Source organism: Molossus molossus, unplaced genomic scaffold, assembly GCF_014108415.1.
Source record: "Molossus molossus isolate mMolMol1 unplaced genomic scaffold, mMolMol1.p scaffold_m16_p_6, whole genome shotgun sequence".
In the NCBI taxonomy this organism is placed as follows: Eukaryota; Metazoa; Chordata; class Mammalia; order Chiroptera; family Molossidae; genus Molossus; species Molossus molossus.
In genome coordinates, this window is record NW_023425399.1 from 39,596,725 (window position 1) to 40,173,440 (window position 576,716).

The 576,716-nt window shown below is 40.3% G+C and overlaps 3 protein-coding genes across 4 annotated transcripts; 1 reads left to right on the forward strand and 2 right to left on the reverse strand.

Moving 5' to 3' along the window:
- Positions 1–124,040: 124,040 nt before the first annotated feature.
- On the reverse strand, positions 124,041–466,783 carry KIF16B (kinesin family member 16B). Its single transcript, XM_036244893.1, has 26 exons — positions 466,651–466,783; positions 427,469–427,538; positions 424,963–425,076; positions 418,481–418,597; positions 416,528–416,625; positions 415,684–415,793; positions 412,940–413,082; positions 411,343–411,511; positions 411,047–411,178; positions 408,290–408,465; positions 401,939–402,004; positions 398,228–398,287; positions 308,613–308,732; positions 307,294–307,345; positions 305,120–305,257; positions 281,077–281,159; positions 279,404–279,492; positions 246,382–246,435; positions 243,585–244,937; positions 233,344–233,496; positions 230,616–230,712; positions 229,775–229,825; positions 214,811–214,933; positions 196,339–196,428; positions 174,357–174,440; positions 124,041–125,168 (listed from the first exon to the last, which is right to left on the reverse strand). Exons 1-26 carry the CDS (start codon positions 466,695–466,697, stop codon positions 125,010–125,012), a joined length of 3,948 nt encoding a protein of 1,315 aa, XP_036100786.1. The 5' UTR covers positions 466,698–466,783; the 3' UTR covers positions 124,041–125,009.
- On the forward strand, positions 346,355–346,858 carry LOC118618572 (mitochondrial import inner membrane translocase subunit Tim9-like). 2 transcript variants are annotated; one of them, XM_036244895.1, is made up of 3 exons: positions 346,355–346,475; positions 346,695–346,721; positions 346,806–346,858. In XM_036244895.1, exons 1-3 carry the CDS (start codon positions 346,355–346,357, stop codon positions 346,856–346,858), a joined length of 201 nt encoding a protein of 66 aa, XP_036100788.1. The 2 variants fall into 2 exon arrangements, with proteins under 2 accessions (XP_036100788.1, XP_036100787.1); XM_036244894.1 differs by lacking the exon at positions 346,695–346,721 and having other exon boundaries at positions 346,355–346,473; positions 346,774–346,858.
- A 33,914-nt stretch (positions 466,784–500,697) lies between the features above and the next one.
- Positions 500,698–501,081, reverse strand: LOC118619089 (40S ribosomal protein S12-like). The gene has a single exon (XM_036245783.1). It carries the CDS (start codon positions 501,079–501,081, stop codon positions 500,698–500,700), a length of 384 nt encoding a protein of 127 aa, XP_036101676.1.
- Between the last annotated feature and the right edge of the window lie 75,635 nt (positions 501,082–576,716).

The following is a 576,716-nucleotide window of genomic DNA, read 5'->3' on the forward strand; positions in this document are numbered from 1 at the left end:
GTCTCATTTATCAAGGACTTCTCATCAGACAACACCTAAATGCTTTGTATGTAACAAATCCTCCCACAAGTCCATTTTACAGATTAGAGAAGTAAAATATGACTCATTTTACTTCCTCAGTTTTCACAACTAATCACTGGCTTAAGTAAAATACAAACTCTTCTTTAATGGGAGCTCTTCATCATTTCTAGATGCTTTGACCTAAAGGTCCAGAATAAAGTTTTTCAGGTTACTGGGTAATAAAGATATAGATGTTCAGACTCTACATTCCATGGATGAGCTTGGAAATATACTCAAGGGCAATCTTTCCACCTCTGCCTTTCTATCTAGGGACATCACTATACAAAGTTCACTGTCAAATGGGTAGTAAAGTCTCTGCCTCCAATGTTCCTAACCTGCCTTAAGAGACAGAGGCTGGGACATAAAACAAAAGAATCCTCAAAACAAAACAAAAAAACCAACAGTCTATAAGCTCACAGGAGATCCACAAATCCACTTCCCAAGATGAAGCTGATATCTACGCAGGGGATTTCCTTGGAAACTAAAAAGATGATGATTTTCCTTGGACCCTTGTTCTTTAGACTTGAGGGACTCACCTTCCAGAGTACTTGTTCTTAATCTTGATTGAACATTAGAATTACCTGGGAATACAAGTGACTCACTTTTATTAATTTTTCAATTACAGTTTATATTCAATATAAGTTTGTATGTATCAAGTGTACATATAGTGGTTAGATAATCATATACTTTACAAAGCAGTCCCCCAATATTTCAAGATTGACCTGGCATTGTAGTTATTACAATATTATTGACTCTATTTCCTTTGCTGCACTTTATTTCCCCATGACTATTCTGTAACTACCAATTTGTACTTCTTATTCCCTTCACCTTTTTCACCCAGCTCCCCAATCCCCTCCCCTCTGGCAACCATCAGTCTGTTCCCTGTATCTATGGTCAACTGACCCATTTTTTTTTCAACAACTCTTTTTATTCCTCACCCAAGGGTATTTTTATTGATTTTTTTTAGAGAGAGAGGAAAGGAGAGAGAAAGAAGCATCAGTGTGAGAGAGAAACATCCATCAATTGCCTCTTGTACGTGCCCTGACCAGGGATTAAACCCACAACATAGGTACGTACCCTGACTGGGAATCAAACCCAAAACTTCTTTTTCCTTGGTGTACAGGATGATGCTCCAACCAACTGTACCACCCAGGCAGGGCTCCAACAATTCTTACTTAACCTGTTCAATTTTCAACTCCTGGTAATGCCCTATGTCATTGTCACTCTATGGAGTGGTTTTCCATTGGTAGAGAAGCTACCTCCAGTATAAATTTTGCCCTTGGAGGTGAGGGAAAAATGTGGCAGAAAACATGGCTATACTTGTAGACATTCTGCCTCCTGAGAGAGATGCACATTTCCTTAGAAACAATTGTGGACATATCAGGCAATGTCCTATACCAGACTGCACAAGAGCCATCTGTCTACATCTTGGCCTGCAGGTATATGCAATGTGTGCCTCATTTGAGGAACAAATTCCATATTCTGTTAAGGAAGCTGGAATTCACAACTCCCACTAAGAATTAATGGTCATTCTGTAAACTATATCCAGAAAATTCTCTCTGTATTTAGCTCTAATTAGATCTTCTGGTATAGGTCCTCTACCTCTAGGAATATTTTGCTCCAGATCAAAATACAAGTTATGCATTTAGCCATCCTTCAGGCCCAACAATAAAACCTCAAAATTTTACAAACATCAATACATAATTGAGCAAGACTTCATATACTCCATATATCTTGATTCATCATGGTAGACACCTAAGCTCTAGTTAAGGAACACTCAAGTTACAGTCGAGACCCATTGCCCTACAATCACTGTCTGTATGCCAGACTCTCCATCTGGTGCCCTGACATATCTCATACCTGAATTTTAGGGTGGTGCACGGCATTGTATGGCCACTTGTGAAATCATAACTGGAGTGTTTCTTCATCTGTCATCCTATCACATAGGGTCTAAAACAGAGTAGACATTTCATTAATATTTATCAAATTGAATATTATTGAATGACCACACCACTAACCCTTTCACAATTCAAAATAATGATGCAATCACCAAGGTCTCAAACACAGGTTCTGCCATAGCCCCAGATACTTTACAACCTAGAGTCCAGCCAGGCTCAGTCCCCAGATTCTAAAATAAAATTATTTTAGACCGTGAGCCTCTAATTCAGGCTACAATATCACTAAAACTTCTTTTACCAACATCACCTTGCTCTCTTCACAGAGAAACAAGAGAATAAATCACACCTGAAAATGTCCCTTTATACACCACTCATCACAGAATAGTCATGCCATTCTCCAGGAAACATCCACTTGCCAGCTTGCTTGGTTTGCCCAGTACAGATCAATTGTCTTGTAGAGATGTTTGTGGTCTATGAGGCTCCATTTTCTCCATTTAAGAAAGTATTCAGAGATGCTCAGTACATTTCCCAAGACCATCCTGCTGATCTGCAGAGGTATCAGATCTAGAAACAAGATCTTTTGACTCCTGGTCCAAAGATCCTTTTGCCCACATCATAATTTGGCAAATTGTCATATGGACAGCAATTAAAATTTAAAATATGTAAGGGAGGAAAGAGCCACATATAAAGTGTTTTTAGTTGTCGTTTTCCCCTTTATCCTAGAAGAACATTATTCTAAACTGTTAACTTTCCAAATATGGCTAGAAAGTGAGTCATCTCATAATTGTTCCTCTTGTTTAAAGGAGAAAGGGATAGGAGCTCAAGTATCCAACTTGTACAGGAGAATAAACAACTACAGGAGAATAAACAAGTCCAATATAGAAATGACCCATTTGATTAAAGAGTTTCACCACAGAGATTCTTTTCTTCCCTTCTTATTTCACTGGCAAATAAAAAGAGCTAAACGGTGCCAGCCTTATTATAAATATTGTAGACACATGTATTCATTTTACCCTCAAAATAACCAACAGCATATTTGTTATCATCATTTCAATCTCATATATGAGGAAACTGAGTTATGGTATAGATTGTTTAACTAATTAATAAAAGTCACTCTGCAAATCAGTGGTAAAATTTGGATTCAAACTCAGGTTGTCTGGGTCCAAGTGGTGCCTTATGCGGATACTGCTTCATCATGCCATAGGTAATATTAAGGTCAAGACAGATGAATTGTTAGAGACAAGATATATTGTTTCCCCTGGAAGCATTTTGTTCTGGCAACACAGTTCAATATTTGATTTCCAAAGTCTCTTAGTCCTAAGACATGAATCATGGTGGCTTCCATCTGACAGAACAGATTGCACTGTCTTCCAGAAATATAGTCTGTAACAGGTGTTCTGAAGAACAGGATAAAAACCACATATGCCCCCATCCTCTTCCTGCTGCCCACTTGGGATAAATTCAGCAGGTGCCATCTTGTCCCATGAGCTTTTCCAGCTTAGACTAGAACTGGGTGCCCACTCATAAAATCAGTCCCAGACACTAGCACACACAGGCCTTCCATTTCCTATCACTTTTAAGCTTCACAGCTGAAGACAGGGTTAATTCTTTCATTGGTTATTAAATATATTGGTGACAACTAAGGAGAAAAACGGCTTCTTTATGAAGGGCAATCCTATAATAAGTTGAAGATTATCCTGAGAAATCATAGCTAAAGCATGGTATAGTAGATTGAGAAAATGACCACGATTTAGCAATTTCTCCAATCTCCGTTGTCCATGTGACATGTTTTAAAACAATGAAACATTAACAACTGTGACACAAATGAAAGAGTGAAGAGTGTAAGTTAGGTCTTAACTTCTCTGGCTGTGCTTGAGACCTTGAGACCACCATGTAAATGAGCCCTAGCTGGCATGATAAAAATGAAGAATCACATGGAAGAACACCTACCCATCCCAACCATTAGCCATCAAACCATCAGACATATGAGTGATGCCATTTTACTTTAATTTTTAATATGTTTTTATTGATTTTTTTAGAGGGGGAGATAGAAACATCATTGTGAGCAAGAAACATTAATCTCTGCCTCCTGCATTTCTTCCACTGGGGATAGATCTCAAAACCCAGGCATGTGCCCTGACCAGGAATTGAACCGGGACCTCTCAGTCAATCCACTGAGCCACACCGGCCAGGCGAGTGATGCCATTTTAGATCAACCAGCTGTCAGAGGAAACACCAACTTACCACAGATGCATGATGAAGCCCAAACCAGCTGGTCCAGTCCAGAAAAACCTCCCATCCAACCCACAAAATTATTGACTAAATAAAAGAGTTGATCTTTTAATCCACTAAATTTTGGGGTAGGTTATTACACAGCAAAAAGTGATACATATGGCAAACAAAGGTAAGCTAGTTTGCAAAACAAACTAGCACAGTTCAAATCACATCAATTTAAAAGATAAACAAAAATAAGAATGTAGCAAATTTTGTTTCTCTAAGCCGGGATCTATTTCAAGTTCAGATCATATATTTTCCAAAGCAGAATTAGGGACCACACTTTAAGTAGTATGGTTGTAGAACATGTTAAAAGTTTTATTTTGATCCCAATAGGCACTAGACATTTTTAAGGGATTTTAAGCAACACATGTGTATTCTGGAAAGAAGATAATAGTTGGTATGTGAAGAACAGATTAAAGGGCAGAGGAATGTACTGACTACATTGGACAGGAGAGGAAGTAAACACATTTAGAGATATTTGGAAGGTACAATCTGCAAGACTTTTTGAATTGGATAAGAGAGGAAGAAAGACACATGACCTCCAAAAACAAAGTTGAAAAAAGTAAATGAGTACATAAATGAATGAATGAATTGGCTCACTGTCATTGTCTCAACTAAGGTTTTAGAATAGCAGGACTTAGGGTTGTTTTAATATCATGCGATTTCATAGAATCAAAAGGCATTTTTCTGTCCCCTTGTAGATAGTTGGAAGCGATTTTTGCACAAATTACCTTTAACCTTTTTCTTTTCCCTGGACAGCTAAAATAATAAAAGTGAAGGCAGTTCTAATTGTAAACATAACCATCTTCACTCATCTGCATTTCTTCTGCATTTAGTAGTCACCTGAACAGTTTCTTCCTTTAATTAAGTGGTTCTAACTGGCACATCTCTTCTCTAAGGGATTTCTCCAGTGCCCAAGTGATTAAACACACAACTCCTACCCTTCTTTAAGCCACAATTTGATGCCCGAGAGCCCAAGCATCCCATAGGAAGACGTTCTTTCCCTGGGGACTACCCTCTCAACAGAGGCTTGCTTGCATTCAGGCTGGGCTCTTGGGAATGCTTCTTGACTTCAGAGAAAACTCCACTGTCTTTGGGACGTAAGCACAGGATACAAGGCCCTGCTGGGTTAATCACTCAGCTTTGCCAGCTGCAGCAGTACACGGTCCCAGGAGAGCTGGTGCCTGGGGAGAGCTCCGGTTAGCTCCAGCAGCACGAGGCATGCTGCGATATGTGTCTACAATGTTTGCTGCTCTGCTATTTCCACTTCCATCTTCCCCTTCTCCTCTGTTCTGCTGTGACTCACAAAAGGCATAAGAGGCAATACTTGGAGGAGCTTCTGGATTAAATTCAGGGAAGGTGTTTTAGCTTTTCATAAATACCCAAGAAAAATTTAAATTCAATGCACAGCCTTCCCAGCCTCATGTATCACTTCCATTCTCTGACTCTAATGGTCCCAAGGATGGCTGGCTTGATTTGCATACATTTCAAGAGCATCTTTATCTTTTTACATCTTTATTTATTGTCCTCTCCCTGTCCTACTTGCTGCTTTAGAACTCTATATCAAATATTTATGTGTGTTTACTGCCTGGCTTTAACGCACTTCATCATTCCCTTCCATGGAGCTCTTCGCTTCATGAAAACTGCCAACTTCCACAAGCCATGCACACACCCTGCTTCTCTCTTCACAGTCACTGTGTCAAGCTGCCAGACTTGCGTTTTGTTCATGGGAGTCCTTGTTTCTCCCTCACTCCATAGTATCCTCAGACGAAGGTATTTGGGGGATTGGCCCATACTCAGCATTTCCTTGGCCTGGTCATGATCATTAATAGATAGGTCCAGATGCCTGCTGCTCATGGCTCCTAATACAGTGTGGAGACTGTGGGATGAGCCATCAAGAATGACATGGGTCTGGCAGTTCAGTAAGGAGTGTGGGGCTGGCAGCAAGCTGGGAGAGGACAGCGTCTCCCAGGTCCAGCCAACGATATCGTGTGGAAAGTTACTCTCACACCTTCCAGTCTTAGACCAGAAATCGGAAATCCAATTTTAATGTAAAATTTTCAGATTTTTGTCTTCTGATTCAGTTAAATAAAAGAATAAAACAGCACATCTGTGGGCCAGCAGTTATGTTCTCCAAGTTAGAGTTCTTCGGGCCTGAGGCATTCCTTAAACACATTCCCACTTCTAGGTATTTGGAAATACATTGTATTAGCTCACCTGGCACTTCTTTCTTCTTAGTTTTCCTGGACATGAAAAAGAAACTGAATTTTTAAAGCTCAAAACATTAGCTTTCATCTCCCAACACGTCTTCTATCAGATTGTAATATAAATACAGCAGGGCAACCTTGAGGTCTCTCTTTGCCTGTTAAGGCATCTAACAACAATACCTTGAAGAATAACATCTGTCTTTATTCTATATTTCCTTAAAGGGGAAGTGCAAGAGCATTACAAACAGCATAGGATTTCTCCTAATACTAGTCTTTAGATATCTCCTTTTCTGTCCAGAGTGTTCCACTCAGCAGCTGCCAAGCATCTCTCCATCTCTCTTGCTGCCTCTAGGTAATCCCCAAACATTCCTTTTTCCCCTTTGAGTTTCCCTTTGCTCAGCACATGACTCTCCCATTTTGGAGAGAATATATTGCTTTTTTTCCCCCTCAAACAAATCAACCCTTCCTGCCCCGGAATTGTGGCAAGAAAAATCACCCACCTAGTGTATGAGTTTTCTTCTTTATTCAGATTTTCTGCTATTCCTCCACATAACTATACAGTCTCTAAAGAGTTTGTCAGGGCCTTACAATGCTCCACCATTACTCGCAATCCCCAGAGCATTAGCCATGATCAATCACAGTTCCCAGGAAGTCTTTCTGAACTTGAATTAATTCTCCTTAAAGCTAGTTTGCTTAATGATCAAGTTATCTAGTATTTAATCTCTTTTTAAATCTTTTCCAGTATCTATTCTTTTCTGAAATCTATTTGGCTTTTTAAATAATTTTTAAACAAATTTGCCAGTGGGCACTTCTGAATTATTCCTGTATTTTAAGTACCAAGCATGCACCATTCTGTAATTGTCCCCTTTGGGTGACTTTGCTATTTTTTGTGTAATTCAACATTTTAAGGTTATTTTAGCCAACTGTCTAAAAATAATTTTATATATAATTGACACTTTATATTTAAGATAAGAAATTGTATTCTAGATGATCTCAGGTAAAGTGAAATTCTGGGGAACTGTCTGCACTGCCAGGGAGCAGGGCGGCTGCACTGCTCGGAGTGCCCTCCTCCCGGCGACCCTGCGTCACAGGCACCCCCAAGCTTCTCTCCACTGCAGAACATTTCTTGTCTCTTTGGGTGAAACTAGCATCACCCAAAACCCTTCCTGGGAAACTACACCTATTGTGGGGAGCCTAACACTAACTACAAAAGGTAGCAGGTTCCCCATCCCCAGAATATAAAACATCTCATACAGCATGGATGTGACACCCCCTCAATAACACAGTAGCGCGTGGCTTTGAGGAAGTAACTAACCTCTAAGAACCTGTAGTCTAGAGGTTTCTTCATCATCAAATGAGAACGATCATAACTATTCTCATAAGGTCTGTGTGAGAATTTTATAAAAACTCTACGCAGCATGCAGAATACACATGGGAGGCCACTACAGAAAGCAGTTCCTTTATCTAAGAATTAGGGGAAATGCCCATTTCCCCTGGACCTATGACCTTATTAAAAAAAAAAAAATCATTCTTTGACATCTCTGAAAATAGCCCAAGAAAAACTATAAAAGTCATCTGTAACATGTTACTTATAGGCGAGTTACAACTGTTGAACAAAATCAACCTTTAGCCCTGTTTGTTACAGCAGTGAGCTCTGCTCCACGGCCCGCGCCCTGGCAGTATGTGCCGTGGGCCCCTCCAGGGCAGCCCTGAACGGCCGAGGCCAGGTAAGAGTGCTCGTTCCTCCCTGGCTCTCCCAGTCAACACGCACAGCTACGGTCTTTCCATCTGTGCCTGCCTCGGGCAACCCGTCTTCATTAAAAACTACATGTGATAAAAGAAGATTTGAAAGGCCAGAAGCATCTACATGAGATTTCTGTCCTAATAAGATGGGACTTTAAAGTATAAATGGAGAATATTGATGGCAACATATTTAAATCTCGTACTCTGTTTTCAGGGATCTCATCATGTTAAAGGAAAATATGTTAGAGACGAAGAAGATATGTTTTTCTGAGTTGCCTTTAGATGTACCAACTCCATCTGGCCCCTTAGAAAGCTTTAGAAACAGAATATTCGAAGCGTGGGGCTCCTTCTTCCCCTGAGCCAGCCCTAAAGCTGGATCTTTCTCATTTCCCATGAACTGAGGAATCTCACTGTCATTAAGCTCATTCCCATTCCTCACTCTCAAATTCAGCTTCTTACCAAATAAAATTGTTGCCTGTCATTGGATATGGCCAATGACTGCTAAGTTTATCGAAACATCCAGTCCAATTTCCATGAAAATCACACTCTGCTTTTCCGAGCCAGAAGCTTCCAGGAGTATTGAGAGATACAGTGCCACAGGCAAGACACCCACGGGGCATAGAAATGTGTCGGTCCTTTATGTAAGGCACAGGCCCCGCTGTGCGCTGTGCGTCAGCTCACAGCCCAGGCAGCAGGTGGAGAAAAGCCATCCTGAACAGGGACTAGAAGGCTGTGCTCTTGCTGAGTCCTTCCACTAATGAGCCATTTGGCCTTGCATTAGTCATTCCCTACCCCGTTTCTTCCTCCCCAAAGTCAGGGCCTGTGCATTGAGGATCCGAGGGTACATTCCAGCTCCACAGTGCTCCTCAGTTTGCATGACCATCAGAGCCAGCTCGGCCCCAGAAGTTCAGCTCCTCACTACACACATAATAGCTTGACACCCCCCCCCCCGTCCCCATTTTTTTCTTGGTTCTTTGAAATAAATGTAAAGGGTTTGGTGTTTTTTTTAATATTTCCAAAGTCCTCCTTTTTCTTATCTAATTAATTTTTTCTTATTACAAAAACAGCAAATGCTTATTGTAGAGATATTCACACATACAGATAAGCAGAAGGAAAGAGAAATCACTCATAAAGCCTGATTTTTTCAATCTATGATATCTATGTAGATGTTCTACATACTATTGGTAGCATTTTTCAAGTTAATAATACATTAACACATTTCTTCTTATCTTTTCATATTATTTGAAATGTTAATTTTAATGACTCCAATTATTATATCCTAAGATTGTGCCATGACTTTATCTTAACCTACAGGGGAAACAGAAGAATGCAACTTTGGGAGTAGCAGCCCTTAGAAAATTCTGTTTGTCTCCTAAATAAATTCATCAGCAGTATCATGTTTTGTTTGAAACAGTTAATCATGGATGCTTAAATTACAAGAAAAGTTCTTGGAAAAGAGAAGCATACAGAAAAATAAATCACAATGCGTTAAACAAAAATATGTTTAGCATCTCTATTTGGGAGGGGGACTGTGGCTTAGTCTGAAAGGAGCCATACTAAAACATTGTTTAGATCAAAAGTTTGGAATGAGATTCATCTGAGTTCAAATGATAACCCTAGTATCTCTTTATTAATCCCCTCAACTTTAAAACAGGAAGACCTCACTCACAAGGTTGCTTGTCAGGCTTTAGAGACATAATGGATGTCATGCACTTGGCACGGTGCCTGGAGAGTAGGGCTTGTCCACTGTCGCTGCTCTTGGTGTTCCTGTTATCGCCACTATTATTGTTAAAGTCATTCCAGCCTAACATTTGCTGTAGATCTGACCCAAAGGACGGTTTAATGCTTCTGCTCACCAGGGTAAGGGGGAGAGTTTATGGAGTAAAGGGAAAGAAACTATGGACGGTTGCATGAAAGGGGGAGAGGAGTACTAGGGCAGAGTCTTAAGGATTTACCTTTACGCCAGGAGGCCAGAGAACTTGAGTGTATCCCCTTTTCTCACTGCACTAGTGAGGTATAACATTCACTTGCTCAACCGCCCATTCAGTTAGCAGATACCTAAGTATCATTATATGTTGGGATCCCTGGTAGGCAATTACCAAGTGCCCTGGAAGGGTAAAAAAGTAAGAAAAACAACCTGTAAACATTCAAATAGTATCTAACAATTTAGACAGCCCTTTATACATTCACCATCTCAATGAGTCTTCTAAACAACCTTAAAATATATTTTATTATAATATTTATTTTACAGATGAGAAAACTAAGACAAAGAGGCTAAGAAAAGTATCCACAGACCCAGGATAGTAAGTGGCAGAGCTGGACCTTAGACTCCATGTCTTCCATCTGTGCTGGGTGGGCATGTGTCTCATATACTAGAACTCCATCAGTTGCATGGCTTTGTTGCACTGAGGCAAAGACACTAAGCCCCCACCAAAGGCTACCTGCTTTGGAGCCTCCCTTGCGGTAAGTTTGGGCATGACCAGAAGTTTGAGCTAAAGTAACATGAGTAGTTCTGGACTGAAGTAGCTAAGAGGCAGTGTGCTTCCACCATTGCTCTCTTCTTCTTGAAACGGTGCCATGGGGACCATGTGCTGAATAACAGAGCCTCTAGTGGAAGAAGCCTGGGTATCTGAGTGTCTGCTTGGAGGAGAGTCTCTGCCAGTTTATCCCAGATCTTGCAAAAGAGAGATCTTGCATTCCTTGTTGTGCAAAGCCTCTGGGATTTCACAGCTTATTTGTTACCCAGAAGAACCTCTCCTACCTAAAAAATAGAAAACCCAATAATTCTGTACCCAGGATCATAATGGATAACTGGAATTGTAAGACACTGAAGAGCTAACAAAGTGACTAGCTATTATTCAAAGTAAAAGATTTTCTGAACAGATGGCCAGGCTGAGCCAGCAATGCAAGATCTGTAAATACCTTTGACAAGCCCTGTCATCACCTTTGAGAAGAGGCTATTACATAGGCACTGTTAGGTGGTGGCTGCCATTTGTAAGATGTTGCTGCAGGATGAATTTAAAGGCCAGCACTGAATCTGGGCTCTTAAGATAATCTGTGTCCCCTCCTGGAGCCTGCACATTTATCTTTTCTGGTTCATGGTGTTGCTTCATTTCAGGTCTGTAACTGTAGCATCTCTCTTGGCACCTCTGTCCAGACACCTAGTCAGTGATCTTGGCTTCATTTCCCTCCTTCATACTTGCCTCTTGTCTTGGAGCTGATGTTTGCCCATGATGGCTGGTTTCAATCATTCTGTACCTCCTCTGTTGGAAGCTAAGGATTGCCACCATCCTCAACAGCTTGGCTGGTCACCTCAGTCAGTAAACAGGGTCTGTCTCACCTCAGTCAATGCCTGTGTTTAAACTTGAGCAAGCCACCTACTTGCTTCGGAACTCATACTGCTTATCTATAAATAAAGGGGTTTGACAGTATGGGCACCAAGGAGCCTTCTGGTTGAACAAAACAATCCTCGAAATCCCCAAAGTCAGTGCAGGCAAAGAGAGTAGACCCAAATTTGGAGCCTTTGTCCTTTTTCATTTGACACATGATATGGCTCAATAATTACATTTCATCTGACACATGAGAATTTTTCAGGATGGCCACTCAGAACCTGGAATAATGCTTGTTACTTCTATAAATAGTGTTTTGAAATCTGATTAGTGATTGAGAAAGCATATACCCATAGCCTGACCATTTATCAGTTCTGTTTCTTGTGGTTTTTCTCTCTACTCTGAGAATTTGCTCTTTTGTTCTTTCACCTAATAAACATGTATTGAGTGCCAACACTGTTCCAATGCCAGAGCTGGAGATACAAAATAAAAAATAAAAAATGTGATCCCTGTTTCCCTGTTTGGGAAACTGAGGTTTTTTTTCAGAAGACAGGCCCACATTTAGGGGCATTATGAGAGTTGCCAGATTGGCTCCTCAGCTCAGAGTAGACTGTCAGGTCTTCTCAGGAGAAAAACAAACAGCATATTCCTTTCACTCCTCAGCTGCCCGGTTTCCTCACCTGATGTTCGAGATATTTGTCTTACCATGGACTCAAAAGTATGTATTTAGATCTCAAAAGCCAAGAATTCAACCTTTGGTTTACTCTGAGTAGTTTTGTATCCTCCTTTCTCTGGGACAATTAAACTCAGCTTCCCCAGTTCTAAAAGTGCAAGCCCTGTAGAGAAAATAATTTCCAAAAACAATAACAGCAAAGGGAGGTATTACAAAATATTATCCCTGTTAGAGTTTGACCCAAGTATCCATGAGTTAGCAATGTGCTCTGTACTGGGCCAGGAAATCCAGTCCTACATGTTATGGAACTGGGAGGGACAAGTCCAAACATGTGACCCTCACTTGCTGTGAAGGTGCCATGCAGGGAAAGGCAGTGAGAAAGGTAGCCAGGTCTCCACAATGTCCCTAATGGGCTTTGTGCTTCTCTCATCCTCCTAAGCAATAATCCTAAGAATCTGAAGGAGACATTTTCATCTCTGTGATTTAGTAATTTCTCAGGGAATGTGGCAGGGGAGCTGCCCTCACCTCCCTGACCCTCTCATACCAGCACGAAGTGCTCCTCTGGAATACTATGCCATTGTGATTCTTTGATTCTTAATTTTTCAAAGGGAACTTTCCCTTTTTACTCACTATTGAGTCCTCATGTTTAAATGAACAGTGACTAGAACACAGTAAGGACTCAAAAATTGTTTTTGAGTGAATGAAATTTTCAGATAGAAGGACCTGTAAAATCTTCTAGAAAAGTCTACGCTTGCCCCCTCATCAGCCTGCCCCTGGATCCTGCCCCTGAGGAAATAGCTGAAAGCTCCAGCACAAACGCAGATGTGTTTACTGGGAGGGTTAAGAGGGGAAGCTATTGTCTGTCAGATCCGAGTCATTATAGCAGAGACCTAAGAGAGTCTAGATCCACAATGAACCCCAGAGAGTCACTCTTCACAAGAAGAGCCAGGGGGACGAACTAGTCATACCCAAGGTATCAGAGCCGTGGTTCTGGGGATGGGAACAGGAGTTTCCATCCAAGACAATGGAGGTGAGGGAAGGGGTGCAAAGAAGAGAAGTCAGTCAGAAACAAACCCTGAAAAGCCCACCTGGATAATGAGGAATGTTGTTAAATCCCAGGGTAGGTGTCCACTATTATGCATCCAAGTCTGACCATGAATCCAAGAATCAGAATCTGGAAGATGAGATCAATCAAAACAAAGTAAGAATTGTATGGGAGTGGGTAGGACTGGGAGGGGAAGGTTTAGCTATTGAGACAGCATTGCCACCATGAAACCATTACACCAGGACCACAGGGGCTGCTGCTGTAGGCCCCACGCTTTACAGCAGCACTGTCCAACAGAACCACAAATGCAAGTCACATAGGTAATTAAAAGTTTTTTGTAACCACATTTTTTTTTAAGGCAAAAGAAACAACTGCAATTCATTTAATGAGATGTTTTACTTTTTTTTTTCTTTGCACAGCGTCTTTACATACATTTTATAATTAACTTCTTTAGTCCATTTCAATTTGGACTAGCCACATTGCAAGTATTCAAAATCGACATGTGGTTAGTGGCTACCATTTTGGATAGCATAGCCTTATGGAGCTTCCCTCTGGTCCTCTTCTGGCTACACCCCTCAGCATGTGTGAGGAAGCTTGTGAGGCCAAGGGGACCTGCCCAGCCAGACCCCCACACTTCCAGCCAGCTTATTTATCATAGAGCTGAGACTTTCAACTTCCTGCCCAAATGGTCCACATCCCATTTCCAGGGTGTGCATGAACCCTGCCCCTGGATCCATCACAGGGAAAGCTCTTGCCTTCTGCTGTTGCTCTGTTAACTCCTTGACTTGAGGAGATCCAACGGAATGGCTGCTATGGAGAGGTGTGGACGAAGAATGGACATGTGGGTTGGGATTGCTGTTTAGAACAGAGTTGAGGTGAAAAGGAGAAAAGAGATTGACATTCACTGGCAGGGAGCCTGGCCAACTCTCTCTACACTGCCACATGCCAGTATAGATCTCCAAGGGGTCTGAGAAGTCTATATTTGAAGCCAAATTTGACAAAGTAAAATACAACATATTTTATTTAAGAATTTGTTAGCCTAATTTATAACTTTAAAATATTTTACCATAGTGCTCTGGCCAGTGTTGCTCAGTAGTTAGAGCCTCAGCCCACACACCAAAGTGTCACAGGTTCTGTTCCTGGTCTAGGGCACATACCTGGGTTACAGGTTCAATCCCTGCCCCTGATCAGGGCACATTTGGGAGACAACAAATCCCTCTCTCTGTCTCTCTCTCTCTCTCTCTCTCTCTCTCTCTGTTTCTCACTTCTCCTATAGTCTTGGAGCCTCCCAGGCATCTCATTACATGAACTTTCCAGAAGGATATTCAAACTTCTTCATGATGGTCCAAGGTTTCAAAAGGGAGACTCTGCTTGTGCCATGTTTACTAACATCCCATTGGCCAAAACAAGTCATATGACCAAGCCTAGAGTCAGTGTAGGAGGGAACTATACAAGGGTATGAATATCAGGGTATGTGATTTATTAGGGGTCACCAAGTAAGCAGTCTCCAACACAGTCTTCCTGAAAAAAAAAAAAAGGACTAATATTAAAAGAGCAAATAACCCCTTGAAGATACTCCATAATAGAGATAGAGTGTCTACTTAATTCCTCCCATTGTTTAGGCCTCAGATTAGAATCTTTCTCAGGGCATCTGACTGTATCATACCTTCCTGTTAGTCATTATCAACGAACTAAGTGCCTTTCTTTCTAGGTACGTATTGTAGCTTGCAATGATGTGTGAATATCTGATTTCTTATCACCCAAACTAAATTTTGTTCTCTTTGAGGACAGGGACCATACTGTTTTGCTTACCATTACATACTAGCTCCTGGCCCAGGGCCAGGCACATGGTAGGCTTCCACAAATAACTGAGGAAGGAAGGAAGGAGAGAGGGAGAGAAGAAGTAAGGGAGGGAGGGAAAGAAGGAAAGGAAAAGGAAATAATAAGAAAGGAAGAGAAAATTTCATATGATACAGAATTTTAAGTAAGTTACAGAAATTTAAGATGCAATTTGATTAATAGTAACATTCATTGGATAGTACTATGTTCCAGATATGTTGCTAATGTAAATATATCACTTAACCTCCAATACCCCTGAGAGTTAATATTGTTCCCTTTATTTTGTAAATGGGGAGATGGAGGTTTAAGTATTTCTGTGGTTGACCCAAGGCTGAAGAGTGGCAAGTGGCATAACTTGCTTTTGACCTCAGAGCCCACTCTCTCAACCATTCTAACCAATATACCACCTCTAAGGATGAATTAACATTTAGAAGCAAAAGGATAATACCTAAGAATGCAAATGAACTTGAGTGTCCTTTCAAGGACTTTTTCAAAATAAAATTTTTAAAAAAAGTGCTTGTGTTTTTGAGAAAAATAAAGGTTTTAAGAAAATGGTGGAGATCAAGCAGAAATATGGAGTGAAGAATGAAAGCATCAAAGAGATAATGAGGCAGAAGAATTGACAGGAATGGACCCTGGTAGGTGGACTCACATTTCACTAGAAAGGAGGTGATGCCACACCTCTCAGGAGGTGAAAAGAAGGATTAGCTAGTTAAAGTATTACAATTGGCTTTGCAAAAGGCAAGTACCAAAATGAGTCATAATGTCAAAGATTATGGACAAAAGGTATATAAAATAAAAAATTTTATAGCAAGTGCAAATTTTTATTAATCACAAAACCTTCATCTGAGACATCTGGCTTTCTGCTGCAAACAGATGAAACATATAACTCTTTCTCTATAGAAAATTCAAAAGGCATAGCCCACACCCACCAGAATAGCTAAAATGAGAAAATGTGGGTAAAACCAAGCATTAGTGAGGATGCAGAACAGTGATATTCTCATACCCTCTTGGTGGGAGTGTAATCCAGTACTGCCACTGCAGAACACTGTTAGTTTCTACCGACGCTGAACATATGTGTGTATTCTCTGAACCAACAATGTCACTCCTCAGCATATACCCAACAGAAATGCCTCTGTGTATTTATCGAATAAGTACTAGAATGCTCAGAGGAGCACTATTCATAAGGGGTTCCAACTAGGAGCCACTAAACTGACCATCAACGGTGGACACAATAATGAGCATGGACAATGCACAACTGCATACAAATGAAGGATGAACCTCACAATGAACATTTAAAGTAAAAACAAGACAATAGGGAAAGTGTGCTGTGAGAAGTCACAATAGTGATTACCCCTGGGGAGTGGGAGGAGTGCCTGGATACGTGTACTTCTCTGTATAAATAAACATTTTTCAAAGAGGTTATAGCCTCCTTCGAAAACAAGATAAATATCTTCAAGAACTCGTAACTGAATAGAAACACAAAGAAACAAAAGGAGAAAAAGCAGGAGGCAGGAAAAAAGTCAACAGGAAGTAAGGTAGCAATCTCCTACTCACCAGTGGCTTAGGAATCGTGATGGGGGTGAGGATCCCTCTGGAGGCTTCTGAGAGAACTCTAAGGCTGGAGATCTTGGGAAAGTTCGCATTTCTGTCTTGTGATGTCCTTGTTTTAAGTCAATTCTAAGAAACGGGAAGATACAGTCCTCTCTATTCTTCCTCATGCCTTACATATGATGAGTTCAGAATAATGTATGGTGAATTAGTGATGAATAAACAAAATTAAGTTCCTCTGGTATCAGACTCTAGGAATGTATGAGTTTATTTGGGTGATGCCCCAGGAAGTAGCTGTAGCAGAGTAGTGAAATGAGACAGGGAAGGGACAAAGCCAATTTTGGATGAGTGCATTGGATTTCTACTATGAATAAATGGGGCTCAATCCCACTGCAGAGCTCATTGTATGAACCATACACCAGAGTGGTCCCACATCAAGGTGTGAAGAAGATGGCATATTGATCCTCCAGCTCGCATGTGTCCTTGGCTAAGGGCTGTTTCCAGAGGGCTAAATCCTTGGCTTGTATTGAGGGAATCCAATAGGATATCTTGTGCTTCCAACAGGATATCTTGGAATGTGTGGTGTTGAGGGAAAAAGGGATGGTCACCAAAGGCATCTGTTACAGGTGGCCATAAAAATCTTCGACGGAAACATCATTTTATTCTCCTACAGTGATGAACATAGGCCATCACTAAAACCTGGAGAGATAGAATTGAGGTTTAAGAGCTAAAAGTGAACATCTCAGTAGGAAATAACTTTAAGACCCTCTTCCCTGGCCACACTTTGCTGTTTAAATCCTTCCTCACATTGTTCACGCAATAAATACCCCTAAAATGACCTGTCTGGGAAACCTTAAGAAAAGCAGCAACTGAACTCCACATACTTGTGCTTCTTTACATCTCTGAAGCCCCCTACTGTTAAGTAGTCCACTCTGAGAAGGGACATGGCCTGTTTGGTCCATGTTCTTATATGACTTAGAACATGAGCTGCTATAAATTTCAGCAATGAGACATTATACAAATTGGCTGTAGCTTCATTCTAGAATCAATTAGAGGCTGGAAAGAATGCAAGATTCATTTTGAATTTTTTAGAAAAATCATTCAGATGACTTTTAAGGTTTTAAGATCAATGTTGAGAAGACCTAAGCTTCAGCTACCTTGGAAGTGAAGAGACTCCCACCCGCGTGGTCTCACTAGCATTCTCCCAACCATGGATTAGTACAAATTCCATAGTGACGATGAAGTATGATGTACATTAACAGTTTCTTAGTTAATCAACAAAATTAGCCTATCTAGGTAAAGTAAGAACCTTCTACTGTTTCAGTCCCATGTAATTTCAGATAATAAGTGAGACGATAAAAGAGAATTTTTAATATATCATAACCCACAGAGGACACTGGGACTGCTTGCATGAAGTTTTGAAATGCCAGAGAAGCCCCCCTCCCCCACTCATGCCCCCCTTAAAAAAAGAAATAGCAAAAACCTAGCTTCCAGCAAAGCCCATTTGGATACAGTTTCCAGAGGGGAAGTCATCAAGTGCGCAAAGTTCTGGCAAGGGAAGATTATTTATGATGCTCTTTCATAACTGCTCCTGGGAGAAAAGCAAAGTCCTTGAACTACTTTTTGTTTTGAGATATGGTAAAAACTTACAGCCACCAAAGCTAAGACAAAAATTTCTATTTGAAAATATTATGATTGATTGTGAATCTTTTTAAAATGTACTATACAAGGAATAATTGCATATTGAGAGTTATCAGCCTCTTAAGAGACTGACCATAATAGTAACAATAAGGGTCATTGTTTATTAATCTGCAGTGGTGCCCAGCCAGTAGGGGCACATAGAAGGTTCTCAATAAACTATTCTAAGGTGTTTTCCAAGGAGCTACATTTAAAAAAAAAAATTTTTTTTAATCTGGAAATAATTTTCAAACTTATAAAATTTGCAAAATGAGCTACATCTTTTTTTAAAAAATGAAACAGTCTGGTGTAACTGGGAAATGAGTGACAGCTGTAAAACCCAGAAACACGTTTGTAATGCCACCGCTAAGAGCACGTTCTTGTCCTGGAGCAGAGCACCTTGTGATGGGAAAGAGATGGTTCAGAAGACAGGGCTTGCCTTGACAACCTCCTTCTAGTCCTTTGGCGCCATGCCCCATCTTGTGGGAGACTGCAAATGAGAGCATTTAAACTATGAGCAATATCCCCTTTCTTTTATTTTTCTTTTGTATTTAGCTTTCACACTAGCTGAACAAAACTTCCCTAGTGTCTCTAAACCCAGGGTTTCTGAAAGTTTATAGACATTCCATCTGTTTCACACAAAAGATCTGAAAACTATATGAGATAATGACAAGTGCAAGTGGTTAGACCCCATGGCCCCCTCTCTGTCCCTTCCTCCTCAAGGGCGCTGGATTCAGGGCTATTTTTATTCATAGTTTCTTGTGTGTGTGTGTGTGTGTGTGTGTGTGTGTGTGTGCGCGCGCACGCGCGCTCGGCTGGTTGGTTTTTTACTTCAGTGCTCTCCCTGACTTGAGAATTTCCTTATCTATTAAACAGAGGAGAGCTAGTCAGTGAACAGCTAAAACCACATTGGTCTTAGACAATTTTTAACACTTTTGCCCCTGGATATAATGTTGGTTTTTGTGCTTTATTTTGTTTTATAGCTGACTTATAGCTGGACATTGATAACACTGTTTTAGTTCCACTAATAAACAAATAAACAAACAAACAAAAATGGGTCTAAGATTAAGTCAGAGGTTTTGTCTTTGGCCATATGTGACAGATTGCATTTCTAAAGAGGGCCATAATGATAATCTCCCACCCATTGTCCTTCTTATAATGTGTCTGTGACACTCCTCCCACTAAAATGTGGGGTCCACACCCTCTCCCCTTGAGCGGGGACTCATGACTTCTGAGGGTAAGTTATAAAAGGCCAGGCCGTTCCAGTGGGACCCTGGTTTGGAGCCCTAGCTGCCATGTAAGCAGTTGACTGTCCTGAGGTAGCCATGCTGTGGGGAAGCCCGCAATAGCCATAAAGAGACCACATGAGAGGCTCCGAGACCACACAAAGGGAGAGAGACCTGACAGCCACCAGCTGTGTCAGGCCCTTTTCCTGCTATAGCCACCTCCTACCTACGACCACTGGACACCTGAACCAGAACCACCCAGCCATGCCCTTTCTGAATTCCTGACCCTCAGAAACCATGAAAAACAATGAAATGATTGTGGTTGTTTTAAGTGACTAAGTTTTAGAGTGAATTATTACCCAGAAATGGATATCCAGAATACCGTCCATATCTGAAAAAGCTGGACGATCACAAATTAAAGAGAAAATAGTAATCGGATAAGACTCTGCTTATGTTATATTATGTTCTTGATGATAAATACTGTAATATATTTTGAAAAGCTGAATATGGTTGATCAACCATGAGATTTTAGTTCTTCTCAATTAATTAATTTAATTCCAAAGCCTTGGGTTACAAGACCATTTTAGAGATATAAACCTAATATAGCTAAACATGGTAGACCCAACAAACTGAGTTGTGATTTTGGTGTGTATGGAAGAAATCACCTTTATTCAGTCTGCCAGATATTCATGAACATGATAACATAGTATGTAATTGATTTGCAATAAGAATTATCCCCAGTTTTGACATTCTGATCTTACAAAAGACTAACTCAGTAGGGACTTGGTTAGGTGTCTCAGATGAACTTGACCCACCTGGATCTGTATTGTGCAAGGAAAAAGAGCAGAGTTGACATGTGGACTGAACATCGGTTTCACATTGAAAGGGGCGTTGGTGATGTCACTGATAAAAATGTAGGATTTCAATAAAGAGAAGCTAACTTCTTGAAAGCCAAGTTCTTCAACACATGGATTTCCACATTATTCAGAGACCTCTTGGCATAAAATGCACCCCACCCAGGTAAGCCGTCACATGCTTTGAAAAGAAGGGAGTAGAGTGTATCAGTTAGCTTTGGCTGTTTAACAAACTACCCCAAAACTTAGTGGCTTAAAACAATAACAATTTTATTTAGTTCGTGATTCTGAAGGTCAGTAAGAGTCTGGTCTGGGTTGGCCCAGCTATGTCTGCTGGACTCTCATGTCCTGGCAGTCGGCAGTTGGCTGGTATCTGGGCGATCTAGGGTGGCCTCACTCCCTGCTCCACAGCTGGCAGGCTGCAGGTCAACGAGGTTACTTTTGCTCTTCTCCTTACGGTCTCTCATCCTGTGGCAGGCTAGCTCAGGCCAGGTAACACAGGGCCTCAAGGCTTCACGTGCAGCAAGAGAGAGCGAAGCATTCAAGCTTCTGTTAATGTTCCGTTAGACAAGGCAAATCACATATCTAAGCCCAGATTCAAGGTGTGAAATACATAATCCGCCTCTGATGAGAAGAGTGGCAAATTCATATTGCAAGGAGGTGTTCATTCAGAGAAGGGAGGAATTTGGGGGCATTCATATCAGAACCACAGCTTTTATTCATTCACCAGGAGCTGCTATGAGGACACAAGAAGCAAACAAACAATCCCTTCACACTTTCTCAATCTCTAACAGCCTGTCATCTCCAAAAAAGGACCAGAATAATTAGTTCTAGACAGTTAGCTCTAAGTTACAGAGCATAATATTTTTTTTAAACACATAATGATACTGATTCGTTGTAACAGCTATGAAAGATTATAAAATGAGAATTTAGGCAAAGGGCGCTTGGAAATAAGATTAGAGATGGCGTTTAAGCTCTGTAGCTTCACTGGCCCCTGGGAAAAGAAACACAGAAGAAAAGGTTAGTTAACTTTCTCCCTCCTAATGAACATTATGAGGACAAATATTCTGTTCACATGTACCCTTTCGGCAGCATGGTTAATTTGTTAAGCCCAACTGGACACATAAAGAGAGCCCCTTTATCTTCATTAGATCCAATGAGAATGAATGCCAAGCTGCAGCATCATTAATCTGGCCTGATGGATTTTGTCAAAGGGTCTGGAAAGCCCAGATGCCTTTAGGGTTGGCTGGGTTAGGGTTTGTTCATCGTTTGTAACAAACATTGGCTGCTCTTACTTCTATCCATAGACTCAGACAAGTCATGATTAGTTTCCCAGTGCATGCAGCAGAGAAAAACATGGGTATATATACACAAGCACACAAGAGCATGCACACACACACATATACACAAAGATTGATCGACCAGCATGATAACTGGCATGGAGGTATAAGAGAGACACGGAAGATGCAGGTAATGGTGTTCTCTCTCTGGCTACATTGACTGGCTATGAGCCCATAAGGAGCCATCAGATACAGTAGTTAAAAGCATGGACATTTGAGCTAGCTGCCTAATTTGAATCTCAGTTCTACCACTTTCTGATTGGGTGATCCTGGGCAGGTTTCTTAACCTCACTGTAACTCACTGCCTTCATCTTTTAAAACAACAGCAAAATTCATGAAGTTTTTATGAAGGGTAAGTTAATATTATCAAAGTGCTTTGATTGGTGCCTTTCCCAGAGTTAGCACTATGTAAGAGCTATTGAAAGGCAAGCATGAAACTGCTGAGTAGCTTTTATACCACCCTGAGCTGCTTGGAAGATCTCCTGACCAAGTGTGACTGAAAACTGGGGATGTGGTCCTCTTCCCTCCCCAACACTGAGTCTTCACCAATGTTGGAAGGTACAGGGAGCTTTGGAATCATTCTTCTTTAACAAAGACCTAGAAATGAGAGTGGGAGTAAGGGCAAAGGCAACATCACAAATAGAAGAAAGACAGTGAGGGTGATGGTTCATGTTACAACAGCTGAGACAAGAGAGCCTGCTTTGTGAGCACACATGAAGGACCCCTACCTCCCAGAAATAATATACTTGCTGTAACTTGATGGTTAGGTTATGGGTTCATTAGGAGGTATCTTCATTCACATGTCTGGCAACTGATGCTGCCTTTCTTCTGGAATCAGCAGGAGCATCCATCTATGGCCTCTCCATTGGCCTGAGATTTCTCACAGCATGGCACTTGAGGGTATTCAAACTTTCTCCATGGAAGTACAGTGCTCCAAAAGCAGGTGTCCCAGGTATCAAGGTGGAGTTGCACTGCTTTCATGACCTAGCCCCAGAAGCCACTCAGCATTTCTTCTGCTACTTTCAACTCATTCCTATGATACACAAGCTTGCCCAGTTCCAAAGGAAGGGAACCTCTTGATGGATGAAGTCTCAGGGTCACAATGTAGATGGATGGAGTGTCAAGGTCACATTGTAGATGGATGAAGTCTCAGGATAACATTGTATAAAACCACATGAGATGGAGAATATTGTTGTAGCTAAAATGCTAATCAGAAACAGGGGACATCAAGCCAGAATATATTTGCATTACATAATATTTTATTTAAATTTATTTTAACTTTATCCAGATAAGTAAATAATCTACTTAGCCCACACAATCTTTATTTTTTTCTTTGGAAATATTACAAAGAATAATACTAATATTATGTTGTCATTATGTGCTTTGTTAGGGAATTGAATTAAGAACCTAGAAGTCAATTGTGTCCTTTGAAGCATAGCAATTCTATATGGTGAAAGGTTGACAAAACTTGTTATACTAATAATATTGGGTTGGCAAGCACAAAAGGAAATGTATTGGCTTTCATGGCCAGAAAAGGTGCTTGAATAGCTCACAGAACTGAAAGACCCATATGACTCAGAATCTCCAGAATAATAACTGGGATCTTATTCCTACTAGCAACTCTCTCTCTTTTTGCCATCTGTCATTTCTGTTTGTCTCTTTCCTTTGTCCATGTTGTTCCCAACTAAAAACATGGGACCTTCTCCATGAGACCAGGAAATGACCAACAAGTTACTACATAAGCCAAAACTCCTTTATTCCAATGCCAATGTGTCTGTTCTAAGAAAAGACTCTCAGTGGCTTTGTTTGGGTCACATGACCTTGCTTGGCATTACTCTTGCTGGGGAGTGATGGCAGTTGAGATCTTTGGTTGATACTGGGTGGAACAGAGATGAGCCATCACACTTACCCCACCAGCCCTGCCCAAATCCCTGACCCATCCAACACTGAGCAATAAAATAGTTGTTGTTTAAAGCCACTGAGTTGTGCAGTGGATACCCTTCAGCAGAAAACTCACCCACCCTCTTGCTCCATGTGGAGGAGCTGGGAAGACCCACCAAAAGTTGGACTACTGAAGGGGTCAGAATATGCTTGGTGTCATTACCATTGAGTACAGAACATTTCTCGCAGAGTCTGAAAGCCAGAACTAAATGACATGTAGGGCTGGGCCATGCATTCAAATCCAACCATCTTATTTGGTCCTAAAAACGTTTTCAGCAGCTCCTTTGGGGTCAGAGAACAACCCAGTTTGCTGAGAGCCGCTGCTTGCTATTTTAGCAATCCTAAATCTCTTTGACCCTTATTAATCTTACTGAGCTTGACAAATGACTGTTGACAGAAAAATTTTAAAATATGAGATTTATCTCCCACTGGGTATAACTCTGCAACAAAGTTTCTACTGGATATCAATGGGAGTGTTCAGGCTGCTTGACTAATTGTTGCTCATGTTAACATCTACATCCTGAAAGTGATCAATTCTGCCCATTGGTCTCCATGGCCTGAGGAGAAATTTCCAGCAGCTTAGGCATGTTTCCTCATTATCTTGTGGTCAATACATCATTTGCCTAGGTGAATTTTATGGTTGCCCAATACGCCAGCATAATAAAAGTTTGAATTAGGTAATGCTCCTTTTTATTATCAGAAATGAATTACCTCATGGGGCCAGCAGGTACACACATGCACTGCATCCTTCCACTAAGTGGAAGGTTTTTTTTATCAGCTTCCCATAAATGCGGAAGATAAAAACAAAATTACCACATTCCAAGATTGCTCAGTATCAATATAAATTTATTTTACTGGATTTGTTGCTGCTCTTCATTTAATAATAAATAATATAATTTCCATAGCAACCATAGCATACCATTCAGGCAATATGAAATATAAACTCCAAACTTTCAATGTATTTCCTGAGCCCAGAATGGTAGGCTTTCTGCAGGGCTTGGTAAAATGTTCACACTGGGAAATTGTTCCATTTTTCATTCCCACTAGACCCTTGAACGCTGGTAAAACAACACATTATGCTAATAAATATATGTAATAATCCCAGCATCTATGCTCACCAGAAAAGGGACTATAATACTTTGATATCTGAGTGGTGGCATATTTAGTGACTTTGAAAGCTAATGTTTCATTTTTAACTTTTTTTTTTTTTATCCTCACCAGAGGACATTTTTCCATTTTTTTGCTCAGGTAGAGTGGAACAGAGGGAGAGAGAGGAACAGAGAGAGAGAGAGAAACATCGATGTGAAAGGAACACATCGAGTAGCTGCCACCCGCACAACCGACCAGGGCCGGGGACAAACTGCAACCGATGTACGCGCCCTTAGCGGGAACTGAACCCGGGTCTCTCAGGACCGCAGGCCGACGCTCTAACCGCTGAGCCAAACCGGCCAGGGCTCATTTTTAACTTTTAAAGAAAGTCCATCACATAATGTGTAAATACTTACTGCATACTGAGGGTGACCTCCTGCTCCTCTCACTCCTTGCGGTCCTTGGACTAGGACCCGCGCTCAGGACACCAGGCTGTGTGCTCCTCACGGCAAGGCCTGAGTCGCTCTCTGCGCTCGCTGACACCTGGCGTACACTGGGCACTCGGTGAATGCTTGCAGATGAACACACACTTCTTCCTGACACTGAGGTACAGATAGGGTGGGAAGCTTTCCGGGAATGAGAGACCCACAAATTGAGTATGCCAGCATGGTAGAGTTTAGTCCAGTAAAGGAGAATAGGAGAAGGGCATCGGACAGAGGGAGGAGGTGTGGGCCAGAGGAGCAGGAGGCCATGACTCCGATGGTCAGAGCACTCTGTCTGCGGTCAGCTGAGGGCTGAAAGCAGCCAGCCCATGGATCACCACAGAGCATAGGAATCAGGGGAGTTTTGAGGGATAAGAAGCAGGGAAGGTTCTTGGTTGGTTTTTGATTTAGAAAGATTGTTCAGGCTTCAGGATGGAGATGGATACCCCAGAAGCACAGCTAGCGAGAAGGAGCCACCTCGGGAGGCCAGAGGAGTCTGGGCCATCCTGACCCTCCTTCAGTGCTTAGCACAGGCTGACTTTGCACTGCTGCCATCTCAGTGTCGTCCAGACAAACAGCATCACCCAGGACCCCTGCTCTTGAGGCATCTCGAGCCTTGGACGCTATGTTTTCAGAGAGCATTTCATTCCCGAACAGAGTGACAGCCTCTTCATCCCTTCGCTCCACCCACACCCCTTCTGGTCCCCACATTAGTGGGCACAGCCAGCAGGATGGGCAGGGTGGAAAGCAGATGGAGTGTCGCAATCTCTTTCCCAGTCTCAACATTTCGGAGGACAATGCTCCCTCAGGGGACAGAAAGTCTTGAGCCAGCATCAGGAGGACAAACCTTGAATGGCTGCATTTGCCAACAAAAAGCTTTCCCCCAACCTGGCGGAGGAAGTCACTTATTCCCTAACGACTGCCATCAGGGACAGATTCCATGTCGCAGGCATTCGGGTCCACAGACCTCCCCTGACTGAAGCTCACTGTGCACTGAGTGCCAGACATTGATTTCAAGGTGCTTTCAAGAACACAGTGGGTTTTGAAAGAGAAAAGCCCAAACCCTGTACTGTTTTGTATACATCAGAAACTGCCTAGCTAATGTGAGCCCTTTCCAGACTAGTCTGTGAAAACAGTAAAACATTCTGAAGAAATATTTGACAAATCAAAATTACTCAGAGCAGATGGAAGAAATGTCAGCAAGGACTCACTGAATCCTTTGAATTCAGGTTGCTGTTCTGATGGCAAAGGGAGCCTAGATGGTTGGCCAGCTCCTGAAGAAGGAAACAGCTTGCTTTGCAGCAGAGGGACTGAATTTTCACAGAGAGAAAAACCTACTGATAGGAAAGGTGGTTAGGAACTGCAGTGGATGACAAAGAAAAACCCTTGGAAGCCATTCTTTCTGTAAACACACACTGAGCACCCACTATGAGCTAAGCATTGCTCTGTGCTAAGGGAATTAATTCATGGGTAAAATAAAAATCCCTGCCTAAGTGCTGCTTACATTCCAGCAGGGCTCTAAGGGAGGCCAAACCAAGGAGGCTCCGCGTGACTGAGAGCAGCCAAGCACCTGAGCCCAGTGTAGAGACAGTGTAGTATAGACACAGTCCAGTGTAGATAATCAGTGTGGGGACAGTCCAGTGTGGGGACAGACAGACATGGTGATGAGGAGGACATGCTTACCTCCAGGAGAAACCAGGATGTGAATAAAGCATTTGCAGAGGTTGAAGGTGAGCCTGGAAATGAGGGTTCGAGTCTGCAGCAGGAGGGGTGACTTAGAGAAATGCTTTGACTGAGTCATTCATGTGTGAGCTGCATGACCCCACATCTGATGGCTGAACATACACGAGGACCCTGAATATGGGTAAATGAGAAGACACAGACTCAGACGATAACGACCAAACTTTGTTTAGAGGGACTGTGGATGAATCGGTGAAATCCAAAATTGTTTGCTGCTTGCTGAACAGCTGAGGAGAGCTCAGTGCTGGGGTACAGCCTCATTTACTAATCAGAGCACTTTAGAAATGCATTACTCAAAACTCTGACTCTGGCTTTCCCTTAATTTCTAACAATGGATTCAGCCTAAGTCCCCAGAGAACTTCAAGGGGGCCCTATCTGAGTAGGAGCAGCTAATCCACCTACAAGTGATTGGATAAAACTCTCTTGATGTCCAAGCTCTCCAAAGAGATGCCTGGTTGGAGCACAGTGGATAAAAGAGAAGCACAGTATGTCTTATAAGTTCTTCTGCTCCTGGCCCTCAATCCTGAAGGTGATTCGTATCCATGGCTCCCTGCGGAGCAGTCCTCTTGGAGCAGAAGTAGGGGCTGCACTAGAGTGAGTTTGTCTCCTACAGGCCCTGAGAGCCTGACCACTGCTGGACTTCACAGTTGCTTGTACTGCAAGAGGACACAGAGCTGGGTAGGTCTCTACTGGTGTCTCCGCAGATGGTCAAGAAGCAACCGTATTCACCCAACCCTAGCTTAGCTCCATGACACTGTGGTTTTGATTCCTTGTTTCTTGATGTTGGAGGTGCAGAGACAATCCAAGACAGGTCAACAATTTATCATCTATAATCACAAAAATTTTCTATTCTTCACAGTTCCTAGTAGGGACCTGAAGGGTATCATTGCTATACTTTAATACACATCCACCAAACCCGAGGCAACCCAAGGCATAATCCCCAGGAAATGCTTAATGAACTTTTCACAGTAACTAGGACATACTCCCATTTGAAAAACCATATAATTTCAAACAATAGCAGGCTCCAAAAATATATAAAGAATGCAACAACAAGGCACACCAGAGACCTTTCTCCCTGTACAAAGGGGTGACCAGAGTCATCGGTATTGTCAAATGCCTTCTACAAGGGGGCACATGGTAATTTAGTGGACCAGAAGGTCTCTGTCAAAACTGTTCTATTCTTCCATTGTTGGAGCATTGATGACACAGAAACAACTGGATGTGCTGTGTTTCTCTAAAACTTTATTGACAAAAAGAGATAGTGGCTCATGTGGCCTGCAAACAGTGAAATAGAGTAGGAGGAAAGCAAGGCCAAGCTTTCAGCAACAGCGAATTTAAACAATGGTGTAGAAGGGGTGGAAGCCAGATTACAGTAGGCTAGAGACATACTTACAGATGTATATATGTATACTGTATATGCACACACATGTATTTGTGTGTGTGTGTCTGTGTGTCCTAGAGGATTCTCATTTCCGGCACTTTAGAAGACTGGATATACTAAATGCACTCCCCACTGAAAAGGCAATCTGAATAAAATAATGCATCCCTGACCTGGATTGGGAGTCAGGCATCCTCAGAAGAACCCAGCAACAGAGTGAAAGGAGGAACCCTGTGTGTCTGCAGCAAACCATGAAACACTTTGAGATGTCCCTTTGTCAGCTTCCTGGGGCTCTGGGAAAGGCCCAGAAGCTTCACCCAGCAAGGTGGGGAACTGAATAGGAGCCCTCCCACCGTGTTTATTAGACACCTGTCACCTTGCTGTTCCATTGCTAAAAGGACACACAAGCCTTAGTTTATACTCACAGAACTGCTGACAAAGAATTCAGGGCAGCAGCAGAAGGATGTGCCTTGAAAGGGGTCCCAGGTCCTAGCTTCTATGTCCTCCCTCAGTTGGTTTCACTGGGGAGCCTTGTCTTCAAGTCTCTAACAGGCACTGGTATGAACACAGATGTGTGTGTGTGTGCCTGTGTGCATGTGCACATGTGTGCATTCATGTGGATGCATGTGGGGGGGGGCAGAGGGGGTGAAGTACCTTGGTACCAGGAAACCTGTTCACAGTGGGGTCTCTTACAGACACATTCTAGCCACCTGACTAGTCTTAACCATTGAAATCCAACTCCCCTCGTCAGCCTCCCCCCAAAACAGGAACAAGTTAAAAATCAAAATATTGTTACTAAACAACATTGACAGATTGCCTCTTTCTGCTCTGAAGTGACTCAGTGATCCATGATTACAGAACACCCTTTATCGTTGGTGAACATATGCCAAAGCCTTGGCCAAGTAGCTCTGGAGGTGAGCATGTGCAGTGCAGCCCCATGGAGGTGACCTGTGCTATCCACCACACCAGTTGCGACTCCTCATTGTCAGGAACACCCACGTAGGCTAGGAAATCTCAAAAGACAATATGATTTATGTGGTCCTAAGTTGATGGTGTCATTCAAGAAGCAGGAACAGAGATGATTCCTTTATGGAGAAACTCAACTTCAACCAAGGCCTCAAAGAACCCAGGTCATGTTTAAGGGAAGCTGAGCCATTCATAGACAAGCTCCCAAGAGCAGGAACAATACAGGGCAGGAACAGAACTGCAAAGTCTTCAGATACTGAGGTCATCTGACTCACAGAGTAAAATGACTGTTTTCCATGTGTTTAGAAAAGTAAAAGAGAAATTTGAACAGAGAAAAAAAGAAGCACTTACTCCAAGAAATGGTCAAAACAGATTGGAAAAAAAAAAAAAAATCAAAACTTCTCAAACTGAAAACTATAATAACTGAAAAATTTTTAAATTAATTAAAAGGTTCAACACATGTGAAAAGAGAATAATGAAGATAGAATGGGACTGTCCATCAGTTAGTCCAAGGGGACAAAGGGACGGGACAAGTGAAGGCAAGAGGTGTGGTGACCCCCTTCAGGGAAACCAGACACCCGGGCCGCTGCCAGCTTGGCCCAGTTCTAGATCTCTTGTTTCATTTTGTGTGGGGTTTTAAAGAAAAAACAAAAATATGACTTTTCTGTGAAATCTCCTGATCTTTAAATGTTGGATACAGAGTCGATTAAACAAAACAGGTCTGTAGGCATTGTAGCCGATTTGTGACAAATGTATGACTTCAGGGTACTGACAACAGCAAGGAAGTCAGACTGGAGGTGGGGAGCCAGGTAAGCAGTGGTGGGAGGTGGTTACAGGTCAGGAGGAGACGGTCTCCAGGATGCAATCTGACTGAGCCGTGGGCCTCAGGTGCGCTGCTTTTCCTCCGAGACAGGAGAGACAGAGCTGCACGCAGATGTCAGCTCAGCTGGACTTTAACCTCGGACTCTGACATTCTGTGAACGAACGGCCCTGGTCTGTAGGCAAGAACCTCAAGTCGGGGAGTAAAACCAGCTGAACCTTCCTGTCACCGGGAGAGTAAACACAGCAAGTAAACCAAACACTGCAGTGCTGGACCTTAACGTGGTTTTGATAACATGAGAATTGTCAACAAGAACCTTAGAGATGGAGCCTCTCTCTTTGCCAGGCAAGTTGACAGACCTTTGCTACCCATAAATTATCTTTAAATATTTACCAAAGGCTTCATGGAAATCCTGGAACAAAGTAGTAAGGAAATGGATTTTCTGACACTGCTTTCTCAAGGAAGACTATCTCTAGTTTAAGAAGCCAAAGAACAGGAAAGCAAGGCAAGAAGAAAGAGGGGGAAGAAGTGAGGAGGATGGATAAAATTCCATTCTGATGTTTTGAAGGTCACTAAAAAGTGACAAGGTGTATTCTCAAGTAAAAAGTGACAGTGTTCTCTGAGGTTGTCCTGACTTCCAGCAACAAGGTGTGCTTGGACAGCACTTCCGTCCCAGCGGCGGTCAGCCTGCGCCCTCTGCCTGCGGAGGCCCCGGAACGGGGGACAGCAAGGTCTTCTCAGCCTAGACCTCCTCATACCCGGGTGTTTATTTCTGTGTGTGCCCATTCTCGGCAGCTGCTGACCTCTCTGGTCTGCTATTTCAAAGAACCAATGCTGTGGGAAAAGGCTGTGTGCCGGGCAGAAGTCTTAAACGTAGGATGGGAATGCATATTTGATCAAGATCTATGTAAATTCCACCCAACGACGGAGTAGATATTTTCCTTTGCTTTGAAAGTACAGTTAACTTCTGCTTGTATTTGTGTTTCTACAAGAGGCAAAGCCTTCATTTAATGTTTTTCATTACCCTTTTATATTCAGCCCTCCCCACTTTAAATTCTTTCTTGAAAAAGTAATGCTTCCCCCAACAGATACAGGCCTTCATTATACACACACACAAATCACAAAAGAACATTTTGTGCCTTGTGTCCTCTATGTGAGATGCTTTCAAGAGCATCATTGAGCCAAACAAAGCCCAATTCTTGCCATTTATCTTGAATATTGTCTTGGGTAGAGTTTTTTTTTTAAGATTATCTTTATTGTTGAAGTATTACAGATATCCTTCCTTTTTTCTGCCATTGACACCCTCCTCCCTGCTCCCTCCCAACCCCCCTCACCTTCAAGGCACTGTTGTCTGTGTCCATTGGTTATTCATTTTTGCATATAAAGTCTTAGGTTTATCTCTTCCTGCCCCTTACCCCCCTTCCCTCTGAGGTTTGTCAGTCTGTTCCCTACTTCCCTATCTCTGGATCTATTTGGGCACAGTTTTAAATAACATTTTTCATGTGAAATTGCAAATTTTTAAAAGTACGTAAGTAGTGTTTTAGTACATTAAAACTGTATAATAATATGGGAGTCATTTTCACTTTAATCTGTCACATTAAAACAAAAGTGACAACTTGCTTTTTCGTCCTCTGTGCAGCCTTGTTACTAGATTGTGCAGAGGGAATATAGGAACCATGTGGGGATCCAGTGAAAATGAAGATTCTGATTCAGGTCTGAGATAGAGGTGGAGTTAAAATTCTGTATTTCCAACAGGCTGCTGATCCAAGGGCCATCTCTGGAGAGGCAGAGTGAGCAGAGCGGTGGTTCTGTCTTAGCTCACCCTGAGGAGCCGGACAAGCCCCATGTTGCCCCAGCCCACAGCAGAGACCCAATCGCATTGGCCTGAAGAGTGGCCTGGACATCAGAAGTATGTGAAACAGCTGATCTCCAAGTATAGCTTAGCTGGTGCATAGTGGTCTAAGGCAGGATCCAGCTGGCAGACATCCCCCATCCTTGACTGTGAGCTCCTGCAGGCTCTGACGTCTCCTCCCTGTGAAAATGTTATATGTAGATCATTATGGAAGTTTTGTTCACAGTGTCATCAGTGTGCTTAAAATTAAACATGACCCCTGTGGAGTGAATGACCAGGCTCCCTACATGAAGAATTAGCACATATGGGTCAGTGACTCCCATGGACCCAGTCTGAGCAGCCCAGTGTGAGAGGTTTGGAAGTCTTATATTTTTATCTCATTTAAGCGTCACAAACAGAAACTCTGGGAGGAATAAATTGTCTTCTGCATTATCCAGATAGAAAGACTGAGGCCAAAGTAAATTAAATATTTAAAAATTTAGGGGCTAGTCTAAGTCTGTCTAAGTCTGTGTTTCCCAAAGAGGAGGAGGATTCTATCCCCACCTTGTAGGTTAGAACAACATAAGCACACTAAATGCTTTGCAAAGACTTAAGGTAAGGAAGTTATGTTAGTGACGACTTCAGGGACACCTTGAGATTTCCCTTTTTTTGGTATGTGCCCCTAGTAGGAACCGAACCTGGGACTCTCTGGTCCACAGGCTGACACTCCAACCACTGAGCCAAACTGGCCAGGGCACACCTTGTGATTTCTCTAAGAGACCCAGGCATTGGCCCAGCTGATTTTAAAGATGGGCAGTCTAAGGTATGCCCCTGCCTGGCTTAACAACTCACCACGTTGCCCTCACACCTGCAGAGACTTGCCTGTGAAGATAGATATGGTATGACTATCACAAGGTCCCAAGAAATGTTGAAAGAAGTACAAATAAAATAAAAGCAATGCATTTACAATAAAGGACACAGGTAGAGAAAGAGATGTTAGATGTTAGAGCATTCCTTGGGCAAATTTTAAAGGCCTTCAGGCTCCATTCTCCTGCTTTGTAATTGGTGGTAGTGATACTCCTTCACTAATTCCTCAGGCCTACAGTTATAAGTCACCATATTACTATCTGCTGGCAACTGGAACCTAGGTTCTAATAAATTTTTCTAACATAGTTGAACTTCTACATGAAAAGTCATTATTTTCTTGATTTATTTTTATGTCCTCTCTATGACATCTAGGGAATTATCCATAAATACTATTAAATAATAATATGACCTTGAGGACACCAAATGAAAAGGCTAGTGGCCAGATTCTGCTGGGACAGAAAAATCCAGGAGTTACAGACATGGCAAGGTTCCTACTATAGCACACATCTCTATTCTGTGAAATTGATATGTTGGTAAAACAAACCACTGAAAAGGGATTAATCCAATGAAGAGCTCAAATTCAGGGCTCATTGTGATGACCAAGTGTAACCAATCATCAGGAGCATGTGAGTGCAGGTGGGGATCTCAACATTGAGGTGAGCTGTCAACTTGCAGTCAGACTTCAGTAAGTCTGTTCTGCATTTCTGAGTCCCCCAAGGCAGGTTCAGAAGTCCCAAAGGGCATTGACTCTGTCCTGCCAGGCTTCACTCCCTCTTAAATTGAGTTGCTAAGTACTACTTGCCTGCAGTCTTGCAGGGCACCAGGTTAACTGCATATCAGATGGGTCCCAAGTAGGGCTGTTTGTATGCCAGTGTGTTCCAATAATTCAGTCTCTGTATCTAGAACCCAGGCATTCATGGGTCTGTCTGAAACAAACTGAGTTTGAGTCCCAGCCTTCACATCTATTTACAATGTCTGCTCTCCTCCCACATCATCTAAGACTCTTCCATCGCCCTTTTCATAATGAGCTTTTTACCAAGAGACTCCAAGTACATAAATGTCAATTGCGCTCTCCCACCTGTTCATCAATCAGTTATTCCCAAATCTTCAGAACTCAAGCACTGGGCACAATTGAGACTAAAACAAAGATCCATGAAAGCAGAAAGTGTTTGCCATAAAACCAAGAAATTAAACGGGGGGGATGCCATTTTTATTTAAGGCCCCTTTTTCAAAGCCAGCAAGCACATGTTTAGTCTGACAAGCAGTGGGGTATGCACTGCATCTGGTATTTGAAATGTAGCCCAAAACTTTCAGAACAATAGGAATCTACCATGTGGTCTTGTTAAAGATGTTACTGAGATCAGAATAAACTGCCAAATGGGAAAACCCAAATCAAATTATTATTCAAGTAAACAAATTGAAAACAAAGGCATTCCCAAATGCTTTTGACAAGGGGCAAATGGATTACTAAATCAAACATTTCATAAATAAATTAGCAAAATGCATTATGAAACACTAACATTAATGACACACTCCAGATTGCCAAGCTTCTTAATCAAATCTTTTCAATCCAGGCCCTCATATTGTGAAAGGGTTGGTTCTTACAGACAGCTCAAACACAAAGAAAGTCTCTCCAATGACACTTCTGCCATCACCAAATGTTTTTCTTCTGATCTATCTCCAGGCCTGACATTTTTACAAATTAAACTGGATTACATTATCCATGATGGCTTAAATTCAATTATCTAAGTAACCAACCAGCCAGCCCTAGGACAAAATTACCCACCTGCTGCCTGAACTTTTTTGGCTTGACAACATGCTGATTTTATTTCTATTTTGAAAAGTAAAAGTAGACCTGGATTTCTCCTGGAAAAGAACCTAGACATTGTCTTTTCTTTTCAAGTTACTTTAGGGATTATGATCAGATCTTCATCGCAAAAGATTCAACAATACTGAAGTGTTCAAAGGCAAGGGCTGAATAGTCTTCATCTCTTCCCTCCCCCTCTCCTCCCACTGTTATTACCCTGGTCTACTTTTTTGGCCATTTAGCTTTCAAATTTTATATAATCCCCAACAATGCCAGAACAGACATCTTTACTTCTGTGCAGATGTCTAGGTCAAAGGGAAGTCAGGTTTTATTTATGAAAATACTGTCATAGTTCCTTTTCATAAAAGACTTCACAGGTTTACATTTCCTCTAACAGTGTATAAACATGCACATTTCCTTTACACCCATCAAACTTCATATTACACATCACTTAGTTTTGTTCCATATGACAGGTCAAAACAACTCATTATTTGTACTTACATTTCCATGGTTACTTGAGATTGTACATGGTTTATGGGCCCTTTTTACACATCATTTTAAATCTGCTATAGGGAGTTAGAACAGTCTTTTAAAGTGTGAACAAAATCATAGATTAAAATCTGCGAAAATATGTATTGGTAGAAAAATGTTGTATGTATATACATACATGAACACCTATATATATGTATGCATGTATCAATGTGTATATATACACACATATATGAAAGACAGATATATACACTCACACAATAAAAAAATAATCAATTTTTCTCCCCAAAAGTTCAAAACATTTTTATTATATTATTTTTGTAAATAGGTCTTTTTTTGTAGGGTACATATATGATATTAAGTCATATAAGACTATAATAAATAGTCTCACTTGTCAGATTGCAATAATTAGACCTAAGAATAAGTCATCCAGTGTCATCAGAACAATATAGCCATCAGCTGTGGCATAAGGCAGTGCTGACCAGAAATGCACCATCATCGTGCTTTATACAAACAACCTACACTATACACTGTGCCCTGAAGGAGACTTGGGTCTTAGCTGAGATATCTTCATTTTGGAAGCTCTCCTATGGCCATTCCAAAGTGGAGCTAGGAAAAGCCTTGAGAATAACAAAGCACATAGGGCTGTAGCTAACTGTTGGCTTCCTAATAAACATTATTTTACCAAAAGATGGTATATGTTTCAATGTAGCAAAATTGCTAGTTCTTTCTGTCTGGAGATGAGCTTGCAGATCTGAGCACCATAGTCAGAATCTACTGTGACCCTGTTATACTGTGTGCACTGGGATAGAAAGCTAAGTGAGATGGTATTTTTACACAAAAATTTATTTTGTCTGATATTCTAAGAAAATAGAGTTGTTTTAATCAACTTAGAATCTTGGGAAATTTAGATATCATGTAGAATCATTGATGAGACTTTCAGGTTTATCTAATCAAATGCCTTGTTTCACAGAAAGTAAAACTCAACAAGAGGCAGTGACTTCCCGGGCTGTTGTGCGAAGTTGGTTTAGCATTATCCTGTGCACCAAGGATTGCTGGTTTAACGCCCAGTCAGGGCACATGACTGAGTTGCTGGCTTGATCCCTGGCAGCCAGTTGGTGTTTCTCTCTCACATTGATGTTTCCCTTTCTCTCTTTCTAAAAAAAAAAAAAATCAATAAAAACATATATTCCAAAAAAAAAAAAAAGAGAGAGAGAGAGATAATGACTTGATCAAGGTCATGCATCTAGTTCATATAAAAGCTAAATCACCAAACTCCCAGTGATTCCACTGTCCTCTGTACTACGCTGCCCTTCTGTCACTCAGAGGTTCCCAATGGTCAAAGAATGAAATTAACAAGCTTCTGGTTAATGATGAAACATGGATTACACTCTTTTAAATCTCCTTCCTCTCTAAACTCTACTAAAGCAACAGTAAAGAATTACAAGAAGACAAAAGAAATAAAATACTGGAATTTTAAAGTAGGTACATCAGTGTTGATTAACTCTAAAAACCTGAATTTTTAGCCAAGGTGAACCTTAAATATATTACAGAACTCCCAAAAGATTCAGGGATTGTTTGCACCAAGTTCCCTTGGAACTGGGAGGTGTTCGTGTAACGAAGAAAACGAGAATTTGTTGGAAGTCTACTTAAGGGGCCGTTAGAACCCAGATCCCTTCCATAAGCCTATGCAGCAGAGCCACTGGCCCTCCCTCATTGCAAGGAGGGAACAGGAACTGATAAGTGAGAATTATGGTTTGTAGATGTTGAATAACAGTCTTGACTGCAGAGCCAAGATCAACTGTCCAGTGACCATCACTTATAATATTAACAGTTGTTTTCTTAAATTGTTTGCTGGGTATCAACTCTCCAATTAAATGCAAGACACATAAACAGTGAGAATAGAGCTACCCCTGCTGTAGATTCACCTGGTGTACAACACCAACAGAATCCCCAGGTCACCCCCATTTCTGCTGGCTTTGAGTTAATAAAAAAGAGGCTATTTTGGGTAAACCTGACTTAATCAGAGGAGCCTTAAAAGAAGATGAAGCATCAGAGAGACATCCTCCTGATGGACTGAGAGAAAGTAAACAGCCGTGCTGGGAACTGCATCTGGGCCCTGTGGTAAGGAACTGCGGGTGGACTGCACAGCAGGCCTAGTTGATAGCCAGCAAGAGTGAGGCCTCAGTTCTATAACCACAAGAAATTAAATTCTGCCAAAACCAGTGATCTTGGCAGAATCACTGCACTGGTCAGTACCTATAGTCAGCCCACTCGAGCGGAGGAACCAGCCAACCCATATCCAGACTTGTGAAGCATGAAAACTTGGAAAGTGAATTGGTGTCGCCTTATGTCACTATGATTTTGGCAATGTGTTATGCAGCAGTAAGAAACCACTACCTCGGTAGTATCAGTGGGAAAAATGGCCAAGAAAGAAAAGGTAGAAGTAGGTCATAGGCCAAGTCCACTACTACTTTAGCAGGAGAGAATGTTTCATGTTATATTCTCCATATTTATTCTCTCACTTCTAATTGGAAAGCAGACTACATTTCCCATTTTCCTGAATCAAATTAGAAACAGGCTTTGAAACTTAATTCTCTCAATGAAGGGGGGAAAGTTCAGACTAGGCTCTCATCTTAGCTCCTAGTGAGAGTGGGCTCATTCTAAAGTGACCAGAGAGAAGGCAGGGTACTACAGAAATGTGATTCTAAAATGGAAATGGCCAGAAAAATGAGTCAGAATCTTCATCTCAAAAAAGTCAAAGGCAAAAAGAATAAGACCCAGAGCCCTGATTATAGACACACCAAGCTAAGAACTGATAATAGAGATCTAAATCAAAGGTGGCCCTATGCTGTTTCTAGGAAAAGTCATGGCACAGTGGGCACCTTGTAGGTCAGCAGGTGAGTGGTGTGGTTTTGCCAGGATACTGTGAAAGTACAGAGTTAGGAGATGCACAGTTAATGCAGGCCTTCACAGATTTGGGGAGCCTCTAAGGCAAGCCCACATTAGCTTCTTTGGACAGCCTCTGCAGGTCTACTTTGGAACTTGTATGTGGGTAAGGAGCCAACAGCTATCCACACACCTTAGCTAGGACCATTTGTGTGTAGAAAACTTCCCCCCAGAAACCACCCAGGTTAAAGCAGGAAACACACTGATCGAGGTCTTAGAGGGAATCATTAAAAAGATAATTCATGATCTTAGTCATGTCTCATGTGGTAAGGCAGTTGTTCTATTATAAGAACAGTCAAATAAAAGACCTGGAACATTTTGGCACAGGCTCGCCCTTTCACAGCCCATTCTAGACTCTGAAAGTTGGGAGCACTTTAGTGAGTACCTGTCTCAATGCCCCTACACGGGCAAAGAAAATTCAAAGAAACTGACTCTGGCAGAATCTAATACCTATCTTCAATATCCCAACAGTGTTACAGAACAAAGGGACAAAGAAAGGACTATGTTGGAATTCCAACTCTGTGTTCATGAGTGCTGTGAGCTCAAGCAAGTCACTTTACTTTTAGGAACTCAAGTTTCCTCATCTGAAAAATGGGTATAATGAATACAAACATAGGATTGCTATGGAAACTGATCAATATAATCATGGAGAAACCCATAGCATAGTATGGGGCATACAACTTTTCTGTACATTTTCTTTTTTTTTTAAATATATTATTTTTGTTAACAAGACTTATTACTGAGAATGGTTTTATTTTATTTTTAATTTTTTTATTTATTGATTTTAGAGAAAAACATTGATTTGTTGTTCACTTATTTATGCATTCTTTGGTTGCTTCTTGTATGTGCCCTGACTGGGGATCAAACCCACAACCTTGGCATATCAGGGCAATGCTCTTAACCAACTGAACTACCCAGCCAGGTGTACATTTTCATGTGGGTCTTAAGACCAACTGTTTTCCCTACTCTTTGGACCCATTTCCCAGAATCTTCTTGGAAGAAACCAAAAGTACTAAGTTTTTTAATCTGTAGTCCTAAATGCTAAATCTTAGAACAAACCCATCACTCTTGCAATATAAAATATCACTGATGTTCCCCGTGTCCCACACAGCCTCCTGATCTTGTAAGAAAACATGTGGCGTAGTCTGCAGAGTACATCTGGGAAGATCAAAGCCCCGAGGCCGAGTCCTGAACACCGTCAAAGGAAAGCTGTCTTGAAAGCATCTGCTCGCTGGACTGGGGATGCTTCAAGCATGTTAAACAGGGACTGAAAGGCAACAATGGAAAAAAGACTCAGGGCAACAAAAGTGCAACCATTAAATTTTCATGATTTCAGAGCTTAAGACATATGTTCATCACTATGACACTTTTGATGTCAGTGAATTTATAACGAATATCTGTTAAAAATCAGCCCTATTCACAGCAATAACTTAGTGCATAATGCTGGCATTTTAGAAATTGTTATCAAAATTATTTTACTATAAAAACTGAAGAAACTTTTAATGAAGTAAAGGCACCTAAATGCCTTAGTATCACTTCCTTTTATCAATAGGCTAAGAAGGGTTCATAGTTGCCAACTAAAGCTTTCTTATGACGGCACCTTTGTGAGGTCCGCTGGGCCATCATTTTCTTCAGAAAGAATCTTGATACAGAAAGTTTTATGATTTGTTTCATTCTGGTTTATAGCTCATATGCCTAAGTCCAGAGTCATTTTCACAGTATTTTAAGTCCCAGCACACTATCACACATATAAATACAGACACATACACACACACACACACATACACACACAATAAAAGAAACCCCCCAAAGGGTCAGCCTGTGTTTTAAAATGTTTACTGCCTCTGGGTGCCCACAGTAAGCAGCGGCCTCAGCCGGGAGCAGCGGCCTCAGCTGGGAGCGGCGCCCTCGGATTAAACTTCCAAGCGGCTCCACAGCACAGAGCCAGGACGGAGGCTAAAATAGCAGCAGCCACTTACCTTGGGCTCCAGCAGAGGGAGGGCAGATTGGACTGGAACTGTGTGGGGACACTCGGATTTGGAGGGTGCTCAGAGATTTTGCTCAGTTGCAGCCACACAGGATTGTGGTCATCTTACTTCTTCCCAGGGCCCTGGGGAGAGGTGGTGGCCCCTCCCTCTGAGATCCAACCCCACCCTGTGGGCCATTGATATGCTAATTGAGGCCCATTAACAAACAGTATCTGCTCCACCCTCTGGAAATCCTCTTAGACTGAGCACCTGAGGGAGTTTTTCATTCAACTGAGAGCCAAGGTTCTTTAGGTAACAACTACTGATACCCTCCAGGCAAAAAGCTAGAGGATAACTGTACCATACCCTGGGCTAGCAACTCTAACCAGGAAAGTAAGACTTGACAGTGGTGTTTAACATGGGTACTCCCTGGCTCATCCAAACCCAGGAGAGGGAGCCTCAAACAGCAGAACACCAACACCCACAGGGATAATTTGGCAGGCTCCAAAGCCCACTGTGATAGTCAAAATGGTGAAACGCAGAAACAAAAGTCAAATGAAAGAACAAGAGACCTCTACCGAAGATGAGCTAAATGAGGTGCACTTAAGCAAGCTAACAGATCTATAATTCAGAGCCATGATCTTGAGGAAGCTCAACAGCATGTGTAAGGACATGAGCACCATGAGTAAAGACATAGAGATGTTGAAAATCAACCAGTTGGAAATTAAAAACCACCAAGAAGAAATGAAGAATGACATAGCAGAAATAAAGAACAAATGGGAAGGTCTAATTAGCAGAGTAGAGGAAGCTGAGGACCAGATCAGTGAATGAGAAGATAGGGTAGAAAAAAATCAACCAATCAGAAAACCAAAAAAAAAAAAAAATTGGAAAACAGCTTAAGAGAACTGTGGGATAACTGGAAACGTAATAACATTCACATTATAGGAGTCCCTGAAGAAGAAGAAAATGAGCAAGGGATAGAGAATATATTTGAAGATATAGTGACAGAAAACTTCCCTTATTTGGTGAAGGAAGAAGGCATTCAAGTTCAAGAAGCACAGAGAGCCCCAACTAAGAAGAATCCAAACATGCCCACACCAAGACACATAGTAATCAAACTGCCAAAAATTAAAGACAAAGAGAGAATCCTAAAAGGAGCAAGAGATAAGCAACAGGTTACCTAAAAAGGAAACACCTTAAGGCTATAAGCTGACTTCTCAACAGAAACACTACAGGCCAGAAGTGAATGGCATAAGGTAATCAAGGTCAGGAAAAACAAGGATCTGAATCCAAGACTACTCTACCCAGCAAGGCTATCATTCAAAATAGAAGGTCAAATAAAGAGCTTCCCAGACCAAAAAAAAAAAAAAATGCTAAGGGAATATATTAGCACCAAACCAGCACTGCAAGAAATATTAAAAGGACTGCTGTAATTAGCAGGAGAAATAGGAAGAAAAATATAACCACACTAAACAAAAATGGCAATAAATAAATACATATCAATAATCACCTTAAATGTAAATGGATTGAATGCTCCCATAAAAGGACACAGAGTAGCTGATTTGATAAGAAAACATGACTCATCTCTATGTTGTTTACAAGAGACCCACCTCACAACAAAAGACTCACATAGGTTGAAAGTGAAGGGATGAAAAGAAATCCTCCAAGCAAACGGAAAAGAAAAAAAGCTGGGGTAGCAATACTCATATCTGATAAAATAGATTTCAAAATGAAGACCATAACTAGAGACAAAGAAGCCACTACATAATATTAAAAGGATCTATCCAACAAGAAGATATAACCTTGATAAATATATATGCACCCAATATAGAAGCACCAAAATATAATAAAAATCTTCTGGAAGACATCAAAGGAGCAATCAATAGCAATACAATCATAGCAGGGAACTTCTACACCCCACTGACATCACTGGATAGATGCTCTTGACAAAAAATTAGCAAGGAAACAGAGACTCTAAATGAAGCACTAGACCAAATGGATTTAATAGATATCTATAGAGAATTCCACCCCAAAACTACAGAATTCACATTTTTTTCAAGTGCATAAGGGACATTCTCAAAGATAGACCACATGTTAGAACATAAACTAAGTCTCTACAAATTCAAGAAGATTGAAATCATATCAAGCATCTTCTCAGATCACAATGGCATGCAACTAGAAATCAATTGCAACAAGAACATGCAAAGACATTTGAACACATGGAAGCTAAATAGCATATTATTAAATAACAAATGGGTCAATGAGGAGATCAAAGAAGAAATTAAAAACTTCCTGGAATCCAACGGAAATGAACACACAACACAAAATCTATGAGATACAGGGAAAGCAGTTCTGAGAGGGAAGTTCATAGCACTACAGGCCTACCTCAAAAAGCAAGAAAAATCTCTAATAGACTACCTAACCTCACAACTTAAAGAACTATAAAGCAAACAAAAAGAAAACCGTAGAGCAAGTAGAAGGAAGAAAACAGTAAAGATCAGAGCAGAAATAAATGACATAGAGTCCAAAAAAACAATTCAAAGGATCAGTGAAACAAAGAGCTGGTTTTTCGAATAGATAAACAAAATTGATGGACCCTTAGCTAGACTCACTAAGAAACAAAGAGAGAGAACCCAAATACAAAAAATTAGAAATGAAAGAGGAGAAGTAACAACTGATACCACAGAAATACAAAAGATCATTAACAACTACTATGAACAATTATAGGGCAACAAATTCGACAATCTAAGCAAAATGGACAAATTTCTAGAAACACATAGTCTCCCAAAACTGGACCAGGAAGATATAGAAAACTTGAACAGACCAATATCAACAGAAGAAATTGAAGACGTAATCAAGACTCCCCCAGCAAACAAAAGCCCAGGCCCGGATGGCTTCACGGGGGAGTTTTACCAAACATTCAAAGAAGAACTAATACCCATTCTCCTCAAACTATTTCAAATATTCAAGAAGAAGGAAGACTTCCAAACTTGTTTTATGAGGCTAGCATAATTCTAATTCCAAAACCAGATAAAGACACTACCAAAAAAAGAAACCTACAGGCCAATATCTCTGATGAACATAGACTCCAAAATCCTGAACAAAATACTAACAAATCGGATCCAGCAATACATAAAAAATTTTCCACCATGACCAAGTGGGATTCATCCCAGGGATGCAAGGCTGGTACAATATTCGCAAATCAATAAATGTAATACACCACATAAACAACATGAAGAATAAAAACCACATGATCATATCAATAGACGCTGAAAAAGCCTTCAACAAAATCCAGCATCCATTTCTCATGAAAACGCTCAACAGTGTGGGAAAAGAGGGATCATATCTAGACATAATAAAGGCCATATATAAAAGACCTAGAGCCAACATCATACTCAATGGCAAAAATTAAAAGCATTTCCCTTAAAAACAAGAACAAGACAGGAATGCCACTTTTGCCACTCTTATTTAACATAATACTGGAAGTCTTAGCCACACCAAAGAGACAGGAAGAAAAAATAAAAGGGATCCAAATTGGAAAGGAGGAAGTGAAACTGTCATTATTCGCAGATGATATGATACTATACGTAGAAAACCCCAAAGACTCCATCATAAATTTACTAGACTTAATAAATGAATTTGGCAAAGTAGCAGGGTCCAAAATTAATATGAAGAAATCGATGGCATTCTTATACACCAATGATGAACTCACAGAAAGAGAAACTAAGAAAACAATCCCATTTACCATGGCGGGAAAAAAATTAAGATACCTAGGAACAAACTTAACCAAACCAATAAAGGACCTATTCACAGAAAACTACAAGTTATTGAAAGAAGAAATAGAGGAAGATATAAAAAAGTGGAAGCACATACCTTGTTCATGGATTGGAAGAATTAACATCATTAAAATGTTCATACTACCCAAAGCAATCTATAGATTCAATGCAATCCCCATCAAAATACCAACGACATACTTCACAGAACTAGAACAAATACTTTAAAAGTTCATATGGAACCAAAAAAGACCTCAAATGGCCACAGCAATCTTGAAAAAGAAGAACAAAGTAGGAGAGATCACATTACCAGATTTCAGGTTATACTACAAAGCCACTGTAATCAATACAGCCTGGTACTGGCACAAGAACAGGCATATAGACCAGTGGAACAGAACAGAGAACCCAGAAATGGACCCAAGGCAATTTGCTCAATTAATATTTGACAAAGGTGCAAGAACATACAGTGGAGTAAAGACAGCCTCTTTAATAAATGATGTTGGGAAAATTGGACAACTACATGCAAAAAATGAAACTAGACCATCAACTTACTCCCTACACAAGAATAAAGTCTAAATGGATAAAAGACTTAAATGTGATTCATGAATCCATAAAAATCCTAGAAGAAACTGTAGGCAACAAAATTTCAGACATCGTACGCAGCAGAATTTTCACTGATATATCTTCTAAGGCAACAGAAACAAAGGAGAAAATAAACACATGGGACTACATGAAACTCAAAAGCTTCTGTACAGCAAAAGATACAATCATGAAAAATGAAAAGGCTACCCACTGTATGGGAGAGCATCATTGCCAATGATATAATTGATAAGGGGTTAATTTCCAATATATAGAGAGTGCTCATACAACTCAACAAAAGGAAGACAAAGAACCCAATTAAAAAATGGGCAGAGGAACTAAATAGACATCTCTCCACACAGGACATACAAGTGGCTAAGAGACATATGAAGAAATGCTCAACAATCATCAGAGAGATGCCAATTAAAACAAGAATCAGGTATCACCTCACACCTGTCAGAATGGCCACCATCAACAAATCATCAAAAAACAAGTGTTGGCGAGGGTGTGGAGAAAAGGGGACTCTAGTACACTGCTGGTGGTAATGCAGACTGGTGCAGCCACTATGGAAAACAATATGGTGTTACCTCAAAAAATTAACGATTGGCCCTGGCTGGTTTGGCTCAGCGGTTAGAGCATCGTCCTGCGGTCCGAGAGACCCTGGTTCGGTTCTCGCTAAGGGCATGTACCTCGGTTGCAGTTTGTCCCCGGCCCTGGTTGGTCGTGCGGGTGGCAGCCACTCGATGTGCCTCTTTCACGTTGATGTTTCTCTCTCTCTCTCTCTCTTCCTCTCTCTCCCTCCCACTCTATCTGTGCAAAAAATGGAAAAATGTCCTCGGGTGAGGATAAAAAAAAAAAATTAAAAATTGAACTTCCATTTGACCCAGTAATCGCACTTCCAGGAATATACCCTAAGAAGCCTGAAACACCAATTCGAAAGAATACATGTATCCCCATGTTTGTAGCAGCACCATTTACAATAGCTAAGATCTGGAAACAGCCCATATGCCCATCAGTAGATGAATGGATGAAAAAGCTGTGATACACATACACAATGGAGTACTATGCAGCTGTAAGAAAGAAAGATCTTTTATCCTTTGGGACGACATGGTGGGAACTGGAAAGTGTCATCCTAAGCAAAACAAGTCAAACAGAGAAAGACAAGTATCATATTGTCTCACTTATTTGTGAAATATAATTAACATAACAGTCTGAGGAATGGTGTAGTCCCAGAGATGTGGAAGTGGGGTACAGACTGACTATTCCCAGAAGAGGGGGTGGTGGGAGAGATAAACCACAGAACTTATATACATGTATGTATGAACGCCAGACATGGACAACAAAGCTGGGTAGAGGGCGGGGAGGGAGGAAGAGGGGTATCAGTGGAGGGAAAAGGAGAAACATTTGTAACAACAATAAATTAATTAATTAAGAAAAAAAAATGTTTACTGCCTCTTTTATATCCTAGGAGCATTGCTTCAACTTTCCACCTACTGGTTTTGCAGTTTGAAGACACTCTTTTCATTTTGGGTTCTCTTAGACAACAGACCCTTAAACAAGGATTTTTGTGCAAATGATTTATTGGGCATGGGTAGGGGTGACCTTGGAGATCACTGGGGGTAGTGGGTAATGAGACAGATTGAAAGACAGTTGATATAGGGCATACTGATGAGCAGGTTACCACTTTGGACAATGAGGGCTCAATCCCACAATTCATCTCTGGGAGACTGCCTAGAACACATATCATAGAAGTTCCCCTTCTAAGGATTGAAAGAGCTGAAGAATTTATCCACCAACTTCTTTTTTTATCATTGATTCAAGTCTTTTCCAGGTGAACTTCTCTGCACTTCCTTCCTGTCCCCCACACAGACAAAGCCAACTCCAGCAGCCAGCAAAAGCCCTCAGGCTCTTTCAGGTACTAGCAATGGGAAGCCATCAGCAGCACAGCAGGCACAGGAATGGTGAGTAGGCAGGACTCTGGCAATGTCTGCTTCATGCTGTATATAAGTATCCTTAACTCTAGTCTCTTCTAAGTGGCTTTTCTATCATTTGTCTTCTCTGTGCCAACAATCAGGTCACTTATAAATGGACCCAGGAACCTCTCTCTAGAAAATCCTAGCTGTGACCTGTCTTTGCACACAGTCCTGACCAGGACCAATGCTGACAAAGAAAAGAGGGATGCAGATGGGAACCAGTGAGAGGCAGACACATAGTGGCTAAGAGTGTGGATACTGGCGGCCCACAGCCTAGACTGGAGTTCAGATTTCCTATTTCTTACTTCGAAGTTATTTCAGCACTGGATCATAATATTTTCCATGAGCCAACCCTGTCAGCCAGATTTCTAAACCTCCCCAAAAAAGCAGCACAAACTATATGTCATATTAATACTAGGTTTGTACAAACACTAGCACAAACCCAGCAGGGGCGGCTTGGTGCTGGAAGAGCCTAGCCATGCAGCAAGAAAAATACTTTTTTTCTGGAAAAGCCTGTAGACCTTCTGGAAGGAATCTGCAAGGATCAAGCTCAGTCTTGGCAAACTAAAATTTATGGCAGAGATGTCCAGATTTGTTATGATCCCACAGCCCACCAGCCAGAGAAGAGAGCATGTGGAATTGATTGAGATAAGCAAGGCCCAGATGATTTTAACTTAAAAACAATTTCATTATAAAAAGAAAAGGAACAGATAAGAGGAAAAAATATGGTGGCGGATGTAAATGAAAGCATATTCTTGTGTGTATCTACAAAAAGAGACAATGAGAGAAAGGCACAGAAATAAATAGAAAAATAGTAACCAAGTGGCAAAGAGATTGAATGAGAGTAAACAATACAAGAGGGGGAAAAAAGAGAAATAATTTGTCAGTTGAGATTTTTAATTTCAGACAACGTTAAATAATTCTGGTTGATTCAACTTTAAAATTACCCCTTGGAATAATACTTCATAAAGCAGGGTGGGGAGAACGAAATAAGCAGGCCTCAGGAGAACAGAATGAGGCAGCTCCCCAGACCTAAGCAGCAGGAGGAAATGGACCATTTCTTCAAGCGTCTGCCCTTAGTACTTATCATTTTTAACTGATACCTCAATGAAACTCAAATTCCCAAGAGAAATGTTCTGGCCTTTTGTTGTTATTGTTGTTAATTCTCACTGGAGGATATATTTTCCATTGATTTTTTTTTTTTTTTTGAGAGAGTGGGAAGTAGAGAGAGAGAGAAATATCAATGTGAGAGAGACACATCAATTGGTTGCCTCCCACATGACACAACAGGAACCAGGGATCTAACCTGCAACCCAGGTACATGTCCTTGACCTGGAATCAAACCTGTGATCTTTCAGTTCATGGGCTGATGCTCTAACCAATTAGCCACACTGGCCAGGACAGATTCTAGCCTATTTTTGCTCACATGATCTACCTTTGATTTGAGGGGTAGAGGAGGGGTCTTGCTTGATTGGCAGTTTCACACAGACCACGTGGAAAGCGAGTCGGGCAGAGTTTATATGCTGGCACTAAAACAAAGAGCAAGACATGCCAGGCAGGCAAAAGCATCAACTGTCCAACACCAACAGGGAGCCCAAATGAGAGGAAGATGGTTGGCCGAAAGGGAGATAGTAGGGCCAGCTATAAGCCTGGGAAAGATTAGGAAACAGGAAGGGGAAGAGATGTATGAAGAGAAAAAGAAAGACAGGAATGTAAGAAAATGATAGAGGAGAGAAGCCAGATTTTTTTAAATGAAGAAATTAATCTTCCACTTAACAAGTAGGAGCAGAGAGGGGGAAGGAAGAGAGAAAGTGATATGGAGAGATGATGGCAAGAAATCACACAGAGCTCACTCATGACTCCATGGGTCTATGACGATGTTAATACAACATACTACTTCCCATGCCTGTGAAGTGGATGGCAAGTAGGAGGGCTCGCAGTCCACCCCAAGAGAATGAGATTTGACATCCACTCCATTTGACGTGGACACCCACTGAGTGATTTGATATCCATGATTGGTATTGTCCAAGGTCTCTATTGCTGGGACACTAGACAACAAACCACCCTAACCCAAAACTTAGTAGCTTGAAACCACTTATTATCTCTTATGGTTCTTGGCTTGACTGGATTCACTGAGTAGTTTTAACATGATATGTCTCATGCAATTCAGTTAGGTGGATTTCCAAAGTCCACCGCTCAGGAGAGTTTTCCTCTGAGTGAACTTCTTCTCGTCTAGGAACATAATAAGAGGACTGCTATGTAGGCTGACCCTGAGGAAGTTCAGCTGTGGACTCTTAAAGAAAACCAGACAAAAGACTGCAAAGAAAAGTCACCCTTCACTTTCTCTGACAGCCCTATGGACACACAGATCCCATCCCACGTCGAAGTTCCTGCCTCTCACAGGTGATCCAAACATCTGTTTACCTAACTGTGCTACTTTCTATGCACATCTACATATATATTTCACAATGGTGACATCTGTTTTACCATAGTTATGGTCCTGCCAACATTTCCATAAAAAACTAGTCTTTCCTCCATAACCAATGGACATGGACAACAAAACTGGGGATGGGGGGTGGGTGGGTGGGGAGGAGGGTGTCAATGGGATAAAAAAGGAGAAACATCTGTAACAAAAATAAATAAAATAAAATAACAACAACAACAAACAAAACTAGTTTTTGTTTTCTGAGATTCAGAAATGGCCTATAAAAACTGGGTCTAGGCTCAAACTCATTCTCAACAGGTTCCAGCCAAGATACTAATAAAATTTGTTAGCAAATTAAACAAATATTTATTTACTTGGCAGGCTAAGACAAGTCCAAAGTTTACCATTTCCAGAGGCCATAGGAATTCATAAAGGAGAAAAAAAACTAAATCCCCATGTAAACAAGATTAATATATTTTAACAAGTATGTAGGCCGGCCATTCCTTTGATTAATTTAAAATGATAAAAAGTCAGTTAGTACTGTCAATCTATAGATGCTTCTTGATGTCATTTCCTGGGTTCTCTGTTCTGTTCAGTTGATCTATATGCCTGTTCTTGTGCTGGTGCCAGGCTGTTTTCATTACAATGGCTTTGAAGTACAACCTGATATCCAGTATTGTGATCCCTCCTACTTTGTTCTTTTTCAAAATTGCTGTGGCTATTCAGGGTTTGATTGTTTGTTTATTTGTTTCGGTTCCATATGAACTTTTAAAGTTTTTATCCCAGATCTGTGAAATATGTCGTTGGTATTTTAATGGGTATTGTATTGAATCTATAGATTGCTTTGGGTAATATGGACATTTTAATGATGTAAATTCTTCCAATCCATGAACAAGGTATATGCTTTGACTTTTTTATATCTTTATTTCTTCATTTAATGTCCTGTAGTTTTCTGCAAATAGGTCCTTTACTTTGGTTAAGTTTATTCCTAGGCTATCTTAATTTTTTTGCCACAATGGTAAATGGTATTGTTTTTTTTAATTTCTCTTTCTGAGTGTTCATTATTGGTGTATAAAAATGTTATCGATTTCTTGATGTTAATTTTGTATCCTGCTACCTTGTCAAATTCCTTTATTAAATCTAGTAGATTTTGATTGAGTCTTTAGGATTTTCTATGTATAATATCATGTCATCTGCAAATAATGACAGCTTCATTTCCTTCTTTGAAATTCAGATCCCTTTTATTTTTTCTTCATGTCTAATTGCTGTGGCAAAGACTTCTAGTACTATGTTAAATACACGTGGTGAAAGTGAGCATCTCTGTCTTCTTCCTATTCTTAATTAAAATGCTTTTAGTTTTTGCACATTGAGTATGATGTTGGTAATAGGTTTTTTTATATATGGCCTTTATTATGTCAAGATATGATCCCTCTATTCCCACATTGCTGAGCGTCTTTATCAGGAATGGGTGCTGGATTTTGTCCAATGCTTTTTCAGCATATACTGTATGATCATATGGCTTTTATTTTTCATTTTGTTTAAGTAGTGTATCACATTTATTGATTTACAAATATTGTACCAGCCTTGCATCTCTGGGATGAATCCCACTTGGTCATGGTGGATAATTTTTTTAATGTATTGCTGATTCTGATTTGCTAATATTTAGTTAAGGATTTTGGTATCTATGTTCATCAGAGATATTGACCAGCTGTTTTCTTACTTTGTAGTGTCTTTATCTGGTTTTGGAATTAGAATTATGTTGGCCTCATAAAACAAGTTTGGAAGTCTTCCTTCTTCTTGAATTTTTTGAAATAGTTTGAGTAGAATGGGTGTTAGTTCTTTGAATGTTCGGTCAAACTCCTCGGTGAAGCTGTCTGGGCTCAGGTTTTTGTTTGCTGGGAGATTCTTGATTACATCTTCAATTTCCTTAGTAGTTATTGGTCTGTTCAAGTTGTCTATCTCTTCCTGGTTCAGTTTTGAAAGACTGTTTTTCTAGAAATTTGTCCATTTTACTATTGTCCAATTTGTTGGCATATAAATGTTCATAGTATTTTTTAATGAGTCTTTGTATTACTGTGGTGTCAGTTGTTACTTCTTCTCTTTCATTTCTGATTTTGTTTATTTGGGTCCTCTCTCTTAGTTTCTTGGTGAGTCTAGCTAAGTGTTCATCAATCTTGTTTATCTTTTCAAAGAACCAGCTCTTTGTTTCATTGGTCTTTTGAGTTGTTGTTAATTTTTTTTTTTAGTCTCTATGTCATTTATTTCTGCTCTGATTTTTATCTTTTCTATTTCTTTCCTTCTACTTGCTCTGGATTTTTCTTTTTGTTTGCTTTCTAGTTCTTTATGTTATAGGGTTAGAAAGTCAATTAGAAATTTTTCTTGTTTCTTGAGGTAGGCCTGTTGTGCTATGAACTTCCCTTTCAGAATTGCTTTTACTGCATCCCATAGATTTTGTGTTGTTGTGTGTTCATTTTCATTAGTTTCCAGGAAGTTTTTAATTTCTTTCTTGATCTGAATCATAACCCATTTATTATTTAATACCATGCTATGTAGTCTCCGTGTGTTTAAATGTTTTTGCTATAATTGATTTCTAATTTTATGCCATTGTGATCTGAGTAGATGCTTATATGATTTCAATCTTCCTGAACTTGTAGAGACTTAGTTTGTGTCCTAACATGTGGTCTGTCTTTGAGAATGTCCTATGTGCACTTGAGAAGAATGTGAACTATTCAGTTTTGGGGTGTAATTTTCTGTAGATATCTATTAAATCCATTTGATCTAGTGCATTATTTAAAGTTTCTGTATCCTTGTTAATTTTGTCTAGAGGATCTATACAGTGATGTCAGTGATGTGCTGAAGTCCTCTGCTATGATTATATTGCTGTCGATTTCTTCTTTGAAGTCCTCCAGAATTTTTTTTTTTTTTTTATCCTCACCAGAGGACATTTTTCCATTTTTTGTTCAGGTAGAGTGGGAGGGAGAGAGAGGAACAGAGAGAGAGAGAGAGAGAGAAACATCGATGTGAAAGGAACACATCGAGTGGCTGCCACCCGCACAACCGACCAGGGCCGGGGACAAACTGCAACCGAGGTACATGCCCTTAGCGGGAACTGAACCCGGGTCTCTCAGGACCGCAGGCCGACGCTCTAACCGCTGAGCCAAACCGGCCAGGGCCCTCCAGAAGTTTTTAAATATATTTTGGTGCTTCTATATTGGGTGCATATACGTTTACCAAGGTTATATCTTCCTGTTGGATAGATCATTTCAATATTATGTAGTGACCTTCTTTGTCTCTAGTTATAGCCTTCATTTTAAAGTATATTTTATCGGATATTAGTATCGCTTCCCCAGCTTTTTTTCCTTTCCATTTGCTTGGAAGATTTTTTTTTTCATCCCTTCACTTTCAATCTGTGTGAGTCTTTTGTTGTGAGGTGAGTCCCTTATAAACCACATATATATGAGTCATGCTTTCTTATCCAGCCAGCTACTCTTTGTCTTTTTATTAGAGCTTTTAATCCATCTACTTATTTATTGCCATTTTTGTTTATTGTGGTCATGTTTGTTTGTTTGTTTTTCTATTTCTTCTACTAATTATATCAGTCCTTTAAACATTTCTTGCAGTGCTGCCTTGGTGCTAATATATTTCCTTAGACATTTTTTTATTGTGTGCCTGGGAAGCTCTTTATTTCGCCTTCTATTTTGAATGATAGCCTTGCTGGATAGAGTAGTCTTGAATTCAGATCCTTGTTTTTCATTACCTTGATTACTTCATGCCATTCCTTTCTGGCCTATAGTGTTTCTGTTGAGAAGTCATCTGATAGCCTTATGGGGGATCCTTTGTAGGTAACCTGTTGTTTATTTCTTCATGCCTTTAAGATTCTCTCTTTGACTTCAATTTTTGGCATTTTAATTATTATGTATCTTGGTGTGGGCCTGTTTGGGTTCTTCTTACTTAGGGCTCTGTGTCCTTCTTGTACTTGTATGCCTTTTTCCTTCACCAAGTCAGGGAAGTTTTCTGTCACTATTTCTTCAAATATGTTCTCTAACCCTTGCTCATTTTCCTCTTCTTCTGGCACTCCTATGATGCAGATGTTGTTATGTTTCATATTGTCCCACTGTTCTCTTGGGCTGTCTTCCTGCTTTTTAATTGTTTTTGTTTGTTTGTTTGTTTGTTTTCTAATTGGGCAATTTTTTCTACCCTATCTTCTAATTCACTGATCTGGTCCTCAGCTTTGGTTAGTCTGCTGGTTATTTCTTCCAATGTGTTCTTTTTTTCTGCTATCTCATTCTTCATTTCTAATTGGTTGGTTTCCAATGCTTCTATATCTTTGCTCATGCTGTTGAGCTTTCTCATGATTATTATTCTAAACTCTCCCTCTGATATTTTGTTCAATTCTTATTTATTGATTTTATCTTCTGTCAAATTATTTTGTTCTTTCATTTGGGATTTGTTTCACCATTTTGGTTGTCCCTGTGGGTTTAGGATCCTACCAAATTTTTCCTTTTGGTATTGGTGTTCCACTGGTTGTGGCTCCCTCTACTGGGTTTGGATGAATGTGGGAGGACCCACGTAAAACTCTACTGTCAATTCTTACTTTCCTGGGTGGATTTGCAAGCCCAGGAAAGGTTCAGTTATTCTCTTGCTTTTTGCCTCAAGGCTATTAGTCTCAGTTACTTGTTGAGCCTTGGGTTGTTGCCCTTAAATAAATAAAAAAATCCCTCAGGTGTTCAGGGTAAGAGGATTTGCAGCAGGTGGGGCAGATGCTTGCTGGCTCTTAATGAGCCTCAATTTGTATTTCTCTGACCTGGTCCAATGGTGTTAAATTCCCGAGGGAGGGGCTGTTGCTTTTCTCTGCGGCTCTGGGAAGGGGCTCTTTGAGTAATATGGCTACTGTCCTATTGGAGTGAGACAGCACCAAACTCCCAGTTTCCTCCAAATCCTAAGTCTCTATACACAGTTCTAGTACAGTCTGCCCTCCCTCTGCCAGAGCCCAAGATGAATGTCTGTAGCTTAGTTACTGCTCTGTCTCAAACCTCTGCACTGTGGAGTCAGATTGGGATTTTAACCCCAAGGGAACTGCTTACAGCTAAAATAGCTGCTGTCCTTGGGCTCCCACTGCACCCTCTCATGCCTCTGCAGTACCTACCAGGCTTGATTTCCTGTCCTCTTTCTGACCATGGTTTTATGAGTCCTCTCTTGCTATTTTTCTGTTGGTTTTCTTCAACGATTTGTCTTTATTTTAGTTGTAATTCCAGTTTGGTCCTGAGAGATAGTATGTGTAGCTTCCATTCACTCTGCCACCATTTTGGAATCCTCCTCATCTTTCTTTGCACATTCTTAATTGGATTGTTTCTTTTATTGGTGTTGAGTTATATAAGTTATTTATAAATTTTGGAAATTAAGTCATTCATTGGGTTGCCTTTTTATATTGTTGATGGTTTGTTTTGTTGTGCAAAAGCCTTTAGCTTTATATAATCCCATTTGTTTATTTTTGCTTTTGTTTCCCTTGCTTAATGAGATATATCAGAAAAAAATTGCTATGAGAAATGTCTGAGATTTTACCATCTATGTTTTCTTCTAGTATTTTATTGTTTCATGACTTCTAGTTAAATCTTTAATCTATTTTGAGTTTATTTATGTGTGTGGTGTAAGAAGGTGGTCTCATTTTATTGTTTATTTGTTTGCCTATATCTATCTAATTTTCCCAATACTGTTTATTGACTATACTGTCTTTACCCCATTATATGTTCTTGCCTCTTTAGTCAAATATTAATTGACCATAAAAGTGTGGGTTTATTTCCGGGCTCCCTATTCTATTCCACAGATCTATATACCTTTTTTTATGCCAGTACCATGTTGCTTTGATTACTATAATTTTGTAGTATACTTTGATATCAGGTAGCACGATTTCTCCAACTTTGTTCTTATCTCTCAAGATTGCTGAGGCTATTCAGGGTCTTTTGTGGTTCCATATATTTTTTATTTAATATTGTTTTAGTTATGTGGAATGTGCTATTTGGTATTTTAACAGGAATTGCACTGAATCTTTAGATTGCTTTGAGTAGCATGGACATTTTAATGATATCAATTCTTCCTATCCATGAACATGATATATTCCTCCATTTATTTGTATCTTTTTCAATTCTTCCTTCAATGTCTTACAATTTTTCTAGTACAAGTCTTTTACCTCCTTGGTTAAATTTATTTCTAGGTGTTTTTTTGTTTTGTTTTGTTTTTTTTGATGCAATTGTAAATGGGACTGTTTTATTAGTTTCCTTTTCTGATAGTTTATTATTGGTGTATAAAAATTCAACTGAGATCCTGGCCAGTTTAGCTCAGCAGTTAGAGAATTGGTCCTCAGACCAAAGGGGCTCAGGTTCTATTATAGTCAAGAGCACATACCTGGGTGCAGATTTGATGCCCAGCCCAAGTCGAAGATGTATGGGACACAACTAATCAATGTGTCTCTCTCACATTGATGTTTCTCTCAACCTCTCCCTCTCCCTCCCGTCCTCCCTTCCACTCTCTCTAAAAATTAATGAAAATATATCCTTGGGTTAGAATTAACAACAACAACAACAGAAAATCTAGTTATGGTTTATTTTATTTAAATAAAAAGATTTAAAGTACAACTGCTTTCTGGATATTTATTTTGTATCCCACTACTTTAATGAATTCATTTATAAGCTTTAGTCATTTTTGGTGGAATATTTAGGGTTCTCTATATAAAGCATCATGTCATCTATAAATAATGCAGTTTTACTTTTTCCTTTCCACTTTGAATGCCTTTTATTTCTTGTCTTATTGCTATGGCTAGAATGTCTAGTACTATATTGAATAAGAGTTGTGAAAGTGGACATTCCTGTCTTGTTCCTGATCTTAAAGGAAACACTTTTAGTTTGGCCCATTGAGTATGATGTTGGCTGTGGGTTTGTTGTACATAGCCTTTAGGATGTTGAGGTATGGCTCCTCTATTTCCACCTTGCTAAGTGTTTTTATCATAAATGGGTGCTGGATGTTATCAAATCCTATTTCTGCATTTATTAATATGATAATGTGATTTGTATCTTTCATTTTGTTTATGAAATATATCATGTTTATTGATTTGGGAATATTGTACCAACCTTGCAGGATCAAAATTAATTCCACCTGGTCATGGTTTATGATCTTTTTTCATGTATTACTGAATCTGGTTTGCTAATATTTTGTTGAGGATTTTAACATCTATGTTCATGAGGATATTAGCTTGTAATGCTCTTTCTTTGTAGTGTTTTTATCTGGTTTTGGAATTAGTATAATGCTGACCTCATAAAATGAGCTTGAGAGTCTTCCTTCACCTTCAATTTTTTTGCATAGTTAGCAAAGGATACATGTTAGTTCTTTAAATGTTTGATAAAATTCACCTATGCAGCCTTTTTTTTTTTTTGCATTTCTGTGGCGTACGTTGTTAATACTTTTTTCTGATTTTATTTATTTGGGCCCTCTCTCTTTTATTCTTGATGATCTGGTAGAAAGTTTGTCGACCTTTCTTATCTTTTCAAGAAAACAGCTCTTGGTTTCATTGATCTTTTGTATTAATTTTTAATCTCTATGTCATTTATTTCTGCTCTAATCATTATTATTTGCTTTCTTCTTATTTTGGAGTTTGTTTTTTTGTCTTTTTCTAGTTATTTTAAGTGTATCATTAGATTTTTTATTCGAGATGTTTCTTCTTTCTTTATGTGGGCCTATAATGTATGAATTTCCCTCTCAGACTGCTTTTGCTGTGTCTCATAGATTTAGGGTCATTGTGTTCTTATTTTCATTTGTTTCAAGATATCTTTGATTTCTTCTCTATCATGTTGTTAACCCATTCATTGTTTAGTAACATGTTATTTTGCCTTCATGTGTTTGTGTGTTTTTCAGATTTTTCTTGTGATTGAATTTTTGTTTCATACCATATGGTCAAAGAAGATGCTTGATATGATTTCAATCTTCTAATTTTATTGATTCTTGTTTTGTGTTTTAACATGTGGTCTATCCTAGAGAATGTTCTATGTGCTCTTGAAAAGAATATATATTATGCTCCTGTCAGGTGAAATAGTCTGAAGATGTCAATTAAAGCCATCTGCTTTAGTGTGTCATTTAAGGCCTCTGTTTTCTTGTCAATTTTCTGTCTGGCTCTTCAAAATGGTGCCTAGCAGACTTCTGTCTCACCCTGGTGGACAGAGTCCCTGCTGATGTTCACAGCCAAGAATTATGTGAGTGCCTCTTTTCAACTCTGGAGCTCTAGGCTGGGGAGCCCAGCATGGGGTTGAGACCCCACACTTCTCAGAGAGAACCTTTGCAGATGAGAGATCCCTCCAAATTCTCAACTGTTGTACACAAGTGTGGGGCCAGCCCTTTTCCCATCTCTGCCCTTTTCTCCAGTCTGAATGTGGCTTCTGTAAATCCTTGGTTATAAGAATTCTATTCAGCTAGTCTTCAGTTGGTTATTCAGGTTGATTTTTTTTATTTTAGTTGTAATTCCAGTTTGGTCTTGGGAGATGAGTGTACCTTCTATCTTATCCACTACCATTTTGGATCCTCTCTGTGCTTGTTTAGTCTTGAATTTTAAATTATCATATTTCCATTTCTAATAAGTATTGATAGAAATAACCCACATAAATAAAAGTTTTTTGAGATCCTTGGCAAGTTTTAAGAGTGTTAGAGAACCACGGATACCATATCTTTGCACCCCTGCCTCCTAATATATCAACAGGATGACAATAAATTAGATAAAGTACATGGCTTTGGAAGCAACATACCATCATCTATCCCTCCCTGCTCAAATGCAGGCATTGTCCCAGCTTGATCTGAGCACTCTGCTTTACCCTTTATGAGAGTGAGTTTTATGCCTGCTTAGAAACACCCAACACCCCCTTTCTACGATGCCTGAACCTTAACAGCCTCAGATTCAGACCTCCAGGGCCTTCCTTTTAGATCCAATTTCCAGCCTCAACCTCCCATCTCTGGTTTCTTTGTGTGTCATTTCTATAGATATTAGGTGTACCATACCTTATTCAAATATATCTGGTAAACACCGTAAAACCATACCATACCCCTGTGGGATAAAGACAAGTATTTTTCAAAATGAGTGATCAGATGTTTCATTAAATAGAGGGTTTTAAGTCAGCACCCAGAACTTGGAGAGAAACCCCTCAGTAGTGTCTCTGGGTCTCCCTCTTGGGTCAGACTTATGAGGAGTGTAGCTATATCTGCAGTGACTCTTGGAAGTAGAGGAAAGATGACTTCTAGCACCTGGAGTGAGACCAGGAGCTTTGCAGAAAGGACCCCCTCATTGGCAGATTTCTTCATGCCTGTTAATCCCCAAATCCTCTGTATTAAGTTTTCATTTGTTCTTCAGAAAAATACAACTTCATTTTCCACTCTGTCATATCTCAGATTCTGGCACACCCACTTCCCCTACAACAGGTGGACTCTGCCATCTTATGTCAGATGAAAAAGTCTGGTGACAGGAAAACCTACCAGAGATAGTGAAGACAGAGGAGAAGTTTAAACTGAACAGATATTTCTCAAGTAAAAAATATCAGGATTAAGTAGATGTTGGGAGTAACTGAAAGGGAGGAATTGAGGATAACTCCAAGACTCTGGCTTGGAATACTGACACAGGGAGGTCATTCATTGAGACAGAGAGTAGTGGAAAGAGAGCTAAATTAGAAGGAAAGGAGATTAGTTAGAAATTATGGTCTAAAGCTCAAGTGAGAGGTCAACCTGAAAGTCACAAAATGACAGTTGAATCTCACAGGGACCTGGCTACACCTCTGAGACATTTCTGAAGCAAGTAGAGCAAGGCTTGCAGCTAGAACAATGACATGGCAGAAAGACAGCAATATGTTTTTCTCTAGACTCCCTGTTGTTGATTCTTATGGTCAACTGTGTTTTCTGCCTGCACTTCTAGTCCCTGACTCAATCTCCCCATTGGCCTTCAGATCACTTTTATAACCCCAAACCATGGCTCTATCATTTTTTTAAATATGTTTTTTAATTAATTTTTTAGAGAGCAGAATGGAGAGAGAAATAGAAACATTGGTATGTGAGAGAAATATCAATTGGCTGCCTCCTGCATTCCCCCTACTGGGGATGAAGCCCACAACCTGGGCATGTGCACTGACCAGGAATTGAACTAGAAACTCTCAGTCCATGGGAGGACTCTCAGTCCACTGAGCACACTGGATGGGCATGGCCCTCTCCTTCTAATCCCCAAATCATCCCTCTTCTCAGACTTTGACTTCCTGAATCGACCTGGAATGCTTTAAATAATTAAGGCAAATACCCCGTGGCTAGCCCTGCTGTTCAATTCAAAACATATTCTCATTTTTTGCACACTCCCAAAACCAGCCCAGAGAATTTTTTATTCTTCCTTTACTAAGTCCCTTTAATACAAAGAGAGAGAGAGAGAGAGGCGGGGGGGGGGGGAGAGAGAGAGAGAGAGAGAGAGAGAGAGAGATGTGAAATCACACAGGTTGAACATGCAGAGAAAGAATGGGAAAATGGGAATAATAAAGTATCCATTAACAGACTTGGGAAACTCTCTTCTTTCTTCGATGGTGTGCATTTTTAAGTCCCGTTTTCAAGGGAATTATGCTAAACAGCTAATTTAGAGAACTCATGTCATTTTGGTGAAGTTGGATTAGAGCCAGATCTCTCACTTTCAAAATGATTCAATTTATCATAGCAAATGTTATTTCATTCAGACGTCATATGTAGTAACACAAGCAATAATAACAACATAAAATAGCTGCAACCTGTGAAGTAGTTTATTGATTTTTAACAATTGTTTATCTAAATAATTCTTTATATATTAAGCAATAGGCAGTCACTTATATTTACTATTAACTAAATGCATTATTCATGGATCATCAAAAATTTGTTGTTTACTAAATATTTTGCAGGAAGATGAGAAATGATACTAGTTTGGGGCAGATTTCATTTTCATTGGATTACTTGCAAGTTTTTGCTCAGTGATGGGTAAACTAAAGATCTATGGTAGCTAAATTTTTTCCTAGGTGGTATGATAGTCAGAGGTATGATTAATCTGTCATTTCTGACCTAAATGACAACTAGTAAATTTCCCAAAATGCTACTTGTCAATAATCATCTTGAAACGGATGAAGGAAATTATACTTGTCAGGAGAGCTAGGGTATGCTGCAATGGCAAACAATTCCCAGCTCTCAGTGGTTTCAACACAAAAGCGCATGTATAATGCATGTTCATTAATTTTAGGTAGAGGGGTTTGCTTAACATCATCTTCACTCAGAGACCCAGTCTAGTCACAGTAGCAGAAGGGAGAGGGAATATGAAGAATTATCATTGTTTTTTAGTCCTCACCCAAGGATGCTTCTGTTTTGTTCTGTTTTGTTTTTTATTTTTGAGAGAGAGAAGAAGGGAGAGAGAGAGAGGAATGTAAGAGAAAAATAGCCTCAATTGGTTGCCTCCCATAAACATCCCAACTGTGGACTGAACCCACAACCTAAGTATGTGCCTGGATCAGGATCAAACCACAACCTCTTTTTTGGTATATGGGATGATGCTCCAATCAACTGAGTCACCTGGCCAGGACAAGAATCATCAATGTTAATCCTAGAAGAGAGATGTCATTCTGCTCACATATTTTTTTTAACTCACAAGCCACATAAATTGGTCTGTATTCAACAGTTAATTGATAATAGAAAACTAAGTACTATTTGTGAAGAAGTAAAAATTTTAACAGAATAGGAATAAAGATGTCTTCATTTTTTAACTGTAAGCTCATCAGCAACATATTTTGTATGAAGACAAAAGTAAAAAGAGTAACAATAATCTCAGAGCACACATTGAAGTTGAAATTATATAATGTTAGGAACAAGATATTGGGTGGAGGGGAGACCATATGATTCATATCTTATTTTATCAATGAGAATTAAGCAATTAAGTGTCTTGCCCAAGAGCACACAGCTAGTTTACAGCAGCCTTCTCACTTCTAATCTAGTAATATTTGAAGTAGGAGCCCTTAAATGCTGAATTTAAAAACTACAACTGTAATAAAGGCACAACTTACATGATAACTTTTTTATGTTAAAAATTATTGATTATGCCCTGGCCAGTTTTGCTCAGCGGTTAGAGCATTGACCCGCGGACCAGAGAGTCCTGAGTTCATCCCTGCTAAGAGCACGTACTTCGGTTGCAGTTTGTCCCTGGCCCCGGTTGGTTGTGTGGGTGGCAACCACTCGATGTGTCTCTCTCACATTGATGTTTCTCTCTCTCTCTTCCTCTCTCTCTCCCTCTCGCTCTATCTGAAGATTAATGCAAAAATGTCCTCAGGTGAGGATTAAAAAAAATTATTGATTATGTCTTTATTCTATTTGTAAGGTGATAATTGACACTTATTCCTTTGGGAACTAAATTACCACTCAGAGACCCCATGTTCTCTGTTGTAAATCTAGACAATCTAGACAGTTAAGAAATTGTTTGTTCCTCTGGCCTGTGTGTCTCAGATGGTTGAGCATTATCCCATGCACCAGAAGGTTTCTGCTTGGTGTCCTGGTCAAGGGCACATGCCTGAGTTGCAGGTTCAATCCCCAGTAGTAGGCTTGCAGAATGCAGCTGATCAATGTTGTTTTCTCACATTGGTGTTTCTCTCTCTTTCTCCCTCTCCCCTCTTCTCTCTCTAAAAATCAATTAAAAAAAAAAAAAAAAAACAGAAAGAAATTGCTTGTTTTTCTATAAGCTTATCCTTCAGGAAAGCCTTAGGTTTAAAACCCTGAACATATGCTTAATCATGTTATTTGAAGTCAAGCAGAAGATTTGACAAATCTTAAAGAGAGAGCCTGGTTCACCCCAAACAGATTCTCCAATAACCATGTACTCTTAATACTTCACCGAGGAAATAAAAAATATAGAACAATAATTACACAACAAAATATCTTGACCATTAATTTTGGCATAATTAATTTTCCTTCCGAGTTTGCTTAATAATCAAAAATAGAAAGTCAACTTGACATACATTCCTTTCACAAGATCTTTTTTGTTGGAATCAAAGACTTGTCTCTAAGAATCACAGAGAAACACAAAGAAAACAAAAATAATAAAGTAAATCCATGAAAAGAAATAATACGTTTATTATGGAGTCTGACTAGGTATAATTTAGCACCTTTTAATAATGCTTTGATAACACAATTGAACTTCAAAGACTGGTTGAGAAAGAGCCAGTGAGAACTCATCTGTAGAAGTAATTGTGGGTCATCTTGCTGTGACACTTCTGTAAGAGACGAGGTATATTACTAGATCAAGGAATGTTAGAAGTTTTCTGCCACAATCTTGGTCCCAGTGTAGGACCTTCTTCTTTACAATCTGCTTGATGGTTACATTACCACAGGTCCTGTGATGCCATGGTCCTCTGCATCAAACTTTGAGAGTTAGCAGATCTTTCCTTAAATTGAGTTGAAATTTTTCTTACCAAACTTCTACCATTTGTCCCTAGTTTTGTCCTCTGTATTGAAACAGAAGAAGCTCTGTCTTCTTTAACTAGTTTTTCAGATATTTAAAAGTAGTTTTCAGGTTCCCACTCAAAATTTTATACTATATAAAGGGACCTGCCTACTAAGAACCTAATAGATAACTCAAGTGTGTCAAGGAACTTAAGTAGCCAAACCATGTGTCTGCTCTGCTCCCCTTCAGAGAGTGTGTCCTCTGAGATCACATATGCTGTCAGGTGTCAAAAGTTGACACTACCTGGCTGACAGAGGGTGTTACCTAGACAAGGGTTTCTGGTAAGAGAAAAAATAAATTGAAGGAAATCTGAGATTCTAAGGGCACAACCCTTAGTAGAATAATTTTAATCTCTTGCATATTGGGAGTGAAAGTTTCCCTGCCATTACAATGATGGGGTAGCTTTTTTCCATGTGATTGTTGTTGGTGTTACTGCCTTTTGGTTGTGTTTGTGAGAATAAAAAGGTTGACCACTACTGGGACATAAGCATATTGTTTCTTGTTTAGTTTTGATTTAGTACTCATATAATTCAATGTCAAGTTAATCTAGACTTAAAAAACTACAGTAAATGATTACAGCCCCAAAATTACAGGATATGAGAACAACTAAGGTAGAAGGTCTTCTCTTCCACTAAAGAAGAAATACTTTAGTGGTTAAAATAAAGCACAAAAATAAAGCTATGAGAGTTGCCTACACTTAGTAATAGTGATCTTCCTACTGTCCAACTAATCTTAGATCTAATGTATTTCATAGATTCCACAGTATTTATACCAAAGACCATATACTTGTCATTCAGCCAGTCAGTCTTTACAGTGTAAGTAAAAAACCATGAGCCATTTGTGTTGGGTCTATACTTTCTCATTGATAACATTCCAAAACTCATATGATTCAGTGATATTCTCATCAGAAAATTTCTATGATGGACTTGCTATCAGAGTCATTATAGTGGGTGAAGTTTTTCCCCTAGAATGTAAATTCTAGAATAATTCTGTGAAAGCATAACCTTTAGAACTAAATCCTTTCTCTCCAGTGCCAAAAGCACTACCATTTTTTGCTGTCTTTTGGAACTCTCAGTACCTTAGAATGGAATTAGAAGTTGAATGTATAGAGCATCTTACCATTTCAGTACTTTCATTGTCTTACAGAGGCCTTTGCTTAATAGGAGTTGATAATCTGAAATATGTCCGATTTATAAGTGAGTAAAATGAGTCGCAAACATTGACCACCCTACTTGATCTCTCAGTGGCACTCATAACTATGACTTCTCACTCCTCCCTGAAATATCCTCTTAGCATGACCAGGATCCATGGAAACCATGCAATCGCAATTTTTGTGCATATTTAACCACAAGTGCTGCTTCTGTCTGGGGAGAACTGTTGCTGAGCTTCACCCTCTGGAGAAACATCAAAAGATAGAGAGCCAGGTCTTTCTTGACTTTTCATGACTCAGCACTGTTTTAGTTTTCTTCCCATCTCTCTGGCCCTTTTCTGTCTCTGCCCTAGATTCACCTCTTCTCTCTGGTCATTTAACATTGCCATTACTAAAAGTTTGATCATTAACTCCTTTTTTCTTTTCCCTCTATATTCTCTTTATTATAATCTCTAAAACTGTGCATTCCATATTAATCCACAGCAGTTGCTACTGTAGTTACCCATTCCCACTGATTCCAACCTCACTCTGAGACAAGGTTGGCTCTACATCCAAACATGATCAAATCCCCATGGTGAGCAATGTTAGCCCAAACTTTGTATCCTCCTGACCACAATCACTGTTTCTGTCTGGGAAGACCTGCTGTTGAGCAAAAATATTTCATAAGCCAAATACTTGCCATTTAGCTAATCAGAGACATCAGAGAATAGGAAGCCAAATTATTCCCTACACCAATAGGTCTTGTGGTTGTAACTGATAATTTCTCTATTCCCATAGATAAGTGTTACTCTAGCCTGAATGTTATCTTTGACAGCTTACTTTCCCCTCCCTGTTCAGCAGCTATTGTGCTTCAAGGAAGATGAGACATAAAACTTATCTTTCTTGAGATTGATTTCCATTTAATGCCTTTTCTTTTTTTTAAAGTCAAAGCATTATTCTTTATTGATTTATTGGTGCATCTTCTGTCACTATTTTACAAGCTCTTTAAGTGCTAGAAGGAATTATATCTTATTCTTTGCTCATCCCCAGAACCAAGCACTGTTCTTGGTGTATGATAAGGGATTGATGGTCTGTTGACTGAGTGAATGAATGAACTCAGCAAATACAAAAATGAAATTACTTTTTCCAACAGAATCTGCCTGCTAAGAAGGAGAAACGAAGACAAATTTTTCAGTGCTTGTGCTGCAGGGCAGCTAGCCTGTGCCACGAGTCATAGGAAGCAGTTCTGGACTGGGAAGCTTCAGAAGCTCTCTGACCCCTGGGTAGTAGAGACAGTTGTCACCTTGGATAACCTTGCCATACTTCTTCCTGGCAACCCCATTCCTTCACACTACTGGGTTGCAGGTTCCATGACTGGTCTGGTAGGGGTGGAATCAGCAGATCGACCTGTCTCTCTCACATCCATGAATGTCTTTCTGTCCCTCCCTTCCTTCCTCTCTTAAGAGAGGCCAATGAACTTGAATTCCTCAAACCTGTTGGAGTAGGCTTGGGAGTGCCATGCTGAGAGTGTGTAGTTCCTAGATCCTGGGGCTAATGTCTTTTCTATTGAGTATAAGTTGTTTTTTGTTTCTTTGTATGTCTAGTAATTTTAGATTATATTCTGAGCATTGTGTGTGTTATATTACAGAAACACCAAATTCTGTTAAATTCCTCCAAAGAGTTTTGTTTTTGTTGTTGTTTTATTGTTTTTGTTTTGGCTTTGCAGTAATTTAATTTGGCCGTATTCAGACTAAAAATTCTGTTCTCTCTGGACTTGGTGAAACTTCAAATCTTAGATTAGTTCTTTTAAACTTAGCTGGGACATTTGGATTCTGTCCTATGTAACATTGGTTGAGGGGTCAGCAAGAAAACTAAGATAAGTTCATATAATAATTTAGGGCTCCCCCTTTCTGATTATCAACTTTCCAGGATTCCCCCTCTCTTTGCAGTGGTTGGGTAGCCTATAATCTTTCTCACACCAGTAAGATTGTGAGTTTCATCAAGTTTTAGCCTACCCACATGGTGCTGCATGGGGTCTTTCCTCTGGTTAAAAGTTGTAAAAAATATGATATACTCACTTAGTGCTGGTCCTTAGTTACAACAGTGGAACCCATTGCAGTTTCTGCCTGGTTTGAGTCATTTCCTAGAGCTTTCAGTATGTACATTTACACATTTATATGTATATTTCAGAGTTGCTTCATTGACATTACTTTTCCTCAGAACTAGCTTCAAGGAAACCCCAGGGTTTGAATTTCCAATTCATTAGTTGTGTTAGTTGTGTGACTCAGTTTTCTAAAGTATTAAATTCATATAATGATCTCTATCTTATAAAATCATTATAAGTAATAAGAAAGTGAATGTACCAGTCATACAATGAATGTTAGTTTATTCTCCTCACCTCGGTCTCCAACTGAGCTCATAATTAATTGTCAAATATACACTATTGTATTGAGTCTATCAAAATCACAGAAATTTTGGTATTTTATTTATTTATTTGTTTATTTGTTTATTTATTTATTTATTCATTTAAATGGAGTGTTATAAGATTTGCAGAAAAGATTCTAAATTTAGTAAGTGATGAGGCTTGAATTTTTGTTTTCATTTATTTATTTATTTTTTAGGCTCCACCTTTTTTTAAAATTAATTAATTTATTTTTGTTACAGATGTTTCTCCTTTTCCCCCCACTGATTCCCCCCACCCACACCCTCCCCACCCTGTCCTCAGCTTTGTTGTCCATAAACTTTGTTCGTGCATACATGCATCTAAGTTCTGTGGTTTCTCTCCCCCCTACCACCCTCTGTTCTGGGGATTGTCAGTCTGTACCCCACTTCCACGTCTCTGGGACTACCCCATTCCTCAGACACTTATGTTCATTATATTCCACAAATAAGTGAGATTATATTATACTTGTATTTCTCTGTTTGGCTTGTTTCACTTAGGATAATACTTTCCAGGTCCCTCTATGTCGTCTCAAAGGATAAGAGGTCTTTTGTTCCTACAGCTGCATAGTACTCCATTGTGTATATATACCTCAGCATCTTTATCCACTCATCTACTGATGGATATTTGGGCTGTTTCCAGATCTTAGCTATTGTAAATAGTGCTGATACAAACATGGGGGTACATATATTCTTTCGGATTGGTGTTTCAGGCTTCTTAGGGTATATTCCTAGAAGTGCAATCACTGGGTCAAATGGCAGTTCAATTTTTAATTTTTGGGGGTAACACCATATTGTTTTCCATAATGGCTGCACCAGTCTGCATTCCCACCAGCAGTGTACTAGAGTCCCCTTTTCTCCACACCCTCACCAACTTGTTGTTTGATAATTTATTGATGGCGGCCATTCTGACATATGTGAGGTGATACCTGATTGATGTTTTAATTGGCATCTCTCTGATGATTGTTGAGCATTTCTTCATATGTCTTTTAGCCATTTGTATGTCCTGTGTGGAGAGGTGTCTATTTAGTTCCTCTGCCCATTTTTTAATTGGGTTCCTTGTCTTCTTTTTGTTGAATTGTGTAAGCACACTATATATATTAAAAATTAACCCATTATCTGATATATCATTGGCAATGATGCTCTCCCACACAGTGGGTTGCCTTTCCATTTTCATGATTGTATCTTTTGCTGTGCAGAAGCTTTTTAGTTTGATGTAGTCCCACGTATTTATTTTCTCTTTTGTTTCTATTGCCTTAGGTGATGTATCAGTGAAAATTCAGCTGTGTATTATGTCTGAAATTTTATTGCCCACATTTTCTTCTAGGATTTTAATGGATTCATGAGTCATATTTAAATATTTTACTCATTTTGAGTTTATTCTTGTGTATGGTGTAAGTTGATGGTCTAGTTTCTTTTCTCTCTCTCTCTCTCTCTCTCTCTCTCTCTCTCTCTCTTTGGCATGTAGCTGTCCAATTTTCCCAAAACTATTTATTAAAGAGGCTGCCTTTACTCCACTGTATGCTCTTGCCACCTTTGTCAAATATTAATTGAGCAAATTGCCTTGGGTCCATTTCTGGGTCCTCTGTTCTGTTCCACTGGTCTATATGCTTGTTCTTATGCCAGTAACAGGCTGTTTTGATTGCAGTGGCTTTGTAGTATAATTAGAAATCTGGTAATGTGATCCCTCCAACTTTGTTCTTCTTTTTTAAGATTGCTGTGACTATTCGAGGTCTTTTTTGGTTCCATATAAACTTTTGAAGCATTTGTTCTAGTTCTGTGAAGTAGGCTGTTGGTATTTTGTTGGGGATTGCATTGAATCTATAAATTGCTTTGGGTACTATGAACATTTTAATGATGTTAATGTTTCCAATCCATGAAGAAGGTATGTGCTTCCAGATTTTTGTATCTTTCTCTATTTCTTCTTTCAATAACTTGTAGTTTTCTGTGAATAGGCCCTTTATTTCTTTGGTTAAGTTTATTCCTATGTGTCCTAATTTTTTTGCTGTGATGGTAAATGAGATTGTTTTTTCAGTTTCTCTTTCTGTGAGTTCATCATTGGTGTATAAGAATGCCGTCGATTTTGTCATATTAATTTTGGATCCTGCTACTTTGCCAAATTCATTTATTAAGTCTAGTAAATTTTTGATGGAGTGTTTGGTGTTTTCTACGTATAGTATTATGTCATCTGCGAATAATGACAGTTTCACTTCCTCCTTTCCCATTTAGATCCCTTTTATTTTTTCTACCTGTCTGATTGCTGTGGCTAAGACTTCCAGTACTATGTTAAATAAGAGTTGTGAAAGTGGGCATCCCTGTCTTGTTCCTGTCCTTCAGAAAAATGCATTTAATTTTTGCCATTGAGTATGATGTTGGCTGTAGGTCTTTCATATATGGCCTTTATTATCTTGAGATATGATCCCTCTATTCCCACATTGCTGATCATTTTTATCAGAAATGGGTGCTGGATTTTGTTGAATGCATTTTTCAGTGTCTATTGATATGATCATATGATTTTTATCTTTCATTTTATTTATGTGGTGTATCACATTTATTGATTTGCGAATATTGTACCAGCCTTGCATCCCTGGGATGAATCCCACTTGGTAATGGTGTATAATTTTTTTGATGTGCTACTGGATTCAATTTGCTAGTATTTGGTTCAGGATTTTGGCATCTATATTCATCAGGGATATTGGTCTGTAGTATTCTTTCTTTGTAGTGTCTTTTTCTGGTTTTGAAATCAGAATTATGCTGGCCTCATAAAATGAGTTTGGAAGTCTTCCTTCTTCTTGAATTTTTTAAAATAGTTTGAGGAGAATGGGTGTTAGCTCTTCTTTGAATGTTCGGTAAAATTCCCCTGTGAAGCTGTCCGGGCCTGGGCTTTTGTTTGCTGGGAGAGTCTTGATTACATCTTCAATTTCTTTTGTTGTTATTCATCTGTTCAAGTTTTCTATCTCTTCCCGGTTCAGTTTTGGGAGACTATGTGTTTCTAGAAATTTTTCCATTTCACTTAAATTGTCAAATTTGTTGCCATATGATTGTTCATAATATTTGTTAACAATCCTTTGTATTTCTGTGGTGTCAGTTATTATTTCTCCTCTTTCATTTCTGATTTTGTGTATTTAGGTCCCCTCTCTCTGTTTCTTGGTGAATCTAGCTAAAAGTCCATTAATCTTGTCTATCTTTTCAAAGAACCAGCTCTTTGTTTTATTGCTCCTTTGATTTTTTTTTTTTTTTTTATCTCCATGTCATTTATTTCTGCTCTGATCTTTACTATTTTCTTCTTTCTACTTGCTCTGGGTTTTACTTTTGTTTGCTTTCTAGTTCTTTAAGTTGTGAGGTTAGATAGTCTGTTAGAAATTTTTCTTGCTTCTTGAGGTAGGCCTGCAGTGCTATAATCTTCCTTCTCAGAACTGCTTTCGCTGCGTCCCATAGATTTTGTGTTGTTGTGTGTTCATTTTCATTGGTTTCCAGGAAGTTTTTAATTTCTTCCTTGATTTTAATGGTAACCCATTCATTGTTCAATCACATGTTATTTAGCCTCCATGTTTTCAAATGTGTTTCCCTGATCTTGTTTCAGTTGATTTCTAGTTGCATACCATTGTGATCTGAGAAGATGCTTGATACGATTTCAATATTTTTGAACTTGTACAGACTTAGTTTGTGTCCAAACATGCGGTCTATCTTTGAGAATGTTCCATGTGCACTTGATAAGAGTGTGAATTCTCCAGTTTTTGGGGTATAATTCTCTGTAGATATTTATTAAATTCATTTGATCTAGTGCTTCATTTAGAGTCTGTGTTTCTTTGTTAACTTTTTGTCTAGATGATCTATCCAGTGTTGTGAGTGGGGTATTGAAGTCCCCTGCTATGATTGTATTGCTGTTGATTTCTCCTTTGAAGTCCTCCAGAAGATTTTTAATATATGTTGGTGCTCATATACTGGGTGCATATATGTTTATCAAGGTTATTTGTTCTTGTTGGATAGATCCTTTCAACATTATGTAGTGACCTTCTTTGTCTCTAGTTATGGTCTTCATTTAAAAATTGCTACCCCAGCTTTTTTTTTTTTTTTTTTTTTTACTTTTCATTTGCTTGAAAGATTTTTTTCCATCCCTTTACTTTCAACCTATGTGAGTCTTTTATTGTGAGGTGGGTCTCTTGAAAACAACGTATATGTGAGTCATGCCTTTTTATCCAGGCAACTACTCTGTATCTTATTATCAAAGCATTCAAACCATTCACATTTAAGGTGATGATTGATATGTACTTATTTACTGCCATTTTTTGTTTAGTTTGGTTCTATTTTTTTTCCCATTTCTTCTACTAATTACAGCAGTCATTTTAGCATATCTTGCAGTGATGGTTTGGTGTCAATATATTCCCTTAGCTTTATTTTTGTCTGGAAAGCTCTTTATTTGACCTTCTATTTTGAATAATAGCCTTGCTGGATAGAGTAGTCCTGGATTCAGATCCTTGTTTGTCATGACCTTGATTACTTCTTACCACTCCCTTCTGGTCTGTAGTGTTTCTGTTGAGAAGTCAGCTGAGAGCCTTATGGAATATCCTTTGTAGGTAACCTGTTGTGTATCTCTTGCTGCCTTTAGGATTCTCTCTTTTTCTTTAATTTTTTGCATTTTAATTACTATTGGCATATTTGGTATATTTAATTATTCTCTTGGTGTGGGCCTGTTTGGGTTCTTCTTACTTGGGCTCTCTGTGCTTCTTGAACTTGAATGCCTTCTTCCTTCTCCAAATTAGGAATGTTTTCTGTCACTATTTCTTCAAATATATTCTCTAACCCTTACCCATTTTCTTCCTCTTCAAGGACTCCTATGATGCGAATGTTATTACGTTTCCAGTTATCCCATAATTCTCTTAAACTATCTTCCTATTTTTAATTATTTTTTTTCTTTTGATTTTCTGATTGGTTGATTTCTTTCTACCCCGTCTTCTAATTCACTGATCCAATCCTCAGCTTCCTCTACTCTGCTGGTTAGTCCTTCAATGTGTTCTTAATTTCTGCTATGTCATTCTTCATTTCCACTTGGTTGGTTTTCAATGTTTTTATATCTTTACTCTTGGTGCTGATGACCTTACTCATGCTGTTTAGCTCCCTCAAGATCATGACTCTGAACTCTACGTCTGATAATTTGCTTAGATGCATTTCATTGATCTCATCTTCAATAGAGTTCTCTTGTTCTTTCATTTGGAATTTGTTTCTTTGTTTCACCATTTTGGCTATCTCAGTGGGGTTTGGAGCCGGCCAAAGTTTCCATGTGGATGTTGGTGTACTGCTGTTTGTGTCTCCCTGTACTGGGTTTGGAGGTTTGGATGAGCCTGGCTTATCCCATGTTAAACACCGCTGTCAAGTCTTACTTTCCTGGGTATATTTGCAAGCCCAGGAAATGTTCAGTTATCCTCTAGCTTGTTCCTGGTGGCTAGTAGTCTCAGTTACTCAGTGCCTTGGAATGTAGCCCTGGTGTTCTGCCTAAGAGGATTTCCAGAGGGTGGGATAGATGCTGGTTGTTAATGAGCCTCAATTTTCATTTCTTTGCCTCACCTTGATAGGATGAATCTTCGAGAGCGGGGGGCGGGGGGGGGGGGTGCTGCTGCTTTTCCCCACAGCTCTGGGAAGGAGCACACTGGCTGCCGTCCTTTGTGGCCCCAACTCAGCAAAAACTCTAAGTGCCCTCCAAATCTCGGGTGTCCTCACAGAGTTTTAGCCCAGTCTGCCCTCCCTTTGTGGTAGTCCCCAGGTGAGTGGCTGTGGCTATTTTAATGCTCTGTCCGGGCTCTCTGTGCTGTGGAGCAGGCTTCGTCTTTATTCCCTAAGGGTGCTGCTCACAGCTAAGACTGCTACTGTCCTTGGGCTCCCAGCCCGCCACCCTCTGGAGCATCTGCAGATCCTACCAGTGTCGCTGGTTATATGGTTCTGTCCTGCTGCTTTTCTGTTGCTTTTTTCTAAGGATTTGTCTTTATTTTAGTGTAATTCCCGTTTGGTCCTGGGCGATCGTCTGTGTAGTTTCTATTCACTCTGCCTTTATTTTCACATCCTCTATGCCTATCTTGTGTGCAGCTGTGTTGCACAGGCCTTTCTGGTGCCCCTGCACCCTGAAGGTCCTGCAGGTAACTGGATAGCACAGTCCCTCTGGGGACCCGGCTCTATGCCTATATTATGGGCTGTGGGATCACACAGTCCTCTCTGGTGCTTCAGCACCCAGCAGGTCCTGCAGGTAACTAGACAGCACAGTCCCTGCTGGGTTGCACAGTCTTCTCTGGTGCTTCAGCACCCCACATGCCCATGGATAACTAGATTGCACTGTCCCTCCTGGGTCGCACAGGCCTCTCTGGTACTTCAGCACCCCGCAGTTCCCGTGGGTAAGTAAATGGCACAGACCCTGCTGGGTCGCAGGGTCCTCTCTGGTGCTTCAGCACTCAGCAGGTCCCACCAATAACTGGATAGCACAGTCCCTTCTGGGTCTCACAGGCCTCTCTAGGGCCCCTGTACCATGCAGTTCCCGAGGGCGGGCAGCTGGATCACACCAGTTTCTCTTGGGCTCCGGCTTTCCACTGCTCTTGTGAGCTACTAGACTGCACAGTCCTCTGTGGAGCCCCAGGTCCCGCTTCTGGAGGCTGGGGAGTGCTGTTGCTCTATGGGGCTCATCTCCTGCTCAGCTTTTGCTGTAGTTTTTGGGGATGTGTCTCAGCTGCTGGTCTGTGCTTCTGTTGCCTGGGGATGGATGTCTCCTCCCCAGCCTCTGTTGCTGGGGGGTATATATGGACTCTGATGGGGCTGCTGTGCTCTGGGCTTTCTGGGGCTTCCGTGACCTGCACCTTGGGAGCTTCACTACTGTGCTCTGGTCTGTGTCGACACAGAGTGTCCACTGGTCCGATGGTGCCAGGTGTGCTGGTGGGCTCAGGTTGCTGGGCCCTAGCTGCTCCCACTGCCTCCTCCCAGGGAAGACCCAGGATCTTCCAAAATGGTGGGACCCCCCCCCCTTCCTGAGGCACAGAAAGAAGGGCCCTGAAGGGCTGCTTACTGAGGTAGCAGCCTGTTCCAGTCCACAGCAAGGGAACCTTCTGCGCTGCATCTCTGCACTGCAGGGGTTTGGTCGTCCACCTTCAAGTTCACTCACATTCTCTCACACCCCGCTCACTCACCCTCCCTCTGTTCCTGCCTGCCACCATCTTCTGAGGCTTGTATTTTTAAAGATCTTCCCCCATAGACTATTTCTTATACAGCTAAGCTATTTTGCTAATCAGATTGATGATAATATACTTGTTTTCCCTCTGCTGAAAATATATTAAAAATTTCTAAATAATGGTTATATTCTATGAGTGAGTAATTTGCTATAGAAATTCCAGTGTCTATGTAAGAAAAAAAATAGTGCCATAAAACTATTTATAATAACACCAATAAATGTAGTAATATATAACTTTTTTTAAGTTTCTCATAGAACTGAAATGCAAATCCATAGTAATATATACAATAACTTAAGGTTTAGAGTACATACACAAAGATTTATTAACATAAGACCAACCTAATGTCCAATTGAGCATGAGAACCAAATTATAAATAGATCCATAATTTTTAAATAACATTTGCCTACCAAAAACTGCTTATATCATATACATAACTCCCCAATGAAGACACAGCCATAATTTAGGCAGAGTATCATTGATTAACTCTGTGGTTGCTTAGTAGTCCCTGACCATGGGTATATATACAAGACAACTCCTATTTCCCGAGTGGATATTTCCTGAAAACAGCCTCCCTTTTATGCCTGTTCTCTTAAAAGCCCCATTACCATCTACATTCCTTGGCCACCAATAAGAGGATTAGTGGTGCCTTTCAAAGTAGATTAGTATTCTCTATGCATTTAATTAAAGTGGGCCTTATTCCATTATCCTTAAGGGTAAAATTATGCATAGAGAAATCCCTCTGCACAGACACTGACTGCAAATATGTCTCCCACTTGGATCCTTAAAGCAAACCAGTTGGCTACAGAGTACAGAATTTCTGGAATAACATATAAATTCAATGCTTTTTCTCCTGAGAGCAGAAGTGTGAGCTCTTCCATGAGTGGGAAGAAAATGGGGAGGGTCATGTCCCTGATATAACATGGATCTCACACTTTCTAATAAGGTCCCACTTGCAAGTCATTTTGTTAAATGGTAAAAATAATAATTCTCTCTTCAATTTTATAACTTGCAAAAGGAGAAGTGAAATCAGAATGGACTCAGGTCATTAAGCATATTCTCATCAAACCATACCATCTCAGGATTTGTTAGTGCCATAAACATCAGAAGAAGTTGTTTTCTAGTTGGGCTGACAATACTCTGGTCTGTAGCCAGGTTGCCATTTTCTATAGCTTTTCTTATAATAGCAACTATTTTAGCCCTGGGCCATGTTATGTCCCAAAATACACTTATTGTCTGACTGTTTTCATAAGGACCATAATAAATGATCAGAAAACTTGTACTCCAGTTATATGCAACTATGGCTACACATTAGAATCACCTCAGAAATATTACCTACCTGTGCTTTACTCTGAGAAGTTCTATCTAGTCTAGAGCAGGCTCAGGCATAGTATGTTTTAAAAGCACTGTAGGTAATTCTGTCACCACTGTTCTCTCCAAATCTCTCTCTGTCTTGGGCCTGCAAAAGTAAGCCTTTATGGTCGATTCCAAGAAGACAAAATCTTTCTTTCTTGCCTTTGTGTGTTAATGTCACCAAAGAATATTAACTAAAGAGAATATATCTATGGCTTGGCTTTCAAAATGAAATGGATAATGTGTGAAAATGGAGCAGAGAGGCAAAACATGTAGGAGGGGAGTCCAGGCTCACCTCACTTTTGCTTTTATTGAATTGTACATATACCTCAAAATAAATGACAGGGGAAGGGGAAGGCAATAGTGCAGAATACTACTGTCTTAGTGAGCATCAGAAGAGCCCATAAGTGGTTTGTGGCCTGGTTGGTGGCTAGTAAGAGGGAAAAGTCTAATAATAAAGAATGACAGAATGGAATATCGATGACTGTGGACATTGGTGACTATACCCACTGTGTGGGTGTGGACCAAGTGACCAAAGACTCTCACAAGAGCTATCTCTAATGGGTTGCTTCTTTGATTGTAATAGCATCAGCGAAGTCCCAGGGCATTTCCTTTCTCCCCCAGCTTCTTGGGCCTGTGTTCTAAGATACCACTGTGTCAAGTCTGAGTTTATCTTCATCATGTGTGTACCTCACACATACACAAATCTTTACCCTAAAGACTGAATTGGGTTTTACAGATGTATCCTCAGTGATCCTCAAAAATGATGCAGTAATAGTGCCTTATCTGTCAGGGTACCTGAGAAAGCACAAAGATAACACAAATGAGATTCAACTTGAACCATTGATGATACCAAACACCAAAATTACTTCTGATTTAAAATTTACCAGAAATAGCAAGACACAGCCAAGCGTGGTCCCTCAGAAAGATCTAAGACTACCAGCACAGCTGGTAGTGTCTTTTCCTTCCTGAATTAGGACTTTTCTGGCTCAGGTTTCACACACAAGGTTTAAGCACAGCATTTGGTACACTGCTTGAACAGAGAAGCCATTTTAGGTATAGAAAACCTCATTTTATACTTACCTATACTTTTATGTCTATATCTTTTTATATCTTATTTGTGATGACACCTGATGTAACATAAAGATAATGCAAATGTGATTCAATATGAATCACTGATCAGAACTAGTATTAAGTTTACTTCTGATTCAGTTTACAACAATATTAAGAAACACCAACTAGCAAATAAATTACATAGCTTATAGAACATTTCCAGTGAGCACTGGCCCATAAAAGCATACATTTCAGATTTATTTACAATAAGCAACTGACGCAGACCAGGTATACCTACTAAAAGTAGCTCAGAGACAAGGATTCTCTTTTTTTATCTTTCAGCTGGAAAATGACACTGGTGTGTTTTCCAGGAAGTCTGGTTACCGGTAAGTTTGCAAGGGACTTTGTATGGTTCATCACTTTCTTTCCCAGATGTGCCAAGTAAAGGCCAAAAATAGATGGCAGGCCTGATGCTAACCTTTTCATTTTTAGCACTTATAAATTTTAAGAAATGCTTCCATACACATTGCCATCTTGATATCCCAAGAAACCTCTGGAGCAGGCAGGGCAAGATTCTTCTTCTGAGTAGAATGGGAGCGGGGAGTGGAATTCAAACTCAGAAAAATTGAGTAAGCCATCCAGAACCTTAAAACAACTTAGGAATGAAACAAGTTGAGAAATTCAGCCCTTGTTCCTTAATATTCCCCCTATGCATCATGATTCTCAATCAAGCACAATACATAAGTTACTCCTAAAATTTACTTATGTATAAAAAATTTCAGTAGCACTGTTTTCAACAATGACCATTGGATAACGTACTGTGTGCTCCTATAACTACTGAGAGCAACGAGCCCTGGAGCTCTGAGCTGCGTGGGTGACGGAAGTGCCGACAGACCCCTTCACCCACTGCTTCCAGAGAGAAGGTGGCAAGAATAATGATGAGTTACCTTATGCATTCATAATACTTCATCATTTTGCATATGCAGCATATTCTTCCTGTAATTCATCTTTGAATCTCTGGTGCCTAAAATCTAAGGTGCCCTACATGGAGAAGATGTCTAGTAAATGTTTTTGTTGGACTAAATCACCTATATTTGGAAACTCATAATAAGTTTCTAAAGCAAGCAGTTCAGTAATATTTCAAATGAGGGAAATAATGCTTAAGGAAATTAAATGATATTTTCAAGTTAACAGCTTGTAGGTATACAAATCAGGGCTGATCCCCAGATTTCAATGAACTCAAAAAAGGTTCTACTTCCTTCCCCCTGGGTTATGGGAATACTATGGCAGTACCTTCTTGTTTTTGTTTTTTTGCTCACAGTTACTCAGTGATCTCTTCATTGATTAGGTAACATTTGCCTCTAATAATCTCCAGTTCAATTTTGTTATTCAAAATGCAGACATTGAAAACCTTCTGGACGCTTGAGGCCAGTGAGATTTCAGGGTGAGGAATAAAAACTGGGTACTTACTGCCAAGGTTATTGGCACTGAATACCCATTTGCCTTTAAAAGGTCCCCTAACCTAATAAGCCTCCATTTCTTAACTGTAAAAGAAAAGCATTATTTAGAAGGATGTGTCACTATGTCTGTTTTGAGTTCTAACCACCTCTGCTAACTCTCTTCTTGATATTTTATTCCTGGGTTATGCAACTATTTAGGCGCATCTAAGAAAGTAGACATGTTTTCTTTGATTTCTTATTGTTATGATGAGGCACTCTAGCTTCACTACCTATAAGACCCCCAGGTGAGATGCATGGCCATCACCTTAAACCACCTGCTGGATTAACCCAGAGTAGAGCAATGAACCTCATCTGGACTAGGGGTATGACTAACTCAGTGCTGAATCATTTTTGTGCCTTTTGGAAAGGTCTCCTTCAATACAGAAATTCTGGAAGACCAGAAGACACATTTAATACAACTTTCACTTCAGGATAAGCCAAAAACTTGGTGTTCCCATTGACTAACAAAAATCTGTTTAAAATTTACCAAAAAGATAAGGTAAATATCAAAGCATTACAAAATAAAAAAGGAAAAAAAGAGGAAGATAAGTGAGAACTTGGCAAAAGAAAAGGGAAAGCAAAAAAAAAAAAAAAACAAACAAACAAGAAAAGAAAGAGAAAGAGTTGATGAAGTACTAACCCTGTGCTGGGAATGTGGGAATGTTATCCACGTTGATGCATTAGACTATCACCAAAATCCTGCGAAACAGACCTCATTAGTATTTGGCAGAATACAAGAAAAATAACAGGAGATTTGAGGCTCAGGGTAGTTGCAGACTTACATCAGTCCAGAGGCAGTCGAATAAAAAACATCAGCCAAGTGTGAGAGAAGAAGTTGAGGTGAGTGATGGTAGTAGAATGTGGTGAACTAGAGAGGGCTTGTTGCACCCCAAAATAATTCCACACTCTTACCAGCTAAATCAAGTTGTCTGCTGCCAAAATTCAGTCATAAACTACCAGGTTTTAATCTCTGGTAAATGAAAGCAGGAATATAGAGAAGCCTCATTTCAAACGTGTGCTTTGGTCACATGGTGCTGCATTTTTTATCAGCAGAGGCCACGATCAATTTTATCAAGGTTTATTTTATGTCTGTCTCTGTGTCAAGTAGCCCAGCAGCATCAGCATTTACAAATCCTGCAAGTACTCTATCATGACTTGCCCAGACACGCAGTAAGTGTTGGAGGAGATAGATGCACAAGTATTATTTTTTAGGATCTTTCAGTGCTGGGTCAAGCACGGCTGGGATAAGAAATCTAGTAGCCTTTAGGGATACTGGGTAAAAATATCTGCCCACTTAGCCCAGTAATTAGGAGTGTAGGGTGTGGTCTTCCAGAAACATCATTGCCTAAAGTGATGATGGCCTCTCATAGCTACCATGACTCTACACAGGATGACACAGACCATTACCCAAACACACCCCAGTCAACCCGACTTAGTGAACAGCACTGGAGACCTATGATGTGCCCTTCCTTGGTTTAATTTTCAAAAATGCATGTGACTCAGAAGTATATATTTGCAGGAATGCTTTGTTTAGCTAAATGTCAAACAAGAGCTTTGTTTAGCTAAATGTCAGATAACTCAAGTGAAAACATAAAACTAACAAAAACCTGCATAGGAAATCCTAAAGAGCTCACGAAATTATGATTTGAGATTCTAAGATTGCTGCAGAGTAGGTGGAAGCTGCATTCACCTACTCCTGGCACCACATGGGATTTACAGCCAAATTATAGAGCAATCAACCTGAACAACCAACTAATGGATAGCTGAACAGGAGTATTATAACCAAGGATTTACACAGAGACTGGTAAGCAGGGCAGAGACACGGAACGGGCTGGCATCTGCACACACATGCAGCAGCTGAGAAGCACGTTGCTTCAGCTCCAGGACAGAATCCCCAACCCAGAGCACCAAGGCCAGGAAGAAGAGCCTACACTGCATCTGGCAGTAAAATTCAGTGGGGACTCAGTCCACCTGGAAGAGGAGGGAGTCTGCCAGAAAACCAGGTGCTCTCTTGAAGGGCCAACGCACAGGATCTTGCTCTCAGACACTCAGCAGGGCTCAGGTAGAGGGAAGGTGGCTCAGGGCATACAGGAGTCATAAAGAGAAGATCTTGGTGGCATGACCTCAAGAAGAGATCTAGAGAGTAAGCCACTGAGGTCCTGAGTTGAATACTCCTATTATAGTATCAGCTTGGGGAGTGCACTAACCTGGACCTCCAACAATTACCGACACCACACTGCCAAGCACATTTCCTGCAGAAAGGTCTGTTGGCTGCATCCAACGGTGACCTTTGGTGTGCTTTCTTTCTGGACAAGCTCTAGACAGATACTCAGACAGTCATTGAGCTGTGTGGCTTTGAAACAGGGGCCAGTCTTTCTCCCAACCTGAGGGCTCAGCCAGCACCATCCTCAATAGAAGACTGTTTTGATCTATCCTCCCAAGTCCTGGTGGCTCTATTCTTCTAAGCTCAGTACCTATGAGGAAGGGAGTGCTGTTCAGAACTGGGAACTTCAGAGCACATATCCCTCACAGGCTATTATTCAGAACTTGGATGAGTGCTGGGTTGTGTAGAGATAGAGGGAAGGGAAGGGCTTACCCCGCTCATGCAGGCTCAGCCCACACCATTCCCAGTGGAACACTTTTTTTATCTGTCCTCCCAAGTCTCAGTGGCCTTGCCTGCTGAGCTTGCTCCTACAGTGGGAACAACTGGCTGCACACAACCTAAACCTGCAGTGCACTTCTCCTGGGGGAGCTAGAATGGGATCCTCTGGCAGAAACTGAGTGGAATAGCTCTGGAGTAGGGGCCACTATCCCCACATTGAGTGCCTGATTACACTACCCCAGGCAAGAGACCCACTAGCCCCATGCCCCTGACCCTGGTCACCCCACGTAATTGAGCTTGTGCCTTGTGGAAGGGTTTGTGGGTTTCAGTCAGCCCAAGCCCACTCTCCAATCTTTCTTCAGAAGGTCTCTGGAGGAAGACCAGGCAACCTCAGGGGATGGGTCAGTAGCCAACAAGTGGAGGCAGACCTTGGGAAACCTTGGACCTTTTAATAATCTGTGCTCAGCTCAGAGCTGAAGGAAGCCAATCATTGTACACAGGTTGGCTCCTCCCATACACACCCAGCACTACTAGATACAGCCACAAACAATGACTATTGTGGTAGCTCCAGACAGGTAGCCTAAGGCTGGTGACAGGCAGCATCTAACAACAACCTGCATTGGAACCCCACTCAAGAGGACCCAGAAGCAACACAACCAGTGGTGGGCTTCAGACTACATCAGAACTCAACCCAACTAACCACACAAGTGGCACACCAAAAGAGAAATTCCACCAGGCTCCAGACCCTGCTGGGAACACCACAAAGGGGGGCAGCTCTAGCATAGTGGCTCATACACTGTGCTTGAGGTCTATCCTGATAGTCAGCCAGACTGACAGTTAACTTTACCCACAAATAGGCCAACAGCATTTAAGACTCAAATACAACAGAAGGGAACACATAACCCACACAAGAGACATTCCTGGAGCTCCTAGTTCAGGTAATCTGGAAGCATATGCCACTGAGACCCACAAGACACATACATCATAATAACATGTTTGAGAAGCATAGCAGATATACTTAATACACAAATAAAAACACAAAAAGGCAGACAAAATAGGGAGACAAAAAATATGCCCCAAATGAAAGAACCAGAGAAATCCCCATCCCTCCCCCCAAAAAAGAAATGGAAGTGACCAAGATACCAGATGGAGAATTTAAAACAATAATTATAAGTATGCTCAAGGACCTTAGGAAAAAAATGAAATCTCAGCGAGAACTTAAACAAAGAGCTAGTAAACATTGGAACAGAACAGAGAACCCAGAAATTGACCCAAGACATTATGCTCAATTAATATTTGACAAAGGCGGCAAGAGTAAAGAAAGCCTCTTTAATAAATGGCATTGGGAAAACTGGACCACTAGATGCAAAAAAAAAAAGAAACTACATCACCAACTTACACCATACACAAGAATGAACTCAAAATGGATAAAAGACTCATGAATTCATAAAAATCCTAGAAGAAAATGTAGGCAACAAAATTTCAGATATCACCCACAGTAGACTTTTCACTGATACAATGCCTAAGGCAACAGAAACAAAGGAAAAAATTAATACATGGGACTACATCAAACTAAAAAGCTTCTGCACAACAAAAGAAACAAGCATCAAAATGAAAAGGGAACCTACTATATAGGAGAGCATAATTGCCATTGATACATCAGATAAGGAGTTAATTTCCAAAACATATTGGGTACTCATTCAACTCAACAAAGAGAATACAAAGAACTCAATTAAAAAATGGGCAAAGGACCTGAATAGACACCTCCCAAAAAGGACATACAAATTGCCAAGAGACGTGAAAAATGCTCAACATCACTAATCATCAGAGAGATGCAAATTAAAACAACAATGAGGTATCACCTCACACCTGTCAGAATGGCTGCCATCAACAAATCATCAAACAACAAGTGTTGGCGAGGGTGTGGAGAAAAGGGGACTCTAATACACTGCTAGTGGGAATGCAGACTGGTGCAGCCACTATGGAAAACAATATGGTGCTTCCTCAAAAAATTAAAAATTGAACTGCCATTTGAGCCAGTGATTCCATTTTTATGAATATACCCTAAGAAGCCTGAAACACCAATTAGAAAGAATATATGTACCACTATGTTCATAGCAGCACTATTTACAATAGCTAAGATCTGGAAACAGCCCAAGTGTCCATCAATAGATGAATGGATAAAAAAAGCTGTGGTACATATACACAATGGAACACTATGCAGCTGCATAAAAGAAAGATCTCTTATCTTTTGAGACAACATGGAGGGACCCAGAGAGTATTATGCTATATAAAATAAGCCAATCAGTGAAAGACAAATACCACATGATCTCACTTATTTGTGGAATATAATGAACAAAATAGACCCAGAGACATAGGAAGAAGTATGGTTCAGACTGACAAACTTTAGAGGAGGAGGGTGGGGCGGGGAGGGATGAGATAAACCAAAGGACTTATATGCATGTATGTGTAACCAATGGACATAGACAACAATGCTGGGGGCGGGGGTTGGGAGGAGGGTGTCTAGGGGCCAAAAAGGAGAAACATCTGTAACAAAAATTAATTAATTTAAACCATAATTTAAAAAGGACATAGAAACACAGTCAGAAATGAAGAATACATATATGAAATGAAGAACTTACTACAAGGAACCAGCAGCAGGTTAGATGAAGCAGAGGATCAAATAAGTAATTTAGGGCACAAGATAACAGAAAACATCCAAGCAGAGGAACAAAAAGAAAACGTAATTTTAAAAAATGAGAAAAGTCTAAAGAACCTCTGGGACAACATGAAGCAAAACAACATCCACATCAAAAGGGTACCAATGGGCCCTGGCTGGTTTGGCTCAGTGGTTAGAGCGTCGGCCTGAGGACCAAAGAGTCCCGGGATTCTGCTAAGGGTACATGCCTTGGTTGCAGCTTGTCCCCGGCCCTGCTTGGGGTTGTGTGGGTGGCAGCCAGTGATTGTGTCTCTCTAATATGAATGTTTCTCTTTCTCTTCACCCCTCTCTCCCTCTCGCTCTACCTGAAGATAAATGCAAAAAATGTCCTCGGGTGAAGATAAAAAAACAATAAAATAAAAGTTGAAAAAAAGGGGGGGGGGGTACCAATGGGAAAAGTGAGAGAGCAAGGAATCAAGAACCTGTTTGAAGAAATAATGGCTAAAAACTTCCAGAACCTGGTGAAGGGAAAAAAACAACAATACAGACCAGGAAGCACAGATAGTCCCATACAAGATAAACCCCAGGAGGCCCACACCAAGATACATCATAATTAAAATATAATTATAATTTCCCATAATTAAAATGGGAAAGGTTAAAGGGAAAGACTCTTAAGAGCTGCAAGAGAAAGACAATTAGTTACCTACACGTTAGCTCCCATAAGCCTGTCAGCTGATTCTTAACAGAAACACCTCAGGCCAGAAGGGATTGGCATAAAATATTCAAAATGATAGAAAGCAAGGACCTACACCAAGAATACTCTATTCAGCAAGGCTATCATTTAATATTGAAAGTGAAACAAAGAGCTTCCCAGACAAGAAAAAGCTAATGATGTTCATTACCACCAAACCAGTATTGCAAGAAATGTTAAAGGGCCTACTTTAAGAAGTAAGAAAATAAAATAAATAAAATAAAGTAAAATAAAATAAATAGAGAGAGAGCGGGGATGGGGAACATAGGTATAAAGAACAGAATGGCAATATATAAGTATCTATCAACAATAACTTTAAATGTAAATGGATTAAATGCTCCAATAAAAAGACAGGGTAACTGAATTTATAAGAAATTATGACTCATATATATGCTGTCTATAAGAGACCCACCTCAGAACAAAAGATACACACTGACTGAAAGAGAAGGGTTGGAAAATAATAATCTATGCAAGTAAAAACAAAACAGACAAACAAAAGAAGCTGTGTTAGCAATACTTATGTTACACAAAACAGACTTCAAAATGAAGTCTATAACATGAGACAAAGAAGGATATTACATACTAATACTAAAAGGATCGATCCAACAAGAGAATATAATGCTTATAAACATGTTTGTGTCCAAAATAGGAGCACCTAAATATATAAAGAAATCTTAATGGACACAACGGAAAAGATTTGATGGTAGTACAATCATAGCAGGGATTTTAACACCTCATTGACATCAATGGATAAATCTTCCAGGCAAAAAATTGATAAGGCAAGAGCAACCTTAAATGACACATTGGACCGGAAGGATTTAATTAAAATTTATGGAACATTTTACCCTTAAGAAGCAGAATATTCAAGTGCATTCTTTTCAAGTGCACAGGAATGTTCTCTAGGATAGACCACATGTCAGTACACAAAATAAATCTTAAAAATTCAAGAAGTTTGAAATTATATGAAACAACTTCTCTGATCATAATGATATAAAACTAGAAATCAATTACAGTGAAAAACACTCAAACACATGGAAGCTAAAGAACATGTTACTAAACAATGAGTGGTTTAACAATGAAATAGGAAAAAATAAAAAGTTACTTTGAAACAATTAAAAATGGATACACAACAACCCAAAGTCTATGGGACACAGTGAAAGCAGTAATAAAGGGAAATACATAGCATTACAGGTTTACCTCAAGAAGCAAGAAAAATCTCAAATAAAAAAATCTAACCTACACCTAAAAGAACTGGAGGAAAAAACAAAGCCCAGAGTAAGAAGAAGGAAGAAAATAATAAAGATTAGAGTCAAAATAAATGATATAAAAACTAAAAAAAAAACAAAAAACATCATTATAACCAACAGCTTGTTCTTTGAAAAGATAAACAAGATGGAAAAACCTTTAACCAGACTCATCAAAAATTAAAAAAAAGAGAGGAACCAAATAAATAAAATCAGAAATGAAAGAAAAGTAACAATAGACTCAAAGAAATACAAAGGATTGTAAGAAAATATTATGAACAATTATATGCCAACAAATTGGACAATCTGGAAGAAATGGATAAATTCTCAGAAACACGCAATATTCCGAAACTATATCAGAAAGAATCACAGAATTGGAATAGACAGATTAAAACTAGTGGAATTGAAGCAGTAAAACAAACAAACAAACAAAAAACAAAAACAACCTCCCAACAAACAAAACCTCTAGACAAGATGGCTTTACCAGCAAATTTTACCAAACATTCAAAGAACTAACAAGTATGCTTCTCAAACTATCCCAAAAATTTCAAGAGGAGGGACGACTCCCAAACTCATTTTATGAGGCCAGCATTATATTAATTCCAAAACCAGATAAACTCACTGCAAAGAAAGAAAATTATAGGCTAATATCCCTGATGAACATAGATGCTAAAACCTCAACAAAATATTAGCAAATCAGGTCCAGAAATACATTAAACATGATAAAGTGAGATTTATTCTTGGGATGCAAAGTTACATATTCACAAATCAGTAAATGTAATACACCACATAAACAAAATGAAGGATAAAACTATGTGATCATATCAATAAATGCAGAAAAGCATTTGATAAAATCCAGCATCCATGTATGGTAAAGACTCTCAATCAAATGGGAAGAGAGGGAACATACCTCAACATAATAAAAGCCATATATAACAAACTCACAGCCAACATCATACTAAATAAGCAAAAACTAAGAATGTTTTTCTTAATAATCAGGCACAAGACAGAGATGTTCACTTTCATTAGTCTTATTCAACATAGTACTGGAAGTTTTAGCCATAGTAATCAGACAAGAAAAAGAAATAAAAGACATTCAAACTGGAAAGGAAGATGTAAAACTGTCATTATTTGCAGATGACATGATACTGTACATAGAAAACCCTAAAGACTCCACCAAAAAACTACTAGAACTAATAAATGAATTTAGTAAAGTAGAACAGGAAGATAATATTCAGAAATCAATGCCATTTTTATACACCAATAATGAACTATCAGAAAGAGAAACTAAGAAAACTATCTGATTTACAATAAAAACAAACAAACCAAAAATAAGGTACCTAGGAATAAATGTAACTAAGGAGGTAAAAGACCTGTACTTGGAAAATTATAGGATACTAAAGAAAGAAACTGAGAAAGATACATATACACTGTGTTCATGAACAGAAAGAATTAACATCATTAAAATGTTCATATTCCCTAAAGCATTTTACAGATTCAATGTGATTCCTATTAAAATACCAATGGCATATCTCACAGGACTAGAAGAAATATTTCAAAATTTTGTATGGAACCGGAAAAGACCCCACATAGCCTCAGCAATCTTGAGAAATAAGAATGAAGTTGGAAGTATTATACTGCCTGATATCAAACTATACTACAAGGTCATTGTAATCAAAACAACATGGCACTGGCATAAAAATGGGCACATAGATAAGTGGAACAGAATAGAGAGTCCAGAAATAAACCCACATCCTTATGGTCAACTTATATTTGACAAAGGAGGTAAGAGCATACAATGGAGTAAAGACGTTTTCTTCAATAAATGGTATTGAGAAAATTACACAGATACATGCAAAAAAAAAAAAAAAAAAGAAAGAAACTAGACTACCTCGTTATACTATAAGCAGGAATAAATTCAAAATGGATTAAAGACTGAAATGTAAATCACAAAACCATAAAAATCCCAGAAGAAAACATAGGTGGTATAATCTAAAACATTTCTTATAGCAATATTTTTTCTATTACATCTCCTTGGGAAAGGGAAACAAAAGCAAATATAAACTAATGGGACTGGATCAACGTAAAAAGCTTTTGCACAGCAAAGGAAACCATCAACAAAATGAAAAGACAACCCACAAATGGGAGAACATATTTACCAATGATACATCAGATAAGGGGTTAATTTCCAAAATTTATAAAGAACTTATACAACTTATCACCAATAAAATAGTCCAGTTAAGAAATGGGCAAAGGGCCCTGGCCAGTTTGGCTCAGTGATTAGAGCATCGGCCTACGGTCCAGAGAGACCCGGGTTTGATTTCCGCTAAGGGCACGTACCTTCATTGCAGTTTATCCCCGGCCCTGGTTAGGTCATGCAGATGGCAACCACTTGATGAGTCCCTTTCACATCGATGTTTCTCTCTCTCTCTCTCCCTCTCACTCTATCTGAACAAGAAATGGAAAAAAAATGTCCTCGGGTGAGCATAAAATATATAAAAAATTAAAAAAAAAAATAGGCAAAGGACCAGAATACAGTCGTCCCTCATCACTTCACCCTTCGGCTTTCCTGGCTTCACTCTATTGCAAAAGTCGAAGCACAAAGTGGTGAGGGGCAACTGTATAAATAAAGAATCCTACTTCGTAGAAATTCATTTATTGCGGTAGAATCTGGAACTGATTAATCGCGATAAATGAGGGCCGACTGTAGACACTGCTCCAAAGAGGACAGACAGAAGGCCAATAGACATAGGAAAAGATGCTCGACATCACTAATCATCAGAGAAATTCAAATTAAAACCACAATGAGTTATGTCTGTCAGAATGGCTATCATAAATAAATCAACAAACAACATGGGTTGGCATGAATGTGGAGAAAAGGGAACCCTCGTGCACTGCTGGTGGGAATGCAGACTGGCGCAGCCACTGTGGAAAAGAATATGGAGTTTCCTCAAAAATATTAAAAATGGAACTGTCTTATAACCCAGCAATTCCACTTCTGGGAATATATTTGAAGAAATCCAAAACACTAATTTTAAAAAATATATGAACCCCTATGCTCACTGTAGTGTTATTTACAATAGCCAAGATGTAGAAGCAGCCCAAGTGCCCATCTGTAGATGATTGGATAAAAATCTGTGGTACATTTACACAGTGGTATATTACTCAGTTGCAAAAAGAAAGAAATAATAATATTGTCCCAAAATTGTAGTCATACAAGAATCTAAGAGGTCCCCCAAATGTAGCCACAGTCGTGCCTATTTAGAGGTATAATTTATGTATTATTTTTTCATGATACATTCATGTGCGTATTTATTTTTATCTGTTTACTTATGTTCACCAGCAATTTGAGGAGGAGGAGAGAGATCTTTGAGTGTCCTCTTGGGTGATTTCAGGGTTCTTTGTTCCAACCACATAGCTAATGCTCAAAGCATTGGTGTTAACACATTTCTTTTTGATGGTCTCTGTCTTTTGTCCTAATTCTGGGTACAGTGTGAAATGTATTTTTCTTATATAATAGATTGGATTGTTGTTGTACTCCTTCATGTCCTATCCCACAATAAAAGTCTACATCCACTTGCTTGGTCATGTGACCTTGGGAAACCTCCCACTATACTAGACAGTATACTTCCCCACCTACTTGGTGTTGGGCTTGGCCCAGTGACTGCTTTGGTCAATGAAATCTTAGCAGATGAGAAACAGGCAGAGACTTCAAATGTGCTCTCACGGCTTGACCTGTGACTGCCATGAGCAGAGCATTCCCAGGGAGCCACTGCCCCCTCAGTCTGGGCCCCAGAATGCAGACACCTGAGGAGACTTGACCCCAAGCCACAGTTTGAAGCAGAGCCATCCATCTGACCTGGAGTCACATAAGCAAGAAAATAAGCCTCTAATGTTATAACTGACATTTTGATATTAATATTATTGAAGTAATGATAATTAATTTTCAGTAGACATACCATAAATCTAAATACTGTCAGACCTCTGTTAGAGATTACACCAAAAGCCGTTGCAACCTAGAAGACAAGGCCAACTGGACACATGTAGAGAATGAATTTGAGTAGACTTTAAACCAGCAGCCAAGCAATTCCTCCCTAAACATGAACTATTTGTAAGTTTGAAGGTTACAGAGCCCTACCAGAATATAAAAATTCACAGCCATGTGCTCCATGTTTTGTGCTGTCATCATGAACAGGTTGTGGAAAGCACAGCTCCCATGTGAAAATTGAACTTTTGTAAATACAGGTCTTTCTTTCACCTCCCACTGCTTGCAGGCCTAAAACAAGAAATGTTTAGTAAACAGACAGTTTGCTAGAGTTCAGGTGTACAGTATCATTGACACATCAGCTCTATTTTATGCAATTTTGTGATCATTCCCTCCTACATAACATAAGCAAAACTATTTGTAATTAATTAAAACACAGTTACCGTTATTAAATTCTTATTATGTGCCAAACCTTACATCGGGTCCTTTGTATGCATTAATTCATTCAAAAGTCACAGCAATTGTATGAACTAGGAACAATTATAATCCCCATCTTGCCTGAGACGACACAAGGCTTAGAGGGATTAATTTTTCTAAAGCTACCGTCTAGTTTATGAGTTAGAATTTCAAAATTTCAATCTGAGTCTTTCTGAGTCCAAACAATCCATATCTCTAGTAACTGCTCATGTTTTTTGCCATCACTCTTCTTCCTTCTTCAATTTAGGTAATTTCTAGAGCCTAAGACCCGTACTTGAGTTTGACCATGGCTCCCAAAGTTTATCTACCCCTCGGCCCAGCCAGTTCTTTTGCAGGTAGATAACAATGGTAGGATCATGACAGCAGTTGTCTGACCTCTAGCTTTCAAAGGAAAGGATCACAAAACAGTGACAACTCACTGTGATGTATCCCACATGGCAGCATTTGTTGGCATGAAAGAGAATTTGGTGCCCTGGCCAGTTTGGCTCAGCGGTTAGAGCGTCAGCCTGCGGTCCTGAGAGACCTGGGTTCGGTTCCCGCTAAGGGCACGTACTGTACTTCGGTTGCAGTTTGACCCCGGCCCTGGTTGGTCGTGCGGGTGGCAGCCACTCGATGTGTCCCTTCACATCGATGTTTCTCTCTCTCTCTCCCTTCCTCTCTCTCCCTCCCACTCTATCTGTACAAAAAATGGAAAAATATCCTCGGGTGAGGATAAAAAAAAAAAAGAGAGAGAATTTGGGCATAGAAGAAGCTACCAATCCACCTACAAGGAAGACGTCTTTATCGGTAATTCCACGGAGGCAAATTTATTGACCATTGGATTCAAATTTTACCAACCAACCAAATGAAATACATCTACTGAGAAGTCCAAACAATTTAACTGCATTTGTCCCAAGAGTTGCTGCTAAAGGTGACTTTGGCTTTGACCAACTCTTGGTCCCGTGGGCAAGAAATTCTCCCCAAAGAGGACGAAAGTATGGAGAGTTTTCCTTACCTCAGTGCATCCTCTTTGGAAATGGGCTCTGTGAGTGTCACAAAGAACACGGGCTCTGGAGTCATAGGACTGGCTGAAAATCCCAGCTCAGCCACTTATTTGTGTGACCTTAGACAAGTGAGTCACTTATTCTCACTATAAGTTTCAGTTTTCCGATTTACAAATGAGAAACATCTTAAGTTAGGTTTCCCAGAAGCAAATCCAAAGATGAAGATTTGTATTATTAAGGAAGTGCTCCCAGGGGAAACTGGAAATTGAATGGGGAAACAGAAGAGAAAAATGGAAGAAGCCAAGCAGGACTGGAATCTCAGCAAAGGTCCTGCAAAGGGCAGCTTCAGCCTAGTCCTGAAGAGGCACTCTGAACTGTAAATTGTGCCTCGGAGTTGGCCCTGCCCAAAGGAACTGGGCTTTCAGTTTTGCACCTGCTTCCGGATGTAGGCAGGAGGGTGGGTATACATTCTGAGGGACTTTCAGCTCTGCAAAGCAAGCCCCTCACTAGCCTGATGGAATCCTATGAAAACGGGTGCTTACTGTTGGAAGCAAGAGCATACCCAAGTCTGAGGGTGCACAAAATCCAGAATAGGCGAAAAGGGATGCTAGGTAATCTGGGCGCAGCATTGATATTTTCACCACAAATAATACTTATCTTTCTGGATATATATATATATATATATATATATAGCCTGCCACATAGAAGGAACTTAATAAATAATAATATGTTATTGTTATTATTATTATTACAATCTTGCCCATAAAAATCTTCCCAAGGATGGTCTCTCCAGGTTCACAGCTGGAGGTCCCATCGACTCTACATTGTGATGCTCATTGGGAGCCAAGTTGATGCCAAATGCTGATTTCACATAATTAATTTTCGCACCATGTGTGTTGCCCATTCTCACAATCTCTTTTGGGATCTCTTCTCTGGCCAGAAAGGTCCCACTTCCCACCAGGTGGGATGTTTGTGAGGGAGGCAGGTGGCCAAGCACTCAAGTTTGCGTGCTGCTTTCTCTCAGCAATGTCACTGGGCCTCGGGCAGGACCTGCCAATCCCAAATCCTCCTCTCTCATTAAATAAATCCTTAGACTTTTTAAGTGTTGCCTATTCAGCTTCCCTCACCCCATCAAGGGCGAGGGATTTTTCTTGGAATGACCCACAGTCTACAAAAGGGCTCTTTTTGCCTTTGTGCCTAAGATCCTACCCTAAGAGACCTTATGCAGCCCTCCCTCCTTAGGGAGCCTGGGATACCCACAGGAACAATGCACTTTATTTAATTAATCTTCCTTAACAATCGCCTATTCTTTGTGCCAACCAGGAAAGTTGATCTATGAAGGAGCCTACCCTCTGTGACTAATCCTCTCTGTTAAAAGACTGTGCTTAGCTCCAGAGCTACCCTTTGCACACATCAGCACACAAGAGCTCCTCTCACGGGAAGACAGCCCCCTTGGCCACACTACCCCAGAGGCCTCATTTTCTGGGCTGCCATCATCCCTGAAATTAATCAAAATGGGGCCCCTTTTATAAGCGTGGCAGCAGATATCTAATTCAATTTGCTTTCACCTAAGATTTCCCAGGAGTCATGCTGAATGAGATAATCAATGATGATTATAAGATTTGGCCTGCCTCGCTGAGCCAAAGTGTTAAAAGGAGGGAAAATTTCTGCTTCGGTGTTCACTCGAGTCAGGTGCTAATCTGGGCAGATCCATTACTGTTCTCAGCGGTGCCAAACCGCATGTGCTGCAATAATCACACCGGGTAGGTAAGGCGAGGTCCTCCTGCCTAAGAACAGAGATTTCACTTTTACTTCTCCCACCCCAGAACAACAATAAAATGTATGAAGTGTCTCGAGCAATAATAAGTAGGCTGTTCAAACCAATGATGCCAAAGAGATTTAATTTAGACAGGCTAAACTTTTCATCTCACAGCTAGAGACTAGTCGATGCCTTTGCTACTAATCCAATCAAAAGTGTTAAATTACTTGTTGCTACCATCTTAACCCTGAGAGGACTGTTTCTGCTTGGCTGACGGTTTTGAAAGACCACAACACTCAGGAAGGAGGGTGGAATAAATGGCTCAAAGGGGCCAATGATGTCCTCTAGATCTGCCCCCACTCCTCTTTTTCTTGCCTCTGCTAGTCCTGTATTTGATGGCTGGGTTGTGGGGGCCCCTCGCTCTACACGTTTCAAAGGCCGTGGTCTAAAGTGGAGATGTGGTTGTATATTATTACCTTGGTTACCCATGGTTGTCTAACAAATTATCCCAAAAGTAGCAGCTGGAAACAGCAACTGTATAATTGCCCAGTTCCTGTGGGTCTGGAATCCAGGTGCGTCTCCGCTGCCCGGTGCTGCCTCAAGGCCTCGCACAAAGCCACACTCAGGTGTCAGCCGGGCTGTGGTCCTCTCAAGGGCTGTCTTGGGGAGGATCAGCCCCTGAGCTCATACACTCACATGGTGCTGATGTGAGGCCTCAAGAGATCAGCTTTTGGGTTCAGCGATGGGGGCATTGGCACTGGCTGCTCACAATCAGGTTCTTCCCAGAGGAAGGGACCTGAGAGAGTCCGAGAGCACCAAGATGGACCAGTGTCTTTACAACCTGGTCTCAGGAATGAGGCTACATCACTTTGCTGTATTCCATCTGTTAGGAGCACACTACTATGTCCAGCTCCCTCTCAAGTGGAGTGGATTACACAATGTCATGGACACCAGAAAGCAGAGTCATTAGAGACCATCTCAGATATGACTATGACAGAAGCCAGACCTGCTGTCTTGGATACATTTTCTGAGCATGAAAAGGGAGGGGTGTTCCAATGTTCATAGCAGTGATATTTATAATAACTAAGATCTGGAAACAATCCAAGTGCCCATCAGTAGATGAGTGGATAAAAAGCTGTGGTACATCTACACAACAGAATACTATGTAACTATAAAAAAGAAGGATCTCTTACCCTTTATGATAGCATGACGGACCTGGAGATTATTGTGCTAAGTGAAATAAGCCATTCAGAGAAATATAAATATCACATGATTTCACTTACATGTGTAATCTAACGAACATAATAAACTGAGAAACAAAATAGGACCAGAGGCATGGATGCATGGAACAGACTTACAGATCTCAGAGGGGAGAGGGATGGGGGGGATGGGACGGGATTAACCAAATAGCTTATATGCATATAAGCATATCCCACGGACACAGACAATAGTGTGGGGAAGGCCTGGGGTGGGGCAAGGGCTGAGTGGAGGGGGGCAAAGGGGAAGAATATTGGGGCATCTATAATACTGTCAACAATAGAATAAAGGAGGGGTGTAATCTTGTTGAGCAAATTCAAAGGGGTTTTATTTTTCTTGTGCAGTGTTATCACTGACCCTGGGGAAGAAGAAGAGGGTACCTGCACATGCACAGAATTGGTCTGGATGCTCAAGGTCAGAATCAGGCCTGCCTTCACGGAGGGCAATGGGCGAAGAATGTGCATGTTGGCCCAGGTGTTCCCTGGACCCACTGTCTAGCACACACAGGGCTGCAGGTAGGAGCTGCAGAGAAATAAAGAGTTAAATGAGGAGAGACAGAACAGCTGGACTCAGGAGGTCTGGTTGGTGGTCTCTCCTTCTACGCAAGATGGCTACAGTCATGGTTCAGTGAATCACACCTCCCAGTATCACAGCCTAGTGTTCTTTGGACTTGACTATGGGACTTGCTTTGGCCAAGTCAGCAGGATGTAAGCACTGGATATGGGCCATCCACTGGGGCTTGTCCTCTGGGATGCTGCCCCGAAACCATTATGCCAGGAAGACTCCTCCTCTGAAGAAACTGGGATGAGAGGCCGCCTGGCAGGAAGTCCTAGACATCCTGGCTGAGCCCAGCACCAGCCAACTTGCTTCTCTAGTTGGATGCAGTCCCATGTGTGGTCTCAAACAAAATTGGCAGAGGACTGATCCAGTCAACTCACCGAGAGAGAAGTGATACACTGTTGTTGTTTTAGGCCACTAAGTGTATGGGTAATTTGTTACACAGAAATAGTGAACTGATATAGTCTCATTACTACCAGAACTGTCAAACCTACCTGGGCAGGCAGTGATGGAATTTAGAACAATCCTGTGGTCCAAGAGGCCCCCAAGCCAAAAAGTAGCACTTGCCCAAATGCCTTCTCTCTCTCTGTTACGTCATGAAAGTAGTTAACAAACATAAAAAAATATGATGGTCCTTTTATTCCCCAGAGGGTATCTGTACTCAGCCAAAACAGGTGAATTCCCCACAGACAATTCTTTGACTTAAAGGAAATTATCCTAAGAAATCACAAAGCAAAGGCCCTTTCCAAGACCGGGCTTCCTGAGAGGCCAGGGGAAGTCGGACACAGGCCCGCACCACGTTCAGAAAGGTGGGGAAGGGCATCAGTACATCCGGGTGAGTCCCGTGGGCAGCACTCAGTGGAGGGAGTGGTGCTGCCCAGGCTGTTCTTGAAGGAAACTGTTTTCATTCTACCAGCAGACGAGCAGACTGGACCACTTGGCGGACTGGAACGCCCTGGCATGCAGTCAGGCCACTCTCTACCTGCTGAGAAGGTTGTGCTGGCTCAGTGACATGATTTCCACAGATAATCCCCCATCCATATTTCCCTGGGAGCAAGCCTGCCCCAGAATCAGTATGCAGAGTGAACCCCCCCCCCCCCCCCCCCCGCCCGAGAGGTAAGGAACAGAGCCACCACCTGCTCCACTGCCTGGTAAAATTCAGCTCACTTGTCATGATCCAGCCCAGTACCACCTGCTCCGGAGAAACATCACTGCTCTGAGCCCACTCTCCCAGGCGGCAGAGCAAGAACCCCTGGCCCGCACCCTTCCCCCTGCTGTGTGTCGCTGCTACATCACACTGGGGTTGGCCTACCTCCATCCCAAGGGCTCCAGGTCACTTTAAGAGGAAGGGTTTTGCTGTGATCATCTTGCTACACTTAGTATCACCTGATGGTGGTAAACATGTGTTGAATAGTTGTTGAATTCATTCATTCAGCGAATAGTTACCAAATTCCTACTTTATGCCAGGTTCCCGCTCTGAGGTCACAGCAGGGACCAAGACACACAGATTCCTGCTTTCAGAGAGCTTATTTATATTCCATGCAGTGGAGACAAACACACAGAAAATAATAAGTAAAATATAGAGTACATAAGAAGGTAGTAGAAGTAGTGCAAAAAAAATAAAACAGGAAAAAGGAATGAGGACAAGCAGTTGTAATAGAAGATGACATTTGAGCAAAGACTTAAAGGTAAAGAGGGATATAACCAAGTGGATCTGGGGCCAGAGTGTTTTAGGCACAGGAAACAGTCAGTGCAAAGGCCCTGAGGCAGGGATATATCTAGTTTATCTGAAGAACAGCAAGGAGGCTTCAGTGGCTGTAGCCATGTGAATGAGGAAGCACCTTTTATTATTTTATTTTATTGTTGTTTATTTATTGATTTGAGAGAGAGAGGAAGGGAGAGGGAGAAATAGGAACACCGATGAGAGAGAAATCGATTGGCCACCTTCTGAATGCCCCCCACTAGGGATCGAGCCCACAACTTGGGCATGTGCCCTGACCAGGAATCGAACTGGCAACTTGTTGGTGGATGGGTCAACACTCAAGCACTGAGCCACACCAGCCAGGTGAGGGAGCACCTTATAAAAGATGAGAATGAACTGGTCATGGGGGTGTTGCAATTTGTGTGGAGCTTTGCAGGGCAGAGTACAAATTTCAGCTTTTACTCTGAGACTGGAAACCCCTGTAGGGTTTTTGAGCAGAGGAGTGACGTGGTATGGCTTAGGTTTTAAAAGTACCAGTTTGCCCATTCAATTAAGTGAAAAGGGGGTTGCAGGAAGGCATAAGTGAAAGCAGTTAGGAGGCAATAATAATAAACCAGGTAAGAGATGATGGGGACTTGGAACAGGGGATGAGAAATGGTCAGACTTGGAATACATTCTGAAGATTTTTTTTTTTTTTTGAAATATGTTTCTATTACCTGGCCAGTGTGGCTCAGTGGTTGAGCATTGACCCATGCACCAAGAGGTTGCCAGTTTGATTCCCGGTCAGGGCACATGCCCTGGTTGTGGGCCCAATCCCCAGTGGTGGGCATGCAGGAGGCGGCCAATCGATGTTCTCTCTCATTGATGTTTCTAGCTCTCTCTAAAAATCAATAAAGAAAAAAAATTTAAATATGTTTCTATCGATTTTTTTAGAGAGAGAGGAAGGGAGAGAAACACTGATGTGAGAAAGAAACACTGATTGGCTGCCTCCTGCACACACCCCACTGGGGATTGAGCCCACAACCCAGGCATGTGCCCTGACTGGGAATCAAACTGGGACCTCTAAGTCCGTGGGATGATGCTCAATCCCCTGAGCCACACCGGCTGGGCCAGTATTTTCTAACAGGTTTGAGGTGACGTGTGAAAGGGGAAGATGTGCGGAGTCATGAGTAACTCTATGACTTGGGATCTGAACAACTGAACAGGAGGACTTGCTGTTGGCTGCAGTGGGTTTGGATGAGGGGCCCTGCTTGGACAATGAGTGTGATATTTCTGTCAGTGAGATGTTGGAAGCGGTAGGCTATTCGAGTTCGGACCCATGGAGAAGGTGGGGTAGAGACGTGACTCTGAAGAAATTAATAAACATGAGTGCCTTCTTTACACCTTTGGTTTTCCTCCTCTGTGCAGTAATTAGGGTGAGGGAGAGGATACTAGTGGGATTAGACTAGATGATCATGCACAATCCTTTCCAGTGTTAACACTAGTCATTTATCTAAAAGATAGTTCCATGTCCCACACTCTTTGACATTCGGCCTTGCTGGCTTCTCCGTTTCTGATTCCCTTGTCCATGGTTCTGCAAGACATCACTCTTTCCAACTGAGAACCCAGGTGCAGCCCGGGGGGCAGCTTACAGCTGTCGGGGAGCAGCCCCGCTCTCGGGGACCTCAGCTGTGGCTGACAACTGGGCACGGCCAGCAAAGGGAGGTGCAATGGCTCTATCACCAGACAGCAGTGGCCGCAAAGGACAGGCCTGCAGCTGCCCACCAGGCAGGGCACAGACAACTTAATTCTTTCCAACACTGAGCAGGAGGCTCTTGCAGGATTTCTTTACTGAGAATGTGCCCTGCTTTGCCCAGGACAGCCTGGACCGGCATATTCTATTTCAGATTATTATTAACATGATCCCCCTTCACTCTAAACTTGTCCCATAGTGGAAATATCAGGGGCAGCACTTCGTAAAGTATATGATTGTCTCACTACCATGCTGTACACCTGAAACTAATACAAAATAATATTGAATGTAAACTGTAACTTAAAAGTAGAATAAAAAAATTAAAAAATAAATATTATCCAGTTTGAATAATAGAGTTCATGCTCACCCACCTAATAAGCGTACCGCCGGACATCCTTTCCCAAAAAGTCATTCCCTGACGACCCAGGACTGTCTGCCTGTTGAGCAGCTATGAATTGAATCTGTCTCCATGGACCAACTGCAGAAACATTTGCTTCCATAGCAAAGCACTAAATCTTATTCTCCTTGCTTCCTTCACGTAGGGACAAGCACCCTGGCAACAATCTCTGCATATGACCCCGACTTGGGAATCACAGGATCACTGTAGCTTTCAAGGCCCCTGGACTTACCTTCTTTGAGTCCAGTGCTCCTGAGAGTCCTGTCGCCGACAGTGTAAATGGCACAGGTCACCTATGCCATGAGGCACAGAACCCCATACCTGGTTCTATGTCCATTCATATCATTTTTCATCAAAAATCTTTCTTTCCACTCATACAACAAATACTATCAGATATTTCTTATGTGCAAGGCACAATGGGGGATACAGAAAAGAGTCACATATTAAGTGTGCTCTTGGATTGGGCCCAGCACAGAACATAAATGTCTGCAGAAATCATGAAAACATGATGTACAAAGTAAAATACCAAAAAAGGTCCCACTGACGGGAAGGAAATCTGATGATATAAAATCATCCTGTTCTTTAACCAACATTTTGTCCATTGATTATTCACTCTTCAAACATTTGTTGAAGTGCCATTTACCACTGTCAGCCACTTGACATACTTCATCTTATTTAATCTTCATGGCCATGCTTTGAGGTCAATATTATTTCAGCTTTGCAGATGGGAAGCCTGAGGCTCAGGGTAGTTAGATGACCTGCTGAAGCTCATGGCTGCAGAACAAGAATTGGAACCGAGGTCTGTATGCAGCCCTTTCCAGATGTTGCCTCCACATAAGGATGGCTGAATCCTCCCTCCAGCCCTGCTCACTGTGACAGTCTCTCTGTGGAGCACACAGCTGAGCCCTCGTGAAGGATGCACACCCACACTCCCTCTGGCTCAAGGCCAGACTTTGGACTAGGGTAAGGAAAACGAGGCACTGGCCTGAGGCTCAGGATTTCAGGCAGTGCCAAAAACCTCAATAATCACAATAAATCATAGTTCAATGCACTATTTAAAATGCATCATATCGACAAACTACAGCACTTGGGCTGACTGTCTGTTTTTGCAAATAAGGTTTTATTACACTTCATGTGTCAAAACAGGCCACCTCCACTGACCCAGCATGCCTGGTTTCACTTGTGGAAAGGAGACTTTCTTTGCTTTTTCTTAGGCTGGAAGACAGAGTGCTTATCTGTTAATAAAGGCCATGTGGGTTGGGTCCTGGACAATCACAAAGAGTGACACAGAAGGCGGATTACTCTCTAATTCCTCCTAAGAGCCAGAGAGAACTGATGTGATTTTCAGACATGAACAGGAATAAGTCCCCAGTGCTTGGAGAGCTGGACGACAGTAACCAGGAGGCTAGTGGAGAGCGTGGTGCCTCACGTTGGATTTCTGGGAGCGATTAGTATGGCATGATGTAGAGGGGCTGGTGCCACATCTCCACCCCTGGTCCCAGTAACTGTGATGGGTGCTGTAGCTATTTTTAACATACAGATCTGCGCCTGCCTGGGTTCGACCATACACACACAGTGACTCCAGCAGCACCAGCACTGAGCAATTATTAATGGGAGAGAGAGCGCCGGGGCTTCCCACAGCCATTTTTAACTGTGGACATTATTGCTCAATTTTTAGCTGCACCCAGGGACTCATAAAAGGAAGACGTAATGCTTGTTTGTGGAACTTTTATAGCTAATTGACATTTTTCAGTGCTCCCCTGACAGCTGTAGTTACTCCTGATTGAAGGGTTGTGGAAAGCATCAGGTTGTGCACTATCTCCAGATGGGGCCATATTTCTGATTTACCACTGGAAAAATAAATAAATAAAAAGCTATCAAAACAAACACACTCGAAAGTGATAAAGAGGAGCTGAAGTGATTGGCAAAAACAGTTCTCTTTGTGCAAAAATAATGCATGCTATTTTCATACTAATTGGGGATGTTGGACTCGTTGGGACTGTTAGATTTCCTCCCTCCTTGGTAACATTTTCCTCCCTTCTATATCTGCTCTTTGCTCAGTGCAGAAGGGGAACACAAGGAAATTTCTCCCCTCTCAGTCTAGGTGCCTCTTGGAACTAGTTCCCAGACTGTCCTTTGGTGCTAGCAGGAGTCAGGGCTGCTCTAAGTCAAGTTCATGAGACAAAAAATTAGAATTAAGCTGAGAAACAAAACTAATGCTAGGAATTCCACTTTCCTCTCTGGACATATTTACATAAAATTACCCTGGATGATCAATAACTAGGATATCACATGACACACCAATAGAAGTGGGGAATCACTTGGCATAAATGCCAGTTTGGGTTTGTAAAACCTAATGAATGTATGGAATGAATCCATTTACTCTAGCTTCGTTCTAATGTTCTTGACTCAAAAAAGTCGGTGTTTCATGTGGAATGAGTTCATTTGAGAAAATTGTTTTCAGGATAGAACGTCTTTTCATCCTGATTCCCTCTTTGTCTCCGTGATTGAATTATAAGTCCAGGGAAGGGTTCTTATTGGCCCAGCTGAAGTCATATGCCATCCCCCAAGCAATCACGGTGGGCAGGGCAATTTACGGCTCTGATTGGCTAGACTAGATCACAAACCCAAGGACATTGGGGAGGGGTGGGTTTAGCTCCATTGCAGACTAAGCTAAGAGGAGGGGTGTTGGGGATACACAGAGGTAAATCTGGAGGCTGACACAAGAAGGGTGTAAGGATGCTGTTCTGGTAAAAACAACTGCTGTTTGTTGCTCTAATAGCTACCATAAAAGCACAGTTTTCTAGAATGAACTGATGTCTGAGAGTTTTAGAGTCCTGGGTTCCCTGGGAAAGAGACTCTGAGACAGAGAATCAGGTGCAGGTGGGTTGTTGCAGAGGACTGTGGAGACAGCATCAGGGAGGGAGTGCAGATGCTGATTTGTCTGAGGAAGGAGGTGGGCTGTCATGAAATTCCAACAGCAGCCTCAGCTCATTCCACAAAGAGCTGTAGAGCCCAGACAGCCTTCCAAGTTACCATGAGCTGAGGCAAGGAGCCAGTCCTTTGTACCAACCACACTGACCAGTCAGTGGAGTTGAACTGCCCCTAAGGAAGTGTCCTGGTGTGTCCTGGTTTTGGGGAAGGAGGCTCCCTTCAGCCAAGGAAGCAATTCTTGGGGGAGGGACTCAGCTCCAAGCCATCACCAGGCAACATCCCCAGCATCGAGGAAATGGTGCCTCTGCTGAGAGGTAGATCTGGGAGGAGCAGCAGAATGAAAGTGTCCAGGGGAGGGCAGTGTAGTGAGGGGAGTCAGAGCAACTCTTCTGAATGTGAGGCCAAGGGTTTCAGATTCTACTTACCCTGGAACCAGCCATCAGCAGACAAGCTGAGCCATGTAACAGTCCGGAGCTCTCTGTGCTGAAGTGATGGGGAAGAGCACCTCCTACGTGCTAATTTCATGCTAGTTTCTTTCTGTCACACACAGGACTCTATGAGTACCAGATGATAAGAATGGAGAATCTCTGTAATTAATACTCTATAACTAAGATGGGAAAAAGGGAAACTAAATGCTGGTTCTTGGGGTTTCATTTAAGGAAATTTATTCCAAAGTTGGATTACAGAAGCCATACTAATGGCAAAGAAAAGGAGGGCACACGGCTGTCCTTAATCAGTTCAAGGATGAGAAAAAGAGCAGTTGTTCAAAAGTGAGCCCCAGGGGTGAGCAGAATGTGTTCCTGAAAGTGTGTCAAGGGGACACTGATTCCCAAGAAGAGGTAGGAAATTAAGGGAAAGACTTAAAAAGTGTAATCACAGAATTAGTCTAATTTTTGAAGGTTTCTTTTTAAAGGAGAATCACAAAGAAATCCAGAGAATTAGGTATAAATGAGGGTGAGGGTTCTAAAACAAAGAGCAATGGGAAAACATGGCCAGACTTGACCAGTTATGTACAGTTTCTAAGAGGGAACTTTGTGAGAAACAAGCCCTCTCATTTTCCCTCCACGGTTTACTTTTATTTTTAACAGGAGTTATTATCCTGGAGTTTGTAACTGAGCTCAAGAGGTCTACAGACACCCAAAAACTGAAAATAAAATTATGTGTGTGCCTCACAGGTGCACATCTTTATATTCTTCTGAGAAGTTCTGTGGAATTCAGCAGATCTTTAAAAGTGATGATAACTGCCAAAATATTTAAGTAGGAATAAGTAAATAGTTGTCACAAAAGGGAAAAAGGTTTATGTGTTTATTTCCATTTTGAGCAGATTTCTCATTTTCATGGTTCAAAATAGAAATATATAAAGCATTCAGAGAAAAGTTTCCCTCCTTCCCCTGCTTACATTGTCCTAATTTTCCTCCATGTAGCAAAACATGTTGTAGTACTTCCCCCTCATCTTTTGGGAATACCTTCCAAGACCCCCAGTGGTGCCTAAAACTGTGAATCATACCAAGCCATATATATACTACGATTTGTCCTATACATACATACCTATGATGAAGTTTCATTTATAAATTAGTCACAGTAAGAGATTAACAATAATAACTAATAGTAAATTAGAATGATATATAGTAATAAAAGTAATGTTGAATATGTTCTCTATCCCTGAAAACTGATCTGATGATGGCAGCTACTGAGTAATGGGCAGTGTGGATCCGCTGAACAAAGGGATGGTGGATGTCCCTTACGGGATAGAGTGGGACTGCGAGAGATTTCATCACACTACTCAGAATGGTGTGCAATTTAAAACTTATTTATTGTTTATTTCTAAAAATTTTCATTTAATATTTTTGGACTGCAGTTGACTGTAGATAGTTGAAACCACAGCTGAGGGAGAACTACTGTACCAGTTTTTGTGCAGCAAATGAATTCTCTATATCCTTATGTGCATATGTGCATATTACAAAGGCAAATACACAGCATACACACAGTTTTATATATATATATATATAGTATGTGGACATGTATATGTATAGAAAATATATTACATTATAATATATTAATGTATTCACAAATGTATGTGTGTTTTTACTCAAAGAGTAGTGTACTACAGACACTATTCTTCACTTTCTCTCACTTAATAAATGCTTATCAGGGCCTAAAAATATTCCTCATTATTTCTTAAAGTTTTTAGTATTCCTATTCATTGACGAACTATAATTTATTCAACCAGACCCTCAATTATAATCATCTTGGTTATATAAACATATTTTAATATTATGGCAACTGAAGAAATATGCTTGACCATGCATAAATTTGTACATGTAAAACTATGTGGAAAATAAGTTCCAATAAATGTCATTGCTGGGCAAAATGGTAAGTGCATTGGTAATTTTGATAGATATTGCCAAATCACTCTTTAAGCTCGTACTAATTTAAACTCCCTACAGTAGCATACGAGGGTGTCTATTTCCTCGCACTCTTTGCCAACAGAATATATTAAAATACTCTTTCTCCTTTCTAGGAAAATAACTGAGAAAGATATTTCAATTTTATTCTGTGTAAATTTTATTCACATTTCTCTTATTTTGAAAAAGTAGCACCTTCTGATATAGGTATTATTTACTTTTCTGTGAGCCAATTATTTATATATTTTCCCATTTTTCTATTGCTTTGTAGGAGATCTTTATATATAAGGTAGTCCTTTCTTTGTTTGAGATGTGCATCAGAATGAGATTTAAGTAACTGTCAGAATGGATTAAAAAATCTCAACTACAAAATATGTTCCAAGAATAGTGGAAACATACAATAAGGGCAGAAAAAAATTAAAAGGGATTAGCTAATCAGGCTAAAGGAAGGAAAAGCAAGGAATTCCCGACAGTTAAAAATTGAAACTTGTGCCCTGGCTGGTTTGGCTCAGCAGTTAGAGTGTCGGTCTGTGATCCAGAGAGACCCGGGTTCGGTTCCCGCTGAGGGTGTGTACCTCAGTTGCAGTTTGTCCCCGGCCCTGGTTGGGTTGTGTGGGTGGCAGCCACTCTATATGTCCCTTTCACGTTGATGTTTCTCTCTCTCTCTCTTCCTCTCTCTCTCTCCCGCTCTATCTGAACAAAAACTGGAAAAATGTCTTCGGGTAAGGATAAAAAAAAAAAAAATTGAAACCTGTAAGAGAGATAGAGAGAGATCCTTTAGAACAGAAAATGAGACATGTGTTAGTTAAGATGCTAAACAGCTGCCAAAATGTGACAAATCAAATATAGTAGCAATTTATTTCTTGCCCAGTAGTTGTCTGTGCCAGGTGGCTCTTCTTAATATGGTGTTTCTAGGACATATCCACCCCCTAGGGTCTCTCCTAGTCTGTACCCACTAATGGAAAGCAAAGAATATTTAAAAGCATTGGCCTTGAAGTGGTTCACATCACCACCTATATTCCATTGGAAGGAAGTCACAAGTCCATACTTAGCTGGGACACAAAGAGGTTTCCGGCTGGGTAGCCACTTCCCAGCTACAACCATATTACATAAAAGTGGGGAACAACTTTTCATGAGCAGCTGGCCAGCTCCACTGCAACTGAAAAGAAATCCAAAGGGGTAGCTCTGGGAGCCACGACTCTAAGAAATGGGGACAGAAAACATTAATAGTGAGTAGAAGCCCTTACCTGGCTCAGCAGCCCCAAATCTAGGTGGTCAGATGCTTGGAGCCTGCCTTGCTATCTGCTGTGTTAATATTCTCTCCGCAAAGTCTAGAACAGTACCTGGCACCTAGCAGGGGCTTAATAATGATCTGTCTAATACACAGCTTCACACTGAGGAGGAGCAGGAGCTGCAGCAGAGGGCATGTCAACACTGCCTGTCTGAGTATACCCTGTGGGAAGAGTCATGAGGCAGGTCACCAACGCTCAAGCCCACTGTTCTTCCAAGCTCTTCCTTCCGGTTGGCCCTGGGATCTCTTGTTTGATTTGGGGAGGCCTTAGCATTGGAGCCTGGACTCCATATCTCTGAAGAAGCTCAAAGTAGTTCATTATCAACCCTCATGCTCCTAAAGACCTCTCTAAAAGTCTTGCTTTTTAGTATGAACGAGAAGTAATTTTGATTACTTGTTATTACTTTGCATGTCTTCAGCTCCTCCTCCCAAATTCCCGTTCCTCCTCTTGTCCCTAATCCGCCAAGTACATAAGACTCAAACAAAGCATGAGACTGGGGAGTTGTCATTCCTATTCCTGTCCCCTCCCAACACTTTGATCCCATTAAATACCATGATCAGCAGCAATCCAGTTAAATGAAATCCTTTCACAGTTACTTAAACCTCAGGACCCACAATTGTAGACTTGGATTCATACCATTTGGAGGACTCCACCGGCTGCGGGGCAGTCCCTGACGGGGCAGTGTGTTCCCAGCAGGCAGCCGAGGAGGGTGCTGCTGTCTTGTCAGGAGACCTGGCTCTGACATTTAAAATTTTTAATTTAAAATGGTATTTTCACACAGACAAAGCCATTAAAGAAAGCAGTATGAAGCTAAACAAAACAAGCCCAAGCATAGCTCATTGTGGCAGACTTGCCGTTCGTGGTAATTGTCAGGGTTTTGGGAGGGTGAGGAACAGAGACATAGTCTTGGTTTCTGCTCACTTCTCTCCTGTGCAAGTGAAGCTTGGGGACCACTAACCATTGATGCTGACCAGGTGACCTGGTGTGGACAAGTGTGCAGAAGGTGGGAAGGGAGTAACGGCCACTTCAAAGCACCTGCGGTGTCCAGAAGTGTGCTGGCTTTCTGCTGTGCATCCGCTTATCAACCAGCAAAACACTCCTGGGCGTCCCTCTCCTCATCTCCTAGGCACCTGGTATGAACCCTTCTACAAATTATGCATACAAAACACCTGCAATCCCTTCTCAAAATCCATTCTAACCAGCTGAACTCAGAATGTTTCAGATCTAGAAAAGATAACATGATGAATTGACCCTAATTTTTTTTCTTTATTTATTTTAGGGAGAGAGGAAAGGAGATGGAGAGAGAACTAGAAACATTGATGAGAGAGAACACTGACTGGCTGCCTCCTGCATGCCTCCCACTGGGGGTTTGGCCCACAACCTGGGCATGTGCCCTGACTGGAAATTGAACTGGCGACCTCTTGGTGCATGGGTCGACACTCAACCAGTGAGCTACACTGGTTGGGCAATGAACTGACTCTAGATTATGGCTCCCCATCAAGGTCTGAGGTGGAACCCAACATCTAAAAGAAATATATCTGCAGGAAAACATAAGAATATTCTAAGAGGAACCAGGGAAAATTATAAACACCCTCATGCCACTTCTGGTCAGGTGTTGTTACCCAATGAGACTGCAGTAAGCTTGGAGAGAAACACTTTCTGATTTCAGACTATTGTTGGGTTTAAAACCATGAAACAGGAATTATGGACCTATTCTTTATCCAATCATCTATCAAAGGACACTTTGGTTGTTTCTATGTCTTGGCCACCAATTTAATAAAATGAAAATATAGACCTTACTTATTTTATTTTCTATCTTCCTACCTTCCTTCCATTTTTAGTTTCTCTGCCTCTCTTTTCCTCCATCCTTTGGTCCACCCACACTGAAATTACTAGTGTTCTGTGAGATAATAAAAGATCTTGTTTCTATCAATAATCACCTCCCTTCCCATTCTAAACAAAGAAATCAACAAACATAAAGATTCCATAATGAAATGCTTTGGTAAAATTTTGATTAAAAAAAAATAATTTTAAAAAACTGTATTAATTATTGGAAATCTCAACTTATAAAATGCCTTGTAAATTTCCAAAAATAGAGAGTGTTATGTATTTGACCACAGACAACCATGGTTAAAGGTAGCATCCCTTTTTATTTATTTATTTTATCATTATTATTTTTTTTTTATCCTCATCCAAGAACATTCTTCCATTTTTTTGTTCAGATAGAGTGTGAGGGAGAGAGAGAAAGGAAGAAAGAGAGAGAGAGAGAGAAACATCAACGTGAAACGGACACATCGAGTGGCTGCCACCCGTATGGCCCAACCAGGGCCGGGGATAAACTGCAACTGAGGTACGTGCCCTTAGCAGGAACTGAACCCAGGTCTCTCGGGACCGCAGGCCAACGCTCTAATCGCTGAGCCAAACGGGCCAGGGCGATAGCATCCCTCTTTAAATGATACGTGGTGTGAGTCCCCCATACACATGGTTCTTTCTTAGCCCTCTCCATCTCCAAAACTTCAGGCTAGTCCCATATAAGTACTTGGGAAAAATTAGCAGAAACTTCTAAGGATCTCTGTAAAAATGCTGAAAACTAATCTTTAAGTTTGTCAAAAAGATCCTATACTTCACGGAACTTTTAGTGCCAATATTACACATTTCTTAATAATATATAATAAAGTAGAATTAGTTTATTAAAGTACAAACTGATTTTGCCTACTTATTTTTCACATTTTATGTCACAAATGACCCAATGATTTTAAAACAGGGTATGTTGCCTGGCCAGTACGGCTCAGTGGTTGAGCATCGATCCACGCACCAAGAGGCCACCGGTTTGATTCCCAGTCAGGGCACATGCCCAGGTTGTGGGGAAATCCCCAGTGGAGGGTGGGCATGCAGGAGGTGGCCAATCAATGTTCTCTCTCATCAATGTTTCTATCTCTCTCCTTCCCTTCCTCTCTCTAATACCAATAAAGAAAAAAAAATTTAAATAAAATAAAATAAAATAAAATTAGGTATATTACATATCCATAAGCAATTTGTCACCAGATTTAGGGGAAACAAGATGTTGTAACGTGGATTCTGGTTGAAGGCACGATTCATTCAAGCTTTGGTAAGTAATATGTTTAAATCAACAACACTAGGGCTTATTATGTTTCAGAGGTCTCCTTTTGGGAACAGCAGCAGTACATGTGAGAAACACAGATACACACTCACACAGAATCTAGGGTAACTTTGTGAACATAGCTAAAATAAATCAAGAAGTACGGAAAACAGAATGCTTTTTGGGTTTACTCTTTAAAATGTAGAAATGGCAACAAAAATAAAATAAATAGCTCATCATGAAAATCCTAAAAATAGAAAAAAAAGAAGAAAAACTCTGCTTATTTCACCATCATATATATGTGTGTGCATATACAGATAAATATACACACACGTTTTATATGTATATATTATCCATTTTTATGTACATATAAAAGCATATATTTTATAATAAAGTAGTTTATTACATGGTTATTTATTAATATGAATTCAATACATTATATAATAGTATAAATATTTAATATAATGAAATAATATTAATAACTATATATTTTAATAAGGGCATCATAATCATAATAATAGCTACCACTAATTTGGTCCTGGTGTAAGTTAAATTTACACATGCTATTAAAAAGCTACTAATTTAATTCCTATAAATCTTAGGTATGATGAATCTCCATTTTGCAGATGAGAGAGCTGAGAGAGCAGAAAGATCAGGTACCTTCACCAGGTCGCACAGCAGATTGATGGGGAGACTACTTACTATTCAAACTCTGTCCAGCCGCTTCACCCCTCGGCTATTCACACTCTCCTACAACCTGATGTTTTCACTTAATTTATCATTTTTATACTTTTATGTCAACAAGTACTAAAAATTTCACTTTTAAAGGCTGATTGCATTTCACTGTAATAGAGGCAGCATACCTGATGAAGGTGTTCCTCTGTTTATAGGCATCATTTCAGTTGTGTCCCGGCATTTTTTTTTTTTTACCCTCACCCAAGGACACTTTCCCATTTTTTTGTTCAGGTAGAGTGGGAGGGAGAGAGAGGAACAGAGAGAGAGAGAGAAACATCGATGTGAAAGGGACACACTGAGTGGCTGCCACCCGCACGACCAACCAGGGCTGGGGACAAACTGCAACTGAGGTACGTGCCCTTAGCGGGAACCGAACCCAGGTCTCTCAGGACCGCAGGCTGACGCTCTAACCGCTGAGCCAAACCGGCCAGGGCCCAGCATTTTTGTTACAGTACTACAGTGAATGTTCCTGTATATTTCTATGCATTTTCTGATTATTTTTATAGAATTCTAAACATATATGTCAGATGTCCATTGTTACGTAACAAACCATGCTAAAACATATTGTCTTGTAATAGCAACAATTTATTCTCAGAATTATGTGGTTGACTGGGCTCAGCTGGGCACTTCTTCTGCTCCATGATGTGTTGGCTGAGATCACACATACAGCTGCAGTCTTCTGCAGGGTTGGCTGGAGCTAGAACATTTAAGTTGGTAACCCTCACATGTTTCATAGTTGACACTGTCCAACAGCCAGAGCCTCTCTTTAAGTGGCTTCTCTAGTTGTGTAGTCAGACTCTTACATGGTGGCTCAGGGTTCCAGATGAAAAAAATGTAAACTACCAGTCCTGTGAAGGCCTGACCTCTGAAGGTGTACACCTCATTCCACTGCATTCTGTCGGTCATAGCAAGTCTCCAGGAGAGCCCAGATATCTGCTGGGAGGACAGATCATATTGCAATAGAGCACATGAGATGGAAGGAATTCTGCCATCTCCGCAAACAATCTATGGATGTCAAAGTACATGGAAATCATAGATGATTTTGAGATATTAGGCCAGTAACATCCCAACAGCAGAGAGTCAGAATATCTGCTCCTTTCTGTGTTCATTAGTAGGTTAGCAGAAATCTCTTTAAACTTTTATCAGTCTGAGGTGTCTCAAATGATAGACTAATGATGACTTCATTTAAATTTTTAATTTCTGGTAAAATTAAACATCTGTTGGTATGTTCATTGACCACTTCAATTTCTTTTGTTGGTGGCAGTATGTTCATATTTTTTGCCATTGTAAAAATCAGTTTCAAAAAGCCATTTAAAAATGGATTGTGTCCCTTTTATTAATTTAAAGAGTTCTTTATATATGTTCCTAATTCTTTGTAAATGTTTTCTCAGTGGGTTTTACATTCTGTATGATGCGAACACCATCTGCTTCCTTTTGTACAAACATCCCTGCCACGCTAAGGCACAGCTAGCTTACATTCTCCTGTCACCATCTTCTGAGGCACATCCTCAGAGCAAGTTTCTGGACTGACCATGCACCCTGTGAGGTCTCTAAAATGCTGGTTTACAAAGCTTGCTGAGAGAAGTGTGCTGGGTGACTCAGCTCACTCACTGTGGCTATGTTTCTGGAGTCAAAAGTTCCCACTAATCATGTAGGATATTTTAATAGTTCAGATCTTGGAAAAAGAATAGCAAGTTTAGGGCATCTCAGCAGAGTAATTACAGCCAACCAAGATTTCTTATCACCCACTGGGGAACCAAGTGAAGCTTGTTGCCAAGTCCCTGCAATGGCAGTGTTACTGTTTTCCTCCGTGCTCGAGGAGCTGTGCCTGGAGACCATCAGCTTCCCCTCGCCAGCGTCAGAGCCCAGCCTGGGGCACCACAGGAGAACACCCTTCACTGGCCTGCAGTGAAGCCAGGCTTCCTAGCACTCTTTCAGGTCTGAAGCATGTTCAGCTGTGTCTTGATAGGCACAGACCTGGAATTCTGTGCTCTGGAAGCTCAGAATTGCCAGCCAGGCCTCTGGGAGGGCTTTTTGATGGTGAGGCTGCAGTCCCCATTTATGCAACCAAATACTAATCTACTTACTATTGTGAAAGTATTTTGCTGATGTAATTAAAACCCCTAATCAGTTGACTTTAAGTAAGGGAGGTCTTCTTGGATAACTTGGGTGGGCTTGACTGAATCCATTGCAAGGTCTTAAAAGCAAGGCTGAGATTTCTGAGAGAGAGAATAAATCTCATCTGGAGCAACAGCTTCAGTGCATTGTGGAGTTCTGTCCCACTCAAGGTCTCCCTTCATTAATGCTGCCCTGTGGATCTCAGACTTGCGTAGCCAACCCACAACTATGTGTCTTCTTTGGGAGACAATCTTAGCTCACTGAAATCACCCCATGACCAGGATGCCTTAGCTAATCCTGCACTGAGGGACCCCAAGGACCTGAGTTTTAAATTTTGTCCCTGGGTGGGGCAGTGAAGGTGAAGAGCAGAAAGAAAAAAAATGTAAACTTCAGGGTTGGGCCAACGCTAAGTCTGCTGAGGACTGAAGGGAAAGTGAGGAAGGACAGATGGATTGTCTTCAGTGTTTGAGGGTGGGTCATACAAGACAGGATGAGTGAATGTCGGGAGTTGAGTTGGGGCTGTGGGAAGACTTCACACTAAGGCACCGGTGCAACCTTCCCTGACCTCACCTCTGTTTCAGTGTGTGCAAACCTAGGCCACCTCTGCCTGAGAATCCCCTCCAGGCCTCTGCCAAACTACACCCCATCTCCTTCCAATATCTGATTTCATGCTCCACTGTACCATGATAGTCTCCCAAGTCGGGGCCATCTGGCTACAGTTTGCTGTTTCCAGACTTTGCAGAAAACCAGCTGTCTCTTTTCCTCGGTTTCCCATCAACACACAGGGGCATCTATTGCATCTGGAATGTCTGTGAGCTGCTGGCTATAAACTTTCTCTTTGCTATCTGCTCTGGCCCTTTACTAGAACAAGAAATAACAACAATTTAAGAGCCTAGAAGGATCTCAACACCTTTGGGGGTTGGGAGTAGCACCTCCAGTCTGTTCATGTTGGAGCACAGAAGGTTGAGCAAGGGCAAACTTGACATTTCCTTTTCTCCCGAATACTGAAAGTGCTAAGAAGCCTGACTTCACTACAGGCCACTGAATGATGTTCTTCTGAGATGCCCCAGGATGGGCTCGGAAGCTGGCGAGGGGAAGCTGATGGTCTCCAGGCACAGCTCCTCGAGCATGGAGGAAAACAGTAACACTGCCATTGCAGAGACTTGGCAACAGGCTTCACTTGGTTCCCTACCAGATGATGAGAAATCTTGGTTGGCTGTGGTAACTCTGCTGAGATGCCCTAAACTTGCTATTCCTTTTCCAAGATCTGAACTATTAAAATATCCTACATGATTAGTGGGAGTGTTTGACTCCATAAACATTTAACAATTATACATCATACTCTTATGGATACTCATTCTTTCTTTCTGTCCCTACAGAAGCTGACCCAGCTAAGGCCCCCATCGCCTGTGGTCCCCTAATCCTTTTCACATCTTCCACCTCAGTCCCTTCAGTCCATTCCCCAGCAGTAGCCTGAGGAATAGTTTTGGAACCGTTAGACATCATTATTCCCTAACCCCAAGCCCAAAACACACACCACTTCAACTCATTAACATTGAAAATGCCAAGTGTCCATCAGTAGACAAATGGATAAAAAAGCAGTGGTACATATACACAATGGAATTCTATGCAGCTGTAAGAAAGAAAGATCTCTTATATTTTGAGACGACATGGAGGGACCTGGAAAGTATTATCCTAAGTGAAACAAGCCAAGCTGAAAAAGACAAATACCACATGATCTCACTTATATATGGAATATAATGACTATAACAGTCTGAGGAATAGGGTAGACCCAGAAACATGGAAGTAGGGTACAGAGTAACAACCCTCAGACGAGAGGGTGGGTGGGGGGAGAGAAACCACAGAACTTATATGCATGTATGCATGACCAATGGACATGGACAACTAAGCCGGGGACGGGGTGAGAGGGAAGGGGAGGAGGGTGCCAATGGGGTATAAAAGGAGAAACATCTGTAACAACAATAAAATGAAATAAAATAAAAAAAAACATTGAAAATGCCAGCCACTGGACTAGGGGAACCAACAGTGAACAGAAGAATGTGGTCCCTCATCCCACAACTCACCACATAAGAGGGAGTCAGACAGTATAAATGTCCTGTATTTCCCACTGAATTCGCGATGAAGTCTCCTCTGACTGGGGGCTTTCCCCCCTCGGCCCAGCCCTCCCGGCTGTCGCCCCGGCCCACGCAGCGAGCCTTCCAGCCTGCGAGCCTGCGGCTCCGCCGCCAAGGGCCGCCGTCGTGGGGCGAATCACAGTGTCCAGGTGAGTTCCCATCTGGAATTCCTCCTAGAGACTTGTAGGGCTGGGAACAACCCTCTGGGTCTCTCTTCCTATGAAAACTACGCTGCCCAAATCCGGGCCAATGGCCTTTTAGCTGCAAGATGGTGGAAACGCTTCTGACACTCACAGGGACGGGCTGAGGAGGGAAGGAGGGGCGGGCGAGGGCCTGGAGCTGGCGTGGAAGGAGAGCCACCATCGCCCTCATCCGGTTCACACCTTCACGGAGCCCCTGCTGTGTGCTGACAGCGTGGAGGACCCCGCCATCTGCATGCTGACAGGCCAGGGCGAGGAGACACTGCAGACTGGCCCAGCGCCTCCTGCCCGCAGGCCCTGAGAGGCCTCAGCCCACCAGCTGCATTTGGGAGGCTGACGGTTTTGTTTTGTTTTTTCTCTCCCACGGACCTATGTTAGCTGTCTCCTTTACAAAGGAAAAGGAAGCAGGCATGGTATGGAATAGTCACTCAGCCAGCTCGCTTCACTGAACAGATTACTGAGTAAGGCATAATTTATATTCAGTGAAATTCACCCCTTACCATGTACAGTTCTATGAGTTTTGACAAACACACACAGCTGTGTAACCACTTGCACAATCAACATATATAACTCCCTTCACCCCCAAACATGCCTTTCATGGGCAACCCCTCCCCCGTCTCACTCCCCCAGACCCTGGCAACCAGTGGGCTGTTTCCTTTCCCCGTGGCTTCGCCTGCGCGAGGTTGTCGTATACATGGTCATATAATAATATATTAAAGAATTCATATTAATTTTTGTTTGACCTAGTTCTATAATACTTATTTCTGACTTTCTTTTGCTTTTTTTTTTTCTCACTTCTGTAACATCATCTTTAGAGAGGCTAGAAAGACAGACTTTCCTTGGAGTCACAACTCACTACTAGAAGTGCCACATCTTGTGGGCAACGCTGCTTGCCTAAGGGCAGATCTAGGAGAACACTAGTTCTTTCACCACCTGCTGCAGGACCAGCCCTTAGGGTGCTGGCTTTGGCAGTGCTGGTCCCACCCCACCATTCTGCAGCTGCTGTGGACCGTGGAGGCAGGGACTGAGCTGCTGCTTCCTCCCCAGACCTGCACAAGAGAACCCACAAACCTTGGATGGAATCCATGCATGGTAAAAGCTGAAACTGAAACATCTTCCCAGAAAGCCCATCTCTGGGATACAGGGCTTTGTCAGAAAGCAGCAATTGCCCCAGACTTGCAAAGATGCTCACAATTCCTGGACACTGGGGCACAAGGCAGGCTCCTCAGGCCATTCTGTGTGTCTCTCAGTCCTTCTGAAACATCACTTCTGGCTCACAGAAAAAAGGGGGCACAACTCAGATTAGCAGACTCTGAACTGGAGATATTTGTTCTCAGGGTGATGGAGGAGGAAGATGAACCTAAGCACTTGAACACATTTTCTGAATTACTTGTATTCTGCCGTATTCAAGTGGATTGATGGCTAATTATAGAGATTGCTTGAAATATGTTTTATCTATTCAGACTTCCCCTTCTGAAAAAACTCACTTTATTTGAGTTCCCTTAAACTTGTAGGTATGATTTTCACTTGCCTCCACTGACAAACCCCGTGACAGTGTATATCTCAGATGGCAAACTGTTATTACAACTCATGCTCCTGGCACCTTTAGGAGATGAAGCTTTCTTTGTGATCAGATGTACTCAAAGCCACTTGTCATCCCCACACTGATGAGCCAGTGGTCTGTCACTGATACCAGGAAGTATAATGAAAATAAATGAAGTTCTTCAAGCTTCCTGGACAGCATTCATTTTCAGAGGGAGAGAGACAAGCACCAGCCCAGCTATTGTGGGTTGGCCGGAGGGATGAGATACAAAAGCAAGCACGTATTAAACGTTCATTTCACTTCTTGGGGATTTTATTATGGCGTCTGGATAGTTTGGGCGTTCTCTGCCACTGAAGTCACTTCTTGTGATTCTGGAACTTGGGCCAGTTCTCTTCCAGAACTCCCTTCTCACACGACTCCTCCACTCGCCAGCCCGCCCACTCCCCTTCGATCTACCTCCTGGTGTAGATGAGCAGACAAAGTTCAAATGGGAACAAACCCTGGGGTCCACGGCGAAGCACACCTGGCCTCCATGTTAGAAAAGCAGCCAACAGAGGGCCGCGCAGCGCCCAGGACAGAGGAGGCCGTGATGGCGCCTGTGCCGCCTCTGCTGTGGGATGTCACACGGCTCCCGGGAACAGCTACTCCCAAGCTCCGAAGTTCAGAACAGCCAGGAAAACAGCTGTTTCCGGTCTCTGAAGGTCGTTGTCATGGTCCAGCGCCAGGAACGTCAATGCCTGGCTTTGTGTCGCGTGGGCACAGGCACAGAGAAGTAACTTCTCAGGTGAGCAGCACTTCAGATCACTCCAGCAGGGGCTGGAGCCTCCCACTCCGAGTGAAGGGCCCACGGGGAGTGGAGGCAGTTCCAGCAGTCAGAGAGGGTGCTACTGCCACTGCAAGAAGTCCACCAGAAACCACGGGGTTTAATTAACAGCACATAAATCCTGGGTCCCCAAGCTCGACCATAATAAAGCTCACTCCTGTCCGATGTTCTAGAAGCATCCTCCTCTGTGCCTGACGGGCCTAACCAGGCTGTAGCTTGGCCTTACACAGCCATGGAACTACAGCGAATCCTGCCAAATCCCTTTTCTTAGTCACCAAAGCAATTTTCTTGGTCACATAAGGGAAGAATAAAAAACTATTGCTTTGGTCCAGGGATGGATATGCTAGGACGTTTTGGTTCCTTACCTTTTAGCAGTCTTTCAACAATTCTTTCCATTTTGAGAGAAATAGGTTGTGGCTAAGTCCAGGTGAGGCGGAAGATGCTTGTGGCATCATTTCCCATGACGAGCATTGTACTATGTAGGCACTGTGTGGCCATGGCTGCTTCGAGAGAGAAGTTACCAGTCTCTTGGGCCACCTAGTAAGGTTTAGAACAAATCTTACCTTTGCAGGTAAGCTCCCAGAAGGAGAAGCCGTGCAGACTGACTCCCAAATTAGAGTGGCCCTGCCAGAAATTGGCATACAGCAACTCAGGGATGCCCAGTGAAGGGTGTGGTAGAGGGCTGGGGGACACAGCTTCCAATGGTTCTCCCAGAATTGCTAGCTGATGCTTGTTAGGTCCAGGCTTCAAACTGCAGCAAAAGGTCGATGTGGCAGTTTGTGGGCACTTGTCTCCCAGGTCCAAGCCCACCCTTCTCTACTCTGCTCTAGGATGCTGGGGTGGGCCTCTGCAAGCCAGTTTCTGCTTTGCCAGCTGCTCCCAGGAGGCTCTGCCATGACAAGTCACTAGAGGGAGACAGCAAGGCTGAGGAGAGAGGGACCTGTTCCTTCTGCTTTCTGTTCCTGTGAGCATCATCCCAGCAACACTTCCTGTCTGCATCCTCTTGCTGATTGGATTACTTCCTGTTCTTGTCAGCATCACCTCAGCCTCATTTCTCGTCCCCAGCAGCGGCAATGCTTCCTGGTAGCAGTAACTCAGTCCGGATTGCACTTTTCCAAATATTTGCAACAAGCCTTATTGTGGCCTGACGCTCGGAGATGCCAGCACCCTCCCCTGCAAGGCCTGGGTGCCAGACCCTTACCCCCTTTCTGATGTAATTAGCTCTGTGATCTTTCCCCAGCTCAGAGACACTAGCACTCGCACCGGTGCCCCCTCCTTGTTGGGCAGTTTCAGTCCGGTGGGGGCCTTTCCTCCACACTCTTGTTTGAGGAATTGCAGCCTCCTTATGCTCCCCCAGCCCTTATGCTCCCTGGCAGCTGCTTCTTGTAGTTCTACCTCCTCACACTTTTGAGTTCTTTTTCTTTATTGATTTTAGAGAGAGAGGAAGGGAGAGAGAGAGAGAGATAGAAGCATCAATGAGAGACCATCGACTGGCCGCTTCCTGCATGCCCACCACTGGGGATCGGGCCCACAACCTGGGCATGTGCCCTACCGGGAATCAAACTGGTAACTTCTTGGTGCATGGGTCGACGCTCAACCACTGAGCCACACTGGCCAGGCTTCTCTTTTTTTACCCTTGTAGTTAACTATAATCATTTTTCTCTTTGTGAAAATAATTGGTGTGACCTCGAGCTCTTGACTCACCCATGACTGAGGCACTTGGTGTTCCTCCAATCCAGGCAGTGGAAAGCCTTAACACAGGTCATTGAGACTCAGGCCCCAATATCTCTGTGACTTGGGGAAGGCACAACCTCCTTCCCGTGGCTTTACCTTTAGTAAAATGAAGAGATGGACTGAAGTCAGAGATGGCAGACCAGCCGTGGGCAGCGCGCGGGCTGCAGATGTGACAGGTTTTCCTGGTGCCTGGGCGGCTTCAGAAGCACCGCCTGGATGTCCTCAGTGGGCGTGTCCTCTCCATGCCTGTATTGTCTGTGGGGCTCTGGAATGGACCCTGGGCCCAGACTGTTTCCAAGGCTTCTTCCACCTCTGATATCCTTTCATTCCTGGCCATGTGAACTGCCATCCTGTTGGTGATCTGCCGTTTTGCTGGGAGCTTGGAGAATGTCCCACCAGGAGGTTTAGCTGACGTACTTTCTGCACAGCCACAGGCACAGAAAAGAAATACCCAAACCAACTGCCCGTCTGTTCTGGTTGCTGCGGAGTTCCTGGGGGTACTAAAACATGTTAAAGTTGTGCCCTTCGGGGTCTGCATGGATTGGAACCCACTCCTCATCCACCATAGCTGCTGCCTTACTGGTGGGTTTGCCAGAACAGATGGCGACTTCCCTTCTCCACCTAGAATACATTGGCTCAAGGATGCAATGAGAGGCTTTGCCACTGGTGGCAGGATGTCATGGTTTTCTGAGAAACCAACAGGGCTCCTTCCATCCCCAAGGATCTCTGAGACTCTCAGTCAGGAGCCCTGCACAGCTCATAGCTGCATGTGCAAGGAGGTGGCACAGGGAGATGGTGTTGCATGTGGTAGAGGCAGCAGGAAGCCAACTTACCTGATGAAGAGTCATGCACAGCTAGAAGGCCCTAGATGGCATGCCTCCTCTTTCCTCTAGCTTTGACTTCTGTATATAAGTCTTTGGATGAAAGCTACTTGGAGAGACTGCCTTTGAAGGGTCCCTACCTCCAGCAAAATTAGCTCTTGCTTCACATACACACCATTCTGACTCTGAGGAAGGAGGTCTTTGAGCCAGAAGAATAGCTGAGGGGCAGCAGCAGCAAAGAAAAGGTTCCTGGACCTGGCTGTTGAGATCCACAGCGCCTTCTATGCAGCCAGGGCCCCTCCCCGACAGGCTCAGCACAACCACCTCTGCTGTACCTTCTCCTCATCTGAGATGTGTCCTGGCCCTGGTGGCTTCTTGCTTTTAGGAGAAGTTATCACCCACTGCAGTCGTAGCCAATGATGGAGGTCGGTGGAGACCAAGGAGGACCCTTTCTGCTTGCTCCCATCAGAGAGCTAGTTCACTAAATAGCCTAGTGAGTCCATGCATAAAGAGCAATAGCCTTTTTGAATGACAGCACTAAAATTTTTTGGAGGCCCTGGGTTAGGGGCATCAATCCATGAGTCACCTAATCAATACAAACTGCCCCGCTTTACTGAACCACATTCTCAGGGTTGCTGAGGGGCTTTTGCTTTGTTTTCCAACAAAGGAGCCTCTTTGTACATCCAAGGGATGGGTTGCAGGCTTTGTGTTTAATCTAAACAACAAAACCTTTTCTCTTAGGGGGGAGCCTGGAATGATTATGCGCAGGCCCAGAAAGTAGAGACTTGATGTCCAGGTGGGGCTGCTAGTCCTGGCATCCCCAGGTTTAGAGAGGACACAGTATCCCTGTGTGGTTCCTGGCCTGTCATAAACTGAGCACCACAACCAGAATGTAGCTTCATGATAGGTGAGCCTGTGTGGTGCTCCCTGTTCTTCTGTTTGCAAAGCAAAGATTAGGCAGGAGCCCAGAGAAGACTTGAACTTCATTGGGCCTGCTGGCTACTGCAGTACAGGAGTTTGGATACAGCCCGGCTGGACAATGGAGGCTCTGGGGAGATCATGCTTCTTGAGGGCAAGAGCCTCTGAAATCTCAGGACCCCAAACATAGCAAAGGTCCAAGCTACAAGAGTTAGCCTCTAGATGGCACAGAACAGAATTCTGGCCCTGATTTTGTCCCTTGGTCATTAATATTGAATCAGGACGCCCATTTCTCCCTATAAATGAGATTTTAAAGGATGGGCCTTCGTTGTCACATGCTCTCTTCATTTTTGTTGTATGTGGTTCTGCAATTTTCCAGATTGAAGTATCAGAACAGGGATGTGAAGTGGCCGACCTCAAGATGTTTCCGTTCTGTGAGTTTTAACGTGAACTCATTCCCGATGTTTGATACTCTAGTTAAAAACAATTCGGTCAACCATCCTGCCTCAGAATGACTTTGCATGTCATCATTCAGGTGTCGTCTCAAGGTTTCTTCAAAGTCATTCCATGTTTCCTAGCCCAAGTCGCAATGCCTTGCAAAAGCACTGCATGGATAAAGCAATAAAATGTGATTATTAAGCTACAAAAAAAATAAAAGAAATAAAAATATTCCTCCTCCAGGAATATTCTTCCAAAAACAATGGCAGCTCATGGGAACATGACCCCATGTATAAGACTCTGGCCAGCAGCCTTCCAGCTGCCCTTTCGTGTGCCCTGTCCCCCTCCACCGCTCTCCTCGCCTTCTCTTCCAGTGCAGCTGCCCTGGCTCCTGCTGGCTCTTGCCTCAAACTGGGGCAATCACTCTGCCGGCTGGGCACTCGCCTCTCATGGCTCAGGTCTCAGCGACAGCGTCACTTGCTCCCCCAAACCTCAGAGCCTCCCAGATTGGATAATTTCTCCAGCACATGCTCTCCTAGCACCTCTAGTCTCCCTTCAAAACATCTGTGACAATTTGCAGTCACGTAGGTAATTGTGCACTTACCGGTCCGTCTCTGAGTGGAATGAGAGCTCCTGGAGGCAGGCCCTTGGCCGCACTGCTCACCCCTGTGTGGGGCCATCCTGTGTGGGACCCAGATGTTCGTGAGGACGTGCTCAACAACAAAATGGCGAAGTGTGGGGTACTGTAGAGCAAGCCGGTTCTCTAACCCCTAGGAAGGAGAGACAGCCAGGCCGCCCTCCGCTCTGCACTCCCTCAGCTTATGGCCGGTCGAGTACAAGACGGTCAGTTTGTTCTGATCCTTTCACCATCCCTACTGCAGGTGGGGCTGGGCTGGTAGCTGTGACAAGACGGCATCATCATTACCTCTGAACTTTCTGAGGCTCCCCTTACTCTGCTCCGCCCTCCCTCAGCCCAGCCCCCCAGGGGTACAGAGCAAGAAGGGGGCAGGAGGGTAAGAATGATGCTATGAGGTGGGAGGCCCTGCGTTGGTGGAGAACACAGCGGGGGCCGGGCTCCCTGGCACCAATTTCCTGATGAGACTTGCACACAGGGGCAGTGTGTCCAGCAGAAGAGTGAGCCCAGAGGTCCGCAAGCTCTTCAGAAGAGGGATCACCGACACCTGGGGAGCACAGCCCTCTTCGGCCATGAGTTCTTCACCAGAAATCTGCAGGAGGCGCTCCGAGGCTGCTGCCCTTGTGTTGGACAGCACGGCAGTCCTTTATAACTGTGCAATGACCTTCCCCATCTGCTCCAAGAATAGCCAGTATTTTAACACTACTTTACGACCGAAGGCTTGTATCTTCTGTGAATCAACTTTTCTCATTATATTCATTGAAATTATGTGTGGAATCTAATGTACAAAACAAATTGCCTAACAGAATAGATCCAGAGACATGGAAGCATGGAACAGGCTGATGAATCTCAGAGGGAAGTGGGGGCTGGAAGATATTAACCAGAGAACTTATATGCTTATATGTATAACCCATGGACACAGCAATAGTGTGGGGAAGGCCTGGGGAGGGGGCAGCAGTGGGCAGGAGGGGGATAATGAGGAAGGACAGGGGGTACATCTGTAATACTTTCAACAGTAAAGAGAAATTAAAACACACACACACACACACACACACACACACACACACACACACACACACACACAGAGTCATTTAAGATGCAAGCCATTCCCTTCCTTTTCCATGACTTCAACCTTGTTTTTAGGAGAAAAGCTAACAGATTTTAGAATTAGCCAAAGTGCAGATATTTAAAAAGCTGGTAATCACCACAAACTAGTATTGTTCACTGTGGTTCTTTTCTCTGAAGATTATTCACCGGCAGCTGTAAAAAGCAGCTGCCATCTTCGCCCTCCCCTCCCGCCTCCCCTCCTCCCCTCCTCCCCGCATGGCTAAGCAGGAGCCTCAGGAAGAGCACGCTATTCTTTAGCAAATGCTCTCAGGCACCGCTCTGAGACACTACTAAGAAGACACAAACACTTCTGCACATATTAACAGTGCATAAGGATTCATGACACTTTGGGGGAAATAACCCTGCTTTCAAGTAACGAAAATGTTTAATTCTATTTTCACATTTTTTTCCCTCTACTTTTAATATTTTTTTTTTAAAGAGGAAGTGAGAGAAACATTGATGTGAGAGGGATACACCGATCTGCTGCCTCCTGCACACTCCCCACCAGTGATTGAGCCCGAAACCCTGGAATGTCCCCTGACCAGAATCAAACCAAGACCTCTCAGTCCATGAGCGACATTTAATTCACTGAGGCTACACCAGCCGGGCCCACTGAGCTACACTGTCTGGGCTTCCCTGTACTTTTAAATTCTGGAGAAAGATTTCTCTCTTCCCGGTGACCTGCTTGAGGGTATCAAACTGCTGCAGGGCTAACCGTAGGGCTCTGTGCATTCTACAGATGCGTTTCCTCTGTGCATGTCCAATTTTGTACCTAGTGCACCTCCCCACCTTCAGATTTTAAAGAGATGGCTTGTGCATTTTTTGAAAACACATCTCTTATCTCTCTCTAAATGGGGACAAGCAAAACCAAATGGGTGAGTCTCAAATTTCCACAGAATAGCCAGTTTTTAGAGCAATAACCCTTAGAAAAAGTCTCATCATTACATTTCCAGTACCAAATATGTATAGTCAAGGACAGGACATTTGTCTTCATTTATTTTGCCAGCTTCATGAAGGGAGAACTTTCTAGAAAAGTGTGGGTAACCTGAGGGGACAGTGCAGAGCTCAGTGTTCGTAACTCCTCAGTGGGAAGTACATGCAAACGCTGTGTGGGGAGAACAAGGATGAGCTCATATCCCTGAACCCCTTCAGTTCAGTCAACTGACTCTGTTTCATCCCTCCCATCATGTAAAAATGTAACAGTGCTCTCCTAGACACCCCCCCCAAAATAACTTCTGATGGTAACTCCTTGACCAATGCCACAGAATTAGCAGAATTGACCTGCTAATTCTCATTGATCACTTTGAAATACGATGATCTAGGAATTTATAAAAAATAGATAGATTGGTTTAAACTTGGAAATAATTCTGTATATGCAAAATTCAAAATTTGAGCATCAAAAAATCATTTTCAATCTAATGTATTATCATCGGAAAAAGCACTCTAAACAGAGGAAAACAAAAATCTCTTCCTGCATGTGGAAAGAGCCCTGTCTTTAAAAGGAAGAATATACAGGCTTAATTTGTCAAGGATGAGTCACCTTAGATAAACAGTCTTTAATTAGTTTTCCCCAAAACATAAATCACCTGTCATGATAATATACATTGAAGCAGTTGATTCGATCATGGAGTTATCTACCTAAATTTCCTTAGTCCTCTTATTTAAAAAAAAAAAAAAAGACCTTTCCAGGAAAAGTCCCAGCTGAATGACTCCTGCAAGTATGTGGTGCAGGAATATGGGAGGACAATGTCTCATGTGGCAGAAATGTTCCACTCTGGACTAATGACATCTCAGAGGGTCATTTTAAACATCTGTGAAAGAGTATACTTAAAAATCTCTCTCCAACACGAGTGTTTGGAAAGCAGGCCATCACTGAGAGTTCTCTCCTGTTAGGCTGGAACTGTTACCTGGGCTCTCTCGGGGAGCTTGCCTGGTGGCAGGCTCAGAACAAGTAATAACAAGACCGGTTAAGCCAGCTGTTCTCCATCTCCGAGAGCATGTTTGAGAAGACGGTGGGGCGTGCATGGGATTGTGATCCAAGGGAGATGTGTCCTCCAGGGGAAAAACTGCACCTTTAAAGCTGAACCCAGAACACAACGTGCCCCAGCTGCAAGACTGCAGACTGCAGCTCCACCGCAGCTGTTTCCGAGTTCACAGGTGCCAAAGCGAGCAGAACTAGCTCTTTCTTCCTACAAGTATATATAGAAGTGGCCCAGGGCCTGAGTACCCAGCTCACAAATCTTGAAAGCATCTCTACATTATGGGCCAAAGAATCCTCTAGATGCCCATCATCACGGAGCCAGTACCACTTGGTTATTCCCTATTCACATGCCCAAATTAATCCCAGGGATGAATCTGAATCTAATTCAGAACCAGCAAGGTCTGTGTGGGAGCTAGGCTGAAGGTTACTACACTACTTGTGATTATAAACAAACTTGGTGCACACATTTTATTGTGTAAGCAAGACCCACCAGGACATACTGAAAATACTCAAAGAATTCTGTTTACGTTCCTTAGAATTGTCCGACTACAAAAGTATTGATAAACTGATGGTACTTCAACTGAACTGCCTAAAGTAGTTGGCTTAACTTTTCTTATTTGAAGTACTTGAAAATAATAAAATATACATTTACTAATTTTCTTTTACTCCTTTGGGTCCAAATCAATGAAGCTTCAGCTTTGTCATCGTGACTGTCATCCATCTGATCTGCATTCCAGAAGGGATTCCATTATCTGTTAAGATGAAACTTTTCATTGGTGTTTGATTCCCTCATGTTTTTTTTTTTTAATCCTCACTTGAGGATAGTTTTGCATTTATCTTCAGATAGAGCAGGAGGGAGAGAGGGGGGAAGAGAGAAAGAGAGAGAAGCATTGATGTGAGAGAGACACATCAACTGGCTGCCACCCACACGACTCCAATTGGGGCCGGAGACAAACTGCAACCGAAGTACATGCCCTTAGCAGGAACTGAACCTGGGTCTCTCTGGTTCGAGGGCTGATGCTCTAACCGCTGAGCCAAACTGGCCAGGTCTGATTCCCTCATGTTTTACTCAGATTAAGTAAACTGCCTTCGAGTCTGGTCAGAAGTTCGCACTTCACACCCACACACCCATTACAGTCCCCGAAACTGAAGTACAGTCCCAACTGAAGTAGTTACTTCCTGCTTGTAAACGTGGGCTAGAATGGAACCCATGGGTCATGTGCAAGAGCTTCACTTGCAGATGGAGAGATGAGGCTAAGAAGGGCAATGACTGAATTATAACTGGCTGTACCCAGAGCCAGCTAGTACCTGAACTCTAAGCTCAGCACTAATTACTTGACGTGAGCATTGGAATAAAGGGTCTTCTGGTTCCTGTACTTCTCACAGACACATGTCCACTTATTCTTGCTGAGTTATTATTGCACCCAGTGCGATTTTAATGAAATGCTTGCCATAGCCTGGTCTTGAGTGCAGGTTCAAATGGGCAGGAGACAGATTTGGTCAGTTGAGAAAACCAAAAGCTATTCAGTTTACTCAGAAAATGAGGGACAATCTGACTCCCTTTAAATAAATGATCTATGTATGGTTAATTATTCTCTCTCAGCTTTTATCCTTTTATCTACAGGTTTAAATTCCCCAGCAGAAATTTCCCCTAAACCTATGCCTGTGATCCTGATTGCAGACAAAAGCTAGTATCTCTGTAGCAAATTAAAAAATTCCTCATTTTTTCCAAGCTAAACTATGGTATTTAATAAGTGCAATAATAGTTTTCCCTCTTATCGAAATAACCGCATCTTTAAACATTTTGTCAGGTTGACGAGCTCTGTTTTACAGGCACATTCTAGACAACTGAATGTAAACATGTTTTGTTACCCATTCATTTGTGACTTCAATCATTATTATAACTGTATCTTCTGTGAAGCAAATGCTAAATTATATATTATGTACTTTCCCAAGCACATTAGGTAAGTTTTTAAACAGACCTGTAGAAATGATCATGTTGCAAACTTAAAATAAACTGAGCTACATGGTACATTCCATAACCTCATTTAATATTGACAGCACTCAATTTAAATTTTGAAAAGCAAATACCTTTAATAAATTTGGTATGAATGATTATATACTCTGATGAAACTATTGTACAGGAATGTGTACATATATAAATCTATAGGTAGAATTATATACATTTCAATATACACCAGATATATTTTTTTCTACTCACATTTTTCTCTTTAATAAAGCAAAGCAGTTTTACTGTATATAGATGTGCAACGCTACATTAAGTCCTGAGTAATTTAAGGGATCATTAATAAGCTACCATAAATTCTAGTTTTTCAGCTCAAGATCCAGTAGACACTATGACAAAATGTGAACAAAATTATGCTTAAAAATATGTCTTCAGTTATGCGCTCGTTTTGGATTAGCGAAGAAAGCTTGAGAATGCACAGTAGCCATTTACATTTGGGAAAATTTTCTTGAATATTCAATATTAAGCAAATATCCTATTTGTATGGATTTATAGAAATTTTAAGTGATGTCATTACATCCAATTTGTCAAGTGTGGAAGACTCCAGTCAGGAATGGACTAAAAATCCCTTTTGCAGAATTTGAAATTCTGTGTAAACATCAGTGTTTAGGTATTATACAAAAATTCTGACTCAAACAAGGTGAAAGTCATTTGAGGGAGGTCTGGTGAGCCGCCCTGTGGGAGGTCCCGGGCTGGCCCGTTTTGGAGAGCCCAAGAACAGTGGAGCCACACCCCATCTCCCCACAGGGCCCACTCCGCTGCTCAAAGAGAAGGAAGTGTGGAAAGGCCACAATTCACCCACAACAGGACAGCCATCATTACCCCTCAGTCCCTGCGGCAAGCAGAACATACCAGCCCCAAACCCAGGCACGGTGTGAACGGGTGAGGGCGCAGGTCGGCCTGCAGCGGAGGAAGGTGCCCTGCCCCAGGACCCCGCTTCCAGAAGGCACTGCAGTGGTTGCTGTCACCCCCAGCTCTACCCTGTCCCATGGCTGCTGTAGTCAAAGACTCCTTTCTTGAAGAATGGTGAGAACTCACAAATGGTGTGTTTTGAAAGAGTCAACCCCACTTTGTTGATGTGGAGGGGAGATGTCGCAGATTGGAGCATCACGCAGAAAAAGTCCCTGAGGTATTTCTGAGGAAGAGACAAAAGTTAAAAACATGGTCAGGACATTGTTGGGAGTAGAAATGTCCAGAAACAGCTTCCCGTCCAGCTGTCACTGTCATTAGAAATTGCACATGGGAAATCTCTACAACTGCCTTTGCTATCATCAGACCAGCGAGGACACAGAGCCATGGCATCCACTGGGCAGGTGCCCTGCCTCTGGCCCTGAGCTGTGACTCAGCAACACGGCCTCTGCCCTATCTGCAGACAACACCCAGCGGCACCGGGCACAGGGGTCTGCTTTTCAGCAACACTGTCACTGAGTAATATCTTATTCTTTAAAAAGTCATTTCCCCCAACTTACTCATTAAGTAGGAAGATGATTAAAAGGGGAAGAAAGGCTAGCCATCTGTACAATGCTAAACATGCTGCTGACTGGTACTTTTAAGTGAGACAGTCACTATCTCCTTCTTATAAACAAAAGAAAAGAAGTACTGGGGACAAGAGGGTCAATTCCAAGCACTAATATCTACAATCATTTGGCAAATCCCACAATCCTCAATGAAAACAAATTCTGACTAAGAGTCATTGCTCTGGACCCCCCCCCCCCCCCCGAGCTGCTTGTGTCTGTCACAGCATCACCGTCTTTTCTGGTGCTGCTCTGAACAGCACAGCATGTCTGAGACTGGATCTGAGACTCTGGGGTGAAAGCAGATGTGGGTGTTGGCAGGAGGAATTAAAGGAAAAAAGGACACACCAAAACAGTTACTCTGTTTTAGGTCAGGCAAGTCTTATTCATAACAAAAAATGCAGCAGATGGTGGGGTGGGAGGATGGCAGGAGAGGGGGTGGTTAGGACTAAACCTTTACTACTATCTCAGCTTTTAAAAAATATATATAAACAGTCCTGTCAAACTCAGAAATGAAACATAATAATTACAGACTTTGAGTAACAAAGAGAATTTGTCCCAGCAGCATGGCCTGGGCCTACCCAGTGATCTGCCCCAGAGGACACAAGCAGCAGGGCCCTTCTGTCACCGGGACCCTGCGGGGCACAGGTGCATCCAGGGAGTGGAGGCCAGGGACAAGGCTGGCATCCTACAATGCACGGGACAGAATCAGTTGGCTCCAAATGTCTACAGTGCCCCAGTTGAGAAACCCTGAGCAGAGCAAGTTGAATTCAGCTACCTCTATGAATTGCCAGCCTAAAATTTACTTCTGAAAGACTTTGCTCAAGGAGAATTGGTTAGCTACCTTCTTAAAAACAAAAACTAACTGATTGCTAATAATTAACATTTGCATAGTAGCTTTTAGTTTCTAAATATCTAACATCTGGTTTTCTCAGCTTCATGGAAGTATAACCAACACACAACCTGTGTGTTATTCGAATGTGCAATATGATGTCTCTGACAATGTGTACACACGTGAAACCACCACCAGAGCAGGATAAACATCTGCACCACCCCCAAGTTTCCTAAGCCAACGAATTTTATTATCATCACACTATGCCTCAAATGACCACGTTTTAGTACTCTACTACTAATTTTCAGGTGGGGAACCTTTGCAAGAAAGGTGAGCAAGGCTAGGACTCAAGAGAAAAGTTGTGTTTTTAACTCAGATTCTGTTTTCCCTATTCAGTATCATAAGTTACTTGTCTCATAGTAATCTCTCGTGAAAGGTTGTTTTTTTTCTTTTTAATCCTCACCCGAGGACATTTTTTATTCAGGTAGAGTGGGAGGGAGAGAGAGGAAGAGAGAGAAACATCGATGTGAAAGGGACACATCGAGTGGCTGCTACCCGCACGACCGACCAGGGCCGGGGACAAACTACAACCAAGGTACATGCCCTTAGCGGGAACCGAACCCGGGTCTCTCGGGACCGCAGGCTGATGCTCTAACTGCTGAGCCAAACTGGCCAGGGCTCGTGAAAGGTTTTTTAAATAGCCATCAGGTTGAGGTAGGAAGGTGTCAAACCCAACTGCTAAAGAATCTTCCTTTAGTACTTACTTGCATCAGAGGCAAAAGGGAACCTGACCTGTTTTTCTGGGGGGAGGGGAGCTGAGAACATCCACTTTAGGGGACCCAAATTCCATCCTACATGGTTTCTAGTAAATAACATAGACCACACTTGATCAGCCAATGCTTGCAGAGAAATGCATGTGCACCAACGTTTTTGGAAGGGCAAGAGTGAAATGATGTAGAAGGAGGAAGACAAGGAGCTTGTCCACAGCGCATACGGTGCATGGAGCTGCAGCATCTTTGCACCTGGAAGTGTGCAGCGCTGGGCAGCCACACAGGCATCATCTCAGGAGTGGTTCCCAGTTCCTGCTTCACATCTCCCGCAGGCTACATTAACCACAGACTAATGCTCACGGCAAAGTTGCTTTCAAGATGAATTCTGACAGAATAGAAGGTATTTAAATCCTGGTACAGATGCTGTATCATCTGTTATAATCAGTTCACAAAGCAGGGGTCCCTTAAAGGGCTAATAAAGCCTGAAGGGTATAATGAAAAGAGACATGGGAAGTTAAAAATATAAACAAAAGAAAAAGAGAAAATATTGAAGACACCTTTCCTTTGAGGGCACCACCATAGAGAGAGAACAATAAACTAGCTGCAGGCAATGCTTTTTTCTTTAAATGAACTCATTAGCATGCCTCAGTGAAAACTCCAGAAATAAGGCTCTGCCTCAATTAACTGTAAACATTACAGAAGCATTTTTTCTTTGCTTTGCAGAATTCAGCAGCCTTAGCTCACTTTATATAGACTGCTTCCTTGCTCAAAGAGATGCTCTTTGTTGTGCCCCCAAAGTGCTCTAAAGTGCGTAAGGTGATGTGTGACTTTGGTTGGCTGTGTCCAGAGCCACATGCTTGAAATGGGCTGGGAAAATTCTTTCTGGTGAAGGACAAAACCAAGCATTAGGTCTAGATCTGGGGACAGAGACAGAAATGAAGCTTCAGGAAGGTTTTGGAGGTCACAGACAGCATCCCAGTCTTCTCTGTAACCCCCATCCTGCCTGGTACACTGGATATCCTCACTCCCTCACAACCCTTCCTCCAGTGTAACTGCTATGCTGACATCTTGCACCACCCATCATATTGGCAGTTTTTGAACTTCATATTAACGGACGCACACTGGATACTCTCATGCCAGGCTTCCGCTGTTTACCACGATGTTTGTGAGATTCATGCACACTGTGGTGTCCATTAGCACTGCTGCACAGCATTCCACGTGTGAGCATCTCCACTGATGACTCTCGCAGAAGGGCATGCAACCATGACTGTAGTTCTTACGTCTGAGCTCTCCTTCAATAGCAAAATCTACTCCCATATAATGGTGTCTGGTGAGTCAAGTTTATTACTATTCCTCAAAACAACAACAACAAAAACAAAAACCCTTAGGGTTTTTGGTTCAATCCAAAACCAGCCAATGTACTCATACTCTATTTTATATATTGAATATACATTATAATTATATATAAAACACATAAACATACACATATTTATATTAGTAATTTTTGTTGCTGTGCTCACAATGTTTTCCACAGCATCTGAGCTGAAGGGAGAAGATTTAAGTTCTTCTCGGCAAAGCTCTCCCCTTATGGTTGCACCAAAGACATCCTAGCTCTCCTGGGTATTTAAAAAATAAGTCCAGACACCACGCTGCATCCCCAGGGCAGTACACTTTATAAAAGACTATACAAAAACTGAAGAACATTAGGAGTTAAGTGACTCATCAGGGTTATAAGGGCAAAGAAGGAAAAGTTTGTAAAATCCAATATCCAATTTCTGTTTCTTTCACATGGCATTTTCTCCACTAAAAAAGAACAAGAGCGATCCATCAGGGCTGCAGAGTAGGCAGAACCCCTGACCACTTGCTCCCAACACTGGATGGATTTGTGGCTGAACTGCAGGGCAAGCGGCGTGAAAAACCAGTTGAAGTGGAGCTGATCTGAAATAGTGTGAAGAGGGAATGAGAGAAAAGACAGGGAGAGACTGAAGCGGTGAGTCAAATCGTGCAGCTGGGAGGCCGGAGAAACACTGGCAGTGGAACCCCTGCCTCCCTGGGAGCATGGGGTCTAAGTCCACAGGGGAATGCCTGTCTTAGAAAGGTGGAGCAGGCAAGGGGAACCCTTGCAACACCGGGTGGTGGGAAGTAGTGGAGATTTGATCCACCTTGGGAAATCAAATCGCAGCACCCCAGGCAAAGAGCGATCTCTTTGTTTCAGCCTTAGGGACAATCTCTCTGATCTGGGACTTGGGGAGGGCCCAGCTGGTAAGGCTCCACACCTCAGAGCTCAGCAGTGGAGGGAACTGGCCAGTGCACCCAGCAGTGACTCTGAGGGACCCTCTAGCCTTTGGAAGAACACTGGGCAGAGAGCCAGACAGGGGCTGGTCTGTGTGCCTAGGAAAATGAGAGAGAGCGGGACTTGCCCACTTCACTTCCTCCTCAAGGTGCCCTGCCCACAATCTGCAAATCTTCAGCATCTGCCTGGTATTGCGGTGATCTGGCCAAAGGAAAATGGCAGGGCCGGAAATCTGCACCCAAAGGCTTGCTCTGATGGTATGAGGACACAAACAGCTGGCCAGTTGGAGCCTGGGCAGAAACCTTGCCCAAGGATGTCTGGCTGTACAGAAAGATTGAAGTGCCAAGAAGGGCTGATTTTTGCCTTTGCTTTTGTGTGTGTTTTGTTTGTTTCTTATCCCTTCCTACTCTGAGTGGCAGGGAACTGCCAGGGAGCCAGAGGAGCTGAGGTGCTGCAACAGTGTCTCCTGGGTGAGCTCTGATCTGATGGACTTCTGTCCAGGACAGAGATGGGCATGCCTGGGGCGTTCGGCAGCATTACAGGGAAGCAGACCTTACCTCCCCAGTAAGTACAGCCAGCCAGGGAAGCCCTGCAAAAAAAGAGGAAGTGCCCACCTCATTCCTACAGATTATAAGCACTACCCTCAACATGAGTCTGCTCAAACTACCCTGGCCAGGTCCCAGATACCCCTGCAGAGTAAAGATCTGGGGGGAAAGGAAGAACAACTCAGAGCAGGGACATTCAAGGGGTTAATCCCAAGGCAGACCCAGTATCTGGACTTCAGAGGACCCATCCACTGGACTGTTTGGGACTCTGCCCTGCCAAGTGTCAGACTGATGCTGAAAAGCAAGAAGGGACAGACTGACACTGATCACAGGAGAGAATCTACTTGGAGGCCTGTGACTGGCACACCAAGGGGCCAACATCTGAGCAAAATCCAGTGAGCGCCACATATAGCAGATCCAAAGGGAGACTGCAGTAGGCACTGAAATCTGTGGAGCTGAACACCACTTGTTTTTCTTTCTCTTTTCCTTTATATTTCTTTAATATTATTTTATATATAATCTTCTCTTTAATTTTGTTTTGGATTTTACTTCATTTGTTTCTCTTTTTTCCCCCTCTCATATCCTTTATTTTTCTGTTTCCTTTTCTGTATTTTTTTTGTTTTGCTTTTAATTTTTTGTTGTTGTTGTTGTTAGAGAGTAAGGGAAAGGGAAGGAGAGAGGAAAACATCGATGTGAAAGTGAAACATTAGTTGGCTGCCTTATGCACGCCCTTAACCAGGGATTGAGCTGAAACCTGGGCATGTATTTTGACCAGGAATTGAAACGGCAACCTTCCAGTACACAAGATGACGCCTAACCAACTAAGCCACACCGGTTAGGACTAGTTTTGCTCTTTAAAATAAATTTTCTTTCCTTTTCTCCTTTTGATCTTCCTATTCCATATTATTTTATTCATTATTAACTTTGTAAATTATTATTTCCCATATACACATTCACAGTTGTTCCTTACCACTTCACGCTTCGACTTTTGCGGCTTCACTCTATTGCGTCTTTTTCAAATATATTCATTAAAAAGTTGATTGAGACAGTGAAAATGATACAGCGCATGCTTGGTTGTCTGAGTCAATTATATACCCCTATGTCACAATTAAAATTAAAATTACTGTACGTATGGACTGTAGGCCTATGTATTTGAGCACCCCCACAAATCCTTCAACGCCAGGTGCAACCGCTCGAACACTCCTTGTGTGTGGGTAATAAATTTTTTCCAAAAAATCAAGTGTGGTGAAACCAAGCCAATCAGAGCGTGCTGTTCACTAATTGGCTATCCTATCCTCCTATCCTGGCCACTAATTGGCTCAGCCTCATGCGAGTTGGTTTCTCTCATACACGCTTCTAGATAGCTATGCATCAGAAGCATCTTTGCTCTTTTAAGTGTTTGCAATTTCTGAGAACTTTTATCTAAGCCCCACGATGGCTGCTAAACATGCTGCTTCTTCTAAGCCTCCCGACGATGAAACTAAGCGCGAAGGAAGATGCTTACCATCGAGGTGAAGGAGAAGCTCTTGGATATGATCAAAGATGGCAAGAAAATTGTGGAGGTTGTCCGCCATTAGGACTTGAGTGAGTCTACAGTTCACTTCATCCATAAAGATGAAAAAAAAAAAAAACATCTGTGCAACAGCTACTGTCTCTTTCAACAGAAAGCAAAGCGCGTTGTGACAAGTCGTAGTAAGTTCATAGTGAAAACAGAGTCTGCCCTAGCCACTAGGATCAGTGATAGCCCCAAGAAAAACATTCTGTTGGATTTGCTGGTCATCTGGGAGAAGGTGAGGTAGCTCTATCAGTGCTTTATGGTGGATGAAATTCAACCAGGACCCTCTTCTGCAATGTTCATGAATTTCACAATGAGCAAGAGATGGTTCGAGAAGTTCCAGAAGAAGTATTATCTGAAGTGTGTCATTTTCCATGGAGAAGTTGCCTCTGCTGACCACGATGACGTGGATGAGCTGCTGGAAACACATTCGGATCCTTTAACTGACAAGGATCTGGTGAACATGACTAAGTCTGTGAGTGACGAGGAGGAAGAGCAGCCAGAAGTTTCTGGGGGTCAAAAGGAGGAAGATGAACTTACACTTGAGTGCCTCTTGCAAGTTGTACTACAAAGGTAGTACAGGACATGATTGGCAAATGGGACCCAAAAATGATGCATGCATTGTAGTTCCGGAATGCACTTGATGGACTGACAGAACCCTACAAAAGCCTCCTCACCCATATGAAAAGACAGCATCTGCAACTGCCTATCATGATGTTCTTCAGCCGCGCACCCAGACACCCACTGCCTACTCCTGGTACTCCTTCAGCGGAAGATGTACTGCTGAAGATACTGCACCACCTGAAGACTCTCCTACTGAGGTCGTGCCTTCAGAGAAGCAGTAACCTTGGTCTTCTTTGCTGTGCAGTACATCTCTTCATCTTCATCATTTCATCATCGAACAAGTTGCACTAGTTTCATAGGTTAGTGGTTGTGTGTATGAACTGCGTGTGTATGTAATTAAATGTACAATAAAATATTTGTAACATGTCTTATTTTCTCTTATTTTGTTTAATATATTGGGTAATACAAGTGTAATGGCGACTAAAGGGTATTATTTCATGTCTAGAGGGCTCTAATAATGTTAAAAAATGTATTTAGAAGGTCATAAACAGGTTTTCTATGCTCTGTGAAAATATTTGATTTATAAATAAAAAATCCTACTTAGTGGAAATTCAGAACTGATTAACCACAATAAACGAGGGCCGACTATACATATATAATCTTCTCTACTGTTTTTTATTTTGTTCTTTCTTTTCTCCACCACCTTTTCTCTGACATTCTCCTCTTTTATTTCCTCCTTTCTAATTCTTTTGGTCTCTTGTATTGCAGTATTCCCTTTTATGTCCCTTTCTGCCTCTTTTCTTATGCTTTTTTTTTGTTGGGGGCAAGGTTGTTTTGGTTTTGGTTATTGTTTTTAGTGTGCATGTGTGTGTGTGTATGTTTGTGGGTGTACTGTTTTTGGTTTGGTCCTGTTTTGTATAGTACTTGTGATGAGGTTGGGGTTAAGCCTTATAAACAGCAAGCCTGAGGACTAAGCCCACCCATGAAAGGAACAAAAATAATCAGGAGCCAATTACAATAGGAAGGCCCACATAACCCTAGCAAGGGACATTTCTAGAGCAACCAGCTGGATCCCATAAGACACCTACAACAGAAGTCCAGCCCACCAGGACTGGGAGTCACAACAGATCTACCTAATAAAGATACAAGAATGAAGAGGCAGCCAAAATGGTGAGACAAAGAAACAAGCTGAAATGAAAGAAGAAGAGAATTCTCCAGAAGAAGAGCTAAATGAAATGTAAACAAGCAATTTATAAGACAAAAGTGATGAGCTCAAAGTAAAAAAAAAAAAATACACAAAACTAAGAAAACAACCAGTCAGAAATGAAGAATGACATAGCAGAAATAAAGAATACACTAGAAGGAATAAACAGCAGATTAGAGGAAGCTGAGGACTGAATTAGTAAATTAGAAGATAGGGTAGAAAAAAATCACTCAATTAGCATCAAAAAGAAACAACAGTTAAAAAACAGGAGGACACTTTAAGAAAGCTTTGGGAGAACATGAATCAACAACATCTGCATCACAGGAGTGCCAGAAGGAGAAGAAAGTGACTAAGGGATAAAAAATTTGTTTGGTAAAATACTGGCAGAAAACTTCCATAACCTGGTGACAAAAAAAGTCACACAACCCAGGAAGCACAGAGAGTCCCAAGTAAGAAGAACCCAAAGAGAACCATGCCAAGACACATCATAATTAAAATGCCAAAAACTAAACACAAAGAAAGAATCTTAAAGGCAGCAAGAGAACAGTAATTCATTATCTATAAACGAGCTCCCATTAGCTGTCAGCTGATTTCCCAACAGAAACACTACAAGCCAGAAGGGAATGGCATGAAGTATTCAAAGTAATGAAAAGTAAGACTCTGAATCCAAGATCACTCTATCTAGCATGGCTATTATTCAAAATTGAAGGTGAAATAAAGACCTTCCCAGAAAAAGAGTGGCTAAAGAAGTTTATTACCACAAAATCAGCATTGCAAGAAATATTAGAGGAGCTGCCATGAGAAGAAGAGAGAAGAAGAAAGAAAAAAAAATAAGAAAGGAGAGAAAAGAAAGACAACAATGATGAGAAACAGAAAGAAGAGGAAGAGGAAAAAGAAGAGGAGGAGGAGGAGGAGGAGGAGGAAGAAATATTATAGAGAGAAACATAGGCAGAAAAAATAAAAATGGCTATAAATAAGTAGATATCAATAATAACCTTACAACCTTACATGTACATGAATTAAATACTCAAATCAAAACATAGGGTCACTGAATAGATACAAAAAAATATAACTCAAATATATGCTGTCTAGAAGAGACCCACCTCAGAACAAAAGATAAACACAGGATGAAAGTGAAGGGGTGGGAAAAAAATCTTTCAAGCAAACAGAAAGCAAAAAAAAAGCTGGGGTAGCAGTACTCATATCTGATAAAGTAGATTTCAAAATGAAGGTCATAACTGGAGACAAAGAAGGCCACTACATAATATTGAAAGGATCTATCCAACAGGAAGATATAACCTTGGTAAACATATATGCACCCAACATAGGAGCACCAACATATATTAAAAATCTTCTGGAGGACTTCAAAGGAGAAATCAACAGAAATACAATCATAGCAGGGAAATTCAACAGCCCGCTGACATCACTGGATAGATCTTCTAGACAAAAAATTAACAAGGAAAAACAGACTCTAAATGAAGCGCTAGATAAAATGGATTTAATAAGTATCTACAGAAAATTACACCCCAAAACTGCAGAATACACATTCTTCTCAAGTGCATATGGGACACTGTCAAAGACAGATCACATGTTAGGGCACAAACTAAGTCTCCACAAGTTCAAGAAGATTGAAATCATATCAAGCATCTTCTCAGATCACAATGGCATGAAACTAGAAATCAACTGCAACAAGAACATGCAAGGACATTTGAAAACATGAAGGCTAAGTAGCATGTTATTGAACATGAATGGGTTACCATGGAGATCAAGGAAGAAATTAAAAACTTCCTGGAAACCAATGAAAATGAACACACAAAAACACAAAATCTATGGGATGCAGCAAAAGCAGTTCTGAGAGGGAACTTCATAGCACTACAGGCCTACCTCAAGAAACAAGAAAATTTCTAAGACTACCTAACCTCACAACTTAAAGAACTAGAAAGCAAACAAAAACAAAACCTCAGAGCAAGTAGAAGGAAGGAAATAGTAAAGATCAGAGCAGAAATAAATGACATGGAGACCAAAAAAACAATTTGAAAGATCAATAAAAGAGCTGGTTCTTTGAAAAGATAGACAAGATTGATGGACCCTTAGCTAGACTCAACCAAGAAACAAAGAGAGAGAACCCAAATACAAAAAATCAGAAATAAAAGAGGAGAAATAATAACTGATACCACAGAAATACAAAGGATCATTAACAAATATTATGAACAATTATACAGCAACAAATTTGAAAATCTAAGTGAAATGGACACATTTCTAGAAACACATAGTCTCCCGAAATTGAACTGGAAAGACAAAGAAAACTTGAACAGACCAATAACAACAAAAGAAATTAAAGATGTAATCAAGACTCTCCCAGCAAACAAAAGCCCAGGCCTGGACGGCTTCATGGGGTAATTTTCCTGAACATTCAAAGAAGAACTAATACCCATTCTCTTCAAACTATTTCAAAAAATTCAAAAAGAAGGAAGACTTCCAAACTCGTTTTATGAGGTCAGCATAATTCTAATTCCAAAACCAGAAAAAGACACTACAAAGTAAGGAAACTACAGGCCAATATCCTTGATGAACATAGATGCCAAAATCCTGAATAAAATACTAGCAAATTGAATCCAGCAATACATCAAAAAAATTATTCACCATGACCACGTGGGACTCATCCTAGGGATGCAAGGTTGGTACAATATTCGCAAATCAATAAATGTGATACACCACATAAACAAAATGAAAGATAAAAATCATAGGATCATATTAATAGACGCTAAAAAAGCATTAAACAAAATCCAGCAGCCATTTCTGATAAAAACGCTCAGAAATCTGGAACTAGAGGGATCATATCTCGACAAAATGAAGGCCATATATGAAAGACCTACAGCCAACATCATACTCAATGGCGAAAATTAAAAGCATTTCCCTTAAGAACAGGAACAAGGCAAGGATGCCCACTTTTGCCACTCTTATTTAACATAGTATTGGAAGTCTTAGCTACAGTAATCAGACAGGAAGAAAAAATAAAAGGGATCCAAATTGGAAAGGAGGAAGTGAGAGTGTCATTATTTGCGGATGACATGATACTATACGTAGAAAACCCCATAGACTCCATCATAAATTTACTAGACTTAATAAATGAATTTGGCAAATAGCAGGATAGAAAATTAACGTCAAGAAATCGATGGCATTCTTATACACCAATGATGAACTCACAGAAAGAGAAACTGAAAAAACAATCTCATTTACCATTGCGGCAAAAAAATTAAGTTACCTAGGAATAAACTTAACCAAAGAAACAAAGGACCTATTCACTGAAAACTACAGGACGTTGGGGGGAAAAAAAAAAATAGAGGAAGATATAAAAAAGTGGAAGCACATACGTTGTTCATGGATTGGAAGAATTAACATCATTAAAGTTTTCATACTACCCAAAGCAATCTATAGATTCAATGCAATCCCCATCAAAATACAAATGACATACTTCACAGAACTAGAACAAATACTTCGAAAGTTCATATGGAACCATAAAAGACCCCGAATAGCCACAGAAACCTTGAAAAAGAAGAGCAAAGTTGGAGGGATCACATTACCAGATTTCAGGTTATACTACAAAGCCACTGTAGTCAAAACATCCTAATACTGGCACAAGAACAGGTAGGTAGATCAATGGAACAGAATAAAGAACCCAGAAATGTACCCAAGGGAATATGCTCAATTAATATTTGACAAAGGTGGCAAGAACATACAGTGGAGTAAAGGCAGCCTCTTTAATAAATGGTGTTGGGAAAATTGGACAGCTACATGCACAAAAATGAAACTAGACCATCAACTTACACCCTACACGAGAATAAACTCAAAATAGATAAAAGACTTAAATGTGACTCATGAATCCATAAAAATCCTAGAAGAAAATGTAGGCAACAAAATTTCAGACATCATACGCAGCAGAATTTTCACTGATACATCACCTAAGGCAACAGAAACAAAGGAGAAAATGAACACATGGGACTACATCAAACTCAAAAGCTTCTGCACAGCAAAAGAAACAACCACCAAAATAGAAAGGCAACCCACTCTATGGGAGAGCATAACTGCCAATGATACATTAGATAAAGGGTTAATTTCCAATACATAGAGTGCTCATTCAGCTCAACAAAAGGAAGACAAAGAACCCAATTAAAAAATGGGCAGAGGAACTAAATAGACACCTCTCCAAACAGGACATATGAATGGCTGAGACATATGAAGAAATGCTCAAGGTCACTAATCATCAGAGAGATGCAAATTAAAACAACAATGAGGTATCATCTCTCACCTGCCAGAATGGCCAGCATCAACATATCATCAAACAACAACTGCTGGGGAGGGTGTGAGAAAAGGGGACTCACTGCTGGTGGGAAAGCAGCCTGGTGCAGCCATTATGAAAAACGGTGTGGAGTTTCCTCAATAAATTAAAATGGAACTGCCTTTTTTTTTTTTTTTTTTTAATCCTCACCCGAGGACATTTTTCCATTTTTTGTACAGATAGAGTGGGAGGGAGAGAGAGGAAGAGAGAGAGAGGGAAACATCGATGTGAAAGGGACACATCGAGTGGCTGCCACCCGCACGACCAACCAGGGCCGGGGACAAACTGCAACCGAGGTACGTGCCCTTAGCGGGAACCGAACCCGGGTCTCTCCGGACCTCAGGCAGATGCTCCAACCGCTGAGCCAAACTGGCCAGGGCTGGAAATGCCTTTTGACCCAGTGATGCCACTTCAAGGAATATATCCTAAAAATCCCGAAACATCTATCAGAAAGAATATATGTACCCCAATGTTCATAGCAATGTTATTTACAATAGCTAAGATTTGAAAACAGCCCAAGTGCCCATCAGTAGAAGAATGGATAAAAAAGCTGTTACATTTACAGGAAGGTATACTATGTAGGTTTAAAAAAGAAAGTTCTCTTACCCTTTGAGACAGCATGAAAGACCTGGAAATTATTATGCTAAGCAAAGTAAGCCAATCAGAAAAAGACAAATATCACATGATCTCATTTATATGTGGAAATAATGAATAAAATAAACTGACAAACAAAATAGATCCAGAGGCATGGAAGCACAGAAGAGTGAGGAATCTCAGAGGGAAGGAAGGGGAGGGGCGGCAAGAAGAGATTAACCAAAGAATTTATATGCATATATGCACTGTACTTGGACACAGACAATGGAGTGGTGACGGCCTGGAGAGGGGTGGGAGCTGGGTGGAGGGGGCAATGAGGGAGAAATAAAGGGGGGGAGTATCTGTAGTACTCTAAAGAATAAGGAAAAAATGCAAAATAATAATAAAAAATAAATATAAACACTATATTACCTAAAAATATTGTTTTGTGTATATAAAAATGTAGTTTTCCTCTAATATTAGAAAATGTTTTATTCTGGGATGGATATATCTATAGTAAACAATCAAATTAGCATGATTAGAAAATTCATAAAAGCCTCTTTTTATACATTTACTGAAAAAACTCATCAAGCCATTCTTTTTATAAGAGTGATGACCAGTTCAATTAAATAAGTTAATTTGAAGTCCCACATAGACTCACACTAAGTCATTTATAAAAATAACTATTAAAAGTATCCCAAATTAAAGTCACCATATTCAAAGGTTATTATCATATGTCCTGTAGGTTAAGAGACCTTTAGAATAATTTTTTCCCAAATAAAGAACATATATCTGAAATGAGGAAAACAAGCACGACAGCAGGAATATTTAAATGTCTGTAGCCATTAGGGACCACAGAAGACCTGCGACCCTTGCCTACCCAAATATGCTGCCTTTCCTGGTGGTGGGTGTCCCACCTGAGTCTGTGTTTGTTAAACACCCTGGATCTGCGCCACTGTGAACAGCATTCGCACCCGTAGGGTTGTGCAACATATCAGCCCTGCCTCGGATCCTAGGAGGATGAAGGTCAGATTAAAGCAAATCCTTTCAACAAGACTGCAAACCGGGAAAACAAAGAGTGGCAGAGCAAGAAGGGGGTCTGGGAGAGGGTCTGTTGGAATGCCAGTGATTTCGGGAAAGCGAAGGGGCCAAGAAGAGAGTGGGCCTCAGAGAGATGGGAGGGCTGGCAGGGGAGGGCAAGAGAGGAAGGGCTGGGGTAGAGGGCAGAACGGAAGACACAGCGGAGAGAAGGAAACTGCACAACGATGTTGGAGATGAATGTCTGTGAGTTATTTGTTTATCATGTTGGCAAAAACAATTAAGAAAAACAAGAAATATATTAGATTTACGTAGGCTATTTACTTTTGGCTGCTTGGACCAACACTAATGTATAAGGTGTTTTCTTATCGATATTTTCACAAAATCAAATTTAGATGGTAAATCTTTAAGGCATATTTCAGTACTGATGCTATGTACCTTGCAGACATAAAGTGCTTTTCTTCCACAGGCTTAGGGCATATTTTATTTTAATTAATTGAAATATCCTTACCTGAGGATATTTTTTCGTTTTTTTGTTCAGACAGAGTGGGAGGGAGAGAGAGGAAAAGAAAGAGAGAGGGAGGGAGGGAAAGAAACATCAACATGAAAGAGACACATCGAGTGGTTGCAACCCACACAACCCAACCAGGGTCAGGGACAAACTGCAACCAAGGTATGTGCCCTCAGTGGGAACCAAACCCGGGTGTCTCTGGATCGCAGGCCAACGCTCTAACTGCTGAGCCCAACTTGCCAGGGCTATTTTTTATTTTTTTAAAAGTCAATCTATGCAAGTGCAGTGAGCAGGGGGTAGAAGTAATGGGGAGAGATGGGCCCCAAGGGTCCTTTCCAAAGTGTTAAACTGGCATGTGCCTTTAAAAATCACCCCCCCACACAAAATGTTTGAGAGACCACAAGTTGTTAAATGGGAGGCCAAAGAGAGACCAACAAAAGGTTGATGGATTGACAGAGATACTTCATACCAGGCTCCTGATCCCTTCTTTCCAAAGTGTCAGGTTTTTTTTTTCCCCTTTAACTCTTACCTACCAAGCCCCCATGGAGTATTTCCTAAGGACTGTCTTCCATGTGCTCATACCAGACTAACCATCTATCATCTCATTACTCTTAGGAAAAGGCCACATATCATGGACTTGCAAAGTTCTGGGCATAGTGAGAATTTTTAATGGTATATCTCATTTAATTATCATAATAACTTTATGAGGTAGGGACTATCTTCATCCCCTAGATGAAGAAACTGAGATCAGGAGGCTTAAGTAATGTCCCAAAGGTCACAGAGCACAGAAATGGGAGTTCCAGGACTGGCATCCAGATCTTCTAACTCCCTGCGTCTCAATCACTAAGCTCCGCCCACGGGTCCACCATCCTCTTCTCTAGTTGGTCACCCCTGTCCTGAGTTCTGCTCTCTCGATGGACAAGGCCAGCTACCCTGAGCATCTCAGCTTCTTGGGCCAAACACGCTGCCTTTCCTGGCCTTTCCTCTCCTCTCCTCAGGTTGAGGAGACCAGGAGTACTGGGTTCCAGCGTTAACGTCCATACAAACAGGGACATTTCCTGTGAGGTTCCACTTTCCTACATGGAGTTCTAGGCAGTTCCGTTCATGCTCTGATATCTTACTCGCCGTGCCTTGGTGGGCACTGGTCATTATATGGCTTCCCTGCCAACACTTCCCTTTCTAAACAGCACTCAGATTCCCTTCTGGAAAAAAACAAAATAAACAAGTAACGAAACCCTCCCTTCTTTGGGATTGGGTATCTGGCTGACGTAGGGCAGAGAACTGGTGAATTTCCATCTTCATACTGTGGGGTGAGTACCTCCCAGCCAAAGCGGTAATGGGTTCCTGCTAGAACCGAGCGTCTTCTGGGGTAAGCCTCTCCCACATTGAGGAGCTGCACCCACAGAGCACCAGAGCACTTTCAAGTGTAAGAAATTGAGGGGCCTCCCTCAGAGGGGCAGCTGCAGGAGAGCCTTTGGTCTGCCCATTCCCGTCTAGGATTTGATACACCTGTTTGCTTACAATGGCCACAGGTATTTTCTACCCTTAGCAATCAAGTGAACAGATAACCTCTGGAGAGCGGGAAGGTGGAGGGCACCAGTCAAGACTCAGAGAAAACCTTCCAGCTGCACCACACCCAGGCTCCTGGGCAGCCAGTCTGCTGTAAGATCAAGGCATCCGCCCAGGGCACTCTTCTCTCAGGAAGGGGTCAATCCTAGGAGGCTTCTGTGAACAACCTTGGGATGGGTCAGTGCATCCTAGTGGTACATCCCAGCCAAGTGTGAAGCTGGGAGACTCCCGACCCAAATCCTGATATACACACAGACCAATCTTTAAAATTCCAACAGCACTTCAAAACACAACAATTAAACGTTATTATTTTTGAACCCAAACACAGGCTAACAGTCTATTGGCTGTGTTACTGAGTTCTGAAGGCAAAACACACTCCCCACAGCAATACAGTGTCATTCAGCCAGAATTTAGTTTATTTTAGGGTTTTAGCCTGGTATCTTAATCAATACACTGCATTAGAGAAAAGAATGAATATAATGTGCTGGTATATGCTATATCATTTTAGACACTCTTGATGAAGGTCATTATGTTAACACAATTCACATGTGACCTACGATACAATTTCTGTTTCAGCTCTGGCTGGAAGGAAAGGTACTTAAGTTACTGGAATGATCTGGGTAAAAGCTGGCATTTAGATAGCCTCTGCTGGGTTGTTCTTTTCACCTCTGCAGCTTCTAGATGAAATTCTAGCCTGGTCATAGGGACTGACCACGTGCTCTACAGTCCACCAGACAAAACCCTGTGAGATCGACAGGGCGCTAAATGGTACGGCTCCTCCCATCTCGCAGTTATTTCCTTTAGGGTCTGGTATCTGGAAAGGAGGGAGGAGGAATGGTGTCCAAGATCAGCAAACAATGAGAACAAGGTGCAAGTCAGCACATATAGGGCTCTGTGTGGGGAACTGCTGGACTTCAAGGAGAGCATGGGGGCCTTAAATCTAGATTTGGGTCTGAGGGAACTTTGTACAAACCATTTCCTAGTTCACGAGAGTATATGACCCCTAAGACATGCTGAGGAGGAGGAGGACAGGTTTGGGTACCCTGTGTTTGCAGATGAAGAAACAGATCCCAAAAGCAGTGACTTAGCCAAGATCAACAGACCATCTGAGGCTGACAAAATGACTGGCTTCTCATTGAGGAGAAAGTCAAAGGGTCTAATACAATTCTTAGTGCAATCCTGTAAGCATGAAATGGCATGTATAAATGTACATGCAGCCCGTTTTGAGGCTGTCCATATAATGCTCATGTAGGCTCTCAGAATTTACCCCGAGTTTCATTCAACCACCGTGTGTGTGTGTGTGTAGAAGATGTGATCATGAGAACAGGGCCTCAGAAACATTGGAAGACCTCACCTTCTGGTCTTTTGCTCCCTTCTTTTTATTTTAATTAGCAGGAGAGTAATATCATGGTCATCTTATGTTATTAAAAAGTTTCTGTTTTAATAGGGCTTATGACTATGACTGCAGCCTACTGCTTATTTCATGTGCAATGTATCACACTAGCTGTAGCATTCTAATGGTTTTCCTAGCCAGCTCATTTTTGTGGAGCCCTCATTATTTTTCAAAATTTTAACATAAATCCTTAATTTAATTTAAAGTTATTGAAATTATTAAAATTATAATGGTCTTTAAAAATGTAATAGGGCTTTATCCACCTTTCCATTGTGACATATTAATGGAGAAGACAGTTCAGTGGCATTCCTCATTTCCAGAAGTCATTAGCCACAGTGGCAGCTTAAAGACAACTATCAGTCTAATAAGACTTAGAGGTTTCATTTACCTTGAAGTACTAGAAACATTCATCATCAGCTGATGGGCTCTGAGGACAGATCAGGCCTGGATAGGGAAACACTAGGATATTTCTAAACCTGAGAGTCGTCTGATCACCACTGGCCATGTGTCACAAATTGACCCAGTGGACTCAAATATTATTCACCTGGTTAAGTCCTCCTCATAATAAACTCTCATAAATTCTAGTCTGAACACCTCTCTCTGGCTACACTAAAGTTTGTCTCCACTGAAACAGATGTGCTAGATTGCTTTCCCAACATGCCCCAAATGTCCTGCACAGTCTGATGAAATTAGGACAGTTTGGCATATCAGGATGATGCTCTAACCAACTGAGCTACCCGGCCAGGGTAAATGAGAACAGTTTGATTCAAATAACATTTTCACTTGGCACAGTTACTGCACCCTGTTCTACATGAAGCAGTGTGCAGGCACTGAGTGCCCAGTGTTGAATAAAAGAGACAGTGCCTGTCCTGACAAGGAGCTGGGCTGGCCCACGCCCATCTCCTCTTTGTTCAGAATCAGTCTTATTGGTGCTTTGCTTCCTTCATCTAAATCCTACTTTTCTTCTAAGGACTGGATAAAAGTTCATTCTCTGTTGACTCCTTTCACTTCAGACTTGACTCATTCACCCCACAAATATTTACTGAGAGCTTTCTATAGGCCAGCGCTTCTGGGAATTCAGTAATGAATAAAACCACTTCCTGTCCTGAGAAACTTGCAGGTAAAGCAGCAAGTAAAATACAACTGTAAGAAAACAGGAATGAAGTGCTTTTGGAGCACACACACAAAAGGCATCCAGCTTAACCCTGGAAATTGGTGACATTTATGTTGAGACCTGAGGGGTGAGTAAAAATCAAGCCGGTGAAGGTATTGGAGGAAGACCCTGGAAGAGGCCTGTTCAAGGCCTTGGGGAGAGCATGGACAAAGCCTTGTACTAGGGAAGCAGAGCTTGGGGTACCACCAAGAGTTCAGCATGACTGGCCTGGGCACCATGTGTGACCCATTCAGAGTGGGGTATGCACTCCTGGAATGCACTGCTCATTGGATCAGCTCTCTATCAGTTCTACCCATTCTCACACTGGGGGTCCTGCCCTGTGCCCTGGTGACCCCTCTTCTCTTGGACCAGTAGAGCACTACCAGGCCTTCTGGGTGGAGCCTGTTACTTGTTTAACCAAGAGAATACACTGGAGATAATGCTGAGAGTGAACAAGTCATCTTGCAGGTTCCGGTGCCCCAGCTGAGCCCAGCTCTCAGTGAAGGGATGATCAGAATGCAGCCATATAAATGCCCTTACCTGATAACATCTGGAAACATGAACCACTCTGCTGAGCCCTGCCCAAATTCCAGAACTAAAGAATCAAAAGCAATAAAATGCTACTTTAATGGCACTATGTTTTGGGGTAGTTTATTACACAGCAATAAATAATCAAAATACATGTGTTTGGGAATAAGGTAAGAGATGAATAAATGAAATTAGTCAAAGCAGAATGAAAAAAAAAACTTTCTTTGGTTTTTATTTATAATTTATGACCAGCCATAAATTACAGTCCTATTCTACCTCCTGCCAACCTCTTCCAACCTTTTTAGTGTTTGTAATGAATAATTATGTCTTAGCAGGCACTCCTTTTCTATCTATCCTAGGTTTTAAAGTAAATACTTGAAATAGTCAGTTATGTCTCAATATTATAGAGAATTCTGAGAGCTTCCGTTAAAACTCATCAGGGTGAAATGCTAATCTGTGATTACAGAATCAGAACTATTCATTACAGAGATTCAGAAAATCTTCTTTATGAGTTTAATGACATAAGCATATTGTATTGAATTATTATGGTACTGCATCAGTTGGACTCATAAATTTAATATACTCAGTCTGGTTCAAATATTCTTTTAAAGCAAGCTTTAAAAATGTTATGAGGGATGCACATTTAAAGCCCATGTGATGTTCAAGTTTCACAGGTTGGTGTTCCAGCTCAGGGCATTAAGTAGCTTCAGTGATCATGATGACTCAGCCTGGCCATCCAGCAAGCTTAGGGTGAAACGCCACAAATAAGCCACATGAGAAAGCCCTCATCTGCTCAGACTGTGAGGCACATAGCCTTTCTCCACAGCACATGTCAGTAGCAGTCCCACCTTTTCAGCTCATGGAGGGGAAGAGAGAAATTGAGTTTATGCTGCACCTGTGAGCCAGACGTGGCAACATACATCAGCTGTATTGGAGCAGACAAATAGCTTCCAGACAGTCTGACAGACGCTGCTCTGAACTTCATCTGTTTGAAACAAAATATGAGAGAACACTGGGAGAAGGCCAGTTCCTGGGCTCAGTTCTTTGACTTTTGTTTATTGGATCTAGGTAAGAGATGACTAAAGGGCTAAACACAGACACACAGCCACAGCATGCCCCCACCATCTGAACCACGAGGTCAGAGTGGTCTGTGGAGGCGAGTGCATCAGGCACCAAGTCCAAGGGCAGCCCCTTTGCAGCTGCCAGGCTGGGCACAGGGACACTGCAGCACAGGGCTTTAAGGTAAGTCCTTGACTCCTCTGCACTGCAGTTTCCTCGCATGATTATACTGTCGTTTTAGGATTAGAAGATTAAATGAGCTGCTCTATAAAGTGCTTAGGGCAGATCCCAATTCACAGTATGCTTTCTACATAGCTTTCTCCTCAGGGAGTTAATCTGCAAACCTGTTCATTTTTTCCCCTCTTTTACTTGTTTAAAAAACACATGTGCTTAAAATGTGGCAATATTTAACTTGAATGTTTTCACCTTCAAAGGAGAGTAGAAGACAGCAAGAATCCCAAGCTGCCTCATATTAGATACTGGCAGACCCTTTATTTTAAGAGTTGCTTTAAAGTAAAAAATAAATAAATAAATAAATAAATAAATAAATAAATAAATAAATAAAAAAAAAATAGCCTATTTTCAAACTGGGGAATCACATTAAAAATAAGTTAAAAATCTAATCTATACAAGGTAAATTCATTAACACCCCCCAAGCTTATTTTAAGATATAGTTTAGATACTGAGATTCTGAAAAGTACCATCTGGAGAAAAACAAAATTCTTTTCTTTGTTTCTAAGCTCATGATTCCTTCCTGTACTGACTGTATAAGCCTTCACCGAAGTTCCTGACATTTTGAGATAGAATGACTGCTCCCAGTGACCAATTTGACTGTCAGACTTTCAAATGACAATCTTGCTGTGCGGTACCTCTTGGCTGTAATGTACTTAAACTCAAATTCAAAGAACCAGGTCCTGGAAAACCTGAGAATCGAGAAGTAGTTGCATATTAATTACTGGTATCCCAAAGTTCCCGATCCCAGAACTGGATTCGGTGCAGTGCTGCAGGGACCCCGAATGACTGTCTTATTTCTTTCCCCAGCTGTGCCTGTGGCTGAGCAGAATAATCCTTCCCTTTACTGTCTGACCTAAGGACATTTATACATCGATGGCAAGTTTCCTTTGGCTGGCTTTGCACTGGGCCATCAGAATGGTCCTCTGTTTCTGAATTCCAGAGCAAGAGGGTAAGCTCTTGAGACTCTAGGAGAAAAGAGACAGGGTCCCTCTTTGTTGTCTAGGTCAGGGGCTCCTGATGACCCTTGTGGGACTATTTGCCTTACAGATTATCTTCTTGCATTGGGAGTTATTCCCTGCTGTTCATACACTGCCTTACACTGCCTGGGGAGCCACAGTCATACACCAAATGTGATAAAAACTGTGGCCCCAAGTGGTGGGCCTGTGACCTCACCCCACAGAGAGGATTTGCTGGGGATTTGGATCATCTGCACCAATGATCCCCTTCACTGGGGACAATGACCAGGTTGAACTATGTCAGGGAAAGTGGAGCAGGGAGAAAAGCCAGACCAAAAGTTCGCTAATATAACCTCTCTCGTTCTAAGAGAGAATGGGATAGGTGTAGATTTCATACCAGAAAAAGAAAATAAAAAGTTCTTTCAGCAAACGTATTATCTACAGAATAAAACATCTAAGTTAAATAAATACATACACTGAAACCATGTACTTCCTGCACGGTACTTTGCTCATTAAAGACACTATCCGTCAGATGACTGATGCAATGAGTGGCTATTAGGTAATGTTACTAAATCGTGATCAACAACGAGAAGCATGAGTTTTTTTTGCTTAGGATCTTACCTTGTGGCAAAATCTCACAGGTTTATAGTGTCTCCTTTCTGCTGAACAAAGAAAGTTTACTAAATTACTGGAAAGAAGGAAGTCTATCAAATCTTAATTTATGTTCAAAGCTAAACTTTAGAAACCCTTAAAACTGCCCTGACCCTGTTATAATCTGAGAAGTTGCTGTAGAAAAGAAGTGAATGTAGCTGATTAGGGAGCTGATCAAACATGTACATCCTACGACACTCGCGTCTGGCTGTGTTAGACACCAAGTGAACCTGAAACCGTGTTTTCCAGTTGTCAAAATGTTTAGCAACCTTTGTTTTCAAGTAAAAGCCTGTGAAAGTAGTGCAGAAAAAGCTACAGAGAGGTATTGGCAAAATGTGGACAGCAAGAAGATCTGTAAGATTAAAAGGAAATTCTACTAGTTAGGGGATCTCGGAAAAAAAATTCTGAGGCATTTAACTTAAGACATACTGGGCTAATTTGAGCTAATTTGGCATCAATAATTTCTGCCACAAGGAACCTGCCTTTCAAAGTAAGAAATGTCAGTTTATATTGGGTGAGCTCTGACTTGGATATGCCAAGAGTTTCTCATTTGAGAAACTGAAAATAACTGCAATTTTGTTTAGTGGGAGATAAGCACGATAAATGGAAAAGAAACGGTGAATCAGCAATGACATATACCAAGCAGCATAAATACTCCATGCTGAGGAGTTTAGTAAGAGCAGAGTCCTCTTCCTGCTCATGGCATTTATCCTTAGGACTCTGAAATAAAAGCCCGATGACACACTGCCTCTGTTCCAGCTGTCTAAACCAATCCATCCAGAGAAGGCGACGGCTTCACTTACTACCACTTTCAACTCTGATTAACAAAGGCTTTCTTGATTTCAATATAAGTTTCCTAACTTTATTTGCATATAAAACAGGTGATTTAAATATAAAAAACAGATTAGAGAAAGCCTTAATTTATTGTTTGCCTGGAATGAATATCATATATGTGAATTTAACATTGCAGGGAATTCCTGAGAATAAAAATAAGTCTATCTAGAAATGGATGGGAGCTTTACACAGGCAAACAAGAAAAATGAAAAGTTGTACAGAATTGGAAGTAAAGTTTTTATCCATTTCCCCCCAATATTGTCTCGAAGGGCTGCAACATATGCTATGATTCATGACCATTATGAAATAGGTGATACATACAGAAGAAGCAGGTTGTCAAGGGGAAAAAATAACTAGCTGAATTCTAAAACGAAGATGGGCTTACAAGGGAACCAAGGGCAGTATGAAGGTTCCCTGGCAAAGGCCACCATAAGCACCTTTCTTCTAAGAGAAGCACCATTTATTTGGGAAACAGATCTAAGTAAATAGAGTTAGGAAATTGAAGCATTTTCCAGAAAACCAAATTCAAGTTTACATGAGAAAAAATGACTCCCAAATGTTGATATAAACAGTGAGCATAGAACTTCGTGACGATAACACATACTGTGGTTCTTAAAATACACAAATTCATAAGAAGAATTTTCAATATGTCTTTTAGGCTGTGGCAACAATGAAAGTGTATGAAGAGGATCAGTACCAACATCGTGGAAATAAATAACAACTGCTTATCGCAGGAAGCATGAATCTAGGCCTTCAGGTTTAAAACAACACTAGGAGATGCAAAAGTAACAAGTGCAATGTTAACACAGGGAAGGGAGAGTGAGGCGGACCACACAGCATTAGCATGGTGCTTCTCAAACAATCTGCGAAGAAGGACCAATTAAGGAATGGAAGAAGGGAGGGGGAGGAGAGGGAGAGAGAAAAATTGAAAGTAAAGGAGACAGAAAAATGAGAGGAGGACCGGATCATTGCGTTGAACACTAATTTCCAGAAAGAAACAACAGAAAGAACCTTAAGAGAGGGAATCACCATGAAAATCCCCCACAATAAAGGTCATGAGAGATAATGCATATGGAGCTGAATTGATAGACTGCTCCCCAAAGTAGAATTGTGAAATCTCAGAACAAGGGGGCAGAGGGAAAGCTTTTGGAAGAGGTGAAAGAAGTATCATGTGTCATACAAAGGATCAAGATCAAAACGGCTCTGAACTGCTTGGCAGCACTGGTGTTAAAAGAGCAACTCATTTGAAATTCTGAAAGAAAATAATTCCCAACTAATAGATTCTATCCAGCCAGTATGTGGGTGAAGACAGACAGCTTCAGACACGTCTCTAGAAGTGTACCTCTTACACATCTTTTCTCAGGAAGCTACTCGAGATGAACTCCATCAAAATGATGTAAATCAAGAGAGAGAGAAACACCGGCACAGCAAGCAGCAGGTCCAATTCGAGAGAACACAAAGGGTGATGGAGAAGGGAGACCAGACTAGATGTGATGCAGTCTGATTGGAGAGGCAAGACGTTCCCAGGAGTTCATCAAGAAGGCTGAATTCATGAAATAGCTGATGTTCTGAAAGTTTTTGGAAGAGAGTCGTACAGCAGACTACGCTTTTGAAATTGAATTAGCAATCAGTATGTAACAAACTAAGCAAACAGACCCACAGACCTTACACCCCGCATGTTTGAGGAAGGCAGTTGGGCTGGGAGAGAAACACCATTCACAGTGGGTGTTAACAGGTAGCACCTCACATGCAAATAAAAATAAGAAAGCAATACACAAATGCAATTTCAGCTTGAAGAAAAACACCGAAAGGTACTGTAACAGTTGCTGCTGGGGAAAGGGAAGCTGGAGGTGTGAAGAGAAGGCAGGGCTGCTTTCAGAAACGCCTGACGGAACTATTTGAGCATACCTGTAATAGACTTCTAAAAAATACATACATAGCCCTGGCCAGTTTGGCTCAGCAGTTAGAGCATCAGCCCACGGACCAAAGGGGTTTGAGTTCGATTCTGGTTGAGGGCATGTGTCTGGGTTGCAGGTTTGATCCCTGGCCCAGGTTGGGGTCCTGCAGGAAGCAAGCAATCAATGTGTCTTTCACGTCAATGATGTTTCTCTCTCTCTCCCTCCCTCCCTTCTACTATGTCTAAAAAAGTCAATGACAAAATATCCTTGGGTGAGGATTAACAACAAAAATACATATATACACAAAACATTAGGCGTGTGCACACTCACATGCCTCTCCCTCCACCCCCTTCTCTTCTCCCAGATGGTCAGGATATATGTCCAACACATAGAGCAGTTACCTCTGGGCAAGTGACTAGGACCCTCTGAAAGCAGAGACTGAGGCAGTTGATGTGGGGGTGATCCTGGACACAGAAGCAAAGAGGGGGAAAACAAGAGAAGGGAAGGAAGAGCTCCAATCAAGGGGGTGCTGTGCAGTGGGTTACTGCTGTGGGCAACTGGACTCAGCCTGCTGGAGACCCTGGGGGAAATATGCAGATGTGCTTCAAGATCATCCCAGGAAAAGATGGAGGCAGGCACATTTACCCACATCTTTCCTCCCTGAGGACCTCACCTCCCTCCGATCTCTGCCTGGCGCAGTCAGGGCTGAAGGCAGCTGCTTGGAACCTGGGAAGCCGAGGGAGGAAGGCTGAGACCCTGTGGGGCACTGCCAGCACACACTGCAACTGTCCGCCAGGGACATGGCTGACGGCACGACAGATCTTGGGGACGTGGACTAGCATGCGCTGCTGGACAGGACTGGGCTGGTGGTGATTAAGGGGAATCCTGGCTGTAGCTGTAAGGAGGAAACCCTTCACTTAGCGGTGCCTGCTGAACACCCTGGGACCAAGTGTAATGGGGTGTTAGTCTTTGTTCTGGGCTCTTGCTGCTTTGTTTCCTCTCCAGTGTTCTCACTATGTCTTTAGCATCCAATTTTCTGATTTTCCATTCACAACAAGCTTTTTAGTTATTTTTCTAAATATAAATAAGCATTTTTAACACACTTAAAAATGCAAGTTTTTGTTTTTATTGATTTTTTTTTTAGAGAGAAAGGAAGGGAAAAAGAGAGAAACATTGATGTGAAAGAGAAACATTGATTGGTTGCCTCCCGCATGCCCCCTACTGGGGATCCAGCCTGCAACCCAGGCATGCGCCCTGACTGGGAATCGAACTAGGACCTCTCAGTTCATGGCACAACACTCAATCCATTGAGCCATGGTGGCCAGGCTAAAACACAAGTTTTACTGCAACCCTTGGCTATAAGAACTCAGGTGAATGTGGTTCATTCACTGGGTCTAAGAGAATTCATCATCAAAATGATTCCAGGGTATTCAGAAGATAAAAAGCCACCAATAAGCTCCAAACTTGCCCACTGTTTTAGCTACTATCCACTGAGCCGGGCTGTGGCATCCCCATGGGAGGGCAAGCCAGAACAGACACCAGTGCTGAGGTCCTGAGGACTGAGCTACGCTGCAGTCATTTCAGGGATCTCCCATGGCTTATGTTTTTACAAGAGTGGATTCTTAACTAATTATATTCTATTATATAATAACTCTAACTATATATCAATGTAATTATACTTATATATAATATTGAGTAATAGTTATAATTGACATCTCCATCCATATATATATATAACCTGTACAGCTATAATTTACATCTATGTTAAACTTCTATTTATAACTATACTTATAATTTTATCTACATTATCTATAGAAATTAAATCCATGTAATTATATATTATTATGGCATGCTTAATCTTATTTATCATTAACATATCACTGTGTATCTCCTCCTCCTCCAATGAGTATTTTACAAGATTGTGAGTGCATTTACAACAATGTGATCTGGGGAGTAAATGACAATCTAGTCACCTGACAGTTCCAGGAAGGGGCTAAAAACTTGACTGGTGGACCATCCCTTTATCTTCACCCAGGACAATATGTGCATACTGAGGAAAAGAAAATAAAAATAGCAGGTCTGGCAGAAAGGAAAAACTATAAATGAGTAAATAGGAATTCTAGTGGAAATTAATGACTTTATTGTATACATGATTCAAAATGGTTATTAATTCCAAAACCATGTTAATAACACGGGCATAATCTGAACATGGCCAATGTTTTCTCTGTCATCAATCATCACGTCTCAAGTAGGGCTATTCTTCCCCCGCTCTTAGCTGTATTTCTATTAGACACTTCCCCAGGGGCCCGAGAGCTAATTAAGTGCTTCAGTTTAAAAGACCTTTCCTTCTCACCCTGTTGTGCCGCAGCATGAATGTGAGACGTAAGGGGTGGCAGACTGAGAAAATATTAAAATGGTATTTAATTAAGCAGAGTAAACAATTAGGTCAATAGTGATTTGAAGCTGACATCTGTCTCTGAACAAGGCAGGCAAGCTACCTCTAGGTACAGGCAACAGAGAAGTGAGCTCCTGCCGCATGTCCTTTGTCTATGCCACTTGTGATATCTACTTCCGTTTCAGAGGCAATGAGGCATTTAATAAAATAAGACAAATAGTGGTGACTTGTACCTAGGAAGAGAGGAAGAACAATCCTCCAGCTGTTTAACACCACAATGTTGAGGCTCCATTTCATTTTGCTTTTAAAAGTAACCAAGGAAATAAAAAAAATGTTCTTTACCAACTCCATAAACAGAGCATGTACAGCTCTGAAGTCTCCTGTCTTGAGCTGTGCTGTGTTATCTTAATCTGACACTATTTTCATTAATAAGAAGAGTTAGAGAACCTCTGTTACATATTTGTCAAGCCCCAAACACTTTTTAAATGAATACAGGAGCGGGAGAGAAGACAGATGCTACAGTTTTAGTGCTAGAACTGCACATGTGGTTGGACTGTAATTGGGTTTGATATTAAAATATCAAAAGCCCAACAAATGGAAAAATAACCACTGGGTGAACAGAAATGGCTTTTGTTGTGGCTAATTTTGTGTGTCAATCTGATGGCCACAGGATGCCCAGATATTTGCTCAAACATTATTTTGGTGTGCCTATGAGAGTATATTTAGATGAGATTAATATTTAAGTCAATAGATGGAGTAAAGCAGATTGCCCTCCCTAATATGGTGGGCCTCATCCAATCAGTTGAAGGCTTCCAGTAAAAGGAAGCTCCTCCTGCTTGACTGTACTGAGCTGGGGCATCAGTCTTTTCCTGCCTTGGAACTAGAATGGAAATATCGGCTTTTCTTGGGTCTCAAGACATGGTTTTCACACTGGAACTTACACTATCAGTTCTGCTGGTTTGCAGGCCTTTGGACTTGGACTAGAACTACGTATCTGGTCTCCAGCAGCCAACTGCAGATTTTGGAACTTCTCAGACTCCATAATCAAGTGAGCCAACTCCTTATAAGTTTCTTTACACACACACATACACACACATACACATCCTACTGGTACTGTTTCTCTGGAGAACCCTAATACAGTTTCCAAATCCTAAATAAGTGTGAAGTGGTAAAAAAAAAAAGCACTATTTCAATACGATGGCTTATATGTAGAAATTCAAAATTCAAAAAATATATTTAATACCAGTTTTCATTGTCTTGTTAAGATGAATATCCAGGGTCTTGGGCATCCATACTAATTTCAACACTACTGCTGGCTGTCATTCCATTGAATAACAAGCCGTAATGATTTTACCTCCTCTGTCTCCTCTAATCCACCCACTTGTCTCTATCCCAACTGCCATCACATTCTTCTTCAGGCCACAGTCATGTCTTACCTGAAAGACAGCCTGGTCATTGCTCTTTCTGCCTCCCGTTTTCCCTGCTCTCACTCATTCTCTCTACAATAGTAAAATCTCACCCCTCCACTCTGTCTACAATAGTCTACTGGATCCTCACTGTGCTCTGAATAGGTCCAAAGTCATGGAGTCCAAAGTCATGGAGACAGCCTTAGAACCTGGCTTTTCCTTCCCTGTCTACCACCACAGCCATCTGACCCTTCATGCACCTGAGTCCCATCCCAAATCCGCTGAATCAGAATATACTGGAATAAGGTTTGAGCATCTGTATTTTTCAAACAACTTGCTCAAGGTAATTTCAAAGATTGGCTAAACAGGTTGGGAGCTACTGTTTTGGGAATCATGTCCTCCAAAAACCTCAAAAGTAGTTCATGACTATTCGTGTTGTTATAATGGTGGCATGTAATTACTTATCATCTCTGCTCTGACAGAATTCTGAGCTCTTTTGACTGACGCATGCAGGACAGGCTCAATCCAAGCATGGGAATTAGTTCTGAGCATGAACAATGACTATGCTAGTAACTGGATTGCTTTAATAAGGACAGCAAAGACTACACGAGAGAGCACCAGCCATCACATGCTTCCTCTGAAATTCGATGGGAAGGACAGCACGACCTATGTAGTGTCCTTACCACACACAAAAAGTCAAACCTGAACTCGATCGAGCCTTTCAATCTAAATATTAGTTTTCAGAAAATGCAGGATTAGAGGAGCAATGGTGAATGACACCGTGGGGATGCAATTAGCCAAATCCAAAATGTGAGAATTTAATAGATAAATAACATAGTTTTATCGACAAAAACATGGTAAGAAGAAGAAAAGAGAGGAAAGAGAAACCAATATATTCTAACACTTTAGAGGCATATCAACCAACTAATGCCATGTGTGGATATAATTTGGGTCTTGATTCAGTTACATCTATTTTAAAAAATTAAAAAAAAATGGTGTGGACTGAACACTGAGAGAATATTTGTTTGTATTGAGAGATTAGTTAATTTGAGTGTGAGTGTGTGTGTGTGTGTGTGTGTGCGAGAGAGAGAAAGATAATGGCATTTGGTTATATATAAAAAATAAAGTCTTGCTTTTCAAGAGGTATATGCTAAAATATTTATGAATACAATATCATGTCTGGTATTTGTTTTAAAATAACCTCTTGTGTGTAGGTGTGTAAATGTGTGTATGTGTAACTGAAACAAGGCTGGTCACATGCTGATTAAATGTTAAACCTAGGTGATGTGGGAGGGTACACTGGGGTTTATTACATTATTCCTTCTGTTTTTTTTTTTTTTTTTATAGTATCAAAAGAAATAAAGTGAAAAAAGGAGATAAAGGTCATTGGTTTTTGTATTATGATACCTCAAAGTTCCTTTAATGCACTAAAGTTCAAAAAGCTGGAGATGTTTCTAAACTCCTTCACATAGGACAAATTTGCTCATACAGTAAGATTGTGTTCTCTGATTCTAAGAATTCTTTTAGCACCAGATATCCAACAGACTTAGGTCAAGGCAGTTTCTGATTTCAGTCAGACTGGGTTGCAAAGAACTGCCAAAGAAGGCCACTCAGTTCGAAGGAGAACCAGAACCATGCCTTTACCCTTAAACGAAGATGTTCTCTTCTCTATGGGAAATTCTAACCACATTTTGGTGCTCAAATTAATGTACTCAAGTCCTTCAGGTTCTTCATACTAATTTGACACAGCATTTCGACTTTTCTGACACAGAACTAAAGGGAATTTCGTTTCAGTATAGTATAAAGTTGAGAGGTGGAGGAAGGGGCAACTTATATTGAGATCTCTTAAGTGACCCTTGAAAAAAATTTTTACAAATTATACTGACAGTGAAATTAAATGTAATAATAGGTCACTCAGAATATTCTAGGCGATATACAAGATAGAAAAACATGAAGGTCTTTTGAACTAAACAATGTGGAGATGTCTTCATAGTAACATATAAAAATAATAGGGGAAAAGAATCTTTACAACTGTCAGTTACATCAGGATTCCACCTAGCCTCTAACCCATTTTATTGTTACATGTGATTACAGAGATTTCTTTCTTGGTTTCTGTATCCAAATGTTCTAATTTGTAAAGAGAGGATGCTGAGTGAACACCTCATTAATTCGCAGATTCTGGAAAGTGCTCATTCATACAGATAGGTATCTGTGTTGAGTTTGGAAAGAAAAAAAGAATAAAAATGGTGCCCAGTAAAAATAGATAAAATAGTGCCTATCAAATTTTAGAGTAACAAGTGAGCTACTCTTAATGAAATATAAATTATCATATGCTTAGCAATGCAGAAAATATGTACAAACATTATAATCTGTCTAGAGGATGATAACCTTCTTTTTTTTTTTTTTGTTAACCCTCATTTGAAGGTATTGTTTCCATTGCTTTCTAGAGAGAGTGAGAGGGAGGGAGGGGGTGAAGGAGAGCGAGAGAGAAAGAAACATCAATGTGAGAGAAACACATGGATTAGTTGCCTCCTAACTGGGGCTGGGATCGAACTTGCAACCTTTCAGTTCACTGGCCAATTCTCTAATCACTGAGCCACACCAGCCAGGGCATTATCTTCCTTTTAATAGTAGTTTAAACTCATATTCTCAAGAAAAATGGGCAATAGTGTCAAATCCACTCAACCATCAATCCATTCACCCATTCTTCTCCCCTTCTGTTTAGCAAAGCAATAAAGAGACAATGGATCAGGAGGAGGGTGTCGATGAGGATAAAAGGAGAAACATCTGTAACAAAAATAATTAGAAACAACAAAAAAAGAGACAATGGAAACATAAGAAAATGTAGGGAGGACAGAAGTGAAAATGAAATGAAGAGAGATGAGGAAAGGAAGGAGATTATAAATGCATGATGAATGCATGATAGCTTACTTTTAAATGATATTTATAGACTATTTTAAAGAGATTTATAGATTCACAGAAAAATTGAGAGGAAGGTACAGGGATTCTTCCATATACATCTCTACCTCCAATATTAACATCCGATGCTAGAGTGTCGTATTTGTTGTAATCAATGAACCAACACTGACACATCATTATCACCCAAATTCGATAATTTATATGTGCAGGTTTTTCTGTGGATGCAAATTTTCAACTAATTTGGGTAAATACCAAGAAGTATGGTAAAAGTGTGTTTAGTGTTGTAAGAAACTTCCAAGCTATCTTCCAAAGTGGCTATATTATTTTAGATTCCCACCAGCGATGAATGCGAGTTCCTGTTGTTCCATATCCTCACCAGCATTCAATAAATACCCTTTGAATGTTGGATTTTGGCCATTCTAATAGGTTTGGAGAGGTATCTCACTGCTATTTTAATCTGTAGTTTCCTAATGACATATGTTGCTGATGAGTCTCCGTTTGTATGCCTATTTGTATCTTTGGTGAGGTGTCCGTTCCATTCAGGTCTTTTGCCCATTTTTTTATTGTTTTTTTTTTTTTACATTCCTATTGTTGAGGTTTTAAAGTTCATTGCAGCCCTGGCCGGTTTGGCTCGGCGGTTAGAGCGTTGGTCGGCAGTCCAGAGAGACCCAGGTTTGGTTTCCGCTAAGGGCATGTATCTTGGTTGCAGTTTGTCCCCTGCCCTGGTTGGGTTGTGCGGGTGGCAGCCACTCGATGTGTCCCTTTCACATCGATGTTTCTTCCTGCCCCTCCCCCCCATCTGACCAAAAAATGGAAAAATGTCCTCAGGTGAGGATAAAAAAATAAAGTTCATTGCACAATCTCAGTAAGAGTCATTTATTAGATGTGTCTTTTACAAATTTATATTTTTTCCCAGACTGTGGTTGGTCTTTTCATTCTCGTCATTGTCTTTTGTAGAGCAGTAATTGTCAATTATATTGAAGTCAAGATTATCAATTATTTTTTTCATGGGTCATACCTTTAATGTTATATCTAAAAAGGCATCACCAAACCCAAGGTCATCTAGGTTTTCTCCTATGTTATCTTCTAGATTTATAGTTTTGCATATTACATTTAGATCTATGATCCATTCTGTTACTTTTTGTGAAATGTGTAAGGTCTATGTCTAGATCCTTTTCTTTTTTCCAGCTCCATTTATTGAAAAGATAATCTTTGCTCTATTGTATTGCCTTTGCTCTTTTGTCAAAGATCAGCTGACAATATTTATGTGGGTCTATTTGTGGGGCTCCCTTGCCTGTTCCATTGATTTGTCTGTTTGATAATAACACACTGTGTCTAGCTTACTATAGGTTTACAGTAAGCCTTAAAATTGACTAGTGTCAGTCTCCTAACTTTGTTCTTCTCTTTCAGTACTCTAAAGGTGATTCTGGGTCTTTTGCTTTTCTATGTAAACTTTAGAATCAGTTTGTCCATAGTCAGAAAATAATGTGCTGAGATTTTGATTGGTTGCAGTGAATCTATAGATCAAGTGGGGATGAACTGACATCTTGACAATATTGACTCTTCCTATCCATGAACATGGAATATCTCTTCATTTATTTAGTTCTTTTTTTTTTTTCAATAGTTTTCCTCATATAAAGCTTATACATATTTTGTTAGATTTTACTTATTTTTGAGGGTGCTAATATTAGACAGTACTTTCAAATTCCACTTGTTTATTGCTGGTATACAAGAAAGTGATTATAATCTTGTATCCCGCAATCTTGCCATGATTATTTATGAGTTCCAGGAAGTAGGTTTGTCAATTATTTTGGATTTTCTACATAGAAAATCACATCTGCAAACAAAACAGTTTTAAATCTTCCTTATCAATCAGTATATTTTTTATTTCCTCCTCTTGTCTAATTGCATTAATAAAGACTAAATGTTTAATTTTAAAAGTATACTCTAAGTCACCATATGGCAACTACCAAATCATCTCTATTGTTTTCTATGAACCTGGTAACTAAGTATTTTGTATGAATTATCTCATTTAAAACTAACAGCAACTCTATAAACTGGGTAGTATTATTACCTCCATTTTTTTAGATGAGGAAAATGATTCACAGAGAGGTTAAGTAACTTGTCCAAGGTCACCCGGTTGGTGAGTAGCAGAGAAATGATTCACTACCAGGTCTGCTGGACTCTGTAGTGCATGTTATTAACCATTATCCTGTATCAACTGAGGATATATTATGGCCTATATCTTCTATCAGGCGTTTTCACATGCCATTCTCATTTGATCCCCTCAACAGCTCTGAAAGTTGGTCTTCTTATCCCTGTTTTACATTGATAATAATGAAGTTCAGAGTGGGTACCTTGCCGATTGGCATACTGCAAAGTGGCAGAGCTCGCATTCAAACCCAAGTTTAAGCACATGCTCTCATTTAAAAAATATTTTTGTCAGAACAAATATGTGCTATTTGCTATTCAACACAGCTTTACCTGGTCATTCCATAAACATTTGTTAAGAACCCAATAAGGTCTAGGTACTGTTTTGGCACTGAAGAAAAAGGCGAACAAGACAGCTGAAACATGTCCTCATGGAGCTTATCTTTTAGTAAAAGATAAAACACTTCAAAGAATCACAAAATAGCCCTGGCCTGATGGCTCAGTTGGTTGGAGTGTTTTCTTATACACTGAAAGGTGGTGGGTTTGATTCCTGGTCAGGGCACATACCTAGGTTGTGGGTTCGATCCTTGGTCAGGGTGCATATGGGAGGCAATGGACCAATGTTTCTCTCTCACATCAATGTTGCTCTCTCTCTTTCCCTTCCTCTTTCACTGAAATCAATAAAAACATATCCTTGGGTGAAGATTAAAAATAAAACAAAACAACCAACAAACAAAAAAGTCCCTTCAACCACTTCTAAGTGCTACAACCAAGACAGGGACATCCTATGGGAGTCATGGGGCAGGGCAGCATCCGCTTGGGGGCAGGTCTCTCTGAGGAGACAATGGAGCCGAGAGAGGTGCTCCAAGCTCAGAGATGTTTCAGCTGACTTAAATTACAATCAAGAAAGTAATGAAGATCTTGTTACCAGCTCAGAGATTCAGATTGGAAGCACAGTGATGAAGAACAACTTTTCCACTTTTGTTCGTGTTGAGTCCCTGAGTTGCTAGCTGTCACCCTACAGAGGATGCCATTTTGGAATGAGGAAGAAGGAGAAAAATGATAGTGAGCAAACTGTTTAAGTACAGCACGGTGGGTGCTTCCTTCTCCCTTCAGGCCTCCATCTGGTCTTTGCAGTTGTTACTCTCTTTGGAAACATTTTTTAAAATTTTGGTTTCTTCTTGAACCAGTAATTGCTCATGAAAATCAAAGTGGGATTTTCCCTTTAGTTGGAGACTCACACTCTTTGATGTGATCATAAAGCACCAACTTACATTGGCACTGTAAGGCTTTTTGTTGTATGAAGTGACTTCTTTACTGGCAGTTTGCCTCTAGAGTTCATTTTCTCATACTTCCTTCTCCCCCTTTCTGGCATTGCTTAATTCCGGAACAGTAGGTATGCTTTCTCATGTAATTCCAACAATTCTACATAGTAGGTATCATTTCTGCCATTCCATAAGTAAAAAGCTGAAGTTTTGGGAAGGGAGCAAACATACACTGGTGTACAACAGAGCTGGGTTTCAAACTCAGGTCTTACTGTAGAGCCTTCGCATGGTTCCAGTACCAAACCAAGTCTCCTATCTCCCTCCCGATTTGGGCCCAGGATCACAGCTTTTTCAGCTTCTCTGACTCCATGAAGCACCAAGATGGAGCAGCACCCAAATGCAGCTCAGCCTCCTCTGATACATGCACAGGCACACGGCTCAACCTCCACTGGTACATGCATAGGCACACGGCTTAGCCTCCTCTGGTACATGCACAGGCACACAGCTCAGCCTCCTCTGGTACATGCACAGGCACACAGCTCAGCCTCTTCTGGTACATGCACAGGCACACAGCTCAGCCTCCTCTGGTACATGCACAGGCACACAGCTCAGCCTCCTCTGGTACATGCACAGGCACACAGCTCAGCCTCTTCTGGTACATGCACAGGCACACAGCTCAGCCTCTTCTGGTACATGCACAGGCACACAGCTCAGCCTCTTCTGGTACATGCACAGGCACATGGCTCAGCCTTCACCGGTACATGCACAGGTGCACGGCTTAGCCTCCTCTGGTACATGCACAGGCACACAGCTCAGCCTCCACTGGTACATGCACAGGCACACAGCTCAGCCTCCTCTGGTACATGCACAGGCACATGGCTCAGCCTTCACTGGTACATGCACAGGTGCACGGCTCAGCCTCCTCTGGTACATGTACAGGCGCATGGCTCAGCCTCCACTGTACATGCACAGGCACACAGCTCCTTTCACACATGCTTGGCTACCAACACTGGTGAACACGGACTAATCCCTCTAATGTGAAGAACCACATAACCAGAGAAAAACATAAAAGAGAAAGAAAACATTTCCTTCTGTGATGTATTCTTAAATCTCTGCCTGTTTGATGATGGTTCTACCATTATCCACTTTGTAATTATCAGCAGAGAGTAGACAGAATGTTAAATTAAGCATATAACTGCTAGATATCTTTCATAGAGCCAAATGAATGAAAAAACTCAAAGATTTTTACCTCCTCAAATTAACTTTGAAACTGAAAGGGCTCAATATATAAAATATCTAAAGCAAATGATTCTATTGTTGGAAATTTAAGGTTTGAAAGTAACAAAAGTAAAGTAGAATGAGGCACCTGTTAGTTAGAAAAGCTAGACTGCATGTGTTAAAGACACCATAAGCCAGAAAAAGGAGTCCTGACAGGGGGTGGGGGGCTAGTGGTAGAGGTATGTCAATACTGACAGCCTCCATATTTAGCAGAAAAGGCATCTGAACTATCAAGACTTTATTTTAAAAGCAACTCATTTATTTCATTGTTTCCTTTATAAGGAATGGCACCTATAAATTCTGGGCATTCCTTTATTGTAAGAAAAAGAAATAAAAGCAGGGGGAGGTGTCCTTGTGCTCACAGCTAAGCTGCAGTATTCTCCCGTCAACCTCAAAGAACCTCAGAGAATTCCCACACCAGGCAAGGTTACTCTGTGACCATGAAGAAGCACCATGAAAGGAAAAAAAGACCACTGAATAATCAAGTCTGAACACAAACAAAACATGAACATTGCACAAACCATGAATATGATCAAATACCTCCCTATCCTGACCAATATGACTGTTACTTTTTTAAGCAATCATAGTTTTAAACTCACTCTGTTCTTTTTACCTTCTACATAAGAATTATTAAAACTCCCAATCACAGAATTAGCCTAGCATCTAGCCCAGAGCAAAGCCCCATTTCCTTGCACCCTGACCAACATCACGAAAGCAAGCCCAAATCCTATTATAAATTATGTGTAACAACCTCTTGCTGAGATGACCCTATGCTTCCCATGGTATGTGGTTCTCCCTTGGCGCTATGGTGCTATGAGTTAAATTTAAAACAATTTAATATCGTTTTAAAAATAGGTGTACTTCTGGGGATCTTTGCTGAAAGGCATTGACGCTTCTCTATTTTTCCTAGGCAGGAGCTCAGGGGAGCTGGGGACTAAAGCGTGGACAGTCTTGCAGTCAATGATCTGAGTACATGCAAAGAGAATTAACCAGCTGTGAATCATAAATGTGGAGAAGTTATGTTCATTTCATAATGACCCTGTGCCTCTAATCTTTGTTACCTTGAACAAAAGCTTGACCTTTCTAAAATGATCAGAAAGCATTTCTACTTCTCAAATTATTACAGGTTGAATAAAAGGCAGCTATTCGAGCAAGAGACTACTGGTATCTTCCATAAGTCCCCATGAATAAGAATACTCATGTGTTAGTGTCTTTGTCCTCAGAATTTGATGTGCTCAACTGAGAAACTCATATTGTTACACTTGATGCCATTGAGGGGTGGCGCTCCTCGCCCTCCCGTGGCTCCTGAAGCCCCCTCACTGCCACTGTCACCCCCATCCCCACTTCTACCATCTTCACCATCACTATGTCACCACCTCACGTTTTTGATTTTTTTTTTGTACGTGCCCCTAGCGGGAACCGAACTCCCTGGTCTGCAGGCCGACATTCCAACCGCTGAGCCAAACCGGCCAGGGCACACCACCTCACGTTTTTGAGTGCTTTACTCTGTACCCGATTCCATGTTATGTAAATCATCTCATTTAATTCTCAGTTAAACTCTAGGAAGGGGGCGGTGTTATTGATCCTCATTTTACAGGTAAGGAAACTGAAGCAGAGTCAGTAAATAATTGCAAAGGAACAGAAACAGAATTCAAGACCAGACTGATCTTATCCAAGGTCCACATTCTTAGCTACCTTATTACTTTTCATATTTTTAAACAATGTGTTTAGCTTATGAGATGAAAATAGAAGAGAAAAAAAAAAGTAGCCTAGGATTGCTGTGTGTGCTAGTTCATTCAGGAAAACTTCCTAGAAATTTTTCATGTTCAGTAATTCAGAAAGGAGATAAATTTGTACAGAAATAATGTCACACCAAGCATAAAGACAAGCTTTAAAAACAAAGCCATAAGCAGCTAGAGTCAGAACCTCTGATGAGCATGAAGTGAATATTTGAAAATCAACAATTATAATAAACATGTTCCTTTAAACAAAGCATGATATGATTATAATGACAGGCCATCCCTTCAGCCACGGTCTGCTAGAAGATGAGGAAGGGGATGTGTGGTGCTGCTGAGTTTCTTCAGTTCTGGAAAGCTGCCTGGCACAGAGCAGGTGCTGACTGCTGAATGAATGCAATGGTATTTGATAATACAGAATCAGGCAATGGATTCTAGTTAACATTGAGGTGATCATATCTGGAAGATGATGTTTCCTTAAATGAAAGAACATTTCTTTTTTTTTTAATCCTCACTGGATATTTTTTCATTGATTTTCAGATAGAGTGGGAGGGAGGGAGGGAGGGAGGATGAGAAACATTGATGTAAGAGGCACACATCGACTGGCTGCCTCCTGCAAGACCCCAACTAGGGCCAGGACTGAATTGTAACAGAGGCACGTGCCCTTGACCAGAATCGAACCCACGACTGTTTGATCTATGAGCCGATACTCTAACCGCTGAGCCAAACTGGCCAGGGTAAGAAATAACATTTCTTTACAGGAAGCCCTAACTTCATTTCACACTCAGAGTGTGCGGAGCATGAAGAGAAGGGCCTTACTCTGAAAGACCATGGTATAAACTGAGGCTTTGCCACTGACTAGCAATCGGACCTTCTTTATTCTCCCTGAGACTTAATTTCCTCACCTATAAAATGGAGATAACAGAACTCACCTCACAAGCCAGTTAGGAGGAGCAAATGACATATTACATGACACATCTGCTCGTGCCTGAAACTTGGTAAACACCCAGGAAATGAGAGATGGTTGTGTTATTAGGTGAAAGCATATGGAACAGCCAATGTGCCACCATTTGAAATACACTGGCAGTAGTGGTATCTGGCTTCAAATATAGTAGAAAGCACCTTTCTGCTCAAAATAACTCATGAGGCACAGACTGATGCATTCTTTCCCTGCTACCTCCACAGCCTCGTCTGCCAACCTTTGTCTCGTGGGCTGCTGTCTGGATTACAAGGAGGGATGTCACACCTGTCCTGTTGCTGTCATAATTCTCTGACTATCTGATGGCAGGATGTGCCCATGACGTGCACACTTAACACTGAACTGGCTCCCACAGGCCACAGTGGCAGCAAGAGGAAGATCCACCCACACTAGAAACCTTCAAAGATTCTATGGCATGCATCTCTAACTTGAGCATGAGAGGCAAATCAGTAACGGGCCAGATTCTGGAAGAACTGGCTCAGGTGTAAAGTTGGCCCAGTACCTTCATTTAAGTGGCGTCTATGCAACTTTCTCAGTGAGAGCACAGGAGGCCCCGTTCATGCTCCTTCAGTTACCATCCTCGTGCTGTCATTCGGCCTTTCCTGGTGCAGTATGTTCAACCGCACAGTCCTAAGTCCCCACACTGCTACCACCACCACACACAACTAATACCCCTCCTTCTAAGGCAGGGACATTAATCTCCATGACATCTCATGACGTGGACATTTCTGCTACAACCCATCATTTTTACAAATCATTATTTTAACAGGTTTAATTTTTATGACTTGGAAAGTGCAAACGTGGTGTCTTTGTCTTTAATGTGAAAACATTTTATACTTTTTGGTAATAAACTCAAACACAGGGTTAAAATCTCGGAAATATTTTAATAGCAAAGAGGATTAAAACAGCTGAATACTTGCTTAAAACACTGCTTTAGCCCTGGCCAGTGTGGCACAGTTGGTTGTGCGTTGTCCCGTGCACAGAAAGGTTGCGGGTTCAAGTCCCAGTCAGGGCACATGCCTGGGGTTTCAGGCTTGGTCCCTGGTAGGGGTCATGCAGAAAGCAGCCAATTGATATTTCTTTCTCTCTCCCTTCCTCTGTCTCTAAAAATCAATACAAAAATCTTTAAATAACAAAAACAAAAGTAGAAAAAACACTGCTTTTATACTCAATGTGAGGAGGTTTATAATGTTGCACTTCTGAATTTTAAAAGTTGTCGATAATTCCTTTTGAACACATATGTACTAGTGTGTACCAGTGTAAATGTGTGCTAATGAAATTCACCTTTCTGTATGTGTATTAAGTTTTACCTGTAGATAATTTCATATAGAAATTGAAACCTACGTTCTTAGATGGAAAACAATGTCTTATTTATATTCCACATAATGCCTAGTACTGTCTTCAGTGTGTATTAGGAATTAAATAAATGTACAATAAATTAGATCAAATAGGAAGTTCAAGAAAAGCAATTTTGTTAATTTTCACATAAAAATGCGCTGAAACAATCATTTCTGTACATTAAAAAAACAAAACAAAAACAAAAACAAAAACATGCCCTGGCTGGTTTGGCTCAGCAGTTAGAGTCAGCCCTAGAACCGAAGAGTCGTAGGCTTGATTCTCAGTCAAGGGTACATACCTGGGTTGCAGGTTCGATCCTTGGCCCCAGTTGGGGTAGTGCAGGAGGCAACCAATTGATGTGTCTCTCTCACATCAATATTTCTCTCTCTCTTCCCCCCTCTCTCCCTTCCACTCTATTTAAAAAGCAATGGAGGAGGAACCGAAAAATGACGGCGGAGTGAACGGAGCTACACAGACCGTCTCCCAGAACCAAATTGGAATTACAACTATAACACAGACAAATCGACGAGAAAAACCAACAGAAAAGCAGCTTGCGAGGACCATACAACTAGGACACTGACTCCATCCCTGTAGGCTTGCGAAGGCGCTAGACGGGGGCTGGGAGCCCACCATCCGGAGCTCGGCAGCAGCCTTAGCTGTAAACGGCGCCCTCGGGTCACACTCCCAGGCGGCTCCACAGAGCAGAGCCTGGACAGAGGCTGAAACAGCCACAGCCACTCACCTTGGGCTCTGGCAGAGGGAGGGCGGACTGGATTGGAGCTGTGTCGGGACACTCGGGGTTTGGAGGGCGCTCAGAGCTTTTACTGAGTGCAGCCACGCAGGACGGTGGCCACATTGCTCCTTCCCAGGGCTCTGAGAGAGGCAGCAGCCCCTCCCTCGGAGATCCAACCCCACCCTGTGGGCCACTGAAGTGCTAATTGAGGCTCACTAACAACCAGCATCTGCCCCACCCTCCTGAAAGCCCCTTGGCTGAGCACCAGAGGGAGTTTTTCAATCAACTGACAACCCAAAACTCATCAAGTAACCTAGACTGCTAGCCTCCAGGCAAAAAGCTAGAGGATAACAGTACCTTTCCTGGGCTGGCAACTTTAACCAGGAAAGTAAGACTTGACAGTGGTGTTCAACGTGGGTCCTCCCTCGCTCATCTAAACACAGGAGAGGGAGCCACAAACAGCAGAACACCAACACCCACAGGGAGAACTTGACAGGCTCCAAAGCCCACAGTGATAGCCAAAATGGTGAAACACAGAAACAGAAGCCAAATGAAAGAGCAAGACACCTCCACCGAAGATGAGATCAATGTGGAGCAATTAGGCATGTTAACAGAGCTAGAATTCAGAGCCATGATCTTGAGGAAGCTGAACAGCATGAGTAAGGACATAGAGACACTGAAAATAAGCCAATTGGAAATTACAAACCAACAAGAAGAGATAAAAAATGACATATTAGAAATGAAAAACACATTGGAAGGTTTAAAAAGCAGAGTAGAGGAAGCTGAGGACCGGATCAGTGAATTAGAAGACAGGGTAGAAAAAATCAACCAATCAGAAAAACAAAAGGAAAAAACTATTAAAAAACAGGAAGACAGCTTAAGAGAACTACGGGACAACAGGAAACGTAATAATATTCGCATCATAGGAGTCCCCGAAGAAGAAAATGAGCAAGGGATAGAGAATATACTTAAAAAAATAGTGAGAGAAAACTTCCCCAATTTGGTGAAGGAAGAAGGCGTTCAAGTTCAAGAAGCACAGAGAGTCCCAAGTTAGAAGAACCCAAACAGGCCCACACCAAGACACATAGTAATTAAAATGCCACAAATTAAAGACAAAGAGAATCCTAAAAGCAGCAACAGACAAGAAACAGGTTACCTACAAAGGGAACCCCATAAGGCTCTCAGCTGACTTCTCACAAGAAACACTACAGGCCAGAAGAGAATGGCATGAAGTAATCAAAGTCATGAAAAACAAGAATCTGAATCCAAGACTACTCTACCCAGCAAGGCTATCATTCAAAATAGAAGATCAAATAAAGAGCTTCCCAGACAAAAAAAGGCTAAGGGAATACATTAGCACCAAACCAGCACTGCAAGAAACGTTAAAAGGACTGCTGTAATTAGCAGTAGAAATGGGAAGAAAAATAGAACCACACTAAACAAAAATGGAAATAAATAAGTACATATCAATAATCACCTTAAATGTAAATGGATTGAATGCTCCCATAAAGAGACACAGAGTAGCTGATTGGATAAGAAAGCATGACTCATCTATATGTTGTTTACAAGAGACCCACCTCTCAACAAAAGACTCACATAGGTTGAAAGTGAAGGGATGGAAAAAAATTTTCCTAGCAAATGGAAAGCAAAAAAAAGCAGGGGTACCAATTCTCATATCTGATAAAATAGATTTCAAAATGAAGACCATAACTAGAGACAAAGAAGGCCACTATATAATATTGAAAAGATCTATCCAACAGGAAGATATAACCTTGATAAACATATATGCACCCAATATAGGAGCACCAAAATATATTAAAAATCTTCTGGAGGACTTCCAAGGAGAAATCGACAACAATACAATCATAGCAGGGGACTTCAACACCCTGTTGACAGCACTGGATAGATCCTCTAGGCAAAAAATTAGCAAGGAAACAGAGACTCTAAATGAAGCACTAGACCAAATGGATTTAATAGATATCTACAGAGAATTACACACCAAAACTACAGATTTCACATTCTTCTCAAGTGCACATGGGACATTCTCAAAGATAGACCACATGAAAGGACACAAACTAAATCTCTACAAGTTCAAGAAGATTGAAATCATATCAAGCATCTTCTCAGATCACAATGGCATAAAACTAGAAATCAATTGCAACAAGAACATGCAAAGACATTTCAACACATGGAGGCTAAATAGCATGTTATTAAACAATGAATGGGTCACTGAGGAGATCAAGGAAGAAATTAAAAACTTCCTGGAAACCAATGAAAATGAACACACAACAACACAAAATCTATGGGATGCAGCAAAAGCAGTTCTGAGAGGGAAGTTCATAGCACTACAGGCCTACCTTAAAAAACAAGAAAAATTTCTAATTGACTGTCTAACCTCACAACTTAAAGAATGAGAAAGCAAACAAAAAGAAAACCCCAGAGCAAGTAGAAGGAAGGAAATAGTAAAGATCAGAGCAGAAATAAATGACATAGAGACCAAAAAAACAATTCAAAGGATCAATGAAACAAAGAGCTGGTTTTTCGAAAAGATAAACAAGATTGATGGACGCTTAGCTAGACTCACCAAGAAACGAAGAGAGAGAACCCAAATACACAAAATCAGAAATGAAAGAGGAGAAGTAACAACCAACACCACGGAAATACAAAAGATCGTTAACAACTACTACAAACAACTATATGGCAACAAATTCGACAATCTAAGCAAAATGGACAAATTTCTAGAAACACACAGTCTCCCAAAACTATTCCCGGAAGAGATAGAAAACTTGAACAGACCAATAACAACTAAGGAAATTGAAGAGGTAATCAAGACTCTCCCAGCAAACAAAAGCCCAGGCCCAGATGGCTTCACGGGGGAGTTTTACCGAACATTCAAAAAAGAACTAACACCCATTCTCCTCAAACTATTTCAAAAAATTCAAGAAGAAGGAAGACTTCCAAACACGTTCTATGAGGCCAGCATAATTCTAATTCCAAAACTAGAAAAAGACACTACGAAGAAAGAAAACTACAGGCCAGTATCCCTGATGAACATAGACGCCAAAATCCTGAACAAAATATTACCAAATCGGATCCAGAAATACATCAAAAAAATTATTCACCATGACCAAGTGGGATTCATTCCAGGGATGCAAGGCTGGTACAATATTCGCAAATCAATAAACGTGATACACCACATAAACAAAATGAAGAATAAAAACCACATGATCATATCAATAGATGCTGAAAAAGCATTCGACAAAATCCAGCATCCATTTCTGATGAAAACGCTCAGCAATGTAGGAATAGAGGGATCATATCTCGACATAATAAAGGCCATATATGAAAGACCTACAGCCAACATCATACTCAATGGACAGAAACTAAAAACATTTCCATTAAGAACAGGAACAAGACAGGGATGTCCACTTTCGCCACTCTTATTTAACATTGTACTGGAAGTCTTAGCCACAGCAATCAGACATGAAGAAAAAATAAAAGGGATCCAAATTGGAAAGGAGGAAGTGAAACTGTCATTATTTGCAGATGACATGATATTGTACATAGAAAACCCTAAAGACTCCATCAAAAATCTATTAGACTTTAAATGAATTTGGCAAAGTAGCAGGATACAAAATTAACATCAAGAAATCGACGGCATTCTTGTACATCAATGATGAACTCACAGAAAGAGAAACTGAAAAAACAATCCCATTTACCATCGCGCCAAAAAAATTACGATACCTAGGAATAAACTTAACCAAAGAAGTAAAGGACCTATTTGCAGAAAACTACAGGTCATTGAAAAAAGAAATAGAGGAAGATATAAAAATGTGGAAGCACATACCCTGTTCATGGATTGGAAGAATTAACATCATTAAAATGTCCATACTGCCCTGGCCAGTTTGGCTCAGCGGTTAGAGCGTCGGCCTGTGGTCTGGAGAGACCTGGGTTCGGTTCCCGCTAGGGGCACGTACTTCGGTTGCAGTTTGTCCCCGGCCCTGGTTGGTCGTGCGGGTGGCGGCCACTCGATGTGTCCCTTCACGTCGATGTTTCTATCGGTCTCTCCCTTCCTCTCTCTCCCTCCCACTCTATCTGTACAAAAAAAATGGAAAAATATCCTCGGGTGAGGATAAAAAAAAAAAATAATAATAAAATGTCCATACTACCCAAAGCAATCTATAGATTCAATGCAATCCCCATCAAAATACCAACGACATATTTCATAGAACTAGAACAAATACTTCAAAAGTTTATATGGAACCAAAAAAGACCCCGAATAGCCACAGCAATCTTGAAAAAGAAGAACAAAGTAGGTGGGATCACAATACCAGATATCAGGTTATACTACAAAGCGACTGTAACCAAAACAGCCTGGTACTGGCACAAGAACAGGCATATAGACCAGTGGAACAGAACTGAAAACCCAGAAATGGACCCAAGGCAATACGCTCAATTAATATTTGACAAAGGTGGCAAGAACATACAGTGGAGTAAAGGCAGCCTCTTTAATAAATGGTGCTGGGAAAATTGGACAGCTACATGCAAAAAAATGAAACTAGACCATCAACTTACACCATTCACAAAAATAAACTCGAAATGGATAAAAGACTTAAATGTGACCCGTGAATCCATAAAAATTCTAGAAGAAAATGTAGGCAACAAAATTTCGGACATCATACGGGGCAGAATTTTCACTGATACATCACCTAAGGCAACAGAAACAAAGGAGAAAATGAACACATGGGACTACATCAAACTAAAAAGCTTCTGCACAGCAAAAGAAACAATCATCAAAATGGAAAGGCAACCCACCGTATGGGAGAACATCATTGCCAATGATGTATCAGATAAGGGGTTACTTTCCAATATATACAGAGTGCTCATACAACTCCACAAAAGGAAGACAAAGAATCCAATTAAAAAATGGGCAGAGGAGCTGAATAGACACCTCTCCAAACAGGACATACAAATGGCCAAAAGACATATGAAGAAATGCTCAACATCACTAATCATCAGAGAGATGCAAATTAAAACAACAATGAGGTATCACCTCACACCTGTCAGAATGGCCGCCATCAACAAATCATCAAACAACAAGTGTTGGCGAGGGTGTGGAGAAAAGGGGACTCTAATACACTGCTGGTGGGAATGCAGACTGGTGCAGCCGCTATGGAAAACAATATGGTGCTACCTCAAAAAATTAAAAATTGAACTTCCATTTGACCCAGTGATCCCTCTTCTAGGAATATACCCTAAGAAGCCTGAAACACCAATCAGGAAGAATATATGTACCCCCATGTTCATAGCAGCACTATTTACAATAGCTAAGATATGGAAACAGCCCAAGTGTCCACCAGTAGACGAATGGATAAAAAAGCTGTGGTCCATATATACAATGGAGTACTATGCAGCGGTAAGAAAGAAAGATCTCTTATCCTTTGAGACGACATGGAGGGACCTGGAAAGTGTTATACTAAGTGAAAGAAGCCAAGCAGAAAAAGACAAATACCACATGATCTCACTTATATACAGAATATAATGAACATAACAGTCTGAGGAATGCAGTAGACCCAGACACATGGAAATAGGGCACAGACTGACATCCCTCAGAAGAGAGGATGGGGGGTGGAGGGGGTGGGAAGAGATAAAGCACAGAACTTACATGCATGTATGCATGACCAATGGACATGGACAACTAAGCCGGGGATGGGGCGGAGGTGGGGTGGGGTGGCAGGTGCCAATGGGGTAAAAAGGTAAAATATCTGTAACAAAAAAATAAATAAAAATTCATAAAATTTAAAAACAAACAAACAAAAAAAAAAACGAAAAAAAAACCAAAAACAATGGAAAAATATCTTCAGGTGAGGATTAACAAACGAACAAACAAACAAGTAACACAAGTCACAGGAAATTAACGCGAGATTTTCAGATTAATTTTCCATTAAAGTGAAGCTGAATTAGGTTCTCCTTGTAAACCACCATAATATTCTAAGATTTAACCATCAACATTAGATAAAATACATTTAAGTGAATATGTAAGTGCCTATTTCCATGAGCTGTGGAATCCATTCCAAAAGGCTAATGCACAGGTAAATAATAGTCCCAGCCAACAGTGTCCATCAACAGCTGATGGTTTAGTAATTAAGTAGGAGATACTGAAGGAACAAACAAGGTACCGGGAATGAAAGGTGTCCTGAGCTTTGCTCTGACTCTAGAAGCTGGAACGGAAAGACCAAGGTCACCGAAAGCTGTGTTTACAGATCCACAGCACAGTAAACGTCCAATCTGTCATGGCGCAGCCAGGTACCATGTGAATTTCTTTAGAGCCCTGAGTAGCTAGGAATGACAACAGTCTAGTTTCTATTGTTTATAAACTTGTTTTTATACACTATCATTCTCTGTGTTTTCACTAAGGACAAGTCTAGATCACTGAAGCAGTTAAGGGGTTAGGTAAAGAATATCATTACTAGTTCTATGGTCATTTAAAAATTTTGCCCTGGCCGGTTTGGCTCAGCAGTTAGAGCGCCGGCCTGTGGTCCAGAGAGACCCAGTTCGGTTCCTGCTAAGGGCATGTACTTCGGTTGCAATTTGTCCCTGGGCCTGGTTGGGTCGTGTCCCTTTCACATCGATGTTTCTCTCCTCTCCCTCTCTTCCTCTCTCTCTCTTCCTCTCTCTCCCTCCCGCTCTATCTGAATAAAAAAATGGAAAAATGTCCTCAGGTGAGGATGAAAAAAAAAATACATAGATATATATATTAAAAATTTATTGTATGATACAATCAAACCTTGAAGAGAACTTAATCACCATGATAATCTTTCCTTTGAAGGCAAATTCTTCAGCTAGATAATAGGGTCATGCCATCTCCTAGGATGAATTTTAGAAGCCTGCAATGACCTATCCAGAGCTCAGTCTCAGTAGTTCTAGGGCCTCTTCAAACCTCTTCGAAGGTGTAATTTCATGGTTTAACTCACATGCCAGGCTGGAAGCATGGCCCCACCCTGAAACTCATCTTTCCTCAGAGCAGTTCTGTATCAAGGATCTCAAAACTCAAAAATGCCCTCATAGACTGTAATCTGCTAATCTCCAATTTCTTCATGTCTCCCACTTCACCCCTTGGCTCTCACTGGAATCCCCAGGCTCGGGAAGTTTTTCTAATCCTTGGTTCACTGGCATCAAGTGCACCCCGTGGGCAACCATTTCAAACAGGCAGTCACTGGGAATGAGAATAATACCTAATTTTTATGTGGCACTTTACAATTCAGAAAGGACTCTATCAGACCTTCTCTTATTGGATTTTATCTGCACTAGGTCTTATTATTATTCCTCTTAAAACAGTAGCAAAGGGGACTTTAAAAGGCCCCTGAAAGCTTACTGACATTGTAGTGAGCTATCTGTAACCTTACCCTGTCTTGCCTCAATGGCTCACAAGGGCAAGAAAGTAGCCAACAACTTAGGACTGCCTGTGACCTGCCTCAGCACACAGACTCAGTACCTTAGCTTCAGATTCCAAACAAATAAGAAACTCTATACTGAAAAGAAACACATACTACCTAAAGCAGTCTATAATGTGTATTGGCAGTGAGGCCATCAGAAAAACAAGTTGTGTTGAACCAAAGTCCCATATGTAGCTGGCTGAAAAGACTGTTAAGCCAAACAAAACCTAACCATGACTAAAATAGGTTATGTGTCTTTTTGCTTCCAACTATCTTGAAAAGGTAATGATGGAACACCATCTTCAGTTAATTAATTGAAGGTTTTTTGTTTTTTTTTTTTTTGCAGCAAACTTCATACTCTCATCTTGTATTACATACTATCTGTCTATAGCGAGTATTTAGTTCTCACCCACAACTGCTTCCTAACCCTTAGAATAAAAGGATCTCCTTAAAATCCAGAAAAATGTTCTGCTAGACCACAGGGTATGGATAAGGGCTTATACTTCAAATAAACTGATATCATTACTTTCCAATCTACTGCTGCCGTCTTCTGTGTTAATGAAGCAGCACCTTGACACTCATGAACAAGGTAACAGTGTTCAACAGGATTAATTCTCACTGGTCAATCAGATGGCAAATTTTCTACACAGAGAAAGAAAAGCTTAATCCATTACCTCCAAGTGACTTCGCCTCTCAGCAATCACACGCTCATCCTTGTTTCCAAACAGTTTCTTTGGAGGGAATTCAAGGGTAGCAAGCTGAAATACATATTTTACAAGAGATGCATTAATATCACACCTGTGATCTCTGGGCATTCAGCTAACATTTGGAATGCCTATCATTGCCACCAACCACTGTGTGACTTTCACAGATCGGGCAAGGTTCTACAATGGTCAAATGAGAAGGCTGAACGTTGGGACTCAAAGGAAGGACAGACACAAGACTAAACTCTTTGTCTCTGACAATATTAGACTCTTTGCCAGATGGTGTTTCACAATTTATATTTTTAAAACACAGGTTTGTTCTTTTCATCCCATTATACTAGAATTCAATTATTTTTGTGTTGAGATGACAGCTGGGAAACTCAACTTGCATGCTACCTGAACATTCTGTACAATAGTTCTTGGACTATTGCTGAGGTTCTTTAAATATTCTATATTGTCCTTTTTTCATATACTACTGCAAATGAAGACACTCCTGTGAAAAGTCAACCCTTTGAATATTTTCACCTCATTTCCTAAAGAATAAAGGTTCAGGATTTTTTTAACTAGGTCTTATAATTTCATAGTTATTTTCCTATGCCTTTCTTTTAGGTGGTATAAAAATCATAGTAAAAAGATAAGTTTTACTTTAGACTCCAAGGCAAGAAAGACACTATAATCTGGTAAAAACCTGAACGGTCAGTGTTGCTTTGGTTGAATGAATGCTAAGCAACATAATCGCTGGTGTTGATGGAACTCACCATGTCCTTCCTTCCTTAGCTTATGAGGTTCAGACAAAGTAAGAATCCAATGAAGCATTATCAAGAAAAAATTAACAACCTTTCTCCCTAATATAAGTGCACAATATGCCGCAAAATTCCTATTTTATACATATGCAAATTCCCTAGTTGATTTAAATTTATATTGCCACAGCAAGAGTTAAAATTAAGAACTAGCATTTATACATATAATACTTCAAAAATTTAGTGTTAAAGAATATACGTACAGCAAAATGCACATATCTTAAGTGAAAAACCTGAATTTTCAATATCTCAGCACACTGTAACCACCACCCAGATGGAAACACAGAACATACCCAGTACCACAAGAACCCCCATGTGCTCCCTTCCAATTGTTCCCTTCTACCCCCTACAAAGTTTGACTGACTTCTAACAGCTTGGTTTAGTTTTTCCTATTTTTGAACTTTGCTTAAATATTATCATATGGCATGAACCAGCTGCATCACTCCACCTCAGGTCTGAGGCCATCCACGTTGCCGTGTGTAGTGAGTTTGCTCATTCTGTGGTTGTACAGTATTCCCTCATGTGAACATCACACCATTTGTCTGTTCAGTCTCTTGTTACTGGGCTTTTGGTTAGTTTCCAGATTTTAGCCATTAGAAATTGTGCTTCTATAAACATTTTCCTGTAAGTCTTCTAATGAAGATCTGTAGGATGGTCATACGCTTAGAGTAAAAATGCTGGGTCATGTTATGCAGTGTTTGGTTGTATTTGAAATGATCAAATGGTTTCCCAAAGTGGTTTTACTAGGAACACTCCCACCAGCAGTGACTGAGATCTAGTTTCTCCAAATCCATATCTACACTTGATACTGTGGTCTTTTCATCTTAGCACTTCTGGTGGGTATACAGTGATTTCAATTGTGGTTCCAATTTGCTTTAATCTGATGACTGCTGTTGAGCATCTTTTCACATGCTCATTGACGGTTTGGTTAATCATTTTGAGGGGGTGTGTGTTCAAGTCTTGCCCCATTTTTATTCAGTAATTGGCCTTTTTCTTATTAAGAGTAATTCTTTTTGACTCTTTTCAGTGTCTTTGATTAATTTAAAGTCCCTTTTTAGAGTTATCTGATGTCAGGCAGATGTTTGCTGCATCTTACTCTAGGGCTCTTTCTCTCAAAGCAGAGAAACCTTGCGCTGGGGGGTTCATAGTACTTCTTATTCTTTTCTCACCAATTTTCCAATTTGGTTTCTGACATTCGACTTTAAAACCAGTGCAAGGTAAAGTGAAAGACCATGGGTACTGAGGTAAGACAGACCCAGCCTGAATCTTGGATTGACCACTAACTAGCTAACTACCTCTGTTTCTCTGAGCCTGAGTATTTTGTCTGCTGAAAAAATGCAGATACTACTACTAAACTTCACCATGTTTCTGTGAAGATTCAGTGAAGCAATGCCAAATGGACCTCAGCTACTATTATTACCTGTTAGAGATCAGGTAATTACTAAGAAGGCAGCATGTCACCTTTTCTCGTACCCTCTCTCCAACCCCAGACTGGTCATATGGCTTTGAGAAGCAGAGTTTTCTGAACCCTGGCCTCACTGGCACAAACACACTCCCCATACATTGCAGCTTAGAGAAGACAGGTATGCCAGAGCTTGTCATTTGGGCTTCATCTGGCCTCAGTTGCATCTTGTAAAAATGTTTTCCCTGCTCAATGTGGTGATGCTGAAAGCTTGGCAAATGTGCTTTCACAGCTGGTTGGTTGGTCATATTCACACATGGCTGTGAGGTGATACAGTTTCTGTCAGGGAATATGCCATCACACTTGCATGCTCAATCGGAAATGGTGCATTAAAGGACTTCAGGAAGCTGAACTGGGTGGGGAGCAAGCATTTAAATATCCTTGTAGTTAAGAGTAGTACTCTATCCTGAGACAGAGGCTAATATTTTATTCTATTAATATTCAACCTGTGAAATAACTATTTATAAATCATGTGTAATATTATTGTTCAGATTTTAGGAAGAAAAGGGCAAACTTTAAATGATTTTTAGACACATAATCATAGGACTCCAATAGTCAACTATCTAACTTTAGAGATGAACACAGGTCCAGAGTTAAGTGACTTAGAAAGGTTCAAAGCCATGGATAGGATGGTAGACTCCAGACAAGAATCAGACCTCTGGGTTTTTTGCAATAACACTATAAGGGATGCATGCAGTGTACAGAACCCCTTCTGAAACCCTTGGGATCTAGGATTCAGATGAAAGAAAGTAAACCCCTTCTTAAGTGTATGAAAAATGATGCACAGCTGCTAGGCAGTGATCAACAGTTCCAACAAGGCTGTCGATGGAACCTCAGTGAGGACCTGTACCCAGCCAAGGAACAGCAAAGTGACAGGGGTCAACAACAGCAATGGGAATAACAGGAAGGGGATGGGTCTGGAGGCAGGTTCCTAGAAGTCCATCCCGAGACATACAAGATTAGTTAGTTCCGACCACCTTATACCTCTCCTAATAAAGCAAAAGAATAATGGTGGATATCCTTATACATAGATGGAGGGCTGGAGGGAGGGAGAAAGAAATGGGAGAAGTTCCAATGTGATTCATGACAGAAAAACATGCTACTGGGTCCACATCCTGTTGGTGGGGGGAGGACAAGAACAAACCAAAGCAGCATAAGAAATATGGCCTCCTCTAGAGTAATTATATCAGAAACAACTTTCCACCTCTCTTCCAACAGAATGGAAACTACCTCCATTTCTCCTTTTTAGAAGTTCTTAACAGTGCTGTTTAGACCTTGCTATCTATAAGCTCTTAGGATGAATAAATAAAATTTCCAATTTTAAGTTAAAAATAGTTGAATATCAGCAATTTCATCTGGTTAAACTCTGCATAAAACTTTGACATTTTTAAGCAAAGATACAATTCTACCTGTTTTGCCCGTCAAGTGTAAATATTCTCATTTGAGAGACTATCAGTTGGTTATATCTAAATCAATATTGTTCAAAAGAATATTTCTTAGAAAGCATTCAGAAATAATAAAAACTAAAAATGTCTTAAATTAAAAATATGCATGACATTGAAATGGTCAATGAGTTGGAATGAGGAAGCCATTTAGGGACTCATGGTTGCTGACATAGACCACGTAGTCATAGGCAGCCACCTGAGTCAGCCCATCATCCAGAAAGAAAAGACCATCACAGTCTGTACTTGGATTAGAGTGAAGAGGGCATGAGCTGCAGCTCCATGCTTGAAATAGTAGTATTACAAAAGTCCTCAGGAGAATGAGAAAATCTGATGTAGAAAAGAGGCCTGAACTACGCACAAAGCAACTGCTTTGTTTATTTTAATCAGACAGCAAAGTAATCCTCTGTAAATTTCATTTCTGGATTGTGAATAATTTAAACTGTCAAAATATTTTTTAAAATGGACAATATACCAAGGCCAGAAGAACCACTGGTCAGTACAAAAAATGTGCCTTATGAGTCCAAAAAAAAAACTCTTCCATTTTGCTTAAAGTGTTCCTGTCTGAAAAGTAGTATTTCCAATAAATTAAAAATACAAGGGAGGCTCACAGAGAAGGTAACACAGACTGTCCCTGACTTCTCCACTAATGTCCTACATACATCAACGTTTTTTTGTTTATTTGTTGGTTGCTTCTCAAGTTAAACAGAAATTTTATTTTATTTAAAAAAAATATTTTTTCCTTTACTGATTTGAGAGACAGAGGAAGTGAGAGGGAGAGAGACAGAAACACTGATGAGAGAGAACATCAATTGGCCGCCTCCTGTATGCCCCCCCTGGGGATTTGGCCCCAACCCAGGCATGTGTCCTGACTGGGAATCAAACCCGGCAACCTCTTAGTGCATGGGTCGATGCTCAATCACTGAGCCACACCAGCCAGACCAATTATTACCTGGATATTTTCATTTCTTCTCAAATTCTTTCTATTTACAAGTTTAAATTCTTATGGCCTCATTGTTTAATCTACCATGGTCTGGATTAGATCTCCATGAGAGGTACTGTCAGGAACAGTAACCCCCAGTCTTCAGGTGGAGAACAGCCTCCTCTTTGATTTCCTCTGTAATCTCACAAAGAACACAGTGTCCTAAGTTTCTCAAATTTAAAGTTCCTGAAGTTCCATATTCTCTCAACAAGTAAATTCTAAAGGGTCTCAGGTAAATATTTGATTCATATAAAGATTTTCAAGATACTTGGGACTCAGTAATGAGAGAAAACAACTTTCTTTCCCCGGCATTTCGTTTTCATAGGAGCAAGCGCCATACTTCCCCTTATGACTTTCCTGGAGACAGTCATGTGTTGAAATGTGTGACTATAACAAAAGTACCTTTCCATAAGCCATAAAAAGGGATGGAACAGCTCTGGTTAAAGATGGTAGAGCTTTCTTTGCTCCCTTCATCTCCTTCAAAAGCACCAAAATAACAAGAGATGAAAAGCAAGGGAAACAGTCTGTCTCCAGGTAGCACCCAGGACTGCACTGTGGGGGGGAATGAGACAGAGGGCTTCCCAGGCCTCGCTCACCTCTCCTTCAGACCACAGCACTGTGAGCAGTTCACCAAGTTCAGCCAAGTCTCGGGCCTTCCAGGGTGCTGAGATGAGATCTGGGGGCAAGGAGGAGGTAAGAAACACCCCCAGTCAAGAGGAAGGCTGGCAGAGGCTGTGAGAGGGAAAAGCCAGAGAAGCTCATAGTGTTAGAGGGACAGAAGGCCAGAGGGCAAGTATTTGCCTTATGGCCATAGCCAGTGATAGCTCTTCTGACCACCAAAAAATAAGAGAAAATGTTTCCTAAAATAAGGAAAAGTAAATGGTGGAAAAACTTCAGATAAATTCCCAGCAAAAGTTTAGGCATGTATCAGTTTGCTGACTTTCTCCTCCCTAGTATCTGTCCTCTCCTTGACCCCATGATACATTGCTGTTTCCTCCCAACAATTAGTCCACTTTATTTAAAGATGAAAAATAATTAGAAGCCACCAAAACTGGAACTTGAATAAAATGGTGGAATGAGGAGAGTTGAATGAAACATAAGCAAACACCAGAAACAGAACATATACCACAAGGATTGGTCCAAGGCAGCCGGAAAGAATTCAGACAAGAAACTATTTATAGTTTTGTAAGAACCACAAAAAAAACCTCTAAAAAAGAACCAAAATAAAAACAAAGTGATACACAGGCTGAAGGAAGAGAGTACAGAGGAAGGAGCATGAAAGCGAGTTAGCTCTTGGAGGAGCGGCTGACTCCTGCACTGGGGCAGGGGACGTGTAAGAGCCCAAAGCACCTGCGGTGCCAGAAGACAGGCTCCAAAGGCGCACTGCAGGAGTTTATGAAGGAACACAGGTGACAAGCAAAGGAGCTCCTAATGGTCAAGCTATACCAATTTAAACAATAAAATAAAAATAATAATGTTGGCTTATAACCCAGAACATAATGATTGGATAAACAATTGAATAAATGGGGAAGAACAGAGAAGCCTCCCACACAGAAAAATTCCAAAATATTTATGTAGACACTTTACCCTCAAGGAAGTAGAACGTCATCTCCCCATTACTAAAATGTGTGCTTTGCACAGTGACTTCCTCCAAAGAACACAGCATAGACAGAGCAAAAATTGAGTAAATTTCTGGTGGAGGAAGCAGGATAGAGCTGAGCCAGGTGATCAAGGTCACTGTGGACAGTGATGTATCCTTTCTAGGATGTGATGAGAATGACATTTTATTTATTTCTGTGGAGGAATCCCTGAACCCCATAATTAATCTAATCATAACTCTAGTCATGAGGAAAACAACAGACAAATCCCAATGGGGACATTCTATAACAGCACTCCTCAAAACTGTCTAGGTCATCAAAAACAAGGTAAGCATGAGAAACTGTCCCAGCCAAGAGGAGCCTAAGAAGAGAGACATAATGACTAAATGCAATGTAGTGTCCTGGGTGGGATCCTGGAACAGAAGATATTAGGTAAAAACTAAGGAAATCTGAAAAATATACTTCAGTTAGTAATACATCAATATCGGTTCACAATGTAGCAATCATTGTGACAAATGTACTATACTAATGGAAGTTGTTAATAATAGGTATGGGGTACATGAAACTCTCTGAGCTAACTTCACAAATTTTTTCTGTAAATCTAAAACTATTCAAATAGAACTTCTGGTTTCTGAACCGATACTTACGGAGTTTAGAAGCCATTACTCCTGTCATCACAGGGGCGGGGGGAGGAGGGAGCTGAACAAATTAAAAAACAACTACAGTGATACCTCGGTTCTCGAACGCCTTGACTTTCGACCAAATCGGTATTCGACCAGGAGATTCGAGAAACTTTTGTCTTGGAATCCGAACAAATATTTGGAACTCGAACTTCCGAGATGAGCCGAGTTGAGCCGAATGGCGTTCATTCGGCCCAGCGCGCCTTGCTTGCGTCATCAGTGTGAGTGCAGAGAGAGAGTCACGCTTTGTGGAGAGAGTCACGCTTTACACTGAATTTAACCCTTAGACATACTGTACACTTTTATTTCTTGTTGAGACTTATGTTTTTCTACATATTATATACAAATTAGGCCAGTAAATAGGCATTTTCTGGGGCTTGGAACGAATTAATCCAGTTTCCATTATTTCCTATTGGGTTTCATTGCTTCGGTTCTCGAACAATTTGGTTCTCGACCGTCCTCCTGGAACGAATTATGTTCGAGAACCGAGGTATCACTGTACTCTTCCAAGATTCATCAGCGAACTGAGGTCACAGAGCAAACTACTGTCCCAAATCGGAGAGGCAGGCATGCAGGCAGACAGAGACAGAGAACCACAGCTCAGCGGCATAGAAACCCAAGCTGGAACCAGTATGGATGAACGGCTGGATGCTAAGTGTAGATGAGTATGAGAGCTAAAGGCTGGGAGGAGAGTAGCATTGGAGGGTGTTGGGGTGGTCTCCACACTTTCATGAGTTTTTCCTTCAGGAGTCCCACCAGATTCTCACTGTGAGGATGGGAGGAAAATCCCCTCAGTTCTGGCAGGTGAAATACACCCAGAACTCTCTGTTCTCCTTTACAAGGCTGGCCCTCAAGGGAAACTCTTTTAACCAAAATCTATCCACCTTGGGTGTTACCAAAGCCTAACTGAGCTGGGGGAAGTTAAATGCCCCACTCAGGCTTACCAACACTGGGCCCTGATCGCAGGCCTGTGGAGCACTGCCCCTCCCCGCACCCATCACCACCACATCCCCAGGCTCCTGTACAACCACAGGGGATCACAGCTACGAGGACAGCAAGCCTCGGACTCTGCTGAAGAAGTCTCTTGGAAACAGACTCCCGACACAGAGAACAGACGGATGGCTGCTAGAGGAGTGGGGGTTTGGGTGAAAAAGGTGAAGGGATTAAGAAGTAGGAATTGGTAGTTACAAATAGTCACGGGGATGTAAAGTACAGCATAGGGAATACAGTCAATAATACGGCAATAACTGTACAGTGCCAGGTGGGTACTAGAAATACTGGGGGGACCACTTTGTGAAGTATATGACTGTCAACCAGTATGCTATACCCCTGAAACTAATACAAAATAATTCTGAATGTAAATAGTAATTAAAATTAAATTAAATTAAAAAGCTGTCTCTAGGAAAACCCCCAAACAACAGGGGAAGCCAAAGCAAGGGCACTAGAGGAAACTGCAGCCTCTGACACCTCCAGCAAACAGCGAACAGCAAACACAGCCTGGAACCTAACAGTTACAACGCCTCCAATCCTTTCATCACACATCGGCTTTCAGCAATAAATCCCAAGGCACGGTGAAAAGCTAAAAATACAACCTGAAACTATTGTAAAACAAACAAAATTGACTGAAAAAAGAAAAATTAGTTACTTACCACTACATTCTCTACCCCTGACTTGCCACACCTCCTCCTCAACCTGCTAAAAAAAAAGGTAAACCCCAACTCACAAAAATAGGATTGGAATGAAAGCCCCAGTAAAGGAACAAAAGTGGAATGAACACAATAACACAGATTACATACCATATGCAGCCTAGAGAAAATAACAATGCAAAATGATATGTGCTTAGGAAAGAAAATGCAACCCAAAAAAGGTTTATAGCTAACCAAAGTCAAGGATGCAGGCCACAGAGATTCTCAAGCGGGTAAGAAATCAGGTAAAACACATCAAGGTACATTTCTCAAAAACATATTGGATGACTGAAACTCACCAAGACACAGCACAATATAAAGATCTCGGGAAGAAAAGACCATGGTCAAGTAAATACTGCCTCTATTTAAAGGTACAACAAAGATGGAGTTATATCTAATTTATGTCTAAAAGAATGTGAATGTTATATATCTTGACAATGTAAAAATAGTAATATAATTTTACGAATTTGGGAGATGGGAGTAAATAAAGTGTAATAATGTTATTTATTAGGAAAGTCAATTGATCATTTATAAAAGGAAAATGCAATTGATAATTTGTAAAATGAAAACACTGACAACTAGCAACAAACATATTACTATTTTTTAATCTTTTTTCTTAAAGTCAGATATTTTAGAGATCTTAATAGATTGTGGTGAAGAAACATTTAATTTTAAGTTTAGTCAGCAATTTCTTCATTTTTACTGTATTTTCTCTCACTTCCATAACATTCAAGTAAAATTAATGTTTGTAATGAAACACAATGTTATAAAGCTATTTCATTCTTTCTTCCTATTCTTTTTATTATTTAAATTTTTATCACTCTATGGATCTATCCTTTTATTTGTGCCTATTCATTTAAAAACTTAAAATAATGTCCATTAAATGGTAACATTAATTATATTTAGAGAACGATTTTAGGCAATCTGTTGCTTTTTAGTTGTATTATGTATAATTTTTATAAATGAACATGTATCATTTTTATAGAAACAATAAAACGTGATTATTCTTTTTACAAATCTAATGAATTCTAATTAAAGTAAAATTATTACCATGTCTTTTTATTTTAATAACCTGGGATTGGGGCAATCACATTTCAAGTCTCAGCTCAGAAAAGGGAGGGTTATATAATCTTGAGCAATGAGTAAAACCTGTCTAGTTTCCAGTTTTGTCAGCTGTTAAAATGAGGACGTTGAACTAAGATTTTTAAGTTTCCTTCAGCTCTGAAATTCTGTAACCAAGGTGCTGATGATTGAAATCTCTCTATATTGAGTTAGAAGTAGCACTCAGATAACATGGAGATATTTTACCTATTATCTTGGCTATATTGCTTTTGAGGAATGTACTTTACTTCCTGTAAAATCTTTACAGCATTCTTATTTGAAGGCAAAGATGTGTAGAGAGAAAATAGAGCCCAATATAATAATAAAACATTACCTTTCAAGAGGTTGTGGAATAGAAATAGACAGACACAATGGGAATGCAGAAAACCCTTACAATGATATCTTTTCCTGCTACAGCCATTATCTTTACAGCAGGAGTGGGAAGTGATGCAAAGATATTTGAGCTCTTAAGGGAAAACTGTACATTAAAATTAAATATGATGACTGAGGCAAAATAAATGGAATATTTGTGGGAGACATGACAGACCTAAAGAACACTGAATAAAATTTAACAACAGCCCTATGGTCTACTTTGTATAATTATGAAATTTGATTATGCAGAGTAAAACACAAGAAACAAAAAAGGATTAAAATAGCACTTTTTTTTTTTTTTTTGGTCTAAGAGAAAATAATGACATGCTTGTTCTGCAACTTAGTAAATAAAACACATTCTAAAGACAAAAGAACTGAAATAAAAGCTATTAGAAAAATATAATCAATAATTTTGGACCTACTGATTCCCAGTGAAATTTTTATCTCTTTTACACTGCCTGTGAAGTCTAAAAACCCAGTTTATTAACTTTGGGTATTTGAAAAAGCCTCTGATTTTTAAATTGAATAACAGATCTATATAAAGAATTATCAACTGCATCAGATAGAATTAGTAGTTGCTTATAACTAGACTAGGCATTTTACAGGATTATTTATGAATCTCAGTTTTGGGAAAATGAAAACATTGAATATCCCATCCATTCATCCATCATGTTTGCTAGCTATATGTATATCAGAAATATAGTTAGCATTCTCTGTTGCTTTGTAATACTTATTAACGATCTTCATGACCTCAGAGTGAAATTTCCATCTACATGTTGGTTTTACCTGTTCACTGGTTTTACCGATTCCCAGTGAACTGATGCAGCCCCGTTATCATTTAAGAACCATCACATTGAAATTCTGACTTCAATGTTTATTACAAGAGGTCAGCCAGTCTGCTGCCATCAAGAAAACAAACTAAATGTAATGGAAATGTTTGTTCCTATTAGAAGCCCTTCTCTCTTGGCCAAATTCACTTTTTAGGTTAGACAGACCCCATATTAAGTCCACGTGGTCTCGGAGGCAACAGATAGCACAGGTTTTGATAAATGGCACTGTTATTCAATTGAATATAAATAATCACAGCCTTAACACAGAAAAGAAATTAAAATGAGCAGTAAAAAGTCTTGCTGATCTTTTATGATTGTATAACAGTTAAACAGCTAAAACTGGATTATAAATCACTGAAAGAAAAATGAGGACAACTAATAAATTATGGAATCTTTACTAATAAAAACATTTGACTTCCATTACTACCTGATATAAGTGTACTTTATAGTCATCCCTCATTTACAACACATTTTCTTTACTCATGTAATACTTGACTACCTAACTAGTACCTAGTTTTTAAAGATGAGAGGAAAATATCGTATATGGCACTCTAATTGGTCAAACCGCTATAATATGTCTTTTGCAAGTAGATGCACCTACATGATAACCATCAGCTTTTGAAACATTCACACCCTCCAGGTTTGTGGCTGAAAATTCCAGCCACTCTGGCTTTTGAGAAATACAAATAATGAAAACTCATCAAAGGACTGCCATCATTCTCACAGTTGACTAGATGGAAGCATTTCTGACTACTCAAAATTAATAGCAGCTCCCAAGGCCTTATAAGAACAGCTGTCACTGAGAAATACATCCACAAACAAACAAGCAATTCACCTCCAAGTTTGATTTGTTAGAGGCATGAAGCAGCAACTCTTCAGGACAACCGAGGTGGATTATAAAGGAGCAATGAGCTACCCTCACACCTCTGCTATGGTAAGTTGAGCACACCACACAGTATTTATGAACACCTGCTATGTGCCTAGCCCAGTGCTTGGCACATACTGGACTCTCATTAAAGATCTCCTGAATGAAAGACCAGGCAGAATTCTTTGCCGGTGGTCCATGTAGAGCAGGCAGTGATTACAACTGGGCAAGTGCTGAAGGAAGGTGCTGTCCTGTTTCACTGAAGTGCCATCTTGGAGTCATCTAGGTATAAAACCATGGTTGGGAACCTAGTTTGGACGGCACTGACTTCATTATACTGGGTATAAAGGTAGTAACTTCTCCACATAAAATCTCACTCCTCCCAAGGCCAGTGTCAATTTTACTTAGGCATGAGCCAGTGAAGATAGGTTACAGGACATTCATATGTCCCAACACTTTTTGAAAATGACATTTCAGTCTGAGAATTTAATATTTCATTTTTAAAGAATAATTATGCAGTTGAACTAATTCAAATGCTTGCATTTTCCATCTCTGACTAGGATGTTAACTGTCTCCTGCAGGGACGAGACATCACAGGAGCCTGTCATTATCATGACATTCCAAAGAAGGACCCCATTTGTCGTTACCATCCATGGGACCTCGCTATCCAGCAGATTTTTACAGGGAATATATTTTCTCCTCTTTGGTCTCACTGGAGTTCTCTGAAAACTCCCCCATCCTGAATGAAGTCTTGGAGAGGGAGACTCAGGACAAAAAAGGACCAAGAATCAGGAGACATGAACCTTGTCTATGCCCCAAGTCTTGATGTGACTTTGAATAAAACTCTGTGCATATGACTTCTCATTTCTAAAATGAAAAACTGGACTGTCCATCTTTAACTACTTATTTTTCTAGTAGGGGAAAAGGTTTGATATTGAAGGTCCCTTGCTGGTTGCAGAGGAAAGCCTGATACAGTCTGCTACACAGTCTTTGATGATCGAAGAGAGAATCCACGTGTTTTCATTGTCTAGTTTTAAACTAGCCTGTCATTAATTCTGACAAGATTATTTGTCACTGGAAATCACATTCTAGGCTTGGTGATATATAATAATGAAAAATCAATGGATACTGCCAAGGTGGCTACAAAATGACAGGCAGTGTCTTAACCAGTGGCCCAGAGAGCATCATTTGGGGGATGCTTTTCCCCCAGCTCCACACTCTCAGGCCCCACATCAGATGTACTAAATCCGAGTTTCCTAGTTTTGGGCCTGGGTCCACATATCTTGGGAAAGGTTCCCTGCTAATTCTGATGCACTCCGTGCCCCCACCCCTGAAGACAGTGATTAAATACTGGTCACTATCAGGTAGAGAGAATGGTGTGACACATCCAAAGTGAGGCAGCTCAGCCTCTGACGTGCCGGCAGGAGGATTGCCTACATAGCTGCTTGCTATTTAAAAATTCAAGCAGGCTGAGGGCTTGATGCAACTGAATTTATCTAAGGCTTACTAGATGTTCCCTGTGGCTATGGTTGGTAGCATTATAATTTAAGTGGTGAGCAGATCTGCAATTTTTATATTAAATTTGGAATGCTGTTTATAAGACTGTTTCAAATACATTTTAGTGCTGGATGATAAATAGCTATCCAAGACAAATACAAGGCTGATGGTCAGTTTGTTTTCTTTCCCTTTTCTGGTGTTGCTTTGGGGAAATTACTTGGAAAATAAAGAAGATGAGAAATGGTTCTATCAGACAAACTGAAAGTCTCATATACAAATTAAACAACCTCTTGCCTAATCGTTTTCTTCAGTCTCACTGGTATTTACTGGGCACCTAGACACTGCCAGAAGAGAAACAGAAGAGTGGCTCTAATACAGCAATCCTTCATGCTTTACTTGAAGGCTTTGAAAATATTTTCCCCTTGGCTCTGCAAGAAGGCCCCTACGGGTGCAGCAAATGAAGGCTGATCCTGTTTGAAATTCAGGAACTCTAATGACATCATAACTAAATTATGATGCAGATAGGCAACATGGCATGTTCCACTAACTTATGCTTTCACCACATACAACCATTAAAAGTTCCAATCAGAGCCTGGCTAGTGTGGCTCACTGGTTGAGCACTGACTCATACACCAAGAGGTAACTGGTTTGATTTCCCATCAGAGCATATGCCCAGGTTGTGAGTCCAATCCCCTGTTGGGAGGCATGCAGGAGGTGGTCAATTGATGTTCTCTCTTACAGATATCTGTATCTCTCTCTCCCTCTCCCTTGTTCTCTCTCTAAAATAAACAATTATTATTTTTTTAAAGTTCTGATAAGACAAATGCAAATTAAAACAACTATGAGATATCACCTCACACCTGTCAGAATGGCCGCCATCAACAAATCATCAAACAACAAGTGTTGGCGAGGGTGTGGAGAGAAGAGAACTCTAGTACACTGCTGGTGGGAATGCAGACTGGTGCAGCCACTATGAAAAACACTATGGTGTTACCTCAAAAAATTAAAAAATGGAACTGCCATTTGACCCAGTGATCCCACTTATAGGAATATATCCTAAGAAGCCTGAAACACCAATGAGACACATATGTACCCCTATGTTCATAGCAGCATTATTTCCAATAGCTAAGATCCGGAAACAGCCCAAATGTCTATCAATAGATGAATGAATTAAACACTATAGTATATTTACAATACTACGCAGCTGTGAAAAAGAAGAATCTCTCACCCTTTGAGACAGTATGGAGGGTACTGGAGAGTATTACGCTAAGTGAAATACGCCAGTCAGAGAAAGACAAGTACCACGTGATTTCACTTATATGTATGTGGAATCTAATGAACAAAATAAACTGACAAACAAAATAGGTCCAGAGGCATGGATACATGGAACAGGCTGACAAATCTCAGAGGAGGTGGGGGGGGGGGGTAAACCAATAAACTTATATGCATATGTGCATAACCCACGGACACAGACAACAGTGTGGTGAAGGCCTAGGGGATCGGAGTGGGGTGGAAGGGGTCAATGGAGGAAAATATAGGGGACATCTGTAATACTTTCAACGATGAAAATATATATTTTTAAAAATTGCCTTAGCATTTATTTTGTTTGTACATTTTAATACATAAAGTATCAGATTTTCATGGCTCATCCTCTTGACTCTCGGCACAGCAGCACAAACCTGCTTCAGAATCACTCTTAGTCAAAATTATAAAAGGGCCCTCAAGGATGGGTTCCAATGCTTCACTGCTTTCACTGTAGATGATTCTCTACAAAGGTAAGGTGACTGTAGAAGGGAGGACACCTTGTTAAGTGTACTAAAATAAAGTCCTCTAAAATCAGACAGGGGTTGGAGTCTCTGAACCTCTCAGCAATCCTCTGCTCTCCCAGTCCTGTGTCCTTCTACTTTATTAAATACACTCACAGACTCTCATTCAAAAGGGGGGAAGGAGGGGGGCACTATGTCTTCACTATTCATTCTAGTGGTGGAAGGGGATGTGGCTTTAAAAGTGTTTCTTTTCAGCTTCTTGATGATTTTGGCTTAATGGACTATGATGTGGACTTCATGGACACTAGATATAAGTAGCAAATCTGCCTCTTCCATCAAGAAAAGAGGACACTTGGTGAAAGTTTGTACCTGAGCACATACCTTTACGGATATTTTAAAGGATTATACTGATTTTAATAGATTATACTGATTTTTAAAGGATTATACTGATTTTTAAAGGATTATAGTGATTTTTATATAGCTTTCATATAGAAAAAGGGTACTGTGATAATTTGTATGAGAAAATTTCCAAGACATGCTCTCTGGAGATGCATACTACTTTGTAGCGCTCTCAATAACACACTATCTGAGGCTCTCACAATTTGTACAAACTAGATGTGGTATTATCATTTTACAGATACGGAATTTGAAAACACAGGGTTCAATCTGACTAAGATCCAAACAAGGTCAATGAAGGGAACAGGGAAGAAAACAAGACTGATTTTTTTGCACAATACATGTCAGTATATCAAGAAGACAAATTAATTCAAAACAAAAGGGAAACCTATTTAGAATCCAGTAGAAACTGCTAAAATTAAAGAATACATAAAAACAAAACAATGGTTTTAAAAGTCTTGAATAACAGCACATCAAGGGCGAGCTCAGCCCCTGCACACTGACTCTGAAAACAGAATGAGCGTCATGCTTATTACATACGACCCAAGACCATGTGCAGCCAATCCGTTCTTCTTCAGCTTTATACAAGACAAAGAAATTATGGTTCTTTTCCATTCTGAAATGGGTCACCATACAAAAACAATGAACTAAACTTTCCTTTGGTCTCTGCCTTTTCCCTGCCCTCAATCTGCATGCCCCAGAGTTTCATGGGTCCCAGTGGCTTCTTGCTCTTTCAGTTCCAAAGTCCATTTTGCTTGTAATAACCCTCAGTTCTACTTTCTTCACAACATGTTATATCTGTCAACAAGTTCCTCCTGTTTTTAACTGGTTCATTACCAAAGTGTATATACAGTGTCCCTGAGGGGGTCTTTAGTGGACATCATTCTCCTTAAGTAAACATTTTAGTAAATAACTAAGCAAATAATTGTGAGTAAACAGGGAGATTAGAAAATTTAGCTGAATTATGGTTAAGGAACTCTTAATATCTTCTCACTAATGGGGGGAAGGTCCTTAGGGTTCTCAGCCTACCCAGTTTCTGCGTGTTCTTTCTTAATCTTGGTTTTTTATAAATTGTCTTTAAGAACAGCTGAATCGTTTACTAAATTTCTTCACAGAGAAGTCTGCACGCATCGATTAGAATACATGTAGACATTTTCAAGAATGTCATAGGGAAATAGTCACAGCAACAAAAATCTAGAAACTAACCAATGTCCATCAACAATATTCTGGAAACCTGATCAGGTCATATGCCAACTTTGTTACTAGGCACCCACCATTGCTCAGAGTAAAATGATAAATTGCTTGCTAAACTGATCAGTTGTTTGTGGACAAGCATAGGAAGCCATAGCTGCAGGCTTCTCTGAGTGAGGTGACTTATAACTCAGCATGTCCCTTGCAGACTCTGGAAGCTCTGCCCGTGGATTCATTCCCAGAGACACTGATTCTCTCAGTGTGTAGGGTTCTCGGCCAGGGTAGTTCTCCAATCTGCCCCACATGGATCTCAACTCCTTGCACCTAAGCTAATACCTGAGAAGAGGAGCAAAAACAGCAGCACTACACAGCTGTGGGCTCTGTATGGGCGGCCACGGGCTCTGTGTGGGCAGCTGCCTGGGCGGCCACAGGCTCTGTGTGAACAGCCCTGGGGCACTGAGTGGGCATTACAAATGGTTACTTCTGAGGGTTAGATTAAAAGAAACTTTTACATTCTATGCATGTATCTTTGAAAATTTTCAATCTTTTACCATATTATCTGAAAAAAAAATTACTGAAAAAAATATCTTCATAAAAGGAACTGTGATATCAATCCCACAAGAGAACATAGCTAAAATTCCAGAAGGAAATGTGAATGAATAGGTGTAATTTTAGACAAAGTTCCCAAAGATTATAAGCTATAACCAAAACTGAAGTTTTAAGGTAACCAAGATTCTCTACCTTGGCAAGTATATTACAAACTCTATTATTTCATACTCAAGTGTGTTTTTTTGATATTTTTTTTCCTGGGAAAGCAATTTTATGATTAGGTAAATTTAATATATATCATAAAATAAATGTTCACCAACCATTTTGTTACACTTGCAATTAATAGAGCAAGAGTACCCTGTCTTCTACTTCCAAAGAAATAATGAGCCCAATTTGGTAAAACAGTGAGTTAAATAAAATATATCCCTACTAGGCTATGAAACAGTCATGAAAGGAACTTTTCAGCATCCTTCGATATGAACCCTCTGCTTTCCTGAAGAAGGCACATCTATAAAAGTCCAGTGATTTCTAGGATGTTATCAGGCCAAAAAGGTCACTTGGAGGTAGTTGATTACCTCAAGATTAACACTATATACAGAAACAGCAATAATACAAACAATAAATAAGAGCAATCATAGTTGATGAATACCTAATAAGCACATTATTGATCTCAATTGCCATTGCCAATAAACACTTAGCATGTAAGACCAGGTAAAGTTAGACTATACAAAAGAAAAATCCACTTTACAGAAAAAATATATATAGCTGATATTCAACTTGATATATAAGCTTAATCTTGAACATGTTAAATGGGTAATGCTGTCCTCTTACTGAAATAAGATTTATCTAGATCTAGAATGTGATGCTACTTCATTTTTAAGTATTTTCCCCTCATTTTTATTTTTATATTATTGTTTGTTTAGAAAGAAAAGAGAGTCAAACTTCCTGAGATTCTAAACTGGTATCTGCTCACCAGCTGTGTAACACAAGCACAGGAAAGCATGAATGTCAAAAGTACAGCACAACACCAGGGTATGGTAAGCACCCAGTAAATGGTGAGGAAATCAGACACATGGCTATGTATCCAAAAAATCTGTGGCATCAGCACACCCCTCAGGGTGTGTAATTAGCACAGTTTCCCTTCCTACCTGCAGTGTTTATTTTAGGATCTTACCTCATGGTTTCAAATAACTACTCACATTAGCTCTTCTCTTTTAAATACACACACACACACACACACGCGTCGTCTGTGCATTCTCTTTCATAACTAGTTTTTGGGTTTTTTTGTCCGTATCAAAAAGAAATTATATGCCACAAAGTTGGACTCAACATGGAAAAGCAATTTTCAGTCTTGGTAATCATTTAGATCATCGGTCTGTCCTCAGGAAAGGGTTTCTGGGAGAAGTCATCTATGAATAGAATGAAAATTCCAGCTGAGTTTCAATGCTCAGGTATTCCAGTGGTTTCCTACAGCACTAAGAATAAAATCCAAGGCCCTACATGACCACGTCCCTACCTACTTCCCCGCTCTCATCTCTACCACACTTGCCACTTGGCACAGGTTGTTTTGTTCTTAGAACATGCCAAGCTTTGCCCCACTGGAGGGCCTTTGTATTTGCTGTTCCCTCTACCTAAGATGCGCTCACCTTCAGATTTTCATGCATAGCTCCTTTTCAACATTCAGATCTCAGCTCAGATGTCACCCTGTCAGGAAGCCTTTCCAACGCTGCCCCATCTAAAGTAGCCCGTTGACCAGCTCTCACATCCTAATTTTACATTCACTATTTTATTTTCTCTATGGCACTTAATTAACATTGTCTAAAATAATCTTGTTTATTATTTTTGTTTCTCGTTCTTCATTCTTTGCGCTTCATGAGAGGAGGAATGTGTCTGTGTTGCTCACAATTATATCCACAGTGCAAAGGCTCAATACAGATTTATGAATGACTGAATGAATGAAACCAGCTTGATTTTCTTCATTTGAAGGTCACTTAATTTCAGCATGTATTTAATATACTATCTTTCCCGTAGAAAACAGTTTTACATATGCAGTTATCTCTGTTCATTATTTTTGTCTGGTACCAAGTAAGTTTTCTTCTATCTTTAAAGATTGCCTCTGTTTGTTCCGAAGTTTTCTTTAAAAACACTGATTAGGCCCTGGCCGGTTTGGCTCAGTGGTTAGAGCGTCAGCCCGCGGAGCGGAGAGTCTCTGGTTCGGTTCCTGCTAAGGGCATGTACCTTGGTTGCAGTCTGTCCCCGGCCCCGGTTGGGGTTGTGTGGGTGGCAACCAGTCGATGTGTCTCTCTCACATTGATGTTTCTCTCTCTCTCTTCCTCCCTCTCTCCCTTCTGCTCTATCTGAAGATAAATGAAAAAAAAAAACCAAAAAAAAAACAAACACTGATTAGAACTGTTAGTTATTTCTTGGTAAACTCATTTAAATTCCTTCACCTCATATTCAACTGAAATGCCATTTCTTCAAAGAGCTCAACTCATATAACCTCACAGTGAAGCCCGACGTTTTCTGCTCCATCATATTTCACTGATGTTCCCCTGCAAGGTAAAACTTCACTGAACTGCCACATGGCATGCTTACTCCTTAAGTGTTAGTTATTATATGCTCCTTGTATTTTTTTTTTTTTTTATCCTCACCTGAGGACATTTTTCGATATTTTTTTCAGATAGAGTGGGAGGGAGAGAGAGAGAGAAAAATTGACGCGAAAGGGACACATCAAGTGGTCGCCACCCACATGTCCCAACCAGGGCCAGGGACAAACTGCAACCAAGGTACGTGCCCCTAGCGGGAATCAAACCCGGGTCTCTCCAGACCACAGGCCGACGCTCTAACCGCTGAGCCAAACCGGCCAGCGCTATGTGCTCCTTGTTTATTGTCAGTCTGTTCCCACATGGATTTAAGATATATGAAAGACATTTGTACTCTGGTCCATGTCTGTGTTACTGGAGTCTAAAAAATGCGTCCACAAGGAATTGCACTGAACTGACGGCACTGAAACTGATATGAAATAAATCACGAATTTATAACATATAATTCACAAATATATTTATGTACATAAAATCCTGGTAAAGTTTTTGGCCATTTGTTTTTTTGTTTTTTTTTTATCTTCACCCGAGGACATTTTTTGACATTTTGTTCAGATAGAGTAGGAGGGGGAGAGAGAGAGAGAAACATCGACATGAAAGGGACACATCGAGTGGTTGCCACCTGCATGACCCAACCAGGGCTGGGGACAAACTGCAACCAAGGTACGCGCCCCTAGCGGGAACTGAACCCGAGTCTCTCCAGACGGCACGCCAATGCTCCAACCGCTGAGCCAAACCGGCCAGGGCAAGTTTTTGGCCATTTGTTTCAAGTAAATTATTAATTTTCCATCAACTGGTGTGGGAACTTTGTACGTTAATATGAATATCTGTACACTATTGAAGTACTGAGGTAGTAGCTTATACCAAGTAGTTGATGGCAAAGCTCATTTTAAAAACAAGTTGCTTGGTACATTTAATATGTACACAATACTCTGACTTTATATTGTAAATATTAACTTGGGAAATGAAGAGAAAACTGCAGAAACAAACAACTTGACTGAAGCAGTTACTTCTAGAACTAAAGTCTCTTGGGAATACTGAACTGGAATTCAGAACTCAAGCTGCTTCAACTTTAAACTTACTATCCTAATAACAAATTTCAGAGATAGCTTAAATTTACCTGAACTCAAGATTTTTCTACACATCAAGTGGGAGGCATGGGAAGGTTAAGGGACTACTCAGGAAAAGCAGCCTGGTTAGGCAGTGACTATCGATTCGTCTGCAGTCAGTTTAACCCCAAATTCCCAAAGAGCTGTGCCTTACAAAGTTTCCTTTGTTTGAAGTAAAAAGATAATAATAACAAACTCTGGCCAGTTTGGCTCAGCGGTGAGAGCATCGGCACGCAGAACAGAGAGTCCTGGGTTCGGTTCCCACTAAGGTCACGTACCTCGGTTGCAGTTTATTCCCAGCCCTGGTTGGGTCATGCAGGTGGCAACCGGTAGATGTGTCTTTCTCACATCGATGTTTCTCTCCCCCCCCCCCCCAGCTCTGTCTGAAGATAAAGGTAAAAAAATGTCCTCAGGTGAGGATAAAAAAAATAACAACAATAATGTATTCACTTAGAAGATACACATTAATTTTAAGAGTATATTCTTTGTTTAAAAGTATTTTAAAAATGAATCTTTGCCTCCCCACCCCAAAAAAATTACTAATGTGTCACCCTGGCTATCTGGTCTAACACATGCCATAGTTACTACCTATCTCCCTCCATGTTTGATGGCAAATTAACTTTTATGACTTTACTTCTTGTTAAGAAGTCTAAGTATTAACATAGTATTTTTTAAGAGAAAAAAGGTGTCAATCTATACCAAGGAATTTATTACTATTTCATTTGAATAGGTGTCACTCACAATTAAGAAATTGTAATCTGATTAAAAGTTTATCATAAAATTTATGAAAAAGAATTTATTTACTGTCACTTTCAAAATCTTATATTCAGAAAATGTTTAAACTGTGTAGAGTAGAAATGAAACAAAGGAGAAATATTAAAAAGCGCTCTTTGGCAGATGAGTCACTGAAATGAAACTAGGTGATGCTGTGAGCTAAGGTCTGAAGGTGGAGCACTGATAATGCAGTTCACCCAATTACTTCATAAAACCCAAGTTCTTCTTTGGAGATGATTCTTTCACAACTTACCTCTGCATACTTTAACTTCAATGTTTTATGCATTTCTCGAAAACGACTATAACGCCTGAATACAGTCCATGTCTCATCGAGGACAGTAATCTATTAAAATCAAAATAGAGCAGTATAATTAGAAGAAAAAGTGACTAAAAATTGTTTTAAATAATTTAAAAATTAACAGAAAGTGATCAGCATGTAAAATTTCTCCAGAATTGAAAATATTAATTAAGCTGCATAAATAAGACTTATAAATAATAACTGGTCTCTACTGAAGCATGAATCTCTGGTTCCCAAGTCTGGATACAAGCAGCATGTAACCATGCAAAGTGAGGGGCAGGCAGTTACCTACTAATGGTTTATGAAAAGTATCCCTTAACTCTCCACTTGGGTTAAAAATCTCACAGGGTTACCATTCTGTCATGGAGACAAGCCCATATAAAATATAGGTGTGGGTCAACAGATGCTACCACAGTGGACAGGAGAAAAAAAAAATGTGAGAGAAGAAAAAGCAGGAAAAAAAAAAAGAGGAGGAGGAAGAAGAAGGAAGAAGGAAATGAGCTCAAAGAGTAGAAAAAGGAGAAAAAAAATCTTCCTGCCTCTCAATGATTGTTAATATAAAAACATGAGTATATTTTGCTTTATTTCAGAGAAAGAATTCTCAATCCAGCCTTAAACCCAAGTTGCTGTTGAATGAGCTGACTGGGTAGAAACTCAGGTGCACATCAGCTCACATCCTGAGGTCACGGTGACAAGCAGAAGCTGGTAGGCAACGCCAGCCTTTAGAAGCACATAGCCGAAAGCACAGGCTAAAGCATCTCAAATTCCTATCTAGTTCCCACATTTCTTCTGAGCTGTAGACCCAAGTACTCAACCTGGAGGCATCTTTCTTTACCTCAAATTCAAAGTGTCTAAAATCAAACCTGATAGTCTTACTAGAAAATATCGAGAATATTCCATCTCAGTGCATTTCACCACCCTCCAGCAAGTCATGCCAGACAGATGCTGAAACCATCCCCATCCTCTCCTGCCTGCTAGCATGCCCACAGTAGAAGCACCAGGTCCTGCTCTCCATTTACCTCCTAAACATTTCTTAGAGCTCCATCCACCCTTCACGGCCACCAGGTCTCATGTGGCCTCTGCCAGGGCCTCTCCCAGTTGTCTATTTTACATTTACCCCCTCCAGTGCCTTCTCTGCATACTTGACAGATGAGTTTTTAAAAACTTAAATCTGATCATTCCACCTCCCCCACTTAAGACCCTCCCTAGTAGTTTCACACTGCTCCTAGAAGAAGACTCACATTTTTAACCTTAAAGACCCCAATTTTTATTTTTTTTACCACCGCCTGAAGCAGCCTGACCTAAAGCCTCTCTCCCCCAGGTGTCTTCACTCATGCTGCACTCCCTGAATGAGATTGCTCCTTTCTACCCCAGGACCTTTCCATGAGCTGTGTTCCTGTCTGGGAAATCCTATCCTCCACTTTAGAAAAATGCCCTTCTCAAGCACAATAATTCAACCTGATTCTCCCACATGTAAGCCACAGAAAAGTAGAAGAAGTATGGGGAGAATACACGTGTGTTGTTTCAGGGGGAGGAGAGAGTCTTGGGTCTTAACTGTTCTCTGATTCACCCATTTCCCAAAGTGGCAAATGAGACTGTTTGGGGTATATAAGGATGGACATTTTTTATTTTCATCATTCTGGCTCTGTATTCATTATTCTCAGTAATAGTCTAAATGGGCAATTTTCTTATGCATTTCCTTTAAAAAGATATTTCTATAAGAAAAAAATGTAAGTATATTTACAAAAAGTATTAAGTAAAAAGCGTACAGGTGCTATGCAGCTGTACGTTTTTAAGGCTGGTATGCAAGTCCTCCAGCTTGGGAAACACTGCTGCTGGCAGCTGAGCTGGGGGAGCCTTTCTCTGCAACCCGCTCCTCCTCTGTGGACCCCACTGAGGCACCTGGGCCAGGCCAGCACAATCAGCAGGGGAGTGAGGGCTTCCTTAGGGCAGGAGCACAGAAATATGCTTCCCTGGCTGGTCACAAACCAGTGTCAAAGGGACAACTCGGACAGGAGTGGGTGTGGTGCATGCAGCCTATTTGCTAGAAAAGCTCAGGAAATTACTGGAATCACACCTGTGACCTAGGGGTAATAAGATGCCAGATGCTCAAGACGAGACCATCCTGTACTGGGACTTTGGATTCCAGAAAAAGTTACCCAAGAAACCTCAGTTTTTCTCAATTCCCAGAGTCTAATGGCCCATGGGGCTTTTCTTCCTTCTGAAATTCATCCACTGTACCTCTTGAACTCCCTAGACCCTCAGCGTCTTCCAGAAAGACGCCCTTCATCTTCGCTTTAACAGAAAGCTGGCTGAGGATCACTTCCCCTGAAGCCTCTCGGGTAGGAACCCTTTGCCCATTGTGCCAGGACGTCGGTAGTCATTCTTGTGCTCATGCCTTCACATTCTGCCACTCCACTCATCTTTCTTGCAGGCACTGATTCACCTTAGTCACTTCCCCAATTCCTTAAAGGTTTTAAATTCTGCTCATTGTCATCTGCACCAACAGACTATGGAACTCCTGCCATGATTTCATGGTAATTAAATTAACCAACAGATGATCCCTCTCAAGTTCTGACCTCTTGGAACTGAACTTCTGCCCTTGCTCCTTCCTCCCTCAACTAGAAAATCATAGCAATCATTACAACCATTCCTTTGCATGCAACCTCAGATCTCTTTGTCCCACTCTTGAAATTCCCTGGACTATGCTAAACCAAACCCTGGTTAAATCTGACTGTCTGTTTACTCCCAGCCTGCACCTGCCTAGAACAATGTAGTTGAAGAAAAACACACCACGGAATGGGCTGGTCTCATTTAAAGTCACAATCACCATCTTCAAGTCAGCCTGGATGCCTCTCACCAGTCGTACCACATTTCCCAATTCCACTCACTCTTCCATTCTCTTTGATAATACTATCCAAATAGTTTCCCCATCTTTCTTTTCAAGCCTTCATCACCTCTTTCCCTGTTCTCATTCTCAGCTGATAATTTTCATTCCTAGTTCACTGAGAAAATAGAAGCAATCAAAAGAACACTTCCACAAGTACCCTCAACCATGTCTACCCATCTACCACCACGTGGCCTGTACCTCATTGTTTCTTCTATTCCCAGGCATAAGCTATGTATCAGTGCTCCAGGTAAGGCCAACCCATTCCACTGGATTCCATCACTCTCACCCTTGGAAGGATATTGTAATTAGCAATTTTCTCTTCTCTCTCATACCAATACGCTCCATTCTCTACTAGATTATTCAAACAGCTTTTAAAGAAGCTGTTATTTCTTTCATTAAACTCCCATCTTGACCTCCCTTTCCCTTCCAACTACCTCTCCATTTTTTACCCTTCCCATTATTCAAAACTCCTGGAGTTTATTCCTAATATCATCAATTTCTTTCTTCCCATTACTCCTTGAATCCACTCAAATCTACTAACCATTCCACTCAAACCACTCTCACCTACTCTTAACAAGGTCATTAATAACCTGCATGTTGCTAAATCCAGTGGTTAATTCTTAGTCTTGAAATAACTCGATGTATTGGCAGGCTTTGACTTAGTTGACAGCTCCTCCTTTTAACAGGTTTCATTTGTCTTTAAGGTTGTTATCGTCTCTTACCTAAATACCCTTTGCTGAGATTCCTCTGCATGTCTCTGACCTCTAAACAGCAAAGTGTCCAGGGCTGTCGTTGAACATGTTTTATTTTCTACCTGCACTCATTACTTTGGTGATCTTATCCCATCCTATAGCTTAAATGCATATGCTGATGGCTCCTTGGATGCTTATATGTCTCCCCTGAACCCAGACTCATATGCCCTACTGCCTACTTGGTCTGCTGGCCTACTTGGATGTATGACGTGCATCTACAATTTAACATGGCTAAACTTGCCAAAATTATTCTCAAACTCACTCCTTTCTTGCTTCCCCATTTCTGGTAAACGACAATGCCTTTCTTCTACTTATTCAATCCAATAACTTTGGGGGTCATCATTGATGCCCCTCTTTCTCCCATACCTCACATCCTATTCTCAGCAAATCCTTCCAAAAACTCTAAAATTTGTATAAAGAGAATATGACCACTTCTCACTATTTCCACTGTTGACATCCTGGTCTTACCCATCATCATCTCTTCCTCAGATTGTTTTTAACAATGTCCTACTTGGTCTCCTTGCTTCTGCTTTTGTTCCCTATCCCCAATCTTCCCTACATTTTTCCTCCCCTCAACACAGCAGCCAAAGTGATTTTATTAAAAGTTAAGTCAGGTGAGATGACTTCTTTGCTCAAATGAGACATCCTCCCAATGTATCCCTTCTCACCCAGGGTACAAGTTCAAGTTCTTTCACTGACCTATAAGGATTTCTATGATGTTTCCTCCTTGTCTTTATGTGCAGTTACTCTGTCCCTTGCTCACTCTGGCCTTCTTGCTTTCCTAGATTACATCAAACACGCTACAGAGTAAGTGTGTCCTCTGGGATTTTGTTATGTAATCACTCTGGTATGCTCCTTTCACATGACTAGCTCACTCCCTTCAAGACTCTGTTCAAAAGTCACTTTCTCAGTGAAGCCTTCTTTGGACATACCATCTAAAACTGCAACCCCCCCCCCTTTGCCCATCTCCACAATACTTACTCTTCAATTTTTTTCTAAACACTTATTACCTAATTATATAGCTTGTTTTTGTTGTGTTTGTTTGTGTTTTTTATCTCTTCACCATTAGTATGCAACCTCCAGGAGAGCTAGGGTTTTTGGCTGGTGTTCACTGACCTCAGAAGATACCCGACACAGCATGGGCATTCTGAACAAAGAGTGTGGAAGACGGAGCCACAAGATGACCTGTCTTAGATACACTCAGGCTACTAGAGGCCATAAACCGGCAATGCCTTTTTTCAGCTCTCTGGGTAAAAAGCCAAGAAGGCCTCAAGCAAAATTAGGGTAGGGTAAAGTGGGCACCTAGCCTGTGGGGCCTTGGCTTGTTGCTTCACATTTTTAGCTTCTATAGCTCATTAATGTTAAACAAATTTTTGAAATCTCTGATTAATGAAATGACTTTTCCAAGCTTGCCTCACAAAGTTGGGCTTCATTCCTTCTTCCTAAAATAGTGCCTTTATAAGGAATATAAATTTTTCTCACATGTACATGCCAAATTATGGGAGGACATGACACAAGAGTGATTTCCTGGGCAGTAGATAATCAAGGGCATTTGGGCACAAGAAAATAAGTGAGCAAAAAGAAAAGGAAATCTCGCCCTGGCCGGTTTGGCTCAGGGGTTAGAACGTCGGCCTGCGGTCCTGAGAGACCCGGGTTCGGTTCCCGCTAAGGGCACGTACCTCGGTTGCAGTTTGTCCCCGGCCCTGGTCGGTTGTGCGGGTGGCAGCCACTCGATGTGTCCCTTTCACATCGATGTTTCTCTCTCTCTCTGTTCCTCTCTCTCCCTCCCACTCTACCTGAACAAAAAATGGAAAAATGTCCTCGGGTGAGGATTAAAAAAAAAAAAAAAGAAAAGTAAATCTCAGAGAGAGTCACCAAATCATCCACTACAATTCCTTCTGCTTTCCTGACATCAGGGCTTATATTGGGACGTGGGATGCTACCATGGCGGGTGTGTAGAACTGGAAGACAGAGAAAGATGGCCCAATGTGGAGAGGGCTATTCAAAGCTATGTAGGTAGGTGTACTCCTTTGAAATTGGCTTAATGAGGTTAATAAAGGCATTAGAGGGATCTTTGTCTTCACTGTGTTACCCTGGTAATGCCAGGAGTCCCACATTAAGGAAGAGGGAGGGACTCTCAAAACATGAACACTGTGTATATAAAAGTTCTCTAAAATGTTGAACAATGAAGATCATTATTGAAAAATAAAGATCAATAAAGGTAATGCTTTATTTTGTTGCCTCACATCTTACTTGATACTTTAATTAATTCACATTAATAAACTCACTTAAGTCTCAATGACTTCTGCCCTCAATATTTCAGTCTACAGTCTAAACCAGTGTTTCTCAAAGTGTGATGCTTGACCAGCAAGCAGCTTCAACTTATTACAATGCAAATTATGAGGTCTTACCCACATTTACTTAATCAGAAACTCTTGGGCAGGACCCAGAAACCTGTGATTTAGCGAACCCTCCAGGGGATTCCAATGCAGGTTCACATCTGAGCAGACATGCTGCAGATCAGATATAGTCACCATCTAGTATCCTGACCCACCTCCTCCCAAGGCAAAAGCACTTAGCATGGCATTCAGGGCCTCTTCCAGGCTGACCTCACACCACCTTTCTAACCACAGCTCCCAGTGGATTAAAAATCTCACACTCAGGCAACTAGTCAACAAATAAATATGGCTGATCATCTTCTGAAGGGTCTGTTGCACTAATTACCCTGCTGTGCCTGGAGAGTGCTTGCTGAGCCTCCAGGGCCACCACCAAACCACAGCTCCTCCCTTTGACAACATTCCTTCTCCTCCCTCCTTCCTGGAAGATTCATTCCCTCCGCCATGATTCCTAGCATGCATTTCGTACTTAGATGAGAATGTACATCACAGGATACCGATTATACAATTAATGTTATACTAATTAATTGATATAATAGATGCTAATTATGTAAATGTCTCTCTACCCTACATGATTTTAAGCCTTTGAAGGGACTGAGCCTCTGGCACTATGTGAGGTGGAGGTGAGAGGGCTCTCGTTGTAGAGATAGACATGTATTAAGCCACCACCATGTGCTGGGCGCTATGCAAGATGTTGGTAGTTTCTGAGAGACACAGTTAAGATCTGGTACAAATTCCAGGTTTGGCCCAGATCAGTCAAAGTGGAGATCCAGGACGGCTGCAATCTTGGCTCTACTAGCATGGTTCTGGTGATTTCCATGAGGGTCACCTGAATCAGATTACGTGAATTGGTGCACAATAGTATGATTCTATTAACTGCACTGTCAGTGTGGTAACGTTCTCAATATTATCTGTAATGCAAGTCTACAGACAGATTTCCAAATTTTTCACCCTTGAGATTTTCACCTGAGTTTAGGTTAAATACAAGGATTACAAAATCTCATGCTTTCTACTTTATACAGAGAACATTTAAACCTCCCTCTTTATCAACATGTAAAGTAGATAAAGACAAAGATGATGAAGAATGAAAATCATCAGTGGTCATGACAGAAATGGTGGGCAAGGCAACCACAAGAGTCATCCCCCCACAGTAAGTCTAGTAACCACCTGTAACCACACAGAGTTAGTACAATTTATTTATATATATATATTAATATATATAAACAAATATATGACAAGTACCAAATAAATATTTAAGTAATAAATAAATGATGGAGAGAGTGGGACCCAAAATCTCTTTTTAATAAAAATGTTTCTACTTCATTTTCCAATTCACTTTCTATCCTGAAATGTGGTCAGTAGAGCAACCTGCATTTTAGTCTTTTCTCGACTTATCAGTAATTGTTTAAGGTTTTTAAAATGTAGGTATAGGGGAGAGGGTAAAGGATTGTAAAACAAAGAAAGAAAAATTGTCATCTGCCCAATTTCTTTTAAAGAGAGGGGTCTGTTGATGGAGAAGAAAGGCTGTTACACAATATGGGGGTAAATTGAAAGCAGGTTTTGACAGTCCTTAAAAAACACAGCAAAAAACAAAAGGCCTTTCGAGGGTGGGTACTAATAGCTTGAGAGCCTTTTGTTTCTAAGTGTCATGGTCCTTAGTTCTTTTGTGTTTTAAATAAATTCGTTTTAAGTAATGGTTGAATTAGAATATATTAGTTTCATAGTGATTCAACATTTTTATACCTTATGAAGTGATCACCACAATAAGTCTAGTAACCATCTGTCACTGCACAAAATTAGTACAATATTATTGACTCTATTACCTAGCTGTACATTAGATCCCTGTGATTTATTTTATAACTGGAAGTTGGTTATCTCTTAATCCCTTTAATCTTTTTTTGCCCATCTCTCCACCCTCTCCCCTCTAGCAACCTGTCTGTTGTATCATGTAGTTGAAGAATAAAGATTCCTAAAACTAGGAGATCCATGCAGATGTAAGATTATTCAGCTTCATTATCCAGGAAACTACCCAGACATCCATCTGTGTAGACTCATCACCAACTAGCACAGAAAGGTACCTTCAGCCTTTGGCTTCGGAACCTGGTCTATCTCTGTTGTGTCATGAAAGGAGCTTAGGGGTTGACCCCGAGCCACAAAACTACAAAATGATGCAAAATCAAACAGGGTTTCTAGCTGACCAAAATCTCAGCCTTCTATAACAATGAGGGTAACAGTTGCTTTATGCTTACCTTCAGCATCTTCAAAAAGGGAAACCATGTATGCTAGTATACTTACTTTATCTAGCAATTTGAAGGTAAATCTGAAAGAATGTACAAAATCCCTAGGATTCTAATAAAATAGCTGCCTTTCAAATCCAAGATCATTACTAGTAAGTACTTCTCCCTTTCTGGAACACCTTTTGGAAGCAGGTGAGAAATAGGGGGAATTATTCTAATTTGAAATGGTAAGAATGACAGCCTAAGCAATGTTTCTTCAAATTATCCAAATATTTAGAGGCAATGCACAAATGCAAACCCAGTCACCAATGGAGAATGAAATATGAAAAAGCTCTGGATTAAGACAGACCTGGATCCCAACTTGAGCCTGTCACTAACAAGCGGTGTGACTTTGGCTAAATTATGCAATTCCTCTAGGCCTCATTTTTTTCGTCTGTGAAATGGACTCATGATACTTAACATGTAGAGGAACTAAAAGTATGTGAAGCAACTAGGAGAGCGTTTGTGTGCTCAGTAAATGCTAACTCTTGGCACCGTTCATGTTCCTAAAGAGGGTCTTTTATTACTCACCAGTGAGGGCAAGGGTGTCCGTGGGGCAACGGCAAAAAGGGGAGTTTAAGCCATTTTGTGATTTATTTTAAAATAAGTTTATTCTAGGAAGAGATGTAAAACTCCCAAAATTCTGAAATTAAGAAAAATGTTAATATATTCCTATAGAAGAAAAAAATGATTGAAATGGAAAATTCAAAGTACGGCCATAAGGTAATGACTGTTTTTCTTCTGTGCTTGTGACTCAGCCTCTTTTCTTCTTCATTACTTCTCATATGTGCAGCAATTACTTTGTGAAGATAAACACACTGCCCAAGTAAATGTAATATAAAAGATTAGTTGCTTTGTGTGAAAACAGAAAAAAGGAATGTTTTCTTCTTAATTTTCTTCAGTGAAAGACAAAGTTCTCAAAGAGATGGGAGGGGTGCTTAAAAAAAGATAAAATATGGTTCTTCAAATCCCAATGTTATTTCTTTCACTTGTTATTTATGTTTAAAAATAATACATAAACTGTGCATTTGAATGTAGATGGACCACACACCATATGCAACACTTCATTTATCTCAGCTACATGAAAATGCATGCACAGAGACCATCTATCAAGTTACTAATAAGCAGAGACTCAGATGCCATCACAGAAATCCTTCTGAACATTTATATTACATCAAGTTGGGAGCATTTCTAAAAGCTGTATTAGTGCACAGTTTATCTAATAGACTGGAATGGCTCTCACTTCTGTTCTGCCAAATACAGAGACATTTCTCTGTCTATAAATGTGATTGCTTTAACTACCAAACTACAAATTTTCTGGGCATTACTCTTCACGCTTCCTGGCAGGCCTATCCACCATCAAATTCTCCAGGTTGATCAAAGCCTTAGCAATAGCCCCAATTTACAGACTGCCTGTAACTCAACTGGAATTTAAGATAAGAAGTTAACACACACACAAAAATAACAGCAAGTTTAGGAAACAGCCACCATGTCCAGAACAAAACTAAAATATGGCCTCAACTTCTAAAAAGTGCAGAAATTAGTCATGTTTAGAAGGTACATTAAAATGAGTAAGTAAGAAACCAGTACAGCTCAGAAGACTCAGATGTGATATGGACATTTGATACCTGGATCTACTTACTAGTTGTGTGACCTTTGGCAAGTCATTCATAATTTCCTAATTTATTAAATGCAAGTAAAACCCCAATTTTGCTACATATTCCACATTTGTGGAAATGTCTGGCAAAGTGCCTGAAAGGGTGAAGAAGGAGTTTGGTAGATATTAGTGTCCACCATTGGAAAGATGTTGCAAACCCTCTCAAATGCCTGCAGGGATCAGGCAGGAAGGAACCTCTAGGAGGTTCCTGTAAGATAAGAGAGAGCATAGCAGGTGTCTGCGTATTATTTGAATGAAGCTCATAAGAAGGGCTAAGTACAGCCAGTAAGTAAGCTGGAAGCTTACACAATATAGGCAAATTTTACAGGATGTGTGAGAACAGATAACAAGTAAGCAAGCAGCTTGTGAGACTCAACAGAATTCATGATAAATATAGGCCTATAACCTATAAGACATGCCAAACATAGAATAAATACATATGATGGAACAGGCAAGAATGCTACTTAGATACAAAAAGTGTTAAGTCAAGATCATGCCTGCCCTGGGCCAACATTATATCAACTGTGAACTGACCACCCTTGGAGACAGCCGGCCCCATGTGGGCTCTACCCAAGAAATGCACATGAGAACTAGACCTGTTCAGTAGGCCATGCTCCCGTGGAGCAAGCATGCATCGCTCTGCTTGTGTCTGCCAAGGCTCCTTGCTCAAAATTCTGTCCTGGAAAGCACAGCGGGAAGGGCCGAGATGGCAGAGAGGACAGGTTAACATGGTGTGTCCCTGGGGTCAGGCAGTATGCTCTGCTCACTTGCCCCTCTCTCTCCCCGAGCTTCTCTGTGTGTATTTAAACTGATTCATAAACTGCGTGATCAGAGACTTCATTTGGTCTGTGAGCCCCCGCTGTACAGTGTTTGGGCTTTGTGTGAACCTAGAGGCTACTCCTCTAGCAGGTGGCCTCCTCCAGGACAGGGACCTCTGAGGTGTGGGACAAAGCGAAGGCACAAGCCTGACCCGAAGAGGCCACTGCTCTGCTCCGGCCAGTGCTTCTGTGTGGGAATGTTGGCCCAGGGTTCCCATGCTTTCTGATATTTTACAGAAATTAGGAAAATCTAAATTTCCCTGTCATATCTCCCAAGTTTTCAATGTTGACAACTTACTCAAAATTTTAAACACCTGTTCAGGCCAAATAATAAACATTCCCACCACCAGTTTCCTCCCACTGCCTTAAGAAGTGCCACCAGACCTGGTACCATAGCCCCTGTCATTTGGTCCTTCAGTTATAAAAGCAAGATATCAAAATGTGAAATTTTGTAAATCACAGCATCTCGGCTTCGAGGCTCTTTTGTCAGGGAGAGTGCTCATCATCTCCCCAGCTCCGGGGCACCAGGACTGAAATCAGAAGTGGGGGCGCACCACACGCCTGAACTCATGTGCCTGGGCACAAAATGGCCCACTGCCTCAGGTACTCAGGGATTATTTGCAGGTGGCCTGCAAGTTTGTGCTGGAAACTTCCTTTAGGTTGTATTTTTGTGCCATCAATCATTATCTTTGGTTTCTCTGCTTCTCCCTTTCTCTTCAGGCCACTGACCAGGAGTTATAGCCAAATGAAGTGGAGTTTGGGGCAAGGGGAGGAAATTGTTATTATGGCACCTTCAACAACAGTAAGACGATTAAAATGAGGACAGGTTGGGCTTGGACGTCGTGTATTTGAGGTTGAGTGAGCAGCCCTCACTCAGCAAATGCACCAAAGTGATTCTGGACAACCACGTGAGAAAAGGCTGGGACCTGCCCTGTACTGAACAGAGTGAGGGGAGTGTAACTAGGTGTCAGAAGGCTCCTTAAAAGGAGAGGGCACTACAACATGTATTCCCATGAGCAAGGGGCTGGAGAGTGCCCTGGAGTGCCCAGAGGGTGGACAGTGGGCAGGGTTCTACCCCTCTCTTCAGAGAAGCCAGGACAAAACTAAACTACTGCATGGGTGCTGGCAATGGCCAGAACCAGGATGTGTGCATGCGTCCTGGGGTGTGTGTGTGCATGCATGTGTACATGTGCACTGCTATACTGGAGGGCAGAGTGGGGAAGGTGGGAGGGAGGCAGGAAGGTAGGAGGAGTCAGCTGTCTTAGACTCCGACACAGTCAAGTGCTTGCTTTGCCCACACCCTCACTGGATGGCTAGAGAGCCAGCCACACCCTGAGGAAGGCAAGGGGGAAGATGACTAATCTGTGACTGAGCCACCAGCAGAGACAGAGCTTGAGGAGCCCCTGGTGGGGAAGTGGGGGTGGGCTGGGGGCTGTTTACAAAGGACACACGGTCACAAAATTCTAAACAGGCTATGTCCAGTGCCAACAGCTTATGGCAGGGCTGTGGGTCGTGGCACTGAGTAACCTCTCCTGGGCGACATCACCATGAGGCCTTGTACGAGAACAGGGCACCCAGAGCTGCATAGTGACGGGATCATGGGGTGCACATCTACACAGAAGACTAGCACCAGCATAACAAGTGTGACTGTGGGCTGACGCACCTGCTGGGAAGGGAGGGACCAGATGATGGATGGAGGGGGTGCTCTGTAGCAGATGCCATGGCTCTAGGAAGGGACTGGAAGACAATCCTGACAGATTACTTTCAGTTTTTACAGGAATAAAAACTCTCGGGAACCAAAATACTTAAAAAGATACCCCAGTGCTGGCTTGTTTCATTATATTACCATGCTAACATTTAAATTAAAAGGTAGGAAATTTACAATGCTGAAAGCATCAGCTTATTTCTATAACAAGAGTACGACAGCCTTTATTAGACTTAACCACAGAGTTCCTGGGCTGGTGTTTTGTATCATGCTGAAATGTAATTTAAAAATTATATTCTACCCACTCTGGTCCTAGGTAACTGAAAATGGCAAGTATAATGCAGTGTAACTGATTTCACAGATCAACCACCGAAAAACACTTGAAGCAGGAGTTTCAAATGACTGTTGAGTCCAGCTAGAGGTATTACCGGCTGTTTGGTGCAGGCACGTACTGTGGAGGTAGGTGCTGTGGCAGCAGGGGACACTCAGTGATATTCAGCACAGATCATGCTCTTCTCAGAGAGCAGCCAGACTGGCACCCCTCCGCTTCTCTGCCTGTCTCTGACATCAGCTGGCAGGACATACACCTCTGGAAGTAAATACAGACACAGTCCCAGAAGGACCTGCTACTGGGATGTGCTGGAAAGCGTAACTGTAAGAACAATGGGAACTAATGTCCTGGCCTAGGGCTTCCCAGGGATGTGTTTTCCAAGTGATACCATTGTAATTAACTAGTTATTAATAACAGGAAAGAAGCACAAAAAAGGCCAGATATTATAGGCATGTCATTTGGGCAGCTTCACCAGGAAGCTAAAGCTTTACACTTTCCAAGGAGCCACCAGGTCTATTCTCCAGGTTGCTGGGGGAAGGGACTGGACATGAAGGAGAACAGCCGCATACCCAGTAAAACTGGGGTGATAGCAGGAAGGTAATTGCCTGTCAGTCTGGGAACGGGTCACTGGCCAGATGGGGGTGGCCACGGTAAGGGCTCGAAGATTGAGAATATTTAATTCCCTGAACAAAGAGGTCCACGCTCTTGCGCTCTTGGCTCTCTTGGACTCTTGCAAGGTCGTGCTCTTGGCTCCCTGCGTTCGCTCGCGTGGCCCATGGCCATGCAGACCCCACACACAATGGACTAATGGACTGCAGCTAGCCTGATGCTGAACCGGACCCGGCTGCAACATGGAATGGAAACAATGGACACTGGCTTTGCTTTTAGCTTTACTGAAACCCCAGCTACACTTCTTCTATGACTGGAATGAGACTTTGGAAAAATCACTCATCCTCCCGTGTGAGTCTCAAAACATTCTTTTTTGGGAGATATCTTTTTTTTTATTTTTTTTTGGTACGTGCCCCTAGCGGGAACCAAACTCGAGCGTCTCTGGTCCGCAGGCCGACGCTCCAACCACTGAGCCAAACTGGCCAGGGCCAGGAGATATCTTAAGGACCCCACCCTAGGACCAAGTGAGGAAGAGGACACTCCAATTTCTCCAATAACACAAAGACCAGTAAAATAAAGAGGGGCGGGGTGCAACACAGAGATGCCAACTTCTGTATTGTCAAATAAGAACCTTGAAAGAAACACTGATTGACAAATTGTGATCCATCCGTACAATGGGATGCAATTTAGTGATAAAAAGAAGAAAATTACTGTTATACTCAACTACATAGATAAATCTCCAAAACATCATGTAAAATGAAAGCAGCCAGACACAAAAGAGAAGATGCTGCCTGGTCCCATTTACATGGCATGTGAGAATAGATGCAACTAATCTGACCTACAAAAAGCAGGTCAGTGTTCCTCTGGAGGCTAGGCATGAGCATCAGAAACCTTCTGGAATGACTAAGAAGTTCTAACTCTTCACTGGTAACATGAGTGTATACATATGGCAGAACTCATCAAACTACACTTAAAAATGTGTGCATTTCGTTATATGTAAATTATGCCTCAACAGAGTTGATTGAAAAAAATGTGACCAAAAACCAAAACCTATGCACTTAGCTATTCTCACAGTTGTTTCATAAAAGTGGCTTTTAATCCCCAAAGTAAAAAAGCTGTAAGACAGTCCTTTTGAGTTAAATGTCTTTTAGTTTAATGAAAAGCTCTGTTCTTCTCATGTTCAAGCCCAGTGATAGAAACCGCCTCAGGACCCTCAGAGCAGAAGATGACACTTGAGAACCACGTTCTCCCCTCAGCCCACTCCCTGAAGCCTGCCTGGAACATGCCTTGAACATCCCTGTAACGAGGCTCACCACTACTCATTCCTCAATGAACAGCCACTGAAGCTACCAGCTGGGTGATTGAAATGAAAATGGCCAGGAAGAAGGAATGATTTAAATGACTAATAAATTCTACCTAAATAAGGGTGGGCAGAAAAAGGCAGGAGGCAAGGGAACCCGAGGGTTTGGGAGAAGCGGAAAGAAGATGAATTCCAGGCAGCCTCATGTCTCCTGCTGTCTCTTCCCAGGCTCTCTGGGACCTGCCATCTAAGCCAAAGGACCAAAAAACAGGAGACTTATACCTGGGGGACTTGTGCCCAGTGGGCCCTGAAATGAACTGGCAGCAACCACCACCAAGTTGCACAGTCAACAGGTGTCAAAACACTGCCCTGCTGGTCACAGAGGGCACAGGCCTTGCTAAGTGCCTTTGGGACCTCAGGAGAACATTAAGAGCATGACGGGGAAGGAGGACAAACAAAATTAGATTTTTTTAAGGAGAAGCAACAAAGATTTTTCTAAAGTATAAAGTGTAATAACATATCTATATACATTAATAGATTTTCTTTGTAAAAAGATCTAAAACTAAATAGAGCAGACTCTTCTAAAACTAATACTTCTTAAAGCCACTAGTTCAGCAGGAGAAGGACTTAGGAGTAGTCAGAGTATTTCCTAAGTGTGACTATTTGTTCTAAAAAACATTGCCTCTGCATGAAGTAGTCAAATGATGGATGGGAAAGGTTGGCATACTTAATTTTAAAAGTTAACTTTAAAAGAATGTTGAGGAGAAATAATAAAAAAGAAATCCACAAAATACAAAACCCTAATAAAGATACAACCTAATCCTGGAAATCATTAAGGGGACTCCCAGTAAAATATTTTAATTAATTAATTTTTAAATAACAAACACTAACCCAGCACTGACTATGTGGCAGGCACTGTTGTAAGCACTTCCCATGCCCTAAGCTCGTGCACTCCTCACACTGACCCCGCTGGCAGGTTTCCTTGTCACCCTTTCACACGTGAGGTTGCCTGACTCGCGGAGGTTACCTGGAGGAGACAGGACAGTCAGTGCACCCAGCACTACGCCAGCAGCCAGGCCTTTGCTGGAGCTTGGCCATTTCTGTTTGTTTTGTTCAGGGGAGGGGCAGTATATTCATGTCATGCTTGTTTCTAGTTCTGGGCTCTCATACTTCTGTGACTGGGTGGCCCCCAGAGAAGACGAGGCCCTCATGCACCTGCCCTGCTACACAGGGAACTAGGAATTCTCCAGGTAAATGCTAACAAGCCACTCCTGGTGCTAATGACGACAGGGCCTGGGATAAGCACAGACAGGAAGGACGGCAAGGACATGCTTCCAGAACTTCGCTTGGTAAGTTCAAAGAAAGCAAAACTCTTTGGATTTGGACTTTATATATTTTGAAGTGAAAGACTAAATTCTGATTTTTTCCATTTGGTTTCTCTAACTTGCCTTTACAGTGGCATCCTCACAATTTCGGCCAAATTTGCATACGGCCCAGACTATTATTTGCTTGCAGTTTTCATTTAAATAAACTCAGTTTTTCTTTTTCAGATATAATTGACAATATAATGTATTATTTTCAGGTACACAACATAATGATTAAATATTTGTATATATTGTGAAATGATCATCACATAAGTGTAGTTAACATCTGTCACCATAGTTATAAAAAATTGTTTACTCTCTTAGCAACCTTCAAATATAGAATACAGTATTATTAAATAAAGTCACCATGCTGCACATTGCATTCTCCAGCACTTATTTTATAACTGGGGCCTTTTGACTCCACCCACTCCTTTTCTCCCCATACCCAATCCCCCAGTTCCCTCTGGTAGCCACCAATCTGTTCTCTGCATCTTTGAACTTGGGCTTTTGCTTTTTAGATTACACATATAAATGAGATCATACTAAATCAACCCAGTTTTTAAAAATTAAGTATCTCCATGTCTTAACTTTTATGCATAAAATTGATTTAATAGTTATATTTTATTAGCACATTTATCTATTAAAATAAAATAAATCTATGCACATATTATTAATCATTGCATGTCCTCCTGTGCTGTGAGTTCTGTTTTGGAGAATTCAAGTTCTGAGCTGGTAAAAGCTAGTCTTTGCCCTCTACTTAAAAATACAGATATAATACAAACCAGCCTTCAGGAATTATTTTTATGTATGTATAGACCAGGACATGTATATATATATGTACAATAGGAACTCTACACACACACACACTACCCACAGAAAATGTAAAATGGCTGAAAAAGGAACTGAGCAGCAATGAGGTGTTAAGTCAGGGGCAGGGGAAGTACGGATCAAGGACACAGTGTAACATTTGTTATTTGTGCTGCTTCTCTAGGAAGACTGAAAGAATATGCATGTCCAAAGGGAGGAATCCCCGAGGGTCCAGGGGCTCAGGAGGAGGTACACTGGAGCAGGGAAGTGGGGAGGGCTGGCTTCAGACTCCCTCCACCAACAGCAGCTCCACAAAGGGCTCAGCTGAGAAGAGATCTGGAAACCACAGGTATTATACAATTTCCACATTTATCCATGAGGAAATTGAGGCTCAGAGAGGATCACTCAGCAAGCTGCAGGAGAATCAGAGCCTAAAGTAAAGTCAGCATCCAGATTCCCAGCCCGGTGTTTATCTGACCAAGACCACCTCTAAGAACACCTTCATCCAGCCATACACTGGTGACTTTCATAAATGTCATTACATCAACACTCTCGTCTATCCTTGAAAATAAAGAAGTGTGATTAATCATTAATTCCTTGAGGAGGGGATGGATGGTAGTCAACAATATTTAATGAGTGTCTGTCATGAGTCAATGGAAATAAATTAGCAATAAGATGAAGTCATTATTTCAGAAAGTATGATGTAAGGAAACAGACGCATCTCTTCCTGAAAAGTTGTATAAATCAAATAATGCCTAAAACAGATTAGGAAAGCTTCCTAATTAGTAATAATAGAAACAACAACAAATCAACAGTAGTAATAATAGCAAGAGCTATAATTGTGTATCACATGCTAGACACTAGACTCAGGATATGTCCTGATATCCCTATGACATAAATATTATTATTCACATTTTTTAAAAATATGTTTTTATTGATTTTTTAGACAGAAAGAAAGGGAGAGAGAAACATAGATGAGAGAAACACCAACTGGCTGCCTCCTGCACGCCCCGCACTGGGGATCGAGCCCGCAACCTGGGCATGTGCCCTGACCGGGAATCGAACCAGGACTTCTAAGTCCATGGGACAACACTCAATCCACTGAGCCACAGCTGGCTATTATTCCCATTTTTATAGGTAAGAAAATTGAGCCCAAGCTCATGGGTAGGAGCAACTGTCCCAGTTTGCCTGGCACTACTGGGTTCCCCAGGGCATGGAACTTTCAATGCCGAAGGCAGGAAAATCCCAGGCCACCTGAGATGGTTGGGCACCCTGCTTGTGGGCTGGGGAGTGATAGTAATTTCCATGTCTGCCTGACTCCCTGACCACCACCACCTTCTACAGGATAACTTCTCTTCCTGTGCTACCCAGTTAAGACTTGCACACGCTAGTCTGAAGAAGGGCCTGACCAATAGCTTACAAGACAAGATATGCACATGTAGCTTCTCCTTTTACAGAAAAGAGACAGCACTGCATGGACTCAAGCCTCCATTCCTCGAGCAGGGTAAAGAAGGGCACTTACCTTGACCTCAAACTCGAAGTGCTCGTCCTTCCCCTGCCCACAGAGGACATAGCGCGGAATGCTAATTTTTATTGGGTCCTTCAGGTCATCTGGATTTGCGCCCAAAGAGCGAGAAACCATCCGCTATCAAAGGCACATCCGACAGAGAAAACAAAGAGAACCAAGATCACTCAATTGCAATACCCGCTTGGTCAGGCAGGAGAAAAATGTCTTAAGTAGGGAAAACAGCATCGGACCAGTAGAGTTCATTTAGAAAAATGATGATTGCCTTTGAAAGAAAAATGCTAAATCTTTCTTACCAGTTCTTTAGGTATACTATTCCCAAAAGTTGGGGCAAAAGAACTTCAAAATGTTGTTTGGCTTTGAAGTTCCTTCCAATTTATAAAAACAAATGAAGAAAGGGACAGATTACATACACTGACTTATAAAAAAACTGGTCTAAACCAGATTCCTTTCTGAAAAGTCTTGATCATATGATGTCTTTTTTCTTCACAGACTATCAGACTGCTGCACATAATGCTCCAAAAGCTGAATATTTTATTCAAATTTACTTCATTTTTAACTTCTAGACATGTTTCTAAGCCAGGAAGCTCTTTAAGCCACAATTAAAACAAATCCCAAGTATTTTCTTTGGGCTCCATTTGATTAATAATTCACTTGGCCATGACAAATATTTATGGTATGGACGGTGGGAAGCCAGTGGGGTTTGAGGAATAGGCATTATGAAAAAAAAAAAAAAATCCTCAAAATTCATTCTCATGAGCGTGAATGGGAGAAAATCTCTGAACAATCCTTATCATTTGCACTAATCTGGGGCTTTAGAAAACATAAGAAAATATGTCTTTTAAGCAATAGCAGTAATAAAATAATTATAATCATAATTATAGTTACATTTATTGACACCAAGAACGTCACTTAATCATTTATATACCTTGTTGCACAGAATCCCCACAATGCCCTATGAATATTAACCTGTTAACCCTACCTGTCGGATGAGAGCCCAAGATTGCGAGTGTAGATCACCTGACAGAGGTTAAGTGGCTGGGCCAGCATTCGAACTCAGGCTAACTGAGAGCTCAGCAATACACCACCATGCCATACTGCTACAGCGCAGCTCTAACGCGATTTCAGCCACCTCGGATGAACTGAGCCAAAGAACACTTCAGAATTTAAGATGAAAACCCAGCAACTATGCAGTGAAACCCACCATGACTAAGAAGGAAACAGTGGTCAATACACTCCCTTCCTCTCAGAGAGAAAGGGGTCCTGAAAATGTGGATCCTCGGCCAGGTGTAACATGGAAGGTCCAACCTCGGGGGGTGGGGTGTAGAAAGAGCGAGCGAGCATCTGCTCTGACTTCTGGATGACACAGAGGCATGAACGTTGTCTCAAATCACTGCTTTCATCCAGCAGACTCTGTAAAGATGTGGGCATCACATGACATCACCAAAGCCTGTTAGAACACCCCAATTCTTCCCTGTGTGGCTGGCCACGCAAAACAAGAACTATTAATTTTAAGGCAATGGTGCACCTATTTGGCTATCCTTGATGTCGCAAACCATAGTGAAAATTCTTCAAAAGCGAGTTTCTCAACATGTGCATTGTCAAAAACCTTTCGGTTCACGGATAGTGTATTTCCAAATTACTTTAAGTGGAGAAATTCCCTGAAACATGAAATGTGTTTTTCTACTTAAAAGTGAAAAGGCAGAGAAATAATTTAGTGGTTGTATTTCTTTTCAAAGAATACATTTAATGTTAAGAAATGGTTTTGACCTACAACTGGTGTTCCCATGAAGTTCTTGCTCTGCTGCCTAAACCTCGAAACTGCCTATGTTATAAGTAATAGCTGTATTTTTCAAGTAGGACACAATCTCTACCCAAAATCTGGTAAGATCATTTGGTAACTCAATTTGTGGCATGTGTGTGAGTGCCCTCACGAGTGTGTGGGGGTTGGTGGGGTGGGGGTAGGGAGCACACTGTAATTGGAACAACTTTAGCAAAAGAGAATGTGCCCGAATGGATTCTAAGCAACAACTAACAACTGACACTACCAGTTGAGAATTAAAGACCCACTTGCTCTGTCTAAGGAGGAACCTGGATCCTCCCTACCATCTAAAACTAAGGGCCAACACTGAAGCTGATCTGATGAGGAGCCATCTCTGTTACAGACATGAGCAAAAGGAGGAAAGAAGAAAGGCAATTAAGTATTTTTCCTTCCATCAACTAGGAACAGTGTATTACAATGCGCTTTATGGGTTTTCAAAAAGGTGTGGATGGCACTGTCAAAAAGGGTAACACTTAGTATTGAAACTCTACAGTTCTCTGCTTCCCTGAAACAATCAGTTGACTTGAACTCAGAGAAGGGGCAATGGGGGAAAAAACGGGGAGATATCTGTAACACTCTCAACAATAAAGATTAACACACACACAAACTCAGAGAGTGAGAAAGAGGAGACTCAGAATCAAATCTCAGCTGGGTGATATGGTCTCTGAATAACCCTCTCCCATTCCTTCTGCCTCTCAGTTTCATTGTGTTTAAGGAAAAGGGCATAGTCACCAAATCCCAACTACATGGCAGGAACCCAAGTATAAAAAAGGCCATGCCCGGCCCAGTGGGACTTCCGGTAAAGGGGACTCTGACAAGCAGGCTGATCATTACAGCAGGATTAGAAAGTTGTGATGGGGCACTGAGTAAGAAAAACTATGAATATGTACATTGCTATCTAAATATAATGAATTAAATTTTTTTTTTCTTTATTGATTTTAGAGAGAGAGAGAAACATCGATGAGAGAGAACATCAATTGGCCGCCTCCTGCATGCTCCCCACTGGGGATTTGGTGCACAACCCGGGCATGTGCCCTGACTGGGAATCAAACCGGCGACCTCTTGGTGCATGGGTCGATGTTCAACCACTGAGACACAGCAGCTGGGTTACATATTATGAATTTTACTGAGGAAGAACTGCAGTTAAAATGAACCAGGTATACTGTTAACTAAGAAATGAAGACTTAACTAACTTTCTAAATCCCTTTTCCTATAGGCACCCCTAGAATATATGATCAACATTGGTATCTTTTATTGAGCACGACTACATGCCATCAGAGCCAGATCTGGGGAGTACAAAGTATCTGGAATTTTTAAGACCTTTAGTTTTTTTTTCAGTTACATTAAGTTTTGAACAAAGATTTGTTTTTTCCACTCTAGATGGATTACATTCTAAAGTTAGCAAATGCTACGTTAACTTTCTTTTTTTTAGTCAACTTTCAAAGTGGGATAAGACTGTAACTGATGGTCTGGTTATTATATAGGCCTTTTAAGACTAGAATACTTCTCTATTTCTAAGAATGTATAATTGCAAAATCCATGCCTAATGAAAAAATATGTCTGAAGCTCAGGCTCATAGATCCTTTAAAGAAAAATTCCTGTGAGGATGTGGCCAAGATGGACTAGAAACAAATCGCTGCCTTCAACAACTGGGTGTATGGATTAAGTAGGGACCAGTGATTTCGGAGGAACTGGATCTTATAATATTTATGTAGTTCGCCTGTTCACCTAAACCTAGGACAGCCCTTTACATACCAGCACCTGCACGTGTAGCTCAAGCAATGGTTCCAGATGAGGTACAAGAGACACTGCCCCAGTCGGGATCAGAAGTGACGTGCAACAATATCCTTTGCCGAGAAGAAGGATATTTCTCTTCATAATCTTGCATGTTGGAGACTAGGAATGTTGTTAGAGTCTGCTGCTATCATCAGTGGTCATAGTTTGCTTCAATCCCACTGATTTCAAAGTAACTAAATATTAAGTGTAGAGAAATTAAAAACTGCAGAAATGAATAACTGAAGAATAAAGCTAGAGATCTGAAAGTATCAGAGTAAAAGTATAAAACAGAAGAAAAATCAAACAAGTATATGGCTACATCTAATCACTGCTACAAAGTAAGTTTTAGAAATTACTTTTTAAAGTCAATTGCATGAGAAATGGGGAAGTCTCAGGATATAGTGTGAAAGGTTCCTGATCCTCTTCCTAAACTATATTTATGTTAGGCAGAAGGAAAATTAACATAACTGCCCCCTAAATGTACCTCTTATTTGAAAGTAGCTGTATCTTGACTATCTTGTGCTTTAAACTAAACAAGTAGTAAGCTGTATCATATTTTAACCCATTATTTAAGGGAGCTTTTAAACTTCTGTGTAATTATTTATTTTGGAATCCATCAGTTTCTCTACATGTAGCAAAGAAGATTCCCAGCCTTGGAAAGTAAGTTGGTGATACCTCACAGAAGGAGGCAAAGGGACCTGAAAGGTGTTCAGAGCGGGTCCTACAGCAGATCTGGCATAGGTAAACATACAGGACACTTCAAGGCATTGTCCATGAACCATGGAGCTGTTTAGAAAAGGTCAAGGAAAAGCATATAATTAGTAACTTGGGTTACATTTTTATCCATAAGAAATATCTTCCTTTAAAATACAAAGAAATATATTTCAGAAGCTTTCAATGAAATCATGTTCTGTGTCACCAGATATGCTATTTTAGAGTTGTTGGGGAAACACAATAGTTGGGTCCTCAGACAAAAGCAGCAGCCAGAACACAGGCTACATTTTAAATATTCAGATGAGAATCTCCTCTTCCTGCTCAGGCTGCCTCCCTTCAAAAGGGAAAGATTAAGGAAATTAATAGGAAGTGGCTTTAGCATCCACTCGGATCACTGTCAGCAGTGCAGAGGGCATGGTAACGACCAATTCGCCAGGGAGTCATCAACATTTCTTCCTAAACACTTTAATTATGTACCAGATGGCTGAATTCAGTATATGCTTTGACTATGCCAAGGTCAGACCTAAAGACTGTTGTCTGATATCCTAGAGCCAGATATCCAAGATTTGCTTCTAAAATACAGGTTTTATCAGATTTAGCAGTTATTAATTCTTCCTTCTCTGTTCTCTGCATAGCACATATTTCTAACCCCTCCTGTTTTCAAACACACACACCATAGTGATAGTTCTAATTAGAGCTACTATGTATCAAGCACTTAGGTAGGCCCAAGCAATTTGAAAATGGTCTGGGGCAGAGATGGTAAGGATCTGTAATATTCTCACATATAAGCCACGTTACAAGAAACAAGAAATAAAGGTAACTTGTGTAAATTATGAATATGGTAAAGTGCCAAGACATGTTTATATTTATCCCAGAAGGTGAAGCTTGCCTGTGCCATGAAGGAACCTTGTGCTAACAGCAAGCTATTTTGAATGCTTAGTACATACAACTGAATTAGATTTTTCTAAGACATTTGGCCACACATGCTACAGGTACACCCTGATCACCTCATCAAGGTGAGGACTTAACAGCAATCTGGCATAAAGAAATATTGCTAACCTTATTTTATTTTAAAATGAGTTTAGAACACTCACATCAGGAAACAGAAATAAGGGGTATTTCTTTAATTTTGATATATATCTTTAAGGATAAATTACCCAAAAATGATACCATGTTGGTCAGACGCTTGTGAAATAAATACCTTATTTATCCTAGTGGCCTTTGAATAAATCTAAAAGGTTTGGCTAACATTTCTAACTCATGATACTCACCAGAATAGGTTATTCCATCCATATAGATCTGAGTTGATCAACACTGTTTCAGGATTTGGAAAGACTGGCTATCTGATGAATGTTTCAATTTGAAACTATGAAAAATGTTGCCATCTTTCTCCAGATCACCTAAGACTAGTCCTTTTAATGGTCACTAATTCCAAATAACTCATCATTAAATAGATAATTTAAAATAGACTAAAATAGTCTGGCCAGCGTGGCTCAGTGGTTGAGTGTCGACCCATGCGCCAAGAGATCGCCGGTTCGATTCCTAATCAGGGCACATGCCCAGGTTGTGGGTCAAATCCCCAGTGGGTGGAATGCAGGAGGTGGCCAATTAACGTTCTCTCTCATCAATGTTTCTATTTCTCTCTCCCTATCCTTTCTTTTCCCCTTAAAATTAATAAAAAATAAGATTAAATACATAGATTAAATAATGGGTCTAGAACAACTAAGAACATGGCAACAATTGCTATGTGACTCTCATTACCTCACATGATTATACCAAACATGATTATAGATAGTTTAGAACCCCTAGGAGAGAAAATCAAGTTCTCCCTTCTAGTTCAACAATGTCTTTCATTAATCATGAAAAGTACCACTCATTTTCCATCACTGATTTTTACTGAGACTTAGTTTTTATTCAAACTGTGCTGAAGTCTACAGTCCAAAAAAATGAAAATAGGGAGTGGGGATTCTCTTCATCAGGTTTCTGTAAAGTATACTGTTTAACCTTCTAGTTAAGAAACAACAGTGACCATACAAGATTACATGTACTATAGTTGTGCTATGACTGTATCCATACTTTCCTTTTATAAAAGTTAAAAATGCAGAAGCGGGGGTGAAGGGGAATAAATAGACTGAGATTCATACAAGGAAAGAATAAAATTGCAAAATAACTTGCAAGACAATTCTTAAAAAACAAACAAACACAAAACTGATAAAAAGAATAATCTTTAATGTCTAGAAATTCCAAGAAAGAAATGTACAAGTCAAAAAAGAATAAACTTAAACATTTTTTCAAATAATCATTCCTAGTGTAGTCATTTTCATTAAAAAAAAAAAAAATCAATGAAAAACTTGACCCAGTGTCAAGAAAATATATATATATATATATATATATATATATATATATATATATATATATATATATGTATATATATATGTATATGTATGTATGTTCAGGAGCAAGGTCTGAGTTTGAGTTCCAAATCTCAGTCAAGTGATACTTTCTGAATTCAATTCCCAAATACGACATAGAGATCAACGACAACAATCCCTCCATCCCAGGAGGATCCCTGTGGGCTCTCAAGGATCAACACATGAGAAAGAACAGCACATTGTAAACCACAATATAAAGCATGCTTGGGATTATTACTCTATAACCACTGTATCTTCAGCAACAAAAGATTTTAATCAGATATATTTTTTAAAAAAACACAAAAAAACAGGAGGGATGATTGACAATGATTTTCTTTCCTCCCCACTAACTGGATTATTTGGTTGTGTTCCGTATAAAGACTTTACAAAATTACTAGGGTGCAGTATCTTATTAAGAAACAAGAGAACGGATAGTGGTGTTTTAGAAACAGTTGTGTAAGAAACAGCAGAGGGACTGAAGGGTGCTGGAGGTAAAAGAAGTCAAAGGAGGTGAGACCGGTAAGGTCTTCTCTGATGAGCCGTGAGAGAATACAGACTGTGCGACAGACTTGTTCGGCTCTGCTGCAGATCAGTGCCATTGGTAGGCAGACTCTGAAGACGGAGATCACAATAAGGAAGATAATGGAAAGAAAGGTCTAACAATGAGCAGTTCCCAACGAATAAACCACTTCAGAGGAAGGCTGTGATCAGCCCAGCCACGACTGTGTCAAGCAAAGACTAAACTGGAAAGCAAGTTGAACTAGGTATGTTCTTCCTATGACTGACTAGTTCTGTTAGGGAAAAGTCCCAAAGTTTTATCGAAATTTATGTTCAATAGCCTTGGGAACCTTGACATAATACATCTGTGGTAGACTGAATTATTGGTCCCAATTCTTCTCTCTTGTAATAACAGTATATAGCTTCAGTCATGCCATGGCTTCTTGGTGAATGGAGTATACTGCCTTCTTCTTGATACTGGACTCAATCATGTGACTTGTGGTAGCCAATGTGACATTAGTGGACATGAGGCATGGATGCCATTTTCTGCCCTGTCATCATCATGATGGCCACTGCCCCTCCAGCATGGACCCCAAAATGAGACATGTGGAGCAGGACAACCCTAGCTGACTGCAGATGATCTGTAGCTTACAGCAGAGCTGCCTCAACCTATTTATAAACCATCATTGAGAAATAAAGGGTTTTTTTTTTGTTTGTTTTGGTATATCACTGAAATGTTGATAGTTATTTGTGATTTGGCAATAGCTGACTAATGTAACGTCTGTTACAGAATATATTTTAAGGAATGATGCAGATTTGTCCAAGATGCATACTGGAGGCTATGTAAGTAAATTAAAAGACCTCATTAAAAATTGGTCCACCAGTGAGATGGCTTGACCATCAAAGATGCATTAATAAAAGTGCTATAATCTATCACTCAAAACATTACATCATGTAGAAAAATGAATGTAAACAAAAACTGTCATAATGACTACTGCTGAAAGGCATACGTATTCTCTTCAAAGAGTGTACATATCATGTTTTTAAGTCATGAGAATAGGGAGACAAACTGTTTTGAAATGTTTTTCAACAAAGCCTAAATAAATCCATCCTATCCACCACAAGTCTGCAAATCAGGAGCTGTGAGCAAAATGGGTTTTAATCAAATTTAGATAAAAATCACTGTTTCAAAATTATTCAAAGAGGTTTTATGTAGAATGCACCAAGGCCCACAATGCAAGTGTTTATGCTTATATTACAACAATGCAAAATGCCATGTAAAGTATGTATGAGCTGTTTTTTTTTTTTTTCTTTTTCCTGATGCAGGAATTCATTAAAATTGAGATGTCACATTAAGCTAGATGCTAAGGCCCTCATACCTGCTCCACTACAGAAGTGCATGGGCTCAGCACTACGGAGAAATGAGCCAGCGGAGCCAGATGGAAGCTGCTAGGATTGAAGCCACAGAGGCTAATGGCACAGACACTACTCACGGGCTTCTCCAGGCATCATGACAACCTTAATGCTTACTCCACGGATAGTCCATCAAATTCTCCTATCAAAAATCATATTGATCTCAAGGTAAAAAGTGTGTTTAGGTGAGAGAAGCAACATGTAAAATTTGAATGCTGGAGGTTACTTCTTTTATGTGATGAGCTCCAAATGTAACCCTCATTGTGGCCTATTTGGATCATAACACAGACTGAAAAGTTATAAACAGGATGATTTTTATGCAATGCTTATATTTGCTGCATGCTCATGTATGAACAATATTAAAGACCATGATTTATCACAAGACAGAATTATGCTTTTTAACCTATGAGGACAAGTAAGTCTGTTTAGTATTTAGCACTCTTCGTTAAAACTTTGTACTGCTAATGTACTGTTTCCTTCCCCACCACAGAACCCTGTGCTGGCATGTTCAATTCCCTCTCTCTGCTTTCCGTGATCATGAAGAGAAAATACTCAATGGGACAATTTTATAAAAAGGTAGTGCAGCCCTGGCTGGTTTTACTCAGTGGTTAGAGCGTTGGCCTACGGTCCAGAAAGACCGGGGTTCGGTTCCCGCTAAGGGCATGTACTTCAGTTGTGGTTTGTCCCTGGCTCTGGTTGGGTCATGCGGTGGCAGCCACTCTATGTGTCCCTTTCACGTTGATGTTTCTCTCTCATGCTCTCTTCCGCTCTATCTGAACAAAAAGTAAAAAAGTGTCCTCAGGTGAAGATTAAAAAAAAAAAAAAAAAGGTAGTGTAAAATATATTAGCTAAAAAAATAAAAAAAATATGAAAATAAATTAAGAGAAATATTAAGACATTGGAAGACTATCATAGTTTATTTTATATACTTTTTTCCATGGCAGAAGATCTATTAGCCAAGAATGTGACATATTAATTTTAATGATGTGCCCATTAGACTCGAAAGCCTTCAAGTAGAAGGCAAAAGGGTGAGTACATGTCTGGGGGATGGTGGTGGTGGTATGGAAGTGACAAATACAGGCTCCACCTAAAAACATTTGAATTCCATTGCCTCAGAAGGCATCCGCTTGGCCACTGCACAAGGCTGCAGCACCAGTGTGTGGATCTTCATGCACTCTCCTTTCTTGCCTTTTCCTGTTCACTTCCCCAGAACCTCGATAGAAGAAAATCTGGATAGGTGAAGCTTTGACACTATTCCCATTGTCAATTAGGAATGGAAATGAGGAGGGGTCGGGCAACATTTACACTGCCCGTTATCCAAAGGTCTATCCAGAACAGAAAATGACCCCTTCGTGCCAGGGGTGAAATGAATGGCTTAACAGAATAGCTGACTCGCTCAATGAGCAGCTACTGCCAGCTCAGCACGGTCCTACCTGGAAGGGGAAGCAGAGTAACAGATCAATGGAGATGTCAGCCTCCTTCCCTCTGAGACTCAGGAATTTAGCAGAACACACATACCGAGCACCCTGTCAGAACAACCCAGGGTCAGATGACATACAAAATAGACACAAAACATGCAACCTGATTCCTTAGTGAAATGTTGAATGGAGGAAGATAAAAAGGGTCCAACAGAGGAGAGGGAAATTCTGAAGAGGCCAATTTTAAGTCCTATGGAGGAGGAAGGCAACTGACAACCGGATGGAACTTCATGAGGAGCAAGGCCTACTTGAGGCTGAGGTGGGCATGGACTCATGTGAGAAGGGAGGTAAGCACACCAACTGGCACAGGCCGGCACAACCCTTGGTCAGAGGCCATGAGTGAAGGGTTAGGTGAGAGGTAAGAGGGAGGACAGCCAGGGTGAAGTGTTGAGTCCTTCTGAGGTGACCTTTTATCTGATAAGACAGCAGACAGTATAAAGAAGCTGTTAGAAAAAAAAATGTGAAGCCTGGCCAGCGTGGCTCAGAGGATTAGGTGCCATCCCATGGACTGAGAGGTCCTGGTTCAATTCCTGGTCAGGACACATGCCTGGGTTGCGGGCTTGATCCCCAGTAGCGAGCGTATAGGAGGCAGCCGACCAATGTTCTTCTCTCACATGGATGTTTCTATCTCTCTCTCTCTCTGTTTCTCTCTAATAAAGAAACAAAACAAAAAAATAACAATAAAAACATATTTAAAAAACAAAGAATAAGAAAAAGACGTGCAATGAAGAGCCTTTCTAGGACAGAAATACAAGAGTTCAGAGAAAGAACTGGTATGTGGGGCATGTTGCACAGGGGGAAGGCAGTCAAAGATAAACACACAGGTAAGGAGCGGAGAGCACAAAGGGTGGCTAGGAATAGTTACCAAGTCTGAAAGGAGAAGGAAAGGCAACTGAGAAGACACCTCGGGGCAGGCAGCATCTTAGTCCTGCCTACTATAGTGAGGGGAGGGCATCTGAAGTCTCGGGCCCTTCAGAAAGCTTGTGTCACTCATGTGCTCTACTACAAAGGGGTCTTAATCACAGCTAACACAGAGGATGGCAATGAGGGTCACAGCCAGACTGCACACTTTTTCAGGCAGCACAAATTAACCTCCCAGAATACAGCAGGCAAAGACAGACTCCAAACCACCATACTGTAAGTCAACATGAAGCCAAACACAATCAGAAATGCTTTAATCACCTCACAAATAATAAGGTGGACCCAAATTTACAAGGCTGAGGTTCAAGAAAATGAAGCAAGGTGCTGATGAGGATATTTTAACAGTACTCTCCTATGACCTATTTTTATTTTATTGTAAATATTTAATATATTTGCATCTTTCATTTTAGAGGTCTGCATTTTTTTTCAGTTTCAAATCAAAAAGCTACATTAAGATATTCATAGTCCTTGACTGCTTTCATTAGGTTCATTTTATTATAGACCTCAATATATATGTAGTGTTTTCACAAGACTCCTCCCTAGAGCATTGTCAAATGTGAGATTAGCCACAAAGCCTCATCCTGAGAGTTGAGGGTCAGCTTCCAAACCTCAGGAACCACATTCTGGTTGCTCTGAAGACATGATGGGCTGCAGAACAGGGCATTCCGGGCTTCTTGGGAGTGCCCAGACAGACTATTTCTTGACTCTGATGGAGGTTTCAGCTTTTGAAGGAAGACAAGTTGGATTGCTGGTAATGTTTTCTCCTCTGGGACCACAATGCACTTGAATTCACTTAAAGCACGGAATTTGACAACTTCAAATTGTATTCGTGGAGGAGTTGTGTTGAGAGACCGAACGCGTGGATAGAAAACTCGATCTTCCCTCACAAGGGCAATGTGGGTGTTCAGAAGGACCAGTGACTGACAGGGGTCTCGGCCAGAAGCATCTTCCACTCTGACCGTCGTGTAGAGCAGTAACTGCATTTCTGCCAGAGAGGGGATATTGACTTCCACATTTCCATGAAGAAAGTAAACCATGTCAACCATGGTATTCTGGAATTTGGATGACAAATGAACTCCATTTGACAAAACTAAGTCAGGGATTTCTGCTTTCCAGTCAAGAGAAAGCTGGACCAGATCTTGCTGGAGCAAAGGATGACTCATGTAGGCAGCGGCATCAGACTCCTGCATCAGGATACACAGGAGGTCACGGCATATTTGTTGACAGAGGTTTTTGTTGTAACTAAACACAGTGAGCAGGAGACTCTCTGCAGAGCTCAGGAATCGAATGCTCTGCCCACCAAACCCAATTTGAATCTCCCGTAGTCCAGAGAGAGGTAGAGCATGAAAAACGCCCATGGAGCCTGGGTGGGTATCTGACAGAACCAAAGCATATAAAGTTGAAGGAAGCAGGAGCAAACACACTGGCTGGGGGTCAGGTTCTGTGCAGTTAGCAACAGCAAGCCAGTAAACACCTCTGACTTCATGCATGTCCACCAAGAGTTCTGGTAGGAAAAAAGCCACATACTCAAGAAAGTCTTTTAAAGGACACTCCTGAAGTTTCAGCATTTGCTCTGGGAATTGCACAAACGTTTGCTTAAACACAGAGATCCTTTCGGCATCTTCATATGCCAGGCGGACAACTGAGCTCGGGGAGGAACTCGGTACATCTGCGGCTGTAAGGCCTGGCACCCTGTAAGGCATTGTGCTCTCTGCTGGCCCGAGGGCCCCTGCCTCCTCACTCTTGCTACTGGCAACCTGATCTTCTGCGGGAAAAAAATGAGATTCTGATGATACCCAGTGTGACTTCAAGGGCATATGAAGGGGTAAGTGCTTCACAATCGGGAACCTTTTGATGAATGTTGTTACTTGGAAGGTGAGTCCACTGGGGTCCCACTGGCTCCCCATATGCCTGGCTTGGCTAATCACCTTTGTGCCAGTCTGTAGCAGGTGACTGCTAGTATTTTTATAAAGGTTTGAGAACCTGTGGTAAAAATATCCCAATCTACTATTTCCTTCTGTCCTCATATTTATCAGTGACGCTGGAGAGCTAATTTTTTTAGAAGCTAACTCTTCTGCAGTGTGCTGCTCACTACAAATCTCTGAGGCTGGTGAATTCTGAAAAATGCTGGCAGATGCACTCTCCTCACCAGCAACACTCTGAGCGAGAACACAGTAGAGTAACTTGCTTTGCCTGGTCTGTCTGTTTCCACTGTTCATGGACACTTCTCGACACATATGTTGCAGCAAAGTCCAGTTGGACTTGATTCCCAAGCTGTGTTCATCTTTATGAGTCATCAGCTCACTGAAAGTTTCTGACTTAACCTGAACAAGTTCTGCACTGCTAGTGTTACTTTCATTGAGAGAGATTTCAGAGAGAGTGAAACGTGACTGAAAACCACCTGTGTGCTCAGGACCACCACATTCGCAATCCCTGTTCTGCAGTGCCTTGGATGCTGAGGGCTGATCCCTTGGCTGGTGGGTTCTCTCTCCTGATGCTGAAGAGAAAGCTGTAGAGTCTGAGATGCTCCAAGTCATGGGATCACTCCGGTGGTTGTTCTGATACACCTCCCTCCTCTCTTCTCTGCTGGAAGCGTCAGTGACATCTTTGGGCAGCAATGGGGCAAGACACCTTTGCTGTTCAAGACGTCAAAAACAGTTGAAAGGGGATGTGGTAGCAGCTTTTGTGATTCTTCTGCACATGAAGATTCTTGCAGTTATTGGTTTCATTGTGTGGATTGATTCAGAGGTTAAATCAAAGGCCTAAGCCATTCATATTGATTGATACGTGATTTTAAAATATGATTGGATTCACACACAGCACATCAATTTCCACATTACATATCTTATAAATTGCCAAGTAATTTTACAGAAGTACTTTGGAATTGATCTACAGTATCCATTTCTTGGTCTAATATTTAATTCACTCTAAAATAAATCCTAAGTCCTTTGGGTGAGTTTCCAAAAGGTCAAATTTAGTTCTGAAAGTGAGTCTATGACCATATGTTCAAAATGTAAAAGTAATCAGGGCATACTTAATGAAAATCAGATAGCAAGGCCCAAAGGAACTGACAGGTATTCCAACGTGAGTCAACTTCTGTTGCCTCTTGGTTCATTTTATGAGATTCCTTAACTTTACCTGCCTTGGTTAGATTGCTATTACCACATCTACAAACCTGTGAGAGGCCAGGCACTGTGATACAAAGAAATGAAAGGCAATATCCTGTACTTCACAAGGTTACTGGCTAAAGAGATGGATGTCCAGAGAAGACTGGAAGTACACAGCAGTGGCCAAAGCCATGTAAGCCTACTGTGGAACACCCACCCTTTTACCTGTCAGTCTTTGTTCAATAATTTAGGAGCACCATCAGTAAGATTTACATCACTAGTAGTTTTTTGTTTGTATTTTAGGAATGTATGGGAAGAAAAAGACCCTCAGTGGAGAAAAATACAAGTAAATCCTTATAAATCGTGTGCCCCATAAACCGTGGTTTGATAATCCACCAGAGAAATAAGCAAATCAACCAAGAATTATTTCCTTTGTACTACTGCCAACTCAGTCTATAAAATAAGTAGGGTTTTAAAATACCAAGAAGTACTCAATTTCATTTCCAAACCCAATACCTGATTCTGATTATATAATTCTTCCTTTTAAATGAAAACCAAGGGAAAGGATACTGTTGCCAATGAAAAACTGGGCAAAGAGCCTCCACCAAAGCTACATGCTATTCAAAAAAAGTCAAAGCAGTTTTGAACCTGCAGGGTTCCATTAAATTTTTAGTCCATATAATAGCTTGCCTTCCCTATTAGCCATTAATCTCACTGGGATTTTAAAATTCTAATTATGCAACTAAACATTAAGAAAATTGAATCACATGAGCATGCCATAATTTAAGACGACCTTATCAATCTGAAAAATCATTACCTACCTCATATTTTAGCTTACGTTGAATGGTACCATTGTGGAGTTTCTCATTATTCTAAAAAGAAAAGAAAAAGCCCTCCATATTAAATTATAGCGTGTTCATAGAAGAGGAAAAAACTGATTTGATTAGAAATATTTATAGAAGCAAAATTATAGACTTGTCATTTAACAATGACAACCTTCTGTAGAATCTTTATTCCATGGTAAATATGACTGCACTGATCCATTGGCCTGTAAGATAATTGAATCATTTACTCTGAATCTTAAAATTCTAAGAATAATATTAAAAGCAAGATTTCCTTAGGACAACTCTTAAATTTGCAGGATAGAAATGCAATGCTTTCTTTTATTTTGATAAAAATCAACTTGTCACAAATATGTATTTCCCCAAAGGCAAAATTATATTTCCACTTGGGATAATTTATCAAGCAAATTACTTACAGAAATTGGTTGCGTTTCTTTATGTTTATTAATTTTTTTCAGTTACACTTTATGTTCAATATTACTTTGTATTAGTTTCAGATGAAATTGCTTGTATTTTTGGAGAAGAGAAAAATGTTACATGCAAAATTTTTATAAATCAAACAAAGTAAATAAAACATTTTAGGGAACTTTATATTCATTTAAGAATTTCCCCCAAAGTTCAAAACTTTAACATAAATAAAGTTACTTTTGAACTCATACTATTTGTGAACTGTTAAGCTCCACCCAAGCAATATTTAATTTTTCTACAACATTTGCATCTCAATTTTCTCACTGAGAAACAGTAACAAAAGATCCCACTACCACCACCAGTGGTCATCTTAACAATTAATGTCTGCATTACTCTGGCTCCCTCAACTCACCTTCATCGTGTCTGCAGATGCACTGCTGTCACTGCAAACCGCACGATGCAAATCCTGCAGACGCCGTTGGACTTCCTCTTCAATGTAGGCACTGACCCTGGGAAGAATGCAGACAGGGTGCTTGAATACTTTGAGATACTTTTTCTACAATGCCCTTTATAACAGGGAACTTTCTCATTTTAAATGTCAAACATAACGCCCTGGCCGGTTTGGCTCAGCGGTTGGAGCGTCGGCCTGCGGTACAGAGACACCCGGGTTCGGTTCCCGCTAAGGGCATGTACCTCGGTTGCAGTCTGTCCCCGGCCCTGGTTGGTCGTGCGGGTGGCAGCCATTCGATGTGTCCCTTCACATAGATGTTTCTCTCTCTCTCTCTCTTCCTCTCTCTCCCTCCCGCTCTATCTGAACAAAAAATGGAAAAATGTCCTCGGGTGAGGATAAAAAAATAAAAACTAAATGTCAAACATAACAACAACTCTGGACTTTAAACATTTCTCTAAAAAAAAGAAGAAGAAGTGAATGTGACCTGGCTGGTTTGGCTCAGCGGTAGAGCATTAGTCTTGGTCTGTGGACCAGAGAGTTGCAGGTTCAATTATGGTCAAGGGCACATACCTTGGTTGTGGTTTAATCCCCAGTACTGGTTGGGGTCATGAGGGAGGCAACCAATCAATGTGTCTCTCTCACACTGATGTTTCCTTCTCTCTCCCTCTTTCCCCCTTCCTCCCTCTCATGCTATTGGAAAATCAACAGAAAAATACCCTTGGGTGAGAATTAAGAAAAAAGAAATGAATATAATCTCCATGAATCTTCACTATTCCTATAAAACAATGTCTTGCATAATTCCTGTTCTGTGCTTTCTCTTCAACTGGGTTATGTAAACCTGGACAGGAGAGACCGTATTTTAAAGCTCTCTACCTTCCAAAATGCTGTCATAGGACCAAGAAAGTGGAAAACCACAAAGAGTTGAGTTTTGAGGCAGTTGTCAATTGAATATTTCATCTCTCATAGAATGCAGGTGAAATTGTATGAAGTACAACCATTCATTCACCCAGAGAAACCAGGGAGACTGCAGCATTTTATTTCCATCTAAAATCCTTCTGGTGGTTTATACAGCTCAGATGGAAGTCCTACTCAGCTCGAGGCTCTTCCTCCCCCAGATCTACATACACTGATTAGATAGACTAGTTAAAATGAATTGTTTGGCATGTTTTTATCTTACCACATTAAAAAAAAAAATCTGGCTTCACCTTTTTAAGCACATGCATAGTCCTGTATATGTTTTTTATGGTACTGACCATGGCAAAATGATTTTCTGAAATGCTAGGTAAAGAGATTAATATTTTAGCCCTTGCCGGTTTGGCTCAGCGGTTAGAGCACTGGCCCATGGACCAGTGAGTTGTGGGTTCAATTCCAATCAAGGGCACATACCTCAGTTCCAGTTCCTCCCCAGCCCCAGCCAGGGTCATGTGGGAGACAACCAGTCAACGTTTCTCTCTCTCCCTCTTTCTCCGCCTCTCTCCCTCCCTCCCACTCTATCTAAAAATAAATGGAAAAAAGATCCTCGGTGAGGATTTAAAAAAAAGGAAGATTAATATTTTAGGTAAGATAGCCCAGAAGAATGAAGATGGGATGACAAAGTGCAGTATTTAACTTTCAGTATTGAAAATAAAATCATATGCAACTCAATCTGAGCCAAGGCCACTTACAAATGAATTACCTCCTTGGACTTCAATTTTTAAATAGCTCTGCAGAATATACAGCCGTAGCTTTAAAGAGATACAGAGAATCATGCTATTTTGAGTACATTTTGATATCCAAATACATATCTCCTAATACCCAGGGCTGATTACTGCCCAAATTGAAATATCTCCATGACATAGATGGGGTTGAGAAAAAAAATCAAGTTTCTTTTAGCTAAAGAATGATTGAGTCCATTTATCTGGGAGTTCTAAGCCATAGAGCAACTGATAATGCCACCTAAGTTGGAAGTCATTTCACTAGAGTAACATTGGGTATATATTTATGCTATTTGTGATCATTCTGAATATACTGGTATAGTTTTTGTAACAGATTTCATCTATTTGTAATCAACGACTTCTATAAATTAACTGTCAGCATAAGGTCCTTCTTGGTATGATTCAATTAATGCTATTTCCTTTTTCCTCTCAACTTGGTCTTGCATCATATCTTTTTGGATGAGTTTGTTTCCCAAGACCTTTTAATTCTACCTTCTCACACAAAGTACTTGCACCAGCATTATAGTCGTCCCTCGCCACTTTACGCTTTGACTTTAGTGGCTTAACTCTATCACGGTTTTTTCAAATATATTCATTAAAAAGTTGATTGAGACAGTGAAAATGATACAGTGCGTGCTCAGTTGTCTGAGTCAATTATACACCACTGTATTACAATTAAAATTAAAATTACTGTAGGCCTATGTAGTCAAGCACCCCAGGAATCCTTCAACGCCAGGTGCAACCGTTAGAGTCTGGAACTGATTAACCGCGATAAACGAGGGACAACTGTACTTGGATTTAACTGGCCAGTTCTCAGGTCTTTGGTTCCTTTAAATGATAACTCAACACCCCATTGGCCAGGCAGAAATTGATGGAAACAAAGCACATCTCAGAGTTATGAATTACTTTTTACCTTTGACAGACCCCTCCATGTGCAAACTGGCCAATATGAGATACAGTGATTCATTGAGTCACATCAGTTTAATGTCCAGTACCTAGCATCCATGAGAGGAAACATCTGAGACTTTTCAGCACTGGATGACAAACTAGACGCAGCAGCCTTTCCCTCCAAGGTATCAAAATGCCCTTTTTGAACACCATCGACCTCATAGATCTTCTGCTTCAACTGCTGGATTTCATGTTCCAGCCTACAGAGATGGAAGTTACATAAATTCATTCATTAACAGTATTTCCTGAGCATCATCACTGGTTGAGACATTATTCTAGAAACCAGGGGTATCCAAACAGCTCTGTGTAAAAAGCTTTGCCTTCTAGTAGAAAAGGTGCCACATACCTAAAAAATAAGGCATACATTGATAATGGGCCACAAAAGGGGTTAAGAACAAGTGCGGTAGGCATCCAAAAATTGGAGGGTTTTACTATCAAGGGTAGAAATATTCCCATTGTGCACCACGAAAATCTTCAGAGGCAGATGTGCAGGATTCTGAGTCCCCTACCATGGCTTCAGTACAACACTGTTTACCATATATCGATATCCCATTTAATATTTCTGTTTGACAAAAGAGATCTATGTTTTAAAGAAATTTTAAAAACCACTAATCTAGGAGAACTTCATGGTCACGGTAGGACTAAGCTGAATCTTCAGAGGCCAGTGGGAATTTGGACCTTTAGGGATGGTGGCAGAGGGTTCTTCAGGTACAGAAAGCAATATGAACACAGAAGCTAAGCCATAAAAAATAGAAATCCACTTTGACTAAGGAAGGGGGCGTTAAAAGCAAAAAGATGAGATCTCTAGGAAAGTAGTTAGGTATCTCAAGAAACTCATATAAACCATAAACTGTGAAACCAAACATTTATTTACAATGATAAATGATACATCTAATATGAGGTCATGTGTCTGTAAAGCTGTTCTCCCACTGACCCAGGCATATATATATATCCAGGGCCAATCAGTCTAGAGGACCAAATTCGCCAATGAATTTGGTCCCAAGAAACACAAAACCCAGCTAGGGGCTACAGCCCACATGTTGTGTGAACTAGAGCAAGTAAATGAAATCTGGGTCTCAGTGTCTTCAAGTATCAAATGAGAAAGTCAACTAGTCTCTCTAAATTCATTCAGCTACAAAAGTCAGGATTCTAGCTTCAGTTGCTGACACACCATAATACTGCCAGCTCTCTAATGTCACTAGCAGCAATTTGACTGCTCTATCCTAAACAAGAAAGTTCCACATTCTTAACTGTTGAAATGAGATTATGGGGTCACTAGTGTTAGCACTCATGGGTTCCATGGGAGGCAGTGATCTGCTTAACTCATCCCTACATCTGTCTACTGATTAGCAAGTATTTACTGAGCATTACCTTGCAGAGCATACAACATTTTCAGAGGATGAGGGAATGCGCATAAAAGAGTGATGTTAGGTGCCTGATTTTGGGACACCAACTAGGGAACAAAATTAACAAAGTCTCAGAGATCATAAGGAAAATGAGCTGGATATAAGTAGGTAACTGCCAATGTTTATAATTAACATGATGCCCAGTGAAGTTGTTAAAGGACATCCTTCAGGTCTGGAACCACAGAAAAGACTCCACAGAGCAAGAAAATTCAAGGGGGCCTTGAATGCTGAGCAGGATTCAAGAAAGAGTTGAAGTTCACGTGAATAGTCAGCCCGCCCAGGCAGCAGCTCTGTGTCACCAGACAAATGAAAGAGAGGCTAAGAGTGGGGAGGTAAGCAGACCTAGATTCAAGTTGCAGCTCTGCCATGTTCTGCCTGACACTTGTCCGCCATGGTTATATAACTACTGGGTAGAAAAAAAAAGGGAATGGATTAATTTTTTTCATAGACATCGAGAAAAATGGCAGTGGATTAAATGGAAGCTACACTGACCTTCTCCCAGGACCATACTGGAATTACAATTCAAATATAAAAAAAAGCAGCTGGAATAACCAACTGAAAATCAGCTGGAGAGAAACTTTATAGCCAAGGACGTAAAGATGAGGCTACATCAAGTCTGGTAGGACTTACAGAGGCTCAAGAGGGCTCGCTGGGCTCCCACATGCAGCAGCTGAAGTTCCTGAGGGATATCTCAGTTGCGTGGTGTTCCCCCTGAGAAGTCTGGGTTTAAACCCCAAGCTGGGAGCCCAAGCACAGAGTGGCAGAATGGGAAAAGGTGCCTACATTATATCTGACTGTGAAAAGCACCAGAGGTTCTGTCTGGCAGGGAGAGATGGTTGGAAACAGAGGCACTATCTTGAAGGACCAGTGCACTAAATTCATCTATGGTCAATCACCTTGGGCTCTGGAAGACGGAGAGCTCAGTGGATTAGAGCTGAGTGAGGAGAATCTGGGATTCAGGGCTCTGGGAAGTAAGTGGGAAGGCAGACACCAGAGGCCTTCTGCTGAATCATTCCTCCAAGCTGCAGAAATCATCTTTCACAGGCAGACTGTTCCCATCAAATCGGCTTTAGCCCAGGGGGAAGCAATTGTCCTCCTTGTTGGACTTCTCTCACCCTGCCTGCTGGGTGGAGTTTATGTCTAGGGAGGAATACAACCTGATACACATTAAGTGACTGAGATTAACAGCCAAACAACAGGCAGAGATAGATCTCTGGGTGCTTTGAATCTCTGCCTGGCCTGTGACTGCTCTCTGCCCCAGGAGAGTAAAACCAGACCTTAGTGTTCAGCTTGCTCCGGTCCATATATAGCCGACCTCAGCAGACGGAGCCACAAACTGTGTATCTTTGATATTCACAGGGAGATTTTGTCAGGCTCCAAACACTGATGAGATGAATTGTGCTTCACATGATAAGCAACTGCACAGCAGCCGGCTCACTGTGAGGGGGCTAAGTATCACTGTCAGCAAGCCAGAGGGTCAAGCCACACATGAACAAGCCAACAGCAATCAAGACTCCCATCACAACAGGAGGGCCCTTGAAAAGCACACAAGGACATTATTACAGCTTCCAGGTCTGGTGATCAGGGAGACTGGATTCTACAGGTCACCAACAACATAAGATCACCCCACTCAGACTGGAAGTCATAGCAGATCTACTTAATACATAGAAACAAACCCAAACAGGCAGCCAAAATGGTGAAACAAAGAAACAAGTCCCAAATGAAACAACAAGAGAATTATCCAGAAGAAGGGCTAAATGAAATGGAGATAAGCAAGCCATCAGATATAGAGTTCAAGGTAATGATTGTAAGGATATTGAACAGCATGAAAAAGGTGTAGAAACAAGGAAAAATGACCAATTGCAAACGAAGAATGACATAGCAGAAAAAAGAACACATTGGAAGGAATAACCAGCAGATTAGAAAAAGCCCATGATCAAAACAGTGAATTAGAAGACAGGATAGAAAAAAATCACTCAATCAGAGATCAAAAAGAAAAAACAATTCAAAATAGGACAGTTTAAGAGAGCTGTGGGACAATATGAAATGTAAGAACATCGACATCATAGGAGCACCAGAAGAAGAAGAAAGTGAGCAAGGCTTAGAGAATCTGTTTGAAGAAACAGTGGCAGAAAACTTCCCTAACTTAGTAAAGAAAAAGGCACATAAGTTCAGGAAGCACAGAGCCCCAAGCAAAAAGAATTCAGAGGCCCAAGCCAAGACACATCATAATTAAAATGTCAAAAATGAAGACAAAGAGAGAATCTTAAAGACAGTAAGAGAAAAGCAACAAGTTACCCAATAAGGAGCTCCCATAAGGCTGTCAGCTTATTTCTCAACAAAACACTACAGGCCAAAAGGAATGACATGAAATATTAAATATCTAAGGCAATAAAAAGCAAGGACCTGAAATCAAGACTACTCTATTAAGCAAGGCTATGATTCAAAACACAGGTGAGATAAAAAGCTTCCCAGACATTGAAAAAAAAAGGCTAAAGGAATTTATTACCACCAAACCAGCATTGCAAGAAATGTTGAAGAGACTGCTGTAATAAGGAGAAATTAAAAAAAAAAAAAACATAGGCGTAATAAAAATGGCAATTAATGATTACCTATCAATAATAATAACCTCAAATATAAATAGGTAAAATGCTCCAATCAAAGACACAGGGTAGCTGAATGGATAAGAAAACACAACATATATATATATATATATATATATACACACACACACACACACACACACACACACACACACACACGCATGCTGTATACTAGGGTCCCAACTCAGAACAAAAGACTCACACAGGATTAAAGTGAAAAAACGGAAAAAAATTTCCATGCAAATGAAAATGAAAAAAAAGCAGGAGTAGCAATACTCATATCTGACAAAATAAACTTCTAAAAAAGACCAGAACAAGAGACAATGAAGGTCATTACATAATATTAAAAGTATTGTTCAAACAAGAGGATATAACCCTGGTAAACATATATGCACCCAATATAGAAGCATCAAAATATATTTTAAAACTTCTGGAGGACTTTAAGGGAGAGACCGACAGCAATATGATCATAGTAGGGGACTTCAACACCCAATAACAACAATGGATAGATCCTTTAGACAAAAAAAAAAATAACAAGGAAACAGAGACCCTAAAGAATGCACTAGACAGATGGATTTAAATTATATGTACAGAGCAATTCAACTCAAAACTATAGAATAGACATTCTTCTTAAATGCACATAGGCCATTCTCAAGACTACATGTTAGGACACAAACTAAGTCTCTATAAGTTCAACAAGACTGAAATCATATCAAACATCTTCTCCAATCACAATGGCATGAAACTAGATATCAATTACAATAAAAACACTCAAAAATATTCAAACATATGTAGGCTAAATAGCATGTTATTAAACAATGAATGGGTTACCAATGAATCAAGGAAGAAATAAAAAATTCCTGGAAACTAATCACAATGAACACACAACAGCAAAAAATCTATGGGACACAGCAAAAGCAGTCCTAAGAGGAAATCTCATAGGCCTACCTCAGAAAACAATAAAAAAAAAATTTAATAAACTAACCCTACAACTTAAATAATAAGAAAGAAAAAAAGAAAAATCCAGAGTTAGAAGAAGGAATAATAAATATCAGAGAAGAAATAAACGACAAGAGACTTAAACAATACAGAATATCAATGAAAACAAGAGTTCTTTGAAAAAATGAGCAAGACTGATGAACCTTTAGCCAGCCTCACCAAGAAACAGAGAGAACCCAGATAAATAAAATGAGAAACAAAAGAGGTGAAGTAACAACTGACACCACAGAAATATAATGGATTATAGGAAAATACTATGAACAATTTTATGACAACAAATTGGACAACCTAAGTGAAATGAATAAATTCCTAGAATAATATAATCTTCCAAGTCTCAGCCAGAAAGAGTCCAAAAACCTGAACAGACCAATAATAATTAAGGAAATTGAAGCAGTAAGCAATAAACTTCCAACAAACAAAAGCCCTGGTCCAGACAGCTTCACAGGGGAATTTTACCAAACATTCAAAGAACTAACACCCATTCTCTTAAAACTATTCCAAAAAATTCAAGAGGAAGAAAGACTTCCAAACTCTTTTTTATGAGGCCAGCATAATCCTAATTCCAAAATCAGATAACAACACTACAAAGAAAGAAAATTACAAGCCAATATCCCAAATGAACATAGATGCCAAAATCCTCAACAAAATATTCGCAAATTGGATCCAGCAATGTATCAAAATATTATTCACTACGATCAATTGGGATTTATCCCTGGGATTCAAAGATGGTACAACATTTACAAATCAATAAATATGATACACCACATAAACAAAATGAAAGATAAAAAACATATAATCATATCAATAGATGATGAAAGAACATCTGACAAAATTCAGCACCCATTTGTGATCAAAACTCTCAGCAAAGTGGGAATAAAGGGATCATACTTCTGCATAATAAATGCCATATATGACAAACCCACAGCCAACATCATACTCAATGGGCAAAAACTAAAAGTATTTCCCTTAAGAGGAGGAACAAGCCCTGGCCAGTTTGGCTCAGCGATTAGAGCATCGGCCCACGGACCAGAGAGTCCCGGGTTCAGTTCCCACTAAAGGTATGTACCTCAGTTGCAGTTTGTCCCTAGCCCCAGTTGGGGTTGTGTAGGTGGCAACCAGTCGATGTGTCTCTCTCACCATCGATGTTTTTTTCTCTCTCTCTCCCTCCCACTCTATCTGAAGATGAATGCAAAAATGCCCTCAAGTGAGGATTAAAAAAAAAAAGTAAAGGAACAAGACAGGGATGTCCACTTTTGCCACTTTTATTCAACAGAGTACTGGAAGTCTTAGCCACTGCAATTAGACAAGAGGAAACAATAAAAGGCATTCTAATTTGAAAGGAGGAAGTAAAACTGACATTATCTGCAGATGACATGATATTGTACACAAAAATCCCTAAAGAGTCCACACAAAAAAACTATTAGATTTAATAGATGAATTTGGCACAGTAGCAGGATACAAAATTAACATCAAGAAATTGATAACATTTTTATACACCAATAATGAATACTCAGAAAGGGAAACTAAAAAAAAATCCCATTTACCATTACAACAAAAAAAATTAAGATACCTAGGAATAAATGTAACCAAGGAGGTAAAGGACCTGTTCTCACAAAACTATAGGACATTAAACAAAGAAATATAGGAAGATGTAAAAAAGTGGAAGCATCATGTTCATGGATTGGAAGAATCAACATCATTAAAATGTCCATACTACCCAAAGCAACCTATAGAATCAATGTAATCCTTATTAAAGTACCAACAGTATATTTCACAGATCTAGAAAAAATACTCCAAAAGTGTATATGGAAGAGACCCTGAATACCCACAGAAATCTTGAAAAAGAAGAACAAAGTAGGAGGGATCACAATACCAGATATCAGGTTATACTACAAAGCCACTGTAATCAAAACAGTCTGGTACTGGCACAAGAACAGGCATACAGATCAATGGAATGAAATACAAACCCAGAAATTGACCCAAGTCATGATGTGCAATTAATATTCGGTAAAGAAGATAAGAGCATATAATGGAGAAAATGGTGCTGAGAAAATTGGGCAGGTACATGCAAAAAATGAAACTAGACCACCAACTTACACCATACACAAGAACAAACTCAAAATGGATATAAGACTTAAATGTAAGACATAGAACCATAAAAATCCTAGAAGAAAATGTAGGCAGCAAAATCTCAGACATCACATGTAACAGAATTTTCTGATACATTGACTATGGCAAGAGAAACAAAGGAAAACATTAATAAATGGGACTATGTTAAACTAAAAAGCTTCTGCATGGCAAAAGAAACCAGCATCAAAATGAAAAGGAAAACCACTGTATGGGAGAATGTATTTGCCAAGATAATTGGATAAGGGGTTGATATCTAAAATATATAAAGTACTCATACAACTCGACAAAAGAAAGACAAAGAATCCAATTAAAAAATGAGCAGAGAACCTGAATAAACACTTTCCAAACAGGATATACAAATGGCCAGGAAACATATGAAAAAAATGCTCAACATCACTAATAATCAGAGTTAAGCAAATTAAAACAACGATGAGGTATCACCTCACACCTGCCAGAATGGCTGCCATCAACACACATCATCAAACAAGTGCTGGCTAGGAGAAAATGGGACTCTAGCACACTGCTGGTGGGAATGCAAACTGGTCCCATCACTATGGAAAACAATATTGTGTTTCCTCAAAAAATTAAAAAATCGGACTGCCATTTGACCCAGTGATTCCACCTTTCAGACTACATCCTATGAAGTATGAAACACCAATCAGAAAGAATAAATGCATCCCTATGTTCATAGCAGCACTATTTATAATAACTAAGACCTGAAAACAGCCCAAGTGTCCATCAGTAAATGAGTGGATAAAAAAGCTGTAGTAAATTTATACAGTGGAACACTATGCAACTGTAAGAAAAGATCTCTTAACCCTTTGAGATGACATGGAGGCATGGAGAGTATTATGCAAAGCATAATAAACCAGTCAGAGAAAGACAAGTATCACATGATCTCACTTGTTTGTGGAACATAATGAACAAAATAAGCTGATGAACAAAATATATCCAGAGGCATGGAAGCAGAGAACAGATTGACAAACCTCAGAGGGAAGGGGGATGGGAGGTGGAAAGAGAGAAATCAAAGAACTGAAATGCATGTATGTATAACCAATGGACACAGACACAGTGAGGTGAAGGCAGGGTGGGGGTGAAAGCAGGGAGGAGGGCGTCAATGGGGGAAAAAATGGAGAGACATCTGTTAATACTTTCAAATATAAAGATTTAAAAAAAATTTTAAAAGTTGTCATAAAGCAACTGACAGGCAAAGCCAAGTTTAGTGCACTGTTGTCCAATATCATTCCACAGGAATTCAATATTTCACACTTGTACATTTTGTGAGTGGTCAAGTCAGGCTGCGTGGAAGGTCCTGGCTTACCCATGAGAATTCAGAAAGAGAATGAAACACTAAAAAAAAACACAGGAGCATCACAGCCAGAGCAAAGAGCTCAGATTTTTGGCCTGAATTAAATCGTAGCAAAGTCTACTCCATCAAAACACACAAAGCTAAAAGCCTCCTTTGTGTGGCTTCTGGAGGAATGCCGACATTGGGAAATCACTTCCATGGAAGTCACAATGCTGTATACACTATAATAAAGTATTAATACTAAATGCCCAGGAAGCGAAGCTGGTTGACAAAAGCCTGGGACATCAAGCTAAATGCTCACGCTGCATTCTTACTGCACACTGCAGGATACAAATTGAGAGTGTATTCTCCACTAATTCAAATTTCCTGGGGCTGGGGTTCTGAGCAGCTATTTCGTTTACATAACATTCCTGCAATCATATTCTTAAACCTCCAAACTATTTCTCTGAAGTAACAGCATTATGGTTTTTGATTGTTATTTGTTGCTGTTTTGCCTGCGGGAATTACCAGAGAGCAATTGTATACAGAATTCACAGTATATGCAGATCATTTGAAAGGAGGTTGTCCGGGCCTTTTCTGTCAGGATGATGGATGGAGGCTCCAGCAACACCTCAGAGTAGGCCTGGCTTTGTCATTAGCATGGATCCCAGGCCCCTCCAATATCAAACTGGGCTCCTATAGGGCAGCAAACTGGATTTCTGTTGCAGCCCCTACCAAAGGGCTATGGGTGGGAGAAATGCTGGAGAAGAGGCACTGCTTCAGATCCTCCAACCTGGGCTTCAGTTAAGATCTCAACTGACCAAAGGTCTGGAGCTAAGAAAGTGCACAAACTCCCTGATCTCATGCACCCTTTCCTATAAGGGTGAAGACACTGTGGCTCAATGATGAAAGATCATGCCCAAGGTCAGATGGCAGAAAGGGCTGAGCCAGCAATGAAGCCCCTTGCAGGACAACAAATCAGGTGATGTGAATCCTGGCATCTTGTCTGCAGGGCTACCAGAAAAAAGCATTCTCGAATTCATGTAGTTATTCATTTTGAGAACCTACTGTATGGGAAATAGTGATAAGGGAGAGATGAAGGAAGAGAATATTCTTTCTTTATCATGAAAATAGTACTACTTCCTAGTTTTATTTTTCACACCACCATCAGTAATATCAGTAAATCATCATCAAACATATTTAAACATATTACTGTGTTCAGAATTATCTGTAGTTTTTTGTTTGCTTGTTTCTTTTTAAATATAGAATCCTGGGGCCTCCCCTCAAAAACTGTGAATCATTAGGGTGGGAGAAGTACTGTTTCTTTCCCTCTCAGGTGTGGAAATCAGTGCACTCTGCAATCTGTGAACACAGGAGGTGCTTTCCTGGAAGGGGAGGGGAGGGCAGGGCAGGGGGGAGGGAGGAAGGTACTAGTGAATAAAGGGTGGGGAAGAGGGAAAGAAGGTATGGGGAGGGAAATAGAAGGAAATGGAAGGGAGGGGATAGACCAGAAGGAAGAAAGGCAAAAAGGAAGAAATCAAGACTGAAAGTTTTCAGTCTTCTGTATTTATCAAATATTAAAACATACACATTCCATAGGTCAGTGAGGTAATGAACAAGAACTTTGTTTTTGCTGGTGTGCTATTTTCACCTTTAGTCCAATGATTCTAAAACAAGGATCCTAAGGAGAAAGTAAACACTGTTTAGGGGTATTTTTCTCAGGCAAATAAACATTTGCTTGTGAACTAGAGATTATGAAAGCTAAAATAATTACTTTTAAAAGAGAGACACACTGTGAGGGGTAGAAAATGTGCATTACTTGGCACCCATGATATGCCATACATTCCCTTTCCAAGTCTCACCTCTCACGGTCCTTCTCCAGGGCTTCCTGCTCAGCTTCCAGGCTGGCCTGAAGCCCTGACTGCTCACTGCTGCTGCTGTTCAGAGTGGCCAGCTTCTGCCTCTGCTCTTCGATCTCCAGGCCCAGGGTGGAGCGCCTCTGCAGGGCCGAATGCCTCCTCTCCAGCCTAGCCACAGCACGCTCCAGCGCCTCCCTCTGCTGCTTCTCCCTTGATTCCAGAATCTCCTTTTCCTTTTTCCTCACTTTTTCTTCCTGCCTTGCAATGTTCGCAGTGAATTCAAAGGTGGCTTGGAGCTTCTGCAGCTGACTCGCATTGGCTTGATACTGTGCAAGCTGTTCTTCTTTTTCTTCCATTTCTTTTTCTACTTGATAAAGAGTGTTGTCTAAGCCAAGAGGGCCTCTATCAAGGATTTCAAATGCTCTCTGCTTTTCTTCTAACAGAGTTGGCAAATGATTCTGCAGGAGGTACTGGAGCTGGCGTTCTTTATATTGCAGCCTACACTCTGCTGGCTTTATTTTCTCTAAATCTTGAGCCACCTGGGTGACATATGTGACATTATCATTTTTTCCCAAACTAAATTCCTCTTCATTTTCAGATTTTAAACGCTCTCGGATCTCCTGTTCTTCTTCAACTTCTTTTTTCAGGAGTTCCTTCTGCTGCACCAGGTCCTTCTCCAAGTTGGCTAGCTTGACCAGCTGCCTCCTCTTAAACTCTAAGAAACGCAGTTGAGCCCTTTCTAGCTCCTCGCCATCATCATCACCCTCTGCGCGGGCTTCCTTCACCCGCAGAAGAGACTCCCGGATGCCTTCCAGGTCTCTTCTCTCCTCCTCCACCCGCTGCACCTCCCCCCGCCGCAGGAGCCGGATCATCTCCTGCTTCTCTCGGAGCTGTTCTTCCAGGTGGGCCACGAGCAGGACCTGCTCCTTTTCTTGCTCCTCCAGCCTCTTCTTTTCCAGTTCAAGCTTGGCATACTGCTCATCTTTTTCCTTTTTGAGCCGGTCCAGTTCTTGAAATATCTGGATCTTCTCAGCCTTCTCATTGTTGTTGAGTTCCTGGAGCCGCTGAAGTTCTTCTTTGACCCGGAGGAAGCTCTCTTCTTCTTGCTTCTTCTTCTGCAGCTCAATTTCCTGCTGTTCCCTCAGCCTTTCCTCCTCAAACTTTTCCTTCTCGGCAAGCAGATCCTTCAGCCTGCTCTCGATGTGGAAGCTGCGGCGTTTGAGGCTCTCCTCCTGCTTTCGGATCTGGAGCTGGACGATTTCCGTCTCCTTGCGCTGACTCTCCACCTCCTGCTGCATCCGCTCCAGTTCCGCCTTATCTGATTTTTGCTTTTCCTCCATTTCTTCTATGAGTTTCCTGAAATGCAAATGATGATTGATCATTATTTCATCACTGTGTTCAAATGTTGCTCCTTCCTCTAACTGAAATGCTCTGAAAATGAATATACAAAATAAAGCCAAACCCTTCACTACAATAAAAATGAGAGAACTGCTTTCCTTTTCATTTCTAGAAGCAGGCTGTTTAATTTTTTTACTCTGTAACTGTCCAGCATATCACTTGCCTAATCTCTTGAAGTAGACTCTGATATCATTTCTTTGTAGTCTATAAGCATAATGTGTTATGCATGATATAATTTTAAAAGCCCCTTGAGCTCAAAGAGAAAGAACCATTCCCAATTTAAATTTAAATGTGAATAATTTTATCCAGCCCAATGACTAAAATACAACCGAAATTCAGTTACAAAATGAGATTAAATAAAAATGCTTATGCTCTCTTCAACTCATTGGGGTCAAATATCAAAGTCAAAATAATTGACAGTTCATTGTTCCTGCTGAAATAACTACATGCTATTTAGCATTTAATCAGTAGCTTAGGAAAATTAGTAATAACCATATGGCTCAAAATATTAGCTTATTAATACACAACCCTGAAAATAACAGTGTCTTCATTAGAATACTTAAATGTATGACTCCAGGGGGTGCATGTCATCTTATGTCTAGAACAAATGATACCCACTGGGTTCTAACGCATGTTTCCAGGGTGGGATGGCCTCCAAAGCAAGAACACAGGGTATGTAAGAGAACTGATAGATAGCCTCCATCTCCTGACCCACCAAGGATCTATCTTATATGATGTGGGAAACAAATTCATCTAGAACACCTAAACTCTAGATTCTAGAAAATAAATATTCTCTTTGTAGGTTTTCTATGGCTTTAGTTTCTACTCCAATACCTTAGTCATGGATTGTTAAATAGAACAGCAGGGTTATCAAATAATTATATCCAGAACATATTAAAACTCTCCAAATCAATAAAACACAAACACACACACACACACCCCCCAAAATAAAAGTGAAGATGAAGAAGCAAATTATAGAGAGAAATACAAATGGCCAACCAGCATCAGGAAAGATGTTTAAAGAGGGGAGGCGTGAGGAAGAGGGATTGTCATTTTTTTCAGCTTTTAAGAAACTTAGCTGGATATGTTTAAGGAAGATATATTTTTGAGTTAAATTTAAACAAATATATATTTGGTATATTAAACTAAATGAGTGTGTTAAATTTGCCTACTAATGCTATTCTTCCTTTCTCACAAGTATTTGAAGATGAACTAGTTAAAAAATTCCAAAATGAAAATTAATCAGGTAAAGAAAAATGGCTCACAGTCATTAGACATATGAGTAAGAGACATAGAGCCAGAGGGAGGTACTGAAACAGACACAGATGAAATCAGTCTAGGACATTAACACAATAATCCACAACTACGGTAGTGTTAAAACACAGTAACCCATATGGCTCACCTTTTGCTTTCTAATTTTTCAAGTTCTTCACGCTGTTGCCGCTCAAATTCAAGTCTAATAAAATCAAATGAAATGAAAATGAGTCACATTCCAAAAGAGCTTTTCTCTCTCTATTACTCTTTATATAATTTTGTATTACAAAGAGCATCAGTTATTTGAATATGATTTTTTCATTATGAATTAGCAAGTTTAAAATGTGTAGTTTGCTCTATAACTATGATTAGAAATTAGACATATTTTTTTGGGTACTTGAATTCAGACTAAAAAATTTTTTTTTCTTAAAGAAAAATAAACAAAACACCACAGTACTGAAAAAGCAGAGTTAAAGGAGATTTCTAAATGATAAGCATGTCTATTCCATGCAGCTTAGTCACTGATGAGTATATAAAAACGGAGAATCTCTACCTTAGACAGATGGGTCCTTTTATAGGGAAAAGACTGCCAGGGAGGTAGAGAAAGAGAAAGCACAAGTATCAATTAAGAAAATAATTCACCGAGGAAAATATCAAGAGAAAGGCAGTAAGGTACAAAAGCCAATAGCCATGTACAAATTAAAACATCTTTTTATAACTATCACAATTTTCAATAATTTCTTGAAGCAAAAACTCCAACACTCCAAAGAGTTAGCTCCATTATGTTTTGCATACCTCCCATAATTAGAGCACTAATAATAACTAAGTTTCAATAATAATCGCAAACAGTAGTCAAATTCATATTTTCTATTTTACAGATAAGTTATACTATAGGAAGTTTGTCAAGATCCTCCTTAACTAGTAGTTGCATAAGGCTAGATCATCTAGATCATGAACAGATTTCCCACAGTGGTAGCAAAATAAAAGGGGCTAAGCCACTGGAAATTTTGAAAAACTCACCAAAATATTGATAACAAAACTTAATTTTCTCTCAAGTACCAGATTTAATTACTGCAAGATTTCACTATTTCTATTAAACAACATGAACTGTGATTCACACATTGGGTAGATGGCAAACACATCTAAAACTATGAACTATGAAAAAATTCACCTTGGATAACATGCAACTCCAAATTGACCACAGTTACCTTTAGAACAAGCTAACAAATATTGGAAATAGATTTTTTACCAATTTAATCTGGTCTAATATTGAGAATAAGATGTCTGATGGACTTTGTGCTGAGTGATTGACACATTAACTTACACTGTCTTCCTTGTAAATCTTTAAGATAGCAAATAGTATCTGCAATTAACAGATTAGGAACCAGAGCTTGGATATGTGAACGAACTTGTCCAAGGTCATAAAGATAGGCTATGGTGAAGCCAGTATTTGAAACCATGGCAGCCAGCTCCCAAAATATCCTCAATTCATTTTATAAGTAATGCTCAAATTTATGAATATACAATAAAAAAATTAAATCCTTCATTGAAACTTGTCATTTAGGATTGTATTCATCCTCCTAGCAAATGAAAATATTCTGTAGATCACAGATATTGCCATCAATCGTGTGTGTGTGTGTGTGTGTGTGTGTGTGTATGTGTATGTATGTTTTTTGCCAGTTCCTGAGCCCAGCACATAAGGCATTACACTGAGTAGGTATAGGACTTCATTAAAGTTAATATATAATCATTCTCTTTTGTATAATAATAAAAAACCTTGGGAATGTTTCCTAGTAGACTTTGGTATAGTTCAGTTTTTCTAGAGATACTTATGCAGTCAAAAAGAATCCTTTAATAAAACACTTTCAAAGTCAGAGAATCTCCCTAATGGAATTGTCTTTATTCTCTATTTTTATGTTCTGCAAACAATAGCTCAATGTGATTATCAGTAGATACTGCTCTGACAATGTCACAAGCGCATGGTCATAAGTCAAATGCTATTATGAAAGCTGGAAGACCCAAGTTCGAATGAAGACGCATCACCTGAGGACTATTTACAATGTGCAGGCGCTGGACTGGGCACTCAGCATGCAACACACCCACAACTTTGTCCTCCCAACCCCAGCAGGCTGGCAGGTTTCTCATCCTCGTTTTATGGAACAGGAAACTGAGGTTCAGAGCAGGTAAGTAGCAGAGGGAGCACTTGAATCCAAGTTTGGTACTCAAGTCTGTACTACCAACTGTTACAATTGTTGCTAGTGAGCAGCATGGTCTCAGGAGGTCATAAAATGTGGGTTTTAATATCTCCAATTCTCAAAAATGATACTCTAAGCATCTACTTTTTCAATGAGCACAATGTCAGGTGCAGTGCTAGGCACAGGGGATACAGACAGCAGTCTGTTAGGAAAATGTGGTCCCTGTACCCACTGGGCTCCCAGTCTGTTACTGTCAAATAAATGCAACAGTGTCTGGAGCCAGGACTGAGGAAGACACAGCGTTATACAGAAAAGGGTACTAAGCTCAGAATTGGTAAGTAGGTAGAATCAAGGTCAACTACCAGAGGAAACCTATATATAAGCTACACCATTCTTCCTGGTGCATGACACAGAAACTCAAGAGAAGCTCAATATAACCAAATTTTCTTAGCTTGCTGTAGGGGCAGTGGGAAAACATGAAGCTCAATAGAACAATGGAAGCAAGACAGTGAAGGGCCTTGAAGTTTTATTTAGGACTTTGAACTTGAGCCTAAAGACAATGGTAGGAAAGTGTCTTAAAACAGGGTTGTTGAAAAACAGACCTTGTGTTTTGTAGAGAACAGGTGGGTGGGGAGCAATATGAGAAACCAAGAAACAAATTAGGAGGCTGTTGTAGTTATATAAATAAGAGATGATGGAGGCAGGACCTAGGAAAACTAGGATAAAGAAATGAAGATATCTTCTGATATTCAGGAGGATGAACTAATAGAACTTGGTAATTGGTTGCATTTTGGGGGGTTTGTGAGGAGGAAAAAATAGTCAAACATGACTCTCAAGTCTCCAGCCTGGTTACATAGGAGGTGGGAAGGCAGAACCACAGAGACACTGAGCTAAGAGTTAGCAGGTCTGACCTCTTACAAATTCTAGTGGTTGTGAGACTATGTAATGAGTTATTTAATTCTGGATGCTTAATTTTCATAGAAATTAAAGAAAATAACAAGCCTTACTGCAAAGGATTGTGGCCAGGATCAAATGAGATAAAACATGCAAAATGCCTGTAGGGCACCAGCACATTTTAGGCCCATAACAATTGCCTCTCATTAGTATGATCCTCTGAGATGAAGATCCTCTGGGGATGAAGCCTGCTGGGGTTGGGGAGAAGTAGCAGTAGTAGCTGTACTAGTGCCAGCACTCATGGTGGTAAAGGTGAGGGTAGTAGTTAATATCCACTGAAAATTTGGTCTATACTTGGTTCTGAGTACTTTGCATTTAACTCTCACAATGGCCCTGTGTGTACAGGTGCCTTCATTACCCCCGTTTTACCTATGAGAAATTGCCATATGGCTAGTAAATGGCAAAATCAATCTTGATTTTAGAGCCTATAATTTTAATCTCTTCTCTATCCTGCCTTCAAGAAGGTAACCTCAAGTTTGCACATCTTGTATCTAATGAGTCCAGAAGGTCATCCAAATTGAGATGTCCAGTAGGCAGGGGGATACAAAGGTCTTCCATTTAGGCCCTTTATCAAGGATGGAGACAGACTTGGGATTCACCAGCATTTAGACAGGAATTGAAACCACAATAGTGGCTGAGGCTATCCAGGATGTGTGTATAGAATGAGAATAGAGGAACTTAGTGCCAAGTCTGGAAGTTCAGACACTACAGTGACTAGCAGAGAAGGACAGGTCTCCAATTGAGGTAGGACTGAACAGTTAAAGACAGAGAGAGAAGACCAAGAATAGATAGGCATAGGAAAGAGAGGGAAGGGGTTGTTTCAAGAAAGAAAAGATTGGTAATATGAAATGCTTCAGGAATGTCCATTAAGAGAGCCCAAAGAGAACACACTAAAGTTAACAACCTGAAGGTCACCAGTGACCTTGAAGTAATCTTTTTGGATTGGGGCCAGAATGCAGTGGGCTGAGGAATAAATGAGAGAAAAGTGGAGACTGAGAATGTAGATAGGGTAAAGAGCTTTCCTGGTAAATTTAGTTATAAAGGGGAGGTGGTAGTTTTAGGAGAGTGGGTGCTCATTTAAAAAAAAATTTTTTTTCTTTATTGATTTTAGATTGAGAGGAAGGGAGAGGGAGAGTCGGACAGAAACATCGATGAGAGAAAACATCAACTGCCCACCTTCTGCATGCCCCCCACTGGAGATCTGGTCCACAACCTGGGCATGTGCCCTGACCGGGAATCAAACCAGCGACTTCCTGGTGCATGGGTCAATGCTCAACCACTGAGCCACACAGCCCAGACAAGTGGGTGCTCATTTTAACAACTGGAAGTGACTCGTGTATATTTAAATCCTTGTATAAACAAGCCAAAAGAAGAAGGGACTAAAATTTTGGGGAGAGGTTGGAGCCCTGAGTGGGCACAAGAAGAAAGGATGGACCAATGGCTAAGAGCAAGGACTCTGGGATTAGTCCAGCCCAGATCAAATCCTGGCTCCAATGTGACTAGAACAGGTTCTCAATCTCTCTCAGGCTCAGTTCTCTCATCTGAAAGCAGACTCAGAATATCCCTAGTCCCTACAGGGTAGAGCATCCAATGAGAATACAAACTGAAAAATCAGTACTTAATAAATATTAGCCATGAATCCTGTAGGGTCCATACTACCAGTAAAGGAAGCTAGCCTGAGAAAGGTAATAGGGAAGTCCCGCCACTGGAACAGGAAAGGAGGACAGAATGAATGTACAGCAGACACTGGATTTGATGGTGTTGTTCTTATAGGACTCCTGTATTATCTGTGAAGTTAGAAGCAAGGTCCTCTGCTAAGAGTGAGGAGGAAGAGTGGTGGGTTTTGATGCATAAAGAACATAGAGATTATTTGTAACAGGTGAATGGGCCAGTCGGCAAGAGAACTGACAGAGAAAACAAGCAAAAAGGAGTGGCTGAGTATTGTTCAAACTGAGAGACCATCAATTTACAGATGCACCAATCTCTGTGTGGATGTGGTTTTCTCTTGTAGCATTGAGTTGAGATGCCCAGATGCAGGGGTATAGTGTCAGGACAGAAAGACAGTTCAATGGTTCCAGCTGGGACTCTGCCAAGCAGGAGAACCAAAGAACCAGCTGAGCATTTAGGAAAAGGCTAACTCAAGCATTGGGGATGAGGACTTGATTAAACAGGTAAGTGAGGACAAGACAAGCTTATAGGCAAAGGTAAGAAAAAAAACCCAGGATGAGTCATCCACATGGAGTCATTCAAAATAACGTCGGGATTTAGAAAGATGAAGGAGCTTAGAAGGAAACACCTGGAAGGCAAATGGAGGACAACTGTAAGGAGAGGCAAAGTGTTAGACAGACAGATGCCAGAAGTGAATGGATCAGGAGTGCTCTATGAGTCAGAAGGGTGGCCTGAGGGCAGCAGCGAATACCCGGAGTCTGTGGGCTGATGAGCTCACTGGTTCCTCCTCAGGAGATTTCATTGTAGAACATGTGACTGGGGTGGGGAAGGGAAAAGTATCTGAATCAGTGATGGCTGTCACCCTCAGATGTTTGAGACACAGCTCTGATCCTTCCTGAACAGTATCATCTATTGAAATGTCAAGTTCTGAGTCAAGAAATCAGAACTATGGGAAATCAGGGGACTATGTTATACCCTGAAAGTAATATAAAATTGTATATCAACTGCAATTGAGAAATTTTTTTTTTAAGTATTAAAAAAAGAAATCAGCTCTGTCTCTGGTCTTACTCCATTTTCCTCTCTCTCTCCTGATATCTCCTTTCTTCTTTTTTCTTTTCTCCCTCCTGGACCCTTGAAATCTCAGTTATCCTGCTATCAATCTCTTTCCTTTTTTTCATTCCTTTTTCAGTCTTTCTCTCAAAAAAATTAATTAAAAAATAAATCAGAATGCCTGGCTGGTGTGGCTCAGTCGTTGAGCATCAACCCTTGCACCAAGAGGTTCCTGGTTCAATTCCTGGTCAGGGCACATGCCAAGATTGTGGGCCCAATCCCCAGTGCGGGGAATGCAGGAGGCAGCCAATTGATGTTCTCTCTCATCAATGTTTGTATCTCTCCCTCTCCCTTACTCTCTAAAATAAGGGGGAAAAATTTTAAAAAAAAGAAATCAAAGAGAGATTCACATTTTAATTCTAAATGAAGAAGTATGACTTCATTTCCATGACCTGTTTCTAAATAGGAAAAAGGTTTGATTGCTTCCTCCTGAAAGCAACACGTCTTTGATAAATAATGATTCTTATTTCCTCAAAAATGAGAGTAAAACAAAACAAAACAAAAAACCATAAATATGCTCAGTCTTAACTTAAAGTCCCTAACAGTATGAGGAGAGTGTTTTATTACAAAGTTAGAAACTATATTTTAAATATGAGCTATTGTGGGTACTGTATAACCTCTGTAAAAATAGTATATATTTACTAATTATACTTTTTAAATGCCTCTTTCCATAATCAATGATAATTATTTCAAATCGTAAATCTCAATAGATTGTAAGATATTCATGTGAGTGTGTTAATATCAAGGAAAAAATATCAACTGTAATTGTATTTTAATGTTGCTTCATTTTAAATATGCATCATTCACTCTTACTTTACTGGAATTAACTTGGCCCCAAATGCTAATTTCCTAAATGTCACAATAAAAAGGAAAACCACAAAAGGATATAATTTTTGCAGCTGTTTTTAAAATGGCATTTGGAAGAACATAGACTGTATTTGGTCCAACAAAAAAGCATAGCATACAACTGATGTTTACAAAAAAATGGCTTTTTTTTTTTTGCATTAAAAGATATCTAGCATTTTAAGGTATAACTGTACATCTTGCAATTTATATTCCTGTTACCATCAGAAATGCAAAAGCAAAAGGGTATAAATTTATCAGTTTGCACCACTGCACTAAAGTGAAACTATGATTAACAATACAAAAAAAAGTTAAATGAACTAAAGCATGAATATTCGAGTCCTTGTATTGTCCCAGTGGTAATTAGTTTTACACCTCTGAAGTCATTTCACTTTCTAAAAGGGGGAAAACAAGAGCTGGCAGCTGCAGAGGACAGGGAGGGTCCTGGAAGCTCCAGACCACCACAGGCCACTCATTTTTTTACATTTATTTATTTATCTATTTATTTATTTTTTTAATCCTCACCCGAGGACATTTTTTGATATTTTGTTCAGATAGAGTGGGAGGGAGGGAGAGAGAGCACAACATCGACGTGAAAGGGACACATTGAGTGGTTGCCACCTGAACGATGACCCAACCAGGGCCAGGGACAAACTGCAACCGAGGTACGTGCTCTCAGCAGGAATCGAACCCGGGTCTCTCTGGACCGCAGGCCGATGCTCCAACTGCTGAGCCAAACCGGCCAGGGCACAATGTCATTTTTAAAAGAACCCCCAGCCCCTTTCCTGAAATGCTGGGTGACATTCCAGTCCAGTTTCTAGTAAGGGTTAGGTAGGAAGAAGCTACAATAGACAACTCAGTGTAAGACAGTTCACCTCGCCCTTATCCTTCCTAAGGGATAAGGTTTTGACCGCAGTGGATTATGTAATAGTTTAGAACAAATGACTGACCTTCTCACCACCCTACCACCCTCAGAAATTTCCAGTCAGTCTCAAGCCACCTTAGGAATGAGCAAATCCCAAGGGGGAAGCTTAACAACTAAAGGGAAAGTTTGAATTTAGACACTGAAGTTTGTTCAGGTCCTCTCTGACCTTGAGAACCTTGACATTCTAGATGTTCTTCAAAGGCTGAGCAGAAGCCAGGTACTACTCCAAGGTAGGCAAGGGAACACATGCAAAGAGGACTGACCATTCATCCAGACTCCAGCTCCTCATGGAAAGGCTCTGCATTCTTTCTGATGTTCATCCACTCTCCTGAAAACTCTATTAGAAAGCTAAGATGAGCTAGCTGCTTTGTAGAGAAGTGCTACGCCACTCACTCCCTGTCTCCTCCCCGCACCCAAATCATGGTGTAGCACATCAAGTTATTCTACTTACGTAGAGTAACTTACGTACAACTGTAATTCAAGGTGTAAATATCAATTGGGGTCTCACAACACAATTTAATCTAGGAGGATGTGAAATTAAACTGTGTTTAGGTAAAAGTCAGAGTTCATAACATAAGTATCCCTAATATTCTGGGGATAGCTTTCTAATAAACTTTCAACTCCCTGATCTAAAAAGTACTCACTAAAGACTTTCCAGGAGCCAGTCTTACCTGGCTCCTGGAAAGTCTTTAGTAATGCCAATAAAAGTGCTCAAAGAAACAAAGATCATTTTTTAAAAAAATAGTAAAATTTGATACCATGAGCATTTTAAGAGAGTTTCTCTTCAGCCTGTTCCTCCTAACGTGGTATAATGTGCTCTAACAAAGATGGCCGGGACCACATGTTAAACCCAGGAGACCCATGACCAAGCCATAGCATCACAGGTGGTTATAACTACATGGAGACTCAAAAGATCATGCCCTGAGCCCACCACACACTCCTACACCCTGCGCCCCCTCCCTTAACTTTACAGGACAGGAGATGGGGGCCCAGAGACTTTTAGAGAGAGGTCCCAGAGGGTCTCCTCTTTAGAGGAGCCAAGAGTAAAGCACACCTACTCCTCTTCCTCCAGCCTAACTTCAACTCTGAATCCCATTACACCTTCTCAACCAAACCATGGCAACACTTAACCCGGAAACAGCTTCCTAAAAAATAAAGACAATTAATCATTTCAAGCTGTACCTCTCCTTGTTGGACACACCAGAATAGTGCAGCACAGGCCATTGCTGCCACTCATTCAGCCATGCAAGCGCTTCAACAGGAGATGGGTGAAGGGAGAGCACTCATAGCTGCAGGGAGGAGAGGAGCCCCCCAGAGGAGCTACTGTCTGAGCTGGGCTTTGACAGGTGAACAGAATAACAATGGGCATAGTGTGGTAAGTGAAGGAAAATCTAGTGGGGAAAAAACAGAGAAGACAAAAGATACAAGCAAAGGAAGCAGTAGAGAGCCTTGTTTGGCTATTGCTTTGAATAAATAAAGAGAAGTAGTAAGAAACAACCTGGAAGTTAGACTGGGCAGAATGTCCAAGGGGCACCTCCTGCATAACCTTTCCTTCTGCCGCCTGTGTAGTCTTCTACAGAAGGCACTGGGCACAAGGCACAGGGCAGTGAGTGGTCCATGCATCCATTCATTCTTTTGTTCAACAGACCACCAGTTTGCCAGGCACTGTGGGTACAGCAAAAACAACAACAACAACAACAAAAAAAACCGTCTTCATAAACCTACCATTCTAGTGAAGAGAACAGCTAACTAACAATTAGTGTGTTTTGTGATACATGCTATAAAAAAGACTGAACCCAGGAGAAAGAATAGAGAAAGGGACATTAAAGAAAGACATGAATGAAGGAAGATAGTGACTATGAGGCCGTATGTGGTGTCAATGTGAGGGAAAAGCCAGGCCAAATGACCAGGAGACGATGTGTATAGCATGCTGGGAACACAGCAAGACCAGCATGGCGAGAGCAGATGGAACCAGGGAAGAGTGATGGTATGAGAGCAATTTTGACACAAGAGGGAACTAGGGCCAAGACCACCTGGGAGCCTACAGATCACAGAATGCAGCCAGAGCCCTGTCCGCCAGGGCTCTTTAAGGACAGAGACCTGCTTTACTTGACTATATATGCTGAGGCTGTGTGCAAGGCACATAGTTGGTGTTCAACCAATGACTGCTACGGACAGTGCTCTGAAATCAGTGACGCGAGGCTCAGAGCAGATCCTTATTGTACGGTCACAGAATACCTTGATGAGGAGAAGATTTTGTCAACAAATTTCTCTCTTTTTCTTAAGAAATAATAACTTCTGGTGCTTCCCATCCTCTTGAGATGAAAGTAACTAATTGCAGCAAATGCAGAAAAAAGAGGTAAGCCCTCAGCATGACTACCCTTTCTGGGAATAAAGCCTTTAGCTTTCACAACCATACACATACACAAATGAATTAGAGTCTACAACAGAGTATATTTTGTAAACTTTTTCTCTTAATATATACCTTGGAAAATCCCCATCTCATTATCTGCTATTCTATTACATAGTTTAATATCATGCGGTTCTGTAATATGAATGCACGGTGATCTAGGTAAGCAATCTCATACTGCTGGAAATGTACATGGTAGATGATTCTGACAACAGTTTGGAGGGATGTACAGTGGGAAGCCCAAAGAGAATATTTTAAAAAAAGAGCCCTGGCCAGTTTGGCTCAGCGGTAGAGCATCAGCCTGTGGACCAAAGAGACGTGGGTTCGATTCTGGCCAAGGACATGTACTTCGGTTGTGGTTTGTCCCTGGCCCTGGTCGTGCGGGAAGCAACCACTCAATGTGTCCCTCTCATATCAATGTTTCTCTCTCTCTCTCCCCCCCTACTTCCCACTCTACCTGAAGATATTAGAGAAAATATCCTCGGGTGAGGATTTAAAAAAATAAAAGTATGAAAAGATAAGCTGTGCAAATTTGTGGACAGAGAGAGCACAGAGACCAGAGAAGGTAAGTTTGAAGATGCAAAAAATACTTAAAATGCCCCAAAGTTCCTCTGCCTTGAAAATCTATTGTTGAAGTGAAGAGCTTACGAGTCTGCTTCACACACTTGTACTCCTTAGATATTGTGTGTTGAAAGACAAAATGCTAACACACCTAACCAGCAATGATTGAAACGTATGCCTGTGTATGAGACTAAGGCTGAGTGGAAGTCTGAGCACCTCTGTACCTCCACGGCCCATCGCCCCCCTCCCAGAGCTCTATTGCCATCCCTTTTCTTTACTTGGTCATATGCCTCTACCTTATTTCTCTCCCTGACACCTCTCTCTTCATTCCTCCCGTTGTTTGAATTTAAGCAGGAGCTCCTGTCAAATAAAGAAATCAGGGAGGTGTGGATATAGGTGAAAAAATAACAAAGTGGAAACGATTTAGATAAGTGGATTAATTGCAATGTAATCAACAATTTATGTTGGGAGAAAAGGAAATATTCCCAAAAGTATTAAATGAATAAGCAAGTGGTATATTATGATATAAACGCAGAACAAAGATGTGTTCAATGGCATAGGGCAATAAAGAGTTAAAATAAAAAGCAGAATACAGAACTGTAAATCTAGGGTGATCTGAATTTTATTTTATTTTATTTTATTTTTTTGGATATGGCAGTAACTTTTTATTTATTTATTTATTTTTTATTTTTTTATTGATTAATTTTTGTTACAGATGATTCTCCTTTTTTCCCCCACTGATTCTCCCCTCCCCCTTCCCTCCCTGCCCCTTCCCCAGATTGTTGTCCATGTCCACTGTTCATGCATACATGCGTATAAGTTCTGTGGTTCATCCCTCCCCCACCTCCCCACTCCTTAGGGGATTGTCAGCCTGTACCCCGCTTCCGCGTCTCTGGGACTACCCCATTCCTCAAACTGTTATGTTCATTATATTCCACAAATCAGTGAGATCATATGAAATTTGTCTTTCTCTGTTTGGCTTGTTTCACTTAGGATGATACTTTCCAGGTCCCTTCATGTAGTCTCAAAGGATAAGAGATCTTTCTTTCTTACCGCTGCGTAGTACTCCATTGTGTATATGTACCACAGCTTTTTGATCCATTCGTCTACTGATGGGCACTTGGGCTGTTCCCAGATCTTAGCGACTGTAAATAGTGCTGCTACAAAGATGGGGGTACATATATTCTTTCTTATTGAATTTTATTTTTAAAATACTCTTCATAATGCATAATTACAATATCTGATATATAATGAAATATATGTATATAGTTACATATATATGGGTTTATACTATAAGATACAAATATTAAAAATATAAACTAATCACTATTTCTTGGTGGAAGGACTATGAATGCTTGTAATTACTTTATTCATTCCTCAGTGTTTTACTTTTTTGTAATAAGCATTTAAATTTATAGAAAGACAAACTACCTGTTTCAGAATTTTTTCTTAATCTACTATGATTTCAGCAACCATTTCGCTTCCTTTTCACTTCTATGAATCTGCTTCATTTCCATTTATTCCCAACAATGATAATGATTAATCTTTAGACAATCAGAAGATATGAGGGTTGTTGATGGTGACCAAACATGTGATGTCACTGATGTGGGACACAGCTATTCAAGATTAGAATTACGGTCCATGATTGTAAAAAGGGGGTATGGAAGTACCTCATCATGTGGTAGGGAGTTTGACCTGAGCAGAGCAAGGACAATTAGCCAGGTACAGAAGAAGGTCAAGTCTGGAAAGCCCCGGGGTGTCTAGCAATGGGCAAAACTGGAGAAACAAAGACCTTGCCCCTAGGGTAATCTTTCCTCCCCTGGCATGTTGCTAGTCATTCAAATTAGACCTGCTTTGAACAAGGGGAATGAACCAGGAGGCTGGAGAATAGCCCTTAAGCATTAAGTCTCCAGGACAATAAAGTTCTGATGGCCCAGAAAGGCAGCAAAACCAGACCAGGGATGCCATAGCTGATCCCAGGACCAGCTGCACTGACTAATGACCTCCAGCCCTGGCACTGACTAATCAGTGGGCACCATGACCCTGAAAGGACCCACCTGGGAGGCTGATGAATATTCTATTGAAATTCTACCCTGGCACCTCCCCGAAAATCTCCACGCTTACAAACCCTTAGGACAGAGGACCCAGGAGGACATCCATGACTTTCTCTTCCCCTCCCCCTTTTCTTCCCCAGCATCAAGCATGGTTTCTTCATCTCTCTCTTTCTCCTGAGCTCCTATTGCTCTACTTTTGTCTCTGTAACTTGTTTCCTGAGGCATTTCTTCTACCGCTGCTCACTTCTTCTACCTCCATGACTTTCTAAATAAACTTTTTCTTATAGCTTGAGTCTTGGATCTGAATTCTTTCTTAGCCAGAATTCAAGTACTGAGGTTGCTGAACCCAAGTCTGGTCTGACCCCACCATTCTAACACCTAGTGCTGTTCTAGAGCCAACAGTCAAGGCATAACAATTCACACACATGTGCACGCGCGCGCGCACACACACACACACACTCAACAATTTTTCAAACTAACTACCTAGAAATGGGGATACAATATTAAGAAAACCAGTCACTTTCAGTTTACCATGAAATATACAAACCTACAGTTGACAAATAGTTGCACCAACAGACACAATTACCAACTATTTAAAGTGCTACCAAGGAAAACTAGAGGACACTATGAATGAATAGCCAAGGAGAGGACTTTTGGATTGGGGTTGGCAGGGTCTCCATGAGGAAATAAGATTTAAACTGAGGATTTAGACATGTAAGGTGCTGGTAGACACATGAGTGAGTGTTCCAGGAGGAGGAAACAGCAAATACCAAGACCTGGAAGCAAGCATGGGTAGGTACAACTGGAACTCTTGACTGAATCAGCAACAAGCTGTAAGCAAATGAGTTCAAGTACATAAAGCTGTGGCATGTAATCAAATTAATACAATGTTACTTGAAAGGAAAACTGGACTGTCATGTGGGACCAAAGGGAACGCTACTAACCTTGCCTATAACTACCGTTCATCATTTCACTAGGAAAAGTCTCCTTTCCTCAGATGACCATTAAGCTTGAGACTGTGCAATTTTAAAATGAGCAAAGCACTATGCAAATCTAAAGTGACTGAATTATTCTTTGAATTCTACAGCTCATTTTTCTATCTACTACTTTGAAAACAGAAAACACAGGGCACTCATCATTTAAAATGGCTCATAGTGAAATAATATTCGAGGACAAAAAAGGTAAGAGCAAACTGAGTAATTAATACTAATTTCTGTCAATGGAAGGAGGAAACCTACTTCTTTCCAATGCTTCCAGTTCAAGTTCCCCATGACTGTGGATGTTCACAAGCTACTGAAGGCACCCTATAGCAACTGTCAAGTTAGTAAGGGGTCAATAAAAGAGCAAGACTACTGAGACAAAAAAGGTGAAGAAATCAGCGGCAGCACAGCAAACTTCTAAATAATGGTAAGGCCCAATGAAATAAACTAGCAGAGATAAACACAGTAAATAATCATCAACTAAAACAGGCTAACTACCAGATCACCAGCAACATAACTATTGCCAATTACATATATAAAACTTTCATACTCAAGGTCAGCAAGAACAAATAAAAAAGATGAAACAATTTATAAAGCAGCAAAGAGAGAAGAATAGAGAAGGTAGACCTAGCAGGGCACTGAATGTACAGGCAACAAGACCATTCCTCCAAGGACACGCGGTCAAGATTGTGATTTCACCCTAAAGTACAAAATCTAACCAAGAGTATCTCCAGCTATAGCCAGATTCTGTTTCTGAAATCCGTTCTACATTGGTGTGAATTAAGGGAGAAAACAAAATTCCCTTAGTTCACATTTATTAGCTGCCTATTCAGTTCCAGGTATGAACAATGAGTGAACAATAAATTAGATTCTGTGCCTGTATTCTGGAAGCTTAAAGTCATCTATAGTGAAGCTATAGATTCAGTACAAAAAAGGATGTAATCCCATTACTGATGTCTTCTTTCTTTTTCCCTAATGTGATGTATTGACCCTTCAGGTAACAGGAGGGAGAAGGATAGGAAATGGGGAGGAAGAGCATAAGGAAGAAATAGGGAAGAGGTGGCAAATAGGAAGGAAAATAAAACTTTTTTTTTTTCATATAATTGACAGCCGGTGATTTGGAACCTGGCTCCCTCCACTTTATATTCTGAAATTCCATCCCTACTTTTAATCTGAAAGGACCAGGAAGGCTGGAGCTAACTGCATGCAGCTTCTAGCATGGCATGTAGCTCAGCACAGGACAAATGAGGTGTTTTGATATATCTATGGTGATGATCAGGATGCCCAGGACACACTTCTAGAGAGAGGCACGGTTCAGGATTCCCTAGTACGTATCTAGTTCCTGTGAATACAGCTCAGAGCTGTATCCAGGAGGGTGCAGTTCTATTGACTCAATTTACACTTCAAGAGGATTCCTTTCCAGTTTGCAAGCCTATGGAAAGTGTCAAACAGTGTCAGTGGGAAACAGTGGTGATATATATAGCCATTCTATAGAACAATTTGTAAAAATGTATCAAGACAGCCTTAAAACCATATACACCCTCTGGCCTAGTAATTCCATTTCTACTTTTTTTTTTCCCGTGAGGAAGTAGTCATGGATAAACGCAAAGATATAACTACAAATATGTTTACCTCAATTGCTTGTGATAGTTCAAAATGAGACAACACAATGTCTAACAATAGGCAATAAGTTAAATAAGGTACAGAATATCCATACAATGGATATTAAAATGATGTAGAAAAATAGCCCAGCTGGTGGAGCTCAGTGGACTGAACTCAGTCCCATGGATGGAGAGGTCCCGGTCTGCTCCCAGTCAGGACATACATATGTCCAGGTTGTGGGTTTGATCCCCAGTAGGGAGCATGCGGAAGGCAGACAATCAATGTTTCTCTCTCTCATCGATGTTTCTCTCTCTCTCTCTCTCTCCCTTCCTCTTTCTCTAAAAAAAAAAATCATAAAATCGTATTTTTAAAAAAATGATGTAGGAAAATATATATGAAAGGAAAAGATCTCGAAGCATGAATAACTCTTACAAGTTCAGTTTGAACCCACCTTCACGAAAGAACACATAAATATTTGTAAGTATGAATGTGTGTGTTTATATGTGTGTATGTGAATATATATAAATGTGTATACATACACTATATACACACATGGATACAGACCGAAAGACTGAGAGATGCTAGATAGTGGAATAGACAGAAGTATGGACTAGAATGTACAACAGCATGTTTAACTCGACAGTAATTTCTTTTTTGTTTGTGATTTCTAAATTTCCCATAGTGAACACATTAAATAAAAAATTAGGTTAAAAATAATTATCACTCATCTGTCTTGATCCCCTGATTGCTGATGACTTCAGACCATCTTCAGAGTAAGGGGCCTTCCATAACTGTTGAGGTCTGTGTTGGCCAAGCAAACAGCATCTCAGACTATTACACTCCAAGAAGCCGCTTGGATAGCTTACCAAATACAGGTCTAATTATTTTTATTTTTTTGGTCCAATTGGATTTGAAACCTGGGTGTTTCTACTCTTCAGAATGTAATTATTCAAATATGTCCATTTAAAAGAGCTCGTCACTGGTTAGTGTTTAAAGGAAAAGAAGGAACAAGGGAAAATTTCTTCAAGACTGAAGTGAACTTGGATTGTAAACAATTTTGCTTAGAACGCTTTCAAGAAGCTGTGAAAGCTTCCACATCCTGCCAAATTAGCTGTCTGTTTGCAGTGTCAGAGCAAGACAGAGAGGGCCCAAGCAGGGGCCTGGTTTCTTCTCAAAGACAGAGAGGTTGAGGAATGTCTCCCCTGCAGCAAAATTACTTCTTGGCAAAGACCCTGGCTGGGCTCTTCTCCAAAGCAAAGCTAACTCTCAAAGAAGTCACCAGGCTGCTTTGCCTCATCTAAAGTTTTGCTGGCACCAAGCACCACACACGTGTACATACAAATCCCATTTTCCAGGGAACTTGAGATGTGGGACAGCAGTAAGTTCCAAAACTATGTTAGAAACAAAACACCCACATTTATGTGCCCAGTTGGGCTAATAAAATGTTCTTGGGTAGCAAGGACTTCACTTTTAAAAACTCCAACTCTTACTATAATTCAGAACATTTTAAAGAATCTATTGTTCTTTGGAGATTCAGCAGGTTGCCTGCTAAACAAAGACAAAAAAAATGGTTGCTTTAAGGATGAGTGGGATCTTACTGGATACATTATTTTGTAAAGTAGACATAACTCTTTCAGAGAGGAACCGAGTACTAAGCAGCAAATTTTTAGTTTATTGCAAAATCATACTTGGGTGTACATGATACCAAAGAAACAAAAAGATAAACCATCATTACCAATATTTAAGAAAGCCACAAAACATGTATAAAATACATCTGTGTGAATGAGAAACAAACAGACAGGGATCAGTCAACTGGAGACACTAAAAAGTGCACAGGGCCCACTAGAAGCACAAGGCACCTGGAGACCTACTAGTGGACACAGCCTGTGTTCTGAGAGCACATCTGCTGGCCACATCCCACAGCTCAATGTGCCCTCTGTGCGCAAGCTTCTGGACACTCAAAGACAAGGAAGAAATGGTTGCTGCCCACAAGAAGGCTGCTGGGAAAGCAGGCATAAGCATTAGTTAAATGAACTTGGAAAAGGAGATAGTAAAGGCATGCACAGAATGCTTTCCAGAGAATAAAGAGAAAGCATTTAGCTCAAACTGGCGATGCACAGAACACCTCTTGAGGAGACAACTCTCCTACACCCAGCTTAAAAGAGGAAGAGGACTGGCCCAGGAAAGATGAGTGGGAAGGTTTTATAGATGGTTTCGTAAGATTGGTTTTATACATAGGCGTGACCTGAAGAAAGGTGCGAAAGATCTGTTTTGTCCACTTAAAGCAAAGCATAAAGTTTACTGTGGAAAGTGACAGAATACAGTGTTGGAGAACAGAGTCATGGATGAATATGTTGGAGTTTAGAAGTCATCCCTTAGGTACTGAAGGGTCAGGCCAGGTGCTGGGAAGAGAAAGGGTCCACCACGAAGGGTTAAAATGGAGTGGTGAGCTCCACCTTCTAGCTCAAAGCTGGGACAGAATTCCAGGAGCAGGTCCATGAGTCTTTCCTGTGTCATCTCATAGAGAAAGTCAAGAATCACTGTCAGGGCCATGACAGTCACCCTGACGACTGGGACATTTGCTCCTCTGTAGGTATTGACCACACTGGCCATTTATGGATAAGTATTCCATTATGTTGAAGGACAACCTAAATGTCCTTCAAAAGATGAATGGATAAGGATGTGATATATTAGGTTGTTTCCATATCTTGGCTATTGTAAGTAATACTGCAATAAACATGGCAGTGCATATTATCTTTCTAAATCAATATTTTCATTTTCTTTTCATAAATACCCACAAGTAGAATTACTAAATCATGTGGTAGTTCTAGTTCAATTTTTTGAGGAAACTCCATACTGCTTTGCACAGTGGCTGCACAATTTAAATTCCCAACACCAGCACACAAGGGTTCCCTGTCTTCCACACCCTGGCCAGCACTTGTTATTTCTTGTCCTTTTGATGATAGCCATTCTAACAGTTGTGAGGTGATATCTCATTGAGGTTTTGATTTATATTTCCCCGCTGATTAGCAAGACTGAGAATCTTTTCATGTTTTTATTGGCCATCTGTATATCTTCTTTAGAAAAATGTCTATTCAGATCTTCTGCCCTTTTTTCTTTTTTAGAGAGAGGAAGGGAGGAGAAGATAGAAACATTGATGTGAGAGAGATATAAATCAATTGGCTGCCTCTTGAATGTTCCCCCACTGGAGATCGAGCCCACAACCTGGGCATGTGCCCCGACCGGGAATCAAACTGGGACCTCTCAGTCAGTGGGAGACCTTAATCCATGGAGCCAAACAAGCTGGACTGCCCAGTTTTTAAGTGAAGTGTTTGGGGTTTTTTTTGTTCATTTGTTTGTTTGTTATTTATTTTTTATCCTCACCCAAGGAAATTTTTTGCATTTATCTTCAGATAGAGCGGGAGGGAGAGAGAAACAGCAATGTGAGAGAGAGACATTGTCTGGCTGTCACCCAAACAACCCCAACTGGGCCCAGGAACAAACTGCAACCAAGGTACGTGCCCTTGGCTGGAACCAAACCCAGGACTCTCTGGTCTGCAGGCCGACGCTCTAACCACTGAGGCAAACCAGCCAGGGCATGTTTGATTTTTTTATATTGAGATGGAGTTCTTTACATATTTTGGATATTAACCCTAATCCAATAAATGATTTGCAAATATTTCCCCCTGTTCAATAGGTTCCCTCTTCATTTTGTTGATGATTTCCTTTGCTGTGCAGCACACTGGTCATTTAAAGAGAAAAAAAATCCCTCTTTCCCGTTCTTCTCCAGTAATAGACAGCAAAGTTCTCAGAGTCAAAAGACTCTATGGATTTGCTTTGGGTGGTGGTGGGGACAGCAGGAGAGAGAGAGAGAGCTGGGAATATAAGAGTCCCTGTGGAGAGCCAATTTGAGGAGAAAAAAATTCCCAAGGGGTAAAGTAGGTAGTGATTTTTTATTAAAAGACAGAAAAGCAGGCTGGTACTCAGGAATCTGGGGCAAGAAAGGCATGGAGCTGTTGAAAATCAAGAAGAGTGCCCTAGCCAGTGTGGCTCAGTTGGCTGAAATGTTTCCCCGTGCACTGAAGGGTTGTGGATTTGATTCCTGGTCAAGGCACATATCCAGCTTGTAGGTTTGATCCCTGGTTGGCAACCAATGGATGTTTCTCTCTCACATAGATGTTTCTCTCACTTTCCCCCCTCCCTTCCTCTCTTTCTAAAATAAATGAAAACATATCCTTAAGTGAGTATTAAAAAAATAAAACACTAAAAAAAAAAAAAGGCGCCTGGGCCGGTTTGGCTCAGCGGTTAGAGCATCGGCCTGTGGTCCTGAGAGACTGCTAAGGGCACGTACCTCAGTTGCAGTTTGTCCCCGGCCCTGGTCGGTCGTGCGGGTGGCAACCACTCGATGTGTTCCTTTCACGTCGATGTTTCTCTCCCTCTCTCTGTTCCTCTTTCTCCCTCCCACTCTACCTGAACAAAAAATGGAAAAATGTCCTTGGGTGAGGATAAAAAAAAAAAAAAAAAAAAAGTCACAGCATCATTCGAGAGAAGTGGTCATAAGGGTTTAATAGAAGAAACAGAGGAGGGCTGCTACCACTAATTAAGCTAATACTTCGCATTATGCAATCATTAAGAAGGCTAGAAGCTAGTTTGCATCCGAGGGAAAGAGTACTGAAAGCAGCAGGAGAAAACTCTTGAGACATCTGAGCAGGAGGGGCCCCGTCGGTTCTTTAATTCCTGTGTGTTACAACTGGTCCTAGAGAGGTGACAAGGCAGATATGGGGTAAAGGCCCCAAGCCCTGCACTGTTCCGCAGGACTCAGCACCTGCTGAGTGCAGGGCTGATGAATAGTGGGCGTTCTGTCACAGGACTTGCTACAGTGAGATGTGGACCACTGGGGGTCACGGGTCTGGACTGGACGAAACAACTTTCCCTACTTTAAAGACACCCCAGACTAACACAAGTTTGGCATGTGCCATGATGATGCTCCTGGTGTCCTGATTTCTGACAGGCTTTACAAATGTCTTCCCTCTGAACTAAATCCTGCTCTGCGCTGACTCAGCCCGCCTGACTTCCTCACTCGAGTCCCAGATGAGGAAAAAGTGGTAGAACTTGTGAACTGTTTTATTCAATGGGGAACCACCTTTATCCTGTGCTTGGACAGGTCACACAGACCCCAGCGTTTCCCACAAGGCACATGGTGGCTGACAGAGCACCAAGCAGAGTCACCTACGGGAGAAAGTTGGCCTGGAACCCACTTTTTAAGGTTGTACTCATTATCCTCTCTGCCTTGGGACAACCTGTTCTTTCTTCTCCTAAGTAGCATGCAACCCCCATCCAATCATTTAAGGCCAAAAATGGAAGTCCCTATCTTCACTTCTCACATCCAATTAGTCACCCAGCCTCAGGACTTCCTGCTCTGAACACCTCCATAGCCCAGCTATCCTCCAGGTTCCTTCGCTGCTGAATCAGGTCAGGCCCTCAACCTCCAGTGTCCTTCCTGTCACTTCCTCAGTGCCCTTGTTACTCAGCCACCAGAGTGATCCCCTCAGTGAAAAGATGGTCACGTCTCTCCTTGGCTAGAAACAGCTCTTGAATTTCCACCATTAACTGGATTTTGAGATACATGTGAATGAGCTGGTTGAGCTAAACTTGGCAGGGCTTTAGAGGTCATTAGGACATGGGTCCATTTTAGATTTATGCTCACCATTTGTTTACTACACTTACTGGGGAATCTAAATTTTGAGATTTTCTCTTTCTTTCTGTATTTCCAAATACTATTTTCTGGATTGGACATTCTTGAGAAAATGGAAGAAAAATAAAAGAGTAAAGAAAAAGCACAATGAGTTACCACCTCACACCCATTAGGATAGCTACTATCATTAAAACACACACACACACACACAGGGTTGGCTCGGATATGGAGAAATTGGAACTTGTGTTCACTGTTCGTGGGGATGTCGAGTGGTATTGCTGCTAGGGAAAACAATATGGCAGTTTCTCAAAAAATTCAAAACAGAACTACCAAATGATCCAGCAATTCCATTTCTGAGTATACACCCAAAAATTTGAAACCATGGACTCAAACACCCATGTTTATAAAAGTATTATTCACAACAGCCAAATGGTAGAAGCAACCCAGTGTCCATTGACAGATGAATGGATAAACAAGGTGTGGTATATACATACAATACAATATTACTCAGACTTAAAAAAGGAACGAGGACCTTTGATATGTGCTACAACATGGATGAACTTTGAAGACACTATGTTAGGTGAAATAAGCCAATCACAAAAAAATACTGCATGATTACACTTCTATAGGGGTACCTAAAACAGTCAAATTCCTGAGACAGAAGGAAGAATGGTAATGACTGGGGACAAGGTGAAGACAGGAAGGGAAGGTATTTTTTGATGGGTACAGAGTTTCAATTCTGTAAGGTGAAAAGGGCTCTGGAGATAGTTGCACAACAATGTGAATGCACTTAGCACTACTAAACTGTGTACTTAAAAATAGTAATGGTGGAACATTTTTATACCCCAATTTTTATTTATTTATATTTAATTTATACTTGTTACAGATGTTACTCCTTTTCCCCCACTGATTCCCCTCTACCCCTCCCTCCCCACCCTGTCCACAGCTTTGTTGTCCATGTCCATTGTTCATGCATACATGCATATAAGTTCTGTGGTTTATCTCCTTCCCCACCCACTCTTCTGGAGATTGTCAGTCTGTACCCCACTTCCACGTCTCTGGGACTGCCCCATTCCTCAGACTGCTATGTTCATTATATTCCACAAATAAGTGAGATCATGTGATATGTGTCTTTCTCTGCTTGGCTTGTTTCGCTTAGGATAATACTCTCCAAGTCCCTCCATGTCATCTCAAAGGATAAGAGATCTTTCTTTCTTACAGCTGCATAGTACTCCATTGTGTATATGTACCACTGCTTTTTTATCCATTCGTCTACTGATGGACATTTGGGCTGTTTCCAGATCTTAGCTATTGTAAATAGTGCTGCTATGAACATGGGGGTACATATATTCTATCTGATTGGTGTTTCAGGCTTCTTAGTGTATATTCCTAGAAGTGGGATCACTGGGTCAAATGGCAGTTCAATTTTTAATTTTTTGAGGTAACAGTATATTATTTTCCATAGTGGCTGCACCAGTCTGCATTCCCACCAGCAGTGTACTAGAGTCCCCTTTTCTCCACATCCTCGCCAACGCTTGTTTGATGATTTGTTGATGGTGGCCATTCTGAGAGGTGTGAGGTGATAGTTCATTGTTGTTTTAATTTGCATCTCTCTGATGATTAGTGATGTTGAGCATTTCTTCATATGTCTCTTAGCCATTTGTATGTCCTGTTTGGAGAGATGTCTATTTAGTTCCTCTGCCCATTTTTTAATTGGGTTCTTTGTTTTCCTTTTGTTGAGTTGTATGAGCACTCTATATATTTTGGAAATTAACCCCTTATCTGATATATCTTTGGCAATTATGCTCTCCCATAGGGTGGGTTGCCTTTCCATTTTGGTGGTTGTTTCTTTTGCTGTGCAGAAGCTTTTGAGTTTGATGTAGTTCCATGTGTTCACTTTCTCCTTTGTTTCTGTTGACTTAGGTGATGTATCAGTAAAAATTCTGCTGTGTATGATGTCTGAAATTTTGTTGCCTACAGTTTCTTCTAGGATTTTTATGGATTCATGAGTCACATTTAAGTCTTGTATCCATTTTGAATTTATTCTTGTGTATGATGTAAGTTGATGGTCTAGTTTCATTTTTTTGCATGTAGCTGTCCAATTTTCCTGGTGCCATTTATTAAAGAGGCTATCTTTACTCCACTGTATGCTCTTGCCCCCTTTGTCAAATATTAATTGAGCATATTGTCTTGAGCCCACTTCTGGGTTCTCTATTCTGTTCCAATGATCGATTTCACTTCCTCCTTTCCAATTTGGATCCCTTTTTTTTTCCTTCCTGTCTGATTGCTGTGGCTAAGACTTCCAGTACTATGTTAAATAAGAGTGGCGAAAGTGGCATACTTGTCTTGTTCCTGTTCTGAAGGAAAATTCTTTTAGTTTTTGCCCATTGAGTATGATGTTGGCTATAGGTCTTTCATATATAGGCTTTATTATGTCGAAATATGATCCCTCTATTCCCAGATTGCTGAGCGTTTTTATGAGAAATGGGCACTGGATTTTGTTGAATGCTTTTTCAGCATCTATTGATATGATCTTTATCTTTGATTTTGTTTATGTGGTGTATCACATTTATTGATTTGCGAATATTGTACGAGCCTTGCATTCCTGGGATGAATCCCATTTGGTCATGGTGAATACTTTTTTTGATGTATTACTGGATTCGATTTGCTAGTATTTTGTTCAGGATTTTGGCATCTATGTTCATCAGGGATATTGGTCTGTAGTTTTTTCTTTGTAGTGTCTTTTTCTGGTTTTGGAATTAGAATTATGTTGGCCTCATAAAACAAGTTTGGAAGTCTCCCTTCTTCTTGAATTTTTGAAACACTTTGAGGAGAATGGGTATTAGTTCTTTTTTGAATGTTCAGTAAAATTCCCCCGTGAAGCTGTCCGGGCCTGGGCTTTTGTTTGCAGGGAGAGTCTTGATTACATCTTCAATTTCGTTTGTTGTTATTGGTCTGTTCAAGTCTTCTATCTCTTCCCGGTTTAGTTTTGGGAGACTATGTGTTTCTAGAAATTTGTCCATTTCACTTAGATTGTCGAATTTTTTGCTATATAATTGTTCATAATATTTGTTAACAATCCTTTGTATTTCTGTGGTGTCTCCTCTTTATTATTTCTCCTCTTTCATTTCTGATTTTGTGTGTTTGGTTTCTCTCTGTTTCTTGGTGAGTCTAGCTAAGGATCCATCAATCTTGTTTATCTTTTCAAAGAACCAGCTCTTTGTTTCATTGATCCTTTGAATTGTTTTTTTTTTTTTTTGGTTTCCATGTCATTTATTTCTGCTCTGATCTTTACTATTTCCTTCCTTCTACTCGCTCTGGGGTTTTCTTTTTGTTTGCTTTCTAGTTCTTTAAGTAGTGAGGTTAGATAATCTATTAGGAATTTTTCTTATTTCTTGAGGTAGGCCTGCAGTGCTATGAAATTCCCTCTCAGAACTGCTTTCGCTGCATCCCATAGATTTTGTGTTGTTGTGTGTTCATTTTCATTGGTTTCCAGTAATTTTTAAATTTCTTCCTTGATCTCCATGGTAACCCATTCATTGTTCAATAACATGCTATTTAGCCTCCATGTTTTCAAATGTCTTTGCATGTTCTTGCTGCAATTGATTTCTAGTTTCATGCCACTGTGATCTGAGAAGATGCTTGAAATTATTTCTATCTTCTTGCACTTGTAGAGACTTAGTCCGTGCCCTAACATGTGGTCTATATTCGAGAATGTCCCTGGTGCACTTGAGGAGAATGTGAATTCTGCAATTTTGGAGTGTAATTCTCTGTAGATATATATGAAATCCATTTGATTTAGCGCTTCATTTAGAGTCTGTGTTTCCTTGTTAATTTTTTTTCTAGGGGACCCATGCAGTGATGTGACCGGGGTGTGAAAGTCCCCTGCTATGATTGTATTGCTGTTGATTTCTCCTTTGAAGTCCTCCAGAAGATTTTTAATATATGTTGGTGCTCCTATATTGTATACCCCAATTTTTAAAAGAGTAAAGAAGTTAGTTAGCAAATGCTTATGAGGACATAGAAAAAACTCTCTGTTGTATTTGGGGCATACATTTAAATCATAATCTTAAATTCTGATCATGCTAAGGAAAATTTGTAAAAATGTAACACATGTGTATACTCTGAGGGTGCCTACAGAACCTGACCATCTCGAAAGCAAACTGCACATACCCACGCTTGCTTTCAGCACACCCCCAAGTCAGGCCGTAATCTACAGGGTCCTCTTATTCCTTCCTAGCCCTCAGCATGACTCTCTCCTGACAGCACTCCTCTGGTTTGCTCACAAATGATTCCTCTCCAAGACTATCTTTTCTCCAGCCTGGCGCTCCACTTTGCAAACATCTCAGGGCCCAGAATCCAGTTCATTCATGAATCCTAGATAGAATTTTCAAGCACAGCTGAGGCGAGTCACTTGGGCTTCCTTGGGGGTGGGTATCCAGAACTAAACCTTTGGTTAATATTTCTTCCCTGCTTTGTCCTCCAACCTAAGGCATTATTATAGACTTCTATCTTCATGTCCTCAAAGCAGAGAAGAAAGCACCAGACCACAGGCTTCTGAGAGGAAGGCTCTGTATGACCTCTACAATCCCCTCCAGATCTCCCCTCTCCTGATACGGACACTGGCTATTCACTACAGGTGATGTGTACTATGGCCCTGAGAGTGCACCTAATAGGGTGAATACTGGAGATGTTCAGATAGGAAAAAATGCTTGGTTTTCATAAGGTTTGAGAACAAGTGGCTTTCCTGTGAATTAGGCTTATGACCATATTCCATGATGCTCACTGGAGGTAATCTCCATGTCGAGAAAGATTCTTTCCGGAAGCCTCTGGTTTTCTGTTACCGAACACATTACAAAGCATGGCTATAGGAAGAGAGTCCATTCAACTCCCACCATTTCGCTCTCAGAGGACCTCCCTCTGGGGACGGACTGCTATTCCATCGCCTTTTGCCCTGAGGCATAGACAGCCTTGCCTTCACATAAGTGTGCCAGTTTCCTAGGTAGAGACCCAGCGTTAGCCACTTACAGATTCTCCACACACAGCCAACTCTCAAATATGTGAACTGTTAAAGCATCTCAGTCTGTTTTCCATCCTGAGACACTAACATGCTCTTGTGTCTAAGCAGATTATCCGGATTTAAATAACAAGCATTTAGCCAGGGCCCATATTTCTCTCAACGTTCTTCCAGTTTATCGCATGGTACTTAATTTAAGCTGAGGGTATTTACACCTATAGCATCAAAAAAGGTATAGCCCTGGCCAGTTTGGTTCAGCAGTTAGAGTGTCTTCCTGTGACCAAAAGTTGGTGGGTTTGATTTCCAGGCAAGAGCACGTACCTGGGTTGTAGGTTCAATCCCTGGCCCTGATTGGGGTTGTGCAGGAGGCAACCAATCGATGTCTCTCTCTTTCTACCTCCCTCCCTTCCACTCTATCTAAAAATCAATGAAAAAATATCCTCCGGTAAGGATTAACAAACAAACAAACAAAGGTATAAAGAGCATGGTTATAGATTAAATTCTGCTTAATTTTTCCAGGTTGCTGGAGCAGTCAACTTCACGAGGTGTCTGCTTCCTATAAATCAGAGCAGGACATTTCCCTCCAGTTATGTTTTAATTCGTGGACAACCATTCTCAACAGCAGGTGGAAGTTGAACGGAGCATGAAGTCATGGAGATGAAGTATTATGCAATTTTTTGTTGTTATTCCTTACCTGAGGACATTTTTTCCATTGATTTTTAGAGAGAGTGAAAAGGAGGGATGAAGGGAGGGGGAGAGAGAAACACTGATGTGAGACTCATCGATTGGTTGCCTCTCGCATGCACTCTGACAGGGGCTGGGGATCAAACCTGCAACTCAGGTACATATCCTTGATCAGGATTCATACCTGTGATACTTCAGTGCAAGGGCTGATGCTCTAACCATTGAGCAACACTGGCCAGGGCAAGTATTCAGTAATTTTAATCTGAATTTTTACAAATCAGTATTACAGGGGTGGCAGAGACAAAATAGGTCTGTTAACTGAAGCCAGGTGAACAAGAGGCATAATGGTATTATCAAATGCCTCTAGAACCATCTCCCTTGCTGACTATAATGTAGTCTAAAACAGACTGCTTCTCACTTCAGTTCTCTAACGACCGTGGCCTAATTCCTCATTTTAAAATGTTTCTTTATGAGAGATGGTGGCTGGCAGGTCCGGAGGGAGGGTGAGTGTGTGAGTGAGTGTGAGTAAAGGTGAAAGTGGATGACCAAACCTGAGCAGTGCAGAGACGTGGAGCAGAAGGTCCCTGTGTTGTAGACTGGAGCAGCTGGCTACCGCTGTAAGCAGCCCTTCAGGGTGCTTCTCCCTGCGCCTCGGGGAGGTCCCACCAGTTTTGAAGATCCCAGGTCTTCCCCGGGAGGAGGCAGTGGGAGCGGCTAGGGCCCAGCAACCTGAGCCTACCAGCCCACCTGGCACCATCGGAGCAGTGGACACTCTGTGTCAACACAGACCGGTGCACAGTAATGGAGCTCCCAAGGTGCTGGTCGCAGAAGCCTCAGACAGCCTGGAACTCAGCACCATCCCCCATAGTAGCAGCCCGATCAGAGTTGAGATATGCTCCTAGCAACAGAGGCTGGGGAGAAGACATCCATCCCCAGGCAACAGAGGCACAGACCAGCATCTGAGAACAATCCCCAAAAACTACAGAAAAAGCTGAGCAGGAGTTGAGCCCCATGGGGCAGCAGTACTCCCCAGCAGGAGGGGCTGGACCTGGGGCTACACAGACGCCTGAGTGGTCCAGTAGCTCACAACAGCAGTGGGAAGCCGGAGCCCTAGAGACACTGGTGCAATCCAGCTGCCCACCCTCAGGAACTGCAGGGTGCGGGGACACCAGACAGGGGTTAATTTGCAATATATAGAGAGTGCTCATACAACTCAACAAAAGGAAAACAAAGAACCCAATTAAAAAATGAGCAGAGGAACTAAATAGACACCTCTCCTAACAGGACACACAAATGGCAAAGAGACATATGAAGAAATGCTCAATATCACTAATCATCAGAGAGATGCAAATTAAAAGAACAATGAGGTATCACCTCATACCTGTCAGAATGGTTACCATCAACAAATCATCAAACAATAAGTGTTGGCAAGGTTGTGGAGAAAAGGGGACTCTAGTACACTGCTGGTGGGAATGCAGACTGGTGCAGCCACTATAGAAAACACTATGGTGTTACCTCAAAAAATTAAAAATGGAACTGCCATTTGACTCAGTGATCCCACTTCTAGGAATATACCCGAAGAAGCCTGAAACACCAATCAGAAAGAATATATGTACCCCCATGTTCATAGAAGCACTAAGATCTGGAAACAGCCCAAATGTCCATCAGTAGAGGAATGGATAAAAAAGCTGTGGTACATATACACAATGGAGTACTATGCAGCTGTAACAAAGAAAGATCTCTTATCCTTTGAGACAACATGGAGGGACCCGGAAAGTATCATCCTAGGCAAAACAAGCCAAACAGAGAAAGACAAGTATCATATGATCTCACTTATTTGTGGAACATAATGAACATAACAGTCTGAGGAATGGGGTAGTCCCAGAGACGTGGAAGTGGGGTACAGAATGGCAATCTTCAGAAGAGGGGGTGGTGGGGGAGAGATAAACCACAGAACTTATATGCATGTATGCATGAACAATGGACATGGACAACAAAGCTGGGGACAGGACAGGGAGGGGGGAGGGGGGAAAAGGAGAAACATCTGTAACAAAAATAAATTAATTAAAAAATAAATAAATAAAATACAGACAAAAATAAAATGTTTCTTTATTGATTTTAGAAAGAGAGGAAGGGAGAGGGAGAGAGAGATGAAAACATCTATGAGAGAGAGCACTGATTGGCCACCTCCTGCATGCCCCCCACTGGGGATTTGGCCCACAACCTGGACATGTGCCCTGACCGGGAACTGAACTGGGACTTCTTGGTGCATGAGCCGACGTTCCACCACTAAGACATACCGGCCGGGCTAATCCCTCATTTTATTATGAGGCCCTCTTCCTATCTGTTGCTTGAACATCCTGAACATTACTAAAAAACCGCAGTGTACATTGGGAATTGACCCCTTCTGCAGAAATGCATGCCTCTGCACAATATGCCATTTTCTGTTATTCAGAACATCGATACTTGAAGAAAATTAGTAAATAAAAAAAAAAAAAAGCCTTTCCAAAAAAGACCACTGTATCTCATTAAATTTTCATTCTTTTTTAAAAGAATATGTTTTTATTGTTTTTTTAGAGAAGAAGGGAGAAAGAAAAAGAAACACTGATGTGAGAGAGAAACATGTATTGGTTGCCTCCTGCACGTCCCCCACTGGGCATTGAGCCTGCAACCGGCATGTGTCGTAACTGGGAATTGAATCCAGGACCTCTCAGTCAATGGGACAATGCTTAATCCATTGAGCCATACTGGCTAGGCTAAAATTTCATTCTTAATCTGTTTGCTATACACTTACTAAGCATGTTTTGTGAATGACATTTTAAAATACAAAAATAAGACAAGCTTTTGACCTTGAAAAACTTCCAGTCTAATAGGAAAGACACTCACATAAGCCAAACTCTTACCCTAAGGCCCAAGAGGGTCCTCCCTGCTTCTCACATCTCAGAAATGAACACACCATCTTCCCAGTTGTTTAAACCCCAAACCTGGGACTCACCCTTGATCCATTATACTCCATGTCTATGGTTACCACACACACCCAAGCCACCACTGTCTTTCATTTGGACTAAGGAAATCGCTTCTAACTGGTCTCTTGCTTCTGTACTACTTCTCCAAATGACACCTATTTGTAGCATTCACATCTTCAAGTCACTCTCCTTCTCAAGGCCCTCTAGTGGTCCCCAAGCACTGTTAGAAAAGAGGCAACTCCTTCCAGAGCTTGCCAGGCCCTACTTTAACTGTATAGACTCACCCCCAACCACTCTGCTTTGTGCTTACTAAGTTCCCTCCACTCTGCCCCTTTTTCTGCTTCTCATTTTGAAGTCACTGTGCTTACTTTGTACTCTGCCTGAAATACTCTCCTCTCTCCCCCTTTCTGTGCACCATCTCCTTCAATTCACTCAAGTCTTAGATTAAACATCCACCCACTGGGAAGCCTTTCCTGATCACTGTGTTCAAATACTGCCTCAAGACATTTCATGTTAGTTTCATTTTCACTTTCTGCATTTATTTGTAAATTCCCTGCCATTGTTTCTCTCCTCCAGCTACCTGTCCACTGAGCTTCTTGGTGGCCTTTGCAACTGTGCCAGTCCTAGGACCTGCCTGCTTCACAAGAGGTGCTCCAAGAGGCCTTGTGGATAGATGAGTGTCCATTACAAAGAAGAACAAACTGAAGATGACAGAAATGGAGCAAAGTACCATGAGGAAGGAACACACTTTTAATGGGGCGGGGGGGGGGAGGGGAATACTTTCCAGAGGAGAGATGGTCTGTACTAAGCCTTGTAGGGCAAATGGGTGCATCTATTTTGTTGTTGGTAAGCTCACTTGAGGATATTTTTCTACTGATTTTTTAAAATAGAGTGGAAGGGAGGAGAGAGGGAGGGGGAGGGAGGGAGGGGGGGAGAGAGAGAAACATCTATGTGAGAGAGACACACTGATTGGCTGCCTCCTGCATGACCCCGACCAGGGGCCAGGGATTAAACCTGCAACCCAGGTACATGCCCTTGACCAGGCATTGAACCCCCGACCCCTCAGTCCATGGGCCCACACTCTAATCACTCAGCCAAACTGGCCAGTGCCCAAGTGGATGCATCTTAAAACACATTCTAAGTTCTGAAACTAGCAAAGGAAGAGCAACAAAGGCATGGTTAGTCTGGGTGAGTCTGAGCCAGGGCCACAGTCCCAGACACATGGAGGATGTGCTGAGGAGAGCACGGCGGGCACAGCTTTAGTAACACGGCAAAGGATTGGAATTTTATTTTTAGACCATAGAAAGTCACTGAAAAGTTTTGATGAAAATTATGACACTCTGATCTACATTTTATAAACACTAAGAAAAACTATTTTAAAAACAAGCAAATGACAAAAAGTGGCATTACTTTTCAGAGGACTACATAGTCTCCCGTGTTTGGAGGAAAGAACTGAGATCCTGTCTTTACACGCAAGATAGAGGCCCTGTGTTGGAGACCATGTATCTTAGAGGAGAGGCCAATTGCAGATCGACTTTTGGTATTCAAAGGCACTAAACAACCACAGCCAAATGGTTTCAGAGTAAAAGGTACCACCATCAAGGATAATGAAGCTGACACCTGGATTCTAAGATTGGAACTGGGTCCAGGACTGGGAGATGATTCCAAGCAAGTGCTCTTCATATACCAGAACAATTAAATTAAATAAAAAATATAGAATAGATGGATCACACTATGTAAACTGAAATTATCACTGAGGACCGCATATATTAAAGTTAAAATGAGCATATAAATGATTTAACTCAATCATGACAAAAGGCAGTAAAATTACTAGAAGGTAGTGATTTCCAACCTTTTTCATCTCATGGCACACATAAACTAATGACTAAAATTCTACAGCACACCAAAAAATAGGCTGAGCTGGCAAAAAAAAAAAAAGGTATTATTTTGATTTATTCACACCAGATGGCTACTGTGTTGGATGTTGTGATGTTGTCTTTTTTTTCCCCTGAGGGAGAAGCAGTCAGTACCCCTGATAGTCAGGTACTGCATATTTTAAAAATTCTTGCAGGACGTTGACTGAAAATTGCTGCTGAAAGGAATTCAAGACTTACAGCAATCATGCCTTCCAAAGTCACGGTACTCCATTGCTTTGAGAAGGTTATCAATATGGCTTGTTTCAAGGCAGATTTATTTAATAAGCACAACTCTCATCAACTGACAAGAGAGTCGACTGCTTGCTTTACTTCCAGAAGTTCTGAAGGGAGGGAGAGGCCCAGGAGCCTGCAGCAGCCCTGGTGTAGCTAGCACTAACTGTTTTTTATTTATTTATTTATTTATTTATTTATTTATTTATTTATTTATTAACTCAAGTAAGGTGTCAGATCTGGGCTTCAACTCTTCCATAAAATAAGAAATCCAGAAATGTGACTAACGGTACCTCCTAGGTTTAAACTCCTATGACAGTAAAGAAATTCCTTATAAGCTCTTCTGCTTTCCATGAACAAGAGTACTGACTTGAGCTGAGAAGGGACTGCGCTGGGCCCAGGGTTTGTGAGCAGTGCAGGGCCAGAGGCCCTGGGCAATGGAACAGGCCCCAGGTCTGAAGCAGCCCCATGGTCAGAGCATGGGTGGAAATCAGAGACCTGGACTCGCCCCTGAGCACTGACGACAGAATGTGGGCGAGCAAACATGTATGAACTCCCTGTGCAAAACAGGCAGTTGTGAGAATTAAGCATGGGAGTGACATGCTTGGCACACAGTAACCACTAAATAAATGACAGCGCTAGAGGTGTCATCAGTTTGATGTAACTTATTTAGCTTTTAGATTTAACTTAATTATTTTACATAATATTTTCTTTATAGAATGATAAACTGTGGAACCTCACAAAACTGGAAAGGACCCCCAAAGTCCTTTGTCTTAGTTTCGTTTTAAGACATTTTCATTATTACCCCCATGCCACTGATGAAACCATGAAGCAATTAGTCGTTGAGCTGCTCAGCCGAGGTCACTGAGCCATGAAGTCCATTTAAAACACACTGTTTGTGTTCTCAGAGGCTCCCCAGCACTGGAAAGTTGTGAACATAATTTCCTGGGCTACACTGTGCCCTAAGAATCAAACCTGTCTCTGTTACTACAATAAATTTATAAAATGTAATAAAAATGCCTCAGCCAAAGACAGATCGTGCACTGAGAACCAAAGTGCCAACTCTAGAATACTAGTTATGAAAATGAATTTTGTAACAACCTTTAGTAATGCTTATTATGCTGTCTGGCAAACAAAACAAATCAGAATATGTAATCTCATTTATTTTCTGATTATAACCAAGTAAAACTGCATACGTATATAGCAAGGGCCACAATGAAACCTGGAAAATGACAGGGGCTGACTTGGTAGGAGACAGGTTGCAGAACTGTTCTTTTTATCTAGTGACTTCAATGGAGTTGACACAATAGACACCACCCCTGTGATAAATACAGGAAGGGGAAGCTGCTGTTCACTCACCCTGGGTTGTATAACATGACTGCAGAGAGGTTCTCACAGGACTTCGAGAGGTCGGTCATGGACAAGCTGAAGGAGGACAGAAGGCCACTCTAAGAGTATACATAGGGTAGAGCCGTTACCTTAGCAGACAGAGGCCAGCGCTCTGAACTCAACACTTTCAACTGAGGAGAAGCAGTGAAGTGCACACATTCCCCACTAGCATGCATCCCAGCTGGTCTGTCTGAGGATGGTAAATCAGGGGCAGTCTCCACCCTAAACTCTCAGCTAAATATAGCAGGGTCCTAGCATGCTGGAACTGGGAGAACTACCCAGGAGCTCCACACCCTGATAGTCTCCCTGACCAAGAGATCATGCTGCATTAATGTTGAGGGAAGTGGTCATGATATCTCTGTTATCCTCACTCCTGCGGGAACACTGTCCTGTTATCAGTAGCACTCGTGTACACTTACTGAGTGTCATAGGTGGAGGAGAGAGAGGGAAAAGAGACCCAAAAATAAGAGCCTGACCTATTTTGCTTCCACAAAGCTATTGGCAAACATATTTTCTGCAACTGTGTATCAAAAAGGACCCTGCAGGCAAACCCTGGGCTAGAACAGATAAGCAGCGGTTCTCACCCTGTGGGTTGCAACCCCTTTAGGGGTCCAACCAAAGACCCTTTCACAGGGGTCACCTAAAACATAACAATAGCAAAATTAGTTATGAAGTAGCAACAAAAATAAATTTATGGTTGGGGGTCACCACAACATGAGGAACTGTATTAAAGCGTTGTAGCATTAGGAAGTTTGAGAACCACTGCATAAGAGGCCTGAGGGGCTGGAACAAGCAGCCTGGAGAAGGCTGAGGTTTGCAGCTCTCCCTGGCAACCTTGTGCAGCCCTTAGAAAAGCAAGCTGAGATGTGAGCCTGTGTAACTCAGAGGTGATGGCAAACACTTCCAGGTGGGCAGGACAGGGCTACAGCCCTGACTCTGCACTCACTGGCTAAGGAACACCTGTCTGTTTCTTATCTGGATCACCTGTGAGCTGGGGGCAGACACAAGGCGAGAGAGATAAAGCAGAATACGTGTGGCAGTTTCGCACAGCGCCTGGCTCATAGAGATGTTAGCTACGGTCTTGACTATCTTCCTCAATCTAAGGACAGCATCATGTCCCTACACAGATCTCTCTCCCTCTCATTTCTTCTCCTGTCTCTCTGGTCCTCTGGCCACCACCCAACCCAGCATTTAAAGAATGGCACCTCTGGATATCCCTATGCAACCAAGATGAAGTCTCTCCCAGTTGTCCTAAACTCCCTCTTTACTCACACAACAAGAAAATGTCAAATAAACAAATAAAAGTAAGCAAGCTTTTGGATGAAAGTGATTCTGATACTGATTAACTCCTAACATAGATACTCATAAGTGGAAGTCACTCTCCACTTAATGCACAGTGATATCTAACACCTCTGCAGGGTGGAGGGTTGAAGAGAAGGGTCCAGAAGGAGCTGTTCTCCTGCTCTGAAATTTACTTGCTTACAATAATCTGCTGAGAAACAAACTCCCTAGAATTAATCCAGGCTACAGAACTGTGCTGGTTCTGTACTGCAGTAAATCAAACTTCTAGAGCCAGTGTGAGATGCCCCAGCCACAGCCCCACCCAGGTCAGAGCTAACTCCTAGAGATTTCATGCTGCTCACCTTCCTCTTCTCCCTGAGCTTGGCAGCCTCCTTTGGATGGTTAAAGCGAAACATATTGGTCCTTCCCAAGAGTATCACCGCACCTAGGAGCACACGAAAACAGCAATGAGTTTCAGTAAGCAACCTGGACAGTTGTTAACACAGTAACATAATTTTATTATTGAGTTGGCAATTTCCAGTGTACTGTAAAACAATAATAATAAGAGAAAGATTTAATCTCAAACGTCTGTTTCATAAGCCACTTCTGAATGTGCAAATACTTTTATTTTTACAGCCAGGTATCACAATGCTCATGTTACCCAACGAAGAAGGAATGATTTCAAGCATTACCATATGTTATGACATCTAAAACTTATTATACTTTTGATTGTTGAGAAGAGAATAATAAGTTCTTCAAAGAGATGTAACATCAAGCAAAGCATATGGTCACAAATTAAGGAAATATTTATAATTTCAGTAAAAATAGAACTCTGCAAGGAAAGTGCTTTCAAAAGAAAACATGGTAAAACTGACAAAGTAGAGGTCACTATTACCAAAATCTCCCTCAGAGTTTGACAGAAAAGAATCTGTACATGTAGTATCTATTTCCACGTAAAAACACTGCTTCTTGTTAAAACCTTCTTCAAATTGAGATGGTCAATTCAGACAAACAACAAAAACCCCTGATTGACTAATATCTTGCTTATTCAGAAAATGACTGCACAGGGGTTAAAGAAGTCAATGTAAATGCCCAAGGGTGACAAAATCCGTGGCACATTTCAGCTTGATTAAGCAAATAAGCAAGCAAACCCTTTGGAAGGTCAGAGCTGCCAAAAGCTGGTACAGGTGCCAGGAAAGGCAGTGAGCTACTGGTCACTGGAAGAATCTAAGGGAAGTGATGTTCCAGGAGAGATTCATTATTTTATCCAGTCCCATCAACACCTGTGAGTCTACCATGCCTCAGAATGGACCCCCATGTTCAATCTCTGCCCTGAAAAACAATGCAACTTCTTTGTGACGATAAGACACACATACTAGAAGTGAGGTGCTGAACGTCTAAGTGATGATTACAGGCTGCAATAGATGGGATAGGCTTTGTACCAAGGAACTAATAACCAGGGTCTCACAGGACAGCTGGAGGACAAAAGACGTTCCAATTTGGGTAACCACAGGGAAGAGCTGAGACTTAAACAGGAGAACAGGCCTGCTATGTCTGGAGAGGGGAGGAAATAGAGTACACCCAAAATGCCAGGCACCTGAAACAGTAGCAAGAACCAATACAGGACAGATGACACAGAAACAGATGTGAGAACCTGGAGGGCTAGGACGAAGGCTGCTCCCAAGCTCAGAACCAGGTGGCCAGAACAAAATTCAGCTCACAGGTGTGTTCTGCGCAACATTTAAAAAACAAAATTATTAGTTGCCAACAGTTAAAATCCTGCAGTTTTCACATAAAAGTCTCAATTTCTTTCTGGGTTCCCTACAAATATTGAAAGATATAGTATCAGAAGACCTGTGATATCACTTGGCAAAAATCCCCTACCTGCTGATGGCTGCTTCCTTTGCACAGAGCATGTTACCTCTGGTTGATCACAGTCACCAACCTCTCACCTGGACCCTAGAATTGTCATAACCCCAGACAGCCATTCTGGAGCCTTATACCAGTACATCTACCTGCCTATTCATCATATTACTTCAGATTCTGCAAGAAGTTTCAAATTCAATGTGATTAAAACCTAACAGATTTAGATCATAACAAAGGGACAAGTGAAGGGTGGTTATTATTACTGGAAATGGAGTCAATATTTTAGGAGGCTGAGAAGGGCAGCAGTAGAAATGGTCTACTCTACAATCTGCTTATCCCCCTCATATAAAATTGCATTCATATATTTTCCAATTATGGAAAGGCACATTACCATAATTAAGAAAGGTGTTTCCCGTACCTTTTATGAATAAGACTCAGAATCGTGTGCTACCCAGAAAGTCAAACGTTAAACAGCCTTGTTTAGAATCTATGTATGTTTAACACTCTTAAAATGACATTAGAGATTAATAAGGCAATGACATTTGAGGTGTTAATTACCTCTAAATCGAATCCTTTTTTTCCTTCACTTTAATCAAATGCCCAGCTATACCAGTTGAAAGTTGCTAAAATATGTTAATGGAAAAAACAGAATAGTATTTCAGAAACACAGTTTATCTCATATTAAATCACTAAAAATAATCTTGCCCCTCTCTGTGTATTTGCATGAAATATATGTAAAACTGCCTTTAAGGAGTTATAAGAGAAAATAAAACTACCCATGACCTTTCCTTGTTTCCATCTAAATAATAATGTGTGTTAGCCACCTGGCACGTAAAAGGGGATTTTTTAAGGTTTTCCTCTGTTTCCTTTATTGTATTCCTTACTCAACAAACCTGACTTTAAAAATGTGCTTCATCATATTGAGGTAGAATCTCTCTATTCCCACTTTGCTGAATAAAGGCCATATATGACAAACCTACAGGCAACATCATACTCAAAAGGCAAAAACTAAAAGCATTTCCCTTAAAAACATGAACAAGACAGCGAAGTCCACTTTCACCACTCTTATTCAGCCACAGCAACCACATAAAAATAAAATGCATCCGAATTGGGAAGGAGAAAGTGAAATTGTCATTATTTGAAGATGACATGATATTATACATAGAAAATCCTAAAGACTCAACCAAAAAAACTGCTAGATTTAATAAACAAATTTGGAAAAGTAGGATACAAAATTATCATCCAGAAATTGATGGAATTTTTTTACACCAATAATGAACACACAGAAAGAGAATCCAAAAAAATCCCATTTAGCACTGCAACAAAAATCAAGATACCTAGGAACAAACTTAACCAAGGAGATAAAAGACCTATTCTCACAAAACTACAGGACTTTGAAAAAATAAGCTATAAAAAAGTGGAAGCATATACTCTGTTCATAGATTGGAAGTCTCAACATCATTAAAATGTCCATACTACCAAAGCACTCTATAGATTCAATGCAATTCCTATTAAAATACCAATGGCATATTTCAAAGACCTAGAACAATACTCCAAAAGCTTATGGAATAAAAAAAAAAAAAAAAAAAAAGACCCCAAATAGACACAGCAATCTTGAAAAAGAACAACAAAGTTGGAGTGATCACTATACCAAATATCAGGTTATACTACAAAGCCACTGTAATCAAAACAGCCTAGTACTGGCACAAGAACAGGCATAAAGATCAATGGAACAGAATAGAGAACCCAGAAATCAACCCAACCATTATGCTCAATTAATATTTGACAAAGTAGGCAACAGCACACAATGAAGTAAAGACAGTCTCTTCAATAAATGATGTTGGGAAAACTAGACAGGTACATGCAAAAAACTGAAACTAGAACACGTACTTATACCATACATAAGAATAAACTCAAAATGAATAAAACACTTAAATGCAACTCACATATTTATGGTACATCATGAACAAAATAAGCTATCAATCATAATAGATATAGAGACATGGAAGTAAGGAACAGACTGACAAACCTCAGAGGGAAGGAGTGTGTGTGTGGGGGGGGGGGGGGGGGTTGGAAAGAGATCCACAAAAGACCTTATATGCATATATGCACCACCAATGGACACAGACAATAGTTTGGGGAAAGCAGAAGGGGGGGTGGGAGCGGGGAAGAGAGGGTCAATGGAGGGAAAAAAGGAGGACATCTGTAATACTTTCAACAATAAAAAATAAAATAAAACAAATGTAACTCATGAAACCATAAAAATCCTAGAAGAAAATGTAACCAGCAACATCTCAGACATCACACGTAGCAGAATATTTTCAGATACATCACCAGGTACAAGAGAAACAAAGGAAAAATTTAATAAATGGAACTACATCAAATTAAAAAGCTTCTGCACAGCAAAAGAAACCAGCATCTAAATGAAAAGAGAACCCACTGTATGAGAAAACACATTTGCCAATGATACATCAGATAAAGGGTTAATTTCCAAAATATATAAAGTACTCATGCAACTCAACAAAAGGAAGACAAATAGTCCAATTTAAAAATGGGCAGGGGACCCTGGCCAGTTTTCAGTGGTTAGAACATCAGCCTGAGGACCAATGAGTCACACATTCAATTTCGTTCTAGGGCACATACCTCAGTTGCAGTTAATCCCAGCCCTGGTCTGGGTCGTGCAGGAGGTGACCAGTTGATATTTCTCTCTCTCTCCCTCTCTCTTCCTCCCTCTCATTCTATCTAAACAAAAATGGAGTAATATCCTTGAGTGAGGATAAAAAAAAAAATAATAAAAAAATGGGCAGAGGAACTAATTAGACACCTCTCCAAACAGGACATACAAATGGCTAAGAGACATATGAAGAAATGCTCAACATCACTAATCATCAGAGAGATGCAAATTAAAACAACAATGAGGTATCACCTCACACCTGTCAGAATGGCCACCATCAACAAATCATCAAACAACAAGTGTTGGCGAGGTTGTGGAGAAAAGGGGACTCTATCACACTGCCGGTGGGAATGCAGACTGGTGCAGCCACTATGGAAAACAATATAGTGTTACCTCAAGAAATTAAAAATGGAACTGCCATTTGACTCAGTGATCCCACTTCTAGGAATATACCCTAAGAAGCCTGAAACACCAATCAGAAAGAATATATGTACCCTGATGTTCATAGCAGCACTATTTACAATAGCTATGATCTAAAAACAGCCCAAGTAGATGAATGGATAAAAAAGTTGTGGTATATTACACAATGGAATACTATGCAGCTGTAAGAAAGAAAGATCTCTTACTCTTTGAGAAGACAGGGAGGGGCCTGGAGAGCACTATGTTAAGCAAAATAAACCAATCAGAGAAAGAGAAAAACAAATACCACATGATCTCACTTATTTGTGGAATCTAATGAATAAATTCAACTGATGAACAAAATAGATCCAGAGACATGGAAGTAGGGAATAAACTGACAAACCTCAGAGGGGAGGAGGATAAGGGGGCCACAAAAGATAAACCAACAAACTTATATGCATATATGCATAACCAATAGACACAGACAACAGCGTAGTGAAGGTGGAAGGGGGTGGGAGTGGGGAGGAGGGTGTCAGTGGGGGTAAAATGAGGAACATCTGTAATGCTTTCAACAATAGAGGTAAATTAAAAAATAATAAATAATCAAAAAATATTTTTCACACTGAAAAATAAATAAAAATGTGCTTCATTTTTGCATGCTGCTGCTATTCATTCAGTCATTCAACAAATACCTAATAGACACTTACCATATGCTAGTCACTATGATAAGCACTGGTGACACAGAGTTGACAAGTCAGAACTAGGCCTTGTCCTTAAGGAGTTTATAGATGAGAGAGACATAAATAATCAAATAATTCCACAAACAAATGCAAAGCTGCCACTGAAGGAGAGCTATTCTGCCCAGTGGTCAAAAAGTATAAAAGAAGGGGGTTGATCGCAGGAGAGGTTAGGAAAAGATGCCTTCAGGGATGTGGTGCTTAAGACAAGCTCTGAAGACTGGCAGGGGAGATGGACATAAGGGAGTAGCATCTGTAGAGGTTCTCTGGCAGGTAAAGATGATGATGATGATGAGTAACTGGAAGACAGTTGTATATCTGCAGCAGAGGGAACAAGGGAGAGCGCTGTACAAGATGAGGCTTGAGAGACAGGGAGCAGAGGACAGAATTCGTCACGATATAGTTAAGCACTTTGCAATTCACACAGGTGCAACTGGAGACACAGAAGGGCTCTGTGCAGCAGCATTACATGATTAGATGTGAGTTTCAGAAAGATCATTCTTTCCACTGTTTGAAGAATGAACCAACGTGGGCACAAGTAGATGTAGTTAAACAAGGCAGGAGGCTACTGACGGAGTCCAGATAGAAGATGGTAGCTCAGAGCTAGGATGCGGCGGAGAGAAAGGAAATAAATCAGGAAGATATTTAGGGTTAGATAAAGGCTCAGGGATATAAGAAAGATGGCTCTTGGGGTTTGGCCTGCAGGAACTATTTGGGTAGTACATGGTTCACACAGATTGAGAACACTAAGAGAGAACTAAGATTGGGTTAGAGGAAAAAACATAATGAATTTGAGATGCCTTTGGCAGGCAGAAAAATGGGTCTGAAGCTCCAGAAGAAAAGCCCAGGATACCTATCAATCTATCAATCAACAACCTACCTATCTACTTAACCTCAGTCTATCCACCTACCAACCTACCTATCCACACATGCACACATTCATACACACATATACGTATAAATGTCAACGCAATATCTGTTTATAGATATACATACTTAGTTATCATATATGTGTGTACATGCGTGGTACATGTAAGTATGTGTATATCACTCTATGTATTTGAGAGTCATCTCTAATAAATGAAGCCACAGGTGTGGAGAAGTCACCTGAGGAGAGAACAGAGAGGTGGAACAGATAGGGCATCTTGAAGAACACTGGCTTTTAATTGCCAACTAAAGGGATGAACCTGCAAACAGAGAAGGGGCCATCAGAGAGAGAAGGGAACACTCAGGTGCCAAGGGAAGGAGTGGTCGAGGAAGCAGAATGCTTTAGAGATCTGAAAAATGCCATCGTGCCATCGGGTGTGACGGGTGGAGGTCACAAGTGGCCTCAGTGAGAGAATTCTGAGAGCAGTCGGAAGTCAAACTGAAGGGGCTGAGGAGTAAGGAGCTGAGCCCACAGACAACTGTTCAAGAAGTCTGTGTATAAAGAGAAAGATGAAGCTAGTAGTAGCGGGATGGGGGTTATGGATCCCATGGGATAGTTTGTGTTTTTGTAAAAAGGAGACTCACTAAGTATATATTAAAAGCAATCTGAGAGCTGAAGGAAAATAAATAAATGAATGAATAAGAATGACTGATCATGTAAGGTTTCTGGATGACACCCAGAGCGTGTATCTGGCCCTGAACTCTTGGTGTGGCCAAGGACTAGTCACTGCTTAACCTCCTCCATTTTCCTTCCGGGGCTTAAATTCTCTTTAACTATAAACTAACTGCTCCATGATCTGAGGTTAATGTGATTAATCACAGCAGATGGACTATTTTGTGATGCACTTAATCTGTAACTGTTAGAGTATGTTTAAACTTCTTGAAATATATGATGGGTTCTTTGAGATTACTTCAGGGCCTGTTAAATACATGAAAATAGACCAATTCCAGATGGTCTTAAAAGGGGAAATGGCATTGTAAAAGGGTAGACAAAGACACTTGTTAACAACAATAAAAAAGGCTTCATTTAAATCTCTGTGAATAAAACTGTTGAAAGCTGGTTTCACATGAGATTTTTCTACTTTACTATTTCAGATACACTGAAAAATATTAAATATGTAAACATTTCTAGTGACTTTTAAGGAGTATAGTTATAATCATCAATATCACTATTAATTACTTTTTCCAAATTTTATATGAGGTTTCCTAATTCTGCTACTGCACAAATAAATCAACTTTTCTTTCTATTAAATGTCATATGAATATTTCTGAGGTGGTCATGTATGAATATTTGATTCTGGGTTATAACAAATACAAACATAAAAGACATCTGTATTCTCAAAAGTGCATGGTCCAATGTAATATGCATTTAGGGGCAAAAAAATTGGGGCCCTTTGAAATTATGTGTCAGGGCTCCACATTCTGAATTTACTTTCTTTAGAACCCCATCCCCATTCCCCCATATGCACAGACATAACACACTGCTAAGTACATTCAGTAAAGAGATGTTTCTATTTTTTAAAATATGTTTTTATTGATTTTTTTAGAAAAGAGGGAGAGAGGAAGGGGGGGGGGGAGACAAAAACACTGATGTGAAAGAGATACATCAATTGGCTGCCACCAGCACGCCGCCCACTGGAGATGGAGTTCACAACCCTGGCATGTGCCCTGACCAGGAACTGAACCGGGACCTCTCAGACCATAGCACGACACTCAATCCATTGAGCCACACTGGCCGGACAAACACATTTCCATTTTAGATACAAGTCAGAAAAAAAAAAAAGAAAAGGAAAAAAAGCTCTCTCTGAGAACACATAATTCTCTGGAATGGTACTGAATAATAGGTGGGGATGAGGTAGGATGGGTGAAGTTCTCATTTCATTTCCTGATTCAAACAAAAAGAAACTTGCTAGTATGTGATCATATTCCTTCTGATTTAAAATGCTTTAAAAATAGCCCTGGCTGGTTTGGCTCAGCGGTTAGAGCGTCGGCCTGCAGTCCAGAGACACCTGGGTTCGGTTCCCGCTAAGGGCACGTACCTCGGTTGCAGTTTGTCCCCAGCCCTGGTTGGTCGTGCGGGTGGCAGCCACTCGATGGGTCCCTTTCACATGGATGTTTCTCTCTCTCTCTCTCTCTCCCTCCCAGTCTGTCTGAACAAAAAAAATGGGAAAAAAATGCTTTAAAAATATTTATATTAAAATAAGTTATGATGATGATACTATTCTGGGGACTTGAAAAGGAGAAAGTCTAATTTCCACTAATATGCCACTACTTAAGAACACATTAAATAATATGTTCTAGGGCCTTGAACTCTTGTGACATTAAATACTTTATTATTTAAGATAAATGAATTATTGTACTTCTCTATAAAGTATAGAAAAATTATATGATTTTTCTCTATGACTGGCTTTGGCCAGTGATATGGGGAAGATTAAGCTTTTCCATAGTGTTTGTGGTGGGTAAGAAAATGTCACATGAGTATTAATGAATTCACACAGGACAGGAGGCTTGGGTAGAAGGCTAGCTCTGAGGATGACAGCCCCTGGGCATCAAGGGCAGTGGGGTCAGCATCAAGGCATGCCATCAGATCACCAGCTAGTATTTGTGAATGATACAAATGCTATGACATCTTACCAAACAGCCATCCTTTTGTTACAGGATAAGAAGCAGCTAGGAAAATTCCAGGGCAGGAGGAATAGGGAAACTGACACAGGAAAGTTAAAACAAGTTCAAACAATCTGGGCAATCAGCAGCTGGCCTGCAAATAACAAGCCATTATCTTCCCTGGCCAAGGGCACTTGAGAGCAAATGATTAAAAGCCCCCCTAAGGAAAGAATGCAGGAAAGGAGGGAGAAAGGGGAAAGAAAAAAGGGCAGTTCATCTATCTATCTATCTATCTATCTATCTATCTATCTATCTATCTATCTATCTATTCCCTAATCAGAAAAGACAGCGGGTTTGACAAGATAAAATCGCCAGGTGCTTTTCATGCATTCAGGGAAGGTCACAACAAAGTAAAATGGGACCTTGAGAATAAATTTGTACCAACATTTTCAGGAGAGGAATTTTAAAACCTATTCACAGGAGGGTACATAATGCCTCGGACCCCCACCCAACTCACTCTTCAGATTAGCCGAGAGCCCACTGCACTTCCTAAGCTGGATGTATAGGTTTGCTTGCCTTGCTTCTTCAATCAATGTGCATGCTTTCATAAACTGGCTTTATCACAACACAATCAGTGCCTCTCATTAAAATTCATTTATATGACAAGACAAGAATCAAGGTTGGGGATGGCCCTGTCTCTCCGACCAGGGGGCTGTCCAGCAACACCTCTCTGGTGTCTGTGCGAGGTGGCTGTTTCACTTCTTTTCCTACAGTTGTAATTCAAATATGGATTTACAACTTCCTGCTCTATACAAATCACTTAAATTCTGTTTATTCTGGTAAAGTAAAAATTGCAAACTTAGATTACTGGACTCTGGAGAAGGAAAAAAAAGAGATTTTCAATTTTGTTATTGAGGTTTCCAGCCAAATAATCAATAAAGAATTATTTGTCCAATTGTGTTTAGCAGAGGCTCAACTTGGAGCTTCATAAAACTTCAAGATGCTTCAGTGCCATATTCAAAGAAATTTATAGATGTGTGTGTGAGGAAAGGTGTGGGATGAGTAGGAGCTAATATTTTTTTCTTCTTAAAGCCTCAGGAGAGATGCAAAAAGAGTATAATGGGAACAGGTCTCCTCTTTCTGAAGGAAAATGTAGAAACTGTACGAAGTAATTAGAGGGGATACCAGACATCAGACAATAAAATAAATTCAAAGGTACTGAATGGGAGGCATTATACCTATTGATCAAGCCACAGTAACTTTCTTTACTTCATTTTCTTTATTACCAACAATGCTACTTTTTCTGTTAGTAACAATCTCAACTGTTCTATTCTAGCCTCCCACACACTCCAAGCTGTCAATATTCCATTGTACCTTCTAAAATAGTTTTTTCCCCCCAAAATGGTCCCTTCTCCCTATGCTCACAACAGTCTCTTACCTTCATCAACTTTTGTTCCTGCTTATCTCCAAACCTCCAGTTGGTCTATACAAACACTGCACTGACCTTCACCTCTGCTATCACATCACCCATCTACTGAACAGTGAGCACTTTCCACAGAAAACTCATGTCACCAGTCTGGGATTCACGAGCCCCACAAAGCCACCACGATGCAGTCGCCTTGGTCTCCCACTACTCCTGCCCCCCACCTCGGCGGCTTTCCAGTCCTCCATTACACACTTTGGTCGAAGCATATCTAAGTCACTTTTCCAACATGTACCATTATGACAAATACATTCATTCACTTCAGAATTCAACTTCAGGTAAATTTGTCCTTTTCTAGCACTCTAAAGCCACCCTATGGGAGAAGTTTGGGTTCTGCACGAGATGGAAAGAGCATGCTCAACCCTGTCTCTCCCACTAATGTCACTGACTCCACAGGCAGCAGGTATTTGAGGGACCTGAAAAGTATAGAGTATCAGGTATGTTGAAGAAGACCAGCATCTGAAGCAATACTGAATCAGTGGTGAATCTACCATTTTTCCCTCGAGTGCTCCCTGGCTTGGTCTAGGAGGAAATCCAAAAGTGGACATCAGACGATGTCATGAACGATCTTCCTGAGAAGCCCTCGAATTCAGGTTCAAAGAGGAGGGAGAGTAACAGTAGCAGCAGCAGGGAACCTACAGATGTCTCAACCTATGAAGGAGGGAAAATCACTCTCCAATCACAGGAGCTGTGGCCCCCAAGAGGTAGGAACAGACCTCTGTGGCTTGTGCTTCTCTCTCTCCTCTCGCTGCTTGACTCTGGGCATGGGCACAAGTGCAGGAAGAACATGCAACATAGTATAAAGCCCCACATTTCTAGCTAGGTGGCAGAAAAAGAGAGAGCCTTGGGAGCTGGTACACAGGGAGAAGTTCGGGAAAGTATCCTCACAGAATTGTCTGCATTCCTGGGCCACCCCACCTGCGCACATGTGATTGTGACAGCAGCACATAGACTTTGGGAACTGGACTAAGACACAGACCATGGCTCAGGGCCCAGATTGGCCACTGGATGGAACACACACGGCACAGACTGGAATAGCCTGTAAAGGCTTTGAAAACTGAATTGGCATTGGAACTAGAATCACAACCTACAGAAGTTGATTTTAACTTTTGGTCTGAATCCAACCAGGTAAACTGTCTGCAAAACAAAACAAACAAGCATACAAATATACAAATTTACATTCCCCATAGGCCTTAAGACGCAGAATCGCAACATGATACCAAAACATCCAGGATGCAATCTAATATTACTCAGCATATGAAGAACTGGGAAATGTTCAACTTACATGGCAAAGAAAAAAAAAGGCAACAGCTGTAAATGCTGAGATCAGAGATGGAATTATTTAATAAAGACTTTAAATTAGCTCTTATAAAAATGTTCAAATACAGGAGAATACTCTTGAAAGGTAAAAAAGTTTCAACAAAGAAATAAAAGATATAAAGTATTACAACTGAAAAGAATATTAACCAAAATAATCCACTGGATGGGCTCCATAGCAGAATGGAGATGACAGAGAAAGAGAGTGAGTGAACTTGGAGACAGATCCATTGAAATTATATAGTCTGGAAAGTGAAGAGAAAAATGTTTACCAGAAGATAAAAATAAGTAAAAAGAGCCTCAGAGGCCATACTAATATGGAGACAATAATAATATTTAACAGTCATGTAATTGGAACCCCAGAACAAAAAGAAAAAAAGTATAATGCAGAAGAAAAATTTATATATATAATGGCTGGAAACTTCCCACATCTGGAGAAAAATAAGTCTTACACATTCAAGAAGCTTGGCAAACCCCAAACAGGTAAATGTCAAGAAATCCATGCTAAGACATGCTGTAAAACCACCCTATGAGATGTGAAACTGAAAATGAAACTGAAAAAGGAGCAGAGATATCGTAAAAAATAGATGTGATGCCCCCCAAAAAACTTTAAAAAAAAATGGTTACAGATATTGACAGATAGTTGTCTCATGCCCAAAGTCTGGGGCAACAAGAAACTAACCTCAGTGTGACTAATTCTGGTCAGCTACTCTCATATTTGAGTGTGCATCAGAATCATTTGTCAGAAGAAATGCAATGCTGGGTCCCATACCTATATTTTCTGATTCGGCAGGCCTAAGATGGGCATTTCAAAGAGCTTCCAGGTAATGCTGATGTTGCTGATTGGGAACACACTTTAAGAACCACTGGCTTTGGGAATAATCTTTAAGAACAGTTTGGGCTTTGACATCGAACAGTATCTGCTGAACCATCCATGTGCAAGCCAGATTTTCAGGTCACAAATTTGAGAAAAAAACTCTAAAGTGCTTCTGGGCAAATGCAGGTGAGTCAAATGAGGGGTTAGACATTGCTATCTGCTGGCTTTCTGTAGTTCAGAAAGGCCTCTCTGTTCCCTAGATGTCCCGGCTAAACTCCTGGAAGATCTACTTCCCTCCATAGGTCCACTAAAATTTTTTAAATTTGCTTCTGACCAACTCACACCAGAACTTCAGCAAATGAAAATTTTATCAAAGGCTCCTCAGCTCCACTCCCCAGTCCCTGTTCCCTCTTTTTGAGTGCTTGAATAGATGCAAATGTATGTTGGCAATGGGCATAACACTTTCAAATGCACCTAAGTGCAGACTACCCAGATGTTTCTGCAACACTTTTAAAAGAAGAGAGGAGCATTCAATGGCTCAGAGAAAGTAGCAAGAAGACCAAAGGAGTCCACCGATACGAATAGAAAAATTAATTACATTTAACTACCATCAGCTTTAAAGTAACATATTAAGTTAAAAAGAAAAAAAAAATCCAAATAAGAGAAATACTTCCTGGCAACTGCAGGGCAAGTGTTGAATTATTTTCTTAATTATAACTCTATTTTTATACCATTTCATATTAAGCATAAGAATAAAACAGAAAAATCTAAGAGACTCTACCAAAGCAACTCAAGGCCAATGGACTACAAACCACAGTCAAACTCACACTTCTTTCTCCAGCAACTACCTCCTCTTTCTGTGGAAACCTACAATGAAACCATTCTATAAAATCATACCCTGGAACAGTCTACACCAGTGGTTTTCAACCTTCCTAATTCCATGACCTTTTAATACAGTTCCTCATGTTGTATGTGGGAGTATCTGCATGTGGGCGGACCTGCCTGGAGACGGACAGAAGAGCAGTGTCTTGGTTCCTAAGACCATCAGAAATGTGTGTTTTCCGATGGTCTTAGGCGACCTCTGTGAAAGGGTTGTTCGACCCTCAAAGGGGTCATGACCCACAGGTGGAGAACCGCTGGTCTACACAATCATGGGAGTGAGGAAACCTAAGTGTCAGAGAACATGTCAATTAAAGATGCAATTCTATAGATCCTTGTTTATGGAATAACTCAAAAAAGGGGAGAACAGCTTCATACACCAGGCTTTAGGAACATAAGTGACCACATTCAATTCTTAGAACATTAGCACATGCCTTTAATTTTAGTGCTGTTATTAGCTAAAAATATTCCTGTAATTTAAGGCAGGGGGAGTAATGTTTATGTAATATGAAAGAAAGAAGGCTGTTAACTGATAAAGGTAAAAATTTCCTCCCAATGATGACAATTTGCTAAATATAGATAAATCCCCTATTAGTCGACATTGACAAACATCTTAAATTATTTAAATAAGGAAGTGGTAATTACTACATGTGCTTTGTAATGGGACAACCTAACTAATATATTCATAAATTTACTAATGAAAAGATACATTTAAATACCAAATATCAGCAATAAACTGGAAACTGGTATTCAGAAGATAGGAAGCTGTCTTCGCTGGTTTGGCTCAGCAGTTAAAGCGTCGGCCCACAAACTAGAGTCATGGGTTCGATTCTGTTCAAGGGCACGTAGCTCGGTTGTGATTCAGTCTCTGGCCCTGGTCAGGGTTGTGCGGGAGGCAACCAATCAATGTGTCTCTTTCACATCAATGTTTCTCTCTCTCTCCCTCCCTCCCTCCCACTCTATCTGAAGGGAAATGGAAAATTATCCTCTGGTGAGGATTAAAAAAAAAGGAAGCTGCTGGTAGTGCAAAGCGAATTAGGAATCCAGTGAAATGTGGAATATGGTTAGACCACTGCGACCTGTATAACATCTATCTGTATTCTCTGTTCTTGATACCTTCACCTAAACTGCTTCATAGGTAAAAGCCAATGTAATTTTTGGAAGAAAAATAAAGTGCTTTGTTTTTTTTTTTTGTGTGTGTGTGTGTGGTTTTTGTTTTAAATTGTTTTCTTTATTGATTGTAGAGAGAGAGGGAGAGAGAGAAAGAAATGTCGATGAGAGAACATTGATTGGCTGCCTCCTGCATGCTCCACACTGGGGATTTGGCCCACAACTTGGGCATGTGACCTGACTGGGATCGAACTGGCAACTTCTTGGTACATGGGTTGATGCTCAACCACTGAGCCATACTGGCCGGGCTCAAGTGCTTTGTTTAATCATGTTTCCCAATGACTATTATGTTTAATGAAGTCCATATACTTTATTTTTGCATTTGTCTTTTTTTCCTTTAAAACCTTACAGATACAGTTGAAAATTTTTTTGTAGACCTGCCTAATCAAAAATTCCCGTCTTCTCCAGAGGTTAACACTATACTGAAGTGTCAAAGGAAGATCACTGTCACCAATTCAACACCAACAGGGGTCACCAATCTGGGGTACAGTGGTAGGGAAAGACTTTATTCCGTGAAAAGAGTTCAACTGTGATACAGCCTGGCTGTGGAACAGCACAGCTGTGAGACAGAGCAATCGTTAAACAGCATGGCTGCGGAACAACTACAGCGAGAAGGCTCCTTACAGCTCCGGTATACCATTCGGCTCCAGTGAGACAGCGCCACAGTTGCAGCTCAGCTCAGGTGCTGCAGCTCCAACAAGAGGTAAGCAGTCTTCAATGGACACTGAATGTACATATGCTTCATTAAGGCACAGGTGAACCTGGCTTATATAGAGAAGAGTTCCCACCCTGTCCCTTATCAGTCCATTCTCATGCAAATACTGATTCCAAATCTTCACTGATTGATTGGTCCAAATAGTACCACCCTGACTGATCCAAATGGAGCTGACTGGATGGTAAAGATGCAAATGAGTATAAAGCTGTGCAGCCCAGATTGGCCAGCACAGGTCTTTAGCCATGGCTGGATTTATGAGCCTCAATTCAGAGAGTAGGAGCACAATGCAGGAAGCTTGGCAACTCGGTACAGCTTTTCCCTGAAGCAGAGAGCATGGGAGGCCCCTCTTTAGCAAGACTACTATACTCTGAAAATTTGTGCCCAATTAGCCACCAGCAGTCCTTAACAGGCACTTAATATTCTCAAGGTCAACAGAAGTAAACATGTGGCCAGTCCCATTCACATTTTTTTAAATCCTCATGGGAGGATATGTTTACTGATTTGAGAGAGAAGAGAGAGGAGAGGGAGAGAGGGAGAAAGGGAGAGAGAGGAGGAGGGGGGAGAGAGAGGGGGGGAGGAGAGGGAGGGAGGGAGGGACGGGGGAGGGAGAGAGAGAGAAAAACATTGATGTGAGAGAGAAACATTGATTGGTTGTCTCCTATCCACACCCCGACAGGGGATTGAACCCACAACCTAAATATGTGCCCTGACAGTGAATCAAACCTGCAACCTTTCTGATATACAGATGACGCTCCAACCAACTAAGCCACCTGGCCGGTGCCCATTCACATTTTTATTTTCCCCTACAAACATATTTTTTTACCACAATGTATGATATATTTTGCGTTTTAAAAACGTGTTCCTGTTCTCATTTTACTAAGTCTCAAAAATCAAGAAAGGTTAAGTTGAGAATTCTGACCTTCAATTTCTGAAGTACTATACATGTTTTTCTCTTGATGGAATATTGCAGTCTTAAAAGGATGTGTATTGAAAACTCTCCTTGTTACATGCTTCTCTCATATAATGCCTTGAAACACAAAGTTATCTTGCATTCCACTGCCCTAAGACTTGTAAATGACATTTATACTCACAGTGCATGGTGCTTCAATACTTTGGAACATAGCATTTTTATGTCAATTTTATTAACAGTGATACTGAGAAAGCCACTGGGTAGCAAAGTAGAATGCCAGAGAAACTCAAGCCCATCAGATCTGAAAATGATGGCACCGTGGTAATAAAACCAGAGTACTCCACAGGGAGAGAAAATTCTGACAATTAAACTTGAATGCCAATTAGAACTACTACTTTCTTAGGACAAGTTATTTCTTCAATATTTAGTTCCAGTTATCCTAACTTGAATAGTCATATTTTTTTAAATGGTCTTTCAATTTAGGTAAAAGTTTAAGACAAAAACCACTGAATAAAAATAATACATGGGAGACACAGTTATTATCTACCATGCCTCAAACCACAAGATAATCCAAAACATAATCATAGCTACATAGCAGATGGCAATGAAATGATAAGCAATTTCTTTGAACTAAATATATAAGCAATCATCTTTTTCTCAGGGAAGGGTGTAGAAGGATTAACTTCAGTATTAAATATCAAGTTCTAGGCAGTTCCCACATAAAACAATATGTGTATGAAATTTTTTTTTTTTTTACAGTATGCTGTTCGGAACTCAGTACTGATTTTCTCACAAAAACATCATTATGCATAAGAGTTAGCTTCCAGGCAAATCCAAAAGAGACTTGTTTAACCCCTAACACAGTAGAAATGATGGTCACTGAAATCCACTCAATCTTCTTAGCATCCAGTGGCCAGGGCTGTGGTGTGAAGTCCAGAAGTTCCGGAGAAACATGCTGGAGAAGGAAAAGCACACTCTGATGGTAGAAAAACAAGGCCAGGTGGACCTGGCAGCCAAATCGCAGCCAAGCCCAGAAGTTTGTGGGTCATTTGTGATAAAAGCACTGCTTATACTAAAGAATGTCCCCACATTAAATTCCAGCCATAACTCCTTCTCTAACTTCCACAAAAAACACCATACTGCATTCTGGGTATCTGAAAGAACAATGCACAAGACTCAGAAGTCCTAGAGTCCAGTTATTGAATTCTTTAGGCCCCACTTTCCCCATATGGTTTTAAATTGATATTCTTAAAAGTCCTTTGTACTTAAAAAACCTGCAACGCACACAATGATGAAAATAGATTACAAAAAAACAGATTATTTTTCTCCCCATTTTTGGGCAGTTAAAGCATATAGCTTTGTTCAGAGTTGTGTATACATGAATAAACACAGTTCATTAAGTATATATATTAAAAACCTTCAGGCCCAGCCGGTGTGGCTCAGTGGTTGAGTGTCAACCCATGCACCAAGAGGTCACCAGTCTGATTCCCAGTCAGGGCACATGCCCAGGTTGTGGGCAAATCCCCAGTTGGGGGCATGCAGGAGGCAGCCAATCGATCTCTCTCTTCAGTGTTCCTATCTTTCTCTCCCTCTCCCTTCCTCTCTCTCTAAAATCAATAAAGAAAAAAAATTTTTTTAAATAAAAGCCTTCAGTTTTATTGGAAGAAAGGGATGAAAGTTTAAATACAAGAAGACACATACAGAATAAATAGAAATCCCAAAATGGAAATGTATTTTTTAAAATGAGAACAAATCTAACTTCTCAAAGGACATTAGGAATAAAATGATTCTAAAATGTCCTTGAAAAAATTAATAGGCATGAATAGCAAAAAAGCCATTCAGATGAGAACAAAAATTAAATCACATTGTAACACAACAAGCATTAAAATTGTGTGATATTGGTACAAAAGCAGCAACACGGTGTGCTAGGACAAAGTGGAAAGCCAAGAAGTAGTTATCAGTATGATATGTGTTTTCATTTTTGGTAAACAAAGTTTATTCCAAAGGGAGATGAGTGTAAGATGGGAACGGGTATCTTATCCTCCAGTAAATAAATGGCATGCCAAAGTCATGAAAATTAAATTAGATATATACTTTACACATCAGTGAATCCCAGATATATGAAACAATTAAACATTTCAAACTGAAATCCTGGAAAACATAATTAAATCATGGATAGATAATAGAAAAAAGAATAAAATGTTTACTAGTTCTACAGTGGATTTTGAAATTATCAAAGAAATACCAAAGAAAATAAGTCAAGTAAAGCAAATAAAAAGTAGATTTAAAAAGTTACAAAATTATATTTAAATAGAAAACATAATATTGGAAAAAATAACTACATAAAATATAAAAAAGTGGTTATAAGGAGTTACAAAGTAACATGGAACACATATTCAAGTTAATTGGGGAAATAATACATGATTTATTTCCCACAGTTCTGCAGTTAATAGTAAAACTGCTCTGCTTGCGTGTTAAGGATGATATTAAAAACCAGTACAACCTCTTGTAAAACCCTGTAACAATAAACACAGTCATTTTAACAAGGTCATATCCCTCTGACCTGAAGGACATGAAGCCAGTACAATGATCTCTCCTAGACAAGGAAACACATCTCTAATCTCTTGTCATGACCCCTGCACCATCCCTACTGCCTAAAGAAACAGCAACAGAACTTCCACCTGAGGTCCTAAGAGAAAAGACAGGTGGTCTGGCTGTGATCTCGATACAGTTACATAACTCACTGGTGGGGCCATCTGTCAACTGTGTACCCTGCAATTACCCATGTTATCTGCAGTAGGGTCTGTGTGTTCTCAAGCAGAGCTGCCACTGAAGAGTCCTACATGCTGACGTCTTGTCTGCCAGCCAAATATGTACCTTTCTAGCATGGCAGAAACAGCCTCTCACCATGACAACTACTGGCAAGAACAGCCTCTCCATCCCATATGGCCAGGGCCCTTAACCTGGCTGTAAAAAAAAAAAAAAAAAGCTGGAAATAGTGCTTTGGTAATGATCACTGGGTGCTCACTGTATCCTTGGTTTGGGCTAGTCACCTGCTATTGGTGACCTTCCTGGCCAGCGCTAGGGCACTCAAGATGTTTCCCAATCTCAACTTACTTTAAGACTAAAAAATACCAAGAGTTAAAAAACAGATGAAGAGCTTAATGAATGGGTATATGGGTGGAGACTGAGTACATAGGTTAAATACTCCATCAGTTGCTTATAGAATGTCTTGGAGAGACTCCATGTACCTCTTATAAAAGCATGATCACCCTGGCCCATGCTAGGTGTGTCCTTTGTCTCTCAGATAAATCCTTAAAACTGACTTCTGTTTATGATTTGGCTGACACCAATGAACTACATGCTTTCCAGTCCCCATTTGTTCAATGTCTATGTCACAACAGATATGTAACCATGAGAAACTGTAATTATAAAGACTATATATAATATACAAAAACGACTTAAATTATGTCAACTTCTTTCTTCCCTTCTCGCCTAAGTCAGTCAAAAAGTCATTAGGCAGGTAGGTATGTGACATGAGGTAAGGAAGGTTTCCGCACTAAGGCAAGGGTGAGGGTACCCAGCATGGGTTATTACAACCTGAGCAGGCAGAAGAGGGAAGAGGGAGAAGCAAAGACAGAATACTGGTCACATAATGGAAGGTTTGTCACTGTCATAAAAGGGAGCTACAAATAAGAGGAGAAAATTAGAGTGAACTCTGAGGTATTAGGTTGAAATCAGAGGTATTTGTATGAGCTCCTGGTTAGGAATATAGATAGTGAAATATAATTCAACATACCAATAGAAATAAAAATATAGTTGTGCATATTCACACATAATTTTCCTTAACTCTGTTGACTGACAGGACCTGAGAGCAAGGACACTTCAATAGCAATGAGCACATATACTGCTCAGATCTTGGTTTCTAAATCCCCTTCTCCACTAAAAGAAGCCAGGCTCCTAGGAGAATTCACTGATTGCAGAAAACTATAAGATGAGCCTGGGAAGAGTTCACAATGAGATGCACCAAAAGGACAGAGAAACAGCTCAAAAGATATTCCCATTGGCCACATTTGGGGAAAACTGAGCATCAAAATAAATAATGATAGAAATAAACTAAAACCTACCAAATACAATCGAAGCAATGTGACCCTGCTATTTTAAATAAATAAGTAAATAAATAAATGGAAAAAAGAGAGAACTCTTTCTTAAAATAAAAGCCGACATTTTTTAAAGTTAGTTTTAAAAAATTGTAAAACTGAGATTATTTGCAGATGACATGATACTGTACATAGAAAACCCTAAAGACACCATCAAAAATATACTAGACTTAATAAATGAATTTGGCAAAGTAGTAGGGTACAAAATTAACGCCAAGAAATCGATGTCATTCTTATACACCCATGATGAACTCACAGAAAGAGAAACTAAAAATAAAATCCCATTTACCATTGCGGCAAAAAAAATTAAGATACCTAGGAATAAACTTAACCAAAGAAATAAAGAACCTCTTCACAGAAAACTACAGGTCATTGAAAAAAGAAATAGAGCCCTGGCCGGTTTGGCTCAGCGGTTGGAGCGTCGGCCTGCGGTACAGAGAGGCCTGGGTTCGGTTCCCGCTAAGGGCACGTACCTCGGTTGCAGTTTGTCCCCGGCCCTGGTTGGTCGTGCGGGTGGCAGCCACTCGATGTGTCCCTTTCACATCGATGTTTCTCCCTCTCTCTCTCTTCCTCTCTCTCCCTCCCGCTCTGTCTGAACAAAAAATGGAAAAATGTCCTCGGGTGAGGATAAAAAAAAAAAAAAGAAAAGAAAAGAAAAAAGAAATAGAGGAAGATATAAAAAAAAACAAAACTGGAAGCATATACCGTGTCTGTGTATTAGAAGAATTAACATCATTAAAATGTCCATACTACCCAAAGCTATATATTCAATGCAATCCCCATCAAAATACCAATGATATACTTGACAGAACTAGAACAAATAATCCAAAAGTTTCTATGGAACCAAAAAAGGCCCTGAATAGCCACAGCAATCTTGAAAAAGAAGAACAAAGTAGGAGAGATCACATTACCAGACATCAGGTTATACTACAAAGCCACTGTAATCAAAACAGACTGGTACTGGCACAAGAACAGGCATATATATCAATGGAACAGAACGGAAAACCCAGAAATTGACCCAAGACAATATGCTCAATTAATATTTGACAAAGGTAGCAAGAGTATACAGTGGAGTCAAGACAGTCTCTTTAACAAATGGTGTTAGAAAAATTAGACAGCTACATGCAAAAAAAGAAAAATGAAGCTAGACCACCAACTTGCACCATACACAAGAATAAAATCAAAATGAATTAAAAGGCTTAAATGTGACTTGTAATTCCATAAAAATCCTAGAAGAAAATGTAGGCAACAAAATTTCAGACATCATACGCAGCAGAATTTTCACTGATACATCACCTAAGGCGACAGAAACAAAGGAGAAAATGAACACATGGGACTACATCAAACTCAAAAGCTTCTGCAATGCAAAAGAAACAACCATCAAAATTGAAAGGGAACCCACTATATGGGAGAGCATAATTGCCAATGATAAATCAGATAAGGGGTTAATTTCCAAAATATATGAAGTACTCACACAATTCAACAAAAGGAAGACAAAGAACCCAATTAAAAAATGGGCAGAGGACCTAAAGAGACTCCTCTCCAAACAGAATACACAAATGGCCAAGAGACATAGAAAAAAATGCTCAAAGTCACTAATCATTAGAGAGATGCAAATTAAAACAACAATGAGGTATCACCTCACATCCGTCACAATGGCTGTCATCAACAAATCATCAAACAACAAGTGCTGGCGAGGGTGTGGAGAAAAGGGGACCCAAGTACACTGCTGGTGGGAATGCAGACTGGTGCAGCCACTATGGAAAACAATATGGTGTTACCTCAAAAAATTAAAAATGGAACTGCCATTTGACCCAGTAATCCCACTTCCAGGAATATACCCTAAGAAGCCTGAAACAACAATCAGAAAGAATATATGTACCCCTAAGTTTATAGCAGCACTATTTACAATAGCTAAGATCTGGAAACAGCCCAAGTGTCCGTCAGTAGAAGAATGGATAAAAAAGCTGTGGTACATATACACAATGGAGTACTATGCAGCTGTAAGAAAGAAAGATCTCTTATCCTTTGAGATGACATGGAGGGACCTGGAAAGTATTATCCTAAGCAAAACAAGCCAAGCAGAGAAAAACAAATATCACATGATCTCACTTATTTCTGGAATATAATGAAGTAAACAAACTGATGAACAAAATAGACCCAGAAACATAGAAGTAGGGTACAGACTGACAATCCTCAGAAGTGGGGGGAGGGAAGGGAGAAACCGCAGAACTGATATGCATGTATGCATAACCGATGGACATAGATAACAAAACTGGGAATGGGGTGGGAGGGGATATGAAGGAGGGTGTCAATAGAGAAAAAAAGGAGAAACATCTGTAAGAAAAATAAATAAATACCTATCTCAAGAAAAAAAATGTTGTTTTACAATAAAAATAAAATAAATGTACAAGGAAGAAAATGACCATTCAGCAATCATTAAAATAAAAATTAAGTCAGACAAATAAAATAAAAATCAATAGATTCTAAAACTAGAGGATGAATGTATGATGAAGAATGGAATATTTATGATCTCAAGTACCTTCCCAATGTCCTTATTAATAAAGAGAGAAAAAAGTTACTTCATGTGTACAATTCTATAATATATCATCTGTATACTGCATTGTTTGTTTATCATTCAAAGTCACATTTCCTTCCGTCACCATGTATTTGACCCACTTTACTCTTACTGCCTCCCTCTGCACCCTCTTTCCTGCTAGCAACCAACATACTGTTATCTGTGTCTATGACTTTTTGTTTGTCTCATTAGTTGTTTTTTCAGTTTTATATCAAAATGCAAAAAAGAGTAATTTCACAGTGAAGAATCCTAGCAAATTTCACTTTAATCAAATGATCAGAGCGAGCATCATGAGGAATGGCAATAGACACCATATAACAGGACATAAAAAATACAGCGTCACTTCTGATATTCCTGTAAAAATGGATATTAGTGTAATTAGGAGGAATCATCAAATAAACCTTACATTGATATGGAGGAACATTCTATAACATATCTGACATACAATTTTCAAAACTGTCCAAGTCATAAAAGACAAGGAAAGACAGAGGATCTCCTCCAGACAGGAAGAGACTAGAGAAACGTGGCAACCAAATGCAACACAGGATGCGGGACTAAATACCAACAAAAAGGGCAGAGAGGGCTGAGGGTCATGCATCAGTGTCAGTTCCTAATCTGGACGGCTGCTCCGTAGTTACGCAGAAGAATGCCACTGCTTCAAGGAGATGGCACTGAAGTATTTAGGGAGGGTGGGGCAGCAGGTCAGCAACTTACTTTCAAGTGCTTCTGATATTAAAAAGTTTTTATTATTCTTGCAACTTTTCTATAATAAAACTATTTTGAAAGAAAAAATGCTATATCCTTTATAACTTTTCATTTAAAAATATAAATAAGGTAACAAAATTATTAAAAGAAGCCATTGTGTTAAGATTTTGCATTTGAAGAGTACTTTTTTAAATTAAAAAAAAATCTTTTTAAAGTCTTATTTCCATTATAGCAGTAACTTCTAAAATAGCTTCGTACATGTTTCTGTCTACTTCAACAAAATAATGGGTATTATAAAGAGTCCTTCTACAAAATGAAAGTAAAACAGCATAATGAAGCAATCTTCACTCTTTTTATACTCTTATTTTTGGTAAATAATTCTAAGATGCAGATGTTTCCCCATTATGAAGTTAATTGTTTTCTTAGCAATAATATATACAAAAACTCTAAAAATCAACAGATACCTTGATTGAGGTGTGTGGCCTCCATGATCTGAACACCATTCACAGAGCACTGAGACCCACTCAGCGGTACAAGAGTCACCGTCCCGCCGACATTTTCAAAGATACAGTGCTCACTCTCCAAGTCAAGGCCATGAAGAACTAAGTTGGAAAAACAAAGGAGAAAAAAAATTTTTCTTTGGTATCTAGTTCAATGATTCCCAACCTTTATTTATTTTTCCATGTTGAATACTTTTCCTTTTCCATATAAATATTGGGAAGGGAACATTTATGTTCAGTGAGGAAACTGAATTTCAGGAATTCGTAGCACAGACTGATAAAACTGAAGGTATCCCTTAAATGTTACCTCAAAGCGTGGTTCTCAACCTGTGGGTCGTGACCCCTTTGGGGGTCGAACAACCCTTTCACAGAGATCGCCTAAGACATAACAGTAGCAAAATTACAGTTACGAAGCAGCAACAAAAATAATTTTATGGTTGGGGGTCACCACAACATGAGGAACTGTATTAAAGGGTCACGACATTAGGAAAGTTGAGAACCACTGCCTTAAAGCGTCTGAATATTACCTGTATACGAAAATAAGTTCTGGGATGTTAATTTACTTCATCTCTAGGAAAAACATAATTAACTTGTCTTAACTGTATACCATTGAGCCACCCTGTTTGATGCTGAATAAATTTCCTTCATCAGTCAACCAAAGCTCACAGTAAAATGGAGGGGACAAAAGGGATAAACATCAACCTCCACATCTGCAGACATTTCGAGAGCAGACATTGAAGGTGAACTTGGCCTGCATGGATGTTGGGAGGCCCAGGAAATACCAGGACGCACACTGCTACAGCCTGTGCCAATTCTCAGAGAACCTGACCTTACAGACTGCTCAGAGCACATGGCTGCTCAGGTTTCCTTAATCACACATGACCATCCTAAGTTATTTATTATTTTTAATCCTCACCAAGGATATGCTTATTTATATGAGAGAAAGAAACATCGATGTGAGGAAGAACATACATTGGTTAACTTCTGCATGTACCCCCTAACTGGGGATCAAACCCGAAACCTAGGTATGTGTCCTGACCTGGAAACCCACCTATAACCTTTTGATACATGGGAAGGGATGATGCTCCAACCAACTGAGACACACCAGCCAGGGCCAGAGTTATTCTTGTTTCAGAAATGCCCAGGATTGGATGTGAACACCTGTCAAAGAAACCTACATGATTTTAGGCACAGACCTTGGCCAGCTACTCAGGAGTACAGACCAAATAGCTCCCACTCTTCTCCACAGAACTGCACTACTGAACTTCTCCCTTCACAGAAAACCTGTGTTCTTACCACTCACCATCATTTATAGCAGCCTCAAAGGTCAAACACATAATTTAATGATTAGAAGAAGAAGCCTGATGCTTAGCCTCAAAAACAGCTGAACCTAAGCACCTCTGGGAACTGGTTTTCAGTCCTAGCTTCAGAGCAAACAGTGCATACATGCTAAGTTTGGCCTGATTAATAGTGTACACTGGTGGGAAAGCAAGTTCAGTACCAGCAATTCTAAAAACAGCTGAGAAGATATAATTTTCCCCTGCCAATCCCCACCTTGCCACATAACACATATACACTCCACCACCACTACCACGAATTCTCGAAGTTATACTTTTTCAGCCTGGCAAGTCCTCAGTCCTCACCATGCTCAGGCAGAATCACTGGGTATCTGTACGCCTTGTGAAGACATTTGGTAAACGCAGGGAGTCAGGCCTCCACAGGAGTATATGCTGTGTATGTGTGCATTCTACGTTTAATGACCACCTCTGTGTAGGTGAGTGATTATATCCTTCCCATTAAGAGGTCTTACATCCTTTACCTGTATCTACTGACATATTTCCATCAATCACTGTCCGATGTGACAAGAGAAGAGTGATTTAAGTAACTGGACTCTTGAAACGTGACAGAGTATATAGCATACATGTAGAGTAAGGGAAAAAGATTCAGAATTTTATGTATTCACTAAATAAATTGCTCAGTTTTATTGAGTTCCCAAATAAAAATGTATATACCGATCAATATTGTATTTGAAAAAGTTTCCATTTTTATAATTATTTCATGTCCATCAATTAAAAAAAGTTCTTCATTAAATTATGTTTAACAATCATTGGGAAGAGAAAATTGATTAAGATTCTTACCAATGTCTTGTTCTGTTGAAGCATCTTCTCTACCAACATATGTCTGACCTTCCTGGGAAGAAAAGAGAAGTTAAATGTATTAATAAAGACATGAGAAACAGTCTGTTTCTCCATTTTTTATTTAAGGCCAAGCAACCTGATGACCTCATGAGCAATATCCCAGGAAAGACCAGGGCAAAGTTCCGGGAAAGACCAGGGCAAAGTTCCGGGGAAGGCCAGGGCAAAGTTCCGGGGAAGACCAGGGCAAAGTCCCGGGGAAGGTCAGGGCAAAGTCCCGGGGAAGGTCAGGGCAAAGTCCCGGGGAAGGCCATGACAATGTCCCGGGGAAGTCATGGCAATATCCCAGGGAAGGCTGGCAGTGTCCTGGGAAAGTCATGGCAATATCCCGGGGAAGTCGTGAAAATGTCCCAGGGAAGGCTGGCAATGTCCCTGGGAAGTCGTGAAAATGTCCCAGGGAAGGCTGGCATTGTCCCGGGGAAGGCTGGCATTGTCCCGGGGAAGGCATGGCAATGTCCTGGGGAAGGCTGGCAATGTCCCGGCGAAATTAGGGCAATGTACTGGGGAAGGCTACAGCCTCAGTGCAGAGTTTACTGAGACTCTGAAACAATACTGAATGTTGCCTGGAAAATGACAGAACTCCTGTGGCTTACTGTCCAACAATGTGTAGGCTCCAGTTTTGGCATGTATCATAATGTGCCCACAAAAGTAATCTCATTGATGTTCCTGATCCTTGCCGGAGAATTTGTCCTCCGGTGGAGAGAGGTTTCTTAGTGTGTAAAAGTTTTTGAAAGCTGGCAAAGCACAATGCACTATCATTTTCATTTTAAGCCATGGATCAGAGATAGGATACTAATGTCAAGGTTAGAGGCAACCAATGCTGATGATGTGGAAATTCTGCTCTCGTGATATGAATAGCTTATTCAGGACCAGGTCCAACAATGCATGCAGGAGACAACTTTAAAATTAACACAAGGGCCCAGGAAACTGCATGCAGCCAATCCCAGTTCCAAGTACTCGTGACTTTTTTTCCCTAGTTTCTCAGTTTTTTTGTTCCTTACCCCTGTACTTACTGATTCTACAAATTAGAAGGCAAAGTAAATGGATATTCATTTAGCTTTAGCACTCCATAGAAATGGGAACTTCTAATACCACAGAACCCCAGTGAACTGTTGAAAATCTCCAAAGGGCTGAAGAATTTGTTGCATATTCTTTAATGTAATAGCTGTGTTCATGGACATAGAGGATTATAACAAACCTTGCTAGTGTCTAAAAGAAAAACTGATAACAATATTAGAAAGTTCCACTCAGGCAGTCTTTACCTTCAAGTGATACAAGATTATTCCAGTACTTAGAAGGTCATCATCAATGCCAATCAAATGTGGCAGTTCAGAATCCAAAACAACTCCAATTCCTTCTTTCCTAAGGGCGAGAGTTTGCTCCTGAAATTAGGAGTGAAAGAAAAGGCAAAGGTTACTTTGAGGGAAGACAACATTGTATTAGGTGGTTTTTGTTTTGTTTGTTTGATTTTAGGTGTTCTCTAGAGTGATAAAATTTTTTCTCATCAAAAATACTGCAAGAAAAATGGACCTTAAACTTCACATTGAAATCCTGGCATATGGTAGGTAACGTGAACTTGAAACATAAAAGCTCAATTAAAATAAATTAAACATATTGCCTTATTTATATAACCTATTTGAAACCACGCTGAAACCTTGCCTTCCTTAGAAAAGGTTCTATAACCACCCAACCACAAAAGAATCTTTTTCCCTCCTCAAAACCTTTATTTCACTTAATATCCAGATGTCTCCTGATTTGCTGGCTCTTCTCTCCAGTTACTATGGACAAACTGCATGTTCCTAAAATGAATCCTTTCCTGTGCATTAGTTACCCCTGCACAACACACATCTCTGTCCCCCCCATCATCTTCTCCTATCAATGGATCATCTCCACTTACACACACATCTGCTATGGACCTCCCACCAACCAGAACCATCTCCACCACTTCTCTTGGTGCTGAATCTCCCTCCAGCTGTCACCAGTTTCTCTCTGCTCCTTTAGAGAAAATCACTTCCAAAGAGTTCCCTACACTTGTGGTTCTCCAATTCCTCCCCTCCCATTCTTTCTTGAACCCACTCCATGAAGTCTTTAATCTGGGGAATGGATACACTAGACTTATATAAATCTGCCCATGTTAATTGTAGTAAATGTTAAACCGAGCTTGTTACTCTAACCTGATTTTTCTCTTAAAGCTAGAGCTTACATGTTAAAAGATTTTTAATATTCTTTATAATCCAGCAGTTTTAGTTCCTGTGTGAACCTAAGGAGCAGCCTGATCTTCAAGGCCCTGGCTAACGCTGACTGCCCAGACACAGGAATTCACTGATTTTTAAAAAAAGCCACATGGCCAACTCAAGGATGCTGACCATGAAAATCCAGATTAGGACCAGCAAGGACACTGCCTGCATATCCACTGCCCCTCCCCTGATCCTTTTGTTCTGCTTTCCCTCTCCCTCCTTATAAAAAACCTTCACCTGTAGTGAGATCTAAGATGGGTTTTTGAAGACTGGGAGAAGTTCCCCATCATCTCCAGATGCCGGCACTCAAATAAACCTCTTTGCTTTTACCAGCACCAGTCTGGGGAGTTTGGTTGTCTTTACGGCAGGCACCAGAATCTAGATTTAGGTTACAATTGGATAGCATTAAGCCACCTGTACCACTCCTCTCTGGCCCCAACCATTAGCATCTTTTACCTGTATCACCACAATGATCTAGGATACCATTGTTCAAGCACCAGCTGTTTCATAATCTACTTGACAGCAAGAGGGGTATTAGGGCAGGTCGCTCCTCTGCTGAGATCCTTTATGTGGTCTCCCATTTCACTGAGATAACTGACAAAGTTTTTATAATGTTCTACAAAGCACTACATGATTGCATGCCTTGCTAACCTCCTGCTCTCATCTCCTACTACTCTTCCACCTGCTCATGCCTCTCTAGGAACCCACAGCTCTTTGCTGTCCTTAAACTTGTCATCCTTACCCCACCTCAGTGCTTAGTCATTGCTTTTCTTTTTTTTCCTTCTGCTTGTGTGGTTGCTGTGTCATTTTGCATCATCTATTCCTTCTCTTCTCCTACAGCGGGGTTTCTCTAACTCAGCACTAATGACCTTCTGGACCAGATGATTCTTCATTATGGGAAGATATTTTGTGTAGTGTAGGATGTTTAGCAGCATCCCTAGCCTAGACTACTCATTAGTCACCATAACACTCTCTGTCTCTCCCCCAAGGCTGGGAAAGCCAAAAAATGTCTCCAGACACTAGGAAATATCCCCTGGGGAGAAACCAGCCCCAGTTAGAAGAACTTGGCCTTCACTTCCTCAGGTCTCTGCTCCAAAGCCACCTTTCCCCATTACCCCATACAAGATAGTAACACTAACTTCCTTTATACTGATTTGTTTCTCTCCTTAGCAATTATCATTGTATAGTATGTTATATACAAGTGCATTATACAAACACTATAAACTAGTGTCTAGTTTCATATCTGGCACATAGTAGCTCCTCAGTTGAATTCCCTATATTTGTCAAGTGAATTAATATTTAAACTCTAATAGCTTCCACTCAAACTAGTAAATTCAGAGAAATACAAGAAAGAATGTCAATGACAGTCCCTCAGGGAAGAGACTGGCAGGCCAGTGTCTTAACATCAGGCCCATCTGACCCAAGATAGAAACCAAAAACCTCTAAAAGCAGGCTTCTTGAAAGTCTAAGGGCAAGCAGACAAATTCCAGAAGACTGAAGGTGAAAATTCTAGCCTTGAGGTTGGGCTGTGCTGAGTTCATGCTGAGTCACACCCAAGAGCATGACACTGTGCTCTGCAATTATAGGCATAATGGGAGCAACAGGGGAGCAAGTTTCAAGCTACTCACTTGGGCTCCTGCTCAGAGATACCCCTAGTGAATCTCTTCCCCATCCCACCTCAACAATAAGAAAACAGTGACGGAGGCACAGCTCTGGAACGCCAATGTCCAGCAACAGCTGAAACATAACTGGCACTCCCTCCTTTCCTGGTATGGCTAAATTTATTTTATAGTATTTAAATATTGAAACAATGTATAAAATCTGCCCTTCTCTGGATGAAGGATTCAGAACTTCACAACCTTGCAGACAAGGAAGCTCCTAAGAAGTTCTGGGGAAAACAGAGAAGTCCCTCAGGCCTTCAGTTCTGCAGGAATTTGCATCTCAAAGGTGCACATGCTGAGCTGGAGTCATGCAAGAGGGCAACAGAATGAAGTGGCAAAAAAAAGATAGTTTAAAAAAACATAAAAACTTCCAGTTGAAAGCAGGCAATTTAATTTAACAACCATTAAACAGATGCAGAGAAAATGGCCAATGCATAACTTAAATTAAAGAAAAGGAAATGAAGTGTGTCATTGTTCTTCAATTACTCCTATGAGCCAGGTTCACAGTCTGGGCTTAGACTCATGCTTTGAGGTCAGAGCTTCAGTTATCTTGATTTGCTACACCAAGGCCCTTGCAAATCTTGAACATTCTAAACATGCTAACCCTGCTCCTACCTCTGGGATATTGTAAAATTCACACTTTCCCTTCTGCCCAGGGAATTCAAGTACAAGTTAAAAAGTATGTGATTTAAAAATAAATGAGAGAATTTATAATGGAGAATTATAATGGAGAATTTAATCATATAGCTCCATTTCATAAAACAATGTCCTCCAGGGAAGGTGTGGTAGCTCATACTGTGACAGTACTGCACATATAGCAGGTAGCCCCATGGCAATGAATTGTTCCAGGCCCCTAGGTCCATCAGAAAAGGAGAGTGACTATTCTCCTAAGTCCAGAGACATTGGTACTTAATGCATAAAAGTGGACAATAAGCTCACAAAAAGGCAGTATTTTAAACTCTAATAGCTCCCACTCAAACTAGAGAAATTGTTTTGGACTACATCCCAGTTTAATTTAATATTCTTTTTTTTTTAAACTACTGAAAATCATTTGAAATTCATAACTTTGAAGCCATCAGGTCAAAAGCATTACTTGTCCCCACCAATTCCCAACACACACACACACCAGCGTGCACTCACACATATACACACACACCAGCATGCACTAACACACACATACACACACACAGCAGCAGGCACTAACACACACATACCAGAATGCACTCACACACATACACACACACACCAGAATGCACTCACACACATACACACACATACCAGAATGCACTCACACACACATACACACCAGCATGCACTCACAAACACACACACATACACACTCCAGCATGCACTCAAACACACTTCCACACAGAATGGATAAAACCTGAATTATAAGAAAGTTTTCCAGGATTGGGAGTGGGTGTAGAGGAATGTACGATGGATGTTGTCCTAAAGCTCTATGACATTCAAGCTGCATTCACTACATGATATAAAAGTGTCACCTCATAAAACTAAAAATGGGGGTTTAAATCATTGCCCAAGTGAAAAAGTGATTTCAGAGAAAAATATCTATCACATATAAAATATTTATTGAGTGGCATCTACTGTTATACATAATTTATGAAACACCTCTTTGATAAGATGGAATAATTAAATAGTAGAGCTCCCCCAACTCCAGGCTCACTGGGTCCCAAATAATTAGTAATAAAATATGTATAGCTGCACATATTTTGCATTGAAACAGATCTTTTGGCAAACAATATATATGCATTAAAAGAAAACTATGGCCTGACTAAAAGTGTCAAAACAGAATCAGCTTATTTTAAATTTTATCTTCACTACATTTAAAAATAATATGTTCAATATGTTTTCCTTCAACCATTGAGTTTAAAACACGTGTCCAGTGCTGGGACTATTGCAGCATCACCACTGGCAGACCGCAGTGGTTCAGGCAGGTCGCAGGCAGGGCTGCAATGATGGGAGGGAAGACGGCTGGCCACACATGGCCTTGGCTCACTGTGAGCATCCAATGTAATCACTGTACTCATTTATAAGATCCAGCAGGGATTCAACCTCAGTCACAACCACATCCTTTGTATCTGGCACTGTCTGACAAAACTTAAAAGCATTCCTGAAAAAGAACAAGTGAAAACCAACACAAAAACTTATTAACAACAAAAAAACCTTTTTCCCTCTCAAGACACTTACCTGAGAACTAGATCTTGCTTGAGAAATACTGAGGAAACGGTGGCGATGTGTCTGTGTACCCTAAGGTAAGAGCTCTAGAAGTTGTGTTTCCTCACACTGTGCTAGGTGAATACAGTTGCACTGGGTGTACAGTAGTTACTCAATAATTGCTGCTTATTTGTAGGCAGTGATTTTTTGGGGGGGGGGGGCGCACAGTAACTAAGATTTTAAATATCAGAATCTCTTCATGGAATAGTCCATGAAAAATTATGTGTTTCACTAACTAGGGGATTTGTAGAGATGCCTCACAATATAAAGTACAATAATTTCTGCAAATTTGACTACAACACTCAGCAGAACAGGAGGAAGGAAGGACGCCACATTTGGGGCTTGGAGCACGTGCCCAGTGTGGGTGTGAGGAGGGAGGAAGGAAGTCAGGCAGGCGGAAAGACTTTTATAGAAAATAAAATTATCCTCTAGCAAAGTTGATTTTTATTTTTATTTTTTAAATGCATGTGATTTTTATCTGAGTTTAATATTAGGAAAAGTGTTTGTTGAATTTCAACCAAATATATCTTCGCTACAAGAGATATTTCCTAAAATATCCTTCTAAGTAAGACAATATGAAACATATTTAGAGGTTGACAACACTGCATGCATATATTTTTCATGATGTTTTTGTCTTAAGCACCATAACTCAAGGGGGTACATATTTGAGAATATGGCCTTGCACCTGAGTAACAGTGGCCACATGCTGAGTCACACTTCCTTTCTCTGGGAACACAGAAGACAAAGACCCACTATCTTCAGAAAGTGAAACATGAAGCTAGTCTGAATTTTAGTTCATGGCAGGTAATTCAGTTTTCTGCCTGGATCTTTGAAAAAAAATTCCTTTATACTTTAAATTCAATAGTTTAATTAGGATAGATCTCAGTATAAAACATGCTGTACATGAAATTTTCCTGTAACACAATACAGTCTTCTTATCTGAACACTCAGTTCTTTTGTTTTTTATTTCATAAAAAATTCCTTTGTTTTTATATTCCATTTATGTTTTATTCGTTGACTTAGCTACTTTGGGGATACCAATTATCCTTAAATATAGTCAGTGTCTTTGTTTTCTTTATCTTTTAACTTCTGATTGCTTTAATATCTCAAATATTTCATTTGCTTGCAGTGAGATTATTAAGCCTTTAACTTTCAGTAATTTGATTTCAATGGCATCTATTGTTTTCCTAGATAGTTCTAATTTTATTTATTATTCCTGCAGTGCATGTTGTTTTAGACTTCAAAGTCTATCTTTAGGTCTGCAATCTCTCTTTTTTCATCTCATTCTACTTTATATTACCACCTTGCTTTTTTTTTTTAATTGAATTCCTGTTTCTCATTAACTTGTTCCACAGAATGAAGCAATTGTAAGAAATTCCTTTCACTGCCTTGAGGTATGTTTTCATCTAGATCTGGATATTTGTCTTTTGCATACTTTACTCCTTTTCTTCCATTTTATTTGCCTGTCTGTCTATCTATCCATCCATCCACCAGTAGGCTATGTTTATATAATGGTCCTTCTCTTTTTCTTCATCTTATGTATGCTGAGGTATGTATGTCCAGAAATTCTGTATGCTCTAACACAGGATGAGCAAGTCCTTGACTTTTGTCCTGTCATATCTATCAGCTTTCCTGTTCAAAAACTGAATAGTCCACATTCTATCCACTCTTCTATAGTTAGATAGAATAATAGAGGACCAGGAGATCTCAGCTGATGCACTATAAAGACTTTGAGTTCCTAGGCTCTGCTTGACTTAACAAGGGTAGTTAAATATGTATCCTCTACTGGCTCCTTCCTTCTGCTTGAGAAGAGATCCCAGTCCAATGGAAGACTGCTCTCAGGTGTCCCATTGTTTCACCCTTCGCTTACAGAGAGACTCAGCTCTGCTTTTCACATCATCCCAGTTACCACCATCAGCCATTTTCATGACTCTTCAATAAGAGAAAAATCAATTTGTTCCTCCTTGATTTGAGGGTAATGAAGAGGGTTTTCAGCATCTTCATTCATTCAGCTTCTAAGGCACAATCGTAGGTAACCCCCTGACAACCTTCCCTCTTCTCTTCCCCAGTGGCCAGCTCATGACCTTTTTTATTTGCTTCCTATTAGTGATTTCACAGTGGTGTTTCTGCTGCAGAATGGGATGTTTGTTTTGCTTTTTAATATCATTTCATTTCTTTGAAATCTGTGATATCATCTCCAACTGCCTGTACACATCAAAGGCAAGAATAGAATTTCAGCTACAAAAAGGAAGAAAGAAAACAAGTTTGGGGGATTTCCTGAATGCAGATATGGAAGTAGAAAAATGGGTATATACACAAAAAACTGCTGGACACCCAGTCTCACTGATAAACCTGGGAAAATGATCTGAAAAACCAAGTAGATGGGTCATTATGATTCAGAAACCAGGAAGCCATTGAGAATTCTGAAAACATAAAATGGTACTTCAGAAGACAAATCTAGCAGGAGGAATAGAAACAGAGAAAAATGAGAGGATTAGAAAGTAAGGGATAGCTTGAGAAACACTGTAGGGAAGATGGACTCCAGGTGACAATTAGTTTAGTGGTTCACCTTAAGTAGACACATTCTTCTCAACTGTTTTACATATTCTTCTTAAGAAGAAATAAGAAAATTAGAGAGTTTATAAGAGTTGAAAAAAATCTGATAAAAATCCAAAAGATTTTTATTGCTAGAGAAAAAAAAATCCTGAATTTCCTAGTTATACTTTGTAGATAACTCAGAAAATGGATATTGTTATTACTCACCAATTTGACCAGCAAGTATTGTCAAGAAATGTATGTTTCTTTTATAATATACAAATGATAAAGTTATTTTTGACACAAACTAATTAACTCTGAAATCCTGAAAATATACCACAAACTGGCATTCACTCAAAAGTGAAGCACTGTTTCTTGTACATTTTTTTTTTTGCATATAGAAAGAATTCTGCCCATTTAACAGAGAAAATAAATAGTTGCCAAGATTACCCGGAAGTCAATGAAGCTGTACCGGTCAACTGCCTCAACTACCATCCAGTCTTCCTCCACCCTTTGTCCATGTAACCTGAGCAAGCTATTATCAAAAGGGATAAGAATCTCCTTCACATTCCTCCAGGAAATAACTTTTTATTTTTGCTGTGTTCCCAGAGAGAATGATGAAGTCAAGAAAAACAATATTTTCTGGCTGGCAGCATATTCTGTGTCTCTGCAAAGCTGATTGGTAACATGTAATCTTTCATGTGACAGTTCTATTTAATTAAACTCTTTGAATCATAATCAGATTAAAAAACACACAGAGAAGGGAAAGAACAGTCTGTGAAAATTACAGACTAGAAATCTACCTAAACTGAAAAGGTCTGGCAGATACCACACTCCTAGGGAGGCAAGGGAGTACCAGGGATCAGCCATCAGAATGAAGCCCCAGGAAGAAAAAGGATCAGGTGGGAAGAAAGAATTAGCTATCCACAGGTTTTAAAAAAAGAATCAAGTGGGTCAACCTGGAAGCCACCATTGATCCCTCTCTTTGCCTCAACCCCAATAGCTGCTACACCATCAGTGGGTCCATCAGCTCTACCTGCAGTACAGCCTGACTCATCCACAGCTTTCCATCTCCACTGCTACTGACCTGGTCTGGCTACCAACATTTCCTGCATGGAATCTCTGACATGCCCCAATTGGTCTTTCTGCTTCCTCTCTTACTGCCCTACAACCTATTCTCCTGCCAGAGCCATCTTTTCAAAACCTTAAGAAGTCATACCCGGCTGGGTAGCTCATTTGGTTAAAGAGAAGTCCCAATATGCCAAGGTTGTAGGTTCGATCCACGGTCAGGGCACATACAAGAAACAACCAATGAATGTGCAAATAACTGGAACAACAAATCAATGTTTCTATGTTTCCCTCTCTCTCTCTCAAATCAATTTTTAAAAAGTCATGCATAGCCCTGGCAGGTTTGGCTCAGCGGTTAGAGCGTCAGCCTGTGGATCAATGAGTCACCAGTTTGATTTTGGTCAAGGGTATGTACCTCTATTTCTGATTGTCCCTGGCCCTGGCCAGGGTCATGTGGGAGGCAACCAGTCGATGTGTCTCTTTCTCATTGATGTTTCTCTCTCTCCCTCCCTCCTGCTCTATCTGAAGATAAATGAAAAAATATCCTCAAGTGAGAATTAAAAAAAAAAGTTATGCATAAAATTCTACAATGCTTTCCCATGCATTTAGATTGAAATGACCCCACATGTTACTTAATCTCCGCCCCCCACCACCTCTCCAATCTTTTCTCCCTCCACTCTCCACTCGACTCACAACACTCTAGCCAGTGGCCTCCACTTTACCCCTGCAGGGCCTTTCCACATGCTGTTCTCCCTGGCTGGGAAATTCTCCCCCTAAATCTTTGTGGCTTGCCGCTTGTGAGCCAGCTCTTATCATACATGCTGCCTGCTTTCCAGTGACCAAAGATATCATTAAGATGAACAAGGTCCTTGCTCAGAGAAAGCCTACATCCTCTCCACTGCTACTCCCCTACTCCCAGGCACATTCTACCACTCCACCTGGCTTACAGTTTTCAGAGCACTGCATGCATAATATCATATTATACGTCAGTTTACTGTCTGTCTGCCATCCCAGAAAGCAAACAGTGGGTCCAGGACAAGTCAAGCCCAGAAAAAGAGATCAGGTTGCAGTCTTCGAGAGCCAAACTAATGAATAGTATCCTCACCTCTGTCCCCAGGCCTGTTTTCACTCTCCTTGCTAGGCAAAAACAGCTCTTAAACCTCAACAAATACTTAAAATGACCAGAATAAGTGAAGCTTGTAAGGGAAGCTTCTTTAAATGTGAAGGCTGGACTCTAAAAGACTACCATCATACATAATTTAAGTATTCTAAACATCTGCACCTAGCATCTTAAAGTTGATATCAGATTGGAACCTATTACATTATAAAAACTGAAGTAGGAATATAGAAGCCTTTGCATTTTTCCACTGCATTTTTCTGTGACTTGGAAAGAATCTAAATTTCAGTATCTGTGGTCAAAAGAAACACATTTAAAACATATGGTGAACAGTTTCAGACTCACCAAGGCAGAAACAGGAAAAGAAGAACCTGGCTACCACCTACTCTACAGTACTAAGAAACATAAATTTCCTGCCACATTGGCAGTTGGCCGCTGTAAATGATAAATATAATTAATGTTTTCCTTTTAATGAACAGAAACTCATGGGGCAGTTAAATTTCCATTACACTTTTCACTGAAGAAACATCGTTCTTTATTTAAATGCTGCAAAGCTAACTGTTAGCAGGCAGTTCAGAGAAGATGCTATGTAGATCTTTCTCATGAAATAGTCCTCTCTGCTGGGTGAGCAAATCACCCAGATGTCTGTATTTAAATTATGCAAAATGCATAATACCCATTAAAGAAATTACTTGTGAAAATATGCAAGAGCAAATTTCCTCACATTAATATTTAACCAGACTCTTTAAGAAGAGCAAGATCTTGTGATCACAAATACCTTAGTATATTTGACCTAAATGAAAGCCCAAAATATTCAAGAGTTCAAGAGAAGGCTCTACAAGGGCAATTTCTATATACTACAAACTTTAACACAAGGTAAGAAAGCTAAGTGAAAGGATAACCTTAAGGGGCATTTCGTAACCCAGAAACCTTCAGTTTGACAATGGCCTTCACCTTTGGTCTGGGAAGCTGACCTACTCTTGCTTCTTATATACAGAAATGTCATGCTTATGTCCACCTCCCAGGCTTTGCTCAAGTGATCACGTCCACTCGGGACAGCCCTCCAGCACCTTCCTCTACCTGAATCGTACCCACAAGTCCCCTGAGAAACACTTGGAGCCTAGTTGGGTCCTCAGTGGACTTTTCTTCTCCACTGACCAGTTATCAGGCCTAACCATTGCACCTCAGTCAAAAACATGCTAGTATCTTTATATCCATACACTGCTTGCTTTTCCTGCTAGACCAATGGATCCTGCTAGACTCAAGGAATTTTTTTTCCTTTACTGACTTTAGAGAGAAAGGAAGGGAGAGGGAGAGGGAGAGACAGAAACATTGATGAGAGAGAACATCAATTGGTCGCCTCCTGCATACCCCCCACTGGGGGTTTGGCCCATGACCTGGGCATGTGCCCTGACTAGGAATCAAACTGATAACCACTTGGTGCATGAGTCGATGCTCAACCACTGAGCCACACTGGCCAGGCCAGGCCAGAAATTTTTTAATAATACTATGCCTAAGTTCTGCAACAATCCTTTAAATGAGCATTGCAGGGGCAGGGCCGTGGCTTGGGTATGTTTTTAAGCTCAAGTTTTTCATATTCATGGTTGTGCTATATTTTTCTCTATCCTCCAAAGGACCAACTTTTCTGTTCTGAGGTGCATTTTGATGATGCTCAAAGGAGTAAGTGTGGTTTATCAAACTGACCCCCTCATCCTCCACTCGGCTTCTTTTGCAACTCATTTGACTAATAGTTAATGAGCATTTGCTATTGGCCAGGTGTATGCTGGGACATATCACTGAAGAAAATAGATATGCCCCTTTGTATTTTCTCTATCTCTCTCTATGTTGTTGTCTCTAGATCTGGATCATATCTATGTTACATGTAAACATATATCTATATTATTTAAGGATATCAATATATCTGTGTATCAATCTGTTAATCTTTAGATAAATTTATCTATAGCTACTTATTAATATTACAGATAGTATCTACCATCACTAACATCCATATCTTGCTACCTTCCATTAGCATAATCAGAATTATAAAAAAAAATCAAACAAAAACCTGAAATTCACAACTAGCATTTCTGTTTAAAAATTTTCAAGGTCCTGGTATATGACAGAGTAATTCAAAATAATATATAAGTGGGCAAAAGTATGTTTACAGTTGCAATACAAATAAATAATACAATAATTAATAAATAATAATACAAGGATAAACTCTTGTGTTTCACATACTCCTAACTATAAATCTATTTTTGCCAACCCCTGTATTTAATCCAAAAAAATTCTTGCCCATAGACTCTCAAGAGTTGTAGCAAAATTCAACTCCACCAGGCCAGGCTGGACACCAATTACCTATCAGTGTCTAGTCACAGGTTTCATATCCTTCTTCCTGTGTTCCCTTTAATCATTCAGCATAACATGCCAGATAAGAACATGCAGTGCCACAGAATAAAATGATGGAACTCTGTATCAGTGCCCTAAGTAAAAAAGCTTACCCTCTTCCTTTGAGCAATGTAATACATTTGCTTGAAAACAATTCTTCAAGAGAGTCAGTATCATCAGATCCACCTTACAAGGCAACAGCCTGAGTCAAACTGGAATAGTCCAGAATCATGAACAAAAAGGGAGTTCTGTGCAGAGTTTAGCTTTTGCTGCCATAACAAAAGACCAAGAACTAAGTGGCTTATACAACAGAAATCTATTTTGTATAGTTCTAGAGGTTTGGGAATCTAAGATCAAGGTGTCTTCACTCTCAGGCCTCTTCTCTAGGTTTGTAAGAGGCCACCATCTAGCTATGTGCTCACATGGTCTTTCCTCAGTGCAGACACTCAATGGGAAATAGAAAGATTTCATTTTCTTCTCCTTCTTATAAGGCCATCAGATCTATTGTATTAGGGCTTCAAACCTTATGACTTCATTTAATCTTAATTACCTCCTAAATGCCCAGATTCTGAATAGAGTCACACTGAGGGTTAGGGTTTCAACATGAATTTTAGAGGCAAGGGAGGGGGCAGGGTGTGTGTGTGTGTGTGTTGATATAAACATCTATACTAATGAATACAGAATATATCATAATACAATAAATAAATATAGAAAGAGAGAAAGACAAGAGAGAGACTGAGCCTGACAGAGAAATCTCATGTAATATTCCAAAACAGGAAGAGAGATTAACTCTTGGAAATGTTTTTCCTTATGCTTTTTCAATTTCAAAATTTTCTATAACAAACAATCATAATCAAAATAACACAATGCATATAATAAAAAAATTAAAAAATAAAGGGATAGCCTTCCATATAAATAATTTTAAACTTAGTTAATTTATTTTGTTTAAAATATATTTTATTTAATCTTAAGTACATCTCCATGTTTGAGTTTTATTGTATGTTATATAATATTCTGAAGCTAGAACTCTAAAATTGTGAGAGAAAAATGCATCAGCCCAAATGAAAGCTCAATAAAAAAATAAAAAATAAAAATATGCCCACAGCTAACATATTCAATGGTGAAAAGCAGAAAGCTTTTCTTCTAACATCTGGAATAAGGAAAGAATGCCTACTCTTGCCAGTTTTAGTCAATATGGTACTAAAAGTCCTTGTCAGAGAAATTAGTCAAGAAAAAGAAAGGGCATCTAAATAGGGAAGGAAGAGGTAAAACTGTCTCTTATTTGCAGATGACATGATATTACACATAGAAAATCCTGAAGACTTCACCAAAAAACTCATAATAAATTTTTAAAAACTTAGAATAAATAAATTTGGTAAAGTTGTAGGACACAAAACCAATACATAAAAATCTGCTACATCTCTATACACTAATTACAAATGATTAAATTTATTTTATATTTCTAAATCCATCAAAGATAATAAAATAACTAGGAATAAATGGAAACAAGAAAGTGAAAGACCTGTACACTGAAACTGCAAGACATTGATGAAAAAAACTGAGGAAAATACAAATAAATGGAAAAATTATCCATGCTCATGGATTGGAAGAATAATACTGTTAAAATCTCCATACCACCCAAAGCAATCTAAAGATTTAATACAATGCCTATCAAAATTCCCATAGCACTTTTCATTTTTCACAGAAATAGAACAAAGAATTCTAAAATGTATATGGAATCACAAAGAACCCCAAATAACCAAGGCAGTCTTGGGGAAAAAAAAAAAGAACAAAGCTGAAGGTGTGGCAGGATAGTAAGAAACTGGGAAAATTCCTGGGCATATGGAATAGGGAAACTGAGACAAGAACATTAAACAAGGCCAAACAGAATGGGCAGCTTGCAGCCAGCCTGTGAATCACAAGACCTTATCTTTCCCAACCAAGGACACTTGAGAACAAAGGGTTAATACCTCTCCTCCCTAATCAGAGAACACATAGCTTAATTCACCCTGGAACTGATGAAGTGTGTGTGTGGGGGGGGGGGGGGTATCTCATCCACTAAACAAAGAAGTCAGCTGTCTTGGGGAATGGGAAAAAGGAGAGTTTTAACTCATCCATTGAAAAAAGAAGTCAGCAGTTTTGGAACTTGCCAAGATAAAATCACCAAATATTCTCATAAATTCTGGAAAAAGCCACAACAAAGTAAAAGGGGGACCTTGAAATCTAGCCTGTTGCCTGATATCCTACAGAAGAACCTTGAAACCTATAGACAGAAAAGTATCAAACTCTTAATCCTCCATCTGGTAGCACACTCGGATTAGCTGGGTGGCTCACTTGTTATATGCCAAGTATATTTTTAATAAATTTGCTTGCCTTGCTTCCTTAATAACATTGTTTGCTTTGCTACAACACTATTTATCTGTTACTTGTCTGAAGCCTTTCTTACAAGTTTGAAAAGGGCCGAGGAGGGGACAGCTCTCTCCCTCCAACTCAGGGGGCTTGTCTGATAACACTAGCAACACACTTATCAATATAAAACTATATTACAAGGCAATAGTACTCAAAACAGTATGATACTAGCAGAAAAGCAGACACATACATCAATGGAACCAAAATTAGAGCCCAGAAACAAATCTATGTATATATGGTCAATTAATTTACCACAAAAAAGCCAAGAACACATAATGGGGAAAGGACAGTCTATTCAATAAATGGTGCTGGGAAAATGAACAACCAGCCATATGCAAAACAATGAAACTAGACTATCTTACACCATATACAAAATTAATGATAGATGAGTTAAAATTTTAAGACATAAAATCATAAAACTCTTAGAAGAAAATATAGACAGTAAGCTCCTTGAAATCGATCTTTGTGATAATATTTTTTTGGATTTGGCCCTAAATGCAAAGGCAACAAAAGCAAAAATCAATAAGTGGAACTACATCAAACTAAGGAGCTTCAGCACAGCAAGGGGAACCATCAACAAAATAAAAACACAACCTACAGAATGGAAGAAAACATCTGCAAATCATATATCTGATAAGGAGCTAATGTCATATAGATAAAAGAACTCATACAACTCAGTTTTAAAAATCTAATTTAAAAAAATGGAAAGAGGAATTAAATAGACATTTTTCCATAGAAGACATACAAATAAATAACAGGTCCATAAAAAGGTATTCAACATCACTAATCATTAGAAAAATGCAAATCAAAACCACAATGAGATACCACCTCACACCTGTTAGATGGCTGTTATCAAAAAGACAAGTGATAAGTGTTGTGAAGAACATGGAGAAAAGGGAACCCTTGTGCACTGTTAGTGGGAAATTAAATTGGTGTTCCCACTATGGAAAACAGCATGGCGATTCCTCAAAAAGTTAAAAATAAAACTACCCTATAATACAGCAATTCCACTTCTGGGTATATATCTGAAGGAAATTAAATCACTGTCTAGAAGAGATATCTGAAACCCCAAGTTTATTGAAGCATTATTTATGATAGCCAAGACATGGAAACAATAAGAGAAATGTGGTATAACTATATATAGTGAAATATTATTCATTCATAAAAAAGAAAAGTATGCCATCATAACAACATGGTTGGACTTTGAAGGCATGCTAAGTGAAATAAGCCAGACAGAGAAGGACAAGTGTTATCTGATCTCACACTGAAATCTAGAAAACAAACAAACAAACCTCATAAACACAGAGAACAGACTGATGGTTGTCAGAGGGAGTGGGGTAAAATGTGGAAAGTAGTCAAAAGGTACAAACTTCCAGTTATAAAATAAATATGTTATGGGGATTTAATTTACAGCATGGTTCCTAAAGTTAACAATAATGTGTTGTATAATTTAAAGTTGATAAATGAGTAAATCTTAAAAGTTCTCATAAGAAAAAAAATTGTAACTATGTGATGTGATAAATGTTAACTAAATTTATTGTGAATATATATATATATATATATATATATATATATATATATATCTCAAAGCATCATGTTGTATACCTAAAACTAATACAATGTTCTTAAATCAATTATATCTCAATAAAAGAGAGGAGGGACAAACAAAAAGGGGAACTCTACAGGTATCTAGAAGACAAAGGAATTTCAACCACCCTTTTGCCAGCAGAAATCACACCTGAAAAACCTATTAATGCTTTCAGTAAAAATCTGCCACCATCAAGAGGTCAAAGAAATACACTCTTGAGAATAAAATTTAAAACTCCACATGGAAACCTGTAAGGGTGGCTTTGCATGATGCTGTAATGTCACAGGGCATCTGGATTCCTAGCTATTAATTAAGCAGGAAATAAAATACTAAAGCAAAGATTCTACAGTTCATCATTTTTGTAAGCTATTTTTTACCAGTCTTTCATGTAAAACAGAGAATATATATACAGTGTGGGGCAAAAGTAGGTTTACAGTTGTGAGTACACAAAACAGTTTATTCTTGTATTATTATTAATTAATTATTTTCCATAGGGATGACAGTAAATCTACTTTTGCCCAGCTCTGTATATTAGAAGGCAGTCTTCTCTAATAGGTGAAAGAAGAGTGGGGGTTAATTCCTGGGCTTGGTGCAGATATTTCATTTGTTTCTCAGCCACTTGAGCCAGTATCATGACCAGAAGGGAATTTAGGGAGGAAAAAGGAAGAAGAGCAGGAAGAAAAGGAAAGCGGCAAACTTCCAAATTTTCACAATTTCTTTCTGGAAGGTACACACCCCTCTGTGAAAGGGCTAAACACTTCTCTTAGTAATAAAATCTGCTTTTCATGGAAAAGACAGAGTACAAACCCTCTTTCTTCTATTATCCTAAATATCAACCACAAACACTAAAACCAAATTAGTCTAATGAATCAAAGTGTTCAGACAGCTGCTTACATCACAAGTAGCAATGGCTTGTCGAGAGCACATAGGCATACAGAAGTGAGTTTCTGCCCTGGCCATGCAGTACCCTTGGGGAAATGGAATAAAAGCCCACACAGAGGGATGTGACCTGGGTATGCAATGAATGACTATATAAACTATCCTCTAGGAACCCTAGTAGTTAATACTTTCCAAATGGTCTGTCACTCAAACCCAGATCCTTAGAGAGTCATGTCACTTACACCACAACACAACACTAGATGAACACCAATCCCAAAAGAGCAGCTCCTCCTCCCGCAATTAATTTAGCAGGAATATAAATGTATGTCTTGGTTGTATAAATACTGTTATGGTCACGGTATTTTATACAAGTTTTCCTGTAAGTGATACATTACTCTTTGAAACATTATTAATATACATTTAGCAAGATAAATTGAACAGTAAATCAATAGGGCCCATTCACTCAGATTATGCAAGAGGAGAGCTTTCAAAAGCCCAAATATAATTTTAAATGCTAACTGAAAAATAGTTTATTAAAATAGGAAAAGAGAAATTACATTTGAAAGGTTATTTTTACAAATAAAGCATGTGTGCCTAAGGTTATATAACTGTTCATGCAAACATAAAATTCAAAATAAAAAATACAAAATCTGATCTGGTCCATTAATAGCAAAGAAAAAACAAAATAAAAGGTACATATGCAACACTTTCCAATCACACTTCAATTAATTTTGCTAAGTGCAGTGCTAGCCAGTTATCTAAATATCTAACTTCTGACAGTCACAACCAGTCAGGAGTCAACAGTAAGCCAACAACTCTTTCCAAAACCATCACAAAATCCGAACACTAAAATCCATATCCTTCATCATTAAAAAACAAGTTACATGTTGTAAACTGGGTACAATCCCTTTGTAAAATTGGCAGTATCTTCTTTAGTCAAATAATACCTTGTGACCCAGCAAACCCACCCTAGCTAGGCACATGCCTATGGCAGGGGTCAGACAACACCAACCAAAGGCCAAATTGCTGGCTGCCTATTTTTGTGTGTGCTGCATGCTAAGACTAACTTTTACATTTTTAGATAGTTTTTTAAAAATCAAAAGAATCATATTTCATGACGTGAAAACTATATAAAATTCTAATTTAAATGTCCATAAATAAAATTTTATTGACATAGACAGTCCATGTTCATTCATTTACGTCTTGTCTGTGGCTGCTTTTATGCTGATGCTACTGTGGTGAGGTGCTGGGTGCAGTCTAGTCCTGGAGGAGGGAACTGTTTACTACACAGGCCTTTCCAGAAGCAGCTGGTGACCTCTGCACTATGGATATGCATAGATGTAGTTACCAAAACACATATTCAAAAAATGTTCATAGCAGCACTATTCAAAATAGCCACGAAAAAACCTGTAAATTACTCAAATGTCCATTACGAGTAGAATGGGTAAATTGCCATTTATTCATATTATGGAATAATATGTAGTAATGATAATGAACAAACAACAGCTACAGAAGACACCATGGGTGAATAACATAAACTCCACGTGGACCAGACAGATAGGAGAAAAAGGATGTGAGAGTCCACGAGTCAGGGGTCATCCTCCACTCCTAGGTTCACTCTCAGATCCTAGCCAAATGGCCCTCATAACAAGACAGCTTACTCATTTAAAACCAGAAGGAAAATCTCTCTCTAGTCTGCTATGGAACAGTCTTATATAATGTAACAGAACCATAGGAGTGACATTCCATCATCTTCCCAGGTCTTTCCTGCATTTGAAAAAGGGTCATACAGCACTGGCCAGTTTTGCTCAGTGGTTAGAGTACTGGCCCACGGACCAGAGAGTCCTGGGTTTGGTTCCTGCTAAGGGCACATACCTTGGTTGCAGTTTGTCCCTGGCCCTGGTTGGGGTTGTGTGGGTGGCAACCACTCGATGTGTCTTTCTCACATCGATGTTTCTCTCTCTCTCTCTTCCTCCCTCTCTCCCTCCTGCTCTATTTGAACATAAATGCAAAAATGTTCTTGGGTGAGGATAAAAAAGAAGGGAAGAGAGGGAAGAGAGGAAGGGATGGGGAGGGAGGGATGGGAGGGAGGGAAGAGGGGAGGGAGGGCAGGCAGGCAGGCAGCGTGTCCACAGAAAGGGACATTCTTGAGCCATCTTAGAACTATGCCTCCCACAAAAATGAATAAAGGTTAATTTACTTCTTGAAGGTATTTACAACAGATATTTAACAGATATTTTCTCACTTTTAAGACACTTCAAATCTGAAGTTTTATAGACCTAATATTAGCTAAAACTAAGTTTTTTCCCAACTAGAAAAAGAAACTAAATTTTTTTCTATGAACTTTGTTTTCTACCAATAAAAAATTGTATATATACCTAGTTACAGTTAAGCAAAATAGTTGAAGGAATATTCAGTTGCAGGAACAGATTAAAGTAGATTTTATTATGCCTGTCCTAAAAATATCTCCCTCCCTCCCTTCCTTTGTTCATTCCTTCCTTGACTGGCGTGCTCTGAAAAGTACTGAGGAGGCAGTACTACAGGTAGATTAAAGAATTTGGTCCTCCCTCTCTAATCTTATACTTCAATATTGGACTAACAAAAGAAGTTATTAGCCTGGCAGAATATAGAAAAAGATATATATATATATATATATATATATATATATATATATATATTCCTTTCATTCGTTTTATGCATGAAATTACATATAAATAGATGATTATGCAGAACAGAAGCTATAACAGCAATCCATAGTATTCATCAATCAAAGAAAGAATGGCTTCTTCAGCTTTGTGGATTCCTACCAGAACCCTGCAATGCTTTACTTCATAATTAACATCTACACACACACATACACACACACACACAGTTACCAAGTCATTTCTATGGGGAGCTGAGATTAAGATGATGCCTATACCTCTCTGCACTTCTCATGGTTTCTGACACACACAACAGGCAGGTCTTCAGTGTTTGATGAATACTATGTGTTCGTATAAGATGTGACAAATAACAACATTAGAATGACGAGAGATATGAGCTAAGCCTAAATTATTTTCCCTTTTGGAAAATAGCTATTTTTTTCTAATTCTGATATTTTTCTTGTTTGTTTTGAGCAAGGACAACGTGGCACCGAGTCTTCTCAACCTGAGGCAGCACTTACTATAGACATAAGGACTGAATAAATACTGTTGTGCTGTGTTCTGTTTTGGACAGTACCGGTGCTCTCCAAACTCAGTCCTGGGTTACCACTTACAGCCTGTGACCTTAGGTGAGTTCTTAACCTTGCTCTGTTTTTGAAAGTAGAAACAATAGCACTTATCTCAAGCAGGAGTGCAATAAGTGTTACATATTTATGTTGGTATAATTATAACACAGAATTATTTCTCAATAGGACTAAACTTCTTTTAGAAAATAGTTATCTCTTCTGAAATGGATCTTCTTGGAGACGGCCTCATCCAGCTGAGACACAGCCCACACTAGACTAATATTGATGACCTCAGATGTGCTTTTTAACATTATCAATACATAGGATCATTTTAACTAATTTTTTTGATTAGTGATACATTCACATGGAATGGAATTCAAACTGCACAGAGAATACACGGGGACCATGCTCTTCCCCACTCTTATACCCCAGGCAGCAGGCCTTCCCCAGAGGCTCCAGGGAATCCCCGCAGAGACACAACTACAAATGAGTGTATAATTATTGCATTTCCTCTCCTCTTTGTACACACGATAGTACACCATGACTACCATTTGAGCCCTGTTTCTTTCTTTTCTCTTTCCTTCTATGCCCTCCCCTCACTTCTTCTCCCTTTCCCTTCCCTTCTTTCTTCCTTCTTTCCCTACTTCTTCTCTCTCCCCACTCCCTCCCTCCAGTTAATAACATTTCTGGGGCTCATTCCATATCAATATATAAAGAGCTTCTTCAAGTTTTATGTTATAAAAGTCCATTGTGTAGATACACACTAATTTATTTAACCTGTCCTCTTTCATGAGCACTTAAATGGTTCTCAGATTCTTTCAATCTCTGGCTTCTGCCAACAAGCTGAGATGAATAATGCTGCACTTACAATGAACCTTTCAGTTCTGGTTGAGGGAGAGGATAGACATTCATAATTGATTCCCATTTACACATTAGAAACAGTGCTAAACCTTCCTCACAACTTGGGTTCTAAATAAACTAAGTTCTATATGAAACTTAAATGTGGCCAAATATCTCCTCTCTTTCCAGGGAGACAAGTGCACGAGGTGTTAGTTCTTGAATGTGCATTTATTAGCATTTTTTTTGAAAAAAGAAAATAAGAATGAATAAGTAAATATATATGCACATATATTCATTCATTCATATATATATTTATATACATATATAAGTATTCGTGGTGTGTGTGTGTGTGTGTGTGTGTATTTTTTATTCTTATATCTGAGGTCATTCCACCCAGAGACGAGAACTAATTTAAAGGTACTTTCTAGTGAGCAATTTAAGTAACAAAAGTCACAAGTGGCTATAGAATTATTCCGAGTGCTCTCAAATGTCACAACCAAGGAGCAGTTTTGATGGACTTTTTCTGAAAATAAGAACCTTAAGGGCATGTCATGTTTTTGCCCATGTCAGTACAATGGGGTGAGGTGTGTCAGGTCCTTTTTCACAGAATCATGAGGTGTTTCTCGGTGAAATGCAAGTGCAGAACAGCAGTTCAGAGAATATGGTCTGTAAACTCTTTGCTACCATCCCACAATAAGTACTGACATTAAATGCAAGTACTCAGAAATTTCAAGAGCAATTGGACAAAGTAATTTTATGACCACAGAGCCTAATAATAAGATGCTGAGACTTGTATTTTTGTGTGTCTCTTATATTTCATTTTGTTGTTCTACTAATTCATCTGTATTATATTTTACAGACATAGTGTACAATGGATTTAGAAAAAATACACTTGGCCCTGGCTGGTGTGGCTCAGCTGGTTGAAGTGTCATCCTGTACACCAAAAGGTGGCAGGTTCAGTTCTGGTCAGTGCACATACCAGAGTTGCAGGTTTGATATCTGGTCAGGGTACCTGAGGAGGCAACAAATCAATGTCTCTCTCTTACGTTGATGTTTCTCTCTTTATCTCTCTAAAATCAATGAAAAACATAACCTCAGAGAAAGATTGATTAAATAAATAAATAAGATTTTCAAAAAGAATAGCTGCATTTGAAAGGTTGTCACCTTTAATAAAATAAAGTAAAAAAATTTACCAAGGTACCAGGTTAAACATTGAGAAAACAATCAGAAATGCTGAAAGTCTTCTTTGTTAAAAGGCAAATTCAAAAGTTTATGAAAAACCATAAGGGCAATGCCATTGTGGTTTTAATGAGAACAATGTCAAACATTTGGCTGATTCCAACTTCAACAGCACTACGGTCATTATCAAAACACCAGATCAGGGTTAGCTGTACTTCTATTAATCTAATGAACCAGTTGTCTGGCTTCAGTAGACATTTTTTAAATATCACTGCATACCTGGGGGCTGTGACTGAACCAGTTGTGAGCTCTCCTGTACCACCTTGATTACATTAAGGCTTCCCTACAGGAACGTTTTCCATCTGCATCTCATATGGCATGATAACGTCGGTAATTTATGCTTTATTAACCCAATTAAAATACAAAAATATGTCAAGTAATGGAAATCAGCACAATTAGAAAAATTCCTTAAAATAAAATATACTCTTAATTCAAAAAATATATATTTATAATATAGTTCCAAGACCTTGGTTACCTAAGAGGTTCATGAATTCTAACTGCTAAACTGGGAAAATGTTGATTAAATTACTGGAGATGATACGGTTTCAATCCTAGGTATTGCATCAATTTAGGCTTAAAACATCGGTAGGCACACTAGGTAGAACAGTGGATTTCTAGAGAATTTACAGACTGAGCAGTAAGTGATCCTAAATTAAACTTGCAGACAAACTTGAGAAAATATTTTGATTTTCACAGTCCCAGCACAGGGCAGATACTCAAACACAAAATTAATGCTCCCTTGTAAACTAAGTGAGCACTTTAAATCCTTCAAATCATGGCCTGTACTGGAAAACGGGAAAAGAGAATAGAGTTTAATACATCTCTTTAGGGGCTAATCTGATTTACATTAGATAAGGGCTACATAGAATAAACATCTTTCCATTTTTTCTTCCCTTTGTTCTAAAAGACTTACTATGACCTAAAATCTCTACCCTAAAAGCAGACAGTTGAAGAAAGGTACATATAAGAAACAAAAAACAGAAAGACTCATTTTGATATGAGAAATATCCCAATGTTTTTGATCACCTTCCTGAACTGAGATCAGAGACCTATCACCAGCTTCACTAACCAAGAGAAAAGAGATAAAGGGGCGATCTGCAATTTCATTAGAGAAAGAAAAGGTATGCTAAAAACTTATACTGGGAAAGGCCATTAAAAAGGTTCACCCTGCTCTGGCCAGTTTGGCTCAGCGGTTAGAGCATCAACCCGTGGACCAAAGAGTCCCAGGTTTGATTCCAGCCAAGGGCATGTACCTCAGTTGCAGTTTGTCCCCGGCCCCGGTTGGGGTTGTACAGGTGGCAATCGATCGATGTGTCTCTCTCACACAGATGTTTCTCTGTTTCTTTCTCTCTCTCTCTCTCTCTCTCTCTCTCTCTCTCTCTCCCTCTCTCTCTCTCTCTCTCCTCCTCCCTCCCTCCCCCTCCCTCCCTCTTTCCCTCCCATTCTACCTGAAGATAAATGTAAAAATATCCTCAGGTGAGGATAAAATAAAATAAAAAGGTTCACCCCAAGTTAAAAGCTCTAATAAAAAGTTATGGCCCATGACAGTGAAGGGGAACAAAGGCTGTCACCCCAAAATATGTTTTGGGAGGATATTGATTATATTAAACTGATTTTTTGTTGTTGTTGTTTTGGTTTTTTAATTTAGAGAGAGAGGAAGGGAAAGAGAGAGAAACATCAATGTGAGTGAGAACCATCAATCAGCTGCCTCCTGCACATCCCATACTGAGGATTGAACCCACAACCCGGGCAGGTGCCCTGAACAGGAATCAAACTGGCGACCTTTTGGTACATGGGCTGACACTCAACCAACTGGGCCATACAGGCCACCAGCCAAGCCTTAAGTTAGTTATTTTTGAGGAACAAAGACTCATAAAGAGTCTTTAACCTTTTCCCTAACTGAAAAGAATTTAAGACACAGGATCTGCTCCAGGAAAGAAAATACCATCACAGATAACTATAGTTTAATATGAACTAAGTGTGACAGAAAAAATCTAGCAAGGACCTTCTCTGTGTCACAATGTGAAGATGGTCCAGCAAGCATTTGTTTGCCACCTCCATGCAAATGTCCTCCTTGCCCTTTGAAGTCTCAAACCACAAACTCTTCTTCCTAATTATTCTTAGCTCAAGATGGTATAACAGCCTTAAATGCCTGGGGTTGAGACTATGGAACCCTTTTATTGACATACATAATGCAGTTGGTTATTTTCTTGTATTAATCTGTCTCATATCAATTTGATCATTAGACCAGAGAACTTAGAAGGACAGAAAAACACACTTCTCTCCCATACAATAGGTATTGCTAAATCCAGCAGCAGCTGTTCCGCTCCCATCTATTTCTGCATTGAAATATTAACAAAAACACAGAAATAGAGACCAACACTTTGAGATTTAGAAATATGAATGATAGTGAACCAGATGCTAAGAGACGTTTCTATTAATAAAACTATTGACAGGTAAGTGTCTGTGAAAATAATAGCAAGGTTAGATAGAAAGACAGATTTCTACCCATGCCTCTCTGACCCTCACTGCTGAATCTTCTAGGAGAGCCCTCCTTTCTGAAGTAGTCTAAACTATTTCATCGTCCCAACCCAACCATCCCCATTGCACACTGTGTTTTAGCACATAAATGGTGTAGCAGGGAGGAGCAGAGGGAGGGAGAGCTACCCACACAGTGTCCTATAGAGAAGAGTTTTTCTTGTCGTATTTATTCCAAGGTAAAAAATGCAGATGTTTCTATTTATTACTAATAAATCTTCCTTTATATAATCCCATAAAGTGCAATAGGAACAGGCCATCTCTCTTCAGAAAAGCAAGCTGAGTTAGACAAATGACTGAAAGATACCAAGAATTTGGCAAAGGGCAGTCCACTCAGACCAGTCCTTCAGCCTACAATCTGGCAAAGAATTCTAACGAGAAAGAAAGCAAGAACTGTTGAAAACCAAAGAAAATTCCCAACCAGGTAAAAACAACAACAAACAACAAGCACAAGTAACCAGGAACCTAAGCAATAAGAATACCAAGAACATTAACAAACATCAACCAGCATCGCTAACAACAAACAAGCAAGGCCACCAGCAAACAATGTAAACAAGTAACAACAGTCCACAACAAAAGCCAACAAGAGGGACTCTCTAGGCAAAATGATTTGCAATGCAAAATAAGGGGAAAGGTGTACTCAAGATAGCAGAAATAAAGTATTTTACTCTATTACGTATTGTAATAGAGCAAAATATTAGCTTCAATTAAGTAACAGAAGTGAAAAAGAGAGATGAAACAGCTGATATGTGAGTGCAAACTCTGAATTAAATTCTGTATTAGAAGATGAAAGATCAAAATCTGTACTCCTAATAACCAAATGAGTGAAGCAGAAACCATCAGGAGATATAGTCATCAAATGCAGAGTGTGAAGACTGAAGAGATAAAAACAATGTAGGAAAAGATGACCAATACAGAGGAAGTAAAATGGAAAATTGAAATGAAAGGAAAAGGGTCCCAGAGAGGAAGAGAAGAAAATAGATCAGAGAGAAGCTACAAAGATTCAAATGGAAAGAAGCTGAAAAAAGGCCAGCATCTGGCAAGGAAAAGAGTCTCTCTGACTAGGAAGGCAAAAGGAGAAGGAAAATTCAGTTAAAAATTTAAAATTTTAAAAATAAAATTTAAAATTCTATAGGTATCAAAATAGAAGGGTAAAATATTTACAAAGAAAAACTATTAATTAGACTGATATTTTCCTTGGCAATACTGAACCAGAAAATAAGTGACATTCATAACTTATTGAGAGGCAAAAATCAAGAGCAAAAAAATTCTACACCCACACGGTTTTCCATTTGCAAAAATACCAAAAGACAGTCACAAACTCACTCTGAAAAGAATTACTCTGAGATGATTTAAATAAGAGATGATATAAACAAGGAAAGTAAGAATGGAGGTGGGATAGTGGGATGGTCTAAAATGAGTGGCAGGTAAGCAGTGTAACCATTTCAAAATAAACACTGTTCTTATTGTTAGAAATAAGGTTATGAAAATTAAATGTCAAAGTAGAGAGGAAAATTAAATAATATTAATAATAGCATATAAAACCTCTCATTACATCAACAACCGTAAAATGGATGGCAGATGAGTGAGATAATTACTGGAAAAATAGCAGGTAGAATTGAACTGAGTTCAGATAATTTGCTTTAGCAAACATGCATTTAGTACCTCTATAAGCAAGGTACCATGGGACATAATGGTGAACCACAAACATGGTTTTTAATGAGGGTAATTATGAGACTAAACAACTTAAGACAGTTTAAATAATCAAGGGGACAAATAAAAGAAAGATAACTTCTACCTTTCAGAAAAGTTTTACAACTGATAAATTGTGAAAGGCTGGGCCATGGTACAGGAACAGCAGATAGATTTTTGTTCTCTCTTTTTTTTTTTTTTAAATTCTGAATGTAATCCAACCAGCCTACTTCAGTGTTAACCTATGGCAAAGTTTACTTGTGCTTAAGTTTTAACCTCCTCCTATTTTATAGATCTCTGCTCACGTAGATCACAAAGGAAATAAATATGAAGCAGGGAGGCACACAAATATGTACACATACCCCTCAGTGGTGGTGTTCACATAGCTTTGGACCAGTACCACAAATAAACTACAATTCTACCAGGAAACATTTGCAAACAGAGCTCAAAGACACATCAAGTGTCTTCCAATTTAAAATGTCAAAATGTTTGGTTATTAGCTTCAAGTTGGCAAAGTTCTACTACAGAAGCTTTCCCAACAAGACAAACAACACACACACACACACACACCTACCTCTGCCCAACAGGCTCTTCTCACCCTGCTCCAGTGCCCCATGTTACACTATGGTTCCTGTCTGACTGTTATAACCATGTATCATCTCACCCCTGGGCTATGAGCTGTTTGAGAATAAGGACAGTGTGTCATGCAGGTTTGTAACCCCAGCACTAATAGCACCTGGTATATGGAATACGCTCAACAGATGATGTGGGGCTGAACTAAGCTTTAAGTAAAAAGAAATACATGACATTTGGAAACAAACATCACAGCTTTGTTTTCAGATCCATATTTTAATTGACAGGAGCTCAGTTCTGAAGAGACTTGAATGTGCCACTTTGGAGAGAAAGAAATAAGTAACATGATGTGAGCAGGTTACACCTCACTGTTTTCCACCACAGAATGCTGCAATTTGTTTTAAGTGACAAGTAATGTGAGAGTATAAAGAGTGCAGGGCAGCATGGATGATGACAATGTCATCTAAATTCCTGCATATTTTCAGAACAGTTGGGTTAATCAAAAATCTCTATATCAATGTTTCTTCCACATTACATAGAAAATAAACTTGTCAGCATATATTCTGCAAGCTGCCTTCCAAACTCACATAGGAAAAAAAAAATGAGAAAAAAGACTGAAATATAGTAAGTCATTTAGCATCTCATGTGGCTAATGTCTTTAGAGAAAACATTTCTATAATTGTAACTTCCTTATTTGGCCTTCTAATGGAAGACATTTATAGCAGCAAATGCAAGATGCTGCTAGACTTGGGAGACATAAAAACACATTTCATACAATAATGAGGAACAGGAAAAAAAATAGCTCCTCTAGCCATCAAGAAAGTTTATGAAGCATACACAACTGTACTTCTCTTAGTATTTAAGTTTTCACTGATAGTGATTGTTAATAAATCATAACTGACCCAAAACAGCTCTCCTAAGTAAATTTGAAGACTTCCTTCTTTGGATCATTATGCCATTTCCATGAAACTGAAATCAGTACTACAGTCAAAAAAATCTTATTCCTCAGAATATTTTGGCAAGTTTATTTAAATCCCTGTCTTGTGAACTTAGCAAACAGAAGTCAGGTGAGGAAGTAATTATTAAACAAACCTTATCTCATGCTCACACTATCCAGTTCTGGTGAATACTACATACCCAGTGCACATAAAACATTCACATCTGTACAAAGAATTGAGAACCAAAATGGTTTCATGTACTTCAATATTCAGTATTTTTATTTTTATTGATTTTTTTTTTTTTTTTTTTTAGAGAGAGAGAGAGAGAGATAGAAACATCGATGTGAGTGAGGCACATCGATCAGCTGCCTCCTGTACACCCCCTTCTGGGGATTGAGCTCTTAACCCAGGCATGTGCCCTGACCTGGAATCAAACCAGGACCTCTCAGTCCATGGGATGATGCTCAATACACTGAGACACACTGCCAGGCAATATTCAGTATTTTTAAAATAAGTTAATGTTGCCCAGTTGGTGTGGCTCAGTGGCTGAGCATCGACCTATACACCAAGAGGTTGCCAGTTCAATTCCCAGTCATGACACATGCCCAGGTTGAGAACTCAATCCACAGTGGGGACACCGGTGTACAGGAGGCAACCAATCAATATTTCTCTCTCATTGATGTTTCTAGCTCTCTCTCCTTTCCCTTCCTCTCTCTCTAAAAAATAAATTAAAAAAAAACAAAACATTAAAATAAGCTAATACTTACCTCTTTTGAAAGGAATACCTAAGATTTATCTAGGTTCTGGTATGAATCTTCCCACTTCTCCTAAAACCCATAAAAAGCAACTAAAAGAATAAACAAAGTATTTTATGATACCTATTTCAAATAATGTGAAAATGTGGGAGTACACTCACACCAGCAGAATCAATGGCAGTGGAAATAACAACTGTATGCAAGGGACAGAATGCAACAGGGAAGAACAGGGGGAGAGGGACAGTGAAGAACATTATTAGTAGCAGACCCAGAAGACACCAGCAAAAGGTATTCACCACCAGATGAAAAGGGGCTCTTCCTTTGATGGAAATGCTTTGGGCAGGTCTGCAAATGAACAGGGTAGAGCAGGAAACACTGGAAGTAGAGCAGGAAGTAGAGAGAAAAGGCATGAAAGGAAAGAAACTGCCCATTCCAATAGCAGTAGTAGAAGATACCTTATGCGGAGAAACCAGGGTTAAGTCTCCTACCCTCACAGGACCCTGCTACTAGTAGATAATTCAGGAAAACAAAGATAATTCAAATAGAAACAAACATACACGCACTGTATAATCACCATATACACTATAAAAATTATTTCTCACCAGAAAATATAGCCACAAGCTAAAAAGTTGCAATAAAACCTTCCAAGAACTTAAAGATATGACTAGACAACAAAAGAAGAGAATAAAATATGCACAACACCGGAAGAATAATATAGAAAAAAATAATTAATAAGGACTAAAGTAAAAAAAAAACACATGAGAAAACAGATTCTAGAAAGCACAGTAAAGGATATAAAGAAGAGAAAAGCTATGAAAATGAAACAGATATGAAGGAAGGACAAAAGGTGATAGATACAAAAAAGTCAAAGGAAAAAGAAATTTATTACATATACACACACACACACACACACATACATACATATGTGTGTGTGTGTCTATATATATTTGCATCTAAGAAAACCAAAACAATAAAACAGATCAAATATTTGAAATCCCTGAAATAAAGTATTCCTGTAAATGAGGGGGTGGCAAAGTGGAACCCAGAGGCCGAATCCGCCATGTCCATTTGCACACATGTCATCTATGGCAGGCTTTTGCACTGCAACAGCAGAGATGAGTAGCACAGCACATGGCCTATGAAGCTGAAACAACACTCTGGTCTTCTACATTAAAAGTTTACTCATCCCCGCTCTAAACTATAAATTGAAAGGCACACCATATGCCTGGAAACATCAAAACATGCACTAGGGAAATCAACAGAATTTAAAGATGAAGAATCTTTCGGGCAGCCAGTCAAAAAGACCAAGTCACTTACATGGGAAAATAAATCATGTTGGCAACTGATTTTAACATCAATATTCAATGCCAGAAAATAATGGAGCAGTACCTACAAAGAAAGAAAAAAGGACCTAGGTATGCCTGCTTTCAGGGAGTATTTATCCTGAGACCTTCTCCAGAGAAAAATACCAAAGGTCAACTTTAGCTAAACAAGATGAGAGAAACTTCAGCATGGACTAATGAAGAGCCAGAAGTATTATTTCACGTAGAACCGAGACTTCAACACAAGTGGGGAGAGAAATCACTGAATAGCATGTACATGTTACTACACTGACAAGACAGCAACAGCACAAGTCAGCCACTTCATAGGTAACAGCTGAGGCAGAAAGGATGGCATTTTAGGTTCATAAATCTTATTTAAGAATAAAAGTTAAACATTAAGAAATGTCACACAAGCGACCAAAAGTTCAGGTGGAAGAGAAGACAAAACTGGAGGAAGAAATTACAAGTTAATGTGATTGTTGCTCACTGCAGGGGACCAATAAACATGATATAAACTAAGGAAAATGGGAATGAGAGTCTGTTGTGATTCTGTTGCCATAAAAAAAAATCTACTAAAAGAAATACAGACCTCCCCCAAACAATGGAAGTATAAAGAGCATATTTCTAAGCAAACAGAATATATAGGGAAGATACTTTAAAAATGCACACACACGCATACATAAGCAATGCATAAGTCAGTCAATATCACAGAACTACACCTATCTTATTGTTCATATCTGTATCTATATCTATGTTTCACCTTAATTCAATGATTTTCAGATTAACAAAGCAAAACTCTTTTTTGTGTCAAGTACAAAAAGACTAACACAAACTGCATCAGAAAGATTCAAAATGAAGTTAGATGCAACAATATGTAAACCACAGGAGTACTGGGGTCATAATCTTAATATTAAACAATATAAATTAAATCAGGTAAACAGTGAGGCATAAGTGAGTGAGTAGACAAACAAGAGAAAAGTCTAAAAGTTCAGAAACATACTAAATACATTTGGGAATTTAACAAAGGAAGGCGTATCAGAACAGTGGGGTAAAGATCAATTTGTAAATATATGTAGTGTGACAACTGAACAGCCATTTAGAAGAAGAGAAAGTTGCCTCCATACTTTACATGGGACAAGCTATATGTGAGTCAAAGATTTAAATGCAAAATATAAAAATATGTAGATGTGATGAAAAATAAAGTACATTCCTTTATAATATCAAAGAAAGCCTTTTTATGATTCACAATCCAAAAGCCATAAAAGATTAATAAAATTGACTATAAAATCAGTGTGACTATATTATATGCTTTTAATATATATCCATACATACATTTATAAACACAAACATAGATAATTCACACATAAACACACATACATACACACACTAAAAACACAAGTTTAATATTGGGGAAAAAATATTTGCAACATAGACTACTGAAAAAGGATTAGAACATGAAGAACCCTAAATATTCAGGAAGAGGGATGACAAAAAAGCCCATAGAAAAATAATAAATTTATAGAAACAGATAATACACAGAAAAGAAAATAGAATTAACTGGCCGTAAGTAAAGCCTTTTCTTAAATTCACTCATAAGAGAAGTACAAGTGAAAACTACCATAATCCATTTCTGATCTATCAGACCGGCAAAATTTTTCAGTTTGATAATCTATTCTGTTGAGATAAAGCAAAGTGGTACAAACACTACAGAAAAAAATTGGCAATATCTTCCTAAATTACAGCATTTCTTATCCTTGACTCAGCAACTTTACTTCTTTTTTTCCTATGAATTTGCAGGAAAAAGCATGAAATGACTTTCACACACTCACACATACCCACACACACAGTTATTCGGTTATTCCTTATGATACTGTTTATACGTCAAAGATTAAAGAAAAGAAAACAACAACAACTAGCAATAGTGACATCTTGGTGCCATCTACAGTGGAAACAGTTTTATTCACAAAATGATGCATCATGAAATTGTAAAAAAGAAAAAAAATGAGGAAAATCTCTAATGCGTGTTAGGATATATTGCTAAGAGAATAAAGACAAGATGTAGAACAATGCATATATTTTCGTACCAAGTGTGAAGAATAAAAACACATTCGTATTTGCTTTCCAAAAGCATATTCAATTATTCATATTTCCAAAAGAAAAACTTAAACAATAAACCAATAAAAATGGTTACCTATGGAGGCAAAAATAAAAGTAAGATTTATATTTATATATCTTTCTATATTAATTTAGATTGCAGAACTGCATAAATATATATTATATATCACATACATATGTAAACACATATACACATATACACTTATGCATAATGTAATATATAAATATATAATTAAAAAATTTTAATGCTAAAATTTAAAACAAGCTGAAATAAATGAATTCAAGCATTCATCAAAATAAAAACATAACCACATAAACCATCAAATGAATTTATAGCACAGTACTTTGACTACATATCCTCCTTAAATAAAGCATTCTGGGGACAAAAGAGTGAAAAATGTATCTTCAACTTCATTTATTGTTTTTCTATTAGTTGTTAGTAAGACTCTTTGAAACAGCTTTCAAATAAATAAAAAATTGTAATCGGTTAATAGTCTTAGAAATCAAGATTTTTAGTGAAGGGAAGAGAAATATAATTATGCCAAAACCCAGTACAAGATATCCCACAATGGCATATTGATTATTTAATTAAATTCTGTTAAGTAACTGCCTGTTCTTGCCTTGTCCAAAGCTTGTATAAAGAAATGTAAAGCCTTCACTAACTTACTACCCAAGTCCAACCTTTACTTAGATTCCTTTCTAATGAGCACTGATTTGTCAATTTCTCGCATATTTATTGTTTCTCTCTAAAAAGCATTTTAAAATGGCTAGTTCTAACATTTCTTTGAGCCTCATTTATAATCTAAGCATCATATTATAATTTTCCCATGCTCACATATTAAATTTTTTGTGTTAATATAGTTTTGTGCCAAGTTTATTATTTTATTGTTAGTCTTGCTATCAGAACTAAAGAAGGATAGAAGGGGGTCAAATCTTTCCCTCCCTGATAGTTATAAAATTAAAAAAAAATTAAACACAAAGATTACATTCATGAAATGATTTATTCCGAAGCCACAGCACCCCAGCAACAATGAACACCTCAGTGTTCAGAGACGGGGCGGAAAGAAAAAAACCGGGCTCTGGAGACCAGGACATTAAACACTACACTCTACTACCTCTCGGCAGCATATCCTCTCCATGCATCCTTTCCTCGTGTTTTGTTGTGTTGTGTTTCCCAATTAGCTGGAGTGAAGAATATAAAGATGGACCTGAATTCACTTATCATTTTTAGTGACCTGAGAATGCTGCAGAACAGACAAGGCTTATCTACCGTGGTGGGACCTGCTCTCCACACTGTGCTAGGTTTCAGGGGTAGAACTGTCTATTTCTATAGCCTCTGGGATGGAACACATCTAGATGCCTGAAAATTCCATCCATGAATCAAATCAAGACACAGAAATGTAAATGAGGGTAATCCTCTCTCCCCAAGGTAATCTCTAACTACTCTCATTTACCAGTCTGTCCAAGCTCGACAAAGTGGGTTCTGGGTTAGAATCCCAGCAACCCCTTGCTCTTGCTGACAACACTGAAAACAACCGTTTATTTTGGTGCATGTTCTGGGAGACCTCTGGTCAAATTCCACTTGTGAGCAATGCCAAGCAAGTGTTTCCTTTGTTGTGGAAACAAAAGTAAATAAAAATTAACAAATTTTGCCAGTAATGTAATATTTCTAAATTCAGTATTCATTGCTGTCAAACAAAAAATTATATACATCCTGAAATGAACAGAAAACTTGTAAGGCTGCAAAATTTCTGTGAGCAATATCTCAGCCCAGAACTCTTACTCATTGCTATTTACTGGATAATTAAAACTAAAATTCAATGGTGGACTTTACTCAAATGAAGTTAGACTTAGGATTTAATGTCACCATAGCCCTTCATTTTGTTCAGGAGGGAGTGAAGGGAGTCCTGAACAACTCCTGCCTTTTTGAAGTTTTACTGCCTCACCTATGCAAAGCTCAACTATGGTTTGTAATCCAATATTCAACAGCGGGGCAGGTCATATGTGAATGCTATCTAAACTTACCGTGGACAGAAAACAAAAAGGACTATGAAATAATGCCTTGAAATGTCTTTGCCTCATGGAATCTTGAAGCTTCCAGCTCAAGGTGTTTCTCGTCACAGTAAGGTCTCCCCGAGATAAAGAACTGACCCTTGAAAGGAACAAGGACCTGAAACAGGCATCATAATAACAGAGGAAAGCTTCACTCCTGAGCTGTCCCTGCATCACTTGTTCAAGATCACAGTAAGAAAGATGGATGTAAAATCTTTTTATCATTTTGGGAAAAAAAAGTATTACCTCTACTACCCAAATAAAGCACAATCAAGAGGAAACCAGAATCAGTGTTTCAGGAGACAGGGAGGAGGGAAACTTAGTTTTCTTTTGGCTTCGTGAGATGCTACTTCTTTAATCAATCAAGAAATCCATTCAAGAGTCCCCCACAGCCCAGATTAAACAGTGTGGTTTTACTGTGGGCCAGTGTGCCAAGCAGCAGCTGCCGCGAGAGTGACCCACAAAGGCACGGGTGGCTGCAGAAGATGGATGCCAGCTAAAGGGTGGCAGGCACAGCAGAAACACCTGCCCAAATAGGCAAGTCTGGCAGAAGAACGAGCACGGTAGGAAAGTAATCTGGTTCTATATGTAAAATGCTGAATTAGGGACATCCTCACCTTCTCACAATTCTCACTTTTCCTATCAATTACTTGCTTTAGTTACTAGGCAATTGCTCATCCGAGGGTGGGCATGAAAATAAAGCAATTATTAAGAAAACAAATTCTATTATAAGAGTCAAACAGAAAGTCACTACTTAAATTCACATTCTAAAAACATTTCCGATACCAATTTTTGATTAATGGTCTGATGTGTATGGGCAGCATATGCTGTATTCTTTTTTTCCAGAAAACTCCGTCTTTATGAATAAATGTGGCTTAATATTCTAAAAATGGTATGCAACTGTTTGAAACATGAGGTTTAACAAAATACCAAGATAAATTCAGAAAACAGCTTACATTAGATGGGATGAAAAGTAAAGGAAGAAAGGGAAGGAGGGAGGGAGGAAAGGAGAAAGGGAGGAAACACACACACACACACATACACACACACACCCCTGCTGTCTAGCTATCCTACAGAAAAACCAGAGATTAATTAGATGATTTATGGAAAGTGCTCTGACTCTTTGAAAACAAGGTGCTATATAAATGGAAGGTATTAGTTTTCTTATTATTTTCAAAAGCATTTCATTCACTTCTGGATGAAACATCATACAACTAATATCCAGTCTGCTTTCTTTCAACAATAAAAATTAATTAAATCAGAAGTCTTTTAGAATTTTTATTAGGCAAACACCAATTCCCCATTCACCAAGTCTAATGCTTATATGAGTATCATTTTTTAACAAGTTCTTGGAGCCACAAATTCCTAACAAAGCATTTTAATATACATTTAATTACAGGCATATAGGTATTTCTGACTTTTGAGAATGATGCCCTCATCACCAAGACAACCATGTGCAAATATTATATTGACTACATACCTCGAGTAATAAGAGAACAAAATGTGGTCCCTGACCTCAAGGAGCTTGCAAATGTAAGAAGAGGACATATGCATGAAATATTAAATACCCACAAATCTCATACTCATTAACCAACACTGGCTGGAGTGGGTGGCACATGTTCTCCATGAACGAATTTTCCTGAAAGTCTCAGCCGTCTGTTACAAAGTTCTAAACCATTTCCTAAAATGGGATTATATTCAAGGGAAATTTTCTTAAAAAGAACAGCACACCTTAATTTGCTGGTTATGAATTTAGTACACGGTCATCTATCCCTGGGACTCTGAATCATCATTTTGGCCTCAGATGGCTAGAGTACAACTGAACTCAGTCTCTGCAGAAGGCTGGGGCCTCTGGAGGTGTTATGGAAGCTTCTTTCATCCTAACCAAGGAGCCATCAAAGTGCTAGTGTTTGTTTAAATTATTCTGCCTCTTTTCAAATTAGCAGCTTGTCATTTATTCCTGCTACCTGGACCTGCTCCTTACAGCTCCTATCCCACTTATAAATTGCTTGTGCTAATCTCCTGTGGGCTAGGAAACTCAGAAATCCCAAAGATGTGTACACAGAAGGACTCTCATGTAAGTTCCTGAAACACTCCAAATACTTTCCAGCCTTTCTTTGACCTTACCTGTGCTCAAAGGGCCTGGTCTGATTTAGTGCTCAGCTATTTTCTAGGTAAATGAAACTGTCAAATTCATGCCTCACTAATCCACTCAAAAATGCCTAGTTTAAACGAATAATGGTTCTTTCCACCCACCAGCTCAGCTTGTACCATTCCCTCAACAAGAGACTCATTTGAGTCTCCTGCCTATAACCCATGGCCTGCCCTGCTGAGATCAGTCCCACAGGGGAATCTGAGCGCTGTGCAGAGACAGGACGTTCAGAGAACATCTCTCCAGGAAGCTCATGACAAGGACTCAGACAGACGCTGGGATGTGTGGCTACAGCCCCCAGCTACAGCCTGGGAGGGGCCATTTTTATACCACCCTGTGAGCTCAACCTGTGCAACTCCCCCAAAGGGAGACTCATTTGACTTGTTCCTCCAACCACTGGAGGCCCGGTCCCACTGAGCTTACTCCTGCAGAGGAGCTGGCTGGCTGCACCCAACCTGAACCAGCGGTGCACTCCTTCTGGGGGAGCTAGGATCAGAGACTGGGACAGAGACTGAGTGGTATGGCTCTGGAGTAGGGACCACTTTCTCCCACTGAGTGCACGACTGCACCAAAGCAAGAGACCCACTAGCTCCATCCTAGTCGCCTCACCCTATAAAGCTCATGCCTTGAGAAAGGGTCTGTGGATTGCAGCCAGCCTAGGCCCATTCTACAGCCTTCTTATGGAAGGCTCTCCAGGAACACCAGGCAACCTCAGGGGGTGGCAAAGTGATGGGCAGGTAGAGTGAACTTCAGGGTGCCTTGGATCTGACTCCAGTTCAGAGCTTAGAGGAAGCCAACCCTTGTATACAACTTGGCCCCTCCAATGAATATCCAGGCCCAGTAGAGGCAGCTACAAACAGAGAATTGTGTGGTAGCTCAGAGAGGTAGCCCAAGGCCCATTACAGACAGCATCTGACATCCACCTGCATCAGAACGCCACCCAAGTAGCAGAACCAACACAACCAGAGGTGAGCTTCAGACCACACCAGAACTCAATCCAACTAACCACACAAGCAGCACACCCAAAGAAAGACCACGGCCGACACCAGACCCAGCTGCAAACAACTCTGTCTCAGGGGATAGCCCTTGAACAGCAACTCGTCTATACTGTGATCAAAGTCTATCTTTATAGTCAGCCAGCCTGAAGGCTAACCAAACCCATGAATGAGCCAACAGCATTCAAGACTCAACTACAGGAGTATGGCACACATAACCTACACAAGAGACATCCTGGTCCATCCAGCAGCTGTGGCACCCACCGTGACCCCTGCCCTCCACCCCCAGAATCAATTGGCAGCATACCAATCTCAGTTTTATACTGTTGTCAAAAGCAAAAGCCTGTGCTTAAATAAGAAATCAGCCCCCACTAGAGACATTCAAGCAAAAGTTGGACAACTACTTTTTCAGAACAGAAAGGAACTTCATACATCAGAAAAACTGACTAAAAAACATAATGAAAGAATATGGCTGCACAAGTGCCAGAATCTGATCAGACAAAACAGTTTCAAGAATTTCTTGGAACCTACAATAAACTTATAGAAACCTGCTTTATGCACTGTGTTAAAGACTTCAGAGGCCAGCAGTGTGGCTCAGTGGTTGAATGTCAACCCTTGCACCAAGAGGTCGCCTGTTCGATTCCCAGTCAGGGCACATGCCCAGGTTGTAGGCCCAGTCCTGAGTAGGAGGCATGCAGGAGGCAGCCAATCGATGTACCTCTCTTACATTGATGTTTCTGTCTGTCTCTCTCTTTCTCCTTCCTTCTGTCTCTGAAATCAATAAAGAAAAAAAAAATTTTTTTTAAAGACTTCACAAGAGAAATAAAACCTGAAGAGACCACATGTTCAGAACACTGCTTGCAGAAATATTTTTAAATGATGCAAAGAATATCCATGAGACTTCAGAAATATCATATTCAGCACAATGAAGCCCTGTCAGCCAAAGTAGGACTCCTTGGCCAGCCAAAATAAAGAAGTCCTGAAGAATGGACCTTCCATGAAAGACTGCCAAAAACTCTGCACAGCAAATGAGGGTTAATCTGATAGAACCCCATGAAAGCAGTAGCCACCATGTTAACCATCTATCATGACTCTTTAGCAAATGGAAACCACTGAACAAACAAAACTGCTATTAACCAGGGATAATTAAAATAGTAAATCCTATTGTAAATAAAATTAGTAAGATGCAACATTTGTTGAGGACTTATGATTCAGGAGCTTAATCACTTGATTAGAAAAACAGACCACTGTTTCTTTAATAGTGACTATTAAATATAAAGAAAAATATGTGTTCAAACTTAAATGAGATAGAAAAAATTTTGTTTCTAAAAATAAAATAAATGGAAATATCACTGGCAATTACAAAATGGCGGCAGAGTGAATCTCCCAGGACCAAACTGGAATTACAAGTAAAATAAAGACAAATCGTCAGGAAAAGGCAACAGGAAAGCAGCTTGTGAAGACCATATAACCAGGGACATTGACTTGATCGAGGTAGGATTGTGGAGGCACGAGAAAGGGGCTGGGAGCCCACAGAAGCAGCGGTTGTATCTGTGAGCAGCACCCTCGGGTTAAACTCCCAAACAGCTCCACAGCCCAGAGCCCAGAGAGATGCTAAAATAGCCACAGCCACTCACCTTGGGCTCTGGCATAGGGAGGGTGGACTAGAATGGAACTCTGTGGGGGCACTAGGTTTTGGAGGGCACTCATATATATTGCTGAGTTGCAGCCACGCAGGAGAGTGGCCATCATACCCCTTCTCAGGGCTCTGGAGAGAGGCAGCAGCCCCTCCCTCAAAGATTCAACCCCACCCAGGTGGGCATAGAAATGCAAATTGAGGATCATTAACAACCAGCATCTGCCCCACTCTTGGGAAATCTCCTAACCCTGAGCACCTCATGAAGATTTTCATTCAACTGAGAACCCAAGGCTCTGCAAGTAACGACTACTGATAGCCTTCAGGCAAAAAGCTAGAGGATAACTGAGCCATTCCTGGGCTAGCAACTCTAACCAGGAAAGTAAGACCTGACATTAGTGTTTAACGTGGGTCCTCCCTCACTGATCCAAACCCAGGAAAGGGAGCCACAAACAACAGAACACCAACACCCACAGGGAAAAACTGGCAGACTCCAAAGCCCACTGTGATAACCAAAATGGTGAAACAAAAAAACAAAAGCCACATGAAAGAACAAGAAACCTCTACTGAAGATGAGATAAATGTGGAGCAGTTAAGCAAATTAACAGAGCTAGAATTCAAAGCCATGATCTTGAGGAAGCTCACCGGCATAAGTAAGGACATCAACACCATGAGTAAAGACATAGAAATGTTGAAAATCAACCAAATGGAAATTAAAAACCACCAAGAAGAAATCAAGAATAACATATTAGAAATGAAGAACAAACTGGAAGGTCTAAACAGCACAGAAGAGGAAACTGAGGAACGGATCAGTGAATTAAAAGACAGGATAGAAAAAAATCAACCAATCAAAAAACCAAAAGTAAAAAACAATTAAAAAAAAAACAGGAAGTCAGCTTAAGAGAACTCTGGAACAACTAAAAACGTAATAACATTCGCATCATAGGAGTCCCCAAAGAAGAAAATGGGCAAGGGTTAGAGAATATATTTGAGAAATGGTGACAGAAACATTCCTAATTTGGTGAAGGAAGAAGGCATTCAAGTTCAAGAAACACAAAGAGCCCAAAGTAAGAAGAACCCAATCAGGCCCACACCAAGACACATAGTAATTAAAATGCCAAAAATTAAAGACAAAGAGAGAATCCTAAAGGCAGCAACAAATAAGCAACGGGTAACCTACAAAGGAAACCCATTAAGGCTCTCAGCTGACTTCTCAATAGAAACACTACAGGCCAGAAGGGAGTGGCATGAAGTAATCAAGGTCATGAAAAACAAGGATCTGAATCCCAGGCTACTCTATCCATCAAGGCTGTCATTCAAAATAGAAGGTCAAATAAAGAGCTTTCCAGACAAAACAAAAAAGGCTAAGGGAATATATTAACAACAAACCAGCACTGCAAGATATTCTGAAAGGACTGCTGTAATTACTAGAAGAAACAGGAAGAAAAATACAACCACACTAAACAAAAATGGCAATAAATAAGTACATATCAATTATTACCTTAAATGTGAATGGTATGAATCCTCTGATAAAAAGACACAGAGTAGCTGACTGGATAAGAAAGCATGACTCACATATATGTTGTTTAAAAGAGACCCACCTCACAACAAAAGACTCATATAGACTGAAAGTGAAGGGATGGAAAAAAACTTTCAAGCAAACACAAAGGGAAAAAAAAAAGCTGGGGTAGCAATACTCGTATCTGATAAAATAGATTTCAAAATGAAGGCAATAACTAGAGACAAAGAAGGCCACTACATAATATTGAAAGGATCTATCCAACAAGAAGATATAACCTTGGTAAACATTTATGCACCCAATATAGGAGTACCAAAATATATTAAAAATCTTCTGGAAGACTTCAAAGAAAAAATTGACAGCAATACAATCATAGCAGGGGACTTCAACACCTTGCTGAAATCACTGCATAGATCCTCAAGACAAAAAAATTAGCAAGAAAATAGAGACTCTAAATGAAGCACTAGACCAAATGAATTTAATAGATATCTACAGAGAATTACGCCCCAAAACTGCAGAATTCACATTCTTCTCAAGTACACATGGGACATTCTCAAAGACAGACCACATGATAGGACACAAACTAAAACTCTACAAGTTCAAGAAGACTGAAATCATATCAAGCATCTTCTCAGATCACAATGGCATGCAACTAGAAATCTACTGCAACAAAAACATGCAACGACATTTGAACACATGGGGACAAAATAGCATGTTATTAAACAATGAATGGGTTACCGAGGAGATCAAGAAAGAAATTAAAAACTTCCTGGAAACCAATGAAAATGAACACAAAACAACACAAAATCTATGGAATGCAGCAAAAGCAGTTCTGAGAGGAAGTTCATAGCACTACAGGCCTACATCAAAAAAAACAAGAAAAATTTCTAATTGACTGTCTAACTTCACAACTTAAAGAATTAGAAAGCAAACAAAAAGACAACCACAGAGCAAGTAGAAGGAAGGAAATAGTAAAGATCAGAGCAGAAATAAATGACATAAAGAAAAAAAAAAAACAATTCAAAGGATCAATGAAACAAAGAGCTGGTTTTTCGAAAAGATAAACAACATTGATGGATCATTAGCTAGATTCACCAAGAAACAAAGAGAGAGAACCCAAATACACAAAATCAGAAATGAAAGAGAAGTAACAACTGACACTACAAAAATACAAAAGATCATTAACAACTACTATGAACAATTATATGGCAACAAATTCAGCAGTCAAAGCAAAATAGACAAATTTCTAGAAATACATAGTCTCCCAAAACTGGACCAGGAAGACATAATAACCTTGAACAGACCAATAACAACTAAGGAAACTGAAGAGGTAATCAATGCTCTCCCAGCAAACAAAATCCCAGGCTCTTAGGGCTTAACGGGGAAGTTTTACTGAACATTCAAATAAGAACTAACACCCATTCTCCTCAAACAATTTCAAAAACTCAAGAAGAAGGAAAACTTCCAAACTCATTTTATGAGGCCAGCATAATTCTAATTCCAAAACCAGAAAAAGACACTACAAAGAAAGAAAACTACAGGCCACTATCCCTGATAAACATAGACGCCAAAATCCTGAACAAAATACTAGCAAATCCGATCCAGCAATAAATCAAAAAATTATTCACCATGACCAAGTGGGATTCATCCCAGGGATGCAAAGCTGGTACAATCTTTGCAAATCAATAAATGTGATACACCACATAAACAAAATGAAAGATAAAAATCATAGGATCATATCAATAGATCCTGAAAAAGCACTCTCAAAATCCAGCATCCGTTTCTGATAAAAATACTCAGCAATCTGGGAATAGAGGGATCATATCTTGACATAGTAAAGGCCATATATGAAAGTCCTACAGCGAACATCATACTCAACGGGCAAAAACTAAAAGCATTTTCCTTAACAACAGGAACAAGACAGGGATGCCCACTTTCACCACTCTTATTTAACATAGTACTGGAGGTCTTAGCCACAGCAATCTGACAGGAAGAAAAAATAAAAGGGATACAAATTGGAAAGAAGGAAGTGAAACTGTCATTATTTGAGATAACATGATATTATACATAGAAAACCCTAAAGACTCCATCAAAAATCTACTACACTTAATAAATGAATTTGGCAAAGTAGCAGGATACAAAATTAACATCAAGAAATTGACAGCATTCTTATACACCAATGATGAACTCACAGAAAGAGAAACTAAAAAATAATCCCATTTACCATCATGGCAAAAAAATTTTGATACCTAGGAATAAACTTAACAAAAGAAGTAAAGGACCTACTTGCAGAAAACTACAGGACATTGAAAAAAGAAATAAAGGAAGATATAAAAAAGTGGAAGCACATACTTTGTTCATGGATTGGAAGAATTAACATCATTAAAATGTCCATACTGCCCAAAGCATTGAATGCAATCCCCATCAAAATACCAATGACATATTTCACAAAACTAGAACAAATACGTAAAACGTTCAAATGGAACCGAAAAAGGCCCCGAATAGCCACAGCAATCATAAAAAAGAAGGACAAAGTAGGTGGGATCACAGTACCAAATATCAGATTACGGTGCAAAGCTACTGTAATCAAAACAGCCTGGTACTGGAACAAGAACAGGCATATAGACCAGTGGAACAGAATAGAGAACCCAGAAATAGACCCAAGACAATATGCTCAATTAATATTTGACAAAGGGGGCAAGAGCATACGATGGAGTAAAGATAGCTTCTTTAATAAATAGTGTTGGGAAAATTGGACAGCTACATGCAAAAAAATGAAACTAGACCATCAATTTACACCATACACAAGAATAAAATCAAAATGGATAAAAGACTTAAATGTGACCCGTGAATCCATAAAAATTCTAGAAGAAAATGTAGGCAACAACATTTTGGACATCATACGCAGCAGAATTTTCACTGATACATCACCTAAGGCAACAGAAACAAAGGAGAAAATGAACGCATGGGACTACATCAAACTCAAAAGCTTCTGCACAGCAAAAGAAACAGCCATCAAAATGGAAAGGCAACCCACTGTATGGGAGAGAATCATTGCCAATGATATATCAGAAAAGAGGTTAATTTTCAAAATATATAGAGTGCTCATACAACTCAACAAAAGGAAGACAAAGAACCCAATTAAAAAATGGGCAGAGGAACTAAATAGACATCTCTCCAAACAGGACATACAAATGGCTAAGAGACATATGAAGAAATGCTCAACATCACTAGTCATCAGAGAGATGTAAATTAAAACAACAATGAGGTATCACCTCACACCTATCAGAATGGCAGCCATCAACAAATCATCAAACAACAAGTGCTGGCAAGGGTGTGGAGAAAAGGGGACTCTAGTACACTGCTGGTGGGAATGCAGACTGGTGTAGCCACTATGGAAAACAATATGGTGTTACCTCAAAAAATTAAAAATTAAACTGCCATTTGACCCAGTGATCCCACTTCTAGGAATATACACTAAGAAGCCTGAAACAACAATAAGAAAGAATATATGTACACCCATGTTCATGCTGCACTATTTACAATAGCTAAGATCTGGAAACAGCCCAAGTGCCCATCAGTAGACGAATGGATAAAAAAGTTGTTGTACATACACACAATGGAGTACTATGCAGCTGTAAGAAAGAAAGATCTCGCATCCTTTGAGAGGACATGGAGAAACCTGGAAAGTATTATCTTAAGTGAAACAAGCCACGCAGAAAAAGATAAATACCACATAATCTCACTTATTTGTGGAATATAATGAACATAACAGTCTGAGGAATAGGGTAGACCCGGAGACGTGGAAGTAGGGTACAGACTGACAACACTCAGAAGAGGTGGTGGTGGGGGGAGGGAAGAGATATACCACAGAACTTATATGCATGAGATGAATGAACAATGGACATGGACATCAAAGCCAGGGACCGGGTGCGGGGCGGGGGGGGGGAGTGTCAATGGGGTTAAAAAGGAGAAACATCTGTAACAAAAATAAAATTTTAAAAATAAATTAATTTATTAAAAAAAAAAGAAATATCATTAAGCAGTTGTTTATGCTATGTAGTAATATAGTATTCTGACTGGACTGTGGATATAGTCAAATGTTTTCCCATCAGGATCATCCTTTAAGTATTCCTATTTATCCATGTCTGCCTCAAATTGCTGATAAATACACAAAATAGTTACTTGCTAATCATTTCAATGCACGACCCTTTTCTTGCCCCCTTCTTTTGTCAGGATAGGCATTACACATTATTATTCTAGCTACATTTTCATATATCTTCAGGAAACAACCAATGTGAGACTAGCTTGGGCATGTTGAAGAGTTGACTGTTATGCTCTAGTGGAGTGTGTGTTTTGTTCAAAAGCCAAGAGTCTAATGTGAATGATTCTGAGTCAGACCAACAAAACAGTGTATTCTCAGACATGACGTGATTAGTGTAATGAAAAGTGAACCAGTTAAAGTAGTGTCTTATTACTAAATGAATCCCAAAATAAATCCAGTCACTTTTAGGAAATATTACTCGATGCATAAGCATACCAAACATTTTGGTAAATGTAAGTGGACTAATACCAATTAATAATTAACTTACAAATTTCATTTGATTTCATTCTCAAGTCATACTGTAGAAAACACTAACTACCCCCTGTATGTTTAAATTTACCAAATTGATATCTATGTTTTGTCAAACTAATGTAAATTAAGTCTTGTTCTGTTTTGATAATTTTCTGTTTTCTAAGTTACATCTAATTTTTAAGCCATTCGATCATTAAAATAACAAAAAAAATTTAACGTTAAGTCCTCCACTGACATTACAGTCAGTCAATAATTGTGATGTCTTTGAAAGCACGACAAATAAAATGTTAACAATGTTATCTTTAAAACTGAAATGCTGAAACATATAATTCTACAAAATATACAATACATTATGGTCAAAGGGACATGAAAGAATTGGCTTGTTTCACCTTAAGGCAAGAAGGGCAAGAAAAACATTGAGAAATGTTACTCATTTAAAACTTTGGGCCATTAACACACCTATTTTGCTATTTCTATGTACTCAAGCCCAAGGTGGCAATTCTATTCATTTCACAAAGATAATTAAATGTGTGCTGACATGGCAAATAAAGGGATAAAAGAAAGACATTCTTGGAGCACCTACCTCAGGTGTTCAAAAGATTGCCCCACTGAGCCCCATAAGACACCTACAACATGAAACCATAGCAAGTTTTAAAATCACAGCAGATCTACCTGATAGAAAGAGACAAACACAAAGAGGCAGACAAAACGGGAAGACAAATAAACATGCCTAAAATGAAAGAACAAGAGAAATCCCAGAAAAATAATTAAATGAAATGGAAGCAACCAAGATACCAGATACATAGTTCAAAACAATGATTATAAGGATGTTCAAGGACTTTCGGAAAAGAATAGATGATCTAAGTGAGAACTTAAACAAAAAGATAGTAAGAATGAAAAAGAGACATAGAATCCATAAAAAAGAACCAGTCGAAAATGAAGAACACAATATCTGAAATGAGTAATAAACTAGACAGAAACAACAACAGGTAAGATGAAGCAGAGGTTCAAATCAGAGATATAGAGGACAAGATCACAGAAAACACGCGAGCAGAGCAGTAAAAAAACAAAAAAATTTTTGAAAAAGGGAAGTCTAAGGGACCTCTGCAACATCATCAAGCATAACACCATCTGCACCATAGGAATGCCAGAAAAAGAAGAGAGAGAGCAGAGATCAAGAACCTGTTTGAAGAAATAATGGTCGAAACTTCCACAACCTGGTGAAGGAAAAAGACACACAACTCACAGAAGCACAGAGAGTCCCAAACAAAACTACCCCAAAGCCCTGGCCAGTGTGGTTCAGTTGATTAGAGCCTCATTTCACACAAAGAAAAAAAGTTGGTAGGTTCAATTCCCAGAGTACATACCCAGGTTGTGGGTTCAACCTCCTTTGAGAGCACATGTGGGAGACAGCTAATGGATATTCCTCTCTCTCACATTGATACCTGTTTCTCTCTCTCTCCCCCTTCCTCTCTCTAAAATCAATTTTTAAAAAATGAACCCAAAGGGGCTGACACCAATACACTGCATAATTAAAATAAAAAAGGTTGAAGATAAAGAAAGAATCTTAAGAGCAGCAACAGAAAGACAGTTACCTACAAGGGAGCTCCCATAAGGCTGTCAGGTTATCTCTAAACAAACACTTCAGGCCAGAAGGGATTGGCACTGAAATATTCAAAGTGATGAAAAGCAAGGACATACAACCAAAACTCCTCTACTCAGCAATGCTATCATTTACATCTAAAGGCGAGCCCTAGCCTGGTGTGGCTCAGTTGGTTGGGCATCATCCCATGCACTAAAAGGTTGCCAGTTGAATTCCTGGTCAGGACACATGCCTGTTTTGTGGGCTTGACCCTCCCACCCCCCAGCAGGGTGCAGGCAGGAAGCAGCCAATTGATGTTTCTCTCTCATATTGAAGTTTCTCTCATTCGCTCGCTCTCCCTTCCTCCCTAATAATCAATATAAAAAAAATTTTTATTGAATGTGAGCCCTGGCTAGGTATCTCAGTTGGTTACAGTGTCATCCTGCAATGCCAATGTTGTGGGTTCAATCCCCAGGACGGGGACACACAAGAATCAACCATTGGATGCGTCAACCATTGAATGCATAAAAAAATAGAATGACAAATCTATGTTTCTCATTCTCATTCTCATTCTCTCTCTCTCTCTCGCTAAAATCAATCAGTAAGTTTTGAAAATAAAAAAGTAAAATAAAACTGAACATGAAATAGCTTCCCAGACCAAAAAAAAAAAAAAAGCTAAAAATGGCCATTACCACCAAACCAGTATTACAAGAAATATTAAGTGGTCTTTTTTAAGAAGAAGAAAAAAAGAGAAAGAGAGAGGCAAGAAACATAGGTATAAAGAATAAAATGGCAATAAATAAGTACCGAGCAATAATTACTTTAACTGTAAAAGGTTTAAATGCACCAATTGAAAGATGTAGTGTAGCTGAATGGATAAGAAAACAAGACTTATATATACGCTCTCTATAAGAGACTCACTTCAGAACAAATGATGCATACAGACTAAAATTAAAGAAATGGAAGAATATATGACATGCAAATGTAAACAAAAAAATATCTGGGGTAGCAATACTGATATCAGAAAAAACAGTCTTCAAATCAAAGGTGATAACAAGAGATAAAGAAGGACATTACATAGCCCTGGCCAGTTTGGCTCAGCGGTTAGAGCGTCGGCCTGCGGTCCTGAGAGACCCGGGTTCGGTTCCCGCTAAGGGCATGTACCTCGGTTGCAGTTTGTCCCCGGCCCTGGTCGGTCGTGCGGGTGGCAGCCACTCGATGTGTCCCTTCACATCGATGTTTCTCTCTCTCTCTCTCCCTCCCACTCTATCTGAACAAAAATGGAAAAATGTCCTCGGGTGAGGATAAAAAAAAAAAAAAAAAAAAAAAGAAGGACATTACATAATGCTAAAGGGGTAAATACAACAAAAGGATATAATCCTTGTAAATATACACCCAACATTGGATCACCTAAATATATGAAGAAAATATTGGTGGACAGATAGGGTGAAGTCAAGAGAAAATACAGTGATAGTAGGGGATTTTAATATCCATTGACATCAACAGATAGCTCTTCCAGACAACTCAACAATAAAACAGCTAGATCAGATGGATTTAATTAATATTTACAGAGCATTATATCCCAGAGGACATGAAACATTCTATAGGATAGACCTCATATTAGGACACAAAATACGTCTTACTATATTCAAGAACATTGAATAACATACCAATTACAACAATGGTATAAAACTAGAAATCAATTACAAGAAAAAAAACTGAAATACAAACACACAGAAACTAAATAAAATATTACTAAGCAATAAATGGGTCAACAACAAGATCAAGGAAACCAAAAGTTACTTTGAGATAAACGAAAATAAACATCTAACTCCCAAAATCTATGAAACAGAGAAAGAACTACTAAGTGGGACATTCATAGCAATACAGTCCTACATCACGAAGCAAGAATAATCCAAATAAACAATTTAACTTTATATCTAAAAGAACTAGAAAAAGAACAACAAAGCCCAAAGTAGAAAAAATAAATAAAGATTAAAGCAGAAATAAATAGCATAAAGACTAATGTATATAATATATATTATATATTATATATATAATATAAATTAAACCAAGAACTGATTCTTTAAAAAGATAAATAAGATTGACAAACTTGTACCCAGTCTCATCAAGATAAAAATAAATAAAATCAGAAGTGAAAAGAGGAAAAGTAAAAATCAACACTGCAGAAATACAAAGGATTGTAAGAAAATATTACCAACAACCATATGCCAACAAATTGGACAACCTGGACAAAATGGATTAATTCTTAGAAACATACAATATTCCAAAACTAAATCAGGAGGTATTAGAAAACCTGAATGCACCAATTACACCTAAAGGAATTGAAGCAGTAATCAGAAAACTCCCAGCAAACAAAAGTCCAGGACTGGATGATCTCACAGGTGAATTTTTACCAAATATTAAAAGACGAACTAACACTTATCTTTCTCAAACCATTCCAAAAAATTCAAGAGGAGGGAAGACTCACAAGCTCATTTTACAAAGCCAACTTACCCTAATTCTAAAACCAGATAAAGACACTACAAAGAAAGAAAATTATAGGTCAATATCCCTGATGAATATAGATGCTAAAATCCTCTACAAAATAATAGCAAACCAGATCCAGCAACACATTAATATAATCAAATATACCATCATTATAAGGAATTTATTCTGGGGATGCAAGCTAGGTACAATATTCATAAATCAATAAATGTGATACACCACACACAAAAATGAAGAATAAAATCCACATGATCATATCAATAGATGCAAAAAAAAAGGCATTCTATAAAATCCAGCAAAACTCTCAGCAAAGTGGAAATAGAGGAAACACACTCAGCTTAATAAAGATCATATGACAAATCCACAGTCAACAGAAAAAAAACAAAAAAGCATTTCTCCTAAGATAAGAAACAAAATTGGAATGTCTGCTTTCACCACTTACTCAAAATAGCACTGAAAGTTCTAGCCACAGCAATTAGAGAAAAAAATAAATAAAAGGCATCCCAGTTGGCAAAGATTAAGTAAAACTGCCATTATTTGCAGATGACATGATATTGTATATAGAAAACCCTAAAGACTCCACCAAAAAACTGCTAGAACTAAAAAATGAATTCAATAAAGTAGCAGGATACAAAATTAATATTCAGAAGTTGGTGGCATTTTCATACACCAATAATAAACTATGAGAAAAAGAAACTTTAAAAAAGATCTATTTTACAATTGCAAAAAATAAAGTAAGGTTCTTAGAAAAAAATTTAACCAAGGACGTCAAAGACCTGTGCTCAGAAAATTATAAGAAACTGAAGAAAGAAATTGAGGAAAATACAAATAAGTGGACACATATCCCCTGTTCATAGATACAAAGAATTCACATTATTAAAATGTCCATACTACCCAATGCAATCTATAGATTCCACGTAACTCCTATCAAAATAACAAAAGGTGTATTTTACAAAACAAGAACAAATATTCCAAAAATTTATATGGAGCCACAAAAGACCCCAAATAGCCTCAGCAATCTTGAGAAAGAAGAACAAAGTTAGAGGTATCATGCTACCTGATATCAACTTATACTACAAGGTATGGTCATCAAAACAGCATGGTATTGGCACAAAAACAGACATACAGATCAATGGAACAAAACAGAGAGCCCAGAAATAAGACCACACTTTTATGGTCAATTAATGTGACAAAGGAGGCAAGAACATACAATGTTTATTTAATAAACTGTGCTGGGAAAATTGGACAGATACATACAAAGAAATGAAATGAGAACACCTCCTTACGCCATACACAGGAATATATTATAAATGGATTAAAGACTGTCCTGGCCAGGGGGTTCAGTTGGTTGGAGCATCTTCCTGTACATCAACAGGTTGTGGGTTAGATCCCCAGTCAGGGCACGTATGAGACAACCGGTCAATCTTTTTCACATAAATGTTTCTCTCTCTGCACCCCTTCTGTCTCTAAAAATCAGTAAAAACATATCCTTGGGTGAAGATTAAATGTTTAAAATAGATTAAAGACTTTAAATGTCCACTCTTCGCTCCTGATGGAACAGGACAACATTTTGTTTTAATCCTCACCAGAGGATATTTTTTCTATTTATCTTTAGATAGAGTGGAGGGGTAGGGGTAGGAAAGAGAGGGAACATCGATGTGAGAGACACACAGAGACTGGTAACCTCCTGCAGGACCTCAACCAGGGCCAGGGACAAACTGCAATCGAGATACATACCCTTGGCTGGACTCGAACCCGTGACTCTGGTCTGCGGGCTGATGCTCTAACCACTGAACAGACCGGCCAGGGCAGGGCAACAATAATTTTTGATGACAGATTAGCACATGACTATTTGCCTATTTCCTAAAACCATGTTGAAGAGTTGAAGGGCACTGCTAAATAAACCCTCCTTCCATTCCCACCACCTCATCTATGTAAAAACAAAAAAGTTTATCAAGGGCAAATCTTTGCCCCTCGATCAATGTCCTTGGGAAAAGTCACCAAATTGAGGGGGAAATCCCATACATAAGTGATACACTTCTAATAGAATTTTTAATGTTTAATAATTAGTTATCAAAATGTATAATACTTAGGTTGCTTTGATAAAGAGTGTACCACTAATAATTATAATGGTAACTCATTCTGGAAAAAATTTTCTTGATAATTATAGCCTCATGATTATAAGAAATATTTTAATTACATTTAAATTTATCTGCATGGCTTTAGTATAAGGGATATTGATAAGATGATCAAACAAAAACTTCCAAGCATAAAGATATATTAAGCCAGAAAAAAATTTGTAGGGCAAACTGGAGTTCAGGGAGAAAAAAAATGATGTAAAATTTCCAACAGTTAAAAAGAAATATCTTTAATTTATTTTTACATGGATGATGGCGGATAGTTAATCCCTGTGGGTTTAGATTCCACATTCCACTGGACTCATTTAAAAGACAGATGTAAATTTTATTTTAAAATGTCAATATTTTAAAATCCACCAAAAATTCCATCTTGTGCAGATGTTAAATGTGTGACAAAATATAAATACCAACTTACAAATGTGCAACTTAAAGAGAGTGCAGTTTTGCAAAATTATTAGAAGATATGCAAGAGAAGAAATCTGAAGACCTCTGCCCTGCAGTTCCCACCACGGTTGCAGTTTAGGACAGGCATGTACTCCAACGTCCACACTCAACCATTTCTCTGTGGCAAACTCACACCCACTGCTAAGTTTCAAATGACTTGGACTTTGAATTCCTTTTTTTACTCTTTCAGAGTACTTGTATCCCAGCTGTCTACAACAATGGCACAGGACAGTCATGCAAAAACTGTTGGTTTTAAACATGAAATGAAATGTCATTTACCAAAGGTTAGAGAGTAATTCCTTGCTCTTTGAGAACCTGTTCAAGCTGAACATTTATCAGGCACAAGAGATTAGAAGGGTTGAACTTTGGACTATGTGAAAGAGGCCAGGAGTAGAGTTTGTAACCACCATGAATTCTAGGAGTGACCTTTGATAAATCATGTAACTGTTGGATGCTTCGTGCAGGTTTCCATCTATTTAAAAATAAATGTAGAAGAGATAAGACCCTTGTCCTATTGTAAAAGTGACCTCAAGTAGATTAATAAAGCATTTCCAGCTCCTGGAAGAAATAAATGCTTAATACTGGGACAAGAAAGGATTTCAAGTACTCATTTATTCTAGTGTGTTCTCTACCTCCAGATAAAACCAGAGCAAACCAACTCCACACAGAGCTGGGGGAAGCACTGGTATTTGACCATAATGAATGGGAAATCAAGAAGTTCCGTAATAAAATAAGGTTCTTTGCTAACGCAGTTTAGATCCGCAGCCTCTCACATCAGAGGTGGTCTGACAACCTCAGTCCATCACACAGCCGCTATCCACCACCAGTGAAGCATTCCTCACACATCTAAAGTATGTGCATCTATTTCTGCATTATCTTTTTGTTTTAAATAATTTTAATACATATTATTTTAAATATGTAGCTGCATCTAGACACATTCTTATATAGAAATGCATGCATATGCAAAGCCACTACATGAATTATTTTACATAGTTCAACAACTAGAGGTGAAAGAAAAAATTCCTTTTAAGTCTTCTAACAAAAAGCCAACACACACACTTATATAAGTGCACAATATCTATTTAATCATATCACACATTAAAGTTCTGCATAGCCAAGGCTGATCAAAGCAGATCTATCTTTTCCCTCACTTAAAAAAAATTCTAAGTGGAATTCTTAGTGAATACATGAATCATTCCTCCTGCACTTCTCTTTCTTTTCTTTTTCTCTCGAACTTAAAGAATTTGTAAGAAAATCAGAATGTTGGAAGCTCCATGAAAGCAGAGCCCCGGTCTATCTTGCTCCACATCCCCAGTGTCTAGGGCCCTGACTGAAGCACAGTAGGCACATAGTAATTACTACTGAACAGACAATACAACAAGGATCCAAATGCAAAGGGTGAGGTCTCCCACCACACCCTTCACACCTGAAGAGCAATTAAGTAATTTCACAGTACAACCAATTTATATGATGTCTGTTTGGCTTACTTATATTAAAGCATCAATGTTTCCAGATTTATTGAGATATTGTTGACATATAACATATGTAAGTTTAAGGTGTACAACCTGATAGTTTGACACCCATGTATATTGCAAAATGATTACCACAATAAGGTTAGTTAACACCTCTATCTCCTCACATAATTACCTTTTCTTCTGTGTGGTAACAACATTCAAGAGCTACTCTCAATAACTTTCAAGTATATAATGCAGCATTAATTATATTCACCATGTTGTACAGACATTAGATCCCCAAAACTTATTCATCTTTGACCAGTATCTCCCAGTACCCCCCATCCCCAGGCCCATCCTGCAGTCCCCAGCAACCACCATTCTACTTTCTACTAATGTGAGTTCATCAATTTTAGATTCCACATGTAAGTGAGAACATATGATAATCTTTCTCTGCCTTCTTTCACTTAGCATAATACCCTCAAGGTCCACCCACATTGTTGAAAAAAAGGAGGACTTCCTTCTTTTTAATGGCTGAATTAATACTCCATTGTGTATATATACAACATTTTCTTTACCCATTCATCTATAAATAGGTCCTCGGGTTGTTTCCAGGTCTTAACTATTGTAAATAAACATTGGAGTGCAGATATCTCTTCAGGATAGTGATGCCATTTCCTTCAGATACATACCCAGAAGTTGGACTGCTAAATTATACTGTAGTTCTATTTTTAATTGGGGGGGGGGGGGTGTGCCATATTGCTTTCCATAGTGGATGTACCAATTTACATTCCTGCCAACAGTGCACTAGGGCTCTTTTCTCCATATTTTTGTCAATGCTAATCTCTTATCCTTCGGCTAACAGCTATTTTAACAAGTGTAAGGTTGATTGAACACCTTTTCATGCACCTGTGGCCATTTATATGTCATCTTTAGAAAAATGTCTATTTTAGTCCTTTGCCCATTTTTCTATGTTTTTGGTGTTTTGTTTTGTTTTTGTTTTTGCTATCAAGTAGTATCTTTCCTACATATTTTGGATATTAACCCCTTATCAGATAGGAGGTTTGCAAATACTTTCTCCCATTCTTTTCATTCTGTTCATTGTTTCTTTTGCTGTGCAGAAGTTTTTTGCTTTTTAATCCCATTTGTTTATTTTTTACTTTATACTGCTTGCACTTTTGGTGTTACCTCCAAATAGCTGTTGCCAAGAACAATGTCAACTCGCTCTTCCCCTATGTTTTCTTACAGCGTTTTTATAGTTTCAGTTCTTACATTTATGTCTTTATTCCATTTTAAGTTAATTTTTGTAAGTCATGTAAAATAAGAGCTTTATTTCATTCTTTTGCAGGTGAATATCCTATTTTCCCAGCACTATTTTTACTAAAGAGACTATCCTCTTCCCCTGAGTATTCTTGGCTCCCTTGTCAAAAATCGGTTGATCATATATGTGGGAGCTAATTTCTGGGCTCTTGATTCCATTCCATTGGGCTGTGTGTCTGTTTATATACCAGTACCATACTCTTTCAATTACCATAGCTTTGTAATAAAAATATAAATTATCACAATGAACAAAACATGACTAAACACAGATTAGGGCTTGACTGAAGACCCATTCTGGAATTAATTGAAAAGAACTGAGACCTAAATCCCAGTTTCTACTCCACTATGTAAGGAGATCAGAAGTAACCACATCATCTTAACAACAAGTAAAAAGCTGAAACAACTGAAAAATCAACAATGCTTCTAAGATCTATGGAGAAGTAAGGCGGCCACAAGGCAAACTGCTCCTCCCAAAACTGGAGAGACAGACAAGTAGATACAGAGATCACAACTTACCAGAGCACAAACCCATGAGGAAAGTGTCATGATAGGAAAACCTAAATGATAATTTGACAAATTAGTGGAGGCTCAGTGTAGACAAGTCTAATGGTTAAAAACTCTAGGGAGACCCAGCCATAGGAGGGTCTCCAAGTTTTTGTGAGAGCTCATCCAGGAGTTCTACCAGGTCCTCATGGTAAATATTAGAAAAATTCCCTTGTGCTTCTAGCAGGAGGTGGAGAAAAGGAGCCATTTGGAAATACACCAGAACATTTTGTTTTCCTTCATAAGGCCAGCCCACAGGAGAAATGATTTTACCAGAACCTAACCTGTGGGTCTTATCAGAGGCAAGGAAAATACTATCTGGGGCAAGGAAAATACCCAACTCCAGTTCACTGGAGCCATCATGTCCACCTAAGGGGTTGTGGAGGGAATGAATGAGAAGAATTGTGACATTCAGACCAGGGGCACAGGCCTGCCAAAAAGCAGACCAAATCACAGGACTATGGGAAGCTTTCCCTCCTCCCAAACTTCACTGCTACATTACTAATGGCCTGTTTATCACAGTTCCTCTTACACAGTACATGTCCACCTTTCAACGAAAAATTACAAGCCATACTAAAAGATAAAAACACAATGTGAAGAGACTGACGAAGAATCAGAACCAGGAAAGTTGACAGGAAAGTTGAAATTACCAGAGTAGGACTTTTTGAAAACTATGATTAATGTTCTGAGAGCTGTGATTTTAAAAAGTAGATAACAGGCAAGAACCCTTCAAAAAATTAATTCAAAATGGATCATAGATCTAAATGCAAAATTATAAAACTCTCAGAAGATAACATAGGAGGAAACCTAGATGAGTTTTGGTACAGTGATAACTTTGTAGATACAGTATCAAAGGTACTACCAATGAAAGAAATAATGGCTAAATTGAACATCATTAAAATTAAAAACTTCTGTTCTAAAGAAGACAAAGTCAAGAGAATGAGAATATTAGCCAGACTGGGAAAACATATTTGCACTCTTGGTGTTATATATTCTATGGGCTTTGATATGTACCCACCATTGTAGAATAGTTTCACTGCCCTAAAAATCCTCTGTGTTCTAGCTACTCATCCTTCCCTCCCCTCTAACCTAACCTCTGACAACCACTGATCTTTTTACTATCTCCATAGATTCACCTTTTCCAGAATACCAGATAGTTGGACTCTTACAGTATAGTCTTTTCAGATTGCCTTTTTTCACTTAGTAATACCCATATGATTCCTAAAATATTTACTATCGGGTCCTTTATAGAAAGTTTGCCAACTTCTCTTATGAACATTGTGCAAAGCAGTTATATACATTACTTCTTTCCATATATTATTCCAGTGAAGTAAAAAATTATTAGTATCCCTATTTTAAGGAGGAGGAATCTGTGGCTTAACAAGATTAAGTAATTCAGTCAGTCACAGATTGTCAAGCTAGGCTTCAACTCCAAACGCAATGGCTTAGAGTAGATGCTCTGAACCACCATGCCCCACTGGGTGAGACCTGAGGGGATAACATTCCTAATGTCAATAAGAAAAGACAGCCCTGGCCGGTTTGGCTCAGCGGTTGGAGCGTCGGCCTGTGGTACAGAGAGACCCGGGTTCGGTTCCCGCTAAGGGCACATACCTCGGTTGCAGTTTGTCCCCGGCCCTGGTTGGTCGTGCGGGTGGCAGCCACTCAATGTGTCCCTTTCATGTCGATGTTTCTTTCTCTCTTCCTCTCTCTCCCTCCCACTCTATCTGAACAAAAAATGGAAAAATGTCCTCGGGTGAGGATAAAAATAAATAAATAAAAAATAAGGAAAGACATCTTAACATCACTGGTACAAAGGAGAACATCCTAAACCAATCTCTGGAGTTGTGAGACTACCACACACTCCGGAAAAACATTTCCTGAATCCCATTATATGATTGATATCACAGTATTACCAACTTTCCCATGGTAATGCCATACATACTTTTTGCTCTTGCCACTAAGTAGATCAAGCCAAAACCTCCTGGCAGACTCCTATTTTATGCCATGAACATGCCTAAGAACTGCCTTAGTCATTCTCTCAGGCACCACATTCCTTGGGCAAACAGACTTTGGTGGGCCAACCTTAGAACCTATCCACAACTGAACACCATACACAAAGGACAGAAACAAGTTCCAGATTCTGAGAAACTAAGCACATCGTTCATTTTTAGAATTTAGCATATGACTACCTTCTAAGATAACAGGATTTTAACAGAAAACTTTGCACCATTTTAATAGTAAAAGACAAAAAGGCAACCTAAAAAGATAAAAATCCCTTTTGTTCTAAAGAATCTATTCAGGCTACAAGTTTTCTTACATTCTGAACACCAGAATTGAAACGGGACACTTGACTTGGAGCCAGATAGGAATCCCCAGAATTTGGCAAATTTGAAGGAAACAGCTCACTCCTTACACCCAGCGTAGAGCCACAGAGCACACACCTATATTAAAGGCTCTCCCAACTTTCAAGCTGAAAAGCCCATTTAATCTTGTTTAACCCAGTATTTCTCAGACATATTTGCACAAGGATTTTTCCTCTCTCTCAAGGAACTGCATTAACCCTAGAACAGTCTTGTTAACAAACAGCTCCTAAGTGTCTGCTATACGTCAAGCACTCAACTAAGGACTGGAACTAGAATCCAGGGAGGATACATAAAACACATAATATCGAATTATTAACTAAATATCAGTGCACTGTGAAAGAGATATGCAGGGGCTAGAGAACACATTTTGGGAAATGCTAGTACAGTAGGATGACAGTGGACAGGAAATCAGAAAATTATCTGACCTAAACTCGAACACTGACTCCCTATATAATCCCAAAAATACCTCAGCAAAGGAATACTGTGTTCAGACTCAAACACTCCCAACTAAGACGTGAAAAGGTTGAATATGATCAACTCTAAGGCTCCATCCATTTTGAATATTCTGTATCATTATTTCAATATGAAATGAGAGAACGCGTAAGAAATTTCAATGTACTACTTAGACACTTCAAAAGACAAACTGATGGCTCAGATAATAAAACTAAACTGGAAAAATGTCTTCAGAATATATGTTCGGAATTTAAATTAGCTCTGAGTATTTTCCTAAAGCAACAATAAAGCAGTAAAAGTTTTAAAGGGGAAAGTATGTCCTTTATGATCAGACCCAAGTTCCTTCTCCAGGTTTGGCATCTCCATCCTCCCACCCCCTTGCTCCAAAGCTCACTCATTTTCCCCCAAAGCCCCAATTCACTCGGATAATGGATTCTTCTGAGCTCAAGACACTGGAAAGCCTTTATTACCTAGGACTCTCAAAATCAACTCAGTTCTATGGCTAGCTTCAAGGTCAAATCTCTAAACTCCTCCCGACATGCTCATTACATTCTTCCTGAAGGCTTAACCTACTTAACCAGCCCCCTTTGTGTCCCAGCAATCCTCAGACTGACTTCTGGCCAGACTGGTGACTTACTAGCTGTGTGACAAGTTCCTTATCTATCCCAGCCTTCGCTTCCTATACTAGAATAATGAGACTCTACATGTTATGAGGTTGTAACAAATTACAACACGTAAAATGTTTAGAACAGTACCAAGTGCACAGCCAGTGCTTGTGGTCAAGACAGCCTACTGCTCTCCCTTTTCCTTCATGAACAGAAACCCAGCTGAAGACACCATTTCCCAGCCTCACTGCAGCCTGAAGAGGCCATGTGACACAGCTCTGCAATGAGCTGTTGAGCAGAGCTAAAAGGAGGGGTAAACTCAGCGAACAACCGCCCCTCTGCCCTTCCCATTTCTCTTGACTGAAGCTCAGACGTGATCACGCGGTTGCAGAAACTGTCTTGATACCATGAGGAAAAGACCAAGAAAATACACAGACACCAGCTCTGGCAACTGTGACCCATTAAATCCATGCCACCAGCAGCCAAACTCTGCAGTTCTCATCCAGTAAGGGAGAAAAGGGACAACTCTTTTTTATTTTTTCATCCTCATCTGAGGATATTTTTCCATTTATCTTCAGATAGAGTGGGAAGGAGGGAGGAAGAGACAGAGAGAAACATTGATGTGAGAGAGACACATCGACTGGTTGCCACCCGCACAAGGGTCGGGGACAAGCCACAACCTATGCACGTGCCCTTGTCTGGAATAGAACCCAGGACTCTTTGTTCTGCAGGCCAATGCTCTAACTGCTGAGCCAAACCAACCAAGGCAACTCTTAACTGGCTTAAGGTACCTTTTTTCAGGTTGCTATTATCTGCAGCCATATACATCCCTGAATACAGTTAACCCTTAAGGTTATTAATCTACCACCTATAACCATTTATTTCATTATTTGTTTAAAGTTTGGTTTCCCCAACAGATTAAATGTGTCTTATTCATGTTCATAGAGTATCTCTAACCAAGCAGGTCCTCAAAAATGTTAAAATGAATGAATGAAGTGAAAGTAATGGTCATCAGTTTGTCTCCAATGCTTTTGTAAGAAAAAAAAATAAGATTTTTCCTCTTCTCTCCCTAAACTGACTATATTTTAGGCTACTTAGCATTTATCAAGTCCCCACAGAGTGCCTGAAATTAAAGTTCTCTAACAAGCTCTTAAATAAGAACAATTTTTGTTAAACACTACTTTTAGTTGCTTTCACAGAAACTAATTTAATCTTCATAACAACCCATGAGACAGGTACCATTATCTCCACCACACTGATGAGGAAGCTGAAGCACACAGAGGTTAAATAAGCTGCCTAAGATCACACAGCTAGCAACCTGCAGAGCTGCGGCCTTGCTGAAAGGTTCCAGAGTTCATGTGCTTACCTGTTACTCTCAGTCATCTCTCAGTCACTAACTGGGCAGTGCTTCCGTCTTCCTATTTTTACATAAATGAGGAAAAAGCTGGAAGAAAATTCCACCTGAACACCCACAAAGACTCTTGGCTGCACAAGCCAGCAGACAGCAAGGAAGACAACTCTATATTCGCTATACAAAGAGCCAAGGTTGCTTTGCTGGAGTAGGTATCAATGTACTTAATTGGTGATAGAAAAAGAAGACAAAGGATTGTACATTTTAATTCTCTTAAGAACTTCTAGAGTTAGAAATGAGGAAAATGTGAGGTGAAAGAAGAAATGACTTAACAAGAAAAGTGTTTTAATTGGTAAATATAAGTAAATGACAAAGAAAGCTTTCTAGTGTCAAACTAATCAAAATGACCACCTAAACCCAGATTAAGAAAATTATTTTAGCTGTAAGGTGTTATCTAGGTACTCTGTTCTCCAAAAACTATTTTTTAAACTGAAGAAAGAACCTTCAGAAACATGAAGGTACATTTACAGCTTTCACCAGCCATTCTCAAGTTGCTGCAAGAAGACATAGCTTATACTAAATTCTTCACAATTGATCTCTCACACAGATTCAGCACCCAGAAACCGGTAACCAGGCCCAAGTTCACTTAGCAATATCTGTCATGTCCTTTTAGACAACTTCACTACCAAGGACCCTGGAATTAAACATAGGTAGAGCTTGTTTTCCCTATCTGCAGCGACATCTAGTGCTGAGAAACTAAAACACACCCTAGAGTACATTCCAATTATTAACTGCATATTAAAAAATAGAAATATGTAAACTCTAAAATATATGGTGTTTTCCAAATTGGACCTGATAAATGTTAACTGTCTCCTAATCCAAAATTTAAAATACTTCATAAGATTAACCCACTAAGATACATTTGTTTGAGGTAAATTAAAAACAAATTGGAGAACAAAGTGATTTAAGCACAAACATATCTTTCTTTACTAACAGCAAACTGAGATATTAGGAGATTCTGCAGAGATTAGAATACTTTCTCTTAAATTTAACCAAAAGCCCTCTGGCTTAATAAAATCATAAATACAAGCCATTTATACAAAACCAACTTTCCAAATTTCTGAAGGAGAATAATTTAAGTGTAGATGAAGCTCATTATAGAATGGTTTCCTGACTTAATTATGCCATGGGCTAAATCTTGTCTCAAAATTTTACATATTAAAATTATTCTAAAAGATGCAGGGTAGCCAATTCTCTGCAAAATAAAGTACCATTTTGGCGCTAAGAATCTAGGTGTTTGGAAACCATTTTAAAAGAGAAGAAAGGCAGCCCTGGCCGGTTTGGCTCAGTGGTTGGAGCGTCGGCCTGCGGTCCGGAGAGACCCGGGTTCGGTTCCCGCTAAGGGCACGTACCTCAGTTGAAGTTTGTCCCCGGCCCTGGTTGGTCGTGCGGGTGGCAGCCACTCGATGTGTCCCTTCACATCAATGTTTCTCTCTCTCTTCCTCTCTCTCCCTCCCGCTCTCTCTGAACAAACAATGGAAAAATGTCCTCGGGTGAGGATAAAAAAATTTAAAAAAGAAGTAAGGCAGAAAGAACACTGCATTGGGTGTGAGAAAAACAGGATCTAGCCCTGGTTCTACCTCTAGAGCTTTGAGACCAAGTCATCTAACTTCTCTTAGCTTCAATTTCCCCATTAAAAACAAACAAAACAAACAAAAAAACCAATGGATTGGGACACAAAAAGGGTTTAGACTAAATTGTTTCTTGAGTCCCTTGTTCTAATAGTCTATGTGCTATGAACAAAATTATCTTTAAGATCTCTTTAAGCCTTTTTTTTTTTCACATTACTCATATTCACATGATGACATGGCACTTTGAGGACAAACAAAGGACATTTGAACTGAAACTGGTACGAAATACACAAAAATCTCTTTAAGATGTTTAGATGATGACTCCTGACCTGGATCAGACACATTAAATCGCAACCACCATGACCTTGCACTTTATGAACCATAAGTATTCTCTAAAACCTTTTAATAAATATCTTCACAAATCACATAATTTAAGTAGTGGGCTTTGTTGCTAAACCAGGATATTCATGAACATACCGGTTAGGAGAGGTTTTGCCACCAGAATAAGTTTAGTTCTTGTTTGGTTTACAGGGAATGTTCATGTAACAGTTTTTTAAGATGATGAAGGACAGACAGCTAAGTAATTTAAAATATGCCTGGAGTCTTCTACTACAATGTTTTTTCTTATCCTCACCCGAGGACATTTTTGCACGTATCTTCAGATACAGCGGGAGGGAGAGAGGGAGGAAGAGAGAGAGAGGAATATCAATGCGAGAGAGACACATCGAGTGGTTGGAACCAAACACGGGAATGACTCTCCAGTCCGCGGGCTGACGCTCTAACCACTGAGCCAAACCAGCCAGGGCTCTTCTCCTACAATTTGACCTAGTTAAAAGAAACAGCTATGGCTTAGAACAGTTTAAAAGAGAGAGAGAGAGAGAGAGACTGACTTAGGGGTTGGGGGAGCCAGCAGAATGCGTAATCCAACTCAATAAAGAAAGAAAGGAAATGAGGTTAAGATGAACCCATAAGACCCACCAGATTTGAGTTGGCTCCAGATCACTGCATTCGTATACCCTAAGTACCTCAGCAAGTCCCCTTGAGCATTTGTGAAGAGCTGGTAACTGAGTGAATGACAGCTCTCCAAAATGACTGGGGTGGCAAGTTCACGCATAAACAAAGTGAAGTGAGCTGGAGAGAGCTGGAGGAGCGCCCAGTGACCGAGGATATTTAAACACTGTGATAGCTCACTTGTTGACAAGGTCTGAGGTGAAGTCACTTGGAAAATGAGGCTAATCACAAATAATGGCAAATACCATCAAGAAATTCAAACCAGAACTACAATGTAATGTACTACACACCCAATGAAAATGGCTAAAATGAAAAAAATACAGAAAACAGCAAATGTTGGTGAAGAAGAACAGAAAGTGGGCTTCTCACCCACAGCAGTTGGGAGTATAAATGATTCACTGTGGAAGGCTATTTTCTGTATCTACTAAAGCTGAATGTACACCTGCAATATGACCCAGTAATTCTACTGCTGGATACAGACCCAACACAAATGTGTACGTATGTTTACAATGTATACATACTATTCTACAATGTGCAAAAACATAGATGGATCTCATAAAACATAATGCTGAATAAAGTCAGTCATGAAAAAATACATGCTGCATAATTCCACATGTATCAAGTTTTAAAGCAGGATAAAGCTATGCTGTTAATTGTCACATTAGACATCTCCCTTGCAGAAGTGAGTAGAAGGGGATATAGCAGGAACCCTGGGGAGATGATAATGTTCCATTTCTTCACCTGATTGCAAGATTTATGGGTGTGTTTACGTTGTGAAAATCCATCAAGCAGCACACTCATGATCTGTGCAGTATTCTGTATGTCTGTAATACATAGATGCCCAGGCTGAGAACTGGCTCCCAAGACACAGTCAAATGAAGAATGGTCAGAAGCTCATGGCGAGTCTCAACCTGGAGAGGGGAGGAATCAGCATGTGGCTGGAACTACCTTCAGTGGGAAGAGCAAAGAGATTCAGCAGGCATCTTGAAGGAGTGGGCAATATGAGCCTTGGATGAGCCCAGAGACCTTGGCAAAGACAAAGCATCATGCGACCACGGTTACCGGGTGGTCCACATTCCAGACAGAAAAACAAAGGCTCCCTTCACCCTTGATGCTGGGTTGTGCAGCACATCATCTGCAAACCCAAGAACTGGTACTATAGAATAACTTTTTTCCCTGAGCAGAGGGTGCACACTGTGACTGGTCCTGGGGTCAAGGTGCAGGGGTACCCCACAGAGGTCCAAGATCACCATTACCTGGAAAGCAAAACAACAAAGAAGCCAGCTGGGTTCCCCTACCACCCCCACCCCCCCACCACCCCCCCCCGCCCCAACCTCCCCGCCTAACTCATAGTTGCTACACTGACAGCAGCATCTGGCTGGGAGAAACAGCACTGGGATTTCACAAATTTGGAGCCCCAATGCCCACCACATTCCCCTATGGGGTTGGTGCCCTGGGACTGGGGTGACCAGAGCACGGAAGAGGAAACCACCTACCCAGGGAATCACCACCACACAAAGATCTGAATAGCCAGAGAAGTGAAACAGAGTTAAAAATGAGCACCACCTATTGGAAAATACAGTCAAACCTCGATTCTCAAATATCACCCATCTCAAACAATTCATTCTCAACCAAGCTGTTCACAGGGAAACAAATCTCAGTTGTCAAACAAAACTTCAGTTCTGGACTTGACAAACCTTTCATGCTGATACAAATCAGCATGACGAAAAGTGTCTCTCAGGCCATAAACAAAGGAGAAAATGCAGGAGTATGAGTCAGTTTACCAATAAACCTCCCATTGTTAACACCTCAGGAAATTGTATTATGGATACTTTCATGTTTTTTTTTTGCTTTGGTTGCTGATGAAATGGACGATTAGCACAATTTTAAAACATAAAGAGGCCATCAAGAGTGTTGATGTTGCTAAGGGTGTGGAAGTGTCACAAAACAATGATCACAGGCAATTGAAGAAGTAGAAAAATTGTTGATTTGGATTAACAAAAAGCAGTTAGCTGGTGTTGGCATATCAGAGGCAATGATTTGTAAAAAAGCAAAGATGCTGTATGCTGACCTACTGAAAGACACCTCGGAACAAGTGCTGAAAGTGATTTATTTAAGGCGAGTGGGGGGGGGTGGTTTGATAAATTTAACAAAAGAAGTATTTGTTTATAGATTAAACAGCACATTAGATATGTACTATATAAAGAAAAGTTAAAACTGAATCATTCAGGGGTCTGGAATGGATTAATTCAATTTACATTATTTCTAATGGGAAAAAAATGACTCGAATTTCAAACAAACTGCTTTTCGAATAGCTTCCAGAATGAATTAAATTAGAGAACCAAGGTTCCACTGCAATAGAAAGACCTCTTTGCATTAATCTGCTAGAGAACTGCCACTCATATTAGATGCCTAGACCGAGAAAGAATCCATCTAATTTCATGAATAACCAAAACAGTGAGGCAGCTGAAACAGAGAAAATAAAAAAAAATTGCCATAAAATAAACTCAAAGACATGGAAAAAGTGATATTAATGACAGAGAATTCACAGTTGCAGTTTGGAAAAAACTCAAAGGAGATGCCAGAAAACAGAAAGGTAATTTAATGAGCTCAGAAGACTAATCAGCAAATAAAATCAGTACTTTACCAAAAGACTGAAACTTCAAAAAAGAACCAAACAAATTCTGGAAATGAAAAACTCAATAAAAGAGATCAGGAATTAACTAGCAAGCATAAGAAATAGAGCAGACAAGATGGAGGAAAGAATTAGTGTTACTGAAGATAGAAATGATGCAGAGGGAAAAAGAGACTTGAGCATTAAAAAAAATGAAATAACTCTATGAGAACTATCTGATTCTATCAGAAAGAGCAATAAAAGACTAATAGGTATAGCAGAAGAAGAAGAGAAGGAGAAAGGAACAGAGAGCCTGTTCAAATCACTGGTAAGAAATTCCCAAATCTATGGAAAGAGCTAAACCCTTGAATCCAAGAAGCAAACAGAACACCTAATTACCTCAGTAAAAAAGGCCTTCTCCAAGGCACATTGTATTAAAACTGTCCAAAATTAATGACAAAGAAATAATTCTCAAGGCATTCAGGAAAAAGAAAGTAACATATAAAAGAAAGCCCATTAGGTTATCAATAGACTTCTCAGCAGTAACTCTACAAGCTAGAAGAAAAAGTGTCACCAAATATTCAAACTACTGAAAGAGAACAATTACCAGCCAAGAATAATATACCCAGAAAAGTTATCCTTTAGATGTGAAGAAGAAATGAAGACTTTTCCAGGCATATAAAAGCTGAGGGAATTTAACACCAGAAGACCTCCATTGCAGGAAATATTAAAAGGGGTTATTCTACCTGAAACAAAGAACAAAAGGTCACAGAACTATGAGTAAGACCACCAACAAACTTACAGCATAAACAGAAATAATCCGTGATCACAAGATCATAACAGAAGTGTGGGTAAAAGTCTGAATTTGCAAAGGAGGATGGAGGTCAGATGCATTCAAAAGAAAAGGACTATATATATATGAAACTTTCTTTTTCGACTTCCGGTCAAATGGCGGTGCAGATAATTGCAGTATGGCGTCCTCCCACAACCACATCAAAGTTATAACTAAACTACAGAATGACCATCATTCAATACCGCCTGAAATCAAGCTGAATGAAAGTCCTACAACTACGGAATTAAAGAAGAAGCCTCATCAAAACTGGTAGAAGGGGTGGAGGCACCAGGGGCTGTTCCCACACCCGAATGCGGTGGATAAAAATCAGTAGAACACCTCGGCTGGGACGGTCCTCCCAGAGTTCTGAGGGGTCCCCGTCCTACACCAGACACTTAGCTCAGGGTTCCAGGGCCAGGAGAAAAAGTCGCCATAACTTCTGGTTGGAAAAACCAGGGGGAACTGAGGCTCAGGGAGGCTGAGGCAGCTGGAGCCTCAGGCGGCTCCTCTTAAAGGGCCCACACACAAACTTACTTGGACTTGCACCCTCCAGGCTCCAGTGTGGGGTAGGCACCAGAGTCATATGGGGAAAAACTGAGTTGTTTGGCAGTGGAGCGAGGGCTGGAGAGGCAGCTTTCTCCGGGACAGACATGCTGTCAGAGGCCTTTGTTCCTTTAGTGAGCCCTTCCCTGGGGCGGCAGACAGCTGCCATATCTAGGACTCCAGCAACCTGGCTCACACTGTTTGCCCCGCCCTGGTGATTCCCAGAGGCCCTGCCACACCCAACTTTCAGGCCCACCAAAGCTGTTGCCAGTTGCTTTACCATAGGATTGGCCTGTCTTGGATCCTGTTTCAAGTTTTCCTAAATTATTTCAAACAAGCAGCATCTGGTCTCAGCTAGCCCCATTCCTCAATAGTAATACATAGAAAGAAACACAGGGAGGCAGCCAAAATGAGGAGACAAAGAAACAGGTCCCAAATGAAAGAACAGAACAAAACCCCAAGAAGAGAACTAAGCGAAATGGAGATAAGCAACCTAACAGATGCAGAGTTCAAAACGCTTATAAGGATGCTCAACGAACTTAGTGAGAACCTGAGTGAACGTAGTGAGGGCCTCAAGAGCATAAAAATGAACCAGTCAGAAATGAAGGAGGTACTAACTGAAATAAAGAATAATTTACACAGATTCAACAGTAGAATAGGTAAAGCCAAGAAGCAAACCATCAATTTGGATTACAAGGAAGCAAAAAACACCCAATCAGAACAGCAAAAAGAAAAAAGAATCCAAAAAAATGAGGATAGTGTAAGGAGCCTCTGGGACAACTTCAAGCATGCCAACATTCACATCTTGGGGGTGCCAGAAGGAGAAGAGAGAGAACAAGAAATCAAAAACCTATTTGAAACAATAATGGCAGAAAACTTCCCTAACTTGGTGAAGGAAACAGACATACAAGTCCAGGAAGCACACAGAGTCCCAAACAAGATGAACCCCAAGAGGCCCACACCAAGACACATCATCATCAAAATGCAAAAGGTTCAAGACAAAGAGAGAATCTTAAAAGCATCAAGAGAAAAGCAGTTAGTTACCTACAAGGGAGTTCCCATAAGACTGTCAGCTGATTTCTCAAAAGCAACGTTGCAGGCCAGAAGGGAGTGGCAAGAAATATTCAGAGTGATCAAAAGCAAGAACCTACAACCAAGGTTACTCTATCCTACAAAGCTCTCATTTAGAATTGATGGCCATATAGAGAGTTTTCCAGACAAGGAAAAGCTAAAGGAGTTCATCACCACCAAACCATTATTATATGAAATGCTGACGGGTCTTCTTGAAGAAAAAGATAAAAAATGTGAACAAACATGAATACATATCTATCAACAATTGAATCTACAAACAAAATGAACAAGCAGAACAGAACATTCTCATAGATATAGATAAATTTTGTTAGTTGCCAGATGGGAGGGGGGTTGGGGGAATGTGTGCAAAAGGTGAAGGGATTAAGAAGTACAAATTGCTTGTTAGACTGACAAACCTCAAAGGGAAGGGGAGTTTGGGGATGGGAAGAAATAAACCAAATAACTTATATGTATATATGCATAAGCTATGGACACAGACAACAGACAGGAGGGGGGCTGGAATGGGAAGGAGGGGGTCATTGGGGGAAAAGTGAGGAACATCTGTAATACATTCAACAATAAAGATAAGTTAAAAAAAAAGAAGAAACTATCTTTTTCATAAATCTAACGGTAACCACACACACACACACACACACACACACACACACACACACACACACAAACACAAACTGAGATACATAGCTTAAAAAAATGAAGAAACAGAGGAAAGAAGTATTGAATACCACCAGACAAAAACAAGTGGCAGAAACAAAGGAAATAAACTAATGGAGGCACAGAGATACCAGAAAACAAAAGATAAAATGGCTAGAGGAAATCCTCCTACATCAATAATTACCCTAAATGTAAATAGATTGGATTCACCAATAAAAAGACACAGAGTAGCAGAGTGGATCAAAAAACAAAACCCAACCATATGCTGCCTTCAGAAGTCACATCTAAGCTGCAAAGAAAAAGTCAGATTCAAAGTAAAAGAGTGAAAAATGATTCTACATGCAAAAAGCATCCACAGAAAAGCAGGTATGGCCATACTTATATATATGACAAAATAGATTTCAAGAAAACAAAAGTAACAAGACACAGAGATGGACATTTTATAATGATAAAGGAGACACTACATCAAGAAGACATAACACTTTTCAATATATATGCACCCAATCAGGAAGCACCAAAAATATATAAAGCATCTACTAATAGAATTAAAGGGAGAAACAGATCAAACACAGTAATAGTTGGGAGACATTAGTACTCTATTAACAGTTCTAGACAGATCATCCAAACAGAAAATCAATAAAGAAATACCAGCCTTAAATGACACATTAGACCAAATGAACATAATTGACATTTACAGAGCCTTTCACCCCAGAACATCAGATTATATATTCTTCTCCAGTTCACATGGAACATTCTCAAGGACAGATCATATGCTGGGTCACAAAACTAGCCTCAAGAAATTCACAAAGATTGAAATCATACCAAGCATATTCTCTGACCATGATGCCTTAAAATTAGAAATCAACTGCAAAAAGGAAAATCACAAATATGTGAAGATTAAACAACATCCTACTAAAAAAGCAATTGAGTCAAAGAATAAAAGGTGTGATCAAAAGATATACAGAGACAAATAAAACTGACAATATGACATATCAAAAGTTCTGAGCTGACCCTGGCCAGTTTGGCTCAGCGGTTAGAGCATAGGCCTGTGGTCCAGAGAGACCCGGGTTCTGTTCCCGCTAAGGGCATGTACTTCGGTTGCAGTTTGTCCCCGGCCCTGGTTGGGTTGTGTGGGTGGCAGCCACTCGATGTGTCCCTTTCACGTCAATGTTTCTCCCTCTCTCTCTTCCTCTCTCTCCCTCCCACTCTCTCTGAACAAAAAAAAACAAAAAAATGTTCTTGGGTGAGGATTAAAAAAAAAACTAAACCCCTCCTAGCTAAACTAAAGCAAAAAGAGAAAAGACTCATAAACAAAATCACAAATGAAAGAGGAGAAGTTACCAGAGATATCACAGATATACAAAGGATCATACTAGAATACTATGAAAGATTATATGCCACCAAATTCAATAACCTAGAAGAAATGGATTAGTTCCTAGAAATATATAATCTACCTACACTGAATCATGAAAATCTAAATAGACCAATCAACAGTGAGGAAATTGAAACAACCATCAACCACCTTCCAAAAACTAAAAGTGCAGCTTCACTAGTGATGTCTACCAAACATTCAAAGAAGATTTGATACCTCCCCTCCTCAAACTCTTCCAAAAATTGTAGAAGAGGCAATACTTCCCTAATACATTTTATAAAGCCAACATAACCCTGATACCAAAACCTGGCAATGATAACACAAAAAAGAAAATGAGAAACCAGTATCTTTTGAAGAATACAGATGCAAACATCCTAAACAAATCAAACACAACAATACATTAAAAAATAATAATGCATCCCATCAAGTGGGGTTCATTCCAGGGATACAAGATGGTTCAATACACACAAACCAATCAATATAATACACCACATTAACAAAACAAAGGATAAAAATTATGTGATACAGAAAGAATATATGCACCCCTATGTTCATAGCAGCACTATTTACAATAGTTAAGATCTGGAAACAGCCCAAGTGCCCATCAGTAGATGAGAGGATAAAAAAGCTATGGTACATTTACACAATACAACACTACACAGCTGTAAAAAAGAAGGAACTTTCACCCTTTGCAACAGCATGGATGGACCTAGAAATTATTATGCTAACTGAAATAAGCCAGCCAGAGAAAGACAAATATCACATGATCTCACTTATATGTGGAATCTGATGAAGAAAACAAACTGACAAAACAGATCCAAAGACAAAGATTCATGGAACAGAATGACAGATCTCAGAGGGAAGGAGGGGTGGGAGAGGTGGGAAGAGATAAAGGATGAGGGGCAGGAAAGGGTGAAGGATGCCAAATACATGGTGATGAAAGATGATTTGACTTTGGGTGGTGGGAACCCAATGCAATGTGCAGATCATGTATCATAGAAATGTTCACTTGAAACCTATATGATCTTATTAACCAATGTCACCCCAATAAATTTAACAAGTAAATAAATAAATGATAGAAAAAATAATTAAGCATAAAAATTTTAAAAGAATAATAATATTAACACTATGCATTTCTGGACAGACCACTTTCCTGTGCTAAAGAACACAGTTTAGATCTTTGTTTTATAAACAACCATCATTGTAGAAAAGGCAACAGAATAATTACATAAAAGAGTCTTATACGAAGTAAAATATTATCTATAGACAAGCACACACAGTTGGTTACATATATTTCAAAAATAAAATCTGAAAGATGCACACAGAAATCATTAATATAAAAACAAACATTAATAACACATTAGGGAAAAAAGAAATAGTAACCAGGGAAATAATCATACTTCTTTGCTTAAGAAAATGACTAGTAGAGTGAGTCAAAGCAAAAAAAAAAAATGACTAAGCCCAAACTTGGTGTAAATTAAATAATCAGAACCATTATTAAAGAAAGTATTACCAAACAAAAGGAAACTTGAGCCATTATTTCAGAGAAAGCAAATCTTGCCTTGATATTTACAGAGATAAAAGGGCAGATGGTCCTTAAACAGTGGCCACCATCCACTTTGGTTTTAAAAGCACTGATGAATTATAGACTCACTGCAAATATATGGTCACATTTTTCTTTTATTCCTCACCCCAGGATACGTTTTCACTAACTTTAGAGAAAGAGGAAGGAAGAGAGAGAAACATCAATCAGTTGCGTCCCACACATGCTCTAACTGCAACCCAGGTATGTGCCCTGACTAGGAATCAAACCCACAACCCTTTGGTACACTGGACAACACTCCAACCAACTGATCCACCTGGCCAGGGCACCAAATATATGGTCATTTTTTTTATTTTTAATTCTTACCCGAGGATATTTTTCTATTTATTTTTAGATAGAATGGGGGGGGGGGGGGAGAGAGAGAGAGAGAGACACCAATGTGGGAGAGATATATCAACTGGTTGCCTCCCACATGACCCTGGTCAGGGACGAATTGAAACCGAGGTACGTGCCCTTCACCGGAATCAAATATGCAACTCATTGGTCCGAGGACCGACACTCTAACCACTGAGCAAAACTGGCCAGGGCAATATACGGTCACTTTTTGAGACCACTTTTTTTCATCAATCCCTGTAACATGAAAAATCAAAAAAGGCAAAGATCAGAAAAAGACAAAAGCCAATGCATCTGAACATGAAAAAAGTAATGTCATTTTCAAACAATTAAGAACTGGACAACATAGTGGGGTTATGAGCCCAGACCTTGAGACAGGGTTCAAATTCTGACCTCACCTCTTTCTTAACTGTGTGCCCTGTTGGCCTCAGCTTCCTTGTCTGTAAAGCAAAAAATAATAATATACCCCCCAAGGCTGCTGAATGGATCAAATTAACATGTAAAACTTAAATCCGTTTTGCATAATGCATTGGGAAAACTGAGCTTTTAACTTCATTGGTTTAAATTTTTAAACTACACTCAATTAAGTTATTGGAAAACTTCTAAATATATTTGGAATAACACAGCTAATATGAGAATCTACTTTTCAACTGTAAATTTTATAAAATCAAAATACAGATTAAGTATACCTGATATAAACTGAGCATCTGAGTTGAGATCATGGTAAAGGTAAAATTCATGCCATTTCAAAGACTTTTTAAGAAAAAAAAGATTATAAAAGATCTCATTAATAATTTTACATTGATTATATATCAAATAATTTTTTTACATAGTAGGTAAAATAAAATATACTGTTAAAATTGACTTCAGCTATTTATTTTTACTTTTTTAACGTGGCTACTAGAAAAGTTTAAATCCCGTATTTGGCTTGCATTACATTTGAATTAAATAGTGCTGACTTGGAACAATGCCTGGTACATAGCAAGAGTGCAATAAATATTATCCATTATTATCCTTACCCATTATTATCCTTATTCATATTATCGATTGCAGGATACAAGGTAGCTGGTGTGGGGGAGGGTAATCCCAAAGCAATTAAAACATATCTGTGGACCTCAGAGTTTAGCAAAGAAAAACAAGACAGACCCTAACAGCTTTATGAGACACAAACTATTAAATATCTAGCTGTGAAAAAAAGAACACTTACAGAAAAAAAAAAAAATAGTCCACAAAGAGTGTATTAAACTTATTGAAATCTTTGATATTGCCTTTCTAAAAATCTACAGAAATAAGTATTTGTGCTAATCACCCAATTAGTCTAGATCCAAATGAAAACAGAAAAGAACTATACATGAGGTACCCACGAAGCTGAAGGCAAACATGTGCTGTTTGTGGATGGGCAGTTTTGATCCTGCTGGGTCCAGACCTGACCCACTAGCGCAGGGATCTCGCCTTGCTCCCTTGGCCCAGCTCATGCTGACTGCCAGCTAGTGGGGAATAGAGGATGTTTGGATCAGAGATACTATGGTCATAAAGACTGAAAAGATATATGCACGAGAAGGGCAAGTCAGGGTCAAACTATTACCAGGATGAAAGCCAGAAACCAGGGCCCAGTGAGTGCACACAGCCAACAAAACACATTCAAGAATGTTCATAGAAGCACTATTCATAATAACACAAATGGAGATGACCAATTGTAGAACAGATTTAAAAACAAAAAACAAACAAACAAAAAATGTGTGCTACAGTCACACAAACTACTGCTAAACACAGAATAGGTGAATCTCAGACACAATATGATGTACAAAAAAAGACAGACACAAAAATAGAATATACTGCATGATTCCACCGGTATGATGCTCAAGATAAGGCAAAATTCATCTACATAACAGATGGCAGAGCAGCGGTTAGCTCTGGGAGAGGAGGACAGGAAGTAACTGGGAAGGAATAAGAGGTACCCTCTGGGAAGCAGAAAATGTTCATATCTTGATCTGTGGGTTTCATGGGTGGTACACATAGGTAAAGATTGATGAGTACACTTTCAGATTCTCACCTGTTTACATGAGTTCACTGAGCTGCACATTTCAGATTTGCACACTTTGTGTATACTGAACTTCAATTTAAAAAACAAACTCGTTTTTTTTTCAAAGGTCTTATAACAAAACACTCAGTTTAACAAAAAAAGTATTCTATTCAACTGAACTTTCTTTTCAAATGTCATCACCCAATGTCTCCAAATGCTTTCATAAATGTACAATTCTTGGACTACAAAACAATGTAAGAGGTTATGTGCACATTTTGTTTTTATCTGAGAGCATATGCCCATGCAATAAACATGCCGAGATATGTTTTAAGGAATGGTGTTCCACATGCTCTGTGGGTCTGTGGGTCCCAACTCTTGAGAGGTTCAGGGTACTCATTTAAAAATAGAGATTTGGGCCCTGGCCGGTTTGGCTCAGCGGTTAGAGCATCCGCCTGCGGTCCGGAGAGACCCGGGTTCGGTTCCCGCTAAGGGCACGTACCTCGGTTGCAGTTTGTCCCCGGCCCTGGTCGGTCATGCGGGTGGCAGCCACTCGATGTGTCCCTTTCACATCGATGTTTCCCTCTCTCTCTCTCTTCCTCTCTCCCTCCCACTCTGTCTGTACAAAAAATGGAAAAATGTCCCCGGATGAGGATAAAAAAAAAAATAGAGATTTGGGGCCCTAGCCAGGTGGCTCAGTTGGTTGGAGCATTGTCATGTACACCAAAAGGTTGCAGATTCAATTCCCAGTCAAGGCACATACCTAGGTTGCAGACTTGATCCCCAGTGGGTGAGCATAAGAGACAACCAATCGATGTTTCTCTCTCTTTCTCGCGCCCCCTTCCTCTCACTCTCTAGAATCAAAAACATACTCTCCCTCAGGTGAGGATTTAAAAAACAACAACAGAGATTTGGGGGTAATATCCTAATAACTCTCCTCCCATGAGTCTGCAGAGCCCAGAAAATGGTCTTTTCAAAAAGTCCCCAAGTGATTGAGTGGAAATCATCTGTATGAATAATCAATTTCTATGCCATGCAGAATAACTGATGTTTATGTTGTCTGGTTTGAAAAACTGAAGTTACTAGCATCATAAAGAAGTGTCATACCAAATTCTGTTTCTTTATTTCAGTCCAATCTGCTAGGAATGCAAATATAATTTCACTTTAGTGGCAAGAACAAAAAGGCTAAAATATAATATACTAATATATAGTGTATTAGATATACAGGAAAATGACCATCTCTGGTGACATCTGTGTTGTTAGAATCTTTCAAGGAGAAAGAAACCACAGCTATTTGAAACTAACTCCTCTAATCCATGAGACAGACAACTTGCTCAGGAAAGCTGTGTTTAGCGCACTAAGATGCTATAAAGTATTATGTAAAATGTTAGAAATTTATAGCCACCCCCCCCCCCCTTGCAAGTATCAGAATATCCTGGTAATAAATATCTTCATGCAATATTTTTGTGGATATTTATTTTTCAGTATATATCCTCTTGCTAATTATACTCTCTTATAGATACATACTTCTTAAAACTATCACTATTGCTAAGAAATTTGGAACTCTGTTGCATGTAGTTAAGAGAAACTACTGTCATCCTTAAATAATGCGAAGGCAAAATCAACCAACTTGCTAAGGAAAAGTAATTTAAAATCTGCTGTTGTGTTACAAATGGAGGGCAATGCCAAACTCACAGCTCATAGTAACTGTTGCTAGGTAGACTGGGCTGGGAAACACCAAGCAAAAGGGGTCAACTGGAAATTAAGGCAAATTCAAAAGTATATGTGAAAAGCTAGAGAAGAGAACGCATCCACATTTAGAGTGCATTTTAAATCACATAATCAATCTAAAGGAGAAAAGGAAATGTGTTTACATACATGAAATTCACTGTGTGCCATCTTTTCATTCTAATACCAGAAAGAGCAATTTTTCCAGTATGGAATGTTCACACCACAATACAGATATTTAGCTGACCCTTTCACATAATTTTCCAACTGAATACAGGACTTCTGAATCATAAAGAAAATATTCAAAAATAGTTTCTTTTATATAAAAGCATGCTTCAACTAATTTGCATCTCCTATTTGCCTTGGATATATCTCACTTATACACAGTAAATGATCAGCTTCTATGTCTGTGGTGGAAAATTTGGATGACATCAACAAGATTCGCTTGCCCCCACCCCTACAGTGCATTGTAGCTGTGGCAAATGCACCTGACTTCACTCAGCCCCAAAGGTGGGTCCTGGTGGGTCTCAACCAATTAGGGTAATCCACTCCCTTATCAAAGTGATTGGTTTAGATAATACAAAACTAGCCCTCAGGGATTGGTTCAGAAATTCACCAATCAGTGAAAACCTGAGAATTTTGCTGGGGACTCTGAAACACAGACTCCGAATTTAGCTAGTAAAGAGAAGTTTGCCACCCCAAAATATGCCTTTTGGGATACTGATTTTAAACCAGTTATTAAGGAACAAAAAACTTAGAAAACAACCTTTGACTCTCCCCAATGCTGAGAAAGCAATTTAGAGGACCCACTCCAGGAAGGGAGATATCACCACAAATAACTATAGTTCAATATAAACTAGGGTGTGGTATAGAAGAACCTAGAAAGACTCATTGACTCCTGTCTCCCATTGTTAAAGATAGCTCAATAAACATTTGTTTACCAAACATTTGCTTTTCTGTCCCCATGTAAATTACCTTCCTGCTCTTTGAAGTCTCAAACCACAAATCCAGCCCCTTCTCCTTAGCGCCAGGTGGCATATAAGCCTCAACTGCCCAGTGCTTCCTTGTGTCTTATAGCTTATGGCACCCCCGAATGTACATCTACAACATAAATTTTGGACATTTTCTCCTGTTAATCTGTCTCATGTTGATTGGATTATTAGCCCAGTTAGAAGAACTGAAAAGGTGGAAGGAAAGCTAATTTTTGCCCCCCTACAATGGTGTGATGGGTAAATATATAAGCTATACTTGCTGCTCTTTGTCATTCTGAGAGCAGGATGCTTGAGGATGAAGTCAATATACCAAAAAGGCAAAATCAGTAAGAACTCCAGAGAACCAGAGCCAATGTGCAGATCAAATCATTCCTAAACTCCATGCTACCTACACATCACTAATCTTCAGTGAACAAACCCCTTCACCATTTAAGACAGCTTAGAATTGGGGTTTCTGTTCTTTGAAGTTAACAAGCATAAAACTGTTACATGATAAAATGTATTATAAGTAATGCCATGCTGTAGCTGCATAAACCTATACTTTTACGAGTTTTCACATACACATTTTCTCCCTTCTCCCGCCCAATTGGGAAGACACATATTACTGTAGTGTAGGATGGATTCAGAGAAAACAAAATTAGTAAGAAAAAATGATCACTTATATGTGGAATCTAAAAAAAAAAAAAGAGCTCACAGATATGTCCAAACCTGTAGAGAATTATTATAAGAGTTTATTTTAACCAAACTGATGACATATGCCAGGAGCAAAATCTCAAATGCCCTGGAAAATAACAGTTTTGAAGCTTATTTTATGCCTTTGAAATTAAGGATGGAAAGTAAGGAAGATTAGAGGGAGAAAATGAGGGCAGGCTGGACCTGAGGGAGGGTGAGTGCGTGAGAGAGTGCGAGGACGTGAAGGTGGACGACCAAACTCCTGCAAGGCAGAGACCCTGAGCAGAAAGTTCCTGTGCTGTGGACAGGAGCAGCTGGCTACCACAGTAAGCGGCTCTTCAGAACGCTTCTCCCTGCACCTCGGGGAGGTCCCACCATCTTGAAAGATCCCAGGTCTCCCCTGGGAGAAGGCAGTGGGAGCGGCTAGGGCCCAGCGACCTGAGCCCACCAGCACACCTGGCGCTATTGGAACAGTGGACACTCTGTGTCAACACAGAGCAGTGCATAGTAGTGGAGCTCCCAAGTTGTCCATTGCTGAAGCCTCAGACAGTTGGGAGCCCAGCACCATCCCCCACAGAGCAGCCCAATCAGAGTCGAGATATACGTCCAGCAACAGAGGCGGGAGAGCAGACATCCATCCCCAGGCATAAGAAGCACAGGTCAGGAGCTGAGACGCACCCCCCAAAATTACAGCAAAGGCTGAGCAGAAGTCCAGCCCCACAGGGCAGCACCACTCCCTAGACACCTGCAACGGCCTGTGCAGTCCAGCAGGTCACAAGAGCAGTGGGAAGGCAGAGCCAGAGAGAGACTGGTACGATCCAGATGCTCGCCCACTGGACCTGCAGGGTGCTTGGGTAACAGAGAGGCCTTGCAACGCAGCAGGGACTCTGCAATCCAGTTACCCTAGGGGCCTGCGGGGTGCTGAAGCACCAGAGAGGCCTGTGTGACCCAGCAGGGACTGTGCCATCCAACTACCCATGGGACCTGCAGGGTGCTGAAGAACCAGAGAGGCCTGTGCAACCCAGCAGCCCAAAACATAAGCATAGAGCCTGGTCCCCAAAGAAACTGTGCTATCCAGTTGCCCACTGGACCTGCAGGGTGCGGAGGTACCAGAGAGGCCTGTGCAACCCAGGTACACACAAGAAAGGCTTGGAGGATGTGAAAATGGAGGCAGAGTGAATGGAAGCTAAACAAACGATCTCCCAAGACCAAAAGAGAATTACCACTAAAACAAAGACAAATCCTCAGAAAAAAGCAACAGAAAAGCAGCAGGACAGGACCATATAACCAAGGACACTGGTAGGATCTGCGGAGGCGCAAGAGGGTGGCGGGCTGGGAGCCCATGGATGGCACCAGTCTTAGCTGTGAGCAGCGCCCTTGGGGAATAAAAACCAAACCTGCTCCACAGCTCAGAGAGCAGGGAAAGAGCACTAAAATAGCCACAGCCACTCACCTGGGGGCTACTGCAGAGGGAGGGCAGACTGGGCTGGAACTCTGTGGGGACAACCTGGATTTGGAGGGCACTCAAGAGTTTTTGCTTAGTTGCAGCCACAAAGGACAGTGGCCAGTGTGCTCCTTCCCAGAGCTGTGGGGAAAAGCAGCACCCCTCCCCACTCTGAGATTAAGCTTTTCCCAGGTGAGGCAAAGAAATGAATTGAGGCTCATTAACAACCATCATCTATCCCACCCTCTGGAAATCCTCTTATGCAGAACACCAGGGCTACATTCCAAGGCACTGAGTAACTGAAACTACTAGCCTCCAGGAAAAAGCTACAGGATAACTGAACTTTTCCTGGGCTTGCAAATCTACCCAGGAAAGCAACACTTGACAGTGATGTTTAACATGGGTCCACATAGGCTCATCCAAACCCAGTACAGGGAGCCACAAACAGCAGAACACCAACACCCACAGGAAAAATTTGGCAGGCTCCAAAACCCACTGAGAGAACCAACTGGTGAAACAAAGAAACAAATCCCAAATGAAAGAACAAGAGAACTCTATCAAAAATGAGATCAATGAAATGCAGCTAAGCAAATTATCAGAGGTAGAGTTCAGAGCCATGATCTTGAGGAAGCTCAACAGCATGAGTAAGGAAATCAGCACCATGAGTAAAGATATAGAAACGCTGAAAAGCAACCAAGTGGAAATGAAGAATGACATAGTAGAAATTAAGAACACGTTAGAAGGACTAACCAGCAGAGTAGAGGAAGCTGAGGACCGGATCAATGAATGAGAAGACAGGGTAGAAAAAAATCAACCAATCAGAAAACCAAAAGGAACAAACAATTAAAAGACAGGAAGATAGCTTAAGAGAACTTTGGAACAACTGGAAACGTAATAACATTCGCATCACAGGAGTCCCCAAAAATGAAGAAAATGGACAAGGGTTATAGAATATATTTGAAGAAATGGATAAATGTGATCAGAAGGTACAAAATTCCAGTTTTAAAATAACTAAGTCATGGGGATACAATGTACAGCATGGCAACTATAGTTAATACTGTGTTGGATAAGTTGCTAAGAAAGTAGATACTAAAAGTTCTCCTTACAAGGAAAAAACATTTTCGTAACTATGTATGGTGAATGATGTTAACTAGACATATTGTGGTGAGCATTTTGCAATATACACAAGTATTAAATCATTAGGTTGTATACCTGAAACTAATAAGTTATATGTCAATTATATCCATTAAAAAATGAGAAAGAAAAAATGCTTACAACCTTGAATATGTGCTGGACACAGTTCTAAACACTTTACAGGTGCTCATTTCTCACCTTATATGATAGATACTATTATTGTCTGCATCTCACAGTGAGGTTCTGAGAAACAGAAAGGTCAGTGTGACCAAGGTCAGAAAAATGCACAAAAATCATAGGCTAGGCAGGATGAGAACCATCTCCTGGCTCCCAGGCCCACTACCACCACCCACTCCTTTCCAAACTCACAACTCTTAGAACTCCTCCAAGGTAAGTTAAATGTGTTCCTGGGTGACATGAGCAATAAACTGACTATACCATGAAAAGGTCACTTTTTAAGCTTCCCTATCAACTAAACCAAGACCCTAGAGTTTCTCATACCCACTGAATCAGGCGTACATAAAGCATACATCCATATGACCAGGCAACCTCTTCCTCCCTGACTGTGGCAATAAATATGCAGTAAGAGCCCGTCAGTGCACATGCCTCACTGCAAAAGATCTGAAGGAAAATCCCATGTGTATTCAAAATAATTTATTGCATGCTACCAACATTTAACAGGGTACAGTTGACTTCTTTCTGAGCTTTTTGCTCCAGAAACATTTTTCAAAAGAACCAACATATACTTGCAATGCCTTTATTTATGAGCAGTTCCCTCAAAACGAAAACTGCCATGGAAAATATAGTAGGCTTGGCATTATTAACAACATCAGAGCTGGTTCTGTGAATAGTTCGCTTAACCTCCGACCCTGCCAAGTTTGTCAGTCAACCTCCAGTTATCAAGCCCCAGTTTCAAAGAACAATGACCTTTATTATTTTGCCTTTCATCTTAAAAAAAAAAAATAGTTGCAGGAGCAGAACTTTAGAAAAGGAAGAACACACAGTTTGATGGAAATTAACAGCCAGAGTCTAACTTAATTGAGAGGTAGACAAATTAACAACTTCATACTATAAAGTGCAGTAACATTTTTTTTTTTTGCTTGCTTCAGATCAAGAAAGAGCCACCCATCACAAATCCTCTCTCCTTCCAATACATACACACACAGTTGAAAAACTACTGACTAGTTGGGAAAGACAAAGAAGTGTAGAGAAAAAGATTCTTATGGTTGATTATTTTCAAAAATGGAAAGAATCATTGTTCTCACTATAACCATGCCTTTTGGGTAATTCCCTCACATCTAAGCCCTAAGCTATATGACTAGCTTTGGCTAATGGTACATTAGCAAGTGAGGTGCAAGTGGAGCTTAAATATGCTTGGACACTGGGGCTTATTTGTCTTGTTCTTCGTACCACCCTGAGACCCCATATAAATAAGCCTGAGGATGAGAGACACATGACCAAATCTCCCCGCGCCCCCCACTAATACTGAACCAACCACTGGCCATGTGAGTGAGGTCACCCCTGACCATCAACCCCAGGGCATGAGTGAAGGCAGCAGAAATTCACTGAGCCAGCCTGGTCCATGAAATCATGTGAAATAACAGTTTCTCTGGGCCACTAGGTTTTAGGGCAGATGGTTATGTAGCTTCAAACCTGTCCTGAAACTTCCCAGAAATGAAAGAACACAGCTGAATTCAACAATAATTTACTGAACTCTTATCATCTAAAAAGAACTAGCATACAAGACACTAGAATGTATGAGAGATACAAAGATGAGTGAAACGTGTTCCCTGACCTCAAGGAGTTTATAATCTAACCAAAGGAAGGAATGATGAGCATACAGATCAGTGTAATTCAATATGAAGGAGCAAACATCATTCCCTCCCATTTCAAGTATACCTGACATTCACATTATATTTATGAACTCATTTCTCCAAATGACTTCTCCTGTGACACAGAGACTTCTGGGGCCTTTATAACCAATCATCCATCCATTCATTCAGTGTCCAGACCTACTGAGCAGTGAAGAAAACTCACAGAAACTGTGTCCTTATGGACTCTCTAACCTAATGAATATAAATTTTTAAAAAGTTTCAGGGCGTTTTCAAAGTACTATAGTATATAGACAGATATTACTTCATTTAACATAAATTACTTTTTTAAGTAAATTTAATTAATAAAATACTAGAACTGAAAAAGACATTTATTTTATATAATCTGATGCCTCAAACATCAGTCTGAGAGATTAACTTTATTATTTAATTAGCAGATATACTTTTAAAAAGAAAAGAGATAAGAAAAGAACTAGATTATGAGAGCTTTATAAAAAATGCTCAATTGTGTGAAAAAGTCTTCTAGCTTCAGGATGTGATCTCTATGACAGCAGAGATTTTCTCTGATCAATAGATACACCTGGTGTCTAGAGCTATGCCCAATACATAAGATGTGCTCAATCTCTCAATAAGCATGTTTAATTAATTAGGGAGGGAGAGAGGCATGAAGGGAGGATGGGTGAGTGGGTGAATGGGTAAGAGAATGAGTGGGTGGATGGATGGGTGGGTGGATCGATGCATGAAGGAGATAAAATGAGGCAAGATGGGCAAACCATTACAGGAAGAGTATTTTCAAATTTACAGTGATTCTAGGAATTTATCAACACAGGCAGCAATGTAGTGTATCAAAATATCACCCTGCCAAAAGGATGTTCACCACCTTTTATTCCTTCTTTGCCACAAAGCTCCCAAACATTTGAAAATAAAGTTTCTTAAAGTTATAAGAATGAAACTCAGGAGGCAGATACGGAGATCCTAAAAGCATCACCTGCACATGGACAGCAGGTTCTGAGTTGGAGTGGCCCACTCTTTGCAAAAAAACCAAAGAGGAAAGAACACTGACTTCTAAAAGTCCCGCTTCAGCCAGCCTCTGCTTGGATGAACACTTGGAAATTCAATGCATTATCTTAATGTAGTAAAATGAACTCTAAAGACAACACTTTGTATTTTTAAAATGGCTACACCTAAACAATAGTATGTGTGACTAACTGAGGTCAGAATTTTGAACCAGAAAATGTCCAAATAGTTGCTGATAAGGAAAATAGTAACCCATGGTTGAAAATAATGTCTTCTCCTTAATCCAAAATCTGAGCAAAAGTGATGTCCATAAATAAAATGTAATCCTAGTGCTACCCCCAGATTCAACTTTTGTACCAAGAAAAGATCAAGATTAACAGATTTTAAAGGAGGCACAGGCTACAGAAAGTGCCGTCTCTCCAATGCTTGTTCACAGGTTATCTGCAAACCAGAGGATTCAGTGCCCTGGCAGCAGGAATCCGGAGGACCACAAACCTGGCCTCTACACGCCACTAAGCAACAGCCCCAGTTACCAGTGCTGCTTCCAAATCAATTGCACTCCCCAATACACATCTTCCACACAAAGTGGAAAACTGCAGACAGAAGGAAAAAAGTATTTTACCAGTTGTAATAATCCTCAAGAGACAAGGATAAGCTGACTGATTCTATCATTAAAAAAAAAAAAAAAAGGAAAGAAGTTGATTTATAATGCCTCTCCATCCCCCAACTTCTTAGAGGGACAAGTGGTGTTCAGCTACCTGAGATTGAGCTACAAAGCCTCTCCATGAAATTTAAACTCAGAAAATCTTAAGCCAGTACAGAATTTCATTCTACCATATTTCTTATTAGTCAAACTTTCTGAAAGAGTAAAAGATTTTCTTTCATCAATGTGTTACCCACTCCTGACATGGGTTTGAAGTAGCCTGCCTCTTCTGTTCCCCAGAAGTGGAATATTAAGACATCAGCATAATTTAAACTTAAATCATTTGCATTAGGATCCCATCATTACATAAATTTAAATACACTCCATCCTCCAAAGCCAATTCAACAGTTTACTGTAAGAAAAGAAAGATCCAAATAATTAGTGTCTGAAAAATACAACTTTAATTCAACTTATACTTGTACAAATACTTCACTGGCTTTCAAGGACAAGTCTCCAGTCACAGACCCTGCACATGCGCAGCCTGCTCCTTCCCTCCCACCCCCAGGCTAAGCCACAGTCAGATGTTCTGTGCTGGGCAATGAAAACATAAGAGCAAGTCAGGTAATGGAGTATTCGAAGGATATGTTTTCTGTAACAAAGAAACCCTGTATATAAAAAAGTGAGAAGAATAACCAATGCTGGAGGGGTTCAAACAGAAAACACTGGGGCTGCCAGCACCACCGTAGTCAGTTCTGGACTGAAACTGCACCAAGTCAGCTCTCCCTTCTGTCGCACCATCTGTCAGTCACTTGAGAGCTCGTTGCTGCAGTCAAACGCTCTGTGATTTACTCTGAAGCACAGAGCTTAAGGAGTTATCTGGAAGTCAGATAATATATCTTTCAGCTTTTTAAAATCATTTATAAAACCCTAGAACAGAGAAACCAAAACGTGTACAGAGCAGACAAACCAAAAAGGTGCATAAAGACAGGGAGGGAGAACAGGAAGTGTGGACAAAAAATCTGGGTATTCCTCATTACAAAACTTTCATTGGCAATAAAAGAGTTATAAAAAGCCAGGCCAAAAGGTACATGGGTAGGGTATTTAGTAGTCACTTCGTAAACCACTTCAAGCACAAAGCAGTCAGTAGAATCCTGAAGTTATGCAAAGGGGGAACCAATAGTAAGGCCTCAGAAATGTACTGCCCCCAGGCCCAAGTTGGATTTATCACAATATTAAGTTCCAAGTCCCAAGAGAGATATCGCAGTTTAATTCTAATCCGGCCGGATGAAAAACACATTAGGGCAGAACTCTAAGAGACTACAGAGAGATAAACCAAAAAGAGAAAAGATGTTAACAAAGACTTGGAGGAGCTGGCAGTGTGTGTCAAGAGGCCAGGATGTGGACTTTGACATAACACAGATCTAACCATGAAACAGAAGCTACTCCAGTGTTTAAGTCCCAGAGGCTTTAATACAGGGAACTGGTCATTCAGTTGAAGGAAGACAGGGGAAGCCATCTGGATGGTGAGGCCACCCACAAAGTGAAAACAGCAGGAAAGCAGCATCAGCCCTAGGCAGGAGGAACAAAGGGGCTAGGAAGTGTTTCTGGATGTCAGGCTGTGTCACCGGGCAGAACTGCTCCAGGGATGTGCCATGTAGATGCAGCAGGAGGCCAGTGGGGCAGAGTCTGGTTTCTTCCCTGTCTCCCACAGGGGCCAGCCCCCAACTATACAGAGAAGAGCAGGAGAAAGGGTCTGAGCCCAAGACTGCTCCACCTTTCCTCGGCTTTTCTAATTCAGCACTCAGACTTTAAGGTGCAAGACACATCGTCTGTGAATCTTATTAAACGGCAGCTCTGATGATGTAGGAAGCCTGAAGTGGGGCCTAAAGTAGAGCTTTCATTTCTAACCAGCTCCCAGATGATGCTGATGTTTCTGGTCCAAGAACCACACTTTGAACAGCAAAGATCTAACTGATGTAAATGAACGACTGGACTACATTCAAAAGGAATTCAGTCACATTCATTTTAAGAAAAAATATATACAGGCATATATAAACCTTTCAAATAGGAAAGATGAAGGTAAGATGAAACATATAGAGAGAAGCATCACAAGGGTGAGACCGCCACATGCACAATATTGTGCTCCTTTCCCCCTGGGTCCTCAGATCTGTATGGGTCAAGGTTGTTATGTGTCCCCTAAAATTCATGTTGAAGCCCTATGGTCAGTACATCAGAATGTGACTGTATTTGGAGAGAGAATCTTTGAAGAGTTAATTTAAGTTAATATGAAGCCCTAAGGAAGAGCCCTAATCTAATCTTATTGGTATTCTTATAAGAAGAAATTAAAACACACAGAGGCCGGCCAGGGGTACAGCAGGCACAGAGAGAAAAAGGTCATGTGAGGACAGAGAAAAGCACCATCCACAAGCCAAGGAGAGGCCTCGGAAGAAGCCAACCCTGCAGACACCTTGACTTCTAGCATCCAGAACTGTGAACAAATATATTTCTGCTGTTTAAACCACCCAGTCTGTGGTATATCATTATGCAAGCCCCAGAAAATTAAATTAAAGTTTTTGTTTCTTGATACTATTTAATCCAGTAAATTTTCACCACATGCCTGTTTGGTGAGAAGCACAATTCTAGGAGTAGGTACACAGAATGATAGAGTCAGTCTTTGCTCGATCCTGCTCCTGTTTAGAGAGAAACACCAAGACTGCCAAACCCAGATGATGAATACCGTGACAGAAGTAAAACCAAATGCTGCAACAGCCAGAGGAAAACAAAATCATTCTGCCTGGGAAATAGGAGACAAAAGTGATCACAGAGAACTTCAAAGTGGATTCCAATGGCACAGAAATGGGAAGTATCTCAAATTATAGAGAAATACAGGCAAAAGCCCAGAGACACCAAAAACCTCAGTGCCCAGTTTCATGCAGGGACCAGTGAGACCTCTGGCAAGGCAGGGTGGTGATGCTGGGGGTGCTGGGGTACAGATAACTGTGTGACAGGATGTGAAGCAGAAGGGGATCACTGCCTTTGGGGGCCAGGCAAGAAAGTGTGGACTTTCATTTCTAGAAAATGAAGATGAATGAAAAAAAGGAAGGTAAATTAAGGGGCAAGAGAGTAGTACAGTAGAGAGGATAATAAAACTCTCATATCTAACTGCCTAAGACCTGCCTGTTGAAGATAAACTTACTTTCCACTGTCATTAGCTACTTTCATAATAACCCTGAGCACTTGATTATCTCATCCACTTTAACTTGGATGTAAGGAAGAGGTTTCCATCCACCCTGATTACCAAGCTCACAACTAGGGTATGTGACAGTTGTGGGTTAGTGGCATAAACCAGAGTCAGAAAGACATCTGAAGCCTGAGATCCACGTTCCACAGAACAAAGCCCAAAGCCCTCCTCATCACCACGGTGCCGCCAGCTTGGCTGAGAACAGCCAGTGCCTTTTGTCAGAGCATGTGTCTAACCAGCAGCCTTTCACTCTCTCTACCCTCATTCAATATGACCTTAGATTTTGCTCATCCAGAGCAAGCAAAGCCATTTAGATTAGATTAAAAAGAAGGGAAGGAAGTTACTCCTTGGATTTTGAGCATCCAAAAGCTCAGGATCTGGTGATTTCCTGGGAAATTAAGAGACTTTCAAGAGTAGTTCTGACCCTAAGGTATCTTTCTTTGCCTTACACACTGACTTGACACTCCTCCTCTAGCAGGAGATGGGCTCCCACATATTCCCGAAGCACCTGCTTATGATGCTGACCAACTAATCTCAGGTCTCAAAACTGAAACAGGAAGTATAAGCACACGGCAGACAGCTTAACAAGACTGAGAGCACTCTGGTGACTGAGAAGACAGAATAGATTGTTTCTTTAGTCCTCTCTTCAAGCAATACCTATGAGTCTCCTCCTAAGAGTTGGAAATAATACAAAACATTGAATGCAAACTATAATTGAAAAACAAAAATTTTAAAAAACTATAAAAAATAAAAATGTTAAACTATGAAAAAAATAATAAAGTTGGGGAAGAAAAAGTAACAAGGCAGGTTCTTACTGTGCCATAACCACCAAACTGGTCCTTGTATTCCCCACCCCCCAGATATTTTACTGTCTTCAGTCTTCTCCCCCAAGGTCTCTCCCTGGATATTTAGAATCTGGAGCTTGGGAGAAATAATCATTAACAAACCAGCAGAGTAAACGGCCACGTCCTGATGAAGCACCTAACCCTGGAAATGTACTACTTCACTGGCTTGTCTCTCTCTACAAAATGGGCAGATTAAGTAGAAGAGCAAGTTCCCAGAGCTGAAAATATTCATATTCTAACACAGGCATGTACAGAGTAAACCACTGATCTCAAAGGAGGCTTAAACATTTTCACTCTTGCCATGGCCTTATTATAGGGGAAATAAACTGCTTTCCCCTTGACTTTCAGTTCAGTCAACTGATTTGCTATGGGATGCTAGCAGACATGATATAAACAGAAGTTTAAATGTGCTTGCATGATGAGGCCTGCTGCTTGTACCTAGGCCAAGATCATGAGAAACGCATGCTCCAGACAACCAGCTGGTCAGAGAGAGACATGTGCAGCTGACCTGGAACCCACCCACAGCCTGGATCCAAGCCCAGCAAACCTACTTGAGCAGCCAACCCACAGCCAATGTACAAACATGAGGAAATAAATGTAGTTTTAAGCCACTGGTTGGAGCAGGTTCTATGCAGCATCACTGGAACAATAGCTGACTGAAGGGTCAGGTGGCCGGATATGGGAAAGGATTACACAAACCACACAGATACACACTCGTCAGTAACAATCTCTTTCCCCATCAATTTCCGAAGAAGGTTTTCAAAAACAAGTGAGTAGCCCTCTTCTTCACCTCAGCCCTCAGGCATGTCTTCCAGTAAGAGACGAAGACACCCTTATCAAACGTAAGCAGAAAACAACTACAGATTTAAAGCGCAAACATACCAGCAGAGAAATCTAACAGGGCTTGCAAGATCAAAAGAAGAGAATAACTAGAAATATCATCATCCTTTCTCATAATCTTTAACACTAGTACATACCACATTTCTATTTTCCTTATCCAAAAAGTTAATAAAAATAAAAAAAAGATTTATAAAAAATAGAACTGGAATTGGAGAAGGATTTTAGCTTCATGACCCAGAATTACTCCACAAGAAAAGTGCCAGGGTTTACCACAGTGGTACTCTGAGTGGACACCTTTGCAGCGACTGCAAACCCCCTCCCAGCAACAGGAGAGGCAGCAGCAGTGGACATGGGGCTGAAGTCTTTCACCTCTGCTGAGCTGCCTCCTGTCTGGCAGGCACTGTGTACACGGATGACTTTTCAAATAGCTATTTGATTTCCCTTTTCCTTCAACGGAGAAGACTTAAGTCCTCTCTTTGGCAAATTTACTGAGGAAAGTGTACATAGTGCCATGAAAGGTCAAACAACTTAGCTTCACAAGCCTGGGGCTGTGGCACCACTCCGTACAGTTGATGCAATTTAAAAGATGAAAAATATTCACATCTTTGGGGGTGCTTATTCTACACCTGACTATGCTAAAATGCAAGTCAGTTTCCTGCAGAAAAATCTTTCAACAAAGGAAATGCTAAGAAAGTACCTCTAAATAATATATCATCATCATAATCAGGAGGATAGAAAAGTCTAGGACCATCACAACCCACCACCATTGAGAACTGCAGCACAAGCTGACTTCATAAGAAACAGTCTTTTTAACCCCCAGAGCAGACTGAGCTGCCGAAAACAAGAACTTTACCTAATATGACACCGACCCCACTCTGAGTGGTCAGACACAGAACTGCACAGCCAAGCCAGCCTGCAGTCTGCCCTCATGAAACAGGAACACAGCAACCCATTTTCACGTGAAGGGGGTCCACGATGGGTTTTCTGCCAAGACATTCAGCCTCACCAAGATTAGAAGGTGGTTTTAATCCTTTTACCTCAACAGACCTCAAAAACAAGCCTAGGATTCAACAGCCTTTATTCACAGTCTCTCATGCATAAAGCCAGACAGACTCAAACAAAGCAGAAAATTCAATCCTGAACCTCAAACCTAGAGTTGCTGACCCTCTGCAGATGACACAGGTTTTCGATCAACTCGGCAAAAACTGGGAATGTAAAGGAACATATTTTGAAGCACAGAGTAGAAAAATGGTGACCTTTCATGAGTCCTGGCAAAACTGCAAACCATCACTGTCTAGCCCTTGAGACACACAGAAAAAAATTCCAAAAAGAAATTACTAGTTTAGAAATTTCTGAAATCTAGCCATGTTATGCACACATATTCTATGATATTGCCATGGGAAGTTCTTTTGTTTTTTGTTTTCATTTAACACATTGCTTTATACTGGGTTTAACAAAAACAGAAAGGCAAAGTGGATTCCCTTGAATATTAAATGGAGTTTAATATGTGCTAAGTCAAAAATGGCAAAACTCCAAGTGAAAGCAATCACCTCAGGTATCAACATCACCTCTATGTGTTTAATGTCTAATAGCTCCCTTTCCCATTTCTTCAAAATCAAACCAGAACCCCAGGCCCCCAAGAGTCACCAACGAGTTCCACGATCTTAAGCAAAGCACACAACAGCCACATCTGAAGAAAAAAGAAAGTTTTACCTATTTAAACCAACACAGTAAAATTAAGACATCTTTTTATAGTCCTTACTTTCAAAATATTTTGGGTTTCATTCCACTTATTTGTCCATTCCTTGGTTAATTCTTGAACCTAAAAAGAAAAATATACATTTGTGATTGCTCCATAAAAAAATATTGTTATTTTCTTATAGAAACTTTCCAACTCTCACAGCTTTATGAAAGAATATATTATAATATTTTTAATTAGACAGATATTTCTATCCCTGAAAGAACCATCACCAAACATAAATCAAACAGCTGATCTCATCTCACCCTACAACCTATCTTACGGCAAACTGAACAGAAAAAAATTTGTCAAGTTGCCTAGAGTTTTACAAGTCATTTTTATGGTGTACTTAAATAAAAGCTGCTTCCTTGGATATTAACCAAAATTAGAAGTTTAAGGATGAAAATATTCCATTAAATGGGTTAATTTTTCCTGATTATACTTCAGGCCCTAAGAAATAATAACTTACTTTTCTTTCTCGTTACATGTGTGATTAATTCCCTTAGAATGCTACAGTTTTCTTTTAGGAGATAATCTGCTTTTGTAGCTAATTAATAGGGTTTATAAATCGCATTCTAACTTTAAAAAGGAAGGAGAGCTCTTCAATTGTCTCTCTTAGTAAAAGCAAAATCTTTTGATAAAAATCAGCTTCTTTCCAGTCTGATGAAATTAAGGGAGAAAATGTGCCCAGCTGTGGAACAAACACTATTGGAAGTTGCTTCTCAAAGTTATGAAAATATTCTGCTAGTTTCATAAAACTTAAAATAATCCTAGTGAGCCTAGCCAGTGTGGCTCAGTGGACTGAGCTTCGTCCCAGGGACTGAGAGGTCCCAGTCCAATTCCCGGTCGGGGCACATGCCTGGGTTGTGGGGTCCATCCCAGTAGGGGGCGTGCAGGAGGCAGCTGATTGATGTTTCTCTCTCACATCAATGTTTCTATCTCTCTCTTCCTTCCTCTCTCTCTAAAAAAAAAAAAATCAATAAAAACACATTAAAATATGTGTGTGTGTTCTTTAAAATAAATAAATTAAATAATCCTAGTGAGAAAATCGTTAAGCAAAAAGTGATACACCTTATGAAAAGGTAGGGAGGGAGATGAACAATGTGTTCTGTGGAAAGGAGTACACGCGCAGTTAAAAGACAGTGACTTCTGAGAGGCAGAGTATGGGAACGCATGTTGTCAAAGCCTTTCCCCTCCTTACACTAACTAGCCCTCCTGCCACCTCCCACTCCCTACAGCAGACACCAACCCAGTGACACCTCCTGGTCTTCCCTCTGATCAGCTATCTTATTTAACCAGGCCAAAATGAATGCATGGTATACATTTGCTTGTGCTCTCACTGCTAGGAGGAAGATACTTTCCACATACTTATTATGTATAGTAATAGGAAAGAACATTCATGTTTGCAACCTTCCTGAAAGTGTTTGTAACAGAAACTGAAGAACTGGACTGACATGGTTTATCCCAGAGGAAAACCAAAACATATCTATCTCACCCAACTAAACTGAATTGGTTATTCCTTTTACTCCTCAATTTACCTCTAATAGGGATGTATGACTTCTAAATTGAAATAATGTTTCTTCTTTTTCACTAGTAATGTCAACATCTCTCTCTTCTTGGTTAAAAAAACAAAACAAGACTGAGCCCATCTAACTTTGTTTTTGCTTGTTTTGAATGGTCTGGTAAGATGGTCCTGATCTATCTGGAATAGGTCACACACTGCAATCCTTCATCACATGAGTAATGCCAACCCCGCAGACTAGAAGGACAGCAGTAATGCACATGGCTCTCAGGGCTTTTGTTTGGCAAAAGCTTTCAGAGAGGGGATATTCTTATGCTTTCTCTTCCCACTGAAGGGGAGAGATTGGTGTGTTGAATTTCCTTATTTATAGTCAGTAGTTAACAGAGTTTCACTGGCAATTTATCTGAGAAACACAAGGCATTCAACAATAAATGTTCCTAGCCCAGCCAGTGTGGCTTAGTGGTTGAGCATCGACCCATGCACCAAGAGGTGGCCAGTGGGGGGACACATGCCCAGGTTGTGGGCCTGATCCCCAGTGCAGGGCATGCAGGAGGCGGCCAATCGATGTTCTCTCTCATCGATGTTTCTCTCTCTCCCTCTCCCTTCTTCTCTCTCTCTAATATCAATAAAGAAAAAAAATTAAAAATATAAAAAAATAAACGTTTCTACATTTCACCAACATATGTGTTCTCCCTGAAGAAACATGAGCCAATCAAACATTTTCCAATTCAATCAACTAATTCCAGCTTTAAACAATTGTAAGTATGCCTTGGGTTTATTTTACTATTGAATTTAAAGCACATAATCTAAATTTATAAAATTGTAAAAAATACAAACATATAATATCACCTCTAACAATGCTATCAAACAACAAATATTTATAGCCAAACAGATGGCAAACAATTTTAAAAGGTCAGCAAAAAAACAGGTGAAATTTTAGAAAATGTTATGAACAAGACGGGCAGTCATTTCTGTCACAGTATGTATATAATGCATTCAAATTAAAATGTTTATTGGTCTCTATTAGCTTGCTAGGTATTCCTGAAAACTATTATTATGAAACAATTTAGCCCTGGCTGGTTGTGCTCAGCGGTTAGAGCATCAGCCTGTGGACCAGAGTCCCAGGTTTGGTTCCCGCTAAGGGCATGTACCTCGGTTGTAGTTTGTCCCCAGCCTGGGTTAGGGTCGTGTGGGTGGCAACCAGTTGATCTCTCTCTCTCACATCAATGTCCCCCATCTGAAGATAAATGCAAAAAATGTCCTCGGGGGAGGATTAAAAAAAAAAAAAAAACAATTTAAAACTATATCCAGACATTTCAAAGTACTCAAAATTAGAATATGAAGTACTCAATTCAAAATTTCATGAGAAATTAAGAAACTAATGATATTACTAGTGCTACTATCATCCAATTATTCATCTAAATTATCCAGGGAAGTATCAACAAGTTCCTAACAACAACCCAATTTATATCTTCAATATTGTGTACTCTTGAAAGAGCTTCACCAACAGAATCCAATTTTCTTTTGGTCTGTTTTAACCATTCAGTACAGTGAACAAAATTTAATACAAAAAAACAAATGTTTTTAATGCCCATTTCTTTTTTCAAACAGGGTCATTTAAAAAAAAAAAAAGTGTAGAACCAGGTTAGCTATAAAACTGGTTTTCAAAAAGCACCAGCACACAAACACTAGCTTCAGCCCACAACACCTCTAAGGACAGTCTCTATTCCGGTCACTCACTCCACCCTCTGCTCCTCCTCAAACCTCACCTAGCTTAAGAGAAACTAAGTATCTACCCAGAGTATTTTATGATTCCCCAACTGCTACACTTCCCACTGAAAACAAAGTAAAAGAACAACAAAGAATGAAACATGTTGAACATGGCCATGACTGCCCTCCACATAGGACTCTTATCTGCTCTGAAGGCCCCAGTGGCCTATTCCCTCGGTACTACCAGTGTGTGAATTTCAGTTGCACTTAATCATTGTGTGCCTGACAAACCTCATTTCTTCAGTCGGAGAACATGATGAGATACATAAAACGTCAACTATTGTGCTTCTTTAAAAATTATCATGGGTCGGGGTGGGGGGTAATGTTAAGTGTGATGAAAAAATAAAATGAGTTTCAAATGGCAAGAACTAAAAAGCATGTACTTAAAATGATAGTGAAAGTTATGGTTTTAGAATAACCAAGAAATCAAGGTTATCACTTACTCTCGCTTCATTCTGCTGAAGTTTTTCCTCCATACTTAAGGCTGTGGGCGAGTCTAAAAGGGCAATCTACAATTTAAACATAAGAGAGCAGAAATTAGTAAACAATAATAATCTAGAGAAATGATTGCTTCGTGACATAGTAAATTACCCAAAATTGATAAATGAACTATTAAATAGAGATTAAAAGTACTGTCCCACACCCCCCAAAAAAGTATTAATTACACCACTAAGTCTTTACTCCATGGGCTACATATCTCATAATATTCAAAACCATGGTAGCCTGATAAACCTATATTTGCAATACAAATCAGCAAAGTGAGAAGACAAACATGTAATATAACTGACATTTTTCCAAAATCAAGGACAATCTAAATATCTATATCCTAGAAAATATTGTCCATTTTGAATATGCACAAACTACAAAATTCAAAATGTAAAAAAGCTTAAGTCTTAGCCATAGGCTTCTGAAATCCATCCATGTTGACACATGCAAAGAAAACTCATTTATTTTCATTGCTGGGTGATATTCCATGCATGGTATGGCTACACTCTATTTATCCACTTCCTTATCCGTGTTGCGCAGGTCTAAAGATTGACATGAGAATGATAAACACCAAAATCAGGTGAGAACTGGGAGGGGCAGGGAGAGACAGGAGAAGCAAGTGAAGCCAGGCGGGATGCACAGGGGCTTTGACTGCACCCATAACTCATAATCCGACAGGCAGGACACACTGCTCCCTCAGATGTCATAAAAAAGAAAAAACAAAGGGGATCTTGTTCCTCCCCATCCCAAAGGCAACCAGCTTTATCCAATTTGCTGTCTAAACTTGCAATTATTCTGGTCATATGCAAGCATGTTTTGTTGTTTTTTTAAAACATAAACACTATTCTGAATATTGCCTTTTTCACTCAACGATATATCTTGGGGGAAATTCAATAAAGCTAAAACCACTTCATTCTTTTTAACAATTCTAATTCCACAACAGAGCAGAATTGTATGGACAGTCTATAATTTATGTCAGTGCTTTCCTAGTAATGGGAATGCCGTTTTTGTCTAATCTGCTCTACCAGCAATGCTACAATAACTATTTCTATACTAGTTGCCTACACTATACATGGCTGTATCAACAGAATACATTTCTAGGGGGAAATTTATATATATAATTTTTTTAATAGGCAAGTTGTCCTCCTCAGAGGCTATTTATTTTTATTACTATTTACTTCTCAATTTCTTTTTGAACAAATATAAAGCCCATGAGGGGATCTTACTAGGCTAGTTAAACATTCAGACTAACAAGACTACCGTGGGCCACACTTGGCATCTGTGTACTCAGCAGAAAGCAGAGCGAACAGCAGGGAAGGGCAAAGTAACCATGTGCTCTCTGCAGCAGTCCCCACAGCTGTCCAGGAGTATTGTCTTTGGCCCTCTTGAGGTGTCAAGGCATGTGTGAGGCGGCCCCGTTGGCTTAGAAGTCCATGCCCACAGGAACCAACATCTCTTATAACAACATCATAGGCACATCCTCCAGGGTCCCCACAAGGAACCCACCTATTACAACATTTCACTGTTCTCAGGGAAACCCAAAGCTATGGCTTCTCAGCAGTGCATTTATAGTTTATATAGAGTTCACCCTAATCAAAATGCAATTCTCCAACTAGGAGGTATTTTATCATTAGAGATGTTGCCTGGTTATACAGCTGGCATCCCACTTTTATGCCATTTACAGAGGATAAAACCAGCAAGTTAACTCAAGGTCAGATTCTTTCCTAGTGGAGGAAAAGGAGCTTTGCTTCTTTACTTTCATTACTTCAATATTTCATTACTTCAATACATCACTATTCCTAGCATGTCGTCTTACATACAAATGGTCCTCAATAAATATTTTTCATTGAAGAAATATAAGGGGCAGACGTTATAATGACTGCATCATTATATACGGTTGAGATTTTCAAATCAATTAATAACTCCCTTTATAACATGGTTAATTTAAAGACTTCACTGTTGGAATTTTTCATCTGTAATAAAAACTGAAACATTCCTACCACATCATCAACTCAGTAGAGAGTAACTGATTAAAAATATGCAAGCAGTCTATCATGACCACCATAATTTTTGGAAAAATATTTTATTTTATTTTTTTATTTATTTATTATTTTCTTTTATCTTCACCCGAGGACATTTTTCCATTTTTTGTTCAGATAGAGTGGGAGGGGAAGAGAGAGAAAGAGAGAATCATCGATGTGAAAGGGACACATCGAGTGGCTGCCACCCGCACGACCCAACCAGGGCCAGGGACAAACTGCAACCGAGGCACGTGCCCTTAGCGGGAACCAAACCCAGGTCTCTCTGGACCGCAGGCCAAAGTTCTAACCACTCAGCCAAACCGGCCAGAGCTGGAAAAATATTTTAAAGCACAATAAAGAAAGAACTACCTACGTCCTTTCTATAAGAAATCTTTGGTAAAACTAAAACATTGTCAATTAAATTATTCTTTGCAAGGTGTCTTTTTAGAGAAAAAATGTTCAGGATAAATAATTCTTAGATTAAGTGTATGTGTTAAATCAAGGGTAATACTACATCAAAACTTCAACAATATCAACTCCACTAACGACATATAAGAAACTCTTGCCTCCGACCCTTGCCAATATATAGTGCAATCAAGCATTTTGATTTTTGCCCATGTGAGGTGAAGAGGGCATCTCATTGCTTTTTAAGAATGTTGAGGTATAATTAACATACTGTAAAATGCACTTGATAACTATGTATCTATGTATCCATACACATACACATATTCATTTCACTATTCTTAATATTTACTATTTCAAATGACATTGAGTGTACTTCCATGTTTAGAGGCCATCTGAAACTGTTTTTCCCATGAATTGTGCTCACACTCTCTGTTCACTTTTCTGTCAGGCTGTAATCTTCTTATTTTTTAATAGTACTTCTCATAATAAGAAAAGTAGTCTTTTGTTACATGAGTTGGCAGTCTTTTTCCTGGTTTGCATTGATTCCAGAAAATTTTCATTGTGTAATGTAAATATACTGTCTTCACTTATTTTTGTCTATGTGAGCTCTCATAAAATGAGAAAGAGGAATTCAAGATACCTGTGATAAATGTGTATATGGTTGTCTCCTGCAATTTCCTACAGTTTATTTTTAGTTTGTTTTCATTACTTTTTAAATCCTATTTTTCAATCAGAGTTTACATTCAATATTGTTTTGTATTAGTTTCAGGTGTACAGCATAGTGTTAGACAATCATACACTTTACAAAGTGTTCCCACCTGGCACTACACATAGTTATTGCAATATTATTGATTATATTCCCTATGCTGCATTTGACATCCCTGGGACTAGTTCGTAACTACCAATTTGTAGTTCTTAATCCCTTCAACATTTTCATTCATCCCCCACAATGCCCTTTCCTCTGGCAACCATCAATCTGTTCTCTGTATCCAAAAGTCGGTTTCTGTTTTGTTTATTTTGCTCTTTAAATTCTACATATAAGTGAAATTATATGATAGTTGTCTTTCTCTGACATATTTCACTTAGCATAATAGGTCCATCCAGCCCTGGCCGGTTTGGCTCAGAGGTTGGAGTGTCTGCCTGTGATCCAGAGAGACCCGGGTTCGGTTACTGCTAAGGGTGCATACCTCGGTTGCAGTTTATCCCTGGCCCTGGTTGGGTCGTGCAGGAGGCAGCCACTCAATGTGTCCCTTTTATATCAATGTTACTCTCTCTTTCTCTCTCTCTCCCTCCCTCCCACTCTATCTGAACAAAAAATGGAAAAATGTCCTCAGGTGAGGATAAAAAAAAAAAAAAAAAAGAAATAAAGAGTTCATACACATACATAAACAACTACAGATCTATCTATATCTATGCAGGAGAAGCAAATCCAATACATGTCAAAATATTTTACTTTACTTAAATTGTGCTTTTGAAACTCTATGCACATGATATTTTGCATTGGCAAATACATAAAATTATTAAAAGTAGTTGATTTTTTTTGACCGGCTGATGTGGCTCAGCGATTTGAACACTGTCCCACCGACCGAGAGGTCTTGGTTCTATTCCCAGTCGGGGCACATCCCTGGGTTTTGGGCTCAATATCGAGTGGGGGGCATGCAGGAGACAGCAGATTGATGTTTCTTACAACAATGTTTCTCTCTCCCTTCCTCTCTCTCTAAAAAAATCAATAAAAACATATTTAAAAATAAATTTTAAAAAGTAGCTGATTTTTATTTAGCTGTGCCAAAATAACCCTAAAAATTGAACTCTGATTTGAGGAACATTCTCAATGAACCATGGCAGCATTTGGAATAAAAGATTGTGGGAATGGAGCAATGTCATTGGAAAAATTTAAACAGATTTTTAACGGGCATTTAAGAACACCTGCTTATTTTATTTTATTCAATTAATCTAGAGTAAGCCTGTATTGTCTTACAACAAATTATAGCTTAATGATATGATATATTATTTTAAATTGGACTCCCGTTTATATTTTAATGTATTAAGTTTATCAAAGAATTTAATCTTCAGTATACTATAAAACAGACTTAACTATCTTTTCTGCGCATGAAAGAAACAAAATAAGACCACAAAGTATAAGGCAACTGGCATACACAATACCTCTGAAGACATTCCTCAGGAAGAATCTGTAAAAGTTTCAGTAAGTTAGTTTTTCTGCCCATGTCATGAGGCTCCTTTAAAAAAATTTCCTCAGTTTAATTTTAAAAGGCTACTCTTTCTTTTCCTTCATTCTCATAACTTAGTAAAATGTTAAGTAAAGAAGTTACACAAGAATTTCCCAAATACTTTCCTTCACATATAGTAGTTTGGATAATCCCATAAAACCATGCTTAAATTTTACTTCAGATAAATAATGTTTTAAAAAATAGAAAAAGATCCCAATAAACAAGGTGTATAAATAAAAATGACTACTGGGGTTCATGTCGTAAGTTACCTGAGCCTGATAACATCACACAGACTGCACTATTTGTTCTGACTTCCCTTCACACACACGACAGCACCACACTAAAAAGTAAAGTGGATGACCCTGGCCGGTTTGGCTCCGCAGTTAGAGCATCAGCCCGCAGACCGAGAGAGGCCCGGGTTTGGTTCCTACTAGGAGCACGTTCGGTTGCAGTTTGTCCCCGGCCCAGGCTGGGGTCATGTGGGTGGCAACCACTCAATGTGTCTCTCTCACCTTGATGTTTCTCTCTCTCTCTCTCTCTCTCTCTCTCCCTCCCTCTCTCCCTCCCACTCTATCTGAAGATAAATGCAAAAATTTCCTCGGGTGAGGATTAAAAAAAAAAAAGTAAAGTGGATGTGAACAGATTTTTAACTGCACTGAACAATTCCTGTGCAACTGCTGCCCACCATCTACGGGAAAGAACTGGCAGGTATATTTCAGGACACAGGAAACTCAGTGAGATTTTCATCCTGTCAATATTTGCATAGGTCAAGCCACTTATGGGATGTCAAGGGCTTCACCGGCCACATAGTCTTAGACAGAAAGCTGCTCTAGAGAGAGCACTTTGCACTTAAACTAATTTTTTAATGATACACTTAAGACACCTATTTGTAGGTTAAGGAAACAGGAAGAAATGTATTTGTTTATTACTCACTCCAATCTAACGTAAATATTTTGAAAAGCAATCTTTGATTTTCTTCTAAGAGTGGCCTTTCGTTACAAGTGTCTAAACCTATAGGAACCTAGATCACACTATTCATGAACAATGTAACTCTTTGTGTACACTATGCAAGTTATGAGAAAGTTTACTGTGAAAAACACAAAAGGAAAAGGCTCCTTCACTAGAATCCCAAAGATCATGAAGTGAGGCTGTTTCAACATGAAGCAAGGTCCCAGGAACATCATCTCAGCCAGGCCACGAGTATGTCACACATCACTCTATCACCATAACCACCTCTGTAATGGACAATACTGTACAAAATAAAAACTCATACTAGTTTTTCCTTCAGTTCTAAAACATATCACAAAATGCACAAATAGAATTTTAAATATAACTCCAAGCATCTCAATTTCCTTCCACTAATGGAGATTATACTGCTAATCCTACTGCATTCTAAATTTCCATCCATAATTGATATGTATTAGATAATCATTTCAGATTCAGTGGATCAAATTTTACTTACACGCAGAGCACATAATAAATGGAAGGGTCAATGGAAGGGTGATGTAAAGGAGAGCCCAGCTAACGCATTCAAACTTTATTTAGCACTTATTTACTCAAATCAATACAATAACTGAAATAATTATCTAATTAAGATCTAGAAATAAATGACATTACTCAAAAAAAATTATCCATAAATCTCAGAAAACCCAACCTGATTCCCTTGAGCAAGCAGTGTTTTCAGTCTGGCTATTTCGGCTCGCAGCTCACGGATGAGTTTGACGTTGGCATCCTCATTAATGGTAGGCTTGTTGATGATATTTTTGGCTCTATTTGCATAGCGAAGAGTACTTAGGGTTTCTCCATAATTGACATCAGCAGGTGAAATGGCTATGAAGAATGAATTAAGAAAATAATGTGTCTAGCACATCGTGTTTCATTTAACACAAAGTTGGTTTGCAATCTAAAAGTCAGATTAATCCCTAAGTCATTGGCTAGACTAAATATTCATTGCTACAGTAATGAATATTAAAAATTATCTAAGATTTATAGGAAAAGCACTCACTGCACTAAATTAAATGTCATTTTGTACTTCTTGAATATAGAATCAGCCATCTAACCAACTCTAAGATGAGAGATGAGATACTCCACTGTAGTTTAGGAAGCTTTCTCTGTTAAAAAAATATGAGAAGGGGAGGAATTCAAGACTACAGCCGTACCCCCTCTTCCACAGAAAATACGTTCCAAGACCCCCATGGCTCCCTGAAAGCACTGATAATATCAAACCCTAATATCGACTTCCTCACCTCTGCTGGAAATGTGGCAGCACCTTCTTCATGGGCAGACACAGCCTCTGCAGGGATTTTATTTTTCAGACCAAACCTATTCCTGAATCTGTGTAATGATTCCTTACTTGCAATAAATGACTGGTGTCACTCATTTCAGGGCACACCTTGCTGAAGTCTGTATAGAGGTTCAATGCTTTCTGGAGCAACACATTGCCATCAATCAAAACACATTTTCTGTTCCGTCTTCCAGCCACAACTTTATGCATTTTCCATCTTAACTAAGCACTTATCACACACTATGGCCAAAACTTCTGCAGTATTAGGTGTGACAGCAAAGGTAGCATGACTTTTTTTTTTCTTCTTCACAATTTCATGGACAGAAATCTGTTCTTACCACACATATTAGCAACCTCAGCATACATTATTTTTTTTTCTTATTAAGTTGAGAACTTTCAGTTTTTACTTAAAATAAGCACTTGAAGTCTATCTGGCATATCTAATTTACCAGCCTCACCACTCTTGCGTTTTGGGGCCCTTATTAAGTACAATAAGGAATACTTGAACAAAGCACTGTGATACCGAGACAGCTGATCTGATAAGCACGATGGCTACTAAGTGACTATTAGGCAGGGAGCACCTACAGTGTGGAGATGCTGGACAAAGGCATGATTCACGCTTTGGGCGGGAGTGAGCAGGACAGTGTGATATTTCATCCCTGTTACTCAGTACAGTGCATAATTTAACTTATAAATTGTTTATTTCTGGAACTTTCCATTTAATATATTCAGACCAAAGTTGACCATGGATAACTGAAAATGCAGAAAGGAAAATCTCTGGGAATATTGTATTTGTACTTCTCAAATTAAAATACTTTTTAAAGTTCTGGCAAAGTCTACCATCTATATACATCCAAAGCATAAAAATTTTTTAAAGAGCCAGTATATTAGTTCATTCTTTCCCTCACAAAGCTGTGATTGTGCTCTCCCCCCCCCCCCCTCCACCACCACAACAAACTTTAGGGCTAAGGTACACAACTGCAACTAGGGTGCATACCCCAGGTCAATCCCTTGCCTAGCTAATACATGGCATGGAAGTGGGGGAGACATAGAGACGGGAAGAAAACAGGAGAGATAAAGGGGGAAGTCAGGTTATGAGGAAAATAGTTTTTGAGTTCTCCTCAACAGTTATCTTCTCTTTATACATTTTTCTCTGTTCTGCTTCTTTCAATTAATTAGTGAAAATATAGAAGTAAGGTATTTTACTGTTATTATTTATGTTTATTTGGTCTTTACATCTTAATTCTTCATTTTATTTATTATTATTTTTTTTTTAATCCTCACCCGAGGACATTTTTCCATTTTTTGTTTAGAGTGGGAGGGAGAGAGAGGAAGAGAGAGAGAGAGAAAAACATCGACGTGAAAAGGACACATCAAGTGGCTGCCAACCGCACAACCAACCAGGGCCAGGGACAAACTGCAACCGAGGTATGCGCCCTTAGCGGTAACCGAACCCGGGTCTCTCTGGATCGCAGGCCAATGCACTAACCGCTGAGCCAAACCAGCCAGGGCTAAATTCATTTTAAATTGCACATTTACCGCTTTAAAATAAGAAAAGTTGGGTTATTTTTGCTTTTTGTCCCTATAATGATTTTCTCCTATGAGTGGAATTTAAAGTTTCTGTCCTGTACTTTAAGCAGAGAAAAGCTGATAATCATTCCACATACATGCCAGCTTGCATAACCATGAACATGGCAAGTCTATGGAATCAGTAAGAGGGAAAAAGAGTAATATACTGTAGACTAGATCACAATAAGTGGTTTTCTTTATGACATTAAAAACTTTTTTTTTTTTAATTCTCACCAAAGGATATTTTTCCATTGATTTTTAGAAAGAAAAGGAGGAAGGAGAGAGAAAGCGAAGCATCGATGTGAAAGAGACCCACATCAATTGGTTGCCTCCCTCATGCACCCCAACCAGGGTATGTGCCCTTGACTGGGAATCAAACCCGAGACCCTTTGGTGCACAGGCTGACACTAACTACTAAGCCACATTGGCCAGATCAAAACTATTACTTTTTTAACATAACAAAGATGCTATTACCTAATGAAACTCTCTAAACTTAAATATTTACAGTTAATTCATATATTAAACACTATGTTGAGGAAAAGAACTAAAAATTCTTACTAGCAATCATGATAGTTTTAGAGTTTCCTCCAAGGCTATCTTTTAACAACCACGTCAAAACAGAATCCCTATAAGGCACAAAAACTTGCTTCTTCTTTACAAAAGGGTTTGCTGCATCCTGAGATAAATCGGCTGCAGAGAGACAAAAAAAAAAAAGACAATTACTAAAGTTTTTTCCTCTAATTTGGCTTCAGAAAACCTTGAGGGTGTAACCTCAGTTTATAACACAAACTTAATTGCTTTGGGCTAATACAGGACCACAAAGAACAAGAGGCAGGAGACAAATATAAACCCACCTAAGGCAGAAATAACGTTTCCCAGAGTCACGAGGGATTTGTTAATGTTCCCCCCTTCCTTCAGTCTGACCCCAGTGGCACCCGTGGCATCGGCACGCTCACTTCCAGCGAGGTCCACCAAGTGGATCTTACTCACGGTTTCACATGGCATTTCGGAATCAAATTTTGCCTGTAGTAAAACATAAAAGCAAAAGTGAAGAAGTATAAACAGCTCTGATGTTGTTAATGATAACAAATGCTAATTATTTTCCACTCCTCACTATGATCTCTCAGCATATGTTTGTTTTTTATTTTAATTTGGTTATTTCACTGGCCTTCTCATTGATTATAAAAATATTTAAAATTAAACTGAATACCATATGTGATTCCTAAGTTTTCTGAAGAATGATTCCATTATTCAAATCACTCAGTGCTTCTCCAGAAAGGCTTTCTGAGTCTGACTATAGTGGAATAGAAACCTAGGCACCGAGGGGCACTCAACAAAGAAAAATGTAAGTAAACAAATAATTAGTTTTGTTTTCATCTAAAATCTTCAGCATCCCAAGCTCAATGGCTCTCCAAAATATGATAAATGTAAATAATTATGTAAAAAATCATTTGACCATTATTTAATGTTAAAATGTTTCACAAATTATTTAAAAAGTGATCTAAATATTATATTCCTTGATTCTAAATTCAACTAAAAATTTACTTTCCTGAAGACTTTTAACCTACACTTTACAGTCTGAACCAAAATGCTAAAAAGAAATTAACACATTTTGACAGAAATGCAAGCCTCTTAGAAATCAGGAATAGCCATACCCTACCCTGTGTGAACTAGAAAACAGGAGAAAAACAAGTAGAGTAAACCAAAAGCAAAGGTCTAACAAAAGGTAAAAAGATGTGGAGAATTTATCGACTGACCTAAGATAATTTTTTTCTTTCTTTCTGCTCCCTTCATTACAAAAATACTTTTTTGTATATGATGTGTTCACTGGTTAATAGGAGCCAGGACATCCCCAAACTCCTAATATACTATTAAGCCCTGAGAGGACCCTACATTTTTGCACTCATCTATTCTACTAGCCTAGGTGTTAAAAAAATATTTACCTTCAATAATTTCCAGACATATTCAAAATGCCCTCCACCCTTGACCAGAATGCACTTTTATTAGTATTTTAAAATCATGTCCTTTACTATAATTCTAATAATCATAATCAACACTGTGGTGAGCTCCACGGAGCGATAATACACCCCAACGAGTTACTTACCTTGGCCTCCAGCTGGTCTGACTTGCAATCCATTATCTCCCTAGAGCTTGCAACAATGAGAACTTTTGCTTAGTACGCACAAAGCAAGACTTTTTGTGTCTTGAACAGCGCAGAAGACTGCTAAATATTTCTTAAGAGTACACATCAGGAAATTTCAAATTTACTGTGATTGTAACCACAGAGGAACTCAGCACAGAGCACAAGTTCAACACTAATTAACAAGAAATGACACACAGTCCCCTTTGCCTGCTGCTTCTCCTGGTTCAGCCATGATAGGTCCTGAGTTGGTGCTAATCAGCAAGTAAAGACCTCAGGGATGGAACCAGAGGTTCTGAATCTGCCCTTACCTGAGTGAACTTGATGGTGAAGATGGCATGAGACCTACTACTGACATCGTTCATCCCAGTTGCTGCGGTGGTACGATTGATATTTCCTGCATCCATAAGTTCTTCCACATCACCATAATTCTGTACTAAGTGTTTGGATAAATCTGAAAAAGGTGGAAGTGAAGAAATCTTCCTAGTATATAGTAAATGAAATAAGAAATGTACCTCTATGAAATAATACATGACTGGACAAATCTGTTGTTTGAAGATACTATTTGTTCCAATAGCGGGGTAGTTAATAACACACTCAAGAGCTGGGCCCTCTGGGATCAAATCCCAGCTCTGCTGCTTTTGAAGTGGACCTACATGGTTGTGGCCAAGTCACGTAGCCCACCATGCCTCAGCCCCCTGATCTGAATGGTGCATACCTAACACAGGGATAATTGTAAGCTGTTACCACCAGCCACATCAGCATTAGTCATAGCTCACAGAAGGGAAATGTAAACACGAACTTCAGGTAAAACTAAAAAGCATTTTTAAAATCATCTTTAAAAGCTTTTTTTTACTTTCACTGGGAATATTCATATAGTTCCAAAGTCAAATACTACAAAAGGTATATTGTGTAAAGGGTGTCTCCATACTCCTATCCTAAAACCCACCACCCACATCCCCTTCTGTCAGGTAATGCAATGTTATCAGTTCCTCCATACCCTTCTAGAAATAACCCCTACATATCCAGGCAATTACATTTTTAAAAATCTCTTTTCCCCCTTTCACACAAATGGCAGCATGCCAAACACAGTTTTGCATCCTGCTTTTTCCTACATAATAATATATTGAAGAATATTCAGTGTCAGTTAAGGTGATTCCTCCTACATTAAGGCTGCAGAGCATTGGACTGCATGCACCTGCCATAACCAAGTTAACCAGTTGCCTGGTGAGATCACAGAGATTGTTTATATTGTTTCCAATTATAAGCAATACTGCTACAAGTAATCTTGTACACAGGTCTTGTCAAACATGTAAATATTTCTGCAGAATAAATTCTTAAGAGGTGCAATTACTTGATCAAAGCACATTTGAAATTTTGATAGATATTGCAAAAATTCTTCTCCACAGAAGGCAATTTACACCCAGCAGTAGCAATGTATAAAACTGCCTGTCTCCCAACATTGTCATATCAGGCTTACTTACATTTGCCAAAGATGGGTAACAAATGTAATCCTGAAAATTTTTATTTTGCTTTTCTCTAACTATGAGTGAAACTGAGCATTCTTTCCTCCATTTAAAAATCATCTATTTATATTTCTGTGAACAGTCTATTTACAACCTTTGTTCACTTTTCTATTTGGTTGTTGGACCTGTTTTTATTGATTTATAGGAGGTTCTTTAAAATTAGAAAAATTAGTCCTTTGTCCGAAACTTAAATTGAAAATATTTTCCCCATTTTGTAAGTTGTCTTTTTACTTTGCTTATGGTATTTCTTCCAAGCATAAAATTTTATTTGTTTACCACTTCAAATTTAACACATTTATTTCATGGTTTCTGGATTTTAAGTCAATTTTTTTTAAAGCTGTCCCTAACCCAAATTTCTGGAAATAATTAACTTAATAACCCATATTCCCCAATGTTTCAATAGCAAATTTATTAGAAACTAAATCCCCATGGTACCTATATCAAATTCTGGATATTTTACCCTCTTTATTCTGTCTCTTCATAAACCAGCTTTATAATGTGTTTTAACATCTTATAACACAATTAAAAGGAAAACATGAAGCAGTTAGGCTAAACCTATTAACAACAATAGCTATTCCACACTCTACAAAACAATTACCATACACCTCACTTTGGGCATAAAAGGCAAAAGTTCAATTGGAAGTTTAATAAAATGCAGATGGGGTTCTATTGATGCACCTGATATCTGAGAGCAAAAACAATAACCATAACATGAACATCTTTAAGCCCATGATCAGTTCTCAGCTTTGCCTCCAAAGTGACACACATGAAAGACAATAGCCATGTTATACCACATTCCTGTATGACTCCTGCAGGCCAGCCATTACTTAGCTGCCTTACTCAGAATAAGGGAGAGCCTTATTCATACATACATAAAATATATATATTTTTTTATTTTGCTTTTTTCTGACTATGAGTGAGACTGAGCATATATATGTATGTATATGTATGTATGTGTGTGTGTGTGTGTATATATATATATATATATATATATAGCCTTAAATCCAGCCTATTTTTAAAATAATTAGCCAGGGCCATCCCCTTACCCATCTATACTTGTGACATTCCTCACAACTGACTGTTATACAGCTATCAGAACACAAATGCTGAGAACCACAGCACAGGAAACTCTATAAATGACCTTTCTCAAAAGGCAAGACATCTTAGAATCTCCTTATGGTTAAATGTTACCATTAGTGTCAGTAAAAACATACCACTAAAATATGTCATTTAAAAAGACAGGTTATAGGGTTGCTTATCTTGCCTGAGAACATTGAAAAACAAATTGCCAGAGTTCTTAAAGCCAGAGGAAATCTACTGGCGAGCCCCAGAAAACCAGTGAAAGCCCCGTGAAGCATCAGTTCATCAAATAACATTGTGTAGTAACAGCATGGCATTTTTATTGTAATAACCTGTCAAAAATAAATGAAATTTTTTAATCTCACCATTATCCTATTTTTTTTCCTTTGAAACTATTACTTTTTCATAAATTCCCAATAAGAATAGGGCTGTGAAATGTTCACTCTTACCCTCAACATAAGGTCCTTCTTTTGGATGCTCACGGACTCTTAAATTGAAGGTTTTGGATGACTTCCGCCTAAGTAGATCTCGCACACGTTCATTATAAATCTCTAAGTAGCTAAAAATTTTAAATAGAACTGAATTCAGAAAAATGATCTCAGACATTAATAACAGTAATAGCAGCAACATGCATTCATGGGTGCTAACTATGCACCAGGTCTACGCCAAGCACTCTACATGGCACACATCATTTCATCCCAACAACAACCCAGAGGTAAGTGCTACAATGATTCCTATTTTATAGGTTAGGGAATGGAGGCTCAGGGTGACTGAGACAACTTGTCCAAGGCCATACAGCTACTGAGAGGTCAGCAGCCATGAGAACTCTCAACTGCTATGTCTGTCCTCAAAACCACTGAAGAGACAGGCTCCCAGAAAAGTTTAATTTCAAGGAGGAAAAAACACCTCTACCATGCAGATTTACTTAAAGATTACATTTATAGTGATCCTACCAACATAAAGAAAAATGCAAGCCTTATTCAGCTAAAAGAATAAGGTAAGTGAACTGGGTATACACTTAAAAGTCAAAAGCTCACTCCATTTGAGCAAAACATCCAAAATTAGTGTTTCTGACCAATCTGGATTATTTCTACCAACCTCCCAAATCCTAATTCAAATTGTACCCAAGGAAGTCATTGAAAAAAACATGTTTTAAGGTTTATATACAACTACCATAGTTCAGAAAAGGATAAAGGCAGACTCTCCCTTCAGGAACCCAAAAGCTTTATCCACTCCTAGTGCCAGAAAGCAAGCTCCAACCAAGCTCACACTCACTCAGGTCAGAGGCCCTACCTGACTTCAGTTCGAAAAGATGCTTCATCCCATCTGATGGTTTCGTTTATCCGACTGAAGAGCCCTTCACATATCCGAGGTATTAAGCCAGAATCGCCCTGCAGTAGGAAAGAGGAAAGGCAACAGCTATCACTTGAAACAAAAGCAACCAATGACTGACTATGTAGTTTCCTGGAGCAGACAGAGACTCAAGGGCCTGCATGCCAACCCCAGGCCTTCCACCTGGCACCCAGGACACACCATTTGCCCCTGCAGAACTACTTCTTACTCTCTGAAATAAGCAGATCATGCTTTCTAATTTCTGCACACTAAGATTATGGTAATATACATTTATCAGCTGTTAATCAGTTAAATCATGGCTTGCAAATATAGTCTACATCTATATAATAAATGTTAAAAATCGGATCTAATCCAATGACCAAAGAAGTTGAACTGTACACTGGGCAGAAAAAAAACAACAAAACCTTCAAAAATCCTCAAAATAGCTAATAATTATCTTAAAACATGGGGAATATCCCTCCTTTGATGCACTAATCCCTACACTGGCCTTCCTAGACAGGAGGAGCTTAATATATTACTTAACATGTGAGCATAATCAATAATGCTCTTATTCAGTCAGCATTAACAAGCTGACGAATGTTAGAAGACAAGAAAGATGAGGCAAAATGTTGTTAAAAAAACTTCACAGCTTCGATGTTTTCTTCTGAAGTCCCTCCCCATCTTCATTCAATCCCCCACCAAAAACATGAAAGAAATGGCATCACAGCTTTAAGAGATTTTTTTCTTTAGACCATTTAGTCAGTACCAACTCAAGCCTTTTACCATATTTTTGGTTGTTTAAAAAAATAAATTTTAAAAAATACACAAATAGTACTCAACTGTAAGAGCAGAGCAAGTAGTTGTAATTTGTGAGCACTTTAAAAGTATTTAAGATACATAAACAGCTCCAGGGTATTTTAATTTTTAGATAAGGTGTTTTTTTCAAAGGCACAGTAGGAAAAAAGGAGGAGAAAAATGATAAAAGGAAATGCATCTATTGATTCCTCCCTGTTTATTCTTCCCCACTTTTCAGCACTGAGGACTCTCTGCACATCCATCTACTTACTAATCATGTCAAGAAAAAGCTGGATTTCAAAGCCAGGACATGTGTACTGAAATAATGTCATCTGGAGTGACCAAGCCTCTTTTACACCTACTAATTCCATGCTCCACCTAACCCTTCGTTAGCACTAAAGATACCATGTGCCCTCCAGCAGAAAGCCTCTGATCCTCTAATATTATCTCCACAGAACATGCCATAGGTCTGAGAGTCAGTGAGCAGTTTTCACCATAACAGTAAAGAAAAAAGCAAAACACACAGCATTATCTAGATCTGGAGAAAACACAGATGAGATCAAGTTCCTGCAATGATGCCTAGTAGTTTTACTCCTCCATACTTCGGGCAAATACAGCTTTAATGTCTGTTAATCTGCATAGTATAACTACTAAACTCTACATACTATGTTTATAACCACAAACACTATATAAACTATATAATTCTAAACCATTTTATATATATATGTTGAATTTATGTAGTACTTTTCTACCAAGAGTTAGATTTCTTTTTTTTTTTTTTTTTTTAAAGATAGTTTAGTAATTTTATTCAAACTGTTATGTTGGCAGAAAAGAATAAATTACTTGAGGGCCCAGTATACTTTTTTGATAAGATTATAAAGCCTTTAAAAATGGAAAATGAACTGAGGCTTGCATCCATTATTCATGCTTATAAACTTAAAACTGTTTCTAATTTAAAATCTCTGAAAGGAATTTTAGTCCAACTTAGTTTTATCTTATTGCTAAAGAATGATCAGAACATGAAAAGCAAGTTAGTACCGACTAAGTAGATAAAGAGACAAGTCTATCAGTCCAAAGAGAGAGAATGAAAATGTTCTTCCCACAGTGCAAACAACGTACAGAATTCCCCATCATGGTGTATGACTTTCCCGATCCAGTCTGTCCATACGCAAAGACACAAGCATTATAACCTTCAAATGCAGACTTCACAACATCTGTGCCAAGTGTTTTGAAAACCTGAAAGTCAAAAAAAACCACAAAAGTTACAATTACCATGGATTTTAATAAAAGCCCTCCAGTGATGACATTATTCTTGAATGCTACTTCTATCTCATAAGGATCATGACACATAAATAAATCACTGCAGAACGTGCGCAAAAGAATATATATGTGTACCTGTTTTTAATGAAAAGGAAAAAATTTTAAGTAAGCAAAAAGCAACCCCCCTCCTTTTTCCTACTTACATTAACAAAAATTCCTTAAATATAAAAATGTAAACAAGGCAAACTGACAATCATGTACAGAAGCAAAGATAATTTTAAAGCATAATGATTTACCATTTCAGAATTAAATAAACTTATAAAGTTATTCATTCTATCAGAGCTTCCAGAAACTAAATATTCCAAACCTGAAAGTTGCAGCAGTCAGAAGTTATTGCCTAAACCATGCCAAACCAATGCCATCATTTTAAGGGTCCAGCTATTCATCAAAACAAGTCTCTGGAGGTGGATCAGGAAGAATGGCTGGGTTCCCTGAAGTCAACCCAGATGTTTTTTCCTATTTGGATATTTGCCCAAGATGAAGAGGACATGAAGCCAAACTTCCAGGGGCCTGTCTGTACCTACGCAACACATAACTGCAACGGGACACTCTAGGGTGAAGGACAAATACTTAACCCAGAAAATTGATATAAATGAGGCAAGTCAAGATGTGTGGTCATCCTAGTTACCTGACTGGGAAGGGGACTAAACAAAGCTTTCCAAATCCCCACAAGTCCTCATAATGCCCCTGCCCTCTCAGACCAGCACACTACGGGCACATATAACAACATATCGCTGCTTTAAAAACAAGGCACATCAGCCACTGAAGAGATATCAGACAGGGAGTGCGATCAGATCCTCAGTCGGAATTGGGGAAAAGTGAAGCACTGCTTTCTTTGGGGGGTCATCACAGTCCAAGGTGGGAGCCTCATCAACGCCTCAGGAGTGCTCAGTCTCTGGCAGTAATGCCAGGTGAACAGATGCACCAATCCCCCTCCAGGGGTCTAGAGCCCTCCGGCTGGAACACCCACCCCCTAGAAAGGGCTGCTAAACACTGGCCTTCTGTGTCTCAGCCCCACAGAATCCCTGCTACTAACATAGCCTGTCATCTAAGGCCAAGATAAAAATACAGCAAACTGGACCTGTGTGCTTTCTTCGGGTACCATTTCCCTGACATTTTGCTTGGACTTTGTTTCCTCAGTCTTGTCACTCAAAGATTTACCAATTGTCATTTCAATCCAGTCATTTCCAATAATGACCAGCCTCATTCATTCTGGGTTCATTTTTATCTATTTCAGCCTTTAGGAGCTGATATTTTCTTATCTTATTTTCAAGTTCTGATGACTTACTCAACTCTCAACTATAATAGCAGCTCACACTGTGTTCATGTACTAGTCCTTATAAAATCGCTACAGGGTGAGCAGTGCTACTAGATCCATTTTTCAGGTGTAAAGGTTAGGTCACTGGGCATGCACAGTGAGTGGCCAAATTGGGATTTGCACCTGGGACCTTCTGACCCAAAGCCTGTGCACCTAAAGGCCTCATTGCCATGTGTCCTCTTCCCATACCTGGACACCACAACAAGGCCCCTATCCTACCTGGAAAGATGCCCTCCCCCCACAAACTTCTGTGAAGAAGCAAAAGCCAGGAATCTCAGGGAAACTCAGGGCTCCGGACCACCCACTGGAAGTTCATTTTCACCACAAAAATGGAATAACACTCTAAATCTTTCTTCAATTCACTCTGATTAAACAAAATGTATGCATCATTCTTTTTATTTCATAGGGTGCCAGTGAATAGGAAGGACGGAGCTTCTCTCATACTTCTGTCTGGGCTAAAACAAAGTCATGGAAAATACCATGTTTAAACCAAACTCAAAAGTTTTCAAAATGAAATTCTTCCCTAGGGTTAAACCCATACCCACCATTTTGCTACGACTTTATTTTCCACAAAGCTAGCTCAGCTGAAGTTCTCTGACAGATAGGCAGGGGGTTGGGGCTGAGGCTGGTAGGCATGACTGCAAAACCCGCCTGCACAGTGCAGATCTGGAGGTGCTGAGACCCCAGCCTGGCCCAGTCGCAGCTTCAGGTAACCCACTCAAAGTTGGCTTGGGACCCTGAGAAGCAGCCAGACACTGCCCACATCTCTGAGGTCCTTGGCAAGGAAAAGAGGCTACCCATCACAGCTCCCACAAGAGTTATTTACCATCATCTACCAAACAGGGCAAGGAGGGAAGGGCTACTTTAAGAGACTGATCTCCCCACTTGGCATCAAACCCCACTGAGATGTTCACCTGGCCAGGTAATCCAAAAGCTTCCTTGCCGCCTGCCTGAGCTGACTTTAAATTGATTTCCAGAGTAATCCAAAGTATCATGGGGCCTCACTTGAGGGGAACTGCCCACAAGAGGGCACTGTTAAAACAAAAGACCCTTCCACCCAGCTGGTCAACTGGGAGATTTTAGGCTTCAAGTTTCACCAGGGTTGAATCAAGGAACAGAATGCATGAGATCAAAGCCTCCCTCTGGAGTTTTGAAGAATCATTAAGAAAATTAAACCATATTTAATGAACTTTAATTTACATAAGTTTAGATTTAAACAGCTCACTGATTTTTTTCTAAATCTAAAATTAATTTGGAAGAAATATTCATGGTCATTATATTTCGTATTTGTCTAATATTAAGGAAACTTGACTATAGTAATAGGCATAATATATTTTCTCAAGATGGCTTTATTTTTCATTTTATTTATTTAGTTAGTTGATACCTGAGGGTATGTTTTTACTGATTTTAGAGAGAGAAGGAGAGAGAAAGAAAGAGAGAGGAGAGAGAGAGAGAGAGAAGAGAGAGAGAGAGAGAGAGAAACATCAATGTAAGAGAGAAACACTGATCAGTTTCCTCCATACACACCCAGACCAGGGACAGAACTGGCAACCTGGGTATGAGCTCTGACCAGAAATCGAACCTGTGAGCTTTTGGTATGAGGGATGATGCTCCAACCAAGCCACACCAGCCAGGGCAAGATTTTTTTATTAAATTTATTGGGGTGACATTAGTTAATAAAATTATACATGTTTCAGGTGTACAATTTTATGATACATCATCTGTATATTGTATAGTGTGTTTACCACTGAACACCAAATCTTCTGTCATTCATCATATAATTGACCCCCTATACCCTTTATCCCAACCCCTTTCCCTCTGGTAGCTGCCGTACTATTGTCTGTGTCTATGAGTTTTCATTTGTTTTTCTTGTTTGTTCATTTGTTGCATTCAATTTTATATCATACATGAGTGAAATCATGGTTCTTGACTTTTTCTGATTAACCTATTTCATGCTAACCCATTAGCATGATATTCTCAAGATCCATCCATTTTGTCACAAATGGCAGTATCTCATCTTTTCTTATGGCTGAGTAGTAATCCATATATATATGGAAAACACACACACACACACCATTATCTTCTCTTCAGATCATATAAATCTTTCAAGATGCCTTTATATTCAAATGAAAAGAAAGAGGACGAGGAGGGAAAGAGGACAGGAAGAAGAAGGGGGAAGAGGAGAGGGAAGAAAAGGAGAAGACAGATGAGGACAAAGTAGAGAAGAGGAGGAAGGGGAAGAAGGGAAGAGAAAGAAGACTAGGATGACAGACACCTAGCTAAGCTTGCATCCTGCCATGTTTATAGCAGGAATACAACCTGTCAGCTCAGTTCCTGTGCCAAGTATGGCAGCATGAAAACTTTAGTCAATATTTGACATTGAAACCATTTTTAGAATACCAGCTACTAAAATTAGGAATGAGGAAAGATTACCTTTTCTTTAATAGAGTTTTTAAAAAATAGGTATTTTTCTATCTCTATGCTTGTTTTATTAACACATGGTTATACTAGAAAAGTATTTACTAACATGTCTCAAGGCTTTCTTAGTTCTGTAATTTAATGGAACAATCTCAGGCTATTTTAGGAAGTTAAAGAACTCAAAGCATCTAAGAAGAGATGCCACATACACACTCAAGCATGAAAATCATCTTATCATATAAAAGCTTTCACAATCTAAAACTATTTTAAAATTCTGGGCATTTATTTTTATCTTCCATAAGAGCTAAACCTGTTACTGCTTTCCTAATCTTGACTCCTGAAGAATCCAAAAATATCACCTGTTCCCAGTAACTTAACCTCCCTCTGTAAACGAACCCATCCAGTCAGCGAACGTTATCTGAGTGGCCCAGTGTGCCAGGACATGGGGTCACACCACTCTACTCTCTGCCCCGGGTGTTCCCTCAGCACAGCCATCTGTCCCTTAAAGGCCTCACAGTCAGGTTAAATAAGGGGATATACAGCTGCTCATTAGGTAAGTTAGAAGTGGAGATCTTTGTGGCTATTCCTTCATCTTCCGTTAGAGACATTCTAAAGACTGTACAGTGAATTGGCATTTTTCCCTTAGAAAATTCCCTCATACCAGCCACTTCATTCCCATTCCTACAGTGAAGCCAAAATCTGGATTCCAATATGTACAACATTTAATTCCTCACCAAACTCCTAGCTACCAATACTGATCAATCCAATTACCTACACACACAAGTTACCTTCACTCACTCACTCATTCATTTATTCATTCAACAGGGCTGCCCTATCCACCTGTCATGTATAACATACCAATCTGCTCCTTTTATACCCTATATTACCAGCCCCAGGATCTGCACTCTGCTACTGTCAAGTCGATTCGGTCTATGAACCTACGCAAGTTATTTTCACTCACTGAGTCTTTGACAAAGGAAAATGGAGCTACAGCTGACCTCATGTGGTTCTGGTGAGGAGTGAGACAGTGTACAAGAGCACCAAGCAGAGTTTCTGACACCAATACAAACTCAAGCAGCATCTTTCCTCTCCTGATGCCTCTTTCATACCAAGCACTTCATCTCTCTTCACAGCTCCCATTCTTCTTGCCCTTTCTATCCTCCCCAGATGCTGAATGAACATCTTCTGGATACAACCACTCAGCCCTCTCCTTTGAACAACTTCTCTAAGTCCACAACCTATCTTACTCCAGCACTTACACTGCCTCAGAAATCCAATCTCCTCCACAATCCATTTCTAAACCAACTTATTTCTCAAATGTTACAGTGCGTGTAAAGAACCTGGGGATTATGCTAAAAAATGCAGTTTCTAATTCAGAAGTCTGAGATAGGTCCTGAGATTCTGCATTTCTAATATGTTCCTAGGTATGTGCCAGTTTGAATCCCAGTCAGGGAAACATATGTGCCAATGATTCAGGTACATGGACACATCAAATTGCAAGAAACCAGACAAGATGCCATCACATGAATTACAACCCAGGACAGGCTATAATTCTTATCCTTATTTAAGCACATGAAGACCTGAAGCAGTTAAGCCAAGAAGAGGCTCAGCCAAGAAGCCTGTGTTCTCCCCCCACACGGGTGCTTCCCTATCCCCACTCAATTAAAACATCCTCCTTGACCTACCTAGAGAAATACCCTGTCCTTCTGCTCACATGTGATGTCAATGTATGACAGTCTCCTGGGAGGACTTCTGAGTCTGTTCTTTCTGTCCATGTCAGGTCTACATTTTCAACTGTAAATGCCTACGGTACAGATTTCCTGGACAAAATCCAGTTTTAGTCTAGGTTCTATAAATATATTGGACAAATTTTCTTTCTTGAATCCTTCTTTCTAGAACCTATAATGATCCACTCCAGCAGGGGAGATGTGACCTGTTTGAAGTCTACTTTTTTTGTTTGTTTGTTTTCAAACATTTTTTTTATTATTATTGATTTTTTGAGCGAGATAGAAACATTGATGTGAGAGAGAAACATCAATCAGCTGCCTCCTGCAAGCCCCCACTGGGAATCGAGCCCGTAACCTGGGCATGTTCCCTGACTGGGAATCGAATCAAGACCACTCAGTCCATGGGACAACACTCAATCCACACTGCTGGGCTGAAGTCTACTTCTTAAAGCTCTGCACCACACAAGACTCAATGCTCAGTGGTTTATTTGCCAAGATAAGCAGCATATTAACGCCCCCCGCCCCACCACCGCCAAAATGCTTTATTTGCAGAACTCCTTCAAAACAGTAGTGTCAAAGTTTTGAAACAGAAGTTATGATCATCATGCCTAAAGGTTAAAAAAAAAAATCAACCTTTTGGGGACTGAATTCTCAGGCTTAAGACAAGTGGTGCTATATAACAACCAAAAAGCTAAATTAGCAAAGACTAATTTTATGTAAGTTATATTTTTTTAAATTAGATATTTTAAGAGTTTTAGAGCAGGCAGTTTCCCACAATATGAAAATAAACCATGATAAAAATTCTGAAAAGATCTTACCATTTCTTGTGAAACATAATCTGGACTTTTTGTATCAGCAGAATAAAAAGAAAAGTCATAAGTGAAGGTCTTGGTCCGTTCTCTCCCTGAGTCCCCAGTGCCTCCTTCTGGTATCTAGAGAGAGATGATTATGATAATAATAATAAGAAGAAGAAGTAAAGAGCACTGTCAGTTGACAAGTAATCAAAAGCTTTTCTTTGTAAAAAATATAGTACAATGATCACTACTTTTCATATTTACATCCTAAGAAGCTTTTAATTCCTCTTGACCTTGGGCCACCACCTCCTTGCCACCAAAAATTAATAAATCCAGGGTCAATCTGATAAGACCCAACACTGCTTTCCTGCACATTAAATCATGATTACTTTATATGAGCCCAACACTCTAGCCACACTCTATTTTATCCCATCTTCAGTGCTTTCCACTGTTCCCTATACCCAAAACCACCAGAGTTGGGGTCTGTACCCCCTCAGGGGATGCTATTCATACAGATCCTCGTATCACTGAAGTCCCCTAGAGATGTTTGATTTTGTGGCTCCACTGAAAACTCCAGGTCAGATGCTTCCTTTGCCATAAAGCTTCTCTTGGACAACCCATCCAATACTTCCTCCCACCTCTGCAAGCCTAGACTCTCCCAAAACATATTATATTGCTGCAAATGTGTGTATATGTCTTGTCTATACCTAAATTCAACCAAAAAACATGTTTAAAAATCTGCATGTACCACCAAAACTCACACAGCTTCCTGGACACATGCTAAATAAATTCAATGAGCATCATATTATCCCAACATAATTCAGGCATTATAAAGAAAAATTTTTAAGGTTCTTATCATTAAAATGTTAAAAGTCTGGGCATATGTTCTGGTTATATCAGTTGAGGAAATGTTTCTAATCTCTAAAAAGCAACAGAGTAATCAAGGAAAACAGGTTCCACTATGCACAAAGAAAGGAGTCCTCCCACTCTGTTTCAGTAAATACAATTTTTTAAAGATTAAACTTCTACCACAGTACTGTGAGTATACAAGACACATGAGGCAAACCAAAGGTAACTACCAGCAGGGCAGGGACAAGTGGTGACTGGCAGAAATGTGAGAAGAGGTGGGAGGTCAAAGGAGGAAAAGCTAAGAGTGAGCCAGACAGACCTAGAAGGTACAAGGATTGCGGTCATTGGAGAAAGAAAGACATTCCACTGGAGAATGCCTCGGGCAAAAGGACACCAGAGCTTCAAAGGAGGCCTATCAAATTATCTAGGGCATGGCCCAACTGGAAGATAGGAGCATTCCTCAGCTTCTATCACGGGAGATCAAGTTGTACCACTTTGAAAAGTGTCTAGTCCCTTGAGTCACAAATTAAGAGAAATCCAACCTGAGACTGATCTGCACGTGGCCATGGAGCAGCAGGCCTCAGAAATGCAAACCTGTCAGTTTATGACAAATATCTAAGGAGAAAGGAGATGAGTCGATAAAATCATGTGATTTATTATTGATTTTACACCTTCATTTCCTCCCTAAAAAACATTCAGGGACTTAATGAATTCACTGATCAAAGAAACAAATAGGATATTTTAAGTGCAACAGAAAAAACTTGCCATCTTAGATAATCATTTTTCCAATTATTTAAAAAAAAACACGTGTTTTTATCTTTCATCCCCTGAATTTTGAATAATACTACCAGCTCCTCTTGCAAAGTTTATAAACATCATTATCTTCATTAAAAATAAAAACAAATCTAGGGCCAAGCTTATTTAATAATTCACAAAATACAGTCAATGGCCAGGCTAAGGATCCACCACAGGATAAAGGATAAAAATGCCGGGGTCTAGACTAAATCAATGAGCCCATATACCAGAGGGACAGCTTGGGTCCGGTTTTCAGATCAAATAAAACGAGGAATGGGAGAAAACAGAGGATCAACCTTCTGTTATAACTCAGTGCCATTGACCCAAACTCCCAGAGGCTGTCATGACAACCAAAGGGGTTGTCAGTTTACTCATTTACTGAAGAACATTCTTCACTAGCTAATCCCTAAGTAAACACTAACCCTTGAGGAATCCTGGGGTCGGCGCCAGGGATGATCTATTGAAAACATCTTGACCTTTGAGATGTCTGGGAAACTGAGTAACAGGTAATTAACTAACTGCTAAATTCCGCTTCTGTAACATGCTTGCTTACACGTAGCAACCCCCCTCACAAAATCCTATAAAAAGGAGCCATTTTAGCTCTCCGCCGCCGCAGTTACTCCTGTGTGGGACACACTGCAGGCCTGCGGACTTAGCTCAATAAACTCCTTTTGTTAAACCCCATCTCGGCGTCTGAGTTTGGTCGATCTCCTGGGTTACAACACCTCTTGCTTCGTGACTGAGCCCAAGCCCAGAGCAAGCTGACATGGCTAACCAGACTGAGAAAGAGGAGTGCAGAGATAGCAGAGGCGTTTTATTTACTCACAAGTCCTTATAGCAAATATGGGGGCTCATAGAATGGGAGCAAGGCCAGGTTGCTACTTGCCTTTAAGTTTGTGATTTTTGTTTTGCTTTTCTCCATTTGAATAATGAATTTGGCTTCTAAGTCCTTTTCCCTGCAACACAAATAATTCAGTTTAGTTAGGAGAGAAAAGATTGTTATAAAAAGTAGTGTTACTTACTGCTTACATATGGGAGTTTGTTTTCAAATGGCATTTGAAAAACAATCATAATACCACTCCTCCCACTTGCTAATATAAACATTAAGACACACATACTAGACACCACCATCAAAACTAAGACTAACAATGAGTTGTCACACCTAGAAAAATGTCTAAAAGTATGTCAAAGGAGTATAAATAAAATGCATCATGAAAAATGCAGCCCCACTCAACTGATTATAAAAAGAAAGACACTTTATCCCTCTACCCAGTATGAGACCTAAGAATAAAACCAGAGTGAGTGGTCACAACCAGGTGCTGCTTCTAGAAGCAGCTGAGGCACTGTCCCCTCCTCCCACCTTTCTTCTATATCCATTCAGAAGAGGAAGTTAAGAAGTCCTAAAAAGTATAGTTCCCTAGAATAAATTACCATATCTGTACAATGGAGTGTATGTCACTGAAACAGAAATGAAGATATTGATACATTGCTATGGAGTGGAAGCCAGACTCTACAGTTAAGTGGGGAATGTAAGGTAGAGAAAAGTATACAGGAGAGCTACCACTTGTATTTAAAGATAAGAGGACAAGCAAAGTATTTTTCAAAAAGCTACCTATGGAACCCTGGCCGGACAGCTCAGTTGGTCAGTTTGTCGTCCAGATCCACGAAGGTTACAGGTTTTATGCCCAGTCAGCGCACATACGAGAACCAATCAATTAATGCATAAATGTGAAATAACAAAAATCAATTTTAAAAAATGTTTAATAAAAGCTACCTATGAAGAAAGAAGAAAATGTAGTGGAGGGACAGGGATAGAACCTAGATTTCTAAAAAAACAAAAAACAAAAAAAACCTTAATCTGCAAATCATCTTTAGAATGATGAAAATAATTTACACAAAAACAAAACAAAATTATAAAAATTTTTTAAAAATTTTAAAGCATTCAATAGAGTTTGAGCCAAACAGAGGATATGCCTGGAAGCAAGATCTCAACAGACTGAGAAAAATGTTTCCCAACATTATATTTTAAAATAACCTAAAATGTAAACTTATAAGTTGAAGCAAATAAACCTGACTGTGCACTGCACAGTAAGAAACAATCTCAATTATGACTGTATGGAGAGAATTTGACTGTATAATGTAGTGAGACACAGCCTAAAGAGAAAAAGAATTATCAAGAAATCTTAAAGCATTTTCAATACTCGTATTTTTGGTGGTAAAGTAAGTGTTGTCATTTTGAGATTTCTGTTTGTGTATTGTGGAATAATGCATGAGTAATTATGTCAGTGCCACTGAGAACAGAGGAGATACAAACATAAAATTCATGAGGTTAAGTAAAAGCTCTATAATCCTGAATCTGAATGGGAAGAAACTAGCATGAACGTTATCTAAGCTGATAAAGCCCCGGAATAGGGAAGGCCAGCTGCCCATGTATTGAAGAACTGAGGCCTGCCAGCAGCCATGCGGGTGAGCGTGAAGGGTCCCTCCCCAGTCACACCAGGAGATGACTGGGCAGCAGCCTGGCAGTTAGAGTGCAATCTTGAAACAGACCACACCCACAGAAGCTGTAAAATAATAAATGTGTTTTAAGCCCCTACATCTGTGGTACTTTGTTACATAGTAAGAGATAACTGATACAAAGGCCATGTCAAAAGGATACAGGAGTCAACCTGAGTAAGTTCCTACTGGCCAAAGATGAGCAGCAAAAAGAATAATAACTGCAAGAGAAATGCATAGAAAATGTATAAAGTTCATGAACTCATAATTGAAAAATAAAAATTAAAACAAAATGGTCTCCTTTGGAGAATCAAAAGAATCACCTCATTATGAAAGCTAGAAAATAAAAGGAAAGAATTAAGCATTTCCCAAACATTTCCTGAACAATCTGTGCTCCAGAGTAACCAAACAATTGTCATAGTTGTTGAGAAGTTTCTTTTTTTCATGGTTTTCCAACTAAAAAAATAAAGATGGAGTGAAACATTTAGAATTCCATCATTTTGCACCCCCTGGTGAATTAATGGTTCTAGGAAGTGACCATCGATGGCTGCTAGCTCCAGCCTCAGGGAGACAATCAGATATGCTGTGTGTCCTAACTGAAGGACCAACACCCTTGCCACAGGAGTCTTGTCCCTCAGTGAACCACCAGGAAATCCGGGGTTAGGGGAAAACCACAAACAGTGCCAGGGGGCAATCAGCACAGTCCAGCCTCAGGGGAGGCTGACAGAAAAATGAACTGGTTTATTCCATAATGATAACAACAAATTGCAAGGAATATAAAGATGGAAGAGTAACCTACTGAAAAAGACTTTAAAGACATAACTAACTGGATCTCAACTCAAACAGAAAAGGCTTTTTGAAATTATATGTAGAGAAATGTTAACACTAACCAGATATTTGATGATATTAAGGAATTATTATTACTATTTTAAATGTGATAATGGTATCATAACTTTTTTAAGTCTCAACCTTTTAGAGATACGTACCAAAATACTTACAAATAAAAGTGATATGATGTCTAGGATTTACTTCAAAATATCCAGGGGTAGAGCAACCAGGTGCTGGTAGCATCCTGGCCACCTCAACATGAACAGAGACCAAACACCCAAACCCAAAGAGCATGTTGTAAACACCATTCAGAAACTATAGTGCATTCACACAGAACCCATTTAACTGTTCCAAGCCAGTGTGAAGAAGGGTGTGGCTGGATGAACAGGACAGTGGCTTTAAAGACCATACAAATGAAAGGCTCTTCTGCTTCTGCCTGCCAGGACACCCCATGTTCATGTGGCCATGAAACAAATACTTTACCATTTTTTTGTAGCATTCAACAACCAAAAGCACATCCTGCCCAGCAGAAGAACTGCATGGATAAGGTTAATTCCATGGCCACATCTAAAATCCTCCCACTTTCATGTGAGTTGTTTCCAGTCACTCACTAACCTAATTTGTCTATATCTCTCATTTTGGAACACCACTATTATCAAGAAGTATCTGTAGGGGGGCACAGAATTATCCAGGGATCTAAGAAGATTAGAAGTGACCCTGATAGGTGACCACAGCACTTGTCAATTCTTTTTTTTTTTTTTTTTGGTACATGCCCCTAGGGGGAACCAAACCCGGGACTCTCTGGTCCGCAGGCCGATGCTCCAACCGCTAAGCCAAACCGGCCAGGGCGTCAATTCTTGTTTATAAAAAAAAACGAAGCAATGCAGCTGCTACCATGTCTGCTGCTTGTGTTGGAAGCCAGAGGTTAAGTAATGCCACAGCTCAGAGCCTCTCACGTGATCATTTATTCTAACCTATAGCTAACCACAAAAGTACCTTCCTAGGAACGATATTGACTTAAAGACCATTATGTAATGAGAGCATCTTTCTGTTAGCACTTCTGAAATCAAAACTGAAGATGCTAGGTGGATCTCAAAGGGTTCACCACATCTTTGACATTGTATGACTCAGGTGTGGTGAGGGGGTTGCAGGTGGTGACAGGTTTACTGTTCTGAGGATCCCTAGCTTTCCTCCATTTCTCAAAAAGCAATATGTCCCAGCTCAGACCCTTGTTGGTCAAAATACAGCCCAGAGCTAAGCAGCATCAGGGAACTTACTGGAAATTAGGGATCTCAGGCTGTACTTCAGACCTACTGAATGGGAACCTTCATTTTAACAAGAGCCCTAGGTAATTCCAATGCACACTAAGGTTTGAAAAGTACTCTGACATTACATTAATATGACAGAGTGAAAATTCGTCTTACATTTACTTTCATGAAATACACTCCACAATGTTTATACTTTGTACACTGGGAAACACTAACTTTGTACTTTGACCTTTCTATTTTAAATTGCATAGAAGAATATGAATATAACCTAAGTCAGCTGACAATATCTCCACCCTTTGCTCTTAAATTATACATTAGCTTCTGAACAAGAGCAGTAGATGTCTGACATAGCCGGACCTCAGAAGCCAGCTGAGTGTCATCACTCCACACTCCCTCATTCTCACCACCTGCCCAGCTCTCAGCTTCCAGCCCTTTCCACCCCAGACTGCTTCCCAGGATCAGTGTAAGGTTGCTGGCAACAGCCTGAAGTCATTTTAAAAGTAATCACAGGTCATCAAGATTAGATAGAGGCCATCTGTTCCAGAAAGGAAATTTCCCAAATAACAATTTCCTAGATTGTTTTCTTCTTTGCAAGAAAACTGAAAGAAAAAGATGTATCTTTATTCCAAAAATAATCTCTAAGTATAATATTTATAACAAAGATGCTATCAAGAGTTTTAGCCATAGAGAGCAAATATCACTCCAGTTCCTGAAAATACTTATGAAAAAAACAATGTAATCTCCATAAAGCAGTTATGAAGGCTGAAGTTATTAAATGTTGAAACTGACCCTTTGGTACATTTTTGGTACCGATTCCGGCGGGGGGGGGGGGGGGGGGGGTGAAACTTCCACATATTTCAGAAACAAAGGGAGGAAGGAAGGCCCCAGGCCCCTCTTTTCCTCCACACCCTACTAGGCTTGGGGAATCTTTTTCTGCCAAGGGCCATTTGAACATTTATAACCTCATTTGAGCACCATACAAAATTATCAACTTAAAAATTAGCCTGCTAGCCCAGCCGGTGTGGTTCACTGGTTGAGTGTTGACCCATGCAACCAAGGGGTCACCGGTTCAATTCCCAGGTTGTGGGCCCAATCACCAGCCGGAAGCACGCAGGAGGCAGCCAATCAATGCTCTCTTGCATTGATGTTTCTCTCTCTCTCCCTCTCCCTTCCTCTATGAAATCAATAAAGAAAAAATATTTTACAAAAATAGCCTGCTATATTTGATCAGGCTGGTTTAGTGAGGTGTGTGATGTTAGCTGGTATTGATTTTGAGGGCCTTATGAGGCCAGCAGGCCAATGTTCCCCACCCGATACAGACCAATCCTGCTCAGCCACCCTACTCAAACCTCTGGAGAGTGGCCATGGCATTCCCTTCTTCCCAGGTGACTTCGGGGTCCATCTAACAGCCTCACCTCCCACTCTCTCACCCCCACCACCAAAGACTCAGTTGTTACCTAGTTCTATCCAATCGACCCCTATTTACTGACCTCAGCCACATCTCCCCACTCCGCAGCCACTGTCCGTGTCAGGCCACCATCACCTCTCCCTAGTCTCTTTGCCTCCAGCCTTGACCCCTACCATCCACAATCCTTACTCCACTCTGTTGTCAGAGTGATTCTTTCAAAACACACATCTTACCATGAGGCTCTCCTGCTTTAAACTCCTTCAGTGACTTCTCAAAGGCTACAGGATAAAATCCAACTCTCCATGGTATACAAAGTCCTTTGTGATCTGATTCTAACTAATATTGATCTTCAATACTGTGTCTATCCTGTCTCCTAGCCTGGACAACTCCCAAACATTCCCCTAGACTCAGCTGAGATTCCTCTTCCTCTGGAGAGCCTTCACGTGCCCTATGCCTATCCCTCTTTAGATGGCCCACCTGCTTGTCTCACCCACCAGACTGTGAACTCCCAAGAGTAAGGGCTCTGCCTACCTGGGTTTACACCCCCAGGCCCTGGCATGGCACAGTACCTGCAACTTTGAGGTGCTCATAAAATGGTTGTTTAATGTGATGGGCTGACCGAATGAAAGGGTGAATGAATGGTCCTTACCTCAGCCTACTCCTCACCACGTGCATCTCCTACTTAATGCCGGGTCCCTTACTAGTGCCCCCAGAATCCTTTGTTCTTCCTTTCCCACACACTAAGGTATCTTTCCATCCACATTCTCAAGGAAGGATTGTCTCAGGTCTAGTTTGATTCACCTACTCTTCAGGCATTGACCTCGCTTAACCCACTTTTATGGGTTTTATTCCTGCTGCTATCATCCCTCCAATTAGTCTAGAGAATCCCAGAGAAGCAAGAACCCAGATTCCTTCACACCCCGTCACCTGAGTCCACCAAGCACAAGGGGACAACAGTCACAATCCCTGCTCAGTGCTCTGTCTCAACCCTTCAGCTGAAAACTGTAGAACACGAGGCACTGAGAGTTCCCCAGCTCAGGTCAATTTCCTCTGACATTTAAGAAATATGGGAAATAAATCTTGACATTTTTCTCATATTGAAGAAAATAAATAATCCTAAAATATTATTTGAACATTGATTTGATAATAGAGCAAAATGAACTATGTCTCTCCCTGGCCACTTTAGTGAATTGGGTTTCTCAACCAAAAAGTCAATTATGGTCCATTCATATAAATAAGTAATTTATTTGAAAGGTCTGAAAACCAGATCATAATATGCCACAAATGAACCAGCTGGTGTAAGTATATGGAGTTACAGATCAATATTGGGGTGGAAGGAGGGAAGAAGGAAAGAAAAATAAGTAAAATATCCAATCAGAAAGAGAGATAAAAATGGTATCAGCTCTCACATATGTGAGTAGGAGAAAGCTTAATTAGAAAAAACAACCCCACACTAATTCAAATATTTTGAAAATGTTTTTAAATTATCCAGCAATTCAAATTAGCTTCATTTGCTCATTGATGGTATTTTTGGCCACTCCATAGTCAACAGCCCGACTGGACGGTGCTGAGATCTCCTAACTGAGCAGATCTCCTAACTGAGCCAAATCAGTATCCCCCATATTCACCTTAAAACTTACATACTATGAACCAATATTTAACTGCCTTCATATTGCAGGACACCCAACAGCAAAAGTAAAAGTAAAAAACTATTTTTAAAAAATGTGTGACCTCCATGGTACTACTGTGGAAAGTAGCCTGAGGAACACTGTGGAGTGAGAACAAGAACAAGTAGCAAACAGAGCGCCGACCCGACCCAGCTGCAGCCGATAAGCAGGGCAAGGCAGCTGATGCACACACAAGGCAGCCGATGCACACACAAGGCAGCCGATGCACACACAAGGCAGCCGATGCACACACAAGGCAGCCGATGCACACACAAGGCAGCCGATGCACACACAAGGCAGCCGATGCACACACAAGCTACCAGGGCACCGCATCTCTGAACATTCCTGAAAGGATGACGAGGAAGTGACGGCGGTGGGCACCACTGAACCTCAGGAGGTGAGAAAATGAACAGCACATTTCACTGCTGGAATTTATTTTAGCATGATTTTATATTACTTTAATAATTAAAATAAATTTAGCTGGTAAAAGACAAAAAGGCCCTGAATTAAAACTTTGGGTGGCTCCTCAGTGCTCTAGGGCTAAGTGCACGTCCTTCCATGGCGTATAAAATGAGGGCTGGCGTGTTACCCTCCTCTGCTGACCGTCCAGCCGCACAGAGGACACCTCCCCTTCTCCTTGCGCTGCCACACCGCTCCTGCCACAGGTACCCTGTACGCTGCCTAGACACACCTCTCTCCTCCCCTACCTCTCTGCAAGTGGTGCTCAACTTAAAAAACCAGGCCCAGCCCCTCTCTTGGGAAGCATCCCTGATCCCCTATGCTCAGTGATTTGTTCAGTCCCTCTGCTTGACCCAACAGTACTTCTCTTCTTCCAAGAGGGTTCCAGATGAAATACAGGATGCCCAATTAAATATGAATTTCGGATAAACAAATAAACTTTTAGTATAACTATATCCCAAATACTGCATGAGAACTACTCATACGTTACTGTTGGCTGCCAACCCTGACGACCCGTCTCTTCCTCAGGAGAGTGTACCCAGTGGGCAATTCCAGTGAAATGCACTCGTATCAGCCTCCATTTCTCAAGCCGAGAGTGACTAAGCCGAGTTTTCAATGACACCCTCAGCACCGCATGGAGGGCCGGAGCTCCATGAATATGTGTCACCTCACTTATGTTAAAGTGTGGCAAAAAATCTCAGGGAGGGCTATCTCCTCTAGCCATATTTTCCTTCTCCTTTATGGCCTGTTCTGAGCACTCAAAGATCCTGGGACTGCTGACTACACAGCTGCTCCTCATGGAATCCATAAAAGCCTACAACTCAGTTTTTGAGAAAAACCCAGGGGAGACAGATATTGAAAAAAATTTTGGAGTGGGTTTTTCAGGCAATAACCCTGAATTCATTTCAGCTCCTCAGAATGTGCTTCACCACACAGCAGTCAGGTGGAGATCAGCAGCACCATGACCACATCGAATGGCAGCCAATGAGAAGTCTGCATGGCCCCCACTCCATTCCCCATGGGCTACCACTGTGAACTGAATGAGCCAACGACAATAGTGCTCTCAGTCTCAGATGCTATGAGTACCTCATGCTAAGTGAAATCCTCCGCTGACCCCTGAGAAAACGGGAGGGAGCTCCTAAGCTGAGCCTTTCATTAACTTCCATGGTGTAGAAAGGGTGTAATAAACCTAAAACATTAGGCAAAGAGCCAGCTGTTATGGGTTGGGATCCCAGAGAGGCGACAGTCAGGGGGAGTTCAGCATGCTGGGTGCTCATTAAGGTGTGCCCTTGGGATCAGCACCTGGAGAGAGGGTGAGACAGAAGCAGGACTGGGCAGAGCAGTGCAGCTGGGGCTCAGACCTAAATATAGCCTCAGCAGACCCCACGGCAGTCCTGGAGCTACAGTGGCCCTTCCAAGCTGCCCAGAATGAGACAAGGTGACCAGGTCTTTGTATGCCGACAATGAGCAGTCACAAACTGTGGGAAGTGGTGGTCTTGGGCCCCTGAGAGGCCGACAGTGAAGGCCAAGCGAATAGCACTCCAGCAGCTGGGCAACAAGCTTCAGCAAAGGAAGATCTGGGCAGCAGGCACGAGGTCCACCACACCACTCCCCTTGAATTCATTCATGCCGTAGGGCTTTCTGACAAGTGGCAGCCATCCCAACTCCCCAGCAGAGAGCGATGGGCAAGAAAGAAGGCAGATACTTTTTATTTGTTTCCAGCTGACTAACAATCAGAAATTTCTCCATACAAATGAGTTGTCTTGAGATGTGTAGAACTGTCACTGAGGAAATTTAGTTGGAAGCTAACAAATCCTTAGCTGAGTCACTATGGGGAGATGTATGTATTCATTCAGTCCATAAATATTTAATGAGTACCTTTGACATGACAGATAATACTCTTGGTGGAGGGAAGAGTGGTAAAGGATACAGAGTCCTCCTGGAATCTGCATTTCAGTGAGGGGCTTAGAAAAATAAATACAATAACATTTTACGTACTACTAAATACTATAAAGAAATGAAAGGGTGGCCAAGGCAGAGGCAGGGGAGACAAGTAGTCAGAAAAGACTGAACTTGTGAGCAAAGACCTGACCAGAACAGGGCTGAGGGCCAAGCAAACATCTAGGGGAGCACTTTAGGTAAAGAGAACAGCAGGAGTACTGACCTGTGGGCAGGAACCAGGCAGAGGTTTGGAGGAAGAGTGGGAAGGCCTGTGTGACTGCAGGGGAGAGAGGAATCAAAATGGAAGATGGAGCCAGAGAAGGAGGCAGCGGTCACACTACGTCAGGCCTTAGAAGCCTTGGTTCAATGGCTAAGGCTTTGGAACTAAAATGTGACCTGAAGCCATGGCCACGGGAAGGTTCTGGGTACAGGGAAGCAGCATAACCACACCTCTGTTTCTAAACAATCCCTCTAGCTGCTGTGCACAGACCCCAGAGGGGTACAAGTGGAGCAACGGCCCAGTGAGGAGACACTGGGCCAGGGTGAGAGTGGAGATGTATCCCGAAGACGACGGGGCCAGATTTGTATCCCCAAGCCCTGCTGATCAGCAGAATCATCTGAAAAGCCCAACCCACACCCACCAAGTGAGAATCGCAGAACAGGGGACCAGAAATCTGTATATTTAACCTCCCAGATGCTGACAACCAACCAGGCCTGAAAGCCACTGCCCTAGTAGGTCTGTGATCCCCACCTCACCTCTGTGGAGCTGGGACGCTATAAAGAGTATGGAAGCTTAAATGCCTTTCAGCTCTGAGATGGTGCTTCACTAGGTGGTCTTGGCCCACCCTCTAAATGAAGCCCAACCCACCTGTTCCCAACTTCAGACAAAAGTCCAGAATGGGACTGTGCCTTCTGGGTTACCAGTGTTGCCTTCCACCTGGGGCCTCCCACCTGAGCCCTAGACCACCAAGGTCACTGAGAGACGCCATGAAGTGGAGGAAAGAGCAAGGTGGGTAAAACAGCATGAAAACTACAGTCCAGTTTGTGGTAAAATGGAAAGAGGGATAATACACACATTGTTGAGTATGGACTTAAATGAGGTTCACAGCTAGTAGCATCTAGAAGCATAGGAGTGAGGTTAATTTACTCAGGGCATTAGGCTTAGTTCTGTCGTGTAAGCCTGGTTCCAGCAGAGAAAAGATGGTAGAAAGATGAAGAACTTCAAACATTACAAAATTTGAGCCCAAATCCATAAATAACTAAATTTTGCTCAAGACTAAAGATGATAATGACATCTTCTCTGGTAATTTTGAATATTCTGTGAGAACAACTGGGGCCAAGATGGTGAAGGACTAGAGAGCCAAAGTGATGCTCAGGGAAACAGAACACTTGACAGAAAGGGGATGAACTCAGAAGAGAGGAAGAGACCTAACCCATGATCTCGTCTCACACAGAGAAACTGAGGCTCCAGGAGTTTACAAAGTGGCTACTACCAGGTCAGCATTGTGAAAGGTTAGAAGAATTAAGCAAGAGATAAATACTTCAAAGCCACAGAGAATGGCTAGTCCCCTAACGTGATTTCAGCTACATCCTCCTGAACGCAGGGGTTATATAAGCTTGGGCTCCCACGGGAACACAGTGGGCCAGTCAGCACACTTACAGAATCCATATGAATATTAACTCCCTACACAGGGCACATAGTCACCCAAGCTCCCTCATCCCACTCCAAAGTACTCCTCCTTTCAGAACTCACAAAGACTCTCTTACTGGTGCCTCTGCCTGAAATATACTTTTCTCCTCCCTCTCAGTTTTCCTTCAAAGCCCTTAAAGATGTATCCTCTTCAAGGAGGCCTTCCCAAATGCCCCCCACTCAATATCTTCGATGTGATGTTCCTTAACACACAACAGTTTCCATATTCTGTTTACTGTTGGGCAACATGTTTGTCTTCCCCACCAGTCTAGCCATTTCCTGGGGGCGGAGATAGTGCCCTCCCTTTCATATATCCACAATGCCCAGCAGTCCTTCCATACAGCTGAGCGCCTGGATGAAAGAATGAATAAGCACTCAAAGAATGAATAAACAGTTGAACTAAAAATAAGACATTATTCTTTAACTCAACCACTAAACTAAAGTTAATGCTTCAAAATATATTATGCCCCAGCCTGGTGGCTCAATTAGCTGGAGCATTGTCCCATGCACCAAAAGGGTTGTGGGTTCAATCCCCAGTCAGGGCGTGTATGGGACCATGTTTATCTCTCACATGGATGTTTCTCATTCTCTCTCTCTCTCCCTCTTCCTCTCTCTCTAAAATCAGTAAACATATCCTCGAATGAGGATTAAAAAAAGTCTATTACATACATTTCCAATTTTTAACTGTAGATGTGTTTTCCTATAAATATCAGTTAACTTGGCAGATATTAACTCCAAAAACAGAAATGAAGCTCAGCTCTTCCCACAGACCTGCAGTTGTGCCTCTGACTCCAGGACCAAGGCACAGGATGGTCTCTTGAGACACAGAGAGGAGGGAAAAAGGATGTGCATATGGCCAGATTTCTTCAATGTGCTCTCCAAAACACAGAAACAACATATTCTTAGAAGAAAAGTGGAAGTTTAAGAGGGCTGGTCTAAATATAAATATTGAGAACATAAGAACACTTACTAATACTTCCTTTTGTTTTCCTATATTTAGACATTAAACCAACTATTGAATGCCCCAAGATATTCTAGTTTAGTGCTGCAGTGCCATGAAAGACAAAGAAATGCGTGTTCTCTGCTCTTACCCACACCATCACTACAACCCTTCCAGATTTATCTGTTTTAGAAAAATGTTCTCAGTGACAGCTTTTGAAAAAAAAATGTATAGCTGGCCTATAAAAAGAAAATTGATTCCTTTTACTACATTGCCAGCCAAATATACCAGATAGAAGAAAGATATGCTTCAAAATACTAAATTGCAGAACTTTTCCCTCAAAAGACTTTCCTTCAAGTCAGAGTGGAATAAGATGCAATCATGGTCTAATGTAGCTTTTTTACCAAGCACAGCACCTGATGTCGCCAAGCAGACTGGTTTAGTAATCATGGGGGGAAACACTAGGCTTTGGGGGTCTGGGTTCTAATCCTGACTCTCAATCACTCTGTGACTTTGGCACCTTATTTAACTTTGCCAAGCCTTCCTCACTTGTAAAATTACTGAATAAAACCTATCAAACACAGCTGCTAAAAAGAACTACTATGCAGCAATGCTGTGAGGATTAAGCTATCCTGATACATCATTTTTTTTTTTTTGCTGAAAGATGTAACAGAAGAAAGCAGGTGACACAAGACCAGGTGTACCACAGACAATCAATGTGCTTATTTCCACCACAAATCCAAGATCCACACATTCATTTAACAAATGCTTTTGTGTCTCTACTGTTGGAGGCGGTCAACATTCACCCATGAACAAAACCAACAAAAAAAAGCTCTGCCCTCTTGAAGCTTACATTCTGGTGGGGAGATTTACTTTCACAAAACCTGTCCAGTGCTTTCCCAAAATGGGTGGAAATGCAGGGAATCCAGAAAATATATTTTACCAAATTTTCTAGCCAACTCTCAAGAAAATAAAGAACCAGCACAGAGGTGATCTTCATAGGTTTTGTTTATGAATGCTTTATCTGCATCAACACAGTCCAAAGGTCATCGTTCATTAAAAAGGTAAGAATATCAGAATCTTTAAGATGATTTCACTTACTTGTAAATGCCTGTGAATTATATCTGGTAATTCTGACTATGTACTGAATGTCCAACTTGAAGATAAGTAACACATGCTTTCATGGACAAAAAGGGGCCACGTGCTAACCTGACAAGCTCGGGGAAGGCCTGCGTGGCGACCTTGCAAACTCAGAGACCTAGAGTAACCACAAGGGATGGTCTGAAATTAAGACTTTTTACTAAAAGCAGTTTAAGGCAGATAGTCATGTCCTAGACTGGCATCTTCACTGACAAAGGTCAATCTTTACCTTCATTAAGCCTGTCTATTGTCCTTTTGCATCTACAAAAACGTATCTTTGAAATGTCAAAGTAATTTTCCTTTTTTCCAGACCCCTCAAAGCACAGTCCCCACTCTGTGGAGACCACAAATCCCCTCATTGTTACTGAGTTAATTGTTGACTGTTAACTATCCTGTACCCAACTATTTAAAGATGTATGTGTCTATCATTTTACTTTTCATCCAATCCCAGAGGTTTTCGGCTTTGCTTTCTCCCATCTCCCTGATCTATCACCAATGGATTTCATGTATCCCACTTGTGTCTTCTCTTTTGGTTGTACTGTATAAAACAAGGTGCAAAACTGTCATTATCCGGATCATTATCTCAACCCAACTGTTAACAGTTTGGCTCAAATAAACTCACAAAAGTTCTCTATAGGTTTGACTGTTTCTTATTTGACACTGTTCTGCACTGTGCCTGGCAGCCCTCTCCCTTGCTTCCCCCAGGGCAAGCATGCCATGTTCACTCCTAGGTTAATTAAAGAGAGCACCAGCAGCCGGAGGCAGGAGTGCGCCAATGGACAAATGCAGATGTCTCCCCTTTACAAGGCTCTCTTAGGGGATACAGAAATGTATAATTATGCTCTTGCCCTTCAATCAGCCCACATGGGTAAGAACAAACAAGCTATAAAAGCCCTTTCTGGGGTGGGATGGGAGACCAGACCAAGGAGAGACCTGATTTTGGAAGCCCAATCAGTGCCTAATGACAGCCACATTGTGTAGCCTGGGAGAGAAGGGCACAGGTCACCAAAAGGGTCTCTTCCAGGACCTTCTCAGAACACCAGGCGGAGCCATACTGCCTTCCTCAGTGCTCAACAGCCCAGCTTGTCGAAGGGCTGCTCCCCTCTGCCTTTTCTCACCTCTTCAGACTACGCTGTCGGACACAGAATGCCATTCCTCACTGTGCTTTCTGAGTAGCAATGTAACTCACAGAGCAGCAAAGAGACAAAAGAGGAGGGAGAAGCCACACTCTCCACTTAGGCAGAGTTTCCTTTTCTCATCACCTGGGAAACAGCATCAGAAAGAAAGCGCGCTGACCTTTATCCGGGGCATCCAGAACCTGGAGAGTGTCTAGTAAATCAAACTCCCAGCAAGGAATCCAGCTCGTTCTCCAAGATGACCACACACAGTATCTCCTGGGGGCTTTAATATCCCTGATGCCGCCCTGGCCAGGTGGTTCAGTTAGTTGGAGCACTGTCAAGTTCACCAAAGGGTTTCGGGTTCAATTTCAGGTCAGGGCACATACCTAGGTTGTGGGTTTGATTCCCGGTTGGGGCACGTACAAAAGGCAACCCATCAATGTTTCTCTCTCACATCAATGTTTTTCTCTCTCTCAATCAATTAAAGCATATCCTTGGGTGAGTATTAAAAACTAATTAATTAACTAAAATAAAATAACATTCCTGATGCCCCACTGTACCCCACACCAGTTAGACCTGACTCTCTGGGATGAGAAGCTATCAGTTGAGACATAAAGCCAGTGTCCTAACCTCCTGGTTTCTCCACCTCTCCATGTTAAAAAAGGGAACAACAGGTCCCAGTGAAGTCACGTATACTAAGCCCCAGGTCAGCAAACGAACACTTAATACCTAACCCACCTACAGTGTCAGCCTCTCCCAAGAACGAAGTCTTAAACCAGTCAGTCTGGAGTTTCCTGGTCAACACCAGTAAGGGAACCTGCCCACAGAACCCTGCCTGCCATCCCAGCCTCTAAGGAAAGGCAACTGGTACCTGAAACACTGCTGTAGCTTCCCTGTCCCACCTGCTCTGCCTGTAAAAGCCCTTCATTTCCAGGCTCCTCGGAGCTCCTTTCTACTTCCGAGGTGGAACATTGCTGTCATGAATTGGTAAAGAAAGTCCAAGACCTTTACATTTACTCAGTTGAAGTTTGTTTTTTAACATCCATTAAATGTCTCAGAGGGTCAACCTGGGGCTCCTGCATAATAAGAGGTCACTACCAAAGCCCAAAGGAGAAAACAAACCATGACATGGACCTAGGCTAAGTCACATGAGAGAAAGGTAAAAATACCACGCAGGCCACCAAAACCACCAGCAAAGAAAGCAGGCAGCATGTACAGAACTAGAGCAGCGCGGCCAAGCATGCCAGAGGCCCATGAGCAGGTTGAGGTTCTGGATCTCTAACTGATCGGTGTTTCGATAACCACTGAACCAGTCTACCCATGAGGAAAATCGGACTGAGTCCTGCCTGCTCTTCCTACCACAGAGGGGACCACAATGCAGAGGGTGGACGTGATGTGTAGTGATGGAAAAGCTTACACAAACCAAACACTGTCCTTAGCACTACCAGCACAGTTCACAGAAGCCCCTTGAGAGCTATACCTTATCTATTAGGAGCCCCCATCTCCCACGGCCCCTCCTTCCTGATCTTTGTGGCCACCAGGAAAGGACCAGTCTCTGTAAGCATCCATCGAAGTTGTGCTGGGGGCACAACTCTGAAGTGAGCGAAGAACACTAAAAGGTGTTACCTCCCAAAAATATTAAAAACACTAATATTGTAGGAAAGTGGTAAGAAAAAATGATCTAAAGTAAATAAAGTTTTATACAGGGGAAAGATTTTTAAACATTCATTCTGCACCAGAAGTTTTACCACGGCATTCAGGGCTAGGACTGTTGCATTCTGCACTCTAAAACTCTTTAATTAGTTGTCAGTATTTTAATAATCAGAAGATTTCACACAAAAATCTGGATTTCTGATTCTCTTGAAGTATGGAAGTACAGGGCACTCCTGTGACCCATTACACCAGACAAGACAGCAGGGGGGACGCCCTGCCACTGCCCCACCCGGCCCACTCTGGTCAGCTGCACCCCACCTGTCTCCTCAGACACTGGAGTTAGGACCTGTCTAGGAAACTGAGAGGTTTCAAAGAAGAAATTATGCATGTAACAGAGAAAAAAACTTTTTTAAATGACTAACTGGCAACAAATCGAAAGGATCTGGTTGACGCTTCTCAAACTACATGTACTTTCTGTTGAATTTCATTATCTTCTCCCACCCACAGTGGGAGAAAAAGCAATGAGAATGCTGGCTAAGGAGATGAAACTGCTATCCACCTGAATTTTAACAAAATAAAGTATGATTTAACCCAGCTAGGAGCAAATAAGGTTTGATTTGTTCAGGTTTTCTCATTTCTTATTTAGGATTTGTTAAAGAAATGGACAGTGAGATGCTTTCTCTCTCATATCCTTCTGTCTTTTCAGTGTGGGCAACACCGTTGTAACTGACAATCCCTGTGACTCCTCCTGAGGCCCTTTGAAGAATGAAACCGCTACTGCCCAGGGCTGTATGCAGGGGCACTATTAGCAGATTCTCAACACTGAAGAATTCATCCATCCCAGATTCCCTGAAATTGAATACACTGCCACAATTTACAGGCAGAAATAAAGGAAATAACCTTGTCATCAAGTCAGAAGGACCTGAAGTAAGAAAGCCCTCTGATATCACCATGCTCTTTACAATAAAACAGAGACAGAGCAAAACAGACTGGCCTCATTTCTGTGGCTCAACTACCAAACAGTCTGCACAATAATGCAGGCCCCCTCCTAGGACAGCCACATGAGGGCAAAGCAAGTCTCCAGTTGCACCTAGCATAATACTCACAACTCTAATTTGGACCTCATTTCAAAGGAGGATGGGAGAAGGGGTGGTAACCAGCACATAATGTAATGGCACTCACTGTCTGAGGCCAGAGGCCTCATCCTGAGATAACAAGATGACATCAAATGAGCAGTTCTATTTGTTTCACTCAAGTCCTCAACTCTCAAGTGTCGCCTTTCCCCTCTTTTACAATTAGTCCTGCTTTTAATTCAGCCTCCATTCTCCTGCAAACTGATGCTTCCTCTGAGCCCCCTGCATGTCTCATGGCTCTGCCCTATTTGCATTTCCAAAGCTTGACAAACCCAGTTCAGTACCTGATCTAGGGAGCTCTCTAACAGGCATGCAAAGAAAGGATACCCTTAACTTCCTATAAATCATACAGGAAAAGGACTTGAGAACAGCTATAAATGCCTCTCAAAAGAAACAAGTGGATGAAATCACATCACACTGAAGCCACACAGAGAAAAGCAAACTCTGGTTTCATTCTAGCAAAGGAATATTAACAGGCAGCCACGATGAACTCCTTCTAGTCCAACTCTCAGCACAGGCTTCCATAGCATAGTACTACAAGACCCGGTCCAACAGAGGCAAAGACCGCGTTCTGATTCGTGCATCACTGTATTCCCAGCATGCATCCCCAGTGGCTTTTAAAGGTTTGAGGGGGATAGAGGATGTCTTCAAGGTCAAACTATTTTCGTAAGATACCAGGATATTATTTGCCTTTTTCATTCTCATTCTCTCATGAGCGGACAGTGGAGTTTTCCAGAGGCTACAAGAGTGTGATGACGAATCATTCTGATGGCTGAAAGAATGTGCGCTTATGTATTCTTATGCTTTAAATGTTTTTTTAATTCTAATGTGGTAAATATATATTGATATAACCCACAAAAGCATAAGCTTTCAGAAGTCCTCAATAATTTTTAATCCCGGGTGGTATGGCTCAGTGGTTGAGCGTCAATCTATGTACCAAGAGGTTGCTGGTTCAATTCCAAGTTAGGGCACATGCCCGGGTTGCAGGTTCGATCTCCGGTAGGGAGCATGCAGGAGGCAGCGGATCAATTTTGATGCTTCTCTCCCCCCACCCCACCCCAAAAAAAAATCAATCAATAAAAAATGTTTTTAATAGTATAGGGGTCCCTAAAAACCAAACACTTTGTGAACTGCTGGTCTAGTACAAGGCTTGGCACATACCCAGCAATGTTTAAACACTGAGAATAATCAATCAAGAAGGGTGGATAGAACTCTATCAATAGACTAATGTCTAGTTAATGGTCTGTTATAGATAAAAGAAGAGGTTCCCAGGGGTCAGTTCACTCTCTCTCAGATAAGAAAGAAAAGAAACAGATATGGGGAAACCATCAAATGAGAAAGAGCCGGGACCACTGCAACATGCCCATGACTCCACACCAATTCCCCCGTAGTCTATCCAGCAAGTTCGAGTATAGTGAATACTACATTCTGGATTATTTTAAAAGTGGCCAAAAACAATGTTAACCAGCCCATCCCCCAGCCACCCAGGAGTTGTCACCCATTCTTCCATCTTGTCAGTCACTGTCAACTCTTAATATTCCTTGAATCCTTCAGGATTTAGCTTGGCTGTCACTCCTCCAGACAGATTTCTTGGGCCCTTCTCCCTAGCCAAGTCTCTGTATTACGTATAGGTTTTTATAGAAGCTTTTTTGCATTTCTTCCAGAGCACTTCCCTCAGCCTCTAAATAAACCCATTTGTGGGATTTTCATGTCTGCCTCCCCAACTAGATTGCAATCTCCAGAAGAGCTGAAATGCCCTGGCCTTGCTCATCACAGTATTACAAGCAACTGCTACAAGAGTCTGGGACAGAGCAGGAGCTGAATAAATGATGAATGGATTGCTGATTGGTTTGATGGGTGGGGAGTGATGGGGTTTGGGTGATTGAACAGATGGCTGGTTGGCTGACTAGGTTGGTAGTTGGGTGAATGAGTGGATGGGTGAGTGGGTGGAAAGGGGTGAGTGGGCAATGAAGATGGGTAGTGGGTGGATATATGGCAGGCAGTTAGACAGACATGAGCAGAGCAAGGACGTTGGGCCAAGTACAGAAGGTCACCAGAGCAGAAAGCCCTGGGTACCTAGCAAATAACAATTGTAAGGTGGGACCTCATTCCCAGGGTGACCTTTCCTCTCCTAGAATATCACTGGTCTTTCGGTTTGGACCCCCTGAACTTTCTTCCCTAGAGGTCTCAGTTGTATTTCAGCCCAAGGCCCAGAAAAGCAGCAAAACCAGACAAGTAACACCACTGGCTGACCTCAGGACCAGTTGCATTGAATAATGACCCCCTGCCCTGGCACCAACCAATCAATCAGTGGAAACACTGACCCTCAAACAGCACACTTGGGAAGCTACTGAATATTCTATTGAGATCTTCCCCTTGGATCTCCCTTGAAATCTCCACCCTTAAAGCCCTTAGAACAGAGGACCCAGCACTCTCCCCCTCCCTAGACCACACTGTGCCTTTCCCTTTCTCCCCCCCCCCCCCCCCCCCCCGTGCATTCCTTTCCTCACTTCTAAGCTCCAAAGGCCCTTCCTCTACCTCTATAACTTGTTTCCACAGCCCATTTCTTCTACGAATTAATTCTACCTGTGATTTTCTAAATAACGATCTCTTATAGTTTTGAGTCTTAGCTCTGACTTCTTTCCTAGTCAGAACTCAAGTAGTAAGATTGCTGAACCCAGGTCCAGTCTGACCCCTCTGGTCTATCACCTGGTGCCGTTCCTGCCACCCCCAACAGATAGATCACTGACATCCTGGCTTGATGGAGCCTGAGTAGGTGAGTAAGAGAATGGATCCACTCCAACTGCAACGCACTAGTTCAGAACCCTGTTTGACCAGTTATATATGATGACCTCCCAAATTGGTCTGGCAGCTGTCTCACTCCCTGGCTTTCTAATATACAAATCTCACCATGTTACATCCATTTATATAATGGCTTCTATGACCTACAGAATCAGTTTAAAGTTAAATCATTTTTAGAACAATGGATAGGAAGCAATAATAATAAAGTTCAAACTTCACAACTGGTCAAACCAGACAGCCCCATAATCTGAACCTCCCATTTCTCCAGCCCCCATTCTCATCAGCCATCTGAAGTTTCAGCCATGCCATAATATTCTGCAGCTCCCTAATCATACTCTACATTTGGGGTCTCTGTACCCTTTCTACTTAAAATGCTTTTGCTCACCTTGTCTGCTTTGCTGATTCATTCTGCAAAGTCCTCCCCTCAGTCGTGATATCCTCAGAAGTCCTCAGAAGGAGCTCCTATCAACACCTCCCAACCCACCCCATCACCACCCACATCATGCCTAGAGTACGCCATTAGTACCTAGAGAACCTGTAAGGGTCTCTTCGTTATTACTGCTCCCACTAGATCATGAGCTACTAGAGAACATTCATCTCTAACCAAAGAAAGGGAAAAATAAAAGCCGAATGGCTGGACGAATGTCAAAGGTACCAAGAAAATATCTGCTTTTCACCAACCTAAGTTTACTCGGACTTCAGAGGTTAACTTCTGCCATCACAACTTGACTGTAGACTTGAGTTCATACTTATCTTCCTTTCTTCAAACATCTACTTTATTATTTACACAGCAGAACCTAGTATTTGGTGACTAGTGGACTTTGTCCATTCATTATTGTGTTATCATTACAATATTCTTGTATGCCCTGGCCAGTTTGGCTCAGAGGTTAGAGCGTCAGCCTGCGGTCCAGAGAGACCTGGGTTCGGTTCCCGCTAAGGGCACATGCCTTGATTGCAGTTTGTCCCCGGCCCTGGTTGGTCGTGTGGGTGGCAGCCACTCGATGTGTCCCTTTCACGTCAATGTTTCTCTCTTTCTCTCTCTTCCTCTCTCTCCCTCCCACTCTATCTGAACAAAAAATGGAAAAATGTCCTCGGGTGAGGATTAAATATATATATATATATATATATATATATATATATATATATTCTTGTAAAATCCTAGGAGGTACAAGACAAATTATAATAGTTACTGTTGATTGTACCTACTCTGTGCAAATACTTTACAGCCATTAATTCCTTAAAACACCAAAATAACCCTATGAATAAGGTATTATTATCTCCATGTACAGATTAGGAAAGAAGAGATCAGAAGACTAATGTATCCTTTAGAAAACCATGCAGGTAATTAGCAGCAATTTCAGGATGCAATCCTAGGACCATTTGATTTACTTACCCTTTCACATCTATGCCTCTATCACACCTTCACTGTAGTTAGCACTGTGAGAAATTCTAGGATTATGGGGCAGCAAAATCTGTCTCCCAAATTTAATCAAACTGCAGTCCAAAGGCATCTTTCCAAGGGAAAGATCTCATAAAATAAAAAATAAAAATAAAAAAGGAGGCAATTTCTCATATGCAGAAAGCACTTAATGTCTACTGGATAGATGGATAAATAACTGAATAAGAAATGACAAATCAATAACTACAAGCATGCCCCAGAGGCTAAGGAAGATGGTACAGAAAATAAATCATATTTATCCACGACTGATTAACAACAGCTACCTCTCAAAAGTCAGAGCAGAATAAAAGGAAAAGGGGAAAAGATGGCAAAAGCAGAAACACCCACAAAATCCTCTGACTCGTTAAAATCCAAAGAGAGAAATTCTAGCCAAGAGCAAATTAAAGACAATCAAGTCAGTCCCATAAGGATTTATGTTTCAGGAAAAAAGAAATGAATTCCTTCCACCAATTCTTTAATTCATTTATCAGAAACACCAGAAAATCTGCAAACTATTTGTTAGTAGAAAGTGCAGGTTAAGTTACTGTAAACTGAACATCAAGTTCCCTTGAAAAAAAGCCTGCCTTTGGAGAGTTCTGACCTTCCCTTCTGCCCATCCTCCTCCTTCCAACACTGGCCCACTGACCACTGCACACTGAATATCAGCCCCTATCTCCCCAACTCACCTCCTGTAGCTGTCCACTACCAACAGAATAAAGGTTGTTGATCTCAGTGCTACAAGGATCTTACAGGTCACGTAAGTGTAAGCTCTTTAACCTGACATTCTAGCCTGGTGATCAGCCCAGCAAAGAAAAAAAAAAAAATACACAGCACAGCCAAGTGGCATCACACCTGCCTCCTCAACAGAATGGCCCCTGCCTTCTCCCACTGGTCTTCAACTCAACCTTTCAGCTATAAATCAGTTGAACACTCACTCACCAGCCTCAGTTTCCTAAAACAGAGACCATGCCAGATGGTGTCCCCAAGGCCTAATACGATGGTTGGCACTCCACAGGTGGCTAATCAATGCTTGCAGGGTGAATGATCACATGAATGAATGCTCATGATGCTATATATTCATGCCTCTTGTCAAACCATCCACTTCTATTTCTCATCCACTTAGAGTCCATTCTCTACCAACAGCCCAAGTGACTTTTGGACAATGTAAGTCAGATCAGATCACTCCTATTCTCTCTCACCCTTCCAATGGCCCTAGCCACACTCAGAGTAAAGCCTAAGACCTTACCACTGCTTAATGAACCCTACATGATCCACCACACTTCCCTTCCCTCACTGCACTCAGGCCCACTGGCCTCCTGTATCCAGGGCACATTCCAGGTTCACGCTAGTCCCAGGGCCTTTGTATTTGCTGTTGCTTCTGCTTAGAAGTTTTTCCCAGATATCCTCACAGTTCATCACCTTCTTTCAGCTGCACAGAGAGTCTTTCCCTGACTACTGTTTCTATAATTATCTATTCCTTTACTCTGCTTTATTTTCTTTATAGAACTTTCAACCACCTCTCATTATATATGATTTATTGTTTCCTCACCAGACCTATGCTGTCCAATATGGCAGCTGCTAGCCACATGAGGTTACTGAACACCTGAAATGTAACTAGTCCAAATAGAATTGTTCTGAAAGCGTAAAATACACATCAGATTTCAAAGCCTGACTCCCAAAAAAAAGAATGTAAAATAGTCTATTGATTGCATGTTGAAATTATAACACTGTAAATACATTAAGTTAAATGAAATAGATTATTAAAATTAATTTCACCTATTTGTTTTTACTTTTTTTTATCCTCACCTGAGGATATTTTTTCCATTTTTTGTACAGATAGAATGGGAGGGAGAGAGAGGAAGGGAGAGAGAGTGAGAAACATCGACGTGAAGGGACACATCGAGTGGCTGCCACCCGCACGACCAACCAAGGCCGGGGACAAACTGCAACCGAAGTACGTGCCCTTAGCGGGAACCGAACCTGGGTCTCTCCGGACCACAGGCCGACGCTCTAACCGCTGAGCCAAACTGGCCAGGGCTCTTTTTACTTTTTAATGTGGCTATCATATGACTCTAAATTACATATGAGGCTCAAATTTCTTCTATTATACAGCAGTATACTAAAATATAAGCTCCCTGAGGTCAGCCACTTTATCTGTCCTGTTCACCAGTGAATCTCAAAACTTTGAACAGAGGTGCTCAACAAATATTTAATGATTAAAAGAACTTTACTCTCCTATGAATCCTTCCCATCTTACAAGATGCAGATCAAGCCCTGCTCTCCCCAGAAGCTTTCTGAGATTGCCCCACTTGGAACTTGTTCCCCCAGCACCAGGCCCACACAGTTAGACACTCATAAGTCCAATAATTCAGCGACTGTTAACTGAGTATCTATGCATCATCTACCTCATTTAACCATCACAGTAATGCAGGAGGAGGACAAAGTCGAGTGGGGACTATTAGACTCCTGTTTCAGACTAGAAGAAGAACATGAGGCCCAGAGCAATAAAATGACACACTTGAGTTCACACTATGGGCAACAGGCAGACCTAGAAAGCAAACCTATGTCTTCCCATCCCAGCCCTGGGTACTTGGCCCTCCACCCAAAGCCCAGGCTGACAGCACCACACCCACAGACATGGTCTAGATGGCCTGCACAGTAATCTATTTGCTTGTATGCAAAACCAGACAAGCAACACCATTGGCCGACACTGAGGCCCCAGCAAGTACAGGCTCCAGGAAACAGGTGAGAAAACACTTGTTGACTGGGAACCTGCTTACATAAGCAAAGATAAATTTATTTCATAATTTTAGTGCTAAACCATTAAAATGTGGGGGTAAATTTGTTACAGAAGCTAGCAAGTACCCCTCCACACACGATTCCCTCCCTGACTATGAAGTTAACAATCTACACCTACTCAGGCTACCTATCCTCTCCCCAGTGCTCAGAATTTCTAATGTGGATTACTGTAGGCCTTTCTGGTCCCTGCAGGCATTGAGTTTGTGGCCCCTGTACTATGGATTTCAGTAATTCTGCCTAAAACCAATCCTTGACGCACCATTGAGACCTGCCTTCTCCCATCTCAATCTGAAGTCCAGCCCTTTCTACCCCTTCAAGGATTAAAGGTCCCCCATGTGTCCTTTTCATCTAACCTGTGGAACCAAACAATTAACCCAACAAGGTCTTAACAGCTCTAAGTGCCTATCTATATTCCAACAAAGTACATCAGAGCCATAAATCCTAAATCTTTTGATTGAACAGAGCTATTATGGAGGAAGTATTATCTATTCTTACTCTTAATAACATATCAGTTGGGCAAAGTTCCCTAAGAACAAGAGAAGCTTAATTAAGAAGGAAATGCTTTACAAGACAAATACATGCACTGTGTGATCTTGGACGGAATCTTAGACCAGAAGAAAACACATTATTAGGGCAATTTGAGAAATCTGAATAAATCAGATCAGTGGCTAATACTGTATCAGTGTGACTTTCCTGGTTTTTAATTATTATATAATTATATAAGATTATGACATATGGCCTTGGCCAGTTTGATTCAACAGTTAGAGCATCAGCCTTTGGACCAAAGGATGGCAGGACTGATTCCTGGTCTAGGGCACATAACTGAGTTGAAGGTTTGATCCCTGGCCCCAGTCAGAGTTGTGTGAGAGGCAACCAATCAATACGTCTCTCACATCGATGTCTCTCTCACATCGATGTCTCTCTCACATCGATGTCTCTCTCACATCGATGTCTCTCTCACCTCTCTCTCTTCCACTCTATCTAAAAATCAGTGAAAAGCCCTGGCTGGTTTTTCTCAGTGGTTAGAGCGTCGGCCTGTGGTCCAGAGAGACCCAGGTTCGATTCCCTCTAAGGGCGCATACCTTGGTTGCAGTTTGTCCCAGCCCTGGTTGGCCATGCGGGTGGCAGCCACTTGCTGTGTTCCTTTCATGTCGATGTTTCTCTCTCTCTCTCTTCCTCTCTCTCCCTCCCACTCTATCTGAACAAAAAATAGAAAAATGTTCTGGGACGAGGATTAAAAAAAAAAAAAAATCAATGAAAAATTATCCTCGGGTGAGGATTAACCAAAAAAAAAAGATTATAACATCTGGAGAAGTTGGGTGAAAGATACATGAGAGCAAGTACTGCACTATTCTGAAACTTTTTCTAAATATTTCAAAATGAAAATTTTTAAAGAGAATAGAAGTCTTTAACTAGCTAATCATATCTGAGCAGTAGCCCAGGACTACTGACATTTCTCTCACAATTGCCCTTCTAGATGATCAAGTAGAGACAACTCACACAAAAACATTAACTTTAGGAAAAGAGCGAGAAAAGACCAAAATCTATTTTTAAAAGCTTCATCTCTGCAACTTTTTTCACTGTTGAGCTACTTTCCATCACCTTGAATCATTTTATCTTGAAAAGTCCCTGAGGAACTTTTAAGTCACACCCAGGAATTCACAAAGTGATCTGCCAGTGCCCCAAGTAGAATTTCCAAACAGAACCACTGTGATAGCTTAGACTTGGTTGATAAAAGCCTAACAATAAGAATCCGCAGGTGCAACCAGGTGACAGACCGTGAGGCCAAAGGGTCAAGAAAGCAAGCTCATGAGAGTGAACATCGCATGGTGGCTTCAGAATCCTAGACCCTTAAAAGGTTCACATTCTCATTCAAAGCTTCTCCCCTTAGGATCCTGAGTCCCCAGTTCCTACCCCCAAGCTCCCAAGAAGAAACAAAATTGACTCACTCTAATGGCAACCTAATTTCAGCATTTTCTCACGTAACAAAATCAGATTTTACCAACTTTTGCTCTGGATAATAACTTCACTACACTAGTGTTTTTCAAACTACAGATCATAAAATCAATTTAGTGGGTAACAACCACCTCTTCGTTTTTAATGAACTAGTAGAGAGTAGAAAATATCAGCGTGCACTGAGCTGATAAACATCTTACTGTGGGTCATGGTTGAAGTAAACAATCCTACCCAATCATCATCAGACCTCCAAAACACAAATGGTCCTCATTTTAAATAACAGCAAGATCCTTTTTCACTAAAACTCAGAGGAGGGTAGGTAAACGCTCGTATCAGGTCCTCCCACAACCACATCGAAGTTACAACTAAATTACAGAACAACCATCATTCAAAACTGCCTGAAATCAACCTAAATGGAAGTCCTACAACTACAGAATTAAAGAAGCAGCCACATCAAGACTGGTAGGAAGGGTGGAGGTGCAAAGGGCTGGTCCCACACCCATGTGTGGCAAATAAAAATCAGAAGGGTACTTCGGCTGGGAAGGTCCTCAGTGAGGACTGAGGGGTCCCTGTCCCACACCACGCACCCAGCTCAGGATTCCATTTCTAGGAAGAGAAGTCCCTATAAATTCTGGCTGGAAAAACCAGCAAGAACTGAGACTGAGGGAGGTTGAGGCAGCTGGAGCCCCAGGCAGCTCCTCTTAAAGGGCCCACACACGGACTTACTCAGACTGGCACCCTCCAGGCTCCAGCATGCGGGAGGCAACTTAAAAGGCACCAGAGACATATGGGGAAGAACTGAGTTGTTTGGCACTGGAGCAAGGGCTGGAGAGGCAGCTTTCTCCTGGACAGACATGCTGTCAGAGGCCTTTGTTCCTTTGGTGAGCCCTTCCCTGGGACGGCAGACAGCTGCCATATTTGGGACTCCAGTAACTTGGCTCACACTGTTTGCCCTGCCTGGTGATTCCCTGAGGCCCCGCCCCACCCAACTTTCAGGCCCTTCAAGCTGTTGCCAGTGCTTTACCACAGAATTGGCCTGTCTTGGATCCTGCTTCAGGTTTTCCTAAATCCTTTCAAACAAGCAGCATCTGGTCTCAGATAGCCCCATACCTCTCGTTAAGTAATACATAGAAACAAACACAGGGAGGCAGCCAAAATGAGGAGACAAAGAAACAGGTCCCAAATGAAAGAACAGAACAAAACTCCAGGAAAAGAACTAAGCAAAATGAAGATAAGCAACCTAACAAATGCAGAGTTCAAAACACTGCTCAGTGAACTTAGTGAGAACCTTAATGAACTTAGTGAGGGCCTCAAGAGCATAAAAAAGGACTAACCAGAAATGAAGGATACACAGTCAGAAATGAAGGAGGCACTAACTGAAATAAAGAATAATTTACACAGATTCAATAGTAGAGTAGGTAAAGCCAAGAAGTAAACCATCGATTTGGAATATAAAGAAGCAAAAAACACACAATCAGAATAGCAAAAAGAAAAAAGAATCCAAAAAAATGAGGATAGTGTAAGGAGCCTCTGGGACAACTTCAAGCATCTTGGGGGTGCCAGAAGGACACAAAATCTAAAACCTATTTGAAACAATAATGACAGAAAACTTCCCTAACTTGGTGAAGAAAACAGACATACAAGTTCAGGAAGCACACAGAGTCCCAAACAAGAGGAACCCCAAGAGGCCTACACCAAGACACATCATCATCAAAATGCAAAAGGTTAAGGACAAAGAGAGAATCTTAAAAGCAGCAAGAGAAAAGCAGTTAGTTACCTACAAGGGAGTTCCCATAAGACTGTCAGCTGATTTCTCAAAAGCAACGTTGCAGGCCAGAAGGGAGTGGCAAGAAATATTCAGAGTGATCAAAAGCAAGAACCTACAACCAAGTTTACTGTATACTGCAAAGCTGTCATTTAGAATTGATGGCCATATAAAGAGTTTCCCAGACAAGAAAAAGTTAAAGGAGTTCATCACCACCAAACCGTTAATATGAAATGTTGAAGGGTCTTCTTGAAGAAAAAGATAAAAAATATGAACAAACAAAATGAAAATGAATACATATCTATCGACAATTGAATCTACAAACAAAATGAACAAGCAGAACAGAAACATTCTCATAGATACAGAGAACATTTTGTTAATTGTCAGTTGGGAGGGGGGTTGGGGGAATGGGTGCAAAAGGTGAAGGGATTAAGAAGTACGAATTGGTTGCTAGACTGACAAACCTGAAAGGGAAGAGGGTTGAGGGGTGGGAAGAAATAAACCAATGAACTTATATGTATATATGCATAACCAATGGACACAGACGCAGCGTGGGGAAAGGCAGGAGGGGGGGCGGGAGTGGGGAGGAGGTAGTCAATAGGGAAAAATGTGGAACAGCTGTAATACATTCAACAATAAAGATAAGTTAAAAGAAAAAGTCAGAGGGGACATACAGTCATCCCTCACCACTTCCGCTTTGACTTTTGCGGCTTCACTCTATCACAGTTTTTTCAAATATATTCATTAAAAAGTTGATCGAGACAGTGAAAATTATACAGCACGTAATTGGTTGTCTGAGTCAATTATATACCCCTGTACTACAATTAAAATTAAAATTACTGTACGTATGGACTGTTGGCCTAGTATTTGAGCACCCCAGGAATCCTTCAACACCAGGTGTAACCGCTAGAGTCTGGAACGGATTAACCGCGATAAACAAGGGACGACTGTACATTTTACATTTGTCTTATATTCACAATAACTTTTACTGAAATGTACTCCCATGGGGGGAAACATTCTCTTGCAAACTAAAGTCAAAAAAATTCCTGCAAAGTGTCTCCTCCAAGATATTTTTTCATTATAAAGAGAAAAAAATATAACATTACAAAAGAGAAACCCAGCAGACACCTCCTTACCCAAGTGATCAAGGTCAATATCACCAGCAATAAAACACATTGACATCATATAACCCCTGAAATGATATGAGGCAAAGAACACAATATTAGTTATGTGGTATTCTTGCCAAAATTGAATAACTTCAATTTAATTATGATACAACATCAGAGAAACCTAAATTGAAGGCCATTCTACAAAATGACTGGCATTCCTCTGCATTTGAGAAACTGTCCCAGAGCAGAAGAGACTCAAGAGACCTAACAGTATGGGATCCTGGACTGGATCCTGAAATAGGAAAAGGACATTAGAGGAAAAACTATAGTTTAGTTAATAGTGAGGTACTAATGTTAATTTATTGGTTGTGATAATTGTACCATGTTCATATTAGGGAAAGCTGGGTGAAGCATACATGGGAACTTGGCTATAAGTCTAAAATTATTTCAAGATTAAAGTTTTATAAAAAGCTCTTTTCTGAAGAAAGGAACAAGAGTGTCCTGTCCCATAAACTATGTATCAGTTAAACACAGTAAGACTGAGGGTGGGGGATGGCAGTTATTAATGCAACAAATATTTTCTGAGTAACCATCTCTGACAGGCATGGCTCTAGGCCCTGGGGAAACAGCCACGAACAAGACCCACAAGGTTCCTGGCTCTCACAGAGTTTACATGCAAGAAGGAGAGAGATAATAAAAAGCGAACAAACACATTCATATGCACACACACAAACTCAGATCATGGAAAATACTATGAAGCCAGAAACCAGGGTAATGTGATAAAGCTCAAACAAAGTGATGTTTGAGCTAGGACCTGATCCTGCTCTGATCCCCAGTTTCCTCATCTACAAAACAGAGCTAACAATATTCACCCCTCTGGTGTTGTTAAGAATTAAATTAGATAATGATGACATGAGATTTACCAGAGGTTCTAGTATGAGTGGCTAGAAATAATAACTGATGACAGAGTTACTTATCAACACCTTCACAGTGAAAGCACTAACTTTCTCAACTTACTTTAAATTCTAGCTATCTCTTTGAGATTTGTTAAGATTGTCATCTGGCCAGTGTGGCTCAGTGGCTGAGCACTGACCCATGCACCAAGAGGTCGCCAGTTGGATTCCTGGTAAGGACACAGGCCCAGGTTGTGAGCCCAATCCCCAGGGGGGAGAATGCAGGAGGCGGCCCATCGATGTTCTCTCTCATCAATGTTTCTATCTCTCTCTCCCTCTTCTCTCTAAAATCAATAAAGGGAAGAAGAAAAAAAGATTGTCTATGTATATACTGCTGATCACAGAAACAGCTATTTCCTCTCCACTGGACATAACAAGGAATAATGAATGTATGTGGAACTACAACAGGAAACACAAATGCTCAGCCTGGAGCTCGTAAGAGTGAAGGCAGGCTCCCAGGCCTGCTGGCGGTTACCTCCTCTATGCCTGATGGGAATCGGTGGGTTGAAGCTAAGGGAATAATGACCACCTTCCTTTAAAGAATTTCTCCCCGCACTATCTTATGACTGGAGCCAGAGAGATGGCAGTCCCAGCCTCTGAAACAAACCAGAGGCTCTCAGTCCTTGAGAAGAGTTTAGGGTGGTAAGGTACTAACACATTTCCCAAGGATGCAGGTGTAACTATAAAACAAGCTATAGCTGCACTCCAACTCCAGAACACACAAAAACAACAAACATTATTGAAATAATTTAAAAGAATAATTGTAAAATGCGGATGTGTAAAACAAATCAACTGCAGACCAAAGTGCTGTGTGTCTCACAACTGGACATTTCTAAACTACCTCTCTCTGACAGACAGAAAGACACACTCTCAATTACTCTCTCTTACAACCACCATGAATAAAATAGAGTAACAAAAGTTTAATACCAACTTATGTTGACTAAATAAGTTTCTGAAGAACAATTTTTAAACTACCAGTACTCACATTATGTGTACATTATCCACATTAAGATATGTTAAAATTTTGTGTATAAAAACATACCATCAGTCACTTGCTTCACATTACTTGTCAAGTCCCCTAAAAGAAAAAAAACTACTCCTTGTGCTCCAAACTCCAGAGTCAGTAACAGCACAACCCTCCCTGGGGAATCTCACCTGATGCACCACAGCTATCCTGAGAAACTCCTCTCTTTCTTTCTGGCCATCACTACTTCCCTCCCTGGCTCCAGGAGCCTCCCAGCTGTTTTCTTTTCCTCGTCTTCAAGGCAAAAGCAAACACATACATACACCTCCACTCCTCTGTCAAGCCCAGTCTGTGATGCCCAGTGAGGGCTGGGGTTCAAGAAAGGCCAGGGTCTCTGTGCCTCACAAAAGCAGTCAAGGAGCTTGGAGAGATTTTATACAGGAGCCAAACTTTACACAGGTGAACAGGGATCAGCTCTCTTTCTCCTTTAACCCCTCCATTATTGAAAGGACAGTCAACGAATGCCACCAACATGCCCCCAGCCTCCTGCCCCCAAGGCCCTGCCTCCCATCCCTCAACTAAAACAGCCAATAGGCTCTCCACCTGTGCAGCCTTCTGATGCTGGTGAACCTCTCTCCTTCTCCCTGTTCTTCATGACCTTCCACTCGCCTGCTTTTCTCCCTCCTCTCACTGGTTGGCCCTCTATGCCTGTCTCCATAAGTGTAGCTGTCAGTAACAACAGTGATTATAAAAAATAATTTGACTATGATTTATTGAAAGGTTATTATGTGCCTGGGAGTGTGCTGAACACTCTCCACATACTCTTTCATCTAATCCCCTCCACAACTTGGGCAGTACTATTTCACAGCAGCATCTTCAAATGTTGTAGCTTCATTTTATACCATGAAAAATTACTGAGGAGCCCAAAGAGCTTTTACCAATGTCGATATATCCACTTATAGTTACCATATTAAAAATTAAAACTGAAAAACAATGCACAGCACACAGAGCCACATCATCACCACACATCATGTAACTTCTAAAAAACGCCACTAAACCCCCATGAGAGATGAGGGTAAAAGGCAAAAGCATCCTAGCAGCCTTACTGTGAAAACAGTTCTGACTGCAACCCACCCCCAAGAGTCTCAGATTCCCAGGCACCACTGGACCACACTGGGAATCACTGTTCTACCAGAAAAAAAACAAAAAACTGAACCCTCAAGAGTAAAACCAATTTGCCCAGTTCACTCAGCCCTCCTCCTGAAGCACTCCACCTTAACCCAGGTTGTGCAGTTCTGCTGTTCCCTCGGTCCTCTTGTTCCCCCTTGCCCTCCCCTCCTTCTTTACTATGGTCTTCCTCGGAAACAGCAATCATTCCCACCACATCCAGTATCACCTTCAAGTGACCCCCTCCAAATGTGCATCTGCAGAGCCAATAACTCACCTGAGCCAACTCAACTGACTCCCACAACCCTCCACACCAGCCAGCTTACTCCTGGCATCCTGACTTTTTGAAAAAAGTCATTTTCCCACTTAATATGGCCCCAAACCACTCAGTCAGCTTGGACTCTTCACCTCTGTGTCCTGCTGAATGGTCTTCAGAATGTCTTTTACAAATGCAAAACAAAAAAACAAAAACAAAAAAAAAACAGGATAAAAAAAGCTATCCATTATGTCCTTGCACAAACCAGGGAAAAAAGACTGGATTCAAATACACCAAAACTTTACAAGGAGTTATCTCTGGACCATGGAATTATGAGTGATCAGTGATGTGATTTTTTTAATACACTTCTCTGCATAGCACACATTTTTTATAAGAATACATTATCTTCACAATCAGAAAATACTGTACAGTGAAAACTTCCTCAAAGTTTTATTTGTAAGGTTTATCCCTTGTTCATGCCCTTTCCTATTACAATTCCAACCTAGTCCAGAACCACGTGTCACAGGGCACGTTTCAGTTATCTTTCTGGTCTCCCTGCCCTGGCCTCCTAGGCCTCAGCATCTTGCATCAGAGAATATGACAAGAAAGTCAATGGGAAGCTAGTGCATAAAAGGCACTTAGCACAGCGTTTAGCAAATAGTAAATAAATGTTCATTACTGCTGTTAGATGAAACTGCTATTAGATTAAACTTCTGAAAACATTAATTGGCAAATGACAACCCTATTTAAAACCATCAGTAGCTCGCAGTGCCTAATAATAATAGCCATTATTTATAGAGTCTTACTTCAGGGCCTGGCACTATTACCTCATTCTATCACCATCTCAGCTCCATGAGGTAGGTTCTGAGTGAGCTCCAATTTACAGATGAAGAAACTGAAGCACAAACAACGAAGCTAGGATGTGGCAGGGCTGAGATTCAAAGCCAGTTCAGTCTTACCATCCAAAAGAATTCTCCATGATGATGGTCATTTTCTATATCTGCGTGATTCAGTATGTGCCTATTGGGCACTAGAAATGTGACTAGTGCAACTGGGTACCTAAATTTTTACTTTATTTCATATTAATTTAAATGGGTGCATGTAGCCAATAGCTACCACACTGGCCAGCACAGGAGTGGAATATAAAAGCACAAACTCCCAAGCTTAACAAATAAAAGTCCTCACAATAGTCTGCCTACTTACTTCTCAACTAATTCTTACAAAAAGCAGCAGCAAGTCTAAAAGCCCTGGTAAATGCATTCATTCCTACCTCCAGCCATCCTCTGCCCTCCTTTCATCCAAGTCCTCAGCACATGGAGGGTCTTTAGAAGTTAAAGAGAGACCTTGGTTCAAACTTGGGCTCCACAGAGAGCTGGCTATGGGACTTGGGGCAAGTTGTTTTAGCCTGTGAGCCCTTATGCATCTGTAGAATGAGGAGACAGTGCCACCTTCCAAAGAACATCTGCCATCTAAACTTTTGCAAGTAATACACCTTCAGGGCTCAATCCAAACTGCATCCTCATCTCTAAGAGGCCAGTACAAACCCTGGAGATCTCCTCTGCCCTCCCCACCCCACCCCCAGACTCCATCTCTACTGCACACAGATTCTACTTATTTTGGGGTGTCGTGTGTCTGTGCCTTCTCTACCACTAGCTGCAATCACTTGAGGCCAAGAGTTTCTGTCATCAGTGAGCCTCAAGGTAACAAGTCACCATACAAAGGGCTCTCTCTAGAGGGAACTGGAGCCAGCTCAGCCAGTAGTAGTATCTGAAAGCGTCTCTGACTTGCTCTATAAAATGGGGATGTCAGCCAATTGGTGGAAGGAGGAAACGAAGATGCCAACGCAAAAAAAAATGAGTATGATTCCAGGTTCAGGCACCTCAACAGATGTCTCCCATCCTTAGTATAAGTGACATCTGCTGTTATCATCACAGACCTAAGAGACAAATCATGAACTATTATAGCTGATACTACCTGCTCTTAAAATGGGAAGACTTCAGCACACCCTGAGCATATCACTCCCGCTCAAAATACCACTGGCATTTTTATTCTCTTTTTAACTTGGTAGAGATGACACTAAATTCCACCTGAGAGGCTAATCAGGGAGAGAGGTGAGAACAGTCAGAAAAAGGAAGAAATGGGGTGGACTTGCCTTATAAGATAAGTAAGCACATTATAGTTATCACCTGGCTCCTTGCCAGCACTCGGTAAATATATATTTTTTTGGTAAAACATTTTTAAATACATGTTACTAAATAAGGTTACAGTGGTTAAATTGTAAAAATAACAGTAATAACAATAACCAATCATTAGGGAGCCCTTGCTGGATGTCAGGTAACATGTGCAGGGCTTTATCCGCATGTATTATCTCATTTGAACCTCAGGACAGTGTTTTTCACACTGCCAGCTGCAACCCCTTAGTAGATCCTGAAGTCAATTTAGTAGATCTAGAAAGAGCATATTTTTAAATGAGACAGAACAGAACAGAATAGAAAACATGAGAGTAAACTGCATGAAATACCCAATGAATCTTTCACATTATCTATAGTTTTAATTTAAAATGTTTCTTATCATCACAGTAAAAACTATTTGAAAAAAGACCACTTCCCACAACTTATAAGGTATATACAATTATTATCACCATCTTCTAAATACAATACCTGAGGCTTACTACAATTAAGTCTCTTGTTCAAATTTACCCAGCTCATGGACAACAGCCAAAACTGAAACTCAGGCAGGCTGCCCTCAGATCCTGACCCTGTGAACACTCCCAGATCAGCGGCACAGGGTGCATGGCCCGGAAATGGAAAAATTAGTTACCAAATTATTATTTTGTTGTTGTTTCAGTGGGAAAAACATTTTATCTTGTAAAATTGTAAAAAATGACCAGTAAAAAGACTAGGCATAAGAACAATGGAAGAAATCACAAAGAAAAAGAATACGACAATACATAAATGTTCAACTTTTTCTCATAAAAGTTATAATTACATTTCTGTTAACATTTTACTCATATTAAAATGTAGAGCTGTGAGTATCCTAAGAAACTGAATTTGGGCAATTAACTATTTTCCCATTCTGTAAAATGATATGGCAATAACAGCCTCTACCTGCTAAGCCTGTTGCAAATATTAGATTTTGCACCTCTGGCACAGAACAAATTCTCAGTAAAGGTAGCTGCTATTATGTGATGCAACATAATGGTTCTTTCAAATTTGAAACTAATACTCTGCCACACAACCGAAAGCTACAAGATAATAAAAACAAATTCATCACTTCTTGGCCCAAATCAAGAATCAGGTGTTCCTTGCAAGGAGGACTGGTGACTGCCAAGGATCCTAGCTCAAAAACTCAGTGTCTTACGACCTTTCCCCCATCATTTAAGTGCCTGGCTGCAACAGCTGTCCTCACTTCCAATCACTCCAGGCCTTTCCTTTCTGTTGGTTGCTTCCTCTTTGCCTGAAGCTCCTCTCCTCTATACATTAACATGAAAAAAAAAATTGTATGTGCACCCCTATGTTCACAGCAGCATTATTTACAACAGCCAAGACATGAGAAACAGCCTGTGTGTCCATCAACAAATGAATGGCTAAAGAAATTGTGACTGAAACACAAACACACACACACACACACACACACACACACACAATGGAATATTCAGGTATAAAAAGAAATCCTGTCACTTGTGACAATATAGATGGACATGAGTACATATGCTAAGTGAAATGAGTCATACAGAAAAAAACAAATATGATTTCACTTGTATGTGGAATCTAAAACAAACACACAAATAAGCAAACAAATGAACAAAACTCACAGAAAAGGGGATCAGATTTGTGGTTACCAGAGGCAGAGGGTGGAGGAATTGGATGAAGGTGGTCAAAGGTACAAACTTCCAGATATAAAACAATTAAGTACTGGGGATGTAACATTCAACATGATGACTATAGTTAACACTGCTATATGGTAAATCTGAAATTGTTGAAAGAGTAAATCCTAAGAGTTGTCACCACACACAAAAAAAACTTTTCTTTTTTTGTTGTTATTATATGAGACGATAGATGCTAATTAAACTTATTGTAGTAATCATTTCACAATATATGTAAGTCATTATGCTGCATACCTTAAACTTATACAGTGCTATATATCAATTACATCTCAATAAAACTGAAAAAAAAAAAATGTTTAACTTCCTTCATTCTCCCAAACAATCAGCTAAAATTTTTTTCTCCAGTGCCAATGACTTTTTAGGTACCTTTTAAAAATTATACATAAATAACATGTTTATTGTTAATTATAAAACTATGCTTGAACAAAGTAGAATTTTAAACAGTAAAAAGAGAAAAAGAAAGCCTTTCCATCTTCACCTAACAAATTCTTCATCAGTATGCCTCTTTAGGGTTACCACTGTAGAAACAGTGATTCCATACTATGTGAGCATATATGTATTTATTAACACACATCCATACAACTCTACTCTAGTATGTGTGGAATGTGTGGATCATTTGTTTTTCTCACTTAATCCCCTACCATGCAACTCTTTTAAGATGAAAACATTATTTTGCAAGTAATGCATATCACTCTACCAAATGAATAGGGCATAATTTAACAATCCCCCATCTTTCTACATTTAGGTCATTAATGATTTTTTGTTGTTACAAATAATGATGTAACAAACATCCTTACACCATACATCTTGGTAGGTAGGAATGTAATCCATAAAATAAATTGTTAGAAATAAAATTGCCTGATCAAGGGGTTTATTAAATTCTAATCATGACAACTACTACCAAATTTTCCAATAGTTTCAGAGATTTTGACCCTTTATGCTTCTATCATCAGTCCTTCACCAGCACTTGATGTTCTGTTTATAGTCACCAATCTCACTGGTAAAAAATGGTTTCTTATTGCTATTATAATTTCTATGTCTTTCCCTATGAGTTAGGTCTGGTATTTTTGGTTGGTCATTGTGTATCTCTTTCCATTTCACTGCCAACTTCTGAATCATTATCTCTCCTTGAAACTGCTCTTTGAAAGGTTATCAATGCCTTTCTCTTCAAGACCAAGGACCTCATCTTACTCAAATCAGAGCACCATCTTGGCAACATCTGACATCAATATCTACCTCCTCCAGGAGACACGTCTCCATTCCCAGCTGGGACAAATTGCCGTGCTGGTTCTCAATGAGGTGTAAGCCAATCTTACCCCTGGAATCCTAAAGAGTAGCATATCCCAGTATCCAATCTCTGGTTCTGTTTTCTTTTCACTATAACATTCTTAAAATGCCGTCTATGTGCAAAGACGTCCAAATGTCCATCCTCAGATCACCTGAGACCTAAACCCACATGTCTGTCTACTGAAGACCAGCAGAGAAATAGATGTCCTTACCACACTCCAGATAACAAACAGGTCAACATGCAGGCAGCACTCACTCTGTGCTGGACACTCTGCTTGTACTTGATACTTACTGTATCTCATGTAACTCTACATATCCAAGAGAGAACATGCCAACCTCACTGTCCACCTTCCCAAACCTCTTCCACTTTCTTGATGATGAAATCTCAGTTAATGACTATGTTCTTCCCTTTTCCCCTCCTTTCCAACCAAGAAGCTGCCGAATCCTGTCAATCCTGCCAGTAAATAAATGTCTTGGTGTATCTATCTATCCTTCCCATATCCACCTCTGGCCCAAATTGTTGCTTCCTTACTTTTTGCCCCAATCCTGATGTCTCCATCAGAGTTCTCTGCTGAGAGTACAAATATCATCACTTCAATCTACCTCCTTCAAGCACACGACTTCTGGACATGTTTCCTGACATCCCTCCAAAAACTTGGGCTCCAGGCCTACAACAGCAAGGCACTGCACTTGCAGCAACCTGCCCAGTTAGCCCAGTGTTTTACCAAAGCTCTCCCTCACTAGACAGTAGGCTCCTAGAAGATACTGATCAAACCTCATTTACCTTGTCCCCCAGAAAGCCCCCAGCACAATGCTGTGCATTTGGTAGGTGCTTAAAAAATGCTTTCTAAAGTTACTCGAATCTTCTAGCAGGTGTTCATTCTATTCCAAAGAAGGAAAGGAACTTCTATATAGTAAATCTAGAACAAAGAAAAATCTTTTAAATCATCTAAATGCCTTTGGGGTCTATTTGTCTTATATGACTGGATATATGTAGAAACATACATATGATGAAAGGAGAAAGACCATAGGACAAGTCAAATGTGCAACTTCACTGAGAGCCAGTAAAAACAAATGGCCTTACATGAACTGTGCCTACCACTCAGAGACATCCAACTAGACCCACTTCATTCTTTAAAGTTCAAACAATTTTAAAAGTAACTCTTCTAATGCATCTTTCTAAACTGATTATAATGAGGTAATTGAAAAGGAAGTCCAGATTACTTTTTCAGTCAATTAAAAGTCAAATCATTCTGAAAGCATTACTTTGTAAAACTATATAAAATGAATTATAAATGTGTTTGTAACTCTCCCCCTCTGGTAATGTCAGCATATTTCAAACACGTGTACTTAAGTGTCCTTGTTGTTGCTGTTTTCTCCAGGAGTCAAAACTTGGTTAAAGTTTTCCTATCCATTCTTTAACCTGAAGTTAAGAACTGTAAATTACTGATTAGAAGTTAGGGTTCATTTTCAGGAAATCGAAATCATTTCTCACTAAGAGATTTTTTTTTTAAGTATCATTATTAATACTTAAAGAACTTCTGTGCTGGCATAACTGAGGAGAGTTCGCCTGACAGCTCCTGGTGCCCCGTGACCACTCTCAAGCCCCCTGAAGGATTTTACACCTTCATGAAAGTGATCCCTTGATTTTTTTTTTTTTTTTTTAAGGGGAGGAAGAAAGCCTCACGTTAAAGGAATGGGTTAGAGTTTACAGAAATCTTCTCCGTGGCCTCGTGAACTCTTTACCCTCAGGGTCTCCTCCAGGCAGCATAAAGGGGCAGCAAAGCATAAAGTGTTCCAGGCCCCCAGAGGCCACAAGCTGGGCCCTGTTGGCCAGGAACCAGACCGTGACACTTAAGTCCAGGCTGGCCTTGGAGGGGAGTTGGTGACCAACTTCCTCCGTGTGGGAGTACTTAAGGGTGCCGCCTGCACCGCCCCCACTCACCTGCGATTCATGGGCCGGACCCTCACGGCCACCTTGACCGATGCCATTGCTCATCCCGGCCCGGCCCGCGCGGGGTCACTCCTGCTCAGCTGGCCGCCCGCGACTCGCGACTCCGTCCGCCGCTCCCGCCCACGTCCCTCTCAACCCCCGCCCCTCCGCTCCCGGCCGGACCTGGCGCCCCGCGGCGGCCCCACCTGCCAGGCCACTGAGCATGCCCAGAGCGGCTCCGACCCGCGTGATCCGTGCGCCGGGCTTGGCGGCAGCTGGGAGGTACGGAGGGGCGGGGCCGGAATGCCTGTGCACCGCCGCCTGAGGTCGCGAAGTCGGCAAAGATCCCGCTGACGGTTGTGGCCTGGAAGTCACCGAGGGCGACCGGGGCAAAGTGATTTCAGGAAAACTGGAACCCCCGATCTTATCCCATGAAACACTAGGGAGAAGGTGGAAAAGGAGGCGGTCGCAGTAATGTAGGGCCAGAGCAAGAACCATAGGCCTGGGGGACCGATTACTAAACAGTATTTCAGCCTTAAACAAGGACCTGGCTTTGCTCCACAGTACACGAGTTAGAGAGCAAGAAACTAAGGCGCAGAGATTATCAGTTTGTTAGCGGGGAACTCCTCTAGGGCCTTCTCTGCTATTCTCAGGCTGTCCAAGCCTGTGTTTGGATCCCTCGATTCAGGGATACAGAAAATCAACATTTTTAAAAGTACTATATGTTTTTAATGCAAACGAAAATAGCTATTTTGGCTGACATCAGATCTTAATTGGACGTTTTTACACTTGTTTACATTTTAGTAGTTTAGTTTTAATCATAAGGGATTTAGGAATGGTAATGACTCTCTTTAAGGATTAGGGCCTCTAACAGAAGTGAGATCCTCTTTTAGTGAGAACCCCTCTCCCTATCCCCAGAATGTAAATTAATTCAGTCAGCCATGCATGCATTTGTGCATTAGTTCAAACACTCCCAAGCGCTCACCTATGAGCCACAGGATTACCTGATGCCCATATTTAACTAAAGCATAGTCAGCTGCTTTCCTCCTGCTGCCCCATTCTGGGAGGCTCAGCTCAACAACCCATCCCACCCCCACACAACATCCCACCGTTCTGCCCCGAGGCTGGCAGATGAGGACTGGCAGGCGCACTGAATATAGTGCTCAGCCCTCAAGATCCACTTTGGCCCCAAGTCTCTAATAGGGCCACAAATGTTCTCCCCTCACCCCTCCCGCTCCCCGCAGGTATTTCACACTCCAGCAAACCGGGATCTGGCTGGCTGAGGCCCTATTTCAAATGAAGGAGACAGGACCTTGGCTCCTCCAGGAAGCCAAGCTATAATAGAGGCAGAAGGAAGTGCAGACTGGGCTCCAAGTTTTGAGCCCCAGCTCCAACACTAGCTTTGGGAGTCCTGCATTGTGAATTGTTGGACGCCTCTGAGGCTTTGCCTTACTGCAAATTAGCAACAAATCCATGCAGTTGGTCAAGGCATTGAGATGATGCCTGCAAACAGTTGACCCACTCAGGAAAAAAAAAAAATTTATATATATATATATATATATACACACACACACACACACACACACACACATACACACACGTAATCATTATATCATCAGCTTCCCTAGAGCCCCGCGGCTACCCCAGTATCAGCGTCCCTTTGGTTTCTAGAGATCTGAAAATCCTGAGAACTCTCCTTGCCCCATGGCACAGAGCTGAGTGCAGATTTAACCACCGGGCTGCGGTAAAACCTGGAACACCGGATTACGGAGCGGGTCGAGCATGCGCGGTAATGGCAGCCTGGTTGGAAGCAGGAGAAAGGAGCTGCGCAGCGCCTTTGCAGCCCCAGGCAGTGGCGGGGGCCCGTCTTATATGGGAGCCGCGTGAGGACAAACTGCTTTGGCCTCCCTCCTTGAAGGGCGTGACCCGGCACCCTTGCGAGCCATCTGCGCGGATCCGGGGCCTCTCAGGTCACGGAACACCAGAGGGCCCCACACCCTGCAGAATTAGCCCTCTCTTAAAGACAACAAATCAAACTTTGTAGGAGGCGTTCTAGTTCCCTCATTAAAACGATTTTCTGTGCCTGGGGTTTTAGTGGTTGGTTGTTGGGGAGACTTCATTTTTCATTAGTCCGTTAATGTATTTCCAGCAGCCTACACGTACCTATAAATCCCGTCCTTCCATGACATTGTCATTTGACACAAAGACCATGGCAGACCAGCAGACCCAATAGACCCCAAACAGCAAGCCTGGAGCTTTTGAATAGGAACCCAGGTAATAGAGGCTCAGCTCATCCAGAGTGAGATGGAACATACACTTTCCAGAGAATATTTCTAATGGAGAGGGAAAAGTTTTTGAAATGGAAGATTAATTATGAGTTGGCTCATCTTCTCAAACTTTAATGTGCATACTTTCAACGTTTTGAAAACGTTAACCCTTATAGGAATCATCTGCGGATCTTGTAAAACTGCAGATTTTGATTAGGCAGATCTGGAGTGAAGCCTGAGATGATGCATTTCCAACAGGCTTCTGGGAGTGTGATGCTGACGGTCTGTGACCCACACTTAAGAAGAGCAAGAGTGATCACCAAACACTGTGGGAGCTTTGGAATACTAATAGTAAAAAACACTCAGGGGTCTCAATTCAGAGTCCAAAGAGTCAGTGAATAGAACCATTTATTATTTATCACTATTATGTGGGTTGGTGGTCTCACCTGAGCTAACAACTAACTTATGTATGGAGCTAAAGGCTGCAGGTTGTGCTCAGTTGAGATGACTGGGAAGCCTGTGCCTCTTTTTTTCATCCTCAAAAAGCTTAGACCAGGTTTCTTTGTTTGGTAAGGGAGCCTTCTGAGAGGGCATGCTCAGTGATGTCCCATTAGCCAAAGGCAGCTAGCCTGCCATCCGTGTGGGAGGTCACCCACTGGGAAGGGAGTACTCATGGGAGCCACAGAAGTTACAAATTTATCAGAAGGTCTATAAACTTGAGTGAGAAAAAACTGTATTTCTGTAATAGCCTCTAAGTAAAATGTATTAGTTTTAGTAACACCAGAGATTTTGACACCTCTAAATATCAAAGATATTTTTTGTGTTAAATTAGAATTGAAGTTTTCTCAGATTGCTAAAATCATTATTACTTTGACATTATGGTAGTCATTAAACTGACATTGAATGTTATTTGTGTTATTTAATATAACCACATGTTACTTAATCACAAATTTATCTTTTTATATCTTGATACTTGTATTTCATTATAATTTTCTTTTTAATTTTATGTATTTTATTTTATGCATTAAAAAACATTACTCTGAAAATATTGTTTCCACCAGACAACCAAAACTGTCTATGACACAAAAAAGTTTAAGAACTCAGAATTTAGAAATTCATATGGATGAGTGAAGGGCATTTCAATTTTCCTGAAAGGTTGAATGGTTCCCTTGCCAGTGTGAGTCAGTTGGTTGGAGTGTCATCCATGTTGTCCAGTACACTGAAAGGTAAAGGTTCAATTCCTGGTCAGGGCAGGTGCCTGGGTTGCAGGTTCAATCACCAGTTTGGGCGAGTGCGGGAGTCTGCCAATTGCTTTTTCTCTCTTCCATTTTTGTTCTTTAATCCTCACCGAAGGACATTTTTGCATGCATCTTCAGATAGGGCAGGAGGGAGAGAGGGAGGAAGAGAGAAAGAGAAACATCGATATGAGAGAGACACACTGAGTGGTTTGCCACCCACACGACCGCAACTGAGGCCAGGGACAAACTGTAACCGAGGTACATGCACTTAGTGGGAACCAAACCAGGGCTCTCTGGTCCAGGAGCCCGATGCTCTAACCGCTGAGCCAAATTGGCCAGGGTTCGTTCTCTCTCTCTCTCTCCCCCTCTCCCTCCATCCCTCCCTCTTTCCTTCTACTCCTCCTTCCCTCTCTCTTCCTTAAAAAAATCAATAAAAAAATCAATAAAAAAATTTTTTTAAAGGTTTAATAATGATAGAAAGGGAAAGAAAAGATTCTGAACCAAGGTTAAAAACCCAAATGGTATTCAATGAGACTGGAGTATTAATCCAGTCACCAATAAGGGGGTGTGTGTGTGTGTGTGTGTGTGTGTGTGTGTGTGTGTGATTTTTATTTTGCTTTGATATCGTTTATTTAGGTGTTCATTTATTATTGAATTCTTTTTTCTAATGTCTAGGAATCTTACTAGTGCCAAATGGTTGTTATTTAAATTCCCTGAGTCTTAGCGTCTTCATTTCAAAATGAGATAGCACTGGAATAGAATGTTCACTACATCTCAAAATATGTGAATCATTTTGAAATACCATTATCAGAAAGAAAAAAAAAGACTATATCCCTATCAGCTATATATACAGCTATGTATTTTCCCCCAAGACTCTAAGGAATAAAATTGATTACTTTCTCACAAGCATGACTTTTAAAAAACCTTGATAAACAGCAACCTGGCACACTTAAATTGGAACAAATGATACAACTGACATCTCAGAAACTCATCTGTTTTCCTATGTGCTAGAAGCACTGACCTCAAGTATTATATCACACAGTGTACTTAATACGTCCTTGTTGGGGTGCCTTATACCATGGGATTTAAGTTGAATTCAGGAGCTATGAAGTGAGCCAATAAACAAAAATAAGCGTCCTCCTGGTTTTCAAACAAATGCATAATATTATCAGAGACAGAAATCATAGATATTAAATCCAAACCCATTTTGGTTTTCTAAGTCATAAAATTTAAAGGTAAGTTTAGGACCTTCTAAAATACTAAACATTAAAAGCAAAGATAATTTGAGAAAGTATACTTTGGGGCCTGAGACTAAACCTGTGCTTCAAAGAAATAGTAAAGATAATCACAAAAGTCATACATAATAATTTTGCTACAAAGCTATAGGCAGGCAGCAATTAATGCCAACTTTCTTTTATAGCAGAAGTGAATAAAGAAACCACAGCAGATTCAATTTAATAGAAACTATCATCCTAAATCATAGTCATTTTATATACTAAGATGAAAAAAGATTGTTTTCAATTCATATAACTATACTTATGGTCACAAATAGTTCAGAATTGATGTACTTTGTAGAGTGTATGACAGCATTTCAACTTCTTCAGAGTGAGAAACCACATTTAGTTGAAGCGATGGGGAAAAGATTCTTGGATAAATTAGTTTTGGAGATGGGCTTTGCAGGAGGGATGTAATTCAAAGTCCAAGATGGGTGAGGAGCTGACATTCTGAGCAGAGAAAATACCTTAAACAAATGTTGCAAAAGCAAGAGTCCTGCTCTTTGAATAGTGAGAAAGCCTCTTTACCCAAAGCAAAGTGTGAGTGGTTTAAAGATAGCTATTGTCAACCTAAGAAATGTCCAAACTTGTAGAGAATTTTTATGAATTTACATATTTGAGCCAAACTGACGACAATGACTGAGAAGCAAAATCTCAAGGAATTGAGAAAATGCTCTGGAGAATGGCAGTTTTGCAGCTTATTTTATACATCAGGCTCAAAGGAGTAGACTTAAAGAGGGTTACATGAGATCCATTGGCAGTAGATTAAGGGGGTGGGAGAAAGCAGATTGAGAAAATCTCTGGGATTGGATAAATAGTAAAATGGAGGAACGCATACTTCTTTTACATTGGTGGGTACAGGATAGTTTATAATAAACGTTTACAGCACAATGGTATTTGGGGAAGAAGATAACACTGAGGGGTTCTGTGGGCTCATGCTCTGGTGTCATGGGTGTGCCCTGAGATGGAAATGGAGATCACTCCTACATTTCAAAGGTATGTTATCCTAGATGCAAAAAGACAGTATACAGGTTTGCTTGAGGTAAAGATTTTGTCAAGGAAGCTACAGGCCCGACATGACTACACATCATGAACTGCTTTTAGTTAGGAATTTCAATGTTCAGAGCATCCTATGTGCTTACTTTTGTGGTAGGCAGTTAGACAGACATGAGAAGAGGAAGAACATAGGCCAGGTACAGAAGGTAACCAGGGTAGAAAGCCCGTAGCTAGCAACCAGGCAAAACTAGTCTAGGACCTCACCCCTAGGGTGACCTTTCCTCCCATAGCATATCTCTGGTAATGCAGTTTAGACCCCTTGACCTCTCATATCATTGGTTATCAAGTTCAAACCCTCCCCTGACCTTTCCTCCCCTGGCATGTTGCTAGTTATACAGGTTAGACCCTACTTATAGGGGAGAAAGTCAAGGGAGCTGAAGAATACCCCTTAAGCATTAAGTCTCCCAGACAACGAGGTTCTGACCCAAATCAGATACATACATATAGGCCTCAGCTGTGTTTCAGCTCCAAGCCCAGAAAAACAGCAAAACCAGATGAGCATTGCCATGGCTGACATCAGGACCAACTGCATTGACTAATGACCCCCTGCCCTGGTACCAACCAATCAGTGGAGACCATGACCCTGAAAGGACACACCTGGAAAGTTGATGAATTATCTGTTGGGATCCTCCCCAGGGACCTCCAGATAAATACCCTCAAGTCAAGGACACAGTACTGCTCTCCCTATGGGAGCACACCTGCATCTTTCCCCAACCTCTCTTCTTCCCCGCCAGGCACATTACCTTTACCTTTCTCCTTCTCTCTCCTAAGCTCCAAGGGCCTTTCTTTTGCCTCTGTAACTTGTTTTCTGAGGCCATTTCTTCTATTGCTTACTTCTACCTCTGTGACTTTCTAAATAAACTTCTGTTATAATTTAAGTCTTGGCTCTGAATTCTTTCTTAGCCAGAACTTAAGTCCTAAGGTCGCTGAACTGAGGTCCAGTCTGACTTCACCCGTCTAATACCTAGTGCCATTTCACCACCAACACTTTTGGTCTCTGACTTTGTATAGCCTGCCAATGTAGATCTTCTGTGAGTTTGTCAGGTTTAGTATGTGGCCCCTTTTTCACCCACATTATAAATTCTTCTTTGCTATATCACTTTGCAACAACCATCAATGAGGGGATAGAAGTCTGTTTCTCTTCCTCTTTAATATGGTTGGCCTTATAATTTGGTCTTGTCCATAGAATACAGCAAAATTAACTTTATTATTTCCCAACCTAGGCCTCAAAAGGCCTTGGGTGCTCTAGGGCCCCTGTTGCTGTCATGTGAGCAAGCACAGGCTAGCCTGCTGAATAATGATGTGACCCAGTCAATCTAGTGCCACAGCCAAGAGCCAGATAACCACCAGACTGAGAGTAGGCCCACCTTGCACCAGTCAGTCCCAGGCAACTCATTAGCAGATCACAGATGTATGAGTGAGGGCAACCCAGAATGACAGAGGCCATCCAGACCGGCAGAACCAGCAAGCTGACTTGTAGACTGAATGACTTCAGAATATGTCACCCCAAAGTATGCCACTTTAGCACAAGAATTATTTTAAACTTAAGGCAACTAAGAAGAAGCAAAGACACAAAGAACTCTTTGCCTCCCCTCATCTTCCTAAAAGCAGGACATAAATTTCCCTTTGAAAATGTTCTTCCTCCTTCTTCCATACCAAGAGAAGAATAACTCCTACCACTAGAAACAAAGTCAAAATAACCCTATCTTCCATTAGTTTTTCCCATAGATTTACCACAATACAGTGCCCCTTGAAACCCAAACCCCTTTTCCTTTGTCTAGTCATTTCTCTATAATTTGTCAAAATTTGTTAAAATGATATATAAGATCCCAGGCCTAATCAATTTGGGGTGGGGGGGTATTTCTTTTCTGTGATGCCCTTTATGTGCATACAAAATAAACCCTTCCTCCTGTTAATCTCTCTTTTGTTAGTTTAATAGTCATGCCCCAGGTAGTAAACTTAAGAGGGTAGAGGAAAGGTTTTAGTTCCTCCTTAACAAGACTCATAAGCAATAAACTAATGGTTGTTGTTCAGAGTATATGTGTATTATATCTTGCATTCAAATGAGAAAGGTTTTAGATGAATATTGTAATTCATGAGTCTTTTAAGTGTGTGACATTAAAAAAAATGTTGTAAACTGGGTCCTAAACAAGGGCCTTTAGAGTTGTAGTTTTGCATTGAAAGGGTCTTACAGGTCATTTTTTACATTACATATGAGGAGACCATGGCTCAAACAGGAAACAGGACTGTGGATACCACTCCCCCCCCTCCCCCCCCCGCCACCCTATTCAGTGGATCTTATATCAGTGAAGCAGATTTTAGGAAGAGTGATTGCTGTCTGAACACATTATCCGCGTTCCCATTGCCACACCTGCGTGTCAGCTGTGTATCCAGCAGGAATGCCATCTCCTCTACTCTCTTTCTATGTTCACTTCTTCTTTTGAGCTCTACTGTCCCTAGTTTTTTCCCATTACTGCTCCAGTTGCTCCCTCTTCAAAATGCTTTATAGCATGGTTGACACCACTTACTTTTTACTTGTTGGAGAATTTTAAACCTTGGTTTTCTGTGCCTCTTTTCTAATCACAGTATAAATCCGTTAGGGGTAAAGAACAGGTCTTCTAATTCTCTGCTTTCCTGATAATGCCAGATTGGTAAATGCTGAGGTTGACAATTAGCAAAACCAATAAACTCATTACACTATTCAGTTTCTTAGATAGACAGTATATAAAAATAAATTTCTGTGTGATGATTCTTTGGCCCATTTTGTCCTTTTTTGTTTCTCTGACTAGGTCATAACATAAAGGTTATTCCATTTGTTACTGTCAAAAGTAATTAAGCCCATTATAATTTGTTAACCCCTAGGCTTGCTTTGTAATTAACATTGATTAACACAAGCAAGTACAAAATAGATCATCAGCACTTCCCAAAAGTGCTGATTACAATTGTATTGGTAATTCAATACAATATAGAAGATTACAGGTTAGTAGTTTGCACTCTGTCTTTTTTAAAAATTTATTTTTATTGTTTAAAATATTCATAAACCCTCTTCCCCCCCCCCCCATTGACCCCCTCCACCCCACTCTGCGCCCCCAGGCCTTCACCTCACTATTGTCTGTGTCCATGGGTTTTGCATATATGCATGTACGTTGTACTCTTTTTACACAGAGACAAATGGTACCAGACAAAACTAAGCCTAGAAACAAAATACTTTGTTCATCAGGTTCACCAGATTAAACCTTCACCTGGATAAACTACCCTGCAACTGTTAAAACCTTGGGTAGAATTAGTAAAGGCACAGCTCCAAGTAACTTGCTTTATTGCATCACTGGACCAAAAGAGAGAAGTGTTTCAAAGCTGACAGATGGTGGAGTGTCCAGTCATAGCAAAACAGCCCCCAAGGCTTATGACAGACCATCACGAGGCCAAGATATCTTTTTGTTCTGAGATAAGCCCAGGGTTTGATGGCAGCAGGCTAAAGATGCACAGCAATGAGCACTCAGAAGAATTGGACCCAAAAAGCTCAGAGTGACTAATAACCTGAAAATAAATTATATCTGCTACTCAAAATACAAAGTACAAAAAACAAAAATGCACCCCCCCCCACCCCATATTTTAATATATTCAAGATTGTGTTTCAGTTCCCTTTCTCGTTGACCTCAGAGGTCAGGTACTTGATCTTGACATCCATGCTCACGTGTGACTGTGCTTGATTGCTAGTAGGGATGGGCACATATTTGAACTTTTGCTTATTTTTAGAAATAAAGTTGGGATGCACTGGAGCTGCAGCAGTTTCTGTACTGTATAAAATAAGGAAGTGGGACTCTGCCCCACTGCACTCCTGGGAAGGATTAACAAAGTTGATATGCTCCAAATCAATTGGCCCTGTGCAGATGACTTGATAATGAGGCCATGAAGTTCTTACAGTTTTCTATTACTATTCCAGAAAGTATGCTATGGAAATCATTCAAACTCTCTAAAAAGAGTGTCAGTACAAAATGGAGTGTTTCAAAGTTGTTGCTGAAAGGTTTGTAATGTTCATAAAGATTCCTGAGATAACAAAACTTCTGTATAAAAGTGTGAGTCATAGAGAAAAAATCTGCCAGATGGAAAAAATATGGAGAAATTTGCTAAAAGTTCTATAGCTTCTAAATATGGAACCTGGGGGTCTGAACCCACATCTCTGTGGCCTCATGGCTAGGCCTTCTCACTCTCTTCTCTGCAGAGGACATGTTAGGGAAATTGCTAGAAATAAAAAAGCAGCTGTCAGAAGCAGAATTAAATAGATAGAAAACAAGAAAATCACAAACACACACTGGTACCAATGATACAAAGGATCAGCCTTAAGCAAGATTGTGACATCGGTGACATTTGTCTTTGATGTCCATAGCTTTCCTTCTTGCCATAATCAAACATCATACTTAGAGGTTTTATCAATCCCACCAGGGTTGTACTGTCATTTAATCCCCTCTCTTCAAGTAATCTCTCTCCCTCTCTTTCTCTGTCTCTCTCTTTTTCTCACTATAGGTATGCCCAGATATTTTTCTTCTTTATTTTTTAAAAATGATATATAAAACACATTCAATAGAGCATAAAGTATTCAAATCTTAAATGTACAGCTTAATGAACTCTTTGTGTGTGTGTGTGTGTGTGTGTGTGTGTGTGTGTGTATACTTCTGTTACCGCCACCCAGATGGGACTCAGAAAACTTCCACCATCCAAGAAAACTCGCTCGAACTATAGGCTTTAATGTGAAAGGCAGGTTTATTGAGGTATCATTTTTGTACAGTAATAGTCACCCTTTTTGTAAGCAGTTCTGTGAGTTTTGACAAGTTGTGTGACCACCAATACAATCAAGATCTAGAGCCCTGGCCGGTTTGGCTCAGCGGTTAGAGCGTCGGCCTGCGGTCCGGAGAGACCCAGGTTCGGTTCCCGCTAAGGGCATGTACCTTGGTCGCAGTTTGTCCCCGGCCCTGGTTGGTCGTGCGGGTGGCAGCCACTCCATGTGTCCCTTCACGTCGACGTTTCTCACTCTCTCTCCCTTCCTCTCTCTCCCTCCCACTCTATCTGTACAAAAAAAAAATGGAAAAATATCCTCGGGTGAGGATAAAAAAAAAAAAAAAAAAAAAAAGATCTAGAACTGTACCACCTCCTGCCCCCACAAAATTTTCCTGTGCCCTTTGTAGTAGATCCCTTCCTCCATCTCCACCCCCTGGCAACCCTAACATGCTTTCTGTCGCTATATGTAGTTTTCATTTCTGGGATGTCATATAACTGGAATCATACAGCATGTGGTTCTTTAAGCCTGATTTCTTTCACTTAACATAACACATTTGTGATTCATCCATGTGGTTTTGCGTATCAATAATTCTTTCCTTTTTATTCCTGACTAGTGCTTAGTTTTACCTCAGTCTGTATACCCATTCACCAATTAAAGGACATTTGGATTGTTTCCAGTTTTTGATAATTATGAATAAAGCTACTTAAACATTCACATGCAGGATTTTGTGTGAATCTAAGTTTTCATTTTGGGGGTTGCAGGACAGAAACCCAAGAAGTGGATTTCTTGGTCTATGCTAAGTGCATATTGAACTCTATTTAAAAAAAAAAAAAAAAAAAAAGCAAACCACTTTTCAGAGTGCTTGTATCATTTTGCATACCCACCAGAAGTGGATGAAATGTTTAGTTGCTCCATATTCTCACCAGCACTTAGCAATGCCAATTTTTTAAAGAGTCATTTCAGTAGGTGTGTGGCACAGATTTTTGGAGCTGAGCAAACATGTTCATAGAATTCATTGCTGTCTTCAGAGTAGACTTAAAGTCAACTTTAAACATCTAACTATATATATGAGAGCAACTTGACTGCATACTAATTAGGCAGTTAATATTAATGATCCTCACTGGAGTTACTTCTCATTCAGTCTGATTTTGATTAGCTATTTATATTTCAAGCATCATCGATGCCAATTTCCTTAGATGCTTGTTAAAGGCAAGGGTCCTAGATCTTACTGGCAGCTGCCCTACAGGTTATGCCTAAAGGTTATGGCTCCTCACTTCCTTTTGGCATCTTTAAAACAATCAATAACCTACTTCTAATAACCTTAAGTGTGTTTTTTCTGTACCCAGAAAAATCAAACATTTCTCTAGTTTCTATTTTTAAGACTATATCTATCAAAAACACTGTTAGTTGGAGGAAGGGGGAAAGTGCTTCATTGCAGTAAACAAAATGTCACACTCAGAGAATTGCTAGAGCATCTAATCACTTTGCTGCTCTGCCCTCACTGTGAACAGGGCAGACATTGCTATTCCCTGGAAGTAACCACTGCTGATTTTTCTGACTTATGCAGAAAGCACAAGTCATAAAAACTGTGCTTGAAGGTGGCTTGAAGGTAGTCAGAACCTGGTCCTTACAGACTTGTCACAGGAATGTGTCCCTGACCTGTTTTCAGATTCTCTCTGGATCTCAGTGCTAATGCCTTATTCATTTGCATCCGTCTGCCCCATCTGCTGGTTCTAATGGCGTGCTGTCAGCAATTAGACTGTGATGCACCTGCCACCTCCTATACATTACTTATGTCCCTCCCTCCCCGCCTAGTCTCGGCGATTTCCATCTTTCTGCCTCATCCCCAAATAGAGAAACACACCAGACAACTTCAGCTGCAGCTTTTCATTTTTCTTATTTTAAATAGACAAATGTGCATAGAGAATAAATTCAAAATGTACAAAAGGGTATAGAGTAGAAGTTTCTTTCATTCTCTTCCCCAACTCTCAAGTATCTTGCTCAGAGATAACTACTACAGCCACCAGTGTGTTGTACCCGTCCAGGAAAAGACATGCACACATCAATAAGCATACAATTTGTTTTTATTCTTTGCAAAAATGGTAACAAGCTATAACACCTTTTGGCACCTAGCCTTTTTCCCATAAGACATATATCTTATAAAGAATTTAATTTCAGTATATCTGCATGTACTTCACTGGATCTGCCTCAATCTTTTTAAGAGTTGTTTAATGTTACATGATATATATACATATTATGATTTATTTACCAGTCTTTCTAAAGTATATAAAATAATGACTTAGTGGCCTAAAGACATGGAAGGTTATATTATGAAGAAGATGAGTGGAGTTAAGTGACTCAGGTCTGGTATTGGCAGCTACAGGTTCAGAGACTAAGGGTCCTTCTAACTTAATTGTTGCTCTGTTCTTAGCCTATGAATTTCTCCTTATGCTTGAAGGTGGCTGCTTCAGTTCCAGTCTTCCATTCTGCATTCCAGCCAAAAGATCAACATAATCTCCCTCGAGAAGGAGCTTACAAATTCCTTTCAGTTATATCCCATTTTCCAAAACCTAGTCACAAAGCCGCACGTAACTGCAAGAGAAGATGTGAGATGTAGTCATAACCCAGGAAAACTGTTAAAATGTTGGGGTTCTATTTAGAAGGAAGGAGGGCAGAATGGTAATTGGGGTACAAAAATCAGTTTCTGTTCCAGAATTGTTTCCAGTCCTTTTGCTCTTAGATACAATGCTGAAATAAAGCTTTGTGAACATTCCACTTTATACTATGTGGGAAGCTTTCTAGGATTTCTGGATCACAAAGTATGTGCGTTTTTATTTTCATGAATATTATCAATCACCATCTGTTGACAAGGTAACAATCACATATTGACATATGAGAGTGCCTATTTCCCCACACCCTCAACAGCCCCAAGTGTGCTCACATTTTTTAATGTTTTTGGTTTTTACCATATGTTAGCTAAAATACAGTATCCTGAATTGTCTTAATTGGACTTGATGCAACTTTCTCGAGTGCTTTTTCAAATATCTAGGAGCCATTTGTATTTCCTTATCTTTGAACTGTTTCCATCACTTGCTCCTTTGTTCATTGAAATATTTCCTTGTTAATCTGTAGAAATTCTAAATTGGGGAAATTTGTATTTGTAATAGTATTCATTATAAATATTTTCCCACAATCATGGCTTTGTTTATTGTTTTTGTTTCTACATAGATTTTTGAAAGAGAAGTAAGCCTTTATTTGTTTTACCAATAAAGCTGGTTGGGTTCGTTGCTTTTTGGTGATTAGTCAGAGATCAAATCTTATATCTTCCTGTTTCTCAGGCTCTTCCCTTACTCCAACCTTGACCCAGGGTGTGTCAGCTGCAGGAGCAGCCATGAGGACAGCAGCCACAAATGCAGATGAATCAGCCAAAAAGTCCTCAAGTTTACAGCAAAAGGAAAGGTATAGTCAGTCTCCATAGTCAAAGCCAGGACATTCTTGTACCCATTGATGATAGAATTGAGGTACTGATGCAACAGGTAGGTAACATATCTGCAAATATATGCTAGTAAAATGGCAGACACCCTCCATGATGTCAAGCACTTCAGGTTGTAGATGCTGCCATTGTCAAACACCTGCTGGGTGACGTTTAGCATGTTCACCTGTGTGGCTTTCTCTCCAGTCTTAATCAACTGCACATCACTCAGGATGTCCGTGGTGATTTCTTTATGTAGTTAAATTTATTCCTTTTAACAAATTTCTACTGCATTTTGTGACATTCTTAGGAAGGCACTTCTCATACCAAAATTATATTAAAAGTTTCTCATGGTTTTCTTTTGCATACTAATAGTAATTACAAAGAGGTTCTAATCTGATTTATTTTAACACGACTTCTTGTTATCCTGGTCCCAGTGACCCATCCATCTTTCCCCACTAATTTCATAGCTTGGCGGCATCTTGAAGGGAGACAGAAGTTCTTTTTTGCTTAAAATGAGTACATCTTAATTCCACTTTCTATTTCATATATTTTGTACTGACATTAATATTATTCATTACGTTTTAGTTACATATCGCAGTTGTATCCAATTTGCCAATAGGTGGGGTTAAGCATTTTGAGATTCAAGCATTCAGACTCAGCTGTTCATAGACTAGAGACTCATCATATAATTCTAAACTGCAGGGAGTTGTGGGGGAAGGGATTCAGGCTTTGGAGGTGGTTGTGGGCTGACTTGTGCCCTCCTCAAGTGTATATGTTGAAGTCCTAACACCTAGTACCTCAGAATATTATTGAATTTATAGATTGTCTTTAAACAGGCAATTAGTTAAAATGAAGTCATATAGGCGAGCCCTAATCCCAAATGACTGGTGTCCTTATTAGAAAAGGAAATTAGGACAAAAATGTGCACAGACGAAAGACCATATGAAGACAAAGGGAGAAGACAGCCATCTACAAGCCAAGGAGAGAGGCCTCAGAAGAAACCAACCCTAATGACACCTTGATCTCAGTTGGACTTCTTGTCTCCAGAACTGAGAGTCAAAAGTTTTGTCATATCTACTGGGTTAGGTCACGTCCTCTGGACTCTGTGGTGGGAGTCTGCATTCAGCAAGTGCAATGGGAGTGTTCATGAAGCCACCGCTTCTAGAGAGTAAACAATGGGAGGAGAACTTGAACTGTGATGTGTGATGTAATTGCAGCAGAGGCCTCAATGAATCCTATGGAGCTCTGGGCCTGGGGTGGTTTTCAGAGTTGTCCAGAGTAAGGCAAAGGGTTGGATCTTTGTATCCCAGGAGGCTGTCTCCTGGAAGAGGGTCCAAACTTAGGTAAGAAAGCTCTGTGTGGCTGAGGGCATGTGCTGAGATGACCTCAGCTGTGAGCCATCAGAGGCCAGCCCTGCAGGCAATGTGAGAACCAGTGCCCTGTCCTAGAAAGGGGACCTGGGGAGTACACTCCTGCACCCACCACACCCACCTATGCAGAAGGGAAGCCCATAGCATGCAGGGACATCCTGAAGAAGCAGAATTCAGGATAGACAGACCCTGTGTGACCATGAGGGTTTGGAATGTAGGAACAATGGGACAATTTCTCTAGGAAGCTAAGCAACAACCATTGGGATGAATCAGCCCCAATTATCAATATGCCATTTTTTTCAGGATTCAGATTCATAGGAGAAAGAGTCTGTTTGACCTCATTTTGATTACCTACTTGCACTTTGAAAAGAGGAGGGCATGACTTATTGATTGTAAGTCCCCAGGAGGCAGCACAATATGGTGAAAGGGTATTTCCTGCCCAAAAGTCCAATTAGTGTCATCACCAGAAAAAAAGAAATGGATACTGTTCAGGAGAAAGCAACATGCATCTACTAGGCCCAGGCCATCTGAGTTGAAATCTCAGTTTTGGATGTCCTTGTACAAGTGGCTAGAGCCCATAAAATTATTTAATCTGTAAAGTAGAAATAATATTACCTACACCTCATAGAATTTTTCAGATTTAAATTATATCTCTATATCTATCTATTCATCTGTCTATATGTATAAGTACATAGACAAATTATGCAAATATACATGTATATACACAATTATATACACAATTATATAAAGTATTTATAATGCCTATATAATGATAGCTACCATTTATTTGAGTGTCTACAGTTGCTAGGACCTCATCAACTATTTTCTATCATCTTATTTATGTGTGTTTTAATTCTATGCCTTTTTTATTTTTAGAGAGAAAGAAGAGTGTTTTATTTGTCTTTTTGAATGTGCTAATCCCCAAATACTAGACTTGGAAAACCCCTTAGAGTTGCCACTTCTTTATACAGACGGAACTCTGGAGTTGCAAAGTTTTACAATATTATATTCCTCATATTGGATGTGGGGTGTGCATAATTTTGCATTTAAAAATATAAATTAAAAATAGGAGTGAAATGAGAAAACAGAAAAGAGACTTTGCCTGATAGATCATCTGCTCACTGGGGTGAGCCTTCTCAAGACCAAATGGTCTGAAGCAGGGGCAAATAAGGGCAGGATTGCCAGGTTTCAGCACAAATAAGCCACCAAAGATCAAACACGAATGAAGTTCCAGAGTGGGACACCCAGTCCCATTTCTTTCTTTGCTGATTAAAGAGAGTGACATTTATCATGGGACCAGGTAGAACTCAAATGGAGAAGAGCATGGCAAAGAGAGGGTAGGGTAAGGAGAAAGGGGCTGCTATTGTCTCCCATTTGTCTATTTTCAAAAATAGATCTAATTCCAACAACAACATGTCAGCCTTACTTCCACACACAGCTACCAAGAGGGATGGTGTCTGTGGACACTTCTCAGCTTGCAAATGTTTCCTCTCTGAGCTCACACAAATAGCTGGTACATCCATTTCCCTGAAATAAATGCCATCATCGAGGTCTTCTTGTCTCTATCAGAGGTTATGAGCAGCCTTGATGGAGTGAGGTAATCACATTGCAGAGTGATTAAAGGGTTTGGGATGTGATTTCCTATTTGGTTCAGACAAAATAAAATTATTATCTGTGCTTCATCTTCTTTAAAGAGATTGTTTTCTGAACTCTTTCATGCTTGATTTTTGTTGCAGCACAAGGAACAGTATTAGCCTGTCACAATTATAGATCAGTTCACCACCACAGTCAGCCTCCAATCTCCTTGAACCTTTCCCCAGGGAAATGATTCTCCTAGGTCTACCTTATCCCTGAGTATTTTGCCTTTTAAAAAATAGGATGATGGTTCAGCTAGTGTGGCTCAGTGGTTGAGTGTTGACCCATGCACCAAGAGGTTACCTGTTCAATTCCTGGTCAAGGCACATGTTCAGGTTGTGGGCCAAATCCCCAGTGGAGGCATGCAGGAGGCAACCAGTCAATGTTCTCTCTCATTGATGTTTCTGTCTCTCTCTCCCTCTCCCTTCCTGTCTCTCTATAATCAATTAAGGGAAACATACAAACAAACAAACAAACAAACAAACACAATGCTGTAATTATTCATTAGCTCCACAGAGCTGTCAGATAACATAGACCCAGGCATTCTGAGGAATGTGCAGAAATCCATTTATAAGAGACAGGGACCCCCAGTCACTTAGGGGTCAGCAGAAATGAAACACTCAGTCACATGGATGCAATGAGGGCAAGTGTTTATTTAAACAGGTCAAGGATATACTTGATGTTGAGGCACATAGGGTCCCCCGGAGCATTTCTTATCCATGAGTAAGGCATGATCTGGTCAAAGCGCTCATGTGGCCAGGCCACAGTGAGGATATCAGGAGAGTTCTCAGTAGCCTCACTCTTATATTTTTATCCTCTGATAACCTAGGAAGTCATATCATTAATGTCCTAACCCCTGATCCTGCTTTACTCAATAACAACAGCCTGTCACAAGACCTACTAAATAATTTTCAGGTATCAGATTGTTGACTCTACACTGCAAAGAGTTTTTGCATCCCAAGGGCTTTCCAAACAGCAGGCTTTAACTGAGCCCTGTACACCCCCACACAAGGAATAGGAGAAGGCCCTGTGGTCTGTTGCTTATCCCAGAATCAAAATAGCTTTAATTCATTTTTGTAGATAGTACATCAAATGTATACAGCCACCAACTCACCAACTTCTCTATTGGTTCTTCTTTAAAATTTTTTTTTTTTTTAATCCTCACCCGAGGATATTTTTCCATTTTTTGTACAGATAGAGTGGGAGGGAGAGAGAGAGAGAGAAACATCGACGTGAAGGGACACATCGAGTGGCTGCCACCCGCACGACCAACCAGGGCTGGGGACAAACTGCAACCGAAGTACGTGCCCTTAGCGGGAACCGAACCCGGGTCTCTCCGGACCACAGGCCGACGCTCTAACCGCTGAGCCAAACTGGCCAGGGCTAAAAATTTTTTTTAAAAAATGACTTTAGGGAGAGAGAAAAAAAGAGGGAGAGAGAGAGAGAAACATCAATGAGAGAGAAAATCGATTGGCTGCCTCCTATAAGTCCCCCACTGGGGATGTGGCCCACAACCTGTGCATGTGCCCTGACTGGTAATCAAACCAGTGACCTCTTGGTGCATGGGTTGACATTCAACTACTAAGCCACACTGGCTGAGACCCAATGCCTGAATGCCACAGACAGTGGCAGTCCCGCTGCCACTGCCACACCTATTGCTCTCAGATGTAGGGACTGGTGGCTATGACCTGATGCCCCGGGATGCACAAACCTGCTACCATGACCCCATGCTCTTTACTGGGCACTCTCGGTTGACTGTACCCGGCTCAAAGACACAGCGTGCAGGATCCCACCATGACCCAATAGCCCCAGATGCATGGACCTTCTGCCATGACCTGGCATGCCTGACATGGCATCACTGGCAGACTAGACCCATCAACACAACCCAGTGCAACTTGTTACCCCCAGATGCACAGACAAACCCCCAAGACCCAGAGCATCTCACCCAGCACCCCATACTACCTGGCTGATAAAATGAGGAGACAAAGAAACAACCCCAAATTTAAAAAAGGGAGAAATCATCAGAAAATGAATTAAATAAAATGGAGGCAAGCAATTTATCAGATAAAAAGCTTAAAATAATGGTTATAAGAATACTCAAACAACTTAGTGAGAACTACCATCAACTTAATGAGAACTATAAGGAACTTAGTGGGAACTACATCAGCATGAAAAAATATGTAGAAACCATGAATGAGAATCAATCAGAAATGAAGAATGACATAGCTGAAATAAAGACTACCATGGAAATAATCAATAGCAGGGTAGAAGAAGCTGAGGACTGAATAAGCAAATGAGAAGACCAGGTCGAAAAAAACCACCCAATCAGAGCAATTGGAAAAACAAAACAAAACTTAAAAAGCCTGACAACAGTTTAAGGGAACTTTGGAATAATATGGAATGTAACAGCATCCACATCATAGGAGTGCTAAAAGGAGAAGAATCTGAGCAAAGACTAGAAAATGTATTTGAAGAAATTATGACACAAAACTTCCATAACCTGGTGAAGGAAAGAGTCACACAAGTCCAGGAAACATACGGAGTCCCAATCAAGATGAACCCCAAAAGACCCATACCTAGACCCATCATAATTAAAATGACAAATCTTAAAGACAAAGGAAGGATTTCAAAGGCAGCAGGAAAGAGATAGAATGTTACCTACAAGGGAGCTCCCATTATACTGTCAGCTGATTTCTCAATTGAAACACTTTAGGCCAGAAAGGAGTAGCATGAAGTATACAAGGTAATAAAAAGCAAAGTACTGAATCCAAGACTACTCTATCCAACAAAGCTATCATTCAAAATTGAAGGTGAAATAAAAAGCTTTGCAGACAAACAAAACAAAACAACTAAAGGAGTTTATTACACCAAACGAGAACTGCAAGAAATGCTAAAGGGACTGTTATAAGAAGAAGAAATAGAGACGGGGGGGGGGGGGCAGGAATACAGGCATAAAGAATAAAAATGGCAATAAATAAGAACCTATCGATAATAACATTAAATGTAAATGGCTTAAATGCTTCCATCAAAAGACGTAAGGTAGCTGAATTGATAGAGACCCACCTCAGAACAAAAGACTCACATGGGGTAAAAGTGAAGGTATGGAAAAGTTTTTTTCATGCAAATGAAAATGAAAATAATGCAGGGGTAGCAATACTCATATCTGACAAAATGGACTTCAAAATGAAGGCCATAACAAGAGATAAAGAAGGCCGCTATATCATACCGAAAGGATTGATAAAATAAAAGGATATAACCATGGTAAACATATATGCACTCAATATAGGAACACCCCAAAGAAAAAGAAAAAAAAACTTCTGGAGGACTATAAGGGAGAGATTGACAGCAATACAATCATAATAGGGGACTTGAACACCCCACTGACATCACTGGATAAATCTTCCAGACAAAAAATCAACTAGAAAACAGAAACCCTAAATGACACACCAAATCAAATAAATTTAATTGGCATTTACAGACCATTTCACCCCAAAGCTGCAGAATATACATTCTCCTCAAGTGCACATGGGATAATCTCAAAGATAGACCACATGTTAGGACACAAAGTAAGTCTTTACACATTCAAGAAGATTGAAATCACATCAAGCATCTTCTCAGATCACAATGGCATGAAACTAGAAATAAACTACAATAAGCCCTGGCCGGTTTGGCTCAGCGGTTAGAGCGTCGGCCTGCGGTCTGGAGAGACCCGGGTTCGGTTCCCGCTAAGGGCGCGTACCTCGGTTGCAGTTTGTCCCCGGCCCTGGTTGGTCGTGCGGGTGGCAGCCACTCGATATGTCCCTTCACATCGATGTTTCTCTCCTCTCTCTCTGTTCCTCTCTCTCCCTCCCACTCTACCTGAACAAAAAATGGAAAAATGTCCTCAGGTGAGGATAAAAAAAAAATAATAATAAACTACAATAAAAACATTCAAACACATGGATGCTAAGTAGCATGCTATTAAACAATAAATGGATTATCAATGGGATGAAGGATGCAAAATTAACACCCAGAAATTAATTGTTGGTTTTTTAAAGATCCTCACTTGAGGATATTTTTCCATCTATTTTCAGACAGAGTGGGAGAGGAAGTAAGAGAGAGAGAGAGAGACATCAATGTGAGAGAGACACATTGATTGCCTGCTTCCACAACGACCTCAACTAGGGCCTAGACCAAACCACAACTGAGGTACATGTCCTTGACCAGAACTGAACCCAAGACTCTTTGGTTCACAGGTCGATGCTTTATCTGCTGAACCAAACCAGCCAGGGCTCAATGGTATTTTTATACACCAATAATGAACTATTAGAAACAGAAACTAAAAAAAAAAAAAAAAAAAAATTACATTTACTATTTCAAAATAAAAATTAAGATACTTAGGAATAAACTTAACCAAGGTGGTAAAAGACCTGTACTCAGAAAATTACAGGACACTGAATAAAGAGATAGAAGAAGATATAAAATGTAGAGGAATATACTGTTTTCATGGATTGGAAGAATTAACATCATTAAATTGTACATACTACCCAAAACAGATTCAACACAGTCCCTATTAAATACCAATTGCATATTTCACAGATCTAGAACAAATTTTCTATAAAATTTCTCCAAAAATTTCTATAGAACCAAAAAAGACCCTGAAAAGCTGCAGCAATCTTGACAAAGAACCACAAAGTTGAAGGGATCACAATACTGAATATCAAGTTATACTACAAAGCCATTGTAATCAAAACAGCCTGGTACTGGCACAGGAACAGGTATATAGATCAATGGAACAAAACACAGAACCCAGCAATCGACCTAAGCCATATGCTCAATTAATATTTGACAAAGGAGGAAAGAACATACAATGGAATAAAGACAGTCTCTTCAATAAATGGTGTTGGGAAAATTGGGCATGTATATGCAAAAAAATGGAACTAGATCACCAAGTTACACCACACACAAGAATAAACTCAAAATAGATAAGAGTTAAATGTAACTCATGAAACCATAAAAATCCTAGAAGAAAATGTAGGCAGAAAAATATCAGATACCTCACATACCATAATTTTCACTGATATATCTTCTAGGGCAAGAGAAACAAAGGAAAAAAATAAACAAATGTGACTACATCAAGCAAAAAAGCTTCTGCACAGTAAAAGAAACCAGCATCAAAATGAAAAGGGAACCCACCGTATGGGAGAACATGTTTGCAATGATACATCTGATAGATGGTTAATTTCCAAAATATATAGAGTACTCACACAACTCAACATAATGAAGACAAACAATCCAATTAAAAATGGGCAGAGGACATGAATAGATACTTCTCTAAAGAGGACATACAAATGGCCAAGAGACATGAAAAAATGCTCAAAGTCACTAATCATCAGAGAAATGCAAATTAAAATGACAATGAGAGCCCAGCTGGTGTGACTCAAGGCATTGACCCATGCACCAAGAGGTCACTAGTTTGATTCCTAGTCAGGACACATGCCCAGGTTGTGGGCCTAATCCCCAGTGGGGGGCATGCAGGAGGTTGCCAATTGATGTTCTCTTTCATTGATGTTTCTATCTCTCTCTCTCCCTCTCCATTTCTCTCTCTCTAAAATTAATAAAGAAGAATAATTTTTTTTTTTTAAAAATGATAGTGAGGTACCACCTCACACCTGATAGAATGGCTACCATTAATAAATCAACATACAAGTGCTGACATGGTTGTGGACAAAAGGGAACTTTAGTATACTGCTCGTGGGAATGCAGACTGGTGCAGCCACTATGGAAACCAATATGGAATTTCCTCAAGAAATTAAAAATTGAACTGTCATTTGACCCAATAATTTTACTTCTAGGAATATATCCTAAGCATCCTGAAACGCAGTCAGAAAGAATAAATGCACCCCTGTGTTCATAGCAGCACTATTCACAATAGCTAAGATCTGTAAATAGCCCAAGTGCCCATCAGTAGACGAACGGATAAAAAAGCTGTGTTACATTTACACAATGGAGTACTATGTATCTCTAAAAAAGAAGGATCTCTTACCCTTTAAGATAGCATGGAGGAACCTGGAGAATAGTATGCTTAGAGAAATAAACCAGTCACAGAAAACAAGTACCATATGATCTCACTCATATGTGGAATCTAGTGAACAAAGCAAACTGATAAATAAAATAGAACCAGAGGCATGGAAACATGGACTAGACTGAAGAATCTCAGAGGGAAGGGGGTAGGTGGACTGGAAGAGATTAACCAAATAATATATATGCATATATGTGTTGCCCATGGACACAGACTACAGGGTAGAGAAGGTCTGGTGCAGGCTGGAAATGGGTGAAGGGGAGCAATTGTGAGGAAATAAGGGGACATCTATAAAACTCTCAACAATAAAGATAAAAAGAAAAAAAGAAGACACTAAAGAACTCATCTTCTCTCTGTCCCCTTGCATATATCCACCAAAGGGAAGGCCGTCTGCAAACCAGAAAGAGAGGTCTTGCCAGAAATCAAAATGGTTGAAACCCTGATCTTGAACTTCCAGCCCCCCAAAATATGATAAAATAAATGTCTGTTCTTGAAACCTATAATAAAAATAAATAAATAAAATAAAAGGTAGAGAAGAAATATAGAAAGAAAACCAATGAGAAGAGGTAATTAAGACCTGAACCAAGAAATGGTCAGTTAATGAAAGGACTGGTGCGTGTGTGTGCGTGCGCACGCACGCACGCAGATTGTATGTATACATTTAATAAGAAAACAGCCACCATCATTGAAATCCTGTTGCTGGTGACTAGGCCTCTTTTGGATCTGAGAGGATGAACTCTCCAATCTTTTGTACTTCTAAAATATTTCATATATTCTCAAACAACAAGCCTAGATCATTGTCATCCTTGAAATCTGTTAGTTTCACAAAACTAAAGTATATTTATGAATAATAATATCAATAAAATCAAACTGATGGCCATCTGGGAGGAGATATTTCCAATATCTAAAATTGATGATGGATTAATATCTAAAATGTATAAATAACACCTGTAAATCAATAAGGAAAATCAAGAAATTGAAAAGAAAAGTGAAGAATATGAATAAGCAATTCACAGACAGGAAAGCTTGAAGGATGAAAATGTGTGAAAGAATTCTCAACTTCACTAGGAAACAGAGAAATAACAGTTACAACAAGTAATGTACATTTCACCCAAAGATAATACAACTTAAAAACCTTTAAAAAGAAAAAAGCAAGCTGTGCCTAATGACAGCAGAGACTTTCCACCGCTAGCCAACAATGTCAGAAAGCTACTTATGGTACATAGGCAGTGTCAGATTTCAAATCCTAGTATTTCAGCTCTGCTTTTTATACTAAAAATACTAGGGGATGGAGTCTTGAAGCTTTCCCTGTTTTGCGATACTGATTTACAGGATTTAACAGATGTACTATCTTTCATGCGGCCTCAAGTTAAAAGTTATGAGAATGTATACATTGTTTACAATTTTTACTTTATACCTTTCCTTGGACATCAAATATTTTAAAAGTGTGCCACCTTTTAGCTTTTACTATTTTTTAAGTTGAAGATGTTACCTTTTTTATATATAAAATGATATTCATGTCAAGTAAAGGGAATGTATTCTCCGATATCAACACAATTATATTTTAAAACATACTATGGAAATATCACCTGCATTCTGTCATTTGTCAGATTTGCAATACTTTTTTTCTTTAACTTTTATCATTAAATAAAAATAAAATTGGGAGCGCTGAAAAAAAGGTGACTGCTTGTAGGTAGTCCAAGACAAGAATTCCCATGATTTGCTATTGCAAATGTAAACTCAATTATTCTGGAAAATAAACTGACATTGATTCATGGCATCAAATATGTTTAAGACAAACAGAGGCAGAAATCTCTTTCCTGAATATCCCAAAGCAAATCTTAGACAGGTCTATGAGAAAATAACTAAGGAAGGACTTCATCACAACATTGTTTGTGGTGCCAGAGGGTGGACAGAAGCTATTTGGTGTCCATCACAATGGGACAAGATAAACAAAATTAATGGATGCATCATGAAATATGATAAAACAATTAGAAGCAGCATGGAGATATGATAAAACAACATGGTAAGGAAAAAATCAGTAATCAGGAAACAGACTGAGATATACACCATATTATCTTTAATATCATTTATGCATATTAAAACTCATGCAGATACAAAAAAACACTAAGTGTTTTTAAAAGATATATGCATTTCAGAGTTGTACATCAGCATATTAGAATGGGTGTCTAAGGGGGGAAGGAGGATGAATATGAAAATTAGGAATAAAGAGGGGAAACACACAAATAAAATGAAAGGGGAGATGTACTAGACAAGATGATGATGATAATAAAACTGATGAATATGATTAGCTCATATCCTCAGCTGAAGGTCAAGAATACAGAAAACAAAAAGGTCAAAAGAAGATCCAATGATCAACATCTGAGCTGATTGTTGTTTAACATCATGCTATTTGTATCTATATATCCGTATCTCACAGCCCAGAACATTTCAAGATAGGCAGTGAGCAGCTCTACCTAATCAACATAAAATCTTTCCTTTTGCATGGATGTTCTGGTGAGGGCAATTAGGAACAAACAAACACACAGAAGCAAAAAACAGGCAACTGGATTGGAAAGAATGATCAAACTATCTTGACTTGCAGAAGACATTACCTTACATATAGAAAATCAAGTTTGGCAATATTGTAGGATATAAGATTAAAGACAAAAATCAATTGTACTGCTATATACTAGCAAGGAATAATCCAAAAGTAAATTTAAGGAAACAATTCCATTTACACTAGCATTAAAAAAAAATAGAACATAGGTCAAGATGGCGGCATAGTTTTTAACATGGTACTTGCCTGCTCCCAAAACCCACATCAAAATTACAACTAAACTACAGGACAACCATCATTCAGAGCCATCTAAAATTGAGCTGAATGGAAGTCCTACAACTGTGAAATTAAAGAAGCAGTCACACGGAGACTGGTCGGAAAGGAGGAGGGGTGGACGGGCTGGTTCTACACCCACACATGGTGGGTAAAAATCAGGAGGGACACCTCAGCTGTGAAGGTCTTCTCTGAGGAGTGAGGGGTCCCAGTCCCACACCAGGTGCCCAGCTCAGTGTTATGGTGCCAGGAAGAGAAGTCTCCATCACTTCTGCCTGTAAAAACCACCAGACACTGAGGCTGAGGGAAACTGAGGCTGTTGGGCCCCAGGTAGCTCCTTTTAAAGGGTCCATGCACGGACTTACTTGGACTTGCTCCCTTTGAGCTCCAGAGTGGAGGGTAGGTAGCTTGAAAGGCTATGTGGGGAAAAGATTTGTGGGGAAGAACTGAGTTGTTTCGCCTTGGGAAGAGGGCTGAAGAGGCACCTTTCTCTGGGACAGATGTGCTGGTAGAGGCCTTTTTCTTTTGGTGAGCCTCATGGGGCTGTCAGAAGGCTGCCATATCTGGGCCTCCAGCAACCTGGCTTACACTGTTTGCCCCACCCTGGTGATTCCCTGAGGCCCTGTCCCACCCAAATTTTGGGCCCACTTAAGCTGTTTCCAATGGCTTTACCATAGGATTGGCCTGTCTTGGATCCTGCTTCAGCATTTCCTAAAATCTCTCCATCAAGCAGCATCTGGTCTCAGTGAGTCCCATACCTCTCGTTAAGTGGCCCCAGGTCTGGTGCTAGAAGCAGCCAGCTTTGGTTCACAACTTGGCTTTCCCTGGGCACCATCAAACCCAGCACAAGAAAAAGCCATCAGCAGATCACTTTGTAGCTTATGCTGGGTGACATTTGTGACCCCAGATAGAACACAGGCAGTGGCTGACCTTGCCCTAGAGCCAGCACACCCAGTGGACAGCTTCAGACCATGTTAAAGCATCACTGCCCAACCACCTCCACAAATGACATGCACAATGAATGGACTCAGTGGGTACCAGAACCCTGCTGAAGTAAGTCTTGCTCTGTGTGGTGGGCCCCTATACAGATGATCCTCCAGGGTAGTCTGGGGCCAGTGGTCAGTGGGCAAAGCCAGTCCTTGCAGCTGATCAGCCTAAGTAGGTCTCTCCCATTGACATGACAACATCAATCAAGATTCAATGACAACAGAAGGGTGTACAGTCCACACTAGGGGTGCATCTTGATGACCCAGCTGAGGTGATCAGGGAGGCTATGCCACTGCATTGTACAGGACACCTACTACAACAGGCCACCATATAAAGCCTAGGAGACATAGCAACTCTACCTAATGCATAGAAACAAACACAAGGAAGCAGTCAAAATGAGGAGACAAAGAAACATGTCCTAAATGAAAGAAAAGAACAAAACTCCAGGAAAATAACTAAACAAAATGGAGATAAACAATCAATCAGATGCAGAGTTCAAAACACTGGTTATAAGGATGCTCGAGGAACTTAGTGAGAACTTCAAGGAACTTAGTGAGAACATCAACAACATAAAAAAAGACCAGTCAGAAATGAAGGATGCACTACCTGAAATAATAATTTACAGAGAATCAATAGTAGAGTAGGTAAAGCCAAGAAGCAAACCATTGATTTGGAATAAAAGGAAGCAAAATACACCCAGTCAGAAACGCAAAAAGAAAAAAAAAATGAGGATAGTGTAAGGAGCCTCTGGGACAACTTCAAGCATGCCAAAATTTGCATCATGGGGGTGCCAGAAGGAGAAGAGAGACAACAAGAAATTGAAAACCTATTTGAAACAATAATGACAGAAAACTTCCTTAACTTGGCGAAGGAAATAGACATATAAGTCCAGGTAATACAGAGAGCCCCAAACAAGAAGAACCCAAAGAAGTCCAAACCAAGATACATCATCATCAAAATACCAAAGGTTAAGGACAAAGAGAGAATCTTAAAAGCAGCAAGAGAAAAGCAGTTTGTTACCTACAAAGGAGCTCCCATAAGACTGTCAGCTGATTTCTCAAAAGAAACTTTGCAGGACAGAAAGGAGTGGCAAGAGATATTCGAGTTGATGAAAAGCAACGACCTACAACCAAGATTACTCTATCCTGCAAAGCTATCATTTAGAGTCGATGAATATATGAAGTGTTTCCCAGACAAGAAAAAGCTAAAAGAGTTCATCACCACCAAATCAGTATTATATGAAATGTGGAAGAGTCTTCTTGAAGGAGAAGAACAAAAATATGAACAAAATGACAATACATATCTATCAAAAACTGAATCTACAAACAAAATAAGCAAGCAGAACAGAAACACTCATAGATACGGAAAACTTTTTGTTGCTTGCCAGATGGGAGAGGGTTGGGGGGATGGGTGAAAAAGATGAAGGAATTAAAAAGCACAAATGGGTTGCTAGACTGATGAACCACAAAAGGAAGTGGGGAGGGAGAACAAGATGAAATAAACCAAAGAGCTTCCATGTATATATGTGTAAACAATGGGCACAGAAAATAGTGTGGGGAAGGCAGGAGTGGGGCATGATTGGGGAGGAGGGGGTCAATAGGGAAAAAAGAGAGGACATCTCTAATACATTCAACAATAAAGATAAGTTTTAAAAAATAGAATACTTAGGAATAAATATAACTATGTAAGAAACTTAAACTTTGAATCCTACATAATATTGTTGAAAATAAATGAAAGAAGATATAAATAAATAGAAAGCCATCTCATTCATGGATAGAAAAACATATTATTGTTAAGATAGCCCTGGCCAGTTTGGCTCAGTGGTTAAAGCATCAGCCTGCGGTCCAGAGAGACCTGGGTTCAGTTCCTGCTAAGGGCGTGTACCTCGGTTTCAGTGTCCCCGGCCCTGGTTGGGTCGTGCGGGTGGTAGCCACTCGATGTGTCCCTTTCACGTTGATGTTTCTCTCTCTCTCTCCTTCCCACTCTATCTGAAAAAAAAAAAAAAAAAGATAGCAATAATACCCAAATTGATCTACAGTTTCAACACAATTTCTATCAACATTTCAGCTGGCTTTCTTGCAGAAATGACCAAGCTGATGCTAGAGTACATATAAAAATTCAAAGGACCCAGAATAGCCAAAACAATCTTGGAAAGAATAACAAAAGATAGAGGACTCATCAATTTTAAAACTTACTACAAAGCTACAATAATGATGTCAGGGTGCTAGCAGATAAGAGTAGACATATAGATCAATAAAATATAATTTAAAATCCTGAAATAAACCCTTACATTTATGTTCTATTTATTTTTGACACAAACATCATGACAATTTTAAGAAATGGTGCTGGGACAGCTCAATATCCACATGCAAAAGAATGAGTTTGGTTCCTTCTTGACATCATGTGTAAAAATTAACTCAAAATAAATCTTAAAAAGAATCTCAAACTGAAATTTTAGAGCTAGAAATGATAAAATTCTTAGATAGGAGTAAATCTTTGTGATTTTTGGTGAGGCAGTAAGTTTTTCATATGACACTAAAAGCACAAGTGATGAAAGAAAAAAAAAACAGAAAAATTAAATTTTATGAAATTTAAAAACTTTTGTACTTTAACAAAGACCATCAAGAAAGTGAAAAGACAACCTACAGAAGTGAAGAAAATATTTGCAAATTATATATCTGCTAAAAGAATCAGACAATGAATTTAGGAATTAAAACATAAAAGACAACCCAATTAAAAAATGGGCAAATGGTTTGACTAGTCATTTCTCTAAAGAAGATAATGTGCAATAAGTATATGATAAGATATTCAACAATATTGGTCATTAGAAAAATGCAAATCAAAAGCACAATGAATACCATGTCACACCCACTAGGATAGATATCATCACAAAGACTCACAAGTGTTGGCAAAGACATGAAAAAGTTGAAACCCTTTGCTCTGAGAATGTTAAATTGTCCAGCTACTTTGGGATACAATTTGGCAGTTCCTGAAAATATTACACATAGAGTTACTGTATGAGCTATCAGCAATTCTACTCCTAAGTATAAATTCAAGAGTTGTAAAAATATATGTTCACATAAACACTAATACACAAATACACATAGCAGCATTATTTATAATAGTCAAATGTGGAAACAATCCAAATGTTCATAACTGATGAAAGGATAAATAAAATGTGATATATCCATATAATGGAATACTATTCAGCAATAAAAAATGAGATACTAATACATCCTAGAACATAAATAAACCTTGAAAATGTTATGCTAAGGAAAAGAAACTAATCACAAAAGATCATATATTATGTGAATCCATTTATATGAAATGTACAAAGCCAAATCTATAGAGGCAGAAAGTAAATTAGTGGTTTCCTAAGGCTTGGAGAAGGGGAGAATGGGGAGTGACTTCTAATGGTACAGAGTTTCTGTGGGGATGATGAACACATTCTAAAATTAGTAAATGTAATACTAAAAAACTTGGAATATTACATATTAAATGGCTAAATTGTATTGGTATATGAATAGTACCTCAATAAAGTTGCCTTATAAATAAAACCAAAATAAAAGCTTTGCCCTGGCCAGTTTGGCCTAGCAGTTGGAACATTTGTTAATGGATGCTTCAGTTGTTTTCATATCTTGGCTCTTGTAAATAATGCTGCAGTAATCATGGGAGTGCAAATATTTCTTCAAGATAGTGATTTTGTTAATTCAGCTTATTTTTTTTTAAAAAAGCTTCTTTTAAATCTTTTGTAATTTTATTATAGTTATGCGGAAATGTAGGTTTAGAGAGCATGAGACTTCTCTGCATATTTCTTTGTAACTTTTTCTGAATCTATTAATTATTTCAAAATAAAAAGTTTGTCGGTGCATGTGTTTGTCAGGGATGTGTTTTACCTTAGATAATTTATTTTATACAATTGTCATATAACATCATTTCTTCATCGTATGGTCATTAATTTGCTTACTGAATTCCTTCATTCACTGAATATTAATTGAGCACGTATTCTATGGCAAGGCACTGCTGTAGGTCCTGGGTATAGATGCTGAGTAAAGACAAGGTTTGTCCTCATAATCTTACAGTTTAATACGGAAGACAGTTGTTAAAAAAAAACTAAAAAGAAATGCATAATTGTCATTATAAAAAATACTCTGAAGGAGAGGTCCATGGTGGCAAATAAAAGCTCCTCTAGAATTCTTATAAAGGACTGAACGAGATACCATATGTGAAATAATTTTACGCTAATGTTCATTAATATTTGGGGCTGACATGGAAGTCAGTTGTCTTTTTAATTCAGCCTTTCACAAAGTGACCCAATCACTAGCACTTTTTAGTAGTTTCATCCATCTCTTTGGCTGGACATCCTTCCCCTACCCCACTGCCCTGGAAATTTTGGGTGCTACCTGCCCACCCACCCAACCAGGCACATACTTGCAGCCCCTCACGCATACAGCCTGAAAAATACACTGCACAGAAGTGCAACTGGGCACGGGCCCCTGAAAAATTGGCCTCAGATTCTCCAAGCAGCTTGCTTTCCTTGCAGATTATGTCAGAGCAGTCAGAAACCAGCTTCTTGAAGGGCCTGCTAGCATCATGTTGGGAAGAATCCAAGCACTTTTGAGGAATTGCCAAGTTAAATTTTCAAATAGTGGCACATTTGCAGATATCAGTATCTATTCCCAAAGGAGATATTTGATACTTTTCTGTCACAGAAATCCCTTGGGACCATTAGTGTGGCCATAGCCATTTACATTTCAAACACTGAAATGATTCTTGACACCTATGATGAGAGGTAGGCAAACACATGGGTTGTAATGCAGGGACTAATATTTCTAAGAATGAGAGGATGAGAAATGTCAGTGGTGAGAGACAAGTCTTTAAGGGGACTCTGGGAGCCACACTATCATTAGATAAGAACCACAGGATTGAAGCATTTGGGATTAATGCAATCAACTCACTCAATGTTGGAGGTGGGGAAATTGAAGATGAATCTGAAATTAATGCCATAAATGGTGATGAGAGAACAGGAGAGAAATAGAAGATGGGGTAAGTGACATGATGAGTGTGGTCCTACTGAGTGGAAGGGCTGGACAACATTAGGTAGAGTTGTCCAGAAGACAGTTGGCCTTTTATTTCTGAAACTTTGATAAGGGGCTGAGATGAGATGTTCAAACAGAAGAGGCTGTTGAAGTGGTGGCAGCAGACATGCTCGCTCAAAGAGAGCCAGGAGCACTTGGTACTGATGAGATTCTAGTCTTGCTGCTCTCCCAAGGCCACCTCCTGTAGTACAGATTGAACCATTACCACATCCTTGCTCCCTGCATCTCCATAGAGATCATGCACACCTCTGCCTTCCACAGGGTCAATTTCTCTACCATGTCTGATGAGGACAAACAAAAGCAGAGGGCTGAAGACACCAGCTTCCATGGCTGACTTAGGACAAGGTACTGAACTCCACTTGCTGCAGTCCCTAATCTGCAACTGGGGATAATGTTTGTTTCTGCCCCCAGTGTTTGGGGGAATATTGAAGCTTTTATCTGTTAGTGCTCAACAAACATTAGCTATTGTTAATAGGTGGTAAGGAGCAAGGGAAGAATATATACAAAGAAAGAGTGGTCATCTACTTTTATTTACATAAAAGTAGCAGTTTGGTTTAAATTGTAACTGTTGACCAATAACATTCATGACACCCCACATGTAAAAACACATGAATATTTGTCTATATCCATATGTATGTAAGAATACATCTGTGTAAACATGCACACATGCATATATCCACATATGTAGATATACATATGCCTTAGTTCTTCAGGAATCTTCAGGAATCATTACTATACTTATTTTGTTTTTGTTTTTTTAGAGCACTGATTGCAATTGCAATTTTGCATGTCTTTGTGTGATTATTTGAAGTCTATCTTTGCATTTGGTTGAAGCATCAAGAGGGTATGGTATATGCATGTACCTATACAGCACCATGGACCTGTTGCCAAGCACTGACAATGACACACAGTAGGAGTTCAATTGCAGTTTGGTAAGTGAATGGATGGGTGGATGGAGAGATTAGTAATGAGTAGAGAATGGTATCCAAACAGCTACAATAAATTACTTTCTTAGACACATATTATTCTCGCATCAAATAACTCGAGGGAAAAGTGAATCTGTTAACTTCTCTAATTTCTTAATATACTTTTAAATTGAGTTTTGTTTTAAAAACTTGAAGAATAAAATGAATCACGAATGAGTCAAAATGAATTTCTGGATCATGAATATATGCTATAAAGTTAAAAAAATTTCTTCCCTGTCCTTCTCCTTTCCAATTTTACATGTAAGCCAACTCCTTGAAGGGGTTGTTAAACTCAACAACTTAACCAGCAAGTGTTTACTGAGCATGAATTCTATGTAAATTACACAAGCACTACATGAAAATGGCAAGGTGCATGCTCACAAAAAAGCTAAAATGTTCTAAAAGATGCAGTGATGAATTCCTGAGAATGAAGACACAGCCAAGGACACTCACCCGGAGTTGACTTGCTACCGAGTCACGCTGGCCAAGCAACTGCAAATGGTTCTTGGAACAGAGTCTTGGATTGTCTCTGGGTTCTTAGGGTCATTATGACCCTAGTAAAAGAAAACATATATTGTTATGCCTTGCAGACATGGGAAAGTCCCTTTACAATAATTTTAAGAGCACATAGACTACATTCCTTTCTTAAGATGTCCTGTTAAGATAGTTTTTAACCCTTTTCCTATTTTATATTTATAGTTAAGCATTGTTTGAGCTTAGATGTAACCTTGGGTGGTGGGGCACTGACTTATGTAACCTTACCTAATAAAAGCCATGAAGTTTAGGAGAAGTTTTGCTACAAGCCTGAGAGAGCTGTAGCCCTCCGTTCATCTTGAATACATCTTGTCTGCTGATGCTTTCTTCGTGTCTCAGATCACTTTAATCCAACAATACAGACATTTTGAAAACTAACTGATACTAATTGAATTCTTTTTATATTTCAAACCATGTTCTAAGCACTTTTCTAGGCTGATCACTTTTCTTTTTTTTCTTTTTGAGAAACAAAAGTCAAGTTTATTTGTTCATTTCTTGCATTTGAAGTACTCTTTGATGACATCTTTTGCCTGAGATTCTTTGCCATAGACCTTAACCACCACACGACTGCAACCAACCACTTTACCCTCTCTGTCGATTTTGCAGAGGCCTACCCATCCCCCTAGTTTCGTCTTGTCAACCTTAATGAGGTCGATTTGGTGTTCCACACAAAGGACCTCCAGCATGATATACATAGGCTCGTCACAGTTGGATGCCAGCACACAAAGGTGGGCTTGACGCTTGTCTAGCGCTTTGGCAGCTTCGTGAATTCCACGTGCTAGGCCATCGTGGTTGAGGATGGTTTTCAGCACCTCTTGTAAAGCTGTATTAACATGTATTACACCTCCAGCAGCAATGCCTTCCTCGGCCATGGTGGTGGGTTACAGGTAAAGCCAAATAATTTTTTTTTTTTTATCTTTATTGTTCAATGTATTACAAATGTTCCTCATTTTGCCCCCATTGGCCCCCTCCTCCCAACTCCTGCCCCCTCCCGCCTTTTCCCACACCACTGTCTGTGTCCACCGGTTATGCATATAAGTTCTTTGGTTTATTTCTTCCCACTTCCCCAACCCCCTTCCCTTTAAGGTTTGTCAGTCTAGCAACCAATTTGTACTTCTTAATCTCTTCACCTGTTGCAGCCATTCCCCCAACCCCCCTCCCATCTGGCAACCAACAAAATTTTCTATCTATGAGAATATTTCTGCTCTGCCTCCTCATTTTGTTTGTAGAGTCAATTGTCGATAGATATGTATTCATTGCCATTTTGTTCATATTTTTTATCTTTGTCTTCAAAAAGACCCTTCAACATTTCATATAATAACGGTTTGGTGGTGATGAACTCCTCTAACTTTTTCTTGTCTGGGAAACTCTTTTATGGCCATCAATTCTAAATGACAGCTTTGCAGTATAGAGTAACCTTGGTTGTAGGTTCTTGCTTTTGATCACTCTGAATATTTCTTGCCACTCCCTTCTGGCCTGCAAAGTTTCTTTTGAGAAATCAGCTGACAGGCTTATGGGAACTCCTTTGTAGGTAACTAACTGCTTTTCTCTTGCTGCTTTTAAGATTCTCTCTTTGTCCTTAACCTTTTGCATTTTGATGATGATGTGTTTTGGTGTGGGCCTCTTGGGGTTCTTCTTGTTTGGAACTCTGTGTGCTTCCTGGACTTGAATGTCTGTTTCCTTCACCAAGTTAGGGAAGTTTTCTGCCATTACTGTTTCAAATAGGTTTTCGATTTTGTGTTCTCTCTTTTCTCCTTCTGGCACCCCCATGATACAAATGTTGGTATGCTTGAAGTTGTCCCAGAGGCTCCTTACACTATCCTCATTTCTTTGGATTCTTTTTTCTTTTTGCTGTTCTGATTGGGTGTTTTTTACTTCCTTATATTCCAAATCGATGGTTTGCTTCTTGGCTTTACCTACTCTACTATTGAATCTGTGTAAATTATTTTTTATTTCAGTTAGTTCCTCCTTCATCTCTGACAGTGTATCCATCATTTCTGACTGGTCCTTTTTTATGCTCTTGAGCCCTCACTAAGTTCATTAAGGTTCTTTTTTAAAATTTATTTATTTATTTATAATTTTATTTTTGTTAGAGATGTTTCTCCTTTTTTACCCCATTGACACCGTCCACCCCATCCCCGCCCCAACCCCATCCCCGGGTTTGTTTTCCATGTCCATTGGTTATGCGTACATGCATATAAGTTCTGTGGTTTATATCTACCCTTCCCCAATCACCTCCTTTTCTGAGGGTTGTCAGTGGGTACCATACTTTCATGTCTCTGGGTCTACCTTATTCCTCAGACTGTTATGTTCATTATATTCCACAAACAAGTGAGATCATGTGGTATTTGTCTTTTTCTGCTTGGCTTGTTTCACTTAAGATAGTACTTTCCAGGTCCCTCCATGTTGTCTCAAAGGATAAGAGACAATTCTTTATTAGAGCTGCATAGTAGTCCATTGTGTATATGTACTGCTCCTTTTTTATCCATTTGTCTACTGATGGACATTTGGGCTGTTTCCAGATCTTAGCTATTGAAAATAGTGCTGCTATGAACATGGGGGTACATATATTCTTACTGATTGGTGTTTCAGGCTTCTTAGGGTATATTCCTAGAAGTGGGATCACTGGGTCAAATGGAAGTTCAATTTTTAATTTTTTGAGGTAATACCGTATTGTCAGTGTACTAGAGTCCCCTTTTCTCCACACCCTCGCCAACAGTTGTTGTTTGATGATTTGTTGATGGCAGCCATTCTGACAGGTGTGAGGTGATACCTCACTGTTGTGTGAATTTGCATCTCTCTTATGATTAGTGATGTTGAGCATTTCTTCATATGTCTCTTGGCCATTTGTATGTCCTGTTTGGAGAGGTGTCTATTCAGCTCCTCTGCCCATTTTTTAATTGGGTTCTTTGTCTTCCTTTTGTTGAATTGTATGAGTACTCTATATATTTTGAAAATTAACCCTTATCTGATGTATCATTGGCAGTGATGCTCTCCCATACAGAGGGTTGCCTTTCCATTTTGATGATTGTTATCTATTGCTGTGCAGAAGCTTTTTAGTTTGATGTAGTCCCATGTGTTCATTTTATCCTTTGTTTCTGTTGCCTTAGGTGATGTATCTGTGAAAATTCTGCTGCGTATGTCTGAAATTTTGCTGCCTACAATTTCTTCTAGAATTTTTATGGACTCACGAGTCACATTTAAGTCTTTTATCCATTTTGGGTTTATTTTTGTATATAGTGTACGTCGATGGTCTAGTTTCATTTTTTTGCATGTAGCTGTCCAAATTTCCCAACACCATTTATTAAAGAGGCTGTCTTTACTCCACTGTATGCTCTTGCCTCCTTTGTCAAATATTAATTGAGCATAATGTCTTGGGTCCGTTTCTGGGTTCTCTGTTCTGTTCCACTGGTCTACGTGCCTGTTCTTGTGCCAGTACCAGGCTGTTTTGATTACAGCAGCTTGGTAGTATAACCTGATATTTAATATTATGATTCCACCTACTTTGTCTTTCTTATTCAAGATTGCTGTGGCCATTCGGGGTCTTTTTTGGTTCCATATGAACTTTTGAAGTATTTGTTTTAGTTCGGTGAAATATGTCGTTGGTATTTTGATGGGGATTGCATTGAATTTATAGATTGCTTTGGGTAATATGGACATTTTAATGATGTTAATTCTTCCAATTCAAGTGCTTCCACTTTTTTATATCTTCCTCTATTTTTTTTTTCAATGTCCTGTAGTTTTCTGCCAATAGGTCCTTTACTTCTTTGTTTAAGTTTATTCTTAGGTATCTTAATTTTTTTGTGGCAATGGTCAATGGGATTGTTTTTTCAGTTTCTCTTTCTGTGAGTTCATCATTGGTGTATAAGAATGCCTTCAATTTCTTGACGTTAGTTTTGTATCCTGCTACTTTGCCAAATTCATTTATAAAGTTTAGTAAATTTTTTATGGAGTCTTTAGGGTTTTCTATGTATAATATCATGTCATCTGCGAATAATAACAGTTTTACTTCCTCCTTTCCAATTTGGATCCCTTTTATTTTTTCTTGCTGTTTCATTGCTGTGGCTACGACTTCCAGTACTATGTTAAATAAGAGTGGCGAAAGTGGGCATCCTTGTCTTGTTTCTGTTCTTAAGGGAAGTGCTTTTAATTTTTGCCCATTGAGTATAATATTGGCTGTAAGTCTTTCATATATGCCTTTATTATGTCGAGATATGATTCCGCTATTCCCACACTGCTGAGTGTTTTTATAAAAAATGGATGCTGGATTTTGTCAAATGCTTTTTCAGCATCTATTGATATGATCATGTGGTTTTTATTCTTCATTTTATTTATGTGTTGTATCACATTTATTGATTTGCGAATATTGTACCAGCCTTGCATCCCTGGGATGAATCCCACTTGGTCATGGTGAATAATTTTTTTGATGTATTGCTGGATCGGATTTGCTAGTATTTTGTTCAGGATTTTGGCATCTATGTTCATCAGGGATAGTAGCCTGTAGTTTTCTTTCCTGGTAGTGTCTTTTACTGGTTTTGGAATTAGAATTATGCTGGCCTCATAAAATGAGTTTGGAAGTTTTCCTTCTTCTTTTTGAATTTTTTGAAATTGTATGGGGAGAATGGGTGTTAGTTCTTTGAATGTTCAGTAAAACTTCCCCGTGAAGCCATCAGAGCCTGGGTTTTTGTTTTCTGGGAGAGCATTATTACCTCTTCAGTTTCCTTAGTTGTATTGGTCTGTTCAAGTTTTTTATCTCTTCCCGGTCCAGTTTTGGGAGAGTATGTATTTCTAGAAAGATGTCTATTTTGCTTTGACTGTCGAATTTGTTGCCATATAATTGTTCATAGTAGTTGTTAACAATCTTTTGTGTTTCTGTGCTGTCAGTTGCTACTTTTCCTCTTTCATTTCTGATTTTGTGTATTTGGGTTCTGTCTCTTTGTTTCTTGGTGAGTCTAGCTAAGGGTCCATCAATCTTGTTTATCTTTTTAAAAACCAGCTCTTTGTTTCATTGATCCTTTGAATTGTTATTATTGGTCTCTATGTCATTTATTTCTGCTCTGATCTTTACTATTTCTTTCCTTCTACTTGCTCTGAGGTTTTCTTTTTCTTTTTTTTACTTTCTAGTTCTTTAAGTTGTGAGGTTTGATAGTCTATTAGAAATTCTTCTTGTTTCTTGAGGTAGGCCTGTATTACTATAAAATTCCCTCTCAGAACTGCTTTTGCTGCATCCCATAGATTTTGTGTTGTTGTGTGTTCATCTTCATTGGTATCCAGGAAGTTTTTAATTTCTTCCTTGATACTCTCGGTAACTCATTCATTGTTTAATAACATGCTATTTAGCCTCCATGTGTTCAAATGTCTGTGCATGTTTTTGTTGCAATTGATTTCTAGTTTCATGCCATTGTGATCTGAGAAGATGCTTGATATGATTTCAATCTTCTTGAACTTGTAGAGATTTAGTTTGTTTCCTGTCATGTGGTCTATCTTTGAGAATGTGCCATGTGCACTTGAGAAGAATGTGAATTCTGTACTTTTGGGGTTTAATTCGCTGTAGCTATCTATTAAATCCATTTGGTCTAGTGCTTCATTTAGAGTCTATGTTTCCTTGCCATTTTTTTTGTCTAAAGGATCTATCCAGTGATGTCAGTGGGGTGTTAAGTTTCCGTGCTATGATTGTATTGCTATCGATTTCTCCTTTGAAGTCCTCCAGAAGATTTTTAATATATTTTGGTGCTCCTGTATTGGGTGCATTAATGTTTATCAAGGTTATATCTTCCTGTTGGATAGATCCTTTCAATATTATGTAGTGGCCTTCTTTGTCTCTAGTTATGACCTTCATTTTGAAATCTATTTTATCAGATATGAGTAATGCTACCCCAGCTTTTTTTTTCCCCTTTCTGTTTGCTTGGAAGATTTTATTCCATCCCTTCACTTTCAACCTATGTGAGTCTTTTGTTGTGAGGTGGGTCTCTTGTAAAAAACATATATGTGAGTCATGCTTTCTTATCCAGTCAGCTACTCTGTGTCTTTTTATCGGAGCATTCAGTCCATTTACATTTAAGGTGATTACTGATATGTACTTATTAATTGCCATTTTTGTTTAGTGTGGTTTTATTTTTCTTTCTATTTCTTCTACTAATACAGCAGTCCTTTAAACATTTCTTGCAGTGCTAGTTTGGTGTTAATATATTCCCTTAGACTTTTTTCATCTGGAAAGCTCTTTATTTGACCTTTTATTTTGAATGATAGCCTTGCTGGATAGAGTAGTTTTGGATTCTGATTTTCTTTTTTCATTACCTAGGTTACTTCATGCTATTCCCTTTTGGCCTGTAGCGTTTCTGTTGAGAAGTCAACTGATAGCCTAATGGGGGTTCCTTTGTAGGTAACCTGTTGCTTCTCTCTTTCTGCTTTTTGATTCTCTCTTTGTCTTAAATTTTTGGCATTTTAATTATGATGTGTCTTAGTGTGGGTCTCTTTGAGTTCTTTTTACTTGGGGCTCTCTGTGCTTCTTGAACTTGAATGCCTTCTTTCTTCACCAAATTGGGGAAGTTTTCTGTCACTATTTCTTCAAATATATTCTCTAACCCTTGCTCATTTTCTTCTTCTTCAGGGACTCCTATGATGCGAATGTTATTACGTTTCCAGTTGTCCCACAGTTCTCTTAAGGTGTTATCCTGTTAATCATTTTTTCCTTTTGGTTTTCTGATTGGTTGATTTTTTTCTACCCTGTCTTCTAATTCACTGATCCGGTCCTCAGCTTCCTTTATTCTGCCGTTTAGACCTTCCAATGTGTTCTTTATTTCTGCTATGTCATTCTGCATTTCTTCTTGGTTGTTTTTAAATTCCAATTCGTTGATTTTCCACATTTCTATGTCCTTATTCATGTTGTTGAGCTTCCTCAAGATCATGGCTCTGAATTCTAGGTCTGTTAACTTGCTTAGTGCTCCACATTTATCTCATCTTCAGTAGAGGTCTCTTGTTCTTTCATTTAGCTTTTGTTTCTTTGTTTCACCATTTTGGCTATCACAGTTGGCTTTGGAGCCTGCCAAATTTTTCCTGTGGGTGTTGGTGTTCTGCTGTTTGTGGTTCCCTCTCCTGGGTTAGGATGAGCAAGGGAGGACCCATGTTAAACACCACTGTCAAGTCTTACTTTTCTGGATAGAGTTGCTAGCCCAGGAATGGTATGATTATCCTCTAGCTTTTTGCCTAGAAGCTATCAGTTGTGGTTACTTGAAGAGCCTTGGATTCTCAAATGAATGAAAAACTTCCTCAGGTGCTCGGTGTAAGGGGATTTCCTGAGGGTAGGGCAGATGCTGGTTGTTAATGAGCCTCAATTTGCATTTCAATGACCCTCCAGGGTGGGGTTAAATCTCTGAGGGAGGGGCTGCTGCCTCTCCCCAGAGCCCTGGGAAGGAGTAAGATGGCCACCATCCTGTTTGGCTGCAACTCAGCAAAACCTCTGAGCCCCCTCCAAATCATGAGTGTCCCCACATAGTTCCAGTCCAGTTTCATTGAGGTTCTCACTAAGTCATTGAGCATCTTTATTTATTTATTTATTTTTTAATTTTATTTATTTATTTATTTTTTTGTTACAGATATTTTACCTTTTTACCCCATTGGCACCCCCCACCCCACCCCCCCTCCACCCTGTCCCCGGCTTAGTTGTCCATGTCCATTGGTCATGCATACATGCATATAAGTTCTGTGGTTTATCTATTCCCACCCCCCAACCCCCCATCCCCTCTTCTGAGGGATGTCAGTCTGTGCCCTACTTCCATGTGTCTGGGTCTACTGTATTCCTCAGACTGTTATGTTCATTATATTCCGTATATAAGTGAGATCATGTGGTATTTGTCTTTTTCTGCTTGGCTTCTTTCACTTAGGATAATACTTTCCAGGTCCCTCCATGTCGTCTCAAAGGATAAGAGATCTTTCTTTCTTACCGCTGCATAGTATTCCATTGTGTATATGTACCACAGCTTTTTGATCCATTCGTCTACTGGTGGACACTTGGGCTGTTTCCAGATCTTAGCTATTGTAAATAGTGCTGCTATGAACATGGGGGTACATATATTCTTCCTGATTGGTGTTTCAGGCTTCTTAGGGTATATTCCCAGCAGTGGGATCACTGGGTCGAATGGAAGTTCAATTTTTAATTTTTTGAGGTAGCACCATATTGTTTTCCATAGCGGCTGCACCAGTCTGCATTCCCACCAGCAGTGTATTAGAGTCCCCTTTTCTCCACACCCTCGCCAACACTTGTTGTTTGATGATTTGTTGATGGCGGCCATTCTGACAGGTGTGAGGTGATACCTCATAGTTGTTTTAATTTGCATCTCTCTGATGATTAGTGATGTTGAGCATTTCTTCATATGTCTCTTGGCCATTTGTATGTCCTGTTTGGAGAGGTGTCTATTCAGCTCCTCTGCCCATTTTTTAATTGGGTTCTTTGTCTTCCTTTTGTGGAGTTGTATGAGCACTCTGTATATACTGGAAATTAACCCCTTATCTGATACATCATTGGCAATGATGTTCTCCCATACAGTGGGTTGCCTTTCCATTTTGATGATTGTTTCTTTTGCTGTGCAGAAGCTTTTTAGTTTGATGTAGTCCCATGTGTTCATTTTCTCCTTTATTTCTGTTGCCTTAGGTGATGTATCAGTGAAAATTCTGCTCCGTATGATGTCCAAAATTTTGTTGCCTACATTTTCTTCTAGAATTTTTATGGATTCACGGGTCACATTTAAGTCTTTTATCCATTTCGAGTTTATTTTTGTGTATGGTGTAAGTTGATGGTCTAGTTTCATTTTTTTGCATGTAGCTGTCCAATTTTCCCAACACCATTTATTAAAGAGGCTGTCTTTACTCCACTGTATGCTCTTGCCACCTTTGTCAAATATTAATTGAGCGTATTGCCTTGGGTCCATTTCTGGGTTTTCAGTTCTGTTCCACTGGTCTATATGCCTGTTCTTTTGCCAATACCAGGCTGTTTTGGTTACAGTCGCTTTGTAGTATAACCTGATATCTGGTATTGTGATCCCTCCAACTTTGTTCTTCTTTTTCAAGATTGCTGTGGCTATTCGGGGTCTTTTTTGGTTCCATATGAACTTTTGAAGTATTTGTTCTAGTTCTATGAAATATGTCGTTGGTATTTTGATGGGGATTGCATTGAATCTATAGATTACTTTGGGTAGTATGGACATTTTAATTATGTTAATTCTTCCAATCCATGAACAGGGTATGTGCTTCCACTTTTTTATATCTTCCTCTATTTCTTTTTTCAATGACCTGTAGTTTTCTGCAAATAGGTCTTTTACTTCTTTGGTTAAGTTTATTCCTAGGTATCGTAATTTTTTTGGAGCGATGGTAAATGGGATTGTTTTTTCAGTTTCTCTTTCTGTGAGTTCATCATTGCTGTACAAGAATGCCGTCGATTTCTTGACGTTAATTTTGTATCCTGCTACTTGGCCAAATTCAATTATTAAGTCTAATAGATTTTTGATGGAGTCTTTAGGGTTTTCTATGTACAATATCATGTCATCTGCAAATAATGACAGTTTTACTTCCTCCTTTCCAATTTGGATCCCTTTTATTTTTTCTTCATGTCTGATTGCTGTGGCTAAGACTTCCAGTACAATGTTAAATAAGAGTGGCGAAAGTGGACATCCCTGTCTTGTTCCTGTTCTTAATGGAAATGTTTTTAGTTTCTGTCCATTGAGTATGATGTTGGCTGTAGGTCTTTCATATATGGCCTTTATTATGTTGAGATATGATCCCTCTATTCCTACATTGCTGAGCGTTTTTATCAGAAATGGATGCTGGATTTTGTCGAATGCTTTTTCAGCATCTATTGATATGATCATGTGGTTTTTATTCTTCATTTTGTTTATGTGGTGTATCACGTTTATTGATTTGCGAATATTGTACCAGCCTTGCATCCCTGGAATGAATCCCACTTGGTCATGGTGAATAATTTTTTTGATGTATTTCTGGATCCGGTTTGCTAGTATTTTGTTCAGGATTTTGGCGTCTATGTTCATCAGGGATATTGGCCTGTAGTTTTCTTTCTTCGTAGTGTCTTTTTCTGGTTTTGGAATTAGAATTATGCTGGCCTCATAGAACGTGTTTGGAAGTCTTCCTTCTTCTTGAATTTTTTGAAATAGTTTGAGGAGAATGGGTGTTAGTTCTTTTTTGAATGTTCAGTAAAACTCCCCCGTGAAACCATCTGGGCCTGGGCTTTTGTTTGCTGGGAGAGTCTTGATTACCTCTTCAATTTCCTTAGTTGTTATTGGTCTGTTCAAGTTTTCTATCTCTTCCGGGAATAGTTTTGGGAGACTGTGTGTTTCTAGAAATTTGTCCATTTCGCTCAGATTGTCGAATTTGTTGCCATATAGTTGTTCATAGTAGTTGTTAACGATCTTTTGTATTTCCGTGGTGTTGGTTGTTACTTCTCCTCTTTCATTTCTGATTTTGTGTATTTGGGTTCTCTCTCTTTGTTTCTTGGTGAGTCTAGCTAAGGGTCCATCTATCTTGTTTATCTTTTCGAAAAACCAGCTCTTTGTTTCATTGATCCTTTGAATTGTTTTTTTGGTCTCTATGTCATTTATTTCTGCTCTGATCTTTACTATTTCCTTCCTTCTACTTGCTCTGGGGTTTTCTTTTTGTTTGCTTTCTAATTCTTTAAGTTGTGAGGTTAGACAGTCAATTAGAAATTTTTCTTGTTTTTTGAGGTAGGCCTGTAGTGCTATGAACTTCCCTCTCAGAACTGCTTTCACTGCATCCCATAGATTTTGTGTTGTTGTGTGTTCATTTTCATTGGTTTCCAGGAAGTTTTTAATTTCTTCCTTGATCTCCTCGGTAACCCATTCATTGTTTAATAACATGCTATTTAGCCTCCATGTGTTGAAATGTCTTTGCATGTTCTTGTTGCAATTGATTTCTAGTTTCATGCCATTGTGATCTGAGAAGATGCTTGATATGATTTCAATCTTCTTGAACTTGTAGACATTTAGTTTGTGTCCTATCATGTGGTCTATCTTTTTGAATGTCCCATGTGCACTTGAGAAGAATGTGTATTCTGTAGTTTTGGGGTGTAATTCTCTGTAGATATCTATTAAATCCATTTGGTCTAGTGCTTCATTTAGAGTCTCTGTTTCCTTGCTAATTTTTTGCCTAGAGGATCTATCCAGTGCTGTCAACGGGGTGTTGAAGTCCCCTGCTATGATTGTATTGTTGTCGATTTCTCCTTGGAAGTTCTCCAGAAGATTTTTAATATATTTTGGTGCTCCTATATTGGGTGCATATATGTTTATCAAGGTGATATCTTCCTGTTGGATAGATCCTTTCAATATTATGTAGTGGCCGTCTTTGTCTCTAGTTATGGTCTTCATTTTGAAATCTATTTTATCAGATATGAGAATTGCTACCCCAGCTTTTTTTTGCTTTCCATTTGCTTGGAAAATTTTTTTCCATCCCTTCTCTTTCAACCTATGTGAGTCTTTTGTTGAGAGGTGGGTCTCTTGTAAACAACATATAGATGAGTCATGCTTTCTTATCCAATCAGCTACTCTGTGTCTCTTTATGGGAGCATTCAATCCATTTACGTTTAAGGTGATTATTAATATGTACTTATTTATTGCCATTTTTGTTTAGTGTGGTTCTATTTTTCTTCCCATTTCTACTGCTAATTACAGCAGTCCTTTTAACATTTCTTGCAGTGCTGGTTTGGTGCTAATGTATTCCCTTAGCCTTTTTTTGTCTGGGAAGCTCTTTATTTGATCTTCTATTTTGAATGATAGCCTTGCTGGGTAGAGTAGTCTTGGATTCAGATTCTTGTTTTTCATGACTTTGATTACTTCATGCCATTCTCTTCTGGCCTGTAGTGTTTCTTGTGAGAAGTCAGCTGAGAGCCTTATGGGATTCCCTTTGTAGGTAACCTGTTGCTTATCTCTTGCTGCTTTTAGGATTCTCTCTTTGTCTTTAATTTGTGGCATTTTAATTACTATGTGTCTTGGTGTGGGCCTGTTTGGGTTCTTCTTACTTGGGACTCTCTGTGCTTCTTGAACTTGAATGCCTTCTTCCTTCACCAAATTAGGGAAGTTTTCTCTCACTATTTTTTTGAATATATTCTCTATCCCTTGCTCCTTTTCTTCTTCTTCGGGGACTCCTATGATGCGAATATTATTACGTTTCCAGTTGTCCCATAGTTCTCTTAAGCTGTCTTCCTGTTTTTTAATAGTTTTTTCCTTTTGTTTTTCTGATTGGTTGATTTTTTCTACCCTGTCTTCTAATTCACTGATCCGGTCCTCAGCTTCCCCTACTCTGCTTTTTAAACCTTCCAATGTGTTTTTCATTTCGGATATGTCATTTTTTATCTCTTCTTGTTGGTTTTTAATTTCCATTTGGCTTATTTTCAGTGTCTCTATGTCCTTACTCATGCTGTTCAGCTTCCTCAAGATCATGGCTCTGAATTCTAGCTCTGTTAACATGCCTAATTGCTCCATATTAATCTCATCTTCGGTGGAGGTGTCTTGCTCTTTCATTCGGCTTCTGTTTCTGTGTTTCACCATTTTAGCTATCACTGTGGGCTTTGGAGCCTGTCAAGTTCTCCCTGTGGGTGTTGGTGTTCTGCTGTTTGTGGCTCCCTCTCCTGTGTTTAGATGAGCGAGGGAGGACCCGCGTTGAACACCACTGTCAAGTCTTACTTTCCTGGTTAAAGTTGCCAGCCCAGGAAACGTACTGTTATCCTCTAGCTTTTTGCCTGGAGGCTAGCAGTCTAGGTTAATTGATGAGTTTTGGGTTGTCAGTTGATTGAAAAACTCCCTCTGGTGCTCAGCCAAGGGGCTTTCACGAGGGTGGGGCTGATGCTGGTTGTTAGTGAGCCTCAATTAACACTTCAATGGCCCACAGGGTGGGGTTGGATCTCCGAGGGAGGGGCTGCTGCCTCTCTCAGAGCCCTGGGAAGGAGCATTGTGGCCACCGTCCTGAGTGGCTGCACTCAGCCGAAGCTCTGCGCGCCCTCCAAACCCCGAGTGTCCCCACACAGTTCCAGTCCAGTCTGCCCTCCCTCTGCCGGAGCCCAAGGTGAGTGGCTGTGGCTGTTTCAGCCTCTGTCCCGGCTCTGCGCTGTGGGGCCGCCTGGGAGTGTATCCCGCGGGCGCCGCTTATAGCTAAGGCTGCTGCCGAGCTGCCGACCGTGGGCTCCCAGCCCCGTCTCGCGCCTTCGCAAGCCTACCGGGATGGAGTCAGTGTCCCTCGTTGTATGGTCCTCGCAAGCTGCTTTTCTGTTGGTTTTTCCCGTCGATTTGTCTGTGTTATAGTTGTAATTCCAGTTTGGTTCTGGGAGACGGTCTGTGTAGCTCCGTTCACTCCGCCGCCATTTTTTTCTCTCCATTGAGCATCTTTATAAGCAGTGTTTTGAACCCTGCATCTGTTAAGTTGCTTATTTCCATTTCGCTTAGTTCTTTTCTTGGGGTTTTGTTCTGTTCTTTTATTTGGGACCTGTTTCTTTGCCTCCTCACTTTGGCTGCCTCACTTTGTTTCTATGTATTACTTAACAAGAGGTATGGGTCTAGCTGAGACCAGATGCTGCTTGTTTGAAAAAATTTAGGAAAACCTGAAGCAGGATCCAAGACAGGCCAATCCTATGGTAATGCACTGGCAACAGCTTGGATGGGCCTGAAATTTGGGTGTGGCAGGGCCTCAGGGAATCACCAGGGTGGGGCAAACAGTGTGAGCCAAGTTGCTGGAATCCCAGATATGGTGGCTGTGTGCCACCCCAGGGAAGGGCTCACCAAAGGAACAAACGCCTCCGACAGCATGTCAGTCCAGGAGAAAGCTGCCTCTCCAGCCCTCACTCCAATGCCAAACAACTCAGTTCTTCCCCATATGTCTCTGGCACCTTTCAAGTTGCCTTCCGCACGCTGGAGGCTGGAGGGTGCCAGTCTGAGTACGTCCGTGTGTGGGCCCTTTAAGAGGAGCTTCCTTGGGTTCCAGCCTTCTCAGCCTCCTGAGCCTCAGTTCCCACTGTTTTTTTCCAGCCTGAAGTTATGGGGACTTCTCTTCCTGGCACTGGAATCCTGAGCTGGGTGCCTGGTGTGGGTCGTGGACCTCTCATTCCTCAAGGAGGACCTTCTCAGCCGAGGTATTGTCCTGATTTTTATCTGCCACATGTGGGTGTGGGACCAGCCCCTCTACCTCCGTCCCTTCTCCAACCAGTCTTGATGTGGCTGCTTCTTTAATTCCATAGTTGTACACTTCCATTCAGCTTGATTTCAGGTGGTTTTGAATGATGGTTGTTCTGTAGTTTAGTTGTAACTCTGATGTGGTTGTGGGAGGACATGATACCACATTTACCTACCCCGTCATCTTGACCGCAAGTTAGGTAGAGCCGAATCTTGAACGCACCCAAGCCTCTGCTTCTGCCTCTGCCTCTGCCTCTGCACAACCCTGCGGCAGCAGGGAAAGAGAGGAGGCTGATCACTTTTATACTTCATGATGACTCTCTGAAGTAGGCATAAATTATAACCATTTTATATTGAAGGAATCGAGGCACAGAGAGACATAGTTACCAGCTCAAGATCACACAGCTATTCAGAGCCAGACCTTGGGAGCCTGTGCTATTTACCACCACACTTTATTTTCTCTCAGAAGAACAGTTGAAGGTGACAGTAGGACAGGTGTTTAGAAATTAAGTGTACAGTTTGGCTTATCTTTTCTATTTTGAGTTGTCTTTGGGACAGTGTACCCAAGAAATAAAAGTCTCCTGTTGGCTTTTAGAGAATTATACAGCCTTCTTGGAGCCTTAGAATGTAAGGTATGTCCAATGATTTTAATGCAGAATGCAACACGCCCAAGAACATTATTTTCTCATCATTTCTGATTATATCAATAATTACCAGATGTAAGTTGATCCCTTACAATGTGTGTTTGTTTCATTTTCTGGCATTTGGGGTGACCACATCCCAATGTGTTATTATAAAATGAAGTAAAGAATAACATCATTGACATAATCATGGAACTAAGGTATCTTATTGTTGACTGAGGTATAGACATTTCCAAAATCAGCTTGAATCTCTCCAAGTAGTTCTTGACCATTTACACAGTTATTTGGAGTTTCTCTGTGCCTCTTTATTCACTGGGATACAAAATATGGAGAACGTTAGTTATAATTTATTATAATAAATAATAAAATATCCTTGTGCTACCTATCTTACCTCTTCTAACTTTGTTGAAGTACTATTATTTCTACATCCAGAATCATTAAATATAATTTCCAACTAGCCACCAGTGAACAACCCTTAATATACTTTCTTTCACAAGAGGACGTAATGAAATGTCTTCACCATAAACTTTTCCACTTCTTTGCCATTTTAACCATACTGTTCCCCTTGCATGAAATGTTCTTCCTCACATTGTTTATCTGGCAACCTCATACTCAGTTTAGTAAATGCTTATAAAATTATGACTAATAAAAATAAGTGTCATTTTTTCTTTCTGTCACTTTTTCTATCCTTTGTGTTAGTTAGAGATTGATTTTGGTCACAGAAATGACCAAATAAGAGCCAAACAATAGGCTTGGTTTTCTCTCTTATGATATGAAATTCAGAAGTAGAAGTCAGGGCTGACATATGGGCTCCACAGTGTCTATCAGGGCCTGGTATTCTTTAGTTTCTCTTCTCTGCCATCCTCTTACATCTTTATGGTTGCCCTGGGATCTCAAGATGACCAATGGAGCTCCAATTATATCATTTCAGACAAGAAACATAAAGAAGGAGAGGAATAACAGGGAAACTTCTCAGCGGAGTATAACATTTAAAAAAAACTTTCGAAGATGTCTCATCCAATGACTTCTACTTACTTCTCATTGAACACTACCATCTTCAAGGGAGGCTTGGAAATGTAGATTTTAAAAAACAGTCACCTGTCCAACAACATGGGAGATCTGTTACTAAGAAAGTAGAAATAGAACCAAATTAGACAACTAGCAAACTCTGTGATGATTTTAAAACATATCTATAAATTCTTGGACACTCCTCTCATTGAGAGGTGGCCTCAGTGTCCCACCCTTGAATCTGAGTTAGCCTTAGTAACTCACTTATAACCAACAGAATGCAGAGGAAGTAACACCACAAGACTTCTGAGTCTGTGCCACAAAAGGCCTACCATGTTCTCCTGCTTCTCTTGGAACACTCACTCTTGTGAAAGGCCTTCTGGAATGCTCTCTCTTGGGACCTGGTTTTCATAGTGTGAGAAGCCCAAGCCACATTGAAAGGCCACATGTAGGTTCTCAGTCACAGCTGAGCACAGTCTTTTAGTCATCCCAGCTCAGGTACCAGACATATGAATGAAGGAGCATCCAATGACTCCAGTCCTGAGCCATGAGGTCACCTACAGCCTTAGTGTCTTTCAAGATGTTGAAAAGAAGAGATAAGCCAACCCTGCTGTGCCCTGCCTGGAAGCCCACAGAATCTGTGAATTTAAAACAATGGTTCTTTTAAGCCACTAGGATTTGAAGTGGTCTGTTACAAAACAATTGTATCTAGAACACCTTCCTTCCTGCAGAGTGAGACGCTTGCTCCTAAATGTTCCTAACACATTCTAATCATGTATCTACATGTTCTGTCACTTCTACTATCTAGGACCTGATGGTTTTTGATATATTTTTATTGAATGAATATACTGATATTTTGTTCTAGTTACTTTTGAATGTGTCATCTTCTCTGCTAGACTATGAAGACAAGGCAAGGACCAACTCCACGGACACAGAGTGGGTTCTTAATAAAACTCTATGGAATTAAATTTACAATGAATAACTTTGGGACTGTGTTTGAGAATATACAGGGATGGATTTGGCTGCTCCTGTAACACTGATGACAAAAGATTTATATTTTATTTTTAGTAAAAGGAATTACATAGTTTGTTTATAGGGGAAAAAATCAAAGCAAAAAAATCTGTCAATTACAATCCATAATGTACACAGCCTGTGCTTATAGCCCATACTATATCATCTCCTGGGACTGACCAACAGTCTGTACCTGGCCACACACACACTTGTCTTACCCAGAGAAATGAAGCAGGTGTTTGGTAGCTTGGGCTTGCTTTCTGACACTTTTTCCACCTTCAAGTCTGTGAGTGACCCCAATCAGTATAGTTGAGACATTGGATATACTCCACATGCCCAAACTGACCTGGTGCATGGTGGTTATGGAAGATGTCTTGGGCACAATGACATAGCTCATGTCCTCTAATCATTTAGTGCTAATAGACATGCAGTTTTCAATGCCTGAAGTTCCACAGCACATTTGTAAGAATGGGTATGCTACATTATGCTGCAATAACAAACATCCCCCAAATCTCAGAGGTTTAATACAACAAAATTTATTTCTCATTCCTTTACAGGTCTAACATGAGTCAGTAGACCTACCTTGATATATACATACATTGGTTCTTAAAATGTCCATCAGTAGTGACATGTGTCACTTCCACTTACATTTCATTAGCCAAAGAGTATCATGTGGCCACACCTGATTAAGCAGGGATGGAGAAGTTCAACATATCATGAGCTGAGAAGACAAGAAGTCAGAACACTGTAAATCCCAGAAATGTCCACTGGAGGTGTGTGCTTGTCTCTACTCCTATTTAAATGCAAATATTCTAGGAACCGGGACTCCATATTGCCCATCAGCAGCCAGTAATAGCCTTATTTGGTTATTATACCATAATTTTCTTGAGAATAAGCCTTAACAATAAGGAAAATACTTATGGAGACTAGAAGGAGGCAGTGACTTAGATCACAGAAAGATGACATCAGAGAACTCTCACCAGGGGACTGCTGAGAAGTAAACAGAAAAAAGAAATTTCAGTTTGGGAGGGAAGAGACAATGACATTAAAAACGTTCTAGTCCCAATTCTGCCCCTACATAGCTAGAAGTTTGTGGACAGAGCCCTCTACTTCTCAGGGTCTTGAGGGTTCCCAGTCGTTAATTTAAGGCTACTGGAGGATGTTATTTGTAAGCCACAGGCCACCCTGCCAATATATTAGATAATCAGACTCACAAATATGGAAACTCACAGAGAGGGAGAGGGAGAGAGAGAGAGAGGAAGGGAGGAGGGGGAGAGGGAGGGGGGATGGAGAGGAAGAGGAAGAGGAGGGGGGTGTAATACGGCAAAGGAGTAGATTGGATGCTGGCAAAGAGGAAAGTTAATGTATATTTTTGAGGCAAGGAGTCACCATCTTTGTGGACCCCCCCCCCCCCTGCTTACTACTACCCCTAAGGCCCTCAGCCCTAGAGGATTCACACCAGGGTCCTTTCAAATATTAGGTCAGGTCTCAAAACATTTTTTACTGTCGACAAAGAACAAATAATCTTCATTCTAGGTGGAGAGGGAAAAGAGTCAGCTCTCTACATCCAGGGCTGTCCTTGAAAATATGAGCTTATTAACCTCTGAATAGGTGAGGGAAAGAATAAAGGGCTCCTAGGACTAAACTCAGCCAAGAGACACTCGGAGGGTAGTTTTATTAGTAATATAACCTCTTCCTTCAGGAATTTTATGGGGAACTGTCAGGCAGCCTGGACCTTGGCAGCAGAAGCCGCCTGACTGCTTGGTATCTGAGGGCCTTGGTTTGAAAGCATATTCTCTGCAAGGTCTTGATGTATTTTTAAGAAGACAGGTGGGAATTACTTGTTCCTCCCAGTGTATGATTTCTCATTTTTCCTCCAGCAGAAATAGAGAAAGGATTGCTTTGGGATTTGCAAGCTTTTTAAGCATTCGAGAGGGTGGCAGTTAGAATGACAGTAATGACTTAGGTCTCCTCCAAGGGTGGTCCCTTCATTACCAGGACAACCTGAGCTCTGGCTCCGTCATTCACATCCTGCCACTCTATCCCTGCTCCACTTCCCACTCTGTCCATCACAGTTGTACACTCTGTAAGCTGGCCCCTCTCTCTCTGGGACAGCCTGTCAGCCTCACTTGCCACCCTCCCAAATGAGACACAGGCTGGAGCAAACCCTACAGAGTTCTCTTCCCCTCCCACTCTGCCAACACACATGAATACACACAAATACATACATGTAGACAATGTGCACACATGGACATACAGAGAACTCTCACTTAAGCGAACACTACAAACAATCTGAGAAGTGAATAAGGAGTCTTAAGAAGAGAGGTGTGGGAGTGGGGTGAGCCAGCCCCAACTATTTCAATTTGGTGAAGGGTAAGAAGCCAACGTTGTTGGTTAATTATGTGTAGCAGGACTGTAAAGCAAAGGAAGGAACAGACTTTCATAATACACTCATTCATATCTTTGTCATGTTTTCCTAGTAGAAAATTTGGTGAGTGACCGAGAACTACTGTACACAATACAGAAAAATCTTGCAGATGTAACGCCAAGCAAAACAGAAGGCACAATAAGTACTACATACTTTTCTTTATGTAAAACAACAACAAAAGCAAAAGCAGTGGGGGCAGAAAGTCATGATAACGGTGGGTCACTGCTCAAAAAAGACCTGAGGGACTTCAGGGGCTGGTCTTGTCCTGTGAGCCAGGTATGTGAAAGTGAGCCAGGTATGTGAAAGTGTTGTTTTTGTGAAAATTCATCACTTTTCTGCATGAAATAACAACAGAGGTCTGATCATATCACTTCCCTGTTTCAAGGGGTTTCTTGGCTGGCCTTCATTGTGTATACATGTGCAGCTCACAATGTATTTTCTCATTGAAACAATGTAATGAATGTTGGCTGTAAAGACTCAAGTTAAGCCCTGGCCGGTTTGGCTTAGCTGTTAGAGCATCGGCCCGCAGACCAGAGAATCCCGAGTTTGGTTCCCACTAAGGGCACATACCTCAATTGCAGTTTGTCCCTGGCCCGGTTGGGGTCATGTGGGTGGCTACCACTCGGTGTATCTCTCTCACATTAATGTTTCTCTCTCTCCTCCCTCTTTCCCTCCTGCTCTATCTGATGATAAATGCAAAAATGTCCTCGGGGGAAAAAAGACTCAAGTTAAGCAAATAACTTGCTGGGCTGCTGTAAGAATAACTTACTCGTTTGGTCATCCTCTAATCTTAAAACCTATGGACTGAGCTCAAGAATCAGAAGGAGCATGGAAAGACATGAGGGACATGGAGTCAGCCCATGGCCAGCTCCCTGTGGTGAGGAGAATGGGGTATGAGAAATCAGGGAGTCAAGGGCACAGCGCCTGATGCTCTGAGGGTCGTCTGTTGTTTCACTCTGCAAAGTACATTCCTGCTGTTTCTGGTATCAACATCTCATTTCCTTGGTGCACTTTCCTTTCCCCAACCTTAGCCCATTTGGAGTAGGTAGAGCTATCTCACCCCCATTCAGCAGCCTGGCTGAGCATGTGACTCTGGAGTAGCCAAAATATGGCAGACCCTGCCCAGGGGTACTGGTACATGAACCAATCACAACCCAGGAATGATTCAATTCTAGGACTTTTGATGTAAGGATTAAGAAAGGAAATTCAGCTGGGGTTGCCTGAAGGCTTCATTTGGTCATGATGTGGAGATGTTACCTAAAGATGGAGCTGATGTTGGGGGCAAGATGGATTCATAGGTGAAGAGCAGGGGACTGAAGTCTGATGACATCATTTGAGGTCCTGAAGTTGTCAGCTCTTCTGAAATGTAAGATTATGCCAACCTAGCATGAATGACCTCTCTTCTCCAAAGCCTTCCTAGCACAACTGCCACAAGGACACAAGCATTCCTTTCTCCCTCTCGAGAATCTGTGGCACTGCCTGGAGCTCCCAACTTAAATCTTAAAATGGACAGGTACACACCTTAAACTTCTCAATAAGATGGCACCAGAAGGCAAAACTGAGCAAAATGCAGTCACTGTCCTTAGCCCACAGTCTGGTAAAAGAGAGAGAACAAATATAGCTGGTTGAAGAAACTGAAGCACAGAGATGTAATGTAACTTACCCAAGGACACATAGCTACTAAATACTGGAGTTTGTATGCAAACTCAGACTCTGATTCCAAAGCCTGGCAAATCTACTACTCATGTTGTTTCTCTTTGAATGGTGAAAGGTGGTGTAGGCATTTTCCTCAGTGGCTTTCCCCTTGAAGACAGTTTTCAGTTGGGAAAGCTTTGCCCAATGGCATACAGAGATGTGGGTGAAGGTGGGGCTAGAAAAGGCTGGTCTTTACCAAAATCTATCTTTCACTGGCCTGAGGTTGTGAGGTGGTTACTGGGGACAATTGTTTGTTCTGCTAATCTACACTTCACAATCTAAATGGATTCAGAGACTTTCAGCTCCCACTTTGCCAAGTTCAGCTGATAGTCAAGTTGGATGAATGGCGTTTGTGACATGAACTCCAGTTCTCCTCCCCCCAGCATGGCTCCTTGATGAACTGGGAGAAGCCATAGCCATTGGCTCTGGTTTCCTTTGGTTGCTTCCATCACTTCTCCAACATTTTTAATAAACTCACTCACCCTTCCCCTTCGCTTGCCTTCCCTCTAGTGTGTCACATTCACACTTAATGCAGCAGAGACTCTAGATGCTAGCAGAGTGGTACAGAGAGGAAAACCTCTCTGGAAATCCGAAGCTGGCAGAACCTCTCATGACTTCATTACCTAGGCCAAGAGGAAAGCGGTCTACTCTAAATTATGCCTACTTCAAAGCTCATCCATTTTTATATTGCCTTGATCTCAATAAAGAAAATTAAAACAATGTCCTTTTGATGCTGGGTGACACCTAGGGAGGCCAAGGGAGGCCTCAACTTGATACCGAGGTCTAGGTTCTTGTTACAGCCTAAGAAAGGATTTGAGAGCATGATAGAAAGATTTCGCAAAACACAGTAAATTTATTAAAGCAATAGTATGAACTCAAGAAGTGAGACCAGATGACCTTGGAGAATGTGATGTGCTGATGGGGTCTGGGTCTCCCCTCTCCAGATAGTGATTTCTTTAGTGGGGTGGGGCAGTCCCAAACCGTAATGCAAATTTATTATAAAGATATTATCATGGCCCTGTTTGTCACTTTTCGGTCATTATGACTGCCAAATCTGGTTGAGACTGGTTTTGTTTATCTCAGTTACAGGAAATTAGAGAGGGGGAAGCAGGGGAACAGGTGGTCAGTGGAGATCATGTCTGTGATGTTCCAGCCAAGACAGAAAAGGGGAGGGGTAGAGCTTGATGCCTTTGTTTCCTGTTCTAAATTTCCTGCCTCACTTTGAAGAATGCAACTAAGTTGTTTCTCAGCCTTCTGTAGGCCAAAACAGCCAATTCCTCGATTTTTCTCTCTGTATACAGAAATTGTTTCTCCAGTGCCTCAACAGCAGGATCTCTTATCTAGATCCTTACTACTCAAAGTGTGGTCCATGACCAGCAACAGCAGCATCCTCCAGAAACTCGATAGACTAGCACTGTCCACTCTCATGCAAATCTCCTGAATCATAATCTCCACTTTGCAGGAACCTCATTAAATGTACATTTAAGTCTGAGAGACAGAGATCTAGACCAGTGGTACTCAAACTTTAATGGGCATTTGAAGTCCTAAGAATATTTGTTAAAACCCAATTTCTGGGCACATAATAGGTGTCCCATACATTTTTTAGTGGAGTGATTCATTCTGGGCTGGGAGTGCAGGGATGAATTCTCTTGAAAACCAACTAAATCCCTTGTGTCTAACATCCTTGCCATCAGTAGCAAACATAGCTGTCCACCTTTATTTCCCTTTACCCACATTGTTCTAGCATCTTCTCCTTCAGCTACCTGCCCATTGCCCCTACCCTGCCATATTTTTCCAAGAAACCTCAGAAGCACCACCCAGTGAACAGTGTTATCCCCAGATGTTCTCTCCACCTCTGGCCTTACTGAGCCCTCCCTGGCGCTGCCCCAGGTTGGCCATTCCTTGAATGCTTTCATATCATTATTTCTCCTTCTTGTGAAAGCCTTACTCTTCAGGGCTTAGATGTGGTATGGCTTCTGTTCCCTTTCAGACCCTTTCACCTTCCTGGGGTCTCTTTCTATCCTCTGAGGTTTTTGGTTAACACCTCCCTTCTTTGCGATAGCATCGGTAATTCTTCATCCAAGCCTCTTCCCCCCATCCATTTTCCACTGGAGTGGTAAAATATACTGAAATTCAAGTGGACTGCTCCATTATCCTAAGGATAAAAATCTTTATTCTTACTTTGGTTATAGTATTAAGATTTGCACCCCAAACCCCATCTTCTATTATCCCTGTCCTCTTTCTACATTAATGTAATTCTATGATCCAGGCATTGTAAACTGCCTCTCCCCAGAACCACTTACACTCTCCACTTCCCTTTGTCCCCCTAATCCCTACTTACTACTTTTCATGATTCAACCCAAATGTTGTCTCTTGTAGAAAATCCTCTCTGATCCCAAGGCTTTTATGGGTTGTCCTTGAAATATGTGCCAAAATACTTGGTTATCTCCCTACATACTAATAGCACTATTTTATAATTGCCTTTTACTCATCTGTTTTTTCCCCATACACAGTTTAGGGTTTATGACTCATTCTCTGTTTGCACCACTGAGGATTCTGTTCAGCTGCAAGTTACAGAAACTATTGGTGGTGAAATAGCACCAAGTGTTAGACCTCCGTTCATTAACTCCAGTACTTGAGTTCTGGCTAAGAAAGACTTCAGAGCCAAGACTCAAACTATAAGAGAAAGTTTATTTAGGAAGTCTCAGAGGTAGAAGTGAGCTGTAGAGGAAATGGGCTCAAGAAATGGGTCACAGAGTCAAAACAATGGTCCTTGGAGCTTAGGGGAGAGAGAAAGAGAGAGAGGGAGAGGAGAGAGAGGGAAAGGAGAAAGAGAGAGAAGAGAGAGAGAGAGAGAAAGGGAAAGAGGGGTGCACCTTGAGAGATGAGAAGAAGGACAGGCAAGGACATACTCCTGAGAAAGAGAGACATAACATGTGCAGGTCTCTGTCTTAAGGGCTTTTACCTGGAGGTCTCAGGGGAGGATCTCAATAGAGTATTTATCAGCTCTCCAGGTGTGCCCCTCAGGGTCATGGTCTCCACTGATTGGGTGGTGCCAGGGCAGGAGGTCATTAGTCAATGCAGCTGGTTCTGATGTGAGCTTTGACATCACTCAGTCTGATTTTGCTGCTTCTCTGGGCCTGGAGCTGAAACACAACTGAGGCCTAGATGTCATCTTCAGGGGTTAGTGCTAAGGGAGTTGTTGTGCAAGGGCTTATAGTTTTGCCTATTGCTAGGCACTTTGGGCTATCTGCTCTGGTGATTCTGCACCTGGCCTATTGTTTCTACTCTGCTCTTGCCTATCTAACTACCTATAACAAAACCACCCCAACAGTGGTTTAAACAGATTGGGAGGTTTGTTTTTTCTCACATAAGAAGAAGTCTAGAGGAGTTCTATTTCAGTGATTTGATGATAATGCCTCCAGCAACTGATATTTCAATATTTTTGCTCCAATCTCCAATGTCTTTAATATATGGTCTTTGTTTGTCATGTTTACTTCCTGGTCCTAAGGTAGCTGTTTGTCTTCAATATCTGATCTACTTTCCAGAGATGGTCAGGGTGAAGGACAAAGGTGCCTGCTAATGAAGTCACTTTCCTCCTAGCTTCAAGGAGGGCTGGGGCATATGGTCTGTAACCAGACACCCTGCTGCCTGAACAAAATCATGATGTTTTTTAACAAGGAAAAAGAAGACAATGAATATTGAGAGGCAACTCTTAGTGTCTGCCTATCTAAGCACCCTTAGAACTTAACAGATTTAGGGCCTAGCTAAAAATAGAGCTCAATAAATAGTGGCTCAATGAACAAATAAGCTATACTTAATACATATAGCCAGATGTGGGGACATAGAAGAAAGTCATTGGAAGCAGATAGGTGGGGTGAGAGAAATAGTAATTGGCTAACCTACAAGAGGCAGAGACTCCCTCCTGCATTCTTTTGGGGCCTTTCCTCAGGCCTTCATGCTCTCATGTTTCCAAATTCCCATCTCCCTAGGCCCTTAGTGCTAGTTGCCCCTTCATGAGGCAGACCATGAGGCAGACGTGGGGCTCTGTGGAATCTCACGCCAGCATGATCTTCCCAAAGTGCTCTAGGCACTAATTTGCTCCTCTTCCAGGCTGAAACAATTTTTATTACGAGATAATCTGAAAATGCAAATGCTCTAAAAAGATGAAGACAAAAGTCCTGCAAATGGTCTTAACACTTTGATGTAGAACCAACTAAACATTTTCTATATACACACTTTAAAACAACAAATGTGGAATCCACACTACTTACTGTTTTGTAATCCCTCCATTTATTTTATCATAAATATCTTTCCATGCCAATTAACAGAAGTTTGCCACAATTTTAAGTGTTGCTGCCTTGGATTCCATAGTAATGTCTTGTTTGTACTTGATCTTCACTTTCCACCCACAACTTTACAAATCAGACCTCAGGGCTGAAATCCAATACATCAGCTTGGGTTCTATGAGAAGCAGATGCCAGGATGGAATGAGAAGTGCAAGTAATTTCCTGGGGGAAATGCCTTTAAAGGATAAAAGGGAGAGAGAACAGGAGTAGGCAGGGGCAGTGTTCAGAACAGATCCAGGCCTGAGTTCTGTGAAAGGATGGAGGGAGGAGGAAGGGGAATTAGGCAGATGAGCCTTAGACTGCAATGCAGTTTTGAGAAAGTAGCAACCAGGCCAATGGGGAGCCTGCAAGCAAGGGTTGCCCATTAGGAGAATCCTGGCAGAAAAAAACGTGGGTTTGCCCTGGCTGGTTTGGCTCAGCGGTTAGAGCGTTGGCCTGTGGTCCAGAGAGACCCGGGTTTGGTTCCCGCTAAGGGCTCATACCTTGGTTGCAGTTTGTCCCCGGCCATGGTTGGTTGTGCAGGTGGAAGTCACTCGATGTGTCCCTTTCACGTCGATGTTTCTCTCTCTCTCTCTCTCTCTCTCCCCCTCTCACTCTATCTGAACAAAAAATAGAAAACAAACAAACAAAAAATGTGGGTTTAATACCCCCACCATGTGTCATCATTTGCTGGCAGCAGAATGGCCTCAGTGTGAACACTGCAGCAGCTGGAGGCTCTCAGCCAATGGCATTTCTCTCAGGAGGTTCTTTTAGAAACATTATGGATGCCATATGCATGCTCTTGAAGATTCAGTCATTTCCAACAGTGTGTGAAGATGGAGCATTACCTAATTAGTCTAAAATAATGAGCTAGCGTTCTGTGCCTAAAAACTAAGCTCTTCTGCTAGGGAAAATGTCAAGGAATGTACTCCCATGGGCTGGCCCTTCCCAGCAGCAGTTGGGGGTCATGTTGCTCATAGTGTAGACTATGGAAGAACTGTTTGTCTAGCTCTTAACAGAGGAAGGACACCCAAGTCAGGGTAAGCAATAATTAGGAGATAAGTGAATGCATGATGTATGGTACAAAGAATCATAAGCTTTCTCAGAATAATAACTCTTGTAGGCCACTGCAGGAATGCACTCTGGGTTCCTTATGATACCCATCAATCTGACATCTGTATTGATCTCTGAAGATTGATTGTGACTACTTGAATCATGCCTCTTCTGGGAAGCTACTACAGTCCTGCTTGATGGAGAAGTTCTAATATAACTGATTCAGCACAAATCAGTTCTCCCTTTGATCCTAGAATTGAAAACTACATTTTTACAAGGGGCTTGTGCCCTGGAAGGTGAAGCTGGTGAGATAATTTTGGTGCATTTGCTTTGTTGCAGGAGCATTCTCAGGAAAATATGGAAAGCAGGAGAGAGGAGGGAAAGAAACTGAGCTAGGAAATGGCCTCAGCTGGAGTGGAACTTCAGCCTTTTACCACAGGGAGCTCTAGAGTGAATTATACCAGAGTTTTTCCCACCTTGAGGCAAGGAGGCCAGCATTTTGTGTACCTATGTCAGTCAAGTATGGCTATGAATTGACCCTAATGGGAAAGAGCATACAAACTCCCAGGGAAGTAACTGAGAATAAGGATCTCTAGTACTCAAAGGAGGTGAAGGATGAAGAAACTTGATTAGGTCACAACCAGTATCTATTAACCATCTTTGAGTGAAGTATATCCATAGTTTAATAGGAAAAAGGAAGAGTAGAGGACTATGGAAAATGGAGACTGTAGGCCCTATCTCAAGGGGCCCTGGGACCTCCACCTCAGCCAATTGTGGCTGGCTCAGCATTGCCAGTTCACCTGATATTTTGAAAGAAGCTGAAAGTCTGGGTTATTGCTGGTTTTTAAATGTTGAACAAACACTGGGAAGGCCAAACAAAACCCTGATGTGGGTCTCCAGAGTACCATCTCTGTTAAATCTTCCTGTTTAGCCCTGCAGAGCCACTTTCCCTAACAGGCTTGCTTCAGATCAGGGCTAGGAGCTCAGTAGGGAAACAGTATAGTACTCAGTTGGAATTAGGTTCTGCTAAAAGTGGTAGAAAACCAAAGGTAGAGATAAGCTATGCACTACCGGTAGGTCAGTTCCATAATATTCAGGGACTCAGGTTGTTTCCATTTTGGGCTGAAACATTTAAAATATGGCTTGTTTTTTTTTGTGATCTGAAACTGTGCTGTTCAATGCAGTAGCCGTAGCATATGTACTCTTGAAATTGAGATCTCAAAGATTTAGTATCATAAAAGAAATATACATTAAACTTAATTTGCCTGTTTGTATTTTTTAAATGTGGCTACCAGAACATTTTAAATTGTGTATTTGGCTCTGATAAAACTGATCTTAGATAACAGCCTGAGCTTATTCTATCACATTCTTCTACATTCTTACCAGAAGAAAGAAGAAAGAGCAAAGAGAGGCATTCCCCTGCCTCTTAAGGATGTTTCCTGAAAGTAGCATGAAATGTTTTTACTTATATTCCTATTGGTTATGTTACCAGAGAGCCGCTCAAGTGTGAGACAGGGCTCTCCCCTTCTCAGCTCTTGTTAGCTTGTGAGAAAGACAGCCGTGTTGAAGCAAAGCAAGGACATTTATGAAGGAAGCAAAGCAAGCAAACTTATTAAGAATACACTTGGCATAAAGCATAAGTGGGCAACTCAGCTAGTCTGAGTGCACTGCCTGATGAGTGTTCAAGGGGTTTATACTCCCATCACCCCCAATATGTTTCAAGGTTTCTTTCCTAGATAGACTAGATTTCAAATTTCCCCTTTTATACTTTGTGAGAACATCTGGCAAGTCCCAAGACTGCTGACTTCTTTGGTCAGTGGGTGAAATAAACTCTCCTTTATTATTTTCCCCTTTCCCTCCTCCTGCTTTAGCAGCTATGCTTCCTGCCTAACATCTCTCAATTTATACCATCCAAATGTTTCTGGGGTTTTGTTGTTTGTCCCCCAGATTTTATCTGTCCTTGGGTTTAGCTGTCACAAATGACATTAATTGGGTCTTTGTTCTCTATTTTCCCAGGCCAGGGTGATTTAAGCTATGTATTCTTTGGTTAGGGAGGAGAGATATATATATAAACCATTTGCTTTTAAGTGTCCTTGGTTGGTGAAGATAAGTTCTTGCAATTCACAAGCTGGTTTGTAAGCTGCCCAAATTGTTTGAATTTGTTTAATTTTCTTATTTTAGATTTCCTATTCCACTTGCCCAGGAATTTTCCTAGCTTATTACTATCCTGTCACAGTTAGAACTTAATCACATAACCACATTGAAGTGTAAAGAAGACTGAGAAAAGCTCTGCACAATTTGGGTGCAAGCTACTATTTCTTCTTTATTTCCCACCACCTATCTGCATGGGTTTACTTATTCACTAACTCCTTTGCATATTCACCTACACCTACTCATAAGATATATATATTTAGTAATCCCTGCTTAGGGAAAGACTTGTACCACCCACTAGGTATTGAGGAGTAGGTGTGGGTCCTGGTACTAAAGGAGTTTCCATTTAATAGGCATGGTCAGTTTTGTAAAGGTGACAAATTATTACAGGTGTTATAATGGAGATCTGTAGAAAGAACAAAGAGTGGAAATATCAGTTTTTCTAGAGGAACCAGAAAATACTCATTAAAGAGGTGATCTATGAGGTGAGTTGTGACAATGACTTGATTAACTATGTGGAAGGGCATTTCAGGAAGAAGGAATAGCACAAAAAGCTGTGCGTTGTAACCAGTGTGATCCATTTGAGAAATGGAAAATCTCTGGTGAAGTGAGTGAGAGTCTTAAATACATCAGGGCTGGGGGTAGGGGTTGGGAGCTGTGCTGAGAATGCAGGCAGAGGCCGGTCCCTAGAAGACCTTGAAGCCGTGATGAGGCTTGGGGATTGACAACTGCCAGCACCAGCATTTTCTCTTTTGAGGGCTCCTGGTCTTGGGAGTTTGCTTGGCCCATGTATATGGTAAACTAGAAATGATGAAAAAATATTACCCTCCCTTCCCCAAGCAGCTTTCAACCAATGATTGAAAGGAGCTGGTGAATAAAAAACTCCAACTCCTTCCTCCTATCACAGAGGTGACTCTGAGATATGTTCTTCATTGTTCCTCAAAGTTCCCAGCAGCAGTGGGTCCCAGCTGGCCAAATAATAACTTACTTGGTGTGGTATTGTGATTTAGAATAAGAAATATATATTTGGTCTTTATCCCAGTTCCAGGCACACAGCTTCTAGAACCCTTAGAATTCCCTAAGTGATGAGAGCAATACAGGTGTCTTTTGTTATGTTAATGAGGTAAATTTTGGAAAGCCCCCAGATAACCTAACCTAGGGTTTGGTTGCCAGATGAACTAAGCATGTGACTAGAGGGTTGGAACTCTTAGAACCAACCTCCTGACCTGAGAAGGAAGAGGAGCTGGAGATTGAGCTTAATCACTAGTAATCAACAATTTAATCAACCATGCCTATCTAATGGAGCTTCCATTGAAACCCAAAGGGTAGAGTTCAGAGAGCATCCAGGTTGGTAAACACATGGGTATTCAGGGAGTGTGGCCTTCTGGAGAGGGCATGGAAGCTTCATTTACCCACATACTTTGGCCTATGTGACTTTTGCACCTGGCTGATCCTGAGTTACATCTGGTAATCTAGTAAGTAAAATATTTCTTAAGTTCTGTGAACTGCTCTAGCAAATGAATGGAATTTGAGCAGGAGTGGGTCAGAAGCACAGGCACCAACCTGGATTTATGAATGGCATCTGAAGAGGGACTGGGCAGTCTTGTGGAACAGAGTCCTTAACTCGTGGAATCTAATGCTACATCTACAGAGAGAGTGTCAGAATTAAGTTAGTTGCTTGGTGGTGTGAAAAACAGACACACATTGGACTTGGTGACTTATCCTTTATTGGTTTGGTTTATATATCTTCCCTCTTTCATTTTTCTATTTATGAGCATTTTCTGGGGTCAACCCATAAATACATTCCTTGCATTAGAATCCTGCCTCCAGGGCATCTCTTGGGGAAACCACATAAAACAATGTGTGACTTTTACTAAAGGTAGGTTGGTACTAATGAGGTGACTGCATTAGCAAGTAAGCTCCTTCAAGCAAGAGCTTTGTCTCCTCTGGAGTGGGGTGTAGCTAGAGGGGTGGAAGGGAGTAATTAATTTTATTTCTTATTTTGCATAAATGTTTAAGTGAGGGGAATTATTAATGGTTTTACTTAAATTTTTGTGAGTTTTCTATATTTTTAAAAACAGAAATCTTAGCCCAGCCAGTGTGGCTCAGTGGACTGTGTGTTGTCCCATGGACTGAGAGGTCCCAATTTGATTTCCAGTAAGGGCATACCCGAGTTTCGGACTCAGTCCCCAGTAGGTGGCATGCAGGGGGCAGCTGTCCAATGTATCTCTCTTACATCAATGTTTCTATCTCTCTCTCCTTTCCTCTCTCTCTCTAAAAAAAAATCAATAGGAAAAGAAACCCATGAAAATAATAGAAATCTTAAATATTCATTATGAACACATTTAGTAGAAGTCCTTGCTCACTATATACCCTTAAGCTTCTGCTATTATAAAGGGTTTAGATAAATTGAAAATGATGTACACCCAGCGCTGAAGCCTTGGGCCTTATATTTATCATAAGAAATTTTTGTCACTTAAATTAGACCATTAGTCTTAAGTTTCCTGAAAGAAAAATAAAAATCACCTCTCTCAACTTTCCAATTTCAGGCATGAGTGTTGACTGGAGAAAATTATGTAAGGGAATAAATGAAGAATAGGTGATTGTGGTTGACATCTAATTGCTTCAGAACTAGGGAATAGAAAAATGGGAATGTCTCTGAGGAATCCCCTTTTTCTCCCCTCTATTCCCTGCCTCATATCTGCTGAAATGGAACAATTTGTTGGTTTCCTTTTTTAACTGTACCAAGGAGATGTTTTAACAACTTGCTGTTGGTTAGCTCTTGGTACCCCCCATATATTTCCCCTATCAGCCAATTTTGTCTCCACTGTTTGCAGAACTATTGCTATGTTTTTTGAGAAATGGGAAAAGTGTATAGTTAAGTAATAAAGAGATGATGCTGGGTGACAAATGCCTGTGGCAGCAAGAACCAGAAAGATTTAATAATATCCAGTGAGTTATGACCATAATTATGTTTTCTATTTGAAACAACGACAACAAAAAAACTGGTAGCAGGTATCCTATAGCAGACCTTCACCATCTCTATTCTCTTTCTAGTATTGCCTGTCTGTTTCCTGACTCTTAGATCATGACAGTGAGGGACTGCTCTAAAGTTGAAGGTGTTGGGTGGGTTTGGATGGTGTCTTAAGTTGAGTTGCTTGCCTTCCCCAGCAGAACTCGAGATACAGATTTGAATCCACTGGTAGGGGAGTAGGAAGATGGGGAGGGAGGAAGCCAATCCTAATCAGGTTGCTTCCTCAGTGGGTGACTGAGGCTCAGTCCTGCGATGGGCATCTGGGAGATGGTGAACATGCCTCAGAATTGATATAGCCAAGAGGCAAGGAAACTGCGACACTTATCCTCCATCTCTCATTTCTCTTGGTTGACAGCTGCTCCTGGGTGTGTCCCTACCACTTCCAGTCCTGCGGGTGGACTGAGCATGCCAGAGAAACCCCCAGGGTGTTCCAGGCTTCCAATGCGTGCATGGAAGAGGTGAGTGCCAAGGGGATTCAGGTGGAGACAGAAACTTTCACAGGTCCAGTGTGTAAGGAGTAGATCTGTGATGCTTTTACATAACCCCCAAATTGGATTAACCTACCTTTCTATTTACATTGGAATAGAGCTCAGGAAAGGAGGGTGAAAAAGGAAGGAGAGGAATGAAAAAGGGTGAGGAAAGGTGAGGGAAGGAAGACAAAAAGGGAACATAATAAAATGAAGGAAGTCCCAAGTGGCATATGTTATTATGAAGTGTTTTTGTACTGTAGGCCAGCTGTATTGTCAGTATTTGTACTCATTTATGTGATAATAAAATAGGTAAAGCAGAGAGACGAGTGAAGACTATACTTGCAGTCAAAGTAGTTGTTGCCCCTTAATAAGAACCCACCATGCTGACACTTAAAAAAAAAAAACCACAGGGCTTCATGCTGGTTGTTTTACACAGATTAATTGTAATTTTCAAAGAAATCTGTGATGTGGTATTACTGTTCTATTTTACAGATGAGAACATTGAGGCACACAGGAGCTAAATGATTTGTAAGCCACTATTTGTATCAGAACTAGCTAAAAACTTCATGTTCCTTCCCCTACTAAGTGTTACACAACTCAAAATCACTATGAAAAAAGACTCTATTATGCAGAAACTTAGATTGAGCACTGGCTCAAGCTTCCCTTGAAATTAAATCTTTGGCTTTGACACAAGGACGTGACCAGTTTGATTTGACCTGGTATGTTAGGTTGGTATCAATTTATGAGCCACCAGGGACCAAAGTACTTCACACAGAACGTGGGCCTGCTAAGCCCTTTCAGGATGCCCATGCAGTCTGTTTTGCAGCTGCTTCACACCCCCACCAGACACACACACTTTCCTGCATAGAACCCAGATACCTGAGGATTGTAAGTTCTGAGCACACCTGGTGATGTCATCTTTGTTGTGAAGAGTAGTGTCTTCATTATGAAAGAGAACCCATCAGCAGCAGGTGGTGACTGCACCTAAGTCTCTGGGGGCACCTGTGAGGATTCACTTGGAGAACTCATAGGAATGCTGATGTCTGGGTCATGTTCTCTAGAAGCAGAGCCTGGCACAGGCTTCAGTTGGAAGGCAGTTTACTAGGATGGGGAAAGAGGTCTTGCTTGAATGTAAGAGGGACTACTTAGCCAGAGATATTTTGCCTACAGTTAGTAATAAGCCAGCTAGAGCAAACAAAATATTCCTAAAGTTGAATAATTGAGTCAAATCCATACATTTATAAAGATTGCTACATGAATATCTATATGTGTAATAGGCAAAAGGCAGCTGGACTTCATCTTTGTTCTAAAGGGAGAATCTGTACATTTTAGACCTTTTCTTAGGAAGTAAGAAGGATCCAGGAGGATCCCAAAGATATTTGTCCAACAAGGATTTCTTTTTAGCAACTTATTGAATCCTAGAAGAACATGAAGCACCAGAGTGTCATACAGAGGGATGATGTGACAGCTTTATTGCTCCAAGTATCTGATGCCCCACGGAAAGAGTCCTATATCTGATTGCCATACTCAATCCAATAAATGCACCAAGGCCCCTGCTTAGCTTGCTTCATATTTTCGCTCACTTATTTAGTTTCAGCTTCTTAAGGATGAAGCCTTGCCTAGCTGACTATCTGATCCTGAATAGATAATTTTGTGAATGAATGAACGGATGCTGAATATTTGCCTCTGACTTGGGTTCTCTGGTCTAAACCCACCCTTCTACACTTTGCCTTCAGATGCTGAGCCCTGAGAATGCCATGGCTCCATGTCAGCTGGTTTCCAGGGCAGATCCTGCCAATAAGAGGCCCTAATGAGGATTGGAAGGCTGGAAGTGAGACTTGGCAGAGCGGGGGAAATGGGAACTTCACTGGTCTAGTTTTGCTGCTGTTTTGTCAGCATGGCCCACCATAGCACCTTCCCCTGTGGCATCAGTTGACTCTAGTTTTCAGCCTCATTCTGCTCTCCCAGAATAGCTGGGTGGTATGCCCTTGGTCTGGAGTCAGGCTCCATGGGACTTCTCCTAGTTTCTAAGTTCTATCAAAACTAGAATTCTTTCCCTTTGTTCCCTTGTACTAAAAGTGGTAGCTGCTTTCTGAAGTTACTACCTCAATATTTACTCTTGCTTTCCTCCAATACTTGTGTAACAATTCTCTCTGTTAAAATACCTTACGTGGCTTTCATTTTCTGACTGGACACTGACTCTCACATGACCTTTACCAACCCTATGATGTAGATATTACGCTCTTCATTTTGCAAATGTGGAAAGTGGTGCACAGGAATGTTAAGTAGCTTTTCCAAGTTTATTCATCTAGGATATGTTGGACAGCTTGAGTTTGCATTCTGCCTTCATTGTTTATATTTTTTTCACTTTTTAATTTACACACAGCAAAATTCACCCTTCTTAGTGTATGGCTTTATGAGTAATCCCCACTATAATTAAGCTATACAATAGTTCCATCACCCCCCCAACACACACACACACACAAAATTCTCTCATGCTGTCTCTTTATGGTCAATTCTTCTACTTTCAGCTCTTAGCAATCCCTGATAATTTTCTATTCTTAGAATTTTGCCATGTCCAGAATGTCATATAAATAGACTCATAGAATATAGCCTTTTGCGTCTGGCTTGTTTTATACAGTATCATAGTTCATATGAGATTCATCCTTGTTTTTGCAGAAGTCCATTCCTTTTAGTTGCTCTTTAGTATTTCTTCATATGGATGTGTAATAGGCAGTTAGGCAGACACAAGCAGAGCAAGGGTGATAAGCCAGACACAGAAGATCACCAGCGTGGAAAGTCTTAGGTGCCTAGCAATAAGCAAAAATGGAAAAACAAGGACCTCGTCCCCAGAGTAACTTTTCCTCCCCTAATATATTGGCTAGCCATGCAGTTTGGACCCCCTGATCTTTCATATTTCTGGTCATGTGGCTTAGACCTCTCCATGCACTTTTCATCCTTAAAGATAAAGTCTAGGCCTCAGTGTAGTTCAGCTCCAGGCCCAGAAAAGCAGCAAACCCAGAGAACTGATTCTGTGGCTGCCTCAGGAGCAGCTGCATTGAATAATTATTCCCTTGGCGCCGACCAACAGTGAAGACCACTTGCAAAAACCATGACTCTAAAAGAGCATACATGGAAAGCTGATGAATATTCTGTTGAGAACCTCCCCTAAGATTCTCCTTGCAAGAGAGAAGTAAATACCCTCAATGCAAAGGACACAGCACATGTTCTCCCCCAGCGGAGCACTCCCATGCCATTCCTTCCCCCCTTCTTCCCTCTAAGAGACCCCAGGAGATTTGCAACCAGGAGAGCAATGGGCTGGCAGCTCGTCCCAAGGCCCCCTTTTCTCTGACTTCTCAGTATGCCAAGGCAGCCCAGCCTAGGCTCTCCTGTTGCTTCTTCTCTACTCTTCCCTTGTTTCACTGTCTAAAGTTTGTCTTGTCCATGGCCGGTAAATCCTTGCTGGCTTTACTGCACTTTGTCTCTTGACTAAAATCTTTCCTTTGTTTCTAGTTTGGGGCTTATATTAATAAAACAGTTATAAACATTTGTGTGTGGGTTTTCATGTGAACATGAGTGTTTCTTTTTCTTGGGTGAGTACCTAGATGTAGTATTTCTGCATCATGTGGTAACTGTGTAGTTAACTTTATAAGACAAATGCCCAAACTGTTTTTCAAGGGGCTGAATCATTGTGCATTCTCACCAAGAGTTTATGAAAGTCCCAGTTGTTCCACATCCTCATCAGGACTTGGCATTGTCAGTTCTTGTTTTAATTTTAGTAATTCTGTCATAGGCACCCCAGAAACACCAGAAAAGGTGTTATTCGACAGCCTCCTGAGTCAAGGGAGAAGGCTGTCTTCTCCTTGTTTTTGTCAGTCTCAGGAATGAATTCAAACGAGTGAGAGCACTGTTGTAATAGAGTCAATTTATTAAAGAATTAAGGCAAATAAAGTTATCAAAATGCATCTGGCCCTGGCCGGTTTGGCTCAGCAGTTGGAGCATCAGCCTGCGGACCAGAGAGTCCCAGGTTTGGTTCCCGCTAGGGGAACATACCAAAAAAATAAAAATAATAATAATAATGCATGTGGCCTACAAGGCACAGACAGGCTCTTAAGCCTGGTTGGGTTTCAAGGGATTATATCTCTGTCTACAGGTTTTAAAATTCCTCTGCTGAATATCTTGGTACAGACAAACTCTCAAGGACTTATTTTTACTTTGTTATGGCTTTCCCAGAATTTATGAGAAGCACCTGGCAATTTTATCTTGCTAATCCCTGAGAGACTGCTGACTTCTCTGCTTAAACAGTGAGATGAAAACCCCCTTTTCTCTCCTCCTTCCCCAAGATGTCTGACTCCTTTCTTTAGTGAGACAGGCTTTCCATTCCTTCCTTCCTCTTCTCCCCTCCTGCCTTGGCAGATCCAGGGTGATTTACACTGTGTACTCTGGTTAGGGAGGAGAGGCGTTAAAACTCCCCCTTCCTCCTGTGTTCTTTGATGAGTGAGGAGAGCCACTTGTTCTCACAATCACATTTTGCAGCAAGCTCACTGCATGTTTACTTTGTTTAATTTTCTTGTCTCAGTTTCCCTATTTCTCCTGCCCTAGTTTTTCCTAGCTTTTCATTATCCTGTAACAATTCCAGTAGGTGTATACTAATGTAGCACATTATTTTTTATTATTATTAATTTATTTATTTATTTTTGTTACAGATGTTTCTCCTTTCCCCCCCACTGATTCCCCCTTCCCCTTCCTCCCCACCCTGTCCCCAGCTTTGTTGTTCATGTCCATTGTTCATGCACACATGCATATAAGTTCTGTGATTTATCTCTCTCCCCGACTCCCTCTTCTGGGGATTGTCAGTCTGTACCCCACTTCCATGTCTCTGGGACTACCCCATTTTTCAGACTGTTATGTTCATTATATTCCGCAAATAAGTGAGAATATATGACACTTGTCTTTCTCTGTTTGGCTTGTTTCACTTAGGATAATACTTTCCAGGTCCCTCCATGTCGTCTCAAAAGATAAGAGATCTTTCTTTCTGACAGCTGCATAGTACTCCATTATGTATATGTACCACAGCTTTTTTATCCATTTGTCTACTGATGGACATTTGAGCTGTTTCCAGATCTTAGCTATTGTAAATAGTGCTGCTTTGAACATGGGGGTACATACATTCTTTCTGATTGGTTTTTCTGAAGAAATGTTTAACATCACTAATCATCAGAGAGATGCAAATTAAAACAACAATGAGGTATCACCTCACACCTGTCAGAATGGCCACCATCAACAAATTATCAAACAACAGTTGTTGGCGAGGGTGTGGCGAAAAGGGGACTCTAGTGCACTGCTGGTGGGAATGCAGACTGGTGCAGCCACTATGGAAAACAATATGCTATTATCTCAAAAAATTAAAAATTGAACTTCCATTTGACCCAGTGATCCCACTTCTAGGAACATTATTATTTTATTTTATTTTATTTTATTTTATTATTATTATTTTTTTCCTCATCCGAGGACATTTTTTTCCATTTTTTGTTCAGATAGAGAGGGAGGGAGAAAGAGAGAGAGAGAGAGAAACATCGACGTAAAAGGCACACGTAGAGTGGCTGCCATCTGCACGACCAGCAGGGCCGGGATCAAACTGCAACTGAGGTACTTGCCCTTAGCGGGAACCGAACCCAGGTCTCTCTGGACCGCAGGCCGACGCTCTAACCACTGAGCAAGACCAGCCAGGGCTGATGTAGCACATTGTTAAAGCATGTGGCTGGGACTTTGGACCACATAAGTTCACCTTGAAAAGCTGTACAGCATCATGGTGAAGAATCCAGCCCCGCAGCCAGCTTTGGTACTCCCTACCTTTGTGAATATGGGCCTCAGTTTCCTCACCTGTAAAATGAGGATAATAATAGGATATCGACCTTAAAAGTTGTTGTGAAAGTTACATGAGTAATATACGTAAAGCACTGCTACAGAATAAGTACCACCTATGTGTTCATTATTATTGCTATTATTTTTCTTAGAGCTGATCACTCTGCTACATGATACCCAAATTTGCATAAAAACAAAGCTGAGAGGTCATCCCTTGGACTCCAAACATCAGTTCCTGAAGCCTTTCGATTGCATCTTCTGTCTTCTCAAATTGCTGCACCACAATTCTTCTTAGAAGCTATTCCATGTATCAGGCAGTGCCCATCTTTACTTTGTAAAAGTCCAACTTTAAAGACAGCATTTGAACTTCAGTAATTAAAGAAAGCATTTGAATTGTTAAAGATTTCCATTTCTGTCCAAACAATGTGCTTTTAATAGAAACACAGCTTGCGATTTGCACTATTTCACTCTGATCTGCAGTGCAGTATGCATCATCAACATTAAGATGAAATTACTCTGCAATCACACACGGAGCTCATACTTTCCATAATTGCACAAAGAAAACCTCATTATCCTGCAACATGCACTTCAAAAACAAACACACAACCTTTCCTCCCTCTAGTGGCACATTTAAAAAAGCAACCTCATGTATCGCAGAGGCCAGTTTCGCCTATTAAAACCGAGGGAAACAGAAAGTTTACACAAGACTTGGGAGATTCATAATATTTGTTTATTATTGATTGAGATGTAAGTTTGCATTTTATTTATGCAAAGTGATATTGCTATCAAGATAACAGGCTGGCTCATAGCCTTAGGAGTTTTTTGATTTATCCTCACTTGGCACTTTATTTTTTATTAAAAACAATAAACTAGAAGTCTACAAATTTTGGGAGTCAGGGATTCTGATTTCTGGCTGCCTCTGGGGAGAATAAGATACTCCCTCAGTCCTCTCTTACCCTTTAAATATTTATGAAAATTAGAACTGAATAATAATGCCATACTGCAGTGAGTTGAATAATGTCACACTCACAAATTCCAGTCCATCTGGAACCTCAGAGCACAATCTTATTTGGAAATAGAGTCTTTTCAGATGTAATTAGTCAAGATAAGGTGATATTGTTTAGGGTGGGCCCTGAATCCAGTAACTGGTGTCCTTATAAGAATAGAAGACACACAAAAAGAAATCCATGTGAAGATAGAGGCCGATATTAGACTGATTCATCTCATTAAAAGATAAACTGAGACATATTAAAAATTTGAAGAGTTTATTTGAGAAAAAATGATTCTAATCAGGCAACACCAAACTGGAAGTGGTTAGGAGAACTGTGTTTATGGGGAGTAGTGGGGGGAGGAGGAGGAAGACTTATAAAGAAGGTGCAGAAGCAAAGAAAGGAAACTGTGTGGTTGGCTAGAGCTTCAAGTCTGTTTTCTGTTTGTGATTGGTTGTCCCTATGTTTCCATCTCTTAACCTTGAGGCATTTATAGTCTGGGTTCTGGTCTACTTATATAGGCCACAAAACCATGAGAGCCACTTCAGTTTAGTGGCCTCCTTGCTTAATTAATTAAATAGTCCACAAACCAAGAAATGCCAAGCCCCAGGAGAAAGAGAGATTCTCTTTCAGAGTCCCCAGAAGAAAACAATTCTGTAGACACTTTGACTTTGGACTTTTGGACTCTGGGACTGTAAGAAGATACATTTTTATTGTATTAAGACATCCAGTTTGTGGTCATTTGTTAGCAGCCCCAGACTCTGATAGATAAGAGCAATGAATCTCTCCATAATGACTATTTTGTGCTTCTTATGGGCCAGGCACATAGCATTGTATATAAATTAGCTCATTTAGTTCTCGCAATAATACTAAGATAGCAACTATTATCATACCTCTTCTAGGGATGAGTAAAAATGAGTTTCAGAGAAGCTGAATAATTTGTCTAAGGCCACAGGACTTGAAGTTATTTAGGTGTTGCGGCCTGTTTTCTCACACCTTGCAAGTGTCTGAGATTGTTACATCTTTTATCTATTCCACCTAAGTTGGTTGTTTTTAATTTTAAACTTTTTTTTATTGAATATTAATAACATATAGTAAGCTATGCAAATCTTATGTGTACAGTGAATTTTTACTTGTAATGAATTTTTACATATGTAGATATCCATGTAACAACCAAGTAGGTCAGCACCCCAGAAGACCCTGCCATGGTTCTTCCCAGGTAATATTCAATAATTTTAATATTAAAATATTATAAAAAGTCATATACATTCTTTATAAAACTTTCAAACACTATAAAACTATAAAAATTGAAAACTCCTCTCTCTCACTATCCTTTATTGCTACATCAGAGTTAATCATTGTTAGTGGGTGGAGTGTATATCCTTTTAGACCTTTCTATATTATACTTTTTTAATTTTTTGTTAATCCTCACCTGACAATATTTTTCCCATTGATTTTTTGAGAGAGTGGAAGGGAGAAGAGAGGAGGAGAGAGAGAGAGAGAGAAAAAGGGAGAAACATTGAAGTGAGAAAGACACATCGATTGGTTGCCTCCTGCATGTATCCTGACCAGGCTGGGGAATCAAACCTGCAATCCAGGTATGTCTCCTTGACTGGAAATTGAATCCACAACCCTCTGTTACATGGGATAACACTCTAACCACTGAGCCATGCCAGTCAGGGCTATGTTATACTTTTACTTATGTATGTTATACACAAACATAATTCTTGCATGAGCATATGTTTTTGTACCCATATATGTGTGTATATGTGCACACATGCACAAAAGAATACACACATATATACACACATAGTTTCTCTGATATGGTATATATATATATATATTTTTTTTTATCCTCACCCGAGGATATTTTTCCATTTTTTGTACAGATAGAGTGGGAGGGAGAGAGAGGAAGGGAGAGAGAGAGAGAAACCTCGATGTGAAGGGACACATCGAGTGGCTGCCACCCACACGACCAACCAGGGCCGGGGACAAACTGCAACCGAAGTACGTGCCCCCAGCAGAAACCGAACCCGGGTCTCTCCGGACCGCAGGCCAACGCTCTAACCACTGAGCCAAACTGGCCAGGGCTCTGATATGGTATATTTTAACTATCCTGAAGCTTGCTGTTTTATCACTCAATAAAGAAAAGCTACTATTTTTTTAGTTTCAGTTCATAAATATCTGCCTGGGAAGAGTAACTCTTTGAGTGCCATCAGTCATTTATTTCAGTGTGAAAGAAGTTTCTAAATAAAGACATCATTGAGCAAGGAAGGAATGTGAAGCAGACATTCCAGTTTGGCCCACTCCACTCCATTCCACTCCATAGCCTCAATGCTAGATGTTGGCAAGAAAAAGTGTATATTCTCTAGACTCCCTTGCATCTTGGGGAAAAAATTTACATCCAGGAGACATCTGGGAAATTTGGGAGGCAGAAGTGACAGAGCTGCTCTGCTCCTTCTGTCCCTCTGATGTTTCAGCAGGGAAGTATGGTCATGAGGTCTGGCTCTCAGAACACAGGGCATCGAGGACTCCACTTATCAGCATGGGTCATAGCCCAGGTGACATATTCCTGGAGTTAATAGTATGGTGGTGGTTTTCTGACCCCAGATCAATACAGATACTGTGTTGTAGGGTCTGTGGCTTCCTGACCATGGCCAAGGCAGCAGTTCCTTTGGGAGGTCTGTTCTGGAGTCATTCCTGCGACTTAGCTGAGCCGAAAGCCCTCTTGCAGTCCTCCCAGGGTTTTGTAAGCACCCATGTCCTGTAGTAAACCCTTTTTAGTTTAAAGTAGGGTGGCTTCTGACAGCCATAATTAAACTACTACTGAATCAGAATAAAATGGAGCAAGAGCAGAAAAGGGCAAAGACTGGAAAGTTTTGCCTGGGGACAACATCTCCATCATTCACATGCATTAATGGAAATGAATCGTCTCAATTCATTTGAATATTGACCAATGCCTGAGACGAAGTTCTCAGCTCAGGGAGCCTGTAGGTAGATTTCTAACAAATGTTGTATCTCAGTATCCCAGGTGTCTTCTCTGTCAGCTCTCTCTTTTTGTTCCTTTTAAAAAAATCTTCACCTAAGGATGTTTCCCATTTATCTTCAGATAGAGTGGAAGAGAGGGAGAGAGAGACAGAGCGAAACATAGATCTGAGAGAGACACATCGCACATCGACTGGTTGCCTCACTCATGACCCTGACCAGGGCCGGGGGTGAACTACAACCATGGTACGTGTCCCTGACTGGAATCAAACCCAAAACTCATTGGTCCATGGGCTACTGCTCTAACTGCTGAGCCAGACTGTCCAGGGCTCTTTTTGTTCCTTCTTAAAAAAATAATTTAAAAGGTATTCATTTCCACACAAAAGCACCTGGCTGGTGGGAATATGCCAGACTCACAATCGGATCCTCCTTCATTTCTGTTTCTTCTAGCCCTATACAGTCAGCCCTCGTTTATCGTGGTTAATCAGTTCCAGACTCTACTGTGACAAATTAATTTCCATGAAGTAGGATTCTTTATTTATAAATCAAATATTTTCACAGTTAGAGTGTAGAAAACCTGTTACGACCTTCTAAATACATTTTTAACATTATCAGAGCTCTCTAGACATGAAATAACACCATTTAGTCACCATTGCACTCATATTACCCAATATATTAGACAAAATAAGAGAAAATAAGACATATCGGATGTTACATGTATCATATTATTATAATTGTACATTTAACTACACACACACACAGTTCTTACACACAACCACTAACCTATAAAAATAGTGCAACTTGTTTGATGATGAAGCAATGAAGGTGAAGAGAGGTAGAGAGAGGCAGAGAGAGACATTGCAAAGAAGAGCAAAGTTACTGCTGCTCTGAAGGCACAACCTCAGTAGGAGAATCTTCAGGTGGTGCAGTATCTTCAGCAGGTGTGTTGTCATCTTCTGCTGAAGGAGCACTAGGAGTAGGCAGTGGGTGTCTGGGGGCACAGCTAAAGAACAGCGTGATAGGCAGTTGCTGGCCCTGTTTTTTCATATGCGTGAGGAGGCTTTTGTAGGGTTCTATCACTCCATCAAGCGCATTCTGGAACCGCAGTGCATGCCTCATTTGTGGGTCCCATTCACCAATCATGTCCTGTACTACCTTAATAGACTTTCAAGAGACACTCAAGTGTAAGGCCAACTTCCTCCTCCTGACCCCAGGAACCTCTGGCTGCTCTTCTTCCTCCTTAATCGCAGACTTAGTCATGTCCACCAGATCCTCATTGGTTAAGGGATCCAAATGTGTCTCCAGCAGCTCATCCACATCATCGCAGGTCACATCCGCAAAACTTTCTCCTCTTAGCATCCGGGCTAGCCTAACTGCCTTATCCACTGCCAAGTTGCTTATATCCTCTGGAGTGAATCCTCTATATTCATGAACAATTTCAGGCTACAACATCTTCCAGCTGGCCTTCACAGTCTCTGTCTTTATGTCCTTCAACGCGGCCTGGATGTTCTTCAGACAGGTCATGATGGTATACTGCCGCCAGTACTCTTTCAGCAAGAAGTTCTCCTCAAGGTCCATGCCTTTGATGAGGTGCTGCAGGGTGTTTCACGTGTAGAGGGCCTTGAACGCATGAATAATGCCTTGATCCATGGGCTGCATCAGTAAAGTGGTGTTGGGAGGAAGGAACCTGATGCACACACCGTTGTAGGATAGGCGTTGTGCATGACTTCCAGCATTGTCCATGAGGAGAAGGACATTAAACTTGAGTCCTTCTTCGCGAGATACAGCTTGACTTGGAGGATGAAGCACTTGTGGAACCAGTCCAATGACAGCTGCTTCATGATCCAGTCCTTGTCATTGTGCATCCAGTACACTGGCAGCAGGTTCTTGTTTTTATTTTTTCAGGGCCCTAGGGTTCTTGGCCCTGTAGATAAGGGCAGGCTTGAGCAAAAATCCCTTAGCATTTCCACACATAACGATAGTCACATGATCCTTATACGCCTTGAAGCCATGGACCTTGGCCTCATCCTTAAAAATGAATGTCCAGGAAGGCATTCTTTTCCAGAACAGTCCTGTTTCATCCATATTGAACACCTGTTCTGGATGGTACTTGCCCTCTTCAAGGATCTTCTGGAACATGTTGTTTACATAGTCCTCTGCTGCAGGCTGGTCAGCAGAGGCAGCTTCTCCGTAGAGAACAACATTCCTCAGATGATACCTCTCCTGGAACTTCTTGAACCAACCCTTGTTCACTGTGAAATCCATGAACGTTACAGAAGAGGGTCCTGGTTGAGGTTCGTCTGCCATAAAGCACTGATAGAGCTGCCTCACCTTCTCCTGGATGACCAGTGAATCCAACGGAATGTTTTTCTTGCAGCTGTTGCTAATCCAAATGGCTAGAGCAGACTCCATTTTCACTATGAACTTATTACGACTTGTTACGATGTGCTTTATCTCCTTGTTGAAAGAGACAGTAGCCATTGCATGGATGTTCTTTTCATATATATGGATGAAGCGAGTGGTAGACTCATTCAAGTCATAGTGGCGGGCAACCTTCATGATTTTCTTGCCATCTTTGATCATGTCCAAGAATTTCACCTTCTCCTGGATGGTAATCATCTTCCTCCGGTGCTTAGTTTCATCACCAGAAGGCTTAGAAAAAGGAGCACGTTGAGGAGCCATCGTTGGGCTTAGATAATAGTTCTCAGAAATCACAAACATTTACAAGAGCAAAGATCTTCCAATGCGTACTGATGTAGAAGCGTGTATGAGAGAAACAAACTTGCATGAGGCTGAGTCAATCAGTGGCCAGGATAAGAGGATAGGATAGCCAATCAGGGAACAGCACACTCTGATTGGCTTGGTTTCACCACACTCAATTTTTTGGAAAAAAGTTGTCTCCCACACCCAAGAAGTGGTTGAGCGGTTGCACCTGGTGTTGAAGGATTTGCAAGGGTGCTCAAATACATAGGCCTACAGTCCATACATACAGTAATTTTAATTTTAATTGTAAGACAGGGGTGTATAATTGACTCAGACAACTGAGCGCATGCTGTATCATTTCCACTGTCTCAATCAACTTTTTAATGAATATATTTGTAAAAACCGCGATAGAGTGAAGCCACAAGAGTCGAAGTGCAAAGTGGTGAGGGATAACTGTACAGAGAAGAAATGGGGAGAGAATCTGCTTGACCAAACTTGAAGATGTTATGAAGTGGGTTCTTCAGTACTTATATCAACACATTTGTTGTCTACAATGACTTGAAGAGCTTTGGAAACCTCTTGAATCCATTTAAACTCCTGTAGCTTTCCAAGAGTTATCTTTTATCTTGAAGTGTATAGACAAAAACGATTTTCCAAAAGAGTAGCCTTAGAAAGTTAATGGACTATAATAACATAACAGTTCTCCATAAGAATTCTACATGTGTGAAGAATTTTGTTTCATTATGAATTTCACTGTCAGAGAGAAAAAGAGAGAGCAAAAGGTGGGGGGTGGAGATGATAGGAAGATAGATGATAGATAATAGGTAGATACATACACACATACATATATACCAGGCCTTCGACCTCCTCTGTCCAGGCACCATCCTTAGAACTACAGAACTTTTGAATTCTCTGTTTTCTGCACAGTCTTTGAGTCAGATCTAGATTTATTTCTGAGTCCATCTTCTAACTGCATGGCCCCCAGGATCATCTCTGAAGCTCACCCTCCACCAGTCTTCTTTCTTTCCTGGTTGATTACCAAGGCTCAACCTTCCGTGTGTGCTTTGGCCTGCCTTTACTCATTCTGTTTGGAAGCCCCTGCCTGAGACTGGTGGGGAGGGAGACATGTTCTTCACAGTCCTTTTTTTTCTCTGGAGCCCCTGAAGACAAGAATGTAGAATTTTTAGTGGTTTTGCCACTGATCTCAAAAAAGAGAAACCAACAAGGGTAGACAAAAGGACTATTAAGGTTAAGATGTTGGTACCATGGTCTCTGGATGATGGTTTCTAACTTTTCCATTGACATGAACACTCTTTCTGTATGGTGCTTTAAATGTACACTCTGCCAAGTTTTCCTCCATGGAGACCCTTAGGTCTTAGCATTCCCAGTCATGGAAAGCACACAATTTTCCAAGTTGCTCCCTGTGTCCTGCACCAGAAGGCCATTACCTTTTGTTGAGCTTTTATTGACCAGAGTGTTTAAAAATTAACTTAAAATTTAAAGCAAGGATTAAAGATCTGTGGCTCTCAGGCCAAATTTGGCCACAGCCTGATTTTGTACAGTCTTCAAACAGAGAATATCTATATCTATATATCTATATTACATATAGATATATAGATATACATTTTTTATAAATATATTTTCTAGATATATAGGCCTAAAAGATATCATCTGATGCGCCAATGCCAAGAATTTGGTAATAGATTTTTGGAATGCTGTATTTGGTTGTGTTTTGGCTTGGCCTCCATTAGATCTGGGATTGATTAGAGATGTCTGAGAGTGTCTGTCCTCCTGGACAGACCCTGTGAAAGTCATTAATTTGGAAGTTTTTACCCCATAATTTATTCCATAGAATTGGTTGCCCAGTGACTTTGCACATTATGAAGGACTGGTTGCTGACAGTTGCCTCACTGTGATTGGAGTCATGGCTCTGAACTCTGCTGACTGCATTCACCTGGGAGAGTGACCCATATGCACTGATAAGAGTACTTGGCTGACTGTCAATCTGAGGCATTGCAGAATTTTCTATCACCATGACATGCCCATGGCAGATTACGTAACGCTTGCACATTCTGCTTTCCCTTTCTCAGTACAGATACACAGGGTACTTCCAATGCCCCACCTATATCCCCACAGTGCTCACCATTCTGTGCCAAGAGACAAATTCTACTTCCTATTACAAACACTTGGACTATCTTCCTGAAGGCTCTTTGTGGCTTTAGGAGCAGGTTTGGTCTACATACCTGACAGGCTGGGACCTACTAGGGAGTTAAGGCCTAAGAAACAAGCCAGAGACAATAAATACCCCAGCTTCCTCACCCCTTGGGTATGACACCACTGATGTGTGTTTTAGACAATCTCCCAGAGATTGCCAGTAGTATTAAGCTCTATTTGCTATACCTGTCACCTGCTCATTAACCTCTCCCTTTTCACTCTGAGCTGACTTATGTGGTGTTCATGAAAATTCATCTCTCAGAACTCTGACTACATGGAGTATGAAAGACCCATGTCCAGCTAACACACTCTGAAATCCATCACTGTGTTGGCCAGACGTCTAAACTTCCCATGGGCTGTGCACTGCCAGTGTCTCAGCACAGCAGGGATACTAAGGTAGGCCCAGGCTTGGGAGACAACAGGCTCCTCTGACTGCTGATTGTAGCTAATGGACTTGCCATTGTTTTTGACACAACTTCCTTAAAACAGCACTGTACTCTAAGATTTTTCCCATCCAACCCTCTTCTTCCCTCCCCACCACCCCCACCACCCCCACCACCCCCAGCAGTGAGACTTTTCTCCACCTGCATTTTTACCTCACAGGTGTTTTCCCCCATAAACCTCTTGCACATTGAATCCTGTCTTTCTTAGAAGACCTGAACTAATGTAGTTTCCTTTTTTCCCTCATCTCACTTCTCCCCTCCCCTCCTGATGCTCCCTCTGATCTCCTTTCAAATAAACTGCTAACATTTTGGGGTTGGCTTCTATGGGACTCCCACCTATATCATGCTCCATGAGTGTTTTTCTCATCATATTTAAGAGGCAAGTCCAGGCTGACCAAATATGCAATCTGCTGTGCTTTAGCTGCCCAGCCCAGGCTTCCACATGCTGACGGCCCCGATGAGACAAGTACAACTGACCGCAGTGTGAGTTTTAGTGTAGCAGTATTTCCTGTTGTCCGAACGTCAGGTTTTCCATGAACCTGTCAAATCAGTTGTGGTCCTACTATCTTCTTGTGTGAACTGAATATCAAAAATCATTATTAATAGTTGACTTACAAAGTACTCTTCTTTATGTCACCCTAAGTAATTGAATGACAGAAGTCCATTGTCTATATTTGCCTTGCATTAATCTCACTGGCACGGGGTAGAGAAACCCAAACTATTCCATATAGGGCAGACCTGTGGATATCAAAATTGTGAACATATCCTCTCAAGAAACTCATGACTATTTACTCCTTTTTAATGGTTCATTGAACCCTGGCTTAATTGCAGACATAATAAAAACTAGCTGAAAAGCCATTACTTTAGCTATAATATGTTATTTCCTGTTGATTTATTTTTGAGCTTTCTCTCAATACACCTGTTTGGTACTCAAAATGCCAAGTGTTCTAAATAAACTGAAACATAGTCAGCAGGAGCATAAATCTTGCATGGTATATAAATTTCTAAATAAAAAAGAAATTGTAATTCATGAGAAAAATGGAATTTTAAGTATCAAAATATTATCTGATGTTAAATCTAATAATTTTTGGAGTTATCGTTAATTCTCAAGCATTTAGCAGCTATTTCAGAGAAATCAATACAATTCTTGTCTAATGTGAGAACCAAACATTTGCCCTTGTGTCTGTGGGGTGAAGGCGGGGGATATAGGTCTTAACATAGCTGATTTTCTCTGTGGGTTGGCATAATAGTCGGCCAACTAGCTTCTATTTTATGAAGAGGCAGTGCCCTTAAGAACCCGGAATACTCCATTAGAGCTCTTGGTTATGTGTGCATGTGCGTGTACGTGTGCGTGTGTGTGTGTTATTAGCCAGGATTGCTTAAATCACTGACAAGGAGATTCCACTTTTCCCCCTTCTTTGAATGTTACTTGCCCTATGTGCATATGTCTTGCAGAGAAGGATAAATTCAAGAATAGATTCAGTAATCTTGCTTTAAGGAAGAAAGGGAGGAGAATGAAGGAATTAGATAAAGAACTAACAGCTGGGTCTGGAATCCAGATCCCAGGAACCTTCAAGATGGAAGCAAGCTTACTCCAGTTAGAGAATAGATTCAGTAAATGTCACTGGACATCCAGAACAATGATTTTGGATAATGAGGTTGACATGTTTTCTGGTGTACTGAAAGGACTCAAAGCTGTAACCTAGACTCTCATAAAGAAGATGTCACTTAACAGAGAACATTTTGATGGTTACCAGATGAGAAGAGGGTTAGGGGGCTGGGTAAAAAAGGTGAATGGATTAAAAAGTACAAGTAGTTACAAAATAGTTATGGGGATGTAAAAGCACAGTATAGGGAATATAGCCAATGATATTGTAAAAACTGTATGGTACAACATGGGTACTAGATTTATTGGGTGACTACATTGTAAGTTATATAAACGTATAATCACTGGGTTGTACATTTGAAACTAACATAAGGCTGTACACCAACTGTAATTGAAAACTAAATGTTATTAAAAATAAAATAATAAAAAAGAAGGCCTCAACACTGAATTAATTTGAGATAAATGACATTTTTGGATACTGTAGCAACTTCATGACTAGGGGCTGTTTGTGGCTGAGAATAATACATTTGAAAGTGAAAGAGTAGAAATTCTTTCAGGTTTCACCTATATGAAGGATGAAAGTGTGTCTACCTTATCTGATTCCAGGTTTGTGGCTGGCAAAGGGCTTTCTGTGGCAGATTAAGTCTGCTAGTCTCTTCCATGTGCAGGCTAATTGATTGCATAAGACCTCCCATCCCTCATCACTCTGATGCTCTTGACCCCCACAATGGCTATAAGCAACCTTCTAATGATTGCATTGGCTTTCCAACTACTTTAATCCTGGGAAAGTGGTGTCTTGGGTGGAGAATTTGAGTACTTTGAATATTGAAAAGGCATCTCTTCTACAGCAAATTAATAAACTGGCATCATTCTGACACACATTCTTGTCTTTGATGGGCTGTGTTTGTGATCAGAAGTGGAAAATGAGCCAGTGAAATCCTGGAAATCCACAGGATCAGATCACAAGCCTATGTTGTCCACACCAATGGTGGAAACATTGGGAGGTCTTTCCAGAGCAATCAGCCTGCCACCTTTGACTTCCTCTGTGGCTTCCATCTCTTCCCCTATTGCTTGGTCATCACTGCATTTTGGGAGAGGGCTCTGTGAGCTGATATAGATCAAACCTGAGTTAGCTGCTGGTTGGGAGGTTTCCTAATCCCCTCCTGCCACATTCCCCTCTGTTGTCCTGGTGTCCCAGCTTCAAACTCCTAATTCCCCATTCTTGCCTGTGGGTTGTACAGACTCAAAGACTGGCGAATTCACTGGGCTGCAGGAAGCTCCACAGAGCTCTGGTCCCCTGGAGGTCATCAACTTGTCTCCCACATTTCCCTTTAGTGTAATTGAATGTCAGGAAAATAGATGGAAGGTGGGGAGAATGAACAGCAGTCTCACTTTTAGTAAGTGGGGATAGACTTTGTAGAGGAAGGAAGGGTTAAGATTTCAAGATTTTGAAAAATTTAGGTCAGTTTGCTATCTACTCTTCTTAAATGTTTGGAGAGAATTTGGCAAAGTAAAGAAAATGCCTAATTTTTCAACTCTGGTTTCTAAAAATGTCTCATTATGGGAACAGACATTGACCCATCAAAGGAGAGACTTCCAAGAATGAATTCTGAGACAATAGTTAAAGCAGGTGCTTAAATATTTACTCATCATTAGAATTCTAATCAACTTGACTTGTCCACAAATACTAAAATATTTGTCTACTTACTTATTACATAGGACTTTGGCTAATTTAATCTTCCTATTACTCATCCCCCTCTAAGTAAAGGTATTTTCTTTTAGGAAACCACCTCTCCCCAACTCGTGGCCTCTGGGTTTAAGTGAAGATGACCCCTCCACCCCTGGCCTTAGCGGTGGGAGAATGAACCAGCAGTGGCCAACCAGTGTTTTGTGGATCTCCCAAGAGGTGGTAGGGAAGGAAAAATTTTTCTTCAACCCTCTTAGGGTCACTGACAAAGACACATAAACAGGAGAAAAACATACACATTTTATTAAGTTTTTATGTCTACATGGGAGCCTTCACAAGAAAATGAAAACCTGAAGACATGACCAGAGCAAGAAGCTTTTATAACTTTTAGACAAAGAAAATAAATTTGTGAAAAATTGACAAGACCTGGGGCTTTGGGTCCAGGAGGGTAAATGGTGGAAAAGCAATAGGACGATTAGAGTGAGTTTAACAAGGTCTGTGTGGTGTGCAGATTCTTCAGGTTCTGTCTTTGGGCTGATGAGAGTTCACCTCTGTCTAGTAAAAGGAGAAAATAGGTTCTGTCTTTGGGCAGAAAGGGAGAGCTTTTTCTATATTTATTGCTTCTTAATTGCCTTTAGTGCAAAACAATTTTTATGCCAAAGAGGTGTATTTGGGAGTGACCTATTTTGTTTCCTTCAAAATTTGCACAGCAATGGGAGCAGGACCCAAAGGCTAGCCGAATTACTTAATTATGGGATCACCTGGAAAAGAGAAACCTTTTTACCCATGGTATTGTTAGCTGTAAAAAGGATGTAATCCCGAAGATACTATAACCAACCTGAGAATGTGATTATGGAGGCTGGCAAGTTCAAAATCTGTAGGGGGTATCCATGAGGCTGGAGACCCAGGGAAGAGCCCAAGTCCAAAGGCTGTTTATGGGAAGGATTCCTCTTTGCTCTGGGAAATCAGTCTTAGGTTTTATTCAGGACTTCAACTGATTGGATGAGCCTCCCATCCCACCCCACCCTGCATTTCGGAGAACAATCTGCTTTACTCAAAGTCCAGCAACTTAAAATATAAATCTTATCCTAAAACACCCTCACAGAAACATCCTTAATAATATTGACCAAGTATCTGGACACTGTGGCCCAGCCATGCTAATACATAAAGTTAACTATTATAAGTCCTTGTCAAAGCCTGTAGGGCCTCCTGTGATCGGATTCCAGTCTCTAAACCACCTTCCTCCTGGATAATTGTGCTCCGTCTAGACCAGTGGTTCTCAAACATCCCTGTGCAGTAGAATTACCTGGAGGGAAATTTAAAAGCAGATTTTTGAACCCTATCCCCAGAGTTTTTGATTCAGTAGTTCTGAGATGGAATTAAAGAATTTTTCATTTTAAAAGTTTCCCTGGTGATGAGAAGCATTTTTCTTTTCTTTTTTTTTAAAAAATTAATTAATTTATTTTTGTTACAGATGTTTCTCACCCCCCACAGATTCTCCCCACCCTTTCCTCTCCCTCCCCATCCTGTCCCCAGCTGTGTTGTCCATGTCCATTGATCATGCACACATGCATATAGTTCTGTGATTTATCTCTCCCCCGCCAACCCCTCTTGTGGAGACTGTCAGTCTGTACCCCACTTTCACATCTCTGGGACTACCCCATTCCTCAGACTATTATGTTCATTATATTCCACAAATAAGTGAGATCATATGAATCTTGTCTTTCTCTGTTTGGCTTGTTTCACTTAGAATGATACTTTCCAGGTCCCTCCATGTCGTCTCAAAGGATAAGAGATCTTTCTTTCTTACCACTGCGTAGTACTCCATTGTGTATATGTACCACTGCTTTTTTATCAATTCCTCTACTGATGGACATTTGAGCTGTTTCCAGATCTTAGCTATTGTAAATAGTGCTGCTATAAACATGGGGGTACATATATTCTTTCTGATTGGTGTTTCAGGCTTCTTAGAGTGTATTCCTAGAAGTGGAATCACTGAGTCAAATGGAAGTTCAATTTTTAATTTTTTGAGGTAACAGCATATTGTTTTCCATAGTGGCTGCACCAATCTGCATTCCCACCAGCAGTGTACTAGAGTTCCCTTTCGCCACACCCTCGCCAACACTTGTTGTTTGATGATTTGTGGATGGTGGCCATTCTGACAGGTGTGAGGTGATACCTCATTGTTGTTTTAATTTGCATTTCTCTAATGATTAGTGATATTGGGCATTTCTCCATGTGTCTCTTAGCCATTTGTGCATCCTGTTTGGAGAGGTGTCTATTTAGTTCAACTGCCCATTTTTTAATTGGGTTCTTTGTCTTCCTTTTGTTGAGTTGTATGAGCACTCTCTATATATTGGAAATTACCCCTTATCTGATGTATCATTGGCAGTGATGCTCTCCCATACAGTGGGTTGCCTTTCCATTTTGATGATGGTATCTTTTGCTGTGCAGAAGCTTTTGAGTTTGATGTAGTCCCATGTGTTTATTTTCTCCTTTGTTTCTGTTGCCTTAAGTGATGTATCAAAGAAAATTCTGCTGCGCAAGATGTCTGAAATTTTGTTGCCTACATTTTCTTCTAGGAGTTTTATGGATTCATCAGTCACATTTAAATCTTTTATCCATTTTGAGTTTATTCTTGTGTATGGTGTAAGTTGATGGTCTAGTTCCATTTTTTTTGCATGTAGCTGTCCAATTTTCCCAACACCATTTATTAAAGAGGCTATCTTTACTCCACTGTATGCTCTTGCCACCTTTGCCAAATATTAATTGAGCATATTATCTTGGGTCCATTTCTGGGTTCTCTGTTCTGTTCCACTGGTCTATATTCCTGTTCTTGTGCCAGTACCAGGCTATTTTGATTACAGTGGCTTTGTAGTATAACCTGAAATCTGGTGATGTGATCCCTCCAACTTCGTTCTTCTTTTTCAAGATTGCTGTGGCTATTCAGAGTCTGTTTTGGTTCTCTATGAACTTTTGAAGTATTTGTTCTAGTTCTGTGAAATATGTCATTGGTATTTTGATGGGGATTGCATTGATTCTATAGATTGCTTTGGGTAGTATGGACATTTTAATGATGTGAATTCTTCCAATCCATGAACAAGGTATGTGCTTCCACTTTTTTATATCTTCCTCTCTTTCTTTTTTCAATGACTTGTAGTTTTCTGTGAATACATTTTTTAGTTTTTTTTTTTTAAGTTTATTCCTAGGTATCGTAATTTTTTGCCGCGATGGTAAATGGAATTTTTTTTTTTTAGTTTCTCTTTCTGTGAGTTTATCATTGGTGTATAAGAATGCCATCAATTTCTTGACGTTAATTTTGTATCCTGCTACTTGCCAAATAATTAAGTCTAGTAAATTTTTGATGGAGTCTTTGGAGTTTTCTACATATAGTATCATGTCATCTGCAAAAAATGACAGTTTCACTTTCTTCTTTCCAATTTGGATCCCTGTTATTTTTTCTTCCTGTCTGATTGCTGTGGCTAAGGATTCTAGTACTATGTTAAATAGAGTGGTGAAAGTGGGCATCCTTGTCTTGTTCCTGTTCTTAAGGGAAATGCTTTTAATTTTTGCCCATTAAGTATGATGTTGGCTGTATATCTTTTATATATGGCCTCTATTATGTTGAGATATGATCCCTCTATTCCTAGATTGCTGACCATTTTTATCAGAAATGGGTGCTGGCCCTGGCCAGTTTGGCTCAGCGGTTAGAGTGTCGGCCTGCGGTCTGGAGAGACCCGGGTTCGGTTCCCGCTAAGGGCACGTACTTCGGTTGCAGTTTGTCCCCGGCCCTGGTTGGTCGTGCGGGTGGCAGCCACTCGATGTGTCCCTTCACGTCGATGTTTCTCTCTCTCTCTCCCTTCCTCTCTCTCCCTCCTATTCTATCTGTACAAAAAGTGGAAAAATATCCTCGGGTGAGGATAAAAAAAAAAGAAAAAAAAAAAGAAAAAAAAAAAGAAATGGGTGCTGGATTTTGTCGAATGCTTTTTCAGCGTCTATTTATATGATCATATAACTTTTATCTTTCATTTTGTTTATGATGTGTATCACATTTATTGATTTGTGAATATTGTACCAGCCTTGCATCCCTGGAAAGAATCCTATTTGGTCATGGTGAATAATTTTTTTTGATGTAATACTGGATTCAATTTGCTGGTATTTTATTCACGATTTTGACATCTATGTTCACCAGGAATATTGGTCTGTAGTTTTCTTTCTTTGTAGTGTCTTTTTCTGGTTTTGGAATGAGAATTATGCTGGCATTATAAAATGAGTTTGGAAGTCTTCCTTTTTCTTGAATTTGTTGAAATAGTTTGAGAAGAATGGGTATTAGTTCTTCTTTGAATGTTTGGTAAAATTTCCCCGTGAAGCTGTCCGGGCCTATGCTTTTGTTTGCTGAGAGAGTCTTGATTACATCTTCAATTCCTTTTGTTGTTATTGTTCTGTTCAAGTTTTCTATCTCTTTCCAGTTTTGTTTTGGGAGACTGTGTTTCTAGAAATTTGTTCTTTTCGCTTAGATTGTCCAATTTGTTGCCATATAATTGTTCCTAATATTTGTTAATGATCCTTTGTATTTCTGTGGTGTCAGTTATTATTTCTCCTCTTTCAGTTCTGATTTTGTGTATTTGGATTCTCTCTCTTTGTTTCTTGATGAGTCCAGCTAAGGGTCCATCAATCTTGTTTATTTTTCAAAGAACCAGCTCTTTGTTTCATTGATCCTTTGAATTGTTTGTTTTTGGTCTCCACGTCATTTATTTCTGCTCTCATCTTTACTATTTCTTTTCTTCTACTTGCTCTGGGGTTTTCTTTTTGTTTGCTTTCTAGTTCTTTAAGTTGTGAGGTTAGATTGCCTATTAGAAATTCTTCTTGTTTCTTGAGGTAGGCCTGTAGTGCTATGAAATTCCTTCTCAGAACTGCTTTTGCTGCATCCCATAGATTTTGTGTATTGTGTTCATTTTCATTGGTTTCCAGGAAATTTTTAATTTCTTCCTTGATCTCCATGGTAACCCATTCATTGTTCAATAACATGCTATTTAGCCTCCATGTTTTCAAATGTCTTTGCATGTTCTTGTTGCAATTGATTTTTAGTTTCATGCCATTGTGGTCTGAGAAGATTTCAATCTTCTTGAACTTGTAGAGACTTAGTTTGTGCCTGAACAGGTGGTCTATCTTTGAGAATGTCCCATGTGCATGTGAGAAGAATGTGAATTCTGCAGTTTTGGGGAGTAGTTCTCTGTAGATATCTATAAATCCATTTGGTCTAGTGCTTCTTTTAGAGTCTTTGTTAATTTTTTGTCTAGATGATCTATCCAGTGAATTCAGCAGGGTATTGAAGTCTCCTGCTATGATTGTATTGCTTGTGATTTCTTCATTGAAGTCCTCCAAAATATTTTAATATATGTTGGTGCTCCTATATTGGGTGCATATATGTTTACCAAAGTTATATCTTCTTGTTGGATAGATCCTTTCAATATTATGGAGTGGCCATCTTTGTCTCTAGTTATGGCCTTCATTTTGAAATCTATTTTATCAGATATGAGTATTGCTACCCCAGCTTTTCTTTTGCTTTCCATTTGCTCAAAAGCCTTTATTCTATCTCTTCACTTTCAACCTATGTGAGTCTTTTGTTGTGAGGTGAGTTTCTTGTAAACAACATATATGTGAGTCATGCTTTCTTATGCAGTCAGCTACTCTGTGTCTTTTTATCAGCGCATTCAAACCATTCACATTTAAGGTGATAATTGGTATGTACTTATTGCCATTTTTGTTTAGTGTGGCTCTATTTTTCTTCCTATTTCTTCTACTAATTACAGCAGTCCTTTCAGCATATCTTGCAGTGCTGGTTTGGTGCTAATATATTCCCTTAGCCTTTTTTTTGTGTCTTGAAAGCTCTTTATTTGACCTTCTATTTTGAATGATAGCCTTGCTTGGTAGAGTAGTCTTGGATTCAGATCCTTGTTTTTCATGACCTTGTTTACATCATGCCTTTCCCTTCTGGCCTGTAGTGTTTCTGTTGAGAAGTCAGCTGAGAGCCTTATGGGGTTTCCTTTCTAGGTAACCTGTTGCTTATTTCTTGCTGCCTTTAGCATTCTCTTGTTGTCTTTAATTTTTGGCATTTTAATTACTATGTGTCTTGGTGTGGGCCTGATTGGGTTCTTCTTACTTGGGGCTCTCTGTGCTTCTTGAACTTGAATGCCTTTTTCCTTCACCAAATTAGGAAAGTTTTCTGTCACTGTTTCTTCAAATATATTCTGTAACCCTTGCCCATTTTCTTCCCCTTTGGGGATGCTATGATGCAAATGTTATTACCTTTCCAGTTGTCCCCCAGTTCTTTTAAGCTATCTTCCTGTTTTTAAATTGTTTTTTTCTCTTGGTTTTCTGATTTGTTGATTTTTTTCAACCCTGTATTCCAATTCACTAATCTGGTCCTCAGCTTCCTCTACTCTGCTGGTTAGTCCTTCCAATGTGTTCTTAATTTCTGCTATGTCATTCTTCATTTCCACTTGGATGCTTTCCAATGTTTCTATATCTTTACTCATGATGCTGATGTCCTTACTCATGCTGTTGAGCTTCCTCAGGATCATGGCTCTGAACTCTACCTCTGATAATATTCTAGGTTGCATTTCATTGATCTTATTTTTGATAGAATTCTCTTGTTCTTTCATTTGGGATTTGTTTCTTTGTTTTACCATTTTGGCTATCACAGTGGGCTTTGGAGTCTGCCAAATTTTCCCAGTGGATGTTGGTGTTCTGCTGTTTGTGGCTCCCTCTGTTGGGTTTGGATGAGTCTGGGTGGGCCCATGTTAAACACCACTGTCAAGTCTTACTTTCCTGGGTAGATTTTCAAGCCCAGGAAAGGTTCAGTTATCCTCTAGCTTTTTCCTGGAGGCTTGTAGTCTTAGTTACTCATTGCCTTGGAATGTAGCCCTGGTGTTCTGCATAAATGTATTTCCAGAGGGTGGGATAGATGCTGTTTTTAAATTAGCCTCAATTTGCATTTTTTTGCCTCACCTGGGAAAGGCTCAATCTCCAAGAGGAGGGGAGGGCTGCTGCTTTCCCCCACAGCTCGGGGAAGGACTCAGCAAAAATTCTGAGTGCCCCCCAAATCCTGGGTGTCCCCACAGATTTACAGCCCAGTGTGCCCTCCCTCTGCAGTAGCCCCCAGGTGAGTGGCTGTGGTTATTTATTGCTCTTTCCTGGCTCTCTGCCCTGTGGAGTGGGCTTGGTCTTTATTCCCCAAGGGCACTGCTCACAGCTAAGACTGCTGCTGTCCATGGGCTCCCAGCCCGACACCCTCTCGTGCTTCGGCAGATCCTACCAGTGTCCCTGGATATATGATCCTGTCCTCCTACTTTTCTGTTGCTTTTTTTTCTGAGGATTTGTCTTATATTAGTGGTAATTCCCGTTTGGTCCTGGGAGATCACCTGGGTAGCTTCTATTCACTCCGCCTCCATTTTCACATCCTCTATGCCTATCTTGTGTGCAGCTGGGTGGCACAGGCCTTTCTGGTGCCCCTGCACCTTGCAGGTCCTGCAGGTAACTGGATGACACAGTCCCCTTGGCGACCGGGCTCTATGCCTATGTTATAAGCTGCTGGGTCACACGGGCCTCTCTGGTGCCTCTGCACCCTGCAGGTCCTGCAAGTAACTGAATGGCACAGTCCCTACTGGGTCGTGCAGGCCTCTCTGGTGCTTCAGCACCCTACAGGCCCTGTGGATAACTAGATCGCTCAGTCTTACTGCATTGCACAGGCCTCTCTGGTGCCCCTGCACCCCACAGGTCCAGTGGGTAATTGGAAGGCACAGTCCCTGCTGCATCGCACAAGCCTCTCTAGGGCTTCAGCACCCCGCAGGTCCACAGGGTAACTGGATTACACAGTTCCTACTGGATTGCACAGGCCTCTTTGGTGCCCCAGCACCCTGCCAGTCCTGCGGGCGGGCAGCTGGATGGCACCAGTCTCTCCCTGGCTTTGGCTTCCCATTGCTCTTGTGAGCTGCTGGACAGCACAGGCCTCTATGGAGCCCTAGGTCCCACTGCTGGTGGCTGGAAAGTACTGCTGCCCTGTTGGGCTCAACTCCTGCTCAGCTTTTGCTGTAGTTTTTGGGGATGAGTCTTAGCTGCTGGTCTGTGCTTCTGTTGCCTGGGGATGGATTTCTGCTCCCCAGCCTCTGTTGCTGTGGGTATATTATGACTCTGATTGGGCTGCTACTATAGGTGATGGTGCTGGGCTCCGGGCTGTCTGCGGCTTCCGTGACCGGCACCTTGGGAGCTCCACTACTGTGCACTGGTCTGTGTTGACACAGAGTGTCCACTGGTCTGATGGTGCCAGGTGTGCTGGTGGGCTCAGGTTGCTGGGCCCTAGCCTCTCCCACTGCCTCCTCCCCGGGAAGAATGGGGATCTTTCAAAATGGTGGAACCTCCCCGTAGAGCACGGAGAAGTGCTCTGAAGAGTCACTTGCCATGGTAGCCGGCTGCACCGTCCACCGCACAGGAACCTTCTGCTCTGCTTCTCTGCACTGCTCGGGTTTGGTCGTCCACCTTTAGGTCCACTCACATGCTCTCACACACTCGCTCACTCTCTCACACACTCACCCTCCCTCCGGTCCTGCCCACTGCCATCTTCAAGAACCATTTTTCTAGACACGCTGGTCTTCTTGATATTTCTCAACAAATAGAGTGCGCTCCCAAATGGGGCCTTCATACTGGATGTTCTGTCTGCCAGGAAGATTCTTTGTCTATTTGCATGCAGTTGGATGTTGATAGATACTTAATGACTGACTTTCAGAAAAATAAAAGTTCTGATCCATAGCATTTTTTAACTTCTAGCTTGCGAATTCTCCTACCATGACTGCTTAAAAATTTTTTTCTTTTCAGAAGGAGACAGAGATAGAAACATTGATGAGAGAAAACATTAATCGGCTGCCTCCTGCATGCCCCTAACTGGGGATTCGGCCCACAATCTGGGCATGTGCCCTGACCGGAAATTGAACCAGTGACCTCTTGGTACATGGGTTGATGCTCAACCACTGAGCCACACCAGCCAGGCCACTATGGCTGATTTTATTTTTACCAATAAAATGTCAGAGTGTGGAGTCAGGAAGAGATGCACCCCATCGCTTCTTAGGAGCCAACGTGCTCTGGCTCAGTGCATCAGTGGGTGATTTCTTCATGTCCTTTCTCTGTGTCCTCTCCTCTGAGAGCTTTCCTGATCACCAGATAAAATAGTACTGTCATCCGTGTCTCTTTGTCTCTTGTCTTATTTTTTAGTTCATTGCCTTAATTTTCACCTATGATAGAGCTCCATTTTTAAGTTTTCATTGTCCCCTGCTGAGTCATAATCTCCAAGAAGGCAGAATTTCTGTCTCATGTCATGCCATATCCTCAGTGTCTACAAGGATGCCTGGCACAGATTGGATGATCAATAACTATGTATTGAGTGTATAAATGAATGAATTTGTGTCCATATGTGTTCATTGTCTGCCCTTCCCCCCAATACCCCGCTGGAATGTAATTCCATCAGGGTATGGACTTTGTCTAGTTTTCTTCACCACTGTGTCCTCATCCACACAAAGAAAATACAAGATAAATAAGTTTGAATGACTTAATTCACCAAGTTGTGGCGAGGATAACATGAGAGGCTATATTTAAAAGTGCTAAGAAAGAGGAAAATTGTGACACAAATGTAAAAAGAGCTTTACTTTACCAGGTCTCTAAACATGCATACGAAAAAGTTCTGGCCCAGTTAGAGAGGAGGTAGAGACAGAAAAGCTCTTGAAACACTTGTCCCATTTAGAATCCCATTAACCATTGGATTTAAGTCAAATCTTTGTCTCAGGGTCTAATCCTGGGAGAACCCACATGAGACACAGGGCTAAGAGGTTATGGTTATGTGTTTTGCTTGCTGATCTTCAGGAGCTTACAGGTAGGAAAGCTAAGACATTCACACAAGTTTTGAGAGCACAAGACTGACAAGGCTAAATGCCTCCAAAAAAGTGCCTACAGTAGATATTTGGAGGGAAACCCAATCTAAGGAGACAGAACTTTGCAAAGTGTTCTGAGGATCAAGAGCAGATACCCAGACCCCTCTGTCCCTGTATGAGTTGCTTTGTCACACAGTGTCCCTGAAAAGACAAAGCTGTGCAGGGAACCTGATGGGTGTCAGCTCAAGAAATATGGGCAGCTCATCTGCATATCTTTTAGTGACCTTCTGGAATGACAGTCAAGCCACCAATGCTTCCCTGTTTGCAAATGATAGAGATCTCATTTCTGGGGACGGCAGGATTGATGTGGCAGTCGCAGTGCCATTAAACCTGGAAGATGCTCTGTTCTCATTACTGTCTCCTGGCAACAGCACCAGATGCTGTTGTGAATATTAATGACCCTCAGTCATAAAACCTTTCAGTGCCATCCTCTAGCTCCTTCAGGCTGTAACCAGGGACTGCTGCTATCTGCTTTTGTGGTCTTCATCTCAACAACTCTTTCTTTTTTTTCTTCCTGTTTCTGAAGATATTATTAATGAGATTTTTTTTTTATCTAAGGAGAGGGTTGCTACTTCTCTATGGAGACGCTCATTTTCTAAGCCATATCCCATTTTCTAAGAAAGATAACGGCACTCACATTCTGCAGGAGCTTGTCGGTGATTGCTTTCATTGACTTTATCTGCTGGGTGGAATATGTAATTTGTTTAATATCTTTGCTACTTCATGAGCAGGGTTTAAAAATAAATGTGGAATTGGGCAAAGGGGAAATCAAATATTACTAAACTCTCAATGGATTTCATAGTTCTTATCAGCTTCCAACAAGTTCAGAGCTGGAGTAATGTATGTAATAGCAGCAGTCACTCCAGGCTTGCCTGTCTGACTTCCTTTGGCTTCTCATGCTAAGAGGTATACCCTTGAAAAAGCAAGACATGCCAAATTGCTCCAGTTGCACTGTGTATTTTCTTTAACTCTTTGCCTTGTTTCTTTAGATCAGATATGGACCGGAGGTTGTTCTCGAGAGTAATTCAAGGCACTGTAGAGGAGAATCTTCTCTTTTCCTTCCCTTTCTTCCCCCTTCCCTAATATTTAGTGAGAGGCATAATTAATGGTTTCAGAATACAAAATTCAGAAAAAGCCAGGACAATGTATGGCTCCAGGCTCTATTATTTACTAGTTGTGGAATCCTGGGCATGTAGCTAAGTCTTACTCAGCCTCAGTTTCATATCTGTAAAATGTAGCTGAAGCCAGTAACTTCCCCGAGTTATCAATAAGTTAAATGATATCACGTATGTGAAATACTTAGCATAGTGTACAGTACATAATAAAGACTCAATAAATAGTGGCCTGGTATGGTAGGTTGTTTAATCAATGGCCTCCAGTGAAACATGTCTCCTGGTATGGACACCTCTCACAGTGATTCTAGATGTGGCCAGGTGATATGCTTTCACAAATGAGATATCAGCAAATGTGACCCAAGTAGAGGTTTGATAAGTACTTGTACATTGGGACTTTCCCACTGGGAATGCTGCCACCAACATATGAGGTGTCAAATAACAATGATTCAACTGTGTAAAATTTAAAGATCTAATTGGCTTTTTGAATGATTCATAAATCAGGCATTATCCCTTCTAAAAATCAAAAAGGAACTCCATAGAGCTGCAGAGCTGGAGCAAAAAAAAAAAAAAAGAAAAAATTATTAACAACGAATGCATTGCTTTAGGCAAGATCTCCATCCTAAGGGTACGTGGTCTATCAGGGATTATCTCCTAGTGGTGACCAGGAGATTCCAGGTTGGATGGTTAAAGATCACATTCCTGGGGAAGATTGAAACTAATTAGGTTAGGCATTAAGTCTTGGTTTGCTGCTGTGGGGCCTAACCCACATGACTCTATTTTGGGCCCATTTTCTTCTTTCTAACAGAGGAAGCCTAGTTTCTCTCAGAGTGAAGGACCACATAGAGAGAGAAGCCCAGCCAATCCTGAAGCCGAATGCAGCAGCATGTTCGAGCCCAAGTGAGACCAGCCCAGTTCAGATAAACCATGAGGCTAACCATGAAATTTTGAGAAAAAATAATTTTTAAGTCACTAAGTTTTGAAATTATTTGTTATGCGGCAGAGGCTAACTAATATAGCCAATGGCTACTGCTTTCATAACCATTGTTTTATTTAAACTACACGGTATTCCCATGAGGCAGGTGATCTTACCTCTACTTTACTAATGATGAAGTGACAGTTCAAGGACATTAGATAGATGTCTCCTTGATTGTCCACATCCTTAAAATAGTTACTGAGGAAGAAGTGCAAAGGATGAAGCATATTATACTGTTCTTAGGTGAGAAAAGTTTTTTCATTCAGATAGATTCCTATGTTGGATCTTTTTAGGCTAAACTTTGTAGTCTTTGAAAGTCTCCTAGATACAAATTGGTAGTTATAAAATAGTCACAGGAATGTAAAGTACAGCATAGGGAATATAGTCAATAATATTGTAATAACTATGTATGGTGCCACCTGAGTACTTGAAATATAGCAGGGGACCACTTTGTAAAGTATATGATTGTCTAACCACTATGCTGTACCCCTGAAACTAATACACAACAATATTGGGTGTAAACTGTAATAGAAAAATAAAAAATAAATAAACAAGAGTCTTCTAGAAAATTCAGATATTTACAAAAGGATAACCTATTAATCCAGTTAATCCCTCACTGTGAAACAGGACATACGACAGACTTATACGGGTGGGCAGCCAGCAATGATGCTTTGATCTACAGCAGCACCGTTCAGTCGAAATATAGAGTCATGGATGTAATATTAAATTTTCTAGTAGCTACATTAAAAAGCATAAAAAACAGGTAGAATTAATTTAATTATAATTGATTTTATTTCAATTCTTTTTATTTCAAAATACGATCAAAGTTAAAATTTCTAAATAAGGTGTTTTACATTATTTTTTCACCAAATTTTTGAAATCTCATGTGTTTTAGAGTTACAGTACACCTCAATCCTGTCTCACATTTACAGTGTTCAATAGCCACACAGGGCTGGTGGCTGTTGTGTTGACAGCACAGGACTAGAGACCCAGCTTACTGAACTTTAAAGTGGTGACAGTCAGCTAACCTCATGGTGCTCTGTGCACATTAAATCTGATCATGTGTGAAAGTTGTGAATCATCCCTGTGGGACCACACAGGACGTCCCAGAAGTCATTGTGCCATTTTAAACTTGAATAATCTCAGAAGTATCAATGCTACAAAACTACAAAAATATCCATGGACAATTTACTTTACACTTATATACATACACACATTTTAAATAACATATTTTTAATATAATGTTTTTGTTTTTTATCCTCACCCGAGGACATTTTTCCATTTTTTGTACAGATGGAGTGGGAGGGAGAGAGAGGAAGAGAGAGAGAGAGAGAAACATCGACGTGAAAGGGACACATTGAGTGGCTGCCACCCGCATGACCAACCAGGGCTGGGGACAAACTGCAACTGAAGTATGTGCCCTTAGCGGGAACCGAACCCGGGTCTCTCCAGACCGCAGGCCGACGCTCTAACCGCTGAGCCAAACCAGCCAGAGCTAATATAATGCTTTATTTAAGTGTTTCTGATGATGATTTCTCAGGCTATGGATCTGTAGTGGGGTTCTCTTGATTGGTGATATCATCACCTGATGTAGCTTTACCATGCTGTTTCATCTGAGTGTAATGTCAAGCTATTATGTATGTAATAAGCCTCAGTTATGGATGATCACTGAACAATTGCTGATTAAAGTTTACAATGTTCAAAAATTAACTAGAGCAATACATAGCAAAGGATGGTGGTTATGTTGAATTTAATAAGAACATATCACTATTTAAAATTTTTATTAATTAACCTTTTAAATGCTATTGCTGTAAGTTTATAGCATTTATTCTTCTGAAGTAATTAAAGCTTAAACTGTCACTAGCCTTCTGGGCATCTCATGTTTATGTTATTCACTGTCCATGTGAAAGTAGTAAGAATTGCTTTTCCCCAACCAATACTAGTCTATCTCCACAGAATTCTCTCCCAAAGAGTTGTGCTGCAGAGGTTGTTATGCCAGCTCTTCGGGTCAAGAAATCTGTGGTGATGGACAGTTCTTATATGCCCTGGAAAATTCTTCACCCCAATTTGTTCATGAGAATTAAGACCTTTTACCTTTTGTTGAGTTGTATGAATACTTCATATATTTTGGAAATTGACTCCTTATCAGATGTATCATTGGCAAATATATTCTGCCATACAATGAGTTCCCTTTTCATTTTGAGGCTAGGTTTTTTTTTTTTTTTTGCTGTGCAGAAGCTTTTTAGTTTGATGTGCTCTCTTTTTTTTTCCCTTTGTTTCTCTTGCCCTAGGTGATATATTGGTAAAAATTCTGCTGCATGAGATGTCTAAGATTTTACTGCCTACATTTTCTTCTAGGATACTTATGGTTTCATGACTTACATTTAAGGCTTTTATCCATTTTTATTTATTTTTGTATATAGTGTAAGTTGGTGTTCTAGTTTCCTCTTTTTTTTTTTTTTTTCCGCTTGTACCTGTCCTATTTTTCCAGCACCATTTATTGAAGACGCTGTCTTTACTCAAAGTATGATCTTGCATATTTCATCAAATATTAATTGAGTATAGTGTTTTGGGTCAATTTCTGGGTTCTCTGTTATGTTCCATTGATCTATATGCCTGTTCTTGTGCTGGTACCAGGCTGTTTTGATTATAATGACTTTGTAGTATAACCTGATATCTGGTATTGTAATCCCTCCAGCTTTATTCTTCTTTTTCAAGATTGCTGTGGCTCTTTGGTTCCATATAAACTTTTGGAGTATTAGTTCTAGATCTATGAAATATGCCATTGGTATTTTAATAGGGATTACATTGAATCTATAGATTGTTTTGGGTAGTATGGACATTTTTCTTTTTTTTTTTATCCTTACCCGAGGACATTTTTCCATTTTTTACTCAGATAGAGTGGGAAGGAGAGAGAGGAAGAGAGAGAAACATCGATGTGAAAGGGACACCTCGAGTGGCCGCCACCCACATGACCCATCCAGGGCCGGGGACAAACTACAGCCAAGGTACATGCCCTTAGCGGGAACTGAACCCGGGTCTCTGTGGACCGCAGGCTGACGCTCTAACCGCTGAGCCAAACTGGCCAGGGCTGGGTAGTATGGACATTTTAATGATGCTAATTCTTCTAATTCATGAACACAGTATATTCTTCCACTTGTTTATATCTTCCTCTATTTCTTTTTTCAATGTTCTATAATTTTCTATGTACATTTCTTTGATCTCCTTGGTTAAGTTTATTTCTAAATACATTATATTTTTTGTTGCAATGGTAAATGGGATAGTTTTTTTGGTTTCTCTTTCTGAGAGTTCATTATTGGTGTATAACAATGCCATCAATTTTTGGATGTTAATTTTGTGTCCTGTTACACTGCCAAATTCATTTATTAAGTCTAATAGTTTTTTTTTTAGTGGAGTCTTTAAGATTTTCTACGTACAATATCATGTCATCAGTTAATAATGACAGTTTTACTTCCTCCTTTCCAATTTGGATGCCTGTCATTTTTTCTTCTTATCTAATTGCTGTGGCTAAGACTTCTAGTACTGTTAAATAAGAGTGGTGAAAGTGGACATCCCTATCTTGTTCCTGTTCTTGGGGAAATGCTTTTAGTTTTTGCCCACTGAGTATGATGTTGGCTATAGGTTTCTCATATATAGCCTTTATTATGTTGAGGTATGATTCCTCTATTCCCACTTTGCTGAGTTCTTATAAAAAAATGGGTGTTGAATTTTGTCAAATGCTTTTTCTGTGTCTATTGATATAATCATGGCATTTTTATATTTCGATGTATTTATGTGATGTATCACATTTATTGATTTGCAAATATTGTACAAGCCTTGCATCCCTGGAATAAATCTCACTTGGTCATGGTGTATAATCTTTTTAATATATTGCTGGATTTAATCTCCTAATATTCTGTTGAGGATTTTAGCCTCTATGTTCTTCAGGGATATTGGCCAATAATTTCCCTTCTTTATAGTGTCTTTATCTGGTTTATGAATTAGGGTAATGCTGGCCTTGTGAAAGAGCTTAGAAGTCTTCCTTCCTCTTGAACAACTCAACAAAAGGAAGACAAACAATCCAGTTAAAAAATAGGGAAAGGACCTAAATAGACACTTCTCCAAAGAGAACATACAAATGGCCAAGAGACATAGGAAAAAATGCTCAACATCACTAATCATCAGAGAAATGTAAATTAAAATGACAATGAGGTACCACCTCCCACTTGCCACAGTGGCTACCCTGAATAAATCAACAAATAACAAGTGCTGGTGAGGATGTGGAGAAAAAGGAACCCTAGTACACTGCTGATGGCAATGCAGCCACTGTGAAACACAGTGTGAGGTTTCCTCAAAAATGAAAAATAGAACTGCCATTTGACCCAGTGATCCCACTCCTAGGAATATATCCTAAGAATAGTGAAACACCAATCAGAAAGAATATATGCAACCCTATGTTCATAGCAGTGATTTTCACAATAGCTAAGCTCTGTAAACAGCCCAAATGTCCATCAGTAAATGAATAGATTAAAAAGCTGTGGTACCTCTACACAATGGAATAGCATGCAACTATAAAAAAGAAGGATCTCTAACCCTTTGAGGCAGCATAGAGAGACCTGGATATGATTATGCTAAGTGAAATAAACCAGGCAGAAAAAGACAAATATCACATGATCTCAATTACATGTGGAATCTAATGCACAAAACAAACTGATGGATAAAAATAGAACCAGAGGCATGGAAACATGGAGCCGACTGACGAATCTCAGAGGAAAGGGGTGGGGAGGAGGTGGTGAAGGGAAGAGATTAACCAAAGAATTTATATGCATATATGCATTGCCCATGGACACAGACAATAAGGTGGTGAAGGCCTGGGGTGGGGCGGGAATTGGGTGGAGAGAGGCAATGAGAGAAAAAAAGGGGAGAACAACTGTAATACTCTCAACAATAAAATTAAAACAAACAAACAAACAAACAAACAAACAAAAAGACCTTCTGCCTGCCTCAGAGATCGAGCAGTCATTTTCCTGCACTGTGGAACAACTCAAGTGTTTGGCATTGTTTTTGGAGGCATTGAGGGGAAAGGACCATGCAGCAATGCACAGAGAGCCTGGATAGTATTATTTATAAACTGCCATAACTTAATGACACACAGTAGTAAAAATGCTGCCGGGAATGCCTAAATAACTTGGTTTCAAAATTAGCAGAATCCACGCCTTTTGAAATTTATGGCTAAGATTTTTATTAGTCCGTTTGGCCACCTTTGTGCTTATTTAGAAAAGTTTCCCTTCCTCTGAGAGAAGTAGCTCTGCCCCAGGGCACATAGCTTGGTAAGTGGGGTGTGGCTGGATTTCAGCCACAGTTTATCTCCTTGTAGACAACCTGTATGTGGTGGTCCTGGCTATTGTCTGTTCACACTGCCGTTCAAGAGAGAAAGCAATCCAGCTGGCTCATAGACTAGTTTGGATAGACTGTAGTTTGTTGTTGGGTTATAGTCTATTACCCTGCCTTTAAAAATTAATCAAATAGAACACCCACCATTTAGGATGAAAAAAAGACTCCAAATGTCCTTAATGCTGTTTAGAAATAATGAAACTCAACTTCTAACCTCTGCCATACCAGAAAAAGACATTTTATTTTATTAATATTTTATGCCTTTTCCCTAAAGCAATTCAATATATCACATGTCACAAGACAAAATTACATTTATTCCCAATAATTTAAATCTGGAGTTTGAGTCAAGGGAACTCAGAAAGAAGAAATGATTTCTGACCACTGTCTGAATGAATTGCATTGTTCCCAAGTGATGCCGTGACCCTTCAGACCAGAAGAACACACACATTTACCCAACGGATAACACTGAAATTATGTCTAGTTCATTTTTTTCTGGTTTTGATTAGAGATTCAACAATTCCCAGAGAATGGTAAAAACAAAAGAAAATATACATTCCCCATATGTTAGAGCAGATGGTGTATGAAAACTCAATGAACTGATGATAAAAATACATATCCATAGTATTGACACTTATTGGTGTAAAGAGAATTTTGAAAATCAAATTGGCCTTGATGATGGAGAGACAATCATTTGGCTTTATTATTCTAACTGAAAATTGAAAGAGAACTTGTTCCATAGTTTCATAAAGAATTTTAGAACAACTCAGGCACTTCCTATAACTGTGCCATTATTTTTGGTGAAAATGACAAGTAGGAAATCTTTATTTTCTTATACCATTTCTGGAAGAGTAAACACTGCCTTTCCTCTCTCCCTGTCACACACACAAACACATTCTCTTCAGTCTGTCATAATTTAATGTAACAGTTTCTTTTAGTCAATCATCTCCTTCACATCCTGTGGTCATAATCTGAATTTATGCAGAGAAATGAGTAAAGACAAAGTTGCCTCTTGATCTAACTTTGCCCTGAGGCATTCAGAAAAGCTCCAATTTTAGCTGTTGTATGTAGCAGAACTCATTGGTGCTCTGCCTATATCCTGTTGCAGTCGCTATTCTAATACTTGTTGAGAGCATTCTTCTACAAGATTGCTGTTCTCTGCCTGATGGCTTTGTCTTAGCGTGTGCCTGGTCCAAACCATAAATGTCAACGAGCAAATGCCTTCAGGAATATGTCTTAGTTGGCAGTAGATGAGAGTTAGGAATAAATACCACTGTTTCCTCATCCCTTGAATAAGACCACTTTAAGCCATGCTCTAGACTTGTCTCCTCTCGAGAGGCCTGCGGAGAATGGTTGCTAGATTAAATACAGAATGTCCGGTTAAATTTAGATTTCAGATAAACAGTGAATAATTTTTTAGTCAAGTATGTCCTAAATATTGCATGGGACATTTTTGAACGTAAAGAAAGTGTTTGTTGTGTGTCAGACATTTAAATTTAATGGAGTGCTAAATTTGGCAACCTTGCCCCAGAGGAATTGAACCCCAGTTGCCTCCATGGTGATCTGCTGATACTGCAGCCTGTTTGGCCTCTTTCCCTTTATCTCTCCTACCGATGTTTCCTAGGATTATATCCCCCACCACCATCTAAGGTCAGGTTCTCTATAAGTAGAATCTGGGATGAAAATTCTTACACAAGTGACTTATTGAGAGAGTGTTCTTGGGAGAAACCGGAAAACATGCAAAGGAAGCAGGCAAGGGCTAGGAAAGGAGTTGAGCAAGAATGTGGTTTTATGAGAAGTGTAGCTTCAGTCAGATCCCATGGGGGAAACTGGAGCATAATTGACATCACATGGTTGTCCTACCTTGAGTTCAAAAGGACTGACCTTTTGCCACCACCTCCCTAGCGCCCCAATATCCAGTTGTTGACCCTGAGGAGGGCAAAGTCAAGGGACTTGGGAAAGTCATCACCAATATCTACAATTCCTCCCATGCATATCTTTGTCTCAGTGTTTGTTTCTGGGCCAGCTGAACACCAAAACACTAACTGTAGTAAAATCCTTGATAGCTCCTAATTCCTCAAGGAAAATAATTTCTCTAAGGACTAAATTTTATAATTCCCTTGAGGACTAGAACTGTAACTTATTTGTAATACTTTACACATAATAACTGGTCCTAAAATATTTGTTGAATAAATTATACACAGAAGCAAATGGATATATTTATAATATAAACATTAATAAAAACTATGTTTGTTTAGTACCTATTACTATAAACTAAACTAGTCACTCTATTAGATTACTCATTTTTAAAATTCAGTGAATAAAAAGGTATTGCAATTATGTCTCAAAAAATACCCCAGAACTATCCCAACCTTGCTAGATCCTTAGTGAATTAATAAAATACAGGAACTGAGAGTCTTGATGAGTGTCACTGAAGCACAGAGTAAAGGATGAAAGTTGAGGGATGCTAAAAGATCTGGCCTGGCCAATGTGGCTCAGTGGATTGAGCATCCTCCCATACACCAAGAAGACACCAGTTGGATTCCAGGTCAGGGCACATGTCCAGGTTGCGGTTTTGATCCCCAGTAGGGGGCATGCAGGAGGCAACTGATCAATGTTTCTCTTTCACATCGATGTTTTTTTCTCTCTTTCCCTCTCCCTTCCTCTCTCTCTCTAAAAAAAAAAAAAAAAAATCAATAAAATCAATTGAAAGAAAAAAAAATATCTGCCTTCTCAAAATGTTTCCCCTGGTGATCTCTTGTTTTGTGTGTAGGCAGCTATGTCAAGAAAGTACATAGTACTGCTGGAACACTTGGTGAGGGTCAGAAGCCCAGTCATCAAAGTTGCCATTGTCCAGATCTCAGAATACTGCCTCCCTTAAGGAAGCTAACTGGTCCGACTGATTCTCCTTTGTGAGCACCAAATCTTCAGGGGATGGGCACCAGGAGCTGAGGGCCAACAGCTAGGAAGGACACCGAAGCACCATGTGTTGTTGCACTCAGTTTGTACAAGAGCAATGCAACCTGGCTCTTGTAGGACACTTGCAGAGGGCTCAGGACACAGCACAATAGATTTGATGGAGCTCAGTCAACACTGGATCAAGTCAGACACAAAAGAGAATGATCAGAACTTCAGGCATGGGAATCACAGCACGAGCAGAAATAATGTGTCCTTGAGTCTTAAAGCACTGCCCCCTGCCCCCCCAAGACAAATTTGATTGTTGTGGTAATTAACCAGCCTTTTTGGAGACTGGAGGCATAGAGGCAGGTTTTCAGAAAATATTTTTTTCAAAATAAAAAGGTTCAGAGTATTTGATGTTGTGCGAGGTTTGGGTGTGAGTGCGTTCAACCAAATCCTGAACATTCAGTAGTGGGGTGGGGTAAAGACTGGGCAAAATATAGCCCTTAAAGCAGAAATAAGGAGAGTTAAAGAGAAAGCTCATAGTTAATCACTTTGAAACATTGTTTGATAGTATCAATGAAAACTAAGTATTTGCATACTCTGTTACCCAGAATTCCACTCCTTTTTATGCCCAATAGAAATGTTACATGTGTGCAGCAAAAGATATATACAGGAATGATCATAGCAGCAGCATTTGTGATAACCCAAAACTGAAACAACCCAAATGTTCAACAGTAGAGTGGATAATTGTGATATAATAAATACTACACGTCAATATAAATCTAGTTACAAGCAACAATAGGGATGAATCTCACAAGCATAATATTGAGTGAAAGAATCCAGACACCCAAAATTACATACTTTATATTCATTCATATAAAGTGCAAAAGCTGGCAAAAGTGTTCATAGTGACTGAATGTAGGTGAGGGGCTGTTGGTCAGCTGGTGATGTTCTATTTCTTTTTAAAATTTATCTTTATTGTTGAAAATATTACAGATGTCCTCCCCTTTCCCCCCATTGTCCCCCTCCATCTTGCTCCCACCTCCCCCAGGCCTTTACCCCACTATTGTCTGTGTCCATGGGTTATGCATATATGTGTATAAGTTCTTTGGTTAATCTATTCCTGTTCCCCTCCTTCCCTCTGAGGTTCATCAGTCTGTTCCATGCTTCCATATCACTGGATCTATTTTGTTCCTCAGTTTATTATGTTCACATATGAAATAGATTATGTGATATTTCTCTTTCTCTGACTGGCTTATTTCCCTTAGCACACTCCCCAGGTCCCTACATGCTATCTCAAAGGGTAAGAAATCCTTCTTTTTTTACAGCTGCATAATATTTCATTGTGTAAATGTACCACTCATCTACTGATGGGCACTTGGGCTATTTCCAGATTTTAGCTATTGTGAAAAGAGCTTCTATGAACATAAAGGTGCATATATTCTTTCTGATTGGTGTTTCAGGATTCTTAAACACCATTGGTATTGGTCCTAGAAGTGGGATCACTGGGTCAAATGACAGCTCCAGTCTTGATCTGAGTTTTGAATACTTTGTCGCATTGATGAGTTCAGTTTTTGAAAATTCATGGAGCTGAACACTTAAGATTTATTCTTCAATAAAATATTAAATATAATGTAAAATTAGGAACCATTGAATAGAGAAGACAACATTCACCTAGGTCCTATCTTTGGTAAGTGGCAAATTCCACCTCATTCTATAGGATGTGCAAAGGGAGAATGTGAGACTAAATTTAGGTAGTCAAACAGCCACTGACTTTATAGGGGTCAATCCTACTCCCTGCAATGCAGGCATAACCACTATATTATTCCTGACAAGTCATTCTAGAGATGTATTTAGATTTTCTGTTGTTTTAGTGATAATCACTGTTTAGAAAATCTGCACAAGCAACACTGTAGATTCATAAGACAGCTCCAGAGACACCAGAAGCAGGGTTCCTAGATCTCTGTTCTGCCACTAACATTACTCAGTTATGTTAAATTTCTTCATATTTTTTACTCCCTTGTAATTTCTGCTGAAACATGGCCAGTTAAGCTTCTTTGGCTTTAGTTCTATTATGTAAAATAAATGTTTCTCTAGGATATTTTCTTCAAATTCCCCAAAATTCCCAAACTCAACTTTTTGTAAGTTGAGGTCAAGTTCATGACCTGACAGCCCTTGAATCAGGTGGCTTACCCTGGACTCATCAGCTGGGGTGCTGGTGAGCCCTGGTCACGTGGTAGAAACCATTTGACTATTTTAGCATCATTGTCCTGTGGCAATTTTTTCTAGAAGATGATGGTCTGCCCAGTATTCAGACCCACTGTGTTTCCATTCTTCCTTCCTCTTTAGTGTCCAAAGTCAGATTCTCAAAGCTATCAGTTAGTATAAACTTACTTTTTGCCTGTCTGATCTGAGTCTTGCTTGACTTCTGACCTATGTATAGGCAACTGTCAAATTTTCATGGGACAGTGATAGGAAGAACCCCTAAAATTTTCAGTATATCCAGAACCTGGAGCATGAGATTCCACTTTCCTTTCAGCCCAATTATTCATCAGTCTGTTCAGCAAAGGCAACAATGGTGGGTAACTTTTAAAATTTCCCCAGCTGTCTACTTTCTGGCAGCAAATGGTCAAAAAGTGGCAGAGTGGAGGAAGGAGCCAGGGTGCTGAATAATGAGCCTTTGACTAGAAAAACTTGATTGAGCCAAGGGCTTCCTGAGCAGACTGGAAGGGGAGGAGAGGCCCCTTGGCTGAGAGCATGGATGCCAATCCATGGGGGAACACCACAGGATTCATTGGTCTTGGCAGGGTTATAAAGGCTCTACTTTCACTTGAATAAACTCTACTGAACACCATCCCAGTGATATTTCTACAAATCTTTTTTTCTCAGAGTTTTTATAATTTATCCTTTTTTTTTTTTTTTTTTTTCCTACTGCTGCTCAAAGCAAGTAGGGGCCCAAGGGATCCAGCTCCTCAATGTAAAATAAACACAATTCTTCCTGGACCAGCTGAGCCAGAAGAAAATAGGACCAAAAAATGAATAACACACAAGGCTAAAGCAAATACAATTGTTATGAATCCTCTCTCACACTCCTCTCTCTGTTTGGTTGAGAAAATGGATTAACATATCATATCCCCTTTCCTCAGTTACCGAGAGTTGGTCTATGCACTTTTACTTATACACTCTTACTTGCATTTTCTTATAGTTTCGCTTTCAAAGGCTTACCTGTCCAAAATCATTGTCTCTCTCCTTAACTTAAACACCTGTGGGCTTTCTTCATTTGTTCTACATCCCTTCTGATCTTAGTGATGTTATAAATGGTTACTGCTTTAGGGTCACTTCCAGCATCCTGGCCACTGCCAATTCTATAAATGGTGAGTCTCGATCCTCCAGACTATTCCAGACCACTCTAATGACTCAGATGGTTTGGACAGAGCCCACTAGAATACATTTCCAGCCACAGCTGAGATTCAGATGCCAGCACCCATTTTCTGAGCCAGTTCTGACTGAGGCAAGACAGGCCATGAGCAGCCATGTCTTATGAGAGCATGTGGTTGGTTCTGTTGTCCTGGCCATGTGTGGCTGCAGGTAGCTCAGCATCCAAAAGTGGAGTATACTAGTGACAAAGCAGTGAGTCAGAGACATGCTTCTGCCCTCCTAGAGCTTTCTGATGTAAAATATATCAAAATCTTGGGCAATAAAAGGAGGCATGCGGTTGAAAGGGGGTTTAGAGCAGAGGGATTTAACCTGCTAGGGGAGGTCAGAGGATGCTTTACTGCAAAAGGGGAAAGTGAGCTGATATCTGAAGGACAGGGTTAAGAGGGAACAAGTAGGAAATGAAAGCACCAAGCAGAAGGAAAGGCTGCCCTGTGGAGGGATGGGCACAGTTATTCCAAAAAGAAATGCTGGTTGGGGCACCAAAGAGAGAAGAGTGGGGACACACTACAGAGATCCTTTTTTTTTTTTTTTTAATCCTCAACCAAGGATATTTTTCTATTTATCTTCAGATAGAGTGGGAGGGAGAGAGAGGGAGAGAAAGGGAGAGAGAAAGAGAAACATCAAAGTGAGAGGGACACATTGACTGGTTGCCTCCCATACGACCCCTACCAGAGCTGGGGACAAACTGCAACTGAGGTACCTGTCCTTGGCCGGAATTGAACCTGCGACTCATTGGTCCACGGGCTGATGCTCTACCACTGAGCCAAACCAGCCAGGGCCCTTTTTTTGAGGTGCAACAAAGTCTGGTCTTTATCATAAATACACTGGGGTTTGGCCAGATGGAAAAGGACAGAGGGTCGGGGAGCTTCCAGTATGGCCAAGAGTATTGTGATAGTGGGTCCTAAGATCTAAACTGGATAAGGAGGAAAGTGAAGCAAAGAGAAGGTTGATGGGAGAGATGGAGGGGCCATGGACTTGATGCTCTTATAAAATAGAAATGTGGTCAGAGGAAAATAACTCAAGAAGTGAGGTAGAAGGGCAGGGTATTGACCAAATGTGCCCTGGCCTTCTGTCATGGTCTATTAGGAGCTTATTCTTGAAGACCCAGAGCTGGGAAGGGCAGTGGGGTCAGGGGACATGTGTGGGAGATTCCTGAGGAGCTAGCACCTTGAAAAAGGGATAGGGCAGGGGAAGAGATTTTAGCTGGAACCTATTTGCTTGGCTAGCTGGAGTTAGGGACAATTTTTATATTTTGCATATTTTTCTCTTAATGTTATTGAAAAATATAAAATTCCCCTGTGAAACCATCTGGGCCTGGGCTTTTGTTTGCTGGGAGAGTCTAGATTACATCTTCAATTTATTTTGTTTGTTCAAGTTTTCTGTCTCTTCTTGGTCCAGTTTTGGGGGACTATGTGTTTCGAGAAATTTGTGCATTTCACTTAGATTGTCAAATTTGTGGCCATATAATTATTCATAATGTTTGTTAACAATCCTTTGTATTTCTGTGGTGTCAGTTATTATTTCTCCTTTTTCATTTCTGATTTTGTGTATTTGGGTTCTCTCTCTTTGTTTCTTGATTAGTCTAGCTAAGGGTCCATCAATCTTGTTGATCTTTTCAAAGAAACAGCTCTTTGTTTCATTGATCCTTTGAATTGTTTTTTTTTTTTTTTTTTGGTCTCCATGTCATTTATTTCTGCTCTGATCTTTACTATTTCCTTCCTTCTACTTGTTCTGGGATTTTCTTTTTGTTTGCTTTCTAGTTCTTTAAGTGGTGAGATTAAATAGTCTATTACAAATTTTTCTTGCTTCTTGAGGTAGGCCTGTAGTGCTATAACCTTCCCTCTCAGAACTGCTTTTGCTGCATCCCATAGATTTTGTGTTGTTGTGTATTCATTTTCATTGGAAGACAGAGAACCCAATTAAAAAATGGGCAGTGGTACTAAATAGACACCTCTCCAAACAGGATATACAAATGGCTAAGAGACATATGAAGAAATGCTCAACATCACTAATCATCATAGAGATGCAAATTAAAACAACAATGAGGTATCACCTCACACCTGTCAGAATGACCACCATCAACAAATCATCAAACAAGTGTTGGTGAGGGTGTTGAGAAAAGGGGACTCTAGTACACTGCTGGTGGAAATGCAGACTGGTGCAGCCACTATGGAAAACAATATGCTGTTACCTCAAAAAATTAAAAATTGAACTG

Excerpts from the sequence above, each read along its gene's own strand:
- LOC118618572 (XM_036244894.1), top strand. The coding sequence starts at position 346,355 with ATGGCTGCACAAGTGCCAGAATCTGATCAGACAAAACAGTTTCAAGAA. Across the intron at positions 346,474-346,773 it reads AAAGACTTCAGAGGCCAGCA|AATATCCATGAGACTTCAGA; the intron begins GTGTGGCTCAGT and ends AATGATGCAAAG.
- KIF16B (XM_036244893.1), bottom strand. The coding sequence starts at position 466,697 with ATGGCATCGGTCAAGGTGGCCGTGAGGGTCCGGCCCATGAATCGCAG. Across the intron at positions 413,083-415,683 it reads AGAAGGACCTTATGTTGAGG|ATTTATCCAAACACTTAGTA; the intron begins GTAAGAGTGAAC and ends CACCTTTTTCAG. Across the intron at positions 402,005-408,289 it reads TGCTTGCTCAAGGGAATCAG|ATTGCCCTTTTAGACTCGCC; the intron begins GTTGGGTTTTCT and ends TTTAAATTGTAG.
- LOC118619089 (XM_036245783.1), bottom strand. The coding sequence starts at position 501,081 with ATGGCCGAGGAAGGCATTGCTGCTGGAGGTGTAATACATGTTAATACA.